Source organism: Neofelis nebulosa, chromosome 1 (assembly GCF_028018385.1).
Source record: "Neofelis nebulosa isolate mNeoNeb1 chromosome 1, mNeoNeb1.pri, whole genome shotgun sequence".
Classification (NCBI taxonomy): Eukaryota; Metazoa; Chordata; class Mammalia; order Carnivora; family Felidae; genus Neofelis; species Neofelis nebulosa.
In genome coordinates this window covers 41,587,677-42,164,392 of record NC_080782.1, presented here as the reverse complement: position 1 = coordinate 42,164,392, position 576,716 = coordinate 41,587,677, and the positions used below count along the sequence as shown (strand labels likewise).

General features: G+C 43.3%; 7 protein-coding genes and 4 long non-coding RNA genes across 26 annotated transcripts; 5 read left to right on the top strand and 6 right to left on the bottom strand.

The window, feature by feature from the left end:
* The first annotated feature begins 52,227 nt into the window (after positions 1-52,227).
* On the top strand, positions 52,228-110,744 carry LOC131506089 (uncharacterized). Its single transcript, XR_009258728.1, has 3 exons — positions 52,228-52,673; positions 95,093-95,215; positions 110,439-110,744. It is a non-coding gene; the product is annotated as an uncharacterized LOC131506089 (long non-coding RNA).
* ADRB2 (adrenoceptor beta 2) lies at positions 80,629-82,697 on the bottom strand. Its single transcript, XM_058719697.1, has one exon. It carries the CDS (start codon positions 82,445-82,447, stop codon positions 81,191-81,193), a length of 1,257 nt encoding a protein of 418 aa, XP_058575680.1. The 5' UTR covers positions 82,448-82,697; the 3' UTR covers positions 80,629-81,190.
* LOC131506094 (uncharacterized) lies at positions 108,663-110,853 on the bottom strand. Its single transcript, XR_009258730.1, has 2 exons — positions 110,743-110,853; positions 108,663-108,899 (listed from the first exon to the last, which is right to left on the bottom strand). It is a non-coding gene; the product is annotated as an uncharacterized LOC131506094 (long non-coding RNA).
* Positions 110,854-148,464: 37,611 nt separating this feature from the next.
* Positions 148,465-204,545, top strand: LOC131506069 (uncharacterized). The gene is made up of 3 exons (XR_009258716.1): positions 148,465-149,315; positions 152,063-152,244; positions 204,361-204,545. It is a non-coding gene; the product is annotated as an uncharacterized LOC131506069 (long non-coding RNA).
* Positions 204,546-218,931: 14,386 nt separating this feature from the next.
* HTR4 (5-hydroxytryptamine receptor 4) lies at positions 218,932-399,599 on the top strand. 5 transcript variants are annotated; one of them, XM_058719602.1, is made up of 8 exons: positions 218,932-219,099; positions 238,416-238,488; positions 315,430-315,555; positions 316,804-317,004; positions 336,647-336,800; positions 337,930-337,971; positions 340,695-341,263; positions 365,714-368,584. In XM_058719602.1, exons 2-8 carry the CDS (start codon positions 238,463-238,465, stop codon positions 365,802-365,804), a joined length of 1,209 nt encoding a protein of 402 aa, XP_058575585.1. In that variant the 5' UTR covers positions 218,932-219,099; positions 238,416-238,462; the 3' UTR covers positions 365,805-368,584. The 5 variants fall into 5 exon arrangements, with proteins under 5 accessions (XP_058575585.1, XP_058575565.1, XP_058575600.1 ...); XM_058719582.1 differs by lacking the exon at positions 218,932-219,099 and adding an exon at positions 219,400-219,467; XM_058719593.1 differs by lacking the exon at positions 218,932-219,099 and adding an exon at positions 219,574-219,703.
* A 2,818-nt stretch (positions 399,600-402,417) lies between these two features.
* FBXO38 (F-box protein 38) lies at positions 402,418-458,480 on the bottom strand. Of its 9 annotated transcripts, XM_058719568.1 has the most exons (23): positions 458,326-458,451; positions 451,430-451,469; positions 449,621-449,811; positions 445,383-445,516; positions 442,409-442,572; positions 442,046-442,211; positions 438,975-439,112; positions 437,644-437,781; positions 434,886-434,979; positions 433,288-433,418; positions 429,534-429,704; positions 427,750-427,892; positions 426,232-426,442; positions 419,104-419,223; positions 417,531-417,710; positions 415,288-416,022; positions 410,150-410,250; positions 409,840-409,942; positions 406,888-407,054; positions 405,363-405,508; positions 404,618-404,721; positions 403,975-404,088; positions 402,418-403,030 (listed from the first exon to the last, which is right to left on the bottom strand). In XM_058719568.1, exons 3-23 carry the CDS (start codon positions 449,746-449,748, stop codon positions 402,852-402,854), a joined length of 3,567 nt encoding a protein of 1,188 aa, XP_058575551.1. In that variant the 5' UTR covers positions 449,749-449,811; positions 451,430-451,469; positions 458,326-458,451; the 3' UTR covers positions 402,418-402,851. The 9 variants fall into 9 exon arrangements, with proteins under 9 accessions (XP_058575551.1, XP_058575550.1, XP_058575552.1 ...); XM_058719567.1 differs by lacking the exon at positions 451,430-451,469 and having other exon boundaries at positions 458,326-458,480; XM_058719569.1 differs by lacking the exons at positions 451,430-451,469; positions 458,326-458,451 and adding an exon at positions 454,062-454,211.
* On the top strand, positions 424,465-427,006 carry LOC131506062 (uncharacterized). Its single transcript, XR_009258711.1, has 3 exons — positions 424,465-424,644; positions 425,260-425,565; positions 426,015-427,006. It is a non-coding gene; the product is annotated as an uncharacterized LOC131506062 (long non-coding RNA).
* Positions 458,481-458,796: 316 nt separating the features above from the next.
* LOC131506024 (sperm-associated acrosin inhibitor-like) lies at positions 458,797-576,359 on the top strand. 4 transcript variants are annotated; one of them, XM_058719641.1, is made up of 7 exons: positions 458,800-459,240; positions 497,425-497,551; positions 559,725-559,796; positions 572,458-572,534; positions 573,682-573,719; positions 575,009-575,124; positions 576,015-576,359. In XM_058719641.1, exons 4-7 carry the CDS (start codon positions 572,468-572,470, stop codon positions 576,058-576,060), a joined length of 267 nt encoding a protein of 88 aa, XP_058575624.1. In that variant the 5' UTR covers positions 458,800-459,240; positions 497,425-497,551; positions 559,725-559,796; positions 572,458-572,467; the 3' UTR covers positions 576,061-576,359. The 4 variants fall into 4 exon arrangements, with proteins under 4 accessions (XP_058575614.1, XP_058575624.1, XP_058575635.1 ...); XM_058719631.1 differs by lacking the exon at positions 559,725-559,796 and having other exon boundaries at positions 458,797-459,240; XM_058719652.1 differs by lacking the exon at positions 497,425-497,551.
* LOC131506032 (ovomucoid-like) lies at positions 477,253-486,594 on the bottom strand. The gene is made up of 4 exons (XM_058719677.1): positions 486,456-486,594; positions 485,280-485,305; positions 483,181-483,311; positions 477,253-477,480 (listed from the first exon to the last, which is right to left on the bottom strand). Exons 1-4 carry the CDS (start codon positions 486,499-486,501, stop codon positions 477,405-477,407), a joined length of 279 nt encoding a protein of 92 aa, XP_058575660.1. The 5' UTR covers positions 486,502-486,594; the 3' UTR covers positions 477,253-477,404.
* Positions 502,033-506,474, bottom strand: LOC131506038 (serine protease inhibitor Kazal-type 9-like). The gene is made up of 4 exons (XM_058719686.1): positions 506,338-506,474; positions 505,572-505,600; positions 503,450-503,577; positions 502,033-502,202 (listed from the first exon to the last, which is right to left on the bottom strand). Exons 1-4 carry the CDS (start codon positions 506,390-506,392, stop codon positions 502,157-502,159), a joined length of 258 nt encoding a protein of 85 aa, XP_058575669.1. The 5' UTR covers positions 506,393-506,474; the 3' UTR covers positions 502,033-502,156.
* SPINK7 (serine peptidase inhibitor Kazal type 7) lies at positions 517,369-521,335 on the bottom strand. The gene is made up of 4 exons (XM_058719690.1): positions 521,156-521,335; positions 519,849-519,874; positions 519,005-519,129; positions 517,369-517,648 (listed from the first exon to the last, which is right to left on the bottom strand). The coding sequence occupies exons 1-4, from the start codon at positions 521,214-521,216 to the stop codon at positions 517,603-517,605; spliced, it is 258 nt and encodes an 85-aa protein (XP_058575673.1). The 5' UTR covers positions 521,217-521,335; the 3' UTR covers positions 517,369-517,602.
* Positions 576,360-576,716: the final 357 nt, after the last annotated feature.

Sequence of the window (576,716 nt, the reverse complement as noted above, 5' to 3'; positions counted from 1 at the left end):
TTCCTACCCTCTTGGACCTGTGGTTTCCCCTTGCCTGTGAAATGGGTATATTCCGGATCCCCAAAACATCCCTTTCACGTCTTGGGCAGGAATCAGTTCCCCCCTACCCCAACTACAGCATGTGGGGAAGATGGCTCCTTCCAGGAGGGATCTGGAAAATGGACCCAGATCTAGAGACAGATCTGGGAGCTGTCGATGGGTGCCACCTATGCAATGCTGTCAAGGGAGCAGACTCTCATTTTTGGCCATATTTTCCACGTTTTCCCATATTTCCCATATTGGAGATATGGGAAATACTGGAATTTATTCCAATATATGGAAGTTATTTCAAAATATGGGAAATATTTCCAATACGTTCCACATATTTTCCAAGTTTCCTTGCTCAGTTTAATTCAAATAACCAATCACACTATGCCTGCTTCTATGTGACAGGCCCTGGGCTGGGTCCTACAAAGGACACCAAAGCGGGTAAGCTGTGGCCGTGGAGGGTCCGACAAGGCCCACAGGACGGGGATACATCTGCAGGAGTCAGGCTCTTTAGCTTGGTGGTGAAAGACTCAGTGAGCCTCCTCATTTCCGAAACCTGTCAGAGGAAAGGGGGTCACAGGTCACTTTTGGGTCCCCCTGAGGACCAACCAGGGCCCAGGATGGAAATCACCGGAAGACATATTTTGTCTCATTAAAAGGAACAGAGCTTCCTACTATCTTAGGGTGTCCAGCAATAGAAAAGGCTGTCTGGTAAGCAGAGCAGCCTTCTCTGGGAATGCGTGGGCAAGGCTGGGTATACACCCACCAGAGGGTTGTACCGGGAATGCCTGCTTTGGGTGGGGGTATGATGAGATGACCTCTAGGAGTCATGGTGCCGTGTTCAAATCCCAGCTCCGCTACTTACTATCACTGTTGTCCTGGTCAAGCCACTTCATCTCCGTAATAGATTAATATCTTAATATCTGTAAAACAAGCTATTAAGCACATCTAGCTCACCGGGAGGAATGTTGTAAGACGAACTAGACAAGGACCCGCAAAGAACTTAGAACAACGCCTGGTAAGCTGTTTTAAATAAATGGCAATGGTAAATCATCATTAAATAGCTGTTTTGTGCACGATCCTTCATTTGCTTTTTAATTGGTTTTGTCAACTTATCAACGAACTTATCATTTAAAATTATTAATAGTTTTATTAATGGATTAATTTTAAAACTAACTTTCTGCACTGTTTAGAAACCAGAATAATATTGGCATTGAAAGTGTTCTAGAATTTCCAAACCTCACCCCTCTTTTTGCTGCTAAGGACACTGAACCTCAGAGAAGTGAAACGACTTGCTCATCTGGTGGCAGAACCAGGAAGAGTGCAGGCGTCTTTGCTTTTGTCTGATGTCCTTTCATCCATAGTGATTTCCCTAATGAGGATTAATTAAAGGTTACTGTATTTTTCTGGCCGGTTGCTTTTAAAAAATAACAAATCACAAGCATGTAATTAAATAAATGAATACTGAAACCCTTTCAATGAAATTTGTAGTCTAAATCATTGCAAACAGGAAAATGGGATTTACCCACGACTTCCTATCTCTATGTTTCAGGGGACTTCAGACCCTGCCTTCCAAGGGTCCAGCAGCCCTGCCCCTCTCCCCCCACCCAGCCCTGCAGACCTCTTGAGGGGCAAGAGTTGGCCCAAGATAACCTCACACGAGTGCCTCTTCACACTCCTTCTTCTTGGAATCCCAGTTCCAGGGCCGGTGCTGTCCGCTTGTGTGGTTTAAGGCATTTACAAACGTGCTGTGAAACTTCGTTTGATGTGCGTAAAATTTATTTTTGCTTCAGCTACACGTCACACTCTTGTATGCCTGTTGGGGAGAACTCTGAGCTAAGTGGACACCACGATATCCTGCAGAGTCGGGTCAACTGGTTGCAGAGAGGTTTGGCGGGATGTCAAGGCATTCCAAGAAAGACTTTTCTGGAAGAGATGGCAACTTGGTTTTGAGAGTTTATAAGAAAGCTTGATCAGGGCAGAGCCAAGGTCAAGTCAACCTTCAGCTCAGAACTGAGGGGCACAGAGTGAACAATGCAGTCCGATTGGCCCATGCAGATACCTTGTTAAATATTAGACCTGTTCATACGTGTTGCCCATATTACTGATTTCAAGTGTGCTGCCCCAAACTCCAAAATTTGAAAGTGTAGCGTGAACGAAAATGTCTGAAGGCCATTGTCCTAACCATGACATAGAAAAAGTATTTTCTGGTGACATAATTTTGTGCAATACTGGGTTGAACAGAGTTTAACCTAATTCCTCGCTGCAGGATTTCTCAGTGACTTTAATGTACCAACGTCTATGATGGTTCCCCCAGAGCAGGTTTAGATAAATGCAGCACCTATCCCTCTTTCCCGGTCACACAAAGCCATGTTTTCTTTCCAAGAACATGTAGGGACTAGTATCCTGAGAAAACACTTTAGCAGGTACTGTGCCAGAGGATTTCATCTTCTTTCTTTTTGTCTAAGTGAAAAGGCTATTATACCAAGAGTTCATCCAAAGATTGACCCTTCACAGTCACTGATACACAGCTCAGCCGCTCACCTGGACACCTAACTCTACTCAAGAGGCTGAACACATCTGAGAAGGTTCAAAGGGCAGGAGGTGGACCCCCTTCTTGATGCAAAATGGATCTCATATACTCTATATTTAGGGTTAGAGCATCTTTTGGGGACTTGGCCTCCTTAGCCAGAAACTCTTATAATTCCCTTTCGCTTACAAGGCAGTTTCCAAAATGTAGCCGCCAGGCGGTGCCTGCAGAGATCATACCGTGTATTGGGACTGATTTCTCTCCGTCCAGCTGCACACTGTGGAAAGCCTTCATGTTTTGGCCTGACCTCTACAGGCCGGAGTTAAGGCTTGGGCCAGCATGTCGATAGCCTGAGCAAGTTAATATCTTGAAATAGCTAGTTTTTTGGACTCATTTTTTCTCATCAGTAGAATGAGAGGGAAAGTTAGGTTCAACAAACACTCACAAACATTCACTGAAAGGACCCTGAGTAAGACGTCATGCTTCGGCAATGCAACAGTGGATAAAATAGGGGTTTTTGATAGATTCATGACCGTAAATTAGAGCACGGCATGCTATCTGTGAAAAGGGCTACAGAGACAGGGAGGAGGAAGTCATGAATTCTTTCTGGAGGATCTTTAGGATTCCTTCCAGCTCTGGTATTTTTAGACGCTGTGCCTTTAGGGTCTGGTCTTCTTGGTGCAGTTGGCCTTCTGAGTCTCAAGAGAGCAGAGAAGGTCCAGTGTTGCCGCCATTGGGTCTAGATGACTGTCAGCTGATCTCCTCTTGACTAAACTTCATCTGGCCCAGCCCAGCAGGGTTATCCTGCCCAGGTCCCCCAAGTAGGGGTGGGTGTTCCTCCTGAACACAAGTCTTGGGCCAGAGTGGGGTAGGAACTGTGTGACTGTCATTCCCTCTCCTGAGCCAGCCTCCAAAGGGTGAGAGGACGCGGCTGGGTCCCTGTGTGGAACCTTCATGCTCCTCGTGCTTCTCAGTGGTCTACAGGGAATAAGCAAGGCTTCACCCAACATCCTAAACCCTCCCGTTTGGCTGCAGGTTCACGTCCTGCTTCATCACCTCCCTCTCTTCATGCTCTGAGATTTAAAGACTCACCTTCTTCTCTGTTCTCATTTCTCCCTTCCTTCTCTTTTTTCTCATTCTACTCTCTTTCCACATTCCACATACCACTGGCTGAGGATGACTCAACAATAATGAAATCACCAAGGGGCGCCTGGGTGGCTCAGTCGGTTGAGCATTTGACTTCGGCTCAAGTCAGGATCTCACGGTTCGTGGGTTTGGGTCGCGTGTCAAGTTCTGTGCTGAAAGCTCGGAGCCTAGAGCCTGCTTCGGATTCTGTGTCTCCCTCTCTCTCTGCCCTTTCTGCCCTCATGCTCTGTTTATCTCTCTCTCTCTCTCTCTCTCTCAAAAATGATTAAACATTAAAAAATTTAAAAAAAATAATGAAATCATCAATACTAATGAATTGCTGGTTATAGTCTCAGACAGGAAAATTAAGACACCTGGTCCAATAAACCCAGGCTGACCCAGGGTGTGAGGAAAGACTTTGGTTCTGCAAACCTTCCAGGCATTACTAGTATACTCTAGAGAACCATGGCCCTTCTCCCTCCCTTAACAACAACAACAAAAAATTCCTATTCCACCAGGGACAAAATACCCGGAAGCAGCATTGTTAGTAGCTGTGGCCACTGGCCACCCACCCTCTGCCCTTCCTCACCTTCACATCCCCAGGGACACTATCGAAAACAAAGACTTGTGACTGGAGAGAGCCCAGGGTGGGTTGGCACAGGGAAGCCTGGAAACCTGGGGGGCAGGGTTTAGGAATGGGGGAGGGGCCTGGCTCTGCCAGCCAGAAGGCCTTAGCTGGGGTATTGAGGAGGAACCCCTCCCATCTCTTCTGGGTGCGGTCAGAAATCAGGTCCCTAATCTCCTGCCCCCAACCTGAGCTCACCACTGCCCCACTCTACCTCTCCTAATCAGGAAGCCTCCTCTTGCCCACCTCACTGATAGTTTGAGGGCACCCACCATTTTCTCAGAACTGTTAGGATTGCCAACCACCGTCTCCTTCTCCTCCTCCTTCCCTCCCTCTTCCTCTCCCCCCTTCCTTCCTTCCTTCCTTCCTCCCTCCCTTCCTTCCTTCCTTCCTTCCTTCCTTCCTCCCTCCCTTTCCCTGCCCCCTCCCCCTTTCTTCCTTCTTTCCTTCCTTCCTTCCTTCCTCCCTTCCTCCCTCCCTTTCGCTGCCCCCTTCCCCTTCCTTCCTTCCTTCCTTCCTTCCTTCCTTCCTTCCCTCCCTCCCTCTTCCCTAAATATATCCCCTTAACCAGATTGACCCTATTTTTCTCTTGTGCCTTCCTGGACCTTCCTTCAGGGCTTCGGAAGCACCCCTAATTTCTTCTCTCCTCTGGCTCCTTGTTCCATGTAAGTACATACAGATAACAAGACACTAAAAAATATCCAGTGTTTCATTATAGGGCTGTATCATAATTTATTTAGCCAATCTTCCTTTGATGGATTCTGAGATTCTTTCTATTTGTGTACGTGTGTATTTGTATATTCATTCATACATGCGTTCATTTTTTTTTTTTACAAACAATGCTGTGATGAATTCCCTTTACACACATTTCTGCATACTTTTGCTCAGAGTACTGAACACTGCCAATCACTTTCTTTTTTTATCCTTCTTGTATATCCAGCTGCTGTCTCAGTTCTCTTCTGTAAACCCCTCTTTTTTTCTGAGTACACAATGCTTGTTCACCCCTTCTTGCTTCTGTCCCAAGTCTCTCCTCCAGAAATGACCATTTTCTATTTTTTTTTTACATTTATTTATTCTTGACAGACAGAAGGAGAGACAGAGCACAAGTGGGGGAGGGGCAGAGAAAGAATGAGGCACGGAATCTGAAACAGGCTCCAGGCTCTGAGCTGTCAGCACAGAGCCCAATGCGGGGCTTGAACCCACAAACCTTGAGATCATGACCTGAGCCGAAGTCAGATGCCTAACCGACTGAGCCACCCAGGCGCCCCCTAAAATGCCCACTTTCTACTCAGTCTTCTTGCCCAAGTCTTGTGTAGAACCATCTCTGATTCCCCAGACCAGTTTTCCCTAATGGCTTCCTTTTATGTAGCACTTACTATGTGTGAGGCCATGTGCAAGAGCAGGCATTATTTCATTCCATCCTGAAACGGTAGTGTGGGGCTGCGACTATATTGCTGTCAATATTTAAAAGTGATAAAAACTGGGGGCACCTGGGGGGTGGGGCTCAGTCGTTTGAGCCCCTGACTTTTGATTTCCGCTCAGGCCATGATCTCGCAGTTCGTGGGATGGAGCCCCACGTCGGGTTCTGCACTGACAGAGCAGAGCCTGCTTGGGATTCTCTCTCCCTCTCTCTCTGCCCCTCCCACACTCATGCACGTGCTCTCTCTCTCAAAATAAATAAATGAAACTTTAAAAAAAGGTGATAAAAGCTGAAGCTCGGAAAGCTGAACTTGTCCGGGTCACCCACCTTGTAAATAGGGGAGGCGGGATTCAGTCTCTCCTACCCCATAATCCACGAATTCACATAACCACCATGGGCCACCGTCCCTTCGACTCGGGTACTCGTGGGACCCTGCAAATGCGCTTCCTTAGGCGCCTCTCATATTGAGTCCAGGTAGTGCAGGAATGAATCTGTTCCCTTCACTAGGCTGGGAGCTCCCCGAGGGCGGACACTGTGTCCCTTCTTTCTGCATCATCCATATTGAATACAGAAGCTGCCGCGTGATACGGGTTTGAATGAATGAACGAAACCGTGTCTGCTGAATGAGGAATCCCAGCGCTCCCGGCACCGGGTCAAGACCCAGATGTCGACGCTTACTAACGTGCGCTCAGCTTGAAGTGTATTTTCTGCTAATTCGCGACAATAAAATACCCTCCACCTAGGGCCCTCATTAACTAAATTACAAGAAGCTCTTTGGATTGGCAGGCAGTAGAACACAATGGTATAGAAAAGAGCCTCAGCAAGAAGACGTGCTGATCCCAGCTCTGCCATTTATTAGGCAAGTTTCCCGATTCCCATAATCCTCAGTGACCCAACTAAGAAAATGGATAGTTGCTATGGAGAGGGTGATGGTGAGGATTGGACGAAAATGTTGATGTGAAGTACTAAGCACAGTACCTGGCCTCCAGAAGGCGCGTGGTACCTGTTAGTTGCACTATCAGCCCTTCTCAGTCTTTGCTCCAAAGCTCTCCCCAGGACCATTTCTTTACTTTCAGTTTCTACAACAAAAATCCATTCCCTTTCTTATCCTTACTTGCGAAACAAACGTGCAGTGAGTGCCTTTTGTCTGCTTTTCGCTGCTGAGAACATTGCTTGATTCCCTAGAAAACACACCTCGCTTTTCCTTTTGAAACTTCAAGGATTGGTTTTCGAACAGTTCTCATGAACGTCTGAAGGTGTGGGACCTCGATGCATATAGTTTCAAGTTTGATTCACAAAAAGCTTTCCTATGTCTGCAGCTCCCGAAGTTGATTTTAGGAACCGGCACTTATTTTGTGATTCTGTGCGTGGTTCCTACTCACGTCCCAGTACTAATTTTTTAGGGAGTTGTTGTTTTGTTTGTGCTTACCCGGGTCTTCCCAAAGGTTATATATGGAAGGGAACCGAAGCCAAAACGAAAAAGGCCTCCAACCCCGAACGCAAACCCCATCAAAAATGAGTGACTCAGCACAAGTCCAAGTGTAAGACGTAATCTACGGATGGATTGTTCAATTCCAGACGTACATGTTTTCATGCCTACCGTGTTCATAACATCACCTCACAAGGAGGAAGTTCCTTGGTAATGCCACTCGGCTCCAAAACTTAGGGCTGTCTCTCCTGGCGACTAACTTACACGTCTCCTATTGCAAACTAAGGTGTCCCTTCTCCAGGTGACATGTCTGTTGAGGAAATCCAGCTTGAGGGATGTGGGCAGACAGGAAGGGGGAAAGGCTCACTTCTCGGCTTGGGGAGTGTCTGGAGTAGGCGTGGCTCTGCATTATGCAAGCCCCTGCGTGCAGCGTGAGGCTGCCTGTGCTCTCAGGTGACAGGCCTCATGGGCTGTCTGCTGGGTGCTCCTAGCAGCTGGCTCTTCTGGGTGCTTCTGCTGCTCCCTGCTGCCCAGGAGCTCCGGCTTCTCTGTCGAATGCTCTGGTATCTGAACTACTCAGGCCACCATTCAAAATCAAAGGAGATCTTGGACAAATGGCCAAAACTCTCACCTTGAGTCCACAGTGCGACTTTGGACAAGCCCCTGCTCTCCCTGGGTCTCAGTTCCCCCAGCTGAGAGGTAAGGAGTTTCACCAGAGTGTTTCTGAGCTGCGCCCCCTTCCCATATCCTGGGGTTCCAAGATCCTTTCCCCAGCCAGGCCACTGACCTAGTTGCGAAGGACGATGAGAAGAGAGCCGTTGTTTGGAATTCATGGGTGGAGTGGGTGGGGCACCTCCTAACAAGCTTGCCTGGGGATTGGGGCTGCCTGTTCCTCCAGACCTGCCGAAGGCTGAGCAAGGCCAGCTTCTTCATTGGCATCACTGAAGAGTCATTTGGAATGTACTTATCAGAGAGCATCGGGCTCATGAACCTGACACTTCACCATCTGAATGCCGGAAAAGATAAAAATTGTTCCAGACGTGGAGCCCAGATGACGCACTGATCAAATCAGGATCTCAACTCTGTTTCTCTTAGGAGCAGTCTGAGGGAACCCCGTCCTCCGCTATTTCAAAGGACTTCTTTTTTTTTTTTAATTTTTTTAATGTTTATTTATTTCTGAGAGAGAGCGACAGAGCATGAGCAGGGAGGGGCAGAGAGAGAGAGAGGGAGGCCCAGAATCTGAAGCAGGCTCCAGGCTCCTAGCTGTCAGCACAGAGCTTGACGCGGGGCTCGAACCCGTGAACTACGAGATCGTGACCTGAGCCAAAGTCAGACGCCCAACCGACTAAGCCACCCAGGCGCCTCCAAAGGACTTCTTAATACAGTTTTCCCCCTGGGTGATTTTGTCCTCAAGAGGAACTGTGGGAGGACCCGTGGGGATTTAGAAAGCTTAGTGCTGAGCTAATTCTGTGCCCTAATGATTTTGAAACTCTGTGCGATTAGGCAGGCGGTGGCACGGAGGCTGGGGCTGCCTGTCAGGAGACTTGGGTTCTGGTCCTGACTGCACATTCTTGGGCAAGCTGCTTCACCTCCCTGGGCCTCAGTGTCCTCTAAAGCAGCATCTCTCTGTGGCTTCTTTAGCCCTGGCACACCACGACTCTTCACGCTCCAAAACAGTAACGTCCCATCTTGGGTGTAGGATGCAGCCAGATCTACCCAATTATGTTGAATAGTCCGGTTCTTCCCTTGCGTGGAGACGTAGCTCTGGGGGTTGTGTTTCCTTCCCAAGCTTCTCCCTCGGGAAGGCCTTTGGGATGGGTCTGAGAGAGCAGGTGAGTGGAGCGGATGTTTGAGGCTCGGAAGGGCCTTCGAGGACAATCACCCAGCTATTTCAAGAGTGCCTCTTGCCCCAATTGTCTGGTGCCAGGTGCTTGGCATGTTTGGACGGCGAAGGGTCCTGGCTTCCGAGGACCACAAAAGCGAAGGGTCCTGGCTTCCGAGGTGGCCAGGTCTTCCTGTATATCGCCACCTGGCCAACCCTTTCAGTTCTTTATTCAGCAAAGAGTTATCAAGCGCCTATTCGGTGCCAGGAACTGCACTAAGCTATTTTGCATACGTGATGTCATGTAGTCCCCCCGGGCCCTACGAAGCAGGTAATGACTTTATCCACGCTTCACAGATGAGAACACGGAAACTCAGAGAGGTGATGTGTGGACCTCTTGGATGGGAGGTGATGACTTATCCAAGGTCGCACAGCTAGCACCTCCGGGTCCGGTGGCGAATCCAGAGCTGTGGCTCTCAGTCTCTCCCCTCTGCCTTTTCCCAAACCTTATTCTATTTAATCCTCATTGAAATCCTCATTTGCTTTATTGCAAAGCTTCCACCTCAGTGCTTTAGAAAAGCCTGGGCGTTTGCCAGCCCACATCATGGATTAACACGCCTATCCACTTCTGAAGGAGGACGGAGCGGACAGACCTTGGACCGGGTAGTGGGAAAAGCTCCGAAGTACGTTCAGCTCCCGGAACTCAGCTGCTAGACCTGCCTGGCCCTCGCCAGGCACAGGATCTGAGGCATTTGCACACTCTGAACTTTTCCGACCCTGCTTTCCTCACAAAGGTATTGTAAGAATCAACGGAGAGCATGGCTCCGAAGGGACTTGATGATTAGAAAGTGATGAAAGCCGACTCAGTATTACTAGGATAAAAACGTCTCTCTTTTTGCCACTGGATGAACTGGATGGTAATTCGCACGCTGCCTTCGAGAATCTTAAAGAACCCCCCTGAACGGCTGGAGCCCTGGGGTCCCGTGACGAGGGAGTGTGAGGCGGGCGTGGTTTCTGAACACCAGGCACTCCTGCCTGACTCACTCAGAAATGCCACATTCCGGGATGTGCGGCACGGCCACGGGTGCCGCTGTGACATGCGGCCGGCCCACCGAGGCTGGAATGGGACATTCCTGAACAGATTCAGGCATGAGAAGAGAGAAGAAAAAAACACGACATTTGTAAACAGACAGCCTGGGGCTTACGAGAGGCAGGAGAAGACGTTGTTCGTTTTCTGTACGCTTGTCCGCCCATCTCTGGATCTTATCGTCCTTCGGGAAGCACGCGCTGTCACACGCCTGCAGACAGCCCCACCCCAGGGCCTCGCACCCTGGGACCACGGGTTCCAGGAGGGTTGGGTGGGGGGATCACCGCCTTAACCGCTGAGGAATGAAAGATGGAAACCGAAGATGTCATCTGCAGGTGGATGGACCTCTCACCACTTGTCACTGTTTCTCCGCTGTGCATTTATTCTCTCTCCCCTGGCTCATTTGGGCCGGGGGTGGGGGGGCACAGGAAGATCTTATTTCTTTTGAGACTTGGTGTGCCTAAGCTTAAGGCCCAAGGGGGAGAGGGGAAGCAGGCCCCCCCTACTCCAGGCTGGAGACCAGAGCATTTCTTAGACACGGTCCAGAGGCTGCCAGGGGACAAGCTGAAAGGACTCCCGAGGCACCGCCTGCCTCCCACAAGGCAGAAGGGACAGCGGTGCAAGGGGGTGGGGCTCTCTCGGCATCTCCCCACTTTGCCTCCTATCCTGTCGTGGACAGGGGAGTGTCGGGGAATATGGACAACCCTCCCATCTAACAATTAGCGGTTCATCAACTGTTGGAAAATCCCCTGCTTAGGGATTGGACTAAGTAAGTAACTGTAGTCATGGAGGCCAACGTCCAGATGCTGCAAGGGAACGTCATTGAGGGAAAGGCCTGCGGAGATAGCTGGTGACCTGGGCTCCAGTCCCAGCTCCTCCACTGGCTTCTGTGTAAACTCGGCCAAATCATTTGCCCTCTCTATATTTTATGCAAGAGGTCAGGCAAGGATCCCTAAGGTCCCTTCCACCTGGGCTGACCAACCGTCTCAGCGTGCCCACGGCTTTCCTGGTTTTCCTGTGGAATGTTCCGTGTCTAGGAATCCCTGTTTCCAGCTGAAATCTCCCTTTGCTGATGGCTCTTGTTGCTTCCCTCTGGGGTCCCAAGTCCCCTTCCTCTCCGTGCTGTACATACTTCTCTTCGGAAAAATCACTGGGAGAATTCCTTCTGCTAAAAAGGTGTGGTCAGATGTGACACCCCAAACACATAACATCCTCTATGGCCAGGAGCCGGCTCGTCAGAATGGGCTGGACCAGCCTGGGCTGTGCTGATTGACCCTGAAACAGTGGCAAGTGGTGAGAGGTCCATCCACCTGCAGATGACATCTTCGGTTTCCATCTTTCATTCCTCAGCGGTTAAGGCGGTGATCCCCCCCACCCAACCCTCCTGGAACCCGTGGTCCAGGAGGAACACTTTGAAACTGGGCTTCTATCCCCAGGCCTGTGACAATTTCACCTCTTTCTGTAGTCACACTAATGGCTTCAGGACCAATGGATCCGAAGGATCACCCGGCTTCTCTTTTGATTCTTGTTCTCAGACGAGAGGCGGACACTCCTCAGTTCACTGGTCCCATCGACCTCGGTCTAGCGTCTTGAGGTCTTTAAAGGTGCTATTGCTCTGGGCGCTGCGGGTACCCCTCAAAAATAATTTCTACCCCGATGAGCCGCCCGGTGCATGTCGTGTCGACAGAAGCCCCCGAAACATTAGGGACCGAGGAAGGTTCAAGCCTCAGATAATGGTTACTGTGCATGTATCAAAGGACCGAGGAAAGAAAGGTCACGTGCTCCCGTTCACCTCCACACCTGCTGTGTCCGTCTCAATGACATGAGCCCCCTCCCCCCCGCCTGTTCTGGTCCTTCCATTGGTGTATCTTGGGCCCTGTCACCTACATCAGGCACTGTTGGCGACACAGAAGCCGGCAATGACCGCTATGGTGAGGCTGCAGTGTGTGAGGTGACTCGTGTGCTCTAACACATTCAAGGGCCATGGCAGCACAGAGGAGGGTGATTCATTCCGCCCGGGGTGACATCTGGGCTGGGCCTGGAAGGTGAGGAGGAGCTTCAGGTGGAGTATCGGTGGGAGGAAGCAGGCATGCCAGGCTCGGAAAATAGCGCACACGAGGGCGTGAGCTTTCTCCCACCTCTTCTGAGGGTCTCCCGCTGTCATTCACCGTGGGCGGCGCTGTGGGAGGCAGTGGGTCAGGGGTTGCTGGGCCAGAGGCCAAGGTAGGCAGAGTCAGCCGACTGCCAGGCCCAGGGAACCCTGGTGCACAGAGAAGCTTACTTCCTTTTCCCAGAGCAAACGGGGGAGGCTCAGACACGAGATCCCTCCCCTTCCTTCTCGTTTCTCAGGACACCTTCCTCCTTCTGTGCAGGGTTGGAAAAACCCAGCTCTGACCCTGCCTTCATTCCCCCAGGCTCCTCTCCACACCATGACCAACGACTGCGATCCCTCCCTAGCCTTCTGGCCTCCACTCCCACCTTTACCAGTTCCCCACCCACTCACTGCCGCGTTCAAGCCCCAGTCATCGCCCACCTGGTTAGTTGCGACAATCTTCTCACCAGTCCTGTGATTGAGGCTTCCCCGTTCCTCACTATCCCGTGGGTGCTGCCAGATGAAGTTTTCCAAAGCAGTGTTTTGTTGACCTCATGCACCTGTTCTGAAATCTTTGTGAGCACACTTCCTCAGACCTCACGGTCCACTATGTACAAACAAGGCCATGTTCGTATTCATAACCTAATTGTCTTTGGCTCCTGCCTGTCTGCTTACAGGGGACCCCAGTCTCTCCCAAGTGTTATCCCAAGCAGTTCCAAGGCCCCCCAGGGCAGTGCTCTGAGCCTCTAGGCCAGTCTGTGCATGTTTGCTAACAGTTTAAAACGAGGTCAGCACGTGTACTGAGACCCGTTTAGAGACTTTCATAGCAATGCGACATGCCGTGACCTCTAGCGTATGTGATTTTTTAAAAATTTATTTTGTAACACAAGCAAACAGGGAACAGCCATAAAAAGCCCCTGGTTCTTCACCACAGATGATTTGAGAAGCGCTCCCCCAGGGGTGTCTCATATGCAACAAGTCTGGCCCCTGCCTGAATTCCATCATCAGCTCCCGGTTAGCCACTGGCAGTTCTGGACTTGCTTTTTCGAGAAATCCATCCCTGCTGCTTCTCTTCTTGGAGAGCACAGTTATCCAGAACGTTCATGGAAGAAGCAGCTTGCCTCAAAAAAGACTCAAGCGGTTCAGAGTATCTGCCCTTTTAACGTTAAATTTGGGATTCTTATTTCAAATTCTATTTTTGTGGTTTTTTTTTTTTTTTTTGCCTTCTTTCTCCAAGGCATTTTTTTTTTTTTCTGTTTAGCTGGGGAATTAAAAGAGCGACTTTAACATCGACTTTACTGAAACGCAAGTTGCGTACAATAAAGTACGCTTCGTTTCAGTGTACCGTTTGATGAATTTTGACCAACGGATACACTCGTTAGATCACCATCCCAATGAAATGAAAGAGCTGCCTCCTGGCAAGTTTCCTTTGTAGTCGATCCCCAATTTCCACTGCAGTGAGAGGCAAGAGTTGACCTGCTTCCTGTTACTACAGATTGGTTTGGCCTTTTCTAGAATAGCACATACATGGGATCATCCAGAATGTACTCTGACACCTGGCTACTTGCACTCACCATAATGTTTCTGAGATTCATCTATGGCGTTCTATTGTATCTCGCTTCAAGCCTCGTCCTTGCTGAGATGCATTCCATTATATGTGCCACAATTTGTTCATCTGTCCTCCTGTTGATAGATATCTGGGCAGTTTCCAGTTTGGGGCTACTTGAAGGATGTTCTCTGAACATTCATGTACAAGTCTTTGGACAAAGGTTTGCATTTCCCTTCCCAAGCACCTCGTGGTAGGATCGCTGGATCATATATAGAGAAGATTGCGTTTAACCTGACGAGAAACCAACATTATCCACGGCCATGTCTCTTTTGATGGGAATCACATGATTTCTCATTGGACCCCTCTTCCCGGCTGCTCTGGGGGATCAGTAGTGCCCTGCTTCATGGACTCGCCGAGTCAAATTTCACATGGACTTCTCTTCTCAGGGTCGTTCCAATTTTAGTATATGTGTCTCAGTGTCATGACAAAAACATTGCTGGGATCTGCTCTGAGTTCTGATGTGAGTAACCTGGGATAGAAAAACATTTAGAAGTCCTGAAGTTTGTGAAAGATTTGCTATGAAAAATATATGGGTGTGTAGGAGCTATGTGTACGTAGAATCAATGTGCATGTATGTGTAGGGTTTTAGGCTATCTTTATAACACACATTTTCATTCGCTTGCATTCTGACAACTTGTAGTAAATGTTACATTTGCTTATCCATTGCTACAGCTTGTAGTAAATGGCTGAATTAGCATCTGGCTTGAGCAATGTATAGCAAAGACCCGCAAGAGCAGTGGCTTAAACAAGAGAGAAGTCTGCTTCTCTGTCATGTAAAACACTCCATGGGACAGTCTGTGGCTTGTATGGAACCTCCATAGTCATCAGGGAGGCAGGCTTCTTTCAGTTTTCTTATCACCATCCCTGGGGGGGGTCCCCTGTCCTCAAGATCAAGGATGGAAATCTTGTCATCTTATCCACAATCCAGACAGCAGGGGAAGTGTGGGGTGGGGAAAGGGAGGAAGGACACACTCCCTCCCTTAAGGACACATTCCAGAGCTTGATGTTGCTATATGTTTGCTTATATCCCATTGGCCTGAATTTAGTCACATGGCCAAACCTAGCAACAAGGAATCCTGGGAAATGTAGTCACAGTGCTGCCTGAAATTGGATGGCTGTATGATGAAAGAAGAACAGAATAGTGGGTCTTGGGGGCATGAAGAAACTTCTGCCATATTAGCTACTACTGAAATATTATTAATAGTTATTCCCAAACGATTGTAATTTTTTACACCCTACAGCATTTTGTGGGTAATAAAAGTGAGCTTGCCAGCCAGAGTGTACCATAGCTGGGAACGATGTCTTAGATGTGTGCAAGAAGGTGGGGTGAAGACTAGTCTCAGTTTTTTGCCCTGATATTCAAGTGGCCAACTGTGTACGTTTCCAAACTTTTCACCGTCCGTTTCCATACTTGAGAGCTCTGTTTGGCCAAGGAGGAGGAGGGTCATCAACAAATATTAACTTTCTCCCCTCCCTGTAATCTTTCACATTTCCTTCTTCACTTAGAACCTTCTCTGGGTTCCTCCAATACCCTGGGTTCCCTCTCCACCTCCAGGTTCCTGCTACTTTGTCCCTCTGGGACGTGATTTCCCCAGACAGCTTTGCACCCAGGCCTCTCCTTTCTGTCATTCAGATCTCCTTTCTCATATCAAATGCTGAGAAAGGCCGTCTCCAGTCAAGTTCTCTAATACTGCCTCTTCTCCACCCCATCACATCACTCTGCTTTATTTTCCTTATAGCATTTTCTTCACTATCTGAAAGCACCTCACTCCCTTACTTACTTATGCTGCTTCTGTGCCTTCCCCAGTGGAATGCTCCAGAAAGAGCCAAGGGTGTGCCAGCTTGCTCACTGCTGCCTCCCTAGCTCTGTGAATCATGCAAGGGGCTTGATGTAGCCGAGTTTAAATTAACAAGTGCCCAAATACCCTTTTCTCCCTCCTCCCTACTCTTGCTCTAGAGCCCAGCCCACACCCGCAGTGTGCCCCTGAAGTATGTTTTGATCCATTTCCCCGAATCACATCATGTCTAGATTCTTGTCATCTTTCAAGTTGAAACTTAAATGTCACGGCTTTGGAACAGCCAACAGTGCTGATTCCAACTCAAGCAGGTGTCCCCATCCATTATTTTTTCAGGAGAACCCTGTTCATTTCCTTCAGGGAGCTCCTCACAGCTTACGATTCTGGGTTTACTTACTTGGGTACTTATGTTGTGTCCCTCCTTACCGGCAGCTAAGCTCTGGAAGTCGACGTTTATGTCTGGCTTGCACATACATCCCTAGGGACAGCATGGTGTCTGATACATACTAGGTGCTCCCGACACTTGCTGATTAACCAACAAATGCCCACCATGTTCTATCTGTACCACTCATCTGGAGAATAACGATCCTCTCCCATTATGTTCAGTTGTTCATTAAATCTTGTGGAATTCTCTATCTGGGAAAGGCTTATACCGCTATTTTGTGAGCTGCCTGAAAATAGGAACTGGTCCCCCACTCCCCCCAATTTACACCTTTTCTCCCCAGCAGACTGGGTTCCTTTAGATCAGTTTTTCTGACTTTATATGCTGGGAATGTTAGTACACGTTACAAGAAAGCCGGATTCTGGGCCCGAGTTTGGTTAGGACTAGGTTAAACTTAAATATATATGTTTTAATTGCAGAACTTTACAAGGATTTTACCATGCTGCTGCATACTCTAAATCGCCAACAGGAAAGATAAAATAGTCAGCACTGTCCAAACTTGCTTGGACATTGAACCCTCCATATGCTCATTATTCAGAGACTTATTTTAGGCACCCGGATGTTCCACGGTACACCCTCTCTTGCCTTCTAGTGTTTCCCTTTTCTCTTTTCTCCTTCCCTACATTTTTTTTTCCAATCAGCCTCCTTTCTTGTTAAATCTCCCCTATAAGTGGCCTTGATACTGAGCCCTCATTTGTGGGGTAGAGAACACAGATGTGGTCACTGAGTCTCACAAGAGCCCGCATGCTTCTCTCTGCGTCTTGTTTTCCACTCCCAGGACTTAAAAAATTGAGTGATAAGCCAAGGTGTTCCTGGTAAGTGTCCGGGGGACTTCTCTGGATCTCAGACCACCTGTGGGGTCCATCTCTGGTTTGGAAGGTAGAGCTGGCGATCGGTCGGGGGCCTTGAGCAAGGCGTGAACCTGTCCTCTGCCCTCGGGGTAGAGCATCGGGGGCTCGGACAGCTCTGAGAGGCTTCTTAGGCACCGACCTCATGACATTTTAATAAAATTAAGAATCCGACCTGCCTACTGAGATGCGAGTATCTGGTCGGACTGGGAAGAACCAGTTGATTCCTGGCTTACTCTCTGCGGGAAGTATGGACTCCCTTGCATCAGCAGGATACACGACATGGTAATGACGACAGCACCACCAAACCACAAAACACACACGTAAAAAGTATCCACACCTAGCAGGGGAAGCCTCACATAACTTTGTGAAGATTTATTCTGCAGGCTGCGCTCCAGAGGAGCAGGGCCCAGAAGAACTCAGAGACACATTGGACAGAAGACAAAGCTGAGGTCAAGCTGCAGAGGTGCCTGCCCAAGGCCATATGCCCGAGGCTGTGATGAGGCCGGGATCAGCCTCTGAAACGTAGACCGGTGCCCTCTGAACTTCTCCAATCTGCCCCCATGAGGCATACTGCACCCCAGTCCGCTGCACGTATTAAGTGCAAACGGATGTTCTACAAGCTTGGGAGCGACTGTTTTATAAGAGGCATAAATTAAATGGTTTATTCTATGTACCCCTTTATTGATCCCACAGGGATCAATTTGGATCCCTATTTGGAGGCTATTTGATCCACTATTTGGAGGCTCAGCTCCAATAGCCATGAGAAAACACAGTAAATGACCGTGTGCAAGGGGAAGGTGGAAGCATTCACACCACCACGTTCCTCTGGGCTTTGTTTGGAAGGTAGTCAGGGGCCATCTTCAAAGTTGAAATAGAATCTGAGAATATTAGAGCCAGAGGGCACTTGAGCAACACCCTTATTACATAGGTGAAGAAACTGAGGCCCAGAAAGGGCCAGGTCTACCCTCGGGGTCGCATTCTAGCTTAGTTATGAGCATAGGCGGGTGTATACCTTGGCTTCAGGTCTCCCAGAGGGACGCAGTTCCACCTGCCACAGCTCACAACCTTTTGGCAGTTCCGGGCCTGCAGACACGCAGCTTATTCTAGACTTGTTTCGGCCACTACAGGACCGAACGTAGAAGAAATGGGGCCCCAGGGGGTGGGAAAAGCTGTGTGTGCAGTCAGTGGCTGTGCACTGGAGACATCAGGCCTCGCCTTAGAAAGGACAGGCTCCATAGGCCCAGAGCACCGAAGTCTTACTCATCTGGGACTTGGCCTCAAGCAGCTATCCCCGGGCCTCACCCCAAGCCTCCTCCCCCACGGGCCCCCTGCTGCTGAAGAGTGCAGTTTGTATTTTCTCAGAATGTTCCTGCGGGTTCCAGCAAGCGTCACCGCTGGCTGCAGACAGCAGACTCACCGCGAGAGAGCTCGGTCTGCCCGTGCGGCCAACACAGCCCACGGTACCGGCTCCGAGTCTCGCTCGTCCTTGCTGCCAGGGGCCTAGCTAATGCTAGTGCTCCCTGGCGTGAGTGCAGACGGGCCGAAGCTGGCAGGGGCATTTGGGAGCTGGTCCAGGGCTCTCTCTTGACAGACAGAGAAACTGGCCCGAGAAAGGGGGGTGACTTACTTGCCACCAGTCCTCCCAGAGTTAGTGAGCTGCCACGGTGGCACTCCTTGCTTCCATCTTCTTCCCTTAAACGTGCTCTTTCCTGGTGCTCTGCACTCCCTCAGTGGTCCAAGTCCAAAGTCTTGGAGCCGTCATGGAGTCCTCTGTCCCATCTTCCCCTGTATCTGCTCCAGAAGCGAATCCTTCCGAATTACCTCCTGAACGCCCCTAGTATTCCCGAGTTCATGCTGCAGTTACCACTGGCCTGGGTTTGGGCTTTGGTTTTCCAAGTCTCCCTACTTCTTCTGTGCTTGTTCTGCTGTTTGTAGCCCCTTCTCTTCACGGCAGGCAACGCGCGGTCAGGCCAGGTCACTATTCCCACCGGCTTAAAATCCTTTCGTGGCTTTCCACTCAGCTTATATACAAATACAATACAATACAATACAATGCAATACAATACAATGCAATACAATAGAATGCAATACAATGCAATACAATACAATATATACAAATACAATACAATATATACAAATACAATACAATATATACAAATACAATACAATACAATACAATACAATACAATACAATACAATACAAATACAGCTTAAATACAAACTCCTTCGCACGGTGTAGCAAGCCCCACGTATTCTGGCCCCCGCCAGCCGTCCTGATTTCAGCTTGTGGCCCTCTCTGCCAGCCCTCGCGGCTCCCCACTGAGGACCAATGTCGCTCCTCACACAGAAAGAGTTCCTTCTCACCTTAGGGCTCTGGCACTTGGCTCCTTCTGCCGACAATGCCTCTTTCCTTTTCACGCGACCGGCCACTTCTTGCGCATCAGGCCTCAGCCTGAAGGTCACCTCTCCAGAGAGACCTTTCCTGATCGTCTAAAGGAGCCACCCAGCCACTCATGATCTACCACAGTATTCTGATTCTCTGTATATCACATCACTCCCTGGCATGTCATTCATTCACTCATCGACTCACTCATTCATTCACTCATTCTCTCATTCGTTTGCTTCGGGCCAGGATCCCCTGACTAGAACGTAGACACGAACGAGAGCAGGAACTTGTCTGTCTTGTTTATTTCTGTACGTGTAGTGCCAAAAAGGGTAGGTGCCACATAGTAGGGTTTCGATAGATGTTTGTAAAGAATTGGGTATTTCTAAAAATGCTCTAGGAGATGGGACCGAAAATCCCACGTGGCAATAAGTCAGATAACAAGCCACTTCCTTTTTCAGACCTTTGTTTTCCTACTTCTTATTTTTTACATTTTTTTTTTTTTGGTGCAAAAAGGTGATTTTATTTTTTTAGTTAATTCTTTTTCACAATTCCAAAATTCTTTATTTCCAGAGCTTTCCTGCACATACTATCTCTTTTAATTCTTTTTAAAAATCAAAATATGTTAACTTATTTTTCAGAAATAGAATTTAGTGACTCATCACTTACATATAACACCCTGTGCTCATCCCAACAAAAGTCCTCCTTAACTCCCCTTGCCCCTTTAGCCCTTCCCCAACCCAACACCCCTCCAGCAGGCCTCAGTTTGCTCTCTGCATTTAGGAGTCTCTTATGGTTTGTCTCTCTATTTTTTATTATTTTTGCTTCCCTTCTCTTATATCCATTTGTTTCGTACCTTAAATTACACATAAGAGTGAAATCTTATGATATTTGTCTTTTTCTGACTGACTTATTTCGCTGAGCATCGTACACTCTGGTTCCATCCATGTTGTTGCAAATGACAAGGCTTCGTTCTTTTTCACTGCCGAGTAATAGTCCATTGAATGTATATATCACATCTTTTTTATCCATTCGTCAGTCGATGGACATTTGGGCTCTTTCCATCCTTTGGTTATTGCTGATGGTGCTGCTCTAAACATTGGGGTGCATGTGCCCCTTTGCTTTTTGTTTTTTTAAATGTTTTTATTTATTTTTGAGACAGAGAGAATGAGACAGGGAGGGGCAGAGAGAGAGGGACACACAGAATCCGAAGTAGGCTCCAGGCTCTGAGCTGTCAGCACAGAGCCTGATATGGGGCTCGAACTCACAAACCACGAGATGGTGACCTGAGCCGGAGTTGGACGCTCAACTGACTGAGCCACCCAGGGGCTCCTGCATGTGCCCCTTTGAATCAGCATTTTTGTGTCCTTTGGATAAATACCTAGAAGCGCCATTACTGGGTCATAGGGTGGTTCTATTTTTAATTTTTTTTTTTTTGAGGCACCTCCATACTGTTTTCCAGAGTGGCTGCATCCGTTTGCATTCCCACCAGCAGGGCAAGAGGGTCCCCCTTGCTCTGCATCCTCCCCAATATCTGTTGTTGCCTGAGTTGTTCATTTTAGCCATTCCGACAGCTGTGAGGTGGTATCTCATAGTTGTTTTCCTACTTTTAAAAATGAGAGTTGCTTGCAACATTAGCCACTCTTGTGTCCTCTATCACGATAGGTTGCTTTGCCCTGTTTCTGAAATTCCTATAAATGAAAAACAAACATTCGATCCCTTTTCACACCTAGCCTTTCGACTCCATGTTATTTCCGTGTGGTTCATATATATTGTTACATGTAGCAACAGTGTATCTGTTTCCTTGTGTTACTGTTGAAATATGTCAAAATATGTGTATCTATTCTTTAAAAAATTGAGGGGTGACCTTAATGATAGACCAGTGGTTTACAAACTCTGTTCCACAGAAGCGCCCCTCCCTCCCCGTGGGTGGCGTAGGGGGAGAGGTCAAGAGAGTAGGGCTTCTGGACCCCCTCCTTTGCCAGCCCGCCTCCAACCAGTTTCTGGTTCTGTCTACCTTATAGACTGCCATTGAGATATCTAGGTACCGGGTTGGATTGCATTTGGAAAAAAAAAAAAAAAAAAAAAAGATGTTTCTGCAGTATAAAAAATATTTTTGAACCGTTTTTGATGTCAGATATGGGATTTTGAGCTCTGCTCCCTTCAATGTATATGATTTAGGGCAAGTGAGTTAATCACCTCGTGCCTCTATTTCCTCAAATGCGTAAATGTGGCAGCAGTAATAACACCAGTAGACTATCTGAGCTGATTCATGTAAAACACTTCTTACGGTGCCTGACATGCAGCCAAGCTTCCCCCCGTGCTGGCTGCTGTCACTGTGATCATTTCCTTTGTCATCGTCATCATCAACTTCACTGTTTTTTCCGAGGGCTCTTTCTACTCTGAGGTTGTATGTTCATTCCAGGCTTTGTTGCTTGATGGGAGAAAGAATGCTTCTTAATTCTATTTCTAACCCAGTGGGGGCTTCAGGCCCGCCTGCCAGAAATAAGCCAACCCGAGGCTGAGTGCCTGGGAAAGCACCCCCACCCCCGCCCCCCACTGGCCATTGTCCCCTGGGCCAAACCACATTCTGAGAATATTCTGAGAATATTCTGAGAATATTCTGTCTCAGCTAAGTTCCTCAAGTACATTGTGAACCTGATACGCTTAAGGCATCTGAGTCATGTTCCGAACTCAGTGGAGTCCCCTATAGACGCCAGCGGGCAGACATCAACCTTGACTTTCCTTCTTAATTCAGTCATCGAGTGACCTTGGCCAAGTCATTGTTTCATTATCACAGGGAATCTGGGTTTACAGCCCTCCTCTCTCCCTGCTCATGGGACTGGTGGGGCGGGGGGGGGGGGGGGACGGTGGAGGTGGTGTCATAGGCCAACAGGCAGTTGGGGATGGGACACCTGGCAAACTGTGTAAGACACAGATGTTAGGTGGGAAGGCGAGCCTCGTATGGTGTTAACCCTGAGACAGTGGGATCCCCGGGGCGTCTCAAGGCCTGAAGCAAGGCCAGCAAGACAGGGTAAGTGACGCTCCAGGACCTGTGCCCGGGGCTGCTGTCAGACCCTCGTGCTTGTCTTGCTACTTCCCTGGGAAATCCATCACCTCCCTGGCTTTCTCTCAGGGGCCGGCTTTGAGTAAACGATTCAGTGAGGTCACGCCATCAGAAGGCAAGGCATGCTGGTTTGCTCTGCTTTTCATTGGAGACTCACTTTAAACACTGATGTACTCACTGCTGATGACTTCAGGCATCTTGCCATGAAGCGGGGGTGGGGGGGGGGATAGCGGTCGTGAAGAATGAAGCTGTTTATAAGAGCAGCTTCCCGTTGGTACGAGGAGGCATACAACGTCCTCTAGAGGGGCAGGATCCCACACGCATCACACTTTGTTTGCGTCTGGCCAGGAGGGCCTGTACGGGGTTTGGAGCAGACGTTACAACAACGGATCGCTCATCTCTAAGTAGAGGCCACACGGTTGCACAGCCCTAATACGTGCTCAAGTCTGTGCGTGAACCCGTAACTACCCTTCAACTCTGCCCTCTTGGCTCAAGGAGCCCCTCACAGGCTGGGACGGAATCTTGGCTCTGCAGCTTGTAGCTCTGGAGTCTGGGGTGAGTGTTTTCACCTTAGTTTCTCGTTTGCACATCAGGAACAGTAGTGCCTGCCTCCGCCAGTTGTACTCCTACTAAGCGAGATAATGCGTGCGTGTGTTGAACACAGCACCTGGCCCAGACCAAGCGCTCGCTACGTGGCCACCGCTGCAATCGCTGCCATCCTAGGAATTGGGAAACCGAAGTCGGGAAAGCGGGGAGATGGGACTCGAACTCTGGCATGTAACCCAGTCGCGTATTTCTCACCATAGCGTAAAATACGTGACCAGCAGCTTGGCGGGCAGATTCCGTCGCCTTGCTTGCTTGAAAGCTGGAACACGGAGCCCACGTTCCCTAACACAGAGTCCCTAAACTTTTTTGATCATGTGCTCTGTCTGCAGAATAATGGCAAGTCCTTCTCCATAATGAAGTGCATTTCCTTATTTGTAAATTGCATACATGCACCAATACACTATCAAGTACATTATAAAACATATAAAAGTTTGAAAAAGCTAAAATAAAAGCAAATGTCAAGAGAGGCTCTCCTATTTCCTTCCTTTTTTTGGTGACCTCGGTGCTTTGCTCTTGGTGGCACTGGGGGCGGAAGAGAGGCTATTCTGGGGGTGCCCGGGTGGCTCAGTCAGTTAAGCGTCTGACTCTTTAATTTCGGCTCAGGTCATGACCTCACGGTTTGTGAGATGGAGCCCCACGTCAGGCTCTGTGCTGGCAGTGAGGAACCTGCTTGGGATTCTCTCTCTCCCTCTCTGCCCCTCCCCTGCTCATCCTCTCTCTCACAAAGCAAATAAATAAGCATTAGAAAAGAGAGAGGCTGTTCTGTCAGGCCCCCTGCTGCAAGGATCAAATGAAACAACATCCTTCATAAAGCAGTCATAGGATTTTAGTTACGTTTGTGATTGTCGTTGGTGAACTCATGAATGTGCACAAGTGATAATAACGATAAGAAAGTCTCCTGAGGGTTATAGTTTAATGGTAACAATAGAGCTACACTTTGTTTTTTGGCTTTTTTTTAACGTTTATTTATTTTTGAGACAGAGAGAGACAGAGCATGAACGGGGGAGGGTCAGAGAGAAGGAGACACAGAATCGGAAACAGGCTCCAGGCTCCGAGCCGTCAGCACAGAGCCCGACGCGGGGCTCGAACTCACGGACCGCGAGATCGTGACCCAAGCTGAAGTTGGCTGTTCAACCGACTGAACCACCCAGGCGCCCCTGGAGCTACCCTTTGAAGGGTTCAGTCATCAAAACCGTACTGAGAACCTACCACGCACCAAATGCTATTATAAGAATTGGGGATGAAGGTGAATAAGACACAGTCCCCACCACCCAGCCCCCTGGCATCTGGACTTTGACTAGGGAAGACACGCACGGGGAACAAACCCAGTACCATACGATAGATGCCGTGAAAGAAAGTATAAAATCAAGACAAGGAGGAGCGGGGGCTCTCAGGAAACTCCCCGGAAGAAGTGATGCCTGAATATGGTCTGAAAGGACAGATGAGTGTGGAACAGATGGACGAAGGATGGCTGTTTGGGCTAAAGACGCAGAGGTGTGAAATCACCTCCACAGCGAGCACTGATGCACCGTCTGGGATGGTTAATGTGGCTGATGCGACTGGCCGGGGAAGGCGGCAAGGAGGCCAGAGATGATTCTGGACGGGAGGTCAAGCGCCGAGGCACAGGTCTTGTGTCCCTGGATGAAGTTTGGACTGCGACCCAAGACCAGGGGAGTGCAGTTACATTTGCAAGCTAGAAGGACCCTCCTGACTGCACTTTTGCACCGAGAGTTGTGAGCATGAAGCTGGGAGGCTGGAGACGCCCAGTCTCCGGGAGGCAGAACGGAGCCTGAGCTGAGTATGGAAAGGATGGTGAGGCTGAAGACGCAGTTGGAAATTAGGAGTCCAGTCTTGACATCCACAGGGCTCCCTCGGCTCCTTCAGTTTCTAACTCCTATAGGAGAGGGCACGGTCCCTGTGGCCAGGGCTGTGTGATCCTCCAGGATTCCTTCTAGGATCGGAGATACGTCTTTCGAGAATCGTTTCAGCGAACTTAGGAGAGTCTTGCTGGGCAAAAGCCTAAGGCATTGGCGTCTTCAGTCCTGGAACTTGGACGCTTTCTCCTCGAGTCTCACCGCCTCTCACAAATAAGGAGCTTCCCTTAATCTCTGGTACCTGGACTCCTCACACCTGCCCTTTTATTTTTTGAACTTTGAATTAGAGCACACTCAAAGACTGTCACCGCTGGTTCTGCCCCGCACCGTGTTGACTCTTTGTTCACATGCGAGATGGCAGCAGTCGTTCCAGCTCTGTACAGCGGTCAGGTCCAAGTTCCAAAGTAAAGACAGACACTTCCTCTCCACAGTCAAACAAACAAAAAGCCCCCAGACTGAGTCTTGCTGGCTCTGATGGCCTGTTCAGGTCACATGCTGGTCCTGGAACCACTCACACAGGAGACAAGCTTACGCCTGGGTGATATGTCCAACCTGCGGGAAGAGGTGGAGTGGGTCAGCTGTGTCTGAGTCAAATGGACAAAGAGTGGGGGCAGGTTGATTCTTCGGAAGGAAACGGGGGTAAGCTTACCTGGATGGTGAAAAGGTGCCAGAAAACAAATCTGGCCATTGTCTGCGACACCTGTTGCCCCAAGTCAAAGGCTGGACACGTTGGAATTATCCCTGAGTTTTTGTTGCCCCTCACCCTCTTCCTCCATCATTTGTGACAGCCCATCAGTTTCACACCCTGAAGAGCTTCCTAACCTATTCAAGTGAGCATTAATTCCAGCCCAAGTGAGCCCAAGTGAGCATTAACTCATCCCAAGTGAGAATTAACTCATCCTTCCAGCCCAAGTGAGCATTAACTCATCTTTCAACTCCTGAAATATTTCCTTACGCCTTCTGCCTTTTCTCTAAACTCTAAAAATAACAGCAATAATAACTAACACTTGTTGAGGACTTACTGAATACCCAGCACTGGCAAAGCACTGTGTTTTCACTCTCTCATTCAGTTCTCAGAACTCTGTGAAGTAAATAACTGTGATCGTCCCCATTTCTTAATACTCCAAACTCTTCTCTGCCTTCCCATTTCCCTACACTCCTGGTATCTATTATGATGTAATAAGCTACTCCTCAACAGAATGCTCTTGAAAACAATACAGCCATTTGTTTACATTAAGAGTCTACGGGGGCACCTCTGGGCACCTGGCTGGCTCAGTCGGTTAAGCATCCGACTCAGGTCATGATCTCCTGGTCTGGGGAGTTGGAGCCCCGTGTCAGGCTCTGTGCTGACAGCTCAGAACCTGGAGCCTGTTTCGAATTCTGTGTCTCCCTCTCTCTCTGCCCCTCCCCTGCTCACATTCTGTCTCTCTCTCTCTCTCTCTCTCTCTCTCTCTCAAAATAATAAACATTAAAAAAATTAAAAAAAAAAGAAACTATAGGGGCACCTGGGTGGCTCAGTCAGTTAAGCGTCAGACTTTGGCTCAGGTCATGATCTCAGGTTCATGAGCTCGAGCCCTTCATTGGGCTCTGTGCTGACAGCTCAGAGCCTGGAGCCTGCTTCAGATCCTGGGTCTCCCTCTCTCTCTGCCCCTTCCCTACTCATGCTCTCTCTCTCTCAAAAATAAATAAACATTGAAAAGATGGGCAGGGCTCATCGGGGAGGGCTTATCACTGTTCCTTGTAACCTCAGCGACAGTGGCTTGACTAGGGGATGGAGAATCTACTTCCAAGAAGGCTCACTCTTTCAGCTGGCAAGTTTGTGCTGGCTATCGCCTACAAGCTCAGCTGGGACCAAGGGCCATGGACCTCAGTTCCTGTCCGTATGGCCTCTCCATGCGGGCCTCTCCATAGTCTGCTTGGGCTTCCTCACAACGTGGTGGCTGGGTTCTAAAAGTGTCCCCAGAGACAAGAAGTGGAAGGTGGCACTTCTTAAGACCTGACCCCAGGATCTGGCACAGCATCAGAGAGCCCAGATTCAAGGTGAGTGACCTAGAGCTCCCTTCAGTGGGAACAGTATCAAAGAACTCTTCGGTCAAGTTTTAGCAGTGCCGCATCCTAACTATAAAAATCCATAAAGGGAACTAAAGGTCTTTCCATGATTTGGTACTTATTAACCAATCCTTTCTCTCATTTCATGATAATAGCTGTCTGTGTAGAATGGCTTTCTTTCAATTCCTGCAGTGTACTATGTTCTCTCTCTCACTTCAGGGCTATTGCACCTGTTACTGGCACCCGCCCAGAATGCTTTCCCCATATTTACTCGATTTCCTAGTTTCAGAGCTCAGCCTAAAAGACCTCTCCCAGGACTAGCTGAGGTTAAGCTCGTCTGTTTTAAGCTCTCATACAATTCCCGGCTCACAGTAGGTGGCCCAGAAGTATATTGTGAAAAAAAAGAAATGATTGAGTGAATGAGAAAATTCACTACCCCTTCTGTCTGAAACTCCTTTCCCGTCGCCATGTCTTCTCATGATGCACCCCAGCCCCACTCAACGTCTACTTTCTGGGTGGATGGGCTACATATCCTGTAGCATTTCGACTCTTCCTAAAACTCCCTCTTTTCCAGGAAGGTGATAATTTTCCCTAGAATCCACTCAGGATAAGCACTCAGATTTCAGGACTCACTGAACCCATTGCTTGTATGAATGGAAAGTCTTGAGTGCTTGTTTTTATGGAACTTTTGTCTAACGGTCAGAATGTCCCTATCAGTATTGTCACTATGTACTTTGAAGCTCCTGGAAGGCAGGCACGATCTCTCTGACTCATTCTCCTCTATATTCTTAGAAAACAGGAAACAGATGGCCTAAGGACCCGCAGAGGGAAGCTGAATTTTAATAGGCAGAGGGTACAAAATGAGCAAAGATTGAGTGAGCTGGGTGTGCTCTCCGTCATCCGGTGGGGACAATTTGGCTCTCACCAGGCCATGACTTGGGGTCCATTTCTGGTCAGGGAAAGAGACAGATCTTATAATGGAAAACACACTGGACTGCAAGCCAGAGTTCTGGTTTACCACCCCCGGAGCTGTCGCTTAGCCTGTCTGGGAATCATCTCCTTACCCATAAAGCAAGGGCACTTAGACAAGAGGGTGACTAAGGCTGCTCTTGTTACAGTGGTGGTGATTCTGATAGCGGTCCAGTTATCAGACACAAGTCCGGTTTTGCTTCTTTTGATCTCTGTGAACTTGGGTAGATTTCTTCACCTCTTTTTGTCTCACTTTTGTCGTCTATCGTCTGGGGATAATAGTGTTTCCCTTGTAAAGCTGTTTTGAGCATTCAAATGAGACAAACTATTCAAAGTTATGGTTAGCACCTGATTAATTAATTGAACAAATGGTTATTGAGAGCTGTTTCCAGGAGCAGGTGGAGTGGAGTGGTTATAATCTTGACTTTGGAGTCAGATAAGACATGCGTTTAAATACTAGTTTCATCATGTATGAACTAGGTGACCTTGGGCAAATGACATCCTTTCTGAACTTCAGCGTTCTCTAGGATGATGGTAAGAGATGAGAACTTGATCCCTTGCCATGACCGTCATTGCCATGATTCAATAAGATGTAATATATGAAATGTTTACCATGGTGCCCAGTGTAGGATATATGTCCAATGGATGCAAGCCGTTTTTAAAATTATGATGACAAATAATCACTCTTCTTCAGGGAATAACCCACGTATCAGTTTGATTGGTATACAGAGTCACTGTGTAGATGAATGCTGGGAGATGCTTAGGAAGATAGCCTGGGATCATATGCAATGAGTCTTGAATGCCCAGATGAGGATTTTGGATTTTATTCCACTGGCAATGATAAGCCACCGAAGGATTTCAGGTTTTCAAAAAGATAACTCCAACGTAAAATATAGAAGAGATTGAAGAGAAGACACACTGGAAATGAAGAGACACCATTTATTCATTCATTGATTCATTCTGTCAATCATCTGACAATTACAGAGCTCCTACCTGTCAGGCACTAGCTGGTGAGAATGCAGAGAAGGACAGATAGTTAAATAACGCCTCAAGTGCAACCAGGGCTGCAACAGAGAAGCATCTAACTCAGATTTTTTGAGGTAGCCAGAGATTTTTCCAGAAAGAAGTGATATTTCAATGGAGACCTGAAGTGAAAAGGAGAGACGAAGAGCATCGCGGGCAGAAGTATCAAGGGCAAAGGAGGTGCTGGCCAGAGAGAGCAAGGCGAACAGAGAACCTGAGAGATGTTCGGTCTTTACAACAAAAGGCAAGCACAACTGGGGTGATGAGCATAGAGACAGAGAAGGGAGGATGGATGTGGGTATCATCGTGGGGACACAAGCTACAGAATCTGACGACACCTGGACATGTGGGAGACAGACGAGGAGTCAGCGGGGACTAGAATGTGACATCCTTTCCCACATCAGTGAACCCTGACTCCCATTTGTCCTCTGCCTCTCTAGGGTGTCGTTTGGATTTTGCTGTGTCGAGTTTGTTTAGTTGGGAACTACATTCGGTTCCCTTTTTGGTCTTGGGCCAGAGTTGTGCAGAAGAGGAACTTGTACGAGACTTGGAAGGTGGAAGTGAAGCAGTAACCATTGTCACGTTATTAGAGGCGCAGAGGTACCTGGGAAGGCTAAATGCATCCAACTCTTCCTCCTGACAACCAGCGGCTCCCAGGCTCGCCCCCTCATCCTTGGACCCCTGGAGGCCGTACGTCTGAGACGTCATGGCTTCCCACAGACCTCTTGATGCACCACCCCTTTGTGAGCCCCCTTTGGTGGCTGGGTGCCCTTGATGTTCAGATTATCTGTGACTCCATTTTTGATCCGTCAAGTATGCCTCCGAGACTTTTACTTCCCCAGCTTTTCCCATAACTGGGTAAGGTCCAATTCTGATAATAACCCTCTTGTTCCATAATACTGACAACGAATCTACCCCCCAACTGAACCCTGACGGATACAGGCTCATAAAGTCCTAAGTTGGATCTCACTTATTTCTGCCCGATTCTGATGTACTCGGGCAGCCAAGGGTGGACAGATATTGGTGTTTCATCCCTTTCCAAAGAGGCACGGGTCATAATCTCACGTAGTTTAGAACCACCACCACCACCAGCAACAAAAGATATTTGTTTGAGGCTCTGACTTTTCTCCCCTCCCTTAAGTCAGTAGACCAAAAGAGAGGGAATGAGAGGCCAGATACCTAAGCAATAACAGAAGAAAAAGGGAGAGGAGGAAAGATGTTCCAAGAAGGGGGTACAGGCTGTGCAAAGCTCCGGAGGTCACCACTGCTCTTTGTGGACGTTAAACGAGATAGTCAGCACAAAGGCACTCAGTAAACGGTATTAAGGGGTGCAGCTACGAAATCAAATTGGGAGGACCACTGATCAAAAAGACTTTCTGCCTTCTGCTTTTCAGCAGGCCTCTGGGATCTCCAGCTCACTTCTGTGCTCCAGCTATCAGACAACCAGAATTTCAAAGAACATAATTATGTGGTTAGCGCCAGCAGGGCCTAGAGCATTTGGCTCAGAGAAAGCCATTGTCTGCTGCTGAGCCACGAGGAAAAAGGAACTGAGAGTACCTAAAGACCAGTTTGTTCTCCTTTCATGCCAGGACTTTTCTGGAATGAAGGTGTCCTGGCAACCTCAGAATTACTTCACCTTTCCTGTCCTCGACCCTTTCAATTTATTTTTTTTTTTTTCTCCTTTGTCCCCAGGGCAAGTCAGGGAGAAACACAACCGAAGAATCTTGACTCCAGCCCTTACTGGCTGTGCGAACGTGGACAAATGATGTCGTTTCTCTGCATCTCAGTTTCTGCGTCTGCGCAATGGGGATTAGGATTTACTTCCTGAGGTTGTTGTGAGGGCTAAGGAAGCTATCTGTGTCAGGTCTTTAAAACAGTGTGCAGGACACAGAGAGTGATCAGCAAACGTGGGCTGACATTGTCATAAGAAGGATACTTTTTATTATCACTATGGAATCAGAAGGTCAATTGCAGCTTCCTTAGTGTCCAAATCAGATGTTGCGATATGCTCCATGATCTTTATTTCTGGCGTTTTCTTCTTAGGGAAATCGAGTGACTTAGAAGCTCGGTGGTTCCCGACGAGCAGCGGCATCGCTTAGTAATTCTAGCTCTGACACCTGCTACTGCTTTTTAACCCAGTGGGCCTCAGTTTCCTTATCCGCAAAATGGGTCCCATAATAGAATCTGTTTTACAGAATTGTGTGTTTCTTCATTGAAATAGGGATTAAATGACATTCAGTTCATTATTTGTATAACTGGTTCTTTAAAAATCTATATTTTCTATTTGAATATAAGCTGTATTTTTTTTATTTTAATTTAAGCTGTATATATAAAGCTGAAGTAAAGCTGTACGAAGCTGTGTAAAGGGACTACGTCTACGACTGAATCCCCACTATTCTTGTGAAGGTAGCCCCTCAATAAAAAGGCATTGAATAAGTTACTAAATGTGATTTTGTATTTTGATTATTAAAAAATTACCATTATCTTACATTCCCCACGAAATACAGTATTTCTTTATCAATTGTCTTCTATTGGTCGCTAAATGGTCTATTGCATAAATGTCTCAGAGATGGTTTAACTTTTCATTTGTTGCTGGATATTAAGGGTATTTCAATTCTTCATTATCTTAAATAACATTGTGACAGAATTCTGGCGTGTAATGTTAAGTCTGTACCTTAGATTATTTCCTTAAAGTCCTTTTCTAGAAGTGGAATCTTGTTAACATCTTCTATTGAAAATGTTCTAGAACTGTCTACTTTATTTCCCTTCACTGCTTGTAGAACATTCACCCTTATTGTTCTGTGATTTTTTCTTTCTCTCTGATGGCTTTGAGATAAATAACACCCAAGCCCCGAGGCTTAGCCTTACTCACCTCTCCTGCCCTTCATGCTAAGAGTACATGTTCTTGCACCTACACTGGGAGTTACCAACATTTAAACCTCTGTCTTTTTTTCCCACGTTTTATTTATTTATTTTTATCATGACAATTGTACTCTTTAATCCCCATCATCTATTTCCCCCATCCATCACCCCCTTCCCTTTGGTAACCATCAGTTTGTTCTCTGTAGTTAAGAGTCTGTTTCTTGGTGTCCTCCCGTCTCACTCTCTTTTCCCCCTTTGCTCATTTGTTTTGTCTCTTAAATTCCACACATGAGTGAAATCAGATGGTAGTTGTCTTTCTCTGACGGACTCATTTCGCTTAGCATTTTGCTCTCTAGTTCTATCCATGTTGTTGCAAATGGCAAAATTTTATTCTCACCATTTTTTTGTGGCTGAATAATATTCCATGTATATACCACATCTTCTTTATCCATTCATCCATCTATGGACACTTACGTTGCTCCCATTTCTTGGCTATTGTAGATAATGCTTCAATAAACATAGGAGTCCGTGTATCCCTTTGAATTAGTGTTTTGTATGCTTTGGGTAAATACCCAGTTGTGTGATTACTGGATTGTAGGGTAGTTCTATTTTTAATTTGTTTAGAAACTTCCATACTGCTTTCCACAGTGACCGCACCAGTTTGCATTCCCACCATCAGTGCACAAGGGTTCCCTTTTCCCCACATCCTCACCAACACTCGTTTCTTGTGTTTTTGATTTTAGCCATTCTGATGGGTGTGAGGTGATATCTCATTATAGCTTTTATTTGCATTGTCCTGATGTTGAGCATCTTTTCATGTGTCTGTTGGCCATCTGGATGTCTTCTTTGGAGAAATTTCTGTTCATGTCTTCTGCCCATTTTTTAAATTGGACTATTTGCCTTTTGGGTGTTGAGTTATGTAAGTTCTTTATATATTTTGGATACTAGCCCTTTATCAGATATATCATTTGCAAATATTTTCTCCCATTCGGTAAGTTGTCTTTTAGTTCTGTTGATTGTTTCCTTTTCTGTGAAGACGATTTTTTTTTTTTTGATGTAGTCCCAATAGTTTATTTTTGCTTTTGTTTCCTTTGTCTCTGGAGACCTACCTGGAAAAATATCGTTATGATCGACGTCAGAGAAGTTACTGCCTGTGTTCTTTTCAAGGGTTTTTATAGTTTCAGGTCCCACATTTATGTCTTTAATCCATGTGGGGTTTATTTTTGCGTATGATGGAAGAAATTGGTCCAATTTCATTCTTTTGCATATGGCTGTCTTAAGGAAGAAAAAAGATAAAACTCTTTGAAAAAATAACAAAAATGTATTTGTTATATATTGTGTGTCAGTAAGGGATAAAAATAACGAAAAGAAGGGAAGGAGAGAAAGGGGAGAGAGTGAGACAAAGAAGGAAAACTAGAAAGAGAAAGAGAGAAAGAGAAGGGAATGACAAGATGAGAAATGACCAGAAATAACGTTTTAGGAAAAGAAGAATAATTAGAGAACCAGAAAGGAAAAAAAAAAAAAGTCCTGCTGTAGCAAAATACACATCTGGGCTTTGTACATCCCTGTAGTTTACCTTTTGTCTGGCAATTTCTCAGAGATTTGAAGAAGTTATTGTGATTCCGTAAGAGTAGTTTTTATTTTTATTTTGCTTTTCTCCAGGGCAAATTTACCTACTTCTATCTATTGTCTTTCTGGGGACATAGCTTCCATATGTCCATTCCCCTTTGGGGTGCCGGAGTAGTTCAGTCAGCTAAGCATCTGACTTCAGCTCAGGTCATGACTTCATGGTCTGTGAGTTCAAGCCCTGCATGGGGTAGAGCCCACTTTGGACCCTCTGTCTCCCTCTCTCTTTGCCCCTCCCCTGCTCATACTCTCTCTCTCTCTCAAAAAGAAATAAGGGTATTCCCGAGTGTTCCTGGAGTGAGCCAGTGAACAGTTTGCACGACACTGTCACTTCCTGTGTTGGGCACGTGAAACTTGTCTTTAACTCTCTTTAGCTCTCCGCCTGTCTCTTTCTGAAACATTTATAGCAGTGATCCCAAAACGTCTTGGGCTTAGATCTCTTTGTGCTCAAAAAAACTGGTGAGAACTATAGCTAGATTTTGTTTATGAGGATGATATCTCCTGATATTTACCATATGACAAATGAAAACATATTAGTTTTGAAAATCTCGATTCATTAATCATTCAAAAATAAATCCATTACGTGTTAACATAATTAGCATATCTTTTTGGAAGATTTTCCAAACCAAAAAATAATATGGGGGAAAATGGCATTTTTTTTTTCAACGTTTATTTATTTTTGAGACAGAGAGAGACAGAGCATGAGTGGGGGAAGGGCAGAGAGAGAGGGAGACACAGAATCCGAAACAGGCTCCAGGCTCTGATCCATCAGCGCAGAGCCCGACGTGGGGCTCGAACTCACGGACCGCGAGATCGTGACCTGAGCTGAAGTCGGACGCTTAACCGACTGAGCCACCCAGGCGCCCCAATGGCATTGTTTTATACATTTTTTTAACATCTGGCTTTATAGAAGACAACTTGATTCTCATCTGATTCTGCAACGTGTCTTTTGTTGGAGTGTGTAAATAAAGTCCGGCCTCGCTCAGTGGCACAGTTTGGAAAATAGAAGAATATTTTAGTGGTCTTTTCAGATAGTTGTGGATAATCTTTGATATGACACTAAATTTGAAAAGTGGTAGTTTCTAAAAGGTTGCAGTGTAAAATCTGGAGCCATATCAATGAACATTTCATGTTTTATTACATATAATCAATTGGTCTAACTTTTACTTTATTTAAATGGATCTTTCACCCATGCATGGTTTTGTGACTTCACGCATTGGTCACTGGGAAAATGTTAGTTTGCTGAGTTATGCTGATTTTCTTTTTTTTTTTTTTTTTTTAATTTTTTTTTTCAACGTTTTTTATTTATTTTTGGGACAGAGAGAGACAGAGCATGAACGGGGGAGGGGCAGAGAGAGAGGGAGACACAGAATCGGAAACAGGCTCCAGGCTCCGAGCCATCAGCCCAGAGCCTGACGCGGAGCTCGAACTCACAGACCGCGAGATCGTGACCTGGCTGAAGTCGGACGCTTAACCGACTGCACCACCCAGGCGCCCCGAGTTATGCTGATTTTCTAAATGTTGACACATGTCAGTCTACAATACCCAAAATAATCACATTCATTTTAAAAAAATTTTTTTTTTAAGTTTATTTATTTTTGGGAAAGAGAGAGACAGAGCATGAATGGGGGAGGGTCAGAGAGACAAGGAGACACAGAATCTGAAACAGGCTCCAGGCTCCGAGCTGTCAGCACAGAGCCCGACGCGTGGCTCGAACTCACGGACCGCGAGATCATGACCTGAGCCGAAGTCGGCCGCTCAACCGACTGAGCCACCCAGGCGCCCCAATAATCACATTCATTAATATAACCATCTATCTTTAAGTATTGGGAAGCTGGCAAGCTCATGGTAGCAGATAGAAATCTTTCAAAATTCACTTGACACTTGAATTTTATCATTGACAACAAACATTGGTAGTGATTTTCCTTGAAGAAAGGAAAGGAAGCCTCACTTCATTCATTTTTGAGAAAATGTCTGCCATGTGTCCACATCCGAATAACATTAGTTTGTCAGTGAGCCATTCTTTCAAATGAAAATAGTTTTTCATGGCTAAGGCAGCTGACGCCTATTGCAAACCAACAACTACGGGCGTGTGTCTCCTCCGGACAAGTATCACAGTGCGGTGCCTGGCAGGGTCCGGATTTTGTCACGCAGGATACAACCGAGAAGTATACCCAAGGGTCAAGATTTAATAAAATTAACAATTCTCACTGCTTCGTAAAACACAGCGTAAGTGCAAAAGGCTTGCTTGCTTTCTTTCCTTCCGGTAGGTAGTGTATGGTGCTGAAGAACGTAGTGATGAATTGTACGGGTGATCCGGGCTGAGGCAGCAGCAATTTCCCCTGCCATTGTTTTGGTACCATCGGTGTGAATGTCAACACAGTGAGAAAGACCATGTAGTATCTTGAAACCAGTTTGGGCTTTGTGGATCCCTTGAAAGGATTTCAAGGATTTCCAAAGATCTGTGGACCATGGCTTGAGGACTGACTGTTTTCAGGATGACCTACTAGTTTCATTAGATGTGTGGAGTCTGACGCTGGTTCCATCAGTGGTGACTGGGTTGTCAACAACAGGTTGGGGGTTTTCAAGGACGTAACACTAATAGTATTAGGAACTAATGTATCTTAGATGCTGCTTCAGATGCTCTGCCTACGTTATCTCACAGCAGCCCTTGAGTCGTTTCCGTTTTATGTCACTTTTAGATGAGGAAACCGAGGATCAGAGAGGTGAATTAACTTGTTGAAGAGCACACAGCTGGGAAGTAGGAGAGCCACCATGAAACTCTCGTCAGTCTGACTCCAGGGCCCACGCTCTGAACTGCTTTGTTATTGCTGGAGAGGCTGACAGGATGGGCAAAGTGAAGAAACAACACGTCAAGGGGGCAGGAGGTCAGAGTAGTGATTGAGAATCTTGGACCCAAGGGTCTAAGTAGCAATTCAAAGGTTTCCTCCAAATCTCTTTTCCCATCTGAGTCTCACAAAGGCTGGCTGAGTTGGCTGGTGAGGGTTCTTATTTCCATTCTATAGGTAAGGAAGTTGATGTATCTAGCAGAGAAGGAGCCCCAGAGTCATATACTGGGAGAGCTCCACCTTCTCAACCAATGCCAAGGACTCAAGGCCCTTCTTGGCAGCCTTTCCCCTTTGGGGTGTCTGCTGTCACATGCCTTGGAGGGGAACTTGGCAGAACAGGCAGTGTGTTGCTTTTGCTTCGAGAGAGAGAGAGAGAGAGAGAGAGAGAGAGAGAGACGAAGGGCAGGCCCATTAGCCCTGGTGCCATAAGGGAAAGTGATCGACCTCCCGACACTGGTCTGGCCAGTAGTGAGAGTGAGCCCTCCTCACCTTGGGATCTGTAACTGAGACTCATAGGGGTTCCCCATTCTGGGGGGTACAATTTACACGAAGCCAGAAACTATCTGCCAGCCGAAAAGGAGGCATGGAGGGGTGTGGGAGAGCTGAGGCTGGAAAAGTACACTGACGACTTTGAGGCCACTGACAAGGGGGTTTGGAGGAACAGAGGAAAGGGTCCCCAAATGTAGCTCAAATCTCTCTTTCTACCCAAGGAGAAACTGAGTCCCACAGAGAAGAGGGAACTTGCCAGAAGTCACACAGCTGGTAAAAATGCCATTCTGGCCCCCAGACTCCCTGATGCTTAAAGCGCAGCACTCTCAGAAAAGAGAACATGTTCTGACAAATAAAAGCCGGCCTGCCCGGTGTCCCCACTCTGCTGTCTCAGAGCAAACAGAGGCGAAACTGGTAGCCAAGGTTACTTTGTAAGGAGAAGCTCAAGCTCTGGGGACATGCGCTCCTTCCACAAAACCTTTGCCAACAAGGGCTGCGAACTGGGATGGAATTTCTTTGGTTTCTCAGGACATCCCCCCTGGGCTCCTGATCGTGTTCCTTCTGTGTATCACTCTGCATGTTTCAATTCCAAGCGGGCTTTATGTTCAGTTCACTCTGACATTCTTTCCCTTTCAATGAGTTGGTTTTGCCTTTGTTCTTTTGTTTATATTCCCTAGACAATCCACAGTTCCTGAGAGTTAACAGGCCTCCTGGATGCGGAAGAGGGGAAGTTTCAGGACAGTTCCTGAACGTCCAAATCTTCAAAGCCCCATGCAAGGGCAGCAAGCAGCCTCCAGAATCAAGGGGAAGATCCTTCCCGAGTCAGGGTCCGCTCCAGATGGAATGCCTGTTCTCAGCTTGGCATTCTCGTTGGTCTCCCTGCCCCAGGGCAGTGCCCTCCCTGGCCTTCCATGGGAGGCTCCATGTAGAGAAAACTTCCCAGGAATCGGGGGAGGATCACCCGGTCCCCAGCTCCTTTCCTTGTTAGCAGGCTGAATTCAGAATTTTAATTCTTAGTCTGAATTCTGAATTCACAGTCTTAATTCTTCAGGTTTTGTTCACCAGGGCAAAGGGCAGAATTGTAGGGAACCCTCCCCTTCCTCCCCCTGCTCCCCCTGTGCTCTCCCTCCTCCTCCCCCTCCTCTTTCTTCTTTTGTCCACAGATATTTATTGAGAATCCGCTATATTCAAGGCCCTGTTTTTAGAACTGGGGATTCATCAGCGAAAGAAGCAAATTCTCTGAGGGAGCTGGCAATCTGTCGTGATGTCAGGCCACGCGTGGAGCAGAGTGTGGGTGAAGGGCTGTTTACACTGGGTCGTTAGGGATGGGCTTAGTTAGGACTAGGGTCAGGAGGAGAGGCAGGAGGAGGCAGTGTTTGACCTGAAGGTGAGACACCTGAAGGAAGCAAGAGGATGTGCCCCGAAACCATCTGAGGAAGACATCTCTACTTGCCAGAATGGTCACTGCAAAAATGCCCTCCACCCATAGCACAGGACCAGCTTCCTTCTGCTTCCTGGTGATATCCTCCCCCACATTCTTGAAGACGATTCTTAGGTCCCAATTCAACCTTCTTCTCCTTCTCCTCCTCCTCCTTCTTCTTTTTTTAATGTTTATTTATTTTTGAGAGAGACAGAGACAGAATGAGAGTGGGTTAGGGGCAGAGAGAGAGGGAGACACAGAATCTAAAGCAGGCTTCAGGCTCCAGGCCATCAGCACAGAGCCCGACGCGGGGCTCAAACTCACGAGCTGTGAGATCATGACCTGAGCTGAAGTCGGACTCTCGACGGACTGAGCCACCCAGTCTTCTTCTTCTTCTTCTTCTTCTTCTTCTTCTTCTTCTTCTTCTTCTTCAGTGTTTATTTATTTCTTTTGAGAGAAAGAGAGAGAGCACAAATGAGTGAGTGGGGGAGGGGCAGAGAGAGAGGGAGAGAGCGAATCCCAAACAGGGTCCGTGCTGTCAGCGCAGAGTCCGATGAGGGGTTCCATCTCACGAACCATAAGATCGTGACCTAAGACAAAATCAAGACTAGGGTGCTTACCCAAGCAAGCCACCCAGGCACCCCCTCCCCAGTCCAACCTTCTTATCTCAGCAAATCTGGCCGTTATTTCACCCCAGAGTGCCCTTTCATGGTAACCTTCCCTTAACAGCCTTCCCCAAACAGCCATTCTAGAATCTGCGGTTAGCTGACTAATTCTTTGTTTCTTCTTCTGCCGTTCTTGATCCTCACAAGAGTCCAGAGTTTCAGAGCTGGAAGTGCCCTCTGAGCTCGGATGGCCTGACCCCTTCACTTTAGAGATGGGGAAAGTAAGGCCCAGGCATAGAAACGGCCTTGCTAATGGCGGATCACGGGGTTAGTTACAGAAATGGCATAGCGGGGCCTGTGCTCAGATGTCCCACTGATACAGTGCTCTTTCTCCTTCCGCCCCCACCCCATCCCACAGCACATAGCACTGCTGTTCCACAACTATTTTCTATACTCGGAGAATAACAATAATAGCCCATGTTTCTCCAGAACTCGGGTTTCCTCTTGCACTGTTGTTCTGTTCTTCTCTGAGGACATTTTCTGAGAAGGGAAACTCTCTGTAGGTTTCTTCTCTCTCTCTCTCTCTCTTTCTCTTTCTTTTAAACTAAATATTATCTTTTGCTCCATGCCAGCCTCTGTGCTAAAGGCTTTACACCCAGGATTTCATTTAACACTCAACTCTTTTGTGAAGCGTTGTTATAATCATTCTTATTGAAACACTGAAACACTGGGAAGCCCAAATTCAGAGAAATGGAATAACCTGCCCAAGTTCACACAGTCGGAGAATGGATGGTGGAGCTGGAATAAGAACCCAGGCAGGGTGGCTCCAGAGCCTGTACCTTCGTGTGATAGGCTAGTGGGTTCTTCAGGTATAGCCAGGGCAGAGTGCTCCTGTGGGAGCCTCTATGTCTTCGGCCATTTTGGTTACTTTCCTTGTCTCCATTATCATAGCAGGTAGACCAGGCCAGGAGCCTACTCTCCTCCAGCCCTTTTCCTAGAGGCTCCTGACACATAGGTTGGCATGCTTAGCATCTCCTGACCTTGACCCCTTGGCCACAGCTGATGCGGTTCCATAGGTGATGTGATTCAGACCGGTAGCTTGACCCACAGAAGACCAACTATGGGTTGGCAGGTATGGTGTGAACACTCCGACCAATAGTCTGGGGCCCCACTGAACTTGTGGGACCTTGTCTCTTGGAGAGAGCAGTAAGACAGAATGAAGGCACAGAACAGTGCTCCTAATCAGAGGAGGCAGCAACAAATGCCCACTGCTTATGGACACACGAGATAATCCAGTCACTCAGAGTGAAAAACTATCCAAGTGAATACTATTCTGGCCTCCGTGGAGTTTGGCTCTGTGGCTCAGATGGTTTCTTATCTTCTTTACTTTTCTGTGAATTCTTAAAATAAGCCTCTGGTAGATGAATCACATAAGTGGCTCTCTGTCCAAGCTCCCTGGAAGGGGCAAGTAACCCTCCTCAGTCTGGGTCCCTTCTGGAGCTTCTGTCAGCTCAGCTGGCCACCCTCCCAGCTCTCCCACACACCCACATCAGCCAGGACTCCTGTAGTTCTACATTTCCCCAGCCCCTCAGTAGACCTGAGAGCAGTCTCCCCAAGGGAGCCCTAGGAACATTCTGGTCAGATTCCTGAAGCCCACCTCAAATCTGTGAATCAGAACTTCTATGGGTGGTGCCTAGGGAAGGCATGTCCCCAAGCTCTTTGAATGCTTTTATTCCCAAGTGATTTTGCTGGATCCTGAAGTCTGAAAACAGCGGTCATGGAGAACTACTTCTGGGTTTGATGTTCATCTCAGGTTCTACCCAATGTGGTGAGCATACATTCCATGGAGAGTGAACCTATCTTCTGCTGGGGGGAGGCAGAGACGGGGAGCATTGGGTCATAGCAGCCGACACCTGCTCTTATGTCTTAGGAACGGATTACACCTGAGATTGCAAAATACCACCCGTGAGCTGAGTTTGCAGATTGCGAAAGTATTATTTTTTGGTAAGTTTATTTATTTGTTTTGAGGTGGGGGGAGGAGCAGAGAGGGAGGGAGAGAGAGAATCCCAAGCAGGCTCTGCGCTGTCTGTGGGCTTGAACCCACGGACCGCGAGATCATGACCTGAGCCGAAATCAAGACTCAAATGCTTACCCAACTGAGCCACCCAGGGGCCCCAAAGTATTATTTTTTATTTATTTATTAAAAAAAAAATTTTTTTTTTAACGTTTATTTATTTTTGAGACAGAGAGAGACAGAGCATGAACGGGGGAGGGGCAGAGAGAGAGGGAGACACAGAATCGGAAGCAGGTTCCAGGCTCTGAGCCCTCAGCACAGAGCCCGACGTGGGGCTTGAACTCACGGACCGTGAGATCATGACCTGAGCCGAAGTCGGCCGCTTAACCGACTGAGTCACCCAGGCGCCCCCCCCAAAGTATTATTTTTTTAGAGGTTTTGTATGATACGCTAACCTTCATTATCAGAAGATTTCACATACACACAGAATATCACTTCTGGCTTTCCTTGAAAATCTGGAAGGTCTAGGAGCATTGAGCCTGCATTCTGTTTGGCAATGATTGACTATTACTGAAGAGCAGTTGGGGCTTGGGTGCCCTTATGACATCAGGGCCCCCTCTCCAAATTTGAGCCTGTGCCAGTGGTTCCAGAAAACTGGGAATGAACACATTTCTTGGTGGATGTAAAGAATATCCCTTCCTGCTTACCAGGTCAACTTTGTTCTGAAAACAACACAACTCAAGATAGCTCACTTTACTCGTGCCTAATGTGTGCCTCATCCTCAAGGCACTTGAGCTGAGACCCCGGACACGGACTCCAGCATCCCTCCGCTGGGCTGTAACTGGAAGCTAAGAGTACACCATAAAACCAGAGACGGATTTTAGCATCTGATTGGGTGGTGCAACGTCCTCTTCGTACAGATGGAGAGATGGCAGCCCAGAAAGAGGGAGAGCCATTCTGGGGGTTACCCGGGAAGTGGGGCGTGGCCAGGGTGCCAGCCCGTCTTCCTCCAGAGCCTTGTCCAACCCTCCCCATTCTTCACGTAACAGCTGGCACTGTTCCCCCCAGGTTCCCTTAACCTTTGGCTGTACCGATTTTGTCTGGGTGTTTACTGTATTCCAAGCACAGTGCTAACAAAAGTGTTTTACCAGCATTGTCTGATTTCATCGTCATCCCTGTTTGACAAATAAGAAAACTGAGGTTTGCAGTCACTCAGCTCATTAGAGAAGGGACCTGAATCCCGGCCTGGGGGTGCCCAGGCCCTCCGCTCTGGGCGACCTCTTACTGTAAACCGTCAGCCCTTCCGGGAAGACACCATGCCGTTCCCATTTTATAGCTGGTGGGAGCAAGAGCGTGAGTGGCTGGCCCAGGATCATATAGCTGGTGATGGATACAGTGAGGACCGAAAGCTTGGTCTGGCTCCAGTGTTTCTAAACTGCGGGCTCGCTCGCTGTTTTTCCGCCCCTCGTGGAACCCCCTGGAAATCTTCTAAGAGTTCGTTTGCATTGCTTGGTCTGAAATCACCCTACAGAGCCTAGTATCATATGTCAGTTTGGGTGTGTGGAGGGGGCTGGGTGCATTCTGCGGCACACCGGGTGTACCTGCGTGCTTTTGTGATCCCACAACTTTCTGTGCCGAGAGCAGTGAATGGCAGACACAGCCTAGACCCTCGGGTGAAGTGACTCCCACGAATGGGGGATCTGAGTGTGCGGACAAGAAGGGACTTCTCCACTGTGACACAGTGAGAGCTAACTCTCCGAAGCCTACAGCCCGAACTCTCCAGAGCCCAAAGGAGAACGCGGGCCCCAGATTTTTTCCTGCATCACCCTTTTCTCTTCCGGACACCCGATGCTGGTTCCCTCCCATTCCAGTGCAATCGGTAAAATGCTACGAAATGATGCAATGCCCTTCTGTTGTCTTTCCCTCACTGTGTGAAACATGATGACAATGGCCTCGTGTCCTCATATGTGAAAGATCCTCATCACTCGGGATCCTGACGCCCCAGAAAGAGTGGCCTTGGTCAGTGGTTTTGCCATCAAGCTTCAAAGAAGCCTCAGCTTTCTTGTAGCCGCTTCCAAGATTTTGAAAGTAATCACCATCTTTGCCACCCCAAAATAAGGACCCAGCTTGACGAAGGAACATGTTAATCACTCGCGTAAAATATATTTTCTATATTGGGGCTTAGTGCAAGACGTCTTTTAAAGAAAGAATTCCGCTGCTACAAAAGACAGCAAATCTCATTTTGTAGGATGTCATGAGTCACTGAGATACAGGATACATCTGCTCAGAGGTAGAAAGTAATCGTGGATCAAAGTCAAAGATCCCAGCAAAGTGGAGGAAACCAAATCTTCACCGTGGGCGAGCCAAGTACCTGGCCGAAAGGTGATCCCGCCTTCCCAGAATCCACTCCTCAGTCTGCTGGGACAACGGTGGGTCAGCGTTTCCCCTGTCCCTGCTAGGCATGCATCGGCCTGCCTGTTCTCTGCGACAGGGCCCTGGAATGGCCAGCTCTCCCTTGGCAAGAGGGTCTGAGCTTGCTGCTGGCTCTTACTACTCAGCCTGGCCTGGAGGATTCTCTGCGTCTCCACCGTGGGTTCGAGAACCCAGAGTCCTGGCCGCAGAATCTGGCCCTGGATACCCGGAGGCAAGGGTTACCGGGGAGGGGGTGCTGTGAAGTCTTCTGGTCACGCAACCAGAGAGGCCGTTTCCTTCTCTGTGAGCACAAGGGATTAGGAAGGTCCGTTCACCCAGGAACAAATGAGAAAAGCAAACAGATGAAGCAGCTATACACTCAGGCCTGTTCTCCTCTCTCCTCTGTTTCCTCAGAGCGTCCCCAGTACGGGCAGGCAGGCGTGCTTACACACACACACACACACACACACACACACACAGAGGCACGGAATCAGATTCAAACTTAGTTCAGCCGTAGTTCTTAGTAAAGTGGTTTAACTTGTCAGGCCAGATATCCTGCTTGTCTGCCTCTGAGCCAGACTTACCACCTCCCCTGCTTGTCTTTTTCTACCATAGGAAAATAACCATGGGCTTCACAGTGCAGCCAGGCCCGGTCTCCCCGGCAGCTGGCCCAGCCAAGGAGCCCTCTGGGGGCTCATCTCCTCCACACCATCAAGGCCAGATTCCCTACCGTTAGGCACTCAAGATCTCAGAGGTTCTCTGCGCTGAGTCATCCCCTGCAAGCCTGTCTATCCTACATGTGGGAGAGGTGGGTGCCCAATATCTCAGCAAGAGGAAGAGGTACCTCTATCTCCTAAAGAGGCTCCCAGGATCTCTGCATCACGCTGGAAGTCTGTCCTTCATTCCCTTTGCACACCATGGTGGCTTTTGGGCTGCACCTGCCCCACAGACGTGTTTGGTTTCGTCCCTGCCCTGGGGGATGCCACAACATTGTTTCATAAATTTAATTTAAATCCAAAATTTAATTTTTGAATGCCAAATTTCAGCCACTTGTACGTCAGCAGGTATCCACCGTACGGGAAATGTGAGTAACAGACCAGAGCGGGCTTTGCTTTATTCTCCTTTCCAGACCCCCAACCCCTCCTGTTCCTCCCGACTTCTCTGCTCATGCTGCAACCGTGCAGGAACTTCGACCTCATCACCGACTCTCCCCTCCCCCCCAATTGTTTTCCATCAACATCCAACCTGTGCCGAATCCTGTTCATACTTTTCTCCACGTTTCTGGTTTCAGACCTTTGTTTTCTGTCTTCCCCTCAGGTCAAATCTGCCCTTCGAGGCACTGCCATATTAATCTTCTTAAATCATTGGTCAGATCACATCGCCCTCTCCTTATACTGGCCCTCCACTGGCCGGTGGAGGCAGGCTCCCCTTCTTTGGCATGGCCTTTGCGACGCTCTACGATGTTGGGGAAATGTCTCCAAGGCACAGCTTTCTGCAACCCTCTCGACGTTTGCAGCCCTCCAGCCAACCTGAACTATTCCCAATTTTGTCAAATGTTCCCACTGCTTTCTGTGTCTAGATGCCCATCCCTTCTGTTTGGAATGTTCCAATGTGCAGCCTTCCTTGTGAAATTTCACTCCCTCTTTTAAGATCCAGCTCGAAAGCCACCTCTAGAAAGCCTTCCCTGACCAAACTCTTCCCCTCTCAGTTCTTTAGCCACATGCCTCCCCGCTTGACGACTGTTGACGGGACATCTAGTATGCGCCAGGCACTGTGGGTACTCATTCATGCATTCTTCCAACTTTTGGCAAATGCTCCTTGAGTGCTTCCTATATGGCAGGTACTGTCCTGATGCAAAAGATACAACACTCGCTGCCGTGACACGATGTCGGTGCCGCGAAGAAAGGATAAAGCGGCTGAGTCTGGCTCACCGGGCGTGATAAATACACGTGAAGAGTGAACACGGCCCACCAGACATCCAGGGACACATGCTCCAGGGATGTGCAGGCCTAGCTGGACCCGCCCAGGAACGAAAGTTCGGGAACAGCCTCTAGCAATTCCGTGGCTCCTCCTGCATCCTGACTCCTTCTTTGATGTCGATCTTGACGCTGCGGCTGCCAGGCCTTTGTGTTTAGCTCTCTCCCAAGGAAATGCAGCCCAGAGAAGGATCAGCACCCAGGGATGCAGGAGCCCCCCCGGGGGGCTGGATGCTGGAGGCTCTGTCCTGGGGCCAAGGGCACCACTGTCAGGGGAGGCAATGCAGAGCTGGACCACCGGACAGCACGAGGCTGTGCAGCCAGTGAGAACAGGGCCCGCAGGGAAGCATGAGGGCGGACCTTTGCTTCCACAGTGGAGTCTGAAGTCTGCTAGTGGGACTGCCAGCTTTTGTGGAGAGGAGCTCAGGCGTGCTGACCGTGCCGTGGAAATCGCAGGTAAACCGGTTGCCTTCTCTGTGCTCCGCTCTCTCACGTCCTGGCGGTGGGACATCCCCGACCGCTCTCCTCTCCCACACCGGTGCCGATGAAAACCACCAGGGAGCACGTACGAAGGCTCAGTGCGACATGTGCTGTGTGGTTTCTCCTTGAAGGCTCACCCACAGTCCTTATCCTATATCCTTGGTAGGCGAGGACACCCAGGCCTCCAGGGGCTATGAGATTTGCACAAAGGCGCATCACTCACACGGGGGTGTTGGAATTCAAACCCAGCCAGAGGCCAGACTCTGGAGCCCCTGTGTTTAACCACTTCAGAGCATGGCCGGCTCTGCTGTTAAAATTATACCTGACTCCAAGGCCTCCTTCAAACGTCACCTCTACTCTGAGGCTTTCCTCGATTGGGCCGTCCATGTCTGCCTATGGTGCGCCTAGCTGCCCCGAGCAGTAGTTGTCTTTCATTCATTCCACAACCATTGTACGTCCACGACCTCTTCTCTGGGGAAGCCCCGTGTTCAGGTAGGATCAAGGCTAACTATGCCATCAGAGCTGGCGCCTCCCCAATTACGTCTGCTTGAAGCAGCCGCCATCCCTTCCAGGGCCCGAGAAAGTCCCGGGTCTTTTCCCTGGGTGTTACAACCAGAAACCGTCCGAGCCACTTAAGAATTCAGGTCAGACATATGGAAATTCAGCAAGCCGCAAAACAAGCAGGTGGGAAAATAGCAGGGAGTTTCGCCGGGCCAAGCAGCGCCAGAGCGGGGAGCATTCGTAATTCTTGCCCCTCTCCCCGCAACAATCCTGCAGAGCTGAATTTCTGAGTCCGCCCCAGAGAAGGTGATGATCTGTGTAAGCTGTGCTCCCTGGGATTCTGGGGTTGGGGGAGTTTGCCAAGTGTGTATGAAATCGCTTTAAACAAAGACCTTCTTTCCTTGGGGTGCTGTCTTTCCAGTGCCTCTGCGACCCCTCTGCCGGGATGTAGACGGAGCCTGCGACTCAGGCAGGTTCCCAGGCTCAGACAGGTCCCAGAGGAGCCTGTTCCACTCCCACCCCACCAAGTGACCTAAAGGTACTTCTTTAGTCAATCAGGAGACATTTAGAGAGGAGGATGGGAGGAAATTCGCTGAAAGGAATCCCAGGCAGCTATTATTTTTAAGTTTATTTATTTATTTTTGAGACGGGTCGGGGGGCGGGGGGAGTGAGGGAGGGAGGATCAGAGAGAGAGGGAGAGAGAGAATCCCGAGTAGGCTCCATGCTTTTAGTGCAGAGCACGATGTGGGGCTCGAATTCACGAATGGTAAGATCATGACCTGAGCCCAAATCAAGAGTCAGACACTTAACCAGCTGAGCCACCCAGGTGCCCCCAGGCAGCTGTTTAGAAGGTGTAGTCCTTTGGCCCCCATCCCTCCTGAAGAAAGATCTGACAGGCTCTGGAGGCAGTGGTTGTCAGCATTTGTACGGAACAGATGGACCTTTGAGAATCATGGCAAGTTTATGAAATCTCTCCCCACAAAAACCCCGCCTCTCCCACACACAACTTAGTGTCCAATTTTAGGGTATTCGGGGGCTTCCTGAAATCCACCCATGAACCCAAGTTCGATGTCCTTACAGTGTTGTAAGCACACAGGATGATTTTAGGTGGTGTGTGGAGAAAGATCGTTTCAAATTTTAATCCCCGAGTGGTTATTTGAACTTGTACCAAAGTCATCATTAACACGTTAAATCTGTGACCTTGTAAATGTTCTGGGGATGGGGTTAAACTAAAAAAAAAAAAATTATGACTAGAACTGAAGACGATTTTAAAGGAAGTGTTAAGTCAATGAGCAGTGGTTCGGGGCCGGGGTCGGGGGCGGGGGGGTGTCTGAGCTGGAGAAAAGGCTGGAAAGTCCTGAACGCAGGTGGACGTTTTGGATGCACTGCTCTGGTTTGTGGAATCTCCCAACGGATTGATAGTCTCGTGGCGGATGAGGGAACTGAGGCCCAGAAGGTTAGGTGACCTACCTAAGTGCTCCCAGTAGTCGGAAGCACATGGGCAGAAAGTCCCCGGGGCGACAGGCTCCTAGGCCAATGCGTTTTCCATAGACCCATTCATTTTCCTGTTTTCTACCTATGCAGTTACATGCTCAGAGGGCAAAAGGAGGAGTCTACCTGGGTTCATTCTGGGAACAGAGAGAACAAATAGTAACCTCAGATCGCCAGTTGGAGTGCTGTCACTTTCCAAGGGCTTTCACAAGTATTTTCCTTAGATTCTTCCCACTGTTGATACTTACAAATGAAAAAAACATTTCAAGATGCTTGTCATTCCTCCCGCATTGTTCCAGGTTTGACTGTGCAGATTCTCAGGAAATGGTCCGATGTCTTCCCCCAGGGCTTTCTCCTATTTAGCTAGACTCATAAGGGAGAATCAGTTTTGCATGTTCCGAGGCCTCTTTCCATTGGGGTTGACATGGTGCTTGCTGGTCTGGTGGCTGGGTTGAAAACTAATGGTGTCCCATACAAAGAAGTTTCTTTAAATCCTCTGTCCAGGTCAGCCCCCACCAGCTCCTGCCGGGAACATTGTTGTGGCTTCTGAGTGCATCCCGTTAAGTAGGGGAGGGTGGCCAGAAAGAGGATGACAGGACAGGTAGGAGGCTGGAGGTTGAATCAGAGGAGTGGCAGCTGAAGGAACCGGCGTTGGCCGGATAGCAGACAAAAAACTCTAGGTGCCAATCCAAGGTCACCGCCCGCAGGTCTTTAAAGGGTTGTGGTGGGGCGGGGCAGGGCAGGGCAGGCACCGTGCTGTAGGCGGCAGAGTGGGTGGGTGGGCACCTGGGGAAAGGAAGGAAGGACAGGCTCCAGGTGTCACTGTTCTCACGCAGGCATGCAGGCTAGAAGCCTGCATTTTGACATGACATCTGATTTTCAAATGGTGGCCGCGCATTTCAAAACCATCTGAAAACATCGCGTGGCCAAGCAAAACACAGCTATGAGTCAGATCGGATCCATAGACTATGTTGTAACTTCTGCCTCTATAGTCATGAGGATATTTCGGGGTTCCTGGTTGCTGACAAGTCCTAAAGGCCAAGCCTGGGCTCCCCCTTTTTGAAGGTGCCACTGCCTGGGGTGTAGTCCCATGGGCAGTGTTCAGGGGACACATTGGATTGATGACAGACAGCATTTTTACCACTCTTTAGGACAAAGTGATAGCTTTGGAAGAGGTGGAGAACTCCTTCTGGAGGGAAGTGGGGGGGTCAGTCACTGGAGGAGGCGGCATGGTGGCAGGAAATATTGCTATAGAGGCAGGTGAGAGAAGGGATTGGATGCTGTTCTGTGATTTTATGACAGTCACTCCTCCTGACCCTCAGCCCACCCCCGGAGGACTTCCAAGTCCCTACATCCTGTGTCCCTTTCTTGGCTTCCACCAACCCTGAGGAATCCCTCTGCAGAGCCAGCCTGGGTCAAGTTGCCTGCTTCCTGCCACCTTAGGGCTCCCTCTGCTCGTAATGTCTTCCTGCTTTCTCTACCCACCACCCTCTACTCAGCCACCCCCTGGGCCAGTGTCTCCAGAGCCCAGGCCAGGTCGGTTCCCCAGTCACGTGCTACATCAGCACACTCACTACGGTGGCACCGCACATTTCTTTGGGTGATGATCAGATTCTTGTCTCGCTGGTTTAGATTACCCCGATGCTGTCTTTTAATGCTGATATTCGGTGATTTGGGGACAATCAACCAGTGAAGGGCAGAGCCAGGACCATGGTTCTCAACCTCTATTTCTGCCCCAGGCACCCAGGAGATTACAGCACGCACCTGGTATGAACTGGACTCCTGGATTCAGAAACACTCACAAAAAGGTTAAGGGCACATTTTCTCTGCCGCTTGTTAGGTGGGTAACTTGAGACCAGCCGCAGAGAGCCTCAGTTTTCTCATCTGTAACATGGAAACAATCATGCTGTCCCACAGGGTTCTTGCGAATAAGACAAACCTGGGCTGGAAATCGTAGCTCCTTCTCACTTGTGTGTAACCCTTGGAAAGTTACTCAAGTGAGGATAGCTACTTATGGAAGTCTGACATGAGAATATTTTAAAATCTCAGGCCAAAGCCTCCTTCTGCTATGGGTCCCAGCTGGAGTTTTGGATATTTGCTCTCTCCACCAATTAGCAGATCCCCGAATACCGGAGGACTAAGGGAGAAATGAGGATAAATCATGGTTCTCAACTGGGGGGCATTTTTCCTGCGGGGGACATTTTGCAATGTCTGGAAACATTTCTGGTTGTCACAGTGTGGGCAGGAAGGTGCTGCTGGCATCTAGTGGGTAGAGGCCAGAGAGGCTGCTGAATATTATACAATGCACAGGGAAGCCCCCATTGCAAAGAATTATCTGGAACTAAATGTCAACAGTGGACTAAATGGTAACCAAGGAAAACAGACTACAATGAAAGAAAGGAACTTTTTGCGGTTTTATGTATATGTACAATATACATACCTATGCATACATATACACGTATATGTACGCATTTACTGTATGTATATGGGCTGTAAAATGTACTGTTTGTGTATGGGCATATCTTGTCATACGTCTTCAAGTCCATATGCCTATAGCTCCGAGAGCCAGCACAAAGACAAAGCCATGGCACAGAACTCCCAGCCGTGAGCCAAACTGACTCACCCACCGGAGGCTGACTTACCGGAATGAGAAATTAAGCATTTGATCTACGCACAACTTTTTAGGAAAGCAAAGCTTCAGGGAAACTGGAGTGTCCCTGGTGTCCTATAGAGCGTGATCACGAAGCATGCCATACGTTTGTGCCCACATCCTCTTCCTGCCTAAACTTTCCAGGACCCAGTAACTCCTGCCTTTCGGAAACCCTTTAGGAAAGTGAGGGGCTGAGAAGTTGCGGGCAGCCCGGAAGCGGCGAGAGGCAGGCCTTTGTGCTGTGCCACCAGCTGGCCACCTACGCTGCCTCACTTTCCCCTCTTGGGCTTTCGTTCTCTCATTGCAGAAATGGGAGTGTGGATGTGGAAGTGATCCTGTAAGTGTTCTTTCTGTTTGGACAGCACGGACTCTTCGCTAGGAAGGGAAGAGGGGAACTCCCTCGTGGAGGGTCTATTGTCCCCACCTCTGCGCTAGGAAGGACGTAAGAAAACCCGGGAACAGCAGCTTGGGAAGTAGAGAATAAGACAAACCTGGGCTGGAAATCATAGCTCCTTCTCACTTGTATGTAACCCTTGGAAAGTTACTCAGATGAGAATAGCTGCTTATCTCAAAGTCTGACACAAGATTAAGAAGATACTGTTTGAACAGTCTCTGACACAGAGTAAGCACTTAATAAATAGAAGCTGCTATTATTATTATTATTATTATTTTTATTTTTATTATTAGGTATTGGGTGATGGCAGTAGTGTGATTAAGAGATGGTTTTTGTGTGTGTGTGTGTGTGTGTGTGTGTGTGTGTTTTACTGATTTTACAATCTACCAGGAGACCAGAGGAGGGGCATAGAAAATGATTAAGCAGTGAATATCAGCATGGCCACTCACATGTAAGGTGAGGGTTGCATTTAAGAAAGAGAAATTAATTCCAGCTGAAGAGATCACAGAAGGCTTTGTTTGGTTGGAAAAGGCAGGGAGAGGGTTGGGAGCATTCTGGAATATGCTAGAAAATTCCATCACCTAAAACATTGTCCGGATTCTAAATGCCACATCTTCACTTCCCTGGCAACAATGAAATGGGACTAGCAAGTTCTCACTATAGTCTACAAGCTGTCTGTGGAACTGATGGAATCCATGAATACTTTATGATCTGCCTGACCCTTTCAAAAAGAACTGGAAAGAAAGAAAGAAAGAAAGAAAGAAAGAAAGAAAGAAAGAAAGAAAGAAAGAAAGAGAAGGAAGGAAGAAAATCAAGAAAGCAAAGAAGGAAGGAAGGAAGGAAGGAAAGAAGGAAAGAGAAAGAAAGAAAAGAAAGAAAGAAAGAAAGAAAGAAAGAAAGAAAGAAAGAAAGAAAGAAAAAAAGAAAGAGAGAAGGAAAGAAAGACCGAATACATTCCGTGTCCGAGAGAAGTACTTGCTGGCAGGACACAAGCGTACAGATAAAGTGGGGGAGAAAAAAAGAAGGAGAATTCACAGTGCCTCTTCTAACCAGGAATTTAAGGTGAGTGTTTAAAGAGTGAATGTCTTCCCTTTAACCCTTCGGTGGCTCCGAGGCTCAAACGCAAGCTGTGCGGAGCGTCCCCGCCACACCCAGGGCTCTCAGGGAGCAAAGCGATTTCCTTGGATGGGAGGTCAGGGCCATGAAGCCGGCCCTACACAGTGGGACGGAGCCACCAAGTTGCTGTCACAGCCCGGCCTCCTGCCTCTAATGAAGAAACCACAAGCGGGGTGGGGCACAAGGTCCTGGAACTGGGGGGAGCAGACCCGGGCTGCGACCCTAGCTTACCTGTGATGGGACCTCCTACATCACAGCTGGAACAGGATGAAGCAGGAGACCACGGGTAAAGGGACCACCGGAAGACGCCAAGTGCTGCGTACGGAACAAAGGTACTATGACTGTCATTTTCAGAGATGAGGACCTGAGAGGCATCGAGGGGCAGGTCTTGGGCCAGGTCTCGCACAGTAAGTTGGTGGCAGAGCCAGAGAAGGGTTCCATCGCGCCAGGCCTGATGGGCAGGGTGCGGGCAGGCCCGGCCCCCTGAACAGCTGGGTGCTCTGCTCCAGCCGAGGAGCCGAGGAACCCAGAAGCCCGGGCTGGGGCTGGGGCTGGGGCTGGGGCTGGGGCTGATAAACACGCCAGAGGCATATCCGGCACGGTTCTCACTGCAGCGGCTTGCTCCACTGCCCAGGCATGCGGGTTTGTTGTGGGAAGCCCTGGGGAGCCGAGAGGAAGAGCTTGGGAGAACATGTGGGAAATTGAGCCCGCCAAGAGAAATGAAAAACACGTTAGCTGGTGTGAAGGGAAGAGGACGCAGAGACCATCCATAGCTTCAACGTTTCCGTCATCCATGGCAGAAAGGTGAAAGCGAACTTCTGCAAGGCCAGCCTGAGCCTGAGACCCAGGCCGCCTAAGCAAAAGGCCTCTGGATTTTTTTTTTTCCTCTGTCAAAACTTGTGCACAGACAGCGACTGTGATTGCTCTGGGCCAACGTGCAGGATTTCCAGTTTGGCTCCTAGGTAAGTCCCTGGAAACCAACTTGTATGTACTCTGGGGGTGGAAGGCTAGTCTAGTGACAAATTTCCTGACCTTCTGAGTCAAGAGACAGGGACACAGGATGCTTCCATTGCAACTGGCTGTGGCCTGCTGAGCAAAAGAATTGTCCTACTAGAGTCTTCAAATGTCCCAGCAAGCATTTAGATGGGAAGAGTGGAAAGGTCCTTCCTGGGTCTAAAATGCCAGGGGTGCTCAAAATGGAAAACATGACTGTTGCTGAGTCCTAGCTTACGCATTTTACATGCATTATATCCTTTAGCCTTTAAGGTTAGGGACTGTGTTACCATTTCTAGGTTACGTATGAGGAATCTGAGGCCTGGAGAGGTTTGCGACTTATCCAAGAGCACACAGCCAACACTCACAGAGTTGTGACTCAAAGTCCTGTCTGTGGCTCTTTGGGAATCACGGTGACTAGTTGATATTCTTCCCCTGAAGATGATGCTGTCCTAGAACATACCTTCCTTGATTCCGTCGGGAGCCCGCCCCACGTCCTAGCTCTGGATATTTTAGGGGAAAGGTCGCTGGCTTTGGACATGGGACACAACAGATGTGTGCTGGGGCCGGCTCACACCGTCTTAAAAGCGTCGCTTGTGGGCCTCTTTCCCTCAGCTCCGTGTTCAGCGATGCGATGTCGGTAGCTGGAAACGGGGCTCGTTCGTAGTCCCACCGTGGAAACAGGCACACTACAAATCAGGGGCTCCCCCGTCACCAAGAGCCGGCTAACTAGCACACCACTGGATGGTGTCTTGTCCCTATCACCAGCTGAGAGAAGAAGCATTTGGAAAGCTATGTAGACATGTGATGTCACCGCGACACCCAAGTTCACGACAAGTGGACCCGTCTCGCTGAGCTGGGTTAGGCGGGCGGGAGTTGGTGCGTGTCAGAATCACTTGGGGTGCTGCTACTGGAGGATGGGGACCCGGGCTCCTTGGGGCAGGATGGGGTCTGCTGAATGTCACCAAGTTTCCCCGTGCTTGTGGTGCCCACCACAGTCTTGGGAACTGCGGGCCTGAACCCCAAACTGGGAATGGGACTCCCTCCCTGACCTTCTTCCTGGGGGTGATTCACATAAGCATAACAAGCAAAGTCGGATCTTTAAAAGGACCGCGCGATAGAGGCACCGCTCTGAGGCTCTCTCCTGTACAATGTGGATAATTTGATCCTTGCCTGACGGTTACAGAGATGGCGATTCTGTACTCATGATTTTGTAAGCGGGGAGACTGTACAACGTGTGGCATTGTGATGGCAAAAAATAGGCAGATGAGTTCTCCTCTGGCTCGATTTTCCTTGGAGTGCTGGGGAACACCCTCCTTCCCCCTCCTGCTTCCACATCCTATTTTTGAACCTGGCATATTTTGGCCTAGGGATTAAATGACCAATGGGGCCAACAAACCTGTGTGACTGCCCTGCCTCGCCGCTTCCCGGCGCCTCTGCTCCTCGGATCTGCCTCCTCCTAGGGCCGAGCGCTGGCCTCCAGCCTGGGCTGAAGAGACCCCGCAGCCCCCCATGTCCTTGCCCAGCCTCACTTCTCAAAATCTGGCGCTCAGCTTTTTATGGAGTGGCTGCCCCACCTCAGGAGACTCTCTGGCTTTAATCTGTAAAATATTCCTCTCTCCCCTGTGTTGTGGAGCATGGCCAACTTGGCCCCAGGCAGTGACCTTTCCCGATGGGTACAGATGAAGTCCCCAAGCCTATGGGCAGGGGCCAAAGTTCTAGCGCGCACTTGCCATGAACCTGCCAGCTAATTTCTCCTCTCTGGGTCTCCGATTCCTCATTTGGTGCTTCCCAGTGGGGAGCTGTTGGCACTTCACATAGAATTCTTTATTGTCCTGGATGTTATAGGAAGTTTAGTATCCCTGCCCCCCAGCCACTAAATGCCGGTCGTGTCTGCTTTGTCACTGCGACAACTCCAAACACCCTCCTCCACATTTCCAAATGGCCCCCCAGGGCTGGTTCTGCTCTGGGACTGTGTTCTGAAGGGCTTTAGTCTCCCCATCTGGTAAATGGACCAGGGAGGTTCCCCAGAACCAGAGAAGCTTCTTCAGGGGCAGACACGAGAGCCACCTGGGACTGGAAGGACGGTCTCAGTGTGCCTCTCTTCCGCTCCCCGCAAAGTTTCATGTAGACTGATTTAATTGACATCACTTCCACAAAATAGCCTGTTTGGAGAAAAACCCCCGTGGCTAAGAAAAGTGTGAAAACCACTGGACTGGATCAGAGGTTGCTAAACGACAGCCCTCGGGTCCGACGCACTCTGCACACACATGTTTTGTTTGGCATGGGCTTTGAAGATATTTGGCACTAGCGTTAAAAACAAAAATCTGGATTTGAGGCTTCTTGAAAATAAAACAAAACAAAAACCACGAGGAAATGGGAAGATCTGGCAGTGTCGGGCACAGGTCTCTACAAGGCAACAGCAAACTACCGCTGAGTACGGGCTACCCACGGAGTGGGGACTCCTTGCCTGTATGTCTGTTGCTTGTCTGGCTCTGGAGGGATCTGTGGGCAATGCTGGGATTAGACCAGTGGTTCTCAACCCAGAATATCTGGAGGAGCTTTAAAATTCCAGTACTGGGGCCCTAAGCCGTGCTAATCTAATAGCTATCGTTGGGGGTGGGGCTTAGGCATTAGAACTTAATAAAATCTCCACAGGTGGGGCGCCTGGGTGGCTCAGTCAGTTAAGCGTCTGACTTTGGCTCAGGTCATGATCTCAGGTCAGTGAGTTCAAGCTCCAAGGCGGGCTCTGTGTGCTGACAGCTCAGAGCCTGGAGCCTGCTTTGGATTCTGTGTGTCCCTCTCTCTCTCCCCCACCCCCACTCATGCTCTCTCTCTCTCTCTCAAAAATAAATACACATTAAAATTTTTTTAAAAAATCTCCCCAGGTGAGGAGGTGCCTGAGTGGGTCTGTTAAGCGTCCGACTCTGGATTTCAGTTCAGGTCATGATCTCACGGTCCTTGAGATCCATCCCAATTGAGCCCCTCGTTGGGCTCCATGCTGACAGCACAGAACCTACTTGCGATTCTCTCCCCGCGCCCCCCCCCCCCACGGCTCCAAATAAATAAAGAAACATCAAAAAAAATTCTCCCTGGTGATTTCACCATGTAGGCAGTCGTGAGAGCCAGCAGACTCTACAGGATCTTTAGCTTTGAAACGGGTACTGACTACCTATCCCCCTGCCCTGTAGGAGCCCCAGGCTCTTTCCCTTCCCCCGGAAACCCCTGATTTCCCCCGGCACAGCTGCATCAATCCTCTTGCTCGGTGAGTAAGCTCTCACTTGGCAGTGCGTCCGTCTGGCTTCCCAGTGGGCTTAGGGCTCTCTGGTCGGATCCAGTCGATGTCCCGATCTTACCAAGGCCCCCACAGGGTTCAGAGCCCTCTCTTGGGGTCCCAACCTCACCCACAGGGAATCTGCTAGCCTCGTACTCACCAGCTGCTGTCAGCCTCTGCCACAGAAGCAAGTCTGGGCTCCTTCCTAATACTCCATCTGGAGCGACACCTTCCAAGATACTGCTCCCTGGGCGTGATTCGTTTGTGTAAGTCCCCAAAAGCAAACTGGGCACTGTTGACATTTGGGGCCAGATAAGTCTTTATTGTACGGGCTGCTTTGTGTATGGAAGGATGTTGAGCAGCATCCCTGGCCTCCATCCACTAGATGCCAGAAAAACTGCAATCCCTCCACCCCCACCAAAGCCATGACAACTAAGTGCCTCAGGACATTGCCAAACGTCCTTTGGGGTCCCCAGTCACACTGACTGAATAACACTGCTACAAAGTAACTCATGGTCTCACTTTCTCTTAAGCATAGATGATATTTGCTAAGATTGTGATTCTCAGCCACCCTCATACCTGTATGCCCCCCAACCTTGTGTCACCCGGGCCCCCAGTTTCCCTTTACAGTCAATAGGTCTCTCTAATCCTACCCACCTCTAATGTTTGTGACCATACCCGTAATGACACATGCACTCACCCAGCTGCTCAAAAGCCTAAAAGTCTTTTTTCATTCCTCTGATTCTCAGGTTATAGAGCCACATAATCAACAAGTCTTAGAGGCTCTATGTTTAGATGTATCTCAGATCTCTCCACTTCTTACCATTTCCAGGTTACTAATTTTGTCTTTTTTTTTTTTTTTTTGCCTGGACTATTTCAATAGTCACATTTTCTCTTCTGCAATCCATTCTCCTTCCTGGATTCAGAGGAGTCTTTAAGGAATGCAAACCAGAGTATGTCGCATACCTGCTTAAGAGCCTTCAATGGTTTCCCCTGCTTAGAATAAAACCCAAAGTCCTTATGAGGCCCTATGAGGCCAATCTGGTTTCAGCCAACTCCACCAGCCACTCTTCAAACTACTCTTCCCGTATTACCTTCCCACTTGACTGGCTGCCTTTCCACCTCTTGAATACACCCAAAGCTTTCCTGCCTCAGGGCCTTTGCACATGTCATTCCCTCTGCTTCTTTTTTACAAGCTGGTTTCCACCACTGGCTTCTTCTCAAGCTTCAGAGCTCATCTTAAGGGCCAATGTTGCAAAGAGCCACCCTCACCCACCTCCAAGTTATTCAATATCCATTGCACAAAGTGAATGAGTCTATTACATGTTTTATTATCTGTCAAGCAATTATTAGAAACTATAATTACCTTGTCCAGTTTTTAGTTTCCTTGTTATTGTGCATCTTGCCCCACAAGCACATGAGAGGGCACACAATCAATTTCTATTGGAGGGATCAGTAAATGAATATCCGCAAGCTTCAGGTCCCAGACTCCTCAATGTACTCATGCTAGAGCATGGCTGATTCTCCTCCAGCTCTGACATTTTATGATGCCGCAGACTCTGCACCAGTAAAATGTCAACTCACAGTGGGCCACTGGGAATTCTATGAGTCACTCAGGGGAATATTACAGTCTTAGTGCCTCTGTGACCATAATAGGCCATGTTTGGTGGAAGGATACTCATTTCTTAAATGTCAGTGCAAGAAGGGAACTTACAATCAAGGCAGCATCTCTTCATTGGACAAGTAAGGAATCTACCTTTGAACTTCATCATCCGTTCACCAAGTTCACCTGGCACTGAAAGGTACGGAAGACAGGCCCATTCTTGCCAAGGGGGTCGAACCATCTCGTGCCACTGGTAAAAGGACGGCCATTCTTATGGGCCAGGTTTGAGTGGCCTGGTGCTTAGTTGAAAGTGCTGGTCCTTGGGGCGCCTGGGTGGCGCAGTCGGTTAAGCGTCCGACTTCAGCCAGGTCACGATCTCGCGGTCCGTGAGTTCGAGCCCCGCGTCAGGCTCTGGGCTGATGGCTCGGAGCCTGGAGCCTGTTTCCGATTCTGTGTCTCCCTCTCTCTCTGCCCCTCCCCCGTTCATGCTCTGTCTCTCTCTGTCCCAAAAATAAATAAAAAATGTTGAAAAAAAAAAAAAAATTGAAAGTGCTGGTCCTGGCCCATCCTTTCTGCTGGTAGAAGGGAAGAGATTGTGCTTTATTATTTCTGCCGAAAGCCCCGAGGTTGGCAGAGAAGCTGGTCTCTAAGGGTTTGTGATGGTTACTTTCTCACTCCTGATATCAAAGGGGAATTGAGTTATTTAGAAGAGTTTACACTCTCAACTTAAAATAGATACGACTTAGCGCTCCGCTTCCAATGTCCATCAGCAGAGTGGAATGGAAGAACCGCGTGGAAATGAGTTGTCAAAGATTATTGGGAAGAAGAGACAAAAGACGAAAAGGAAAGAAAGAAAGCTCATGGGAACAAAGAAGGAAACGTTGCAGTGCCAGCTGCGATATGGGGCCGACTTGAAAGCCGAAGGCCTAAGGTGGAGGGCTGGAGAAGTGGGTGAGGCTTCTCGGGGGTTGTACGTCACTCTCTGCCAAGCATTTGGCATGCCACGGTGTGCCAACCCTGTCTCCTCTCTGGTCCTCTGTAAACAGAAAGGGTGGAGTAATGGTCTTGGCGTCATTTCCAGAGTCTTCTCTACTTGTCACTTTTTGATCCAAAACCACAGACAGATCCCCAAAGAGAACCGAGAACACGCTCTGACATCCCTTCTGTCATGTGCCAGTTATTCAAAGCCAGCCAGTGCTTTTCGAAGGCTGATGGACCAGAGCGATGGCACGAAGTACCAGGTGGTAAAATGCAGCTACGTCCCTTCACTCAGCTAATGAGCCAGGCATTACGAAGCTCCTGAAGACATCAGAATACACCAGCTTACTCCCCCCACCCCTGCCCAGAGCCCAAAGTCCCAAACACTTTGAATTAAAACCAATAAGAAAAGCTCTTGCATTTGTGTATATGCCTTTTGAAACTGATAAAGTGCTTTCACGGATTTTATTTCACGTAAGTCTCACAACAAACGTGAGAGGTATTATTCTTCTCAAATTACCAAGAAGGAAACTAGAATGTGGAGCCAGTGATTCACCCAAGGTCACCCCGGGGGTGCTGGTCAGCCCCTGTCTGCCCTCTGTTCCTATCTTCATGCTTCCCCTGCTTGCTTCCCATCACGGGAGCCTACGTGCTATAGTTTGGCTAATGGGAGTGTAGGACAGAAGACTGGAGGAGAGGTGGGGAGAAGCTGGCTGTTTGTTCTCTCTCCTCCAGTGGCATCTCCGGCAGTGGCTTCCTCTGCTCTGTGCCTCCAGCGCCTGCCAAGTAATGTCCTGGCTTCTGGGATCTTGTAACCCCACCTTCTTCTATGTCCCTCCAGACTCAGGAGCAGCACCACCTTCCTGCCGTTGCTAATCTCTGGTTCCTTACGTTCCCTGTTGGGCTTTTCAGCTCCTTCTATCACCTGTGCATCCTTGTATTAAATTTCTTCAGTTGCAAGATCCGGAGTGGTTTCTGTTTTTCTAGTTAGATGACGCCTGAATGCCCTAGCTGGGGAATCACTACCATGAGGAGCTATAGGCATGGCTTATAGGTATAAGCTATAAGACGTGTGTGTATGGTCTGTGTGTGTGTGTGCGTGCGTGCATGTGTGTGCACGCGTGGGAAAGTATGTGCATTTCACTATTGAGTGGTGAGCGCCTTTTCATCCGAGAACTCAGCCTACATATCTTTGGATCTCAAGGCCCTAGCACTATGCCTAGCATGCAGCAGGCAGCAGTAAATGTTTGCTGACCCGATCTATTTGTTTGGTAAAACAAACCCAGCCAGAGTGGCTGTTGAGTTTATCACTCTATCTCAAAGTATCTATTAGACCTAAGAAATACAGTCCTTCTAGTCAATGAAATGTACCAGTGAGCCACTCGGCCACACTCCACAAAGCCACACAGGGAAAGGCATCATTCGTGACTTCATGGGATCCTTCTGACGTTGAACGTAGTTATTTTAGATGAGAAATAGTTATTCCTTGAAACCTGGAGAAATGTACAATTTCCCAAAAGAGAAAGTGGGTGAAAACTGGATGAAAGACATGGGGAAACATGGAAAAACACATTCTTTTAAATTACGTCAGTTTCCATGCGGTTATGTAGGCCAAGTTTAGCAATGTAGCTTTGGCCTGGGATTGAGAGATCTGGGTGCTGGTGTCCACTCTGACTTTAACCCACTGTATGGCCTTGGGCAAGTCCTTTCTCTCTGGCCCATGGCTTCCTTGTTGGTAAAATGAGGAGGTACGATGAAATGCTAAAATTTTATGCTAAAATGTCCAAATGCCTGTCAGTGTCTAGAGAATCAAGCCTAATTTTATTATTATATCAATAATAAGAAGATCTCACCTAATCTGACTGCAATTTACCTCCCCAGCCTTAACACACTCCCAGCCCTCTATGCCACCTGCTCAGCCATCGTCTTATAGACCTTGACCTTTATGATGTACTATTTTCTCTATTTGTAAGTATCTTCTCTGCTCCTTACCCCAGTTGGTGGCTCAGCTTAAAATTCCGTCCTTTTTGCTCATTTCCCCCTTCTGTGGGGATATAAGGAATAAGGCGCTTTGTCATGGAGAGGCAGTGTGGGGTGCTGATTAAGAGAGTAGACTGTGGTGCCTGCTGCCAGGGTAAGTGTGGTTCAGCCCAGAGCCTGCAATTTACTAGCAATTGACTAGCGTGACAGAGGGAAAGTTACTTACTGGCTATGTCTCAGTTTCTTCATCTGCAAAATGTTGGTCATTTTCCCGGTTGGACACAGACTAAATTACCTGGCTGGGGAATAACACCAGTATGGGAGCCGTAAACAGAAATGGGCTGAGACAGCACACCAGATATGTGTGTGTGTGTGTGTGTGTGTGTGTGTGTGTGTGTGTGCTTACAAAACAGCAAGAGTCTTTCTTCTGTGGTCTAAGCTTATACATTTTTGGATCTTTAGGCTCTGAAACAGTGATCGACATGGCAGGCATTAGTGAATGTTTGTTGACATTTAATCCTGGCAAGGATGACATTAGGTAATAGCCCCTGTGCCTAGAAGAGTGCATGGCACACGGGGACGGTTGGTGATGCAGCTAGTATGGGCATCAACCATTACTGGTGTTCCGCCTGGCTTGAATTCCCTGTATTACAGCAGGTATCGTTCCACTTTTGTGTGCCCATCCCTTTTATTCAACAGTGAGCTAGTCAAGAATAGAGGAAGGTTATTGATGGAACTATGTTCCCCCAAATTCATATGCTGGAGCTTGAACTCCCACTACTTTGAAGTGTGGCTGTATTTGGAGGTGGGGCTTTTAAGGAAGTGGTTAAATTGAGGCCATTGGGGTGAGCCCTAACCCAATCTGGCTGGGGTCCTTCTGAGAAGAGGAGATTAGGGCACATGGGGAGACAACAGCAGGGTTTGGGTGCACAGAGGAAAGACCCTGTGAAGAGGCAGCAGGAGGGGCGCCTGGGTGGCTCAGTCAGTTGAGCATCTGACTTGGGGCTCAGGTCATGATCTCACAACTCATGGGTTCAAGCCCCGCATCGGGCTCTGTGCTGACAGCTCAGAGCCTGGAGCCTGCTTCAGATTCTGTGTCTCCCTCTCTCTCTGCCCCTCCTCCCTCGCATTCTCTCTCTCTCTCAAAAATAAATAAACATTTTAAAAATAAAGAAATATAAAAAAGGCAGCAGGAGGATGGCTTCAGAGGAAACCAACCTTGCCAGCCTCTTGATCTTGGACTTCTAGCCCTTGCAACTGTGAACAAATGGACATCTGCCATTGAAGGCACTCAGCCTGTGCTAGTCTGTTATGGTAGTCCTTGCAAACTAATATAGAAACTAAGTTTTTATTCATATATTTGACAAATATTTACAGAGCATCTCTGATATGGCAGGCACTAATTTGCTACAGAGTGTGCAAAAAATCAAAGAAGGAGAAAGAGCTTCCGTCTTAGGAAGCTACTAGCCTACGGGGAGAAATGGACATTCACAGACTGCAGGAGGGATGTGGTAAGAGGGAGGAAGGAGAGGTCCGTGCGCTTTGAGGACACACAGTGCCGGATGGGGTGGGGACTGACTAGAAAGGGGTGTTCAGCTGTACGTATTGTCTTGTGCCTGGCGCCACTGAGGTGCTGTGCTCACAGGCAATGCTCTGTAAAGGGGGGAGGGCTTTACTGAAAGCTCCGACCTACATGAAGGGAGGACATTTCTTAGTACTCCAGGAAATAGAGCCCAAGGGCAGACTCTGCTGAGCATTGACGGTTTACAAGGCCCCACAGAGCTAGGGCAGTGGAAAGACCGATGGATGGGAGGGAGGAGGAAGTGGGTTCTCATCTCAGCCCCACCACAAGCTGGTGGTGTGGTGACCTGGTACAACGCCCTTCCTCGTCTGGACCTCTGTTTCCTCATCTTTAAAAAATGACAAGGTTAGAGTAGTTCACTGCTAAGGTCCCTTCCAGTTCTGTAAAATCTTTTCCGAGATCTAGTTCACGAAAGATTCCGTCTGGATCTCGGTTTACTTCTCCTTCACTTGAGGTTGTTAGCGATCTTTACTGTTCTTTTTAGTTCACAGAGATTTTATAAGTCTGTGGGTGTTTGGAAACTCTTGAATCTTCCGTCCCTGAGCATTAATTCATCTCATCAGGCAATTGTCCCTGAGTTAAGAGTAGGCACTAGATGTAATGGGGTCTGGCCTCTGTTTCCCCCATTGACTCCACTCAGTTGTGAACACTTAGACTGGTTTATCTTTCCAACAGGAAGTTATAGAATCACAACCGTGTACTAACCACAAGTCTTGAGCTTAACAGCTAGATTCTTGACTAAGTCAAGGAAACCAAAGGAGGCTACAGAAAACATACAAAAGTAAGGATTGGTCTGTTGAATTTCCTGGAAAGAAAGCAACGTCTTCCACCCAGCTACTCATTGCAAGGAAGATTTACCACAAGCATCTTAAAAGCCAACTTCTATCAGAAGGGTTTAGAGAGACAGTAGATCACTTAGGGGGAAAAAAAAATTGTGAGTGTCCAAGATTAGGGAAATGCTTCAATTAATTTTGATACTTCATGTGTAATTTACGTGTCATTTAAGATAGTATTTTAAAAGATAACTTCATAGCATGTAGAAACACTATACTGATAGGAGAAAAAAAGCAGGATACAAACCATAATTTAACATAATCGTATCTTCTGTTAAATCTATACTGGTTTCTTTACACTATTCTGCATTTTCAAATTTGCTTCAAGATGTACTCATTGGCTTGATGAGTCATTTAGCAAACATTTCTCATGGGTCCACTGCCAGCCACTGTGTTGTAGACACTAGAGATAGAAGTGAGCCCCAGCCCTCTTGCAGTTTCCCCTCTAGTGGGTGGACACAGATGATAAAGAAGAAACATGGATGAATAGGAAAGAGTGCAGACGGTGGTCTGGTGGACCAGCGGGGGATAAGGAGGAGAGTGAGCGGGGCGCTCACATCTGGGAGGACAGCCCTGAGGAGGTGCCCTTACAGTTGAGACCTACTCACACGAAGAAGCCTGAAGATCTGGCAGGAGAGAAGACCCATCAGAGGGAGCCTCAGTTTCCACAACTCCGAAGTGAGGCAGTAGGGCTAGGTCAGTGATTTGTTTTGTTTTGTTTTGTTTTGTTTTTTTAAGTTTATTTATTATCCCGAAGGCGGGAGGCAAACAAGCAGGGGAGGGGGAGAGAGAGAGAGAGGGAGAGAGACAGACAGACAGATCGAATCCCAAGCAGGTTCCATGCTGTCAGTGCAGAGCCCGAGGTGGGGCTCAAACTCATGAACTGCGAGATCATGACCTGAGCCGAAAGCAAGAGGCAGACGCTTAACCCGGGTCAGTGACTTCTAAGAGCACCTCCAGTTCTTAAAAAATAAAAACATTGCTTTTGTGTGCCTGTTTACCTTTTCAAAAAGCATGTAAGCTTCTTAAACATGGGGCCCAAGTCTTAGTCTCCTCTTTTTTTCTTCCCGGGGCACCGCCTTGCACCTCACAGGTCCCAGGGAAGGAGTGTGCTGCAGGCTGGTATATGTTGGGGCGAGTCATTAGATCTCAGGGTGAGCTTCCACTGTGCTTTCTTGTGAGCTCACCTGCCGAGGTCTTTATCCTGGAGGTAACAGGCAGCCACTAAAGGCTTTTCAGCAAAGCTTGACTTCTGTGTTTTGGAAAGTTCTGTGTCTCAAGCAGTAATGAAGGGAAGTCTGGAGGGGACCGAAAGTGGAAGCAGAGAGACAGGGAGACACATTATTTTCCTAGAGAATGTCTCCTGGGCTGTGATATGGGAGAGAGTCCATCGGTGAAACAGGGACTCCTCATCTGCACAAAAACCCCTCCGTGGTGGTGGGGGCAAGCCGTGGGAGGTGAGAAAGTGTGAGACTCCACCTATTTATAACTGGGGGAAATGAGGCACAAAGAGACAAAGTGACTCACGGGCCAAGGATTTCTGCCTTCAGGGCCTCCTCTCAGCTAATGTGAAAACCAGACTCCACTTGGTGTCTCATCCCAGGAGGAGGCGGGACTTTGCGTGTGCCAGAATGGAAGGGAGTGTCGGGTGGGCCGGGTGGGGAAGGGGGAGATGAGTATCCTGGGCAAAAACGGAGACAAATGCTCTGGTACCTTCATTCCGACACTCCCATAATCCAAGAAATGCTAAAATTGGCTGTAGAGCTTGTGTTATGAAACGAGAGCAGATCAAACAAAAGAAATAAGCCAAACTTGAGTCACCCGATGATGATAATCTGGTGGAGGGCACGCAAACCCAAGCGAAAATAGATCAGAGACGCTTTCCCAAGAGACACAGAGCTTGGAGATCCTGGAACCAACCACCTCACGTGAAAGATGGGGAGGCAGAGGTGGGGACGGAAGGGACTGTCACACCCTGGAGACGGAGAATAGGCTCTCCCAGCGGAGTCGGGACCGGGACTCGAACCCAGCTCTCCCCATTCAGAGGTCAGTGCTTGCCTCTCACCTTTACAACTAATTCTACACCTAACCCTTTATTTACCAAACTTACAGACAGGTGCAAGAGCAGGGGGCAACTGAAATGACTTCAAAACACCTGGCATCCACTGCGTGTTGCCATGTACACATGTGTGCTCACGCACATATGGACACATTGCTCCCGTTGGTCAAGATCTTCCTCTCGTTAAGTACCACGGACCATTACTTACATAGCCGCATTCATCACCCTCGGTTCCAAGGCACAGCTCATGGAACCCAAGAAGAAATCGTCGTCCAACTCTTTATTTTATGGATGGGGACCGGAGTCCTGAATGGATGAGGAGGTGGAGACACTTTAACCAAGAACCAGGGCTCCTAGCCCCCAAATGCAGTGCTCTTTCTACTGGCCCGAGACCTGCAGGAAGGAAAACTGAGACTTTTAATACACATGCATTACTTTCCATTCTCAAGCACGAGTTCTCAAAAGGAAGGTGCTAGAGATCTTGACAATTTCCAGCTTATTGCTTTGGCTGGGGCCTGAAATCTTGGCACACGCTTTGTTGAAATTCTACAGAAATCTTTTAACTTCTCTGAGAAGTTATCATGGTGGTAACGATAACAGTCGTCTGCTAAATAAACATCTACGGGTGTCCGCTTTGTAGCAGCACTCTCTTGGGTCTTCTGAATGTACTTTTAAGCTCCTTTAATTTTCATGCTCTTTTTTTTTTTTTCTTTTAGTTTTAGAGAGACAGAGATAGCACGAGTTGGGGTGGGGCAGAGAGAGAGGGTGACACAGAATCCGAAGCAGGCTCCGGGCTCCCGACTGTCAGCACAAGAGCCTGATGCGGGGCTCAAACTCACGGACCACGAGACGATGACCTGAGTTGAAGTCGGACACTTAACCGACTGAGCCACCCAGGCGCCCAATTTTCATGATCTTATGATGCAGGATATCATCATTCTCATGGTGGTTTTTGTTTCGTTTTGTTTTGACACAGGGAAATACAACTTGGAGAGGCCAAGCAATTTTCTCCAGGTCATAGGTCCAGGAGGAGGCGGAGTTGGGATCTGACCCTCTCTTGGCTTCTATTATGCAGAGCACCTCAGGTATGTGGTGACCTGTACCACATTGTGGACACTGCCTGCAGGAGTCTCACAGTCCTGGAGGAGAATGGGGCCACATTTCTGCAGACCACATCCTCTTCGGAGGCGCCAAGCTCAGCTGTGAGCTCTAGTTTACTCGCCAGGTCTATAAGACGCTTCCAGAGGTTCAAGGTGGGGTTCCAAAGAGCCAAGCCCCTAGGTAGCTGGCTAGGCTCTAAAGAGGCCGAGATCATTAATTTGAGAGGACTAATATCCTTGAGAGGTTTGGCCCCGAGATGCGAAGGGAACGCAGTAAGAGTGTATCCAAGAGGGATAGACTCAGACCGCAGAAAAAACATAGAACCTGGGACATAATTTTAAGGTCAGTTTGCTGGTGGGGGCCCCTCTGTGTTCTATGTGAACACGCCTTTCCCAGAAGACCCTGGGGCATTTCCGGCACCAGACAAAAATTTCCTCTAGTGTCCATGATGCCATTTCATTTCTGTTTTAATGTCTCCAGACAGGGAGCTCATTACCTTTCAGACGACTATCGCTGCTAGGACGTTCTAGTCTTTAGACTGGGCCAGGATACGGGGTGCAGCTCGGCCCCTCGGTTTGCAAAGACTAACTCTGCTTCCTCCCTGCTCAGCAACACGCTGCATATTTGAAGAGAACTTTCTTTTTCATGCCAGTGCTCCCCAAAGTGTGCTGGGCAGAGCAGTAAGTTTGCATGATGTTAATAGGTGTCCTCTATAAAATATACATATCAAAACAGACAAATAGCATTTGTGGGCACGATTGGTTAAACCGGGTCAACCAGGTACACTTCCTGAGAGTCTACTCAGGATGTTTACCACACTTCTGCATAGCGCGGACTCCGAAATGGAAACACCGGCCACGCGGCGTTTCCCAAACTTTTGACCTCGAGACCTTTTCCCTCCCAGTGTCCCTTTTGCTATTTTGGAAAAACCGTTTGGAAAACGCTTCCCTACGCAAATCTCCGAGCTGAAAAGTCAGGCTCCTCTGAAGATTCCTTTTGAGACACATTATTGAGATTTGCTCACTATCTTTGTTCTCTAGTGCAAGGCTGTCTGATTACAATACAAGAAGCCCAGTTAAAGTTGAATTTTAGATAAACAATGAGATTTGGAGGGGGGGGATAAGTATGTTTCATGTAATATTGGGGACATGTTTATATGAAAAAAGAATTTGTTGGCTATCTGAAATTAAATTTGACGGAATGTCCTATATTTTTATTTGCTAAATCTGGCAAGCCTAGAGGGGCCCCAGATGTCCCCCTTCCTTTGAAAAGTGTGTCCCTCAGAATGGGGCATAGTATTCCAGAGGTGTACCAAGACAGAGACCATTGATAACCTCAGAAGTCACCATGAACTACACTTTTCCCTGAGATGTTTTTAAAGGGAAGACAGTAATGTTTTTATGGATGGTTAGAAGTCCGTCTGAGATTGACAGCTACCTGATACCTGGTATCTTCCTGAACCTCCTAGCAAAATCCAGAAGCCGATTTCCCATCCCTCACCCTTATTCGTAAGCATATTTAAATTTCTCTGGTGTTAGAGTTAAGGAACTCGATCAGGGGCACCTGGGTGGCTCAATCGGTTAAGCCTCCGACTTCGGCTCAGATCGTGATCTCACGGTTCGTGGGCTTGAGCCCCACGTCCGGTTCTATGCTGATAGCTCAGAGCCTGGAGTCTCCTTCAGATTCTGTGTCTCCCTCTCTCTCTCTGCCCCTACCCCCTCTCCCTTTCTCAAAAATAAATAAACATTAAAAAAATGAACTTGATCCAAAAATCATTTATAAGTCCGTGTTCATTTTCTGTCTCCCCCATTAGACTGTAAGAAATTAGGGGCGCCTGGGTGGCTCAGTCGGTTAAGCATCCGACTTCAGCTCAGGTCACAATCTCGCGGTCCGTGAGTTCAAGCCCTGCGTAGGGCTCTGGGCTGATGGCTCGGAGCCTGGAGCCTGCTTCAGATTCTGTGTCTCCCTCTCTCTCTGCCCCTCCCCCATTCATGCTCTGTCTCTCTCTGTCTCAACAATAAATAAACGTTAAAAAAAAAATTTAGACTGTAAGAAACTAAAGTGCAGGGACCCACCACGTCAGTCTCGGTCATAGCGACATCCCTTGTAGCTAGCATGGGCTCTGGCATTTATAAGTATTCAGACATCTTTTCAAGGAGTGAATGAATGAATGAATGAATGAATCAGTTGCTGTTTGGAGAGCTAAGCAGACCAGCTGACACTCCAAGGGGAAGAGATTGCCCATGGGGGCTTTCCTCGTGGTCGGGATGTGCCCTCCACCTCAGGCTTTCCCAGACCCATTAAACGCTGTTCACCTGTCCCGAAGGCAGTTCTGTTGGAAGATGTGTGTGCAAAACAAGAACATCTAATTGCTGTGACCAAACTAGGACATTTTAGCCAAACACAGGCTGTTTTCACGAAGCTGAAATACTTCCTGGACTCTGCAGTTGTTACCAAGGTGTGGAGCTTGGCCCTTCGAAGCAGGCTGGGCTGTGCCAAATGGGCATGGGATCGGGGCAAATCACACCAGGCCTTCCCACAGAAACATCCCGATCCAAGAGGGACCGGGCAGAGTGAACAAGCACAGCCTCAGCAGGGCCTGAGCTGCTGGGGGCGGGGGCGGGGGCCTGGTGGGGGGGGGGGGCAGGTAAGTGATCCCACAGCTCTCACTTGGGCAAAGTGCATCTGGTGACGGCCACGAGGAAGCCAAAAAGCCTGGAGCTTCTGCTCTAAGCCACGGTTGATAGAGCCAAGCCGAGCGCTGGCCCCTCCCAGCATGAGCTCACCCAAGCTTGGGGCTTGTCAATATCGGAAGCATCCTGGGGACTGTCCCCGGAGCGGACGGTCACTCGTCCACAGCCTGGCACCTGGGGCTTCAGTGCTGGAGAGTGTGGACGTTGAATTTATCTGATACAGTGCCGCAGAAAGCAGAGGAGTACGGGGAAAAGAACCTGAGTCCCAGGGTGGGTAGCTGAGCACAGTAGAACTGGTGTCATTTCCTGACTGTGGGTAGGAAGACCTGAGTTCAAGTCCCAAGCCTGCCTGCTGGTAGCTCCACGCCCTCAGGCAAATCTTTTAACCTCAGTCTTTTTATCTGTGAAATGGGAACAAGCAGGCCGGGGTTTTGGAGTGGTAAGGATTAGGTAAGACGGCGGATAGAAAAGCCCTTTGTGACCTGCCAAATGCTCGATCAATGTGAGGGACTGTTGGGACACGGTGTCCCCTCGAGCACAGATGGTCTGCGGCACTTGATGGATCTGGTACCTGCTTCCAGGACAGCATAAAAGAGCACCCAACTGGGAGAGGAGAAGGGCGTTGCTTCCGCGGCCTGAAGCAAAATAAAAAGAGCTTCAAGTTACATTATATAATTCTTTTTAATTATAGAAGAAAACAGTTCCGAGCACATGCTGGGAAACATAGGATCTCAGTGGGTAGGAGTCTTCACAATGTCCAAAAAATCACTTGGGAACATCTTTATGGCCTTAAGGCGTAAGGCTCTAGGTGAGCCTTTAATTGGGCATGAATGTGCCTATTGATCTCCCTGGAGTCTGTCACTGGCTCTGGTTAAGGACCTTGCAGGCTTTGCAGGAGCAAAACACGTACCAGTGTAAATCCAGTTCATCGGAGGGAAAATAATGCAGAGTGTGGTGGCTGATGAATTACCCCCTACTTCTCCCTCTGTTGTGAGATGCTTCAAGCCACCGGAGGAGAATCTTGTTAATGTGTAAATCTGCGTTTACGTGCGTTTACTGGCCCGGGCAGTGAGGGACATGGTCAGACATCTTGCCTTGAAAGGCTTTCCTGCAGGGCTTTGTCTGTTTCTTCCTCTAGTGTCACATTTAGTGCGGTGGTCACTTAGGAAATGCATATACTTGGAGTCCTACCGCTGTCCCCGCCGGGACCTGCAGACGTCGCATTTCCCATCGTTTACATTCACTTCTTGCTACTGGCGACTCTGTGCAAAGGGCGCTGCGGGCTTGGAGCTGGGCAGAGGCCCTGCTTACAGCTGTGGGAGGACACAAGGCGATCTTTATGCAACCCGACCTGCCCACCCTCCCCTCCTTGCCCAGGCCAAGAATAGTCAATGATCATGTTCTGGAAGAAACCCCACCTTGTCATCGTGTGCTCTGAGCCAAGAGGAGTGGGAACAGAGCAGGAAGGCCAGGAGTGAGGCCAAGTGTAATAGCCCAAAGCTCCAAAGTCGGAGGGTTTGGGGGCATCTGGGTGGCTCAGTCGTTAAGCGTCCAACGTTGGCTCAGGTCGTGATCTCACCATCCATGAGTTCGAGCCCCACATTGGGCTCTGTGCTGACAGCGCAGAGCCTGGAGCCTGCTTCGGATTCTGTGTCTCCCTCTCTCTCTGCCCCTCCCCCACGTGCGCTCTGTCTCTCCCTCAAAAATAAATAAACATTAAAAAATAAATTAATTAAAAAGTCTCTTCACGTGTGGCCCCTGCTGCCTCCTGTGGGCCTGTCCTGCCCCCCGCTTCCTTCTCCCTCTCTGCACACCGACTAAACTGACCTCTGCTCAGTCTTCTTATGCATGAGGTTTTGTCTCATCACAGGACATTTGCACGTGCTTTTCTACCTGAGTGGCATACTCTTCTCTCCTTTCTTTTTCAAGAAATTATCTAGCTAGTCCTCAAGGTTCAGTAGAAACCTCATTTCTGGGGTGCCTGGGTGGTTCAGTCGGTTAAGCATCCGGTTTTTGGTTTCAGCTCAGGTCATGATTTCACAGCTGGTGAGTTTGAGCCTCGACTGGGGCTCCGTGCTGACAGTGCAAGACCTGCTTGGGATTCTCTCTCTCCTCTCTCTCTCCTTCTGCCCCTTCCCCACTCATGTGCTCTGTTTCTCTCTCTCTCTCTCTCTCTCAAAGTAAATGAATAAACTTAAGAAAGAAAAAAAGAAACCTCACTTCATTGGGGGAACCTTTACAGAGCTCTTAGATGCCCTCACAACACCATACACCTCCTCCCTAGCACATACCACAGTTGCAACTTTGTATGCATTTTAAAAAACTTCTCTCTTCCATTACACACAAACTCAGTAAGGGCAAAGATAAACTGTGTTCTTCAACACCTAACAATCCCTGGCCCTTAATAGGAACTCGATACACATGTATGAAATGAAGGGTGTATATACTTACCAAGGAAAAGGGGTCTGCATGTGAACCTGAATCCACTTGGGGAGCAGTGGGACCGTGATTACATGACGTGGCGCCTTTGCTCATTTGGAGCACACAAAAGTGTGCTTAGGCATCGCACGTGTGTATTTCTCTAAGGTTTAGATCTGAGTATGTCTGTGTCCTGTATGTGTGGATGTATTCTCTTTTTTTTAATGTTTTATTTATTTTTGAGACAGAGAAAGACAGAGCATGAACGGGGGAGGGGCAGAGAGAGAAGGAGACACAGAATCTGAAGCAGGCTCCAGGCTCTGAGCTGTCAGCCCAGAGCCCGACGCGGGGCTCGAACTCACGGACCGTGAGGTCATGACCTGAGCCGAAGTCGGACGCTTAACCGACTGAGCCACCCAGGTGCCCCTGTGTGGATGTATTCTTATGGGGGTACACACGAAAGAACCTAGTTGTGGCCACATAGCTATGTGGAAACGAGCGTATATGTATTTGTGTGGATATAGGTATAGGCATCAGGGTTAAAGTCTGTGTGTGTGTGTGTGTGTGTGTGTGTGTGTGTGTTTATTTGGGTGTGCCCATCTGTGGAGGTATATGTGTGAATATGTGTGAATCATACCCTTCTCTGCAGCTGGGTGGGACCCCCATCAGATTTCTAAGTAGGAGGGTTTATGTACATTAGGCAAATTGATTCATATAGACCTTGGTACGATTTGACTTAACCAGGGCATGGTGTCAGGGAGGAAGGAGCACTGGACTGGGAGTCTATCACTGCAGCAAAATTCTTTTTCTTCCTGTGCCACTACCTCCCAGGCTACATGCAGAGGGTTTGGGACTAGGTAACAATGATGCTTTTTGGGGGTATAACTGTGTAGATCCCATGTTGTCACAAGTACATTTTTAATGAAGTGCCTAATTGCTCAAGGCATTTTATTGTCATTCAGGGTACTTCTTTATAATTTGTACATTATTTTCACTTACATTGTTTTATTTGATAACGTTGGAAAATTAAGGTTCCGGTTATTTGATACAATGATTTTTTTTTTTTTTTTGTGAATGTATGCAAGTGTACAGGATCCTTTCTTTCGTATGCCTACATTTTGTGTTCTTCCGTGGGAAGGGCAGGCAAGGGAAGCCATTTCAGCTTTAGGTCCCCAAACTGCCTCACAGCACCTGCACCACGGTCCTCTGGGGGAACTTGTGACAAAATGCAGATTGCCGGCTCCAGACCGCAGTCCCGTGAGATCAGAATCTCAGGGACTATGGTCAGGAATGTGCATTTTCTCAGAAGTTCCCCCAAATCATTTTGGGACCCCACTGCGGTAAAATAAAATTGTGCCTAGGGGCGCCTGGGTGGCGCAGTCGGTTAAGCGTCCGACTTCAGCCAGGTCACGATCTCACGGTCTGTGAGTTCGAGCCCCGCGTCAGGCTCTGGGCTGATGGCTCAGAGCCTGGAGCCTGCTTCCGATTCTGTGTCTCCCTCTCTCTGTCCCTCCCCCGTTCATGCTCTGTCTCTCTCTGTCCCAAAAATAAAATAAAACGTTGAAAAAAAAAATTTAAAAAAAAAAAAAAATTGTGCCTAGAAACTCACACCTCCACTGACACCATTAAGCCTTCCACGATCCTACAGAAAGAGATTTCTGAGGCTGGCCACCTCAGGCCCTTGAGGCTGACCCTCACTTCTGTTAGGTTGAGGGGACCATGTGATCATTTGGAATTATGGAGAAAACACTGGGACCTGGAACAAGAAAGAAGTCTGAAGCTGTGAGCAGAGCAGGCTTATGGCTGGCTGGCAATGCATCTCAGGAGAACTGTGGGTACCTCTCAAACAAAGCAAAACACCAAACAGATTGTCAGGGTTGTCTGCAACGTTTCGGAGCATCTGATGGGACTTTAACAAGACCAACACTAGACAGTAGGACAGAGACAGAATGGGCACAAGGAAGAAAACTCTCCAGACAAAGGCAGCTGTAATTGAAAAGAAAGCAAAAGCTCCCTAGGACTCCAATTTTGCTTTGTCATGAGTATTGCTGTTGTGATTTTAAAAACTGTTTTCTCTTCCTGGAGAAGGGACTCTATTCAGAAACTGCAGCCTTCCCCTCTCAGCCCTGGAAAAGTGATTATAACGCAAGCCAGGAGAGACGGTCCTCTCCCCGCCCCTGTGCTACCTTGTCACCGACCCCACCTCTCGGAGCCTGGGGCTTCTTTGTTCACTAAGGATATTACGGGCTTGCTCAGTGCCCATCCCCCCTGGCTATTCTCCAATGTGAAACCTGGGCAGAGAGGCAGGGAAAGCGCCCCAAATCCAGCTGTCAAGGGCTTCCTGCCATGATGGTCAGGACTGACTCAGTGGCAACTGATGGGCTGGGGCCAAGGGCCCACCTCTGCTTCCTACCTGGGCGGGGGGGGGGGGGGGGGGCGGGTGGGAAGCTCACTCAAACTGCCTGAATACCGGTGCAAGATGTAGTGTGCGGCCCACCCTCAGGGCAATCTGGTTTCCCAGCTGATACTTAGCCACAGCTGACCTTCGATGACACGGGCTTGTCTCCGAGTCACAAGGCTCAGACGTTAATCAGGGCACACGAATAGAATCCCCGCAGAGTGAAACGAAGTGCACCCATGAAAAATTTCTTAGCACCATCATTTCCCCACTTGTCCCTCACGTGACCCCCAAAGGGGGAACGATAGCCTATCCTAGCGGTAAAGCACAGGGGCTCTGGTTCAGAATACGCGTCATTCCAGTGGGTCGGGCAATCTTTGGCAACTGGGGGAACCCTTTCAAGGCTCCGCTTCCTTATTTCTAACATGGGGACAGACATGATGGTCCCCATTTTGTAGGGTCACCGAGAGCCCTACATGAGATCATGTGTGAAAACTGGGGGCGCCTGGGTGGCTCGGTCGGTTAACTCACGGTCAGTGAGTTCGAGCCCTGCGTCAGGCTCTGGGCTGACGGCTCAGAGCCTGGAGCCTGTTTCAGATTCTGTGTCTCCCTCTCTCTCTCTGCCCCTCCCCTGTTCATGCTGTGTCTCTCTCTGTCTCAAAAATAAATAAACGTTAAAAAAAAAATTTTTTTTTTAAAGAAAACTGCCAAGCACGACGCTGAGTTCATAGCAGCACTCAGGAGCTGGGGCCATTGTTATCACCAGAGGTGCTCCAGGAAATAGACAACTGCTGTTACACTTTTCAAATAGTCGGTATCGGCCACTCTATAACTTGAATAGATTTATTTTAACATAAGTCAACTGGTGGGGTCAGAGGCATATAACAATGCAACCAGAACCTTGCCCTAGGAGTTCAGTGGTTAGTACCCTAGGCTCTGAAAGCAGACTAGAGCCCATCTGCAGAAGGCATGCTTTCAAAGAGACAAGTATGGAAATTTTTTTTTTCACCCACTAGCAAGGAAGAGGCGATTCTGTCTGATTTTGAGAATTTATCTCTGTAAACTTATTCATCAAAATGTGATCCCGGGGACACCTGTGTTAGAAACACCTCGGGGGGAAACTTGCTAGAAGGCAGATTCTTCTAGAAGGTCCCAGCTCAGATTTCCGTATCCAGATGCTCTGGGAGTGATGATTCCTTTGTGCCCCTAAAGTTTGAAAACTGTTGGCCACTGTGTGTTGCTAGGCCAATTATGATACCTGGGTCATATTATAAATAGAATATATTCAAGGAGGCATTTGTAAAATTACTCTCGGTGGGTCCAAAGTCGTATTAATAATCGATTTTACTTTTATTTAAAAATATATTTAGGGGTGCCTGGGTGGCTCAGTCGGTTAGGCCTCCGACTTCTGGTTTCGGCCCGGGTCACAATCTCACGGTTTCCTGAGTTTGAGCCCCACATCGGGCTCCAAGCTGACAGTTCGGAGGCTGCTTGGGATTCTCTGTCTCCCTCTCTCTGCCTCTCCCCCACTTGTCCTATCTCTCTCTCAAAATAAATAAATAAACTTAAACAAAATTAAAAATAAATTTATACACATTGTATAGCCATGCTTAGGACAAAGACTGGAAGCGTCCACATCACGTTTAACGATGCCTATCTCTAGGTGGTAATGCTATGTGTGATTTATCTCATTTTGTGCTTTCCTATATTTTTAAAGGTTCTACAAAGAACATTTGTTACCTTTTTAATGAGAAAAAAATGTGCTTTTAAAATAAAAGCCTTGCCACCAGATGGACAGCACTGAACACTTCCTGAAATCTTTCAGAATTCTGGAAAAGGGAAACCCAAGACTCATGGGAACCAAGCTATCCCTCATTCGAGATGACGAAAACAGGCCTAGGGAAGAAAAGCGACCCTGCCCGAGCTTGCCAAGCTGGTTCGTGGCCGGGCCGTGAGGGACTCCAGGTCTCTAGGCTCTTGGACCAGAGGGGCTTTGAAGTGCTCCGTGCTTTCCAGGGACCTGCCTCCCTTCCTTCCCGCCCTGTGAGGGTGACGGAAAAACCACAGGAAGTGCACTGATTCTGAGGGTGGAGAAGTATGTAATTGCCTTTGCAGAGAGGACTTTGCGGCCCTCGTTATTCCCTCTCTGGGAGTTAGTAGGTCATTTGCAAAAGGCATGGGAAGAGCAGCCGATGAAAAGGTCTAATAGTTTGGAAAACTGCTTAACCTTATTTCTCTATTTCTGGATTTCCCCCCATGGCCAAGGACTGTTGAGATACTGATTTCCCCCGGAGGTTTCCTGTTTAGGAATGGAGTGAAACCTCCGAAATCCAGAGGAATTGGGGAGAAGGCCAGCTGGAATTAGGGAACGGTCTGAATACTTTTTAAGAACATTCAGGTCTATTGTTTTCAAGGACACAGAGGCACAGATTTGGAAGGAGCTTCGTCCAGCTCCTGTTCGGCGCAGGAACCCTTTGTGCTTCATCCCACACAGAGCTTTATTCGGGCTTCTCTTGAATGCTCCCAATGACAGGAGGCTCACTATTCAGATAGACAAACTATTTCAAAGTGTTGTGGTTTTTTGTTTTGTTTTGTTGTTTTCATCTGAGCTGGGAATCTACCTTCCTTGAAGCTTCAGTTTGCTTCCTGGTATTCATATAAAATTGATACCCTCCTTTTCCCCAGACGGTCCTTAAATATTCGAAGGCAGTTATCATGCATCAGAAATGTCTTCACAGCATTCTCCTCTGCCAGCTGATCACCCCCAGGATATGCAACCATTATTTACATGACAAATGTCATCAACTCTAATTAGAAATATAAACGACTGTCTCTAATTGGCTTCTAAATTAATGGCTATATAAACTCATACCTGAGCACAGCTGAAAACCACCTGCACGGGTCTCATTATTTTACACAGGTGCAAACCGAGGTCCACTGAGGAAAACTGCCTGACCCAACGTGAGACAGAGAGAATGAGACTGAGAGAGAGAGAGAGAGAGAGAGAGAGAGAGGTGGAGTTGAGACCTGAAACCTAGCTGCACAAATCCCAGCGCAGGGTTCTTTTTGCCTCACCCTGCCTCCTATTATTCATAAGACACCAGTATTTCTCAAGCCCTCGGGAAGTTTGTTCTCTTAGGTATTTCAAAAATGCCTCCTTCATATTATATTTGCACTGTCAGAGAAGGAGGGTAGCACAGGGCTGAAATTAGTGGACGTTATGCTGTCAGTGAAAGGTCTCATTCCAAGTCTCATTCACCTTCCTCGCCCTCTGCTATCAGAAGATCATCTCCCCCCCACCCCCGTCCCCGAGGATGCTAGTTCCCGATGAGCAGCGCCCCTACAGGGGCCCCCCTAGGCCTGCGACACTTTCCACGAGGCCCAGCTGCCCACCGAATTTCGAACTTCCCAACATCGGAACCGGAAATGGATCCGCCAGGGCGCGAGGCAGGCTGTGTTTCTGCTCTACCCTGTGTTCGTTTTAAAGTTGCAGATTGTTTTTTTTTCAGTTTGGCCGGATTCTCCGATGAAAAGACAAAGCAAAGACTCAGAGAAACAAACTAGACACTTGGGTGATTGGCTTCCTGTCTCAGTCCCCAGCAGCCCTGCAGTCACATGCTTCGAAGGGCACATTCCTCCCTGCCCCAGCCCACAGCAAGCTCCCTCTTCTTTCCGAGAGGTATTGCGTTTCTAGTTCTTATACTCACTTGGGCGTGGGTTGTGAGCTGCTCTGTGCCGCTTCCTGGTCTGCATGGGTTTGGACTCCCAGGGACCTGGGTTCCAGTCCTGACCCCGCAGCTGGCCAGTTTGTGCGGCTTTGGGAAGTTACTTAATCTTTTCAAGCCTCAGTTGTCTCATTTAGTAGGAGAGGACAATTATGTTGCCTACATCATGGGACTGTCAGGATGACATAATGCCTGAAAAGGTGTCCAGCACTGTTCGTCTCATTCAAGTAAGACACCGTAAAAGGGATCTGTTTAGTATTATTCATCTTATGCTACAGAAGGTAGAGACTGAAGCCTATACTCTTCTCACGCTGCACACAGTAGGTGCCCCATAAATACCCCCCAACTGATTCTAGCCTGGGCTTCTTTCGGGTCAGAAATATTCTTTTAAAAAAATTTTTTTTCTTTTAGTGTTTATTCTTGAGAGAGAGAGAAAGACAGAGAGTGCAAGCAAGGGGAGGGCAGAGACAGAGGGCGACACAGAATCGGAAGCAGGCTCCAGGCTCCGAGCTGTCGGCTCAGAGCCCGACACGGGGCTCGAACCCACGAGCCGTGAGATCAGGACCTGAGTCGAAGTTGGATGCTCAACCGACTGAGCCACCCAGGCGCCCCTGGCCAGAACTGTTCTGAGCATCATGTAACAACAGTTCCTATGCTTCCAAACTCCCTCTTCCCCAGGCTCCTTTCCCCAATAATGACCTCAGTGGGAAGGCCCACCCTGGCCTGCCACTTTGCACACCTGTCAGCTTGCATCTCAGGATAAGGTTCTCATCTGACAGACTCTGAGAACTTGCTGTCCAGGCAAAGAAAACTTCACGATCATGAATCCAACACAAACCTTATGTAACCAACCTGTCAGCAAGAGGGACAGAGGGGCACTGACAGACGCCTACCTCCCCACCAAAAAAAAAAATAAAAACAAAACAAAAGGAGACGGGAAGCAAGGGATTGAGGCATGCCAAAAATGCTCTTGCTTGTCAAGACCCTTAACACTGATCAAAGCTCTTGGATTTGAAGGATTCCTGAAGGAACGCAGAGATGGCTAAACCCCCTCATACTGGAGTTTTCACGGAAATTGCATTAGATGCTTCTGTAACCCAAAGAATATACATACAACATTTTTTTTTCTTTTTGGTTAACAACGTTTATTGTCCACGGGACTTACAACGATGACAGAAAAGTTTACAACATTTTTTTTTTTCTACCTGAAATCTCTACCTGGAGTGGCTTGAAATTCCCGGTGGCTTAAGGACTCTTGTATCTTCCCCCTAAATGCTGAGGGTGTCCTAGTGGACTCTTGCTGAGGAAAAGAACAATTCTTTCTCTTGTCCCCACCACAGATTATTTGGTCATTGCCTGATTTTTGTGCTAAGGACCTAAAAGCAATAAGAACATCCACCGGAATGAATTGGTTAGGGGACAGCCCCAGGGCAAAGCTTCCACAACAGAGGGTGAACGCAGAAGTCAATGACAATGCGGTGGAGAGAGCACATCAGCTCCCGGAGTAACAGGTGACAGCCAGGCTCCCGGCCATAGCCCCGTCTCTGACATCCTTGGCTTCTTACCTTGGACAGGCCATTCCCCCTCCCAGGTTTTCATCTCTTTGGATGCCAAATGCTTTCTGTGGACTCTTTCAAGTCCAAGATGCTGTGAGGCTACCGGAAGGGTGAAGATATGCTGGAGAAGCTGCCTGCCCCTCTGGGTGTGGGCCCCAGAGCAGGAGGAGAATGTGACAACCGGCATGAAAGCCCTTGGAGAAGCGAAAGTGCTGAAGGGCACACACTCTCCAACTGGCTATGGCACGTTCCAAAACCTTGGGCACCTAACTTTCTCCCGAGAGCTGAGTGTGCACCCGGACACCCAGCACTGAGCTGACAGGAGGCAGAGGAAGCCAATGCTTTTCTGGTTGGGGATCTTGGCTGGGACAGAAGGGAAGACAGAAGTGGAATCAGCTTGGTGAGCGGGTGAAATGGCAACGAACATGGAGGCTGATCCTCCCCAGGCTGGCGTTGCCAGGGAGGACGGTCCTCTCCGTCAAACCTGGGCCAAGCTCTGGCTCAGACACACGGTGCAAAAATAGAAAGGGGGTGGGAGAAGAAATGTGTTTACTTTTGTGATTTTCCCTCATGTGCCTCTCTCTTAAGGGTATTAGAATCTCTCCACGAAAAGGCCGTCTTAGACTCCCCGGCTTCACCTCCATTGATAAACCCGACCAAACAAACAATGCACAAATCCAGCCATTGGCAGGGCAGCTGGAAGGCCAGTTTGGAAGGCAGGGTGGGGTGGAGGGAAGAGCGATGGTCTGAGGTCTGTCACTAACTGGGCGAACCATGGAAAATCCCTCTTGGATGCTTTGCAAAATCAAGCGATTGCATTAGACAGGCTCTAAAAATCTGTTTAGATTTGTGAAGCTTATATCTGCGGATCTCAACCAGGGGTGGTCTCACCCTTCAAGGAGTATTTGGCAGGGTCTGGAGACCTTTTTGGTAGTCACAATTCAGAGGGTGCTCCTGGCATCTACTGGGTAGAGGCCGGGGATGCTGTTGAACGGCTGACGATGCATCGGACAGCCCCCACCACAGAGAACTACCTGGCCCAAAATGTTAATAGTGCTGAGGCTGAGACATCTCGCTTTATACTGAAGTCAGGAGGGTCAAAGAGGGGGACGGGCAGGAAGAGACAGAAGTAACGAAAGAAAAGGGGTTAAAATCCTGTTTCCCGGGTCATGAGGTATTCATCGGTTAAGTGTTTTCCAGTTTTCTCCCTATGACCAATACCCTCTCAGTTTTCTTTGGAATTACAGGGCTGTGTTTGAGTAGCTTTTTCCTAAGAACTCCCTCCTTTATCTTTAAAATGCCAAACCCCGATGCAGTACAAACACCTCCCCTATGAGATGCAGCAAATACATAACATAAGCAGCTACTGGAACTGAAAGGTGGGTGGTGAGGGTGCACGGAGGGACGAAACAGATGTCCGTAACTCAGTTTCTATGAGTCAGTGTTTCTGATGTAACAACACAGAATGATCACCATAGGACCAGCGAGACAAGCTATGCTGTCAGCAGGGAGAACTGCTTTGAGGAGCTGGCACTGGGAGGGCTACAGGTTTGCAGCGGCAGATTCAAAGGCAAAAGAAAGGGTTAAGCAATCAGTGCATGCCATTCTCGAATCATTCCATATTAAGTCCCTGGGCAGTTATTACAAATAGTTACCTGCGGTTTCCAGCGGGGGAGGCGACCACACTCCAGTCAAGGGTTTTTGGAGAAACAGGTGCAATGAAGTCATGGTCAAACAATTTATTTACTGTAAACTTTAGACTTTGCTCAGGAAAACAACTGAAGCCTGCCCCTCCAATCTCTGCCTACGACACCCTGTTTGAGCAAATAAGAGGAGTGGGGAGAGTCCACGTTCACAGCTGAAAGGTCCGAAATACTCAAGATCCTCCAGTGCAAGGGTGCAGGAAGGAAGGACTCCTTCGGATACAAATTACCAGCAGCAATATATATTACTCCTAATACTTGACCAATGAGGTAGATCCACGGAAAAGTCATCAAAACAGAGCAGCCCCAGGTCCTCTGGGACCGAAGCCCTTCAGACACAAACTTAACGCGTTCCATGCAAAAAGGAACTGAACTGGACAAGAAACAATCACTCAAATGTGTTTTCTCTTTGTTACAGCTTAAAAAAATAATAATAATAATAATAATAAAAAAAAGGCAGAAGGCTGTCCTTCCTCCTGCACATCTCTATACAATTTTATTCTAAGTTTATTACACTCAAGTTAAATAGTCTGTTTAGTGTTTGGTTGGGGGGGGGGGGTCATAAAAAGTAGAAAAACCCGCCTTACAACAGTGAGTCGTTTGTGCTACCGTTCTGCCCTTGTGAATCAATGCTATCGTTAGGCACAGTACCTTGACGGTTTGCAAGGTTTTCCGTGCCTGGGGGGTCCTCACACAGCACTTCGCTGTCTTTCTCCTGCCCCAGGGGACCTCCGCTGTGTTCCCCGGTATAGTCTGTTCTGCTGTTACTGTTGTTGGAGTAGCCATTCCCATAGGCCTTCAGAGAAGACCTGCGCAGGCACAGAAGCTCCTGGAAGGCAATCCTGAAGTCTGGGCTCCGGCAATAGATAAGGGGATTGAAAGCAGAGTTGACGTAGCCCACCCAGTTTAGGAGGATGTAAACTTCCTTAGGGATGAGGTTATCCTGGATCACGTGCACTATGTTGACGATGAAGAAGGGTAGCCAGCACAGGGTGAACGTGCCCATGATGATGCCCAAAGTCTTCAAGGCCTTGTGCTCCTTCAAGCAGAACTTGGAGGCCCTGCGATGTCCATGCCCGCTCCGCCCATCCTGCTCCACTTGGCTGAGATTTTGGGCGTGGAAGCGGCCCTCAGATTTGTCAATCTTCTGGAGCTGCCTTTGGGCCACCTGAAAGACCCTGGAGTAGACGAAGACCATGACCACCAGGGGTAGGTAGAAGGACACAATGGAGGAGGCGATGGCATAAGCTTGGTTTGTGAAGAAGTCACAGCAGGTCTCCTTGGCATAGCAGTTGATGGCTTCCTGGTGGGTGGCCCGGTACCAGTGCATCTGGATGGGCAAGAAGGAGGTAAGCCCCGACACGATCCACACCATCAAAATGACCACCCGGGCCTTATTCTTGGTCAGCAGGCTCTGGTACTTGAAGGGCGATGTGATAGCAAAGTAGCGATCCACGGCGATCACGCACAGGGTCTCAATGCTGGCCGTGACACACAGCACGTCAATGGAAGTCCAAAACTCACACCAGAAGTTGCCAAAGGTCCACATTTTCATGAGGATGTGGCTGGCCCCAAAGGGCACCACCGCCAGGCCCATGACCAGGTCAGCACAGGCCAGGGAGGTGATGAAGTAGTTGGTGACCGTCTGCAGACGCTCGAATTTGGCGATGGCCGTGATGACCAGCACGTTTCCAAACACGATGGCCAGGACGATGAGCGACATGACGATGCCCATGCCCACCACCCACGCGTCGTTTCGTTCCTGCGTGCCGTCCTGGTCCGGCGCGTGGCTTCCGTTGGGCGCCAGCAAGAAGACGCTGCGGTTCCCGGGCTGCCCCATGGCGCGCAGGTTGGCAGGTGAGCGCACTGGCTGCCGGCGCACCGGCCGCGCCTCAGCGGGCGGACCTCCGGCGCGGCGCTGCGGGCAGCGAGCGGACGCCGGGAAGCCTCATCCAGGGGCCGTGGGGTGGCTGTGCTGGGGGGCGCGTCCTGCACTCAGCCTGTAGGGTGCTCTGGGCTCCCCGGGCGCGTCAGACCCAGCCTGCGCTCTGGAGAAGCCGCCCCGGATTGCGCGCTGCCCGTTATGTGCACAGGACTTTAGGGGACTGCCCTCGCGGTGACGTGCGGCAACTTTCCGCCAATGGCGGGCGGGCAGCCCCAAAGGGGCGAGGCCCGGTCCCCTTCCCGCCCTCCCCTCCCCTCCCCTCCCCTCGCCCGTCCCCTCCCGGGGCTGGCCCGGGCGGGGCCCAGCTGCTCCCCTGCGGTGGGCGGGCCACCTCTCCCTGCCTGCTCCCTGGCTGCCCCCGGAGGCCTGCAGCAGGGGCTGGCGTGCGCACCATCCGATCCGGGAGCTTGGGGCTCTTTGGGGGCTGCTACCTGTCTGACCCGGGCCCCTGGGCGGCCTCTCCCCAACATTAGGCAACAGAGACGACAGTGCCCACCCCGACACGCACGGACAGGCACACATGCACCCCGACGGACATGCTCAGACTTATACGGAACCACAGCCACTGACACGGAGACACGCCCGTCCAGCGCACCCACAAGCACGCTCGCGCGCGCGCGCGCACACACACAGAAAGCCACAGGCACACAGTCACCCCTGCCCAACAGAGACGGGGCCAAGAAACAAACACAGAAGCGCCCAGAAGCACAAAGGCATAGGGCACACACACACAGAAAGAAGTAAACAACACACAACGCTCACTTGGCGGCAAGCAGAGCGCCACAGACTCGGACGTCCCCATCCAGGTACTCCTGACCCCTCCTTCGTGCACCCACTCCCCGCGACACACACACGCACGCACGCACAGGGCACATTCCCTTTCAAACATTTGGCAGGACCACAGGGGGTGACTTGAACAGCTGCCCGATTTCCTCAGCACACTCACTGTCAAGTACTTTTGGTGCCCTCCTTGGGAATTTGCAGGCATTGGGACATATAATTTCACCCTTTGGGTTTCGTTTGGAGCCGGAGCTGGGGTATGCCCGAGTGCGTTTGCGGCCGGAAGGAGAAGGTCGTGCACTTAAATTTGTAATTCTTGGGATCGTGGCATCACTCCCTCGTTATCTGTGGGGATGGAGAGGAGTTCAACATGGAATAGTTTTCCTTTCAACCTCATCTTCAGCAATTCCATGGCAACTAGAAAAATCCTTTCATCTGCTGGGCAGTTGATCTGTGGGGTTGAGCCATCTGAGATTGCCCACTATCCTGTGGTTTCTGACTTTAAAAGTGACAATTTCATATAGATCCGACTATTCGAATGTGTTAACGTTAAGAAAGTTATGAAACCACAGGAAACAAGATAATTTCTCCTTTAAATAAAAAAAAAGTCAGACTTAAGTCTTCAGACTGGGGTCTTTGTCCATGAAATATTATCCTTTGCATCTGGCATAGGACTTTACTGTTAAAAGGAAATTAATTTTCAGGGTTTGACTTCACATGTATTAGTAGTGTCTTTGAAAGACTGAAAGCATTTCATGCAGTGTAACCAAACATGCTTTGCAGATTACATAATAACATAACAATGGCTAACATTTAGGGAACATTCTGCTATGTGCTTTTCATGCATGATTCCATCTAATCCTTCCCACAGTCCCATGGTGGGGAGAGTACTATTTTTAGCTTAATTCACAAATGGGGCCCAAAGAAGCAAATAGCTTGCCCAGGAGCACAGGGCCCTGCGATGCCAGAGGCAGGAGGTGAATCGAGGTCTTGACTCTATAGCTCATCTTTTAATCCTTCCAATGCACTGTGGCCTCACAAGCAGAGACGCATGGAGGCTAGGCAAGAGGGACTCTAGCCAGAATTGGAATAGGCAGGTTCCAGATCCCCTGCTATAGCGCGTTCTAGCTCACTTTCCTTAGGCATGTCAAAAAGATGGACCCTAACTTCTTCCATCCCTAAGTGGGAAATAAAGTCACTTTCATTGGGCCGAGTGTGAACTGAGTATATAATAATAAATGTGAAAGGGCTTGTGCACCTGTATATGCCACACAAATAGGGGTTATAAATGAAATGTGCATAAATCACTTAGTAGTTTGGAATATGTTATTCGTGTCCTCTAATAGAACCATCAAATACTTTAGGACAAATGTAACGTGGGTGTTGACTGTAGAAGTAAAAACGCAGAAACAAAATGCAACCTGCATGCCCCCTTTAACTTCCTTTACTAGCCAGAAATTGTTTTTGCGAGACCGATGCCTTAAAAAGCAAATATTTCCCATGAAAGGCACAAATATTAATTAAAGATCTATTACGTTCCCATAGTGTCCAAAATATACCCACCCCATATTTGTGTTTTCCAAAATTGGCTCTGGTATGATGCATTTTAGGAAGAGGCAGTGTCTGTTATGCAACACAGTTTCTTTAAATATACATCTAGCCCGAATTGTGGAACTAAGCCACTAAACCTCCTTCCTGTTTGTAAAGCTATGGAATAAATAAGCGTATTGTTTAACCTTCCCATAACAACAACAACAACAACAACAACAACAACAACAACCAAAGAACAAAGAAAGCCCTTTCAGGGCAAACACGAATTGATCAAGGAGATATACAAATGAGTCACTTAAAAGTTTAACTTTGAATATTTTGGGAAACCCCTTTTAAAAAGCCCACAAACACTAAATCAAGGAGGCAAGACTGTTCAGGTCAAGGAGGAGCTTCCAGCCTTTACGCATCAGCTTTCCCAAATGGACAGTCTCTCCTTCCCTCCCTCTCTACCCCCATTACTTTCTCCCTCCCTGCCCCTCTCTCTCCCCACCCCCTCTCTTTTCCTCTCTGCTGCCTCATCAAGTCAGTAGAAATTTCAAGATGCTGTCTTCACCCCAAGAGTCTTCTCCTGACCTCCTTTTATTTTTTTTTTCAACGTTTTTTTTTTTTTATTTATTTTTGGGACAGAGAGAGACAGAGCATGAACGGGGGAGGGGCAGAGAGAGAGAGGGAGACACAGAATCGGAAACAGGCTCCAGGCTCCGAGCCATCAGCCCAGAGCCTGATGCGGGGCTCGAACTCACGGACCGCGAGATCGTGACCTGGCTGAAGTCGGACGCTTAACCGACTGCGCCACCCAGGCGCCCCTCCTGACCTCCTTTTAGAATTACAGGTGGAGAGAGAGTTATATTGGGAAAGAGGGGAACAGATCATTTGGTTCATTTCCCCCCACCTCCTCCAGTTTACAAACGAAGAAGGTAAAGTGTAGAAATATGAACTGTCGAGGGGAAGGCCCCAGGGAAGCTACGGCATCCTTACATCTCTTCACTGCCCAATGCTGTCCCTTCATTTGTCAACAGAGGACTTTGATTGGCCCTGCTTGCTGGGCTGCTGAACTTAGACACGTAATGCTTCAGCTGGTCTTGGAAGTTCTTAGTAGACTAAATGCACCTTTATCTGATGGAAGAAAAAAGCAAGCTCTTTCATAGTGATTGATAGTGTCTAATTATATATTTTGTCAATCCCTTAAGACACCGATTTGTCACTTCCTGCTTGCCAAACAGAAAAAAAAAAAAAAAAAGAAAACACCTTTTGTTTTACTGAACAAATATTTGAATAGGAGTAAGGTTTTGTGGTGCCTGAGAAGGTCCTGATACCATTAGCGGGACAGTTGAGGAAAATCTTATCCTGTTCTTGGCTTAGATGAGATTCCTTCCATTGTTATGATCCGCTGAGCAGAGAAACATCTGTAGATTTCTTTTTTTTTTAATTTTTTTTTTTTACATTTATTTATTTTTGAGACAGAGAGAGACAGAGCATGAACGAGGGAGGGGCAGAGAGAGAGGGAGACACAGAATCGGAAGCAGGCTCCAGGCTCCAAGCCATCAGCCCAGAGCCCGACGCGGGGCTTGAACCCACGGACCGCGAGATCGTGACCTGAGCTGAAGTCGGATGCTTAACCGACCGAGCCACCCAGGCGCCCCCCTTTTTTTTTTTTTTTTTTACATTTATTTATTTTTGAGACAGAGAGAGACAGAGCATGAACGGGGGAGGGGCAGAGAGAGAGGGAGACACAGAATCGGAACATCTGTAGATTTCTTTCAAAATAAGGATCTTAAATGTCTGTCTGTAATATTATCTCTGTATAGCATCACTCCATTCCATTTGCATTAAATGAGATTAAAAGCATGTAAAGTATTTAGTGTGCTCCCTTGGAAAAGAGATGACTCCTACCGTTTGCTTATTTTTGAATCAAAATGTACATGTAGAATGCACACTTATTAGATCCTATGTGTGAAAGGACACGTTGAATGTGGATCATGAGTCATTTGTCTTTAATTTGAATTGCTGGGAAAACGAATGAAAGCAGGAACAAAAACTTGGTTCCTTGGAAAGAGAAATGACTCTGAAAATTACCATTGCCACTGAGTTATAGAACTGGGTGGAATGTTCGTGGTTTTTGAATGCAGCGTCCTACAGCCCGGTCAGCTCCTTATACGATGCATCCACCAGAACTCTCAGACGGCTCTCGTGAGGGCAAACTCACCAGATCCTTCTGCCACTGTCTGTTTCGACTGTCCAGATAGAGACCTGAGATCCTGTACAGCTCCTGCCTGTGGATTTTAAGTCTGCCCCCTTGAGGCCACTCAAAACAAGTCTCCTCTCTCTTCCCCAAGACTGTCCTCAAAGCTTTTGGGGGAATCCCTTGGAATTCTGAGCCTTCTCTTCAGCTTAAATATCCCTTGTTCTCTCGGGTCTGGAGTCTCCTTTACCATCATGGCAGATCCCTTCTATTCTTACTTGGGACTGCTGATGTCTAAACTTAACATCAATGCCTGGAATGATCCTGGAACAAGTCCTCAAATAATCAATTTGCAGTCACCTTGGCAACCGCAGAGTAAGCAGAGCAACCAGCAAAGCTTTCAGAACAGCTGATTAGACCAGATGAATTTAATTTCCTGCTATGCTGGCCTTTTATGAGATACATGCTAATAAATTCTCCGCCTCTCGGGGGGACTGAACAAAGGGAGCTGGCTTCAATTAAAGCAGGAGAGACTTCAGTTGGTCCTATGAAGGACTCCTTGGCCTGCAGACCATCGGTCATTCAAAGAAACTAAACTCTAGCAGCTTTTCTCAGTTGGGGCTTTGCAAGAGAATTGAACCCTACAGAAAATTGAGTGACTGTTCTTACCAATTCTCCCAAGAACGGTACATAGCTATTACCCTCCTAGAGATGTAGGGGAGAGGTTCAGTTGCTACATACCATGTAAAGGATGCATCAGGGCATAGGCCTTGATTCTTTTGCTGAACCTGAGTGGCGTTGCATGCAGTCTCCCGCCGATGTGGGAAGGAACATTGTGTGACGACGAACGCTTCTATGTGGTACAAGCAGTTGGGCGCAGAGGAGGGCACACGGATGGGGGACCGGGAGGCCCAGACTCTGGTCCCACAACAGCTATCCTGCTGTAAACAGCCTTAATCAAGTCCCCTGCTTTCTTTGTGCCTCAATATTCATCCATGACATGGGAAGGTGGCCTAGGTGACATCTGAGGCCCTTCTGTTCTAAGCTGAGTAAGCCTGTTGTGGGAAGGAGGCACGCGGAGGGTCATGGAGGAGTCGAGTTCTTGACTCTGAAGCCAGGGAGGAGCTGGCAAGCAAAACCTGTCAATGCCCCCGAAAACGGGGAAGATGGCTCCATCTTCCATCCCGTCAGCCCCATATTTCACCGCTGTGATTCCCGCTATTCCGAGCAGCCGGCGTGCCATGATTTACTCAATACTTTTTTTGACGGTGACTTATTTCTAAAACTCAAACACATTTGTTTTCGAAGAAAATGTTGTATGGCTGCCACTACTGCACATGAAAACCCATGTCATCCGCCACAAATAGAAGGTAACCATGAAAACAAAACAACGGCAATAAATTCTAGCTAGACATTGTCGTCTGCCAAGGTTCTGAGCCCCACGCTTGCTCTCCTCTGATTGAAAAGGAAGATTAGAAAGTGTTGGGGAGATATTGATGGTATTCTAGCACCAGAGGGGACTTCCTCCATCTACTTGAAAAGACGGAAAGAAAATTGAAAAGGGAGCAACTCGTAGGCGGTACTCTGTGTTTAATGTGGTGTTACTGAAGGATTTAAAAGAATTTCGTATTCCACCTCGAGGAATCTCAGCCCCAGGCTGGTGCTCATGAGACCCCTTGATGTGATAGGAAAAGCACGGGTTTGGGAAGAGATGGGATCTGGGGTTCCAATTCCGTCTTTAACCCCCCGAGGGCGTCAGGCAGTGTGCTTAAGCCCTCTGGACCTCAGGCTGGTTCTTTGCAAAATGAGGATCAAATCTCTGGGATGGTTGTGGAGGGAATAGAAAGAATGCATGAAAAACTGGACTTGGAAAGGAAGGGAGAGAACCAAGAGACGTGACACTGGAACAGATCAGCCGTACTCGGACTGGCTGTGGGTTGGGGCGTTGAGCCAAAGGAGTCAGGGCCGTTGCCCATCAGGGACCAGACGAGCAGATCAGTGGCCTGAATGTTGTTCAGACAGGTTGGGGTGATGGGCTCAGATATGGCTATATCGAACTTGGGGTTTCGACTGGACAAGAAAATGGAAGTTAGGATGGCATAGGGATTAGGAGATAAAGAGATCTGGGGGGATGTGTCTGCCAGTGGCTGGAACACTGGAAGTGTTCCCTGCATAGCAGTTCTGGCAGAGGATCCTTTGACGGTTAAATGAAATAATGCATTTAAGGAACTTAGCACAGAGTTTCCAAAAGAAGTGTTTATCATCGTCATCATCATCGCCCTAGATTTTCCAGCACAGCTTTAATTTCAGGACATTTTATTCATTTCCCCAAAGGCGGCCTTTTAAATGAATAAATTGATCCAACAGGGAAACAGAATCTTTCGTATACATCAAGCTACGAATAGTGGTGTAACCTCTGAGATGGATGTTTGGGAAATGTCTTAGGTTGGATTTCTTAGCATCGCTGTGCTGAGGGTTTGTGTGCAGGTGATTGATGGAGGAAGGAAGAGAAACCAGCCACGGAGGGGAGAAGCAAAGTCAGTGTGTGGCTTCAGGCAGTGATCCAGGCCCAGCCTGATGGCCTGATCCTCTGAGGAGCTCTGGAGCGACTCTGGAGCCAACTGCTTGGTTTGAAGCCCTGCTCCCTCTGATTCGTAGCTGTAAGACCCTGGGCAAGTTACTGACTCTCCTTGTGTCTCGATTTCCTCATCGGTAAGTTGGAGTTGTTGACGTTAGGACCTCACCATCTCATGGGGTTGTTAAGAGGAACAAACGAGTTCATATCTGCAAAGTGGTTCGCACTAACCCGGAGCATTTCAAACGCTAAATTAATTACTGATATTAAACACAGGGAAGCCGTGGGAAGTTCTGTTAGCTGTGGCGCTCAGGGAACCTACTGCAGGGAAGAGGTTGTATATGCAGCCCCTTGGACTGAGTTGCTGCTAAGTGCAAACTTCCCGGTGTCTGAGCCTAAGAAAAGGAAATGCACAACGTGTGGTGAGCCCTGCAGGAAAGAAGTAAAATGATTGGGGGGGATCAAACAGTACCTGCAGCAGCAGAGGAGGGCTTGAAGCAGGGCGGAAGGGAGAACAATGGAGAAGATAAAGCTGCATGTGACTGGGGAAGAAGGGGAGAGGAAGAAAATTGCATTCGGTCCGCGCAGGAAAGGAAACAGGGCTGACTTCTCGCCAAAGCAGGGCCTTGGGAAAGATCTCACTGGGTCAAGGACGGGAGGTCCAGATGCCCCAGCTGGGGTAACCACCGTGGGGCAGCGAACATGCCCTGGGCCCAGAGGAAGGAGAGCCCCGTCCTGGCCCTCGCACCTCTGTGTGACTGTCCCTCCCTGGGTCTCAGTCTGGTCCCCAATCTGTCAAGTGAGAAGGCTGAATCAACTGATGGCACCAAAGTCAAGGGGTCGTCAGGGGGTCTGAAAGTCAATAGGCATAGTTCCTGTTAACGATGTGTGTATTAGATGCCAGGAGCTGAGTTTAGCACCTACCACGTATACTCTCTTCTTTTATTCTCGTTTCTGTGCAATGCTACGAGGTAGACACAGTTATGCCCATTTTTCAGATGAGAAAATGGAGGCTCAACATTACAGCCTGGCCCAGGTACCACGGTAGGCGAAAGGAGCAGAGGGGCTACAAATCCAACTCTGTCGGATGAGAAACCTTCCCCTGACCCGCTAACTACAGGACTCAGATGCAGACGTCCGGTCAGCGCAAGGACAGTGTGCTCAGGCTGTGCAGGAGAAGCGCCCTGGCTGTCAGGGTCTTGCAGCTGAGTTTTTACCAGACTGCTGGGCTAAAGAGGCAGCAGTTTCCAATCACTTACGGGAAAAAGGCCAAATGACCAAGATTTGGGGCCAGGCGTCCCGGTCACTCTTTTTAAAAGGAGAGGGAGAACGTCAGAAGCAGGAAATCAGTGGCCACGAGCCTCGGGGTTTTGCCCAGGTCCCTTCCTCCACCCCTAGAGCTGCTGCATCCAACCTCGTTCCCTACTCCCCTCCCCCTGCTCTGGTCCCCACCCCCAACACACACACATTCACACACACACACACACACACACACACACACACATGCACCTGCGTGCACACACACTCACGCTTTGTCAGCTTCTTTCATCAAGACTTGCTGACTATGAGACTGGGTTAGATGCCTTTTCTATATGCTTTTGTGCCACACTATACCCTGGCGCTCAGCCCATATTATTGTCATTCCACATTTTCCTTGTCAGTACTTTTATCCATCTTTGTGTCCCCAACACTCCACCACAGAGACCAGAATACAGAAGGCAGGTATTCACTACACATGCATGTGCACACACACACACACACGCACACACACACATTGACCTAGATATTCTTAAAAGTACGGGGCAAAGGGATATTACAGAATGAACAAATGAACAAAGGTCCTTGCCTTTAAGAAACTCAGAGGCATCTGTCTTTCTCTGTATGACTTATTTCACTTAGCATCACAGTCTCCAGTTCCATCCACGTTGCTACAAAAGGCCGTATGTCATTCTTTCTCATTGCCACGTAGTATTCCATTGTGTATATAAACCACTTACAAACTGAGAATCGACTGAGGGTTGATGGGGGGTGGGAGGGAGGGGAAAGTGGGTGATGGGCATTGAGGAGGGCACCCGTTGGGATGAGCACTGGGTGTTGTATGGAAACCAACTTGACAACAGATTTCATATTAAAAAAGAAAAAGAAAAAAGAAACTCAGAGGCTCGTAAAGGAGGTTGGTACATCAATTCGACTTCCGTGCAGTGGAATAAATCCTGTGACAGAGCTAAAGATGTGGTTTTGTGGGCAAAACACTAATTCAGCCCCCACCTCCCCACGTAAAGACTGAGGAGACGGCCTAGGGAAAAATTCCAAAAAAGCAGCTGTGCCTCAGTTCACAAAGGGTCTTTAGCCAAGAGGCTAATGGGGTTCTTAAAAAGAAAATAAATTAGCAGAGCTGTTTGGAGAGTAATTTGGTAGACTTCATTAGAAAGTAAGCTGCACATATCCTTTTGTCCAGCAATTCCCTCGCTTGAAATTTGTTCCTTAAATGTCAGATGCGTACGTAAGGATACGGCTCCAATTTGTTTGTAATATGGAGTAAAACTAAACTAATTGTTCAGAAAGGGGAAATGGTGGAGTAAACCAGAAGAAACTAATAATCATGATGTGTAATTACTAAAAAGGATGAAGTAGGTCTAAATGTGGGGACTCAGGAAGTTCTCCACGTTTTATCAATAAGGTATAAAAGCAAATTGTGTACCAGATTATACAAAATTATCTCAGGTTTTTTTTTATGTTAAAAACATACGTCTGATAGTTTGGGGCGCCTTAGCTACTCCTCCCAGGTCCTGCTGAAAGCCCTAGGTGGAGCATAGTTAGCAGTTAAACACGGAGCTGCCTCTCAAGGATTTATTGTGATATTGCGAAGATAAGAAGGATAATTATATGACAGGGCGTGTGACAAAGGCTATAAAAGAGGGTTAAAAAGAGATCTGCATTAACAGAAGCCTGGTCTTGTTAGTTATGTGAGGGAAGATGAAGAGAGATCAAAGAGTTTCATTTGGTTGGTGGCCATGAGCTAGCTGGGTGTGGAGGACGGACTTGACTTTGGGAAGAAAGCGAATACCACGGAGAAGAAACCCTGTGACCGGGTGCAGAAGTGGGAAGCTTTAAACTATGCTTGAGCAGCAGCAACTATTCCAGGAGAACTATGCCACCTGGTCCATGGAGAGGGCACCTGGTCCGTGGAGAGGGAAACGGTAAGGTCTGCTTTGTGCTATATATTTTGAAAGCCCTTGAATACTGGGATAAGGATATGAGGCTTCCGGACATCATGGAAGGGGGTGGGACAGGCCACGGAAAGCCACAGTCGGGAAAAAAAGCCCGTAGTGGGATACACGAGGCTATTTCAGAGAGGTGTGCCCAGCAGCCCTGTGCCAAAGGGGTGGATGAGGAAAGAAACCACTGTGACAAAGGAGTAACCTGGTGCTGCCCCCGTGGCTCTTTGCTTGGTACCCGGTCTTTGTTTCCTCATTTGTAAAGCAGATTTTGACCCTTCTCTTCTCTGCCCCAGACTGGCAGTGAATCAAACACACAAATGTGTGTGTGGCTGTGGGCCTTGTTGCTTTCCCATAGGGTTCGTGTTCATTGCTGGGAGAAAATACAGGACAGACCTCAGCAAGTGGAGAGTTCAGGTTGACCGAGGGGGAGGGACACGTGGCAAGCTGCGGGAACATATGGGGTGGTCATCTGGGCCCTGGAGCCTGGAAGGAAGTGAGTGGATCTACATGCAAAATCCAGAAACGACGAGAAAACTTTCATTTACCACACTGGCAAAATGTAATGCTTTCCAAAACCTCAGGGTTGGAACAGGACTCAGGAAGACACTGTTATGACACATTATGCGGTTACACAGGTACTGTCCCAAACACACGGGTCTGTCAGGTATATATAGAAAGGATGTTCACTGAAGTTCTGCATAATTAGAAACCAAAATTTTGTTTAGCGTGACGTGAAAGGGCACAGTAAAAAACCAAAAACTGGAAATAAGGATAAATAAATTAATGTATTGATATGCCTGGATTATTATGCATACGCAGATATCTGGAGCAGCTTTATTCATAATTGCCAAACTTGGAAGCAGCCAAGAGGTCCTACAGGAGGCGAATGGATAAATAACCTGTAGTGCATCCAGACAATGGAATCTTGTTCTGCGCTAAAAAGAAATGAGCTATTAAGCTGTGAAAAGATATGAAAGGAACATAAATGCATGTTACTAAGTGAAAAAAGCCAGTCTGGAAAGGCTACGCGAACTGTGTGACTCCAACTCTATGATATTCAGGAAAAGGCACACTTAACGGGGATGATAAAACGACCAGCGGTTGTCAGAGGTTAGCGGGAAGGGAGGAACGAAGAGGCAAAGCACAGAGGATTTTTAGAGCAGTGAAACTAAAGTGTCAAAATCTTTAGAATGTGCAGCACCATGGGGGAGCCCTAATGTAAACTATGGAATTTGGTCTATCGTGATCTGTCAATGTAGGTCCATCAGCTATAACGAATGTACCTCTCTGGTATGCATCTGTGTGGGGAAGAGGGCGTACCTTCCTCTCAGTTTGCCATGAACCTAAAACTGCTCTTAAAAAATAAAATCCATTTTTTTTTTAAAGTTTATTTTTGAGAGACAGAGAATGAGCAGGGGAGGGGCAGAGACAGAGGGAGACACAGAATCTGAAGCAGGCTCCGGGCTCCCAGCTGTCAGGGCAGAGCCCGACGCGGGGCTTGAGCCCACAAACAATGAGATCATGACCCTGAGCCGAAGTCAGATTCTTAACTGACTGAGACACCCAGGCGCCCCCAGAATCCATTATTAAAGGAAAAAAAAAAAGGTAGCTCTGTGCTAGCTGATATGAAGGAATATCCAGAATATAAAGTAAAAAGGTTCATTGTACAACAATGTTAACCGATCCTCACTTGTAGAAACAAATCATTGTATGTGGTATCTACTTAACACAAATATGTATCAATAAGGAGATGTGTAAATAGATTAAAAATTAGTGTGACAGTACAATGGGTTTTATTCTGCGGTTCAAAAGAACGAGATCCATACGTGTGATTGAAAAGGATCTCTAAGATACTAAACGAAAAGGGTTGAAACAAAATAGTACGTATATCACCTTTTTGTGTACATAACATGTTTCTATTTTCACAAGTATACTTTGGAAAGACACTCAGAAACAGTTAGCAGTGTTTAATGTGGACTAGTGATGCCGAGATGGGGCTGGTGGGAAGGGCAGGACCATAGGCTTTCATTTTCATTTTTTACTCAAATATTCTGTTTGAGTTTTCACTATGAGTACAATTTTTTTTTTTAATTTAAGTTGAATTAGCATACGGTATTATGTTAGTTTCAGGTTTACAATACAGTGGTTCAACAATTCTCTTCATTTCTCAGTGCTTATCAAGGTAGTGTACTCTTTTTAAAAAATTTTTTTCATGTTTATTTAATTTTGAGAGAGAGAGGGAGACACAGAATCCGAAGCAGGCTCCAGGCTCTGAGCTGCCAGCACAGAGCCCGACGCGGGGCTTGAACCCACGCACCGTGAGATCGTGACCCGAGCCACCCAGGCGCCCCAAGGTAAGTGTACTCTTTGCCTATTTCACCCACCCCCCCACCCCACTACAAGTACTATTAAATGTGTAATTTGGTGTTAATAATTTTAAAAAAGTCATGTTCTCAGAGTTCTAGAATATACTGTTCTGGCCACAGAGTCCTTCCTTTTTGACGCCCCTTTCTTGGTGAACAAACTGAGATGCAATTTAACCAAAAGTTAGTGAATTTCATAAGAAGTCCGTGACTCTGGAGACCAGGAGAGGGGACAGGGAGGGGAGCCAAGATGGACAAGTAGAAATTGTTAGAATTTTTAGTAACTTCTTGGGGGGGGGGGCAGCGGAGAGGAAGGATGTGAGAAGAAACCAGGAAATGAAAATAAAGACGCAGAAAAACTTGAACAAATGGGGAAGCTCCATGAGTGTTGTCTGAGCTTACTAAAGCCGTGTCTGGGGCCAGTGGTCTGTTTGGGGCGTACGTGAATGTGGATCTCTCCCTGTTTCTGCTGATGTGGCCCTTTTTGATAGTCCAGTAGATTAGCAAGGCTAGGAATCATTCTGTCTGAGAATTGGGGTGCCCCTCAAGTTTGCCCAGGTCCGTGGAGCTCCCACTCCAGCGGAGGCTCTTCAACCATACACAGCGAGGGCACTGGTGGCGACCTTGGGCCCCACCCAGCTAGAGCTGCCCTGCTCCTAACTGCCTTCTGCCTCCTGCCCCTGCACGAAATTAGGTTTGCACAGATCTTCCATTGCTAAAAAGAGACACACCAATATTCCGACCCTTTCACTGTCTGAATGGGGAGACGGAGATCCACAGTGAAAAATGAAGCTGAGAAAAATCGCGGGGGTGGGAGGAGGCATGGGTCAGAAGCCAGGGGTTCTGACTCCCCATCTCCTTTCAGCTTTTCATTCTTACATTTTAGCTGAAACCGAAAAAGAAGAAGGGAAGAGTTGGAGCAAGCTGAAATTTCAAAGTCTTAACTTGAAAGAGAATGCTCCTGGGGAAAAAAAAATAATCCTAGACTCACCTAAACCAAGAGGGGGAAAAGCCATATCAGGAATTAGAACAGACAAAAGAGGAAAATCGAACCCAAATATTTTCGAGGATAAATTGAATCATAAAATGGAAACAAATAATTGAATGGGAAGGTTTAAAAACAAAAATTAGCTGGTGCAACCAACAAATGTGTTTAATATTTTTAAAAATGTTTTTATTTCTTTTTGAGAGAGAGAGAGAGACAGAGTGCAAGCAGGTGAGGGGCAGAGAGAGAGGGGGACACAGAATCTGAAGCAGGCTCCAGGCTCTGAGCTGTCAGCACAGAGTTCAACACGGGGCTTGACCTCCTGAACCACGATATCAAGACCTGAGCCAAAGCCGGACGCTTAACCAACTGAGCCAACCAGGCACGCCAACGAATGTGTTTTGATTACCTCCTATGGACCAGGCCATTTTTGCATCACTGTTGATTCCTTGATGAACGAGTCCGGCTCCAATTCCTGACCTCAGTGGGTGTGCCTTCTAGCTTACGGTTTGGCAGTTTGCACAGAACAAGAGGAGGGATTCACTTACACAAGCTCTCATTTGACACCCTCTTGTGGCATGCTAATTATTCGCAAAGTGCAGCAAAGCCTGATGTACCCTTTCTGGCATAAAAAAGATGCTGGCCTCCGCCTCTGTAAAGTTCCAAGTCGAGAGTGAAACCTGGAGGTCCAGGGAGGCTGCGGAGGGCAGAGACCTAAGGCATGGCTTACTGGTTACAGTTACAGGAAAGCGGAGAAGACCCAGGTAAATAGAACAGCCAGGGGAGGAAAGCAGAGCATTGCTGAGAGGAAAAGGGAAAGAGGAAGTGAGGGGAGAAGTCAGTTGGTGACCCACCAGCTCAGAGCGTGCAGCCCAGGCCCTCAGAACCCCAGGAATCCTAGAGCCGTCCAGCTCTCTTGCACAGAGTAGGAGCCCCAGGCCCATAGGCGGGAAGGGACTCAGTGTCACACAGCAGGTAGAATGTTCTGGAGTCAGATGGACCTGGGTCTACACGCCACTTTAGCCATTTGCTGGGGGTGGTTTTGGGATACTGGGCAAGCTTTTCTCTTCGCCTGGATCTCATCATCTGTAAAATGCCGACAGTGATTGTAATGACGATGATGGCTTATCTCCACCCCGGCCATTGGTTCCTGCCCTACGTACGTGCCATTGTCCCGGCAACAGGTGGGGTTTACCGTTCACCCTGTTGAATCTGTGACCACTGTGACCAGTGAATACAACAGAAGGGATGCCGTAGCAGTTCCAGAGCGAGTCTTTGTGAGGACTGGTGCATTCTGCCTGTCTCTCCCGAACTGCTTGCTCTGGAGGAAGAACCCCACCAAACACGCTACTCAAAGACCTCCCTGCGGTTGGGCAGCCCAGGCTCGCCAGGAAGTGGAGAAGCCTCAGGAACAGAGATGCCCCCCAGGCTCTTCCAGCCCATCCAGCCCTTCCAGCACAGCCCCAGACTTCAGAGGACCCCGGCCTCCTCGGCCACCATGTGACTGTAGATGCAGAAGAAGCTCCTAGCAAAACCCGCCCAGCTGAGCCCCTCCCACAGTCAAAAGAGCTGATAGCAAAACGATGTTGTTTAAGCCACTACGTTTTGAGGGTGTTTGTTACACAGCAGTGGTAAGGGAACCACGTGCCTTCTGAGGCTGTCAGTGGATTCATTTAGAACAGAGCGGGGGACATATGAAACTGGAACAAACGGTAGGTTTTAATTTATTTTTTTTTAAATTTTATTTTTAACATTTATTTATTTTTGAGACAGAGAGAGACAGAGCATGAACGGGGGAGGGGCAAAGAGAGAGGGAGACACAGAATCGGAAGCAGGCACCAGGCTCTGAGCCATCAGCCCAGAGCCTGACGCGGGGCTCGAACTCACGGACGGCGAGATCGTGACCTGAGCCGAAGTTGGACGCTCAACCAACTGAGCCACCCAGGTGCCCCTAATTTATTTTTTTAAAAATGTTTATTTATTTATTTTGAGAGAGAGAGACAGAGGGAGAGTGGCTGATGGGGGAGAGAGGGACAGAGAGAGAGAGAGAGAGAGAGAGAGCATCCTAAGCAGGCTCCGTACTGTCAGCACAGAGCCCAATGTGGTGCTCAGTCCCATGACCCCGGGATCACAACCTGAGCCAAAATCAAGAGTCGGATGCTCAACTAACTAAGCCACCCAGGGCCTCCGCTGTTTATTTTAATGAAGTGATGCAAACCACAAATTTCCAGCACCTCCATCAGCCCGTCATAGCACCCCTAAGTGATGCGCTGGCAGACCACAGAGAACCAACTGCACTCCCCCTTCGTCGGACAGCCTCTCGGCCTTCGAAGACAGCCCCCCACGCCCCACTCCAGCCACACCAGCCTTCGCAGACCTTCCTGTGAGTCAGGTGTTTTGCACGTGCTGTCCCCGATGCCTAAGCCTTTCCTTCCCCAGTTTACATCATTCGTGTTTCCTCATCCCTCGGCTGAGTCATCATCTCCTCTGGAAGTGTGGGTCCCCACCCTCTGGGACATGCCCTCAGAACGTGGCGCCCTGCTCTTTCCAACACTTATCTCGGTCTTGCACCTTTGCATGTGTTTGTGAGATTATTCAATCACCATCTTTCCCAGAAGACTCCCTCGGGGCAGGGACAACCCCGATTGTATTTGCTTTTGCGCATCACTCTCTCCCCCCAGCCCAGCCCCAGCGGGTACCCTGCCAGCTCAGTGAATATTGGGTTCCAGAAAGCTAGCAAGCCCGCTCCTGGGTCCCTGGTGCCTCTTCTTCCTCACATTAAGCCTCCCCAGCCCCTTTGTGGTGTAGGTTTCAAACTCTGTTCCTCTTCCCTTTCCTCGGCTTCTGGTCCAGGCTGTTCGGCCCACAGGTCCTGCCCTTCTGCTTGCAGGGCTCTGTCCTCAAGCCCTGTCACCGGGGCTTGTTTAGTCTTTCTGCTATTTTGGGAGGCGGCATCTCTAATACTCAGCAGTTCCTCCTCCGTGGTTGTCTGTTTCCAAACAGGGCACTTCCTTCCTCAGACTTGAATAGAGGGTACTCAGGGGTTCCAGGCAACACCGCGACGTTGACACCCCTCTTGGGCGTGCCCCTCCCTGAGTCGATTCTTGCAACACCACACGCCCCCTCCTTGCAGCTGCCCTGTCCACTGCATCAGGTAGGGCACCAGTCAGCCCTCACCTGGAATACTGTCTTTCCACCACGTCTGCCCTCCCGTATACCAGCTGCCTCGGGAATTTTCTGCACTACGAAATCTGCTCCGGTTACTTCTCTGCCTAGATTTTCAGTGGACGCTACCTACCCTCTTTGTCTTCAGCAGAGGTTGCAAATTGGTGGCCACATCGAGCCTAGAGATGTCTTCGGCTTGGCTGAGAGAGTTCAGAAATTAATTAGGCACTCACGTTTAAAGATTTGGGACTTTCATATAAAATACCAGATGCTCAACCTCTCTTAAAAATATCAGTGAGCCATGGGTGTGCGTGGGTGGCTCAGCTGGTGAAGCATCTGACTTCGGCTCAGGTCATGATCTCACAGCTCGTGGGTTCGAGCCCCGCATCACGCTCTGTGCTGACAGCTTGGAGCCTAGAGCCTGCTTCGGATTCTGTGTTTCCCTCTCTCTGCCCCTCCCCTGCTCATGCTCTGCCTCTCTCTGTCTCTTTCAAAAATAAATAAACATTAAAAATATTTTTTAAAAATACCAATGATCCTTGTGTGTTGACGATACTTCAAGAAAAAAAAAAAAGAAGGAAAGTAGGGGCGCCTGGGTGGCTCAGTCGGTTAAGCGTCTGACTTTTGATTTCAGTTCCAGTCATGATCTCACAGTTCGTGGGATTGAGCCCCGTTTCCAGTGGGCTTGATCTCTCTCTCTGTCTCTCTCTCTCTCTGTCCCTCACCCCACTCAAGCACTCTCTCCCTCTCTCTGAAAAACAAAACAAGACCAAAAGATAAACAAAATAAATTATAAATTAAACAAAGAAGTAGGCAGACATAACCTCAACACGCAAAAGTCAATTTTACATTCCAGGTAAGTGGAGGAAAGATAGAATATTGAATAGATGGTGTTGGGATACATAGCTAACATTTTGGGGAGACATTAAATTCCTATATTACATCAGAGGCAAAAAGAAACTCCTGGCAGATCAATATACCAAATACAAAGAATAAACCTGTAACGGTACTAAAGGGGGAAAAAATATCAGGGATTCAACCACACTGGGGACACAGAAGAGTGGTTTGAAGGGAAGCAGCCCCCGGAGCACATCGTCATGAGTTTGCCACAGTCTCTACCTGCCCTGACAACCTCCACCCTCCCCACCAGTGGTCCATGGCTACTCATCATCGCCGTGCAGTGGCTATTCCCAGCGGTTCCACCTGTTATCCTACCTTCCTGGTTTCCCCCGGACCCTTGCATGGCCATCCGTATCTGGCTTAGGAGAATTCTCAATTTCTGAGTCTGTTGAGAGGAAGAAGGGAGGGCTCCTGGGTGGCTCAGTTGGCTGAGCGTCTGACTTCAGCTCAAGTCATGATCTCATGGTTCGTGGGTTCGATCCCCTCACTGGGCTCGCTGCTGTCAGCGAGGAACCCGCTTTGAATCCTCTGTCTCCCCCTCTCTTTGCCCCTCCCCGGATCATGCTCTCTTTCTCTCTCAAATAAAATTAAAAAAAAAAAAGAAATAGTGGGGTGCCTGGGTGACTCAGTCAGTTAAGCGGCCGACTTCGGCTCAGGTCATGATCTCGCGGTTCGTGAGTTCAAGCCCCGCATCGGGCTCTGTGCTGGCAGCTCAGATCCTGGAGCCTGTTTCAGATTCTGTGTCTCCCTCTCTCTCTCTCTGACCCTCCCCCGTTCATGCTCTGTCTCTCTCTGTCTCAAAAATAAATAAATTAAAAAAAAAAGTAGAAAAGGAGGAAAAGAATAAAGAACATTTTCACCAGTCAGGCCCCCATAGTCCAGTAACATATGTGATTCATGGAGACATTTTAATTTTGTGTGGGTGGGAGGAGTAAGATTATAGTTAATTTTTACTTTCCTCTTTGTACCTTCCCAAATTTTCTATATGAAACGTGCTTTCCTTTTCCAAGGCTAGAATGACATAAGGGATGTACCTGCAGATTTTAGCGGTGGCTATAATATCTGGAGTACTTGTCTCTCATTCTATAGTTTCCGGGGATTTTCTCTCCCTCTCTCTCTGCCCCTCCCCCACTCTGTGCTTTCTCTCTCTCTCTCTCTCTCCCGCTCTCTCTCTCTCTCTCTCAAAATAAATAAACTTAAAAAAAATAAACACAAGCCTCTTAAACATATTTAACACATTTTAATAAAGGCGTTTTAAAGTTTAATGCATGTTCATAAAATGACTACATTTGGGCAAATGGCACCAGCTCCAGAAAGTACCGGCACATGTTAGCTCATTTGATCTTTATGATCTTGAGGTGCAGGCCGACTTGCAGGTGAGGAAACTAAGGCTCACAGGAGGCCATTCTTTTCATTATTTTGGCCTTGCTTTAGGTCTCCGGGCTGGCATGTGACTGAGTCAAGACTTGAACCAAATCCCCCTGTGCCATGACTGAACTCTCAACAGGGCCGTGGGAGGCAAAGAGCAGGTCCAGGACAAGAGGACTGGAGACAATACAGCCGGGGTGAATCAGACACCCACGGTAGACCTGGGGCCTGTGTGCACACAAAACGTGCACTCTTCCCACCCTTTGCCTCCTCCCGGCTTGCTCCTCCCTCCCTGCCCCACCCTCTGCATTTCACCTACCTGTTCATTTCACCGAGTGTGAAACAGTCCCCTGAACGTCTAGTTTGGAATCGCCATGTTGAAAGTTTATCTAACAGAGTCACTATATTGGAGAAAGGCAGCCCAGGCTTCCTTCCGCTGCCTGCTCTGGAGCATGTAAACAGTAGCTGGAGAATGGGAAAAAGGAAGTGTCATATTTATTTGATGGCTGAAGCCTGGGATAGGATCCTCTGTGTGATAACACCCTGCAGAAATCCCCAGCGATTCCCTGGCGCTTCTGTCAAATCCTTGCTCATACCTGCGGAGGCCCTTAGAGGCCATCTAGTTCCTTCCCCCTGCCACGGATAGGGAACTGGAAGCTCAGAGGAGGGAAGCTACTTCCCCGAGGAGACAATCAACCTGTGGCAGAGCTGGGATTGGAGACCCATGTGCAGGAATCTTTCCTAACTATGTGATATCCATACACTTTTATATCAGGTTCTTTGCTTGTGCTGGTTATGTGCCTATTGCCTTCCCTGCTGTGTGATGCTGGGGCCGGGAGTCTGCAGACTGCATTGCCTGGAATACCTTGCTGGGTATCTTCACATCTCCCTCTGACAGCAGAAGGCCATCACGGCTCTTCTGCTGCCACTTTCAGCGCACCCTGTATCGTCTGTGAGTGTCCTCAGTACAGAGGTCTGAGCCACAGCCACGTGGTCTCTGTCTATCTGACATCTCAGCGTTGGCCGTGCAGGGCCCATTCCTCCACCTCCTGCTTTCCGGTAACCTTTCCATTTCCCTTCTGTCCCCTCTGTTCTGGGGGTGGTGACTGTTTCCTGCGATTACGCATGCATGGATTTCTCAGCATTTGCTTTTTGTTTTTATATCCATCCAACAAGTGCAATCAATTCCCTGCATTCAACGCCTACTATTTGAAATACCTAGCAAGGCATCTGATCTTCAAACTGAACTCCAACTGATACGTTGCTTAAAAATGTTTGCTTTCTCATTTTTGCAGCTTTCTGTTCTATCCATCCATAGACACATAAAATAGGGAATGCCCAGAATAAGGGAGGAGAGACTAGCTTTCATTAATTCAACAGATATTGACTTTAGATCCATCCTGGTTCTGAGACTCAATATTAAGCAATCCTTGTCTGTGAGGTAGTTGAGGTGTTTTGGGGAGTCGGGTCAGTAAGCAGGCAAGTAAAGTACAAAGTGGAAAGGGTTGTGGACGTGTGACCACGGGGCCACTGGAAGAGCATGAGCAAGGCCCCTAAACTAAATGAGTGGGTTGGAAAAATGTTAGGGAGGGTCTTCTTAAATAAGTAGTATCTAACTTAAACCCGAGGGATATGTAGGACCTTGTCAAACAAACTGGTGGATGTGGAGGTTGCTGGGAGAGATATTATGGACAGGGATGGTAAGAAAACATGTCAGGGCTTGTTCTAGGTTGAGCTGTGTCGCAAATTTATATGTTTAAGTTCTACCTCCCAGTGTCTCAGAATGTGACCTTATGTGGAAATAAGATTATTACAGATACAAATAGTTAAATAAGATGAGGTCAAAGTGGAGTAAGGTGGGCCCCTGCAATATGACTGGTGTCCTTATTAAAAGGGAGAACTTTGGAGACAGACATACACACAGGGAAACGGCCATGTGAGGAGGAAGGCAGAGATTGAGATGATGTGTCTATAAGCCAAGTAATGCCCCAAATTGCCGGCAAACCACCAGAAGCCATAGGAGAGGAACAGATTCTCCCTCACAGCCCCTAGGAGGAACCGACCGTGCAAACACTTTGATCTTGAAATTCTAGCCTCCGGAAGTGGGAGACAGCGAAGTTCTGTTTCTTAAGCCACCCAGTTTGCAGTGCTTTGTTACGGCAACTCTAGCCAACTAATACACGGTCTGATCATGAAGGGTGTTAGAAGGCTTAGTGAGTAATACTGTCCATTCAGTGAGCACTTCCATAACACGATCTGCTTTAGAGGACGTGCTTTATAAGAACTTAAGTGCTGTACGGGAATGAACTCATTTACATTTTCATGACAACGTTAAGAAGAAAGTGATATTATTATTTCATTTTGACAAATAAGGAGAAGGAATACAAAGAATTTTAAGATGACTCGGTCCAGGTTACCCAGCCAATAAGTAATGTGTTGAGGGTGGGCATTGAATCTAGGCTGAGAAGGGGTATCCAGTCAGTATATGATACTACTACCAGATGAGGTGCTCACTTTTTACCTTGGGAACAATGACTGTGGGGAGAATTTTTAAGTTGGGCCTCTGGAAGGATAGTTTACATGAAGTGAAGTTTAGTCTGTCTAGGTATGCAGTTCTATGGATTTTGAACGAACACGTATGGTGGCATAACCACCCCCACTGGCCAGTTTTCAGGAAGAACGGTGACATGATACACTTTCCACCTCACAAATGTCATCCTGGCTACGGGATGGAGAATGAATTGGGAGGCGATGAGAGTGGAGACAGAGACAACAGATGGTCGTGTCCTGGACCCGAGCAATAGTGTTGGATATGGAGAGAATTGAACAGGGGCCAGAGCTATAGAAGAGGTAGAACCCACGGGCTGAAAAACCACTTCTTCTAGAAGCTTTTAACATGCCAGTGTGGGTCAAATACAATCTGAATGACCCCAGGTCACCTGAGATCTTTCAGTAAAGACCTCTTTTCACCTAAACAGCCAACACACCAGCGATGATATTTACTTACCAATTGCTAATGCTTCCTGCAAACTGCTCTGGCCAGGGGCCACCCAGTTAAGTTTAGAACAATTAGTAATTACAATCAAACCTAGGCAAATTATCTGATTTCGAGGCTACTAAATTATTCTAAAATTCCATCATGAAATTGCATTTACGATGGAAGATTTGCTGACAAAAGCAAAGAGAGGCTTAAGCAAAGCTTCTGTATACATCTGATTTAAATCTGAGGCATTTTCAATTGTTATTTCCCAGTGGTGGCCTCTCTTGAGGCATTATTAGCGCCTTTAGCTCCAAGTGACCTGTGTATGCTCGTTTCTTACGCCTTCCTTCTTAAGTTTCCATTCTTTACTCAGAGGCCCCTTTCTCGGGGTGCCTTCCCTGACTACCCCCATATACAACAGCAACGGTTCTACATCTGTCACTCTCAACCTCTTACCCTACTTTTCTTTTCTCTTCTTTTTTCTTTTTTTCCCTTTCCTTTCCTTTCCTCTTTTCTTTTCTTTTCCTTTCCTTTGCTTTCCTTTTTTCTTTTCTTTTCTCTTTTCTTTCCTTTCCTCTCCTCTCCTCTCCTCCCCTCTCCTTTCCTTCCTTTCTTTTCTTTTTTCTTTTCTCTTTTCTTTTCTTCTTTTCTATCTGATAAAGTAGATAGCCTACTTTATCTTCTTTCTTTTACTTTTAATTTCTTTTCTTTTGGGGGCTTATCTTTTTCTGGAAATTTTAACCTGTTTATTTTCTATTCCTCACCCTTACCCCCATCCCTAAAATACAAGCTCCATGAATGCAGGGACATTGTTTATATTGGTTATTGTTACATTCTCAGCGTCAGGAATGGTACCAAGCACATAATGGGCACTTAATAAATATTTGTGGAATGAATGAATAAAGCTATAGCCCATTATGGCAAGACTTCAACACCCATGATCTAGGCTAACCACTTCAATCTGCAGATGAGGAAACTAAGACCTGAGTGGGGGGGTGAAGAAATTCGCTTGAGGTTCCAAGCAGGTTGGAGGCTAGGTGCAGGTGGTGCCCAAATTCCCTGGTTCCAGCCCAGACTGCTTCATGTGGCCACTGATTCATGCAGCCTCTCAAGCTTGTCCAGTCTTAGCACAGCAGAGTGGGTTAAGAACATGGACTTCAGAAAACAATCTGACCTAGGCTTAACTCTATCACTCTTTTCTCCTTTGAGTCTGTTTTATTTACCTGTGAGTCAGGGATAAAAACCTACCTAGTAGATTGCTATAAGATGTACAGGAGATAATTCAGGGGTCTGGAGGTCCCTGGCACAAAATAAATTCTCCATAAGTGCCAGATATGGCTACTCATGTAAGAGAACCACCAGTGGGCCTCGTATCTTTCTGGAGTTGTGGTAGGCTTAAATACTTTCTCATTTAGGGGCGCCTGGGTGGCGCAGTCGGTTAAGCGTCCGACTTCAGCCAGGTCACGATCTCGCGGTCCGTGAGTTCGAGCCCCGCGTCAGGCTCTGGGCTGATGGCTCGGAGCCTGGAGCCTGTTTCCGATTCTGTGTCTCCCTCTCTCTCTGCCCCTCCCCCGTTCATGCTCTGTCTCTCTCTGTCCCAAAAATAAATTAAAAACGTTGAAAAAAAAATTAAAAAAAAAAATACTTTCTCATTTAAATTTAGACTGTAGGTAACAGCAAAGTACTAGGGGATATGTTAATGTTTGATGGGGGGAAAAAAGGGAAAAGAGTTCCCTTGTATGAGAGGGAGACAGCACATGGCAAGAACTAGTCCCCTAACTCACTGAATCCTATTTTCCTCATGTTTAGAGTATAGGGTTGAATTCCATAATCCCGATGATGCTATCTGTCTGATATCCTATGATTCATCCCCTGAAAATAGAAACGGGTTTTCAATGGTTCATGTTTAGTATGAGTGAGAAGTTGAAGGAAAATGACTTGGTGCCTCAACCTCCCTTTTTTTCCCTCTAGCAATGGTGGATCACTTTGAAATTTACTTCTTTATTAATGAATAGGCATTGCGTGTCTCCCCTGTGCCAGGCCCTGTGGTAGAGGCACAGGAGTGGCTTTCTCTTTTGGAATCTGAATGGCTGGGTTTTCCTTCTTTCAGGCACACAAGTGTTCCTCGGCCAAGTGCTGTCTTGAGTACTGTATTAATTTCCTAGGGCTGCCATAAACTGGGTGGCTTAAAATAACAAAAATTCTTTGTCTCACAGATCTGGAGTCTAGAGGTCCAAAATTAAAGTGTCGGCAGGATTAATTCCCTCTGAGGACTCTGAGAGGGAATCTATTCCATGCCCTTCTCCTGGCTCCTGATGGTTTTCTGGCAACATTTGTTCTTCCTTGGCTTGTAGATACTTCACCCTGATCCCTGCTTTCATCTTCCGGTAGCTTTTCTCCTGTGTGTGTGTCTGTTCCTCTGTACAAAGCTCCTCTTATTACAAGGACACAAGTCATATTGGATTAGGGCCTACTCTAATAACCTCACTTTAACCTGATCATTAACAAAGACCCTGTTTCCAAATAGTGTCAAATTCACAAGTATTGGGGGTTAGGATTTTGACTTCTGTGGGTGGACACCATTCAACCCCTAACAATTACCTTTCCCGCCTCAAATAGTAACCTCGAGCCTTCCCTACAGACAGGCCAGAATATGTTCTCTTGGCTCTGACTTCCTTGGAATTAGATTCACGGATCCCAGATACTATGAGCCCATGAACACAGCCCAAGATTCCATTTGTGTTTCTGGCAGTCACCTCCCATCATGGGGTCATGTTAAGCTTGTGGTCAATTAAAATGTCCAGATTTCTTTCATAGTAGTTGACAAACCAGTTCATCACGCATCTTAAACATCTGATTTTGTGAAGCTAAGTACCAAATTTTATACAGAATATTAAATGATCAATCTTTGAATGCTCCAAGTTAGTATTGGGAGAACTTGAGCTATCAACAACTTTAGGTTCATCAACAATTTCTTTAGTTGCCATTTCTTCATGGCCCCAAGACCCGGCTGGAGGGCTCTTCTGTCCAGGTGATTGGTCCCATTAGTCACAGGCCTTTAGGTCCCTGTGAGAGCAATCTGTTCCATCTCTCTCTCTGGAGCTCACCTATAAGGTCTCCTCAGGCACAAACTCTGGAGGTCTCCCTGGAGGGCTGTAGGACTGGGGTGAGGTGAGTGAGGCAATTTCCTCACGCACAAAAATTCATGCAAATCTATCCATGAGGAACAACATATAAAATTTTTAGATAAAGACAGGATCCAACAGGGCCCAGGACTAGGGTGAAGTGAGTGAAGTGAATCATGTAAGTGTAGCATCAGACCCTGTCTTTATTTAGAGCTTGGATATTTTGTTCATTATGGATATTTTGTATTAACTTTCATTTTCAAATATTGCATGAAAATATTATTTATCTTAGTGCCTCCTTAGCATTTGCACTTGAGGTGAATGTCTCACTCAACCCACCCTGGTCCTGGCTTTTGGGCATGGATTCTAGTGGAGTAGAGTGGAGTCTGGGACCAGCCTCCCAACTGGGAGTCAGGGGACCTAACCCCTCACCCGAGCTCTTCTGTTAATTACCTGGGCAGCACTGAGTAAATAAGTTACTTCCCTTTTCTGAACCTCAGTTCTTCCAAATGCAAAATTGTGTGGGTAAACTCCGTGGTTTTAAGGTAAAAACTAATCATAAGGCTCTGTGATGCTAGCCAGAGCTCTGGCTGGAGGTCAGGAGACTTCCTCCTCTGATCCTATCTGTGCTACTCACTGACTGTGTGACCTTGGGCAAGTCCCTGCCCAATTAGACACAGACAGTCCCTACTAGTTAGAGTACAATTGAAATGATCTGCAAGCCTCCTTTGAGCTCTGTTTCCCTGATCCTTTTACCGCTTAAAGGCAAACAAGAACATTCAAATACCATAAACATTACTGGCAGTGAGGCGCCAGTTATAAGCAACCATTTTTAACAAAGGGACCTACTCAAGAGCAAAGTTAGCTACTTGGCAAGATATCAGGAAGTCTTTTCTACAAGGAAAGAGAATCCAATGTCAAACTATTGTTTAATTTTGAAACACCCTCATTAGAAACTTGAGCTTCTGTATTTTGCTGTTGAAGAGAAAATTACGGATCAAGGTACGGATATTTTTCAATGACATGTTGGCATTTAATCCAGTGACGTGCAAAGAGCCCTCACGGGAGCTCCGTGTGAGGGCTGTGTAACCTTGAGAATGGCTTCCAGATGCTCCGGCCTTCTTTCTCACCTGTGATCTGCCCATACGGTTGCTGCAAAAAAACAGGGAAGGTGTGAGTATGTGTGAACGTGAAGTCTAAAATCAAGAGTTCACATAAGTAATAAAATCTCATTCGCAGTTACTGGAAGGCAATTTGAAAATGCATATCAAAGACATTTAAAATGACTCAGTAATTCAACCTCCCGGTATTAGGCCCCGGAAGTAATTAAGAACATGGACAAAGACGTAGTTGCTGTAGATTTATTTCCGCATCTTTAGAGTGAAGACAAAGAAACAAAGCAACCAGCTTAATGGTGCAATCATAGACGATTGGTCGGGTATATTGTAATGTCTCCATATAATGGAATATTATGCAGATGTAAACAATGATTTCACGGAAGCGTATTTGTTGACATGCACAGACACTTAGAACATATCGTTAAATGAAAATTACAAAATAGTATATATGCTACAAGCCCATTTTTGTAAAAATATGCCTGGCTTATCTCTGGGTGGTGGTATAATACGCTTTCTTTCTTTTTCCTTTTCTTTTGCTTACTTGCACTTTCTGTTTTTTCTGCAATGAACATTAGAGGACATAACATTTTAAACGGATATCATAAAAAGAAGTATAGATACATTAAGAAATTGCCTTTTTTGAAAATAGTATTGGTCTCACATTAAAAACAAAAAAACCCCAAATATCACAGGAGGTTATGATATATAGTTTTTAATTTTATTTTTAGGAAATGACACTTAAGGAATCTTGCTCTGGAAGATTATTTTCATTTTGCCTTGATTTTCCTACTCGATAGTCTTTTTCCCAGCCCTCTGCATATCCTCATTCACTGATTCAGTCATTCACTCCTTCATTGATCCTGCCAGCATTTACTGAACACTTACTATATCCCAGACAGTGGGCTAAGTCCTCTAAGTGCTCCAGTACGGACACATAATGGTCGCTTGGCCCCTTGTTCTAGTCCTTCTCAATTTCCCCAGCACAAACTTCAACCATCTTCAGAGCTCCTAGCCTTGGGGTCACCGTTCCACTCCACGCCCATTTTGTCGTTGTTCTTCTGATGCTGCCCGTCCCCTCTCCCCACAAATCCCACTGTGGTCGAGTTCTCCATTTTGTTCTTTCCCCCTCACTTCCACAACCAGAGCTCGGTGCAAACACCAGGCACTTCCTCCTCTGGGTCACCTCACTCCAAGCTTTTCATGATCCCTCTCCGTAACATTTTTGAACATACAAGCCCAATGTGTATACGTATAAATCATATGACATGTGCCACGTTCAATGTATCAAAGATCAGAATAAGAATTTCCTTGTGGGTTTTTGGAGCAATACAAATACAACCAACATCATCATCCATTCTTCCCACCACCAGTGGGTCATCTGGCAAACTCCCTGGAACGCGTGCACGTCTACAGTTCTAAACGGAACGGCAGAAATGACCTTGTCAAGTTATTATTTGTTATAAACTTCATCAAACTCTGCTAAGTTTACATTAGCCTCATATTAACCCCAAATGCCCGATCCCTGGCTTCAAGGTCTGTTACTTATTATACCCCTGTTTTCATCTCCAAATAGGTCTTAGCTGGTTTTAAGCTGAAATCGTTACACGGGGGTTTCCCAGCGTGCGTTTGATGTGAAGGATCCTGCGGTCAAATAAGCTTGGCGAGTGCTGGCAGCTTCAGCCTGGTCTGGGAGAGTCCGGGCGTAAAAGAACACCCTGGAGTTTCTGAGGAGGCCTCCAGGAAAGAGGTCTGGTTACCTTTTCTGGACAGAGTATTTCCCGGGCGGAGTCAACTCTTTCTGGTATAAAGTTTATCCCCACACCTTGAAATAGTGTTAACACGAGGTACTTCCGGAAATGCTAACTCACACAACTTACTGACTTCTGCGTCACCGTCACGTACGTATTTACCACCCCCAAGAACGGCTTCTTCCTTGCTGTAAGCCAAACTGTCTGGTCTACACGGGGATCCATGTTCACTCCTCGCTCCTTAAGAAAATCATCTCAGATGAACCATCATCACAAGCCACAAAACCCCAGTTGTTTTCAAAACCACCTGGTGTCTCAGGGACTGTTCTGTGTCATAATCAGTCACAGAGTGGTCTTTTAAAAGCATAGATCATACATGTGATTCCTTCGCTCAGAACCCTCCAGTGGCTTCCCAAAACATGCGGAAGAAAATGCAGACCCTTCAGAGCTCAAAGATCTGCCCCTTCTGCTTCTTCAACCTAAGCCCCAGCCCCTTCTTATGTCTTCACAGCCCCACTGAACTTTCCTCAAAGATGCCAAGCTCATTCCTGTTTCAGGAACTTTGCACTTGCTCTTCCCTTTACCTGGGATGCTCTTAGCCCCAGACCTCCCATGGCTCCCTCCGTCCCCTCCTCCAAGTCTTCGTCTCCTATTGTCTTCCCAGTGACGTCATCCTGGACCTCTGGACCTCAAGCAACACTTCCTTCACTGGCTACTTTCTGACTCCAGCTCTGCTACTTTTTCTTCGTAGTTTTTTTTTTTTTTTTAACGTTTATTTATTTTTGAGACAGAGAGAGACAGAGCATGAACGGCGGAGGGGCTGAGAGAGAGGGAGACACAGAATCGGAAGCAGGCTCCAGGCTCCAAGCCATCAGCCCAGAGCCCGACGCGGGGCTCGAACTCACGGACCGCGAGATCGTGACCTGAGTCGAAGTCAGACGTTTAACCGACTGAGCCACCCAGGCGCCCCTTTTTCTTCGTAGTTTTACCACTACCTACATTACGCCATATAATCTTGGCTCATATAAGATCCAGGAGGGAAGGGAATTTGACTGCTTTCTCCACCTTTATCCCCGGAGCCTGGAACAATGGCTGGCACATACTAGAAATTCAAGAAATGTTTGTTGAATAAGTGAATAAATAAGCACATTCAGTCAAGGTTCAAATTCTGGTTGTTTGCATGATTTAGTTGAACAACTGGGCCTCTGTGCTGACAGTGTGGAGCTTGCTTGGGATTCTCTCCCTCTCTCCCTCTCTCTCTATCCCTCCTCAGCTCATGTCCACGCTCTTTGTCTCTCTCAAAATAAAATAAACTTAAAGAAAAATAAAATAAATAGGACCGCCTGATTATTTCTGTTACTATGCTCACCCCAATAACCCAACTACTGGATTGTAAATTTGAGAAGAAAGCAATAGTATTTTATTTACTAGTCCGTGGCTCCTAGACATACACCCTGGACTTTAAAACTGAAAGCCCCTGTCGACTGATTCCTTCTAGTTCTGAGTATCACAACTCACCAACTGCTTTGAAATGTATCACATTCCTTGGAGTATTTCCGTTTGAGAGCAATGAAACCCCTAATGTGCTTTTTCAAATTATTTTTCAAGGCAAAATGTGATTCTAAACTTCAAATACTAACTTTGCTCTTTGTAGAGAATGTATACAGTTTCAACTGCTTCTAAATATAGCTGTAGGTACTACTTGTTATTGTTTGTATTGAATTTAGGTCATATCCTGATTCCCAGGCAGTGGGACAAAGGCGCCGGGAATGAGGAAGCCTTGGACGACACATTCACCTGACTTTTAGAAGGATTTACGCTCGCTTTTAGGATTCCGTAGGTCTTGAGTAAGTTTCGAAAAAAATAAAGGGGATGAGAGGCCTTAGTAAATATTGAGTTGACTTCATGGGCGAGCAGCAATGTGCCCGGCTCAAATATTCACGGGCGGTGTGACAGCGGGCAAGTCACTTATCCTTCTGCAAAATGGGTATAATGGTAGTACCTCCTGAATGGAGCTATGATGAGGATCCAGCAGGCAACACATGTGAGATGTGGGCCCCAGGGGTAGACACCATTCTCTCATTTGGTTGTTTTCCTAGCACAAAGTCCATTGCCCAGCACATAATAAGGATGGAGATACGTTAGCTAGTAAAATTCGTAACTCCGATAGCTCCTTTTTCCTGAAGTTTGCAGACTGATTCCTTACCAATCAATCAATGCACATGTTCTGAGGGCCTTTTCTGTACCTGGCGTTCGATTAGGCATTGTAAGGGGCCACGTGGACAGATGAGAGAAGTGTTTGAAATGCTTATCGCTCAGAGAGAAAAGCATAAATGTATAATAATGTGATTTGTAAACCGGGCAGACACTGAGCATTGAAAACTGACTGGAAATGATGAGAGACGTCTGGATAAGTCTTGCCTGAAGGATCAGTGCCACCTGCCATGCAGGAGAAGAAAGGGTTCTTCAAAGATGGAGCACACGGGGTGGGGGGTGGGGGGCAAAGGGGGTAAGATTGGAAAGGGAGCTGTGGGGTAACGGAGGGGGGTGGTTGACAGCATGGAGGGCAGTGAGATGTGCCAGGAGAGGCAAAGGCAGGGGGGGCAGTGTGGGAAGAATCATGGGTCTCGGGGGACTATGGGTGAGTGGCAAGATTCCAGCCTCGGCGGCCTGGGGTGGAGTCTGGGGTGGTGGGGTGGGAGGGTCCAGGAAGAGGAGTAGACATAGGACAGAAGAGAAAGAAGGCGGAGAGGAAGGGCAGCTCGGGGACTGGGCTCCTGGGGAGGGTTGGAAAGGGTGAGGAAATGGAAGATTCGCCTTTAGAAAAAAGGAGATGTGTGCCCAGACATTGGAGGAGGGTTGGGAAAAGACACCACCAATGACTGAATCCCACGTGCCTAAAAGCACATTGAGAGCAGGTATCATGTAATGTGGCCTTGTCAAGCGTCATCTCCTTCAATCCTCACGGTGGTTCTATGAGAGCAGTCCTTTGTGGCTTATATAAAAGGCCAAGTTGCTCGCTCAGGGTCACACGACCCTCAAAAGCAGAGCCTGGATTTAGAACTCAGAGGGTCAGACTCTGGAGCGCACTCCCTAGACCGTATACTGTTTGGGTGTCTGCAGACCGGGCACCCCGATGCAGGAGGGACACTGGGGGCCTCCCCAGTTAGCTCAGGAATAAGTCACAGGCTGAGGGGAAAACTGGGAAGCGGGGTTGGGGAGAAAGGAGAGGGCAGGGTCCTGCAAGGGTGAGTTGCGGATTTAAGGAAAGAAGAAGTCCAGAAAAAGCACTGTGGGAAGATCTGCCGGGGAGAAAAAATGAGAAACAAAAGGCCTGACTCAGAACCTCACGAGTTGCTGTTCACGGGGGCAGAGAAAGTCATTCGAGGTGATCCCTGGAGGCACGCGGTAGGCTTTGTCCTCTCCACCAGGGCGGAATGGTGTTCCGGGGAGGAGTTTTCCAGCTCCCTCCACCAGCCGCATTGCTTCTCTTTCTCAGTAGGTACCTCTGTGCGCGCTGGTCTCTGCTTAGGTGGCCCTGAAGTTGTGGCTGTCTGGGCAAGCCGGACGCTCAGTGGGGTTGAGAGGCCGACCAGAGCCAGGTTCAAGCCCAGCCCCTCCGCTTACTGGCGGTGGAGCCAGGGGCCAAGGACCCTTGTGCCTGTTTCCACAACCACCCAGGCAGCTCCCGCCTCAGAGGAGGGCTGTTGGAATTAGACACCCTCGCTAACGTGGGCGGCTGCACCTTCCCCAACGCATCACAGCCTGAGAAGGGTGAATTACTACACTGAACACAAAAATGAGAAAAAAGAAAAGATCTAAACCACAGCTATTGGTTAGCGTTTTGAAGAAAACCGTGCTCAAAAAAACATATAAACTGTAAAGCTTTAGGCATCATGTAGATATTTCTTACTATTATTACTTACTGAGGGCCACATAATGATTTTACCCTACAAGCATTTCTATCGCACTCCGTGACCTTTTTCAGCTTTCACTGAATGACACTTAGCAGTGTAGGCTAAGTGCTTTTCAACTTACATTATGTCATTTCATCATTTTATATAGATATTTAAAAAATGTTTTAAAAATTTGCATTTTAGTTAATATACTGCGCCATATTGGTTTCAGAAGTAGAATTCAATGACTCATCACTTACGTACATTTCATCTCTATTTTTTTAATATTTTATTTATTTTTGAGAAAGAAGCGGGGGGAGAGGCAGAGAGAGAGAGGGGAACAGAGCATCTGAAGCAGGTTCTATGCTGACAGCAGCGAGCCCCATGTGGCGCTCGAACTCACAAATCGTGAGACCACGGTCAAGACCATGACCTGAACGGAAGTCGGACATTCAACTGACTGAGCCACCCAGGCGCCCCTATATTTCATCTTTAAAGTAAGCCTATCCCGTAGGTGCTTGTGTTACTCCCATATAATGGAGGAGGAAACTGACGTTCATATACAGGATGTGATTTTTCTCAAGGCCACGCTGAATTTCTACCTCCAAACTTGTCTTTTTTTTTTTTTTAATGTGACAAATTCTTTACCAGCCTCCCACAGAACTGTTGTGTTAGTAAAATAACAGAGTTAATTATGCCTTGTGGTCATATGAAAAATGCTGGTTGGGTGTGGGCTTTGGGAAACCAGAGCGGAGGACAGAGGAAATCCAGATGACTTGGCCTTGATCTTGGCTCTGTCCCCTCAGGTAAGTCACCTAGCCTTTCTGACACTCCACTTCCACTTACGTATCATCTCTGACCCTTAGCTTCTGAAAATACAGAATGATCATATTTACTCATGGGGTTGTGATGAGAATTAAAAGGGATCGTACATCTGACCATTGATCGTAGCTTAAAACATGCTGAATTAATTATTAACTACTTCGTCTTTTACTTCATGCAACCCATCACTATGCATTCACAAAATACCTATTTATCTTTAAGGCAAGGAGGACTCCTCTCTTGCCAGCATGTCATAGATTTCATAAAATCCCCTAAAGTCTCAAGCTTAGTCTAGTGGTTAGAGAGCACAGACTGAGTCAGAAAGTCTGTGCCCAAAGTGCGTCACTCTCGAGCTAGCATTTTGCCTTAGTAAGAGTCAGAGCTGGGGAACAAAGACGACCCACCAGGAGTAGGGGCTGGAGATAGGGCTTCTGCTTTACGGAAAGCAGCTCTGCAAAGATTAAGTGGTGTTTCACTGGATGATTTGTTTCAGTTTATCATTGCTTCTCATATGTCCATGGTTCCAACTTCTTTGCTCCTCGAAGAATCCGCTCTTGGAAACATCAACCATACTTGCTCTGTGCCCTTGGCCAGGTGGCCTCCCCTCTCTCACCTCATTCTCATACGTTGAGTGATGGGATTGTGTCTGGTGTCCCTAAGGTTCATTGTACTTTGGCCTTCAGACCCTCTGGGATGGAGGCTGGAGACTCAGGTGTGTTGTTCTTTCTGTGCCAAGGAGAAAGAATGACATGATCATCACACCCATCTTTTCCTGGATCCTGAGACATCATCCTGTAATTTCTGACTGGCTCCCAGAGCAACTCATGCCAGCCAGTTGTTTTCCATCCTGACTACAGTTCAGCAGTTCTCCTGGTGTGAGGTGTTAGTATAGAGAGATTTAACACTTTCAAGGGGGCCAAATATCCCAAGGGCCACTTGCTTCTTCAAGGCCCCAGGTGATAGCTCGGGAGTCAGAGGGATGGCTTTGACTTCAAACAAAACAATTTGTCAGGAATCACTTCCCATTTATGGCTGGTGGCTATGGTTACCAAACAGACATACATGGACATACATGGAATTGTATTTTTCCCTCTCACTCTCTGTCTCTCTCTCATTTTTTTTTTTAATAGCGAGGTGGGGCCATTGTGGGATTAGCTTAGAGGTATGAGTCACTGGGTTTAGGACATGTTTCTATTTGTCTTAGCATTTTATTATTATTATTGAAGTATGTGAGGCCCTGTGGATAATGAGCCCTAGCTCAACCACCTTTCCTCCTCCAGATGGCCTCCACGTTCTCCTACATATCACAAGCATCACGAGGAATGCCTATGTAGCCATTCAGTAATGGAGGGCACACCTGTTGAATTTGGGCCCGGAATTCTGCACACCTCAGCAGTTTGTGGGCCCATAATGGTTGAAAAGATTAGAGAAGTTTCAGAAAGAGGCAGATGGGGAGAGCACTGAGTTGGGAACCAAGAGTTTCAGCTTGATTGCTAAGCATAATATGAATTGGGCCAATAATTTCACCCTTTTCAAAAGTAGGGTGATTGGAAGAGGTGTAGAAAATTTAAGTTCACCTAGTGTTCCAGAACCAGTTAACCTTTAGTAGCTGTCTGATGTGGTACACTGAGAATTACGGGGCATGGTTGGGGCCCAAGGGAGGAGACCCTCTGGGAAAGGGACAGTACTGGGGCTCTGTGTGCAGAGTATTGGGCTTGATGAGCAACGTCTACCATGGGTGCTTGGGGCAAGAGCGTCAGGGGAGTAGAGTGTCTGCCATTAAAGCACTGGAAGATCTCTAAAGTCTCATCTAGCTCCAAACATCTCATAGTTAGGAATGAAAGAAAATAAACTTGCCCCAGATCTGTCACCACTCCAGAAAAAAGTGTGTTCCGAATACTTTCTACTACAAACCACAAAAAACACCTCCCATCCCCCGTCTCCCTCGTCCCCAGCCCCTTCCAGATCTTGGCTCACGTTTGGGGCACGCATTTAAAAGGGGTAAGAAATATTGCCAGTCATAAAGTTGAGGCAGATTTTTGAGAAGCTTAAATGATGTTTGGGCACACGCAGAGGGAGGCAGCTTGACGGATAAAAGATGTAGGAGCCTTTAATAAACACAAGCTCCAATAAGCCAAACAGAATTTTTGGGCTGCTAAAAAGCTGAGCTAATCTCCAGCTAAATTAATAGAAGTATGATGATGGTAGAATTTCCCCCATCCCCTGGCCTAGCAAGTCCACATTTGGACAATGATACTCAGGTCTGAGCATCACACCTTCAGGATGGTGGGATGTCTAGAAGCCCTTGTGATGACACACAGCTGGAAGACTGGGGAGAAGAGGAGACTTGGGGAGCCACAGGTGACATTAGTTTCCCTCTGGGTACCTCTCATCTCTGCTGTCACTGCTCGGATCCATTTTCTCCTTCTAGATGGGATTCCTCCAAAATAACGTAGGTTCGGTTCCTAGGAAAACAGATTCTACAATGAAGATTTCCTTGGAAGGCTGTTGGGAGCACCAGCTGTGGAGGAGTAAAGGAAGTAGGACAAGATGGGGGAGAAGCTAGGCTGCAGTGCTCTTGGAACAAAGGCCTTAGCCCACCCCACAGGGGGTCCTGGAGCGGGACAGTGCTTCCAGGTTGTCCTGGATTGAGCACAGGAGCCTGGTCTTTATACCTCTGTATTAGCCAGTCTGGATGTGGATGGCTGCACCCAGGGTGTGCCTAAGCATGGGCATGGCAGCTCCCTCTGCCCGGGGGAAAGACTCAATTGTGAGCCTTCAACGAGCAAGCCTCATGGCATTTGGGGGAGCACCTGTCGATGTATCGGTCGTGAACCTCGTGGCACATCTGGCGGTTCATCACAGCATCCACTGCAACAAGGCCCAAGACATGGCCACCGATGGCTCCCAATTTATATTGTTGTAGCCCTAGGACTTCAGGAAAAAAAAAAAAAAAGATTCTCAATTCTGGCGTTAGTTTTCAAAAGTTGTGGAGAAGCACTCTGCGTAGATTGGGTTGGATCACCCACTCTGGCCAGAAGTTAAGAACTGATCTTGAATCTTGTTGACCACTGTGGCAAGGTGGATGGAGCTGGTAAGCAGAAAAAAGGATGAAAACGCTGCTATGAAGGATAGCCACCAACTTTTGTCTCCCCACCTGTCCTGGGAACGAGTTTGCTCATTGGTTCTGTGTAGCATCAGAGGGCTGAAAGAGTGAGTTCAGCTCCGTGGAATGTTGGTTCTTTTTTGGTAAGTAAAAATGCTTTCTGTGGGGAAGAAGCTTCCATAACTGGAAGCATTATAGCAAAGGCCACAATGTCTCTGTCTTTCCAGTACTCTGTAAAGAGGTTTCCTGTATTTGGACTGCGTCAGAATCAAATAAAGAGCTTTGAAACTATCCTGATTGCTGGGCTCTGTCTTTAGAAATTCTGATTCAGTACGTCTGGGGAGCAGGGTTGACCCCAGGACTCTGTATGTTATTAAACCTTCCCATTTGATTCCCATATGTTGCCAAGTGTGGGAACCCCAGCATATGAAGCAGACAGCGCTCTGGGTAATTGCGTGTTTGGAGCACCAGAAGGAAGTGTGGGGAAGAGACAAAGGAATCGTGTCGGCTTGTCACCCTATCGCCCCTTTCGCCCACAGGTACTCTATGAGCCATCTCTGCAGAACTTGACTGAAAATCCACTAGAGTAGAGGTGCCTGGCTGGCTCAGTGGGTAGAGCATGTGACTCTTAATTTCAAGGTCGTGAGTTCAATCCCCACATTAGATGTGGCGCCTCCTTAAAAAAATTTCCGTTAAATACATCAAAATCTACTATACTAGATTTCTAGACTACCTTCCAGCTATAAAAACTCACTGACTCTGTGGACATTCCAGGTGAAATAAAACAATAAACGTGTTCATTATTCTTAGCTGTGCCAGACATCTGCTGGCATTGCCGAACCGAGACTTCCTTGGTGACGTTTATTAAACCTGTCTCTTACGTATAAACGTGCCCTCGGGCTTGGGTAATTGTGGGCCCAGGAGCAGAGAAAGAGAGTTTCCTTTGGAGTTTCTGTAGTTCCGATTCAGCAGAAAGACAACCTGGGAGTGACCAAAGATAGTTGTTCTTAAAAAAAAAAAAAAAAAAAAAAAAAAAAAAAAAAAGTGCCTGCTTACATAACACTATGAAGAAATCAAAGAGAGAGTCTTTTTGTAGCTCTTAACCTTTGTCTATGATTTCTTCCTGTCATTATCAATGTGCAAACGGAGATTTTATTCACCTTTAAGTTCTTGGGTCTTTGCATTCTACTGTTTTATTTTTTCCTCTTTGCATTACGTTATCGGCGCGTCTTTATGGCCTTTGCAGCTCCCTCTTTGATGGCTGCATGGCACGCCAGGGCTTTCATGCGTCTTCACGCCCCTTATCTTACTCTAATTTGGGGCATTTGGGTGGTTTTCATTTTGTCATCACACTGGCGTGTATCGTCTGCTACCTGTCCTCACCTGTAACTGCCTCACCTCCAGAATCTCCAGCTCCTAAGTTCTTCTCCCTGACTATGAACTTCTCTCTCCCTTCCTCCAAACCCTTCACCTGTGACTCAACACCCTGCCAGCCTGGCTCAACCATCCCCTGCCTTTTCCGCTGCCTGGAGAGCAACCGGTCACTATTCCTACGTACGGTGTTCAGCTATAGCATACAAGCCATGTCTGTTATCATGGTAATGATCATGATGGTGATCACAGTTATCAAATTCAGGGTCAGTGTCTTATTCATCTTGACCCAACCCACTACCCAAGAGCGTCTGACTCGCGGAATCATTCCAAAGTTACTTGCTCCATGAGTGGGATAATTTCAATATTCATTATTTTTTATTAAATGTTCTTTTGCATGTTAAATAACAATCCCTTTTCCATTTTTAACGTATAAAAAAACCACACCGAGTTCCTGAAGGACAGAAAACATATCTGATTTTTCCTCTTATTTCTAATATCTGCCTGATTTCTGTTAAAGGTTGATAGAGAACTTTATTACAAAAGTCTTTCTGACGGGTTTTGCTTTTGTTTACGATTTGCTAGTTTAAAAAAAAATCCAGTTTTTTAAGGGTAATAAGCTGTATTTAATCAGAGGGAAAAATTCTCTTACCCTATGGAGGAATTTCATTTGCTTAGGTTCAGTTTTGAATAATCTCATGATAAAATAAATTTAAAAAATTTTTATTTTAGACACAGAGAGTGCGTGAGAGGGAGACAGGGAGAGAAACTCAAGCAGTTTCCACCCTCAGCGAGGACCCCAATATGGGGCTCGATCCAGGACCCTGGGATCGTGACCTCAGCTGAAATCAAGAGTCAGACGCTTACATTGATTGAGCCACCCAGGAGCCCCTAAAATGAATTTTTATACTTTTCTTCTAAATTAAAAACATAGAGTATTTGTGGTGAAAATTTGAAAAAATATAATTTTCATTATCTTTTTGTGGTAATAATAACAGTTGTTGAATTTTTCTATTTTTCTCCTTGGGCCATTAGTCAGTTTACATCTTTCTGTTGCCTTTTGGGTCCATTTTGGTCATCTCTAATTTTGTAAAGGATTATCCATATCAGCAAAAATTCAAGTATATTAGCATGCCACTGTGAATAAGAAGGAGGAGGAAGAAGAGGAGGAGGGGGGGAAGAAGGTGATGGAGAAAGAGGGGGAGGGGAAGAGAGAAGAAGAAGGAGAAGGAAAACTTCTAAAGGCACTTTTTCCAAAGTAATAATACATGCATATAGTTAAAAAAATTCAAGCTGTAGTTTATAATGAATAATAGCCATCTTCTGCCCCACTGGTTCCTATGAAGGTTCATTCCTGAGCCACCCACTTTCAACTCTTCTAGCTGTATCTTCCATTATCTATTTCAACAGTTCTGAATAACCCGCTTATGCTGCCATTCGTTTTTTAGTAGCTGTGTTTTGGCTCTGCCCTGTTCCCATTCTTAGAAATCCCGGGGCCTGGCTCCTGAGTCGGGGATCGTAGGCTCTCCCTCCTTCCAAGATTCTGTTGGAGTCGCAAGTTGGAGACTGTCTTCTCTTCTCTTTTTGCCATTGTTGACGTACGACTTCAAAAACAATATCTTTCACTGTCTATTTAATGGGCTTCCGAAGGGAATGGAGATCAATCATATTCACAACCTGCTGCGCTGAACTGGTAGTCTCTAATAGCTTGTTTTAAAAATTCAATTAATTAATAAGTTATTTCATTGTGATAGATAAACTATTCTTGGGGCTCAAAATTCAAAAGTTATAAGAGGTTGCAGAGAGAAAACTCTTTTTACCGTGGCCCCTGGCCAATAAGTTCTCTGCAACCAACGTCAACAGTATCTTCTAGAGATGTATTACGCATGTATGTGCAGATACATCCACACGTTATCTTTGCTCCCATACACAGAGCTCTGCAGACTGCTTTCCTTCCCCCCTCACCTAACAAATGTATCTTGGAAAACATTCTTTGCCTTGATATAAAGAGATTTTCATTTTTTAGCAGTGGCATAGTATATTTATTTAAACAGTTCCCCGTTAAGATTCACCCATATATTTTCTAATATTTTGTCATTATTGTCAGTGTTACAGTAACTAACCTTGTTCTTTGTCATTTTGCATGTCTGTTAATTGAGTTATACGATAAATTCCAAGAAGTGCAATTGCTGAATCAAAGAGAACCTGCTGGTTCTCTATCTATTTCATTAGATACCAGCAAATTGACTTCCAAAAAAGTTGTCCAATTTACATCGTTCATTTTGGCAAAGTTTTAAACTATTGCTTTCATTACAAATGATGTGGGTCATCTTTTCATATAGTTAAGAGCCAATTGAATTTTCTTTTCTGTGAACATTTCACCTACCTTTGCCCACTTTTCTATTGGGTGGTGGTCTCATTTTATCATTTTTCAGAGATGATATGTTAAAGGAAGCAGCATGTCGTCAGTCATATAAGCTGCATTTTTCCCAATGTGTCATTTGTCTTTTAATTTTTCTCATAGTTTATTTTTCTGTATAGGTATTTTTTAAATTTTTATATAGTCTAATTGATTTTAAAAAATCAATCCAGGGGCGCCTGGGTGGCGCAGTTGGTTAAGCGTCCGACTTCAGCCAGGTCACGATCTCGCGGTCCGTGAGTTCGAGCCCCGCGTCGGGCTCTGGGCTGATGGCTCGGAGCCTGGAGCCTGTTTCCGATTCTGTGTCTCCCTCTCTCTCTGCCCCTCCCCTGTTCATGCTCTGTCTCTCTCTGTCCCAAAAATAAATTTTAAAAGTTGAAAAAAAAAATTTAAAGAATAAAAAAATAAAAAATCAATCCACAGTGGATTATTCCCAGACCTAAAAACCCAATAGAATTTGCCTTGCTGGGTTTTGGACTTGCTTGGGTCCAGAGACCCCTTGATTCCTCCCCACTTCTCTCTATGGGGATGGGAATGGGTGTTCTGTGCCTGTCCCTGCATTTTAGAAGTAATAACTTGTTTCCTAGTTTCACAGGGCCATAGAGGAAGAGGAATTTTGCTGCAGGATGGATGAAACCCAGAGTGTCACTCATACTTGATTTAAATGATGAACCTTGGGACTTTTTGAGGTGGCAATATGTACCTGAGATTTGACTTTGGAGTTGACGCTGGAATGAACTAAGACTCTAGAAGATGTTGGGGTGAGTGGATGTCCTTTGTGCATGAACTGGATATGAATTTTAAGAGGCTAAAAGGTAGACTGCAGTGGGTTGGAAGATGTCCTCCCTGAATTCATGTCCACCTGGAACCTCAAAATAGAACCTTATTTGGAATAAAGGTCTTTTCAGACGTAATCAAGTTGAGAATCAAGATGAGAGTATATTGGATTTAGGAAGCCTAAAACTCAATGAGAGTTTCCTTAGAAGAGACAGAAAAGGACATACAGAGACACAGAGAAGATAGTGACATGAATATGGAGGGAGAGCTTGGAGCGATGAATCCACAAGTTAAAAAACACCAAAGATTTCTGGCAATCACCAGAAGCCAGCCGAGAGGCATGGGACAGTTTCTGCCCTTAGACCCCCAAAGAAACCAATCCTGCCGACATCTTGACTTTGGACTTCTAGCCTCCTGAACCGTGAGGGAGTTAATTTCTGTTCCTTGAAGCCACCCAACTGGTGGTAATTTGTTATGGCAGTCCAAGAAAACTAATAAATTTACTAACCTGGGATACAGAAAGCGGTAGAGAGCTGGCGGTGTAGATGGGAATAGTAAGAGGATGGCTGAAGTCATGGACATGTATGGGATTGCCATTCGAGAAATATTTACCCTCTAAACATTTGAACTCCTCTTCAGTGCATATCTTATAAATACGGGGATGAATCAGCTATGGGTCCTACACTATGCCCACAATCTAGGATGCCTAGTTTGAGCAGGCGAAGAAGTGAGATGGTGAGCCCTAGGAAATACCATGTGTAGGGAATCCTGAGGAAGACCTGAAAAAAGGAAGCAGAGGACTGGTTGGGGATCCAGGGGAAAGACTATGAAAGGGCATGACCACTGAGGCCAAGAGGAGAAAATCCGCAGAGGAGGGGGATGGTCAGTGGTGGAAACTGCAGAAGGGAGCAAAAGTTCAAGACTGACATTTACGCTGGGGGGCCTCGGGGTTAGACAATGAAGTCATAGTTGACGTGTAGCAACGGCCAGAGCACGGCAGGTCAGGGTTCATGTATTAAGGTGCCATTTCTCAGAACCTCAGAACTAATGCCTTCTTCACAGCTTACTGCCTCTTATTCATTCAAAAAACATGAACCAGTACAAAGCCGGCTGCAGGGGTACAATGAGGGATGACAGGGCACAGTCCCTGTGCTCTTGGATCTTAGGGTGCATTCAAAGAAACAAATATTAACCAGCAAAACCTGGAAAGTATTCTTTCACTTCACCTGCCATATGTGTGATGAAGGAAGGTGCACTGGAGACCTCTGAAGGGCCAATCCACCCTAGTGTTCTGGGGGACCTAGTGTTCTGGGGGAGCAGCTGAGCATAAAAGCATGTGGCATAGCTTACGTTTCATATGCCTCAGTCAATACTAAAGGAAGTCTAGCATCTTTTACTTAAAAATTTTTTTAACGTGTATTTATTTTTGAGAGAGACAGAGCGTGATCGGGGGGAGACAGAGGGAGACACAGAATCCGAAATGAGTTCCAGGTTCTGAGCTGTCAGCACAGAGCCAACATGGGGCTCGAACTCACAAACCGCGAGATCATGACCTGAGCCGAAGTCAGACGCTGAACCGAAAGAGCCACCCAGGTGCCCCTGGCATCTTTTACTTTAAAGCTGAGGAAATTGAGGCTCAGAAAAGTTCACTGACCTGTAGTGTGCCGTTAGAAAGGCCAGGATCACAATCTAAACCCGCATCCTAGTCTGTGCTCTTTTCTAAACTGTGCTAACCCCCATTATACCCACATGTATCTCTATATCTATATGTATACATGCATGAGGTATGACTTAAATTATTAAAAAGTACTTTTCCTGGACTATGGGTCCATTTAAATTGGGGATGGCACCCATACTTGAAGAACCCATTTATATCATTCCAGCCCTTTACCTGTATTGCCATAGGCCACCCGAATTCTTTTTAGGAAAGAGGTGAGTTGTACATCATAAATACAGAGTAGTTACCTCATCTACGGCCTGGGGCGTCTCAGTTCTGGAATCCGTCAGGAAATACTTCACGGATGCTGCCACCTTGATGGGCGATATCTGCATCACAGGGCCTGAGAGGATTTTCGTGGTGAGAAAGTTATGTTTCCTTGGAGGGCCCTCTCCCCTGGGGTCTCTCACGGCTCAGTTGCCAGGACATCAGTTACGACCCTCTCCGAGAGCCACCCAGTCTCCTTCAGGCCTAGTAAGGGGCCCAATAAGTCTTAGCGGAGCCCAAGGCCTCTCCTCTGCGTCGGGGCCGCTCAGGAAATCCATGTTTATGTGCCGAAGCCCTGCCCTCTCTTGACTGTAACGCTCTCCTGGAAACTGTGTGGAAAAGCAGATCGCCGAACAGCGGCCTGAATTTTCCCAGTAACTATGGCAGGTTCTCAATTGGTAACCAAGGACTACACGAAACACCACCGTTCAAGGCCAGGACCCTCGGTAGGTCTGAAAGCAAAAGGCACAGCCGCCGGCTCTCATGAAACCTTTGAGGCCAGTGCCTCGCGCTTACTCCCCAAACCAGACAAACAGGCACAAGTATATTCGCGCCCATTGTTTATTGCAAGAGGCGGCATATGCTATAAATAACACACGCAGGACCCGAAACCTAACTGGGACGTCAGGCTGACAGTCGGTGGCTGAGAATTTGCTTCCTGCAGAAGCGGGGCGGGGGGGGGGGGGGGGTAGGGGGTGGGTGGGGGGGGTGGGGGGGGTGGGGAGCGAAATGAGTTGTGAGGCCCTGGGCACTGGGTGAGAATCTTGGCTGCATCACTTCTGGCCAGTTCACCTGGGCGGTTGTATAATCTCTTCTGCAGGCTTGTTCGCTTCCACTGTAAAATGGGAATGATATCTACACAAAGATATTTTGAGGATTACCAAAAAGAAGAGTATAAAACACGTAGCACAGGGCCTCAGTACCGGAGACGCTCAGGAAGCATTCATTTGCCTCTCTCTGCCTTTTTCCTTAACGTCTCAAAAAGAGAAATGCTGGAAGACGGTTGGAAGAATTCAGATCTCTGAAGAAAACGGCTTGGGTAATTTTGAATATTCCCTTGGAATAATATTTTTTTTAATATTAAGCCAGCTGTTCGTATTTCATGTGACTCCTAAGAGTTCCTAGAGATTTTATAGCCCGGAGTTAAACAATATATACTCTGATAAGAAAACGTTGATTTGCAAAAATACCATCTTACTGAGAGGGGAAGAAAAATATTTCTTGAATGTGGGCTTTACTATAAAGAGGCAAGCCAGGAGAATCGCAGCTTAAATTATATATCGACCGTGGATTAAGAAGGATGATAAAGGGGCACCTGGGTGGCTCAGTCAGCTGAGCATCCGACTTTGACTCAGGTTGTGATCTCTCGGTTTGTGAGTTCGAGCCCCGCGTCGGGCTCTGTGCCGACAGCTCGGAGCCTGGAGCTGCTTCAGACTCTGTGTCTCCCTCTCTCTCTGCCCCTCCCACACTCGTTCTCTCTCTCTCTCTCTCTCTCTCTCTCTCTCTCTCTCTCTCTCCCTCTCAAGAATAAACAAGCATAGGGGCGCCTGGGTGGCTCAGTCGATTAAGCGGCCGACTTCGGCTCAGGTCACGATCTCGCGGTCCGTGAGTTCGAGCCCCGCGTCGGGCTCTGTGCTGACAGCTCAGAGCCTGGAGCCTGTTTCAGATTCTGTGTCTCCCTCTCTCTGACCCTCCCCTGTTCATGCTCTATCTCTCCCTGTCTCGAAAATAAATAAAAATGTTAAAAAAAAAAAAAATTAAAAAAAAAAAAAAAAGAATAAACAAGCATAAAAAACTACAAAAAAAAAAAAGAAGAATGAGGATATGAAATAAGGGCCACTCCCGCCAGACCAGGGAGGTGGTAGGTCCAAACCTGGGGTGGAAATGGGGGCCACGTGGGAACCTCCCAAAAGGCTTGAGAGATGGCCCGGAGCAGGGATAGATACCAGCAAGTGGTATGGGAAGAGTGTAAGCTTTGCATTTGGCCGGGCACATGATACTTCTGCCCACTTGTTAGGAGAGCAGTGGAAAAGCAATGCTGGGGTGGGGCGGGGGGGGGGGGGGGGAGGTACCTGGATGGGTGGGGGTAAGAGTGGGGAAGCCCTAGTCACCTTGGCCTGGGGAGATTTCTTGCATAAGACCTCAGTTGAAAAGAGAAAGGGAGAAGGATCCTGCTCCTTGTAAGGATAACAAACAAAAACTAAAACCACTGAGCGAGAGGAATTTCCAGTCCCTTCCTCACTCCAGATCAGTTTGACATTCAGCGTATTCCAGTGGAGTCTTGAGATCCATGGTGAACCAGAGCGCAGGGGATCTCCCGCCCTGAGGGCAAAGTCTCAGGAAACAGGCAGCTCCGTTGCCTCTCCCCATGGAGGAGGAGACCTAGCAGGGCCTTAGCAAGTTGGCCATCCTCTCGCAACCCCGCTTCTTGGGTTCCAGGGTCATGGGCACCCACACACGGAAGACAGCTCTTCTCCCGCAGTGAAGCCTCAGGTAACCACGGCCTTACAGGAATGATTCCTGACCAGATCCTATGCCTGTGACTTGGGGGAGGGAGCCCTTGCCTTGACGTTTCCCATTCCTTTAAACATCATCATGAAAATCTGTATTTCCTAGGCCACAGGGGGTAAAAATAGGGTCATTCAAATAACCGCAAAAACAGTTTGTCTTTGGTGCTGCCCCTCCGCCCTCTCTCTGGAAGCACCAGTTCCCTCTATGCATGTCAGATCTGTCGGAAGTCCTCAGGAGATGTCTCCCGTGTAATTCAAAGACTGGCTGTCCAGGTGCTATGTGCTCTGCCTTTTTTTTTTTTTTTTTTTTTTTTTTTTTTAATTTTTTTTTCAACGTTTTTTATTTATTTTTGGGACAGAGAGAGACAGAGCATGAACGGGGAAGGGGCAGAGAGAGAGGGAGACACAGAATCGGAAACAGGCTCCAGGCTCCGAGCCGTCAACCCAGAGCCTGACGCGGGGCTCGAACTCACGGACCGCGAGATCGTGACCTGGTTGAAGTCGGACGCTTAACCGACTGCGCCACCCAGGCGCCCCTGCCTTTTTTTTTTTTAATTGGGCTCGTATCTGGTTGCTTCTATCCCTGCTGGAGGCAGATATGCTATGAAGAATGCTGAGTGGGGGGCGTGGAGGGGGAGAGAATCTGCATATCAGATGAGGGGTCCCGCTTATGTGCAAGTCCAGAACTTGGCACCTGGCTTCAGGTTGCCTGGAATTAAATCTTAGCTTTACTACTTGGTGGTTATTCAACCTTGCAGATCTCAGTTTCCAGAGAAAAAAACAATGATACCTGCTTCAATGGCACCTGTTTAAATGAGATGATCCGTATAAAGAATTGAGTACTTTTCCTTGATTAAATGTCAATTCTTTCTCCTTATTACCTCTATTACTCTTAATCGTTCTCTCCATCCTTTTCTGGTCCACTTCTCTGGAGACTTTAGTGCCCAGCAGACCCGCCCCCCCGTTTCCTCCCGTGGAATACTGAAGAAAACTCAGTGTAGGCCCAAGGGAGGTTGCTGCATAGACCTGATTAAATTCCAATCATTAAGAATATGAGCCACTTGTTGCGGGGCCCCTGGGCAGCTCAGTCAGGTAAGTGACCAACTTTGGCTCAGGTCATGATCTTGCAGTTTGTGAGTTTGGGCCCCGAGTGGTGCTCTCTGTTGTCAGCACAAAGCCTGCTTCAGATCCTTGGTCTCCCTCTCCCTCTTCACCTCCCCCGCTTGCTTTCTCTCTCAAAACAAAACAAAACAAAACAAAACAAAACAAAAAATAAAAAACAAAACTTAAAAAAAGAGAATTTGAGCCACCTGTTGGGATGAGCACTGGGTGTTACATGTAAGTGATGAACACTACATTGTACATTAACTAACTTGAATTTAAATAAATTAAAAAAAAAACAAGGTAAAAAAATAAAAACAAACAACAACAAAAAAAGAACTTGAACCCAGTGGGGTGCCTGGCTGTCTCAGTTGGTAGTGTGTGTGACTCTTGATCTCAGGGTTGTGAGTTCGAGCCCCACGTTGGGTTTATCTACTTAGAAATAAAATATTTAAAAAAAAAAAAAAAAGAATTTGAGCCTAGTATTTAAGAATACATTTTATTACATTTATTACATAAATTAGCCTATTTGTTTTTATTATCATACAAATGATACATGCATGTGATATAATATTTAGGCAATATCAAGACATTTCCAGTGAAAAATGTTACCTTCCTCTCTCCCTAGATCCTTAGCCTCACCGCTTTCAGGCAACTGCCTTCAGCAATTTCTCGAACGTTCTCTCAGAAACTTTTTGTGCATATACACTAATATACATATGTAACTGGACCAGGTCTGAGCTTGCTGCATAATTTTGCTGGAATAAGTAAATGAAATCTGTCATGTTTGAGGGATGGCCTTCCTTCAGGTGGTGCAAGACCCTGAGGAACTTAAATGGTATGGAAAGTAGGAAAGGCTGGGTCCTGACTGTGGCACAGTTCCCACCAGCGTTACTCCTATGGCTGCTGTTCCATGCGGCTGGCCGTCACTGGTCCTCCCAGTGAGCTCAGATGCGGCCTTCATACCCGTTCTCTGCACTGAGCCCAGGCTCAGCTACATGGACCCTCTCAGTTTCTCTCAAGAACACATGACTTAGATTCCACATTCCACAGACATTTAGCTATCAGTACTCTAGAAAGTTCTCCGTAAAAATCCTGAAACACCACAATACTACTTTTTTTCTTGAAATATTTATTTATTTTTGAGAGACAGAGAGACAGAGCACTAGTGGGGGAGGAGCAGAGAGAGAGAGGGAGACACAGAATCGGAAGCAGGCTCCAGGCTCCAAGCTGTCAGCACAGAGCCCCAACGCGGGGCTCGAACCCACAAACTGTGAGATCATGACCTGAGCTGAAGTCGGCCGCTTAACTGGCTGAACCACCCAGGCGCCCCACAATACTTCTTAACCTCAGAGAAGCTTCTTCTCAGTCAGACCCATCTTCTCCTGAACACAAAGCCTGAGTTTCCATCCCTTCTGGAAACACCCAGGAGAATTCCCTAAATGCCTAGGAAGGGCTGGCTGAGGCTTGTCATCCCCTCATCCAGCATGATTTGATTTTGGCCATAAAACCAAGAACTACTGACAAGCTTCTAGAGAAAGAGTGCCCTGAGATCCTAGCTGTGAGAAGCTCGATGTGCTAGGAGCAAAGAATACAAACACAAACAGACCCAGTCCTGGCCTTTAAGTCGTTTGTCATGTAGAGTAGAAGAAAGACAATTGAAGATTTAAACCGTGTGCTAAGCATTAGCATGAAAGAGGCACACAGATGCCATGAAACACGGTGGAGAAGCTCTAGATCGGATTCCGGGGGAGTCCTGGAAGGCTTCCTGGGAGAAGTGATACATAGATGCAAAAATTTTTAAACGTCATTTAAAAAATAAGGCAGTTTGCATAGAGTGAAATGTTCAGACGCCAAAGTTAGACAAACTTGGGCTGGAATTCTGGCTCTACCATTTGTCGGTTTTAGGACACTGGGCCGGTGACAACACACATCCTTTTAAAATTTAGTTTCTTTCACCGTCTATAAAATGGTGATGGAAACAGCACCTACTGTTTTTCTGTCTCTCAGAGTATTACTGTGAGAAGTAAATACTATGAAATACATGCCGTTCTTAGCTTAGGGTCTGGAACACATTTGCTCTTCAATCAATAATTGTCGTGACTTTTATTGTTATTATCGTGCCACACACCAGTGCATGGATAGAATCAGATTTTCCAAACATGTGATTCTCCTTGTATTTTCATAAATATTACAGAAAGCCTTTATCCCTTCATCAGAAAAGTTTTGCGAGGGACATCACAGATGTGATGGGTATATCAGTTGGGTATATGAAGTTGGGTATCACAGTTGGGTATATGAAGAATCTACGAGAAGGTGCCAGAGAGGAGGCTGTATGGGACCTTGGGTGAATGCCAGTCAATCAGGGTTTTTATCTGGAAACCTCCCTGGAATTTGGAACTAAAGCTGGAAGCCAAGGTGGGAATGGGGGGAGGGCGGGGGACTGCTGTGTGCCTTTAGCATCCCTGCCCACGTCCAGTCCCCTCCCATCTGGAGGGCATGGCAACATCGACAATAAGGCAAGGGCTCCCCCTCCTTTGGACTATCTTCTCCATCTCCAGAAAAACACAAACAAAATGGAAGGAAGGAAAAGACACAATGGGCAAAATGTTAGGAAACACCTTCCCTTCAGAGTTCCTGGACTATAGTTAATAATACTGGGCTACATACTTGAAACTTGCTAAGAGAGTAAATTTTATAATTCTTACTACACGAAACAAAGTTCCTTAACTATGGTGATAGATGTTAACTAGACTTAGTGTGGTAATCATATCACAATATATACAAATATCGAATCCTCATGTTGTACACCTAAAACTAATTTATAGGTCAGATACCTCAATGAGAATAAGGATTCTGGCAGTGAGCAAGCTTTTCTGTTTTGGGGTATAATTTCATGGGCATTTAAAATATCATAGGATCACAGGAGGAAAGCTTCCTGGAGGTCCGATAAGACCAGTCCATCTACCCATTTGATAGATGAGGAAACTGAGACTGAGACGAGGCCACAGAGGAAGTGAAAGGAATCAAAGATGATGAGAACTGGAATTAATTATCTGAGAAGTTGCTAGAGAGGAAAGGCAAGAGGTTGATTGAGGACCAGTGGGGGGCAACATCAAAAAACAGATTTTACTCAGTAGAAGAAGGCTATTAACCTTCAAAGCTGCTCAGAGATAAAAGGGGGTACCTTGGAAGGTTGGGCCACCATCTGATGGGGGTGTTTCAAGATCTGAAGGTTGGAACCGGTTAAGAGAGGAGAGCAATGCTGGACCTTATGATCCTCTGAGAACACTTCTAATTTTGAGCCTCCAACATGCTCCAAAGCAGCCAGTCAAACACGGTTGGGATGCTTATCACTCGGCCATTAAGTAATTCACATTTCAGTAAATTCAGTACATTGCAGATGATTTCAGTAAATTACAGATAATCTTGCTTGTATTTGTGGCTCGCCCATGTTTTAGAGGTGGGAAGATGGTAAAGAGGGGTATTTGGAGTCAATCACCATTGCCACTTACTGCCTGTATGCTTTTAGAAAAAATCACTGCTAAAGTCTGTGTCCTCATCTGGAAAACAAGCGGTGGTGTTGACTGAATAAGATAATGTCTGTGAAAGTGCTTTGCTAAATTGTTGATATGATTAATAATATTTAGAGATGGAAAATAACAGTGAAATAGAGGACCCTGAAGATAAGTCTTCTGTGTACTGAAACTATTTTTAAAGCTAATGATTTCCCTTCACAGCTAATTCAGAGCGTAACTAGAGCCTCAAATGATTCATGTTTTTTTATGTGTGTGCAAACCAGAGTTAATCCCCGTGTTTTCCATGTGAGGAGTTTTCTCTAGCTGGGAGGGATCTAGGCACATAGGTCACCTTGCAAGAGAGGGATTCTCGTCATAAGCCAAGGATGGCCAAGGTTTGTTGTGGCAGAAACTCCTTTAAAGTCTTTCTAGTTAGGCTGGAATTGAGATGGTTTAATCCAACGTTATTAGCTATGCAACCTTGGTTAAGTTATTTCAACCCTTTCAAAGGAGGTACCTTGGGGTGCCTGGGTGGCTCAGGTGGTTAAGCATCCGCCTTTGACCCAGGGCATGATCTTGTGGTTTGTGAGTTCGAGCCCCATGTCGGGCTGTGTGCTGAAAGCGTGGAGCCTGGAACCTGCTTGGAGTTCTGTGCCTTTCTCTCTCTCTGCCCCTCCCCCACTCATGCTCTTTCTCTCTCTCTCTCCCTCTCTCTCTCAAAAATGGATAAACATTTTTAAAAAACTAGGTACCCTCATCTCTAAAACAGAAGGGTATAAGAATAGTACGTAGAACATAGTAAAGGTTTAGTAACCATAAGTGGCTATTATTAATAATACTGATGTTGTTTATTTTATTATTAAAAGTTGGTGCCCAGAAGGAAGATAGGACCTTGTCCAGGACCACACAGTGAGGGGTTTACTCTGAATGGAACCCAGGCATTTTTCTTTGCAGGTTAGTTCCCTTTTCATTACAGCCCCCTTACTTTCCAGCTGAACACAGCAATCCGTGTTCACCGAGTCAGCTTATAGAGGCTGCAAGCTACCGATCAAATTCTGCACCCCCGATCCAACTTCTACTAGCTTCCACTTGTACGTCTACAATCCCAAGTCCTACCCAAACTTGCCAGCTCATCTTACGTCCTGCCACTTCCAAGAAACCTTCCCGTTTGTTGCTCAGAGAAATATTGGCAACCTCCTACTTAGAAACAGTGATCCTAAAACAAGTACAAGGTCTTTTGCAAGACATGTCACTTCCCCTCTCTGGACTTTTATTTCTCCATTTGTAAAATGAGAAGCATGTGAAAGAGTCAATAAACAATTGATTGCAGCCTGGGGGCTGGGTAATCACTAAATGACAGAACAAAAGATGACTTCTATCAGCTCCCTGCCTCCAAATATTTCATAAATGACTGTAAGAGACAGGAGAGAAACAGAGAGTCAAAAGTGAAGTTATATGGACTGTTATAACAGTGTCTGCTTCCCAAGTAGGAGATTTTTAATCGGGATTTAAATAAATAGGTGGAAAAACTGATTATACCAAGTCCGTGGGGAGTTAGCCAAAGTGGTGTTTGATTTAGGTCTCCTTAACAGAAAGGGAAGGAGGGAAGAAAAGAAGTGCATACAGAGGCTCAGAAGTATCAAGGAATAGAATCACATGGTTAATGATGGCAAAATATTCTGTGCGCTTGAGAAAATTTGGGGAGAGTGTTGAGGGCAGAGGAGGAAGTGTAGGCAGCTGAAATGGGTCTCCGTCTCCCTCATTAGACTGTTGGCTGTGGAAGGACAAAGACCTCAGTCATCATATCCTATCTTTTTTTTCAAACAAATAGGAGATACGTAAAAATATTTCCCGAAAAAAACAAAAGGAAAGATTCCTATGTCATGAGAATCATATGCCGTGCTATGGGCTTCGGACTTTCTCTTGTACCAGATAAGGGCCCTGAAAAGTCGTTCAACAGAAATAACATAATTACATTAGGTCTCTGGACTAGACGGCCGTGCAAGCAGGACAGAGACAAGCACGAAAAGAGGGAGACTGGAGACGGGGGTATCTGTTAGGAGGCTATTTCACAGTAGATGGATGTTGAGAGGAAACCTTAAGGGAAGAATTGCTGGGAATTGGGAACTAGTTGATTGTCGGGACTGAAAGGCAGGAAGCATCAGGAATTATTGCAATTTCCCTCTTTGGAAGTTGGTGAATGAATTCTGTTTGGCCAGTTGGGTGAAAGGTACCAGTGGATCATCTAGGAGAATGTGGCCCCAGGGGCAGCCAATACTGAAGCCCATTCCGGGTCCCTCTCCGACCCGTTCTGCCCAATGCCAACCTTGCCCTGCCATCTTTCTAGTAAATGCTCCTCGTGTCTTGCCTGCATCGCTGGGGCAGTCTCTAGCTTTTCCATCCACACCCACTCCTTTCTCCTTGCGGTGGCCACATGTCCTCTTTTGAGACAAAAGGATCCTCAGGTTGTCTCCTCCTTAAAGCACTTCAACAGCTTCTCAGTACAATGTATCATTTACATGTCCTAGCTAGAAACAAACAAAATCAGCAACATACAAAGAAGCAGGAAAACTGTGACTCTAATTTGAGAATAAAAGGCAATCACGGGAGGCCAACTGTGGAGAGGACCCAAATGTGAGTGTTAGCGGACAAAGACTGTAAAGCAGCTATTAATACCGTGCTCAGGGATGGAAAGTAAAATACTTGTTATAATAAATAAACAAATAAGGAATCTGGAAAAAGAAAAAAAAACCCTAAAAAACTAGAAATTCTAGAGCAGGAAAAGTAGAATATCTGAAATAAAAAATTTACTGCACTGACTTAACAGTGAGGGGAGGTGTCAGTGAAATTGAAGATAGAGCAATAGAAAAAAATCCAATCTGGAGAAAAGAGGAAAAGGCTAAAAATAATTCAATGTAAACTTTGTGACTTGTAGGACCATATAAAGAGAGAAAATTATAATTGGAATCCCAGAAAGAAAAGTTGGAGAGAATAGAACAGAAAGAGAAAAAAATCTTTGAAGAAATAAATTTGGATTCAAGAAGAACAGGAATGCCCAGTAGACGAGATACACACAAAACCATTTCTAGGTCCATTGTAGTCAAACTGCTGGAAACCAAAGATAAAATCTGGAAATCCGCCTGAGAAAAATGGCACATTCCGTAAGGGAACAACACTGCAAATCATCTCTGACTTCGCATTAGTAAGGATGGATTCCAGAAGAGTAGTGCTCTATCTTGAAAGTGCTACAAATGAGACAAAGAGACGGACAGACAGATGGACAGAGACAGAGAGGAGAGAGATAGGGAAACAAACTAAACTTGCCAAGCTGGACTTCTACATCAGTGAAACATCCTTCAAGAATTAAGGTGAAGTGAAGATATTTTCAGACAAAAGAAAACTAGGGAATTCATCACCTGTGGACCTACACTCTGTGGAAAGCTGAAGAAGTTCTCCAGGCTGAAGGAAAATGGCCCCAGAGAGATGTGGCTCTTCAGGAAGAAATGAAGAAGGCCAGAAGTGAGAAGCATTCAGGTAAATATTTTTAAAATTATTTTTCTTCTCATTTTCCTTAAAATCCATATGGTTACTTAAAGCAAATATTGTAACTTTGAACTGTGGGGTTTATACCCCTTATATACATGAGAATAATGACAATTACACTATAAAGGACCAGTGTGTATGGGGGGGTGGGGGGGAGTAAATGGATCTATATGGTTTCAGGATTCTTTCATTTAATACAAAGGGCTCCATATTAACTCTAAGGGGGTTGAAATGTTAAAATGAATGTCATAATCCCCTAGAGCTGCCACTTTAATAATAATAATAATAATAATAATTAAAGCAAAGAGATATAGCCTAAAAACCATCAGATAAATTAAAGTAGAATTCTAAACAAATATTAAATTCTCCCTAAGAAAAGCAGGAAAGGAAAAACAGGAGAACAAAGACTACACGGAACAAACGGAAAATAAATGGTAAAGCAACAAGCCTAAACCTCCATCAGCATGTAGGTTCCGTAAAGGCAGAGACCGTAGGGGTTTTTGTTCCGGGCCTGGGTTTACTGCAGGGATAGGTGGCTGAGTGAGGGATGCCTGCTGTCTGCCCAACGGCCTCTCAGGTCCCAGGGTCTCCTTGATGACTTCCTGTCATAAATACGACTGACTGTATTTTACCCTCGCTGATACTCTACTTACCGGAAAGTTTTCATCGTTTTGGGTTTGTCTTTTTTTTTTTTTCCTTTCTCGTAACTCCTTGATATGGGTTGGAAGGACACGAGCTAAAAGTTAAACTGGATAACTCTTTATGTTGAAATTGTACAAATCCACTTGTGGAGAAAGGAGAGTCCATTTCTCTGCGTGGAAACGTGGCTGTGTGCAGAGCGTGGCCCGAGGAGGCCCCCACGATTCGCTGGGATCCTCTGACTTCTTGCCGTGAGACACGGCTATCCAGAAACTGATAACAGACACTTCCACTATGTGATCAATTTTGAATTTGAGGGGATTCCAAATGCAGAGAAACTAGAAAGGTTCCGACCACGTTCAAAGGTTTCAGGTCCTGAGAATGAGAGGCAGAGGCAGGGGACGCTTTGAGGACCAAAGTATTACACATTTTTCTGAAATGATATTTAAGTATTAAAACTCAGAGACCGTTTCCGGTACCCCCAAAGCCCTCTTCTTTGGAAAGAGTTTCCACTGAGGATACTATTGTCCCCACCCAAAGTGGAAGGTGCTCTAACTGACTAAAACATTTAGCAACTGTTTACTGAATATTGACTGTGACCCCTCCGGATTTGTATTTTTTTTTTCTCTCAGTTGAAAAAAGGATGCCTGATTAAGGAACCCACTTTAATAGGAGCCAGATAGAGTAGAAAGAGGAACAGATTGGGAGATAAATAACATCATTATTTATATGATGTCTGCTTTCTCAAAAGGATTTTGGAGTTCGGTAGGAGGTCTACAGAAATCAGAAAACATTACTTCAACTCCCACCGCCTCATGCCAGCAGGAGACTCTGAAACCAACCACATGGCTTCCCTGAGCCTCAGTTTCCTCATCCGTAAAATGGGGAAGTAGCATCGCCTTTTCTACAGACCTAGGATGAAGGAAGAAGGTAGATATGAAACAGCAAAGTGCTTGGGGAGCCTGGGTGTCTCAGTCGGTTAGGCGACTGACTTTAGCTCGGGTCATGATCTCGCGGTTTGTGAGTTCGAGTCCTGCGTCAGGCTCTGTGCTGACCGCTCAGAGCCTGGAGCCTGCTTCAGATTCTGTGTCTCCTTCTCTCTCTCTGCCCCTCCCCTGCTAGCACTCTGTCTCTCTCTCAAAAATAAATAAGCATTAAAAAATTTTTTTAAAAAGAAACAGCAAAGTGCTCAATAAGTAGAGAATGATTAGAAACAAGAAGCAAAAGGTAAACAAAAGAATGTATCTTAAATTTGTCTGTCCTTTTACTTTCATGGGGCTTGAAGCAATACTTATTAACTTTAGTGTTCCACTTTGACGTCTTTCACAATGCTTTTATTAATAATAGTTGCACGTTAAATAGCAAACCAGTCAGTAATATGCCCAAATATATAAGAGAGTAAATAGACAATATGGATGGCACTTAAAATCAGTGGAAAAAAGAAGGATTATTCAGTCACAGTTTGGGAAGACATCAAATCCAATTCTCTTCTTATTCACATAAATACCATGAGGATAAAACATTTAAATGTAAAATTGAAGTATAAAAATACTAAAAGAAAAGATGGCTATATATTTGAAAACTTTTGTTGGGAGTGAGGAAATTCTTTCAAAGCAAGGCACAAAACTTAGCAACGATAAAAATAATGATAAATGTACCCATATAAAAATTTAAAACTGCTATGGGGAAAAATAAATTGGCCCTACATAAGAAAGAAAAGAAGCTCCTTTTCCTCCAATATTAGAGAGTTACAACAAATGTGGGAGAAAAAGAATAAAATTGGATAAACGATATAAACAGACAATTCACAGAAAATAAATCAAATGGCTTCTATGTTTATTAATATGTTCAATCTCATTTGTAATTAAAGAAATGTAAGTGAAAACATTGAAATGTCCTTTTTCCACCCCTAAGATTGGCAGATACTGAAAAGAATGGCAATGTAACATAGCCAAGGGTATGTTCGTATGCTGTAAGGTGAGAGTCCCGCTTGGTACAACTTCTTTGAACAGCAGTTTGGCAAAATCTGCCCAGACTTCTAAATGGACAGCATCTTTTTGTACAACAAAGATATTTGTACATGACCGTTTATTATAATACCTCTTTTGGTAGTAGCAAGAAGTTGAAAAAAAAAACCACCTTAGTTCTCCATTAGCAAAGAAGTACTAAAAAAAGTATGGAACATCTGTCCAGTGGAAAAGCATGAAGCCATACAGGAAGAATGAAGCAGAGATTTATTGTTGCTCTGAGACATGTTGCTAAATGGCCAGAGCAAAATCCCAAATAGCATGTATGGTATGTGCTCCTTTGGAAAGAAAGAAAGAAAGAAAGAAAGAAAGAAAGAAAGAAAGAAAGAAAGAAAGAAAGAAAGAAAGAAAGAAAGAAAGAAAGAGAGAGGAAGAAAGAAAGAAAGAAAGAAAGAAAGAAAGAAAGAAAGAAAGAAAGGAAGGAAGAAAATACATTGGCATGTTTATTTTAGTATTCTCAAAAGAATTAAAAGATAACTGCTTGGCAGATGTTTTTCAATGGATGCATTGGATTAATGGATTCATTCACTTGCTCTGATCCATAACATAACAGGATCTGGTTACCTATAAGGAAGCCATAGTTTTCAAGGTTTGAGCCTCCCCTTGGAGTCCCTCCTCACCTGTTTCTAACATGCTCAGAAGAAAACATTCATGCACACACACACACACACACACACACACACACACGTGTTTCTCTTTAAGTAAAACCACTAGGGAAAATATCTTAGTGAACTACTTCAAATAACAAATAACAATCCATGTAAACTTCTAGCAGTCAAGACTTTTCAAGTTATGAGTGACACAAGTGAAGAGTTAAACTATTTTATAGAGTAAAGGACACTTATTAGGTCTTTCTTCAAGCACACCCATACTGAGGGTCTCAGATGATGTCATCAAGACAGGGCTTTTCTCCTCTCTGTCAACACTCTAGGTTTTCGTGTGGTGATTTCATCTTTTCCAAATGTAGTGGCCATCTTTCATCTGTGAAGCAATAAAGCAGTAAACACATTCAGGTTCACATTTTTTTCTGCTCCTTGAACCTAGAGGGCAAAGTAAACTTTCACCTGTTCCAAAGCAGAAAATCCCAGGGGAGGCCTTGGTTTGGCCCAGCTAAGGTTACATGCACTCCTGTGAAACTGTCACCGTGGTCAACCGATAGGATACTACGTGCGTCAGGGCCTGGCTGACCCATTGTGCTGATGCTGAAGGAAGTACAAGGTCTACTGGGACTAGTGGGCCCACCAGAATCACATCATTCAAATCTAGTCTTACAATGTTTCCATTCAAAGTGGACCCATTGCACATTTTTCAGCGCTGCCGATCAGGGTACGGCCCACTCCTTATAGATACAACATGACAAATCTGACTCACAGTTCTTTCATATTTGGAAGCTCCCCCCCCCCAAAAAAAAGAAACAGAAATCACTATGTGTTGGTGGACAAAGACAAGACATTACCTTTCCTTTCTCTCTTAACAGCTTTTTCCTTATACAAGCTAAAAATCAAAAACAGTGGAGCTTTGATTCAACCCAAGCAAGTAGGTAGGGTCTTCAACGGAGGTGCCTATTTGGCAATGAGGTCATTAGGAGAGGGATCATAGCTGGCAGGCTTTCTGTTATGTACTCAGCACCTAGTACACAGACTGGAATACAGCAGTTTCTCAGTAAATATTTGTGAGGCAGGGATGGAAGAAGGAAGGGAAGGAAGGAAGGAAGGAAGGAAGGAAGGAAGGAAGGAAGGAAGGAAGGAAGGAATAGAGGAAGGGAGTTGATTAGTAACACACCGGGTTAGATCCTTAAGGTACCAGATGTAAGTATGCCCAAGGAAGAGCTTTTGACTCCAAGATGAACGTTTTGGAGATTCATGGAAAGTCTTATTAAGTGACAAAAATGCAAAGAATAAAACCATTTATCTTAGTAGAGATTAATAAGAGTTAAGACCCAAGAAGAATGAAAAGTGCACCTTATGTATTTATCTTACCAAGCATTTGGTTTCTTAAGGCAATTTATTTCATTCTTAGTGGTTATGATATTTTAGCAAATACACATATGCACCTGCTCTGTAAAACACGTTATTCTCAGTCTTGGTTACCTGCTCCTTCAAGAACTCTCTTCGCCTGGACATTAAAGCCCAAAGGCAAGGCAGCCCTGCTTACCTTACTCATTGCTAAAGTACCCAAGAGGGAATTCTGAGACTTTTGAGGGCAGAGTTTGAGGATGAAATAACAGATAACATTAGCAGACAGCATACAATTTGAAGGCTACTGAGAATTTGACTTGTCTTGTCTTCCATGAGCCTCAGGTTTCTCCTCACAGATTTTCTATTTGCATTGTTGCAAAACTTCTGTTCCATGAAGTTCTGTGATGTCATTTGGCTCTCACTTGATGTGAACACATCACTTAGTTATTAAGACAGCCTGTATCTTTGTTTTTCACTTGCCGTCATAGCTAAGTGGTATTACTTGGGGTCAGTCTGCTTATGAACAGAACGGATACAGACCCAGAAATTTCCTCAGGTCATTATGCTGGTGACCCAAGTATTAAAAATGTTCGCGTGATCATAAAACTAAAATGAAAAAGTATAACATCATCATAGGATGCCCAAGATTTGTGGATCCCTGAGACTCTACTGAGAAACACTAGCTCTGTAGAAAGGTTTACTGTGCCTACAGTCTCTTTCTAAGTGAGCTGCTTTTTCTAAGCCTCTGCCACGTAAGTGGTCATGTCCTGTGCCTTATCACCCATCGGCCTTTCCCCATCCCCACCCTTTGGCCACTGTGGGGTGGGTCAGGAAGGAAGGGTGCACTTGAGCCAAGGGTATGCAATCCACTGGCTGGTCAGTAGCCAGAAATTTTTAGACCACATAAAGAGGAGTTGGCTACATTTCCTCTCTCACTTCTGTCCCTGAAACATGGAGACAAGTTGCCAGTTAACAACACGCGCAGAAAGGCAGAAAGGTGATGCTGAACGGGGGCTAGGGCACCTCTGTGGGCCGCAAGCCAAGTGACATTATGGGAAAGTGGATACCATAAGCATTTTGAATTTGAATTTCAGTTGTGTGTATCAATCAATCCCAGCACAAGTTAGGTTAAGCAAAACAAAAAAAAGGAATAAGGAGGAGGAGAAGGAGGAGGAGGAGGAGGAGGAGAAGGAAAGAAAATGTAATTGCTTCAAGATTTGAAAGCCAATCATTTCACCCAGACTGAGTTTCTCTTTCTGGTGGTTCTCATCTGATGGTAAGAAGCAAAGTAGGGGCGCCTGGGTGGCTCAGTCGGTCAAGCAACTGACTCTTGATTGTGGCTCAGATCACGATCTCACGGTCATGAGATCGAGCCCCAAGTCAGGCTCCATGCTGGGTGTGCAGCCTGCTTAAGATTCTCTCTCTCTCTCTCTCTCTCTCTCTCTCTCTCTCTCTCTGTCTCTCTCTCTCTTCTTCTGCCCTTCCCCTACTTGATGCTTATGCGTGCTCTCTCTCTCTCTCTCTCAAAAAACAAAGGGGGAGGTAGACACATCTCTCCACCAACCAAAAGAAGCTTTCTCACATCTCATTAACCTTAACCAAGTATAGGCCTGTCCCTGAAGTAATTTGCGGGACCTGAAGAGTCTAGTGTCCTGATTCACATTTCCCGTCCCGAGAGTGACAAACGGCGCTGTCAGATCCTGCCAAAGCACACGGACCGAGAACGGGGGAGGGTGCTCCCCGGAGGAGAATTAGGAGAAGGGTAAAGGGACGTTTGGCAGCAACATTGCTTTGCTGCTACATTACAGCTTCTTTGTAAGATGCTTATAATAATCCTGCTCGGCCCACCACTCAAGGGTGCTGTGAAAATAGAAATGAAGCAGTGGGTGTAAACGTTTCTAAACTACGAAATTCACACAGCATGCAGTGTATTGTTGAAAGGAGTTGGTACCTTCCCTTGGCAAGTACACAAGCCTAATGGAGCTGAATGAGCAGGGTCCACCCTTCCGACTGCAGCTTCAAGGTTCCTGGGGTCACTTCCCCTCGCAGGATTCAAGGGTATTCCCCTTATTTTATTTTGGGCAGCACACATAGTTCACAAAATGCAAACATTTCTATTTTAATGACGGTTGCTGCTAGAGCTCTGTGGAGTCGTTAACTTTAATTAGGAAGCCTTTTTCACTTCACAGCTTCGAAGGCACGTACAACTTGCCATTTTCCTGGGAACTGGGAAATAAGAGAGGGTCGTAGCTCAAAAGGGAGGGGCCCTCTGAGGCAGCAGCCCCCCTCTGCATGCTAAAGGCTGCCCTGACTTTGAAATGCATGTGATTCAAACAACCGAAGAACACTGCATTCTTTGTACGCCTACTTTGGGACAGCGCACAGTGTGAAACAAGAGTTGTCGGGGGTAGATCGGTGTTTGGATAAGCGGGCCTCAGGAGGGATGATCGGTGGCGAGAGGGGAGCCCAGAGATATCTCTCATGTGGCAACAAAAATAGTGAAACAACAGGGACTACTTGCTGGGTTTCTTTGATGTGAAAACTGAGCCCAGAGATGCCTGAAAGAAGCTGAAAGTTTAAGCATAGATGGAAAGATTCTGATGGAGCTTTGAGTATAAGTTGGAAACATGTGGGTGAACTTCCTGGATTTATAGCACTGTGTTGAATACAAATCCCATCCTCAATCCTAGGCGTATTCAATATACGCTTTGGGCCATGTTTTCTTTTTACTCTGTGTCAATAAAAGGGCTATGGAACTTGTTATTAGATAGCATTTAGAGAAAGATGGCTGGGAAATACAGTAATTCCTGTAAAATCTGCAGGCCAGTCTAGCACAGAGAGCCTTTGTGTGAATAACAAAATGGCGCCCCCTCCAAGTAGACCAAGAGCAAGAAGGTGCTTTCTAGGGCTCGTGGGTGGCTCAGTTGGTTAAGCACCTGACTCTTGATTTCGGCTCGCGTCATGATCTCACAGTTTGTGAGTTTAAGTCCCGCATCGGGGTCTGCACGGACAGTGCAGAGCCTGCTCGGGATTCTCTCTCTTTCTCTTTCTGCCCCTCCTGCGGTCTCTCTCTCTCTCTCAAAGCAAGTAAATAAACTTAAAAAAAAACCAAGAAGGTTCTTTTTATGGTCTAATTCAGTGCTTTACTGAGGTCCATCAATGGCCTTGGCACAACCTGTTGGCTGGGGTCCCCTGGTACAGACACAGACTATATATTCCCAGTACATTCTAGTCTGCCTTAACGCTGGGTGGCAACCCGACAGCCTACAAATCCTAGGTTGTCTGAATTGAGGGGAATAAGGACAAAAGAATCATATTCGTTGTTTTAGTCAGCATTTTGGGGTCACCTCCTTTGAGCAGAGATTCCTTTTTTGTTTTTAGGGGTTTTTTTTAATGTTCACTTAATTTTGAGAGAGAGAGAGAGAGTGAGTGGAGGAGGCCAGAGAGCGAGGGAGACACAGAATCCGAAGCAGGCTCCAGGCTCTGAGCTGTCGGCACAGAGCCCGACACGGGGCTTGAACTCGTGAGATCGTGCCCTGAGCCAAAGTCAGAGGCTCAAACGACTGAGCCACCCAGGCGCCCCTGAGCAGAGATTCTTAAAGAAGGGCCTTAATGAGGATTTACTGAAGAGACATTTTAAAATTTGAGTGCATAATTCACAACCCAGGCAGTTCCTATTTAGGATGTCTGCGGTCGGGGCTAGTCACGTGCGTCGTGAACATGCTCCCTGGGGTATTCTGATGCTCGGTCCTGACTTTATTAACCACTTCACTGACCTGCCTGTTGGGCTCCCTGGACACCTCTCTCTCCCTTTCTCGTTGACGTTAGTGGGCTCCTTGAAATGTGGCCAGAAATAGCTTTGTGCAAAACCTCTACTCCCCACTTAGGGCTTTGCTACTCGGTTGTTTCTTCCTCCTCTGAATTCTTCCAGCACTTTGTCTTGCTCACGCAACACTTATCACCATGTTCTGTATCAGAGTTATTTATGAACACGTCTTATCTCCCAACACACAAGCCCCAAAAAGGCTGAGACTCTGAGACACCCAGAGGTCACTCTCTGGAGCCCTCGGATTGCATCCCATCTGTAGATCTGTTTTACTTGGCCCTCAGAGTATTTAAAACTTTTTTGATTTCCTTGGCAGCTTTTAAAATTCAAGAGGTATTCCTCCCACCCCGCACTGTCCCCCTAAATAGAATGACCACTGTGCAGTGATTTTTTTTTTTTTTTGGTTGAAACATCTGAAGTCCTGTCAACACGGGCCGCACATTCCTGCATTGCCACTGTTGACTACAGCTGATAGCAGTTTCTGTTTGGGAATGCAGACTGTGTTCTCCAGTTCACCACAGTCCCCACCATGCCCGACTGGCCTCCGCTGGGCTGCTTCTCTCTTTAACATGTCTCTCCTGGCACCTGTTAGCACTTGAATGGGTAACCCCGTTAAGCACCTTCAATTTCTACTCCGCACATGCCTTTTTATAGGTGCTTCCTAAACATTTGTCAAATGGCAAAAACGAAAAGCCAAAACTGTGCCAGGAGATGGGTACTTACGTAGGCTTCTTCCTCTAAGCTGCCAGATATGAGTTCATAAGGCAAACAAAAAAGAGTCTATTAGACTTTGTATTGCGGTTTTCCCTAGTCAAGAATTATGAGCTAGTTCTTCATTTTCAGGAGCTTTATCCAAATCTCTTTATTTGTCAGCTGCCAAGTAGCTAAGCCATCCTCCCCAAGCTGGAGGAAATGCCACTAACCATGGGGATTTCAGCGAGCGGGCCGTCCTTACCCAGTCTGTCTCCGAGTTTTGGTGTGGTAACCTGCTCTTCAGCAGGGCTTTCAAAGTTGGCTTCATGTAACTCTCCACTGGAAAGCCCCTTGGGGGGAGAAGTTCTTGTCCGGGAATATCCCTTTTTATGGCTGCCAGGGTCATTATCACATTTTTGTAGGGGATATAAATGGAATAGTGCTTTTAGCACTGATTTCTGAAATGCAATCTCAACTCCGCAGTTTCCTAATTCAATCCTCTCAGTGTCCTCTGTCCCCACATCCTGAAGTACAGGATGTGAACTGCTTGAGAACATTTTCGGAGGTTATGTAAGACATTTGAAAATTTTATTGGTTTTGTATTTATTTTTCTGGTTACCTGCTCTTCATGGCAAAGGATCTCATTTTTTTTTCCTATATTTAGTAAGAGCCATCGTATTGTTTTCCTTAAGGATAGTGAAGGTAAAAAATTAAGTTTATTGAAAGAAAAATGAGGAAAGAATAGTTCTGACAGAATGAGGCTGTGGAAGAAATGGTGAGGTTGCTATGGGTAGGACACTTGTTTGGGAAAGATTGAGTTTTCGGATAAAGGCTGAGGTCTTCTGCAAACTAGATGCTGCCCTTCTCTTTGGTCTCAGCTCCCACCATTTTCTTTCTTTCTTTTTTTTTTTTAAGTTTATTTATTTATTTTGAGGGAGAGAGAGAAAGAGAGAGAGAGAGAGAGTGTGTGTGTGCTGGGGAGGGGCAGAGAACGAGGGAGAGAATCCCAAGCAGGCTTTCTGCTGTCAGCGTAGAGCTCGACTCAGGGCTCAGTCTCACCAACCGTGAGATCATGATCTCAACCAAGATCTTGATCTGAGCCGAGATCAAGAGTTGGACGCTTAACTGACTGAGCCACCCAAGGGCCCCCGCCCCCGCCACCGTTTTCCTTCCTCCTTTCCCAATGTACATCCTAACACAACAGCAACTTTCTATTGGTTCTTAAATATACCTGGAGGTTTCCCTACCTGTCACAAATAATTTCACAGGACTGAGTCTTCTTCCTGGAGAGCATTTCATTGCTCTCTCTGCTGGAAGGACCCCCTGGCCCCTACTCCTCACACTGTATCCACAGTGACCAGCAGAGTGATGGGCAGTCTGTAGATATGTGATGAATGAGTGAATACTCTTCCTGCCTTGGTACCTTGGTGAATTCCTTCTCATCCTTCAAAGTCCATCCAACCCATGAGCTATGCCTCTAAGGACTTACTGTACCACCCCTCAACTAAGACAGGGTTGTTGTTTGCACCTCTGGGTCCACAAAACATCATCCACACACCAACATTCTAGTATCCGATACATTGTATTGTAACTGGGGTAAAGGTGTGTTGATCCCCAAAGAGCATGAGCTTCTTAGATACTCAACTTCCCCCGCCACCACCATCTAGCGTTCTTCCTCTGTTTCCTTTTTAAATTTTTTAAAGTTTTTATTTATTTATTTTGAGAGAGCGTGAGCAGGGGAGGAGCAGAGAGAGACGGAGAGAGAGAGACTCCCAAGCAGGCTCCGCACCGTCAGTGCAGAGCCCGATGTGAGGTTTGAACTCGTGACCCTGAGTCGAAATCGAGAGTCGGATGCTTAACCGACTGAGCCACCCAGGTGTCCCTCCCCCTCTAACCATGATGCTACTCACACCCAGGGACACCGTCTCCTTCTAATGACATTATTTGTCCAGAGCTGACTGGAGTGGGGAGTCAGGAGGGATAGCAAAGACAATGAGAAAAATGTTTTTGCTATTTGTGGAATGTTCAAGCTAAGTATGCATGGCTTGTAGACGTGCCCATAAACTATCTTAATAAAAGATGTTATTTCTCCAGAGAACTGTTTGATTTTAAGGTAAATCCTCCCACTTAAAAATCTCCAAAACGATGCTTCCATTTGCAGGAAAAAAGGAGGAGAAGAACTTCGCCATCTGGTGGCAGAAATCTTGAACTGCAGACCTATTTATTATTCGTTTATTCTTTCTACCGCTCAGCAGCCAGTTACTGACCACCCTACATGCCAACAGTTGACCCGGACAAGTCTCTGTCGTCATTTCTCCCTTCACGTATTGATCATTTTCTATGGGTGAATCACATTGTTTGGAGCTTTGGTGTCAACAGTTTTAGGCAAACAGATCCACAGGGAGGCCAGGTTTCTTGGGACCAAGGTCAAACACCGGCATCTCTGGGCCTCATACAAGTTGCTTTTCCTGCCTGATCAGTAGCGATTTGAGTGCGATCGCTTTTCGGATGTGTCCAGACTTTCGGTGGATTTTGATTCTCTGCTTTTATTCGCAAGGAAGGACGTCTCCAAATCTCTCCAATACTTCCAATGTGGTCCTTCTTTTCAGCAGAAGCATTTGTGGCTGCACGGTCATCAAGGGAGATAATACACTGCTTGACCACCCCTAGACTAAGGGTCATTTATTTCATCGGGTTTCTAGCCTTCAGAAAATCCCTTTGCTTAAATCCCCTCCCCACTTGGTTATTTCCCCTTCCCTCCTTGCATGGGGAAAGAGAAGGTTCTTACAAAGACATTGACTAGTTCTCCCTCCTATTTACTGAACAGATACTTAACGGACCCTTCCTAAGTGCTATGACCGCTGCTGCCCACAGGACATACACAGAGGATGCCACACGCATGCCCCTGACAGAGTTGGCAGTGTGGCCATTATCAAAGGTTGGTGATGTTGTAGAAGCATGTAGAAGGAGCGCTGGGTCCACTGTGGAGTCGCGTGTGCCCTGGAAAAAGAAACATTGAAGCATAAGCCTCAGGATAAACCGGAGTTAGCCAAGGAGGGAGAAATCTGCACAAATGCAATTCAAGAAAATTGTTGCAGGTGGAGAGAAAAATTCAGTAGGGCCCGTGGGCTTTTGGAGAAGCACCCAGACTTCACTCTGCAGGTGATAGGGAGCAAGGACAGCTTATGAGCAGGGGGGGCGTATGTATGTTCCTATCTACGTGTTTGGAGTATCCCACCAAGAGACCCATGTTAAGAGATCTGGCTGAGAGCTAAGGCTGCTGGCTCCTCTGGACCTGTCCTAGTTCAGTTTTCTAGGGAACAATTTTGCAGGGCAGCAGTCCAGGAGAGGCCTCGCTGGCATCCCGAAGGCACAGCGCTGACGACGGTGGTCCCACCCCTCTCGCTGTTCTTGTTTTGCCCTTTAAATTCTTGTTGTTCTGTCTTGGCTTTCCCAGGAGTGTTCGCTGTTTTCTGTGTAGTTCCCTCCATGCTTTCCGTGTAATCCAGGCATCTGCCTGGAGCTGCTGTGGCTTTGCGGTTGCTTGGAGAGCCACGGCAACGGGGTCATGAACTCCCCACCCACCCCGGGGAGTCCTTGTATCAAAAAGTTAGCTCCACGCCTAGTTGGAAATAGTCGATACAAAGCAAAAAGTCAACAAACGTTTCCCTGGAGTCTTGGCACCGGAAGATCTTTCTCTTTTTCCTTTTGCTCAATTCCCAGCTGCTTTGCAGCCTGAACTTCTGCCTACCCATCTACAACGCCCCGTGGCAGCTCCCATCTGGGCTACAGCAGTGCCTGTCGAGGCAGGGTGTGATCCAAGCCCCTACGCCTTCCAGAAGCCCTTCCCCTCTCTGACGGCAGGCCGGTGTCCTCCCGAAGCGGACCGGTTCGGGTGACCGACACACCTAGATTCTGGTTTGAGCTGTTATAGTTGCTAGCTGTGCAGTCTCCAGAAACTTCTCCCACCCCCTTGGACCCGGGTTTCCTTTTCTGTGAAGTGGGACTGGGAATCTCTGTTCTGCCTACCTTCTAGGGTTATTTTGAAGAGGAGAAAAAGACGCTACACATTCATTGCATCATTTACGAAACGGATATTGATCACTCAGCCGTGTGCCAGCCGCTGGAGATGAAAGGCCGTCGTTCAACTGTAACGTGTTATACAAATACGACGCTCTCCTCCGATGCGGAAAATTCACAACCCGCTGGGTCAGACTGGGTGTGTTTGCTCTGCTTCCCTCACCTGTCTTCTCTCCCGGTAAGAGTGACTGCTAGCTACCTGAGTTCTGCCCGCCCACAAACATTCAGGGCAAAGCTAGGTCTAGTAAGAGAACTTCATAAATGGAAAACATCAGCTGGCATTAGAAAGATCTATGGTGACGAAGCCTCTGTGTGTTTGGAAGCCTCACTAATCTTGCACCAGAAGGCCGTCCGTGAGGGGATGGTCAGTGACATTTTTCCTATTTGCTGCAGCATTGACAAGCAGGGCCCCAGACCGAGGACAAAGAGGAGGTAGGCCTGCATTCTGGTAGAGAGATTTCAACAGCTCTTCTCCCACAAATCACCAGGGTCTCCCCAAAGCCAAACCTGGCCCTGCCATCATGGGCTTCTCAGGTCCTCCTCCCTCCTGTCCGATCTCCAAGATCAGCAGACTCAGAATGGGGGGGGGGGGGAGGGGGAGGGGGAGGAGTCATGGGGTCATCCTCGTGGGGAGTGAGGTGCTCATGGGCAGACCTGTGAGAGTTAGGCTCCCAGTGAGAAATGGATGGGACCCTCACCTGAGAATAATCTAGGGAAGGTTTGTTTACAGAGGAACCGCAAAGGATCACGTGGTCGCTCAGGGGTAGTAGCCTTGCCGCAGTTACCCCCTTCTAGGCCCACAGAGATGAGTGGAGGGAGCTGAAACCAGAAGCCGGAAAGGGAAGAGCCATCTTCAGACCAATTAGAAATTGCCGTCAGTGGGTTGGGCAAGAGGCAGGGGGTGGGGCGAGGGCACGGCAGGGGGGCGTTTGCAATACAGAAGTGGCGGGAGAGTCGGAGAGAAAGATGAAACTATGAGAGCTATGTAAAGGCCAACCTCAAGGGGCACCTGGGTGGCTCGGTGGGTTAAGCTGGGTTAAGCGTCCGACTTCGGCTCAGGTCATGATCTCATGGTCCGTGAGTTCGAGCCCCACGTCGGGCTCTGTGCTGACCGCTCAGAGCCTGGAGCCTGTTTCAGATTCTGTGCCTCCCTCTCTCTGCCCCTCCCATACTCATGCTCTGTCTCTGTCTCGAAAATAAATAAAGGCCAAGAGGTTTGCAAATCACGAGGTTTGCAAAATGGAACAGACTCTGAAGGCAGAGGGGGCAGAGGGAGAGGAAGGAAGGGCAACTTCTAGGTTTCAGGTTTCAGGCTTGAGCAACTGGGGTGTGGTGCCATTAATGTCGGAAACACAGGAGTGGGTTGGAAACACAGGAGTGGGGAGGGAGGGAGGGGGGGAGTGGGGAGGGATGGCTGTTGGATCCAACCAAGTTGAGAGGCCTCTGGTATTCAATTGAATATGGCATCTGGGGCTCAGCAGTTAGAAATCAGTTCTCTCCCTCCCCAGCACCTCTTCCCAGGGGACAGTGACAGCACCCTGACTTCTATTGCACCCTGACTTCTATTGTGGGTGCACCTGTTTTCTATCATGAAATCCTAATGTTTTCGGTGGGATTGAGCCTTCTCCCAGCTTCCCAGATAGGTTTATACTGGCCGAATCCAGTTGGTACATGCCATATCTCTGGCCACAGTGATGGATGTGATAACTCTAGTTAGAAATACAGAGTTATAGGGGCACCTGCATGGCTCAGTCGGTTGAGTGTCCGACTTCAGCTCAGGACCTCATGGTTTGTGAGTCTGAACCCTCATTGGGCTCACTATTGTTAGCACAGAGCCCACTTCAGATCCTCTGCTCCCCTCTCTCTCTGCTCCTCCCCTGCTCACGCTCTCTCAAAAATAAATAAAACATAAAAAAAAGAAATACAGGGTTATAGCGTATGCAAACGTATAATTACATATATTAAAGGTTGTTGTGTAACACGTACACAATACTATGATATCTGATGCTTACTGGGTGAAGCCGCAAGTCCCTGGCACTTTGAGGTATTCCCTTTGCCACCACCCTGGAATTATGACCACTCCTGGAAAAGATGCCATCGTGCTGGCCCATGCTAATTACCGTCCACAAAATAGCCATTTCGCAGTAGAGGGAACTGGGGTCCAGAGAGGTGAAGTGTAGGAGTTAGGATTATTGTTCTTGCAAGTGACCAAAACTTCAGTTTAAACCGTTTTAAATAAACAAAAAGAATTAATTGACTCAGATCTGGGGGTGGCTTTTGGCTTCAGGTACAGTTTGATCCAGAGGCTCAGAAAATGTTATTGAAACACAGTGTCTCTACTTTGCTATTTGTTCTGCTTTTCCTCATATGTTTGTTGATTTCAACCTCAGACTGGCCTGGTTTCATGTCAGGGAGATGGCTGCCACAACTCTAAGCCTCACATGCTTATGTCTTCAAATCTAGTGAACAGATAATGAACAATTTCTCCCCCAGAAGCCCTATTACAGGCCTGAAGCCTTCCTGTTGGCTCTAACTGCTCCTGTTCTTGGCCCTGAGCCATCACTGTGGCCAGAGATATGGGATGTACCAATTGGATTAGGCCAGTACAGACATACTCCTGGAGCTGGGAGAAGGGTCAATCCCACTGAAATATTAGGATTTCATAATAGAAAAGAGGTGCATCCACAATAGAAAATCAAGGTGCTGTCACCTGAGAAGAGATGCTGGGGAGGGGAAAAACTGATAACCACAGGAAGAAGGCACCTGTTTGAGGTCACCCAGCTTTTAGGATCAAAGCTAGATCTCAGGTGTTAACCCCACCTTGCTTTCTTCCAAACCTTATTGTCAGTTGAGTACTTTGCTTCCATCGATGTTCCCAGAGACTTAAGGGGATCAGAGGCCAGCAAGGGGTTGGTCAGAAAAACAGTGGCGATTAAAACATTAGAATGGGTGATGGGCATTGAGGAGGACACGTGTTGGGATGAGTACTGGGTGTTGTATGTAAGCGATGAATCACGGGAATCTACCCCTGAAACCAAGAGCACACTATATACACTGTATTTTTAGCTACCTTGGCAGTAAAGCATATTAAAAAAAAAAAATAAAATAAAATAAAATAAAATAAATAAAATAAAATAAAACAGAGAGGTCACAAGTCCTCCATGATCTTCTTCTGACAGAGCATCACAAATTGGCCAACGTTGGACAACAGAGTAACAGGAGCAAAGCATCACTCCAGGTGGGCAGGCAGGAAACAGCTGGCTGGGAAAGGCGCCCATGACCCATTGCCCCAGTCCACCCTTGGCCTGGGAGAAGTCAGACCGGAAGTGGCCAGGGAACTTGCAAGACCTGCAAAGAGCCGGTAAGGACCAGCCCCTTGGTTTCTAAAATTGGCCCCAGTTTATTATTCACTGCTAAGTTATTCCATGCAACTCTGTCGCTCTTTTCTCTCTCCCTTCTCCGTCACACAAAGTTTTGCTGGTTGGGGTATTTTTAGCTCAGTATGGGCCTTTGGGGATCATCAAAATCCAACCCACTTGTTTTGCAGAAGAAAGAAATGAGCCCAATTGGAAATGAGTTATTAAGGCTACACGTTTCTTATTGGACCTGATCCCTGACCTGGGTCTCCAGGCTTCTAGCCGGGGGATCCCACTGTACCAGGTGGTCTCCATCCTTCCCTTCCTGGTCCTGGCAAGGTGCCTGACTGTGCTCTGCCTTATTAAAGAGTCACATGTGCACCCAAGACTGATGGGAACAGGTAGCTTTTACTTTAGAACATTTGCAGGCCAGTCTTTGAGAACTCAAGAACAGTCCCCCTAGAAAGGTGGTTTTGTGTTATATAGGTTTTCAGTCTGACCCGTAAAACCCACTGGACATTAGGAGCGTGAAATGATTAATTCCTGTGTCTACTTTTGAGGGGTGGACACTGAACTTCACCTTGGCACTTTTTTACAGGAAGGCTTTAGAGACCTCTACCGGATGCTTGTTTGCTTGCAGTCAGCCTGGGGCCCCCTCAATGTCTTTGCTCTTGAATGACAGTTCACCAGGAGCTCACATTCACAGGACCCCGTGCGTACTTTAATGCTCTGCTGTGGCCAGCTTGAAGTTCTTCATAATTTTATCTTTTTCTTACATTTATCTGTTTATTATTCAAGAGAAGGTGGAGAGAGAGAGACACGGGCAGAGAGAGAGAGGGAGAATCTCAAGCAGGCTCCATGCTGTCAGTGCAGAACCCAACTCAGGGTTCAAACTCACAAACTGCAAGATGATGACCTGAGCCAAAATCAAGAGTCAGATGCCTAACTGACCGAGACATCCAAGTGCCCCAATCATTTATCTTCAAACTTTTGTAGGTAAAGCCAACTAGACAAGGCACATACATGTGAGCAGGGAGATACATGTAACTCGGATGTCCGCTGCTGTTCCTTTTGGCCTCATTTACGTGAAGCATTAACGATGCCCCCTGAGGACAGCACTCAGCTGCACCCATGACAAATGGAAGTTAGGTGAGACTCGAAATGAGTACAAGGCAAGTGTGTGACCTCAACCCCCGAGAAGCTGTGCCCGTGTTCCAATCAGAACTCGCTTTGAATACACAAAGGGGACAATCACATTCTTGACCAAGGATCCCCGGCATATTCTTTCTTAGTCATATTGCTTCTGTGTAATAGCCAACACTTCGGCTGAAAATTGTGACACAGAAGCAAAGGGAAAGGTGAGGCAGCCCACAATTCCTTTCCTTGCAGCCCTTCCTCACCTGTCACTAAGGCGAAGGTAGAGCGTTGCCAGAATGGGCACATATCAACATGTGAAATAAAAACAGCTGCGCTAGTTTTTTGCAGCATTTTCGCTGCTCTGGTAAGAAGGAAATACATGTCCCTGTGTGAGCTACAGGATACAAATCAAGTCATTTCAGTGATTCTTCATCGAGTCACATGCTCTCACGTTTGCCCTTTAGAGCAACATTGCACAATATAAAGACAATGGGAAAATTCATGCTAATATTACATTAAAATTTTTCTGAGATCGACATCAAAGAGCAGCTGTAAAACATCATGACAAGAAGAGAGGAAGGCCGTGGAAGAAAGAGAAAGCTTTATATTGTAGTGTCTTTACTGGCACTGTTTTCATCTCTTTGGACGGGGGCCCCACATTTTCATTTGGCCTGGGGCCCACAATTTGTGAAGTCGTCCCTGCCTTTCTGACCTCAGAATTCAGCTTCTTAAATTCTGTTGCTTCAGCTACATAGCTTGAACACACTTGCCGTCTTGATCTCTCATTAGTGCCTAACCATTTTTCTTCCGCATATTAAGCTGTTGTTTGCATTTACTACTTTCTAAAACTTTTTTTAACGTTTATTCATTTTTGAGAGACAGAGGGAGACAGAGAGTAAGCAGAGGAGGGACAGAGAGAGACAGACAGACACAGAATCCGAAGCAGGCTCCAGGCTCCGAGCTGTCAGCACAGAGCCCGACGTGGGGCTCGAACCCACAAACCATGAGATCATGACCTGAGCCGAAGTCGGACGCTTAACCGACTGAGCCACCCAGGCGTCCCTCATTTACTGCTTTCTAACTCATAAAGAGCTGTATTCGTTTTCTAAGGCTTTCATAACAAAACACCACAGGCTGGGTGGATAGAACAGCAGAAATGTATTTTCTCCCAGTTTTGGAGGCTGGAAGACAAAGATGGAGGGGTTGGCCGTTTGGGTTTCTTCTGAGGCCTCTCTCCTTGGCTTGTGAATGGTCACCTTTTGCAAGATGACCTTACGCAGTCTTTCCTGTGTGAGCGCACTCCTGGTGCCGCCGTGTGTCCAAAGTTCCCCTTCGTATAAGGACACTAGTCAGATTGGATCAGATCCCATCCCAATGGCCTCATTTTACTTAATCATTTATGTGATTCAACAGAAGGATGTGGGGGGACACAGTTCAGCGCATCCTTTTTCGTTTTCTAATAAATAACCTCAAGGGAGCAGTCAGTACACATATTTTGCCAATCCGTTCATTCATTCATTTGACAAATACTTACTGGGTAGTCTCTCGCCAAGCACTGGCTGGCTGACTGCCAGACGTGTGACCTTCAAGAAGACAGGGAGGTACATACCTACTCTTGTGGCAATTGCGGAGGGAATAAAGAAATTCTCAGTCAATAGGTTCAGTCTTCTCAGCGAAGCTGGGTTGGAGATGGAATATTTTTAAAGTAATTTTTCAGTGTAATCAATGAGGTTTTGGAATGGTGGGGGTTCGGAGCCCACGGGCAACAAAGAATTCCTAAAGACATGTTTGGTGCAAAAAGGTGATTTTATTAAAGCTCGGGGACAGAACCCGTGGGCAGAAAGAGCTGCCCTGGGGTTGTGAGGAGTGACTGGTTATTTACTAAGGAGTTGGGGGGGTGGGGCGGGGGTAAAGGCAAACTGGAGGCCTCCAGGAGGACTTTGATGTGCTAAAAAGAATGCCTAAGATAACTGAGGCCTCGCTGTTGTCAAGCTAAGGTTGTTTTTCCTCTAGTAAGGCATTAGCATTAGGACAGTAGGGGATTCCTGCAGAAATGTTCTACTCTGTATTTGCCACAAGCACTTGTCAATGGGCTGCAGGTTATAAGGAAATTTAATTTTACCTGCCATTTCCTTCTTGGCCTTTGTTCCATATCACTATGGAGGGGAAGGTGATGTTGGGGCTCCAGGAAACTGTAGGTTTCTGGAGATTAGGCTATTGATAGGATTGCCTTTTTCTTGTAATTTACTAAGATATTTGTAAACCGATGGAGACTCGTGTCCTGCAGGACTGTGATCTCTCTCAGTGAACCATTTGTTTTCTTCCCTTTCCTTTGTTCTTGGGCAGCCAGGAGTGCCTGAGGAATACCACATGTATCCCACCTGGGGGTGGGGGTGGGGGTGCTAGCTTGTACTTTGCCCTCAGCCTGCCTTATGGTCCCTCATCATAATTATTCATTTTACTGTTTTTTTTTAAACATTATACATGCTCATTACAGAACAATAAGGAACTACACAAACATAAAAAAGCAAAAACTTACTCCAGATCTTACCACTCAGAAGTAACAAGTATTAACATTCAACGAGCATTATTTTAGACATGGGCATGTATATGCATAAATAGGTTAGATGAAAAATGTCCTCAATAAAGATCCCATTACAGTTAAAAAATTTTATTAAAGCAATTTAAAAAGCATACTCATTTTTTAATCCACATATAACATCTTAGAGATAACATACATATTTATATAATTTAAATATGTGGATATTGTCTCAGTGTTATGTGACAGGCCAACAACTATTTTCTGTGAAGGGTCAGATAGTAAACACTTTAGCACTTACGAGCCCAGAGATCTTGGTCCCAACTATTACACTTTAGCATTGCAGCAAAAAAGCAGCCAGAGATGATAGGTAAATGAACGGAGTGTGGCTATGTTCCAATAAATCTTTATTTATAAAAGCTGGGCTGGAGTTGGTCTGAGATTGTATTTTGCTAATGCCCCACTACAAAAAAATAAGAGAATTACTATACTGATTCTTCCTTCTATACCTCACTTCTCCAGATTTTCCTTATTTTATTTTTACTTTGTTAGGGCTTATGGTAGCATATATCCTTTTATTCTGCCTTCATTCCCACATATGATTAGCCATAGCTGTGAAATTATATAAACCTGGTGTGTATTAGCCTAGTCAGTTTGGGATGTTGTAACAAAAATATCTTAAACTGGGTGGCTTATAAACAACAAATATTTATTTCTCACAGTTCTGGAGGCTGGGAAGTCCAAGATCATAGCTTTGGAAAATTTGGTGGCTAGTGAGAACCCACTACTTAGACAACGATCTTTTTCATATGTCCTCACATGGCAGAAGGGGCCTCTTATAGGGGACTCATCACCTCCCAAAGGCCCCACCTGCTTATACCATCACATTGGGATTTAGGATTTTAACACATGGAATTTGGGAGAGGACACAAACATTCAGATCGTAGCAGTATTTCATACTAGTTCTTTTTTTTTCGTAGTTTTTTCATTCATGAGATCTTTATATTATTCACCTCACTTTCAACTGGGATTATCTGTCAAATGGTTTAGTTTGTTTTTTTGTTTTAAAATGAGTTCATGAGAGGCACCCGGGTGGCTCAGTTAAATGTTGGGCTCTAGATTTGGGCTCAGGTCATGATCTCATGGTTTGTGAGTTTGAGACCCGCATCGGGCTCCTCACTGGCGGTGTGGAGCCTGCTTGGGATTCGTTCTCTCCCTCTCTCTCTGCCCCTCCTCAGCTCTCTCTCTCTCTCTCTCTAAGGAAGTAAATTTTAAAAAACCTTTAAAATGAGTTCGTGAATATTATATATCCTGAACTCTTCATGGCAGAAAATATTCATCTTCTATTTCCATACTGGATAACACCTGACTTGGAATAATATTCTTGAGTCACACTGTTTCTCTTCTAAGTTTGTGGTCATTGCTCCATGGTCTCTGGACATTGGAATTGCCATGGAGAAGCCTTGAACCCACCTGACTTCTTCTCATGTGGCTGACTTGCTTTTGTCTCCTTGAATGTCTGGAGGATTGTTTTCGTTATCCTTAGCATTTAATAGTTTAACCAAGAAATACCTCAATTTCGATCATTCTGTATCACTTTGTTTTGGTCTAAGGTAGGTGTGCCCTTTTTATCTGTGAATACAGTTCTTACTTCCAGGAAATTCTTCCTGGCTTGTATCTTTAAATTCTTTTTTGTTTTTCTTGATATTCTAAGGATACCAATTGTCCCCAAGTTGGACAATTTTTCTTTCTCTGTATCTTTTGTCTTCACTTTAATTCCGCCGCCTTTTCACCCTGCACTTTCTACCATGACCCCGGCCATCCCTCCAGGCCATTTTCAACCCCATTTTTCTCTCCTTCACCACTGATAATTCATCAGATCTGTGACAATGTGGCTTCCTTGCTCAGTTATTTTCCTTAGCTCTGCAATCTCTTCTTTCCACTTAGTCAATTGTTTTATCATGTTTCCTTAAGGGCTTGTTTTATTGAATTCATATTTGTAATGAATTCTTCTCCATAATGAACCATTCAAAGGAAATCAGCATCTCTCCTTCAGGTTTTATTTTCCTCCTGAAGAGTGTTTTGTTTGTTTGTTTTGTCTGTTTCTTGCCTGATACATGGCTCGCTCTTGTTGGAGGAGATCTGCGTAATTTCTGTACTAATGCCTCTCTTTTGGCTCACCTGTAATGAGGAACAGCTTGTTGATAGCTCCTCTGAAATGGTGCCATGAATTCTCCTCCGCCCTTCCCACTTCACCTGGGACTGTTTTGTCTTCCCTCCAGCCTGAGAGCTGAGTGCAGCTTTCTATTCATTTTTCAAACATAGAATATTATTCTGAGTTCCCAGTATTTTGGTGACTAACTCTGCTTTGGGGAGATGCCGGTGGCTTTGTGAGCTAGCTATCCTCACTCACAGTGGAATCTCTTTCTTTTCATGGCTGCCAAACCTAAAAGATTATGGTTCAGGTAGTATCTCTTTCCTCTCTGGATACTACTGCTGAATTATTTAAAAAAATTTTTTTGGATGTTGTTTATTTTTGAAAGAGACAGTGTGAGCAGGGGAGGGGCAGAGAGAGAGAGGGAGACACAGAATCCGAAGCAGGCTCCAGGCTCTGAGCTTCAACACAGAGCCCGACACGGGGCTCGAACTCACAGACCGCGAGATCATGACCTGAGCCAAAGTCGCACGCAAACACACTGAGCCACCCAGGCGCCCCTGCTGAATTATTTTTTAAAAATTACTATTTCATCAAATGTGGGAAGAAGCCTCTGTGGCCTTGTTTTCACTCCTCTTTCTTTATGTGGAACTCAGGTGTTAAAGAGTCAGGTACCTTTTTGGAAGGACTGAGTTATGAAAAGAGACCAGAGGAATGTTAAAGTCCCTTTTAATGCGACGTTCTATGCCACGGCTAATATGACAGCAGCGGTGACCCAACCATGGAAAACTATCACCAAGTTCAAAACCAATTTAATAATAAGAGACATTGCAATTTTCTGACCGCTAGAGGGCAGGCCTGGCCACACCTTGAGGAAGATCCATCCTCCAGTGTAGTTGTGTCAAAGGAGTTACACCGGAGTTCATTGAAACTGTTGCAAAGAGTGTGAAAAGGAAAAATTGGGACGCGCACGGAGCTTGCGTTACCTGGCAGGCAGGACCTGCTCATTTGTAAGGTGGAATCCATGGTTCTTTCTCCTGCCGTCCGTATCCACCCTAGTCATGAGCTCACTTCTGTCAGAACCCCCAGTCGTCTATGTTTGCGAATGATTAAACCACAGCCCGATGTTCAGTTGACTGTGCGGTCTTCCAGTTAGCGTACAGAAAGGTGAAATGGCTTGTCCAGAGCGACGGCCACCTGGCTTCTAAACGGTGAAGACCTGGCGTGGGGGCCCTGGCCTCCAGGCCTCCAGGCCTCCTGGGCCTCCTGCAGGCCTCTCCCACAGGGCAAGCACTTGCTGCTGCTACTTTGTTTTCAGCACCCCGACCACGGGTGAACCAAGACCAGAAGGTAATCGAGCACAGTCCTCCTCGGCACTAGCGATTGGTAGCTCTGTGGCATTCTGAATCATTTGGGACTGAGTCTTCTGTGGCCCAGGGACAAGTCTCTCTACAACAAAAAGGATAGACACCTGCCTTCACTGACAGCAGTGTTCCATTTGTTTCTTCGAACGAGTCTTGCTGCTGAGGGTACCGTCTGCCGGCCTGAACTTCCAGCCTGTTGCTCACCGACTTCCTCCTTACGTCGTTCGCGGTAAGTCACCGGAGAATTCGAGCCCTGTTGTTCCTCCTTGAGCTGTGCCCTTGGCCTCAGCACTTTGATGAAGCGTGTTAATCCTACATGCGAGACCTGCTCGTTGTACTCAGGGAAGCCCTGTCCGTGAAATAATCCAAACCCTGTCAAAGGCTTCAGATTGGGATATAAAGTGCTCTGTCAGTAACGCAACCTGGGAGCATCTTTCAAAGGACTGCGTCCTCACAGAGACATTTGATTTTAGTTTTCGTGTAAGTTTCATTTAGACTATCCCAGCTAATCACCATTCTTCCCTGGGGAATAGGTTGGCTTGAATATCGCTGTTGGGATGCCACAGACCAGATCCCCACCGACAGGCAGGGGGCAGGCCTCATGGTTCCTTCAGCAGGAGTTGTAAACATGGGTGGTAGCCAGTGTGGTTCAGTCCACTGTGGACTGAAGTATTCAGCGCCCTCCACACATCCCTTATGACTAGAAAAACACACGTGGAGAATTATGCTTTTTACCACTGGAGTTGCCTGGTTTAGATCTCGGCATGGCGGGAGGGGTGCATTCTCATTGTGATACAACCTGGTGGAGAAATGAATCGAGCCTTGGATTAGGGAAAGAGGTAGCTCTGTTTCCTCCTTTCTCTGGGGCTGAAGGGGGTAAGAGCTTGGACTCCAGGTGTACAGAGAAAAATTGAACAAGGCTCTCTCGGGGGGCTGAGCCAGCCCTTGAACTATAGCGTGTAGGAGGGAAGGGAAAACAATCCTACATCTACGGATCCTAGGAATCGTGCTATCCGATATCTAGTTTAAAATGTTCTTTCTTCCCTTGCATCACTTTCAAGATTTCAGTAGTGTTTTATCAGACATCAGAGCTGGCATGCCCTGGACTACAGAGAATCAAGACAGGACCTGTGTCCTCTTGGCATGGGCTACCCTGAGACATGGGCCACATCCCTGGGGTTGTTTCTTCTGAGAAACTCGCATAGGGAGAGCTTGCAAAACAGTTGTGTGATGGCGAGAGGTGACCAGCAGAGGACCCAAGCAGTGGCCCAGAGTGAGAGCTAGTAAATGAGGACCAAGGTAGATTTGTTACAATGCAGAAATATTCCCTGAAGATACCCAGGAGTGATAAGGTGGAGGAGTCTCCCAATAAAAGATACTTTATAATACATAAGTAAAATATAGTATAGGAGCTCAGGCAAAATTAGTTGGATATTAAGCGGAAGGGGCTCCCTTGAACACTAAAGAACCTTGAGAAATTAAAGGTCTGTATTGTTCGCTTCCTTCTGTTTGGTTGCCCATGGTTTTACATCTCCTAAAATAAACTCAACTGAAGAAGGTTGAGATCACCTTTGTTAAGACGTTCAAAGAGGCGCCCCTGGGTGGCTCAGTGGGTTAAGTGTCTGACTCTTGATTTTGGCTCAGGTCATGATCTCGCAGTTGTGGGACTGAGCCTCCCATCTGGCTCTGTGCTGGCAGCGTGGAGCCTGCTTGGGATTCTCTCTCTCTCACTCTCTCTCTCTGCCCTTCCTCTGCTCATGCTCTCTTGTGCGCGCGCTCTCTCTCTCTCTCAAAATAAATAAGTAAACTTAAAGAAAAAGATGCTCAAAGAAGAAAACGTATTTTATGTGATGATCAATTTCTGGTTAGAGCGTACTTGCAGGAAAAACAGAGGGGAGTTCGGTGCTAAGTGAACGTGCAGTTTAGTCCTAGAGGGAAATGCAAAATGTTAACATCGTGAAAAACGGTATCATTAAAACTAGAAGCGTATTTACAGGGAGTGGAACCATGTAAGTAGGAAAGAAGCAGCCTATTTGGTTTATGGCTTCTAAAAGGTGATGGGAAAATCTTGTCTTAAATAGCTGTACACTTAGTGTTACAAACACAGCGTTAGAGATCTAGGGAATAAAATACAAACTTCCATGTGGATGTGGCTGGGTGTAACAACGTGTTTTTTGTTTGTTTTGTTCTGTTTTTGTTTTTTATGTAACAGCATAAAAACACCCCAAAGAAGGAAGATGGGAAAGATTGCTGAATAAATAAATGCTGTTGTTGGGAATAATTGGAGAACCATTTGGGGAAAAAATTTACCTTAGAATCATATCTCATACCATGATACACTGCAAAATTACTTTAAAATCACCCAGGATCTATTTCTCCCTCCTGCGATAACCAATTTTAACTTTGTTTTAGGGAATAACCTCTCCTCTTGTATGTGTGCGGTGGCGGGGGGGGGCGGGGGAAGGACTATAAATCAAGGTTCTTTGCCCTTTTCTGGTCAAGGGGTAGCAGTCACCTGAGTCAGGACAATTGGAGTCTATCTAAAGGGACCATGAATGGAGGAACAGGGAAAAGGTATCTTCATGGGACACCTACTCTGTGCCAGGCACAGACCCCTGCCCTCGTGGAGCTTACATTCGGGTCGGTGAGGAAGGAGTGAAGAGAAAGATAGTGAATGCTTCTTTGTTTTGCTGCTCTGGTCCTTTTATGTGTGACAAGTGGTTTCTCCTACTAAGATCCCCGGAGCTGCCTGCCTATTCCCTCTCCAAGCCAAGCTCATCAGGTTTCACTTTTATTCTATAAACTCTTTTTGATCTTCCTAACACATTCCCTCTGGGCTTAGATTATTCCTAATCTAATTTAGTATGCAGAAATGCATTTCTGCATACTAAATCCCATATGGTTTAAAGAAATGATTCTTAAGCCTCAGGGGCAGAAGAATCACGTAGAGGGTGGTTAAAGCACCTCTAAAGAGCAGTTTTGATTAATAAGGTCTGTTCTGGGTATCGCAAACAATCAAATAAATGAAACAGGTACTCTGGCGCAGGGGATTCTGAAACCACTCTTTAAGAACCACCATATTTAAGGGGCGCCTGGGTGGCTCAGTCAGTTAAGCGCCAGACTTCGGCTCGGGTCATGATCTCACCGTTTGTGGGTTCGAGCCCCACGTCAGGCTCTGTGCTGACAGCTCAGAGCCTGGAGCCTGCTTCGGATTCTGTGTCTCCCTCTCTCTCTCTGCCCCTCCCCTGCTTGTGCTCTATCTCTCTCTCTCAAAAAATAAACGTTAAAAAAAATTAAAAAAAAAAGAACCGTCATATTTAAGAGTCAACTAATATTTTCAAACGTAGGAAGACAAGTGGAAAATAAGAAATTTATGAGTTCCGTAGGGAGGTGGCAACTTTCTATGGCTTTGAAGTAAAAGAAGCAAATGCAGAGGAAAAAATAGAATCATGTACATAAACATCGAGATATCTGTAAATTAAAAATCTAAAGGATATGAGGCAAGATAGAAAATGTTTCTATCAAATGTGACAGACAATAGTCTAATAGGCATAACAATCTATGATAAGCTTTCAAATTTAACACGACTGGATAAAAGGGATATTTTTACATGAAGGAGAACGCGAATAGTCAAGAAATACATAAGAGAGTGTTGTCTTCTAAAATAAGCAAGAAAATGAAAACTAAAGCAACATGAAGGTGTCGTCTTATGTCTGCTAAACTAACGGCAGTGGAAGATTCAAAGACTTGCCAATGGTGCCCCGGTGAGAGGAGGCGCCGTTGTAACTCTCATGCCCTGCTGAGGAAACTTCTGAAAAGCTATACTCCCCCCAAATAACCAAGGTGGTCTTCTCTATTCTTGAGGCCTATGACATCTAGAACACAAGATTTCTACATCAAGAATTTTTTAGTATTCGGGAATAAGTCGTAGCTCATCCCCAACTCCAGGAAGCCCCTTTAGTCCCTCAGACCTATGGCCTGTTGTGTTTAGACATAAGGGCCCAAGGTCCATCCCTTCCCTATGCTAAGGCTGTGAGATGGAGCAAACGACGATAACAACAACAACAACAACAACAACAACAACAACAAGACATGCTTTTAAATATTGTATGGGATACAATTGTATTAAAAACTTCTTGTTTGTCTGAAGTCCAAACTTAACTGGGAATCTTGCATTTTATCTGACAACCTTACCCTAAGCACAGATACCCCAATCTTTCCCTCTTGGGAGCTTACAAAAGGACACTCATTGAATGGTCCATGACAATATCCAGCTCCAGGGATTAGGGGTACCTTTGATCCTTGATCTCTTAGAACTATAGGACAAAGATGCAACCCTTTTTTTAAACCTTTAAATCTGCTAACTCAACCAGACACTTTGAATTCAGAATCTGGAGTCTCTTTCAGCCCAGTCTCTTGGCCCTCAACCCTCAGGCTGCGTCCTTTAGACAACAAACCCTAGAAGTAGGTGGGTTCTTGACTCACCAGCCAAAAATCAGCTCAAAAATCAACTTCTCTAAGCTTTGGTTTCCTTGTGTGTGGGTAACCCTACCACCCCTGGGGGGGAAAGAAGAGTATATTTTGTCTTTTTTTTTTTTTTTGTCTGTGAAGACTATAAAGCCAGGCACATACAGGGATACACCAAAGCCGTTACCTATAAGGGGCGAGGTGGGAATGAGGTCAACAGGGCCCATTTTGTATTATTTTATTCAAGAACCATGGGAGCGAATTACATATGCAAATAACAGTCCTTGCACTTCCGTTGTAAGGATGAGATCATGCAGGTGCAGCACCTGGCGTACTCAGGGGGACTTACAAAATGGTGCTGGTTTATTTCCACTACGGTAGCCCCCGCCCCCTTTTTTTGAAAGCTTTTAGGGGCGCCTGGGTGGCGCAGTCGGTTGAGCGTCCGACTTCAGCCAGGTCACGATCTCGCGGTCCGTGAGTTCGAGCCCCGCGTCGGGCTCTGGGCTGATGGCTCGGAGCCTGGAGCCTGTTTCCGATTCTGTGTCTCCCTCTCTCTCTGCCCCTCCCCCGTTCATGCTGTCTCTCTCTGTCCCAAAAATAAAAATAAAAAAATATTGAAAAAAAAAAAAAAAGCTTTTATTTGTTTGTTTGTTTGTTTGTTTGTTTTGAGAGGGAGAGAAAGACACAGTCTGAGTGGAGGAAAGGCAGAGAAAGGGAGAGAGAGAGAATTTCAAGCAGGCTCAACACTGTCGGCGCAGAACTCGATGCTGGGCTCGAACCGACGAACCATGAGAACGTGACCCGAACCAAAGAGTCTGACGCTTAGTGGACTGAGCCATCTGGGCGCCCCTCCGACTGCAGCATCTTGAACCTTTTGAAGGGGACCTGTCCTTGTCTAGCACCTGATGTCCTGTACACTAAGACAAAGCAAAAGTCATCAGCTGTATTCTCAGGGAGCTGTTCTAATACTTCCCCACCTTGAAGCCTATGGTGACGCTTGCTTCCCTGCCTTCTGCATTCTTTCCTTCCTGCTTCCCTCCAGCCACATCCAATTTTGTGTCCTCAGAAGTGGACGGCAGGCCAATTTTGGGCTTCATGATTTCATTTTGGCTCACTACTGCCCACTCCATTTTCCTTCCCCTCATTAAATGCTACCTCTTCTAGTGCAGTGGACCGGTAACTCACTATGTCTTAGATCAAGCAACTCTAAGAATAGTGGGTGTCAAGAAATGTGCTAAGGAAAGGAGTTGGCTCTGAGTGGATTTGCCCATGTGGGAAAGCAGTGAGGTGAGGAGATTTAGGAGACATCTGGTTAATGCCAGTAATTTAGAGATTCATGTGCCATGACTGGCTTCCAGAAACCTCCTGGGCTGACTTCATCGAGTTTCTGGGAATATCTCTCTGGTTCAGGATTGATTTGTGATGAGATTCACTTTCCAGCAATGAAGAGAGAGAAGAAAGGAAGAACGATAGAAAAACTTGTCTTCCAGATTCATGAGAGATGGCTAAGAAAGGAAAGAGATGACCAGAGCCAAGGACCGAGGGGCTCTAGGGCAGTAGGTGAGGAAACCGCCTCACCTCAGCATTCAAGATGGGGACGCCATCTTCGCGGGCCTTCACTGTGCCCTTGCTATTTGCCTACTGGGTGGCCAAAGACGAGGCCTTTCTGGACTTGTGAAATGAAGACCCCAGAAGGTCCTGCATGTTCACGGCCTGCTGTCCACTTCTGAGGAACCAGCTCCTTCCCTGGCCTAGGATACTCCTCCTTGTTGACCATTTTTGCCTTACGCTTCTTGTCTTCCTTGTCCCAGTTCAAATTGTGTATGGTATTCTCAACTATGACGTTCTGTTACCCCTCACTGATCTCCAGTAGTGTATTAAATTTTCAAAACTAAGTCTCTGTGTTGTAGAACAGTAGCATTTGTCAAAGATATACCCGGAATGGCCTTGGGTCAGCGCTTCCTTTGAAGCTTAACGATCTAGAGGTACCTGGAGACATAGATTTACTTTTTTATTCACTCTATCTTTTTCTTAAAAACATTTTGATAAGTTTGTGCTAGCACCTCGCACAATCTTAGAGCTTCTCTCTGCCATATTTTTAAACTTTTCTTGAAAAAAAAAGAGTGCAGGTTGAATCACTGTGTTGTACAGCTGACACCAATACAACATTGTATGCCAACCATACTCCATTTTTTAAAAAAGAAATTGTATAAATAAGCTTCTGAGCCTTTTGAAAATAATGTTCAAGGACATATACTTCAATAAATGTATTAACTTTACCCTTGGTCCGTGTATGAATGTGTTTTTGGATCACTCAAGACTGTCACTGTTGGGTATGGAAATACCGATTAAAATTAAAACCAGGTTATTCAGACTGGAGCTATTTATTAATGTCTACTTAGGACTACGTTTGAAAATTATTAGCATAAAAAAGGATAAAGGGTGTTGTGCAATTCCATGAGAGATTCAGACGAATGTTGCTCGCGTCTGCTCTCCGCGAGGGGAGGGGAGAGGCTAGGAATAAGACAAGTTACACTAATTTGTGCAATTTGCATTACTTGCTATTGGAAGATAACTTTTCAACAGGCCATGGAGGTACAGAAATAAACAAAATAAAGTCTTCCTAGAGTTTACATTCTTGCTTAACACGGTCTTCCTTTATAGAATTCTAGAACGGAGGAATCTGGGGGAAGAGAATCAGTGGTTGAGAAGATTTGGACACAGGGCAGAGAAGGGTGAGTGTGAATCAAGGCACAGTGATGTAGATAATGCAAGAGGTGTCCGAAAGGGTGGCTGTACCAAAGGAGGTTTATCCTCTGTAGGTGGCAGTATGGTCAGACTACAGAGGAGGCACACTCCTGATTTTCCTTTCTATAGTGCTAAATCAAATATTTTAAGTAAGTTGCTGAGCATAGGCTCATAAGTTTTAAGAAACCTACTCATAAGTTTTAAGAAACTAAAGCTTAACATTTTGGGAAACACTGGCCAAAACATCGGATTGCACTAGGAATTTGAGAGGTAGAGAAGGAAGCAGAAGTATTAATAAAGAGAAAGAAGCCAGTTGGCCATCTTCCATTCAATGGGATTAACTCACCCTGGGTTGAAATGACCTCGACAAACACAATGGCTTTGATTAAACTGCCCCCTGAAACTGGCGGTATAGAGTACAATTTTTACCTATCCCTGTTGGATGGAAATTCTAACAGGAAAAGTAACATGCCATTGACATGGGGCATTGCTTCTTGATGAAAGAAAAAAAATCAAACAGGAGGTAGCTGGGTCAGTATAGGATTAAATGAGAGGAAGCTGGTATTTTTAAGCACCAAGCTGGAACATTTGGACGAATTGTCTTCCCTCTGGGTAAAATTCTGCCTCACTCTCTGCTGAGGGGGGTTAAAATTACAACCCTTTCCAATGGGCAGTACTAGAGACACGCTGACCATCCTTAATCACAGTCTCTGATTTTTCTAGACCTTTTCTTGAATTATCATGGAACTACCTATCATAGGTTATGTTCCTTGAGTTATATTTTAGTCTCCTCCATCATGTGTGAGAGAGAGACACCTAGTCTAATCAGCAATACGTTCTTAGAGCTTATTCTGCAGATGGTAATCTCATCTGTTTCCATTGGCTTCTCTTTAGTTTTGGAAGGCAATTCATTAAAAAAGAAAATTTCATTGTTTATCGTCTCAGTATAACAGTCATACACATTTGATGTAGAAAATTTAAATGAAAACATAAACAAAGAAAAGAACAAATCTTCTATAGTTCCGATAATATAAAAAACAAATTTCATGCATCGTTTGATAATTCACGTTTGTTACAAAAAATCTCTGTGTGGTTCAATATTCAGACATGAGATTCTTTAATAGCTACATAGTATTTTATTGACTGCATATTCCGTGGTTTACATAATATATCCCATATGTTGGATAATGAGATTCAATATTTAGGATTCTTAGTTTAAGAATTTTGCTGCATTGAACATCCTGTAGTTTACTTTTATTTATTTATTTTTTAACTTTTGCCCTCAACTGTGGTTATTTCCATGAGACAAGTTCCTACATGTGGAATTGTTGGATCAATCTATGTGCACATTGTAAAACTTGATACTGTCACACTGATCTTGTAGAAGGTTGTACACTGTATTTTCTGAGCTGCAGTGTTTGAGGATGCCTGTTTTCCTAGATGAAGTGTGTCTTCTGGACTTTGTCTTCAAATTCTAGTGTGGTTTTGTTTTTTTTTTTCAAATTTGGAAACTATGAATTATAGATGGTGACTGTCTGGGAAGTATTATGAATTCCTGATATGATTCCAGCTCATATTAATTGAGTTTGTTAGTCAAATGAATGAGTTAAGTAAGGACAGTGATTTTAGAGACAGTAGTATGAAACTCAAAGTTTTTAGTACAATGGAAAGGATTAAATATCAGTTTAGGTGAAATGGCTTTTTATTCTAGCTTTATGATCCTAAACGGGTATAATCGTGGCAAGCTTCAACTTTTTCACCTGTAAAATGAGGATGTCCTACTTATTTGTAGGTGAAGTAGACCATATGGTCTAAACGTGAGTGATCCCATTACCACTTTGAGGAGTAAGCTTTGACCCATATAAACCCCCCAATATAATCTTATCTCCCTTTCCTGGTAATTGGTTGAGAGAAAACAACCTAGCTTAAGACAATCAGCACATAGCATTTGTAGTAGATTGTATCATTTTCAAAATATGTCAAGCATATCACATCTGGATGTTCTCATGGAAGGACTTTATTTCTTACTCTACTGATAACAGTCTGAGGCAATGACTTGCTTTGTCCCCTAAAATGGGGGTTGAAGTTATATGTTCCATTTCCAAGGGGAAGGTTGAAGAGCTAGCACATGGGTCTGCTGTCAACATTTCCCCCCTGCCACAAGATTGATATGCCCTAGAAATTGACTGTTCCTTCAGTCTTAGTCCTCCAACAAAGAGGGTATGGATGAAGTCTCAGCTGATCCACAGCTACCAACAGGAAATTTAACGACAAATAAGCCTTTTTTTTTTTTTTCTTGGTAAGCCACTGAGGTCTTGGAGTCATTTGTTACCACAGCACAGCTTATCTTAGGCTGACTCATACACCATTTCTCGGGCCAGATTGAACATTTTTAAAGAGCGAGTACCTAACCTAATTTTATCTGTTAGGGATGATTCTCAAGGCATTTGTTTGACATCAGGGAGAAGAGGCACTCTCTGTCTTCGGAGGCTGTGATATATAGAGGTGTCACAAGGAAATGCTGTAGCATTTTGTTACTATGATAGAAATCAGTCCGAGGAAAGAGCAAACGAATGAGAATAACACCAAAAGAACTGCGTAGAAATGGAGCCAGAACCCTAATCTTAAATCAACGTCTGAAGTTGACATTCCTTTGAACTCTTCAGTTAAATAAAGCAGAAATAATAAACTCCCTCTACAGTTTAAGCTACACTGAGTTGAATTTTCTTTTATTTGCAGCCAAAACATTGTGGTTGGTTTAGATGTCTCACACAGCGTGATTAAGCAGTACATGGTGTGGGAAGCATGGCAACAGGACGATACCATGAAATGGTAATTTTTGGCAGGTGTTTGTGCTGAGGGTGGTTGAAAGAGGTGAGGTAAAACTCAGAATTCTAGAAGATAAGGGATCCTGAGAGTAGGGTTCAGTATGGTTATTCTTCTGTAAGGCTGAAGTTAGAAACTGGGTGGGGCATAGGGTGAAGAAGAGATCTCTTCATGAATGAATGAAGAAGGTCTTCTTCATGAATGAAGAAGGTCTTCTTCATGAATGAAGAAGGTCTCTTCATGGTTTCACACAGACTGATTCTGGAACTTCTTAACTCTGTGCTCTCCTTGTTCTTGTGGTCCTAGTATTGGTTCTCATCATTCTAGCTGACCCTACGGAACTTCAAACACTTCCTGCTTGGCTAGATGTCCACTTCCAGCCCGCCCTGTTCTGTCACAGTTCATACTTTTAGCAGAGAGGCCTTTTCCCAGCTTCATCACTTGACTGGTAGGGGGCTTAATTAATTAACATTTGTAACATGTTTCCAGCTCTTTAGTGGATTAGGGATAATTAGGAAAGCAGAGCCAAGAGCTTTTTATTATCTTCCTCTCTGCTGGTCTCTTTTCCTGCTTCTTCTGGAGAAAGTGGCATTGATGTTGACTTGAATGAACTTGAACTTGTTATACTGTCTCGTTTCATTTTTCATGAAGTAGATTCAGACGTCTCCCTGGTCCCCCATGGCAAACACTTTCCAAGGACCAGTCATTTCTCCTATAGACTAGGCAAATTCAATGCTGATAAATAATGTAAGCTTATAATCGCTATAAAGGGCAAAGTGTTTGAAAGCCACAGGTGAAAACTGCTGAATTCTTGCATCCTTCCTCTTACAAGAAATCCCCCTCCTAGCCAACTTGGATATCACAGTTATCCCATGGCCTCCACCCTATAATTGCCTCCCCACGGATAATGCCCTGAAAACTATGGAATTTAAATGTTATGTTCTCTCCCTTTTTTTCTTCACATCTTGATCAAAATTTTTCCTTTGCTTTCCTTACTTTACAACACATAAGATGAATCAGTCAGGAACTGCATTTGGAGCTAATAACAGAAACTTGAATTAACGTGGCTTAACAGCATGAAAATTTATTTTGCTCTCTCACTTAGGCAGTCTGGAGGGTGACTTTCTATAGTTGTTATGGTGGTTCTGTGATATAAACTGTTCAAGCCTTCTTTTATCTTTGTGTTCTGTCATCATTAACATGTGATTTCCATCTTCAAGGGGCAGCATGGCCACCGCCAGCTCCAGGCATCAAAGCTATATTCTAGGCAGGAAGAAGGAGAAAGGGGAACAAAGCAAAAAGGCCTCCTAACTAGCACCCCTCCTGAAAGCCTTATCTAGAACTTACCTCACCATCCCCACCTTAGGGTGAGGCTGGCAAAAAGTAGTTTTGCTTCAGGGCACAGTGACGCCCCCAACAAGGTCAGGTTTCTATTATGAAGGAAGAAGTGATAATGGGTAAGAAGTAGACCATTATCAGCTTCTATCACAGGGTGAGTTAATCCCATTGAATGGAAGATGGCCAACTGGCTTCTTTCTCTTTATTAATACTCCTATTTCCTTCTCTACCTCTCAAATTCCTAGCAATTCCAGGAGAAAACAATGTGTCTTAAATGATAATCCTTAATTCAATAATAATTACTAACGTGTGTATAGTATCCTAGGTTATCAAAACTAAATCCTCCAGTGGTCATGGCCTGTTGGGGTCTTGGGTAACTTTAGAGAGCAGAGACCATTTTATTTGAAAGAATATTAGGAAATCTTTATTTGACACATGATACCCAATGATGACCCATCTAAAGTAGATGCAGAGGGAGAAACCCTCTCAAAGATTTTAATAAGTTGAAACATTATATTAATTTCCCTAGACGCCTTCCAGCAGATTCACCTGCAGTTACTCAGAAGCAAAAGGGACAGAATATGAGGTTCTGGTGCTTTCTGTGTAGGAGCCCCGCCCAATCTCGTCCAGTTCAATTTATGTTCCCTCAATAAGTTCAGCAGTGTGTCTTAAGGTGAATTGCTTAATGTGTTAGGTACCAGTCAGAATGCACACCAACAGGACAGCATAGGGAAGAGATGGGTAGGAAAAGACTGGACAATTTTCTTAGTTCAGTGTAAAGAAAATGCCCGGCAGACAACAGGTTAGCAGGTGTTCAATCAGTGTTAGCTCCCCGTTACCGTTGTGGTTCTGGGGAAAGAAAGTTTAGAAACTGCCAGGGAGATGACCTCACAGAGTCATTTCTTCTCAACTCATTCCCGCGCCGTCATCCCGAAACAATGAGAGAAACCAAGGCAAAAGTGTGGAGATCTTTTCAACATCAAGGATTAAAAAACATTGATTTTGCCCTCTTCTGGAAACCAACCATTCAGTATTTGTAGGTTAGACCTTATCTAGAAGCTATTGCTGTCAGCAAAGTGCGGCTTCCTTCTCTCCCAGCTCCCACTTTCTGTCTGCCCTGCCTTTCAGAGAGCAGGAAGAAGAACTAATACACCCTTTGATTCACTTCTGGTGTCTACTAACTGGATTGAAGTTCAAGAATATGGAGATGTCATTTTTCCGATGAGGTCTCTTGGTCCTTGTTTTCTGCTAATGCTGTCTTAGAGTGGCCACCGATGCAAAGTTTAGAAGCAGTGTCATTGGGGAGAGCATATGGAACTTAAATCTCATTTCTCCCCTGGGACAGACATATCTATTAATTAAAGGCAGATTCTAAAGATCGCGTTCCTGTGCGCACTGTCACATTGGAAAAGAACTGAAAAATCCGCTGAACGTATTTCAGCTTCACGTCAATCATTCTGTATTTGGGTCAAAGTAGTAAGCCACCTTTGATATGCCACATTTAATATAGGTGATGAATACTCTCCTTAAGATCCTTTAGTGCACTGCCAAACTCTTTGGAGAAGTTCTGAGCTCCCTAGTGTAGCCTCTAAGACCTTTTGTGATCTGGTCTCTGGCGATTTACATTTTCAGACTCACATTTTACGACCTTCTAACATATATCCTATAATCTAGCCATATCGAGTAAATAATAATAAAAGCTCACTTTTGGGGACCAGAGTCTGTACTAAACACTTAACCCAAACCCCATTTGGCTTCAAGTAGGGATTCCTGGAAACGGAATTGCTGGCTAAATTAAGATCCGTGGGGGCACGTTCTTTTCAAATTTCCTGAGATCACTGTGTGCCTTGAATCACAGTGCCTACCGATTTCCCTCAGTTCAGTTTCTGGTTGATCTTCCTGGGGGGACTTTCCCCATACGGCCTCTTTGTCCTCTGAGCTGCACCCGTGTCTGGGAGGCCTCGGGGAGCTGCTGTGCCTTGCATTTCAGCATGCAGAACGACAACACTTTTCCTTTGTGACCCCTGGGAGGTCCAGCCCGATCCACCTGCCTGATCTCGGTAACAGCTGTTACGGGACAACACTACTGGCCAGAATGCAAAATCAATGGCGAAAAGGAAATCAACAGTAGAGTCAACCACACACCTTGATGGATACCTTTTAGGCAGCTTGCTCTTGATTCCTCATTGGCAGAGAACAGATACGTGCGTGTACAGAGTTTACTGTAGAGATTCGTCGCATGCGATGTGCTGTAGTGGTTTCTATGCATCTGCAGTATATTGGAATAAAAACATCTCAAAGCTAACTTTATGACAAAGCGGCGTCCTTAAGTAGGGTAGAGCTGTACCTTAATGGCCTCATTAAGCTCTCAGAAAAAATCCTGTGATTTAAATAAATTAAATCCAATGCTGTTATTAGAGGTGGAAACTGAGGCTAAGGATAGCTTACGTGGTTGGTTTGTAGTTGTCAGGACAACTCAACCGCTCTACCCTGGGAGCAAACTAACAGCTCTCAGCTTGAAATCAGGCACAAACTTTTGGAGGGGAGAAGAGGGCACAGTAGACTTTCTTATTCTCATTTTAAGGCATTTGAATTCACTACGGGTTAACTTCTTACACACATCCTCCCCCCACATTAGAAATCTGGATTTCTGCTGGAAAATTAGAAGGTGTAGGAACACCAGGTCCTGCCTGGCGCCAACCACTGGAGCTGTAGAGGGGCGGTGACATCTCCCTTCTTTTTGTTACTTACCTGTCCTATCAGATTCACTCAACCAATATGATCCACTTCCTCTCCTGCCTCTCTATCACTCCCTCTACCCAACATTTTCCACCCCTGCTAACACTGAGCCTGTCTCCACAAGCACTCCGGGCACACCCCTCTCTTAATTCTTACCGTCTTCTGTACTTGTCCTTTCCATGTGTTGTTCACAGAAGGCCACTGAGAACTGGGGGAAAGTCTTTCTCCTTAAATCTCAAGGTCCAACTTGCTCTTGGTCATAAGGAGTTTGAATAAGTGGATGGATGGATGGATGGATGCCTTGCTGACTTCAACTCAGGAGGAAACCACTTTCTACTCCCCTTTCAAGAACAGAGCAAGTGAATATTAAAAGCCATCTGTAGTGACCAGCCCTTGGCTTTTGACTGGAGCATAGCCTGGGCTTGAACTGTTTTATTCGTCTGCTTGGCAATTGCTTCTAAGCCAAAAATATCCAGGAGAAAACAATGAAATGTTTTTCTCTTCCCAAAGGAGCCCAGAGCAGTTAATAATATTCAACCACAAAAAAAAGCTGAATGGTCATTTAGGTTTTTTTTAATTTTTTTTTAACTTTTATTTATTTTTGAGAGAGAGAGACACAGAGCATGAGCAGGGGAGGGGCAGAGAGAGAAGGAGACAGAATCTGAAGCAGGCTCCAGGCTTTGAGCTGTCAGTGCAGAGCCCAAAGTGGGGCTCAAACTCACAGACGGCGAGATCATGACCTCAGTTGAAGTCGGACCCTTAATCGACTGAGCCACCCAGGTGCCCTGAATTCTTTTTAAGAATTGAAAAGAAAGGGGTGTCTGGGTGACTCAGTCAGTTGAGCATCCGACTCCAGCTCAGGTCATGATCTCACTGTTCAAAAGTTCGAGCCCGGCATCGGGCTCTGTGCTGACAGCTCAGAGCCTGGAGCCTGCTTGGGATTCTGTGTCTCCCTCTCTCTCTTCCCACCCCCCCCCCCCACTCGTTCTCTCTCTCTCTCTCCCTCTCAAAAATAAATAAACATAAAATTTTTTTTAAAAAAACAGAAGAGGGGCGCCTGGGTAGCTCAGTCGGTTAAGCGTCCAACTTCAGCTCAGGTCACGATCTCGCGGTCCGTGAGTTCGAGCCCCGCGTCAGGCTCTGGGCTGATGGCTCAGAGCCTGGAACCTGCTTCTGATTCTGTGTCTCCCTCTCTCTCTGCCCCTCCCCCGTTCATGCTCTGTCTCTCTCTGTCTCAAAAATAAATAAACGTTAAAAAAAAAAAAGAAGAATTAAAAAGAGCAAGTCTCTAAGACATTAGTCATTAACTATAGTTGAATGCTGAATTTAGCATTGAACTAGTATTGAACAAAATTCTAGTCCACTTAAGAAAAACATTTATTAAACAAGATGTTATACTGGCCAACAAGTTTTTTGCTTTTTTTTAAATGCCTCTTTATCTGATCACTTTACTGAAATATTTTACTCGACTTTTGTTTTAAGTAGGCATTCTGCCATCTGCAAATGACGATATTTTACATAGGCTTTCCCAGCAGCTAGCTTTCCTTTCCTCCTTTGTAGCTTATTGCAATTGAATAATCTCTCAACCCATCACTGATGATGAAGTTACATGCCAACCTTGCTCCGGTCTTTTGTAAACAAATTATTAGAGTAATACATTCACATGCTTAAACTAACCTAGTGGAAGGCTCAGAAGAAAAAATTATCCCTTTTCCCTCTTCTCACTTTCTTTCCCTAACTGCAATCATTTCAAACCATTCTAAGCTATTTCCTACTTTAATCAACTTAGTATTCCCAAATGCTGTGTTTTTACTGCTTTTCTTTCTGTTTTAATGTTAGGTATTATGTACTTGACTCCTTGTGATAGAAGGTGATGATTCAACTCTCTTCTACCGGCCCTGTTTCTGCTTTGTTCCCCTCATCCTCTCCATTTGCACAGCGTATACCACTGTTTTAAAAACACAACACATGTCCAGTCTTCATTGCTGTTGCATGCAATAACCCCCGAAAGTCCCCTGGTCTCTACTCTTGCCTCCCTGCATTCCAGTCTCAGTAGAACAACCAAAGGGCTCCTTGTGATGTGCAAGGAAGATCTCGTCACTTCTCTGCTCCCTACCTTGCTAATGGTTCCTCATTTAAAAAAATTTTTTTAACGTTGATTCATTTTTTGAGAAACAGAGCATGAGCAGGGGAGAGGCAGAGAGAGAGGGAGTCACAGAATCCAAAGCAGGCTCCAAGCTGTCAGCACAGAGCCCTACGAACTATGAGAGCATGAACTGAGCTGAAGTCAGACGCTTAACCCAGACACCCCTCAATTAATTAATTAATTAATTAATTAATTTATTTATTTATGTTTATTTATTTTTGAGAAGGAGAGAGAGACAGAGGGTGAGCAGGGGAGTGGCAGAGAGAGAGGGAGTCACAGAATCCCAAGCAGGCTTAACCCAGACACCCTTCAAATTCTTTGTTTCTTTCTTTCTTAGTGTTTATTTATTTTTGAGAAGGAGAGAGAGAGACAGAGAGTGAGCAGGGGAGGGGCAGAAAGAGAGGGAGACACAGAATCTGAATCAGGCTCCAGGTTCTGAGCCGTCAGCACGGAGCCTGATGCGGGGCTCGAACTCACGAACCGCGAGATCATGACCTGAGCTGAAGTTGAACGCTTAGCGAATTGAGCCACCCAGGCACCTCATTGGTTCCTCATTTTAAAGTAAGAGCCCAGGTCTTTACAATGCCCTTCCAAGCCTTGCATGATCTGGCTTTCATCGCCTTCTGCTCTGGTCTCAAACCACTCTACTCTTTGTCTGCATCTTTCCAGCCAAGTTGGTCTTCTTGCTGTTTGTCAGGCACCTTAACTAGACTCTTACCCAGCGGCCTCTCCGTGGACTGTTGCATCAGAATGCAACACGCTCTTAAATACTTGTGTGGCCAACACACTCACCTTCTCCTCAACCTGCCCCTCCTGCCCCTCCTCAGCAGGTCCCTCATTCTGTTAAACCTTTTAGTTATTCGAGAGCACATATCCCCTTCTAACATCCTGAATGTACTTCCTGACTGTGCCTTAGTTTGTTGTCTGTACCCCGACTCCTGCTGGAGGATGAGCTCCATGAAAGCAAGGATCTTTGTCTTGTTTGCTAACATATGGCACACACCAAAAAGAATGTGTAGCATCTAGTGGCTGCTCCAAAAACTGGACAAGTCAGTGAATCAATTTGGTGACTTCATGTGACGCACTGCACAGGGTTGCGACGCAGGCTGTAGTGTCGTGGTCAGTCCACCCCTTCTCCTGTGCAGTGTCCTATTCCTACCAGAGTTTATCACGGTCCTTTTCTTCTCTTATGCCATTTGCCATGCGTATATCCTTCTTTCCAAATGTCCCATAGCACCAGGGTTTCGTTTTTAAGGAGAATGACTGTTGTTTCTCTAATAAGTTTATTCTTGGTTTTTAGTAAAAGCTTTTTTTTCCCCCCTTATGTTAAAAGCACTCATATTATTTTTTTCCACAGCGTTATTGACATATGATTCACGGATTACATCATTCACCCCTTTATTTTTTTTTTATTTTTATTTTTTAACGTTTATTTATTTTTGAGAGAGACAGAGAGAGACAGAGCATGAATGGGGGAAGGTCAGAGAGAGAGAGGGAGACACAGAATCTGAAACAGGCTCCAGGCTCTGAGTGGTCAGCACAGAGCCCGACGCGGGGCTCGAACTCATGGACCGTGAGATCATGACCTGAGCCGAAGTCGGCCGCTTAACCGACTGAGCCACCCAGGTGCCCCTCATTCACCCCTTTAAAGTGCACAAGTTGATGGCGTTATGCTCAAAATTCTCATGTCGGAGATACTCAGGGATAAAGCCCTCGGAGAGGTTATTAGGTTAAAATGAGGCCACAGGGGTGGGGTCCTCATCCCAGAGGGCTGCCACGCTTGTGCAAAGGGAAAGAGAAACCAGAGATGCGCAGAGATGATCAAACGAAGACAAAGCAGCAAGGGGGTGGCCGTCTGCAAGCCAAGGGGAGAGGCTTCAGAGGAACCGAACCCTGCCAGCACCCTGTTGTGGACTCCCAGCCTCCAGACCGTCAGGTAATAGATTTCTGTTGTTGAAGTTTCCCAGTCTGTGGTGTTTTGTTATGGCTGCCCCAGCAAATTAATACAGATGGTTTTTAATATATTCACACATATGTGCAGCCATCATCACGGCTAATTTTAGAACAATGTCATCACCTCAAAAAGACACTCCATACCCTTTGGCTATCATCATCTCCTGTACTCCCCATGCACCCCAGCCGTGGGCAACCATTAAGCTACTTTCTGTCTCTATACATGTGCCTATTCGGGAAATTTCATATAAAAATATCCTATCGTATGTCGTCTTTTGTGATTGACTGGCTCGGCATGTTTTCAAGGTTCACCCATGTTGTAACATGTACCAGTATTCCATGCTTTTTTTTTTTTTTAATTTTTTTTAACGTTTTTATTTATTTTTGAGACACGGAGAGACAGAGCATGAACAGGGGAGGGTCAGAGAGAGGGAGACACAGAATCTGAAACAGGCTCCAGGCTCTGAGCTGTCAGCACAGAGCCCGACGCGGGGCTCGAACTCATGGACCGTGAGATCATGACCTGAGCCGAAGTCGGCCACTTAACCGACTGAGCCACCCAGGTGCCCCTATTCCATGCTTTTTTAATAGCCTGATAATATTCTTTGTATGGCTATACTGCATTTTGTTTATCTGTTTACCAGTTGGTGGACATCTGGGTTGCTTCCACTTTTTGGTGTCCACCGTTTGGCTATTATGAATAATGATGCTATCCATTTTATATACAAGCTTTTGTATGCACATGTGTTTTCATTCTCCTGGGATCGAGGAGTAGAATGGCTGGTAAGATAACTCACAAGGTAACTCACAAGGTTACTCTAAGATTGATTGAGAAACTGCCCGACTGCTTCTCAACATGGCTGCACCATTTCACATTCCCACCAGAACGTAAGGGTTCCGATTTCAGCACATCCTCACCAATACTTGTTGTTCTCTGACTTTTTGGTTGTGGACATTTTAGGAGGGTGAAGTAAAATCTCATTGTGGTTTTGATTTGCATTTCGCTGCTCACTCATGCCCTCAAGTGTCTTTTCATGTGCTTATTGGCCACCTGGATATCCTCCATAGGGAAATGTCTGCTCAAGTGTCTTGCCCATTTTTAAATTGGATTATTTCTTGGGGCACCTGGGTGGCTCAGTCGGTTAAGCATCCGACTTCGGCTCAGGTCATGATCTCGCGTCCGTGAGTTCGAGCCCCACTCTGTGCTGACAGCTCAGAGGCTGGAGCCTGTTTCAGATTCTGTGTCTCCCTCTCTCTCTACCCCTCCCCTGTTCATGCTGTCTCTCTCTGTCTCAAAAATAAATAAACGTTTAAAAAAAATTGGGTTATTTCTCTTATTATTATTGAGTGAGAAGATTTCTTTATTTATTATAGGTACAAGTTCCCAATCAAATACATGATTTGCAATATTTTCTCCCATTCTTTGGGCTGTCTTCACTTTCTTGATAGTGTCCTTTGCAGCACAAAAGTTTTTAATCTTGATGAAGTCCAATTTACCTATTTTTTCTTTTGTGGCTCGTGATTCTGGTGTCGTATTTAACAGTCTATTTCTGGGGCACCTGGATGGCTCACTCGGTTGAGAGTCTGACTTTGGCTCAGGTCATGATCTCACAGTTTGTGAGCTCGAGCCCTGCGTCAGGCTCTGTACTTACAGCTCGGAGCCTGGAGCCTGCTTCGGCTTCTGTGTCCCCCTCTCTCTCTGCCCCTAACCCACTCGCATTTCTGTCTCTGTCACTCTCAAAAATAAATAAACATTAAAAAAAAAGTCTATTTCTTTTTTTTTTAATTTTTTTTTTTCAACGTTTTTTATTTATTTTTGGGACAGAGAGAGACAGAGCATGAACGGGGGAGGGGCAGAGAGAGAGGGAGACACAGAATCGGAAACAGGCTCCAGGCTCCGAGCCATCAGCCCAGAGCCTGACGCGGGGCTCGAACTCACGGACCGCGAGATCGTGACCTGGCTGAAGTCGGACGCTTAACCGACTGCGCCACCCAGGCGCCCCAAAAAAAGTCTATTTCTAAATGTAAAGCTTTACTTCTTTGTTTTCTTCTAAGAGTTTGATAGTTTTAGCTCTTAGATTTAGTCCTTGTATCCATTTTGAGTTAAATTTTGTGTGTGGTGTGAGGTAAGGGTCCAACTTCATTCTTTTGCATGAGGCTATTCAGTTGTCCCAGCACCATTTTAAAAAAAAAGTGTCGAATCACTGTGCTCTACACCTGAAAGTAATATAATGTTGTGTATCAACTACACTCAAAGAAAAGCAAACAAAAACAAAAACAAACAAATACACAAAAGGCTATGCTTTCCTGCAGTGAATGCTCCTGGCAACCTTGTCCAACATCAGTTGACCACAGACACGTGTTTTATTTCTAGCTTTCAATTTTATTCTATGGATCTATATGTCTATCCTTATGTCAGTACTATACTGTCTTGATTATCATTGCTTTGTAATAAGTTTTAAAATCAGGAAGTGTGAGTCCTCTTACTTTGTTCTTTTTCAATATGATTATGAATATTCTGGGTTCACTGCAACTCCATATAAATTTTATGATCAGTTTGCAAATTTCCACAAAGAAGGCAGGTGGGATTCTGACTGGGATTGTGTTGTACTTATAGATAAACTAAGGAGCATTGCCATTTTAAAATATTAAATCTTCTGGTAACAAACATGAGATGCTTGCCATTCATTTAAAACTTCTAAAATTTCTTTCAATATTGTTTTAGAGTTTTCAGTTATAAGTGTTCATGTCTTTTATTCAACTTATTCCTAAATATTTTATTTTTTGATGCTATTCTAACTGAAATTTTTTTCCTAATTTTATTTGTGGGTTGATCATTGCAAATGTACAGAAATACCATTGACTCCGCTCATTTTTCTTCATTCTTTTTTCTCTCTTCTTTGGATTATATAACCTCTATAGGTCTCTCTTCAATCTACTGCTAAACTTCTGTAGTGAATTTTTCATTTCCATTGTTGTATTTTCAATCCCCGAAATTCCATTTGGTTCTTTTTTTTTTTTTTTTAAAGGTTTTTTTGTTTTGTTTTGTTTTGTTTTAATGTTTATCTTTGAGCTGTCAACACAGAGCCCAACTTGGGGTTCGAACTCACAGACTGTGAGATCATGGCCTGAGCTGAAGTCGGACGCTTAACCGACTGAGCCACCCAGGCACCTCTCCATTTGGTTCTTTTTTAAAATCATTACTATCTCCTCACTAATATTCTCTAGTTGATGCAACATTCACATCATGCCTTCCTTTACTTCTTTGACCATGATTTCCTTTAGTTCTTTGAACATATTTGTCAAGGCCACTTTGAAGCCTTAGTCTGTCACATCTGACATTTGGTTGCTCTTACAGTTTATTTTGCCTGCTTTCCCCCCAGTATATGTGTCATATTTTCCTCTTTCTGTTCATGTCTTTGCAATTCTTTTGGAAATGGGGTATTTTAGATAATATATTGTAACAACTCAGTACTGCCCGCCCTGCTTGTTGTTTTTCATTGCTACTTGCTTAGCGGCAGGCTGGACTATTTTAGTGAAGTCTGTTTCCCTCCCATGTACTGTTAAGTCTCTAATGTTGTTCTTTAGGGGGTGTAGCCTTGTGTATGCCTGTAGGCATCTTGGGCTGATAGAGATTTTAGCCTGGTTCCCCTTCATTCTCTTTTTCCCTGTCCACACCCAATGGTTAAACTCCATTAACCTGCAAGCTGATTACTCTATTGTCTTCAAAAACACCCTGGAGAGAAAACTGCACCATAAACTAAACCATCCAATTCAGGCTCCTTTGAAGGGACAGCTCCTGAGATCAGTGTCTGAGATTTGTTCTGACCCCAAATGTCCCCTTCCAGTTGTGCCTTTCCCTGGGTCTCCTGGACCAACTAGCCAGCTTAGAATTTAGCCTACAAATCCGGTAAATCTACTAATCTTGTCCCAGTTGCCTTTAGTCAGAACCTCCACTGTTCTTGAGTATCTTTGGGTTTGAACTTTTCAGTCTATTCCAAGGGAAGTCAGTTCCTTTGGGAAAAGATCTATCTACTTTATGGCCTGATTCTTGCCCTCCAAGCAAAATCTCTGAGAGGGCTGTGGAGCTGAAGGTGGGACTCTTAAACCATTTATCTCTGAGTAACATTCTCACTTCCGGAGCCGAGCTCTAGGTGGTAGCGGCCTCCATTTTCTTAACTTGCCTTTCCGGCATGGAGCCCTCACCTTATGAGGCAGGGCGAGGACTAATGGAGCTGCAGTATTCTCAGGGGCTACACACGCAAGGTGGAGTCTTTATCCCACCAGTGAAGTCTGGGAGGAGGAAAGGGGCCCTCACTTCTCACAGGAACTTGCTGGGAATTTAGCCTCACCAACAGGTAGAGAGAGGCAGTATGGAAGTTGCGGGCATCCTGCTCCTCCAGGGGAGATAGCCCCAACTGGTCTCTGAGGGAGAGGGAGCGCTATGTTTCTGTCTACACCGGTCTCACTGACTTGGGATGGAGGGGAAAGGAGTAGGCATAAGTTGAAACACCACAGACTTGTTATTACTACCAAACTTTGGTAGATATTCTTTTGTACATGGTTTTTTCATTTGCTGTGTTTCCTTGGGACTATCTCCAGATATTTTAAGTGGTTGTTTTTGTTTTTGTACATAACTCACCAGTTTCACTGGGGAGCAGGTCTGTGGAGCTCCTCGTGTTGTCATGTTGCCCTAGACTGTTCTAAAACCTTCGAAAAATCAAGAATGGGGCTTAGACTCTGGCAAACAGGTTATTGCTTCTCTTGATGTGACTTTGTTGTGAAGAAGTTTTTAAAATAAAAATATTAAGTAGAATATATTTTCCTTTTGTTGTAGTCTAGTATGGCTGTGTTCTGCTCGTGTCTTCTAGCATGTAATAACTCATCACTTTATTCAATTTGCTTACTTTTTTTTATTAAAAAAATTTTTGTCTATAAAAGGCAAGCTGACCCTTAGGATGTGTGTGTGTGTGTGTGTGTGTGTGTATGTCTTAATGACAATTAGGATTAAAAACACTTTCTTTTTATTGTAATTTAGGTACTTTGCTATTATTTTCTTTTTTGGAGAATGAGCTGTGCTGTCAGCATAGAGCCTGATGTGGGGCTGGAACTCACAAACTGCAAGACCATGACCTGAGCCGAAGTCAAATGCTTAACCCACTGAGCCACCCAAGGGCCCCTGAAAGTTTGGAGAAGTTTTGATCTAAACAAGTATATTTAGTTATGTGTGTGGTATGTGAACAATTTTTCAATATATTTAGATACTGGATATTCAAATTTATTCTTCCTTATGGTGACTATTTTGATGGTTTACATTTTTAGGATGAAAACATGGAAAAGTATAAATAGTATAGGCCTTGCAGATCTGCATTTGCATTCCAGCTGCATCTCTGAGTAGCCGGGTGACCTTGGACATATAGCTTCATCTCCCTAAGCTTCAGTTTTGCCTGTAAAAGGAGGATAAATATTTACCTCATGGGGTTATTATCATACCTACAGAAGTAGGAAATGAGTGTAAAACACTCAGTACTGTAACAGGTTACACAGTCAACACCCAGTGAGTGATATTTCCTTTCTTTTTGAGAAAGCAGTTTTTTTTCTCTACACAGAATTTAAAATAATTAGTATTTAACCATGCAAAGGGTTTACTGATACATTTTTTTCCTACGTGCTCTATTGCCTGCTTCATTTCTACATTTTTATCAGTTTTGCAACTAAATTTGCTGTTTATTAGACATTTCAACAAATAATCTTTGGTTATATGAGTCATTTCTTTTTGCTTTCTTTACTATTTCACTAATTTATTGTTTATTTTATCACATGTGCAGTTTCCTATTCTCTTGTAGTTCTTTGTTAAATAAATTTCTTTGCCTTATAGAATGAGGTGAGAACTTTGTGAATTGTCTTTTGGTTTTTTGAAATGAAGTCAAATAAAGCTATGAACTTTCCTCTAAACACTGTTTTGACCACTTCCCATATACTTCAATTCATAATTATTATTCTCTTTATATTCTGCTACTGGATTCTGAGCACATGATTAGAACCAGACTTCCAGGGACTGGCTAGAAGCAGGGAGACTAGTTAAACACAGCATCACAACCACGAACAGAAAGGCGACCATCTAGACTGAGAATACTAACTGAGCATCAAAATTTAGGGTCTAAAAATTAAAATCAACCAATACCAGGTGAAGGCCTGTTTTGTGCTGAGCACTGTTCTCCTCATAGCATTTTTGCATATGAATCTCCTTAATTTCCCACAAGAGTGTTGTGACAATAATCTCATTTCCTCGCTTCTGCAATTGAAGATATTGAAAGACTCAAATGACTTACCCAAAGGCAAAGAGCAAATACAACCCATTTTTCTGAAATCCTGCTTGAGTATTCTCTCCAAGGCTATATCATGTTACCTCTTTACAAATCTCTTGTAAGCTTAGTTAGGAGCCAAGGCTTATTCTCATGGATGCCAATGGTGAGTGCTTCATAATCTTTCAATTAACTTTGTGGGGACAGGAATGGTTTGTACTTACTTTGCAATGTTACTCAAGATCAGTAGCTGTAAGAGAAGAGGTGGGTATCAGTGGGAACATTGTCAAATTTATGAGAAGGCTTACATGTGGATGAACTTGCTGATCTATTTCACAAGACTCTATAAGACTAAGTGAGGTAAGAACAAGGTGTAGAATATGCATGGTGGTCGTGCTTAATTGAACAGCTACTATGTGCCAACCACTGTGTAATAAGAAAAATATATGCATTATTTTAATTAGTCCTTATCACAGTCATCATGTGGGTATTATTGTTTTCATTCTCCCTTATTCATAGATTGGAATATTGCCACTCCAGAATGTTAAGTAATTCACCCCAAGTTGTGGAACCCATCAATTAAATGCAGGTTATCTGGAGAAATAAGATAGTGCGTGGTAGGAAAATCAGACTATCTTGGGAGGTAGTGAGACTCCCCTCCATGGGTCAGGTGATGCAAGGGGATCGAAATTTGGTCGGAGAGTTTAACTCAATGGATTTTAATTTTTTCCCAGTAACATTTCAAAGACTTTTTTTTTAAATTTTTTTTCAACGTTTTTTATTTTTATTTTTGGGACAGAGAGAGACAGAGCATGAACGGGGGAGGGGCAGAGAGAGAGGGAGACACAGAATCGGAAACAGGCTCCAGACTCCGAGCCATCAGCCCAGAGCCTGACGCGGGGCTCGAACTCACGGACTGGACCGCGAGATCATGACCTGGCTGAAGTCGGACGCTTAACCAACTGCGCCACCCAGGCGCCCCTCAAAGACTTTTAAAAATCAAATACCGTAAATATTAATTTTAGTTTTGCCAGGAAGAGAAAAATAGCAGTTCTCAGGCTTTTGAATGTGTGGTTCACATTCAGCCACAGAAATTTAGAGCTTCCCTCAGGTATGAAGCGATTCAAAAAGATCTTGACAAGTCAGCAATAGTTGCAATGCACGTACTAAACCCATGCACTGGCGTCTCAGAGATTCTGTAGACACATTAATATTTGCATACGGCATAACCTCATCTCCCATCAGTGTTGTGGAACCCCTTGAGGAGAGCACTTCATTGCTTTCTCCAGCTTCTTTTATACACACACAGCCACAGGCCAGTAAACATGCATCCTTTCTCTGATGCCAACTGACTATCAAGCTGTACCAATTATTCCATACAAGTTCTACCGACTCTATACTCTTTTGGTAAACCACTCAACTCAGTGTTCTACCTGACAAATTTTCGTAACAGTGGGAACCAAGAGTTAAAACAAAATTAAATGTATACATTGACCAACTGTGGGGGCACACCGGTGATGAGTCCATAGTGCAGCTATTTTCTGATGAACGCTCTAGAAACTTTTGTATTCTGGCCACTAATCCTGCCTGAGGCACAAGATGCTGACTGAATTAAGAAGCCTTTTATCCTTACTGTCATGAACTAGACTTTGTCAATGAATCTTGAACATGTCTTAATTCAGAGAGAAGATCTACCCCCTATGCTTTTAATGAAGTTTTAAAATTTAATTCCAATATAGTTAACATATAGGCTTATATTAGTTTCAGGTGTACAATATAGTGATTTAACAATTCTATGCTTTACTCGGTGCTCATCGTGATAAGTATACTCTTAATCTCCATTACCTATCTCACCCATCCCCCCACCCATCATCCCTCTGGTAACCTGTTCCCTATAGTTAAGAGCCCATTTGTTGGGCCCTCTTTTCTTTTTTCGCTCTTTTCATTTATTTTATTTCTTAAAATGTTTCTTAATTTCACACACGAGTGAAGTTATATGGTATTGGTCTTTCCCTGCTTGATTTATTTTGTTTAGCATTATACTCTTTGGCTTCATCCAAGTTGTTGTAAATGGCAAGATTTCATTCATCTTTTCACGGCTGAGTGGTACAACAGTGCATGAGTGTTCCTTTTCTCTCCATCCTCATCAGCACTTAATTATTATTAAGTGTTGTTTCTTGTGTTTTTTTTTTTATGTTAGCCATTCTGACAGGTGTGAGGTGATATCTCAATATTTTGATTTGCATTTCCCTGATGATGAATGTTGAGCATCTTTTCATGTGTCTGTTGGCCAACTGAATGGAGATGGGAAATGTTGGAGAAATGTCTGTTCATGTACTTTGCCCATTTTTAGTTGGATTATTTGGGTTACTTGTTTTTTGTGTGTTGAGTTACATAAGTTCTGTATTTTGGATACTAGCTTTTTATCAGATGTGTCATTTGCGAATATTTTCTCTCATTCAGTAGGTGGTCTTTTATTTTTTTTTAACATTTATTTATTTTTGAGAGAGAGATAGGAAGTGCAAGTGGGGGAGGGGCAGAGAGAGAGCAGGCTCCAGGCTCTGATCTGTCAGCCAGAGCCTGACTGGGGCTTGAACTTATGAACTATGAGATTATGACCTGGGCTGAAGTCAGATGCTCAACCCACTAAGACACCCAGGTGCCCCAGTAGGTTGTTTTTTTGTTTGTTTGTTTGTTTTATTGATTGTTTGCTGTGGAGAAACTTTTCCTTTTGATGTTGTCCCAACAGTTTATTTTTGCTTTTATATCTCTTGCTTCAAGAGGCATATCTAGAAAAATGTTGCTATGGCTGATCAGAGAAGTTACTGTCTATGTTCTTTCCTAAAATTTTTAGCTTCGGTTCTCACAGTTAGGTCCTTAATCCATTTGGAATTTATTTTGTATTGTATAAGACAGTGGTCCAGTTTCATTCTTTTGCATGGTGCTGTCCAGTTTTCCCAACACCATTTGTTGAAGAAACTGTCTTTTCAATTGAATATTCTTGCCACCTTTGTCAAAGATTAACTGACCCTATTGCATTCTGGGCTGGAATAACCCATATCTGAGGTTTTCAGACTTCACAAGAAAGTCTGGCTATGACTTAGTGGCCACTGTTGCCCAAGATGAACAAACTCCATGAGCCCTGTTTCCAAACCTCATCCCCTTCTGTTAACTTATTGCTATGCAATCTGGACAGGTCATTAAACTTTTGTGAGCCTTGATTTCTTTCCTTGTAAAATGGTGATATTAATAATATCTTCTCTGTAAGATTGTGCTATGGAGGTAAAATGAAATGAAGACTATGATAGATCTTTATAAACCGTAAAGTGCCTTGAAGAAAAAAAAAAATTATTATTTTTAAAGTGATGTTCTGGCAGAGCCTGGTCCGTAGGCCGAAAACAGGCTGAGTCAGAAGCAGGTTTGTAGGGGAGCGGGAAGCCTGCTGGGGCATTGCTAAGGAAACCGAGCGGGAAATGTACGTCACTGGGCCCCATCCTTATCTGCCCACTGCAGAGTATCAATCAAGAGCACAAACAGTGCAAGGGACCAATCATGGATAATTTGGGAAAAACACATCAGATTCCATTTTAGGAGGGAAAGAAAGTGGGAGCAGTCTCCAAAGAAAGAAAATACTTCTCTTGGTTACAAAGAGGAAAGCACTTCCTGAACATTTCGAATTGACATGTGTAATGCCATCTGGAAGGCAGAGGGAGAAAGCTGGCTCTTAGGTTTCCTTTCAGAAGGGGAAGCCTTTGTCCCTGGCATCATTTGGATATTTGTAAGGAGATGAAGTTTAGTAGCATAAGCCCTGGGAGTCCCTCTGGGCTCAGCTGACGAGTTAAATTGTCAGTTTCTCTGTTGAGTAAAACAAGTTTGGATACAAATGAATCTTGTGACCCTGGGAACTAAAACTGTGGAAAGTTCCCTGTGTGTCCCTTTAGGTCAGCGACATCTCTCACATAATCTCCCTCTTTGCCTTTAAGACTTTTCGTACTATAGTTTTGATTTTCATGGTGGATTATTTTTCTTGCTCCCTTTATACCTGCAATGGGGATTATCTAGTAGATGTTTCAAAGTCGACGTTCCTTTTCCTGGATCTGCCTAGCCCACTTCCTTCTACTAGGACTTCCTGGTTCAGGCCTTCATCGTGTCTTGACTGGACCTTGGGTTTGGGCATCACGTCTAGCTTCTCATGACTTTAATACCTCTTCCTGAAGCTGCTAAAGCCACCTTCCCAAGGGGCAGGCCAACGTGTGCCATTGCCACTTGAAAGGTTTGGTTGGCTCCGCGTTACCTGAAGAAGTGCACCCTCTCCTCCATGACATTTGTGTGTCCTTTTGAAGACAATACCGGGGATCGTATCACCAAACAAGCCACTGTAACGTCAAGTGGGGTTTAATGCAGTTTGTTCGTGAGCTGACCTCTTCACACCATCAAGATTCTTCCACGGACAAGAATCGCGGTAGGAAATGCAGAGAAGACTGGCTGTGTAATCAAAATTATTTTTACTATAGAGTTTTCTGAGAATTCCATTGGTTGGTCATTAGTAGCGATTTAGTTTCCTGAACTGTGTTCAGCCTGTTTAACTGGGACTCTCAGAGATGTCATGCTAAGAGAGGGAGGTGTTAGGTAAACAGACTAGGAAGTCTTTTGCATTACAGGTTTGTAAGCATGAGAGTCGGACCCTGGGAATCACCCTTCCTGAGAATAAGTAGATGAGGTTGGTTAAAGAAAGCCACTTATGGACAGTTTTTTACACCAGGTAACACTCCGAACTATGTATGTTTTGTTCAGTAGCCTGCATATTCTTGTATTAATCACTGTCTGCTACTTATGGCTTCCAAAAATATTTAGAAGACCAAATATCAGGCTTGTTTAGAAGTAGAAATTTTTCCTAGGGTCCCTGTGTCTCACTGCTCTTCTGTTTAGGGAACAGATTAGAACTCAGACTGGAGGGTCTTCTGGGTGATAGATAGTTCACATAGCGACACGTGGAGAAGAGACGGGGACCACAATATCCGAGCAGTTAAGATTAGTTCAAAGCAGACGTAAGATATGCGCATATACGCTGAAATTATTCAGACAGAAACATGAAATGATGAACAGTGGTTACTTCCGCAGCCGGGTGGGACAGTGTTATTTTGTAGTTTACATCTTCCACATATGAAATTTGTTTAACCAGTAGCATGTACTATTTCTGTTAAATAGTAATTAGACATATTTATATGTATTGCCATGGAAAGGATCCATAATACATTTTTAAAAAATTTTTTCATGTTTATTTGTTTTTGAGAGAGAAAGAGACAGAGTATGAGCTGGGGAGGGGAAGAGAGAGAGAAGGAGACACAGAATCTGAAGCAGGCTCCGGGCTCTGAGCTGTCAGCACAGAGCCCGACACAGGGCTTGAACCCATGAACCGTGAGATCATGACCTGAGCAGAAGTCGGATGCTTAAACTATGAGCCACCCAGGAGCCTCCAAAATACACTGTTAGTTGAAAAAAAAAGCAAGTGGTAAATGTTGTGTATTCCATAATTTCATTCTTGTAAGCCATCACTGGAGTCTAGATGTATATAATATTATATAGAATATATATTACATACTATTATATATATAGTATATATATTTATATTATTATATATACACTATTATATATGTATATGTATATGTATATGTATATGTATATGTATATGTATATACACACACATATCTATATGTATACACACACACACACAACATATAGATGACAAGAAATGCCAATTTTTTCTCTTTTGATCAAAGGAAATTTGATTCATCTTAACAGGAAGACAGGAAATTCAATCCCCATGATTTTGCGGGAGTTTTCCTCCCTTTCTAGAGTCACATACAAATCTTCTGGTCCCAGTGCCCCATGGTAGCCACTCATGCCTATTTTATCCACATTTGCATGGATCCTTGATATGGGCAGTTCAGTGCCTTACATGCTAAGCTTGGAGCAGAATCTTTGCTGAGACCAGACTTACCCTCTGAACATTCCTTCTGTGGTCCTAGTCCCTCGGTGGAGATGAGTCTGGGAATCAGGGCCAAAGTACCTACTGTATGGAACCCAAAGACCTTGTCCTCTTCCCTGTCTTGAGGACTGTCCTTCTTCTAGTACCCCACCCTCCCAACCCCCCAGTACAAATCACTCCAGAAGTTCCAGGCCCAGGAACAGATATCTTATTTTCAGGTATCTTTTTTTGGCTCTAAGTCAAAGAGTCACAAAAGAGCCTGAAATTTTTGGAGTTCTTGCTCTTGGAGTTCTGTGTATATACTTGTGTGTGAGGGTTTGTGCATGTGCATTTGTGTTAATGCACGTGCATTTGCACACATGCATATATTCATGGGGAGTTATGGAAGGTAAGAGTGTGAACAGAACACTATGTAACGTCTTGATAAATCATTTTGCCACACTCGTGTTACAGATAGGAAGCAGACTCAGAGCAACTCGCACAAGGTTAAGCACTTTTAAGTGGCAGGGCTGGTTTTGAATTCTGATTCCTCTAGCCCCCAAATTCATTCTAATCTCCTCAGACTTGACCCCAGTTAGATTTCATAGTAAATAGAAGGACTGGACATTTCTGCCAAACTTTCCCAGATACTCACTTTGGAAACTTCTAAGGAAAATGCCAAACTGCCCGATTTTTTTTTCTTCCTTTTCAGACTGCATTGGAAGGTCCTAAGAAGATAGTAATATAAAGACCATGAGGTGGCCAGGATTAGTAGCTTGAAGAGAGTTTAAGAAAGTCTAGGCTGTGGTTTTGATTTGTTTCCTTCTAAGAAGCACTGTGTTAGGCTTTTTGGTTTTAAACAACAGAAACCCATTCTGCCTAATATATGCCAATGAGGAATTTATTGGGAGGATCTGGAGTCAGTCACAGATTCCAAGGGAAGTGGACATACCAGACCTTAGAAAGAGCAGGTCTGGGCTCTGAGGAGAAAGGTCTGGAGCCCAGTCTTTTTGTGGGGTTTACTATGCTTCTGTTCCTGAATTCCATGCTTGGAACTTTCCTAGAGGATCTCATTGCCCTGATACGGGTCATGGAGCCACACCTAAGTGCTGAAAGGTTAAGGGCCCTTGACTGGCAGCCCCATGGAGAGGAGGCAAAGTGGGAGTGGGGGTAGCCTTCTTTGCCCAGTGTCACCCAGTAAATCTGGGCGGAGCGGGGATCACAACCCGGGCCTTCCAGCTCCAAACTGGGCGGCCTCTCCTTTGGTATGATTACCATGCTTTCCATTCTCCATTCCAAGCGAGTTCAAATTAGAAGCTACGTTACATAGTTTACTGGCGGTATTTTTAGGTGCTATGCACTTTTTAAAGGGTTTTTAAAAAACAACCATATCCAAACAGTCAAGAAGAAAACTTACAAACATCGTGGGAAGTGATTAGCATTCCGCAACCGAGATCAGACATCCTGCAAAACCGTGTTGTGTGTGTGGCTGATCTGCTTCCCGATTAAGAAGTGAATGAAACCTGGAGGCCTTTCCTCCCTGGTTCCCAAACTTGGCTTCACATCAGAGTCCACTGTGGATTCTGATCAGTGCTGGCTTTGGAGTGTTTGACCTGGGCTGGATCCCAGCTTTGCCTCCGCCCCGTTGTGTGACTACGTGAAGGTCACTCGAGCTCTCCAAGTCGCCAGTTTCTTCATCTGCAAAATGGTGACAAAATTTTACCCTGGACTTCATGAAGCTGCTGGGGGAATAAGACAGAATCTTTTGCGGGCAGTGTGTCGATCACCGTGGCTTGGCACCTGGTAAGTGCTCAGAAATACTCCTGGCACAGTCCCCTGGATTCTCCTTCCTTTAGTGTGGCTCTTTAGGCTTTCCATCCACGGCTTGCACGTACACTCCCCCTCAGCCGTCAGCAGCTCAGCGAGATCTGCTACAAAGGTCAGAATCCCCTGAGACCGCAAAGTAGGCTCTTTCGCGAAAGCCAAATTTCAGGAGTAAATTGGAATTGATCTCCTCTTGGAAATGAAAAGTATTTGATCCAGAAGGCTCACTATCATATTTAAATCCAACAGTGTTTAAAAGAGCAGCAGAAAAGGCTGGCAAAAGCAGAGCAAATTGCTCTCCCCTTTGAAGGCCGTCACTCCCTTTGAGTGGGAAACCATCGGTCACTAGGGATCCCGCTACTTTCTTGTTCCTCTTCGTAAATGAAGAGGCTGCAAAGCCAGGGGTCAAGAAAGAACCAGAGCAGAAAGATGGTTCGTTTTCACCTTCCTCCTACCTGTTCGCTAAGAGCCTCCCCCTGGTGCTGTCCGTGCCAGAAGGATGGACAGGCACATGGTGGGCAAGAAAGATACCCACGGAACAATTCACAGCCAGCCCTCGGGGAAACCTGACAGTTGATGTCAAACTTCTTGCAATCCCGGGAAGGATCTGTTCCTAAGAAAACAGGTTCTGATGAGTAAGCGAGCAAGGTTCTGACTGAATGCGCGTGCAGACTGAATAGTGGGTGAATCACACCTGGGGTTTGTGAGAAAGGTGACACTCTGTGAGCAGGTGCTCGTTTTGTCCAAGTTGTCCTGCGGCGAGGTAAAACATGTACCGTTTATTTCTATTCATCTCCTGTCGCTACCAACAGTGATCTTGGTTTACCGGTATTCTACCCCCCTCCCGCCTTAAATCAACTGCCACTTTGAGGAGAAGGAAGGTAAAATCCCAAATTCTGTTCAGTGCCTGAGAGGGCGTTGGAAACACATACTGGTTTTGGAGACGTATGCATATTGGAAACATACACATAGTGGAAACACATACTGTGTGTCGGTGGGCTCTGTGAAAGAGTTGAACTTGGGGGTTGAGGTCCTGGCAACAGAACTGGTAGGACAAGCCTTAAGTAAGGTCTGTAAAGAGTCCCACGTCATCCTAGGTGGTTAGGTTCTACATCAAAGGGAAACCGATTGCCGCTAGATATTCTGCGAGGTTAAAAAGGAAGGCAATTGACAAGAATGGATTTGAGGAAACCAGGATTTTTAGTCTCTTGTTCCGGTTCCCTATCACTGTAGAGTCTGATGCCTCGATGCCTGACAAATTAGTGGTATAAACACCTCCCGCCATTTTATTATGCTTACGGACTCTGGGGGTCAGGGAGTCGGGGGGGGGCTTGCTCCTGCGTCACAGTGTCTGGGACTTCGGGTGGGGATACAAAAGCTTGAAGGGACTGGTAGCTGTGGCTGGAATCATGTCAAGGCTGGCTCCTGCCTCCGTCTGGAGGGTAACACTAGCCAGTGACTGGGGTCACTGTGGGGCTGTTCGCAGGAACATCTCACCTAGCTTTTCCATGCAGGCTCCCTGCTTCCTCACAGCGTGACGACTGGCTTCCAAGAGGACCAGGCAGAAGACGCGACCCTTTTGAGGACCTAGCAAGTCACGCGGGGTCATATCCTCAGAAGGCCTGGCTGGCCTGCCGCCAGCTTCTCTCTGACCTCGTCTCCTACACTCTGACCTCTGCTTTTTGAGCCCCAGGCACACCAGTCTCCTTTCTGTTCTCCACCACCTGGAACTCCTTCTCGCTTGGGAGCTTTCAAACATGCTTCTGCCTGGAATATTCTTCCCTTCCTCGTATGGTTCCTCCCAAAGGGAGGAGCGGGAGCAGGATTATTTTCTGTTTTAAACTTCTTGGCCCTGTTTCTGCAAGCTGTCGGATGTGCACGGAGCAAAAGGCAGCCAAGCATGTATGTTGTGCCTTGTTCACACCCTCTGCCTGGGAGTCACTGACCCTGACAGTGGGGGTACCGGGAATGTTAACATTCCAAGTAATGGAACTTCCTTTATACCCTAAGTATGAGAGTCACGGGCCCTGGCAGCCTTAGTGTCACCAGACGCTGGCCGTCTGCTTCTGACGTGACAGGTGACAAGGCTCAAGGGCAGTTCTTCTTTTCAGATAGGCCACTGCCACAGCCACTCCAATCCCCCCACCCCTGCAGGTGACTGCCTCCTCATAGTAGGGACAGAGTGGTTTATTATAAGGAAGTGAAGTTATCTCTGAGGGACACCCAGGGCCAGAGAGCAGGCCAATTGAAGGGACTTTTCCTGGAACTAATATGAGTCTACTATTTTAAACATATAAATCCTTCCCTCAAGTGGCAACCTCAATATTGACAATTACGTCTTCTCAAAAAAACAAAACAAAACAAAACAAACACTTTCTTATAATCCAGGGATTGGTGAACATCTTTTGCAAAGGTTGAGATAACTAATATTCAGGTTTTGCCAGTCCTACGGTCTTTCGTTGCAATGAATGACTCAAACCTGCATCAACAAATGGGTGCGGCCATGTTCCCATGAAACTATTTATGGACACTGAAATTTACATTTGGTACAATTTTCATACGTCACAAACTACCTTTCTTCTTTTGATTTCTTTTAGCCTTTGAAAACTAAAAAACCAGTCTTATCCCATAAACTGTACAAAAGTAAGCATCAGGGCCAGATTGGTCCCCTGGCCCTACAATTTAACCCATGAATCTGGAATCTCAGTTCCCTGTAATTTACAGTTTGATCATCAGGTCAAGTAATTTTCCAGGGACAAACACTGGTCTGATAGCAGTGCTTATCCAGTATCTATACCTGTGCTGCACTCCTCTCTGCTTTGGTAACTCTTACCCCTTCTTCAAATCTCAACTAGCTACTTCTATTTTTAATTTTTTGAGGACACTCCAGGTTGTTTTCCATGATGTCTATGCCAAATTATAATCCCACCAACATGTGGAAGGGTTCCCTTTTCTCTGCGTCCTCTCCAACACTTGTTTTTTGTTTTTGTTTTTTTTTTCAATGTATGAAATGTATTGTCAGATTGGTTTCCATACAACACCCAGTGTCCATCCCAAATCCAACACTTGTTTCTTGTGTTGATTTTAGCCATTCTGACAGGTGGGGGGTGATATCTCATTGTGGTTTTGATTTGCATCTCCCTGACTGAGCATATCTACATGTGTCTGCTGGCCATTCGTATGTCTTTTTGGGGGAATTGTCTATTCATTTCCTCTGCCCATTTTTAAATCAGGTTGTTTGTTTTCTTGCCATTGAGTTGTTGGATTCCCCTATCCACTTCGGCTATCAACTCGTGTTCAGATTTATAGTTTGCAATTACTTTCTCCCATCTAGAAGTTGACATTTCACTTGGCTAGTGGTTTCCTTTTCTTTGTGGAAGCTTTTTAGTTTGATGTAGTCCCATGTGTTTATTTTTGCCTGTGTTTTCAGAGTCATAGCCAAGAAAAAACAAAAACAAAAACCGAAAAAAAAAACATTGCCCGGAACAAGACCAGAAATGTTTTCTTCTAGGAGTTTTATGGTTTCAGGTCTTGCATTTAAGACTTTAATCCATTTTGAGTTGATTTTTGTGTTTTGTGAGTGTATAAGATAAGGGTCCAACTTCTTTCTTTCGTATGTGGCTATGTTTTAACCATAAAAAAAAAAAAAAGGAAATCTTGCCATTTGTAACAACATGGATGGAGCTGGAGAATATTATGCTAAGCAAAATAAGCCAGACACAGAAAGCCAAATGCTGTATAATTTCATTTACATGTGGAATCTAGAATAATCAAACTCCTAGAAGCAGGGGATAGAATGGTGGTAGCTCAGGGATGGTGTAAGGGGGAGAAATGCAGAGGCGATAGTTAGAGGGTACAAAGTTTTATTTATGCAAGATAAACAAGTTTTAGAGATCTACTATGCGACATCGTGCCTACAGCTAACAATGTAGTGTACTATATATTTAAAATTTGCTAAGAGCACAGATACTATGTCAAGTGCTGTTACACACACACACACACACACACACACACACACTATAATAACAATAATAATAATAAAGAGAGCAGGAGGAAACTTTGGGAGGTGATGGACATGTCTATTATCTAAATGGTGGTGATTGTCTCACAGATACAGGTTTATCACCAAATTCGTCGAGTTATACATATTAAATACACATAGCTTTTTACATGTCAATCATACCTCAATACAGTGGTTTCCAAAAAACTCAGTTTGAATTTCAGTCATTACAAAAGCCCTTTAAGAACCTTAATTGGAATTAAAGGACGCTTTCTCGTAAGTTCCTGTGTTTCTTGGCACTTATAACTTGTGTTTATGTCTTTCTTTGTATGATCATGTAATTACCATCCACCTCTCTTATAAGACTGTAAACATCAAGAAATCAGCAACCAAATCTGTGTCATTATCCATTGTATCCTAAGCTCTAGCAAAGTGCCTGACACCTAGCAGGGACTCCGTAAATATTTGATGAAGAAATGAAATCTAGTTTCCTTTTGTCTATTTCTGCTCCTGCTCTGAAGCAAAGCAGAGCCCCTTAAAAAAATGGCACTTAAAGCAATCAGCTTAACTGTGGAGTCTATAGGATAACTTCTTGCTTGGGTTTTCAAGTGGAGGCAGCTAGGGGCGCCTGGGTGGCTTGGTTGGTTAAGTGTCTGACTCTTGGCTTCAGATCAGGTCATGATCTCACGGTTTATGAGTTCGAGCCCCGTGTCAGGCTCCCCGTTGGTGTGCAGAGCCTGCTTGGGATTCTGTCTCCTTCCCTCTCTGTGCTTCTCCCACTTGTGCTGTCTCTTTCAAAATAAAGAAATAAACTTAAAAAATGGAGGCAGCTAAATCTGAACTCAAAACTCAAATGTGGAGAAGAGTTGCAACAGACCATTCCATTCCTTCCATGTTCTGAAAGCTTCACCTTTAGAAATCCAACTTTTCTTGCTCAGAGTTCCCTATTCCGTGTGACTTACTGCAATTGTAGTTATGCATTTATTTGGGTAATCATTTGATTACTGTCTGTCTTCAATCATGGAGGCACTATGTACACTCTGTCTAAAAATTGTCAAAATAAGGAGACTTTTAAGACAAACACAGAACTAGGAAATTGCATTAGATAAGACAAATGAGCTGGAAAATGAGTCCACTAGGCACATTTATCTGGAGCATAGTTTTGGGCCAGCATTATTTTTCAGATCTTAATTTTGCCTCGTTCTTGCACTGTCAGATTAATGCAATGGTATCTGATGCTCTGACAGGGATTTAGGATACGTTTAACATATTGTTTAAGGGTAATGCTAGAGCAAGGCTGAGAATTTATCATTCGTTCAACAAATACTTATTGAGAAACGCAAGATCAGAAAAACACGGTCCTGGCCTTAAAGAAGCACAGTGCGGAAGATGCATGCCAACTTCCCTTGCCCATTCCTACCGCATCCTTGGTTTGCTCTTGCTTCTGCAAATTGGCATTCAGTTTAGGTCAACTCTGGATTAATCCAAGGTGCCCGTGACCAACAAGGAAGTTTGCGCTGGTTTCTGGCCTTTCTTTGTGCCTGAGAGGTTAGCGTGAGTGGGGGGGATGTCAGGGTCTGCGATTCCCCACAGCCTGAGGCTCCCCTCTCTCTGTCCCTGTGTGGAATGAGATCTGACTATAGCTCCACGGAGGAACCCCCTGCCAGCGAGGGAAGGAAATCTGAAGGGCACCTGACGGCAGGTCAGAAACCTTGGTTTCATCTTGGCTCAGTCGCAAACTCACCAACACGGCCTTAGGCAAATTACTTTTCTCCCTCTGTACCTTCATTTCCTATAAGGAAAAGAAAATGAAAAATTGGGTAAGGATGTTTAAGGTCTTTTTCAGGCTTGAGTTCTCACTTTCTACCCATCAGTGTATGTCTGTAGTGGAGAAACCACAACAAACACTAAGATCTGTGGTTTTTGGTTTAATAACCAGCTGGTTTTGTTAAACTTAAATTTTTCATATTTAAAAAACAAAACAAAACAAAAAACCCAACTTCAACCCCTGTATCAGTTGCCTGGCTGAAAACAGATGAAGATTACCAGGCTCTAAGGTGTGAAATCTTTCAGCAAGGGGAAGGCTTCCCCTCGGTTTTGAGATGCTTTTTTGGGGGACTCCTTTTGGATGAGACCCAATCTGACAACAGGCGGAGGGAAAGGGCTTTGATAGCTCAGAATAGTTAACATTTATGGCGCATCTGTTAGATGGCAGGCAATGTCCTAATTGCTTTGCACGTGTTACCCCATTTAATCCTCTCTGCAACAGGATGTCATTCAAACAAAAAAATTAAAAGAGTTCTCTTCCAAAAGGCCAGCAAGGAGCAGGATGCTTAGCATCAGGATGAAAGTGTTAAGGGAGCAATTAAGAATGCATTTTTATGAGCGCGTAGCTCTGCAGTGAAATGCTGGTGTTTATGTCATTCACCAAAGACTTTCTAAGCAGCCTTCCTGGTCCCTAGGAAAGCCACTAACTATTATTCCCTGCCTGTCACTGCAGCCTGAATCCCATGGTTGATTACAAAAGATAATGGAGAGGAAGGAGGTGGGCCTGTAAAAGAGAGAAAGGCCTGAACAGGTAGGTAGAAAGGGATTTGTGTGTGGTCTAGATTTATTAGCCCAGGGGATGGTGCGTATAGTTGTAAGACGGTGAGCGGCTTGGAAGGGTGAGTTCAGGAAAATTAATGGAAGGATTTTATTCCGTGATGAAGACACTGTTTTTGTTTGCAAGGGACTCAGGAGCCAGATTATGAGTGGTTGGAAGTGCCAACTGGAAGCCAATGCAGGAAGTGCCAGAGACAACAAAGCGGTTTGAGGTAGGACTCACCGGGAGGGAGAAGGAGGTCGCTTCAGGGTGAGGAAGGGAGCAGGCGGGGGAGGGAGACAGGGACACAGAGGGAGCATCCACACTCCCTTTAGCTGTTCTACTCTGGGCTTTCACCGTTTCCTCAAGATCAATGTTTCTCATCTCAAAAACAAACAAACAAACAAACAAACAAACAAACAAAGTTCATTCCCATTTTATTAACACTGACTTTGTCCTAGAATAAAATGGACCTGAGCTGTTTTAATTCTACCGTAGAATCAAAATAGCTTCCCTCCAGTTTTTTCCACCCCGTTGAAAAGCAGAACCCAATTGGGGGCACCTGGGTGGCTCCGTGGGTTAAGCATCTGACTTTGGCTCCAGTCATGATCTCGAGGTCTGTGAGCTCGAGCCCTGCGTTGGGCTCTGTGCTGACAGCTCGGAGCCTGGAGTCTGCTTTGGATTCTGTGTCTCCCTCTCTCTCTGTCCCTCCCCCCCTCCCCCACTCCTGCTCTTGCTCTCTTTCTCTCTCTAAAAAATAAATAAACATTAAAAAAAAAAAAAAAAAGCAGGGGCGCCTGCATGGCTGAGTCGTTTGAGCGTCTGACTTCAGCTCAGGTCATGATCTCATAGTCCGTGAGTTCGAGCCCCACATCGGGCTCTGTGCTGACAGCTCAGAGCCTGGAGCCTGCTTCAGATTCTGTCTCCCCCTCTCTGCCCATTTTCTGCTCATGCTCTGTCTCTCTCTGTCTCTCAAAAATGAATAAGCATTAAAAAAAATTTTTTTTAATTAAAAGAAAAGCAGAACCCAGTTGTTCACAGGTGCCTAGCCTTGATTCTTTCCCTGACTTCCCACAAAACAAAATGTATTGAGTCCTTACCATGTGTAGACTTTGTTCCATACTGTGGTGAATCTCATGGGAGCTCCATGCCGTTCTAGCATAAGGGGGTCAGATAATGAACAAAATAAAAAATGAAATGACACAACATGATAGAAGGTGGAAAGTGCCAAGAGATGCAATAAGGCAGGAAGGGTAATAAGGGAAGCTGCAGGTGGCAGGGGGCATGCAATTTTAAAGAATATGGTCATGGCGGGCTTTGTTGAGACAGTTGAGCAAAGAGAAGAAAAGCTGAGAGGGTGAACTGTGAGGACGTCTGAACATCCTGGGGGAAATCATTTCAGGCAGAAGAGCCGAATGCATGGCTTGTATTTTCAAGGAACAGCAAAGAGGTCAGCGTGGACGAGCAGGACATGAGAACAGAGCTGTGGGGGAAGGGGCAGATTCCGCAAGAGCTTTGCTGACACTCCGAGGGATAAGAAGAGCCATCAAAGGGTTTTGAGCAGAGAAAGGACACAAGAAGTCCTGAAGTGCCTACTTGCAAGATATTCGTCAAGGGGATCCAACTTCTTCCTGTCTCACTTCCATCATCCTTGTCTAAAACACCACCGGGGCGCCTGGGTGGCTCAGTCGGTTAAGTGTCCAGCTCTTGGTTTCGGCTCAGGTCACGACCTCATGGTTCGTGGGTTCGAGCCCCGCATCCGGCTCCTTACTGTCAGTGCAGGGCCTGTAGGATTCTCTCTGGCCCTCCCCCGCTTGTACTGCCTCTCAAAATAAATAAATAAACATTAAAAAAAAATTAAAACACCAGCATTTCTTGAGAACTTCTGGCAACCCTCAGACCTGGCTTCCACAGTTTTGTACTTACCCTCTCAAAACTGTTCTAAAGGCAGCAACCACCATGATCAATAAAACGTATCACCAACACGCCCTTGCTTAGGCTTTGATGACTTCTCGTTGCGCTTTGAGCAAAACCTAAATTCCTCTCAACCTGTCCAACTCTGCTATAGCCACACAAGCCTTCTCTCCGTCCCTCAAACCCCCAACTCTCTCTGCCTCAGGCTCTTTGCACCTGCTCATCCCAACTGTCCCTCCATTACTCTCTATCGGAGTACCTTGTTTGTTCCTGAAGGTCACCTGCACAGTTGGTGAGGCTGTATTTATTCGTTTGCTTACTTTTTAAGTCATCTGTTTCTTCTGCTAGACTGTGGACTCTGTGAGGGAAGGACTCCTCTGCGTCTCTCAGTCATGGTCGTCTGGCATGTTGCTGTTGGCACTCAGTGAGAAATGACTGAGTGGATAAAAGGAAGGGAGAGGGCCATAGACACATCCAGACTGTGGAATGACACGTATTCATTTCTTAGTCAGTCCGGGCTGCTGTGACAGAATACTATAGACTAGTATTCTTCAACAGCAACCATTGGTTTCTCACGATTCTGGAGGCTGGGGCATCCAAGGTCAAGGTGCTGGCAGATCTCGTATCTGGTGAGCGTCTTCTTCCTAGGTTTCAGACTACCATCGTCTCATTGATCCTCATGCTGCTGAAAGAGAAATCATCTTTCTCGTGTCTTCTTATAAGGCCTCAAGTCCCCTTCATAACAGCTTCACCCTCACGACCTAACTATCTCCCCAAAGGCCCCATTTCCCGATACCATCACATCGGGGGTTAGGATTTCCACATGTGCATGTTAGGGGGCCATGAACATTCAGTCCGTAATGATATACACATGAATTGTACTATTAGGACAGAGGAAGTAAGCTTTGTGAGCAACAAAAGAGCCATCGTTTTATAAACTGTGCTAAACATTCTCCTAAAGGAAAGAAAGGGCAGCAGGTATAATGTGAATACTTGAAGAAGTGACATCCTTTTACTTTGTCAAATGATATTTTTAGTGTATTCATTTCTCCTCTAATTGCTGCTGCATTTATTTCAGTTTCCATGGGAACCTAGAGAGGGACTTCCCTATTTTCCCCTCCTCTTTGGGCTTCAGCAAAGAAAAATGGACCAGGAGGGAGTTTTCAAGAGCTGCTCCAAAATTCCTGGTTCATCAGGTGGCTGAGGGTGACACACCCTTGTTGGAACTTGCTCAGGACCAGAGGCTGTGCCAGGCAGTGAGGGAAAGGAGGAGAACGAGATCTAGTGCTTACCAGGGAGAAGAAGGGCCGCTAAATGAATCCTTTCAATACGGCGTGGTGAGTGATGTGATACTTTTGTGCAAGGGGTTTTGTATTTAAAGAGAGAGGTCAAGGAAGCTTTCGGAGAGACAATGCCTAAATTGTGTTCGAAAATTGTCCTGGAGTTAGCCCAACAAAGGATGAGAGGAAAGAGTGGGAGGAAATCTCTCATCAATGGCCAATTATTTTCCTGGTTCAATTCGAAAGCATGAAGAATGGTTGGAATGCACGAGGAAAAGATGAGAAAGACATTAAAACCTCAGAAAAGTAAAAACGACAGTCTTCCCATCACTGATGTCCATGTACAAAGGATGGGCGTGGGTCTAGGCAAAGAAAATTCTGAGCTACCTAAGAAAGGGAAATTCCTAAACGTTTGTGGTCTTGGGTTTTCCCAGGTGAAAGGGGTCAACTTGCCACCGTTGGGATATATTCAATCGTCTCGTATGAGACACTACCTTAGAGTATGCATGGCATCAGAGCAGGTGTATCAATCTGAAAAGGCGTAAGCCTGACCACGTGATGGTTAGATTGTAACCAATGGGAGTGCTGAGAATGTCTCTGCCCACCTGGTTGGTCTAGGAATGGTGTTTCATCAAAACAGGACCAGCCATCTACAACCATCTAAAAATAAACCAAATCCTTTGTAGATGTGTCTCAACAACATGAACGAGAAACGTAATCCCTAGGGACCTTCCAATTCCCTCTTCTCTTGCTTTCTCCCTGCCACTTCTCAAACTGCAGGTGCCCCCCGCCCCGACCTCTCTCTGCCTAAATCTTTGTGTGCTTTTTGTTACCCTCACCCAAGTCATTTCCTCTTGATCCTGCACCCTGTGATCCCGAGAGTGATAACGCTGATCTCTCTTCCAGGGAGAGGACCCTCAAAAGCTCGAAATTTTCATTTTGTCACACGCTCATTAATAGGATCTGCAAAAATTCAATTCTACTGTAGACGCAGAATCCTAAAATGTGTGAAGGAAAGCGGGGATCTTAGTACAATGCTCTTACTTTACAGATGAGAATTCTGAGGTTCATAGAGTGGAGGCTGGAGAAGCTCTCAGGGCCGGAAACCCTGAGACAGTTGAGGCCACGCGTTCATATTTTAATAGCTAAACTCCCTTGAATGAGGCTCAAAACTTACATTCCTTCCACTAAATTCCCGTCCCCAGAAGATTCTATTGTGGCTCGGTGGGATCACAGTGCTACCTTAAAGATTCTCCTCATGAAGCCAGAATACGGTTTTTCTCATTTCTATTTTTATGTTTGAATATGGTAACAACATTTCAAAAAAATTGCCTTCCTTGATGGCATTTTTATTAATTTTTCCCCCAGCTACCCAGAATAATTAAATGCATAACATAAAGCAAGACGTATAGAATCACCCAAATGCTTATTCTTGGTTATGATCCGCCAAATTAAAAACGTGCCTTGAGCAAAGTAAAATCTGCCGGGCGAGAGTTTAGAACAAACAACAATAATAACGAGACCCTGGCAGTGAGGCTAGAGGCTTGAGTGTCCCTCCTCACTCAAGCCGGCAACACTCCTGTGAGTGAGGTACCTCGACGTTTTCATTTTACAGGGGAGTGAAGATTTGGAGAGGTTCGGTTCCAGGTCAGATGGTAGAAACAGCATCGAAGCCCAGGTCCGGGATAATTCAGGTCTGAGCTCTTCATCTTGCCATTTGACTCATCAAAAGACTAAATACATCGATTCAAAGGTGGAACCATTTTACATCCTCATTCTCGCTATCTAGACGTCACGGATGGATGCCACGAGAAGAGGCAGCTTGCCACTGCAGAGCAGCCCTGCAGAGGATTTAATTTCAGTGGACTCCTTCCTATGGGCTGTGAGAAAGCTCATTCGACGGGCTGGCTGGGATAGATCAACCGAAGCATCACAGGGGACAGTTCCGATACTTTAGCAATTCCTGCCCTGCAATTCTTTTAGCAATTCCTGCCCTGCAATTCTAGCTGCCGTCATAGAGTGCAAGTGGGGGAGGGGCAGAGAGAGAGGGAGACACAAAATCCAAAGCAGGTTCCAGGCTCTGAGCTGTCATCACAGACCTTGACGCGGGGCTTGAACCCAGGAACCGTGAGATCAGGACCTGAGCCGAAGTTGGATGCTTAACCGACTGAACCACCCAAGCACCCTTCTTTTTGGATTCTTGGGTCAATAGCTAAGTCAGTCTTTCCTTATCAGGTCTCATGGCCCCTCTGGTCAAACACGGACAAGTAGACAGACAGACAGACAGACACACACACACACACACACACACACCATGATCTTCCTCTTTTGCTTCACAATTCATTGTCAGTGGCTCTCTGGTTCAAGTACTAACATAAAACTATGTTTACATACATTTAATGATTATTACCATTTTGCTTGTTCATTAACTTTTAATTATTGTTATGATAAATAATAACAATAACCATTAAGTCACCAGGCTTTAGTCAGAATCCTAAGCATTGCGTAATTTCTCTTGCTCTCTCATAAGCCCATGGGAAAATCCATGTAATCATAGCAATCATTCATTTAAGGGAATGTATTTTCCTACAATTCCTTTGTGGATATACTGGCTTAAGCCAGCAGATGGTCCCCTAGGAAAAACTGCAGGCTTGGTGGTGGCCATCCATGCTCATGGTATTAATGATGCCAATAGGTCTTTCATTTCCATTTTTAGCCCAGTTTCTCACCCAAGGTCTCAATGCTTAACTTTTAAGTGCTTTGGAGACATTACTTTTTCGATGGCCTTCAGTCAAAGCAAATGAAGTTTAAAACTAAACTCATTGTTATTCTAGGACTTTGCTCCACATGGCTACACTGGTCAACATGTGTCAACATGGTCAACACTGGCTCAACATGGCGGTCAACAGCTACACTGAGTACACGAAATGCAGCCAGTTTGAATTGACATATACTGTAAGTATAACACTTCAACTTCGAAGAGTGAGTACAAGAGGGAAAAATAGCTCATTAATGATTTTTATATTGATTCCGTGCTAGAGTGATAATATGTTGTATGCAATAATTAAATAAAACATATGATTAAAATGGATTTCACCTGTTTTTAATTTTTAAGATGTGGCTCTTAGAAAATTGAACATTACGTATGTGACTTGGCTATTTCTATTGGACGGTTCTGTGCTGAAAGATCAAACCTGGGAGAGACTGTGTAATTTTCTTCCTTCTTTAATGAGCGAAGAGTGAGGATAATAGCTCATTATGGAGTGAGTTTTGCATACCTAATAACGGGGCCTGGCACCTACATGTGTTATCTCATCCAGTCTTTACTGCAATCCTACGCATTAGGTAAAATGGGTTATGCCCATTTTTGAGATGAAGCCTGTGCAGAGAAAATAGCTTGTCCAGGGTCATATAGCTTGTGATTTAGATGCTCTGCATTGCTTTAATTCCTGTGAATGCTAAAATACACAAGTACTTCCCAAGATATAGACGCCACATATATATCTCCATGGCTGTCTCTCACTCAATGGTAGTACGATGGTAGCCATTGTACTTCTCCTCAACTATCTTTGCCTCCAATTTCTGATCTCATTTTCTCTTTGAAAAGAACATATACCTGATTTAAGAGAAAAAGTCATTCCCCTGGAGCAGGGACCTCTACAAGTACTTACTACACAATCTATTTCCTCAACTAAGTAAGGCAAAGGGGAGCGGCAAAACGGGAAGCTCTGTGATGGAAGGTGACTTTCCATTGTGCTTAAAGCTGCATCGTGTCATGGCAACACACATATGCACACGTACGCTCACACACTGCACGTCCTTCTTTCCAGAATCTGTGGATATGTTCTTTTATCCAATAGGTCATTCACAAATATCTTCTCCCATTTTGTAGGTTGCCATTGAATTTTGTTGGTTGCTTCCTTCACTGCGCAGCTTTTCATTTTGATGAAGTTCCAATAGTTTATTTTTGCTTTTGTTTCCCTTGCCTCAGGAGACTTATCTAAAAAGAAGTTGCTGGGGCGCCTGGATGGCGCAGTCGGTTAAGCATCCGACTTCAGCCAGGTCACGATCTCGCGGTCCGTGAGTTCGAGCCCCGCGTCAGGCTCTGGGCTGATGGCTCGGAGCCTGGAGCCTGTTTACGATTCTGTGTCTCCCTCTCTCTCTGCCCCTCCCCCGTTCATGCTCTGTCTCTCTCTGTCCCAAAAATAAATAAAAAACGTTGAAAAAAAATTAAAAAAAAAAATAAATAAAATTTAAAAAAATAAAAATAAAAATAAAACGAAGTTGCTATGGCCAATGTCAAAGAAGTTATTACCTGTGTTCTCTTCTAGGGCTTTACGGTTTCACGTCTCACATCTAGGTCTTTAATCCATTTCGAATTTATCTTTGTGTATGGTGTAAGAAAGGGGTCCACTTTGATTCTTCTGCATGTAGCTGTCCAGTTTTCCCAATACCATTTGTTGAAGAGACTGTCTTTTTCCCATTGGATATTTTTTTCTTGCTTTGTCGGAGATTAGTTGACCATATAATTCTGGGTTTATTTCTGGATTTTCTATTCTGTAACATTGATCTATGTGTTTATTTTCGTGCCTGTACCATACTGTTTTGATTGCTACAACTTTGTAATATACCTTGAAGTCCAGAATTGTGATGCCTTCATCTTAACTTTCCTTTTTCAAGATTGCTTTGGCTATTTGGGGTCTTTTGTGGTTCCAGACAAATTTTAAGACTGCTTGGGAATCTGTTGGTTTTCACAGTGTAGTGGCATCTTAGACTTGGTCCCCAAGTTAGTATAAAGGTGAAAATAACCTAACGGCCAACACTGCAGTGTCAATAAATTTCCTTATAAAGGACAACATTGGAAAGCAGACTGTCATCTCAGAACAAACCCAACTCAGCTGATTTCTTTTCTAGCTTAGAATGGATTATTGCTTCTTTAGTTGAATGTCAGATGGTGTTGCTTGTTTGTATTTAGACAGCATGTTATATGAAAAGTGCATCACTTTAGACACTAGAATCACATGTAGCACAGTGAGATGTTCATTTCAGGAATGGTACATGAAAACTGAGAGCAAATGAGGGCAATGAAATTCACTGTTATCATCTCATGCTAACTCTAGGACATACAGTCATTTTATGGAATGGAGGACAGAAGCGTTTTTATGTATTTATTGGACCCACGAATGAGGGTCCTCAAGGAGGAGATTTTTGGTATAGCAGGGTGTGACGTATCTTTACCTTTGGGGCACTGGAAGAATTCATGAGTTCATTCACTATTCTTAGAATGTTCTACGTGCCCGATGCTGTCCCAGGTACTGAGGAGTCAGAGATGAATGAAGAGCCCATCCTACTCTAACCTGCTCAGAAATTTAAAAGGGTTTACTCATTTTTTTTTTTTAATGCCCAGGAGCATTATGGGTATGGTCCCTAGCTTGTCAGATGAGTAGCTTAAGTTTTCTCATATTGTCATTGTTATCCTTTCCATTATCATTAGAAAAAGGAGGAGGCAGAGGCTAGGAGGTGGAGGAATGTTAGCACCTGACGGGTCCCAGGGCAAAGCAAAGGGCAGTGTGGCAGAGTGGCAAGCTGTGTGAGCTTTGGAGAAGGTGTGGCACAGATATTGTGAGGACCCGAGCGAAAGCGGCTTGGAGACCCTGCAAACTGCAGCTCTCTGCCTTGTCAAGCGTTTCTGTTTTAAACTACGTGGAACAAATGCCGACAGGAGAACCAATCTCTCAATGAACTAGTGTCACTCTTCTATGGGAATCCTGCTCTTTTCGTAATTGTACTGTGTAACTTTCCAAAAGCTTGAGGACATTGATCTTGTCCAATTATCCCGTTTTTTAGGCCGTAGAATGAAGCTTAGAGAAGGGCCATCGAATTTCCAGGTTATTCGCGAAATCAGTGTTTCCCTTAAAAAAAAAAATCATTTGCTTCGTTTTTCCCGGAAGATCATAAGTTTGCTTTGTTTTAGAAAGCTAATTGACTCACTTCAAAGGGGCCCCTTTGACTTTGTGCTCTTAATCTAGAGTTTATGATATTTCCCGGTGCCAAATGAGAGACTATCTACATCAACTTTGTACCCTTCTTCTGTTTCCTCTCCTCCAGGTACTTTATGACCCAGGCTGCCTTTTGGATCAGAAAGATACTGGAAGCTATAAAACACACAAAGCCAGGCTTTGTTACCACCTGCGTGTTCAGAAGGACACTCGCCCTGAGCGGGTGCGCATCACGTGCTCCTCTAGTCTCTGACTCTACTACCCCAGTCCGTCTCTGGGTAGAGGATGGAGGAAGGCAGAGTCAAACCTGCCTGCCTGGGGGGACCTGCCCCTCCGTGGAGGCGAGTTACGGTGTCCCTGCGGGCACATATATTTAGAGTGTGCTCTCTGCTTCAGCAAGTTTGTCCCAGGCCACATCTGTTGCTCTAAGCCCTGAGAGTGCAGCCCTCAGCACGACTGTGAGGACAGCTCAGTTTGCCTCTGGAGCCAGGCTGCCCCATTCATTTCCCATGGCTCCGAGCCCACTTGTGGTCACGTCCCTTGCTCTCGTCTCCCTCAACACGGCAGATGCCAGCTGGTGTTCCCAAAGAGCTATGGTATCAGTGTCCAGCACTCTTTTCAATTAAAAAATATCTTTAAAACATTTGAAAGGAAGTACGTTGCTTTTTTCTGACTAGCAAGGAACACATACCGCGTATAGAAAATTGGACAGATACTGAGGGGTATAAATCAAAAAAGCAAGCAAGAACTACGATTCTGCTACTCAGAAAAGACCACTGTTATTTTGGGAAATTCTTCATAGATTTTTCATCCTGTACCACGGGGGTTCCTACAATTGGAAAGCTATTAAACGTGCTGCTAGGCATTCCAGGTTTTTGTTGTTGTTGTCACTGTTGTTGTTTGTGTTATTGTTGCTGTTTAGAGACAGAGAGAGAGCTCCAGAGCTCCTGAGTGAGCAGGAAGAAGGGCAGAGGGAAGGAGAGAGAGATAACCCAAACAGGCTCATGCTCAGTGCAGAGCCCATGGCCGGGCTCGATCTCGTGACCCTGGGATCACGACCTGAGCCAAAATCGAGAGTCGGATCCTCAACAGACTGAGCCACCCAGGCACCCCATTTTTTCTCTTAACAATATTTTGTGAATATTTTCTCATATCATTAATAGTCTATGAGACCATGTTTGGATATGTGTGTGTGTGTGTGTGTGTGTGTGTGTGTGTGTATACACATATACACAATGCTTTCTAGTGATTTCTTCCATAATTTAAAATTTCTCTTAGAGACAGAACCATCGGGATTCTTGTATAACATCAATCCTCTATAGTTTGATGTTTTACTCCTTATTCTGGGCTTCTCCGTGCATAATCGCATCGTCTTCATGAGGCACTTTTTACATCAAAGTTTTAAAAAATGAAAGAATGAAGTGCTTACAGGAAACGTGATAGTCACCCATCTATCTTTTCACCACCCAAGAACCGGTTGTCTCCAGAGAAGAGAATTTTTTGTTAACGTTCCTCTTTCAGGACTGTTTAATTTTGCACATCGCAGCAAAACCAGCTGTATTGGTTAGGGATCGGTTTACTAAATATAATGGAAAAGACAAATTAATGGTAGCTCACACACTTTTATCACTTATTTTCTCAGGTACGAGAAGCCTAAGGATACACAGTCAATCTTTGCTATGTGAGCTCCACGTTCATTAGGGACTCAGGCTTTGCTAGATTTCTCCTTCCTCTTGGCTTCTATTTTCAAGGTTTCAAAACGCCTGCTGCTGCAGCCCCTCTGACCACACAGCATGAAGGAGTCAGAGCAAAAGAAATGGGTCATGCCCTAGGCATGTCAAGAAACTTGAAGGAGTTTTCCTGAAAGCTCCTTATAGCACATCTGTTTAAATTTCATTGGCCAGAGCTCTATGTGCTGGGAGGCTGGAATGTAGTTATTTATTTGGAATCGGTGCACCACTGAATAAAATTAGGGTTTTACTATTCATAGAAGTAGATGAATTGGGCAGGCGAACAAAATATATATTGCTTTACATAACTAAATAGCTCAAGGGTTATCTATGGCTTCAGGTACAGTTTGATCCAGCTGGACTTTCGTCCTATTTCTCAGAGATTCTCGCTCATCCTTCTCATGCGCTGTTTTGCCACCAGACTGGGTCTTCCTGTGATGGCAGAGATGGCTGTAGTATTTCATGCTAGTGTATCCTTATATCTCACTGCCCGGAGAGGGAAAGAGATGTACTTTCTGAGACCTGACACAGGAGAGCAAAAATACTTTCTTCCAAACTCCTAGCAAAGTCTCTCTGTGTACCCTTGGCCCAGATTGGACCACCTGCTCATGCTTGGATCAATCATTATGAAAACAACACTTAAATCATCATGACATTATAAATATTGTCCCGGAAGGTCCGAATGATATTCGTGGTTACACTTCCTTTCCAGGTGGTCAAGGAAACAAGTCTGTGTCACTCAAGTTCAAATCTTTCTGTGTTGAAACACCATCAAACACCGTTACCATTTCTGTAAGTTTACTCAGATCTTACTTGACCTAATTTAGCTCTTTGTCTTTCTTCGTGTACAGAGGTTTCTCCCGCGGTCAGCCAAGCCAAGTTAGACCAAGTCCTCCCAAGGTCAACCGTCCTATGTCCAAGCGGTAGGTCTGGAGCTCGGAAAAGAATTCTGGGCTGATGTGCAAAACTCGGGACTTGTCAGCTTACAAATGATAATTAAAGCAAGTATTGTGGATGAAACAGTCTGGGGGCCCGTAGAAAGTGAAAGAAGAGGAAGGGCTTTGACATTTAAGTGTTAGCCAGAGAAGGAGCTGGCAAAAGAGACTGAACTTTCAAAGCTCGGCATCAGGGAATCAGCGAGTTGGGAGAGTAGCAGAGGTGATGTTGAACCTCGCACCTGGGACAGGGGTTCTTGCTTCAGCATTCTTGGCGGTTGGCCCCCAGCCTGTGCCTTGGTACCTCCAGTGCTAGACGGCTCCGAATGTTGAGACAGTCTTACGCCATGCTGAATTGTTTCTCTCTAATATCCTGGCCCCTGTTCTGCTTTCTCATGCATCAGAAATCTGGCCTGTTTTATTGTTTTCCTCTGCATGGTAGCCCTTGAAATAGCCTGAGATAGTGAAGTGCCCAATACATGTAATGTCATCAACCATGAATGCTGTTTAGACATTATCGTTGTTATCGTTATGATTTTTATTTCATGGTTGCTCACAGCAAAGCCTTTAAAGTCAGATAGCCCGAGTTCTAATCTCGGCTCTGGCCCTTTTTTTAAAAAATTTTTTTTTGGGGCGCCTGGGTGGCGCAGTCGGTTGAGCGTCCGACTTCAGCCAGGTCACGATCTCGCGGTCCGTGAGTTCGAGCCCCGCGTCGGGCTCTGGGCTGATGGCTCGGAGCCTGGAGCCTGTTTCCGATTCTGTGTCTCCCTCTCTCTCTGCCCCTCCCCCGTTCATGCTCTGTCTCTCTTTGTCCCAAAAATAAATAAAAAAACGTTGGAAAAAAAAAATTAAAAAAAAATTTTTTTTTTTTAACGTTTATTTATTTTTGAGACAGAGAGAGATAGAGCATGAACGGGGGAGCGTCAGAGAGAGAGGGAGCCACAGAATCTGAAACAGGCTCCAGGCTCTGAGCTGTCCGCACAGAGCCCGACGCGGGGCTCGAACCCACGGACCGTGAGATCGTGACCTGAGCTGAAGTCGGACGCTTAGCCGACTGAGCCACCCAGGCGCCCCAACTCTGGCCCTTTTTTAGCCATGTCATGTCATATCAGTACTAAGTTCCTGAACCTTTGTCAGCCCAGTGACTAGCAAATAGTATGCCCTCAATAAATATTTGTTATGTAATAGTAAAACTGTGACAACAATAACAAAAGCCATGAGCTCCATTTGCCGTGTATGCTTGCTTTATGAACTTTTGCGATATATTGGAATAATCTCTGTCTAGCCCTATCTCCTCTAGTTGGCTCTGAACGCTTTAAAAAAGGGATCTATCTTCTTATTTTTCATATCCCCCATGGTGGAGCACAGGGCCTGCCACAAAGAAAACTGGTAAAGCACTGGTGGGACAGATATTTGCCAACCCCTTGGCTACCCAGATGGCCTTCTCTAAAGGTGAAATGATGGTGCAAATCGTCCGCTAATCATCCTAGTGTAAGTGCCTCTTATTATCTGCGGGAGCCTCCTAGGGGATACACACATGCAACCCCCAACCCAAACAGGGCAGCCAAACTTAGCGTGTCCCTGACTGCTCTGATCATCTGCATTGCCCATGATGCTGCTTGGTGATGGGTCCTTGCTGCCACTAACCCTCATGAAACCACTAGAGCCTGTGCTGGGGGTGGGGCTCTGAATGACCTGCCTCTCCGGGTACAAGGACATGGCCTCCTCCCTGGGTCTGAGCCCAGCTTTCTTCGTTGGGTGCTGAACACAGAGCCTCGACTTATGCTCAGCCTCTCCCGAATCCTTTCTGAATTTCTGCTAGTTTCTGCTTTTGACTCCTTTTGTCTACAGCTCAAACCAGTCCCAGGAATCTGGTGGGGTGAGAGGCCATTCCAAATCTGCCCATTTTTCTTCTTGCTGCAAGCTTCTGCCCTCTTTAGAGCTTCATCTTCTTATAGTTACCGGACAGAAGGTTCCAGGTTTATGCATGGGACAAACCGGTATAGGGTGGGGGAGGATGGGCATTGGGGAGGAGGAAGAGACTTGTCCAAGTTAGTCAAAACTAGTAAAACATGTCCCATTAAATAGAATATTTAAAACCTACCCCTCCCCCCAAAACCTTTGCCTATGTGAAAACTTAGTTTTGCCATATCCTGAATATGGTGGTGGTCGTATAATTCTATACCATTGCCCAAACATACAGAACTCCACACCAAAAAAACCCCAAAAAACAAACAAACAAAAAACACCCCAGCAAATCTTACTACATATACATTCCAAAATAAATTGTAAAATTTCAACCGTGCCAGAGTTTTGCCTGGCAGGTCACGTTCGTGATATCTGTCTCATTGATTTGGCTCTTCTTGGAAGGCTGTACTTTCTAGTTTTGCCTTCCCGATAGACTATTCATTTACTTGATTCTTATTGATAATGAGACATGAATTAGTTAATGGCTTTTTCAAATGTAAACAGGTTAACCCCAACAATATCAGGAAGACTAGAGGACAAAGAACAGCTAAACACAAAAAAGGGCCACAGCCTCTTATCAGGACGCGATAACTCTGCTTGGGTCACCCCTTATCACCCTCTATTCTCTGCTGCTCCAGGCAGTTGGCTTTTCAGTGTTCAAACAGCTGGTTCATAAAGACTTTGCCACATAGCAAGTTATTAAGTACACCGTATCTTGAATTTACGTGGTCTCATATTCTCTTGCCTAATCCTGTTAATTCCCTTTAGAAAAGAGTGACTTCCGGGCACCTCCTTCCCAGTCAGAGGCAGCCTGACGCTTTTCTCCTCCTTCTGTGACTCCCCATCCAGCTTTTGGCTGCAGACATATGATGTCACTGCATCTGAACCACCTGTTCTGATCCAGGATGCCTCCTGCACCCGGGTTTGTTTCTCCCGAAGCCACATCCTCCCCATAGAAGTGAGCGGTCATCCTTTCACCCTCCAGGATGTGGGTTCCTTTGGCCCCCAAGGGCCCTTCGTTCCTAGGCAACTCCCACCCCTTGGAAAGCACGGGAGCTCTGAACGCAAATCCAGCTGCCGGGTTCACAGTTCCATTCTTTCATCTCTTACGGAGCGAGGGTCCACTCTAAGCCAGGTTCTTTCTGAAGTGTGGAGTCTCTTGTCTCTAGCAGATAATGCTTTACTGGGGAGGCAGAAAGTAAGTAGGTAAAAAAAAAAAATAGCATCAATGCATCAGTTACAGAGGGAGATAGGGCTGTAAGTGACATAAACAGGGCTAAGACAGAAAATGGTGGGAATGGGGATAAGTGGTCAAAAGGAAACCACTCTGTAAGAGAGATACTTAGGCTGAACCAGAGGAGAAGCATTTCAGCTCTATGAAACAGTAAGCACGAGTCCTGGGCCAGAAGGAGCTGTGTGTGATGGGAATTCTGAAGCCCAGCGTGATGAGAGCACATCAGGAAAGGAGGGTGCAGTGAGCTGGGGCTGCGGAGTTCAGGAAAGGGGAGTCTGAGCTACTAGACGGCTGGTCAGGTCTAGGACTGGGGAGTGGGAGATGACCATGCCCTCCAGGGCGTGGTCCAAAATAAGAAGAAACATGGCCTCACTGGGAGACTTGACCCTTAACAAACAACAAATTGCAGAAGTTTCTGTGTTGGCAACTTCATTTGGAGGAGGTTTTGTTAGAAGTTGCTTCCCAACACAGAGTGGTTGTCTATAAGGTAAACTGAGGACTCCACGTGCCCGTGGATGCCACAGTGTCTTGTTCTAGGGTCTAATTTATTCCGCGGAGTTTGTGAAAATGAAGCCAGCCACCCTGGCTTCGTTATAGGAAAGGTATTCACAGTTTGGTTTCCGTTCCTTTGCAGCTGTGTTGAAACCCTTTGTTCAACTGTTTAAATTTTTAGCAGCAATTAAGTGGATGGAAGGTATGCCGGCTTCAAGTTTGCGAGAGCAAGGGAAGCACTGATTTATTTCAGCAATTTGGGTTTGGAATTTCATTTCCATCTTCTCTGAACAAAGGAGATTTCTCTGTCTTTTCCCTCTCTGTCTCTGTCTCTCTCTCTGTCACACACACAGCTTCATTCTGTGTAGAAGACACTCAAGGTAAAACAGACCTGAAACAAGCTTTGGGACTTTTAAGAGAACCCCCAGAGTGTGGTGCTGATAAGGTATTCGTTCCATGGCAGGCTGTTTTGTGGTAAGTACGTAATAGAACATTTGTACCAGACAAGCAAAGTGTGGACAACCAGAAGAGAAAAATAGTACATATTTGTTTCTGTGCACTAGAAGAAATTAACAAAAGAAAAACATAACATGTTTCAAGTTCATAAATATAATAATGGAATCAAAGACTTCTTCATCTCCTCTGAGTTGCGTTTTTTGGTTGTGGCCTGGCAGCTCCTCCCAGCTATTCACACGGGAGGGTTCCTGGCAGAGGAGTCGGGCCTGGAAGCTGGAACTGCCCGACGTCTGGCACATTACAGGGGCTTGTGGCGGCCATTTATTATTTTCATGCCACCGGTCTCCACTTTACCTTCCTAATGGCACCCCAAATTTAATGGGGAAATAAAATCTCTCCCATCGCATGCAGTCTTGGTCCAGGGACCCAGTGCTCTCCCTCTTTTTAATGTCTGATTCAGAATACGTGAATGAGGTCACGCAAAGTTAGGCTTGGCCAGTCTGGTGTATGTTCCAGTGACTCTGAACTTGGGTGAGTGGCCCAAGGATGAAGAACTGACGGAGGCCATTCATTGTGTCAGGAGGAATGGTGCCCGATCCCGACGGAGTTTCTCAGTGAACCAGATGCTTTATTTTCTGCTGTGTGGTCTTCTGGAGCTCTCTGGGTAACTGCTTCTCCAAGCCTGTCTCCTAGCATTGCAGAGATTCTGTGAGTCTTTGAATAGTAGTCTAATAATTTCCCTTTTGCTTAAGTTAGTGAGAGTCTTTTTCTGTTGATTGCTACCGAAGGCAATTGAGATGGTACAATAAATGTTTCTAGAATGAATGAATGAATGGAATGAAGACAGGCCCAGATTACATTTCAAGTCTTTTGTGACTTTTCTTTTGTTGTAATCAGAGAATTGAGTCTCATCTCTGGATAGGTTTTCTTGGAACTTGGAAAAATACTGAAGTTTTATGTAACTTTCTTTTTGGAGGTAAAGCTAGTGTTAAAAATAATTGAGGCTAGGGGCACCTGGGTGGCTCATGTCATGATCTCATGGGTCATGAGTTCAAGCCCCACGTCAGGCTCTGTGCTGACAGCCCAGAGCCTGGAGCCTGCTTTGGATTCTGTGTCTGCCTCTCTCTCTGCCCCACCCCCCTCACACTCTGTCTCTCTCTGTCTTTCTCTCTCAAAAATAAATAAACATTAAAAAAAATTAAAAATAAATAATTGAGCCTAACTTTTAAATATATGCTTACGTTATGGTAGTTAGAAAATACAGATAAGCATAATGTAGAATATAAAAATGTTTGTAAAAATCTTTCTGTATAATAAATATCAATTGACAAAATCATGTTTCATACTTGGATGGTATCTCATGGTAGAGATAATACATTTAGCTAATCCCCTATTGCTAGACATTTGGGCTATTTTCAATTTTTTTACTCTTCTGAAAGATCTTGCAGTGAACATCCTCTTAGGTAAATCTCTGTGTACAGAGGCTTATTACCCTTAGGACACATTTTAGGAAGCAGAATTGTTGTGCCAAAGACTTTAAGGACACCCAGGTGGCTCAGTCAGTTAAGGATTCAACCCTTGATCTTGGCTCAGGTCATGATCTTGTGGTTCATGAGTTCGAGCCTTGCATCGGGCTATGCACTGTCCGTGAGGAGCCTCCTGGGATTCTCTCCCTCTCTCTGTCCCTCTCCTGCTCGTGCGTGCTCTCTCACTCTCTCTCAGAATAAATACATAAACTTTAAAAAATTAAAAAAAAAAAGAGTTCCTGGGTTTATAATGATTTTACCTGAAATAGTAGCCCTCTTTAAATGGAGCCGATAAAAAAAAAAAAAAAAAAAAAAAGAGTAGCCCTTTTATTATGAGAACTTCTTCAGCAAGAGCAAAAACAAAACAGAAACAAGTAAACATAAAACGAAGGAAAAAAAAGTCTATGTTACAGGCTATGCATCAATGCACCATATTTAAGACTGCTAACAGGTGTTTCTATCGATCACCCCAACTAAGTAGAGAATAGCCCTGTCCGCTCAACATAACCAGACACTGCACTTGCTTTCTTTATCCATTCATTCAGAAGCAGTTATTGAGTCCCTGCTGTGTGCCTGGCATGGGGCTAGGGGCTAGGACAAAGAAAGGGAGGTAGGACCTGGTTGCCACACTGGAGGCACACACCGCCCAAGGTGCCGTGGAGACCCACAGAAAACTTGCAAACAGCACAGTGTGGTGGTAACTGCTACAGCCGAAAGATGAAAACGGTTTGCACAGTGCTGAACAGACAGCCAGGAGCAGTTTTGACCTGCGTGCTTGCAGTCCTCTCCTCCGCGTGTTCCCGTCTCTCTCATCATGAAGCACCACATGAGGTGGGATACTCCTGGTAAAAGACGAAGTTCTGGAGAACCCAAGAAGGGAGAGATCAGGAACAGCGCCACGGAACCCACGCGCCCTGAAAAGTGTTAGGGCTGGCAGTGTCGGGAGGAGGACGCTCCAGAGAGCACGTCGTGAGCACCAGTACTGATGAGAGAAGAAAAGAAGGTGTGTGGGGAACAGACCCCTTGGCGTACAGGGTTTTGGGTGGACAAGGTGGCCGAAAGGAGGATTGCTGTTAATAACAAGACAAGGCACTGGCGCCTACCTTCATAAATAAAAGAGATGCACTGTAATTCGTTAGCCATTGCTAATGCAACAGACAACTCAGTGGCTGAAAACAACAGGAATTTATTATCATTGTACAGCTCTCTAGCTCTGAAGTCTGACACGAATCTCGTTGCGCTAAAATCAAGGTGGCTGCAGGACTGCCTTCCTTTCTGGACACTTAAAGGGGATGAATCTGTTTCCTTGCCTTTCCCAGCATCTAGAGGCCATCCGCATTCCTGGTCTTGGGATGATGCTTCCTTCTACCTTCAAGGCCGGTAAGGGCTGGGCAAGTCCTTCTCACACCGCATCACTGGGACGTGTGCCTCTCTTGTGCTTCTCGCTTCTACTTTTTATGGACACTTTTAACAGCCCCCCTGGGGGCGCCTGGGTGGCTCAGTTGGTTGAGCGTCCGACTTCAGCTCAGGTCACGATCTCGCGGTCCATGAGTTCAAGCCCCGTGTCGGGCTCTGGGCTGATGGCTCAGAGCCTGGAGCCTGCTTCCGATTCTGTGTCTCCCTCTCTCTCTGCCCCTTCTCTGTTCATGCTCTGTCTCTCTCTGTCTCAAAAATAAATAAACGTTTAAAAAAAAAAAAAGGGCCCACCTGTACAGTCAGGGATAAACTCCCATCTCAAGGCCTTTACCTTAACCATAACTGCAAAGTCCCTTCTGCTATATGGGGTAAATATGACCTGTCCTGGGGATTAGGACGTGGTTATCTTTGGGATAACCTGTCTTTGGGATATCTGTCTTCCATGGGCATTAGGTTTTAGTGCTGGAGAGTGACATCGTTGGGACCTGCCTGAAGAAGGAGGGTGGGCTGGAGGGCAGAGACCAGGCAGAAGACCCCTTTCATGATTCCAGAAAAAAAACATGGCTCAGTCCAGTGGGAACAGGCAGGAAAGGACAGATGTCTGTGGCAGAGTGGGGACAGACTCTGGGAACTGGCAAGTGGTTGAGTGGAGAGTGGGGAGAAGGGGAACAAAGGTAGAGGTGTCCGAGGTGACTCAGGCTCTGTGCTCTCATGAGTATCAGGATCATGGTGTCATTTATCAAGAGTATTTGGTTTAGGGAAGTGGCATAGTGATACATTGAAGCTTGGATCTTATTATCATTAGACAAATAACTTACAGCTTTGCCACTTTCCAATTGTGACATAAGATGAATTAGGATTCAAGACATATACACGCGAGGGAGAGAAGGAATGGGTGGGAAGGGCTGAGAGCAAGAGGTGTGGAGACAGAGACAGGGCACAAAGAGGATAAAGAAGAGATGTACAGACTGAGATGGAAAAAGGGAGAAGGAAGAGAGAGAAAGTATTTGAGTTAAGATGGGCAAGAGATTCGGACCATGAGGAAGCCAGACAGGGCCTGGAAGAGAAGGGAGAAATGAGAGGAGTAACCACAGAGAGACAGGCCGAGAAAGCTCAGAGTTTCTGGCATGAATGGGTTGGTTAATTTAAATTTCCAGTTCACTTGGGTTGGGCTCACCATTGTAAGGTAGTAATTTTTAAGAGCATCTTGGAAGATTTATTTGCTGGAGGAGGTTAATTACTGTCACAGCTTCTCTGGTCGGGCTGCAGCCACAGTGGTCCTTCTGTGGGTGAATTACGCCCCCCGGGGACGTCCCCTCACCTGTCTCGCCAAAGGCAGACCCTCTTTTCGCCTTCTCGTCATGACTTGTTTAACTCTTGGATTGTTTTGTCCCTGGGATCTGAGGCCTTTGTCAGATAAGCTGAAGAAGAACGTTTTGCCTTCCATCCCGGTTCCTCACAGATCATGACAACAGCCAAGGTGCACTCAGACAGGAACTTTGGTAAGTCTCAACCCAGCTCGTGAATTTCTGGCGCCCATTTTACAGATGGGAGCACAGAGGTTTGGCCCCTGTCTGATCACGTGCTCGAGGTCACCAGTGGACGGAGCTAGAACAGGCTACCTCCAGCTCAGGGAAGCGAAGAGCCAAAGGGCCGACTGACAAACATTGGCAGGATGCCTTACGAAGATTTCAGGCCACCGAAACGCTGCCTCCGGAAAACTTGGGAGCCCTCTGTCTCAGGGACGAGGGAGCTCGCTCCGAGCCCTGCTCCCAAACTAACCGTGCCCCGGGCAGAGTCAGAGGCATGAGAAGGAAGTAAGCTCTACGGGGGCAGTATTTCCTCCGGCACGGGGCACCACCAGCGCCTTCAGTGGTTGTAGTTATCATCTTCCCAGCGGAGAAACGGGCGCTCAGAGAGGTTAACCAACTTGCCCAAGGTCACGCAGGAGCCGGCGCGGCCCGGGGCAGCGCTCCTGCGGGGGAGGCCCCTGCAGCCGGCACGGAGGGGCGGGGTCCCGGCGGCCGCCCCGGCGCCCACTCCCCCGTGCGCCCCGCCGCAGTCGCCGTCGCCGCGCCGGGGGTGGGGAGGAGGGGCGGGGGCGCCACCGCCGCGGCGGGGGGCGTGGAGCCCGCGCGGTGCGGCCCCGCCGGCCCGGGAGGAGGACGATGCGCGGCGCGCCCAGGTGAGCCGGGTCGGGGTCCCCGCCGCCGCAGCCCCGCGCCCGCGCCCGCGCCGCGAGCCCGCCCGCCGGCCTCCCTGCGCGGGGGCTGGAGCCGGCACCCGAGGGGGCGGCGGGGAGGGCTCAGGAAGCGGCTAGGAGCGCGGCGGCGGCGGCGGCGGCGGCAGAAGCTCGGCTCCGCGGCTGGGGGTGGCCGCTCCGCCGCGCCGGGCGCCTGGCTGCCTCGCCTAGGGCGGCGGGTAGGTGGGGCGGGCGCGCGGGGCCGGGACCCCGGGGGGGGGGGCCCCCGGGGTGCGGGTGGGGGCCCGGCGGGGGAGGGGGACCTCCGGAGAGCGCGCCCGGCCGCAGGGGGGTGGGCTGCGTGGCGGCCGGGGGGGGGGGGGGTGCGTGCGGGTGGTGGCCGGTGGTGCAGGACGCGTCTCCGGCGTGGGACCGCCGTGGGGTCGGGGCTGGTGCCCTGCGCGTGTGTGCGTAAGTACTTGTGAAACTGCTTGTTTGCCCACTGACTGTCTAGGTGTGAGTGTGCGTATGTGTATGAGAGAGAGAGAGAGAGAAAGAGAGAGAGAGAGAGAGGTAGCACGGGCAGCGCATCCATAACCATAACGTGTGTGTAACTGGATACATGTGTGTGGACTGTCAGGATGGTCCTGGATGTGTGACCCAGAGACTGTGACTCCCTCTCACTGTGTGTGTGTGTTTGTGTGTGTGTGTGTGTGTGTGTGTGTGTGTGTGTCTGTACGCGACAAGGCACGCATGTTCTTGTGTCCACCTGGCTGTGTGTGTAAGTGACCGGGAGTGTGTGGGCACGCTGTGCTGCACGAAGCTTCCACGGCCCTGCCCGTACCAGCTTCCTGCAGTTGCCTTTCACAGAATCCCGATACCACTTGAAGGCGCGTTTCCCCTCAGCGCCCTAGCCGGCGTGGGGCTCTGGGCTGTGGGCTGCCTTTGGACGAAGTGGCTCTTGATACGGAGAGGCGGTGGCCAGCAGAGGCGGACAGGTCGTGGCCACCAGCTCGTCTTCCTCGAGGGCGAGCTTAAGAGAAAAGGTTGGCTGGATTTTCCATTTGGTCCACTAAAAGGAACATGTTTTGTAGGTGGGTTTTGGGTGGGAGGACCCTGGGACAAAGCTTGCCCTTCTTGCCTAGACATTGCTGGGATGTGTCCCTGGGTTTTACCTCTGTGGGCGACCCTGGGGGGTGGTGTGCCCTCAGGTGTTTGCCTGGTCCCCTGGGGGGACCTTCAGCATCTGTGGCCAGGGAGAATCCGCTTTGTGCTGCTGGTGAGCACAGGTGGTGAAGGAAAAGGACACTGTGATGGATGCAGTGCCCTAGAAAGAAGGAAGAAGTCGGGACAGGGGACGTGTGGCTTGCAGTTCTGGGGAGCAGCTTTTCACCCAGGAAATGAGGAGGTGGAGAAAATCGGTACAAAGTAAAGAGAGTTTTCAGCATTTTGAGCCATTTTTAAAAATTCCTATCACTCTTGTGTTGGCCTCACTGCCCGCCCCCAGGGGAAATATCCGTGGTATGATCATACTGCAGAGTTGAGCAGACCCCCATTTAAGCTCCAGGAGAGCTGGCGGGACCTTGGGGGAGTGCTCACTTCAGCCCATGGTGAGCAGACAGTAGTCTTGGTTCCTCTGAGTTATCTGGATTTTATTCCTGAAGCCGGTCCTACTAGGGGGCCGCACTGGCCTCACAACCAACAAGTGGAATGTATTTCCTTCCACTCCACTTCTCCTGGACCTCCCTGGCACTGTTCTTCCCCTCAGATCCTTCCCCGAGTTCACAGATGATATCCAGCAGAAGCGACCTGCTCCCCACCTCCAGAGCCACCTTCCCCATCTGTTATGGAACCAGCACCACCCTCCAGGTGACGGTGGCTGGGAACGGAAGTCCTCTCTTTAGTCCTCCTCTTCGTCAACTTGATCCATGGGCAGGTCTTACCTGCTTTCCCTCAGTCCTTCTTGAATTTAATTTTGTTTGTTTTTCATTCCCACTGCTGCCGCTTTGTCAGGTGAACCCCGCATTCCGGGATTTCCAGAGGTAGGGACAGAGGAGGACTGCGATGGCAGAAAAGACGCAAAGCAAGTGCACAGAGGAGACCCTTGACGTTATCACTGTCTGACTAATGGGTGAAATAAGTTCTTTGGAAGGGTCTGGACCTTCTGAGGGGTGGAGCGTTCCGTGACCTAGATCGGGTCTCTTGGCCTTTCTAAATTTCAGTTTCTTCATCTGTGAAGTGTGATAGAAGAATTCAGCTGGGGTCTCGTTGCTAGATCGTTTCTAAGGTTTCTTCCAGCTTTGTAAATCTCTGATTGTCACTGGTGTTCTTTCAGTGAGAAATATTACCCCTAATGACTTCTGGTTGCCTTCCAATACCTATCCGTCTTCTTAAAAAGTTCTGTGTGTCTTTAGGGAAAGGAGCCAAGCAAAGGGGAAAGGCGTGGAAACAGACTCTTGACTTAAATTTGTGGTTTCGGGTCAACAGCCCACATCAAGCCTTTGGCCTGAAGGAGTCCTAGAGGTCACCTATTCTCACCACCCATCAAGTGCCAGAATCTTCCATGCCATTGCCTTTTTGAAAATTGAAAAAGTGTGTCAAGTCTTATTAAGATAACTTCACACAACATTCTAATTCAGGGTTTCTCAGATCTGTGTACTATTGACATCTTGGGCTAGACAATTTTTTTGTTGTTGTGATGGACTGTCCTATGCGTCCTTGGATGGTTAGCAGCATCTCTGATGCCCATTAAGTGCCAGTAGCAATCGCCAATTGTGAGGACCAAAATGTCTCCTTGGGGAACCAGATCCTTTCCCACCCACCCCCCTTGCTGAGAACCACTGTTGTAATTCAAACACAAGTCTTGTCGCCTTGCGCGGAAATACCTTCTGTATTTTAACGAGTAGTTGAACTTCTGTATTTTAATGAGTAGTGGAACTTCTGCGTTGCTAGCTGCTTTTTCCACACCGTTCCAACTTAACCACCCTCACACATTTACCTTTATCCCTCGTGGTTTCCCACTGCCTTGTTGCTATGCCTGGAGATGCTCAAGATGTTGCTGAAGGCTGAGAAGCATTTTGGAGACATTATCATAATAATCCTAATAGCTCACATTAATCCAGCCCTTGTTTGGTGCTAAGCATAGTTCTAAATGCTTTACAAGGATGATCTCATTAATCTTCATTAAGAATCCCATGAGAGAGAGACTTTTATTCCCTCCCCTTGTAGAGATGAGGTGACTCAAAATTAGAGAGGTAGGATAACAGACTCAAGAGTTCTCTGAGCTGTGAGCAGTGGCGCTGGGTCTGACTCCAGAGTCCCTTCTGAGCCCCCAAGCTAAACTCTTCCATGAATGGGATCTTGATGTTACAGGGTGGAAATGATCTTAAACAACTTCTAGTTCAGTTATGGAACCAAGTTTGCTCCTAAGAAGGCTAGGAACTGACAGGTTGGCGACTGTGTTCCATTGAAATAATGTGGTTTCTCCTTTTTGTTTTTTGTTTTTTTTTTTGGTCTTCTCCTCCCTCTTTGTTATTTAGGTTATTCGGAAATAGCTCCAAGGTGTATGCAGAAGGAGAAGGGTGGTGGCAGGGTTGGGTATGTTGCAGGAGGGGGTTCGGGGAAAGGAAGGATGGAGAAAAGGAACACACGCTGGATGCCATTGTGCATTTCTTTTTCCATTAAGTCCTCACCGTCATGGAAACTTTAGATATCTCTATTCATCAAAATTGAAGTTGCCCGATCTGTATCAACCCCCTCCTTCTGTGTTGTTAGCCCACTCGTTCATTCTTTCATTCCGCATGCTGTTTTGGTGCTACTGAGGGAGTACAAGGTGGTACACATTTGGACAGAAGGACATCGAGTGCAGTGTAAATGGCCGTCACATAGGCTCGTTCATAGAGTGAGCACCACTAGCTCACCCATTACTATTAAGCTTGACAATCCAAGGCCAGCCTTGAGAAGGCTGCCCGCTTCCCCTAAGACCCCATATCAACAAATCCACGGGTTTGGTAGCTGCCTTGGTTTGGCAAGCTTCACAGTTTGGTTAAGACAGTGGCTCTCCAACCTTGGCGAGCACCAAGATCATCCATAGGACATGTTGAAACACAGATGGCTGGTCCCTGTCTCCAGAGTATCTGATTCAGTGCTTCCGGGTTGGGGTCTGAGAATCTGTGGTTCTGACTACATTCCCAGGTGATGCTGATGCCAACGGTCCAGGAACCACAGTCTGAGGATCACATGATTAAGACCAATGTAACTAAATAAAGCTTACAACCCACCCACCTGAAATTTTTTAATAAAAAATACTATTCGGGGGGCGCCTGGGTGGCTCCGTTGGTTAAGCATCTGCCTCTTGATTTCAGCTCAGGTCATGATCTCACAGTCTGTGGGATCCAGCCCCATGTCCGGCTCTGCTCTGAGAGTGCTTGGGATTCTCTCTCCTTCTCTCTCTCTGCCCTGCTTTCTCTCAAAATAAATAAACAAGCATTTGAAAAATATATTATTATTTTTTTTTTAATTTTTTTTAACGTTTATTTATTTTTGAGACAGAGAGAGACAGAGCATGAACAGGGGAGGGGCAGAGAGAGAGGGAGACACAGAATCTGAAACAGGCTCCAGGCTCTGAGCTGTCAGCACAGAGCCCGACGCGGGGCTCGAACTCACAGAGTGTGAGATCATGACCTGAGCCGAAGTTGGCCACTTAACCGACTGAGCCACCCAGGCGCCCCGAAAAATATATTATTTTTAAGGTAGCTAAGCATTTGATTTTATGAGAACCATGGGATAGAACAAAAAATTGAAAGAATAGTCACTGCTAAGGACTAGTTGACGTCTCCCTTGAAGCCTCAAAGCTTTGCCTCTCCTTTTGAATTTCAGAAAAGCCTTTGCTTTTTCTTAGCTATGGTACTTCTGGGTTAGATTAATTCTGATCTTAGATCTTTTCATGCTCCCTACCTCCTCGCACACCCCCACAGCTACTTTGGTCGGAATGATACGATCCCTCATTGCTCACAGGATAATCCAAATGAAAAGTCCTTCAATATCTTATCTGCTGCCAGATACATTCTGACTCGTCCCTCTGAGATTGAGGAAGGTTTGTTACCTGTCCATCCAGCTTTTGTTTCCTGCAAAGTTGCTTTGCATTGATTTCTCCATTCACATCGACCTTAGTGCAACAAGGAAACCCAGTGAAACTCCAGTGGGAGCATTTATATATAACCGATTAAATTTTTAAAATCTTAATCAGAAGAAGTTTCTTTTCAAACCAGATTCCGAGCTCCATCAACCCTTTCCTTCTTCTTGGCTCACCTTCTGCCTCTTTTTGCACAACCACACATCCTCCCCCTAAACAAGGTCACTCCAAGGTGACTCTAAGTACTTGCTGAGGAAGGTCTAGCAGTTCTGAAACTCAGAAACTCAGGATTTAAATAAGGTTTACTGAATATTTAGCAGGTGCTGTGGAATTGTACACAGCTGGGCTTCTTTGATTTTTATATCAAAACCCTGAGAGAAAACGTATTTCTCTTATTTACAGATCAAGAAACCAAGGCCTGGAAACTTGAAGAAAACTCTTGCATTAGTTAGGGTAATGGTATTAGTAAGTATATATACATATATATGTGTATATATATATGCACACATACGTATATATATATTTATATATATACACATACATATATTTGTTTATACATAATAAAAGTCAATATTGGCTTGCTGAAGCAAAAATAGGAAATTAGTGGAAGGATAATGAGGCTTTCTCATGTATTCAAGGAACTAGACCCGAGGAAGGATGAGAATCAAGACATCAGCGGAGAACTCAGCTCCAGGAGTTCACGGTCTTGTCTTCATTGCTCTGCCATTAATCTGACACATTCCCACCAAAAGTGTGTCTCTTGCTTCCGATTCTCAACAGGGCGAATCCGATTGGCCCAGCCATTCAGGGCCACAAGGTCACAGCCAAAGCCTAGTTGCCATGGGGCTCACTTCTGTAGTGGCAGAGATAGTCCCAGTACACGTGGTCTGGTGGACACTTGAATGAAGGTCTCCCGTTTGAAATAACTAGTGTGGCAGAGACAAGATTCGATCGCAGGTTTGACTTCATATCCGGTGCTTTCCTCCTACCAGAGGGATGTCTGATAGAGAAACACGTTGATTTAGCAGGTGACACAGATGACCTGCTTTTATTTTCAAGGTCCCCCTATACTAGGCTTTCTCTGCATGGGGTCCTGCTGCTTCCATTTGTGCATACCTTTTGGTTTCTGATGTGTCTGTGGCTGCATCTTGGCTCCTCTCTGTCCATCTGGTTTCTATGCCGCGTGGCCTGGCTTCTCCTTCTGCTCATGGGTGTCGTGGCTCCCGCTCACCTAGCACACATTCTGACTCACAGATTGTCAAAGTCGAGGGGATCCATCACCGTGCCTTCTCTTCTATCCATACAGTAAACAACCTCGGTAATACATGCCAAGCCCTGATTATGAACATTGCTGAAAGTGCTATATCTCATCCACCTCTTGTAGCAAACTCATTGTTGCCTTTTTTTTTTTTTTTTAAACTTCCCAACACTTTTTTGTAAAACAGGAAGTTAAGAGGAAAGTTCAAAGAATTGTCCGGTGAACACATACGCTCACCACACAGGTTCTACAGTCAACATTAACTTGCTTTGTCATATTTCTGTCTGTCCACCTTTCTACCCACTCATCAGTCCATTATTTGGGTGATGGCAAAGTAAGTGTCTGTTTCTTCTTCTCATTTGTATCATTGGGAAACTGAGAACAAAACAGTTGACATGACTTGCCCAGAGTCACCACCTCCTGCAGAAGGATGCAGCTGGGATCTAGCGCTGGCAGTCTGCCTCCCAAAACGTTCTCGAACACCAAACAGCATTATGTCTCCTGGGAGGGGAGAGGGAAAGACTCAACGGTCAGTTAGTGGCAGGGCGGTGGCCAGCACCCAGGTCGCTGGTGCTCAGGCTCTTGAAGTTTCCATTGCATCGACTCACGATAGTCTACGTTGTGAGTAGAGGTAGTGATTTCCTTGCTGCACAAAGATCTGCCGCGTTGGTACTTTGCAAACTAACCCAGATCTCTGGAAAATCTGATCTTTGACACAGATGATCGTACAAAACGAGTACACTCTTTCTTCCTTCTCCAAAATTGAAAATAATTTATGGCAATGACAGGCTGGGGAATTACCACGTTAGATAACTTTTTAACACTGTTCAGAGGACTTTCACATATGTCATCTTACTTGAATTTTACGAGGAGTAGCAGATCTGCAAGACGGGTGGGCTGGATAACTTAACCACACTGAACAGCTGGAGACCTGGGGCTCATAGAAGCAAAATGAGGAACTCAGAGTCACATGGCGCTAAGAACAAAGTTAGGCCTTGGTGAAAGCACTTCGCCTCTTTCTGGTGCCAGCAGACACCGTGTGGGCTTTAAGGAGCTACATAAATATCTAGTTAATAAAATGAGACTCGAAAAGTTGAGATGCAGTGGGGGGAGGCTACTGAGATCTTTTGTGGGATAGCTTAGTGACTTAAGATCTGTGTTGTGAAGCCACTGCCTTGTGTGGCCTTGGACAGTGTCTCCTTTCTATGCCTCAGTTTCTTCATCTGTGAAATGGGTATAATTGCAGTACTCCTTCAGGGTGCGGTGTGAAGCTGCAGTGAGGGAACGCACGTGGAGGGATTGGTGGTGAGAATGTGTTCAAGAAATCTCAGTCACAGAAACCTGCCACTGCTCCTCTCCTGCATGCTCAGCAGGATTCTTCTGAGTTAAGTGGCCCCCTCCAAAATCTGTGGATCCAGATCGGTCTCTTTCCTAAGGGGTTTGTTTAGGAACTATTGGTGGGAGAGTATACTCAGAGGCTTTTTGGGGAGGTGACTTCTGATTAGTCCCGTAGAGATAAGGATTCTGCTCGACAGTTTCCATCCAAGCTGTAAATAGCCCATGTCCTTTGAGATTGCACTAGGATGCTTAATTGGATATGATAATCAGCACATGATATCTGAAGTGGAGAGTTCTGTGTAAACTGTTTTCTAGCCCAGGAGGTTCAGAAGGCATAGAAGAGAGTGAGGACAGAAGAAATAAACAGGCTGGCGGAGACTTTTCTCTTGGCATGCATGGCAAATACTATAATCCAGGTCTCTCTGCCAAGGAGGCATTTACATAGATGGGAAAAGCTATTAAAGAGGATTTCAGAGGGACGGACTCACCTGGGTGGATTGCGCTCCATCCTTGCAGTGTTTCCCAAAGCGCTCTCCATGAGCCGTCCGCACCAGAAAGGCCGGGACACTTGTTCAAATGCAGGTTCCCGGACCTACTGATTCAGAGATGCTTTGAATGAGGCACTCAGATCCGCAGTTGTGCAAGTGATTTTTAGGGAGTCTAATGTTAGAGAGCCACTGTGGTCCGCAGCATTAATCCTGCAAAGTTCAAAACAAGAATTTTGAAGACTTTCTTTAGGTGGAATACAGACTTTAGCTTGATGTCCTCCCAAATCCAAGCCTCTGAGATGAGCGGGAACAAGACGCTCCGGGCATTCTGAGACTCAGCTCTCAGGGGCCTGTCCCGCAGAGAAGACGAGTGATGTGTGTAACTACACCCCCAAGTGGGGCAGATCAGTCCCCAGATGCGTAGCTGCCTTCATGGAGAAGCAGAGTGGGAAACATCCAGCCTCCAAGGACCCCAGCCAGAGGCCACCCTGTCACAATAGCCGGCTCAAATTACGTTGGGAACTCACTGGCCATTCGCATTATTAGTGTTCATGTTCATTTATTTTTTGTGAGGTTCGTATTATGCTTCTCCCTGTTATACAGATGGGGCCACTGAGGCTAAGAAAAGTAAGCGATTTGTCCAAGGGCATACCTGGTAATCAGTGCAACCACGACAGAGCCCAAGGCCATGCTTTGAATTGGGCCGGCAAACTATCTGACTGGCTGTCTGTTTTTGTATGGCCTGTGAGCTGAAAATGATTTTTACTTTTTAAAAAAAAATATTTATTTATTTTGGGGGAGAGCGCAAGCAGGGGAGGGGCAGACAGAGGGGGACAGAAGATCTGAAGAGGGCTCTGCGCTGACAGGCTGACAGCAGTGAGCCTGATGTGGGACTTGAACTCACAAACCGCGAGACCATGACCTGAGCCAAAGTCGGACACTCAACCAACTGAGCCACCCAGGCACCCCTGTTTTTGCATTTTTAGAATTGCTGGAAAAAAAAAATCAAAAGAAGAAGACTATTTTGTGACAAGTGAAAATTACGTGAAATTCAAATTCGGTGTCCATAAATCCCTTTTATTGGAAAACAGCCATGCTCAGTCATTTACGTATTGTCTCTGGCAGTTTTCCTGCTACAGGGGCAGAGTTGAGTAGTTGCGATAATGACCTTGTGCTCCATAGAGCCTAAAATATTTACCAAACGGCCCTCAAAACAGTGCCAATCTCTGCCTCACATCACTATGCCGGTGTCTCCCAAACTGCAGTCGTTTGAGTACTACCTTTGTGGTTCTTGCCACCTTCTCATGCCATCTGGCACATTATCTGCAGAGCCCTTTTCTTTAGATCAATTAGTTTTCCTTAAATAAGTTTATTTTACAAAGAAACAAAAATGTAAGTGGAAGCGTGCCAACTGCAAGAAATAGAAGGTAACTGTAAAAGCCAATACCGCGCACACAAAACAGTGTATCAGATTTCAGCTGCACAGTTGGAGCAGATACTGACACCGGTCCTGTCAGTTTCCTGCGGACCCTGTCACCCTTTCTGTATCCAACCTCCTGACTTCCAGTGGTGAACCTGCCTCATTTTTGCAAGGGCTGCCCTCAGTCTGCTGTAATCCACTGTGTTTATAAGCACGGTGGGCTGGAGGTGCCTGGGAAACCGTGTCCCCCTGTGGACAGCCCCTAACCAATAAATGATGGTCGTGAGAGTATTAATACCCCAGTGCCCTCCCCACTTGTCCCAGAGAATTCTGAGGCATATTTGCACCGTTTCCCAGAGCTTCCACGTGAGATGACGCTTCTGTGGCGTAATAACATATTCCGCATCGGCTGCCTTTCACCTCCATTCCTGTATCATTATCCGCCAAGGGTGTCTCTGCACCTGCCAGATGAACAGGGCACATTTATTTAACCCTCACCTTCAGACCTGCTTCTTGGAGGACCTCAGGAAGATAATCGTGTTTCTAGCCAAAGATTGTGAGCTTGAGACCTGTTCTTTTTTCATTATAAAAAGGAGATTTCCAAATGTCAGGAAGGTTTCAGAGATTAACACTTGAGTTCTCTTCTTCAATGTAAATCACAGCGATGAAAATAGAAAAGGAAAGGAGGACACGTTTTTAACCATAGGATCCAACAGCATTTAATGCTGTGTCCACCTGCTGCCTAGGACCACGAGCTTTCTCCAGTGACATGGGAACCACACTCAGGGAATTGATGTTTGACCTTAAAGAGAGGCCCCCAGGCCAGCAGCATCAGCAGTACTTGAGATCTTGTTAGAAATGCAGATTTGCCACCCTGAACCTACTGAATCGGGAACGTGGAGGTGGGGCCCAGCCGTTGTGTTTTAACAAGACTGCAGGTGATTCTTATACTTGCTTAAACTTGAGAACCGCTGCTCTAGCTGCTCTATGGTAAACAGCCTCTTAGGTAGTTCTGCTCTCATTGCATTCCGGGATTTCATCAGAACTCAGAATCGTCTACGACTTGCTTCCTCCCCTCAACCTTGACTGATGGCTTGTCGGCTTCTGTTCGAGCCTCCCACTGAGGGGGACCTTGTCACTTGCCCAGACACACAGGTCAGTAACTGGACAGCTCTGATGTCGGATGATGTACCTCAGAGTGAGTGTCAGACTCCTCCTGAGACTCCCATCTCTCGTTTGGAGACCCAAAGACAAGACTACTTCCTTTTCTAATTATCAAGTGGAACTTCCCTATCGTGTTAGGCCGTTCCTTTGACAAACACTGATCACGAACGGTGTCTCTTTTCTCATAGAATCTGTGGCCAAATTAGGAGTGAGACATTAATCAAGTGATCAGAAACATGTATTATAGGATATTATTAATATTATTATATTATATGTTAATATATATGATTATAATTATTTATATATTTATATAATATAATGTATTGTTAATATAATATAATATAATATAATATAATATAATATAAGTATAATATACAAATGGCTCCTGAATCTTCTTCCTCTTTCTTCGTGAAATATCCAGATCCATGTTTCATTGGGCCTAGTTTCTTGCAAAGTCCCTCTCCTTGTCACATTCTTTGTGGGGGTGGTGGGAGGGAAATGTTTGCCTTTAAAAATATCTGATTTCTTGGGGCGCCTGGGTGGCGCAGTCGGTTAAGCGTCAGACTTCAGCCAGGTCACGATCTCGTGGTCCATGAGTTCGAGCCCCGCGTCAGGCTCTGGGCTGATGGCTCGGAGCCTGGAGCCTGTTTCCGATTCTGTGTCTCCCTCTCTCTCTGCCCCTCCCCCGTTCATGCTCTGTCTCTCTCTGTCCCAAAAATAAATAAAAAACGTTGAAAAAAAAAAATTAAAAAAAAAAATATCTGATTTCTAGAAACGCTCTAGATGTACTCTGTTCCCGTGCTACATGAAGTGGAAGTGCATGGAAGTTTACTTTTCCTATAATCTATTTTTTCCCAACAGGTAGATTAGATATGCCTCCTCACTAGTCTTTCATTGGTTAAAGGCTGTTTTCAATATCAGTTTTCTGACAAAAGGTCTGGAATTCCCAGCTGAGAAAAGTGTATTTATCCAGAAGGAATATTTTCTCAGTTATTTTGAGAAAAGTGAAAAGCCATTTTGCATCCTAATTGTACGTATCTGCACTGTGGTCCCTTAAGCATAATTGAATTGGCATCTGTATGGTTTTCAGTTAAGGAAATGAAACAGCTGGAGGCTTTTTATTTAGGTCTAAATCTTTCCAGGTGACTCAGTACAAATGGCATTTTGACTGCCATCCCTGGAAAGACACTTGCGAATGTAGTCCCGACTCCTGGAACACAGGTGCTCTCTCTCTCTCTCTCTCTCTCTCTCTTTCTCTCTCTCTCTCCCTCTCTTAAGGGCTTACACATCACCATTTAGATGTCTAGATAACAAATCATACGAATTTTTTCAGCACTAATTTACAAAGAGAAGTTCTTTTGAAGAGTATATGTGTGAACTGACATAACATAAATTCCCGAAACGGCGTTCTACAAGTTTCTAGTATTTTCCAAAACAAAGTCCCTGTAAATAGCTGAGAACTTTCTTCTTCCATGTCGTGAGAACTTGCACACTTGCGGTTTTTCAGATGAGCCAAGAATTTTGTTCACAGTCACGGTTACGAGGGCATCATGATCACCAAGGATGCAGAAGCCTGGGGGAAAGCTTGTGTGTCTGATCCTGGTAACACTGTGTTTTGGTACAAATGGCCGCTGGTAGGTTAGGGCATGAAGCGATGAGACCAACGGGAGTTAGTTTGACAACTAACTCATATCAGATATCTGGGCTTATTTGATTACACTTTGCACTGCTCTCTTTTTGTCCCACCTGGTCAGAGGTGTCCACGATCGTATTTGAGACCACATATGGGAATTGAAGAAGCATCCTTTTTTTAAAAATTTTTTTCATTTTTGTTTTATTTTAGGAGAGTGAGAGAGAGCACGAGCAGGGGAAGGGCAGAGAAAGGGAAAGAGAGAATCCTAAGCAGGCTCATCAGTGCAGAGGCCGATGGGGGGCTGGATCCCACAAACCATGAGACCATGACCTGAGCTGAAACCAAGAGTCGGACACTTAACCGACATTGAGCCACCCAGGCGCCCAGGAGGAAGCATCCTTTTTTAAAATTGGGAAATGGTTCCAGACACTTGGTCTTTCTTCTGGGGATATGAGAGGCAGAACTAATACGGACGTTGCCACAATCCTACCGCTTTATTGGAAGAAACCCTATCGGTCACCAAAATTATAGTTCTCGTTTAGACCTCCTTACACGGTTACCCAGATGCCGCCTGAATGCCTCCCATGACAGGCGACTCACCTCATCAAAATTTCCTTTCGCTTCTGAGAAGCTCTGCTTACTCGAAATCTCCCCCTTTGCTCACACTGCCCAGTACCCGCTGACCCGGTCCCTTCTACACCTGGGGGAATTGAGACCCAGCTTGGTAAGCAGACTCGCTCATGGATAAGAGCAGTGAGTTAGCAGCATGGTTGGGCTGAGAACCCATGCCCAGTGACTCCCGGTCTGGTGCTTGCTGCTCCCATTATGTGAAGCTCCTGCCCTCAATTTGGCTACGAAGATAAATAATGTTTTACTTATTTCTGACACTTGTCCAAAATAAAGGCATTGGAATATGCCCTTTGGTGTAGAAGTCTAACCCGTGTGAGCATACTCTCTGAAGAAACGTGGTCAATCTATGCACAGTTATGCATGAATATCCGCCCATGCAATCAAACCCAGAGATTTAAAAAAAAAAAACAAACAAAAAAAAAACCCAACACCCAAAGTGTAGCAAAGCCAAGCTGAGGTTCTGACAGAGCTCCAGGTTGGCAGACGTTGGCACTGTGCCAGACCGCATGGCTCGTTCACTCCATGGGCAGGGACTATTTCCAGGTGAGCCCTTCTCATAATAGGGATGCAACGACACACCTTCTGTTAACCATTAACGACTGTTCCACAGCGATCTTTCAGGATATCCTGAGTAAAGGAACAAGGGTAAAGATGGGGTGTACTTACCTTTTGGGTTTGTCCTTTACTTACTTACAATTTGTAAGCTGGAAAACCAAGGGTTGGAATGAGCATTGGGTGGCATAAGTAAGATGACCTCTTTCTCCTCCTTTTTTTTTTTTTAAGTTTATTTATTTATTTTGAAAGAGACAGAGACAGTGTGAGTGGGGGAAGGGCAGAGAGAGAGGGAGAAAGAGAATCCTAAGCGGGCTCTGTGCTGCCAGCGCAGAGCCCGGCCCGGGGCTCAAACCCACGAAACCGTGAGATCATGACCAGAGCCGAAACCGAGAGGCAGGCGCTTAACCGACTGAGCCACCCAGGCGCCCCTTCCTCCTTTTTTCAAGGAAGGATCCAGTCTCAATGTACCCAACAAGGAAGAGAATCTCCAGAGAATCCGACGGAGTTGTATGCTGCTGTAGTTTGACTTTTGTGACAGATAAAGTGTTTAGAATCATTCTGGTTACTTGAGCTTGTCCTACCTAGCTCTGAGAGAATACTGAGATCTTCACTTGGACTTCACCTAGTAGAAGGTTCTGTTTGACTCTCTTCTCCACCCCTTTCCTGAGGCTCACCATGCTCTGTATCTGGTTACAACAATGTACGACTGTTTCTCTGAAGGAGACCAATATGGGGGGTATCACCCCTTGTCCCTCAGATAACGGTGCAGCATGACTGTCATTAAAACGCACACACGCATATGTGGCCTAATTGAATTTCAAATCGGCAGGACTTTTAGAAGTGACATAATTATACACAGGCATAGGAGATGCTCTCAGTTGATTGTGTCTTTAATTGGCTAGGTAGTGTTTTGGGAAGGAGCCAGAAGTGTGAGTATGTAAGATAAAAACATCGTTTTTATGTTCTTTGCACATCCCTCTTACTCTACGTGATCTTCCAGAAAAGAAGTGTCCCTGTAATCACGGTTCTGATTAGTTAGCCCTGATGAGCATGGTAGAAAATAGTGGACTGTGATGGATTAATCAAATCAGGATAGATACGAATCACCAATTTATCTTTTGTTACTGTTCGTTACTCTCTGACAAAATGCAGGCTGTCTCATCTCACTGGCTTGTTAAATGGCAATCATTTTCAATTTGCTCATTGGGTTTCCGATGAGGAAGAGGTAACAATGTACATTGCTATGAATATCTAAGGTTTTCCCTGTGTTGTAATATTTTCAAATGCAGTTTCAATCAGATGAACTTCAGCCAGCCTTTAACTGGTTTTCTTACTGCCAGTTTTTCTTCCTTCTAATCTGTATACAAATACAATGTTGATTTTTTTGGTGTATTACTCAGGATTCTTTTGGTAACAAAGAATGGCTGGAACCCGACTCAAACTGGCTTAAGAGGGAAAAAAAGGAATTTGTTGGCTCGTATAATTGGGAAGTTCACGTGCAAAACCGTCTTAAGACACCGCCGGGTGGTAAGCCTCAAGTTCACTCTGCTTTCCCTGGGGTTAGCTTCATGCTCAGACAAGCTCTCTCCACGAAGTAGCAATGATGCCACCAGTAGCTTCCAACTGAAAGTCTTAATGGTCTGGCAACACTAGGGAAAAGAGAGACTCTTCCTAGAGAGAATTGTGGCCAGGGAGTGAGCTGTTTGGGTTGGCCAGTGCTGCTCTTGTGCTCATCACTGGAGCTTGGGACCAAGGCAGGGGAAACGGGGTTCCAGAAAGGAAATTCAGAGCACTGTTTGCAGAGAAAGAGGGATTCCTTCTCTTCCAGTGGAAGGAAGTGTGATCTGATGACAAGAACTGCACAAAACAAAGCTTGGGTTTTGGAAGCCACACGCCTGGGTTCTGTTCCCAGCGCCGGCTCTGTGGCTTTGGCAAGTGCGTTAACCTCTCGGGCCCACCGTCTCTTCCTGTAACAGGAGGGACAAGAGGTTGGAAGAAGAGGAAAGTGACGGTGGTTGGCACTTGTGAGCGCATAGTAAAAGGTGACTAAACAAGACGAGGTGGTTTTTTCCCTACTTTTAAAAATGACCATAGTGTACCCTGGGGTGGTCCAGAGACTACCTCCCAGTTGGAAAGCCATAAACTCTTAAACCTCAGTTTCTTCATGTGCGAAACTCACTACTTACTTGACTCAACAGGTATCTACGAAGACGATATAATATGCCGGGTAATTTTCTAGGCACTGAGGATGTAACAGTGATCAGATGTAACTCTGTCCTCCCGACACTATTCTAGTGAGGACGACCGATTACTAATGAAGAAACAACGGAGTATATATGATGTCAGTGCTAATGAGAAAAAAAAGAGTCGATAAAGAAAATAGAAGCCTTTCGAAAATGAGGTTGAAGTTTTACTCGGGCGATCAGGGAAGACTTCTATGGGGAAGTGACAGTTGAATAGCGGAGAGAAAGCAACAAGTGAAAAGGCCCTCGGGTGAAAACCTGCTTTTATGGCCAAGGAAAGTAGCAAACCAGTGAGCTCAAGGGCACTGCAGGGGTGGGGCATGGCTGAAGTTGAGTTTGGTGAGGAGCTGGGTGGGGCCAGGTAATGTAGGATCTAGTTGGTCTGGAGTTTGCATTTTATTCCAAATGACACTAGGAGACACAGTCGAGTTTTATTCGGGGAAGACATGATCCGCCTTACATGTTCACAATACCAGTCTGGGGGGCGCCTGGCTGGCTCAGTCAGTTCAGCGTTCGATGCTTGGTTCTGGCTCAGGTCATGATCTCACAGGTTTGTGAGTTCAAGCCCCGTGTTGGGCTCCATGCTGACCTCCAGGAGCCTGCCCCTCCCCCACCCCCACTGTCTGACTCGCTCTGAAGAGAAATAAACAAATGTAAAACAAAACAAAATAAGGTAAACTAAAGTAGCGTTCTGGCTGCTGTGGGGACGAGAGATGAGAGGGCAGCAAGCAGCAGCACAGTTGTGGGGCGATGGCGGTATCAGAAGAAAAGATACGGTGGCGTGGACCAGGGTCCGGGTTCTGGAGGGAATGAGAAGAAGTTGGAACGAGGGGTCAGTTAGGAAATAGGATGAACTTGCTGACAGTTTGGTTGCAGGGTGTGAGAACAAGAGTCACTTGTTCTGAGTCACTGGGTAAATGTGGGGCCATTGGTCGAAATGGGAAACACTAGGGGAAGATGAGGTTTTTGTGTTGGGAGTGGGAACTGTAGAGTTAAGCTTGAAATGCTTTTTATTTTATTTAAAAACATTTCTAAAGTAGTCTCTACACCCGACACAGGGCTCAAACTTACAGCCCCAAGATCAGGAGTCACACGCTCCACCAACTGAGCCAGCCAGGCATCCCTGAAATGCTTTTTATTGTAAGCCACGGGAAGGGATGTGATCACCTCAAGAAAGATTTTAGGTAGAGGAGGGAGGAGGATAGAGCCCTGTCACTGCAATAGTTAAGGCTTTGTACTCAAATATTTCCAATACAAGATTATTCCAGATTCTGGAGCACCTGGGGCTCAGTCGGTTTTGCCTCTGGCTCTTGGTTTTGACTCAGGTCATGATCTCACCATACATAAGTTCGAGCCCCGAATCGAGCTCCCCATTGGCCATGCAGAGCCTGCTTGGGATTCTCTCTTTCTACCTCTGTCTGCCCCTCTCCTGCTCTCTGTCTCTCTTCCTCTCTCTCTTTCAAAATAAATAAATAAAACTTGGGAAAAAAAAAAAAAAAGATTATTCCAGATTCAAAATGTAAAAGAGATCGGAGTGGCCAGAGCTACTTAGCTTTAGGTCAGAGTAGGGGGTTCAGAGTCTTGGAGGCTGAGTCCTCCCTACACCTGGCCCAGACCAGGAAATGCCCACGGGAGTCCCCGCTAATCTTAGCGGCATTGAAGAACAAACACTGAAAAACCCAGAGAAATCTACATCCGTTCCAGCTCTGGAGGTCTGCCGTTCTCTTCCTGGTGGCCAGGCAAACGTATTTGGTCCACCCTGACCAAAGCATCCAAGGGCCCAGGCTGAGTTTCGTGGTTCTGTTGTGCAGATAAGTAGATTTATAGTTTCTTCTTGATAAGATTCGATTAGAAAACTAGCAGATGGAATTAGAGAATGTCAGAGCTGGAAGTGAACCCGGAGATCATCTCCTCCAATCCGTCTGTTTACTGAGAAGTAGATGGTGAACCTTAAAAGGAAAAAAAGAGACCAGCTTAGGGTCACCCCCAAAGAAGCGGATCAGGCTCTGCCCCTACATTCTCTGATTCGCCGTGGTGTGGATCAAATGTGATACAAACATAGGAATTTTTCTGAAAAAGGAAACTACAGTCAGTGAAGAGGGCCAGCTTGATGGATCAGTGAGGACCTGCCCAGTGAAGTGTACACGGTCTGAGAGCGCACGCCAGAGGAACTTTGGGTAGTTTGGAAGTTAACTGCCTTTCAAGTCGGAGTTCTTAGCCTGGGGTTCATCAGTGTCCTTCAAGGAATCATGGGCCCCTCCGGAAATGTGTATGTATGGGCATGACCATCGAGTTTCTTCAGGGCAGACAGCTCTCAAGAGATTTTTTTATTTTCTTTTTTTTTTTTTTTTTTTGTAAATTTTTTTTTCAACGTTTTTTATTTATTTTTGGGACAGAGAGAGACAGAGCATGAACGGGGGAGGGGCAGAGAGAGAGGGAGACACAGAATCGGAAACAGGCTCCAGGCTCCGAGCCATCAGCCCAGAGCCCGACGCGGGGCTCGAACTCACGGACCGCGAGATCGTGACCTGGCTGAAGTCGGACGCTCAACCGACTGCGCCACCCAGGCGCCCCTGAGATTTTTTTATTTTCAAACGGATATATGATTGCCTACCCTCAAAAAAGAGTTAAAAAAAGAAAAAAAAAAAAAACCCTGAAAATCCTCATAGGAAACGTGATGGCCGACCATTTTAGGGAATACACCATTTTAATCATAACAGTGTAGCAACTTGTTTTCTCATTAGCTAATGTCCTAGTGCAGACCACATAAATAAGCTGGGTTTCCAGGAAGAACAGAAAGTACGCTGATTAGCATGGAGTAAAAAGAAGTACCTATGTGTTTTAATGTCCAGATTAGTAAAATGGTAAAGCCACTTTGCAGTACTCAGCTGTGTCATACTCTAGTACGTCAATAGCTCTTTGCTGTAGTATGGTTGACTAAATACTTTCTGATACTCTGCAAAACAAAAGTCGTGATAAATAGGAAGCCATGATTATCTGGCAATTTCTTCCCCTCAGCATAGACTTCTATTTTCTCACATTAACTCATTGTCTAACTGTTTTTTTCTTTTTAATTTCCACATTATAGGACCTTGTGGGCACTGCAGTCCGACTCACCCATGCGTGTTTCCTGTAATGGACGAACTTGATGCGAATGTGAGGTATGTTGTATTTCTGTGTGGACTGTAATTATGCCGCCGTAAATTATGGCCGTTTGAACTACGAGGCCTCTGAAAAATCTGTTGTAGTAGAGTTACCCATCCAGCAGATGTGGCTTTTCTTTTTTTTTCTTTTTTTTAATTTTTTTTCGTTTTTTAACGTTTATTTATTTTTGAGACAGAGAGAGAGCATGAACGGGGGGAGGGTCGGAGAGAGAGGGAGACACAGAATCAGAAGCAGGCTCCAGGCTGTGAGCCATCAGCACAGAGCCTGATGCGGGGCTTGAACTCACGAACCGCGAGATCATGACCTGAGCCGAAGTCGGACGCTTAACCGACTGAGCCACCCAGGTGCCCCCAGATGTGGCTTTTCTTCAGTGTTTCATGTGTAATCACGAATGTGGTGCTGTTTGATGATTTGTGGGTTCTTTCCTCCTTTCTGCCTAAACGATAAATATAATATGGCTGTAAATATTTCTAGGTGCTTATGCTAAAAGTCTGCATTATGAGAGATGGTGCGACATGAAAATAGATATTCATCTCTATAATAGGAAGAATGGAGATGTATTTAAGTAGGGTAAAAATAGCTTAAGAATGTCTCTCTGTACATCTACACTGTAGATATGCATTCAAATAGCTTTTTCATAACAGGTTCTAGTCTGCCCGCTTCTTTTTTTTCCAGCCAGGTCATTAGATCACGTGACGTGACGACTGCATGGTATAGCTACATAAAGCTAAACGGTTTTATTTTGTTTTCCTGTCATTTCCTGCAACTCTTGGAGATCAGATAATAGGATGGCTCCTAAGGAAGATTTTCTCTAAAGGTTTGCTGGCATTTTATTTGGCACAATCAAATAGTGTGGAAGAAAATTGTATTCAGTAAGGCTTAAATGTTACGAATTGGCATTCGGGGCTGAGCTTTAGCCGTACGTATCAATCACTGGAAGACATTCTAAAAAAACATACGTTCCTGGTGCACTCATGAGGGCCGTGCTTCTTTCACTCGAGACCTATAGGAAAGCTTGTTTCAGGTGTAGATGAGAGGCACTGTGCTTCTGTGTTTGATATAGTAGAATGCCACGATAAAAGGGAGCTGTCAAATGTCTTGACAGGAACTCTGGTGACTCAAGCTGCAGAGATGTTACTATCACCCCAAACCCGGGGATTCCTTAAGGGTAGAATGTGTCTCATGCGTCGTTCCTGGCACATGGTGGATATTGAATAAAGACTCGCTGATCACCCAGCCATTGGTGGTCGACTGCATATATTTCAAATAGGGTTGTGTTCTAGTTTACCTAGATAGGCACAAAGGCTCTGTATATTTAGCAGTAAAACATTTTACACTTGCAGTGGAAGCTCCCTGGACTGGGTTCCTTACCCAACACACTGACTCGGGGCCGAGTCTTAGAACTTTCACCCAGAATTTTAAGCTGGTGCCTTGTGTTGCATTGCCCTCCAAAAGTCTGTGACATTGTTTGTACAGACAAAGCAGAGCGGAATCTGGAGACTCTCAATTTTAGTGTTGTTAATTTTTGCTAAAAGCCCAAAGGGAGCAAGCAGTATCAACGATCGTAAGTTATGACATTGTTTTAACTTTCTTTTTTTTTTTTTTTTTTTTTTTTTTGGTGTGTTTTTTTAAATTTTTTTTATTTTTTTTATTTTTTTTATTTTTTTTGTTTTAACTTTCAGACACTGTCTCAAACTGCCTCCTTTGGTAAAAGGAGCTTCTTTTTGGATAGTTCAGACTTTATGATCCCTAACATTTCCAGTGTTTCAACATTTATTTATAGCAGCGTTGGATTCCAGCAGCGGGTTATAGTTCAATTAAATGAACACTAGCCATTCTCCCGGGTGCTGTGGGACAATCCTGGAGGATACAAGATGATATCACTCCCCAGAATCGTATCTCTGGACCATCCTCTCTGTCACATTTCTAACCTGATCCCATCGACATATGCGCATCCTCACTCACGCCTACTCTCCACCCACACAGTTAGTAACATACAAATGCACAGACTTTCCACCCATACCCTCCTCAGTCCAGCCTCTGGATGTTCATAATAAAGGACGTATTTTAGGCTCACATTTATCAAATTGTGATGCATGTGTCACCAGTAATGCATAATGATTTTAGGTGGTACATGAATATCTTTTTTTAAGTAAATTTTTATTTCAAGGTAACCTTCTTACCATGTGAGTAATACTATTTTGGCACTTACAGTGGTGAAATATAGTTTCCTTTTAAACTACATTCATTTAAAATCTAAAAGTAAGTTTGTTTAAGGAAAAATATTGTGTAATTTAAAAATATTCATTAATAAAAGATGGTGAAAAAAATTATAAGGGTAACATGCAAATGACTAGGGTCTGGAAACCAATGTTCTAGGCATAATTGGGTAGAGTAAATTTTATTATTTTAAGAGCAGAAACCAAAAATTATCACTATTATGATGATGATGATGATGATGATGATGATGATTTTGGTGAGGAAATATCTTCAGTTTGTGAAGTGCCCACATAAAATGAGAGCCAAAGAGCCCAGGATCCTGGTACGGGAGAGGAATTTTTCTGCTTGCTCTGAAGACAGGAGAATAGGTGAAAAAGGAAGTAAAAGTTTCGACAAGAGAAAAGATTCAGAGAAGAGAGGACTTTGGGGCACTGCTTAGAGAAGCGTGAACCAGCCAATGGCATGGTGGCTGTGAGGGACTTTGAGGGAAGTTAGGTTGCGAATCTTTATTTGTTTGTTTGTTTGAAGTGCGTACGTATGGTGTGTGTGCTGCCCTCTCCCAGGCTCCGGTTCTTTAGGAAAATTTTCTGGCTTGGCTAGGAGCTGAGAGTTGAATGTTTACCATACATGCACTGTGAACTTCATGTGTAACATCCCATTTAATTTTTAGGCAGCCCTGTGAGGCGCATGTCATTGTCATCCCCATTGTGCAGTGCATGGTAACTAAGGAACAAAGTGGTACCTGCTCAAGGTCACGTAATCACACTGCCTCGACTAGACCACAGATACGTTCCGTGAATGCGTATGTGTGTATTAGTGAGAGGGCTGACATTCCTGTCTGGGAAAGTGTGTTTGGAAGGGAGAATGCGTGTATGAGAATGAACACTCAAAAGGCATAGGATGGAGAAGAATAGACATGGCAGGAGAATCATGGCAGGAAATCAGAGTGAAAATCTTAAAGTTCTACGGGCTGTAGAATTAAGAGATTCTGGCCAATTTTTCCCAGGTATCAAGGGACAGAGGGGTCCTAGTTGATATCTAGGTTTAAATAAAATGTCTAACACTTAAGTATTTTCTCTGGCCATACTGGCCACTTTATTTTTGCTGGGTCTCCTTTAATTGGGTTTGCTAATTAAGCTTGATCCATGCCATTGGATACCTATGAGTGTTCTTGGCTACAAGCATTGGAAACTAACTTGCTAATGGGTTCAAAGGTAATTTTGGGGAAGCCACAACGTATGTACAGGGTCAAATAATTAAGATGAGAATGCTGTGGGACACCAGGCTTGCAAATAAACAAGAACTTTGGGAGTTCTCATAGAGCTAGGAAGAATTGGTCAGGACATCACTGCATCATGGATAATGTCCAACCATTGCCTTTTTCCGTATGCTACTTGAGAGGCAGAGCCCTGGGAGGTGGCAGCTGATTGGCTGAGCTAAGTCATGTGATCGCATGCTGTCCAGCTTTTTTTTTTTTTTTTGTCCAGCTTTTATAAGAGGAAGCAGGTACCACTCAGGGAGATGACATAAAATGGAGGAAAGTTAAGCTCTCCAAAGAAGTTGGTGATTGTTAGGAAGAGGAGATGGAGGCCGTATAGCCAAAATATGACCAACTTCTAATACTATTTGTTTTGTAGCAGTTGTATATTTCTGTGATATTTAAATAATATTGCTCCGTGTGTAAATACAAGCAAGTGAGGGTTTCTTCATTTGTTTTATGTACATTGATTAAACATCTAAACCATGTGCCAGGAAGAGTTAACATAAGTACCTATTCTTTTTAAATATATTTTTGTTTAAAGAGAGAGAGAAAGCACATGAGCAGGGAGAGGGGTAGAGGGAGAGAGAGGGAGAGAGAGAGAGAGAATCCCAAGCGGGCTCCATTCTCAGTGCAGAGCTTGATGCAGGGCTCAATCCCACGAGCCTGGGATCATGACCTGAGCCAAAATCAAGAGTCAGATGCTCAGCTGACTGAACCACCCAGACACCCCAGTACATGCCTGTTCTTAAGAATCTCCTGGTCTAGGGGCGCCTGGGTGGCGCAGTCGGTTAAGCGTCCGACTTCAGCCAGGTCACGATCTCGCGGTCCGTGAGTTCGAGCCCCGCGTCAGGCTCTGGGCTGATGGCTCGGAGCCTGGAGCCTGTTTCTGATTCTGTGTCTCCCTCTCTCTCTGCCCCTCCCCCGTTCATGCTCTGTCTCTCTCTGTCCCAAAAATAAATAAAAAATGTTGAAAAAAAAAAAAAAAGAATCTCCTGGTCTAACTAGAAGACAATTGCATAAATATAATTTAGTACAGCAACAAAAGAACCCTATCAGTGAGATATACAATGAGCTATATTCTCTGTGGACTATAAGGTAGGACTGAAAAAAGAAACACTAGGTCTGATTTTAGAAATATAAGAAACAGAGCTCCTGGGTGGCTCAGGTGGTTGAGTGACTTCAGGTCAGGTCATGATCTCAAGGTTGGTGGGTTCGAGTCCCGCGTTGGGCTCTGTGCTGACAGCTCAGAGCCTAGATCCTGCTTTGGATTGTGTGTCTCCCTCTCTCTCTGCCCCTCCCCTGCTTGCTCTCTGTCTCTCGCTCTCTCTCTCCCTCTTAAAAATAAATAAACATTGAAAAAATTAAAAAAAAGAAATACGAGAAACATTCTCAGTATTTTTTCTTAAGCATTGTCCATTGCAGAGAGCAGTCGATGTAGGATAGATAGACTCATGATGAAAAGCCGGATAGAGAGGCACGTGCCTGACAGTCCTCTCCTTTGGTAAATAACATCTCACAAATTTAGCGGTCTGCAGGCAGCTCTTTCCAAACAATCTGACACTCACCCGATGTTGTGTCATGGTCTGTTTGCTTCTTGTTGGGGCCCTGGAGGAAGCAGCTTGCATTGTTTTTGAAGGGATGAAGAAAAGAGAATGGAAACAATGGCTTTGGTGATTTTGCGATCAATAGTTATTGTAGAACATCACCGGCCTGTGCTTGGGCAGTGAGCCTGGTGGGGTTTTACCCCAGTGCTATCTCTAAGCTCATGACACTACTTAGTGATACCCCGAATCACTTACTGACTTGATTGACTTCAGAGTTAGCCCATGCTATTTGCTTTAACTACCAGATTGTTCCCGAAAAATGGTAGCATTTCTCTCCTTCTGCTAGAGCTTCTAGGAAACTCAGAGTCAAGTTTATAATTACCACTAGCAAGAACAGAAGCTCTCCAGGCACTCACTATGGCTCTGACATGCCGTTATTTTATTTTTCCAACTCTTTTTGTCACTTCCTCTTGTTTCCTTCACTTCCTTAACAATATTTTATATGTTTATTTTTGTTAGCCACTTTAGGGAAGGAAGGAAAGAAGAAGAAAGGGAGAAAGGAACCCAAAAAGAAACCAGTTTTCCGGGCGGGAGAGAGAACCCTTCTTTCCTCTGCCCTCGGTACGGCTTGACGCCTGATGTTGGAGAGCCACTAAACATTTTTGAACAGAAGATCAAAATTTCAGGCTTGTGTATAAAACACAGAAAGTCTGAATAAATACAAAAAGCTGAATATTTTAAAATATAAACTACATAGTCCTGATGTAAATGCCGTCACCTGCTGTACGTATGTGACAGAATTAATTAAAAATCATAGCAAAGGTGAGTAGCTGGCTTTGGATTAATAAATTCATGGCTAAGTTGCAACTCATTACTTCAAATGAGGAAATTCAATTAACTGGAAATCAATGTGACTACAAGAATTCGTTGAGATGATCTGAATTTAGCAAAGAGAAAGAGCAACTTTTAAAATAAAGGAGTTGATTTTGGGTTTGATTATTAATACTGGTGAGGATACATATGATTCACTGAAGTCTGAGGGTGACGTGAGAATCTCTGATGCCAAACGTTCTAACGCCTTGAAATACCACATAGCCTTTGAAATCCATGTATACAAGTCGTCTGCCCTAAAGACTTATCAATAGGTAATTGACTTGGAACCAGAGTTAACTCCTGTTTGTAACTTGGCAGTTGGAGCTGTGAATATGGGAAGCTTTAAGGCAGTGAAATGTTTTGCAGGAAATCTCTCTCCAGGCTTTGAAATTGTGACACGCATTAGCATATAAGGAGAAAGTGAGTGGGTACCATTTAAAAGGGGTTATTTTTATGTTGCTTTAGAAATGGAAATGGGAATAATACTCAACTTTATTGCTTGACTGATAAAATGGTGATAATTCCGTTGGCCTTTTGATTAGATGAGGAGCACAGCAAATATTAACGGGTACTCACCCTGTGGTGAAACTCCCTGTGCCTCATGAGGTCACGGAGGACATCAAGCTGGAGCCCGGGAGAAGGATGGAGGGAGGACGGCATATTTACATTTCGGAAGCACTGGTCTCTTGCAGGGTATGAGTCTGCTGATGTGGAGCCAAGCTAACTTGCTTGTCACACTATACAGCTTCCAAAGTACAGGCGCTGCAAGGACTTCAGCAAGATGCCAGCCCCCAGGATGCCAGAGTATGGTGTTTGGGGAAGCAGAATGATGTAGGTTCAAGTCTTGGCTTCCCCAGTTACTAGCCGTATGACCTTGAACTAATTATGTAATCTTTCTGAGCCTTTCACTTGGGTAGCTGAGAATGGAGTGTTTGTGAGGATCAGAAGCAGAGTAGGTGAGGTTCTTAACATAGTATCTCACTCATGGTTCACGTGGATCAATCGGTACATGTCGTCTTTAGTCACCACAGTAACCTTGAGCTGTAGGCTTGTATTATCCCCGGGACTGCTAATCAATTGCCACACTACGTAAGTTTCTCGATGGCTTAAATTCAGTCTCCATTTAATTGGTCGACCATGAGATTTTTTGATTATCTGTCCCTGATTGGGCCCATTCCGTGGCGAGGAAACTGAGGCTTCCAAAGGTGATAGAAGACCGTCAGTCTTGAGGCTCAGTCAGTGGCCTCATTGGGATGAGGCTGCTGCTCTTCTGCACTCTGTCCAGCACTGTTTTCGCTTTACTCTGAAGCTTCCACAAACTTAGGCACATTCCTGTTTGGGAATTGAAGTATCTAGGGCTCGGTCTCCTTGTGTTTTTTTGACCCCTCGTTTTTGCATGCTATTCCGTATAGTCAGTTGTCCTTTATATGCAACTAACCCTTTGGTTGGTGATCTCTATGTAGAGGAAAACACCTCTGACTTGTTGCTTTCTGCTTCTGTATCTGTCTGTGTCCAGTCCAGAAAATGGTGACTGTTTTATCTATTTCAAGCAATGGGAGGTTTGATACAGGTAATTGGTCACAAAGCTCCCTGGAAGGGCGGGAAGCAGGGTATGTTCACCAGAGGTCAGGTGAGCCCTGCTTCTGCCGCGGATCTTCTGGAAGCTGGCTGTACTATTGCATTTGTTGCTTAAGGAACCATTTGCTACTGTTCTTACTGCTGAAGGCCCCTGTAGATTCTGGGCAAAAAAAAAAAAATGGTTCTTTTTCCCTTTTGCAATCCACTTTCCCGTTCTGAGCCTCCCATTTAGAGAACATCACCAGAAGCTAGGGGCAAAGGAAGTACGGAACACATAGTTTTCGGGCTTCTCCCCTCTGGTTGAGATGAGTGCCTAAAAGTGGCCAATACAGCTTTTTCCCTATCACCGTGGTTTCCTCTGGGACTTAGAGCTCTGGAGCCTAATGCATTGGGCTCCATATCCTATGAGCTCATGACGTAAACATCTGAAGTTCAGTGCTTCTGAGTCTCCATCTGCTAGACTGCAGGGAGCTGTCTTTTGCCCAGTTCACGTTGCCCAAGTGTTTTGGGTCTTTGGTAACTGCTGAAAGTGAGTGCTCATAGGTGTCCCTGAAGTTCTGTTTCCCCAGCGAGCTGAGCAGCCTCCAGTGATAACGTTCCACTGAGGCGCTACTCTGAATAATATCCTGCTGAATGACTAGCCCCTGGGACTCAAAGGTTGCACCTTGACTCTGGTTAAACAGAGGCCTTTCGATACGGAAAATCAACATGATTACACATGTAAAGTGAGAAGAATATGTATTCTGTGTCTTACTTGATCAAAGTGGGTCCCGTGTGAGAATTGCTGGAGACAGGAGCGTGTCAGAAATTGGCAATACGGCATTTCCGTTTCTCAAGACTCATCTTCCAGGGGCACCCAGAAGGGTTGGGCCCTGATGAATGTCACTATCAACTGTATCCACATTCTCAGAATGCCACGCACACACACTCTTTCTGAGTTCCTTGCCCCGGTCAACCCTGGCGTATCTGGTTCGTTCTCTTATGACATCTTGTCATCCCTCACCACAGCTTGGTTCTTTCGGAGTCCTCCCAAACATCCCCAATCTTAATTTAAATCTCAAATTTCACAAAGATTTTTCTAGATAGTTTCTTTGAACCTGTGTAAATCTGTGGGTGCAAATAACGAGGCAGGGATTGAGGTGTTGCTAATTTTACAAAACATTTTACAAGATCTATTTGATTCTCAGTTCCAGTCCAGCCAGAATTTCCTCAGTGCTTAATAGGATTAGAGCATGGTCTGCAGTGAAGGGTCGCCTGGATTCAGTCTTTGTAAGGGGGAATCTCTTTGTCCCTCTTTATAAGAATTAGCTGTTATGAGACTCAAGAAGCATATGACCAACACTGAGAATTATTTGCAATTCCTTCCAAGCTCCTTTCCATTATCTGCATCTTTGCCTAGGGCTTGTGGCTCTAGAAGTCTCACAAAGCCCAGCACACAAAGGAAATACAAAGGGTTTCAGAGAGGTTAAGTGATTTTTCTTAAGCCCACACAGCTAACAAGTGTGTTAACCTGAGACTAAAACCCAAGTCACGGCTTTTTTTTCAACTTGTTGTCTAACTGTCCAAGGACAGCAAACTTTTTTCTCAAGGGTATGTAATTTAGATGAAAATGTTACTTAATTAAACGTGTCTAAATCTGAAAAATGGGTTTAGACAATACTGGGAAAACATTAAATTAGTTATTTGCTCCTTGATCATTTGACAAGAGTGGTTCAGATGCTTATACATGACCTATGTGATCTCATTTAATCCCGACAACTCTATGGGTTCCTTTGTGTTATGAGCTAAATGTTTGTGTGCCCGGGGAAATTCATCTGATGAAGTCCTAACCCCCGATGTGATGGTGTTACGAGGTGGGGCCTTTGGGAAGTAATTAGGTCATGAGGGTGGAGACCTTGTGAAGGAGATTAGTGGCCTTATCAAAGAGTCCCCAGAGAGCTCTCCACTCTCCACCATGTGAGGAAACAGTGAGAAAATGGCCAGCTGCACGGCACAAGTGGGTTCTCCCCACACACCCCAACTGCTGGTGCCTTGATCTTGAACTTCTCAACCTCCAGAATTGTGAGATATCCATGGTTGTTGTTCAATCCATCCAGTCTGTGGTGACTCATTATAGCAGCCCAAACTAAGACACTTACCAAAAGGGTCCCTGTTATTACATATGAGGTCAGTGAGGCAGAGACAGATTGTTGTTTTGTCCAAAGTCACATTTCCAGTAAGAGGTAAAGACTGCATTTTCACTCAGATTTGTTTGATGTCAGAGTCTATCACTGGATCTTGTTTGCTTGTGCAAGGATTTCTGTGTCATGGAGGGTCTGTCGTTGGACATTTTCAGACTTGGGTTCTCAAACCGAAGACCAGGCAGACATATTTGTTTGGCTTATCCAGGTTTTTAAAAGTTGACTTGCATGCCTTTCGAGAGTCTGGGCACTACTCCCCCATATACTAGAGTGACAGATACCGATTGTCTGAAAAGAGGCCATTTTGAACTGTTACATTGCCTTCTGTAGCCAGAGTCCAGTTGGTCAGGGAGTTTGATCTGCCTGCTGGGACCGTGAAGATTGTTTATTTTGTCATTTTAATTTTGAAAACAGTGGTAAGACTATCTTCAATTTTAGAGACGTATTATGACATTTAGTACCTGCTATTTTCTCCCTGGGAATTTGTTTTATTACCATTTAGCAAATAGGTTTGTGTTGAATTTAAGATCTTTTTTCAATTAAGGAATTGGAACAGGTTTCTAAATAAATACCTGTTACATGATTAACATTTTATCAGTCAGGTAATGATGTTCAGGCAACGTTCTTATTTGCATTTCTAAAGAACTGTAAGAATAATCTTTTTTCCCCCTTCTCCTCTGCCCACTCACTTGCTCCTCAACTTATAATGGCTTTATTAATTTCAATGCTTGCAAAGGGTTTTATACAAAGTACTCATCTTTGAATGTTCAATACTATCATGCCCTTATGCATATCAGATATAGACACATATTTATAATAAGGTCTCACTGCCAACACTCTGGCTGACATTTTTAGCCTCACCTTATCTCAAAGGTCACCATTGTTCATTATTTATAATTATTGCAATCTAAACCTTCAACAGTTGAATTCCAGAGAGACCGTATATGTAGATATATAAAACCAGAAAGTCATTTTTTTAATGCGTAAAAGAGGAGAACTGCGCAGCATTTGAAAAGTAGTTGGTAATAGGAAATGAGAAAAGTTAGGTATGGAAGGTCCAGGAATGTGATCAGTCTGCACAGAAGAAGGGAGGCAGGTCTTTTGGGTGGATGCCTCTGGCTGAGTGCAGCCTGAGTTACAGTGGGTGTCAGGAGTGGGGGCTCAGGGTCTCAGTTATTTATTTTGAGAGAGCGAGAGTAAGAGAGAGATGGGTGGAGAGAGAGGGAGACAGAGAATCCCAAGCAGGCTCCACGCCATCAGCACAGAGACCAATGTAGGGCTCGAACTCACAAACTGTAAGATCATGATCTGAGCCGACATCAAGAGTCAGACGATTAACCAGCTGAGCCACCCAGAAGCCCCTCAGTTAGGAGACTCTTAACACTTGTCCAGGGGATGGGGCAGAAGGGCCAGAACTAAGATTGAGAGAGCAGGGGGTAGAGGAAAGGGATACAGATTCTAGAGGAAGTTAGTAAGTAGACTTCCTGGTAGGAAGTGACCAATCACATGTGAAAGAAGAAGAGGACATTTTGAAGTTGACCATGAAGAAGGAGTAGGGTTGCATGGAAACAGGCTGGTTTGGAGCTGGTTGAGGTGTAGAAAACTGTGAGACATTCTTGTGTGGACTATCCAATAGAAATTTGGTTAAATTTGTGTGGAGCCCAGTGGGCAAAGGTTTTGGGAAAGATTCCGATCCAAATTTCTGTGTGATGAATAGAACAGAACAGAAGTTGACCCCCCACCCCAAGGCTCTAATGATCTAGACAAAGGAAAGATGAATGTATCTCTCCAGATAGTACTATCAATGAGACTGCCTGTATATGAAGCTTCCTCCTTCTTGAGACTTCAGCGCTCATCTCATTCTTTTAGCTCGCAAGGATTAAGGAAGTTTTGGCACAATTAGCGTGAAAGTCAGAAACTACGCCCCTTCTGATCTCCTACACTCAGAAAGCTTATGGGAGCAAGCCACCTGTCGTGTCTCTCTCGGTAACGTGGAAGTACTGAAGTGTACTTTGATTTCTAGTCAGTGCAGTTGTGAGAGTTGAGCTCAGTCTTTTTCGTAGTAAACAAATTCTTTGTGACTCATGAGGGTTATGCTGTAAGGAGTGCACAAGTATTTGGAAAATAGTGCATTGAATTAGTGTGGATTTTAGATTAAGTTTTGCTATTGAAAGCTTTCAATTAATTCGATACTTTAGCAGAGGATAAGATCGGATCCTCTCCCTAGAAAGGGATAGTTTGATGGTTTGTCCGGGGGTTGAACTGAATTTGATCGCGGCACTGCTGATGAAATTTTGAAAAGCGAATTGAGGCACCCCCAGGGGATCCTGAGAATCAGGAAGGTTGTCTGTTCACTTCAAACACGTCATTTTTTTTATGGTTGTTTTATTGATGGGCTAGCATCTCCCAGTTTGACACCCCTGGTTGTCAGGGAGAAGGGCTGGGCAGCCGGTCTCTCTGTTGAGACAATTTATAGCCCTCTCAGATCACTTCTCTGGGCAATCAGCCTGAGGTCAGGGTTGTGACTTCCCATACTAGCGAAAGAGGAATTGGCTTTCTCGTAATCCAGGAAGCACGTTTGTGGGAACCAAATCAGCAGAGAGAAAGGTCCCATCCACTTCAGGAAAAAAAAAAATTCGCTTTTAATAACCTCACTTTACTTTTTTGCAGGAAGACCAATGCTGCTAATTAAGCGCAGAGAATTTGAAAGGTATTTAAAATATCTCATCTAGTCAAAAGAAAAAGCCTAAGCAGTTAGTCATATTTAAAAAAAATCTGTAATTCATATTTGATTAATTGTGACATGCTTCTATCCAATTAATGTTGAACTGCTGAGGTTTTACTCTGTGGGGGGAAAAAAATAACTAGTAACCTTTTTACACTAGCTTAATTTTAGCACTGCTTTATTTAGAATTATGTAACCTTGACTTTGCAACCCTCTCCTACCCTTCCTGTCATTGCTGTCATGAGACTTCACCATCTCTTTTTTGAGTGATTGGCACCATCGCCAAACTCCCTCTCGACTGGGAGTGTCCCGCCTCCAGTTCATTTCGTTGCCACATGACTGGCCATCTTTCTAAAGCTTAAGCTTGACCTTGCCCATCCCCTGTCTTTCCTCAACTCCCTACTCACGCTTTAAATCCGAACTCAATTATCTCCTGCAGACCCCCAAGCCTTCCCTGTGTCCCTTCTACCCTCCCGGGGCTGTGTGTACGAACTGCTGTCATCAACTGTTTGTAATTGTCAGAGCTGTTTGTAATTGGTAACTGTTTGTTTTATGTGCCTACCTTCTCTGCTGGACACCGTGTGCCCATTATCTAGCACACTGGCATATCACAGCGTGGAAGGAATGTAACTAAAATTGAGGAAGTTTCGACTGTAACTGTATAGGCAAGATCTCATTATCACTGCAGGCCTGTCTCTACATTAACAGCCACCACCTCTATCCCCTGCCTCCCTCCCTCCCTCCCTCACACACACTGAATTTCACTTGTAATTATGGATTCTGAGGCTATGGGATTTGAGAGGAGATGGGAGGTTGGAAGGAACACTGGTTCCCTATTTGAGGTTGAAAAGGCCTCGCCTTTCCCTAGGAAAGCTATTGCCGATCTCATGGCACGGGAGCTTTAGGGACGGGGTGGATGCTCCCTTTACTTTATGTTCTGTACTGGGATGTACCTCTTGGCAACCACCCCCACCACCATTCCTGCTATTTCTAGCTAACAGGCATTGAGCGGTAGTGCAGGTGCCGAGCTAGACCCTTTTGTAAGTACTTTCTCATTCTCTCTCTCTCTATTCTATGCAGAAGTTGCTCTTATCAGCATTTTATATGGAGTAACATTGAGACATAGGAAGATCAGTCAAACTCGCCCAAGTTCACATAGCTAATACATGGGGGAGCCAAGGGTCCAAACCTAGGACGTCTGCCTCCTGAGCTCCGGCCCCTGACTGCTGTTCGGCAGCCGCCTCTGCACCACTAGACTGCTGTGGTATATTACAGACAGACACTGGTATATTACACCCGGCCCTGAGACCACGGTCACTTATCTGCCCTGTCTACTACTATGCCAGCTATTATTATTAGTTCTAGTATTTCACAACTATGAGTTCCTAATACTTTCTTCACTTATTCCAAATACCATGCTAAGGGCTTTGAAGACAGTGCGTTGTGTCACAGCAATACAGAGAGCCTACTCTGAGAAAGAGAGCCTGTGTCATCCCAGAGAGAGGGTCCCGTGTGCTCTGTGATCAGGGCTTCTCACAGGAGATTAGGTCCCTTTGGGTAGACTTTCTCTTTTTCTTGACAGTCTCATTCTCCAGGAATTCTCCCTCTTCTCTGAGCAGAAACCCGTTAGCTCCGTTACCTCTGTCCTCTTTTTCCATCCTCAGAGATGACCGAGATCAGCTGGGGATCTCGAATGCTAGCACAGGAATGTCCTTAAGAGGCCAGAAGAAAGTTGAAGGCGCTCTCACGTATCAAAGTTCCCACCGTGGTGTCCTAGAAAGTAGCCCCCAGCTTCTGCTTGAAAATTCCAGTCTTCTTTTTAAGTATGTCCAGGTAACTGGTTAAATTCAACCCAGATTATTAGGTATTCGGTGAAGAAGCACAACCACAGTGAGACTGTGTCACATTAGGCAAGAGCTTAATAGTTAGGTCTGGCAAAAGGTTTTCCTTTATGGACTGTTAAGTTCTCCTTCTTCCCCTTTAGTCTTTCTCTCAGTTTCTGTGCCGTTGTTCAACACCCTAGTTTTTCTTTTGTCCACTTGCTGTCCCCATCTCATCCCATGGAGCGAGCATTGTCTGCACCTGCTGCTGACTCCATGCTGGGCTCTCCTTCAGATGGCTCCAAATGGCCAGTTCTCTCCTACCTGACCCAAAGTCACTGGGCAACAAGGAGTTCACTTCCCTCTCGATCCCTAGATGTTTCCCACACAGATAGCTCTGGTTTAAGAATGACCTATGCCTTTTTTGCTCTGTCACATTTTCCTATTCCCCTCTACCTTTTCCTCTCTTCCTTCTCCTCCTCTTCCTCCTCCTTCTCCTCCTCCTCCTTCCCCTCCTCCTCCTCCTCCTCCTCCTCCTCCTCCTCCTCCTCCCCTCCTCCACTGTGTTACTGGCAGGTGTCATCTTGCATTCCAGTGGCTCCGCTGCTCATCGTTCTCTTTCTCTCTTGCCTTTCCACTCGCCCAGCACTTCTATCATTCACCGCCCATGTTTTTCTCCCTCTTCTTTTTCTTCCACATCTTTATCTTTCCTAAGCTAACCCCTCACTTGGTTTATCAGAAAACATTTTTTTCCTTTTGTTTTAAAAATGGAGTTTTAGGAGTATATACTTGTGAATCAACAAGTGTTTACCAACTATTGACCATATGTGTGGCTGTTCGTAGTTAAGAAGGTGTATGAGATAACAGTTCTGTCTGGTGATAAGACTTCGTATTAATAATTTATTTACACAATATTTCTGCGTTTACAACGTGTTTTCACTTGCATTGTTATCTAATTCTCATGGCATCCAGCAAATCAGGGCAAGTTTTATTAACCCAGTGTATGAAATAAAGGAAATGAAACTTTGTGAGGTTATGAAAAGGATTCTTTTGTGCTTAAGGTCACATTACTGGTATATGACAGAGCCCAGATTAGAATCCAGAGGTTTTGATTCCTAGTGCAATTTTTTCCCACAATGCATGTGGCAGTAAGTGAACACAGGAGTAACCTAAGTACATCAGCATGATAACAGTGATATCATAAGATGCTAAAATCTAAGTAAAGAGGCATGGTGGTTTTATGGTGTTTGGCCTTGGCTGGGATATTTGGAAAGGTTAACTGAAGTTTGGTGAGAAATGTCTGAAGACAAATTTATCTGTTAGGATAAGATTGGCTTTGGGGAAACATAACAGGTGCACGATGGAAAGATTAGTCCATAAGGTGGTGTTATAACAAAGAGCTGGCATCAGGGAAATCCTGCAAATGGTAATATTTAGACCACAGCCCTGGGGAATCTGGAAGTTGCACATTTCAAACTGTATAGATTACTGTGCTTAATGAAGTTTCTCAAAATATACTAGGGAATCATCTACAGTCCCTGAAGTAGCAGGAATGGTCAGGTAGACCTCTGATCCCAGAGTAACTGAGGCTTGGGGCAGTCATTACAAGAGATAGTCAGAAACATAGGGATGCATTTGGGTACCAGTCAAAGCTGGAATGCAAATTGGCAGCTGGGTCTCAGGGTCTATACAGAAGCCAGGAGTTTGGAGCTGGGACAGAATCCAAATGAACAGGAAGAATGACTTGATGTTGAATATTGTCACTAGCTCAGCATGAAATAGGAAAGTGACCTTTGAGTTCTCTTGATTCTGGGGGGACCAGATCTCCGAGGTGAGATAATTATCATTATCCGGTAATGATAGCATGCCTTACGGACTATTTGTTGAAAAGGACAAAATAAAAGGAAAATTCAGAACGTGCTTACATCAGCAGGGGAGACTTCATGAGAAGCTGACCTTCGAAGTACAGGGAAAACATAGATTATCCATGTAGTGGGTTAAATATTTGAAGAGTGATGTTAGGATTCTTCCAGTTTGGGGAAAATTCAAAGTAGTTTAACCAACAGTGAGAATTTGTTGGCTCACCAAACTGAAAGGTCCTGCTCTGTCAGAGTGCAACTTGCCGGACCAGCACCTCAAACCGTATTCTTGGAATTGGTCTCTTTACTCTGTCGTCCTCTTCAGTGGGGCCCTACCATGTAGCAGTGCCATGAAGGTCCAGACTTTCATCCTGTCATCTTCAAATGCAGGTAGAACAAAGGTCATCCAGCCCACGAGTGCCAACAAATTCCAAGAATTAAAGACCATTGGACCAGTTTGCATCCGCATGACGATCTCCGAATCATTGTGGTTTGTGTTACGTTTCTATTGGAACTTCCGGGGGAAGTAAAAATGGTAATTGGCAGGCCTAGATTATGTGCCGTGCCTGGAGATGAGACGGGGAAGAACAGGCTCAACGCCATCCAAACCGCATGGACTCTAGCGTAGGGATGAGATGGCTCCCGCAAAGAAAAATGGAGCTCTTTTACCAAATAAAAGGTAAATGATAGCCTAAAAGTGCAGATGTCCAATAAAGGGGCCAAAATTCTTGCATACAGGAGACTGTCCTCAAAGTCAGAGTTCTTCGAAGTTCAGCTGTGACGGAACCCCTTTGTTCGCTTAAATAAGATCTGAATTGCATCCTTCTATAACATTATTGTATCGTCATGGACAGATCGGAGTTTGGACCAGGAGTTTGATATAATTAGCAGGTGCTGAGAATAGGGGTGCCAGGTAGCAGGTTCCAGCGGAACTGACAATGCTGGAAGGATCTAGTTAGTGGCTCCCAAGGTTTGGAGGGAGCACAAGTCCAGAGAATCAATTGTGCTAATTGGTAGAGCACGCTAGAAGTTTTCAACCCAAGACAAAAACTTGGGTTTTACTCTCTGTTATGTCTGAGCAGCCCTGGAACTCTTGATTACAGGCAGAGGTCCAGAAGCACCTCTCAGTGAACTGGTTTCTTGCTAGGAAATGGGAGACCTGAAATTCCAACACTCTTTTGAATTTCAAAGAACCTCTTCTTATTAACAGGCACTAATGAAGTTCCCTAGTTCAAACAGATGATTAAGGTTGACAGCAGAAAGGTGAATCTCACTGTTACTAATGATTCAGCAAATATTCCTTCCCTATTTATGGATATTATCCTGACCCCGACAAATATGGTTGCGGACGTATATGGTAGGTGGGTATACATGTGGAGAGGCGGTGGTGACTGTTCTTCTAAGTAAGTGTATATTCCCCAAGTGGGTGTGAATTGTGGGGATACAGCAGCTGTTGAGTCTCAACATGGCTTTCTTTCACTTAGTCTGAAACTAGACTCTGCTTGCAATGGGAAGGACAGCGAGGGCTGAGTCAGATCTTCACAGACCTGGTGTCACAGAAGCCTGGAGAGACAGGAAGGGACTTTACACAATAGCTCTGTCCAGTAGAAATATAATGCTAACCACAAATGTGAGCCACATACGTGATTTTAAATTTACTAGTAACTAGGCTAAAAATAACTAAAAAGAGACGAGTGAAATCAACCGTAACAGTGTATTTTATTTTATCCAACAATCCAAAATATTATTTCTGCGTACCATCAATATAAAATTATTAACTATATGGTTTATATTTTTTTGTACTTAGTCTTCAAACCCTGGTTTGTATATTTTCCACATACAACATGTCTGAATTTGGGCCAGCTACATTTCAATTTTTTTTTTAATGTTTATTTATTTCCGAAAGGGAGAGAGACAGAGCGTGAGTGGAGGAGGGGCAGAGCGAGAGAGAGACAGACAGAGACAGAGACAGAGTGAGTGGGGGAGAGGCAGAGAGAGAGAGAGAGACAGAATCTGAGAATCTGAAGCGGGCTCCAGGCTCCGAGCTGTCAGCACAGAGCCCGACGCGGGGCTCAAACTCACAAACGGCGAGATCATGACCTGAGCCGAAGTCAGATGCTCAACCGACTGAGCCACCTAGGAGGGCCAGCTACATTTCAGATGGTCAATAACGACATACATCTAGTGGCTGCTATACTGGGCGGTGAAGTTCTAGAACACATGTTCCAAGGTCAGCAAATGATTCGAATGAGCCACCACTCCCCACTCGTACCCTCCCCATCCCCCCAACTGCAAACATCACTCCTCTATCAGTCTGTTTTCCCACATGGTGGTTCACCATCCTTTTTAACGGTTTTTGAAGCCTCCCTAAAGCTGAAACATTTTTATCCTTTTTAATATTATCAACTGCCTCATTCCTGAATAAACAGGCTACATTCTCCAAGCTCCTTCCCTGGACCTGATACGTCTCATGCTTTTCTGTTTTCTTTTTTGACTCTGTCAAGTTACAGCTCATTTCCTGCTTTGGCCTTTTTTTTTGCTCTTCCTCCTAGAGCCTCTGGGATCTTGGCCGGACGAGGAAACTACACAACGTGTGGGGACTCCCCCCTCTCTGCAGATTTTCTGCCGTATTTCTGATCTTGCACTGGGTTCATGGCCAGGCTGTGTGGGCTCCTGCTGGCTTCATTAGTGCTTTCCTTGGGCTTCACTGCAGGTCCCTATTGATAGTCCCACACGGTCTGTACATAAAATTTGGTCTCCTGCAAGAATCTGAACAAAAACAATTTTGTTTTGAATCGAGGTCAGTGCCTTAGATTTCTGTTCCATTAATAACTTAAATGTTTAGTTTTCAAAAAGAATTTGCTTTCTTGGTCAGAAGAAGCATTTTTAGCCTCCTTGGTGAAATATCCTTATTTTCTTTGAGCTGGCAGTGTTTGTAAGTGCATTCATTTGGCAGGCATCGTTAATTGTGGTTTATTAGAACCTAACGGATTGTTGGGACACCTGGATGGTTCAGTCGGTTGGTTACACGTCCAACTTTCAGCTCAGGTCATGATCTCATGGTTCATGAGTTTGAGCCCCGCATCGGGCTCTATGCTGACAGCTCAGAGCCTAGAGCCTACTTCTGATTCTGTGTATCCCTCTCTCTCTCTGCCACTCTCCCACTTATGCTCTGTCTCTCTCTCTCTCCCCCCTCTCAAAAATAAATAAACATTAAAAAAAAAAAGAGCCTAGTAGATTGTTAAAGCTGGAAGGGACCTTAAAGATGTTCTGGTCTAATCTTAGTGTTTGACAGGTCAGGATAATGACTCCCAGTGGTCCCAAGGCCACCAACTATGAGGCATAGGCAAAGCTAGACTGAGTTTCCGGGTTTCCTAAATCTAAGGTGATAACTTTATCCCTGTGGCTTCATTTTCCCTCCCTCCTTCTTTCTCTTCTCTTTCTCCCTTCCTCCCTCCCTCCTTTCCTCCCTTCCTTCCTTCCTTCCTTTTCCTTTTCCTTTCAATTCCTACTAAGGAAGCTGGCTTAACTGCATTTAAGGATAATCTTCACAGGGTATTTTCCAGGTACACCCTACTAACTCAACCAAATCTGAAAGCAGTTGGAATCACTCGCATGCATTACAATATTCAGTGTGCTTTTGTGGTCGCCAAAGCCTGGTAATAGTTGACTGGTAATCTCTATTAAATTGACAGTAGCCTTTAACCTTGAACTTCCGATATTTATATCCATTTCTCGAATGAGGACTTTAAAGGTTAAACAAATTGGTGGATGATATGCAGGAGGCTGGATAGGCTGAGCAATCCGTTAGCGGGCTGGACCTGGCCAGGTCCCACAGGGAAGAGAATATGAACAACGTAAAGGCGTGTGCAGGGTTGCAAGATTTAGAGAGAGACCCAAAGAGTCTGTAGCTCGTTGTAGACATGCCCCCAACAAGAGCTGCGGTCTTCAGTGTAGGAACCCAGCCAACCTACGGCTCAGCAAGGCAGGAGATGGAGAAATTCTCTGACCTCGCTCTTCTGCCAACGCCTCCCGTTGACTGAACCCAACCAGAAGCCAGAGGAAAAGACCCGATTGATAACGGTGCCTACACAGAGCCCGGGTGGAGAAGGTTGGCATCTGGCTGTGAGAGAGCAAATGGAGCACACAGGCAGATGGTCGTGAATGGTTCTTGTTTCCGACCGCCCGGTATCTATTTTTCCTTTCCTTGGTAACAGCATTCTGGTTTTGCTTTAGGAAACGGCCCCTCTTTGACTCTTGCGTCTTGGATAGGGGTGAACTGTGTCCCCCAGGCTCCAGAGCGGGCTAGCTCCGTTCGGAGTGCCGGGCTCCACTCAGCGTGCCTGACCCCCAGCCACAAGAGTTTGGTTCAGGTGGGTGCGGTCAGTGGCTCTCGGGATACAATCAGAGGACTGCTCTTTCCCCTGGAGTCCCTGAGAACACAGAGGCTTAGAGATGCTGACAGCCATCTGTTCACCTTTAGGGGAACTACGGAGGGAAGAAGCCATTACAAAAGGAGGAAATTGCTAGGAGGTGGAGGCAGTGAGACCAAGTCCAATTGACCTTCTTTGAGTCCCTGGATCCCACTATACATTCAGCTGTACTGGAACTTTCAGCCAGGCAGCGATACATTCGCTTTTGCCTCAATCATTTTGAGTTGGGGTTTCTGACACTTAAAACCAAAATTAACCCCATCACTGCAAGTGGCCAGATAAGAGACTTGCAGTAGGGTAATACCAGTGGAAATGGAAAGAAAATAGGGGTGTTAAGACTGGAGAATTAATAAAGCCCTGGTGAGGTCAGGGAATAAGTGGGAAGAAGCAATAAGATTAGTAAAGTCATCTGGTAATTTGTCACTTATCCTGTAAATTATTCCAAGTTTCGTGGAAACGTTTAAATATGGTACAGTCGAGAAGTCATTAAAAATTATGTTGGCTGTTGTTGAATTCATAATTCAGCTTGTGATTTTATGTATACAGGTAATACAGTTCTGTCACAAAGAAAAAAAAACCTGTGTATGCACAGAAAATCACCTCGAACGCGGTGCACCAAGATTCTTACGTTGCCCGTCTCTCGTGAGCAGGGTAACGGATGTTAATGTTCGTTTGTGTGTCTGCATTGTTCTGCTTTTTTTTTGTTAATGATCCTGCATTGCTTTGTAATAAGAACAAAATGGAATAGACTTAATTATAGTCAAGAATTATATTTTTCACTGCAACTGAAGAGGGTCAATGCTGATTGTAGGGGATGGGAGTTGCTGACTAGGAGACAGAAAATACCCTTGTAATTAATCAGCTAGTTGAGCTGAACTGGAGGAGGAGGGGGAGAAAACATGCCCAGATCAGGCTGGAGCCTGGTTGGAAATAGCCCAAGCTACAGGCCATGCAGCCCTGAACTGGGAAAATACAGACGGAAGCCATTTTTACCCACTTTTCCCTCTTGAGCTGATGATCATGATATCGTATGGTGTCAGTTTTCCACTGAGGAGAATTTTAAACACATCTTGGACCAGACCAGACCACAAAGATTTACCATGCGTGTGCCTTTTCCCTACTCGGGCAAATCCAGGAGCAGGTGTGTCCAAAAGTACTAACCTCTAGAGTTATCAAGACAGTTCACTGACTGGCTCCTCTGACTTCCTTTCTTGCAAATGCTCAGAATTCATTCATTGAGCTCAGACGTGGTCCTTGTTGCCTAGCAACGTTAGTAGAATTGGTATGTGTGCCTCTTAATCACTGCAAAGTCTTGTCCTTTATTTATATCAGAAAATGGGAAGGAGTGAAGGAGAAAAGGACTGTGGAAAATGAGGTGAAAAGGAAAATATGCCCAGGGTGTATCTTCTAACTGGAAATGAAATCATAGCATCTGAGTCATCCAGGCAGGGGGATGTTTGGCAAAAATAATTTTGGGGTCCACCCGAGGAATTGCCTGGCAGATTAAAGCCCTGAATCAGCATTTTACCTGAGCAGTCTGCACAAAAGGAGGTCCCAGGAACTTAATGGTTCAGGATCTTTCCGTCTACAAGGCCATGAAGAAAGCCCCCATTTGCTCTTTCTCTTGGATAGTTGTGAGAAACAACGTTTCGTTGGAAGGACAATATCATATTAGGGTTGTTCTGAAACTCCTCTAGTTTCCCTTATAATCCTCCTGGAATTTAGAAAATTGGTATTTTTAGGTTTTATGACTTCGGGGATAGCGTATTCCATTAATTTACTTTTCCTGGAGTCAAATCTTATTCAACTGTTTCGACGCCAGTACCTAGGGTATACTTTCATGTGGGTGAAACATCACCCTCAAAAATTCCTTACACTGTATACCTAAAGTACAATGTCTAAAAGTGGGGACTAATACTGCTGTCTCGATAAATCCACAGAACCATTTTTCTAATGTCAGAACAGATCATTTTTCTTCTCTTAAGAACTGAATGACGTAGTTGGCTTATATTTTGGGGAAGCTTGTTGCTTGAAAATTCAAAAATGGTTATCTTTGAGCACCCGAATTACAAGCGGAGTGGCAAGGTTTGTTCCCAGTGAGGGACCGTGGGAGCGGAGTTGACTGAAGGAATAGCAGATTACCAGCTCCTTCCTCATTCTTCCTTGGGGGCAGGCGGTCATTCGGGGGAGCAGTGAGCAGAATTGCCTGAAATATTCAATTGGTCCCTCTCTCTCTCTCAGAGTAGGTGAAGTGAGCGTACAGTGAAACTCCATTATAAGTGGTGCTTTTTTTGTTGTCGTTTAACGTCCAGTGTCTTACCGCTATTTGGGCAACAGAGGATCTCTACTTCTGTTATCCGAGAGACCACTAAATAAAGATGCAAGCCTATTTCCTGTCTTCAGCGCAGGACCAAGGTACTGCAAACTTGAAAGGGATCCTGAGTGATATGAACAAGTCCCCTACCCGATGTAAGAATCCTTCTGTTTGAACATCCGTAATAGAATATATCATCTTGATTAGCCAGCCACCTGGGAATTGATGGTTGACTATCAGGCAAGCTCAAGAACCAATAAAATATTAAGTCTGCTGCTTCTACCTCCTTGATCCCCCTGAAATCCTTTTATACCTTTCCGCCAGTGTCTCAGTTCAGAACATGATCATCTCTCACCTGGGTGATTCCAACAGCCTTCTTATTGGTCCCACTGAGGGACAGAAGGAGACATCCTCCTCTCCTGCCCCTCCCCCCCCCCTCAGGCCACTCTGCACACAACATCTGGAGTGACATTTCTTAAAATGTGAATCTTGGTATGTGCCACTTCCCTCCTTAAAAGCCTTCAGCGGTTTCCCATCATTCTCAGATTAAAACCCAAACTTCGTAGCATGGCTGGTAAGGATTTCTGCGATTGGCCCCTGGTCTGTCTCTAACACATCACAGCACTCTCCACTCTGCGGCCCCCTCTGCAGTCCTGGTGCAGTCCTTCTGTCTTTCTGTTCTATATTGCAGTCCCTACTGCTGAGAGCAGTCTTCATTTCTTCACCTGGCTGGTTGTGTCACAACCTCCGGGTCTCTGCTTAGATGTCTCTTTCTCCAGGAAGCTTTGGATTAGATATCTCTTTCTCCACCGAAGCCCGGATTAGATGCCCCTCTGAGGTGTCCCCATAATATTTCATTATAGCATTTATGATATTATATGCTTGCCTGCTTTTGTTGCTTTTTCCACAAGCCCTTAAGATAGATCAAGGCAGACACTGTCTTGTTTAACTCAATTTTTAGCACAGCGTATGCTCAATAAATATTCGTTGAATGAGTGCCAAAGTAAGCTGGGTTTATACTTTGGCCCTTAGTTGCCTCTTGGGAAGAGAGCTCGTCATCCAAGGGTGCCTGGGTAGTTCAGTTGGTTAAGCATCTGACTCTTGATTTCGGCTCAGGTCATGATCTCATGGTTCATGAGATGGAGTTCCGCACCGGGCTCCATGCTGATGGTGTGGAGCCTGCTTGGGATTCTCTCTCTCTCTCTCTCTCTCTCTCTCTCTCCCTCCTTCTCTCTCTGCCCCTCCCCTGCTCCCACGTGCTCTCTCTTTCAAAAATAAACATTTTTTAAAAAGTATTTTTTTTTTTAAGAAGAGAGTTCTTCATATAAGACTATAGAGACTATATATTTGGATGGACTGCAGATCTTGGGGGATGGTCCAGACTATATAACTTCAGCTGCAGTTAGACAGTCCAGAGTACTGGTCTAGGATTCTGGACCATTTCTGATCTTAGCTGTCACCCTCCAGTATTCTTACTGGAATCCACAAGGGATCACAGACTTCACAGGATAAGATTTTGCCAAGTTAACTTCAAAAGTCTAAATAAATGATTTCCATGGTGTCTTCATTTCTGTATTAACTGACCTAAAAACTCTAGTCATTGAGTAAAGTGTGGGGCTTAATCCATGAGACTTAAATTATGTCTTAGAGTCTAATTTCAAACCCAGTAGGAAAGAGAGAAAGGAGAATCTTTTCCTGGTACCTCCTACACAGGTATCCTTGCTATGATTGGACCACCTTGGATGCATCAGTTACTGTGGCCAGAGAAATTTGGTTCTCTGACTGGCCAGACCTGTTTCACATATTTCATCACTGGAAGCAGAGACCCAGGAGAACACATGGGAGGGCGTCCGGCCATATTAGATAGCCTGGGTCCACTTGACCCTGATACCCAGCTGAACCAACACACTTTACTGTAGCTATGTGAGAAATCTGAGTGAGTTTCTATATTTTCTGAGCTATAAAATGGAATGGGTATAGTGACACTTTATTTTACGTAATGGATTATAGTTTATATCATCTCATCATTTCCCTCCATCATCTCATACACTACTCTAGGTAACCAGCCATCTTCCCTGCTATGTTCCTACCCAGCTGGCCCGGGGAAGTGGTGGAAGATATGTTAGTTTTGGAACAGCTGTGCCTGTGATAGCACAGTTTTGTTTTTTTTTACAATAGTTGCAGCTATATGAGTGATGAAGCATTATGTATTTGCAACTTTCTATATTGTGTAAGTGGCATTATCATCTTGTTAAGATGTCAGCTTTGGTAAAGGTGTTTTTGGAACCCTTTCAAATGAAAATTGTATTATAAAGTCAAGTAAAACATCAGGAGAACTAAGCACAATGACTTACATAAGAGAAGACAAATTAGAGGAAGAGCCTGATGAGGGAAGCAAATGTGGTTAATTAATTCTTTTTAAGGAAAGTTTTTATTGAAGTGTAAAATACACTGAGAGAAATGTGCCCAGGTAAGAATATACCTTGATAAATTTCCCCAAACTGAGAAGACTTATGTAACCAATACCCAGATCAAGGAATAAAACGTTGCTAATGCCCAGATTACCTAGTCACTGCACCTCTCTAGCAAAGGGAACCATGATTCGAACACCTGACATCGTAGATTAGTTTAGAATTTCATATAATGGGAAATTTTGATATTCTTTTCTAAAGAAGTGTTTGCTTGAGTCTTTTGCCCATTTTGCTGTTTAATTGACTGCCTTTTCCTTAGTGATTATTAGGGTCTCTTCCTACATTCTGGATTGAAGTCCTTTTTCCAATATATTATCATAAATATCTTTTGCCACTGTCTCAAAGGGACTTTTGATGAATAGAAGCTCTTCAAAATGTAAAATATAACCCAGTTGACCAGTGGCTTCTTTTGTGGTTAGTACTTTTTCTTTATATCTTATTTAAGAAACTTTGGTTACTTCAAGGTCAAAAAGATACACTCCTAAGTTTTCTCCTGGAAACTTTATTACTTTATAGTTCATACTTAGATTTATAATCCTTTCAGAGTTGATCTTTTATATGGTATGTGGTAAAGGTTAGGATGATTTTTTTTTTCAATATACATATCTAATTGACCCAACACCATTCACTGAAAAAGCCACTTTTTCCCATTGTATTCAGTCTCCTAAATCAGTGATGATCATGTGAGGGTCTGTTTCTGGATCCTAGTGTGTTCCTTTAGTTTGTTAGTCTACTCTTATGCTAACACCACAGTATCTTAATTTGTTTTCATATTATTTTGTATTTTCTATGGGTACAACCAGGTTTCTTTGCAATTTATGGGAGTTTCATTTCTTTCATTCTAATCTTTGTATTTTATTTTCTTGCCTTATTATCCTGGCCAGTACCTCCAGTGCCCTGTTGAATAGAAGTCGTGAAAGTGGACATCCTTGCCTTCTTCTTGGTCATACAGAAAAACCTTTCACTCTTTTTCTATTAAGCATGATAAGGGTGTGCAATATCTTTATAAGAAGTAAGAAGGTTCCCCTGTCTCCTTGGTTTGCTAAAAGTTTTTAGTTTTTAATCCTGAATGGGTGTCAGATTTTTTAAAAGCTTCTTTTTTTTTTTTTTGAGAATAATATGAGTATTCTTCTTTATATGTGGAGAATTACATGGCTTGACGTTTCAGTGTTAAACCAACCATACATTACTAGAACAATAGATATGTGGAGCATACATATTTATGTAGAACAATATGTAGAACAATGTGTAACTCTCATTTGTTATGTCAGATACTGTGGCATTCCATTTGTTAGTATTTTGTTGTGGATTTTCAAATCTATATTTATGAGATAAATTGGTCTATCATTATCCTTCTCGTAATGCATTTCTGATTTTGGTACCAAGGGAATTCTGGCTTTTGTTCTCTAAAAGGCTTTGTGTAAGATTGGTGTTATTCATTTCGTGAATGTTTAGAAGAATTCACCAGTGAAGTTATCTGGCCGGGCCTGGAGATTCTATGGAAAGGTTTTTGGTTATAGATTAAATTTTCTTTAATAGACATGGACTATTTAGATTTTTAAAATTTCTTATTGAGCTGATTTGGTAAATGATGATTTTCTAGGAATTTGCCTATTTCATCTAAATTTAAAATGTATTAACATTAAGTTATTCATACTATCCTTTTATTATCTGTGTAGTGTTTATAGAATCTCTGCTATGTTCCTTCGTTATTCCTGATGCTAGTAACTTGAGCCTTATCTCTCTCTAAAAAAAAAATTAAAAAAAAAATTTTTAACATGTATTCATTTTTTTTAAAATTTTTTTTAAACGTTTATTTATTTTTGAGACAGAGAGAGACAGAGCATGAACGGGGGAGGATCAGAGCGAGGGAGACACAGAATCTGAAACAGGCTCCAGGCTCTGAGCTGTCGGCCCAGAGCCCGACGTGGGGCTCGAACTCACGGACCGCGAGATCATGACCTGAGCCGAAGTCGTACGCTTAACCGACTGAGCCACCCAGGCGCCCCAACATATATTCATTTTTTGAGAGAGAGAGACAGAGCGTGAGCTGGAGAGGCAGAGGGAGAGGGAGACACAGAATCCGAAGCAGGCTCCAGGCTCCAGGCTCTGAGCTGTTGGCACAGAGCCCGACATGGGGCTTGAACTCACAAACCGTGAGATCATGACCTGAGCCAAAGTCAGCTGCTTAACTGACTGAGCCACCCAGGCGCCCCTCTCTAAAAAATTTTTTTAATAACAATTTGGGCAGGGTCAATTTTATTAGTCTTTTCAAAGAAGGGGTTTTGGTTTGTTAATTTTCTGTACTGTTTGCCTTATAATATAATTAATCTGCTTTTGCCTCTCCTATTTTCTTCATTCTTTCTTTGGGATTAACTCATTCTTTTTTTCCTAACTTCTTAGCTGGATTTTTAGACAACTTAAGAAGCTTTTATTTTTTATTATGTTATCAACACATTTTATATAATGTATGCATTTTAAAAGGTTATGAATTCCTCTTTAAACACTGTCTTGTTTGCATCTCCCATGTATTAATACTTTGTATTTTAATTATTATTCGATTCAAAATACTTTCAATTCCCATGTTAATTCCTTCTGTGACCCGTAGTTTATTTAGAGGTCTATGGCTTAATTTCTAAATATTTAAACATTTCCTAGTTATTTTATTACTGATTTCTAGCTCAATTCCACATGGTAAGTGAATTGCTATGAATGATTTCATTTTTAAAAAATTTTCTTGAGATATACTTTTGGCCAGCATATGGTCAAGTTTGGTGAATTTCCATGTGTACTTGGGGGAAAAAATATTCCACGATTGTTGGGTACAGTGTTCCGTGTATCAGTTAGGCCAGATCTGTTAATCCAGATTCTCTATCCTTACTGATTTTTGTGTCTGGTTTTTCTCTCACTTCCTGAGAATGTGTATTAATGTCTTACACTCTGATTGTGTGTGCCTTTTAGTGTTGTCCATTTTTTCTTTATGTGTTTTGAAGATATGTTATTAAATATGTAAAACTTTGTAATGAATATATCTTCCTGATGAATTGACACTTTTTCCATTTCGAAATATTCCTTTTTTACTGCTGACACACTAGTTCTTGTCTTAAGTTTATCTGGTTAGATATTATAATAATGACAGCAGTTTTCTCCGAGTTAACATTTGTGTTATATATACATACATTCATATTTTACTTGTGTCCTTATATTTAAACTATCTTTATACAAGGTAAGCGACTTATATTTTTTTTATCCAATCTGACATTTTTTCCCCTTTTTAGTGGTGTATTTAAACTGCATCCCGATATATTTAGGTTTATGTCTGATATCTATTAACTTTTATTTTCCAGTTGACCACTTATTTTATGATTACTTTTTGTGCTTTCTTGCCTTACTTTGGATTAATTTATTTTCTATTATTCCATTTTCTCCTTAAGTAGCTTGTTAGATGTGTATTCTTTTAGTGGTTGCCTTAGAGATTAAAATATGCATCCATATGTTATTAGAGTTTAATATGAATTTGTACTTTTACCAATTCTCAGAAAACCTGAAGCCCTTAAACGCTGTCTGTATTTATCTCCTTTTGTTTTATGTTTGGCTTTTTAACCCTACATAGCACTTCAACACCACAAGACATTATACACTGTTTGTACAGTAAAACATAATTAGCTTTACTTATAGATTCGCCCTTCCCATTTTTCCTCCTGCCTTTCTGCATCGCCATGTTTTGGTCTGGGCTCATTTTCCTTCACAAAGAAAACTCTCCTTACATCACCTTTAGTGCAGGTCTGATGATAAATTCTCTGGTGTTTCTCTGGAAGTGTTTTATGTTTCTTTCACGTTTGAAGGATATTTTTACTGGATATGAAATTTCTAGGTTGACAGTTTTGCTTTCTCTGAGCAGTGCAAAAATATAATTTCATTTTCTTTTGACTCCACATGTACCATTGGGAAGTCAGGTAGAAGTCTTCTTGGGCCTGTGAAGAAAAGTGTCTGTTTTCTCTTCTGGCTGCTTTAAAATTTTTCTATTTGTGTTTAAGTTTTAAGTGGCTTGGATTCATTATTTTGTACCTAGGTGTGTGTTTACTTTGTATTTATCTTGGTTGGAGTCATTGTATTTCTTGAATCTGGGGTTTGATCTATTTTAGCAGTTTTAGAAATTTCTTTATTTCCTTACTTATTTTTTAATGTTTATTAATTTTTTTATAGAGATAGACCCAGAGTGTGAACAGGGGAGGGGCAGAAAGAGAAGGAAACACAGTCTCCGAAGCAGGCTGCAGGCTCTGAGCTGTCAGCACAGAGCCCAACGCAAGGCTTGAACTCATGAACTGTGAGATCATGACCTGAGCTGAAGTCGGACACTTAACTGACTGAGCCATCCAGGCACCTCTAGAAATTTCTTTAAATACCACCTTGCGTCTTTCTTTTCTTCACCTTTCTCAGATATCGATTGTATTTATGTTAGACCTTTTCAGTGTGTCCTATCTATCTACAATGCGAATTTTTTGCGTGTTCCATTCTGGCTTTGTCTCTATGATTGAGTCGCTATGTGTTCCTTCTTCCTATCTCCCTGTTTAATGCTCTTTCGTCCATATTCCATCTGTATTAAACCCACCTATTAAATTGTTAATTTCAAAAATGTTATCTTAATGTTCTAAAATTTTCCTTTTTGTTCTTATTTTAAAGTTTTCTTGTGAAATTCTATCCATCTTGTCACCTATTTTTTTAACATATTAATTATAGTCTTTAAAAAAATTTTTTTAAACGTTTATTATTAAGAGACAGAGAGAGACAGAGCATGAGCAGGGGAGGGGCAGAGAGAGGAGGAGACACAGAATCCGAAGCAGGCTCCAGGCTCTGAGCTGTCAGCACAGAGTCCGACATGGGGCTCGAACTCACAGACCACGAGATCATGACCTGAGCTGAAGTCAGACGCTTAACCGACTGAGCCACCCAGGCGCCCCGGTTATAGTCATTTTAAAGTCTGTGTCGTATAATAACTGCAGTGCCTGGGTCACCCACTAGTGATCCATTCTGTATCCAACACGAATTTTGTTACCAGGAGGAAGACTGTTAGACAGGAAATCCCAAAGAAGTTTACCACGCTCCCCAAGAGTAGATTTATTTTAAGTAGAAGATGATGCCATCAGATTTAACCAACGTTTCTGTAGTACCAATGTTCCAAGGCACTTTTTTAAATGCTAAACTGCATAGCTTGATGGTAAGATACCAAACATTAACCTTCACTGATTTCACTTATTTTGATCTCAACTCCTGGCCTTCTGTGCATTACCTTCCTGTCCCATTTCTGTACCCCGCCCCCTTCCACTCCACCCCAACCTCGCTTTCTTTCATTTTCTCCTCATGCCGACCGACTGGGTCCCACCTACACTTGTCTCGGTCTTACTGCTTCCCCTTAATGTTAGACTCTTCCCTCCAAGTTTGCTGCACTTGGCCTGATGGATACTCTCATATCAATCTTCCTCTGCCTCCAGTGACATTTATTAGAGAGCTCTGCGTGCCTGGGTGAGAGGTGGACTTTGAATAGCACACGATGAAAGCCAGTCCAGGGTTGACATTGGGGAGTGACTGGATTAGAGGTGTGCCTCAGGAAGATGAGTCAGCATTACTTATTAATGAGTTCGTGGTAATTACACTATTTTGATAAGGAAAGAAAGAAAGAAAGAAAAGATTTCCTGGGGCATATTCTGAGACTAGGAGGCTGTTGTCATCACATCCTAAGGCTTTTCACACACTTGCCACTTAAAATGGGTGTCGGATAGCTACAATCCATACATGGCATTGTTAGACTGCTGATTAACATTGGCTTCATTACTGTGTCCTCAGTTGCTGCTCCGGGCTGTAACAGAAGCACAGATACGGTATGTTGCGATGGATTTGCAGCCACCGACTTTGATCGGAAGTCTGTGGGTTGCTCATTGGTGTCTGAGGCGACCGATCTCCTGTGCTATATTTTTAACTAACTTGGAGAGATGAAAACATGATGTTGCAATGACTATTAGTCATGGCAGTAAATAAGTTTGTCACCATTCTGACTCCTCATGCAGCCCACAGTTTTATGGAGTTTCAGCCTTATAAATAGGTTGCATCATGTTTAGAATTCGTGTCATTTAAATCGGAAAATATTTTAAAACAGTTTCGGAGGATGCTGGCGAGGGTGGAGGGGGTCATGGAAAATCTAGAAATTCTCTCTCGCATTTCACGTAAAGGCGCACGAAAAGACAAGTTGAATTATTCATTACATTCAGAGTTAACAATAATTGCTTTCGGCAAGGTGATCCGTATCGAACGGCCAGTGTGTCACTCTTGTCAGGCCAATAATTAACATAATGATATCATTACAGATTAAAGCAACAAAAATACAGGTATCCCCTTGCTTTCTGAAAGTCGGTGTTAGGCCACTTGACTTTTACAAAAGACCTACGTTAGTTTTCGCTCACCAAAAGTAATCCGAAGAGGATTGGGGCTTTTATGAAAATAAAGGCAAAAGGCAAAAATTAGTGTTCGGCATTGGTTTTGCAGCAAGTCCTAGAGAGGCACGCAGAGAGCAGCGAGGGTGACGGTGGCCGGCTCCTTCCCTGGGAACTACACCCAGCATCTCCGCAGCAAAGCCGCGAGAGCTTTGGGCTGTGTCTGTGAGCTTCTGTGCTAACCTACCCTGTGCCTCCGTTAGCAGGAGGTGTCCTCAGGTTGCTAAGGACACAGCCTAAGAAAGGTTATTTGGAGGATCTGGAAATGCCCCCCAATTTTTCCATATAAGTTAACGGTAATTGCTTTTTGGCTTTATACCATTTGAGCTTATGAAAGATTTCGTAGGAACACTCTACTTTTGGATACTGGGGGAAACCTGTATATGAAGACTTCCACTGACACAAGTACTTTGAGCACCTTCTCTGTGTTGGGCTATTTTTTTTTTTTTTTTTTTTTTTTGCTGCTTGTGGGTAGGATATATTCTGTATCCTGGGGGCTGTTATTCAGGTTTGCATTGGTAAAGTGTTTGGAAGAGAGGGATGTGATGATGCAGATGTCATAGGCAATCTATTTTCTGGCTTTGGGAGGCAGCGGAGGATCTGGTTTTGGAGGACAGTACAAGTGATATTGGCTTTGACACCTACCCCGGAGTCCAGAGTGTGGGCTGTGACATCTGTGCCCAGTGGTGGCAGTGGTGATGGAATTTTCTCTGGAGCAGTCCCATAATGTTTGAGTGTTTTTCTGGTTGGGTTGACTCCAACCCTGACTCTCTGATCTTTCTAGAAATTCTAGAACTTCCTAATGTCCTTTAATAAATGTCTTCTCTGCCTAAATGAGCTACCGAGGATTCTTGCTATTTGCAATGAGAAATACCGAGTAATACACTCCGTATGATCCCATTGGTTTAAAGAAATTGTTTGTGTAGAAAAAAGTAACATTGGTTATTTCTGTTGAGTGGGATTTCTGCAGATTTCAGTCTTTTATGTTTGCTTTCCTTTAGTTTTGTGATTGTCCACAATAAGCAACTATTTCTTATGTCAAAGCTTCTGGGGAACATTCATGGGGAAACCTGTTACCTTATAGTATTAGTCTGTTTGTGGAACATGAGACATGAGAAATTCTATTGGCTTTCTGAGATTGGGTTGAAGGTTTTATAAAAATAAGGTCGATAGCCATAGCACTTCATGGAGACTTAGGAGATCAGGGTCCATGCCAGCTTTGGCTCCAGATGCTTGTGTGACCTTGACGACATCATTGCCTTTTTGGGCCTCCATTCTTTCATTTGCACAGTGACTAGGTTGGGATAGATCACTGATGTTTAAACTTGGCTCTGTGTAGCCATTATGTTTCTGGTGAAGGAGAGAAGGATTATATGCACCTGGGCTGCACGGTCCTACTTCTTAAAATAAACCAAAGGAGAGTCACATGTGTCTGTCTTGCATATTGGATTTCAGAGTATTCTTTGAAAAAGTTTCCTGACTAGTAACAAATTTGAGAATCTGTGGAGCTAAATTATGTTTAAGAGCCCTTTCAGCTCCAATATTCTATGATTTCATTAGGTTTCCCACTGAATTGCCCCCCCCCCCCCACACACACACCACAGAGTCGCAGAAAACTGGAAAAGACCTTTCTTAAAAATATTTTTATATTTGGGGAGACTGGGTGGCTCAGTTGGTTGAGCGTCCAACTTCAGCTCAGGTCAGGATCTCACAGTCTGTGAGTTTAAGCCCTGCTTCGGGCTCTGTGCTGACAGCTCAGAGCCTGGAGCCTGCTTCAGATTCTGTGTCTCCCTCTCTCTCTGCCCCTCCCCTGTTCATAGTCTGTCTCTCTCTGTCTCAAAAATAAATAAAAACATTAAAAAAATAAATTAAAAAAATTTAAATTTATTCAGAGAGAAGCACATGAGTGGGGGAGAGGGGGACTTTTATTTAAAACAAATAAAATTTTTTTAAATTTTGTTTTAGAGAGAGAAGCATGTGAGTGGGTGAGAGGGGTAGAGGGAGAGAATCTCCAGTAGGCTACGTGACTCAGCATGGAGCCCAACGCAAGGCTTGATCTCACAGCCCTGGGATCATGAACTGAGCCAAAACCAAGAGTCGGATGCTCAACCAACTGAGCCCCCCAAGTGCCCCTGGAAAAGACCTTTTTAACCTAAACCTTTTACTCTTATAATTTCTAATTATATTATCTAAGAACGTAGTTCTCCTTTAAGAGTTCACTTGCCTTAAGACAAGCATTTATCTGTTTAGGATTCTGTTATTCTATTTGTCATTGACAGTATGTTTATAAGACATAAAATATATTATTATCAGGGATACATATTATGTTGTGATTGGAATATAAACAAATGAAAGTAATTCCACTGATACTTAAAAAGTAGAACATCGTTGCTGACTACAACTTAATATGCTTTAACCTCTAAGCATAATGAAGAAAAATAGTTTCATTATCAGGAAAGGTGTAATAACAACTCATGCTGAGAAGTTTGCACCTGGACTTTATGGATCAGCTTATTATTTTTCTAGCATATTCAAAGTATATTATGGGGAATTGAAGTAGGTTGAAAATTTAGTATGACTGAGGCATTGGTCATTTGGGGGCATTGGTAAGAGATAAAGCCTAAAACAAAGATCAGATTATCAGTGGCCTTGGATTTCATCTTATATTTTAGGTTATTTTGAAGGTGGCAGTAAAGTGGCAGTGAAGGTTTTTAAGCAGAAGAGTGGCATGATTAGACTTGGATTTTAGGAAGACAAGACAGGCTGCAGTGAGGATAATGAATTAGAGGAGGTCAAGTCTTAGCACAGAGGGAGTAACTAGGAGGCTTATTTCATGTATGAGATTAAAAAACTAAGTTGGTTTCATTGGAGATGGACAGAAGTAGATGTTTTCCAGAAAAAAGTAGAGATAGAAGCCATAAGATTTATGTATATGGATAAGAGAATAAGAAAATATGAGGCACTGGGGCCCCTGGGTGGTTCAGTCAGTCAAGCGTCTGACTTTGGCTCAGGTCATGATCTCACGGGTTCGTGGGTTCAAGCTCTACGTCAGGTAGGTTCTGTGCTGAGAGCTCAGAGCCTGGAGCCTGCTTCGGATTCTATGTCTCCATCGCTCTCTGCCCCTTCCCCACTCATTCATTTTCTCCCTCTCTCTCTCTGTCTCTCTCTCTCAAATAAATAAACATTAAAAAAAAGAAAATATGAGGCATTAATGATGATGCTGTTGTTAGTGTCTTAGCCAGTTGACTGGAACAAAATCTGAAGGAAAAGTAGATTTGGGAATAAATAATAGAAGTCCTATTTTGTAATGTGGATGTGGGGTTCGAATTTCTTACTATTCTCATGGTCTGGGAACTGGCAAGCCAAGGAAATGTCATAAAATTGAGCCTAGAAGGCCTCCTACCTGAAGAAAATTCAGAATTCCTCTGGAGAGACACATAGTGACTTTAGGAGGTCTAGAATTATCCCAGATAAAGTCTCACCAAAGATGAGCTTACGGTTCAAAACTGCAAAATATATGAGAGAAAAAGTTGCTTTCTTTTCTTAATTTTTTAAAATGTTTGTTTATTTTTTGAGAGAGAGAGACAGTGAGCCAAGGAAGGGAAGAGAGAGAAGGGAGGAGGTGATCCAAAGTGGGTTCTGAACTGACAAGCGGGACTTGAACTCATGAACCATAAGATGGTGACCTGAGCTGAAGTAAGACTCTTAACAGACTGAGCTACCCAGGAGCCCTGAGAAAAAGTTGCTTTCAGTGAGAGTCAGTACACCCCCAAATCAGCAAGATTTTAACTTTGAGAACTTCAGATACCAGACCAGTTAGATAGAAACTACAAAATAATTTTTAAAATCAATAAAGGAATCAAAACTATAAGAAAATTATGAGACACCATGATAAAGAATAAGCCAAAATAGATAACAGGCTTAGCTCAAGAAACAAGAAAAAACTCAAATAAACGATCACACCTCCCACCTGAAGGAACTAGAAAAAGAACAAAGCCCAGAGTTAGTAGAAGGAAGGAAATAATAAAGATCAGAATAAAAATAAATGGAGAATAAATATGTAGAAAAGCTTGATGAAACTAAGAGCTGGTTCCTTGAGAAATAAACAAAATTGATAAACCTTTAACCAGACTCATCAAGAAAAAAGAGAGGACTCAAGTAAAATCAGACATGAAAGAGAAGTTACAGGGGCACCTGGGTGGCTCAGTTGGTTAAGCGGCCGACTTCAGCTCAGGTCATGAGCTCGCGGTCTGTGAGTTCGAGCCCCACGTTGGGCTCTGTGCTGACAGCTCAGAGCCTGGAGCCTGTTTCAGATTCTGTGTCTCCCTCTCTCTGACCCTCCCCCGTTCATGCTCTGTCTCTCTCTGTCTCAAAAATGAATAAATGTTAAAAAAAAATTAAAAAAAAAAAAGAAAAAGAAGTTACAACTGACATCACAGAAACAGAAATAATTATGAAAGACTGTTATGAAAAAATTCAATGCAAACAGATTGGACAACTTCGAAGAAATGAAGAAATTCCTAGAAACATACCATCTTCTAAGACTGAATCAGGAGGAAATGGAAAAAACCTGAACAGATTAATTACCAGTAATGAAATTGAATCAGTGATCAAAAAAACTCCAAAAAAAAAACAAAAAAACAAAAACCAGAAGTGCAGGGCCAGATGGCTTCACAGGTGAATTCTACCAAAATTTAAAGAAGAGTTAATACCTAGAATCCAAAAACCATTTCAAAAAATGGAAGATGAAGGAATGCTTCCAAATTTATTCTGTGATGTCAGCATTACTCTGACACCAAAACGAGACAAACACACTACAAAAAACAGACCAATATCCCTGATGAACATAGATGCAAAAATCCTCAACAAAATACTAGCCAACTGAATTCAACAATACATTAAAAGGATCACTCACCACAGTCAATTGGGATTTATTCCAGGAATGCAGGCATGATTCAGTATCTGGAAATCAATCAATATGATGCACTGCATCAACAAAAGGAAGGATAAAAAATATATAATCACCTCAATAGATGCAGAGAAAGCATTTGACAGAATTGAACCACCATTCATGATAAAAACTCCCAAAGAATGGGTGTAAAAGGAACATACCTCAACATAATAAAGGCCATATATGACAGTCCCACAACTAGAGTCATACTTAATGGCTTTCAGCTTTTCCTCTAAGATCAGAAGCAAGACAAGAATGTGTACTGTCACCACTTGTATTCAACTGTATTCCTGGAAGTCTTAGCTACAACAGTCAGACAAATAAAATAAAATAAAATAAAATAAAATAAAATAAAAAGCATCCATATTGATAAGGAAGAAGTCAAAACATCTCTACTTGCAGATGTTATGATACTTTATATAGAAAATCCTGAAGACTCCACTAAAAAACTATCAGAATAAATGAGTTCAGTGAAGTTACAGACTAATAAATTAATATACAGAAATCTGTTTTCTTTTTACACACTAGTGATGAAATAACAGAAGGAGAAATTAAGAAAATGGTTCCATTTACAATTGCACCAAAAAGACTAAAATATCTAGGAATAAATTTAACCAAGGAGGTAAAAGACCTGTACTCTGAAAACTATAAGACATTGATGAAAGAGATTAAAGACCACAGAAATAAGTGGAAACGCATACCATGATTGTGGATGGGAAGAATTAATATTGTTAACTGTCCATATTATCCAAAGCAATCTTCAGATTCAATGCAATCTCTATCAAAATACAAATAGTATTTTTAATGGAACTAGAACAAATTATCTTAAAATTTGTGTGAAACCACAAAAGACCCCAAATAGCCAAAGCTGTCTTAAGAAAGAACAAAGCTGGAGGTATGACAATCCCAGATTTCAAGATGTACTACAGAGCTATAGCAATTGAAACAGTATGGTATGGGCATGAAAATAGACACATAGATCAATGGAACAACAAAGGAGGAAAATAGACACATAGATCAATGGAACAACAAAGGAGGAAACAATATACAGTAGGAAAAGACAGTCTCCTCAATAAATGGTTTTGGGACAACCGGACAGGTACGTTCAAAAAGAAACTGAACCACTATACACAAAGATAAACTCAGAATGGGTTAATGACCTCAATGTACAACTTGAAATCGTAAAACTCCTAAAAGAAAACATATGCAGCAATCTCTTGGACATTGGCTTTAGCGGTATTTTTCTGGATCTGCCTCTGTAGGCAGGGGAAACAAAAGCAAAAATAAGCAATTGGGACTACATCAGACCAAGAAGCTTTTTCACAGGGAAGGAAACCTCTACAAAATGAAAAGACAATTTACAGAATTGGAAAAGATACTTGCAAAAAATCTAATAAGGGTTAATATCCAAAATATATAAAGAATTCAGGCAAATCAACACCCAAAACACAAATAATCCAATTAAAAATGGACAGAGGACTTGGATAGACATTTTTCCCAAAGAAGACATAAGGATAGCAAACAGACATACGAAAAGATATTCGACATCACTAATCATCATGGAAATGCAAATCAAACCCACAGTGAGATATGACCTCATACTAGTCAGAACTAGTGTCAAAAGATAAGAAATAACAGTTATGTTGGTGAGAATGTGGAGAAAGGGGAACCCTTGTGTACTGTTGCTAGGAATGTAAAGTGCTGAAGCCATTATGGAAAACAGTATGGGAAATTAAAAATTAAAATATTATATGATTCAGTAATTCCACTGCTGGGTATTTACCCAAAGAAAATGAAAACACTAACTTGAAAAGATATATGCACTCTTACATTTATTGTAATAAACAAAGTGTTTATAAATAAATAAATGCTATTTACAGTATCCAAGATATGGAAGCCACCTAAGTGTCCATCGATCGATGAATGAATAAAGAAGATGTGATGTATAACCAGAATAGAATATTAGTTGGCCACAAAAAAGAGTGAGATCTTGCCACTTATGACAACGTGGATAAAACTAGAGAGTATTATGCCAAGTGAAATAAGTCAGACAGAGAAAGATGAATACCATGGATTCACTTATTTGTGGAATATAAAAACCAAAACAAATAAACAAACCAATCAGAACTAGACTTCACAAATACACAGAACAAACTGGTGGTTGCCAGAGAGGAGGGGGATAGGGAGATGGGCCAAATAGGGGAAGGGGATTAAGAGGTACAAACTTGCAGTTGTAAAATAAATAAATCCCAGGGATGAAGAGTACAGCATAGAGAATATAGTCAATACTAGCACAATAACTTTGTATAGTAACAGATGGTAGCTACACTTACCATGGTGGGCATTTCATAATTGTTAAATCATTATGTTATATGTCTGAAACTAATATAATATGGTATGTCAACTATACTTAAATTTAAAAAATATATCAAGTTCATTTCCAAAGTAGTTGTAGCAATTTACATTTGCACTAGGATTACTATTTTTAAAAGGAATAAATACACATTTTAAAGTTTTTACTTAAATTCCGGTTAGTTAGCATACAGTGTGATATTAATTCCAGGTGTACGTATCGTGATCCAACACTTTCCTACATCACCCAGGGCTCATCACATCAAGTGCACTTTTTAAGTGCCATCACTTGTTTAACTCATCCCCCCCCCCCCACCCATCGCCCCTCTGGTAACCGTCAGTGTGTTCTCTATAGTTAAGACTCTGTTTCTTGGTTTGCCTCTCTCTCTCTGTGTTTTTTTCCCCTTTGCTCATTTGTTTTGTTTCTTAAATTCCACATATGAGTGAAATCAGATAGTACTTGTCTTTCTCTGACTGACTTTTTTTGCTTAGCATAATATTCTCTAGTTCCATTCATGCCGTTGCAAATGGCAACATTCCATTCTTTTTTATGGCTGAGTAGTATTCCGTTGTGTGTATATGTGTGCGTGTGTGTGTGTGTGTGTGTGTGTGTGTGCGTGTGCATGTATGTGTGTGTGAACACACCACATCTTCTGAATGCATTCATTAGTCGATGAACCCTCGGGCTGTTCCATATTTTGGCTGTTGTGGATAACGCTGATGTAAATGTCAGGGTGCATGTATCCCTTTGAGTTAGTATTTTTTATTCTTTGGGTAAATACCTGGTAGTGCAATTGCTGAATCGTAGAGTATTTTTATTTTTAGTTTTCTGAGAAACCTCCATACTGTTTTCAGAGTGGCTGCACCAGTTTATATTCCCATCAACAGTGCAAGAAGGTTCTCCTTTCTCCACATCCTTGCCAACATCTGTTGTTTCTTGTGTTGTTGACTTCAGCCATTTTGACAGGTGTGGGGTGACAACTCATTGTAGTTTTGGTTTGCATTTCGCTGGTGAGTGATGTTGAACGTCTTTTCATGTGTCTGTTAGCCATCTATTATGTCTTCTTTGGAAAAATTCTATCCATGTCTTCTGCCCATTTATAATAGGATTATTCATTTTGGGTGTGTTGAGTTTTAAAATTCTTTATATATTCTTGATACTAACCCTTTATCAGATATGTCATGCGCAAATATTTTCCCCCATTCTGTAGGTTGCCTTTTAGTGTTCTTGATTTTTTCCTTTGCTGTGCAAGCCAAAATAACAAATAGAACTTTTAAAAAGACAAATACAGGGGCGCCTGGGTGGCTCAGTCGGTTAAGCGTCCGACTTCAGCTCAGGTCATGATCTCGCGGTCCGTGAGTTCGAGCCCCGCGTCGGGCTCTGTGCTGACAGCTCAGAGCCTGGAGCCTGTTTCAGATTCTGTGTGTCCCTCTCTCTCTGACCCTCCCCCGTTCATGCTCTGTCTCTCTCTGTCTCAAAAATAAATAAACGTTAAAAAGACAAATACAGTAATTCAAATGAAAAATCCTCAAGGGAAGATTAAATGTGAGATAAATCGTAGCTGCAGAGAGGTTAATAAACTGAAAGACAAGTGAAGAAATTAGCACAGTTGTAGCACAACTGTAGAGAATATCTGAAAAATTAAAAAGCATGGAGGACAGAAGGAACAATCGATGTACTTTTAGAATGAGACACAAAAGCAAATAGGCTGAATGAAGGTAAGGCAATATTCAAAGAAATTATAGCTGAATTTTTTTTTGACGAAGGAGGGATGAATATTAATGTACAGCAATCATAATGAGTCCTGAGTAGAAAAAAAATAAAAGTAAATCTACTTATGAACACATGTCAGTGAGGTTGCACAATATCAAAGACATACAGAAGAGTGAAAGTTACCAGAAGGAAGAATAAGTATATGCAGAGTAGTAGCAGCATTCCAGCAACAATAGAGGCCAGAAGACACAGGGCTGTTATCTTCAAAGATCTGAGAGAAAATAAAGAATAATTTGGGCATCTATATCCAGTTAAAAATATCCCAGTATCAATTTTGAAAGAAACACATTTCCAAACAACACTGAGAGCTATTATAAATAGCAGACCCTTACTTAAGTATTAAGGGTAGAATTTAGGAAGAAGGAAATTGAACCACAAAGTAGAAATACAATACAAAAAAACGATATTAAGCAAATCATTTGATGAACGTGTGGATAATGCTAACCAAATGTTTGTTCTGTTGTTCTATAAAAATAAAATAAAAATAATACTAAGGATTTGGGATATAAAAACAAGGTAGATCTAAAGTCCTGAGAAATGGCATTTTAGATCAGAAGGGTATTACAAGGACCTAGTATGCTATTAGAATGGCAAAAACATATTTAATGAAACACAAAAATTGTAAGTCAACAATAAAAGATTATGTTTGACTACGTAACAATTAAAACATCTATATGGCAAATATACCAAAAACAAAATGAAAAAAAAAAAACCCAAGTCAAACAAGAGAAGTTATTTGTAAACCATATAGCCAACCAAGTATTAGTATTCAGAATATAAGTAGAGTCCCTACAAGACAATGAGATAAAACAAACTAAGCAGAAAATGATAAGACAATTCTTCAAAGAAAACTGAATGACCAACGAATAAACCGAAAGCTACATGATCTCGCGAGAAAGCAGGGAAATGCTATCACACAGTGAGATACCATCGGATACCCATAGTATCATCAAAAATTAATGAATAAACGACACCAAGTGTTGGAAGAGTGTAGAGAAACAGGAACTCTCGTTTATGGGAAGATTAAATGGTATAATTAGTTTGAAGAGGCGTTTAGCAAAATTTGCTTCCATGTGTTTGGTACAACTCTGGTGTAACTATATTGGAAAGCGGCAGAATGAAGGAGCACACACCCAATAGCCTAGCAATTCCCTTTCTAGATTTCTGTCCTAGAGAAAATTGGGAGCTTGAGCACAAGGAAGTTTATGGCAGCTTGCTTATGATAGCAAAACAGTGGAAACCAATTCTCGCTCCTTCATAGGAGAATGGGTAAGTTGTGGCTTATTCATGTTGGAGTACCAATTAAGGTGAAGGAACTCAGTCTGTATGATACTACAGATAAATCCCCAAAGCATGACACTGAATGAAAGGAGATATAATCGACATGATACCATTACACATATAAACATAACAAATAAATAAAATGCACAAAAATGTAAAAAATAGTATATTTTGTTTTTTGTCTAAACACGTATATAATAAAAGGACTAACACATATGTGCGAATGGTGTATACAAATTTTGGGTACAGGTAACTTCTGGGGAGGGAGGGTAAGGAAATGAAGGCTTGAGCTCTACCCGGTTTTTCCCCATCATCAAAGTTCAACATTGTCCTTGAGCTTAACCTTCAGGCAACTTTGCTAGAATCCTGCCCTCACACTTGCTCCTGGACCCGAGCGCTCCCACCACCACCCCCCCTCCGCCCCCCGCCCCCCGCCCCGCATCAACATTGTTTAGTCCTGGACCTCTGGTCATTCCATCCTTGTTTGCTCAAGTCAGTGTATTATTTTCTCTACTTTTTAGAATGTTGGAAATGTTTCATAATTAGAAATTGTTTTTTTATTTTATTTTATTTTATTTTATTTTATTTTATTTTATTTTATTTTATTTTATTTTATTTTATTTTATTTTATTTTAGAAGAGCTTAATCACCAATGCCGGGTGGTGCAGTGTTTACATCAGACAGATGCTGAGGAAGGTGTGTTGGTCTTACAATCCCAGAGCTGGTTGGTGGCAGTAGAAAAGCCAGCTCCAAGTCTTAAGCGTTTGGATTTTTTATTTTCTTCCACCTGATCACACTGCTTCCCTTATGTGGTTAAAATTATTCCACAGGTCCTTAAATCTAGTGAGAAAGGTAGCAGAGAGAGGCCGATAGTGAAGGGAGCCATGTAGGCAAATGCAGGGCAGTTATCCCCATGCAGATGTGCGCGTGGTCAGCAGAGGAAGTGTAGGGGTGAGGCGCTGCTTTCCAAGCACAGCTTTGATGTCCGCTGAGAGATATTGAGGCCGAATTACTAACTGTCCCTCCTTGATAGGACTTTCCCTGGAGCCTAGGTGGGAGGCTGTGCAAGAAAAGAGATGATTCTGCAGCCCGAGTTTCCCTCTGTTCCAGACTGTCTTGTTTCTTTAAAGGCTTCGCTAAAGGAACATCATTCTCTCCCACAGTTTGGATCCCCGCATAACCTGCTGGGGAAGAGTAAACAGTAATTAGTTATATAAAGTGACAGAAAAGATACAGATACAAATTAGTGAAGGAAGATGAAGGCACAAATGTATCATTATGCAGGAGGAGCAACCATCCCACCTTTCAGAGCTCTGCTGGGAGGAAAAGTCTGGAAAAGGTGGGTTCAGCCCACCCCATCAGAATCTTGATGATGTTCTGCAAACCCACACCCGCCACCCAACTCGCTCCCATCCCCAGTGCCTCAAAGCATCCCTGCCCTGTACCAAGCCCATCTGCTGTGATATAACCAAGTTAGAGCTCCTGTCCCACATCCAACACTGCCTTGCTCCGTGACCTGAAACCAGTCACCTGTCTTTTCTAAACTTCAGTTTCCTCATTCTCAAGGGAAAGAAGTAGCACCAGACCATTTCCAGCTTTCTTCTACCTCTGCTATCTTACACAACTATAAATGCCTTTAAGAAGATCTTGCTCTCCATGCCACAAAATCAACTTTGGGTTATTCGCTCACGGTCAAGTATAATCTACTGCTGACAGCTGGGGAAATTACACTTTAGCCATAATGCAAAGATGGCAAACTCCGATGTTTCCAGGGATCAGGGAGGTAGCATAAATTTCTGAAGCAGGCAGGTGTGACATAATAGAGAACAGTGTGGGTGTCGGGGAGCTGGAGAGTGTCTGCTTACCCAAAGGCATTCACGTGCAAATGTTTCATAAACACGGTGCTGAACAAACAAAAAGTTTTCTGGGGCTGGATTTGGGCCAGGAGTCACTAGTGTGGAGCCCCTGAAAAAAGAGAGGGAAAATTAGTGGCGGAATTTCAGGCATCAGTCCCAGGAGGTTTAAGAGGTTTGGGGCAGCAGGGAGTGAAGAGGTGAGAGAGGGAAGGGCATACTACAGTCAGTGATCATTTGCTACCTCATCCTGCATTCATCTGACTTTCTAGACAGGTGGCCTCGGATAGATTTTGCCTCCAACTTCACCCCCTGTACGTTGACTGAATCCAGTCAATTTGGATCTTGAAGTCCTGACCTCACTTTCCTCCCGTTTCACAAGAAGGGAGTAGAGCACCTTTGTTCCAAAAATCTCATCTGCATTTTATATTCTATGAAGCTAAATAGTAAATGGCTTCAGGATTCATGCTTTCATTCTATTCAACATAAAGGTCCAAGCATAGCTCACAGATGAAGATTGCCTAGAGACCTCCAATTCTGGAGTTTAATGCATTATTTAATGTTTGGCAAATATTTATTGGGTGCTGGTTCTGGTTCCAGACACCGTTCTGGCCTCTGGAATGCAGCAGAGAGCAAAGCAGACAAGATCTCTACTTTTACCCAGACCAAGCATGTGAGAAGAAAAAAAAAAGTAAGATCATTTCAAAATGGCAGCTTAAGAGCAGTATCTTTAAGGGATGGTCAAAAAAGTGGCATTCACATTGAGACCTAAAGAAGGAAAGAATGCCACCCCAATAAAACTAGGGAGAAAGAGCAACCAGACAGAGGGGCCGGCTAGTGTGAAAGTCCTAAAACAGGAAACAGTTTGACAAGCTTGAGGAATTACAATCAAGACCACAGTTAATGGAACATAGAATGAGAGGGAGTGTAGGCATCGAAGGCAACACAGGGATCAGATTCTGTTTTCCGTCATCGTGGTAGGCAGCAAGCCATGCCTTGTGATGATGTATAAAAGTTTAACTCTGGGAGGATCTGGATATAGACAAAAGATCAACGCAAGTTTAACTCTGGGAGGATCTGGATATAGACAAGAGATGAATGCAAGTTTAACTCTGGGAGGATCTGGATATAGACAAGAGAGCAATGCAAGTTTAACTCTGGGAGGATCTGGATATAGACAAAAGATCAACGCAGTAGGAGTCAGCAGACTTGAGTTCTTCTCTGACATCTGCCAGTAACTGCTGTGCAATTAGGTCAGTCGGCCAGTCGGTTCGCCTCTCTGTGCTCCAGTTTTGTCCTCTGCAAAATGACATGGTCATAGCAGATACACTTGGGAAGGAATACCCTCACTGGAATATAAGCACTATGAGAATGGGCATCTCTTTCACTGACATATCTACAGTGACTAGGACTGTAGTTTGACATTCAATAAATATCTGCTGCATAAACGAGCCATTTTTCTGGCTTTAAGACTCTATGGTTTTGAGGCAATCTTTGATGAAAATTGATTGGTCTTGTTTTTATAATTGTACCTTCCACAGCAATCTAAGATATAAAGTTGTGAGTATAATGCATGTTATTGGCTGACCGATTCGATTGGCTCTGCATATACCTTCTGGCTGTACATTGGATAATAATAAAATAATTTCAGAATAGATTCCTGGATTTAACCAGGCTTCCATATACTGAAGGCTTGCAATGTGCCTGGTACCATTATAAGCATGTTATATGCATTATTTTATTTAATCTTAAAATAATCCTGGGAGTTGGGAAGATTGGCATAGAAGGTCAGTAATATCAGGGATCTATGTTCCTTCCAGCTTTCCATTTGTTGTCCTTTATGTCTGGCTGTTATTGCTGCAGACATCATATTCAAGTTCAAGGGCAAGAAAGGAGAAGGGATGAAGCCAATAATGCCCATCGTTTTGTTCAGGAAAGCAAAAACCTTCCTCAGCCCCCTGGCTGACTTCTCTGCTTGTTGGTCAAAATTGTATCTTGATGGGGTGCCTGGGTGGCTCGGTCGGTTGAGCGTCCGACTTCGGCTCAGGTCATGATCTCGTGGTTCGTGAGTTTGAGCCCCACGTTGGGCTCTGTGCTGACAGCTCAGAGCCTGGAACCTGCTTTGGATTCTGTGTCTCCCCTCTCTCTCTGCCCCTCCTCTGCTCACACTCTGTCTCTCTCAATAATAAATGTTAAAAATTTTTTTTAAAAAAATTGTATCTTGTCACCCCTAGCAACAGTTGGAAAAGGCAGCAGCCTCATGGAGCAGGGCAGATTGGTACCCCGAAAAAACTGAGGTTCTGCCCACCCAGGAAGGAGAGGTTGACAATAGGGAAGGTGGCTGTCAACGTCTACAGTCTCTGTGTAGAGCAGCCTGGCCATCAAATTAAGACAGGGAATCTTTGCTTGCTTGCTAGTAATTTTAAGCTCTGATGAGTTATTTTCACTTTGTAATTATTTATTTGGGTTTTTATATAGATGCGCGCGTGCGCGCGCGCACACACACCCACACACACACACACACACACACAATGAAGAACCTAATCAACAAGCAATGCTTTGAGGACTATAAACCAAATGCCAGGTGGAGCCATGTTATTGGAAAGCATGTGCCCCATCTAGTCCTGATTCTGCCACCATCTTATGACTTTAAGAAAATCTTTTCCTCAGTTTTTTCATTGGTAAAGTGGAGAATTTGAACCAGATGCAATCTAAAGTCTCTTTGAGCACCATCGTCTGCCGACCTTATTTATGTTGATTATGGATTGACATTTGAAAAGAATGAAGGGTGTTCAATAGGCACAAAATGTTTTATATGCTCTTAGAAGATTTGAGAGAGCTTTCAAATACTACTTGTCCCCACTGAAAGTTGGGTACGGTGCGGTGAAAAGCTTTAAAGTAAATAACAAGTAAAATTAGATAAAGGGCATTGTATAACCAGAAAACAAAGATCAAATACAAATGTGAAAAGGGATGCATTTTACTCGAGGAGCACAAGTTCCACCATCAACCTGGTGTTAAGAGACTGGAAGCTTGTAGATTCTGGTGTGGGCAGTCCAGGACTGGAACTTCAACAACAGCTCTCCCTGGGGTATTAAAAGAGGTAGCCAAAAAAAAAAAAAAATGGCCAAGCATCTTCCCAGGGAACAGTGGCTCCTCAGAAATGCTTTGCAAGGTGCTCAGCATCTCCCTGGTCTTTGCGTGGCGCACGTGAAGAGTGGAGGCGTGGCGGGTGCTATAGTAGGCTTCGGGGTTCTCCTTTCTCTTATAAAAGCGACAGTGGTAGTGCTGTATTCATGAATTTTCAGCCTGTGCCAGATCCTGTGACAGCTGCTTTATAGATATCATCTCTAAGCCTCAGTCTCTTCATCTATAAAATGTGGTAATGGTAGTCTGTGCCTCATTTTTTTCATAGAATGAATAATTGTTGGGGGCCTGATCAACAGCAGTCACCCAGAGAGTTTCTCTACCAGTCTCATTTCAAAAGGGCTCCTCCTAAAATGAAGTAGTGAAAACATGGAGCCTAATCCTCAGGATGGTCAGTGCTTGGAAGCTTTTTATCACTGTTCCTTTGTATCCAACTGATTTTTCTTACCCAGTGAGCACCAGGGTCCCTGATATGCCCGAAGCTCGTGGAGCCAGACTGGGTTGCTGTGAGTGGCAGAATTCTAAGATGCCCTCCGAGATGCCCTGCTCTCTGGAGTACACACTTCTCCTGTGTACTCGATGGAACACTTAATCCAGGTGCTTCTGTGAAGGCTTTTGCAGACATGATTGTGGTCCCCAGTCAGTTGACCTGGAAATAGGGAGATTACCCAGGGAGGCCTGACCCAAACACATGAGCCCTTTAAATCGGGGTCTAGAGGTAAGAGGCAGGCGAGTTGGAGATTTGAAGCGTTAGAAGACTTTTGATGTGAGAGGGAAAATCCCTGCTGGTTTTGAAGACAGGCGTGGCATGGAGTGTGGGCAGTCTCTAGGAGCTGATGGCAGGGAGGAATGGGGGCCTCGTCCTTCTACTGCAGAGATCTGAATTCTGTTAACAAGCACGGGTGCTTGAAGGAGAACCCAGAGCTCCCAAAGAGACAAGCAGTAAGCACTGCTTACATCCTGCTTTCAGCCTGTGAGATCCTCCTGAGCTGAGAACTCAGTCACACCATGCCTAGATTTCTGATCTGCCAGACTGTGGGCTGAGGAATAGGTGTTTTTAGCCATTCAGTATGAAGTGGTTTGTTACTTTGCTTTGGAAAACTGACACGCTTGTCTTGGGGTGCATGAGTAGCCTGTGGCAAAGCTAGGATTTGAACTCCGGCCTGGCTAACTTCAAAGCTTTTGTCCTAGGTCTCCCTTATGCCGGGGAATTATGCAATTTCCAAAGTTTTTATTAGGCAAGAAATAGATACCTTAAATTGCTAAGTGCAAGTATAAAATGCACCCAAATGATGTGGTGAATTAGGAGTAAATGCTCAGAACTATGAGAAAATAAATCACTTGAAATATTCTGTAACATAAAATGTTACTAAAATGAACGTGAGAAAGGAAGGTTGGCCATGCCCATGCCTCTAGGTTTAAAGAAAGAATGGTGACATACAAATACTTAAGTGTATTTCTCTAGTTGCCAAGTTAACTTGGCCTAGAATCTGGACAAATAGAACTTGGTGTGCAGGAACCAGAAGACTGGACATCACCATGGGTTCTACAGCGTTTTTGAAGGGTCATTGACTTCTTCTTCTTTTTTTAATGTTTGTTTATTTCTGAGAGAGACAGACAGAGTGCAAGTGGGGGGAGGGCAGAGAGAGAGAGGGAGACAGAATCTGAAGCAGCTCCAGGCTCTGAGCTGTCAGCACAGAGCCCAACACTGGGCTTAAGCTCATGGACCATGAGATCATGACCTGAGCCAAAGTCAGACGCTTAACCCACTGAGCCACCAGGCACCCCAAAGGGCAAGTGATTTCTAAAGGTTAGCACAATTAGCAGAATTGGGCAAAAGAACAGCATGATTCTTCTATGGAGGGGCCATGAATTGGGCTTGGTGTACAGATGCCTTCATAAAGACCCTTCCTCATAAGGCATAGACTATAGCTATAAATAATAATAACAAAAGGCATAGACTGTAGCTATAAAGAATAATAATTATTATTATTACCAAAGGCTAACTATGTGCCAGAAACCTCTTTAATGGCTTTACAACAATTTCTTTATCAAATAATCCTAAAATGTTGGTCCTTAGGATTATCTCTTTTTCAAAGAGGAGAAACCCAAAACATGGAAAACAGGAATAATTTGCCCGGGGTAAATCGTAAGCATTAACTGGAACTGAGGCATGTCTCAAAAGGCTATTTGCTTAGTTATTATACCTTTCTCCCTGGGGACAAAAATGCTAACTTTCTAGGAAAATCTGTGTTTGTTAATTAGGGAGGTACAGTTATGTGGCCAAGATGGGATGTTATATAAAAGTATACACGTTATCACTTACATGAAAAGTTCAAACTTGTTCAAACTATGCTCTATATGTTGAGTAGAAAAGAAGTCATAACAGTAGATACCTCTGGAGTGTGCTGGGCGTTAGGTGTTGGGTAGTAGTCAAAGTGAGTTTTAGGTTTATTTGAAATGTTTGATTTTTTTTTTTAGAGTACTTACAATGTATTATGAAGTAGGTCAAACCAACAAAATAGCACGTAGTATAATGGAACAAATTTGCATGTACCATCATCCAGCTTAGGAAAAAAGCATGACAAATACAGTTGACTCCTCCAGGTTCACCCCCACAGAAGTAATTGCCTCCCGGATTTAGAGTCTGTTATCCCCATGCATTTCTTTATACTTTTTAGTACATAAACGTGCATTCCCAAGTAATACCAATCATTAATGTGTTAGTAAAACATTAATATGTTTCATGTTTTTAAGTTTACCTAAATTGTATACTTTGTATATTATTTTACAACTTGCTTTTTGAAAACTCAGTGTTATATGTGCACAACGGATCAATAGTGATGTGTTTGGCTTAATTTTTTTCACTCCTGCAGAGTAGGCTACTTTATGACTATAGTTTATTTTTTGATTCTCATGTTGTTGAACACTTAGGTAATTTCCAGTGTTTTGCGATTACAGAATACTATGTTGCCTTGGGTATCTGTACCTATCTAGGTTGCCTTGACGTTCTTTAGGTTCTGTACCTAGGTGTGGTTTTCAGGGCGTAAACACCTTGGCTTTACTAGGTAAGTTCATAAGAAGGCCCGATTGTTCCAGATCTCTGTCAACACATGGTCAGGTCAGATATTAATTAGTGCTAATCCAACTTTGTTAACTGAAGAATGTGTTCATGTTTCACCCATGTGATTAGAAAGAGAAAGAAGGAGGAGGAAAGAGAGAGCCAGAGACAGAGGGAGCGAGAGGGAGGGAGAGAGAAGAAAGAAATTGGACATCAGGTACAGGAGAAAAAAGGAATCCAGTTGCTGAACTAGTGCGTAACTTTGGTGTTTGGATAGGGCCAAAGTGGAGTCACGGGCAGACTGAGTTGAGGTTTAGACCTCTGTGTAATTGACCAAGGGTTACTTACCTTTCCTTTTTTTAAGGGCAGTACTAACCCCAGAACTGGAGGTGGAAAAGAGCCTGCCGTGGCTCCAAATTGGTAAGAAGAGACAAATAGAGGCAGGAAAAGAGAGGAGATGCACCTAGAATCTCTTCTCTTGAGCTACAGTTCCATCAGCCAGTCAGCCATTATATCTACAGATGATTTGGCTCATTTTCTAGGGTGCTTGGTGATTAACTCTCACATGGACAAACTCATTAGTTATCCTATAATGCCTGCTTTCTCTTGGGATGTCGTGATCAGCTCCACTCTGGGGACATTTTAACAGTAGAAACCAGAGACCATTATTTTATCTCACTTGGTGATTTATGAAAAATAAAATGAATTCTGTGGTGGGTGGAAATGTGACTTAATGTAGAATGTCAAAGATAAATAATTTCCGTGAGAACACAAGAAGTTCCATCAATTGCAGGACTCATGGTCTCTCAAGCCCAACATTTCATCGTCAGCTCTAGCAATGGGGAAGCGTTGGTGGGATGCTGAGGTGGTTCCTTCCCCATTATGTCAACTTTGATAGATTAGAAAGTCAGCTTGGGGCACACACCCATTCAGGTACTTTCCTGGGCACCACATATATAGATCTACTTAGATAAGAGTGAGCAAATGAAATTAATCTTTTTGAATCTGTGTTTCCTTATCTGAAAGTATTGATTATAATAATAATAATCCTGATCTCTCTGAATTATGTGGATTAAACAAGAATAGCCAGGGAAGCATTTGCCAACTGAAGGCTGAATTCAGTTGTTGATTTAAAAAAAAAAATTTTTTTTAACATTTATTTCTTTTTGAGAGACAGAGAGGGAAAGAGACAGATCATGAGTGGGGGAGGAGCCAAGAGAGAGATACAGAGAGAGAGAGAGAGAGAGAGGGAGGGAGGGAGACACAGAAACCAAAGCAGGCTCCAGGCTCTGAGCTGTCAGCACAGAGCCCAATGGGACTCAAATTTACAAACAGTGAGATCATGACCTGAGCCGAAGTAGGAGGCTCAACAGGCTGAGCCACCCAGGCGCCCCTCAGATGTTGATTTTTGAAATCTATCGTGAGAGAGAGAGAGAGAGAGTGTGTGTGTGTGTGTGTGTGTGTGTGTGTGTGTGTGTGTGACAGTGTGACAGTGTTTAGTGCATATTTGCCTTTTCTCAGATGTTTTATCTATCACTGATAGATAATCAGTGGTGCTGATCTGATTAGCATCTGGCTGATGCTAATGAGCTTGGGTGAATAGCAAATCATTTTCCCTCCAACCCTTTGCTGTTCTGTCTGTAGTGGAAGAGGGGGCTGCTAGTCAGGTTCTGGTTTTATAAAGAAATATTGGAAGCTCTACATATCTTGCTCCCGGGTTTCTCCCAGAGGAAATCCTTTGCTTTGCTTTCTGTTTGATTGATCTGATCATTGTCTGTCCTCAGGGAGAGAGATAATGCAATTGACTGTGTGTGTGTGTGTGTGTGTGTGTAAGAGAAGCAGTGATGGAACAGTAACAGTCAGCCCATGTTTTGGTCTGTTTTCTTTGAATAAAATTCACCCTGATGCTTGGCCATTTAACTGGTTTGAGAACTAGTTCTTTCTCTCTAAAATCTGGCTGCACTTAGTGAAGGGTTCCACAGCGCCAAGTTCTGTGTATTTCGGCTCAGTAAGGGATCCATGTAGAAACTTAGAATTGTGGCTTTCTCACTGTTCCTCTCGTCTCTTAGATAAAGGAATAGCTTTCGTGGTGTCCTTGACCCATAGCCCTCTAACCTTTTCTATTTTTCTTTCTTTTTTTTAATGAAAAAATAGGAATTTATTGGATGTTCTTACACATAATGCTATGTTAGCGTTTTTTTTTTTTTTTTTCTTACTGATGCACAACGTTAGGTTACATTCAGATGTACAACCCAGCGATTTGACAAGTCTTCTAACCTTTCCTTGTACCCCTCTGGGCTTGGGGAGCTCACTCCATCGTGAGGTCTGCAAGGCAGTTCTGGAGCTTCCGGCAGGAATGAAAAGTACCATTTAAATGACACAGTGTCTCAGCTGGATCCATGAGGAATGCCATTGATTACGGTGCTGCTTGTGGTTTTCGTTGTGCTGCTGTCCTCCTTCTGGGCACATTGTAGGTTTAAGTATCCTACCTACCTTATGGCTGGATGGGGCCATGTGACTAATCCTGGCTAATGAGTTGTTGAGTGGAAGTGACATCAGTCACTTGAAAGGCAGGAGCATTTCATTCCCAGTTTGTGACATACCTGTGCACCCTCCCCCTCCCCAAGTTCTCTTTCCCTTTGGCCTGGCAACTGGCAACATCTAAAATGGTGGTTACTCAAGACTACACTGTATGTTAAATAGCTTGAAAATAAATTGAAAAATAAAAAAGAAACATACTAACTAATCACCATGCTTGGACTATGTCTATCCTGGTTCAAACAAACTACAAATAAAAGAAGAAGATAATGATGATGTGTAGGCGAATCATGAAAATGCAGACACTGATTGGGTATTTAATGATGGAAAAGAATGTTGATTTGGGGGGCTGTGATGAAGGCATTATAATTACATAGGAGAATGATATTAAAGTATCTGAAGATGAAATAAAAGAAATAAATAAGAATAAAACGGTAGCCACTCCATCAGTCTGGGTTCGTGAGTGAACATAATGAGAAGAGCCTCCCTGACTACCCACGATGGATATGCTAAGTGAGTGAGAATAAACCTTTAGTCTCATAAACTACTGAAGACTAGAGGTTGTTTGTTACCAGAGTGTATTCTAGCCCATTCTGACTGACACAATGATGACTGAGAACCCATTCTCAGAAACCTTCTCAATACAGCCTTTCAACTCTACAAGTGGACTGGATTTGTGAAATGAGAAGGAAAGTATTTTGTTATTTTCTTTTTGTTAGAGTTGAATTCTGCTTTCCAATATTTCCCTTCAGTCGACCCAGTCACACTCTTAAGAGCTACATGGAGGTGTTTCAAAGATTGGAGTTAGCTATCCCAGCACCTCTGGGCCCCTTAGCCTGTAGCTTGAAATCTCCATTTCCTCAACTGCTCTCCTTGTGATGCAGGGATTAATTCAGAGGGCTTTTTTTATTCTGGTTAACTCTATCTAGATATTTTTGAGTGTTTGTAGATAATCATTATCCAGGACAATTCTCAGGGTATCCTTAGACTTTTAGAAACTTTAGCATCCATATCTTTCAGATCCCATAAACTGGCTAAGGTGTGCCTCATTAGGGTGCAGGATAGTGGAAAAGGTTTAATTTGGATTAAAGGACTGAATATCCTGAGAGAATCAAAGAATTGCTGGGGTCAGAGTGCTCACGAGATGAGTTTTAAAAATAGGAAATGGTTGAAGGCACCTGAGTGGCTCGGCCAGTTGAGCATCCAACTCTTGATTTTGGTTCAGGTCATGATCCCAGGGTTGTGGGATTGAGCCCTGCATCAGGCTCTGTACTGAGCGGGGAACCTGCTTGGGATTCTCTCTCTCTCTCTCTCTCTCTCTCTCTCTCTCTCTCTCTCTCCCTCCCTCCCTATGCCCCTCTCCTGCTTGCACGTGCTCTAAAATAATAAATAAATAAACAAATAAATAAATAAAAATAAATAAATAAAATTTAAAAAAAGATAGGAAATGGTTGGAAAGTGAGATATTTGAAAGCACAATTGTTGGGGGTGATAGTTATTGGTAATGAAAAGTTCAAGGAGTCAACCTTGGCGTGAATAACTGAGGAAGTAGAGAACACCAGCTCACTGGAGGAGAGCAGGTTTAGGGACCCATAAGGCCCAAAGGAGTTTTCAGAACATTTTTTTGGAGATAAATATTTATTGTCATCTTTATTCCAGATTACCTGTTTTAACTTTTAGTCTATCCTTATAAGTTATACCACTGGTTATTAAATTTTCTTTCACAACTTAGAACATTCCTCATAGGTACGTTGTACATCACGGGTTCTGGAATGAGGGACACCTTAGTTGAAATCCTGGATTTACTGCTTGCTAGTTATGTGACTTTGGGAACGTCAGTTCAAATCTTTGAGCCTCAGTGTTTTCATCTGAAAATTGGATACAGCAGTAGCACCTGTCTCCATAGGCTCGTTGTGACAACAGAAGGAATGAATGCTTCAAAAACAGTATTCTTTCTGGCACGTGGCAGCACTCAGATAATGACAGCTATTTTTTAGCCCATTATTATTATAGCAGAGAGGCCAAGGAGGCCTGACGGATTGGAAAGCTGCCACAGTCAACCCTAAGGGGATACCCTAATTACATTATATTACATTACATTACATTACCTTACGTATTGCAGCCTAGCATTTATTTTCAAGCTAACCACAACATTAATTTTCTTTCTCGGCAGTTTCTAGGGCATAGAAGCATTTCTACTCCATAAATTATTACAAGAAGGAATAACACGCAAACACAGACACACACACACACACACACACACACACACACACACACACCCAGAATTCCACAAACCCGATTTGCAAACCTTGTCAAATTAGATATTCATAAGATAATGAAATACAGCTTTTCATGGAAGATCTGAATTATAGCTGTTAAAATCCTTCTGGGCTGTGAATGAGAAAAGCTTAAAACTAGAGCAGATCTTTCTAGTTCTCTTGATAGAGTAGTAGTATGCTGCCTCTGCCTCTGCTCAGCTATTTCCAACCTTTGACCTTCACTGATCTTTACCTGTGTATGTCCAGGATTGGTAAATCAGGAGCACTTCAGTGCATTCATCTGAGACAAGACAGCTGAAGTTCAAGAAGAGAAAGCAGCCAAGCTCTTGAAAGTTAACTCTACTTTTTTTAGACCACTAATTCGCAATCCTATCAGATCAACCACTACCCTGCCCTTTTTAAATAACCATTTTGTCATACCCTTGACTATGCTGAAATGAAATCCACGACTGTATATAATCTATACACAATTTTGCAAATTAACCACATAATGCTTTAACTGGAATACAGAAGAGCAATAAAACAAAAGTGATTTATGATAAGAGAATATGTATTTCATTATGTAAATGCTCAGGCTCGTTTATAGTAGAAAATATAATCAAGCAGTCAGATACCTGCACTTGTGTGTTAAATCACCAAGACTGTAGCAACTACCAACAGAGCCCAGGACAGGCGTGTTGTGTTGGCCATGAGTGGCATTGCTGTTGGTGACATACAGAGAATACTTGTTCTGAACAAAATGAAAGCATAATCTTCCCTTCATTTAGTGTATATAAATTAACATGCAAGAAAGTATTTGTGTTTATGTGTCAAAGTAGTTAAGTTCTAGATTAGGTGGTCCTAAACAAAATTTTCACTTATACAAATGGCTGGTAGGACATTCTAAAGTCATGGAGAATGGAGAATGATTTCTATTTTATTTTTTTTATTTTTTTTAATGTTTATTTATTTTTGACACAGAGAGAGAGAGAGAGAGAGAGAGAGAGACAGAGCACGAGCGGGGGAGGGGGCAGAGAGAGAGGGAGACACAGAATGCGAAGCAGGCTCCAGGCTCTGAGCTGTCAACCCAGAGCCCGACGCGGGGCTCGAACTCACAGACTGCGAGATCATGACCTGAGCCGAAGTTGGATGCTCAACCAGCTGAGCCACCCAGGCACCCCACAGTGATTTCTTTTTTAATGAGAGATTGTCCCTCATAATGTCACCCATCCCCCGCCTAAAAGCCTTAGTGCTCCTCAAACAAACCACAGTCTCATGCCCCACAAAATCTCTCCCACGGCTTCTCTGGGGTGGTACCTCTTTTACTGAGAACTATGTTCTAGATAAGTTGACTGAAGCGCCTGCAAGGAAAGGCTCTTAAACTCCCACAGCCAAAGGTCATCCTCAAAAACAAACAACAGAGAAACAAACAAGCCCCCTGAACTATAGTTGTCCTTCTACACATCAGACATGTGAAAATTCAACTCCGATCAGGTCACCACCTGTGCCACTGTTCTTAAAACAGTTGTGACCCCCCCCACTGAAGTCATGATGCAGACTTAAATACTTGGCCCAGCCTCCAGCCCCCTCTCAACGTGACCCTTTTGGCCTCATCTACTGGTGCTTCTCTGGGTCCCTGCATTCCAGTCATGTTGGTCTTCCTTCACCTGCTGGAGTCAACCGTGTCACTCTCACTCTTGCACACCCGGCCCAGGGTCCTGACATTCCCTGCCTTGTTTTCAGTCACCTTCCGTTCCTTTTTTAAATCACAGCTCAGTTATCACTCCCTGAGGAAAGCGTCTTCTGATCTCCCACCGGGGTTAACACTGCCGTGTGATAAATATAAATAATGTGTACCTCTTCTTACAGCTTCCACGACAACTGTAATTTTACCTACATGCAGTTACTGAATTCGTGTCGACTCCAGTAGTTTCTGAGCTTCCCTGGGGGAAGGAGCCATGCTTCCTTCCTCTCCCTTCTCAGCGACTGAAATAGGACAGATCCTCAAATATTCTGTTGGGGCGCATACGCAAGTGACTGAGTAGACAGAGGGATGGTTGAATGAACAGGTGAACACACATACGCCTAGAGCTAAGCTGGCATTCCTTGACACTGTTGAGTCAGTGAGTTTATTTGTTTTCTAGTGAGAACGAAGCTCCCACCCAACTGCTGGGAGAAGTTAATGCTCTCATGTATGACCTGCCTGGCAGGAGCAGTGCTTTAACCTTCCAGCGTGAAGCAACAAAGTTGTGAGTTTGTAGGAGTGTAAGAGAAGATCGGGTTCACGGGAGGAGGAGTATCCTTTGTCTTCAGTTGAACCAGTAATACATAAACATGTTATTGTAGTTTAAAATTCCAATAATGCCCCAAGTGGAAAAGTCTCCCGGTACCCTCCCCCTCCCTGCCCAAAGTATTTTTGGTTAACAGTTGGTTGTACACTCTAATGGCCATAATCTCTGAATTTGTATATATGCACACACCTCTCTCCTTCTGTTTTCGTTTTCCTTCAGACTCTTGTGGTGTCATATCATATGTATTGGTCTACGAATTTTCACTTAACCACGCATCTGGTAGATACTATTTTGTTGGTATTTCATTTATGATTTCATTGTTTATATATGAAATGATTTATGAGTGTGTATATATTTTTTATTTTAAAAATAAAATATAACAAATGTAGCAAAAGCTACTGAAAAAAAATAAAAACACCTGTGTGCCTGTGACCCAACTTAAGGTATAAATTACAATCCAAATGTCCTCCTGATAAAATAGGTACCCCTTCCTGCCCCCACCCCACAGTCATTGCCCTGGTTCCTGAGTGTCAACTCAATACATGTCTTTACTTTTCATTACATGTATGTGCATTCCTTCTTATTCTTTTTAACATCTGCATACACTTAAGGGTATCAAGGTGCTGTGATTGAATTAATCATTCCCAGAATGGTGGACATTTATACTGTTTTCACGTGTTCGTTCTTTATTTTAAATTTTTTTTTAAGTTTGTTTTTTTTTACTTATTTTGAGAGAGAGAGCAGGCAGGGGAGACGCAGAGACAGAGAGGAGAGAGAGAATCCCAAGCAGGCTCCACACTGTCAACGCAGAGCCCAATGCAGGGCTCGAACTCTAGAACCATGAGATCGTGACCTGAGCCGAAATCAAAGGTTGGATGCTGAACCACCTGAGCCACCCAGACGCCCTCCAAGTGTTCCTTATTCACACACAGTGCAGCAACTCACGTCTTTTCTACACCTAAGCTAGTGTTCAAGCATTTCCCTAGAATAAATACGTGAGAAATGTGTATTCAGAATTTTCAAAGATTTTGCCAGAGTAGCACCCACAAAGCTTTGCCAGTGTATCTTCCCACAACGAGTCCTGTGAGTGCCCTTTGGACACATCCATAGCAGCTCAAATGATTGAAAACTTAGTGTTTTCCCAATCTGATGGGTGAAAATTATGTCTCGTCATTTTACATGACATTTTCCTAACAACATATATTTGCTGAGTAGAGTTGTCCTCCCTTAACTGGGGGGGGGGGGGGGTGCATTCCAAGACCCCAGATGGATGTCTGAAATCGTGGATAATGGCATACCCTATATAGACTATGTTTTTCCTGTATGTACATACCTATGATAAAGTTTAATTTATACATTAGGTACAGCCAGAAGTTAATAACAATAACTAAAAATAAAATCGAACAATTACAACAATATACTGTAATAAAATGCATGTGAATGTGGCCTTCCTTTCTCAAAATATCCTATTGTACTGCACTCGCTCTCCTTATGACGATGTTGAGATGGTAAAACTCCTACACGATGGGATGAAGTCGGGTAAATGACGTCAGCATTGTGATGCAGCATTAGCTACTATTGTCCTATGACCATGTGTCAGAAAGACGGTCATCTGCTCCTAGACTGCCACTGCCTGCAGGTAGCTATAACCACAGAAAGTGAAGCCGCAGGTAAGAGGGGATGACAGTACCTACTGTGTGCCAAGAAAACAGATAAAATCTCTGCTTTCATGGTGCTTACAATCTCTTGATGAGGAGGCAGTCAACAGACGTCAAAAAAAAAAGGGGGAACATACAATATGTTAGATAAATGCTATGAAGAAAAATAAAGCAGTGGAAGGAATCTGAGAATGCCAGGGTATGTTACGTCAGTTAGGATGGTCAGGAAAGCCCTCTTTGATGAGGCTGCTTTGAGTAGACACCTAATTGAAGGCAAGGAGGAAACCCAGTGGCTATCTGGGGGTGAGCTTCTGGGAAGAAAACACAGCAGGTGCAAAGTTCAGAGTGCACTTGACATATTTAAGAAATAACGAGGGGCGCCTGGGTGGCTCAGTAGGTTAAGCGCCCGATTTCAGCTCAGGTCATGGTCTCACTGTTCATGGGTTTGAGCCCCGCATCGGGCTCTGTGCTGATAGCTCGGAGCCCGGAGCCTGCTTCGGATTCTGTGTCTCCCTCTCTCTCTGCCCCTGCCTGGTTCGCACTCTGTCTCTCAAAAATAAATAAATGTTAATAAAATAAAATACACTTAAAAAAAAAAAGAAATAGCGAGAAGGCTCTTATGAGGAAGTCATGGTAGCGACTTCAGCTGTCTTTCATGGGCTGGGAAGCTATTGACGAATTTTGGACTGGGCAGGGAGCACACACCGTCTGCTTAAGTATCAGAGCTATAGCTCTGGCTTTTGTGTAGAAAATAGGCCATAGCGGCTGGGGAATCAAAGACGAGAGTGTATTGCAAGAGACTATGTTAAAGGTGATGGTGGCTTGGACTGGATATTAGTGGTACCACTGATGAGAAGTGGTCAGATGCGGGAGGAAATTGGACACACGCAAACATCATGGAAGAGGGGACGAAAATTCATAAAAAACATTACAGTTATTCCTTGTTTATGGCAGCCTCAGGTAGATGGGCAAACGCGGAGAACGAATCTCTTCCTTTAAGGAAAGCCGCACAGCTTATAAACAACATTTGCAGTTAATAACTCTTTTTAAATTAAGCACACATTGGTAAGTTTCAGAATTGGCCGGGGAAATAATACTTGTGGAGTCAATTTACTTATCAAGGCAATTTTATGGGCAAAGCTAGGTTACACATTTGGTGTGGAAAACTGAGAAGTCGCAGAAAAGTATAAAGAAGTAATTCAAGTTTTTCTAGAGTGTCATTATCTAGAGATAACTATGTTATATATGTACGTAACTTAAACGTATGGGTTATATATAATACGGTATATATTATTACATGTATAAATATTAGGTACTGTATATGGATCATTTACCTGTACATGTATGTGGCTACATGTGTTTGTATTTCACATCTACTTACCAGGCTTGCATTTGAATGTTACTCCACAGAATTCAGGTATACAAAATGCCACATTTCTTCGAATCTCTCCATTAGTTAACTTTTTTTTTTTTTTGACGTTTATTTATTTTTGAGACAGAGAGAGACAGAGCATGAAGGGGGGAGGGGCAGAGAGAGAGAGGGAGACACAGAATCGGAAGCAGGCTCCAGGCTCCGAGCCATCAGCCCAGAGCCCGACGCGGGGCTCGAACTCACGGATCGCGAGATCGTGACCTGGGCTGAAGTCGGACGCTTAACCGACTGCGCCACCCGGGCGCCCCTACGTTAGTTAACTTTTTAATGAACGCTTCAGGGCGGACCTCAAGGGGAAATTCAATCTCAGACATTTCGTGTACGTCTTCTCTCCGGGCCAAGCTGGGCCTTTCGCATTTCAGTGGGCCTTTCGCATTTCACCACCGCCAGGATAACTGTCTACCTGTACCGGTCCCTGGAAGGCAGAAGGCCTCGTTGCTTCTATGTGAACCTTGACACTGGGGTCTTTGATCCTAGTGGTTTGTCTCTGCGGGTGCTGAGCGGGACTGCTGTGTTCCTTCTTGCTGTTTGGAGTCTGCAAACCTCCCTCTTTCTTAGTTGGCTGTTTCTGCCTTTTGGTCAGGTGATTATGCTCTGGTGCCAGAAGCTTCTGCCTTCAGCCCTGCACCTTGAAAAACCCATAACCAGTGTTGCCAATAAAACAAATTTTCGTTATCTTATTGGGAGAGAGGAGGAACATAATCGCTCGTTCCTACTAGTCTTTTTTTGTGGTTTTAAGAAATCAGTCACCAGTTAATCTCTCAGTAGTTATTTTTCTGGACCCATATGTAAACACATTTTTATAGAAAACTGAACTCGTGCTTTGCTGCTTCATACCTGCTTTTAGCACTGAACAGTGTTTATGAGAGCTTTCCCCTGTCATTAAATATTCTTTTCAAACTCAGATTATCATGGCCATGTAAATACTAAGTAAATAAGAAATTGTTTATGTAACCGATACCTAAATTTAGATGTTTAGGTTGGTTCCAATTTTCCCAATTATAAGCAATATGATCATGAGTCATAATATACCTATGTCTTTAGGAGCAGCTCTAATAATGTATTTTTTTAGGATGAAATTTTAGAAGTGGGATGATTGGAGCATGAATTTTTTGAGGCTCTTTCTGCATTTGTCTATAAGCATAGTCTGGACGTGTATTTATGAACTGTGGGACAGTTCTCAGGCTTGCCAGCTTAGAATGGCAAGCAGTCGTCTTTAAGCGAACTTACGTTATAGGATTCTGTTCTAGGGATGCCTGTTACCATCCAGGTAGAGAATCCGGGTGACCCCCCAGTTTACTCTCCGCCTGCCTTCCCCTTCCCCATCACTCCCCAACCTACTCTTAGGGACTGCCTGACAGGGTGTGTAGGTGTGAGTGGGCGTGCACGTGATGGTGGGCTTGAATGCAGAGTCCTTCTCGCCCGCCAAGATATTAGCTACCCTTGACTCCCCTTACTCTTGTGGTAGCTCGATATGCCCCCAGACTCTTGTATTTGCACACCACCTTCCAAACTCCATCCCTGTTCCTGCGAGCTTTCCGCAGATTTTCTTCCTTCTTTGCCCTATCACATCTGCTTTTCTCCTAGCTGTGTCTGGAAAAATTCCAGTGTATTCTTACTCATTATCACTTTTCTCTGTACTGTATTTTTAGTTGTTATTTCAACAGCCCCCAGCCAAATTACAGCATTTTGTCATAACGATCAGTCATCGACCAGGCCGCGTGTCTGGCTGTGCGGGGTTAGAGGACCCGGATGCGTGTGAATGTCATGTGTGTATATTTGAAATAAACAGAAGAGATAAATAATAATAGCGAGCATTTATTGAGCATGTAGTATATGCCAGGCAATATCCTGAGTGTTTTATATGCATTTCCTTAATTAATCCTCAGGGCAACTCCAGTGCCCAGGAGATGACTAGAAAATACATTTAAAAGCTCTGTCAGGGGCGCCTGGGTGGCTCAGTCGGTTAAGCAGCCGACTTCAGCTCAGGTCACGATCTCGTGGTCCGTGAGTTCAAGCCCCGCATCGGGCTCTGGGCTGACGGCTCAGAGCCTGGAGCCTGCTTCCGATTCTGTGTCTCCCTCTCTCTCTGTCCCTCCCCCACTCATGCGCTGTCTCTCTCTGTCTCAAAAATAAATAAACGTTAAAAAAATTTTTTTAAAAATAAAATAAAAGCTCTGTCAGCCTTCAGAGTATGTGGGAAAGGCTTCTGATATTCTCTGGGGAAACTAACTATTGGTAGTCTGCATATGATGTCAACAATTATATAAGTTGCAACTCAAAGGAATGATTGGTGACCCTAGTACAACTGACTCAGAGAGTGGTTTAGATAAGATTAAGTAGAAATACTGAGTTGAAGAAAGAAAAACAAAACAAAACACACCTCTATGTTGATTGCTAGGGTTTGAACATCTTTCAGGCAAGGGTTAACTTGCACTTTTTTTTTTACTTGTTTAATATATTTATTAATATAGTTTATTGTTATAATTTATTATTATTATAATGTAATACTTTATTGTGCTAGGGGCTACGGATATCAAAATGAATAAGGCAGTATGGTTGAGATGACAATAAATAATTAAAATATAGTGTGACAAAAGCTATGATATGGAAGCATAGGTGCTGTAAAACATACAGGAAGAGGAAGTTCTTGGAGCTTCCCAGAAAATAGGATGTTTAACAGAGTCCCAAAGGACATGAAGGAGCTTGCCAGGTAAAGAGGGGGAGGGAGAGAAAGGGGCTTAACAAGTGTGTCCCACTTCCTTGAGTGGGCATGTGAGCACTTCTCTGTGGTAGAGTTGGTTATGGAACAGTGTCAGAAATCAAGGTGGAGAGCTCAGTAGGGCCCGGGTTAAATCAGGTCACGTTTGGTATTTTACCAACATGGCAATGGAGGAGGACATTACGGTATTTTGGACCGATAAGGGGAGATGAGTTCGTTCCTTCTGGAAAAAAACCAAAGCGAAACATTTTCACTTCAGTGCTGCGAATGGTTGGGAAGAGAAAGAGTCAAGGCAGATGACCAATTAAAAGGTGACTCATTCATTCACTCATTCATTCATCCAATCATTCATTCATTCATTCATTCATTCATCTTTTTGAGTACTTGTATGTGCCAAGGACTGCTTTAGGCACTAGAAACACATCAGTGAACATAACAGACCATGTTCCTGCTTTCAGTGGGTTTACATTCAAGACAGTCTAGTGTGTAGGAGGGCATGCTGGCTAACAGCTATGGAAACCGATCACGCAAGGCAGGGGAATAGAAAGTGAGAGAGAGGTCCTGTGCCAAATTTGGTGGCCTGGAAAGTCATCTCCTCAGAGGTAAATCTGAGTGGAGACTTGAATGAAGAAGTGCGTAGTTTCGATCCGAGAGATCCAGCTGGAGGCAGCACCAAATGAGAGACCCTGAGGGGGGAGCCCCAGTTGGCTCCTTTTGGGAATGACGAGGAAGACGTTACAGCTGGAGCAGCATGGGAAAAGGAGAATGTGGTAAAGGCTGAGATCATAGGACAGCCAAGAGCCAGCTTTGTGGAGCCATTTAGGCCACGGTAAGGGTTCTGGGTGTTAACTGTGAGTGTGATTAGGGAAGTGACACATTCCAACCTAAGCATTTTACAGAGCTCACTCTGTCTACTGGGTGAAGAGTGGGGTGTATTACAGAAAACAACGGAAGCAGGAACACCAGTTGTAGGCCTTTGCCATCATCCAGGTGAGGCATGAGGTGGTTTCAACTAGGCTGGTGATGGTCTAAAGAACGGGAAAGGGTCAGAAGCAGAGGACGTTTTTTTAAGGTAGAGCTACTCGGATTTGTTGATGTATGTGAGACATGAGAAGAAGAGGCTTCCCAAGAATCACTTTAAGATGGTTGGCCCAAGAATGGACAAAGAGGCTGCTTATTGAGATGGGAAGCAGGGTTGAGGTGAGGGAAATGAAGAGTTGAATTTTAGAGGTGTTGAACTGAAGCTGTCTGATAGGCTGATGACCGAAGGCAGAGTAGGCAGTAGGATGTGAACGGCGGTAGTAATCTCTGCAGAGACAACAGAAAGACCCTCATTAGGGTATTGACAGTGGACTAGAGAGGAGTGAAGAGATTTACAAGGTACTCAGAGTAGGTAGAAGCTTAGGGAAAGGAGGAACAATGACCTAAGATGCCGGACTTCTGGTGTGGTCAGGTAGAATGATGCTTTTTCCCACTTAGTGAAAAACTCCAGAGGAATGCAGGACTCCCAGTTAAATAGGTTTCTTTCAGGAGGTTCTTATAGATCTTAAGGACCCCCTGCCCTGTTCTTCTTTAGACCAAACTCATTTCCGGTTCCAGAAGAACAGGGGCCATCTAACTAGGTTCATAAAGGACCAAGATAAATAGTTTTAGCTTTTGCAGCCCATACAGTTTCCATCATTAATTATTCAACTCTGCCTTTGCCGTGGAAAGCAGCCACAGAAGATACAAAAGTGATTGAGTGTGAGCGTGTCCCAGTGAAATTTTACTCACAAATACAGGCAGTGGGCTGGATTTGGCCCTCTGGCCATTGTTTGGTTACCTCTGTAGGAGAACAACCCCAAGCAATTTCTTCTTTCACCTGAGCAGAAAATTTTTACACTGTCAGAGCAGGGGTGAGAAGAGAAATCATAATACTTAGCAATAGCAAGCCTAGACCCTGGCAAAATATGTAGAGCTGAATCCATCAGCAACTGGGCCCAGTGACAGGGGCCAGATGTAGCAGAGGGATAGGGAGCAGGTTGTTATCAGAGTATGGGAAATTCCACTTTTCCTTGGACTCTTATCCTTGGGGTAAATGATTGACTACGGGGAGACGCCTCATGTGGCCCACAGTTTTTCTTTTTTTTCCCCTGGGCTGGATTTCTTAGAAGCACAAGAATAATTTCAAGGCAATGACCAGCCAAATCCTGAAAACATAATACTTGTCTTGTTCCAAAGGAACACAGGTCTGTACCCGGTGAGCATTATGTACCCTAAACAACTGTGGGCAAAGAGGTGTTTGCAAAACAAACCAGAGACCCTACCCTGAATTTGCCTATAGACAAAAAATATGTCATAAAACAATTATCTCTTACACTGTTCGCTCAGTTCTAACTTTGGAAGGTGTAGTCTCGTTGTTGTTTTTTTAAGTTTATTTATTTATTTTGAGAGAGAGGGCATGCACACTTGGAGGAGGAGCAGAGAGAGAGGGAGAGAAAGAATCCCAGGCAGGCTCTGCATTGACAACGCAGAGCCTGACGTGGGACTCGATCTTACGAACCATGAGATCCTGGCCTGAGCTGAAATCAAGAGTTGGATGCTTAACCAACTGAGCCACCCAGCCGCCCCAGAAGAATGGATTTTCTTTTTTTAAATTTTTTTTTTTTTTTAACGTTTTTTTTTATTTTTGAGACAGAGAGAGACAGAGCATGAACGGGGGAGGGGCAGAGAGAGAGGGAGACACAGAACTCGAAGCAGGCTCCAGGCTCTAAGCCGTCAGCCCAGAGCCCGACGCGGGGCTCGAACTCACGGACCGCGAGATCGTGACCTGAGCTGAAGTCGGACGCTTAACCGACTGAGCCAACCAGCCGCCCCAGAAGAATGGATTTTCTTAAAGTGAGACTCGCCCCTACGGAGTAATTTACTGGCATTATCACTTAGCATTTTATTTCCAAAAAGCCCTGGTAGTTAACATACTGTACCGCAGCGAGAATCTTCCCAAATGTAGATCTCACTTTGTCACATGGGTCCTGGCTTGGCTTTGCATTCAGGCTTGGCCTCAGATAACAGTGTCTTCGATCCTGATATCTTTTGAATTCCTTGCAGCTTTGAACTCCCATTATACTCTCTACAGACAGAGCCTCGTTAGGCTTTGAAGTTTTTCTCATGCCCCGTATGTGTAATCTCTGAGGCTCTTGAAAAGCCTGTTAAAAGCTTGCCACTAGAATTCTCCACGAGTTTGTGTTTGAAAAATACCTAACCTTCATCAGCTGTGCATCAAACACCGGCACCACCCTCCCACCCTCAAAAACAACGAGAAACAAGGTTTTTTAGGAATTGCATAGAAGCTCTATTTTGAGTAATTTTCTTCCTGTAAAGATGTTGTGATCCCTACCATTTTCTGTAGCCAGCGTATTTTCACAAAACATATGAAGCTGTCATCATCAGCGTGTTGGATATCAAGTTTGTAGACTACACGTAAAACTTAATCACGTCTTTTTTTTTTTTTTTTTTAAGGAATGTTATTCAATCTCAGCATGTTTGAAATTTAGTGGGGAAAGCACTGGGCTTGGAATCAGAATGTGTAGGTTTAAGTCTCAGGTGCCCCACCTGATAGTTGTAGGAGCTTACGTTTCCCAGATACGCTGAGCACCGGTCCCTTCAGAAAGAAGACATCGTGGGGGCGCCTGGGTGGCGCAGTCGGTTAAGCGTCCGACTTCAGCCAGGTCACGATCTCGCGGTCCGTGAGTTCGAGCCCCACGTCAGGCTCTGGGCTGATGGCTCGGAGCCTGGAGCCTGTTTCCGATTCTGTGTCTCCCTCTCTCTCTGCCCCTCCCCCGGTCATGCTCTGTCTCTCTCTGTCCCAAAAATAAATAAAAAACGTTGAAAAAAAAAATTTAAAAAAAAAAAAAAAAAAAAAAGAAAGAAGACATCGTGATATTAGATTACGTGGTACTTGAGACGATGAAATGAGGCAGCGTGGAAAACCTCCCTGGTGCATTGTTTGCCATATAGTAGGTGCTCGATAAAGCCGCGTCAGAATCTCCCACTTCCAAGTAGGAAGTTCCAAATGTAGGAGCGAAAGAAAGTGATTTGCAATGGAGGGATGAGGGCTGGGGTAGAGGGCATCCTGTCCAATGCTCTGCTTCGGTGGCCTCCAAAGTGTGGTCCCCAGACCGGCAGCATCAGCATCACCTAGGATCTTGTTAGAAATGTACGGAATTAGAAACTATGTGGGTGGATCCGGAAATCCAAGCCAAGCTTTGATATTCCCTGGTGATTTCTGGAGCACCACTGCTCTGATGCTCTTATCATGGAACGGTTTTATATGAATTACCTTATTTAGTTTTTTCTGGAAAAAAAAAAGGTTTTGTAAGGGAAAAATCATACTTAAAAAAAAAAAGCTGACTGGAAGACCTGAAAACTTACCATTAAGAACCCAAAGTCACATAAAACAAATAAGAAATAGTCCCCCAGCGTATTTGAAAATATAGGATTCCAAGTAAGGATAACACCTAGAACATATCTAGAATGTGGAAAGGAACTAAGACCACGTGAATAGAATAGAGACATTCAACAGAAGCTACAGCAAGGGGGTTGGCCATCACTACTCTCAGTCTGCAAAGACTCAAAGTCAGGCAAGAGAGCAGAAAAGAGTATAGTGAAAACAGTGGGGCTTCAGCTCTGATCGTAGGTTGTTGGCATAGGGAAGCAAGAGGTGAACTGCAAAGAAGTGAGGGGCTCTCATGTAATTGGTTTGGGGGTCATATTTGCCTTTCGGTGGTTGGTCTTCAGGTGGAAGCAGGTAGGAGGGAAGAAAGAGAGCCATTGAATAAGTCCCAACCTTTCTGGACTGGTTGCTGCAAATATTGGCAGTAAGAGTTTTCCTGTTACATAGGATCTAGCCATCGTTTGTACATTAGGCCGTCAAGAAACCCAGGACAGGGGCGCCTGGGTGGCGCAGTCGGTTAAGCGTCCGACTTCAGCCAGGTCATGATCTCGCGGTCTGTGAGTTCGAGCCCCGCGTCAGGCTCTGGGCTGATGGCTCGGAGCCTGGAGCCTGTTTCCGATTCTGTGTCTCCCTCTCTCTCTGCCCCTCCCCCGTTCATGCTCTGTCTCTCTCTGTCCCAAAAATAAATAAAAAAAACGTTGGAAAAAAAAAAAAAAAATTTAAAAAAAAAAAAAAGAAACCCAGGACAAAACCGCGCACGTATTTAAAGGAAATGATGTAAGCTTTGACAAGGTTACAGTTACGACGTTTCTGAAGTTATTGGTATAGAGGAAAACAGTTAACATTCCCAGGGACTCTGCTATTTCCATTTTACCTAAAAAGGCGTTTAAACATTAATTTACATGAACTATTATCAGTGCAAATATTATCTGAGCTTAAGTCTCCTGTGTGTACTCCAAGTGCCATGGATTTTGTTCATGGCAACTAATAAAGGTAATGAAGACAGTACACACACAACATAATTAGTTATGAAAATGATGTATACTGTCAAAGGAAAAACTGCAGTGGAGAAAATTAAACAGAGAAGGATGACTTTTTCAAGGCTTTGCTATTGGGGAGAGAAACCAGGATGCAGTCTGAACTCAGTTTCACTGAAGCAGAGAACAGGAGAGGTTTCCAGGAGTAGAGTGGGGGTGGGAATCATACATAGGCCATCTGTGTTTGCTATTTGGCCTTACCCAAAGGAAACAGGGGGGAGTTTTAGAATTTGGAGCAATGTGTCCATTGGAGTTAGGCTCCTACCCTCTCACAGAAACTGGGAGATAGGGACTCTGTCTTCCTTAATGATAACATTTCAAAGGGATGGCTACTAGGTCCGTGAGAAAGACAGTCCTGGCTTGTAAAACTGGAAAGAGGCTTTTGAAGATATTTGTGTCCCAAAAGGCCAGAGACACAATCTACACTTACAAGTTTTCTAAAGTAAATGCTCTAAGATCACACCTGTCAGAACGGCTAGTATCAAAAAGACAAGAAGTCACAAGTGCTGGTGAGCTTGCGGGGGGAAAAAAGGAACCCTTGTGTTGATGGCAGTGGAAATTAGTGCAGCCACTATTCAAAACAGTATGGAGGATCCTCAAAAAATTGCAAATAGAAATGCCGTATGATCCAGTAACTTCACGTCTGGGTATTTATCCGAAGAAAGTGACCACACTAATTCAAAAAGATACATGTACCTCTCTGTTTATTGCAACATTAGTTACAGGAGCCAAGATACAGAAGCACCCCAAGCTCCCCAAGGATACGTGAATGGATTAAAAAAAGATGTGGGATATGTACAATGGAATATTACTCGGCCATAAAAAAGTACAAAACATTGCCATTTGTGACAACATGGATAGACCTACAAGGTGTAATGAAGTACGTCAGACAGAGCAAGACACACACCGTACGATTTCATTTGTATGCGGGATCTAAAGTACCAGACAGAGGAACAAAAAATCGCAAATCAGAAAACAGACTCAGAAGTACAGAGAACAAACTGGTAGTTGCCGGGGTCGGGGGATGGGTGAAATAAGAGAAGAGTATCAAGAGGCACAGACTTCCAGTCATGAAATAAATAAGCCACAGGGATATAAAGTACAGCATAAGGAATATAGTCAATAATACTGTAATAAGTTCGTGTGGTAACAGGTTGAAACTACTCTTATGGTGGTGAGCATTTCGTAATGCATATAAATGTTGAATCACCATGTGCTACCCCTAAAACTAATATAATAGTGTATGTTAACTATATTTTGATTTTAATAACTTTTTAAATGTTTATTTTTAAGAGAGAGAGAGAGAGACAGAGCGAGAGTGGGGGAGGGGCAGAGACAGAGGCACAGAATCTGAAGCAGGCTCCAGGCTCTGAGCTCTCAGCACAGAGCCCGAGACGGGGCTCGAACTCACGAACCACGAGAGCATGACCTGAGCTGAAGTCGGACGCTTAACCGACTGAGCCACCCAGACACCCCTCCATTTATTTATTTATTTATTTGCGTATTTATTTATATGCTTATTTATGTTTATTTATTTCTGAGACAGAGACAGAGCATGAGTGGGGGAGGGGCAGAGAGAGAGGGAGACACAGGATCTGAAGCAGGCTCCAGCTCCAAGCTGTCAGCACAGAGCTCGACGGGCTCGAACTCATGAACTATGAGAGCATGAACAGAGCCGAAGTTGGACGCTTAACCGACTGAGCCACCCAGACACCCCAAGACACCCCTCAATTAAAAAAATAGTAAAGCAAATGCTGAAAGAAAAGGGAAGCCAGAACCTAGAGTTAGGGAGAAGTCTATCTAAAGTTTAGTCAAGCCGAGCAGAAAGGTATTGACCATCGTGGTCAGTACCCAGTCTTTTCTCTTTATTGAGAACACCAGGAACCTTACAGTTAAGGTTATTACAATTCAGAAAAACAATCCAATTTTAGTCAGGGTCTCTCTTTTAAGTCAGAGTACCTTGGCACCCTTTGTGCCGACCTTTGGCAAGAAAATAAATCCTGTCTTCTCTTCTCTCTCACCATCCAGAGGACCGTGCAGCGGTGGACAGGATGGGGGAAGGAAGCCTTGTATCGGGAGTATTTTGAACTTCCGGGGCTCCTGTGTGGATGTGCTATGTGTATTTACATGAAACATGTTCCCCTTGTGACCGGGACTTACAAGGAATGGGACAGTTGGCACATTCTCCAGAGATCATGGATCTGGTGATGGAGCCTTCTTATCAAACAGAGTTTGATTGAAAATTCAATACATAAAAAGAAACAGAAGAACTTCTCGAGTTGCCCTGCCTCCTTGGCTCCCCCCTCATTCCCAGAAGTGGCTCTGTGGTATTGCCGGGAGCTATCGAGGGGACACTTCTTTTTTTCCACTGGATGTTTTCTTCGCTCTTGGCTTCCACAATACCATACTCGCCTGAGGTTCCTCAGAAATCCCTGGGCGTTTTTCTCATTCTCCTCTGCTGGTTCCTTCTTCTCTCCTGCATGACTCAGTAGTGGAGTTCATCAAGCCCCTGGCCCTCTTCTTGGGTGATTTCATCCCTCCCCTGAGATCTAAATCCCACCAAATGCTGAAAATCCCAAGTATATATCTCCTTCTCAGCCATCTCTTCTGAACTCCAGACACACATATCCAATTGCCTCCTCGACACATTCACTTGAACGTCTTAAAAATTTTTTTCTTAAGTCATCTCTATACCTACCGTGGAGCTTGAACTCACAATCCTGAGATCAAGAGTCTCAGGCTCTTCCGAGTGAGCCAACCGCGTGTCCCTTCATTTAAATGTCTTATAGGCATCTCACACAACATGTTTTTCTCATCTCATTAAATTCCTATCTCATTACTGAGATAAGCAATTCAGAAATGTAATTTCCATTTCTTCTTATCCATCCATCGATCTGTTGTTCTTACCTATCCCTTTACTTCCCAAATATACCTTTATTCCACCCACTGCCACCACCTTACTCCAAGCCACTGCCGTCACTGACCTGAGCTTTGCAAGGGCCCCTGACAGGTTCACTGACTTTCTCTCACATTCACATCCGCAGGGCTACTTTTCTGCTTAAATCACGCCACTGCATTCTCATGTATTGTCTAATAGAACATAAGCTTCTCGGCAGTGCATACAAAGCCCAAGGGATCTGGCTTCTGGCTGGTGTTCAGAGCCCCCCCCCCCCAGATTCTTTATTCCTTGCTCATTCCCCTCTGATGGTAAACGCAAAATATCTTTCCTGTCCTGGGACCTTTGCATTTGCTCTCCTGGCTCCTCTAACTCATGGATCCTCTGCACGTATCACAGTTCAGCTGAACATCCCTCCCCATGTTCCCTGATTACCTAGCTTCCCTCTAATCCAGTTGCTCTCCATCCACCATCGTGTCAATGCCCTTGATAGTTTTACTACCCTGAGTGTGATTCATGAACCACCAGCATGAGCATCACCGATGCTCTTCGCGAGCCTAGGAGCTTGTGAGAAATGCAGAGCCCCAGCCCCCACCCCAGCTGAAAAGAATCAGAATTTGCATTTTAACAAGATCCCCAGTAGATGCACATGAACATTTTAAGTTTGAGAGTGTCACTTTGAGGTACTGATCGCCAATTATATTTCTTTAGCTGTGCACTTGCTTGGTTTTTTTCATCAATAGTGTGAACTCTGTGAATGTAGGGTCTCTGTCACTTTCTTTACCGCTGCATCCCCGTGCATAGCACAATGCTTGGCATATGGGTGGCAGTCAATACATATTTGATCAACGAGAGTTTTAATCTAACTTCCTTAACGGATCCATGAAGAAACTGAGGCTCAGAGAAGCTACACAGCTGTTATTAACATGGCCAGTGCAAAAAAAAAAAAAAAAAGAGATAAGTATTCTTGACTCCTAAGAAAGTATAGTGTGTGTGTGTGTGTGTGTGTGTGTGTGTGTGTGCGTGTGTGTGAAACCTTGAAACCAACTGTTCTCGGTGATGTGACAAACAAACCTAAAATTTCCTTAGGCTATTGTCCCTCTGCAGGCTTCTGATACTAATAGCTCACAATGATTACTTATTGATATTTTACTTTATCATTTATCATCCTTTTTCACATACACTGACCTATGTGGAAAATTTGCCCAGAATTACTGACCCAGGTTTTCTTTTATCAAGAGCTGAGAAAATGGTACACAGAGCCAACAAGTGTGTGGTGTTTCTTTATCAATAGATCAAGAGATCACTGAAAGAAGCAAAAGAGAAGAGAAAGCAAAATTTATCACAAGCATAAGTGTCAAAGAACCAATTTAGTGGAGTGGACTGCTCTTTGGCCAGATGAGAAGAGAAGTACCTGGTAGGGATTGACAGGGAGTGGTTGGAGGAAGTCCAAGGTAACCCAGCGATCTAACGCGGATTTTGCTGAGGTGGTTCCTGGTTTGTCTTAATTACCACTGGACTTACATTTAGTTCAGTGGACAGTTCTGCTTAATTGGAAAAGCTCCTTCCATTGTTAAATTGTGCTTGTCATTCAAAGTTGAGTTTAAAGCTTAGTCATTTCTGGCTCCTAATTGGTGTGCCACAAGTGAACCATAACGTTGACTTGGGAATCTCTGACCCTGATACTCCCAATTTGATTTGAAATGTGCATTCTCTGGTGCCAGAGGTATTCACCACATACCCTCAATCTGGTCTTTTCTCCTATAAGAGGAAAGGCAGTATAGAGGAGATGGCTCTAATGACAAGGATGTGGTTGATGGAGAATCCGTGTTCTAAGAATATGTTCAGATCACTGTCCATAGATAAGAGAGTGATCTAAAATCAGCCAGACCAATCTGCCTCCAACGCAGGAGCCCGATTCGGTATCCTCTCTGTGGTCATCCATATAAACTTTATTGCGATAAAGTGTGCATAACCTAAAATTTACCATTAATATATAAAATAACCATTTTAAATGTATAACCCAGTGACAGTAAGTACATTCACGATGGTGCACAACCATCACCACTATCCATTTCTAGAATTTTTTCCTCTTCCTCACAGAAACTCCGTACTTCTCATTCCTTGCTCCTCCGTGTCCCTGGTAACCACTATTGTGTTCTGTCTCTATGAATTTGCCTGTTCTAGGCTCTTCTTATAAGCAGAATCATACAGTATTTGTCTTTCTGTCGGAATTATTTCATATTTCACTAAGTATAATGTTTTCAAGGTTTATGTCCATTGTAGCATGTTTCAGACCTTCATTTCTTTTCATGGCTGATTAGTATTCCGTAGTATGTGTATACCACATTTTGTTCATCCATTTATCTGTTGATGGACACTTGGGTCATTTCTACCTTTTTACTACTGTGAATAATGTTGCTGTAAACATAGGTAGAAAAGTATTTATGTCCCTGCTTTCAATTCTTTGGGGGTATATACCTGGGAGTTGAATTACTGACTCCCCTGGTCATTCTGTGTTTAGCCTTTTGAGAAACTTCTGCGAAAATTTATTTTGGGACACTGCTTTCCACAGTGAAGGCACTGTTTTACAATTCCACCAGGATGCGCAAGGGTTCCGATGTCTCCACGTGGTTATCGACACGTGTTATTTTTCCGTTTTGCTTTATTTTATAATAGCCATCTTAACAGGTGTGCAGTGGTATTTTATTGACATCTAGGTATTCTTAAACATTTCCTGAGCCAAGGAGTTCAAAACAACACCAGGAAGCTGTTGAGGATCATTCTTAGTTGTTAGGAAGTTCTCCTACCCGTTACTAAATGTTACCTTTCTCTTGGCAGTGATTCCCCACCTTGGTTGCACATCTGAATCCCTTGAGAGCTTTTAAAAATTCCAATATTTAGGCCACAAAGCCCAGACCAGTTAAATCAGTGTCTTCGAGATTGGAGTCCATGCATCAATACTTTTTAAAGCTCCTTAGCTGATTTCAGTATGTAACTAAAGTTGAGAACCACTGCTTACAACCCGATCACTGGTCCCCCTTGATTCTACAAGCCTGCAGGGCAGAAAGTATGACAACCCTATCACAGAGCATTCTGTGACAACCCTTATTATATAGCCAGCCCTTCACCCCCTCTGGCAGTCCTGTCCTCCTGTCCCTCCTAGATTTTTTTTTTTTTTTTTTTTTGCCATAGCATGTATTAGAGCCTGACACTTTACATATTTTCTTGTTTAGCTATTCATTGTCTGTTCTCTGTTTGGCTTATCTGCTTCCGCAAGATATACAACAATGCCTAATGCAGAGTAGGTGCTCAGAAAATGCTGTTGAATGAATGAATGCGGGAATCTACTCTCATTTCAGATGGCAGTGCTTCAAGATAGTTAAAAACAGCTTTTGTGTCTTATCTCTGGGTCTTTTCTTCTCTAGGCAAAATCTTCTTTGTACCTTCAATCAGTCTTCAAAGATGTTGAAGCCTAAACCTCACCGTTATGAATGCAGTATGTTTTTTCTTTCACTTAGTTAGCTTAACACAACTGAGCACTTCCTATGTACTACACATACCTGTACGCACATATTCTAGATCAGACGCTGTGCTAGGATCTGGGAGTTGCAGTGAAAAAAGCGGAACAAAGTCATTGTGTTGAGGATGGGCCACAGGAATCAACAACAGAAGTCATTTCGGATTAACAAGTGGTTCACAGAAACTGCAAAATGTTTGTTGGTTGTGGCACATTCAACAGGGCCTCACTTGAATCTGAGATGTGAGTGACAAGAAGAAGCCAGCCCCGAAGAAGTGTTCCAGGAGGAAGGCAGAGAGCAAGGGCAGAGGCTGTGCGGGGAGAACATGTTTCCGAAGGGCTCTCAGTCAGAGCCTCTGAGAAGAACAAGGGGAAATCCCACTCTCACCTCCTTTGTTGGCCACTTTACTTGCCGTAACATGGCCTGAGATCAGATTAGCTTGGGGTAGCCATATTACCCTGTGGAAGTCTTTTTCCTCCTGAATCACATCTCCCCCGTTCAATACTTGTAACCTGTCGATAGTTGGAATTTGGATGTGGAAGGGTGGTTTAGATGAACATAACTTGAATTTCTTTTTATGAACCTTAGCCACGATGACTTCAATCAGTCAACACAAACACTTGTCAGCAGAGTGAAGGAGCTTGCTGGCTCTTCAGCCACTATAATACTGGTTCCTTATTCCAGTTGGCACCTTGTCTTCCATGCCAGGCCTAATGGAAAACAATTTGGGGACGAGGCCAGAGCTAGGATCTGGTGGGTTGTTGCCATCTGGGGCCAACAGCCATCTTGGTTTTCAGTCAGAGTAGCTCAGTCAAGACAGCTGTTTCTTGCTGCTTGGGACCCTGGGTTTCCAGGCTCACAGGACAAGCAGCCTCTCCTAGGCCAGACACTAATATACTTTGACAATTCAGTTCTCCACTCTGGGCCTCAGTTTCTCCGTGTTGAAATGTAGGGTTTGGCACTGAGAGTTTTGAGACCCTTTGAAACGTGATTAAAAGAGAAAATTTTATTACTACTCTATTAAAAGCGGAAACCTTTTTTCTGTAGCTTTTTAATAACCTACGGATGTTATGCTTTTATTGATGAAGACACTTGCTTCCAAGTTAATAAAACAAAATGCCGAGTTTACGATAGGAGGGCAGGGTTCACAGGACCAATTCAGATGCTGGAATTGACAAGAACACAAATGTGAGCTATTCAATCGGGCACCAAAAGAAATGTGATTCAGGGCAGTCGAAAGGAGTCCCTGAGCCTATTGATTGGCTGTTATCTTTCCAGTGGAGGTCACAGAATCTGAGATCAGTTTATTCAGGTCCACTTTTTGCTAGAACAGCCTTCAAGCCATGACCTCTCCCCGCAATAGCCCACTTCTACAGGGCAGCCTCTGCATGGGCAGGGGTGGGGTCCTGGAGACAGGGTGGCCTCGTGTTCATGCAGACCCTGCTTCCACTTACCGTCATTCATTCATCCAACACCAACTTTCCTTCATCCAACAACTGTGAGTGATGCGTTGAGATTGAACTGATCGGTGGATAAAACAGGCAGGCTCTCCGCCTGGTGGAGCTTACCTCCTGGCTGGGGAGGTGTGCACAACAGGAATCAACCAAATAAGGCTTCTGAGCACAGGCTGAGTGAGGTAAGTGCTCTGAAGGAACGTCACAAGCTCTCTGGCAGAGAGTAACTGCGTAATGGCAGGGTAGTTACTTCACCTCTCTGAGCTGCCGCCTCCTCATTATGTAGGAGGTTAAGTAGGATAATATGTAAAGTGACGAGTACAGACATTGGCATATACCAGGTGTATATAGTAAATGTGGATTACGGCTGCTGATGGTGAAGCTACCTTCCTGAAGATAAGTGAGGAAAAAATTAATTTTCTTCCTTGTGTCTCAGAGTTTCCTTCAATTCTGTGTGTGTGTGTGTGTGTGTGTGTGTGTGTGTGTGTGCGTGTGCATGCGTGTGTCTTCCAGTTCCAAGGAGGGTTTTGGGTCGGTGGAGAAGGTCGTGCTGCTCACGTTTCTCTCGGCGGTTATCCTGATGGCCATCCTGGGGAACCTGCTGGTGATGGTGGCTGTGTGCAGGGACAGGCAGCTCAGGTGAGTAGCAGGAGGAAACCGGAGGAGGCTCTCCCTGGAGAGCTGGGGTCTGAACTATGATTCCCATTACAATTCAAATTATGAGAGGGAAATGATATTGGTAAAACAGAGCAGGGAAGAGATCACACGTGATTTCCCCATGATGACATAGCCGGTGTAAGCACTTACGTGGATCTCCGTCCCGTCTTTTTTTCCCGTGTTCAGCTTTGGGAGGGGTTGGGGGGAGGTGTTTGGTAACAGTTGTGATCACTATAAATGTACAATTGTTGAGAGCATATCTAGTCAAACCTCCCCACTGGTTCAGAGAGGGGTGGGTGCTCAGTGACTGATCTGGATTTAGACCTGTATCTTCTGCTCTTTCCACTTCATCAGTCTCAACCCAGCTGCAGTTAAAGTCACCTGAAGACCTTTTGAAAATTGCTAGTGTGTAGCATAAGTATGTCCCATGCAGTGTCTGGAACATACTTATAGTAAATAGTTATTCATTGCTTACCTGAAATTGCCATTTAACTCGGAGGCCTATTTTATAACTCGGAGGTCATATTTTATCTGACAATCCTTGTGGGGGTGGGGGAGGGTTTAACCACCCAAAGTCTCTGAACTAATTGATCTGGGGAGAGACCTGGGCATCAATATTTATAAAAACTCACCCGGTGATTCTGGTGTTGAGCCTGGGTCGAGAGCCACCAGGCCATAAAATGGGATAAAAGATACAATCCTGGCTCACCTACGGCCTTCCTCTCTAAGCAAGGCATGCACTAATCCACTTACAATGCAAAGGAAATGTAAAAGCGCGGTTCTGGCCCATGTCACAAATGTGAGGCACACAGCAGTCAGTCTAAGCGTGGAAAACAGTGGAATTTGACACCATTTGTGAGGAGGGTGCCTTGGGAGGGTTCCCTGAGAATAAACAAACAAGGCCTGAAGGGAAGGGCGGGTGAGGAGAGAGAGAAGCCTGTGTAGAGGCCATGCTTCATGCACCAGGGCTCAAATCAAGCCAGTGTGGCCGCAGGGAAGAAGATGAGAAGGATTTGGGTGCAGGAGGTCAGGGGTGGCTGGACCACACACGCTGCATGACAGAGGGGGGAAGGGAATTTCACAGAATTCATTGCATGTCTCACTTTTCTTTCCTCTGTCTCTCTCCCTTCTTTCTTTGTTTCCCTCTCCTCTTTTTTCTGTCCTGCCCCTTTCTCCCACCTTTTCCTTTGTCTCTCCCCCTGCCTTCTTCCTTGTACATTCTTCTCACAGGAAGATAAAGACCAATTATTTCATCGTATCCCTCGCCTTTGCGGATCTGCTGGTCTCGGTGCTGGTGATGCCCTTTGGTGCCATCGAGCTGGTTCAGGACATCTGGATTTATGGGGAGATGTTTTGCCTGGTCCGGACATCACTAGACGTCCTGCTCACGACGGCGTCGATTTTTCACCTGTGCTGCATTTCTCTGGACAGGTGAGGACAGAGCAGTGTGACAGCAGAGCTCTGTGCTGGGGACAAGGACCTGACTGGCTATGGGGCCACACCTTTCTTCCTTTCCCTAATTCATCAGAAGTGATGAATCTCAGAGAGATAAGTTCTGGGTACTCACTGATTCCCCCACTCTCCAGTCTTTGCAGAGGGCTCCCTTTCAGTCAGGCCCTCCCTAAGGTCCTGCAGACACAGAGGTGGTTAAGGCTTAGAACCGACCTGTAGGAAGTTCACGATCTAGAGAGTGATAAGTATTGGCAATCAGTTTATGGTAGAGCTCTAAATTTATACTGATGGCATGAACAAACTCTGAGGGAGCAGGAAGTAATATGCCTTCCCCAATAGGCAGCTAGGGTGGTTCAGAAGGATAGTTTGATGTTCCGACATGACCTCCTCTCCCAAAATGTGTCCATGTCAGAATTTTATATGCATATTTAGGTATGTGCATGCAACTGTGGAGAATCTTTTCCAGAAAGTTAAAGATGATTTTAAAATCCCCAGTAATGATTCGTTTGGGGGATGCACGGCTAGCATTTAATTCCTTTGCATAATTTTATTCTTTTGTTTCACATTTGACTTCAGGAGGCCTGACGATTTCCATCGTGGCCTTATTTATTTGAGGTGTACGTTAATCAGTGGTATTTGGACTTTTTATTTTCCAATTCCTGCCCATTTGTATTCAGTCATAAAAGCAGAATGCAGTCTAAAGGTCAGACGATTACAGGATCGCAAACCGCCATGACAGTACTCGTATCGTAGGGTTAGTTCCCAAATTCTGATAACACATGCCAGTAATATGTTACCAGAATTCCCATGGGACAAGCCTTTCCTATCTCCGGAGGAGTCCAACAGACCCAGTCATTCTTCCAGTCTAGAGATAGGTCACTGTTTCTTTAACGGGGGAACAGGAAAAGCATTTGACTAAAATTAGAGATTGTGATGTGTCTAAAATATGTCTTTAAACACTCAAATAAGAGTCTGCCCAGAGAATTTCTGACACTGGGGAAGGTCCTGAGGGCCTGAAACCAGCTGCGGGAACAGTGGATTCATCTCCTGTCCCATGGGATGGTGCTTATTGATTGGAATGGCAGGTATAATGGCCTGCTCTATTTAAATTGTGCGAATTCTTTCTCTCTCTTGCTGTACCAGGAACATAGAGTCGAATGTGCTTAAATTAAATGCACGTCTAATGAGACTCTCTCGCTACAGATAGCGACATTGGTAAAACTGAACTGTTGGTTGGCGAGCAGACCCAAAGCACGTCATGGTTTGAAACTTGTGTTCATCTGCTTGTTCGCAGCAGTCCGACTTCAGTACATGAAACACTTTAAGCCAGTCACTATATACTGTATGGAAGTTCACATGAGAAGAAATAAAATATAAGGGGGTAGAAAATACATGGAAGTCTTGAGGGGTAGCCCACATGGGGTCATTGCCAAATTGAGTGCTGAGACTGAAAGTATCATATGGACTTGGAGGGGGCAGAGCTGAGGTGATCGTGGCACCTGGAGGTAACCTTGAGTTTTGGGTAAAAGCAAGGGGAAGAAAATGAGCTGAGTAGGGAGTGTAGATTGGGGGGACATATAGAATCATCTTCCTAGTGTGGAAAATTGACTCGGAGTGGCCCTGAGAAGGGGGCTGAAGGTTCCCTAGGAAGATTTGGCTTCAGAGTTCCAGAAGAACTATCAGGGGCTTTAGAAATCATGGAATTTTCCCCGCGGAGGCGGGCATTCATTGTCTCGAAGCAGTATGGTCTGGTCATGAAGAACCATCTGCTTTAGAACTGAAGAGGGTGGGATTCAAACCCCCGCTCTGCCAGTGTTTAGCTCTGAGGATGGTCTTAAGTTATTAAGCTTTTCTGAGTCTCTGTCTTCTCGTCTCTAAAACTGGGGGCAATAGCACCTGTTCTATAGGATTGCAGTTAGGATTGAGTTAGATAGTCCGGCGGAGGCATTGCGTTGGCCCAGCTTGGCACAGTACACAGTGCTGGTGGATGTTCATTTCAGTTTCCTGCAACTGTCCATGCACCCTCCATGGTAAGATTTTTCTTACCGAACTTGGACCTCATCAGTGAATAGCTGCTCCAGCCGCTGCATCATCCAGAAATCAGGTAGTTACGCTACATGCGGTCTTTCCTTATCCCCTGCATTTAATCAATAAGTCCTACTGATTTTCTTTCCTAAACAGATCCTACTGTTTCTCTCCAATTTTTATCATGCTGGCCCAGACTAATGCCATCTCTTGCATAAGCCGCTTCAGCAGCCTCCTAATTGTTTTCCCCACATCTACTTTATCTTCTTCCAATCTGCTCACGTCTTATAAGATCTCATAGCCAGAGTCATGGTTAAAACCCTTCAATGGCTATGCAGTGCACTGAAGATCGAGACCAGACTCCTGGGCCCGTAAGGTTTTGTGCCATCTGTTTCCTGTCTGTGTCCCCAACCTCCCTTGATGCCCTTCGCCAGCCTTACTCCCTGGGCTGCAAGCTGTCTTTGCCTTCTTTCTCTCTCCGGTGCTCTGGGCCCAGCCCTCCCAGGGCCTTGGCTCCTCCCTCTACCTGGAAACTCCTCTGCCCCCTCCTCTCTTGTGTATCTTTCAGACTTTAGCTCAATCCTTGCCTCCTTCTGGAAGCTCTCCCTGACCCCATCAAACTGATTCTTCTTTGTAAAAGTTAGTGCAGTGGTGATTAAAATCTATCGTGTATTTTTTTTTGCGTTTATACTCTTTTATTAAAGTATAATTAACATGCTGTGTTATATTACTTTCATGTGTACACATAATGCTTCAACAATTCTATGTATTATTTAATGCTCACTATGATAAGTATAGTGACCATCTGTCACCACACGACGTTATTACAATCTTATTGGCTGTATTCCCTATGCTGTACTTTTCATCTCTGTGATTTATTCATTTTGTCGCTGGAAGTTTTTACCTCTTATTCCTCTCTATCTATTTCACCCATTCCCCCCACCTCCCCTCAGGCAACCCCAGTTTGCTCTCTGTATTTAAGAATGGGGGCGTGCCTCTTTTATTTTCCTTTGCTCATTTGTTTCTTATAGAACACATCCGAGTGGAATCATATGTCTCTATCTCCCCTGAGAGGAGAAAGTGCAAAGATATGAGTAAGGAGGGGCGCCTGGGTGGCTAGGTCGGTGAAGCGTCCGTCTTCGGCTCAGGTCACGATCTCATGGCTCATGGGTTTGAGCCCCGCATCAGGCTCTGCACGGGCAGCATGGAGCCTGCTTGGGATTCTCTCTCTCTTTCTCTCTCTCTCTCTCTCTGTCCCTCCCCTGCTCGCACGCTCTCTCTCTCTCTCAAAACATAAACATTTAAAAAAAAAAAGATATGAGTAAGGACAATGTCCTCGCCCTCATGGAACTTACCTTTTAATGGGGAAACTAACAATAACCAATAAGGGCAACCAACCTACTGATGTAGGCACTTGGTAAACGCTGTTCAACAAATGGAGTGTTCAGTGTACCCTGTTTTTGAGGGAATTCTCTCAAAACTTTTTGGCTGCCATTAGTTCCATTTCCTTCTCGGATAGTGGACATCAAAACCTCTGATACCATAAGTAAGATGGAGTCAGATGGTTTCATTTGGCCGGTTTTCCTCAGGGAGCCTGGGAAGGTTGCCAATTGTTTCTAGCATCTCCTGTCCCAAGAATGATATTCTCATTGGGATGGAAGGTTCACCCTGAACATGACAACACTACATCTTAGTCTGGAAGTGTAAGCTTTTATTTATCAGTTAGCTTCTGTTTTTGCTCTGTCCAACCTGACAGTTGGGCTGGGCCAGAGCATAGGGGGAGCTTGTCAGTGGGGTGCGGTGCCCATTGTTCATCATGTGATTCCTGTTAAGATGTTTGTCTTTGTTTCTGGAGCTACCATGACTCTACAGGGATTAGTGATCTCCGGTCATGCTTCCCAGGCAAAAACGCTCACTGTGATTCTTAATTCCTCCCGGATGGCAGACCCTTGGATCAGAGCAAGAAGCAGGACTCCATTAATATTATAAAATGCTTTTTCCCAACTACAGTGCTCCATCCACTGTGCTTCCTGGTGCTTTGAGAATTGAATCCAATTAATGAAAGCTTATTGCCTCATTAGAAGTAATTTCCAAAGCATAATTAAGCTACATGCATCATATAGTATGTATGGGTCATGGGAGACCAGAAAAGTGCATTAAAAGCACTATAGTACAGTTGACTATTTTGAATCAAAGGTTCTGTGGTGAATGAAAACCAACTAAGTATCTGTGATAGAGTACTGAGTTTTAATCTGGCCACTAAAACCCATGAGAAATAGTTATGTGTGTTGCCCTAGAAAGATATCACTGCTGTGTTAATTGGGGGGAAAGCAAGTGTCAGATTTCAATGTTTAGAATAATTCCACTTTTGTAAAATAAATATAGAGATATTTATATTTAGGTATAGGTGAGTGAGTGAGTGAGTGAGTGAGTGAGTGACAGAGAGAGAATATGAATGAAATTGCATCAAACTATTAACAACGGTTATATGGAGGGTAGTTGAAAATGGTCCTGGCTAGACTAGGTGACCAGATAGATCGGGGTTGGGAGCCATCACTTTTACTAACCTCTAAAATATATGTTTGAAACTTGAATCTTCCCTGTGCTAGAAACTGACACTTCTTGAGCGCAGAAGTATCCAGGATGGCCTTTGGCTGAAAGTGCTCCTAGACCAGCACATTCTCCAGTCACTGAAAACATTCTAACTTTAGTGTTAGGAGTTCCCTCTGAGATCTGAGCGAGGCAGAGAGCGCAGAAGTCTTTCTGACCAACGTGTTCTCTCTGCTTTCTCACAAAATGCCCTGGATTCTCCCCCCTTTGGAGCCCTGGCTGTCTCCTGTCAGCAGATCCTTCCTCCCACTCACTCCCATATTTGTCTTCCTTGGTCCCACCACCCTCATTCATGACCTTGTGTCTCATCCATGTCAACAGTCTCTTTTCTAATCATCGCAGTTTCTTTTTAATTTTTAATGTTTATTTTTTGAAAGAGAGAGAGAGAGAGAGAGAGCTAGCAGGTGAGGGGCAGAGAGAGAAGGAGACAAACCCTCTGAAGCAGGCTCCAGACTCTGAACTCTTGTCAGCACAGAGCCCGTCGCAGGGCTTGAATCACGAACCATGAGATGGTGACCTGAGCCGAAGCGTAACGCTTAACTCACTGAGCAACCCAGGCGCCGCCCTCCCCATCACAGTTTTTAATGAGCATGACAATAATACCTGAGCATTGTGAAAAAAAAGTGCCTCCGGCTTATGAGTAGAACATAAAAATGTCTCTCTTCTCCCTCTGCACCTCCACAGCTATATACCCTAGAGGTTACCACTGTACACAGTAGCTGTCTGCAAATTCCAGTCATTTGATATGCAAGAAGCAGACTTCTGTGAATATATTTTTAGTTTGCTCAAATGGCTTTATATTTAAAATAAGCTTTTGAAAAGGGCTTTCCCAGTATCCCAATGAATTGCCTGAATGTAGTGTTTTGACCAACTCACTTCTCAGATGATATGTTAGTAAGATCTTTTTCAGCAACACATGATGGAAAATAAATCGATTGGTTGAATCAGCTGAAAAGTCTGACCTTAGACATGGCCGTCTACAGGGTTTGAACAATGCCATCGAGGCTCACTCTCTCCTTCTGTCTCTGTCTCTCTCTCCTCCTTGACTCTATCTTTTCTTTTTTCTTCTCTTTGTCTTCCATCTCTGTCAGTCTCCCTCTCTGCCTCTGTCCCTCTCTGTATATCTGTCTTTTGTGTCCCTTTGCTGTTTTCTTGTTGGATTGAGTCTCAGGCTGGGCTTAGACCAGTGAGTCTTAAACCATCCTGATTAACTTGTGAATCCACAGGAGGAGAAGCCTAAATGCTCTTTCTCATGGAAGAATTTTGGCTGGCTTTGCTTGAGTCACTCTTTCATTGACCATTCACACATTATGGTGGCTGGGCAGAGGTGAGGCACCATGACAGCTTTACCAAAGGTGTATGGCGTGGGAGAATGGCAGTTCCTTCTGGAAGAAGGATGTTGGGCAGACAAGAATAGCAGACATCAACTTCTTTTAGGCTGCCCAGGGGACCTTCAGATCTCTTTATTGAGCCTCCACAACAAGACAAAGGTTTGCCCTTCCCAACTCTTCTTGTATTAGGCCAAACATCCCTAGATCCTTCCACTGGCTTCATATGCCATACTTTTTAGACTTGTAACCATTCTGATCCCCTTCCCCCAATCCATGCTATACTTTGTCCTGTATTTGGCATCAAATGCAATTCCCCTTGAAATGGTTCACTTCACTGAGGATGCCATTCTCTATGGGATTGCAAGATGTCCTCACTGACATGTTCGACCAAATTGCCTACCCTTTCTCTTGGCAACACAAGAACTTGATGTATATTATCTGCAAAACTCTTCCGACGATTTGTCAGTCACAGATTTTCTTTTAAAACAGGTTTACTTGTTAAACATATGATTCTGACTCAAAGGTTGCATATTTCATCCTGTGCCAGAGATAAGCATGTCTGCATTTCTTAATGATCTCCCTGCGGCACCACTCAGTTTTGTAATGTATACCTAAAAGGTGTCTGTCATTGTGAACTTGTGTCACACAGTTACATCTGTTTTCCCAATGGGATTGAAATGTGTTTCTGAAAGGAAGGCGTACTGTTTCCCTTTCTCACATACGCTTTGAGGCTAAGTTCATACTTTGTACATAATAGTAATACTTGTTGAGTTGAATCTCATGCTACGGGATATGAACTCTTATTTTTATATTCATTTCATTAAATATGCATTGAGTACTTAACTAATTGCCAGGAGCTGAGCAGAGCAGTGGAAGTGCAGAGGTGAACAACCAAAGAAAGCTCTGAATCACAGAGCTTTTAGTCTAGTGGGGAACAGGTAGTAAATAGGTAATTATAATGAAATCGGTGGCCATTGAAGTCAAATAAGGAGAAGTCAAAGAAGCTATTGGAGCATGTGGCCTCCAAAGCAGGGTAAGCTCGGGGAGGAACTAACAGGGAAGCTGGGATCTGTGGATTATGCAAATGTCAGTAGGTAAAGAGGAAGAAGAGGAGGCATCTTCTGGAAGGAAGGTTCCAGAAAATGGCATGTGCAAAGCCCCGAATTTTTTTCAGTGATACCTTATCAACCATAGGCTAAATTCTTCCCTTGTCTTTCAGTGCTTTTCCCAGCGTGTCCTCGGTCTGTTTTTTCTAACTCAGCTCCAACCCATGAGTGATCTGTTATTCATAGCCTGAGTCTGATATGTTTCCTCATAACCCCATGTTCTTCCTTGCTTCGAGTTCCTTTTCTTTTCCCGATGAACACTCACCCTTCAGTATTCTGACAGAATGTGTCACTGTCTCTACCCACTGGCCAGGCTTCATTCCCCATGATTTGTTGTTTCTTCTGAGTGCCCATAGAATGTTAAATATAAGCATAGCAGTGGGGCACCTGGGTGGCTCAGTCAGTTAAGTGTCCAACTTCGGCTCAGGTCACGATCTCGCAGTTTGAGAGTTCGAGCCCCGTGTCGGGCTCTGTGCTGACAGCTCAGAGCCTGGAGCCTGCTTCGGATTCTGTAATTTATAATAATAAATAAAACGTTAAAAAATTAAAAAATGTATAAGCATAGCAGTTTTTAAAATTTTTAATGTTTTTTTTATTTTTTATTTTTAATTTTTGTGAGAGAGAGAGAGAGAAAGCGCACATGCACACACAAGCAGGGGAGGGGCAGAGAGAGAGGGGACACAGAATCTGAAGCAGGCTCCAGGCTCCACGTTGTCAGCACGAAGCCGGACGCAGGGCTTGAACCCACGCACCGTGAGATCGTGACCCAAGCTGAAGTTGGATGCTGAACCGACTGAGCCACCCAGGTGCCCCAGTTATCACTCATCTTAATCATCGGTTTATCTCCTTCTCATCCTGGATGATAAGCTCCTTGAGAGTCAGCCTCAAGGCAAACGAGAGTTCACCTGTCCTCGTGCTCTTCTGATTGGTCCACGGCAGCTGCTCCAGGCACAGTTAGCTGATGCTCCGAGATGTGACTTGTGGTTGCTTGGTCTGACTTTGGTGTTCATTTTTCTACTCTTCTCAAATAGCCAGTATAGCAGGTAGTTAAGAATGACGCCCGGGGTGCTAGACTGCCTGGATTCAATCCCAGCTTGACCGGTTACCAATTGTGTAATCTTGAGAAGTTATTTAAATTTTCTGGGTTTTACCTTCTCAGCTCTAACATTGTGTTAATAGTAACTTCTTTTTGGAGTTCGTGAAGAATATAACTGAGTGCATGCAGGAGAACATAAATCAGTGCATGGTACATAATAAGCATTCAATAAATGTTAGCCACAAGTATTATTCCATTATTGTTCTCCTTTCCAAATGTGAATTTCTACTGGTTGTTGTGGGTGCCTTCCCAGACACCGGTTGCTGTCTTTTTCTTCCTGTTGTACGGCCGAGTGTCCTTCAAGGTTAGACCCTCGGCCTTCCAGCACTAGGGATCTCCTTCTTTCCTTTGGAGAGCTCACCCATCCCATGGCTTCACCTGCACCTCTGTTCTCACCCCTCCTGCAGTCCTGTCCCATCTCTGGGCTCTGGGGTCCTATCTCTACCCACCTGTTCAATATCTCGCCTTAAGCTTCTTTCTGTTTTCTTGAATCCAGTGTGCCCAAAGTGGAAATTTCCGTTATAAACTAATATCCTCTTCTACTTTGTACGTAAAAGGCACATCTATTAGTCATCTTTTAGTCATTTAAATGCAATTCTTTGAGGTCATCTTTTCCTTATCCACCATGACCAGCTGGAAGCCAAATCGTAGATGCATTTTTATAAATATCTCTCAAACCCATCGTCCTCCTCTTCGCTCCTTTTCTCCCATCCCACTTCTTGATTGTTGCAGTAGGTTTTTAGTTTTTATTCCTGTATATTATTTATCAGATACATCTTTAAATTTATATAAATATGTTCACATTTTTTCCACGTGTCCTCAGCTCAGAAAGCTTATAAGGCACTCAAGTTCTCTGTCTTCTTCCTAAAGAGGGTTGCTTTGGTCTCACCCTGACCATTCACCAGCATTACGGACTTTGCCAGATGTGGGTTTAATTCCCAGTTTTACTGTATCCTGGCCGTAGGATATTAGGCAAGTGGATTGAACTCCCTGGGCCTCAGTTTCCTCATATTTAAAACGTGGAGAATGAGAGCTGCCTTGCAGCGTTGCTATAGGAGTGAGATATATTATAGAATACACCTCTTGCTGCATAATGTGCCCTCGGTAAATGGGCAACACGTATAGTGTGAGTAGCAGTAGCTATAGCAGAGACAAGAAACAGACAGTTATAATACGATTGGAGATGTGCTGTGTCACAGACATAAACAAAATACTTGAAGAACCAGGGCAGAGATGCAGAAACAATTCAGATCTCTGACAGAAAGGAGTCTCCCCCCAAACCCTCACCCCCACAGTTTTTTCTTCCTGGAACCCGAAGTTCCCCCTCGGCTCTTGGCGACATTCTCAGCCCCACTTTGTGCTCCTGGCTCCTGATGAATATCCCTGCTGGGGTCGTCTTCCTTGATTCTCAAAGCTACTGGCAGCTTGCCAAACCCCTTGGGAAGCAGAAGCGGAGCGCTTTAGCTTTCTCTTGAAGCCGCTGCTGTTTCTACACCGCTTCAAAGGCGAACCAGAGCAACTGAAGTGTAACAAAACCAGTTACCATGAGGAGAAAGATAAATCTCTCCATCCAGAGCTCTGCCACAAAATGTGGCTAGATCCCCTACTGGAGGGAGGACTACTCTCCAGCCAGGGAACTGCCACGGTCACACTAGACTGTATATTACCTGTTTATTTCAGTTGTGGTTATCTGTTGCCATATAACATCTACCCCAAAACTTAATGGCTGAAAAAACAATGTACTATTCCCAGACTTCACAATTCTGCGCATCAGGAATCTGGGCTTGGCTAAAGTCACTTGATGGTGTTTAGCTGGAGACTGGACAAGCCTGAAGGGTCCAAGACAATTTATCATACACATTGATGGCACTTTGGTGGCGTCATCTGGAAAGCTGGGCTCCGCTGGGCCCCTGTCCCTGTCCATGTGGTCCCAGCTCTCTATATGTGATCTCATGTTCATACATGTTCGATTTCTTACATGACAGATCATGGCCTTGAGAAACCAAGAGCCCTCTTAAAAATGAGTCTCAAGACCGGCATACAACACTTCTAATGTATTCTCGGTCAGGGCAGTCACAAGGCAGTCACAAGGGAAGGAGCAGACTCCCCACCTCTGGATGGGAAGCATGTCAAAGAATTTGTGGCCATCTTTAATCCAACACAAGTACAACCTCTTACAAAAGCTGAGATGTAATTAATCCCCCTTTACACATAAGAAACAGAGACCCAAAGATATCACGTGATTTGTTAAATGTTGGAAAGAATATCCATGAAAGGATTGACGCTGGAACTGATTGTCTTGCTAAAGACAAAACGCCCCTTGTAACTAATAAATTTATTGATTCTGCAGAGCTCTTTATCCCCCTAGTCCTAAGTCCTGAAGACCACTGGCTTGTGCTTTATAAATTCGGAGTTGGGGGTGGGGGGTGAGGGGACTGTGATGAAAGGTTTGTTTTCCTGATTCCATTTCAATATTTGGGTCTTACCAGCCAGATGCGACTTCATGTGTTCTCTCCTGTGGTTGACATTTCTTTCTTTAGTTAATCTTGACTAGAGATCTGGTCTCGTGGACCATCTAGGATGTCACTTTCAATTATTTCAAGTAGGAAACCAGGGCCTGGATTAAGTCCATAAGAAGATACTACACAAGATCTACTTCATTGCTTGCAACCAATAGGGTCTCACTGCTTCCGTTCACCTTTAGGGACCAACTCATTCACCACGTCATTACTAGGAGAGATGTTGAACCAGGTGACCTCCATTTTATTTGTTAAATAATTTAGAGCCCCTGGTTCCAGAATGTATTTGAATCTATTTGAATTCATATGTATAATATAGATATATATTCCCTTTGATCTTGTACTTATATGTAAGAAAAGATAGTAACTATTATTTATGAAGCATTATGTACCCAAAACTTCCTGTATTGAACACTATCTCATCATTTCTCACCGTGAGTCAGTGAGGTGGCCATAATGATACCCACACTGCAGATGAGTAAACTGGATCCTGGAGAAGTCACATAACTAATCCTGAGACCACAGAGCTAATAACTGGTTAAGGCAGGAAGACGAGATGCTCAGATAAAGACATAAAGTTGACTGCTAACATCTCCTCTAAGTCTGAGAATCTAAGATTCCACGTTATTCTCCGTGCTCCTCTGCCTTCCCTGTGGTGGGATGGCAGGAAGTGAGGAGGAAGAATTTTCCTTAATTGTAGGACGGGTGGGGTAGAGATTAGCATGGAGCTTAAAATACATGACTGACTTCTAAGAGTTGTCAAAGTAAATTGTGTCCCCAGAGACATTTAAAAGCAATTTAATCACACTTTTCCACATGGCTGCATTTGGGGAAGCTGGTGGCTGGTCTACCAAAGGGGATTTTAATGGAGTTTTACGAACAGTAGTTTGAAATGTTTTGCGTAGACATTTCTTTGCAAATACCCATGCCACGTGTTAGTTAATCCTGGCCACCTGGAACCTCACTTGTCACCTGAACATTCATTTAACCACTTTGTATAAGTTTTTTAGTGAAAGAAGAACGGGCCTTGTCCAGTGGAAGTCTAGGGAACAGACCTTGCAGATAAATCCGTTCCTGAGATGAGACCAAACCGCATTCCCTCATGAACCCTGTTCACCTGGCAGGGGAACCAACGATCCTTTTTCTTGAATTTGTTGTAATTCAGCTTCTTTAGTAGGGCATGCAGCAGCGTTGATTGCAGTGGACATTTTCCAGTTCAAAGAACTTTTGGACGTTTTCCAGTTCAAAAAACTTTTGCTAGACTCATCCTAGCATAGCATTCAAAAAGGTTCTCAGGAGTTCCCAAACCACCAGCATCATTTATCAGTTATTATGTTATCAGTTATCAGTTATTGCCAACCAGTAACAATAACAGAAACGTGAATTCTTGGACGCCATAACCAGATCTTCCAGGAACCTGTATTTCAGCAACCCCTCCAGGTGACTCCCTTGTATGCTACAGTTTGAGAACCACTGCCCCTGAGCTGGCCTTTTGAGACAGATTTTGTTCTATTTTCTTACAAATACTCTATGTCCCAGTTAACTTGTACTCTCTTTATGTTTGTATGCCTATGTGGATGCATGGATACAGGTTTGTGGATTTATTTTATATAGATAATCTCTGTCTCCTGGCCTTTGTCCATACTATTTATAGTACATGGATTGCACTTTCTTCTCCACCATCCTTAAAAGACACTTGCTGGAGAAAACCTTCCCATCCCTCTACTAAATATGACCTTTACACCCCCAAAACTTGGTCCCACAATGTAAAGTAGAATTTATTTTATTATTGATTCAACCTATTCTGTGAGCATCCACTCTGTCTAGCATTGTACGAGACCTTAGGGATACAGTGGTAAAAAGGGAAACATCGCTAGATCTTACAAATCAGGTAAGGTAGACTTTTCTCATCCCCTGTCCTAGATTGTAGCTCTTTGAGGGGGCACACGTGTCCTATACTGCTGGGAGTCCCCCAGGCTGTATTAAGTTATGGTGAGCAGGGTGGAAGGCAATGTAATTGTCTTTTCTGGTCCATATAGAATGCACTGGAGTATTGTGCTCTCTTTGTGACATCCATAGTTAAGACGTAATGGCACACTATGGCATATACAGAGGACATGAAGCCCTGGCTGTTGGTGTATATCACCTCCTCTAAACCAGGGTTTCTCAACTCCACCACTACGGATGTTGTAGTTAGATGATTCTTTATTGGGGAGTGGGGGGGTTGTCTTGTCCATTTTAAGACATTTAGCATCTCTGACCTCTACCCACTGAATGCCCAAAGCATGACCATTCCCAGTTGTGACAACAGATGTCTCCAGCCATTGCCAAATATCCCTTGGTGAGTGAGATCAACCTGGGTTGAATACAACTGGGAATATTTTTCCTGCACAAAGTAGGATTTCAGAAGAAGGGGAAAGCTCTTTTCAGTTGTCTGTAGGACCGTGATGCAGAGAATGAATTAGAGATAGAAATTTTTAACTGATCGAGAGGGTAAAACTGGAAGTTACAGGGAATCAATTTTGGAATAAACTTCCCTAACTTTAGAGAAGCCTGAAGTTTAGAGAGTAGTTCAGTGGTTTTTGGTGAATTCCCAGTCCCTGGTGCATTCAGGATGGCCTGGATACACTTCACTTTTTAGAGAGGATTTAGGGATTTCAAGATTCTGCAAGTTGTGAGATCCAGTGTTTTGACTGTTTCCAAAGTGGCTTTTAAAGAATTAGAATAATTCCTTGGGGGCTTAGGGAAGGTGGCAGAGTGAAGTGATAGTGGTGAAGTTGACATCCTGTCCCTTGAATCAAATGGCCTGAGCTAGATCCCAGCTCAGCTCTTACCTTGAACAAATCCTGACACTTCTGTGCGTTTGTGTCCTCGTCTATGAAATGGGTGCCTTTATAGTTCCTGTCCCATGAATAGTTGTGGGGACTAAATGAGATAATACTGGTAGAGCCCTTGGTAAGTAGATGAATAGAACCTACTAACTCAACTGGTGCACTTTGATCTCCAAAGAACTTGCAAATTTAGCTACTTCTGCCTGGTGGTATTTATATGTGTGTTTTGGGGGCAGTTCACAATAGGATACATATTTTTGTGATTTTGCAGGAGTAGTATAATCCAAATATAGGAATTAAACAGTAACCATGACAGGTGACAATCAACTTATCAGATTCCTGTCTAGTCCCTGATCTGTAGACAGAGGTTAGAATTTTTAAGGAAGCTCCATTAGTCAAATAACACTCAAACTCAGTTTTTTAAAGCTTATTTATTGATTTTGAGAGAGAGAGAACAGCAGGGGAGAGGCAGAGAAAGAAAAAGAGAGAGAGAGAGAGAGAGAATCCCAGGCAAGCTCTGTGCAGTGCAGAGTCCGACTTGGGGCTTGAACCTGCGAACTGTGAGATCGTGACCTGAGCCGAAATCAAGACTCAGACGCTAAACTGACTGAGCCACCCAGGCACCCCCAAACTCAATTTTTATTTTAATCATTTTATTCAGGGATGTTTGTTTTCACCTACCTAATTTAGACTCTTGAATGCAGACTTTGAAAGGATTTTTTATTTTTCTTGATTCGTTGCTAGAAAGCAAAGATTAGAAAGTTATTGGGAAAGATAGAAGGATATGTGGTGGCTTATTCAGGGAAGCTGCCTCAACAGGGCCAAAGCTTTGGTAAGAATCTTGAACCCATCAGTCAAGTGGGTGCTGTCATCTGAGCTCCAAATACAAATCTCATGTTTTTTACACCACATGCTACTTGAAAAATCAAAGTATGTCTATGGTAAGGTAGCATCAGGCTAAAAATGATGTAGAGGGAAAGATTCAAGTCAAACACATACCTAAGACACAATGTTCTTATTCATCCTGATCTATCACTTGCAACTCGGCCAGTGCAATCTAAGTAAAATTAAAATTTTTTTTCCTTTTACTCATCACTGATTTTTAAAGTAGGAGATAAAGGATTTTTTCTCAGGCTTACCCAACCACCCCACATCGTGCAAGAGTCAATTTCTACAACAGTCTGTGCGTCTTTCACATAGATGTATCCCACCTGAGCCCCTATGGAATGAGCTGTCCAAGCAACTTTCTTTCAGGAATTCACTGGCCAGGGCACTGACTATCTAGATCAAATGTGTAAAAGATTGGTAAAATGTGCACGACATTCACAGTATCCCTCTTGAAGTTGAACCTCAAAAGGAAATCGGTCACCACTATTGACTCCTCTGTGGCAGGAGCTTCTAGTAACCTGGGGTAATGCGAATTAAAGTGAGGACATTGGGCAGCAGACCATGGACATGGACACCGGACAGCAGACCATTTCATTTTTTAAAAATTAAATCTAATCAGGGCATAAGCATGGCTCAGTTGGTTAAGTATCCAGCTCTCGACTTCGGCTCAGGTCATGATCTCGTGGTTCATGAGTTCGAGCCCCACATCAGGTGCTGCACTAACATCGGGGAACCTGCTTGTGATTTTCTGTCTCCTCTCCCTCTGCCCCCCCCCACCCGTACTCCGCCCCCCCCAAGATAAACTTAAAAAAATAAAATTAAATCTAACTATTTTTAGTGAAGTATAATTGACATACAATATTATATAGCTTTCAGATGTACAACATAGTGATATGACACTTACATAGATTATGAAATGATCACCAAAGTAAGCCTAGTTACCACTGGTCACCATATATGGTTATTACAATACTACTGACCATATTCCCTCAGCTGTACTTAACATCACCATGACTTATTTATTTTATAATTGGAAGTTGGTACCCCTTAATCTTCTGTACCTATTTTTCCCATCCTCCCACCCACATCAAACATGAGGAGATCTTCTTATGCACAGGATATTCATCATACCATGGGAATCAGACAATCATCTTGGCCAAGCAAGACTTAGAAAGAGAGACTTCCACAAAAGTGTTCTGAGCACCAATATAACTATATATTATGAAGTCCTCTTCTGTAAATTCTACTGTCTTCCCCACATGACCCTCTGAATATCTGTGTCCACATATGGAAGCTTAAAGACTCTTCTCAGGTGAGATATCCTGCTTCCTCAAACTTACCTTTTGGCCCACAGGGTATTTAATTTTGGCTTGTCTTTTTGAATTTTGGGATTTCTGTGACACTGGAGATCCAACCGAAATTCGTGAAATGTTGCCTTTATTCAACATCTATTCCAAACCTCAAGAATCATAAATTATACAGCAAAGATAGGGCAATATCTGTTCTACACTTAGCCCTCGATTGCCTTCTTTGATATGGTAGATGAAGGGATGTTATAACTTTGAGCTATGATATGGAAGTGTATTGAATGAAACAAGACATTCTTGCTTAAAGTGTCTGTGGAGGACATGTCTAACATTTGAAACCATTTTTACTGATGCAGGAAACTTTGGTGGCAAGAGACTAACTTTAGCCAACTTTATTAGTTTGTTAGAGCTGTCATAACAAGTACCATAAACTGGGTTCTTGGAACAAGAAATGTATTGTCTCATGGTTCTAGAGGCTAGAAGTCTGAAACCAAGATGTCAACAGGGCCACGCTACCTCTGAAACCTAGAGGGGAAGGATTTTTCCTTGGCCCTCCTTAGCTTCAGACCATTCCAATCTGCTGTCTCTGAGCATATCTGAATCTGTGTCCAAATTTCCCTTTTTATAAGGACATTAGCCATATTGGATCAGGGCCCACACTAATGGCCTCATTTTAATCTTATGACCTCTGTGAAGATTCGATTTCCAAATAAGGTCCTATTCTAAGGTACTGAGGGTTAGGACTTCAACATACTTGTTTAGGAAAGGAAGAGGGGACAAACTCAATCCCTAACACTAGCTTAAGCAAAAGAAAAAAAAAGGGAGTTTATTGGAAAGATACTCAGTAGCTTATATAATCGAAGGAGTTGCTAAAGAAAGAGGACCTGAAAGGCAAGATCATGGCTGCCCAACAATCCAAGGAGTAAGAGTTACTCCTAGCCCCACCAGGAGGCTGCTGTAGTATAGAGAGACCTTCGCTGACTTCCCCATCTCTGCATTACTCCACGTGGCATTCAGAGTCCCAGGAAAAAGTCTGACTGGGTCACGCCCTGGCTAGAAAAGTCGGGAGCACCATCATTTGCTCTCCCAACAACATGAAAGTGACAGAGAAGAGGTAATTCCCAATGGCTTTGGGATGTTATTATCAAAAGAAAGGAGGAAGGATGCTAAATGGATAAAACCAAATGTCTAATCTAGACCTCCAGTGCATGAGGAAAGGAGCAGAATTTGTAAAAAAAAAAAAAAAAAAAAAAAAAAAAAAAAAGTAGGGGCGCCTGGGTGGCTCAGTCAGTTAAGCATCTGACTCTTGATCTCAGTTCAGGTCATGATCTCACAGTTTGTGAGTTTGAGCCCCACGTCAGGCTCCCTGCTGACGGTGCAGAACCTGCTTGGGATTCTCTCTTTCTCCCTCTCTCTCTCTCTGCCCCTCCTCCGTTCATGCTCTCTTTCTCTCTCTCTCTCAAAATAAATAAATACATCTTAAAAGTGTTTTAAAAAATATTTTCATATACCCCAAATTCATGATTAATTCTATGTTAATAATAAATCTGTATGATTGTTAATACCGCCATTCAGAAAAACCTGTCATTCTGATAACGATTGGCCTTTCTCATAAGTCAAGATCATGGGGGAATTCTAACCAATCATGATTCTTTCCACTGCTGAGCTATCTTTAGCCAGATTTTGTCACCGTGTCAGTTTTATAGATAGAGAAAATGAGTTCCCGAGTTCCCTTTCTCCCATTCTTTGGTCTGTCGTTTCTTGCACTCTGGTGCAGGTCAGGACACCCACTGTGTTACTGGCCACAGGAAGCTTGCTGGCACAGTGTGGTCAGCTGCTCCCTGACGCCTTGGAGGGAAAGGTGTAATTCTGCCCTCTCAGTTCCTGAGGCCCCCATGTCTCATGTTCCAACACAGGACAAGCTTTCCTTCTTATGCCACCCTCTTTCCCAACTCGTCCTACCACCACCTCTTCAAAGAATATAGCCATTGTTACGTTAGTTAGGCTTTGAATTAAGAAAAGAAAAGAAGAGGTGGGAAAAATTAAAGCAAATTGCATAAAATGAGGGGTATAAGGGGGTGTCTCATCGTTAAATGGTATCAAACCTTAAAGAACAGGCTTTCTGTTTGCACTTATTCTGTGACTCTTCCAAAGACAAATAGCCGATAGACCTACTGGGGTATTGTGCCTCTTGTCAAATTCCCACAGTTGCCGGGGCGCCTGGGTGGCGCAGTCGGTTAAGCGTCCGACTTCAGCCAGGTCACGATCTCGCGGTCCGTGAGTTCGAGCCCCGCGTCAGGCTCTGGGCTGATGGCTCGGAGCCTGGAGCCTGTTTCCGATTCTGTGTCTCCCTCTCTCTCTGCCCCTCCCCCGTTCATGCTCTGTCTCTCTCTGTCCCAAAAATAAATAAAAAACGTTGAAAAAAAAATTATAAAAAAAAAAAATTCCCACAGTTGCCTGGGTGTGGAAGTGGTGATTTCGAAGACTAGAATAGCATGCAAGAAGCAGTCTGGGAGTTAGAGCCCAGATCAGAGTAGAGTAGGTTGCATCTCTGTCTGGAGGAAAGAAGGAGGCTGGTACATTGGCAGAATATGGACTCAAAAAGCCATGAGCAGTGAGTTCCATGAGGAAGAGCAGACCCTGCTAAATAGGGGCGATGTGGTGTCCACCAGTAGGTAGGAGATGATGGAGTAGGGAAAATTTGAACTTTTACCTTCTGGGCATCAGAGAAACACTTAAATGGGCTGGTCCAGAGGTAATGCACGTCAGTTCTGTTTCCAACTCCCTGACCAGACCAATCACTTGGCCTCAGCCAACCACAAGGAAGCCAGGAAGCTCATGTGCCCAGAAGGGCTGGACGTTTTTAGCAAACAGCAGTTATGACTTCCATTTGTCATATGGAAGGAGGCAAACTCCCTCGTCAACAGACTGTGATGCAGGAGATGCTTGGAATTTGCATTAAATGGGCCTCCTCAGGTGAGTCTGATGTAGGGGAGGAGTGGAATCTCTGGAACACTGACTTAGAATTTCACTGCAAGATAGCCAGGCAATTCAGAGTATGGGGACAAATCTGAGATACAGTTCTTAGAGCTCAGATGTAGGGCCAAGCCTGGGAGACGTCACCTTGTTATCGAAGACACTACAGTTGCCTTGGGCACTACAGTCCAGAGGGCTGGACAGAATCTTCTGAAATGCCCAGGCACGAAGGTAAGTTTCGGAAGCACGCCTGAGACAGAGCAGACCGTCAGGTGAGGGAGTGTCAGGCTTTTCATATACGGGGAGAGGAAGAGGGATGTGGGGCCAACTCCAGACAGTGACTCTCAGATGTGATCTGAAGTTTATATTTTTGTTAGCAGAAACTCATGGGGCGATACCACATTTCATTGTGTAATTGCCTTTTTCGTTCCTCTGTTCTTTTCTCATTGCATCTTCCCTTTCTCTACTACCCACTTCCTCTTTTTTTTTTTTTTTTTTAATTTTTTTTTTCAACGTTTTTTATTTATTTTTGGGACAGAGAGAGACAGAGCATGAACGGGGGAGGGGCAGAGAGAGAGGGAGACACAGAAGCGGAAACAGGCTCCAGGCTCCGAGCCATCAGCCCAGAGCCCGACGCGGGGCTCGAACTCACGGACCGCGAGATCGTGACCTGGCTGAAGTCGGACGCTTAACCGACTGCGCCACCCAGGCGCCCCCCCACTTCCTCTTTTTTTCCCATTATTTTCTCTTTTCTTTCTTCTTTTATGCTCTACTTGCCCCTCTAATTTCCCACTTTCCCGATGTTTCGTCTTCTTATCCCCCTTCTCCTCTCTGCTCCTTCTCTCCTCTTCTTTCTCTTCAATTATTCTTCCCTCCTTTTCCCTCTCGTTCTTCCTTTCCCATGGCACCCACACCTTCTATTCTCTCTCCAGGTATTATGCCATCTGCTGCCAGCCTCTGGTCTATAGGAACAAGATGACCCCTCTGCGCATCGCGTTAATGCTGGGAGGCTGCTGGGTCATCCCCACGTTTATCTCTTTTCTCCCTATAATGCAAGGCTGGAATAATATTGGCATAATTGATCTGGTGAGTACCTATGCAGAGAGTGCCTGCTGTTTTACTCTCTGATTTACTTTATTTGCCTGAGATTCTAAATAAATAAACAATATCAGGTTGGGTGGATATTCTAAGAAAGATTCTTTTTTTTATATACGTACATGTTTATTGATTTGGGGGAAGGAGAGAGAGGGAGAGCACACGCACGCACGCATGCATTGGGGAGGGGCAGAGAGAGAGAGAATCTCAAGCAGGCTCTGCACTGTCCGCATAGAACCTGATGCCAGGCTCAGTCACACAAATCATGAGATCGTGACCTGAGCCGAAACCAAGAGTCGGGCGCTCAACCGACTGAGCCACCCAGGCACCCCAGAAAGATTCTGATCGTGATCTAAGTGACAACAACAAAAAAAGGCAAGCTAACATTTTCGAATAATTGTTGGATGCCAGAAAATATGCTCAGACTTTAACATAGAATCCTAACGACATCCTTCCGTCATCTCATCCAGATGAGAAATACCAGGCTCAAAAAGGTAAAGTAACATGCCTGGTCAGATAGCACGACGGGTCCTCAAAGCTTGGTGTTCAGACCAGAGAGCCTGAGACATGTGATGTGCCCCAAGAGGCCTTTGTCCCATTTCATGGCTGCCAGTGACCAGCAGAAAACATGTCATGTGGGCAGAGGCTTCCAGAGAATGAAGAGAAGCCTGGGTCAGGAGTCGAGAGAACTGGACCCTGATTCCAGCTCTGTCCCTGACCTTGAAGGACTGCAGTGAGAAGGTGCATTGATCTTCAGTGGGGGAGTGTCTCCCAGAGAGTAGGAGAGCAGAGTGTGGCACACGAGCCAGGCATTTACCAGCCCTTGTCCGGATGATCTTCCAGAGATTTCCAGCTCTGACCCAGTATGCTCCTAGTGCCAAACTCGCAACGAGGATCAAAAGTTATGGCGCGTGTTCACTAGCAGCGATATATGTTCCCTAAGGAAGTTGTCAGGCAGTCACTCTAACCTTCGGTCCAGGACCGTGTTGAGGTAGGAAGCGGACTGGAGAGGAAAGATCGAGAGCAAGCTCCAGCCCCACAAGACCAGTTAGAGTTGAAGCTGCTTGTTCTTCTCTCCACCACGTCCCTAGCCCCTAATCTTGCCTTGTTCTTTGTCCAGGAAAGGATATCCAAGCCAAGGCTGGGCCAGGATTTGCATGTGGTATGTCAGAACAAGAGTTCCTTGGGCTTCCGAAAGAAATGCTGGGGACAAAGGAGTGGAGAAGTAAAAGGGGATTCATACAAGGGAGACTGTATGGATATTTTCTTGAATCCTATCCTTCTTCTCTCAAACTTTCAGCCTTGCCAATCTCAAGGGAAATGAAATTCAAGTTTCCAACAACCAGTAGACTAGTAACAACGGCCAACAAATGTTGAACGCTTACTGTTTGCCGAGCCCCGTGTTCACTTAATCGTTATTACTGTGAACCTCTCACCAGCCTCACGACAGTGCTATTAAGTCGATCTTATCATTGTCCTCAGGAAACTGAGCATCAGAGAGGTGCAGTTATTAGCTAACGTCAGATTGGCAGGGAGTAGTGGTGACTCTAGCTAAGTTCAAGCTTCCTGCACTCCAGAGTCCGTGCTCTTGATCTCTGTGCTAAACTTCCTCCCTAATGGAGAAGACCTTTGGAAGCATAAACTTCTGTGAATCAGAACTTTTAAAAGAGGGTGCCGCACTCTTACCTTCGGATATAGAATTTCTAAGGGAAAGAATCTAGAGAACCGCTGTTCATTTCAAGAGTGAGAGGGGGGCATCCCCCATTTACCTCCCGCAGCTGGGGAATGGGGGCACCTGCTTGCTATGAACATGCCTCGTATTCGCTCCATGGTGCCGTGACTGCATTTCATATCTTTCCACTCATCTACACATTGAATTGGCCTAGGGAGACGCTAACACAACCCGCATGTTCATAGTACAGGTACAGTTGATTCTCATCATTCACAGTAATTAGGTTCTATAAAGTTGCCACAAATACTAAATTAGCAAATACTGAATATCTTTGCCCCTAGGAGGAATACAGAGTTAGGTTCCTGCAAGTTCTGGTCTGAATATTTTCATCAACCAATCAATACATAGTATATGCTGCCTGTAAGAGAGGCCCATGAAATGTAAGGTGACAGTAAGGTTGATATAAAATAATGGAAAACTATAATATGCAAATACTAATAAAAAGAAAGGTGGTGTAGCTGTGATGAAATAAAACTAAGGCACGTCATCTTACCTGAGATAAAGAGATTTCGTTATAAGAAAAATGTCAATTCAATAGGGAGTTCTACTATAACCTTAGAATATACCATGAGACAAGACACTAAATGTGCACAGATAAAATTGCATATGTGTGTATCATATATAATTGTTATCCATACGTTTGTTCGTGTGTATATTCACACTGTATACAGGCTGACCTCAGGCAGGAAGTGTCATTGGATTATACAGCTCTTTTCAGCCAAGGGCTATTCCTAGACAAGGCTGAGAACTCAGAGCTGTCAGCAGACAGAGTTTATAGTAGGGAGAAAAGCCTTTCAACCTTTTAAAGAGATCCAGTCTGTCATTGTATCTAATACAAGTGAAGTTTATTCCAGGAATGTAACACAATCGCTGTAATTCACCATATTAATACAAGAGAGAAGGAAAGCCCACGTGATCATCTCTTTATTGCCAGAAATTCATTGACAAAATTCAGTATCTGTTCAGGATTTAAAAAAATTGTCATCAAACTGAAAATAGAAGCGAGCATCCATAAAAAACTTCTAGCAAGTATCATACTTAATGGTAAAAAATTGAAACTCCCTTCCTAAAACTGGGAGTGTAAAATGGCATCCACTATTACCTAATTCTATTGAAAATTACGCTGGAGGTCTTATCAAGGTCAATAATGCAAGAAAAGTGGTGTTAAGATTGGAAAGGAAGAAATGAAATTTTTATTATTTGCAGGTCACATGGGTACTTATGGAGAAAATCCCTAAGAATCTAGAAATGAAATATTGATAACGAATTTAACAAAGTTGCCAGATACAGAGCCATACAAAAAAAGTCTTCACTGAATTCTACATACTAGCAACAAACAATTAAGATTAAGGACTTTAACGTGGTACCATTTGCAATAGAGTAACAGTCAGATACTTAGGAATAAATCTGACAAAAGACATGCAAGACATTTACACACAAAAACATTGTAAAATATTACTGAAATAAATTTCAAAAGACGTAAGTAATGGAAAGACTTACCATGTTTGTGAATTGGAAAGCGGACCATGGGAAAGAAGTCCATTTCCCTCAGTCATTCTACTCTGACACCAGTCAAAATCCTCAAAGATTTGTATGGAGATTGATAAGCTAATTCTAAATTTTATATGGGAAATGCCGAGATGTAAGGACAGCCCTGAGGAAGATGAGCCTGAGTTCAAAGCCCTTTTCTACCAGATATATTGTGTGCAGGCAGAAGAGGAAGGGAGAGGCTAACTCTGCTATCGGCTGGGTAAAGGGAATGAAGGATGATTTTGTCTCTGTCTTATTTCTGCTCTTTCCTGGAGCCTTCAGCCCCTGGTGCTCAGACAATGCCTCTGCGCCCCGGGATGCAATCATGTTTCTCTTCTATCATTGTGATTCTAGGTGCTATAGGCTAATAAGAAGAAGAGAATTTTGCTGATAAACCTTCTCTTTTTCCCTCCTCCTTTTCCTCTTGTATTTTCCTCTTCCTTCTCTGCCCTTCTCTGTTCCCCTCCTTTTCTCTCTCCCTTCCAATTCCTCGTTTTCTCTTCTTTTCCATCTTTTTTTTCTTTTCTTACATTTTTCCTCTTTCCCCTCCTGCTTCTTTCTCTTCACCTTTTCCTTCCCTTTTCTCCCTTCTTCCCTCATTATTCTCTCTCTCCAACTCTCAGATAGAAAAAAGGAAGTTCAACCAGAACTCTAACTCTACGTATTGTATCTTCATGGTCAACAAGCCCTATGCCATCACCTGCTCTGTGGTGGCCTTCTACATCCCATTTGTCCTCATGGTGCTGGCCTATTATCGCATCTATGTCACAGCGAAGGAACATGCCCACCAGATCCAGATGTTACAACGGGCAGGGGCCCCCTCAGAGGGCAGGCCCCAGCCGGCCGACCAGCACAGCACTCATCGCATGAGGACAGAGACCAAAGCCGCCAAGACCCTGTGCATCATCATGGGTTGTTTCTGCCTCTGCTGGGCTCCATTCTTTGTCACCAATATTGTGGATCCATTCATAGACTACACTGTTCCCGGGCAGGTGTGGACCGCTTTCCTCTGGCTCGGCTACATCAATTCTGGGTTGAACCCCTTTCTCTACGCCTTCTTGAATAAGTCTTTTAGACGTGCCTTCCTCATCATCCTCTGCTGTGATGATGAGCGCTACCGAAGACCCTCCATTCTGGGCCAGGCTGTGCCCTGTTCAACCACAACCATTAATGGATCCACACATGTGCTAAGGTGAGTGTCAGGGGCTCGATAGATTTTGTCGGCTTGCGTGACTCGGAAGGGCTACCTCTCCAGTTTTTTGTTTCCAGAAGGATTCTTCTTAAAAACCTGGGCAATGTTTATAAGGATTAAAGAAAATTCTACCATCTGGTCATGAAGTAGAACAGTGGGTAAGGACTTAGGCTCTGGGAGAGACTGGCCTGTATTCAGATTCACTCTCCACAGTTCTCTGACCTTGGGCAAGTCATTTAAACGTTGTGAAATTTTGTTTCATTTAAAAAAAAAAATGAGATCATATTCACAATATCTACATCACGGGGTTTTTATGAAGATCAAATTAGCTGATGTGTGTGGATCACATAGTATAGAGCCTGATACCTAGTGAGCAGTTAGTAAATATTATCTACTGTTATTTATTAGATAGTGTTTTACAGCCATGGTTAGCAGCATGGGATTTAAAGTAAAATAGACTTTATTTTGACTCAATGCCACTACTAATCATTTGTATAATCTCCCTTGGTTTTATTTTACTCCACTATAAAAACATAGTAATAATCATAATATCCACTTCATAGGGCCATTGTGACAATTAGAAATAATGTATTCATACGGGGACTGACACGTAGTAAGCACTCATGATATTACTAACAACATTATTAATGTCAGTAGGAGCAGTAGTAGTAACATATTGCTTGATAGCCTAAGATGGCCACTAAATAACGTGATAAACAAAATAAATAGAAGGATAAATATGCAACAGTAACACCATGTGATAACTGATGTAATGGAGGTGGAGATAATCTAGAAGGGGGATTTGAGGAGGAAAGAAGCTGATTTGGCTTAAGAAAATCAGGAAAAGCTTCAGAGGACAGCATTTTTTAAGAATTGGAGACTTGGGGGAGAAATCAAGGAAGTCATTCTAGCAGATAGAACAGCATGAGGAAGGAAATGGCACGTGAAAGAGCATGGGAAGGTCAAGTGGTTTACCCAAGGTCGCGTAGGTTGATGGAGATGGGGGTCACTGTGGAGTTGAATGTTCAGTGACTAGTCATGATGCTTCTAAACCCTGAAAATTTTCTGGCTCCCCCGGGCTAGAGTTTTTCTCAGCCATGAAAAACCATATGTAAAAGTACATTCATCCTATGGCAAAGACGAATGAATTGTCAACGGCATTCGCTTTCCTTTGCCCCAAGATGCATAGGAATTTCTAAAAAAGCAGCTCCTTCTTTGACACAAGCATTTAATTTTTTTCTGATGACAGTATTCAGCTGTCCTGGCAACCAAAAACTGAGGAACTTTCATTTGCATGTGTAAGAAAAGAAGAAAGCAAAATAGGGATTGCAAGTGAAATATAAGCACTTTGCCTCCGAGACTGCTCAGAAGCCTGAATTCAATTTCCTGCTACGAGTGTGGTCTGACTTGTAGTGAAAGCCTAGCATGGTGATGCCAGCTGCTCCAAGAGCCCCAAAGGCTGTGCCTGTAGGCTCACCTTCTTCCCTGATTATTATGCCTTGAGCGAGTGTCATGGGAAGAATCCAACCATGTAGTAAAGTGTGCGTACAGGAACTTCTGTGGGGGGCGCCTAAAAGCTATTTAAGTCAGCAGCTGCCTCAGTACAGGCACCCAACGACTTACACTTGTATGTTCTAGCAGTTGGATTTGTGTCAGTTGTTTATGACTGGGGGGGGGGGGGTGGCTTTTCCAGGACAGCCCAAGAAACCCACCTGACTGATAACGGTGTTTCGTCCCTGCCGCATTTGGAAACCTGCCGTGTGGTTGTAAAACAGAGATGACAGTTTAGAGGTGGCTGGTGGATGTGCTCTCCATACTTTATTTTTTGTGATTTCTTAGTGAGGTAATGAAAACTGCAGGAAACTGGTCTGAGATACTCCTCTGTGGGGGTGAGGAATCTTCTAAGAGCGGGGAAGCCTATTCAGAGACGACTGTTGGAACCCACTGCTCCCCAGCTTGCTTTGAGCCCCCAGCTTGCTAAGGACAAGAATACTGCCTGTTTTGTTCACTGGTCTGTACCAAATACCCAATATGCTGCCCGACATACACTAGGAACTTAAACTCTTGATGAATAAATTCATACATCGTGCAGTGAGTTCTCTAGATCAATTGTATCAATACGCCTTAGGAAAAAGTTATGTTTTTCTTAAAAATCCTATAAGCAGGACACCAACAAATTCCGATGGACTCGAGAAGTATAAAACCTAAATAATCAAAAGTACAATCGGCTTTTGTCCTGGTTTTATCCTTCACCTCAAAGACAATTGAAACTAATCAGTGATTTTTTAAATGCATTTACAAACCTGCATAAAACATACAAATTCATAGATTCCTCTCCCTTTATTTTATTTTATTTTATTTTATCTTACTTTACTTTTTTATTTTATTCTTTTTCATCATGATAAGTGCACTCCCTAATCTCCATCCCCTATCCACATCCCCACCCGCCACCCTCTCCTCTGGTAACCATCAGCTTGTTCTCCATAGTTAACAGTCCGTTTCTTGGTTTGTCTCTCTCTTTGTTTTTCCCTTTGCTCATTTGCCCTGTTTCTTAAAGTCCACATATAAGGGAGATCTTAGGGTATTTGTCTTTCTCTGACTGATTTCGCTTAGCATTGTACTCTCTAGTTCCAGCCGTGTCATTGCAAATGGCAAGATTTCATTCTTTTTTATGGCTGAATAATATTCCAGTATACATACCATTTCTTCTTTATCCATTCATCTATTGATGGATACTTGGACTGCTTCCATAGTTTGACTATTGTAAATAATGTTTCAGTAAATGTAAGGGTGCGTGGATCCCTTTGAATTAGTGTTTTTGTATTTTGGGGGTAAATACCCCGTAGTGCAATTACTGGATCATCGGGTAGGGGGAGTTCTGTTTTTAATTTTTTGAGCAACCTCCATACTATTTTCCAAAGTGGCCGCACCAGTTTGCATTCCCACCAACAGTGCACACAAGGGTTCCTTTTTCTTCACATCCTCACCAACACTTGCTGTCTCTTGTGGTTTTTTTGTTTGTTTTTTTTTATTTTAGCCATTCTGACAGGTGTGATAGCTCATTGTAGTTTTGATTTGCATTTCCCTGATTGTAAGTGATGATGAACATCGTTTCATGTGTCTGTTGGTCATCTGAATGTCTTCTTTGGAGAGATGTCTGTTCGTGTCTTCTGCCAATTTTTAAATGGATCGTTTGTCTTTTGGGTGTTGCGTTGTATCAGTGCTTTATGGATTTTGTATACTCACCCTTTATTGGATATGTCAGTTGCCAATATCTTCTCCCATTCAGTAGGTTGCCTTTTAGGTTTTTTGGTGGTTTCTTTCACTGGGCAGTAACTTTTTATTTTGATTTAGTCCCAATAGTGTATTTTTGCTTTTATTTCCCTTGCCTCAGGAGACATATCTGGAAAAATGTTGCTATGGCCAGTGTCAGAGAAATTTACTGCCTGTGCTCTCTTCAAGGACTTTTATGGTTTCAGGTGTCACGTTTAGGTCTTTACTCCATTTTGGGTTTATCTTCAACAAAGGAGGAATGAATATACAGTGGGGAAAAGACCGTCTCTTCAACAAATGCCGTCGGGAAAATTGAACAGCCACATGCAAAAGTATGAAACTGTACCACTTTCTTATCACTTTTATTTTACATAAATGGGGTCATTTTATATGTACTTTTTTGCACCTTGCTTTCTATCCCTTAAGAATGTATTTTAGAGATCCTTGCATCTCAGAACACTTAGATCTAAATCATTCTTTTTAACTGTTCCGTAGGCTTCTGTACTAAAAATACACACTAAAATTGACTTATTTCCCATTATTGGATATGTAGGTGTTTCCATTCTTTTGCTGTATCTAACTGTACTGTTTTTAATGCCCTTGAACACATTTCTTTGTGCATATGTATTCCTTTTAGATAGCTACCCAAAATAAAATTGCTCTATTGATGTATATGTGCATTACAAATGTTAGGTTTACTTTAAGGTTGACCTTCTAGAATGCCGTAGAGATTTGTAGTCTCATCAGCAGCGTCTGAGAGTAGCCTCTACTCCTTCCCTTCACCAACACTGTACATTACTCATCTTTTACTATTTTGCTGATTACAGAAATGTTCTTTCACTGAATTTGCATTTTCCAGGTGGTTTGATAGGTTGAACCTCTTCTAAGTTAATTGCTGACTAATTTCAAAGTTGTTGACAAATATTTATCCTTATGTGAACTGCATTTTCACGTACATCGTGCTTTGTGTGACAACTTTGTTGTATTTTTCTTATGAATTTCTGAACGTTCTTTATTACCATCTAAATGTTAATCCTTGTTACATAGTTTGCAAACACTTTCCCTTCTCTTCCGCTTGCTTTTGAACTTTGGTTGACTTTTGTCATATAAAAGTTCCAAAGTTCAAAAGCGCTATTTATTTGGCCTCTTGCAGTTAACCTGTCTTCCTTCTTGAAATATTTTTGACATTAATTTTCCCGGACAGTATACTTCCCTGCTTTGCCTCCTGACTCACCAGCAACTCTTTCTTAGTATCTTTTATAGGTTCTTCCTTCTCTATCTGGCCTCTAAATGTTAGAGTTCTTCAGGGCTCGGTTCTTCACTGTCTTCTCAAATGACATTCTCGCTTTAAATGTGATTTGACCATCCATAGCTTTAAATACCATCTTTGTGCCATTAATCTCTTTTTAATTAGTAGCTCTAGATCAGAGCTGTCCTCTGAGCTCCAGACCACAAAATCCAATTTACTTCCTTGACAGCCTCACATAGGTACCTCTCAGGAATCTCACATTTAATGTCCCTTAAACAGAACTCTCCTATATACCTGTCCACCTGCCCACCCCAGACTTCCTGAGTCTCCTCTGTCTCCAAAAGTACAGCTGTCATCTACCATGTTACTAAATCTGGACACTTTCTGTGGCCCTCAAGGAGAACTAACATATAAGCGACAGATGGGAAGCTTTAAGAAAGAAAAACCCATCAGCTGATATTGAAATATGGAGTTCGATCTAAAATAAATGCAAAATTGGGGCGCCTGGGTGGCTCAGTCGGTTGAGCGTCCGACTTCGGCTCAGGTCGTGATCTCGCGGTCCGTGAGTTCGAGCCCCGCGTTGGTCTCTGTGCTGACAGCTCGGAGCCTGGAGCCTGTTTCAGATTCTGTGTCTCCCTCTCTCATGGTCATGAGTTCAAGCCCTGCATCAGGCTCTGTGTTGACAGCTCAGAGCCTGGAGCCTGCTTTAGATTCTGTGTCTTCCTCTCTCTCTGACCCTCCCCCCGTTCATGCTGTGTCTCTCTCTGTCTCAAAAATAAATAAATCTTAAAATTTTTTTTTAAATAAATGCAAAATCTAATCATAGTGACAACATGTAAATCACAGAAATGTAGATGATGCCTGAACCTCCTGCTGCATGTTTAAAATTTGGAATTTCAGGGGTGCCTGGCTGGCTCAGTCCAAAGAGCACATGACTCTTGATCTTAGGGTCATTGAGTTTCGAGTCCCATGTTGAGTAGGAGATTAGTTAAAAATAAAATAAAATAAAAATTGGAATTCAATAAGTGCAACTTCATTTCCTCATGCAAAGCATCCATTGACAAATTCATGTCATTCTGTGTTATTAGTAACGATTATGATGCCAAGCATAACTCAAAAAAAAATGTTCCAGTTACTGAATTTAAGAACTTTGAATGCATTACTGCATTTAATTTTTTTACAACAACTGAGTAGGCTGCTATGGTAATTATCGTGATTTTAACAATGAGAAAATCCAGGGTTTAAAGAGAGTATCTAACTGGCCCAAGATCACACAAAGTCTTCATGATTGTCTTCAGGTTAATGAAATATTAAAACACTCAAAATTGAAAATCATCTTGCCTTTCCTGAGAATCTATAAGGTATAGAGGAGTTAGTCTGCGACCTAAGAATCACACTGAGGAGAGCCAGGTCATGACAACACTCTGAAACTGTGGGGCCTTTTTCTCTTAAAGTCTTTTTGAGAAAATGGAATTCTGCTTTTCCAGGCTGAATTAAAAACAGGCCAGTCTGCCTCACTGGTTTGGAATAGTAGGTCTAGCCACGTAGTCCTTTGACTTGCATTACATTTTGTTATTGAACAAACACATGGGCAACCAAAGAAATAAAATAAGCTTTTGCAAGACAGTCTTAGAGGACTTTGCCCACTCAAATTGAATGAAATAATGTACCATGTAGCAGAGATGTCTGCCGTTGTGTTTGGTGTTCTGTGAGATAAGCATCTTCTTTGGAATATCCAGCTCATGATCAAAATAGAAGTGAAAATGCCATTGATTGGCTCCTGAAGTAGTTTGTCTAGACATGTAGGTTACATAGCCTTTTAAAAATAGTTTCCAAACATGAATTATTGTCATATATATGTTTCTTGGGGCAGTTTTAACTTGTATGCCCACATATATTAGAAAGAGGCATAGGGGCACCTGGGTGGCTCAGTCCGTTAAACATTTGACTCTTGATTTCAGCTCAGGTCATGATCTCACAGTTCATGGGATCAAGCCCCGTGTTGGGCTCTGCACTGACAGTGTGGAGCCTGCCTGGGATTCTCTATCTCCCTCTCTCTTCCCCTTCCCCCCGCCTCTCAAATAAATAAATAAACATTAAAAAAAAAAAAAAGGAGGAGGAGGAGGCATAATGCCAGTGTATGGGCAATGGATTCTAAGAGGTTCATCATTTGTATGAACTGATTCTTAGTGGATTTGGGGCCAGCTTCTCTCTCCTTGTCACTTCTTTAACTTGGCTCTATAGTTGTTCTCCCCATCCACCAGTCTGCCTTAGTCTTATACAAGAGTTACTTTGCCCACTCTACGAAACTCCCATCAGACATAATGGCAGAGAAGGAAGAAATCACCCAGTGAGAAGACATTGACTCCATTCCTACTCAAGTCAGGGACAAGACAGGTTGCCTCATCACCTGTGCTGTTCAACATTGCATACAAAATCCAAATGACAGAAAGGAGAAATAAGAAGTATAAAACTTAGGAAAAAGAGCAAAGCTGTGACTATTTATAAACAATATGGTTATTTAGCGGGAAAATCCCACAGTAAACTGAAAATGAAGACATGTCACAAGGATGTCCAGATACTTTATAACTAACTCAACATTCAGCGATTCCTACATACTAGAAATCACCGGTTAGAATGTGGATCAGGAAAAATACCACCATCCACAGGAGCAGTCACTAAAGTTACTTTAAAAAAAAGTGCAAAATAAAAATGTAAGATCTTTATCGAAGGGAATTTAAATACTTTCCTAAAGGAGAAGTCAAAGATACTGTGAAGGGTTCACTGCGGAGAGCAGAAGAAAAAAAAAAATCCAGATTTTTCTTTTGAAACTACAGGAAACTCGTCAGAAGCCTAGGTTTGCAGACTCTGAAAGGTGATTTATTAGGTTCTGAGTAGGTTATTAGGTTTGATTCACTGTAACTGTGCACGGGGCATCGACTTGCCATGCACTGTGTAGGGGGGTGGTAGAGAAAGAAAAATGAGACTTGGTATCTCACAGAGCTCACAGCCTCACTGAAGAAAGAGACACACGAGCAAATAATCACAGCACAGTGGACATCACTGGGATCGTGCGCAAGGTTTACTGGGAGCTGGAGGGATTGCTACCTAACCAACAGTTTCCTCGTCGTCACTGATGAGGGTCCCCCGATCTCTGCTTGAATTCCTGCAGTGGGAGGATTGCTACTTGATGGGCCTGCTCAATGGTTAGGCAGCTCTAGAATCTAAAAGGTCTCCTTCCATTGAGTTGAAATCTTCATCCCTGTGACATCTACCTGCGGGCCCTAGTTCCGCCGTGAGCAAGAGAAAACAAGGCTACATCGTTTTGCTGAAATGACTCCTCCTGTATGCTTTGCATTAGAATCCCCTGGAAATGGAGTCAAAACACACATTCCTGGGCCCCATTCACTGAATTGGGGCACGTTAGGGAAAATGACATTTTTGCCAAGGTGATTCTTACCTGTGTTAAACTTTGAGAACCACAGTCTCTGATCCTCATGGATTGGAATGGCCCAGTGTATGCTGACTTTGGTTGTGCTTCAGGGTTATGACACATACCATATAATTCTTCGGTCCTTTCAGAGTCATAGTTTCATGTGATGTTAACTAGTGAAATTCCTTTTGAAGTGGCTTCAGCTCAGCCATTTTCAAGCCAAGTGACTCTGGCCACTTGGGAGGCAAAGTGTGATCCTATAGATTGTGACCACGTACCGGGACAGGAGATGGGAACCAGCCCTACTGATGTGATTTGGAGTTCATTGGGGGTTTGATTCTGGAGTTCTCTTTCCATTGGATGAATGTCAAGGATCTTGCCAGTGCTGTTCACTGCTGCCTGAGGAGTCTCCTCTCTGAGGAGAGCCTAGTAAAGGGCCTGGCACGTTGTGAGGCTTGACAAGGGGTAAGGGAATGTTTCTGTCCCTTTCCACAGGCTCGCTTCTCTTCTGTTTGACTGTCTTTATGGAGAGCAGCCCTCGATGGTCCAAGGCAGAGTAAGGATTTGTGGCATTGAGTGTAACCTTAGAACAGAAATTTTTCTCTACATGAAATCCACTGAGGATTCCATTGTTGGCTTCTTGGGTAGATAATCCCTGGCCTGCCTGTGTGAAAATCAAACGAGGTAATGGAGGTGAAATTGCTTTGCTAACTGCAAAGCTCTGTCCTCAGGGGGAGAGATAATGATGTGATGAGAACAGACTATTTATAAGTTAGGTAAATAGCTAAGACTGCATGCTTAGCAATGCAGAGACGGCATGCAGAATTTAGCTTTGGGGATGGATTTCTCTGCTCCCAGGCCAGGCTGAGATGACTCCCTGGTTCTCCAGGTTCAGACCTCGCCCAAAGCTGGGACACTCACCTGGCTCCTCAGAAGGCTGAGAATTTCGGCCAGCACTTCCCAGAGAACTTCTTGTTTGCCTGACTTGGCTCTTGGCTGCTGTCCTCCATTACCCACCGTCAATCTGCCTGATAAACAGGGGTTTTTTGTTGACTTGGGGAATCTCTAGGGCTGTGTTGTCCTATAGGGTAACCATTGACATTCCAAACACTCAGTAGCCGTATGTTATAAATAGAATACTTTCATTATTGTAGAAAGTTCTACTGGAGAAAACAGCTCTAGAGCTCTGTGAGCCTTCTGTCTGGAATAAGGCAGCATATGCTTTCCTTCGGACTTAACGAAGTGTTATCAACCAAAGCTCAATAATAAATAAGGCAATTCTGACGGACGCGCCATATAAGTCTTTGACATTTCCACGCACAATATATTCAGGTTTAAATAGGGAATCAATAGGGGAGGAAAATATGAAGATAGAGAGAAAAAGAAAGTGAGAAAGAGGCAAAGAAAACTAAAAACCAGTAGGAGAAAAGCATTTTTTTCCGGGCTATTACTTTTTGTTGTTTCCTTGATAAATAACAATGGTCAGAAGTTATCCTTGTATTTAGTTGCTGTTTAATTATCTACTACCTGTGCCCCCAGCCAGACTGTCAGTACATAAGGGCAGGTAACATGTCTATTTTATTTCCGAAAGTTCCCCGAGGGTATAGCCCTTTGCTCAGTTAATACCCTTATTGGTTGAATGGATGGACGCTCTTATCAAATCCCGCTAACCACCTGGAATAGGTATACTCACATAAGTTTTCACCACTTAAAAAAAAATATTTATGAATCCCACAACCGGAGTCCTTGTTTTTTTTTTCACTGTGCTGCTGCTTCCCAACTTTCAATCTCAACACACCAGAATTCCCCTTTTAAACAGAGGTTTTCACACCGCGGTCTAGATTACCCATGGATGAGCCAATAATTTAGGTGTGCTCTTACTTTGGATCCCGAGAGGTTTCGGCTAATGTTGGAAAGCTGTTTGACATTTAACAGCCATTTTGTGGCCTTTACCTTGAACTCCGGAGGTTACAATTGGATTCAACAGTTAGCTCATTGTTTTGAGCCAGTGCAGACTGAATCCGGGTGAATGGAAGATGGTTTGAGGATGACCTTGCCTCATATCCTGCAGCTCCACCAGGGCTAGCTGCATAATTTGCAGGGTCCCTTGGTCAAAGGCAGATAAGGCTTCCACTGAAAGTATTAATATGTAAAGCCTTTTTTTTTTTTTTTAATCTGCAGTTTCTCTCTTAACTCGTCATGGCATATTTTCTTTGCTATTTACCTGTCCTCTAGTAGGAAAATAAAATTTAATTTTAAATTGTTAGCAAAGATTTACCATTTATAGTACCCAAAGCCAGTTTTAAACGCAAACATGAGAGCATTTCACTTGTATGGAACCACCAAAATGACACGAACCATGCAAATCGTATTTGACAATTCAAGGGTGCTTACGGACTTTGTTTTTACCAGCCAGTGCACAAAACTCATGCAAGTGTTTGTACCTCACCTCTTGAGAGTACATACACTCATTCCGCTAACATGCTACCTTCAGCTAACTGACGAGTAAAGAAGGACTAAAAGGGAAAAGAGCCGTGGTTGGCCATATCTCATCCTTTCTTTCTCTGTTGATATTTTCAGCAGAAGTGGTTGGCAAATACAAGATGATAGAGGGTTTTTTGGTGGTTCCCCCTCCTTCTTCGAGCAGCACTGCCTTCCTCCTGCATTTGCCAAGTTCTGGTCAGATGGAAACCGTGACCTTCAGGGCTGTCTGTGTTCCCAGTTAGTCAGTCGTACACGTGTTGATATGAAGCATGAGCGAAGGATTCTAGTGGACCTGTGATCTGTGGGAATTCAGTAAGACTCCCTGGTAAACATATTGTAGAAGTTGCTGACCAAGAGACGATGGAAAACAGGAAAAACACTTTCTATACATGATGTGTTCACCTTGTATTTGCTCTGAGGCATACTTTAGGCATGGCGAGTCTACCAGAATCCTGTGCTCATGGGGTATCATTAACGTTTTGAGGCAGCAGGGAACTATGGCGGACACACACATGCACCTATAGCCTGTGCTCGCCAGTGCCCCAGATATCACTGGTGCATGTTCCGTTGTCCCTCCGACTTCGTAGGTTCAAAGATAAACTTACTAAGAATTTCAATATGGCAGCAAACAGAGCATTAAACCAAGACCTGGGTTTCTGTCTGGCTGCACTGCTCACACAGCCAGGAAGCTGGCCTGTCCCTCGTCCTTCCCAATCACAACCTAAAGCAACCTCTCAGGAAACATTGCTCTTGTTGAGAGAACACCAGGAAAACAGAATAACAACATCAGAAGAGCTCCCCTTAACCTGAAGTTTAGTAATCAAGTGGCTTAAGCTGCCCTCCAGGATGCCCTCTTTCGGGCCGAAGTGCTGAGGCCTAAGCATTATTCCCTCCACGGAGACATTTTTCAAGGAAAAGTTCCCACCTCTGACTTACAGGGAGGTGAACTTGAGTTATGAAACCAAAAGCATAATGGCTGTCGTGCGGGGGGGTTGGCACACCTGGGTTTTAGTCCTGAGACTTGTCATTTACTATTGATACAAATATTAACATGTGACCAGACATTTCTGGGTCTCTGTTCCTTCATCTGTAAAATGGGAATACTATGAGAACCCATCTCTTAGGGCTTTTGTTAAGGTTAAATACGAGACTGTATGTGCAGAGCTGAGCCCAGCTCCTCTTACACAGAAAGTGCTCAATAAACGGAAGCTGGTGTAACTGCTGTTATTATAATTGTATATATAACATCATTCATATCTTGGTTAAACAAACTTCTCCAGTTATTTTTTCAGCTTCCTGATAAGCATTTCGTAAGAAATGAGTCAATAGAAATCTCTGTGCTCTCTAAACACTGCTCCCACGCAAGGAATGCCGCCCTCCCTCGACTGGAAGAAAAACCAGGGATGAATTAAATTAAATTAATCACACTGTTTATAAATAATTGTTTAAGCAACAGGAGACAAGACTTGTTTCCTGGGTACATTATGCCTCGTGCTGAACAGTCGGGACTGTTATTTTGAATATGCCTTCTGGCTTTTAAATTACCTGTCGGCATTTCTCTGACCCAATCTAAAACGTGCTAACCATGCCGAACAAGCTGCGTACGTTGTCTGTGCCTTTGGTGTTCCTCTTTTGCTCTGCAGGTGCTGGACTTGGTGCTACGGTGTTGAGGTTCCGTGTACCAGCCCTCTGAGACTGGCGCCCACAATAAAGAGGGGTCAGGCATGCCACTCTGCAGGGCAGACTTCAAAACCACACCCAGCTCCAGAGACGCCCAGAGTGGTCCGGGGTCACGAATGGAGGCAGGATGGTGTGGGGTTCCGACCCTTGACCCTGGATCACACTAGAGCTGCTTGAGAGCTGTTAGTACCTGAGCCTGGGCTCCACTGGTAGAGATTCTATATAAAGGGTCCGGTTGGGGACCAGAAATGCTTCTGTTTTAGGAGGTCAGGAGTACTGCAGTATTGAGATCCCTTGGTTCGGTGGCCAGAGCAGGGAGCCTGTGTCGATCACCAAGGAGTCATTGTTTCTTTCAGCACCAATAGAACAGGGAAGTGCCTTCAAGTTTAGGCCTCGTTCCACGTCTTAAATACTGAGCTAGTGCGGGCATAACCCATTAGTTCTCAAATGGGGACAATTTTGTAACCCAGGGGACATGTGGCGATGTCTGAAAGCATGTTTGGTGCTCCTGACTGGCAGGGGCTACTGACATCAGTGGATTTCAGCCAGAGATGCTGCCGAAGCTTCCAACTATGCATAGGGCAGCCCCCGACCCCATTGCAACAAAGAATTGTCTGGCCCAAATTGCAACATAGTGCTGAGGTTGAGAAACCCTGCTTGAAACGGATTCTCTGGGCTTGGCAACATAGACTCTCCTTACCACTGACAGGCGACAGCAAGAGGGGTCTTTTACCAGCGCCAGGGGACAATGTATGCTTTTACCTGCCCACTGCAGTGCCCTGCACCACGCGACTCCTCTTTGTTTTTCGTTTTTGTTTTGTTTTGTTTCTTTATTTTGAGAGAGACCGAGAGAGTGCAAGCGGGGGAGGGGCAAAGAGAGAGAGGGAACCAGAGAATCCCCAGCAAGCTCCGTGCTGTCAGTGCACAGAGCCCGATGTGGGGCTGGAACTCATGAAACCGTGAGACCATGACCTGAGCCAAAATCAACAGTCGGACGCTTAACCGAACTGAGCCGCCCAGACACCCCGCCACGTGGCTTCTCTTAACTCACATCCATTCCCAAGATGAGACAAGTTGAAAAAAACCCAAAACCCTGTAGAACACGATAACTGGTGTCAGTTCTGCGAAGCAGGGCCCGGAATTTCTGTGGTTACGGTGCCGGCAGTAACCTTGCTGAAAAGCCCTTTCCACCAGGCAGGCTCTGTGAGCTTGTTCTCTTACAGCATGTACTTGGCAGGGACACAGCCCTCCCGATTTAGTCGGAGCAGCTGTTCAGGAAGGAATTGCCTCCAGAACACTCTAAGAGACCCACCAGAAACCCATACTCCTTGGAAACGTGTGTTCGGTCCACGGTGTCAGGATGCAGGTCCCTGGCCCATAGAGGCGGTAAAGTTCCATCTTACACTGAGTGTCGACAGACTGGAGTGTGTCCAGAAAAGGGTAAACACCATGATTTCCCTTGAAGAATTCAGGACCTAGGAGCAACAATGTCAGGCACAGGGGAGGCTGAGCTTAGAGCTTAAAGGAAATCACGGTCATCAGCATTTTTTTTTTATTTATTTATCTGAGGACCGTTACACGAAAAGGGGATCTGGCTTGTTCTTCAAGGTTGCAGGGAGAGAAGTAGGGACAAAAGACTGAAGTTTTACGAGTACGTATTTCAGCACAACATGGCATGGACTGCCTTTCTAGGGAGTTCCAAATAAGGGGATTAAAGTAGACAAGAAGTAGAATAAAACAGGAGAAATTGGGACAACCACCAGTCACTTAGAAGTGGTGATCAAGGGGTGCCTGGGTGGCTCAGCCAGCTGAGCGCCCAACTCTTGATTTTGGCTGAGGTCATGATCGCATGGTTCATGACATTGAGCCCCACATTGGGCTCTGCACACTGACCACATGGAGCCTGCTTGCGATTCTCTCTCTCTCTGCCCCTTCTTGGCTTCTTGGCTTGCTCTCTCTCTCTCTCTCTCTCTCTCTCTCTCCCTAAATAAATAAATAAATAAACATTTAAAAAAAAGAAGTGGTGGTCAACATTGGTCACTGGAAGCGTTGACTTGAATGAGCATGGCGGAGAAAGGGGTGGGAGGTCGAAGGAAACGCCCTCAGATCCCTCCTTTGTGGTTGTGTGAGTTACAGAACCGCAAGAAATCCTCCCACAGCGCAGCTACACTCAAGAGGGAGCAAGACCTACCTCAGTCATTTTATTTCATTTGGTTGGAGCTGGAGACTTTCTGGAAAGATGGCCAGTGGGAAGAAATGTGCCAGAGGTAGTAGTGTTAATGCCAAGGGCCATTCTGTTTTGGTTTAGGATTCTTCCGGCAGCCTGTGGACGGGAGGAAGTTTAGACGTATCTAAGGAAGAAATTTATCCCCAGGCTGTATAGATGCTCCGTGCTACATAGCTGATTCAATGCCTGTGATTCCGTGTGAGGGAAATATTGTCCCATCCACCCATCACGATAAATTTCTATCACTTGAGCCCTTAATATGAACATAGTTACTATTTAAATATGTTTAGGGAGAAGGAGCCCTAGGCTGAGATTAGAGAAACATCCCCCTCAATCTGGTATTCATGTTCTTCATTTCTCGTATGTCAGGGCCAGGACTTCAGGCTCTGGAAATAGCAAGGCAATATCCCAACCTGGGAGGAGCTAGAGTACTGTAGAGCAGTTTAATATCATGACCAAATGCATAGGACTTGGTATTTGACAGACCTCAGTTTGACCTCAGGTCCTGCCACCTTGAAGCTATGTGACCCTGGGCAAGTTACTGGCCCTTTCTGTGCCTCAACTTCTTCCTGTTCTAAATGGCCCTTGCTCATAAAAGTGTTGTGAGGCTTGTGTGAGATACTGTGCATATGGATCCTGGAACACAGCAGCTATTGATAAACTGAGTTCTCATTGTCAGCATTAGCATCTTTCGAGGCGAAAAGTCAGAGACGCAGGTTAGCAGAACGAGCCTCCTGTCACGCGAACGCTGGTTCGTTGTCAGAACAGGTGGTGGAGGGAAGCACTTGGGTGCCAAAGTCACCATAATAGCCTCCTGACAAGGGGCAGGATGGTTCCTGAGCAGCAGGCTCAGAAGTACTTCACCTTCAAGTATATGGGAGCCGCGGCGAACGGAGGCATGCAGCAGGTTCTAGCTGCCGTTCTTCTAGAAGCACTGTGACGTCGTCTCCAACCCCTGCGCGAGGAGACCCAGTGAATAGCTTCTGGTTATAGAAACAAACAACTGTGTGTGTGCTCTGGGTTAGATTCAAGCCAAGAGCCAAGAACCTCCTTTTCAGAAAATGATCTCTGAACGTCTCGTCTTGTTTCCATGCCTATGTTAGGTTATTTTTAACAAGATTCTTAGAAACACTTCACAGTTAGAATTGTTCTTGGAGAGCCTTTTATTCTCTAAGAAACGAGCGAATCTGTGTTTTGATCAACATGACAAACAAATATATTTGGAGCCTGCTCCTCTTCCTTTTATTCTTTTCAGACTTTTGCTTCCTTCGCTGGCTGGTAGAATGTAATTTGTTCCTGTGTTTGTGAATTGGCCTTGCCTGCTTTACGTTTCTGCCTCTGGAGAAAGGAGTGTGTGTGTGTGTGTGTGTGTCCATGTGTATACACATACATCCTGGGCACACACACCTATACATATGTGATTGTCACATATAATAATATATGTCATATATTGTCGTAATATAATATATTGTCACATATAATAGTCAGTTGCGTGAGGAATAATTTGGTTTCCTAGTCTGGACGTTCCCCCTCGCGTTTCTCCTCCTCCTCCTCCTTCTCTATCATCGTCATCGTAAGATCTACCATTTACTGAGCACTGGTTTGTATGCGAGGCATCTATGCGGAGTGTATCACATGCACCATCTTACTGAATCTTTAATATACTCTATGGAGCAGGTATTATTATTTCCATTTCACTGATGAGGAAACTGAGACTCAGATTAATTTGGCCAGCGTCTTACAGCTGGTGAGGGTTAGGACCAGGATTCTCACGCATGTTCATCTGATTTCGAAGCCCTTGCTGGAAACCACCAAACTGTGCTCCTTACTAGTGAACGGAAAACCCTTGAAAGAATATAGAATTTTTGGTTCTTGGACGTCAGAAGGGCTTGAGAAGTGATCTGACCAAATATTCCAGCTAATGCTGTGGTCTCTTCTGTAGCTTATCTGATAAGTGGTTTTCAATCGCCCCCCTCATGAGAGGCAGTTCATTATTATTCAAAGCAAGGCATTTTATTGTTGGAACAGCCCTAGTGGTTGCAGATTTGGGTCAAATTTTACTTCTCTATATCATAGCGTCATCAAAGCTTCGAGTTTTATAGCTGGAAGTGATAACAGAGCTCGAGCAGTCCAGTAGTTTTTAAACACGTTTTTGCAGATGTGGAAATCTTTTGTTCAAATGGAATCTTCCTTGGACGTGTGAGCAATAAAGTATAACTGCTTTGATCACAACAGATGCTTATATGGGGATGTGTGTGCACAGAGCCGTGACCATCGACCCCATCCCTCCAGTGTCTCCTGTGGCCACTCCATGGGGTTGTTAGTCTTGTTAAGAGATGCCTGAAATAGACTAGCGAACCCAATATTTTACAGAGAAGAAAATGAGGCTCCAAGATGTAAGATGTTTAAGACGATTCTGCTGTATGAGCAGAACAAAGATCTGAATCCAGGTCTCAGAACTCTGAGTGCTTCTCCCTGATTCATTCATCTCTTGCCTTTTTATTACATGCCTAATGTGGGTCAGGCACTGTTTCAGGCAGTAGGGACACAGCAGATTTCTAGATAGGCAGGATCCCTGCCATGAAGGAACTCACAATTGAGATTTTATCATCCCATTTCTTTTTGATGGTTTGAGCCCTTGGAAGCAGACACACACACACACACACACACACACACACACACACATAATCAAGCCATCCTGGGCAACTTTCTCTGCATTCAGTCCAGTTTGCCCATGGCTTGCCAAAAGAATGGACTCTAGAACTGAACTCAAGGCTATTCACGTATTTGGTGATTTGAGGGTGACCTTTTCTTGACAGTATTGCAAATTCTAATTTATTTTTTCTGCCTCTGATTTTCTTTGGGGACAATGTGTAGAATATAACCAGAGAGAGACAACCTATTTCATATGTAGCATTCAAGAGGATGGAAAGGCCATTCAGACCTGTGGGATTTGAAACTGTAAATGCCAGCTGGATTGAGTTCTAATAGAACAACCTTGAGCAACATAGTGGGACTTGTAGTGGACAGATAGTGAAGGGCATAGAAAGCCCTCCTGGCCTCACCCAACCTGGTTGTCCAGCTCATTTCCCTCAACTCTTCCCCAGCCTAACTCCCTGCGTAATAAGCGTGCAAGATCGATCAGTTTTCTGCAGATAGTGAGTTCTCCCACCTCTGGATTATTTCTGCTGCCTTGAATGCTCTCTCTCTCCCTCTCTCTCGCTTTCCTGCCTGGGACAAGCCTACTCATTCTTCAAGGCAGCCTTCCAACACGAGCTCTCTAAACTTTCCTGGTCCCCACCCCCTCAATCTCTCAGCAATAACTAATCACTTCCCCCTCTGGGCTCTCTTACCACCTGCTTCTCCTCTTGAAGCTTAGTTCACCCCGAGGGATCGGAAGTACTCTTATGCCCCTGACACATTCTCTACTCACCTGGGCAGCCTCCCAAGAGCAGGCCATTTTCTTACCCGCAGGGGCTAGGACCCGAGGGTGCCTGTTGACGGAACGTGCACGTTCAAGGTGCATGCTGGTGCAGTGAGACGCCAGTTAGATCGCCCGGTTCCGATCCTGGCTCCACCTGGTGACAGATGTTTGACTTGGAACAAGTTACTCGGCCTCATTCCAGTCAACCAGAACCTGCAAATAGTAGCACCTGTGTCAGGAGATTGCTGTGAAAGTTATGTAAGGTAACCCATGATGTGTTTAGCACAGTAAATGGCACATAATAAATAAATTTTGGCTGTTTTTCTTGTGGGTCCGCACTTTTAAAGCATTTTCTCCTAGATATTTTCAGGTTCAGCCACATTGAAACAGTTCAGCAGAAAAAAGCTGTCAGTCTGATCCCCCAAAGACTCAACGTTCCGATCCTTTTGTTGGTCATTTAGGAACTGTGGTAGGCAAGGAGGGGGGAAAAAGGTCTCACCAGGAGAATGGTTTGACCTCAGTCATCTGCGCATATGAGAGGTAGGGCGAGAGGTGCCTCAGGATTGGAACAAGCCGTGCCCACTGATTGACCTTGCACTTCGGCATACTGAAACACAGACACATCTGAGGCCAGGGGTGGGGTTAAAAAGCTCTGGGAATACATTGTGTCCAGAGGCAAAAGTTAGTTAGGCATTTGAAACTGTGCAAACTCAGCTATTTGGGTCTTTTCGACAAGTAGCAGAAAATAGCAGGAGTGCTGGCCTGTGGTTTTAGAGCCATCACCCTGCAGACACATCACTTTATGTCCTTGCCAAGACTCTGTGTTCACTGCAAGTCAGTTTTCCCATCTGTCTGATAAGAACTTTCGTCCCTTGCCTGCTACTTTCACAACTTCTACTGTATCAGCATTCTACCCATGCTACTATTTATTTACTATTTACCTTTAAATACATTTTTTTTTAAATGCGTACTTATTTATTTTGAGAGAGAGAGAGAAAGAGAGTGTGATCAGAGAAGGGGCAGAGAGAATCCCAAGCAGGCTCCGCACTGTCAGCACAGAGCCCTACGTGGGGCTCAATCTCACGAACCGTGAAATCGTGACCAGAGCCAAAATCAAGAGTCAGATGCTTAACCAACTGAACCACTACCTTTAAATACATTTTTATTTTATTTTTTTTTAATTTATTTTTGGGACAGAGAGAGGGGCAGAGAGAGAGGGAGACACAGAATCGGAAACAGGCTCCAGGCTCCGAGCCATCAGCCCGGAGCCCGACGCGGGGCTCGAACTCACGGACCGCGAGATCGTGACCTGGCTGAATTCGGACGCTTAACCGACTGCGCCACCCAGGCGCCCCTAAATACATTTTTAATCTGAATAAATGTATTTGTAAAGGAAGCTATCATGACCTCGAATGCAAAACCGTATAGAGAAGATTGTTTTAAATATAGTGCAATGAAAACAAAACCAGTTATTATTTGTATAAATTATGACCACTAAAATTTGACTTGATCCCATTGCTTGCCAAAGACTGTGAGCCTAAGGCCTGCTCTCCATGTGTTAGGTATTATAAACTTGTTAAAGCCAGAGGGGGCACCAACTGAGTCTTTTCCTTTAAAATAGGCAGAATGATCTCCCCCCCCCCAACTCTCAAAAATAAAAATAAATAAATATAAAAAATATGTATTTAAAGGGGGTGCCTGGGTGGCTGAGTTGGTTAACTGTCCAACTCTTACTTTCAGCTCAGGTCATGTTCTTACGGTTCGGGGGTTCGAGCCCCGCATCTGGCTGGACACTGTCAGTGCAGAGCCTGCTTGGGATTCTCTCTCTCTTCCTCTCCCTCTGCCCCTCCCCCACTTGTGCATTCAAGCATGTGTGTGTTCTCCCTCTCTCAAAAATAAAAGAAATAAATACTAAAAATATATGTTTTAAAAATAAATAAAAATAAGCAGAATTAAGTTAAAGAGATATCAGACACTCTTACTATGATTCAGATTATTTAATTCTGTGCCCACTGTTTGACACATTCCCCTGTGGATCACACCCCATGTTTGGAAAATACTGGCTCTTCCATAGTCAAGATTCTATTGTGGTTGATAATGAATCTAAAGACAAATGAAGAAATTGACCTAAGGCATTGCCTTTTGAGCGATCGAACTTACTGATAACATAGTGCAAGCCTGTGTGTTCGCTGTTTATAGACAATTCAATTAGTTTCAATAAGCTAATTGTACCCAAGGATTTTGTTTTTCCATCACATAAAGAACACATTCCAAACTTCGCTCTTTGCATATTTTTTTTAAGTTTATTTATTTCGATAGAGAGTTGGGAAGGAGCAGAGAGAGAGAGAGAGAGAGAGAGAGAGAGAGAATCCCAAGCAGGCTCCACCCTGCCAGCTCAGAGCCCAACTCAGGGCTGGAACTCATACACCATGAAATCATGACCTGAGCTAAAATCAAGAGTCAGATGCTTAACCGACTGAGCCATCCAGGTGCCCCTCCTTTGCGTTTTTAACTTCTCATTTTTGTGATTCATTGCCAAGTCTTATTTCATCATCAGTGTCATAAAAAGCCAGAAGTGCCCCCTGATCCACTTGGCTAAAATGCACTGCTGTGTGCATTTCAGTGCTTCCATTCCGATCTCTTGTGGACCACCACTGAATGCCTCATGTTGTAGCTCTGACCCTTCCCACTCACCTGTACTTTCCCTTTGAAGCCTCCTAAGTGTCTGGCCCAAAGCACGGCCTCAGGTGTGAGTACAATACTGGATATCCACCTGCTCATAGAATCTTCTACTCCTATGTGCATAGGAATTAGCTGAGAGCATTTTTTTTTAGAAATGAAGATGCTTGCTCTCCCCACCCAACCCCTGACCTCTCACCCTTGCTGACAGAGGTCAGGAGTGGATCCTGGGACTCTGTATTTATTGTAGGTTCCCAAGATAATTCTGATACACATAACCTCTGGACACCACCTTGCGAAAGATGACTTCGCCAGTCTCCTTCTTCTGGAACACAAGTAATTGTAGGTCTGTTTCCTCAACTGTTCGCGTTCAACTTCGCCACAAAACTCTTCCCTGCACACAAATGACTTCCACATTCCCCGGTGGACAGGGTTCCTAGTTTGGGAGGCAGAATGCTCGATTTGTAGTCCTGGATCCCCCTCTCCCATCCATCAGCCCATGCCCCTACATTGACCTTCTTCCTCTTCTCACATTGAAATGATAACCCCATACCCTCCTATCTTATGGATTTGTGTAAACGATTAAGTATGGAAAAAGATACGAAAATGCTTTGTACATCGTAGGCGATTTTACTAAAACCACCAAAACAAGAAATGGCACTTGAGGAACTCGTGTGTTAAAATGTCGGAGGTTCTTTCTTAATGAGGTTTTCCATCAGGGATTTTGAGCGGCTCTGCCAATGTTTTGCCTAAGCATATGTTTGAGGAGAGACAGTTGTGGTCTCGCTGCATTCTAAGTTGTGGCATTTCGGCTGTCCTAGCCCATCCTCCCCAGATACATTTAACAGCTTTGCAGGGTGATTTCACAGATTCGGAAATTAAGGTCTTTCAGCTTCTTTAATACAAACCAAAAATTAGCCTCCCCGTGTTTCCAGCGAAACCTCTTCCCTCCATACGGAATATAAAGTGTCAGATACTAACAATAGGATATTAAAAGCCAAATTCAAGCAATTAGCCACAGCTTTGGAGAGCAGTCCCACACGCAGCTGGTGCCCAATCAGAAGGTCTGGATCTGTCACCCACCATCTCTGCCTCTCATAGAATCAGAATGTCAGAGCCACAGAGGATCTTCTAGATAATCCTCCTCCTCATTTAGCGAATGGGGAAAGTGAGGCACACGAAAGGGAGTAAGTCATGAGAGGAGGCACGTGCGGATGAGCGGTAAAAAGGCGTTAGTTCCCAGGTCCCTGCCTTCTGGCTTCCATTCACCTTGCAATACTCTGTGCATTCATGTAGCCTGAAGAGGAATGCAGACATCCAACAGTGGTTCCATGGTCATCTCGATCTTTATTTCTGACGCTCTGGAAGGATTGTATGAGAGAGCCAGTGTAACCTTGAGAAACGCTTCTCGGAGAACCTCCTCCATTCTCCCTGACTACTCTGGAGCCTTCCGCATACCCGACTCCATAGCTCTTGTTAGCCCGTATCTTCTGCACGTTGTCCGTCCTCTGTCCTCGTTCTGTGCTGTCTCCTCACCCAGCTCCTCTCTTTGACCAAGCCCTCCTGACTTTTCTCCTGCCTTTTGCAGGACTTTTTTCCTTTTCAGCTTTGTATCCCCAGTTCCCCATCACGGAATGTACATGTGCCACTTGGCAAAGATTCTCTTTTAAGGGGCAGGAGGGGTCTCCAGGAACGAGTCCTGGGTTAACATCCCAGTCGCACTGTGTTTCAATAAAAGGAGGAGTCACATCACCCTGCAGGCTTCCCACAGGTGGAATAGATACAATACAAACCCCTGCACATGCTCCTTTTACCTTGGAATCTGTCACAGTGGGACAAGGAAACGCTAGGGCAGCAGCACGTGAACACTGGACTTAGCTATGACAGTTCTCGAGACAACGAGTAACAATATATCAGGACAATTAAGAGCACAGACTTTGGTATCAAAAATGGCCTAAATGTAAGGTCTGATCCTACCATTTATTAACTGAGTAAATTTGGGGAAATTATTTAAACTCTGTGAAACTCGGTTTCCTCGTGTGTTAAATGGGCACAAAATACACAGATTAATACACATATAACACGCTTAGCCTAATGCCTGGCTTGGTTTTATTGTTGCTGATGGTGGAAATAAAAAGTGTGATAAAAAAGGAAATGTGGCTAGTGGGAAATGAGAAACCCTTCCTTCTTTCCTTCTTCCTTCCTTCCTTCCTTCCTTCCTTCCTTCCTTCCTTTCTTCCTTCTTTCTTCCCTTGTCTCCTTCCTTCCTTCCTTCCTTCCTTGTCTCCTTCCTTCCTTCCTTTGTCCTTCCTTCCTTCCTATTCGTTTTTTTTTCTTTTAATAGATATGTTTAGTGATCAAGACATAAAAATGGAGGGAGGTATATGAAGACTTGAGGTTGCATCTTGAGTTATCTAGAGAGCTTTTACTTGAAAATAGCATAGAAGAAGGAATATATAGCCAAGGCTGAATCAAAGCTATGTTCAGAGCAAGTAGCAAATCCAGAAATAGTTAGATCTCAATATTTAGGGAAGAAATCTTGCATATTCTATTGAAATAAGAATAGTCTTCCATCCGGAAAGATGAGAATATTACAGGGAGAAGGTTGCTGTCCAGGATTCATGAAAAATATTTAACTGTCTCTGAGCCAAGATGTATTCTATCTCAGGGGATTAAAGGAGCTAGTTGATAAGATCTCTGACTGGTGCTCTTTTGAGGGCGGGGGAAATGAGGGCAACCTGGAGGGAGACTAGTAAATATTGCCCCAGTTCTTAAAAAAGACTAAAGCTAGACTCCAGAAACGGTAGACTCATAGCTTGAAATAGACCTTACCAAAATGCTAAGACAGCTATTACACAAATGATTTGTGAGCAAGAGTCAGCGTTGTTTCATTAAAAAAACAATTCATGCCAACTAATTTCATTATGAGGACAGATTTACCGCGGGGCAGATTCATTTCTGCAAAGCTCTGGATAAAGCCTTCCATGGGTGGGTTTATTCTCAGGCCCACTGAGTGTGAGCTGTTCCCGGGGAAGGCAGTCTGTGCCCGAAACAAGTCTGTTTCAGCCCTGCCCTAACCAACAGGGTCGTTTTGTTTTCGTTTTTGATCCTCCCTGAAGACCAAAGAGCTAGAAGGCAGAATGACACTAAACTGAAAGGTCTAGGTAGCAATAAATTATCTGATCTTCCGTGTGCTTGTGAAATCCTTAAAGTCTAGTTGGAACAGGTGCTAAATGATCGCATCTTGAATGTTGCGATTGTTATGATTTAGAATGACCTCAATTGACTAAAATGATACCAAACCTGTAAAATGAAATTTATCTGAGACTAATGTAATGGCCTGTATTTTGGCATAAATAGAATAAAATAATAAATAAATAAATAAACACTCTGCACCCATTTAATAAAGAACCACAGGAATTGACAGCTCTTTGTGTCAAAAAGATACAAATTGTTAACAAGCTCCCTGTAAGCCTAGAGCAAGTTGCCATTGTTAGTGTTGACTACATTCATACAGAAGTAAACTGATGATGAAAAGTGCATGATATATACAAGTCAGGCTCCCTGTGTAGATTTGTGCTGGTTCTGGGTACCGTATGTCAAGAGAGATCATCATGATAGGGATTGTTTTCAGAGAACGGTGATCATTATGAGCAATAATCTGGAAACCATAATATATAATGAACTATTAAAGAAAATGGGAATGTGTAGCCTGGAGAAGAGAAAATTTGGAGGATATAATTAGTAGAGGGAAGAATTTTGAGTGGGCCCCAGAGGGCACAGCAGTTCCACTGGGTGGAAATTGTACGAAGGCAGATTTTGGCTGAACGTTAATAAGTTCTTTGTAAAAACTAAAGTTGTTCAAAAATAATAATGGCCTGGCCGGTCAGTGAGATTCCCGAGTAGGGGGTAAATGACTTGTGTGGCACAAGGGGCACTCCTGCAGAGATCATCGGGGATGTCCGTTCCAACTCTGAGGTGCTATGATCTCCCCTCTCCAGGGATGCGGTGGAGTGTGGTGGCCAATGGGAGAGTCACTGTCACCCTCCAGCAGCTTCTTCCTTGGTGGCTGCTCAGCCCAGTGACACTTAGGCCCCGGGGCAGTGACTCAGAAGACAGCCATCCCTCGGAGAAAGGGCAGATTCTAAACTGCTGCTTGTGTGGGACTGCACCTGCCATTCTCTCCACCGTGTCTTACGCCAGGCAGCCCACGGCCACCAGGGATTTCCTCTGGGGCTTCAGCAGGTGGCGCTGGAGGGAGTCAGGGGACAGGACAACCTCCTTGTTGCCTGGGGTTTCTCCTCCAGAGATCCCCTGTGAAGGGATTTTTTTTTTTCATTCCCCAGCACTCCCTCCTCCTGGCGTCTCGCCCGTGCCTCACACTCTCTGTTGTCCCCAGTATGTCCCCTTACTGTTCCTGGTTTGTCTCTTGTCTCTCTCATGTTCCAAACACGATCGCTCGCTGTGTCCTATCTCAGTCATAGATGTCTCCAAATAAGCCTTCTTTGCTGTGTCTGCTCACAGACGTTGTCAGAACACATCCTCCCCACGCCTATCTTGGTCAGAGCCATGTTGCAAAAGCACGCGTTACTTGCTTGTTCACATCTGTTACGGCCATGTTCAAAGTGCTTGCTGTCTCTTCCCCGTCCTGTGCTGTGCCAGATACCAATACACTTTCCTTCCGGTGTCTGGGTCCAAGCGTGCATCCTCCTGGCCAGCCCCCATGTCAGCTGCAGACTTCCCCTCCCTCTTCCTTAAGTCCGGTGTCCATTTATGTACCGTGGAAGAGACGGGAGCAGAGGGATCTCGGAGGAGAACGGTCTCTGTGGCACCCTTGCAGCTTGGCCGAAGACGGCTTCCTCCCATGCCGTGGCCTCGGGCCCTGCAGCTCTGAGATGCTTGCTTCCCTCTTGGACTAGAACCGGGCATCTTCTTCTAAAGAGCCTTGTGTAGGGCCACCAACATCGCAGTGTGTATTAAAGACTTTGGAATCTTTCCCATAGACCTGTGGCGAAGCCCACGGTAGCAGCTCAAAAGCCTTGAATCTGGCCTTGTTGCTCCCAGAGAAGACTGTTGGCAGCTTGCACTGCACAAGAGTGACACTCACTGCAGCTCCCCAAGTGCAGGAGGGCAGGACTGAGCAGTGCTGGGGTGGGAAAACAGTGCTTGACTTGGAACCGGGGACCCCAGTTCCAGCCCTGGCTCTGCTCCTAACACGCTGTGAGATCTTGACCCCCGCCCTTCCATTCCCAGGCCTCACTTTCTACGTCCGTGAACTGAAGTTTGAACTCGGGGATCGCCAAGATCCCTCTCCATTTCTAGGACCACAGGATGCTGCTACAGCCGTCAGCTACCTCGAAAAGCCATGGCTTGCCTGCCTTTTGACTCTGTTTCAAAGGAGCTACCCTCTTCATCGGGGCCTTCTAGACCCATGGTCTTGCCAACTTTGCCCTTCAGATTAACCTGGATGTCTTTTCTTCAGAGCTGAGTCCTTGGCTCTTGCCAACTGCCCCAGAGGAAGGGTCCCAGGGCAATAAACCCAACTGTGTCACATGAGCCGTGTGAGGTTTTAACATTGATCTTGACTGTGATTTGATAGCACCCCAGGACTTTATCCTACACGTTGATCCTGATGCTTAAGACGTGTCAGTTATCATTTCCATTGATGTTGACTTTAGTTCTGGAATTGAACCAGACAAGAAAGAGCCTGGAATAAGGAAGACAAAGAGACTGGAATAAGGAATAATGAAGAGAGTAAGGAAGAGAAGATTGCCCCCAAACCACCCAGATGCCAAAAAAAAAATATTTCTCTGTCCGGTGAAGTCTTATATCAGGGAGAAAGTCTTGCCTTAGGGAAAGGGAAAACACATCTAAAGAGCAGTGTCCTTTAGATAGAATTCCTGAATGCTGTTGAGAAATATCGCACCAATGCTGAAATGTTCCGTCTGTAGACCAGAACTCCCGCTGATCAGTGGAGATCAGATTGAACTGGAGATCTCATCCCATCCAGTAGGAAGACAGTTTATGTAAAGTCATGACTGGCACCTTGACTCTGGCCGGACCAACCCCCTTTCCTTTTGTAAGTCCCTGTTCTCTGCTGACTACATTCAGGACTTGGGGGGCAACCACCCTCTTGAGGATGCTGGTTTCTTACAATACAAAGGAGGGAGCAGCAAGGTTCTGAGTCCCAAGGTCCCGAAGCCACGATGATATAGCCAAAGTCTCTGCTCTGACTGCTGTGCGTGCTGCCCGTCGCCTCTGTGAGCACGGATGTGTGGATGGGTGTAGCCTAGAAGCGCCATGGGCACTGAATCATTGCTGACTCGCCTCAACCTCGCTGGCCTCTGAAAGAAACTCTCTCGCCTGCTTCGCAGCGTTGTTGTGGAGATAAGTAAGATCGTTTTTGTGGAAACATTTCATACGTCATCAAATGCCATTTTGTATGTTCATGATTCCTTTGGATTACTTTGGATGCTCCTGGGCTCTCAAGGACTAAGAATTTCTTCATCAAAATGTGAACCAATCTAGAGAAGGAGCTTCCCATGGTGAAACACAATACCGAGGGGACACCTTTCGGGGGTTCTTCCTTCCGCGTCTATCCCTCCTCCTTTGGTTACCGCACACACCCACACTGCAACTGTGTACATTACAAGCACTTCTCATTTGAAGGAGTATTGTTGTTCTCGAAGTGGAGGAGTCAGTGGAGAGGGATGGTGACCACAGACTAATTGTGGTAAAAATGAGCTTCACTTTCATGGAACCTCAAAGTCACATGAAGTTAAATTCAAATGACTTTTTGCCTTGAAAGCATTCATTTGGAGAAAAAAACGACCTGGGTCATCGAAATTATCCCCATCCTGTAAATGCTATTTATACACACACACACACACACACACACACACACACACACATATATATATATATATATATATATATATATATATATATATAAAAATTCTGTGAAAATAAAAACCTCAAACATGGACTGATTATGAATGAGCAGCTGAAAAGACTGTTATATAAAGTATATACTGAGCTACTGAACCAGATAACTGAGATTTTATTTCTAATCTGATAGTCTATGTAAATTATTGTGAATTATGGTTTAATGCTATTTAGTAACCACCTAAATTTTGTTTACATTTTGAAGAAAGAATTACAAGTGGGGCCACTCTTATAGTTTATAATGCACTGAGTGGTCTGTGTAATCAACATGTAACGTATATGTGGGCCTGTTATATAGAACATGGAACTTAATTTTATAATTTCAAAGGATTATAAATTTTAATGATGGTTGTATCTTTGGTTTTATGAAATTATTAGTTATACCTATGATTTATTTGAACAAAAGCTTTGAAGGTACTGGGCTCTCTCTAATCTGTTTCTATGGAAAGCATCATCGACTTTATGAGGATCTACTCTTTGATGCTGTTCCCAGGAATGCATTCTTGGAAAAACAGGAACCTACATAGACTTGTTTTTGTAATAGATAAATTCTATTTATTAATAAATATTGATAAATTACACATATGTTTATACTTATGCATTCTGTACATGTCTAGATAAATTATACATTGAGGGAAATCTTAAGTCTCAAAACTAATAACTGAATTTTGAATCTATAATAAAATGCCAAAGTCAATCCCATGACTCACTTCTGTGGAGCTTCTCTGTCACTTTGGTAGCCCAGCCCGTCTCTTAGAAGCTTTGGGTGTTTGAAGCTGGAGAATTTTCCATCTCTAATATCGGGTTCTCTAAAGGTAAAACCAGGAGCCCAGGACCCTTAGATAATGTGCTTCTACCTTACTGCACCTTTGTCAAGGCCTCATGCACTAGGACAGATTCCTCTGACATGGTCATCCCAAGAGCAGACCATCAGGAAAAATCCAACCCAGCCACCCTCTGGGCATACGCTATAGAAGCCATTGAAGGCAGCGTGACACCTGTATATCCAGAGGTCGTGGATTGAAGTTATTAAGCATGTGCTTCCTTACTGAAACCGTCCTTGAGGTCACAAATCATCCAAGAGTCTGGAGTCTAGCTCCCTTTCCCTGGAGCCACTAGGATGTCAGGCCTAGAGCAGGTGCCTATGAAATCCGGGCTCAATCTCTTCTGAGTATGGGCAATGGAAAGACTGCCATAAGCATTCAGGGGCAGGGTACTCATCTCAACTCTTCTGTTTAATCCTTGGGGCCTCCATCATCTTACATACAAAATGCAGAGGGTGGACGAGAATTAGGGTTTCAAATCAGAATCCTTTTGTCATACACAAGTTTACTGGGAACCCCACTGCACATAGGTCAAAGTAGAATGGGGAACATAGTAGGTAGATTTCAATCCCTCATCTCTACCCATTAATATTGTAACATAATCATTATTATAGAATGATTATAATATACAGTATTATATCTATTCTATAATAGAATGATATCCCTGGCAGGAGCCTTCTTTGCAGCCTAAAACCCTAAGCAGCTGGGTCAGGCTTTTTGTTCTAAAATCCGTGATGATACTTGATTTCCCCCCAGCCTAAGTTTTTGTAAAGCATTCGTAAGACTCCCGTGAACTATTTCTCCAGACAATTTTCCTCGGAATCACACCTGTCCACCTACTTTCAAAACCTCTTTTGCCATACAGGAAATGCCCCATTTCCTGAAATTTGTATCCTAAAAGGAAAATCTGAGACCCCACCCCCTGTGAAGCATCCCCTGTGTCCAGGCAAAGAACGAGACCTCAGAACCCCGACTGACTTAGCCTTGGATGACTGTCTCCTTCCTTGCTTTCCTTCCAAATTTTCTTTCTTCGCTTTGGAGCCAGCCATTCTCTGGCCCTACACAAGGAGGAGGAACTGACATGGATTTAGTACTTACTGTATTTTATCTGCCAACTACGCTACACTCTTTAGAGAAACAGAAATTTCTCAAAAACCTACTATGTCCCAGGGGTCTGTTGCCAGATGCCTATTAATAAATAATACTGACAATGTCTGCTTTTTTGTCGAAAGCCAGAAAATAAACAAGGAGACACATGTGGGTGCATTAGACAAGTTTAGATACTCACCAGTGCTATAAAGAACATAAAAAATCGAGATGGGGCAGGGGTGGGTATGTTATCTGGAGTAGTCCAGGAAAGCTTCAAGGAGGTCAGCCCTGTGACCTGGGACAAGAATGCCAAAAAGGCGTCTGTCATGTGTTGATTTGGGGGAATATCATGTCAGCCAAAGGGAAATGCAATACAAAGACTGAGACAGAAGGGAGCTTAGCATGTGCGGCTGGTGCGTAGTGAACGTGGGGAACGTGGCAGAAGATGGGGTAAGAGAAGTCAGTAAAAGCTGATAGCAATTCAGTAGTGTTAGATACCATTCATCAGCTACTTACTCTGTACTGGCTCGGTGGGAAGCATTTTATATTAAACCCTGAAGGGTGGGGCGCCTGGGTGGCTCAGTTGGCTGGGCGACCAACTTCGGCTCAGGTCATGATCTCACGGTCCTTGAGTTCAAGCCCCATGTCGGGTTCTGTGCTGACAGCTCAGAGCCTGGAGCCTGCTTCGGATTCTGTGTCTCCCCCTCTCTCTGCCCCTCCCCTGCTCATGCTCTCTGTCTCTCAATAATAAATAAATGTTAAAAAAGAAAAAATTTAAACCCTGAAAGGTAAGTATCATTTTCCCATCCCACATGAGCTGACAAATTAACCAGAAAATTTCCCAAAGGACGCAGAGATTGCCTGGAGCCAGAAATGGGTCCCAACCCCTGCCAAGGCTAGCCTTTCTCCCCCAAGTCACTTGTTGAGGGAGCCTGACCCCCCTGAGGCCTTTTCTCTTTAGCAGCAAGAACCGTTCTTGAAATAGATGAATCTTCCTCTTGTACATCTTTCCCCTTTTGCCTCCCTTCTTTCTCCATGGAGTGTAGGCTGTCCAAACAAATAAAGATGCATTTATACAGTGGTTCTTCAGTGATTTTAAGTAAACTAATTCCAAATACCATCTAATTAGAAGTAAAGTCCATTCTTGGCCAGCCAGAAAGTGGTTTCCTATGAAAACTATTCATTGTATCAGAAATAAGAGGAAATTCGATCTGGTTATATAATCAGATTTTTTTTTCTCATACATTTCCTTCTCTCCATCCTTCCTGACATCGTCCTACACCCTCCTTCTACAACTGATGTTATCTTCATCTGGACCGGGGCGTTTGGCTCTGAAACACAACCGGGAGCATGTTCTTTCCCTGATCAGATCCCCTCAAGGATTCTCCATCGCCTACCAAATTCTGGGCTCTGCATAGTTTTTCCAAACCTACTGTTCAGTTTTACCTCCAGTTATTCCTCTGTATTCCTACAAAGCAAACAGTATGTTCTGCGTTCCCCTTACTTTTTTTTTGTTTGAGAGAGAGAGAGCATGAGCAGTGGAGAGGGGCAGAGAGAGAGAGAGAGAGAGAGAGAGAGGGAGAGAGGGAGAGAATCCCAAGCAGGCTCCACACTGAGCGCAGAGCCCAGCACAGGGCTCGATCCCCCAACCTTGGGATCATGACCTGAGCCACAATCAGGAGTTGGACATTCAACCGACTGAGCCACCCAGGTGCCCCTCCCTTTACTCTTGCTTTGCATTTCACCATCAGGCTGTTGGTCCCGATGTTCTTCAGTCCATTGGGCATCCCCTCCCAACCTCCCTTACGTGGTACTTCTCAGATAACACCTTCTACCTGAAATCTTTCCCAGCCTCTAGAACAGCATGAGGTTTTTGACCTGTTCCAACCCCAGAGCATTTTATTTGTTCGTCTGTGTTTTTCCTGTGGGGTTCATTAATTATATACATTCCAAGCTTCCCTACCAGATTCCTGAGCTCCCTTAAGACAGCGGCCAATTCTTACCGATCGTGTTTTGTTTTTCCTCGCACCCAACACAGGTTTTTATGCGCTGGAGCTGTCCAATCAATTCATTGAATTTACTCATTTGGAAGAATTTGGAGCTTTTCATTGTTTGCAGCATCGGCAGTGCCGTCCAAATCCCTCTGCTGCTCTACTATTTAATGCTCCACCCGCTGCAAAAGCTGCAGCCTCCTGATAAGAGGAAAATTTTTCTGTGACAGTTTTGAGCAAAATCAAGATGTTTGGCGTATTTCTTGCAAGTAGCAAAAGGATTAGAGTTTTATTTTATTTTATTATTTTTTTTTTAATTTTTTTTTCCAACGATTTTTTTTTTATTTATTTTTGGGACAGAGAGAGACAGAGCATGAACGGGGGAGGGGCAGAGAGAGAGGGAGACACAGAATCGGAAACAGGCTCCAGGCTCCAGGCTCCGAGCCATCAGCCCAGAGCCCGACGCGGGGCTCAAACTCACGGACCGCGAGATCGTGACCTGGCTGAAGTCGGACGCTTAACCGACTGCGCCACCCAGGCGCCCCAAGGATTAGAGTTTTAAAATACCATTATTTCCCTGATGTATGGCAAGGTTTTTGTTTTTTTTTTTTTTGGTTCAGGTCTGTCTATTGAAAAAGAAATTAAGCTTAAAGCTTTGTCTTTGTGGAATGTGTGGGGAATCAGACTGAAGTTGCTTGAATTATTTGACATACCAGAGAACCCTGGGCACCACCGTTTCACCATTTACTGAGACAGCCCAGAGGACAGAGTGCATGATGGGTGGACCAGACCTTGGATGTGGAATGGGCACGGGGAGATTGCTCAGGCTAAGGCGTGATACAGCATGCTCAAGAGATGTCAGAAAATGGGGCCTGTTGTCTCCACTTTGTCACTAACTGGCTGTATGGCTCTGCACACGTCCCTGCCCCTTTCTGGCTTAAGTTTTGCCATCTATAAATTGAGAAGCGTTGGCTTTGTCCACTAGATGGACATGGGTTTACATTCAGTCTCTCTACCAGTTGCCAACTGTGTGGGACTTTGGCCAAGTTCCTGCCTCTCTGAGCCTCCGTTGCTTCCTCTCACGGGGATAATGATGATGCATCGCCCAGAGTGTTGCTGCGAGCTCGTAAATAGTGAAGCATGGTCACTGGCTTATAGGAAGCGCTCCCTGAGGTGTAGCTGTTACTGTTATTACTCTGGATTCCATGGAATTTGAAAGTCCGAAACCACATGGAGAGTCCTATGGAAAAGGTGTTGAGAAACCGGGCGTGGGGTAGTGGGGAGTGTGGCAGGAGGTGGTTGTGTCTCTTTCGGTCGTCTAATCTGGAAAGGGGCGGGCAGGTTGTGGCCACCGTGCAGGAGAAGATGTGGATGGTGTGGGGAATTGGTTGCAGGGACAGAGAAGATGTAACATGATGAGCAGAGACAGGAAGTGGAGTTGTCTTTCGGTTGTCTTACCACAGAATACCTAAGTGTCTCTAGCTTACCCAGTTCAGGAGTTTCCTAAGCAATAGTCACACTTTACCTGCCAAGAGGGTAAGGGGACTCGACTTTGTTGAGCACCTGGCATATGGAAGTATTTCCTTGTCCCTTTGCATATCTTATTTAACCTTCCAAAAGAGTATTGACTGGTGCACCTGGGTGGCTCCGTCGGTCAAGCGTCCGACTCTTGATTTCACTCAGGTCATGATCTCACAGTCTGTGGGGTCGAGCGTCGCGTTCACAGTGCGGAACCTGTCTGGGATTCTGTCTCTCCCTCTCTCCTGCCTCTCCCTGCCCCTCAAAACAAAAAGAAAAAAGAGAAAGTATGGACTGAATACCGGATTGAATCTTGACGTCCCAACTTGCCAGCTTGTTTGGGCAAGCTAATTAACTTCTCTGAGTTTCAGCCTCATGAGTAAAATAGAGGTGTTAATGTTACCTAACTTATGAGGTTGTGTAATTTAAATCAGACTGTGTATATGGTAGCAATTAAAACGGCACCAAGCAGATAGCTGGCAGTTTTTATTAATACTTTCATGGTTATTTTATATGATAATCCCCATTTTATGGATAAGTAAAATGAGGCTTAAAGACACTAAGTTCTGGAACCAAGGTCGGACAAGAAATAATGAGCAGAGCCAGGATACAAACCCAGATTTGCCTATCTTGAGAATCATTACTCTGTTTTCCTGCCTGTGTAGAAGGAAAGGGACAGAAGCAAGGCCATCAGATTTAAAGAGATACTCCCTCTGAAATTAGAAAATATTTTGTAACGTGTGTGGGTAACCTGTAGCCTGGATGGATGGTTGTTTAAATTGGTCTGGAGCCTTGGATGAAAGGTCAGACATTATTGTGTTTTTTAAAAAAACTTGGTTGAGACCAGATAATTTCATTTCAATTGAGTCTTTCTCAGTATTCAATGACATTAGGGGGTTATGTCATTTCATTCCAGCCTTGGTCCCCTGAATTAGCATGATAATCTTTAGGATATGGTCTTCTTGTCAACAGGGTCCAGCTGGGGGCCCGTATGCCATTGCTTAATGATGAAATTCTCGGCCAGAACACAGACCATCCCCCTCTTCACCCCACGTTCTTCCTCCAAAGCCTATAGCAATATCTCTTTATCATCCTCAGGAACTTGCCACGGACGAGACTGTGAATCATCCATTACCAAGGCTTTTGTGAAAGGGAAGTTGAGCCACAGGGCTTTATCATTTCAAGTGAAAATCCCTGGCTGGTTGAGCCAAGACACCATTTCTGGTGGGACCTCTTTTCCCAGCCAGCCAGTGAGTGGGCAGTTGGTCCAGGGGATATGAGTCAATGGAAGGAACCAGGAAAGGGGAATCTTATCAGGGTCAACCTCATTACTGCATCTCCTCTCCTCAACACAGAGCCTTCCGGAAACATTGAGCTTATAAAAGTAAAAGGCCAAAGTCATTCCAGAATTCTGTCTCATCTAATAGTAGCTTTCTCAGTGGAGAGCAGTCTCTATTTATTTTCTAATTTCCTGGCATTTATTTGCTATTCAAACCTTCCTATTGCTGCTGATGGTTTCACTTGCGGTCGCCTGTGCGATGGAACAAAAACATGGATTCTGATTTCACCTGGAATTCTGCCACCAGCTGAGTGACTTCTGGCAAGCCACTTACCCCTCTGAACCTCAAGTTTCTCATGAAACAAGTGTCCCAGCCTATTTGACAGATGCCACATATTTTTCATTCACTTGACAAAAGGTTTTCGTGCTTCTAGAGGGGAGAGAAATAAATCAATTTTGTTCATTGGCCTTTGATGGCTTCCATGTTACTCGGTGGGAAAAGGTAATGGTCCCCAAAACTATAAAGCCAGGGAAAAAGTGTTAAGTCCAGTGAGCTTAATGAAGAAACTGTACGCTAAAATGTATAGGACGGGGCAACAAATGCTAAGTATCATCATCATTATTATTAATTATTATCTTAATTATTATCTAGTCTTTTCTCTTTAGTGTTGCTGCCACTTCTCAGAGCTCACTCCCCATTATCTCGTACTAGGTAACTATACTATATTCTGATTCTTTTCCCTTTGCATCTGTCTAGGTCAATGTAGTTTTTAAATAACACATATATACACGATAACTAACAAACATAAAACAATAAAGCAACATCCTCCCCAATTTTCCATCTGCTGAAAATGTGCCCTATTCAGCAACATTTCTGAAAAACTCAAAGTGGTTCACAGTTGCTCACCAATATGTCATCTGTGCCCACAACACGGTGCCCACCTTGGGCAGAACGAGTACAAGTGGGCCAAGGCCCACGGCCTTCTCCGACAGTCAGGCCCAGATGTGGCTGTTCACTGCTCTGCTGCAACCCACTGTGCTTTTCTCCCACCACTTATCAGTCAAAGCCAAGGCCTAGTTCATGGGGAAGCCTTGTCTGTGAAGCCTAAGGGGGTTAGGCTGGTCTTGGTCCACAGTACCTAATTCCCTGGGGCTACAACCACAGTCTCCCAGGAAGGATGCTGTCAGTCCCACAAACAAAACAGCCATCTCGGTGTAAAACCACCACCAGCAATAATCTTTAGGATTATTGTATTCGTATAATACAATTTGTACAATTATTGTATTTGTAAACAATACAAAGCGTTCTGCTAGGCGCTACTAATGGGGGAAAAAGCCTCAGGGCTTGTCATGGCAGTCTCTGTGGGCCCCACTGTGGGGCTGAATAGAAAATGGAAGAGACTCTTGTCCTACTGGGCCTGCTCTATCCTGCTGGCTTTCCTGAGTGCTGGTCACTGCAGCCATCCTGGACTGGTGATTAATCTTCTGGATGGATGTGCAGACCCAGACACCAGTGCCAGTGGGGAACTGGTGAGTTGCTTAGGGTAGGACCCTAAGTGGGTATCTTGAGAACTTAATGAAGCATCATACTGACAAGGGACTCTGGAAAACCTACTACTGATCACTATATACCACGACGCTTCATCTTTCCCTTTCCCTCGTCACGTGTAAGCCACACTGCAAAAATTTATGGTAGTTCTAACATTGAAGGCATAATAAAACTCTTTGAGAGCCAAGTAAAATCTATGGCCTTTCCCCTAAAAATCTGGACTTATGCACAGATTTTTAGATACGTTCCCAAGAAACTCATTTATTCTCTGAGGGAGAAACCCAAGGTTAAAACGAAGATCCCTGTTTAGTGGGAGGTTATATTGGTGGATACGATGATATTGATGAAGTCACAGTTTTTTCCCCTGTCCTGCCTCCAGTCAGTGAGGTATTTATTTCACATACAACCTCTAGTGCCATTGCTGTCTATACAGCAATTTGTTGTAAACATCGTATTTCTTCTTGTAACATCTTTCTTTCCCCCAAATAGTTCTGTGGCAACTATCTCATAAATTGTTACAGATTCCCCAAGAGCTAGATAAAGGAATATGTCACTGCCTTCACTTACAGACTCCAGTGCAAGGTCTGGAAGAGTCTGAGAAAATGGCTGAGATCTTGGTGAGTCGCTGAATCCAGTTGGAAATCAGAATGATTTCACTCAGTGGCAATTTGTATGTCAGGCACTGTACTAGGCTCTGGGTCTGCTATATCTCTGACTGCTGGCATGTCCCCAAATCTGTTCCAAGAGGGAAAAAAAGCCTGTTCTCTTTTTTTAAAAATATTTTTTAATATTTTTTTGGTTTATTTATTTTTGAGAGATAGAGACAGCACGTGAGTAGGGGAGGGGCAGAGAGAGAGAGAGAGAGAGAGAGAGAGAGAGAATCCAAAGCAGGCTCCAGGCTCTGAGCTGTCAGCACAGAGCCTAATGCGGGGTTCAAACTCACGAACCACAAGATCATGACCTGAGCCAAAGTCGGGACATGTGACTGACTGAGCCACCCAGGCACCCCCAAAAGCCTGTTCTGTTTGGAAATTGGGATAAGTGCAGCATCCCTAACTCAGTGATAGTACCTTACATTTTAATAGCACACATGAAAGCTGTTGGCAGTTTCTGGGGGCAGACAAACTAGATTAGCTTCCTAACTTCAGTAACTTAAAGACGTGAGCTTTAGTTTTTGCACTTGTAAAAGTAAAATTATTTCTAAAGCAAGGGTCAGCAAAGAGTACCGTGGGCCAAATCCAGCCATCGGCTTATTTCTGCACGACGCTTGAGCTAAGAATGGGGTTTACATTTGCAAAGGGGTTGATTTGCAAAAATCAACAACAAAAAACTAAGTAGACAGGAAAAAAAAAAAAGGAAAAAGAAAAGAAGAGGGATAAGCAACAGAGGCTGTTTGAGGAGGATGTGACGTCCCTGCCCAAGGAAGTCAGCCCTGTAATACTAAAATGACCTAAAATACTTACATCTAGCCCTGCATAGAAAACGTTGACGACTCCTGTTCTAGAATAAGGATGCCTGTGTTTGATTCCTTGTGGCCTCTTACTGGAGCATGATCTTGAGCAAATTAGTCAGCTTCTGTCTCTAGTTTTCCTCACGTCAGGAAAGGATAATAGTACTTACTGCACACGAGGCAAGGGTTACACGTGTTAATACGAATACTAAGCTGAGACTGGAGGCTGGTCCATGATAAACACTTCAGAAATGTTAGCCATTGCTATTGAAATCATTACTGTCATCACCAACTCTCCAAGAGATGTTTGCAGGTACTAAATGAGACAGCGTCTATTAGAGACCTGGCACGGTGCCCTTCTCACAGTAGACCCTCGATAAATGTCGGCTCACCTCGTTACTACCATCACCTTCACCGTTAGAATTTTCAAAGCTCTCTTACATACATCATCTTACCAGAAGCTCCCAACAACCCAGTGGTTGGTGTTACGATCCCCCTCTAACAAATGAGACTGAAGCTCAGAGAAGCAAAAGGATGGACACTGAGCCGGGAGGAGGCAGAATAAGGATCAGGTACATTTTTGCATCCTGGACCGGCCCTTCCTCTTTCCACGCCACATTCATTCCCCCTTAAAACATCTGACGGTCTGTTGTTTGTTGATTTTCTCCAAATGATATACTTTGAATCCTGGGAGCCTGACAAGACAGGCAAACAGGACTGTGTTCTTCCCTGGCGGGACTCTGCAGACAGGAAGCTGGGATAATTGGATTCCAGCCATTTGATCTTAGGACTGCGTATGTAACCAGCCAACTGCCGATGACCAAACCTAATGGAAAAAGCCCTGACCAAACGAACACACCCTCCCCCCACCCCCCGCCCCGCAGGACCTCATTGTTGGTGCTGCAGAGAGTGAAATTCAGCAGCAGCAGCCAACACCCTCCTAACGGTTCCATCCAGGACAGAGATGGCTTCAGAATGTGCCAGACTTCAGTCTGCCGCGAGGGACCAGCGGTAATACCCTGCCGTGAGGAAGTGTGAGATGAGCCAGGACATTTTTGACAACAGAGCTGGTGCGGTCAGATTGGAGCCGTATTTTATTTAGTTTTGGCCAGAGGCCAAAGCGCATTTGAACAAAGTGCACACTCAAAGCGGGGTTTAAAAGCAGGTTGTGAGGCTCATAGCGGTACAGCGTTAGAGTGAGTTCGTAACTATAAAAATAGGTAACATTTCAAAGTTCGTTCATGAGAAGAGTCTCTGTCATTTCCGACCAACTTTAGCTGTAAATCAGCCATGGCTCAGATTCTCTTTAAGGCAGTAGATTCAAATAGACTCTTGTTGGACAGCGTGTAGAGTTGTGCTTCCTGATACTGTCTCTGCAAGAGTCATGAAAATGACTTTTTAAAAAAAATTTTTTTAGTGACTATTTATTTTTGAGACAGAGAGAGACAGAGCATGAGCGGGGAAGGGGCAGAGAGAGAGTGAGGGGACGCAGAATCCCAAGCAGGCTCCAGGCTCCGAGCTGTCAGCACAGAGCCAGATGCGGGCTGTGAACTCACGAACCGTGAGATCATGACCTGAGCCGAAGTCGGACGCTTAACCGACTGAGCCATCCAGGCGCCCCCATGAAAGTGACTCTTAAGAAGCTTCAGCATTGCCCCTGATACATAGGGCAGAGTAACTGGAAGTGCGTTTTGTAGAGACGGAGTTGCCACACCAGCGAAAGCTAACGATCTGCCTCTGATTGTGGCAGTCAGCCTTGCTTTAGAAAGAGCTGGGTGACTTCCTCTGCACCTGTTGTCCAGGAGACCTAGAACTGTCCATCTGAGGACGAGGACAACATGACCTCCCTGCCCGGGGAAGTCAGCCCTGGGGGTCGCTATGTTGAGCCAGATGCAGTCTTCCCTTATGAGTCTATGGCAATGATTTTAAGGTATTAACTCAATATTTGTGGAGAAGAGCCTTTTAAGTAACAGAGTTCCTCTAAGGGTAACAGGAGTGGAGCTAATCAGAAAAGGCCAGGGTTCTTAGAACGTCACAGCAGGTTGTGGGAGCTATCCAGGTGTTGTAAAGCACCCTGAGTCATTATTCCAGGATCCCAGCTCCCTGGCGAGCCTCTTTACTCTGCCTGCCACCAAGCCTTGTCTTCTTGGCTTTGAGTGTCCTAACACCTACTGCCAGGCAGCTGGCTAACCACCAACCAATCCCTACCCCGTCACATCACCATCCAAATAGCAGCTCACATTGTGTTCCTTCCTGGGTCTGTCCCAGGCTGCCAGGCTAATGCCCTGTCTGGACCCAACATGCTTGGACTTAAGAAAGGTAAGACTGACCAATTAGCATAGTCTAGTGTGATCATCTAAAGTCTCCCACCCTGGGGGCACCTGGGTGACTCAGTCGGTTAAGCATCCGACTTCCGCTCAGGTCATGATCTCACGGTTCGTGAGCCCCGCGTCGGGCTCTGTGCTGCCAGCTCAGAGCCCAGAGCCTCTTCAGATTCTGTGTCTTTCTCTCTCTCTGCCCCTCCCCTGTTCACACTCTGCCTCTCTCTGTCTCTCAAAAATAAATAAAAATATTTTTTAAAAAAAATTAAAAAAAATAATAAAGTCTCCCACCCTGTCTGGGCAGAGGAAGGGGGTGTGTGACTTCTTCTTCCTTCACATCTTCACACAACCTCGTGGGTCTGGGGTGAATAAAAAATAAAACGATGGATGTCAAAGGGCTTTGTAAGACCATGGTCTGCAATACAAATGTAAGGAACAATCTCTGTACATAAAAACACGGATTCAAGTGGACGTGGTTTTATGTGATCCCTCCATCTAGTGAAAATGGCAAACAGCAAGAGGTCACAGGAAGACCGTACTGTTAATTCGGCAAGGTTGACGTGGACAGGGGCAGTCGAGAAGGTCTTCAAAAAACAAATTCCAAAATTTCTGAAAATCTAAATTTTTATCTCACATTGAAAGTGCTTGTAAGAATTCTATTCTATTCTGAGGTTTTTCACAAGGAAAGGTTTTGGTTTGGGGTTTGGGGTTTGGTTTTTTTTGGTTGGTTTGTTTGTTTGTGTTTGGCCAGAATTGGCTCAATATGTTCAGATACGTCTATAAACTTACCTACACGTTGCACTCTCGAAAGTTCACTCACTGGACTCATTAAGGGTTATATCCAAGAAAAGCAATGTTGTCACTTGCACTTAAAAAAAGGAAAAGTTATGAATAAATGTGTAAGAGTAGTTAAAATTTAATTATTGAGGATATATAGATGTATATATACACAATATATGTACACACACACCTCAAATATTAGTTATTTGCAATAGTTTACGGTTCTCTTGTCCTTTTGTGTAATCCCAGCCCTACACCAATATTTGGAAGCACAGCATTGTGGCTGGAAGACCCAGAGTGAAGGAGGAGTGTCAACTCTTGCTTAAAATGCACCATGGCTTCCAGTGTGTGAGCCGCTGGGTTCTGATGGTCTGATTTCTGGGAAGGCACGTGTGGCCAACAGCTACCCAGACACCTAAGTCTTCAGCTGATTGTTGATGGCCCAATGAACGTTTCTGAGTTTCTTCAATTTTCATGGCAGCATCTGCCTTATTGACATTGAAGAATTTCACAGAATATTCCATATATTCCGCCGGTAAACGTTTAGGGAGCTTTGTCAGTGCAGGATACCAAGGCGCGTGATTGCACTAACGAAGGGCTAGAGAGAACCAGTTGAAGGAAGAAAAAGTTGGGGGTCCGAGTTACCATTTAATCACGTCATTCGCTTAAAGTTTGCCTCGAGTAGCGCCGGCTAATGTTTAAGGCGCGCCATGCCGGGCGCAAGGAGCGCCCAAGGGGCATGCGCCCCTTCAGTTACCACTCATCGTAATTTGCTCAGCGAGGTGCTTTGCTTATTTCTATGTTACAGATGAGGGAATTGAGGCCTAGGGAGGTCTAAGGTTGAGATGCCACTAATTAGTGGAACTGAAATTAGAATTCTGGACGTTTGCCTCTCAACCAGCAGTGCCTGGTTAATAATGGTCAGTAAAATGCTGGACGGTGCTAGAGAAATGAGGTGTGGTTTCTCTCCCCAAAAGGCTTGCAATTTATCTAGAAACATTCCACTTACATGCACGTACAAGTTGCACTTAATAATAAGCTACATCAAGGGCTGTCAGAGGGCAGATTATATTGTCAAATAAATTACAGAAGCAGGAAGTGCGATGTTTTTTCACAAGAAGGAAAGGGATTACCGTATTGAGATGGTCAGAGACACCTGTATGGAGGCAGTGGCCATATATATGCAACCATATTGTCAAAGATTCTTCATCATAGACAATCACAGGAGACGAGCTAAAGAAGAGACAAGAGAGCCCAAGAGGGTATGTTCTGTGCTTTTTTTAAACTTATGGTGAATTATTTTAATCAGATTGCCCTTAAAAGTCCTAATCGCAGGACCCTGGTTTCTGCTTGGCCTCCTGTCTCATTAGAAGTGGAATGTGATGTTTGCTAAGGGAAGATGTGGATAGAGTCGAGAGAGCCTCTTAGAGCCTAGAGCCCTGACGGGGATTAGATATTTGCATGGGGTTTCCCAGTACCCGGCTTTGGGATGTCTCTGGGAACCAGGAGGGAGCCATGGATGGCTCTTCCTTCTTGGAATGGGACCCAGAGTTCAATTGCAAAAAGAACCTCATTGCTTCCCTGGCCCAGAATCTGACTGAGGGGTGGGGACCCAGGCAACCCAGGATTTTGGAAGCATGTGCTAATGAGTCAGGGGGCCTTGGGGTCAGTCACGTTTGCCACCCTACGAGCCAGATTGTCTTGGTCACAGTGCATCTAAGTGTCAGGCTCCTCGTCAGAAAATAGGGGTTGTACTGTCTGCCTCCCAAGGTTGTGGGGAATATCACACGGGGTCATTCACGTAAAGGGTGCAGGATGAGACCCGGCCCACGTAGGTACTCAATAAATGGCAGCCAATGAGGAGGAGGAGGAAGGCGAGGAGGAGCATTTCTGCACATCCCTTAGCCACGGCACCATGAAAGGTAACTCAGAACACTTGGCTTTCAGTCTGTCTTAGCTGTTAACTAGTTGGGTACCTTACCTGGGTAACTTACCTCTCTGTGCCCGTGTCCTTGCTTTGGTAAACTGAGGAACTAACTTGCATAGTGACCCTCCCAGGCTGTCGTGAGACCCACATGAGGTGCCAGCTGTAAAAGTGCCTTTTAGACAAACAGTGGGACATAACCAGCTTGTGCAATAATTATGCTCCCCTCTTTATCCTCCCCTAAGGGCACTTCGAGGCTACTAGAATTCTCCTTGAGGCTAAGATCACCAACCAGTCCACTAACTTCTGTGTTTTCTTTTCTTCCTCTGCGACTTCTGCTTGGCTCTCCCTCATCTGTGGCCGTTTTCTGTTTCCACTAAAAGTGGCTGTTGCTCTGTCTCCAGCTTCCTCCTGCTCTCCTGCCATAGACCAGTTCCTGTCTAACGTGCTCTGTAAGTCTGTCACTGTGTGTGTTGTGAGTCCGTCTCTGTGTCTCTCTGTTCACTTCCTCCTCCAAGATGGCCTTGGTCTCTGCTTATTTCTTCTGTCCTCCACTGAGCCCGGAGTTCCTCCTGGACCTTGATTGCTATGGATCTGAAGACCAAAGATAATATATGGTTTGGGAGTTTTATTTCATTTTATATCCTTTAATTTTTTAATTTTGGTTGGAGCTTCTTCCCCGTTCTGGGAGCACAGCCTTCCCAAGGCCGGCGGGAGAGGAACACCCGACAGAGCTGGGTTCAGCCCGTGAAATCACGGTCCTGGGACGTTCTGTCATCCCAGGTCCACATTCATCCTGCATCCCCGTGGCTGCAAGTGGTGAACTCCTTCATCTTTCCTAAACAAATGATTGTCACTAAATCAGGATGAGAGGGTTTTTTGGTGGTACTTTATTATAACATTTTATTTGGAAACACATTTATATCCATAGAATAGTCCAGAGCACCCCCATATACCTCTCACGCAGCTTCCCCTAAGGCTAGCGTTTTATATAACCATAGAGCGTTCATCAGAGCCGGGAAATTAGCATCTTCCCAATACTCTCAACTGAACCACAGACTTTATTTGGATTCCCCCAGTATCAATTTTGAGCCACTTTATTCAAAGTTGTGATTTTGACTTTCCTTTATTACATTAGCCTACTACACTAATGGCCTAGAGAGACGATTGAAACGTTTTCCTCTGCACTAAATGGCCCCTGTGGGTTGTGCTGTGTTGACGTCTGTCGACTTTCTTGTGTTTCTTTTTTCGTTGCACACATCCACTGTTGTTTTGTCATGCAATCGGTCTGCCGCCGCTAACATAGCGAATCCCACCCCAGTCCCCCAAGCTCTGCTCTGCCCTGTATGGAAGAAGCTTTCTAGAGTTACATACACACTAAGTTGAAATATTCTCTGCGTGAAAAACCAAGGAAGACTAAGAAAAGTCCACACATTTGTGATAACTATGCTGAGGATTCAGAAGCCCTTAAGAAGAACAAACAAATAAAAGCTGCTCAGTCAGGTCTCTGGACAGTTAAGGTCCCCGGAGGCCAGGGATAAATGAAGCGTTGTTAGTAAAAGATTCACAGAATCACATGGTAGTTCGCGCCCCTCTGGTAGTTCATTTTCTCCTGAGGCCTCAGGTTTTTCTGAATTAATGACTTAAAGGCAAAAGGTCATATCTCTTCAACGGGTCCTGTTTCTTTGTCCCTCTATGCGCATTCTTTCCTTCGCTCCGTGAGATCTCCTGCACTAGTCTGCTCAGGCTGCTGTAACAAAATACCACAGATTGGGTGGCTTACACAACACTCTTTCCTCATGGTTTTGGGGGGTGGAAAGTTCTAGATCAAGGTGCCAGCAATTTCATTTCCCAGCGAGAATCCTCTTCCTGTCTTGCAGGCAGCTATTTTCTTACCCATGGCAGAGAGAGGGTCGGGGGAGGGAGAGAGAGGGAGAGAGGGAAGGAGAGGAAGTGCTCTGGTCCCTGTCCCCCTCTTATGAGGGCACTAACCCCATCATGGTGGCCCCACTCTTGCGACCTCATCTAAACCTAATTATCTCCACCTCCAAATACTATCATGTTGGGGTTGGGACACATTTAGTCCATCACACCTTCTGTCCTCCGCCAGCTGGAAAATACCCGTTTTCGTCTTCAGATTCCCAGCTCCTCTGCCCGGGGTGTTTCCATGGGAACGACCCCAGCCCATGTGGTGATTTTCATGCCAAGGGGCTTTCTCAGTGTCCTTCCCATAGACTGAGAACCAGAACTACCCACAGCAGGTCTGTGTCCAAATGGGGAGGGGATTCCCCCCTCTCCCAGAAGCTATGGCACTGAACATTAAAAAAAAAAAAATGGAGGGGCGCCTGGGTGGCTCAGTCGGTTGGGCGTCCGACTTCGGCTCAGGTCATGATCTCGCGGTCTGTGAGTTCAAGCCCCGCATCGGGCTCTGGGCTGACAGCTCAGAGCCTGGAGCCTGTTTCAGATTCTGTGTCTCCCTCTCTCTCTGACCCTCCCCTGCTCATGCTGTGTCTCTCTCTGTCTCAAAAATAAATAAATGTTAAAAAAAAAAAAAAAAAAAAAGGAAAGCAGCATCACAAATGTGGTGCATCACACGGGGCCACCGTGAGGATCAGGGACAGAATAGTTGCCAGCATGCTTTGTAATCAATACAAATGCCAGGCAACATTGGGGAGGACGGTCTCCTTTATAGCCCATTCATTCCATCCCATTTCTATAGATTTCATGATGTTCTGCCCGCTCTGTGAGGTGTTGTGAGGTATATAGCAAATATTAAAAAGGGCTCAGGATTCTAACACGTGTGGATTTGAATCCTGGCTTTGTGCATTGTTGGCTGAGTGACCTGTGGCCAATCTTAAGCTCCCTGAGTTTCAGTTTCCTCATCCGTGGAGTGGAGATATATAAAATAATAGCGCTGACATCGTAGTCATTGTAAGCATTAAATACAACAATATTTTAAACGCGCTTAGTGCAGGGTCTGGTACAGAGGGCTGAAAGACTGTTGCTTCTTATAATAAGATATAGACCCTCCCTTTCACGAGTGTCAGGAGGCCAGACATATGTCCAATCAGACACCATCAGATAATTTGTATTCCTACAGACAATAAATGCTGATGGATGGTGTAGAAAGCTTCCGGAAGGAAGGTTTTGGTTATTGAACTGGGTCTTTAAGGGTGGGTAGGATTTGAATGTGGCAGAATATGGGAAGTGACTATAGACATGGAAGACAGGCAGCGTGGACATTACATCATTTAGAACACTTTGGCCTGCAAGGACATTCTAGAATGCCTGACTAAAATCAACCTGAGCGAGGAGGTCGTTTATCCTTTACAAGCTAGAAAGTCCAGAGTTGGGTAGTTTCGGGGTTGGTTAATCCGTTGATTCGACAACAGCATACAGGACCCAGATGCTTTTTATCTTTCTACTCTTCCATTCTCAACCCGATAGCTTTCATTTTAGGATGATTTCCTCACGGTCACAAAATAGCTACAACAGCTCCAAACATTGCATCCTCCTCCCCAAACCATGACCATAACCAAATGCTAGAAGATAAGGCAGACTCTCCTTGTACTTGTCTTTCATTCAGGAGAGCAACATTTTTCAGGAGACTCCCCTAACAGACCATCAGGTCCTATCAACCAGGAGAAGATCACAGGCCACGCCTTTCCTTGCAATGCATCTAGCGTTTTTGCCTCTACTAACAGATGTGCTCTGTCAGAAAGAAAGCAGCATGTGCTTTAAAATATGGGATTCTGAGGGTCTACCACAGGCTGTAAATCCACTCACGCCTCCTGAAGACAAATGAAGAGAGATCTATCGGAAAGATACAGGGACACGTCACAGGTCTCCAGAGCAGGAAGTTGACCAGCCTTCGCTGGGGCTCAAACAAGGAATGGGATGCTTGCAGGGATTAGCACTCCTCTTTCCGTCTCTCCAAGGCCATCGTCTCCGGCCTGCCTGCCGTGCACATCGACTTCATTCTTTTCGCTTCGCGGACCACCTTCCTCTGCTTCTGTGGGCCACACCTGCCTCCCCCAGGCAGTACCCGTTGTCAGCTCAGGCAGTAAGAGCCTGACAGCGTCTTGCCGTCCCCAGTCACATCTTCCCTGGAGATGGGAGGGGAGCGCTCTAGCGTTGGCCTCCACTCCGACCAGGGAGAGCCCGCTGCAGGGATGGGGATCATCCCCCGGATTGTGGGAGACAGGGGCTGCTGCCACAGCTGGTCCTAGGGTGAGGAAGTGCATTTAGGAGGTTGTGAGCCCCTGACGGTATGGGGTGGGGGGCCACGAGGGGGACACAAAGGAAACACTCCCTGTTTGGGAACAGTTATAAATGCCGGTATAAACATGGACACCTGGGCCATAAATGTGGATTTTGATCCTGACTCCACTGATAACCAAGGGGAGGGAGGGCCTGAGGCCAAGGTCCCTTAGTCCCCCCTGATATCTGTTTTCAAGTGACAAAGATAAGCTAGTCCAGAGTGGGGCAACCAAAGAGCCGGAGAGAGTAGAAACCCTGATCCGTGAGGAGTGTTGAGGAACCGGAGGGGTCTCTACCGGAGAAGAGAAGGCTCGGGGTGGTTGGGGTGTCCTCATTAGCGGCATCGGCGCCTGCTTCGTTGCCCAGTCTAAACTCAGGCTCGCTAGGGACTCTTCTCAGTGGGTCCTCACGTGCAATCCATGCTGACGTCCTTCCCATCGCTCTCTGCAAGATCCTCTCTCTCCTTTCACTGCTACTGTCCTTGCCCATGACCTCGTCTTTCCCAGAGGAAAGGGCGTCCACACTGGTCTCCGTGGCTGATCATCTGTCACATTTCCCGCGGTGAAGCCCGTGTTCATTTCAGTCTGCGTCACCTAAGGATTCAGCCCAACCTCCTCAGCCCAGCTTTTAAGACCCCCAATAATGCTACCTCAACTTCCTCTTAAGCCTCGTTTCCCAGCACCTCCACCTCACCCCGTGGGATATATTCTTAGAACATCCGCCATTCCTCAGACAAAGCATACCACTCTGTCCTGCCTCCACACCTTTTGCCTCACCCGTGCTGTGCCTCGAATGTCCCTGTCGCCCCCACGTCCCGTGCATCAGCGGATCCTGTCAGTTCTGCCTTCAAGATATATACCGAATCTGACTTCTCAACACCCCCGCTGGCCCCATCCTGCAGCTCTGAGCCACCAACACCCCTGGACACCTTGAAAATCATCTGTGGCATATAAAATAATGGCTGTCCAAGGAGGACTACCTCTTCACCCCCAAATCCTGGGAATATATTACCTTGCGTGGCAGAAGGCACTCTGTAGACGTGATTGAGTTCTGCATCTTGAGATGGGGAGATTATCCTGGATTGTCTGGTGGGCCCACTGCTCCCATAGGCAGCCTTCACGAAGGCCAGGGATGGGATCCTCCTCTAGAGCCTCTAGAAAGAACGCAGCTCACCCCATACTTTGATGTTAGCCCAGCGAGACCCATTTCGGGCTTCTGACCGCCGGAACCGTAAGATAATTAATTTGTGTTCTTTTAAGTCAATGAGTTTGTGGCGATTTGTACAAAAGCACTAGGAAGCTAACATACCTCCTAATTTACCTCTGGGTTCCCACTCCAAACTCATTCCAGTCCATTCTATACACCACAGCTAGACTGTTCTTGCAAACATCAAGTCCTCCTGCACCTGCTCTGCTTACAGCCGCGGCCAGCTTCCCGCTGCTGTGGGCTGAGCACAGACGTCCACGGGCTGCGGAGCCTCCCCGAGTCTTCGTGCTCGTCTTGGACTGACGCTCAGCCTGTTCTTTTTTTTTTTTTTTTTTTTAATTTATTTTTGGGACAGAGAGAGACAGAGCATGAACGGGGGAGGGGCAGAGAGAGAGGGAGACACAGAATCGGAAACAGGCTCCAGGCTCCGAGCCATCAGCCCAGAGCCTGACGCGGGGCTCGAACTCACGGACCGCGAGACCGTGACCTGGCTGAAGTCGGACGCTTAACCGACTGCGCCACCCAGGCGCCCCATGCTCAGCCTGTTCTACTCTTGTGACGCCCACCTGCTCCCCTGGCAGTGGGCCTCCCCGCTCCCCTGCCGGCCTCCCCCTCCCCTTGCCCGCTTAACCCCTACCCACCCTTCAGTCCTCGTCTCCACTGTTTCCTGGGCCACACTACCCTGACGTACAACCTCGCCTGTCACCCCGTGACATGCTCTCATAGCAAGCCCCAATACCTCCCACTGCAACACCTCCTTGTGGCTGTGACTTTGCAGCCACCTGTGGGGCTCCTGCACCTCACTGTGAGCTCCAGGAGGACAGGGACTGTGCAGATGTCCTCACCGCCCTCGTGTCTCCAGGGCATGGTGCAGTTTCTGGGCTGTGGTGGACGTTCAGCGTATGTCCTTAAAATCAGTAAGTGGCGGGGGTGCCTGGGCGGCTCAGTCGATTGAGCATCTGACTTCGGCTCAGGTCACGAAATCACGGTTCATGAGTTCGAGTTCCGCTTCAGGTGAGCTCAAGCCCTGCTTCGGGTGAGTCCTGCTTCTGTCTCTCTCTCTCTCAAAATAAATAAAAAAAACAAATAAGTAGATGAATGAATAAATGCCTACGATTTGAAGGTCTCATTGCTCCCAACATTAAGAAAACACCAAATATGAGGTCTTTGTTCCCAGGTGATGGGGCTCCAGCCTTTGGGAAATTGTGCTTTAAAGTTGAATATCTTGAAACCCATGTACCTTATATTTTAATAATTAAAACATCTTGCAGGCACCCCATCTGAGCACTGCCTTGTGGGGGAGGGCTGGGGTAATGTGTAATAAAGCCTAATCATTTCCTTATACTGCCAGGCTGGGCGGGCAGAGGGGGCTATTATTATGCGGCTAATTATTGCATCCAGGCTGCTCTAAGTGCGAGGCTAATTGCTCAGTGAATGAATTGTAGACTCAGGTAATTACCAAACCTAATGTGGCTCCCATCATGTTTGAGTAAATTAATGCTAAGGGGGGAAGCAACCCAGCTTGAAGGGAGCTGCCTCCTGCCTTGCTGTTGCTTGGGAAACGGCAGCGAGTTTTTTCATCTGGACTTGAAACTGCCCAGGTACACCCACACCTCTGGGGTTTGCTTTCCATCAGCACAGCTGCAAAAATGGCGAGTAAGATCTTACAGCAAACAGAACTGACAGACATTTGCCACTCTGACAGATGCGTGGTAATGGTTGGTGGTAATTTGTACAAAAGCACTAGGAAGCTGATATAAAGTCTTCATGAAGGTTTCTTTCAGCCCCGTGATCAGTTGCGAAGTGAACAAATGTCTGATCAATTACTAAAGGATGGATTTCTGCACCGAATTGGCAATCCAGTACTGGGTTCAAGTTCTACGTCCAACATCAAGTAGCACCAGTACTAATAGACATTTATAAAGTGCTTATTACTTGACTGTCACCGTTCTAATAAGCATTTTGTGTGCGTTATCTCATCTCACGCAACAACCCAGAACATTTGCAGTAATTCACAGAGTTAGTGAGTGTCAGAGGCAGGATTTAGCCAGGCATTAAGAGTCTGCATTCTTAACCGTTCCGTATGTAACTACTTCTCTGACCCTGGGAAAGTCACACTTTCTGAGCCTCGGTCTCCTTAACAGTGGATCTTCTGTGGGTAGAGCCCTTTGCTAAGCCCATTATAGATGTTGATGTTATTAGCACAAAGAAGCTGTGCAGTAGATGGAATTGATCTAAGTGACCGGGTCACAGAGCCAGTAGATGGCAGAGTCAGGGTCTGAAGGCTGTTCTGTTTGTCTGCAGTATCGTGTGTTTCCTTTTCCCTGGTATTCCTCAAGTCAAGGATGCGTCGATCCCCCTGAAGGTGCTTATAGACTGCTGGGAGCTCATGCATCCTCCTCAGAAACACTGTATAAAGTTGGCCCCTGTCACCGTGACATCTGGGTGGACCTGATGTAAATGACCTGAATTCGCAAAGCGGTGTGAGTTTATAAGGTGGCCATTCAGGTGAACCCAGATCTGCTTAAATACCTGCTCTTTACTAGGAAAGTGAAAAACACCGAGGTGAAGATCCATACCTAAGCCCAGGAATGCACACCCAACCTCTGCAGGCCAGACTCCATGGGAGACCCAGTGCCTCTCCTAGAGTCCTGCCACCGAGATCTCAGACCAGTTCCTCCATCCTGTGTGTACCAGCCACCATAGCATGGTAAACGATACCCCCCACCGTGTGTTGTAACTGGAGAGCGTGCCCTTCTGCCTCCTCCCATGTCCGATACAAGCTGCTGGCTTCCAGCTATGCTCCGGATAAAGGGAATCTCCGCTCAGAGTATCCACTCCAGTTCCACACCTCTTTTCTGGTCATTCCTGAACGACTTGCTCATTAGCACGCGAGACACAGACACTGAGGAGAGGTGTGTGAAAGGCTGCCGCAGACGTGCGCCTGTGTTCCCTGAAAGCACGTTTGCCAACACGGTCAGATGTATCAGTTTGGCTTTTCAACCAGGACACTTTCTTCATGTGAACTTGGTGTAGGAGGAGGTGCCATGGATCGCCTGTGAAAGCGACCCATTGGCCGCAAATAGGGCAGGGGTTCAGGAGTGTGTTTTGAGGTGAAGAGTGTGGGCCTCGCGGACCCTGGGGGACTCGTATCAATTGCTTACCTTCTCTGAGTCTCAGTTGTCTCATCCATAAAATAGGCTTGAGGACAGCGGGTACCGCTTGGGGCTGTGAAGAGCGAAGGATACAAATGGGACAATGCGTGTGATTATAGAAAATGGTGCTTGGTGCACATCTTCCTCACTGATGTGAGCTCTGTCCGAAGCAACTTCTAGGGCTGAGAGAACAAGGCAACCAACCAACAAACACACAAAACATAGGAACGCAGAGGAGGGACCTCACAGAACGGAGATGTAGACCGACCTCCAAAGGAGGAGACCCCGGCCAGCTGGGGCTCATGTCTCCGTGGGCGCTGCTGCAAAGCCGCAGAGTTGGAAACACTGAGAACGGGGATGGAGGCCACAGGAGGGGCGGGGGGCCTTTTCCTTGTTTCCAGCCCCCATCCTCCTGCAGCGCCCCCTGCTGGAGAAGCCTGATTGGAGCCAGCGTAGGAAACTGATTCTCGGTTTGCAGCATTCTTCCGAAGCCAAGCATAGAGGAGTGGTTTCTAGGCTGAGCATTAATGACTCAGTAGCCGGAACACTAACTTCCCTGAAGTCTCTAGTCACATACCTCTCTCCGGGACCTTCCCTGCTCACCCTCATTAAGACTGCACGATCTTCCTTTCTGTAGTCTTTTCCACTTTGTTCTTCTCCACACTCCTCTAGCAGGTGCTTGTGGTTTTCAAGCCGCATCCCCTCCACTCGCTTTCAAGACCAGCAGCAGCCACAGTGGACAATTCTGTGAGATCTCGGACTCATGCTTTCACCTGGTCTGTGTACCTCTGCTAACATGTGCTTTTTAGCCAGCCAAGAGGACTTTTTCTTCTAGATCAGGGTTTCTCAGTCTTGGCACTGTTGACGTTTGGGGCCAGGTAACGGCTGCGGGACACTGTGCTATGGGTTGCACAATGTGTAGCAGCACCTCGGTCTCTACCTACTAGGTGCCCCAGCCATGACAACGAAAAATGGCTCCAAATTGTCCCGGTGGGGACCCACTATTCTAAATTCATACCTGGTCCACGGGCTGTGTGAGAACGTGGGGGTTGGCATCAGACAGACAGAAATTTGATTGACTTTCTCTTCACATGTTACCTTTATTCTCTTGGGCAAGTCACTGGATCTCTGTGTCATTTGCTCAACCGAAAAACGAGTGCAATACTATCTTCTGTTGCAAAGATTGAAAAAGGTAATGCACGGAGAGGGTTTAGTACGGTACCAGTCCATCCGTGCAGGTCAGCCACAATTTATTACGATTCAAAGCAAACTCAGAATTAATGCAATTCATCAGAAGCCACCACCACGTTGATCATCAGCGTATGCCAAATGACAGACCGGTGTGTTTATTTGTCCCGCTGAATAGGCTTAACGTTGGCCTTAGGGAAGCAAGTGGTGGTAGTGCTCCGAAACTCTCCGGAAATTTCATAAGAATAACTGCCAGAGGCTGGGATCTGGGTTACTGATGATATGACCCACTTGCAATTGAGATTGATTTAAAGGCAATTAACAGATGCGTGCAGTTGTGTGATACGGCAGTGTAAATTTCGCCGTGATGCTTACAGTCAACCTGCTGTTTGATTCATCCAGCTGATTGACTCTTCCAAAGGTCACCAAAAGGAATCAAAGAAACAAATAACGGGTATAGTGTCTTTCAGACTGAGTGGTTTACAAATCTCAGCGCTTTGAACCCTCCCTGGTGGAGGAAACTTGGCGTATTCACACAGAGTCCATTTTGATGAGTAACAAGAGACTTAGGCTTTGTTGGGAGGAAAGAAAACTGGGTTCCAGTCCAAGACCTGCCACTCACTCTTTGGGTAATCCTGGGCCTGTCATTTCCTCCAGGCCTCCAGTTCCTCACTTTTGGATGAAGTTCTTTGGACTTCCCGCCTACTGAAGTACCCCCATGCCCAGCCCTACCTCACCATGCTCTCAGAACCGTGCAGTAGAAAGGGAGTCACAGTGGCGAGAGTACTCTCTTTGGTGCCTTTGAAGGATGCCTGTTGAATTCTCATGCTTTCCTTCCTTCCTCCCTAGGTACACAGTTCTGCACAGTGGACACCACCAGGAACTTGAGAAATTGCCCATACACAATGACCCAGAATCCTTGGAATCATGCTTCTGATTGAGAACGTGGCTCATGACTAAGCCATTCATTCCCATTCGTGTCTGCATGAACAGGACACCCTGGCATCTCTCCTGACCCTCATCACCACCAGTGAGGCACGAAGCAGTAGGGCTGAGGGCCCAGGGAAGGTACATGGAGCACAGTGTTGGACAGGCCCCAAAGCCAGAGTATGGAGAATCTCAGAGCTGAGAAGGGACTTCAGGCATCCTCAGATCCAGCCTCCAGTCCAACACAAGAGTAGCCTCTTCCAGCAGGCATCATCAGATCTGGCCTCCAATCCAACACAGGAGTAGCATCTTCCATAGTATCCCTGGACGTTGGTCAGAACTCTGCTTGCACACCTTCAGGGATGGGAGCTCACTACCTCCTAATGCCGTTCCTTCTATTACAGGGAAGTTTTAATTATAAGGAAGTTTTCCCCTTTGTTGGAACGCAATCTTGTCTCTGCTCTATCTTCCATCTGGGCCCATGCGGCTTAGCTCCCTGTTCCCCTCGAGAGCCCTTGGATATTGGAAAATACTGATCTGCCATCCACCCACCCTTTCAAGTCTTCTCTCTAAGCTAAGCAGCTCCCAATTTCTTCTCCACTGTGACCATCTTCTGGACATGCTTTGGTGGGTGAATTAATCAAGGCTTTTGTAATGAAGCCAAGTTGGTATCAAGGCCAAGATGCCTGTCTGGAAGCACTGTTTCAAGTGCTGACAATTGAAACATCAGTGTTTTCTGGTTGGGAGACATGCACATTTCTCTTTACTTTTTTCTTGGGGAGAGATTTGGAAACTGCTCAGGTGTTGATTTTGGATCCATTACCCAAAGGCATCTTTACAGCTGGTCTAATTTATATGTGTGCTTCAAGATGACATTTTCTCATTGGCATACTGGCTTTGAGGTCATGTGGAATGAATCTTGATTCACTTTCCTTCCATGACAATGGGGAAAAGCACTGCACCTTTACCAAGAATGCCGATTGAGGATGGTCTTACAACTCAGATTTTGCAAGGAAACCAAGTTGCTCCAATAAGACACCTGTTAGGGGCGTTCAAGACCCTGTGCTGAGGCAGTGCTTGGTCTCTGGCTGGGCACTTTGGGCCAAGACATAATCACAGACCAGCTTACTTTCTTGGGAAAACTCACTGACCCCCCTGCCTGGGAGGCTGCTGGGACTACATTTTTCTACATCTTTTTCAGTGTCTCACTTCCTCCAAGCTCCTAAAGAGATGATGACCCTGATGTCAAAGCTACCAGCAAATCATTTTATCTTGGGGTGAATTATCCCCCCAGATTGAGACTCTGGAGGGCAATTTTTTTCCAGTTGCCTTTCTTTTGACTGCTGATAACAATTCTATTGAAAGGATCCCCTGCCGGTCCTTAGGGACCCAACCCAGGAAGAGGCAATGTGGGTGGGGGTGGCAGCTGTGGGGGTGGGGGTGGCAGGAGGGAGTTTACAAGATAAAGATGTGCCCGAAGTTCCTAGCCTCACCAGTTCTTCTTGCCCTTGTGCTTGGTCTGTTGACCCTACTTTCCTTCCTAAGTGATCCCACAATTGCCTCCTTATCACCTATTTTATCCACGAAAGCAGAACATACCTGATATTCCTCTTTTCTTTGGGCCCAGATATGGTGGGAAGGATGGCTTTTGCGCTACAAGTCCCATATCCCAGGAGATCCCTCAGTTCCAGGTAAAGTAGGCTGGCTGGTCACCCCACTTACGGGACCCTCCCAGACAGGACTAACAGACCTCCTTGCAGTCGCATATTCTTTCTGTACTTTTTCAATGAAAAGGCAGAGCTGAGTGAACTCGGGGGTCCAGAGGGCTTCAGATGCTCTCTGAATGAGGTCTCTGATCTCAAAGCACAAAGAACTTCTTAGGGAAAGACTAAGAGATCATCATGAGGAGGGGTAGGCTTAGTGCTTTGAGGCAGCTGGTAAGCTTTGTTTAATGCCCCCGAAGTTGATAGTATCTACTATTTAATACATATATGCATACGCACATGCATAAATACGGTAGGATTTCTTCCCTATGAAATGCTTCTTTTCCCAGGAGCTTCACAAGCTTGTCTGCTTGTGTAAAATATTATTTCTTGCCGTTAGGTCTACCATATTAAATGGTCTCGACAGGGATTCGACAGAGATCTTCAGATTATATCATATGCGGGAAAATGAAAACTTATATCATCAGGCCATTATCTTTTGGACCTTCTGGATACGCTTCTGTGGGTCAGCCCATGACAGGTGTCTCAGTCTGTAGAGGTCATTAGCACCCCAGACCAGTTAAAAAAAAAAAAGACAGTGGTTGAGGAAATAGAAGCCCTTGCCATTGTCAAAAAGATAATGTCCTTTGCAGAGGAGGCCTCATAAGCCAACTTTGCTATGTCTTTGGACCAAGGCTGGGATGATGTGGGCAATGCACCCAACAGCCACATTGGAGGTTTACAGGACAGGGACAGATGAGCTCTGTCTGGACAGCCGCTAGCCTGGCGTTATTTAAATGTCTGGCTTCTGGGAATCCAGGTAATAAAGCATGTTTATGGAAGACTGAGAAGGAGACGTAGAGCCTGTCCAAGGCAGGAGGAGACGTACCCTGCTGTCTTCTCTGAGAAGACCACCTTCTTCCAGGAAACTTGAAGTGTCAAGAGATGCTTCTGGGGAGAAGGGCATACACCCATGGCCACATCTGCCAGTTTGGTCTGGACAGTTACGGTGGGGACGGCCATTGTAACCAGACTACCCCGTGCCTGAGATAAAGGGGCTTTACCTGCGCTTCTTCTCAACTTGACTCTCCAGCTCACAGGACTGTCCAGGTAGAAGCCCCGGGGCTCCCCTTCCAGCTCATGGTCAGCAGCTGGAAAGGAAAAGAGATCAAAACCAACTTCTTCAACTGGCCCCCAAGTAGTATTTGTAGAAAAACCCATTCTTTCTGAGATCTCCCCTTCCCATCTTACCAACATTTCCACTGGCTGCTCATTTGCTGTGTCCAGGAGCCAGTTGCTGTCGGCCTGGGAAATGAGGGGTGGGCATAGGGTGGGTGAGGGAGGGCCTCCGGGAGGGGCTATAACTAAATTGCCTTTCATGTCGTCTTGGAGTAAGAACAAAAGTAACGTCTTCTTGGTGCTGTGTTGCTGTGCCTCTCTCTGGGGAGAGATCAGTGCTGATTTTCTGTTTATTACTCTACTTTGGTCAATGTCCTTCCTGTAACAGCTAGGTTTGGGGGGAAAGGACTCATGAATGCATTTACCTTTTCTACCCACACTCTGCAATCTCTTTTCCATTCAGTCTAGAAAACTGAGGCCGAGTATCTGGCTTAAATTTAAACAAATCAGGGATGGATTTCAAGGCCTGGGTTTGGGACAGCGTGCTGCTTTGGGCTTTAACCAGCTCTTGCCTCACTGGTCTCATCCACAAAATGGCGAAACTCTCAGAGCCGCTAGGATTGTTGGGAGCGTTCCAACACGGGTCATCCAAGGGCCACTGTTAGGATTCTCCCCAAATATGTGTCCCGCCTGTACTGCGATTTGCTTAATATTTTCCTTTAAGTCAATTCAAGTGTTCACTTAGATAAACTCATTTCAGAAGAAACGTATCAGTCCCAGACTAGAAAACCAGTATGACTTGCCATAAATAGAAAGCAGGCATAGAGATAGAGAAATGAAAACAAAGCAAAGTCTTAAGTTCTAACTTAAGCCAAGTGCTTTCCTTGTTTGAAAGGACCTGACTGAGCACTGGAGGGTGGGTGGGCCCACCCCACCAGGGACTCTTGCAGCTGGGAAGGACTGTGAGAGAAGTCCCCAGAGGGCAACTTCCAAACTTTACGAGTGGATGTCGCTAATCACGAGTGGCATTCGATACCTTTTGGAACCATAGAGAGAAGTGAAACTGATGATATTAAAAAAAAATTTTTTATTAAGTTTATGTATTTTGAGAGAGAGAGAGAGAGAGAGAGAGAGAGTGGGTGAGGGGCAGAGAGAGAGAGGGAGAGAGAGAATCTCAAGCAGGCTCCATGCTGCCAATGCGGAGCCCAACACGGGGCTTGAACTCACGAAACCATGAGACCATGACCTGAGCCGAAACCAAGAATGGGACACTTAACCGACGGAGCCACCCAGGCGCCCCATGAAACTGACGATACTTTTAATGGCTATTATATGTGATTCGGTTTCTCCTTTCCCTTCCCCTCTTTTTTTAGCTCACCCCAGAAAATAATAATAATAATGTAGCAATAAGAGAAGCTAACATTTACTGAGCTCCTTTCTGCTAGGCTCTGTGTTAAGTGCTTTATGGGGATTATCTCAATCCTCATAAAATCCTTTCAAGAAGTACCCAAAATTCTCCAGCTTTGCAGCAGAGCGACCTCAGCCGAGGTCTGGTGAATAGCCCGGGCCGAAAGTGTGCGTCTGGGGAGCGCCCCCCGGGCTGCGTGATGGTCAGCCCACAGTCCCAACCACAGGCCCCTCGTCCCTTACCGGGGTGAACTCACTCCACTGTCCCCTGCCGGCCGGATGCTGGAAGAGGAGTGAGCAAGCAAGGGTGGCCCCTGCCTTCCTGTTGATGGGAAGTTCCTTTGAGCCTCAGCCTGGGGCCCGGAGAGGCATCGGGACTTACTGTTCCTGTGTGCCGCCCTGCCTGGCACTCGCTCTGGTGTCTTCTTTGGTTCCCTTTCACTCTCTGAGCCTCCATTTCTGTCTTTAAACCTGGGAGGGATCTGGCAGACCGCTGGTCGGGGAGGAAAGGCCCTCCTGCGCTGATCTCTCCCCCTCTTTGCGGTAACTCCCCTGCCGCCCGGGCTACAGAAAAGCCAGCAGCGGGCCCTGAGAACGAGGTAAGTGAGCCAAAGAGAGCATTTGGCTTTTGTATCTCAGACCCTCCAGGCGTGGCTCCGGCGGAAGGCAGCTTGACGTTGCCAAATCTGTAGTTGGAGCCTGGAACGCTATCTGGACAGGCTCCTCTGTCCCCGGAGCTCACCACTGCAGGCACTTTACAAGTTTCTCGGCATTTTCCCAGCGAGGTCCCTGGGCCTCTCACAGCAACCAGCGGGGAGGGATTACTGACAGCATTTTATAGAAAAGGAAACCGTCTGTCAGGGAAGGTGATTTGCCCAAGGACACAGGAGTCGGGGCTGAAACACTTTGGACCACTCCATTCTAAAAGAGTGCTTTCTTCCTCCCCTTCTTCACGTGTGTTTCTAAATATACAAATTATATATTTTTAGACAACATAAATGATGGGTTACACACATAATGTATTTATGCAGTCCATTCCCATTATAAGGAGTTCTAACTACAGATACAGCAAAATGCCCCTGGACTCCAGCTCAATCCCCCTCCCCTCCCAAGAAGTAACCGCTCTTCTATCTGGCTTATGTAACTCACGGACGTGTCCTGTGTATCCACATATGTATAAATGTACAGATAAAAATCTATGGTCTTGTTTTGTTGTTATACATAAATAATGCTTGTGTATCATGATCTGCAACTCGGCTTTTCTTTCGGGACACCGGAAGCGTTTCACATCAACACATGTGATTCTTGGTTCATTTTAGTTGCTGTGTGCGTGCCATACGGATGCCACACGGCCTGCGGTGTTGATTCCGTCACCGTCTGGCCGCATCCCGTGTCTGAGTGGGGCATCTGAGGCCCGCATCAAAATCAGCAGTCTCTGTTTTCCTGGGACTGTGCTAACCATATGAAGGTCAGCCGGAATGGGTTCAAGTTTAAGGGGCAGCTTGCCTGCGGGAGGAAGCCAGCCCCTGCCTGGGCTTTAGCCAAGCCTCCCTTCGAAGGGACTGAGACACTCTGCCCAAGTTGCACAGACTTTGGAGGCAGACTGACAGCATCCTGCTTTCACCACTTCCTAGGCGCATGCCTTTGAGCAAGATATTTAACCCGCTAAACCCTAATTTCCCCAACAGTAAAGCAGGGGACATAATGATCAGCCACACTGAAAGTCAGAATGAGGATGCACGGAAAGCCTTTGGTAAATGCTCTTAAAAATGCTTTCATAGGACCAGTAGTATTGCCTTAATGGCCTCACCAGTTCTGTTTCCTATCACCCTGGAATATGGTCGAAGGAACAGAAGGTTAAGATCACTAAAAAAACCCCTTTCATAATAAAGGGAATTACAGTGGAAGCGATACTATGTCCACTTGCCTCACACTTTGCGGTTTCTGGAGGCTCTCGCTGCACCTTCACAGGTGCCCTGGGGGTGGGCGCGTTTATCTGAGGCTCCAGGGTAGAGGCTGTGACCATCTCCAGGTCACTTGGCGGTCATTTGAGGGGGTTAGAATTTGCATCCACATCCTTGGATCCCCCGGTGAAGTCCCCGTAAGAGCTGTGTGCCAGCTGTGATTTACAGAGACCGTTAGGGCCTGCATCCGGCCGCACTGGAGGAGAGACACGATGGTCTCCGACACCGACATTAATGCAGTCATCCGTCCAAGAAACGTTTCTTAAAGCCTTTTAAAGCTGTGCCAAGACACTGCACCACAAGCTGGTGACAAGCAACTGAATGGATGGCGGGGCAGCTCAGTTGTCTATGGCAGGTATGTGGCCTGGGGGCCAGATGCTCCGGTCTGTAAACTAAGAATGGCTTTTACTCTGTAAAGTGGTCGGCAGACAGAAGGTATCTTGTGACACGTGAAAATTGTGGGATATTCAAATCCGTGTCCGCAAATAAAGTTTCACTGTAGCACAGCCATGCCCACTGGTTGACACAGGCTCTGTGGCTGCTTTCGTGCTCCAACACCAGGGTAACTGCCGTGTGGGGCCTCAGGTAATTACTATCTGGCCCTGTGCGAAAAGTGCGCCGACCCCTGCTCTAGGGCAATCGCTACCCAGCCATTCATTCCATAGACACTGACCAAATGTCACTATCGTCGTCTTCTCCCAAGACTGCTGCTTTTTTTATTTGTTCCAATCTGGGTATCTTGAGAAGGATTTTAGCGCTTCCCGCTGCACTTGCTCTAACAGCGGGCGAGGAGAGGAGCCGGTAAGAAACCACTAAGTTAGAAAGCAGCGGCCTCTAGCGGCTCATCGAAGCATTGTTTCCGTGATTTGGTGATTATGGTTACACCTGAAAAAACAGGGTAGCTGGGAGTCTAAGTGTTGGGGGTTTTGTAGTAGTTTGAAATATCTAGATTGTTTTGTAATTTGTTTCCTGCTTTTTGCTGGTCACACCTCTAACCTGCAGAGTACAACACTCTCTTTTAGTTAAAAGGGAGATTAGTGGAGTTAAATACAAGGTCATAAAAGGCTGACTCAGTGGCGTACTGGACATTCTTCCCAGCGTTAACAGAATTCTGTCTTCAAAAAAGAACTCTGGCGAAAGACACTGATTACCATTCCCACTATTTTAGTGTGTGAATTTCTGGCGTCCCTACATATTTCTATGGACATTAACGATAGATAGGGAGGCAGCCCAATGGGAATGACCCTTGAAGTGCCTTAACCGGTTGTCGACCATTAAGTGAGAAAATTTCCCTCTCCGCGCTTCAGTTAATCTCCTGTAAGTGAAAAGGTTGGCCTCGGCAGTCTCTAAGAGCCCTCACACCTCATACACACCCCAAGCACGTATGGCCACTCGGAGAGGGTGGGCAACACTTTTCCACAGAATTTCGGTTTAAACGTTTTGTTGAGGTCACTCAGCTAGCCAGTGGCAACACTGTCCCTCGAACGTAGGTATGGCTTTAAAGCTTTTCGTGCTCCTGACCCCTGGCCCTACACATAATATTGCATGTATCACCACCAAATTAGGGTAATTTCTCCCCCGTGCGAAAGGAGAAAGGCCATCTCACGGTGACCAGGTATTTGGGGGAAATTCTGCTCTTCTCACTGTTCCATCACGTAAGAGTTCGAGTTGGACATCTTGCAGCCACTGAATTTTAGAAAAAAAGAGATGAGAAACTGGATTATGCTGAAATCTTAGACACAAATCTACACGTTCCTTTTCTGTACAGTAGTTGCTACTCTTCTTTGAAAAGAGGGATTCAGATCCAAGGCCAGAAAAAAGTTTTTAATAAACTTTTATTTTTATATTCAAGATAAAGCATATACACAATTGAATATGGAAATAAATAACTAGAAATGCTTTGGAAACTTCCACTTCCCCCCTCAAACTCATTTTTTTTTTTTTTTAAACTCATGAATCTTTTTATTTCATTTTAAGAAATACGGCAACTATAATACTAAGGGGGAAAAAAAAACACCATTTTGTACACAAACATAAAGTTGCCTCTGACTATTGGGTTTAGTTGGTTTTAATCATAACACAAAAAAAGCACACAAGACACAAAAAGACTCTTCAACAGATTTACTCAAACAGCTTTGCTCGAGAAGAAAAAGGCACAGATTTAAGGGGATGACAATGATTATCAAGAATATAGTAAATTGGGGGCTCAGCCAAAAAGTGACACTTCATGAACTAAGTCAGGAAAAATGAACGAAAATGAACGAAATGAACTCTTTCCAATTATCTGCCTTCATTAAAATGAATTCTTAAATTAAATTGTATAAACATATGATATAAAGTTGGTACTCAGGAACTGTCTTTGTATGTTTTCTTTATGTACAAATCTTTGTATACAACTTCAGTGTTCCTTGTACATTTCCTATATACCAAAATGTGCCAGGGCTTCCAAACTGCATGCCCTGAATCCCTGTGGCACTCGCTGGCAGCTGAGCGACCCCAGCGGCTTTCCGCCAGAATACCTGGAGAGTAGGAGGGACCAGTCAAATGTAGTCATCTTCAACCGGCTCCCCATTGACATCACAATAGTGGATAAAAATTGCCACTACTCGCTGAAACACACCCTTCTTCATTTGACGCATCTCCGAAATTTCCTCTCCTATTGTTTCCATACAGATGTCTGCAGACAGCTGCCCTTTCCTTCGAGGAGCATAGATGGTGCCTTAGAAATTAGAAAGTAAAGGGGAAACACGTATGATTACCAGAATCATTTGGAAAGGCCCTGACTAAGCCGGTCCATGAGATATGCCTATATCCCGTAATGCGATGGGACGGAAATACGTTCAGCTCTTGAAAGGGGTCCCCTTATTACAGACATGCCATGTCTGGTGCCCAAGACAGCATGCATGATTAAAGGCCCAAGCTGACAACGCACCAGACAGGTAAGTCATGTATACATGTACGTGTAGTTTTTCAAATCTATTTCTTCATCATATATATATCTTCTCCAATGTTTATTTGAAACACATTGAAGATGTGAGAGAGAGACACAGAGGGCGAGCAGGGGAGGGGCAGAGAGAGAGGGAGACACAGAATTCAAAGTAGGCTCCAGGCTCTGAGCTGTCAGCACAGAGCCCGATGCAGGGCTCAAACCCACAAGCCATGGGTTCATGACCTGAGCCGAAGTCGGACGCTTAACCGACTGAGCCACCCAGGCGCCCCTCCTCCTAAAATGGTTTTTAAAAACTTCCTACAAATGGGTACTCAAGAGTGCTAACACTCAGAGAAGAACTATACTCAAAAGATCTTTTCATATAATTAGCATAAATGAAACAACTTCAAAATAATATAGTTGTCAAACTCTTAATAAAGAGCAAGAAAATTATAAACATTTTGGTAATAAAAATATCTAGCTAGAAAAATCTGTCTCAAGGAGTCCTGCCTGCCAATCTTCATATATCCCTAGTAAATCAACTGATTACTGTACAAATCTAGAGCTGCTGTTTGCGGGGGGGAGAAGCGAATGCTAACAAAAAGCAAATAAAAACAATTATACAGGAAGCAGTTACAGGCTACACTGCTTTTAACTCAAACAAAGTATGAAGCACCTAACACAGCAGGATATACTCAAACTGGAGAATACAAATCAAGTCAGGTCATAATTACTTTCTTCATCGTCTTCAAAGTCATATCTGGCGAAGCTGTTGGGTTCTGCTGCCCGCAATGATCTCAACCAAGGGAAGTCAGAGATCATGGAATACGGAGCTCCATCCACAACCCCTGAAAGAAGACGACACGTTAACAGCGCTGCGGCCAGGGCAGTAAGGACGGGGCCAAACACGGTAGTGTCCTGTAAGCACAATGTAAAGTGTGCTTTCATTCACGATGGGCAAAAAAGGGCTGGACCAGGAAGGGTCCATTCTAATTCTAGCTCTGCTGCTATTCGGTCATGTGACCTTTGGTCACCCTCTGGTTCCAGGAAACGCCTCTGTTTTTCCCTCTCTTTATATAAAATGAAGAAGTTGAGATAGGTGCCCTAAAGTCACTTCCAACTCTCAGACTATACAGCAAGTTTAATTTTCTTCTACCTTTTGTGTTTCCACACTGCTTCTGATTAGGTGGGGGATGGCAAAGACTCACACAGGGAGAGCAGGATTTATCTGGCCCCTGCTACCTGCAGACAGTCAAAACACCCATCACCTTGACAAACTGTAAGGCTCCCACTCCTTGCTTCCTTAATACCTGTCTCTCCATCTAGTTAGTTAACCAGCTAGTTAATTTAGCTTCCCAGCCATCTGTAAATGCTCACCTTCTAAAGTATAGATTTCTCTCCCCCACGGGTACTTGGGGTATTTCTTTAAATCATCCTCACTTCGCGTAGCTTCAGGGAAGAATTCGTACTTAATGAGCTCTCTGGAGGCAACAACAACAAAAAAATTAAAAATTACAAAACCGGAAATAATGTTGGGGTGTGGGGTAGAAAGGACTGTCAAAATTGTATCAGGCCTAGATTCTAGGGAGCATCTCAAACGAAGTATTAAATAGCTAACAGAAGCAGAAGACTAGAAGAGGATAACATATCTAGTCAGTTCAAAGTTACTTTCTTCACTACCTTCAAAATCCTATCGGGGAAAGAGAGAAAGCCACTCTCTAATCAAATGTCGTTTGTGTAAGGTGCTTAATAAAACATTTATATAACAAAGGCATAAAAAGTCTAATTTTCTGATGATACAAAATGTCACAGTTTTAAGATCTTTAATTTTATCTCTTTTCCATGCCCTAAGGCTAAAGGAATGAAGTCAAATGTGTACGTACAGTCTGTTCCTGCAATTTTTCTCTAAGTTCAGAAATAAAGTTACAAATAACGCATGCATGCTTTTCACTTTAAGTCCCCATTTCCCTCAGGTTTTTTTACACGTTATATTTCATATGTTTCGGTGCCTGAAAAGCCCAGACAAGTATCATTTACAATAAAGAACAACTAGGTTGTGTTTCTGGGAACCCCTCCCATAGGCAATGACTGAAAAGGCCTCCAGGGACCACAGATTACTTACTGATTGATGTTTGCTATGGTATCCATCCAGCTGCGGATACGCACTTTGTTCCGGACATTGGGAGGGTTACTGAACTCGTGGATAATACAGATGTGATAGGGGTAGGGACCACTAAAGAGCTTCTGTTCCAATGTTAGTGTGTCCACCTGGGGAAGACATCACAGAGAGGGCTTTGGACAAAGGAAGTGAATGCCTTAGAAATCTAGCTCCTTAGAGCATGAACAATCTTTCTTCGGGACCTCAGTTTTAAAATCTTGGGCAGATCTGAAAGTCAAATAGTCACATTCAGTCCTGAGCACAGCTGGCCATGTGGGGAGTGGGGCTCAGCAAAATTTTTCTACCTGGCAATCGCCCTGATTTCCATCTCATGGTCATATTAATATAAATGCCCACTAAAGCAAGGAATCCAGATGCAGGTAAGTGACCCCAGGAATCCACTTCGGAGTATGTCCTTCCCAGGTGTAGGTACTGGCTGTGTCAGAGCTGCGAATGTGTAGTGTTCTATACTCTATCCAAACTGGCCCACTGCCAATCCTAATGGCAGAACACATTTCCTTGCCCCCCTTGTGGCCTTTACTCACTTGCTTTCTTCTCATGGAGTGCCCTCTTCCCCATCTCTCTTCTGCAATCCCATCTTACCATCTTAGTGGCATACGTGTCTACCTCCTACCAGAAAGGCAAACTTCTCGAGAGAAGGATGATGCCTTCTCTGTGGATTTTTCAGCCCCCAAAAATTATAAACAAAGGATGTGTTTGTTGAAATGAGTCTTTTGGGGCCAGGCTCAAACAGTGACTACAACAATTATATACTATTTCCTTTAAACTTTATTTTGGCATCACACCAAGCAGAGTCTTACGTATGTTTGCACTTTTTATCTCCCTCAGTGTTACTGAGAAGTAATTGACACACATCACTGTATAATGTAAGACATACAGCAGGACAGTCTGATTTACCTGTACTGTGAAATGTTAACATAATAGGTTCAACTAACATCCATCTTCTCATAGAGATACAATAAAAAGAAAAAATAAGGAGGATAGGAGCTATCAAAGGATTGCTTACTATATGCAACTGTTCTAACACTACGTATATTAATTTAACTATCACAGTAAGTGTAGGTTTTTAGTCTAATTGTATAGCTGAAAAAACTAAGGCAAAGCAGCTAAGTAATCCGCTCCCTGTCAGTGAATGAGACTGTGAATCAGGCGGTCTGAAACCAGAGTCTGTGTTCTAAACGGGCAACTTTTAATAAGTATAAAAACTTCAATGACTGCCCTCATCCTGTCATTTGGTAAGAACCCACAAAAATCTAACAGAGAAACGTTAATGAGGAAGACTGGCAAGGTGGTCTAGTATGGCTAAAAGAACTGTGTAGAATCTAAAGAATCATGACCACGGGTTGAGCCAATGACTAAATCCCAAGTCCAAAAAGGTGGGAGACTTAAAAAAAAAAAAAAAAAAAAAAAAAAAAAAAAAAAAAAAAAAACACTGCAACATCCCTCAGAAAAGAGCAGAGCTCGTTACCTGCTGCATCGGGCGGAGGTATATGATGCGGTTTCTCTCAGGAGGCATCCGTAGGATCTGGTCTAGTACTTGATCCATATTCAGTTTCTTGCACTGTGCGTAGTCAAATCGATTTACGATTGGTGCATTTTCTACTTTTAAATGTTTCAGTACCCTGCACCTGGTAGCTACAAAATGGAAACGATAAGCTCCATGAATAGGTCGTACAAAGTAATATAGCAGTCAGTGTACCGCCCACTTGAGAATGATCTTTGGGGGACCGGGCCGACTTATATTAGCAAAAGATGCCGCAGACATGAACATCTTTAACACAGGTCAAGTACTGTCATAAAGTACAACTAACAGTTATCAAAGTGATTTGAAAACGTGATTCTGCCCTGTTCAAAAGAAGGTGGTCACTCCCTCCCACTGAAGGAACTTTTTCCTAAGATTTTACTTTGAGGAGTCCACATTCCAGAGAATGACTTTGCTTAACCATACAAATTGTTTAGAAAAGATTTACTGAAAAGAATGAATGATGGTAACGGTTAAATTTTATGGGTAATGTTCAAATAAACCTAGAATAATTTGCATATATTATTTTACACCCACAGGAAATGAGCCGAGTCGATTTCAATTCCTATCATAAGTATAAACAGAAAACCTTAAAAGACCCAAAACTATTTGGATACTTTGGTCTGAAGCTGTATAGTTCGATGTGGTAGCCACTAGCCACCTGTAGCTTTTTAAATTTCTATTAACTAAAATGCAGTAAGATTAACAATTTAGTTCATCAGGCATTAGCCACAGTTTGAATGTTCAATAGTCACATGTGGCCAGTGGTTACCATATCAAACAGTACAGACACAGAACATTTCCATCACTGCAGAGAGTTCTATTAAAAATGCTGGCCTGAGGGATGTCTGGGTGGCTCAGTCGGTTCAACGTCCGACTTTGGCTCAGGTCACGATCTCACAGTCTGTGAGTTCAAGCCCCACACCAGGCTCTGTGCTGACAGCTGAGAGCCTGGAGCCTGCTTAGGATTCTGTGTCTCCCTCTCTCTGTTCCTCCCCCACTCATGCTGTCTCTCTCCTCTCTCTCAAAAATAAACATTAAAAAAATATATTTAAAAAAATGCTGGCCTGAAAACACGATTAAATATTCTCCCTGTTTAACATATAAAGTGTAGGATTAAAAGAAAAATAACTTATATAATAAATGCATTTAACTCAACAGTATGCTCAACTTCAGAAAAATATCCCTTTCCTCTATTTTTAACCTTAAAGTTCATTCTAATCCAATTTTTACTATGGATTTCAACTTAGTCCAATTCAAGAGACAATCAGATGCAAGAGATAAAACCATAATCAAACTGATACGCTTGATTTCTTTAATAAGACACCTCATGATGTCCTTGACCCAAATGTCCCCACCTCCCTGTAACCAGCTTGAGGTCAGAGGGCTGAGCCAAGTCTCTGCCTTTCTGGCTTATTTTCTCCTTCTGTGACCTGGCAGGAAGAAGGGCAAGCAGGGCTGGGGACAGGAAAGGAAGAAAAGAGAGCGGACGAGATGGGATACAGGTTTCAATGTGCACCTTTAGAGAAGATATGGGGTGAATGAACCATCAGAGTCAGGCGCCAGCCAGATTCTCCAAGAGCTGAACAGAGAAATGAATGAGAGGTCAAAAAGCAGCAGAGTCCAAAGGCTGAGAGGAAGATTCTCAGACCTCAGAGCGGGGAGCACTGCCGGGGCTGCCCTGCTGTTATGACCCCTGAGCTTTTGATGTGCCCCTACTGTGTTTTACAAGGAAAGTCCAAGAGGAGATGGTCATTCAGTAGACAGTCTAAAACTTCATCGGCTGGAATGGAGTAAAGTACCACTCTTGAGGGTGAACATAGGATCTAGAGTTTTCTAGAATCCAGGAGAGAGGTAGTGTTTATTTCTTAGTTTTATCTCTTCTTTCTGGGATTCTCCTCGTTTATGACAAACTGGTAAGGATTACCTAGCTTTGTTTACCAAAGTTTTGTTTGTTACTACCAGTAACATAAAAATGCAAAAAAAAAAAAAAAAAAAAAAAAAAAAAAAGGAAGCCCGTAATACTGCAATACTAATAGAATACAAATTAACATCTGGTAAGCTTTTAGAGGTCAGACCCTCCACTATGTGTACGTGTACATATACACACAGACACACACATGTGCACACACATCATTGCACTTAATCCTCACAAATATGTGTTTACAGGGTAAGTGTAATTATGCACACTTTACAGACTGAAAAAGATGAACACAGAGAATATAGAACTTGTCCAAGGCAACAAACATGTCATAGCTTCATAATTCTACACGGATAGATATCAAAACTATAATTTTGAGTGAAAATGGAAAAATGGACATACTATATATCTGAAATTATAAAAGCTCACACAAGTTAACACCCTGTTATTCGTTCAGAGGTGAATATGTACATAAGTAAAGATGGACTGGAAACACGCAGACTGAGAAGAAAAGTGGGGCCTGGACTAAAGATATTATGCCAGAAACTGGAGGTGATGATCAACCACGTCGATCAAATCTAGAGGCCGTTAAGCACCTCAGGCCCAGTCACCAGTGCCCACAGAACATGAACACAAAAGCTGTCCAACGTCCTACAGCTTGGCAAATGGTAGGGACAGGACTCAAGCTGAGATCTACCGGACTCCGAAGCCCATACATGTTGTTAATCTACTCTGTTAGATCAAGTAACAATTACCATTTGGAGGAAAGCAGAGGAGAGGCTATTTTATAAGAAGCCTCTGCACACGGTCCCTCACACATACTATGGAGTAACTGAGAATGACAACAAGGACAGAATGAGAACCCGATGTAATGATTCCTTGGAAAAAATAAAGAAATGTTCTTGTAGTATTTACGAGTCCTTAATTCTTTAAACTCATTCTTGACGCTCTCGTATGACCCAGGCCTTAAGACATACCGTGGATGAACATCATCTTGGGACAGTCTTTTAGCACTAGATCTGTGATTCCACAGTTGGTCATGGTGACTCCAACAAGATTTTTGGATTTTAATACGAGGACCTACAAAGAGAGAAACTTTAAATGATGTATCTTTCTGCAGATGTTTTTTTAAAGCTTAAATGTTTTCACTGGCACAAGCTACGAAGCAGCTGTTACCAATTTCTTCTCTTTTAGGGCAAAAAAAATTATATGTATAAAGACGGAATCTGGAGTCATTATTCAGGACCTTGGCTAGACTGAAAGTTAAGCGAGGGTTTTTTTCTTCACCTGCACATGGTCATCCTCAATCACAGGGTCGCTGGTACTGGTGGACTTATCTGCTGTCCGTTTCCGCTTCATGGCATGCCGTGGCTTTGTTTTGGCAACCTCTAGAAAAGGCAAGAGGAAAATCCAAACTTTAGCTTTTAGCTTTCTTTCCTCCAAGAGAATGCGCTCAACTGCATATGTATGAACTCTGTCAACGTGACTCTCAAATCTAGGACTTGGTTCCCAATAGAATATAATCGGATTATATCCCAATAGAACATAACTGCTATTTCCAACTAACTATTCCAAAACAACATCACCCTCCAGGATCTCAGACTTCCTGACATCAAATAGGATATCCCTTTTCATGCCTCGGCAATCTAGTTAACATTCCCATCTTTAGTCACTCACCTCATCCTAAAATACTGTTGGTGAATTAAACTCCCCACTTTCCTGCTAAACACTTTAAATTACTAATTTAGTAAATTACTAACAGTAAATATGTTTCACGGGCTGACACCTGTTCTTAATTTTATCCCACTCCATGTCCTGGTCATCTGCCATTGCCAATGCATCTGAGGCCAAAAGTCATTCTAGCTCCTTCTGCCCAGAACACCTTTTCCTGACCTCACTTTCTGAAATTCGATCCATTCCTGAAAGGTCTAGCTTAAATACCACCTGCTCTAACAAATCACCTGGGTCCCCAAACCTTATAAATGGTTCTGTAATTCCCTGTAAACTTATTTCTCAACTTAAACCAAAAGCTCCTTGAAGGCAACAAGACCGCTTTACTTCACCTTTGAGTCAATGTCAGCCACTAGCAGTGATCTAAAATGAACATTTACTGAACGAATTGAACTCAACGTTCACCGAAATGCATGACGGATACGTAAATGGAATAACAATAATGGCAAATATTTACTGAGCACTTACTGTGTGTCAGGCATTTTTCTAAGCGTTTTACTTGTATTAACTAATTTAATCCTTAAAACAGCCCTCTGAGAGAGATTATTCTCCCTGTTTTACACACGAGGAAATAGAGACATGGGACACCAGAAGAGCCTGCCACCGTGGAAGGGTGGAAGCAGGAGGCAATGCCAGGCCATCTAGTGCTCATCACTAGGCTACAAAACTTGTGGTCTCATTTATCTGCCAGATCCTTCTTAGTAAGGCCCTGACTCATTTACTAGTGTTGTTGTAACACATGATAGTTTAATTACGAAAGCAAGTGTTATCCTGATTTTATCTTGATTTTATCTAAATGCAAGGTCTAAATTCATCTCTAAAACTTTAACAAGCACATATACATTCTAAGACAAGACACTAAAAAAAAAAATCACCGTCCTCATTTTTGATAAGCATTCTGTAGCAGAGCATTTACTGCACGCAATTAGGTTGATCTTCATGAATTATATCTCACCACACTGCTTTCATCCTACTTGGTACTTCTGTAACCTTAAACGTCAACGGTTAGCAAGAAAGACAGGGAAACAACGTGCAAATACTGCAAATTCCCAGAGGCTTGGGTTAGAGACGACTCTAGAGATCTAATCTAAGTGCTTTTCTTTTTACACACCAGAACCTTCTCCACCATCTGAAATCTTTGGGAAATCTTACTATGCAAACGCACTGGAAGCAGCTGCTCTTGGTGAAACCTAAAAGGGAGCCTCAGAGTTCTACCCATCAATCTTCCGCTAAAGACCCTGAACCCAAACAAAACCCTGGGGTTTCAGAAAAAAGATGAGGACTGCTGATCTAGCTAACCCACCAAAGGCCTTCTTCCACAGTATTCCTGAAGGAACGTCACGTAAAATCTCATCATCTTTATTGACAAGATTTTGTCTGCTATGTGACGTGTCACGCAGCACATGTCACATAGCAGGCAAAATTCATAACCAATAATAGGAACTGGTTTGTCTCCCAGTACCCCAAAAATGAAAACAAAAAACAAAAAAAAGTCTGTTTCCATTCCTTCAGGACAATTTTGAAAGTAGAATCTTCTTAGCATTCTCTTTTCATGATCTGATTTTCAAACTTTTCACCTTCCTGGATTGCTCTCTTTCCTCTCCCCTTTAATTGATCAGAACATGGGGTTCAAGGTTAAATTTCCTGCTCTCCAGAGTGCCCAAATTGGCAGTTCATATTTTCTAAGAAAAGTTATAAAACTGAGTCACACTTTATATGTAGATAAGCATCAAAAACAAAGGCTTCCTTCCAATGGTAAAAGAAAAAAAGAATTTGTCATTTTTTTTTTTTTTCTTCTCATGCTTCCCTCTTTGTTTAGGAACGATTCATAGTGATTTCACACATCCACCAGCATCAACATACCTCATATGTTGGTTCCTACCACTTATTAAGTTGACAATTATTCACTGAGCCCCAAACCATGTAACACACAATGCTAGAAATTGGGAATAAAATTGCAAAACAAGAAGACACTCTCCCTGCCCTCATGGAGCTCAGTCTATTGGAAAGACAGACAGTAAAACACAGAATTATGACACAGTATAGTTAACATTGGCATAGAAGATGCTACGGAAATACAGAAAACAAACCAATTCAGTCTTGGGATGTCAGGAAAAGAGGTTAGTATTTATGAGAACCATACCATATTAACCTTAAATGCTATTCTTTGACAATCCAATTAGTTATTTTTGTGATATTTATTTTATAAAGTATACAGTGAGGATACAAAGAGCAACTTACAGTCATTTATTCCAAAAATAAGAATTCACGACATAACTACGTTAGCTTCTAACAGAGTTTTAACACTACATAAGAAAACCAAAGTAAAAGCTCAAACATTTTCTTTGATAAAGTGATATTAAAAAATCCATAACACTCGATCAAGTTTGTTCTTTTATTAGTCTGTATTTTTCTCCTTAAAACTCTGAAGAGCAGAATGGCCAACAGATATCAAAAACATGCTGGATCAAAAATAGCAAGTTGAAAGCCACTCAAATAACTTGTTCTTTCCAAATGAGATCCAGATAATACTAAAATTAGCACTTTGACATTTCTCCAGAAAAGCTGTTACTGAACGTAAATGGACATTTGTACTGTTTAAAAAATATGAGGAAATCATATATCTACTGTACGATCAGCTACACACACATTAGAAGCTTTCTCAAATTGAAAAAAAATCACACAAGAAAACAGATGTAATTTACCTAAAAAAGTAAAAATGAGATTTTTTTTTTTTTTTATTTCTAGAGAATTATTTCAGCTAAGACAAGTTCTAGTCCTGAAACAAGTCCGAAGGAAATGGTAAAGAGGGTAACAGAACATATATGATTTACATTAAAAATAAAAACAAAACAAACCCCCCCAAAACAGCAGCAACTGAAAAGTTTACTCAGGGACAAAAGACAAAATGGGAGACAGAACAGTCCCTAAGTGGGAAGACTCCATGCTGTAAAAATGACAATTATCTTTTCAGTAGATCGATGTAATGGAATTCTAAACAAAAACCAAGATTTGCTTGTGGAGCCTGACAAAATCATTATAAAATACAACCATAAAAATGAATGAGACATGCATGACTAGCCAAGGAAATTTTGAAGAAGAAGAATGAAAGAGGACAGAACACGGGAACAGAACAGAATGGCCAGAGATAAACCTAAGTATATGTAAAGTACATGATAAAAAAGCATCTCAAAAGAATGAGAATGGAGGTCAATGAATAGTACTGAAATAACTTAGTGACAATTTGGAATAAAAAAATAAAGCTCACCACCTGCAGGTTAAAATAAAGAGCTAAAATAAACAAATGAAAAACAAATCAGATGTAAACAATGACTGGAGGCATATTCAAGGAAGGTCTTCCACAGCAGAAAAATAAAGAAATCAGAAAGGGGAAACTTGTAGATGTGACTTTACAACCATGAAAAACCATGCAACAAAAGGCATCGTCATGGGGAGTTTCCGTTTAATGGGCACACAGTTTCCACTTGGGAGGATGAAAATGTTCAGATACATGGTGGTGATGGTTGCAAAACAATGTGAATGTATTTAATGCCAAAGAAATGTATACTTCAGAATGGTTAAAATGGTGAATTTTACGTTATGCATTAAAAAAAAAAAACAAAAAAACCCCGATATAATAAAACACTTAAAATTCCAGCTTGGGGAAGTATTTTCGTCGTACGCCAGGACTAGTGTCTGTAAACCGTAGTGAAATATTGAAGTAGAACTTATATTTAATTATGAGTTTATGCTACTATGATGATTAGCACATAGTGAAGGAAGATCTCATATTTATCTTATGAAAGCTCTTTTTTTTTTTTTTTTTTTTTTTAGTTTAGCTCCACATGATTTGATAAGCTCAGTTCTATTTGGTAAACAAAAACACCCTAACTACATTCTGGAGCGGATTTTAAGATTTTAAAAGTGAGGGAGACCTGGAAAAAATTAAAATATATTATTATTCATTGATAGCTATTCATGACTTAATAAAAGCAGGAGAGATTACTTAAAAATAAGGTCAGAAATAAAAACTATGGTTGAGAAATGTGCTTACCCCACCCAACCCAATGCCTTGACATATACATCATAAATATTAATGAAATTACACACATACATACATATATATATGTTTTCAGTGTATTTTCACCAAAAAGAATTCTCAGCTACATTACCCACTTACCTGCTCATCTCTCGGCAAACCTACCTGGAAGCAAAACTAGATTTCAGGAAAAACTTACTAAGTACTGCAAAGGCAGACAGAGGGGCAAACCCCTATGTTACGTTCCCCAGCCTCGGCAACTTGAGGTCCTCACCCTTTGGCTAAGGTTTAAAGCTTCACTGAGGGTTACGACTCCCCTCAGTGTGGGATGGGAGCAGAGTTACACGGGACTTAGACATCAGCATCAGTACTGTATTTAGGGTCAATATACACACAATTATATCTCTCTTAGCGGCTTGACTATTTGAGTTTTCCTGGGGTGGATGTTTTACAAGCTCTTTTACACACCTCCCTCCGCCCCCGCCCCCACCCCCCACCACTGAAAATTAGTTCAAACTCTGCATGATTGATCACAGATCCCCCAACACACAATTCAATCCGCCAAAGTGGCTTTAGGCAAGAAAACGTATAGAATGAGCTCATGCCCTTGTCAAGGCCTAACCTGCAGTCGCTAATCCTGGCAGCATTGTCATACCTGACTCAGATACCAGCGGTACATGGGAGAGTCTGCTCCTCGCCCTTGTTAGGGGCCTCCGAGGGTAGTCTTCATTAGACTGCACGTCACAGCTCTCAGGCTGGGAGCTCCCCCTCCTGTCCTCACCTGTAGCCCCAGAGCCACTCCCATTAGTCCTCTCATCATGTGCTGGGCCTGAAGACCCCCCTTGTGGCAGAGTCCTAAAGGAAAAGGCGGATCTCGTACCATCCGGGCCATTCACAACACAGGCTCGGCTGGTTGAAGGACGTTCCTCATCAGAACACCTGCTAGTTCTCCTTTGGGGTTCCTGGGGCCTGTGACAGCAGCATCTGGGGCAGACAGAACTCTCTGCATCTCCCTCCTCCATGGCCTCAGAGTCCTCTGACCCACCGGGGGAGCAGACACACTGCCTGGACACATCCACTTCGGAAGGGCTAGGCTCGGAAGAGCCGCCGCTGTTCACCGTCCTTACAAAGTCGGGGCTTTGAGAAGCAGTGCTGTGTGAGCTGGAGGCTCCCGCTGTGCTGGCGGTGGCGCTGCTGCAGCTGGGATACACATCCTTGTTTTTTTTCTTTTCAGGAATATCCCTAGCTGCTTTCATATCGGCTTTGATCTGCTCACTGGTGACCTGACAGCCTTTCTCACAGCTGCTTTCCTCGAGGGGACACTGCTTCGACTGGCCCATCTGATGGGAGCTGTACCTCTTTCGAAGTGGAGTCTTGCCTTTTCCACTTACTGCTTACAGAAAAAGAAGAACGGCCCGAGGAAAAGAAAAGATTTCAGTACAAATTCTGGACAAAAGGCAAGAGTAAATCTGGAACAGGAAACAACGTACACTAGTTTTCCTAGAGCATAATGGTGACATCACTCAGCTGCTCAAAAAACTCCCTGTGGTCTCTACTGCCTACCTGGTTTATTCTCCTCAGTTCAGCCTCCAAGGCCCATCATGATCTAATGCCAAACTACCCTTCTGGTTTCGTCCCCCCTGTATACACTCTACACGCTATAGCCCAAACCTGTCTCTCAACCTACCCTGCCTTGCTACCTCAGGGCCTTTGTTCTCACCAATTCTTCAGCCTTCACCTCTGTCCAATCTCTTCTGCACCCCCACCCAAAGCCCCTGTAGTATATGCCCTGTGATATTACTGTTTAGATTTCTGACCCAACTCTTCGACCAGACTAGAGGTTCCCTAGAGAGAGAGGGGTCATGACGTCTTCATCTCTGCATCCCTCACTGCACTTAACATAGTACCTGGGGCACAGTAAGGCTCAAGGAGTACATAAAAGAATACTTCAATAAGATTTTGTCTGGCTGACAGAAGATCTAGTTCCTAAATTCAGAAACTGAACTTTCTAGGAAACATTAGTCAGCTGGTCACATTCCTTTTCCTAAATTTGAGTTTCTGTAAAAGCCCCTTTCAACCACAGTGTGAAGATACCCGAATTTCTGTAAAGGAACAAAATGAGAATAGAGTAATCAGTCATTGGTTAGTAAACGATTCCAAGTCTAAAGAACTGAGCTTTCCACACAGAAGTGTGTATATATTCCCAGTTCCGTGTTAAATGTATACTGAGCACTCAAACACATTAAGGTGTAGGGTACCCAAGGGAAATTAGTGGACAATTTGTAAAAACCTCATCCTTTCTCATGGTGGTAAGCATGTGGTTCTGAGAAACAGAAGGGAAGGAGAGACAAGGAAGAAGAGTGAACTGAAGGTTAAGACAATTATAGTTTCTTGGTGAGGAAAAAGGGTAGAAGGCTGTTGACTAAGATACAAAGGGAGGCAGGGATTGTAAGAACACACTTCAGGACTCCCTCAAGCACCAAGCTAGCCACCAACATTCACTAAGCACACCTGGACAGACTGTCAACTGGGAAGTGGTTGTCTCCTCACTGCTCTGGATGCCTCAGGGGTCATCCCCCATGTGAGGCCCAGGTCTCTCACTAATCCCTGGTACCCTGATGCCAACAAAGCCTCTACTGTGGAAGTAATCCTCACGTCTTTTCTTCCCTGAGCTTTGATTCCAGAATATTTTTGTTGTGCTACACCTGCCCTTGAGAGCACCACCCAGATTCCCCTCCCCCTTGGGCTACTGCCCTTCTCGCCTCCTGTCACATTCCATAAGGATACGTTAACTGCGCCACAAGTTGTGGTAAGGACACATTATACAAAGGTCAAGTGTGTCTGTCAATTCTCATGATGACTCCCACTAACAGGTCCCGGCAAGACAACATCTCTCACCTGACAATTCCCTGGACTGCACGGACTCTCCAGATTTTTCTTCACGCTCAGAGTAACGCCGAGCACCATTCTTAGGAATCCAGACTTCCTGAAGTTCTAGACTGTCTTCCTCATCATCACTCTCTGAATCATGAACAGTAATTGGGGTTGGTTTTACGACACGCTGAAGACCACTGGGTCCTAAAACAAAAAAGCACAGGCCGAACAGTTACTTTTTGCCAAGAAGAAAGGCTGTCACTTTAAGTACTGTTTCCAGGGATCTGGACTCACGGAGATGCTATGGCTCTAAGTAGCCTCTCTTACCACTCACATTAACGGAATATACGCTTGGATAAGACACTGGGAAGCACTTTAAAATTTAAAGCATTATGAAAACCTTGAGTATAATTAATACGCCAACCAACAGTATGCAATTCTAAAGGCAGATCAAGACAGAAGATCGTACAGCAGCCCCCTTCAGGACCTTCACTATTTGAAAAAGTCACATAAGTCATCCTAAAAATAATCCTACTGAAAAAATAGGCTATTCTCCCAATTTTGCACATGTATGAATGAAGACAAAGGAAATGAGGCCGAACCTCAGACACCTACAGGACTGGTGAGAAGTCTCTGCCTTCTTTAACTGAGCATCACACTATCTCACTGGAGATATCAGGTATGTTCTTGAAAGGCTCGATGCATGTTACGGTTCGGTTATTTGAGTATCTGCATTTATGTAAAAAATGTTTTCTCTGTTTGGTAGTATACCTTAAAAACGTTTAGTTCTTATGACCCAATTCTCTCTGAAAAATGACTTAAGTTCACTCCACCGATAAAATGTAAGCTCCAAGGAACCTGGCCTGTCTTGTTCCTGTCACACTGTACAATGCCTGGCCCAGAGTAATACTCAGTTAATATTTGTTGAATAAGTGACTGCATCTGTAAGACACTTAAAACAAGGACAGTTAAAATATTTTCAATTCAAAGACAAGGTGGCATTCCAACAGACCAGGAGTGCGAAAATTTGAGCTGTAATTTCAGTTCTGTCCCCTGATGACCGGGGGAGTGGTCTTAAATTATGCAAATTCATTCTGAAACACTATTGGTTTCTCCACCTGTAAAATGCAGGGTTGTATAAGGTCATCTTCCGGGGCCTTATGACTTATGCCATAAGTCACCCAACGGCAAATGGAGACCAGATCTTGCTCTGTTAACTAAACTGGGTCAACCCCTCCACTCCTGCTCCTCCCCACCAAAAGGAAGGGAGAGAGAGGACAAGCAAAATACTTCATCAGGTCATTTATTTTCTCCATCACAATTTGAGGGCTGTCTTTCTACGTAAACACGCATGTGTGAACACCAACATAGAAAGAGGAGTTGTTACCACAGTTACACAAAATAACTAACCAGACCTTAGTAAGACACATAAATGTGCAGCAAGACCACCACTCTAACACAGGCAGGCCTCGAGAATAAATAGCATACAACACCTCGCTAGCTACAATATTGAAAAACAAATCACGCTGAGTGCTTTACTTTCATTAGAGTCAGGCCTGCGTTTTCGTAACCATGAATGTGGGAGTCACAGGATTACCTGCTTGCTCCTCGTCAACATCCACGGGGATGACCGCCTGACTGCGAGCTGCCGTCTCCCGTCTGCTCGCAGCCACCACCTCTCCGTCTTCTGGCACCATGTCTTCCATCTCATTCAATGCTTTAACGAAAATAAACACAAAGTGAAACGGGAGAGGTCTACAAAAACCACCACAGCAGGCAAGTCTGGGGCACCCCAGAGAAACGAACGGCGCTGTGATTATTAGGCCCACTCGGGAAGGACAGCCTGTAACTGGGCTTCATGAGACCGACGTGAACAAGGAGCACTCAGTTATTCCAAGGGACAGGAAATCACGATGGGGAAGGAGCACGTGGGGGAGCAAGTCCATCACTGGAGGACGAGAGCAGGGAGAACGGCACACAGCCGGCAGAAGAAAAGCACCACGTTCATTCCTGAAGAGGTTGACAGGAATGGCTCTATGAGGCAGCTGTGTGCCAGCTACCGGAAGCCTTATGATCACTTTACAAGCGCTGACAGTACCTGCCAGCTGAAACCACGACGTACTGGGCAAGCACGCTCAAACTGTACGTGTCCTCTCCTACTCTCTGAAGGCTGCGGTATCATTTTTGGCTAACACGTGACAAGGATTACCAACAAATAAACTAAGTGCACGTTGCAATTTTAGTACCACTCAGGTGTTTGGCATCAAAGAATTCGTGGCAGTTACTAATGCCTATCAGTGAATGAGAACGTGTGATTTTATTTACATTTTCCCCTAAGACGAGCGCAGTTTCAGACCGATAACCTCAATCAGTTTATCCTCTTAAGATAAAACGGTCACTTTTCCAAGAGGACCCTAAATAAAAGAATTCCTGGCTTTGCCAGCTTTTTACAAGGTTAAATTCAAATCCCCCAAGTCGGTATTCAAGGCCGTCCATCTAGTGCCCTCTTACAGCCTAAGCCTGTATGCCTGATCTCAGACTGAGTCAGGATAACAGCAGTACCATCCTTCACATTACAGCTCGGCCACGACACAGAGGGCAGCAGAGACTGTGTCCACCCTGTTCGTCACTGTATCCTCAGTACCTAGGGGTGCTCAATGACTATGGCTGGCAAGTCAATCAACCAGCCAACCATCTGGGTGAAATGAACAAACCAACAAAGAGAAAACAAGATCCTGTTCCTGAAAGAACTAAACAATCTACTCAGGTAGACAAGACAAACTCATACAGTTAACAAACAAGGCAAAATAGGATTATGACAGAAGACACCATTCAGCTAGGTGTCTCTGGAATATACAACAGTGAAATCTGAGATTTTATGGGGACAGTGGGATTTGCTTTGGTCTCTAATATACACTAAAACACATTCCCCCCCCCTACGTTCGGTCCCCCATCTCCAATTCCTGCCCAGCTCTAGCCCTCAATATTCTACATTTCATTTAGTGCCCAAAGGTGGGCTGACCTTGCATACAAACCTGTCATGATAAAAGACCAATCAATTTTCTTCATTTAATTCTTATGAGCAATTATGAACAGCAGTTGGTAATCAACGTGTCCATACTCTAACCTTACTTATTTCTTAAAGGAATCTTGTAAGGGCACTATTATTAGTCTCCTGTATGCAGTTAAGGAAAAGGTTAGTAATCTGCTAGGATTTGAACTGAGGTGTTTCCTGAACCTGCAATATACGGACAGTGAGTAAATGGAGAATTTATAGTCCCTGCTCTCAAAGAGAATGCACACATTCTAACAGAGATGTCAGAAATGCAGAATAAGGTCAGAAGAGACTTACTAAGTGCTAAAAAAGTCCAACTGCAAGGGGAATAATGACAAGAAAAGGAACAACTGCTTTTCCTGGTGGGCAGGGAAGTTTTCACCGATATGAAGTGATACTTCCTATACACCAGGAGGCAGGTTACATTTTCCTGGAGAGTAAGTATCCCAGTGATAAAAAAGAAAAAGTGTTTGTGTTGAGATAAGGGTGTAAGAGCAAACAAGGCTAAACAGGTAGCCTGGACCCCAAATTGTGAAAAGCTTAGAAAGCCTCGCTGAAAAGCTTACAATTATGTCTCCCAGACAGAGGTGAAGCATCAGAGCAGAAGTACCTTCCTATGTCCATGTGATAAGGTTTTCCAAAGCTGCTGAGCAACAGCTTTTTAGGTGTTTAATATCATATCCAAAAGTTACTTTATACTTAATTTCTTTCATGACCTTCATTCATTCGAGTATTTATTAAGCACCTACCACAACATGCTACTGTTCCCAGGTGCGAAGAAACAGTGATTATATTCAAGATCTCTATTCTCATGGAGGTTACTCCAATTGGGGAAAGGAAGAACTATTAATAAACAATAATAAAGAGATCTGATAGTAATATTTAATGTAACAAAAGAGAATAAATTGGTGGCTACTTAAGGTGGAAAGTTGGTCAGTAGGTACAAACTCCTGACGGCAAGTCATGAGGATGTGACCGACGTACAGCATGGTGGCTACAGCTAATACTGTACTGCATATGTCAAAGTCACTGACAGAGTAGATCCTAGCATTTCTCGTCACAAGAAAAAAGGCTGTAACGATGTATGGTGGCAGATGTCTACTAGACTTATTGTGGTGATCATTTCACAATATTATTTGTAAGTATCATCATGTGGTACACCTGAAGCTAGCATGCCAAGTATAACTTAATTAATAAAAAGGTGGTAGGGAAAGATATCTCTGAGATTAACATTTAAACTAAGACCTAATACCAAGAAGGAACCAGCCATGCAAAGATGGAGGGAGGGCCATCCTGAGAGGCAGCAGTCAGTGTAACAGGAGGTGTGAGCCTGGCTCACAGCAAGTGTGGTGGGTGAGGTGGGGACACGAGCACGAGGTGAGGACAGACCAGATCACGTAGGGTTTTATGGCCCAAATCAAGAAACTGGATTTTTTTCCTAAGGCAATAGGAAGCTACTAGAAAGTCTGAAGAAAGGGAGCCATGTCGCCTGGTATATGGTTTTTTTTTTTTTACATTTATTTATTTTTGATAGAGAGAGACAGAGCACAAGTGGGGGAGGGGCAGAGAGAGAAGGACACAGAATCCAAAGCAGGCTCTGGGCTCCGAGCTGTCGGCACAGAGCCTGACGCGGGACTCAACTCACAAACGGTGAGATCATGACCTGAGCCCAAGTCAAAGTCGTACGCTTAATCGAATGAGCCACCGAGGCGCCCTGTCTGGTGTATGTTCTAACAAGACTGCCCTTGCTGCTCCAAGACTTAATTTTAGCTGATCAAGAGAGAAAGCAGGGAGACCAGTCTGAGAGGTATTAAAGCCTGATGTGGCACAGTGGTGGTACAATGGGCAAGGAGAATGGAGAACAAATGGGGAGATTTTTAGAAGACAGTAACAAGTCCTTGTCATAGAGAGCAAGGAGGTGGTGATAAAGAGAGGACATGATTCCTGGTTTAGATGCTTTTGTGTCATGATATTTTATCATCAGGGCAGTACATTTTTTTCAGAATGATTTTAACTTACAGAAATTATGTAAGCAATCTTTTAATCAAATATCAATGTTTACCAAACGTTTTGTTCAGCTGAAATGTTATTTCGGTTGTAAAAAATCCCGTTACAAAACATAGTCATAAACCTTAATGGATCTGAGCTGTTTTTACAGATATATAACTGGTCTCTTTTATATAAAACCTGATTAGAAATTTAAAACCTTTATTAAATGTTGTAAAAATAAAGGAGAACTCACTGCCTTTTAACAAAATGATTTTATATGTAATCATTTCTAGTATTAGAAATATTATTTAGTGGTTAACAGTTATCTGCCCAAAATATAAAATAAAATGCATTTACTGTGATTTTTTTTTTTTTTTTTTTAACATTGTAGCTCATTCTCGGGCTTCAAATGTAAGGATTTTCCGAAAATTAATGGTTCTCAACCGGCGGCTCCAGACCAGCAGCATTAGCATCACTCGGGAACTTGTTAAAAATGAAAGTTATCTGGCCCCACCCAGCCCTACTAGCTTGGACCCTCTGAAGGCTAAGCCCAGCAACCTGTGTTCTGACAAGTCTTCCAGGTAATCCTGATGCACTAAGGTTTGAGAACCACTGCCAAAAACAAAGGCTGCAGAACAGTTTCACTTAGATTAATTTAGGTTAATGGAGGGCAGAGGGCAGTGGTGAAGGAAGGGAGCAGGGTACACAATTTTTAAAAGTAGGTAAGTACCTGGGATTTATGTGTTAAATCAAGACAGAAATTTGGTAAAATGATATATAGGCAAAACTATGCTTTGTGGTTATAATTACTTCAAAGGTAATTATATTAAAGCAATTTGGCAACATGTGTTAGCAATTACAGAAGCATGATTTTGACACATGGTAATTTTATGTTAGGCAAATTACTAAAATATGGACACCTACTCCTGTTTTAGAGTGTTGTAAAATGCAGGTAATGAACTTACATTTTCAATTAACATAACTAGCCCATAATAAAGCACTCTAAATCTTAAGAATTTTGGAAGCGCAAATATAAGAATAATATTCTTATTATATTATAATGTTCTGATAAATCAATACAGTACTCTACAAGCAATAAAATCATTTTCTGAAGCCCTACATCACCTTAATGATAACGTTCACTGAAAAACAGGATTATAGGAGTTTATAAACAAAGACACTTAACTTATGCAAATTAAATGGCTTTTCAAATTCTACAATGCCCTTCTTTTAAACTCTGCTACTCCATGCAAGCTGATGAAGTTTAAATACCACAAGACAATAAAGAGTGGGGGCCTCTGCTTCATTCTGGGGTTGTTCCAAAAACCAAGTAGTGGCCCATGCATGAAGACTTTTCAAATTGTAAATTGAGTTAAATCAACATGTCAATACCACTTTCAAAACTCAAGTAATTTTTAAGCTACTGTTAAGTTCGCATGTAGAGTAGAAGCATCGATGTCAGTCATTTCAACAAATGCTAAGTCCCACTCCCTGAACTGCTATTTAAATTATTTCTTTCTTCACTTTTTATTTGGAATCTTTCCACTTCTGGTTTTGATCAAAAGTCACATCCCAGCTCCTTATTTCTCACTTAAAAGAATCAAAGTGGTAAATAATATAGTAACAAATACAAATAAATATTTTGCCAACTCAGAGAGATGTGTGGAACCCATGTATATGACCATCGGCATTTCTCCACAAGTGCCGCCATCATCTTTGGTGTTCCTGGCCTTCTTCTGGTTGAAACTGATTCTTCAATCTCGGCATTTCTGTATTCATTCCTTTTGCTTCTTAGCCTTTCATGGCATTTGAAGATAGAGTACCTGACAACACTATACCTCAAAATGCGGTCTGTATGCAAGTGTCTCATCTCCTGAAATCTTAGCTTCAGATGTTAGTAAAGTTCCACTGCTCTCTCATGAACCAAATACAGTGTTCTTGCACACGTTCTGATCTCTGCTGCACCAATATGTGATTTCATAATGGAAGGCATTCTCCATTCTGTACTGAGAAGCCTATGGCCATGTAACTTCCTGGAGACTATCATCTGTCCAGTGCATCCACTCCAACCACAATGGGGTCCCTAGGATTTGGGTAGGTCTGCACTGTGGCTGCTGTAACAGTTTCTCATGGATGGTCTGTGTCCTCTGAAGTCCAGGTCCTCATGGTGCTATGTGATGGTACTTAGGGGCAAAAAGGCAAAGAGACAATACCTGACCTCACTCTCCCTCCTTCAGTCCTAGCACCTGCGGACTCTGCGCTTAATGATAAGTTTTTGTATTTTGGGGGGAGGATGTCAGGGGAGAGATTTAGCCCTAAGTTTAAAATTCCTAAAAGTACGCATGTAGAGATAAAAAGGATAAAGTTGTACATAACTGTAAATTACCGCAAGAAGTAAGAAGATTGAAGCTAGAAATAAAGGTTAGGAATTCGTTAGCATATAGTTGGTACCGAAGCTGGGGGTGAGTGAGCTCATCTAGAGAAAATGTGTAGAGACAGACAGACGAAGAGTCAAAGTAGAATAGAGAAGGTGCTGCAGGCAAAGGAAACTGAGCAGACACGTCCAGTGAGAAACTAGGAAAACCAGGAAGATGGTTTCAGAGACGCCAAGAGTTATCTCAGGAAGGTAGCAGTGGACAAGAATGACAAATGCTGCTGAGATGTTAAATAAGATGCAAGTGGAGAAATGACCATCATCTTTCTTAACAGAGCCACTGGTGACTTTACCGAGAGCCAAAATGGAGAGTTCTGCAGAAAACATGCGCGGTGAGAAAGTGAAGACAATGCCTACAGATGACTCTTCAGTCGGGACCTATATTCTTGGAGCAATCCAAAACGGAAGCGTGCTCAACACAGTGTGCTTTCATAATGAAAGCACTTACAGAACCTCAGGGCACCCTATTTCTCATTAATTACTGTGTCCAAGAAAATGAGCAAAAGGACAACGCTAACAAGATGGCGTGGAGAGATTCTTTTTCCAGTTCTTGAGGGTCAACCGGGAAACTGGAAAACATGGTAAGAACACAACTTCCCTCCATCCTCACTCACCAACAGAGGGGCAGATGCAGCCTAAGAACACAGGGGCTGGATACAGCAGGTGTTTAGTCAACACTGAAGAGCTGCATGGAGAATTATGTAAGTGAATCCAACAGGTCTTTATTAGCTCAGGTACCTAATTTGTTGGGTGGCTGCTGAGACTTGATGAAAGGCAAGTGAGAGGTGCCCAACACAATTATCTATCTAGCACATGACTGGTATTCATTTTTGTCAGATCTAGGAACATCCAAAAATAGTCTCCACAATGAAATTCAATTTACCTATTTATCGGTCAGGGAGATAGAATGGGATGCTCTTTTGCCCAAATCCTGAAAGTTAAATTTCAGTTAAGCCAGGCCTCTAAGGCTCACTGTACCCAAATTCCACAGCATTGATGCGTCCTTCCCATTCTGTATGCACCCTTACAGATTTTACGGACGAGAGGCATCATGGCTTTAAAACGAATAAGCAGACAGGCACATTTCATCCACCACCCACCCCATCTGCCTCGTCAACCAGGTCCCCACAATGTGTAAAGTGACAAACTGAAACGGGGGAGGAAGGGAACAGAACAGGGTCAGTCAGAGAAATGTAATCCAAAGTAAAAATCATTTCTGTTTGGAGCTCACAAAAGATCTGGGTTACCGTCGGCTGCAAACTGCTGCTCTCCTGGCTGCAGGTCTGGCCGGAAGTCGTTCTCCTCATCAGAGTCATCTGGATGATGGTGGTTGTTATCGTGGATGTTGGCATTATTCTGGGCATTATTGTCATTGTCATTGTTGGAGTTCTGGTTGCTAACAAGGGCCGAGGAAACCCCGATTCCTGTGCCTGCACTTAGACCAACTCGAGCACAGCCCTAAGGCAAGACGAAACCACAATGCGTGTTCATTGTAGTACAGAACACTTCATTTTTAACATTCCTTCATCTTTATGTAAGAATATCTACATAGCACGACTTTCACATATGCATAAAGGACCTTATTAAAGGCAAGCAAGACAAAGTGTTATCAGTCTGGATTTATAGGTGATGAAATGCACAGTGGAAAGAGGTCTGTGCTATAGCTGCGACCTGAAACCCCACATTCTAACCTCAAATCCTGAGCCTCCACCCACTATATTGTACTGCTTCCAACAGTGGGAATGTGACCATTAAGAACTGAGGAGAGGGGCTCCTGGGTGGCTCAGTTGGTTAAGCGTCAGACTTCAGCTTAGGTCATGATCTCACGGTTTGTGGGTTCGAGCCCCGTGTCGGGCTCTGTGCTGACAGCTCAGAGCCTGGAGCCTGCTTCGGATTCTGGGTCTCCCTCTCTCTCTGCTCCTCCCCAGTTTGCACTCTGTCTCTCTCAAATAAATAAACATTAAAAAAAAAAATTAAGAACTGAGAAGAGGAAAAAAAAACTGAGGAGAGAGAAGATAATTAGTTGAAACATCAAGTTTTTATTACAGGGTGAATGAAAAGTGTTATTTGTGAAGTAGTTTAAAAATAACATTCTGAACAATTAGACAATCTCAGATTTTTCAGGATATGCACAGGAAAGAGAACAGCAAAGTAAAACATTTCCAAAATAAATCCCTAATCCTTATTTATATCTGAGGTTCCTTTTTTTTTTTTTTTTTTTAATGTTTATTTATTTTGAGAGAGAGCATGAGTACAAGCAGGGGAAAGGCAAAGAGAGAAAAAGAGAGAGAATCTCAAGGAGGTTCCACACTATCAGCACAGAGCCTGACACAATTGGGGGTCAGGGGGAGGCTCGATCTCACAAACCACGAGATCTTGACCTGGGGCCAAAATCAAGAGTCAGGCACCTAACCTACTTGAGCCACCCAGGCACCCCATATATTTGAGGTTCCTAAGCAGAGATTTATTCTCCCAACTAACTGAGTAGTAAATTTGGCTTGGCTCAAATTTCCACCATTGCTTTTACCTTACCTTGTTTGTAGAACTGACGGAGACAGCTTTCCACTTACATTTTCCTTCCCCTTCTCTGGAGACCCCTTACCAGAACAAGGGACCATGTAACATTATAACCTTTATGCCTTCACTGAAGCTAGCAGTAAAAAGTCTAATTATAATGTAAAGGCATATTAGAAAGGAAATCACTTAGGTTTTGTGTTTTTCCTTGAGTATTAAAACAAATAAAAAATCCCACAAATGTGACTTACTTTGGGTGGCTCACGAAACATCTGGTCTAGCGAAATAAACTCCAGGCTGGGCAACAATTCAATAAACTGGCCAAAGGAGTCCAGCTTCAAAGCATGGCACCGCACTAAGTTGATATCAACCAATCGAGTCCATCTTGAGTGGTCTGTTGGAGAAATGGCATGGCCAGAGAATTTAACATTTTCGCCATTTTCTCCACTACAGATGAATTTTGCTATAGGTCACAAATACTTTCCAATCCTTTTTCTTTAAAGAACTTTGCTCTTCTCTCATGATCTCAAAAACTTGTTGACTAACCTATGATGTTTCCTTACCTAATTTCACTGTGAGAACTACATGGCTTGGGAACCATTAACTGGAAACCAAGTCAGCCTTGATTTAAAATGTGATCCATTCAACAACCTACAGGCCTCTTCAACAATAGGACACTAGTTAAAGAGATGTTGGTGCATTCATTTAATACAACATTATGCAGCTCTTTTAAAAGAATGAAGGAGAACTGAGTATTGCTATGGAAAGCTCTCCCAGATATTCCGAGTGTGAAAAACAAGCTACAGGACAGGATACACATAGTAAGGTCCTTTTGTATATATAAATCATTTTGAAATGCAATACATGTATAGGCTGCAATATGCACAAAATAATCTGTCCAGAAGAATATATAAGAAACCGTTGATGGTGGTTACCTTTGAGAAGAGGAGACTTTTCATTTTGTACCTTTCTGTACTGTTTGGTATTGTTTATCAAGTGCATGTATTACTTTTAGTTTTTAAGTGTTAACAGGAGTTCTGAGTGATGGGATTATAGGCCATTTTTTGTTTTCTTCTTTATACTCTTCTGTATTTAAGAAAACAAACAAACCAAAAATCCAATAAATGTTATTTTTTAAAAGTGATCTATGCTTGCTACAACCTAGTTTGTATTTCCCAATAACTTTTTGGTGCAGCTGGGCCAGGGACAGGATTTCACTTCCAGCAGGGGAGACATGGCCATTCTAATGAGTCATCTCAGCAGATGCCCCAGAGCCCGAAGAAGATAGGCTGGAGACGGCCCTGCAAGGGGCCGCAGTACCCCTGTGAGGCAGCGCAGACAGTAGAGGAGCTGTTCTGCGGGTGGCAGTGAGGGGGCCTGGTTTGGTGAAAGATGATGTCACAACGAAAGTTCTCTAGCTCTGAATTCACTTAAAGGTTTGTGAATTTAGGTATTCAAGAAGGGCCTTAAAGAAACTCAGGGAGGAAAATGAACCCCCCCAAATAAGGAAACATATCAATCACAAAAGTCACACTTGTACACATAAGGGATCAGGTGGGGAGAGGAAAGCTGAAATAGCCAAGGATTTTAAGGCAACTGAACAGTTCAATACAAGTTAATGTTAAACATGTCACCTAATTAAAGTTTTGTTTTGTTTTTTTTTTTAAATACATACCCACTTTGTCCTTTCAGATGATGTGCCATTTGAAGGTAATTCAGAGAAAACAAATATCCCAGGCAAAACTGCTAACATTAATTTTATGTCCCTGACTGAATGAAATATATATAAAATTCAGGGAAGTTGAATCCATAACCTAGACAGTGCCAATTTCTAGGCAGAGAATTTCAGAGTTCGAAGAAGCACGGACAGAATTCCAAGTTCATTATCAAAGGTTCCCAGAACTTGTACGAACGATCCATACAAAATATCTACATTTTTACAATAGGAATGCAATTCGTAACCACACAGAGAAAAAAAGAAAAACATATTACTTTCGATACCAGTCAGACATAGCCTTAGTTAAGCCTACAGTACCTGAGATCCAATTGTATGGGTTATGTAGATGGGGGCAATTATAAATTGCCAGGTATTTGATACAGGAAAAAACTTCATTGACTGCCTTCATCCCTATATCGGTGATGATACCAGGATTTTCTACCACATCGGCCAAACCATACTTTACCAGATCTGCATTTGCCATTCTACCTAGAAAGAGAAATTAAAAAAAAAAAAAAAAAAAAAAGGAGAGAGACAGAGAGAGAAATTCTTAAATGTCATGGAACGTTGCCAATTCTTTATTTTAACATCTAGTATATCACTCTCCATGACCATTCTGGGTCATCTATCCACCATGTGTTCAGGTTTGAGTACAATTTTAGGTTAGGTAGTCTGTGCAAATACCATTTATATTGCAAAATAAAAATTTATATTAAAAGCCAAGGGATAGCTAGTAGAAACATATTATTTTCAATTGTTCAGGAAAGGAAAAAAAGCAAAAATTCTTAAAAGTAAAACAACATATTGTATTAGTTCACACTTACAGGGAAGTTTTAGTTTTACCTTTTGAAAAGAAAAATAAGATCTTTAATACGTAATTCTCTTTCACAGTAACAGGATCGTGTTTTTGGAGTCAGGTATGGCCACATAGAAAAAAGTAAACTGGGAAATCAGACTCATTCTTAGCCCCTGTGGTATTGCTTAGTAAAGAGGTGCCCATCCCCAGAAAGTGGACTTCTAACTCAAATACACCCACTCCCTCTCCCACTGGGCTTTAGTGCCTCCTGTCATAGGCACAGACTGAGGGCCGGGGAGGTAGGGATTAGTAAAAGACGATCCTCCTACTAGACTAGACGGCACTGGAAAGCCTACCTCATTATTCGCCTTTTGTCCTCATTTCCCCTAGCTGCCTGCCCCTACTCTCTAAGACGGTCCACTTGACTATAAGCAATTTGAAGGAAAAAGGGAGTGTGACTAGTTCACAGCTATAATTTCTGTGTCCAGCGTAGTGCTGGGATGCAGGCACTCTCATCAATGTCTCTCACAGTCCTTACTGCCATCTGACACAAAACACAAACAAAACTGTTGCTCTGATGAAGCTGCCCCGCATATGGCAGGGACTGACACCTTTAGCCCAGAACACATTTACAACTATTTACTCCAAGCTCTACCAATTTTACTCTCCACACAGGTCACGGCCGCTCTCCTATAGTCCCTGTTTTTGGTATTTTCTGGCATTTCTTGCAGAGTTTACCTTAAGCCATCCTTTACAGTTTGAGTGAGCAATTTTCTTCAGCCTGCTTATAAAAACAGCAGGCTGTTTTCTTGTCCTTTGGATTTGAAACTTGTCTTCTCTCTAATGACTGGGTAAATCTTGAACTGGCTCTGTTCCCTGTCTGCATAAATGCTGCAAGCTAACATGATAAACCCACCTGATGTTCACTCCTTGGAGGCCACCTCCTTCTTCTGGCACTTAGGGTCTCCGGATTATCATACTCCCTCAAACACCCTGATGATATCACCTAGAACTCATTTTTGTTTCCTTTTTCTTTAGCCCACAGGTCAGCTAAAAGTAAAAGCTACCATTCACTAAATGCTTTCTAAATGTCAGAGACTGTAACGATAAAACTGGTTTTATTACTGACTCCTCCAAACCACCTGAGGGAAAAGTGGGAAGTGGTCTTACCTCCACTGTAACAAATGGGAAAACATGAACTTAAGAAGTAACCTGCCCAAGGGTCCCATCAGTTATGAGGCAGGTCTCTCCCCCGCTCTCCAAAGCCCCAGCACCAAAGACTACTCTATACTGCTCTGGTTTTTAAAGAGTTTTAGGTGATTTTTCTTATATTCTTAACACATAGCATCTGCTTTTCAGCATATCCATATCCCCAACCTGGCACTGTCATTTCTGCCATACATGTATGGGGCACAAAGGTGCTGTTTCCATTTAAGTTTTGCCAAGTCTTTGCAACAAAACAATGATACACGTTTTACTAGAGGTGATGCCACCTCCACCTTCTGGAAAGATGCTTCAAAATCTAAATCACTGGAAGAGTGAGTTTAAGGGATGAAGTATACATTCCTTCCTAGACAGTCTGTTAGAGGCACCTGTCATCACCGTGAGACAGAGAATCCTAGGCTGTCTCTGGAGGAACGGAGGCAAGTATGTATATGGAGAAATGGGTGAACTGCAGCAAATATGAAGACAAGAATTGCTTATGAAAGGTCAAGACGAGACTTCTATCAAAGAGACTATGAAACAAGTTATACTGCAAAGCACAGTAGTAGTCAAAAGGTAAAGTGTTTTTCTACTGAAGGTGCATTAAGGGGAAAGAGATACCTACAGGGAAACAGCTGGTTATAAAGACAATTCTTGGGGGCACCTGGGTGGCTCAGTTGGTTAAACTCTCACAGTTTGTGAGTTCGAGCCCTGCATCAGGCTCTGCGCTGACAGCGCAGAGTCGGCTTGGGATTCTCTCTCCCTTTCCCTCTGCCCCTCCCCTGCTTGCTCTCTTTCCCTCAAAATAAATAAAAATAAACTTAAAAAAAAATAATAAAGACAGCTCTTCAAGACTATCTTTCAGTGGACCTAAATTTGGCCATCTTGAAGATAGAAAATTTGTCAAGTTTTGAGCTTTGGAAAAGAGGAATAAATACAATTATAGAAAGAACACCAATTACCAAGTTAAAAATTGTGTTGGGTCACACATAAGATATTGTAGAAACAACACACAGAATGGAACCAACCTCAATCAAAACTAGAAAAGTCTGAGATCAAATACATTCACTTTATATGAATTTAGCATTTTAAAGCTGTGTTGGTGAAAAGCCAATCTTTTTCAAAGTTATACACATTAAAAAGGATTCCCACGTTAAATTGGCAAGAAGATAAGGATTTGCTTTCTCAATCCTTCATATGTAATAATGAGCACCGCCACAAGGAAAAAGTGAACAAAACATTACTGTGACATCTGTTTGACCTAGATTGTCCTGACTAGAGGAACTGAGCCTTCTTATGTTCTTCTACAACGCAAATTAGAGCCTGAGGAAAAAAATGCCATCTAGTATGATAGTGAGTAAAAAGACTTGTTATAAATTACATGGGGAAGAAACTAATTCTTGCAAAAATCAAAACATGCTGGTGGTAGAAATGATCTTGCATGTCTGATTAATGTCATGGGGAGAAAAGCTTGAATAATGAATTGACATGCATTCAAACCCAACTGAATGAGTTCCCAGTTGTAAATACATTCCAGAAAATGCTGTGAACAAGCCTTCCAACAGCGAGCATCATCAAATGAATACTGACCATTACGTGCTCACACTATCTGGGAAATCCAGAACCCCCAGCGGGCTTATTATGGAAATGAAGAGCATGGACAGGGAATGGAACCTCATCTGAGAGGACCATCAAAAGCTTCAAGAAGTGTGGCAGATCAAATTCAACAAATGGAACCAAGGATGATGTTCTGTGAAAAAAATGAAGCAGAATGGGAAAGAAACTTGGGCAGTAAAATGGAGACAATATCAAATGTAGGTAAGGACTTTTTTTTTTTTTTTGTATACTGTTAATCATATATTTTCCATAATATGCTAAATCAGAAGCAATATGGGAAAAAAAATCACTGACACTTCAAGTTGAAATTACAAGTTTCTTTTTCAAGAAGAGAGAGCACCTAAGATTTTAAGCTAATATTCAAGAAAATATGGCATATCTCAATTCAGGTTTCAGTTTGTCAAGTAAGTTCTCTACAGCAATTCCAGAGAATAAAAACAGTTGATTAAGTCTTACTCTGCAGCAAAAACTCATCTACATATCCCAGATGAAGTGTTTCAAACTGGGGGAACTCCAACTCTGCCATCTTTAGGGCAGAAAAGACGCCATCTTTGGTTAGGGAAGGCTGGATCCGAACTTCATGTAACCTATGAACAAAGAGATAAATATCAGAGTAAAACAAAAACCATCAGAATCAAAGGGTCTTCCTAACATAAGCCTCTGAAAGAAGTTCATCTTATTGGAGTGCCAAAGGCAAACAACTTCCTCCTCCTCTACTAAAAAACATTAGGGATGTTTTGTTTTTTAAGTTTTTAAAATTTATTTTGAGAGAGAGAAAGAGAGAGAGAGAGAGAGAGAGAGAGAGAGAGAGAGAGAGAGAGAGAATCCCAAGAAGGCTCCACACTGTTAGTGGGGCTTGATGTCATGAACCACGAGATCGTGACCTGAGCCGAAATCAAAAGTGAGACGCAAAACCGACTAAGCCACCCAGGCACGCTGAGATGTTTCCTTCAAAGGAGCATTTTGCAAAGTGTGGGCACATCTTAGGCAGTACACTGAAGTTACATTAATTAACAATGAATTATACAGTAAGAATCTTATATCCTTTCAAGGTGCTTTCTTTTTCTTTTAAAAAAAAAATTCTCTTTAATGTTTATTTTTCAGACAGAGCACCAGTGGGGGAGGGGCAGAGAGAGCGGGAGACACAGAATCCGAAGCAGGCTCCAGGCTCTGAGCTGTCAGCACAGAGCTCGACATGGGGCTCAAACCCATGAATAATAAATCAGACACTTAACAATAAGTCAGACACTTAACTGACTGAGCCACCCAGATGCCCCTCAAGGTGCTTTCTTAACCCTGGTTAAGTTAAAAGTCAGAATCTGCATCTGGTGTTATTTCTTTCACATCTTTTTTATGCTAGCTGTTAAAGTACCATTTTAACAAAGATTATAGTTCTATATTGGGTAACAAAACCTACTTACTTAAAGTTAGAAACCATTTTTATTTATATTCTTAATATACTATTGATAGAGAGCAAGAGTTTTGTTTTTGAATAAATTTAAAAAGTGGTTACCTCAATTTAAATAAAACAAAAGTAGAGGTAGACTTTTGATCTGTAGGAAACAGTTAAATGTGGCATAAACCGATACAAAGAAAGATATGTTAAAAATATAAAAGTGTTACAAGTTCGGGACTCTTAAAAAGCTGATTTAAAATACTGATTTCTAAATAGCAAATACTGTCACCAACTAACTGAAATCATTCCAAAATCATATACGTTGAAATACATGGTTCCCAAGAGAGCTGCAGAAACCAGTGCATCAATGCTGACTTCTGTTGGACTCTCAGGCACTTCCAGAATGTTGACTGCTCTTCTGAGGTGAGACCACACCCTTTCAGAGTTAGCTGGATCTGGAGTGCAGCTCGACTGGTCAGCAGTTATATATAACACAAGATTACCAATAAGTGACACCCTGATGCTAACGTAAACAACTCCTTTGTATTTTAAATCAGGACAAGGCATGATCAAACTTCATACACACACTCCCCCAATTTTTGGAAAACCGGAAAAAACGTAATTCTAAGACAAAAGGCAATGTGAAGAGGAAACATACCTACGAGCAGCAGTGATGATGAGGTAACCAAGATCTACTTCAAGAGCGTTTTTGCAAGCTCCCAAAACAATAGTGTGCAAATTTCTAAAACCACCTAGTTAAGGGAGAAAATGAACAAAAACAGTATTTTGTTTGACCACAGCACTTTTAGTAAAGTATTTATACACACTTTTTTACACACTTCAGATGATAACTCTTTGGTTAAAAGTAAATCTAAGCTTGTCTTTCCATTCATATTAATATCTCAATATGAATTATGGCTACTAGTCATTTCCCAGAAAGAGATGAAAATGGATAGATACTGTCCTTCTGAAAAGACACTCTGACAGCATCAAAAAATTACTCCAAATTACTGAGGCGTTTGAGAAAGGATTTTCAGAAAACCAGAAGTTCATAAGGAAACCATTAAAAAAGGGATCCTGACATTTTCTAGCCAAGGTTTGAACCTCCAATAGAACATACAGAACAAGACCAGCAAGCACTTCCTTAATGTCAACTGGGGTTTTTTTTTCCATGTTTTTGAAACTTGCAAATATAGAGCAAAAAAAGCACACAAATTATTAATGTATACAGCTCAATGAATTTTCTCAAGATTGACTTTCAACTTTTATGAATTAAAGCCATACAGTATGTACTTCTGTATTTGGTTTTTTACTAAACATTTTGCTTATGAGATTCATCCAGATTGTTGCATATAGCGGTAGTTTATTCATTCACATTGCTGTGTAATATTCTTTTGCACGAAGATGTCACATTTTAATCATCCATGCTGTTGCTGATAGGCATCTGGGTGGTTCTCATTTGGAGGCTATTATGAACAGTGTTACTGTGAACAATTTTGGGTATGTCTCCTGAAAATCGTATGTATGCACTTCTGTTGTATTTGACACCAGGAATGCAACTGTTGATATGCATATAATCAACTTTAGTAGATATTATCAAACAGTATTTCCAGTGATTATATCAGTTTATACTCACCAGCAGTGTATGGAACACTATTGTCTTTTTCATGTCAGTCATGCTTAGGCATAGTCATTTTAGTGTTTGTGTATCACACTGTAATTTTATTTTTTGCATTTCCCTAATAGATTAATGACGTTTATTATTTTTTCATGTTTATTGCCCATTTGGTTATCCCCTTTTGTGAAGTTTTTTCTATTCAAGTTGTATCCCCATTTTCTGCCTTTTTCTCATTCATCTTAAGAGTACTTCATATATTCTAGATACAAGTCCTCTATCTGGTATCTGTATCGCCAATAGATTCTCCCACTTGGTAGCCTGGCTTTTCACTCTCTTAATCGTGCCTTTGATGAATGGAAAAAATCTTAATTTTAATATAGTACAGTTTATCAATTTTTTCTTCATGGTTAAGTGCTTTTTGGTATCCTGTTTAATAATAAATCTTTGTCTACCTAAGGTCAAAAAGATATTCTCCTACGTTTTCTTTTACAAACTTTTTGTTTTTCACATTTGGATCTAGGAGTCATCTGGAATTAACTTTTGCGTGAGGTATGCTGACTCCTTAAGTAAAATATAAGGTAGAATCATTCTTAAACCCCCATTAGCAGAGAAAAGTCTGTTTCTCTCTCAGGATGTGGATACAAACTCTTAACTTTTGGCATCTCCCTCTAGGTCTTCTGATAAATGGTTTCACTGTGGTCTCCTTACCCCTGACTTTTTCCTGCTAGCTACAGGCATGCAGTAAAAATAATGCTGTTAATCTCGAGGGGGCCTGCTCCATCCCCTTTACACAATGTAATGAAGTCTACTTACGTCAGACTAGACTGACAAAATGCCTAAAAATGTAGTGCTTACTCATATTTTAACAGTATTAAGAATGTCAATTGTTACCAATGGTACTTAATAATTTTCCACTTGTATTTCGAATATACAAAGTTAGATTTTTAGTTCTCAACTATTAATTACCTAACTAGCTGAATTTCTTACTATTTTTAGTGCAGTGAGATGTTTAACGTGGAGCACATTCCGTCACGTATCATTATTTCAAAAACCATGAAAGGACCTAGAGAGTAAAATATATTTTTCTTTTCGAAGCCATCATCTGATGAACAGATCCAATATCCAAGTGATACACATGAAACCCTTTTATTTTTTTTAAAGTTTATTTATTTATTTTGAGACAGAGAGGGAGGGAGGGACAGAGAGAGGGAGAATGAGAATCCCAAGCAGGCTCTCTGCACTGCCAGCACAGAGCCCAACATGGGGCTCAATCCCACAAACCATGAGATCATGACCTGAGCTGAAATCAAGAGTCGGACGCCCAACTGACTGAACCACCCAAAAGCCCCAACATGAATGAAAGCATTTTATATACCATCAAGTAATAGACAAATGTCAGACACTATCATTACTAATGACTGAGTCCTTTTGTAGACCCAAGGTATACAAGTCAAAAATCGTCTCTTATCACCAATGGACACTTGAAATCCCTGTAAGTATCTCTCAGAAAAATTCCAAATACAATAGATGTATGATTAACTAGTAAGTATTAACAAGCCAGAAAACATGCCTTACCACTGTACTATTTATCCTGAGATGGTTGAACACAGCATAAAAAAAAAAAAAAAAAAAAGACTGCTATCCCATGCTCATGGTTATTCTCCATTACACACCAGACAGAAAGGGCAATTACTAACAAGCATTTTCTTTCAAAATGACTCACAAGTGAAGCTATAAAAGCATAATAATTTTTTAAATGGATTTAAAAAGTATTCAGTAACTAAAGTAAAATGAGTACCTGATCTCCAACTGTCTTCAACTACGTGTTGGATAAGACCTCCAAGGAAAGGAACTCGAACCATTTCCAAATGTTCCAAGTTTCGGGCAGAGGCTAAGCCTGTTACTAAGGGGACATACTTCAAGGAGTTTGTGGGTCCTGGTGGGGGGAAAAAAACTTCAGTGGAATGATGTAAATTGCCTTAAAAATAAATTTTCAAACCAGCAGCTGAAATGAATTAACTTATGAATTCTATGTGTGAAACTGACAGCCAAGTAGTTGACCCTCTGTAACTTATACTTATTAAAAATGAAAGTACGTATTAGCCTGTTAACCATATATTTATTCAGCATAAGGATTTCTCAGTAACACTGGAGAGACACTTAGTATTTTTTGTAAATCCCCTGAAGTCTCAATAGTTTTGAACTCAAAATAACTAAGGAGAGAAAGCCAAGTTGAAAATTTGATCCTTCACTCAAGTAAATAGCTGATCATAAATACCTCTCTAGGTGACCAGTATTGTATTAGATGTTATGGAAGATCACAAGATACAGTCCAATCTATCAAAGAGCTTGTAAATGACATGGAGATGAAACCAACATGACTAATTATAAGGATAAAAAGGTGTAACATATCAACTACAAAAACAGGATCTGTTATACTATATGAAAAAGAAAAAATAAGAAGAAAATGCAGGTGTATGAGAAAAGGCAGAACTCGAAGGACGTACGCAGGTGGAAGGAAGTGTCTCCCTCAGGACAAGGAAACATAACACAGTGTAAAGGAAGACACTGAGGTGAAGGCTGGTATGGTTGCATAGGGGACAGGGAACAGGCAGGTCTGAAAATAAAAGAAGGTACATCTTGGAAAAGAGTCAAAAATAAAGATAACAAGAGAGGCCCTGGTTAGCACTTTAAAGCAAATACTTCCCACTTGATAATGTAGGGCAACAGAGTCACTGAAGGTTTCTGAACAGAAAAGCAGTGCTTTTTGCTTTACAGGAGATTAAGTCACAGTACTATTTACAAGCAGGATAGTTAGGAGACAAGAAACAAAGAAATCAGACGGAGATCTATTAAACAATCCTACCGAAAGTAAAAAGAGCCTATAAAAATATGTAGAGACCCTGTGCTGCCTTTTTTTTTTTTTTTTTTTGCTAAGGTAAAACACAAATCACGTCTACGGACTTTAAAACAAAAAGTACATTTATTTTCACGAGGTAAGTAAATTATAAAACATAAACAGTAATAGCATAGTATAATTCCATTTACAAATGTGGCTATGGGTTTCCTTTAGGGTATTTCCGGAATAGCATATGCACAATTAATTCCACCACAACCATGTACCATTACCTGCACAGTTCCTCATGACGAAAGTTCGTAAACTGATGCAAAGAAAGTCTTTGAACGGCTGTGGTTTGGTGAGTCTTACCCATTTCATATAAAGGTGCCTTAGCATCGGGATACAAGGAATTTCAGGAACATTCACCCCTAAAAACATATACCAAAAAAAAAAAAAAAAAATCACTAAAAAACTGTATTCTGTTTGTATTCTGCCTGTGTAAAAGTGTAAGGTTCTGCTTTTCAAGTTGACAATTTATCCTTCATGGATATTTTTAACAAAACAAACTACCTAATTAAATTCTATCAAGTTTGGCTTATTTAAAACAGGCTCGTAAAGAACAATTTAAGCAAACCGTAAGTGTACTACTTTGTTCTACTTTGTTATTTCTTTAGAAAAGGCAAATGGGAAGATGAGATTTTAAAAGTATTTCCACATTTTATACACATGAATCTTTCTCATAAGTCTATAACTCTTCTGGGACTCACATACCCAAGAAAAGTAAAATGCAAATAAGTTACTGAAAACAAAATTGTGTGGAAGGAATACACAACAGTATTCTTTGATGTCAACGCCCACCATCCCGCCAGTGAGAAAACTAAATGTCTCAGGACACAGGCAGGCTAGCTGGCTTCAAATATTGTGGTTTCTGGATGATATCCAGAGACAGACATTAAAGTTGTTTCTACCAATGAATGAACCTTAAGGACTTGGAACTGTGTGGCAGGAGCCAGTCAGTATGACTCTGGGAAAGTGAGAAACCCATCAGTCATTTACTTTACTATTTCAAACTGATAAAGGTACTTTATCCTTCTGATCTGTAAGTGGCTTAATACTAGGAATCATACCTGCAAAGGACCCTGGCTGAAAGAAAGGGAGGTAAAGGGGCAGGAAAAGCCAAGACACATGAAAGAAGAAAGACAGGTAACTTGTAAGTTCTAAATGGAAGGAAGTGGATCAAGGAAACTGCCCAACAACTAAACCCTGCAGGCTCGTGAAAAGCTAAGGAAGTGACACAAGTCTTTGAGAGAAATCCGAGGACACGGTGAGAGACCATTTAACAAGCAGTAGCTGGCAAAACTAGTTTAATACGACTTTGCACTCAAGTTGCTAGAAGCCCTGCTAGAGAAGGCAGAATCAAGAGTACGTGAACGGTAGTTTCTGCGAAGGCTAAATTCCACAGGATGCTCCAGTATCAGGATTAGTCCTGCCATCCGGCCCTCCCCAAAAGGCAGTTACCTTTAGCCTGGAACTACGCATATACACTGTATGGCAGCAGACAGGAAGTAAAATAGGGGATGAGACCAAAGGAAGAAAGGCAGAGGAAACGAAGTACAGACCGAGACTCAAGATGCAGAATTTACAAAGGTATGTTTAGCACCTACCAAGATGGTGGCATTTCTAATTAGGAATCTCAAAGTAGCAAGGGTGAGACAGATCTAGGCAACACTGCGATATCCTGTGCCCAATCCACGTTTTGCCCCAGATCCATTCTATAAACAAAGGACAGTTACGGGTCCTCCCCTGAATGTGCATTAATTTACTGTACACATTTGTATCACCATCACTGCTGAATTAATCAAACTGCTGAATTAATCAAATGAATTAATGCATTTCAACAAAATTTACCAACCACTTATATCTGCAATGAACAATGACAGGAATTATGGAAAATATAAAGATATAAAAACAGTTTCTGACTTTACAGAGCCTATGTTATAAACTGCAGATATCACAGAATCTTTGTATCTAAAAATCCAATCCCGAACTAGATATCCAAGTGCCTAATCAGAAGCACTCCTTGATCTTGTAAATAAAAGGCTGCTAGAGAGCTTTCTTCTTATGCCATAATTGTGCACCTAAGTCCTATTTAAGACCTACTTCTGTTAAAAAAAATAATAATCATAGTAATTTTTTAAAAAACGGGGGAGGGGTGTGGGGATGCCTGGGTTGCTCAGTTGGTTAAGCCTCTGACTTTGGGTCAGGTCATGATCACACAGTTCATGAGTTCGAGCCCCCACACTGGGCTCCGGGCTGACAGCTCAGAGCCTGGAGCCTGCTTCAGGTTCTGTGTCTCCCTCTCTCTGCCTCTCCCCTGCTTGCGCGCGCGCACACACACACTCTCTCTCTAAAATAAGTAAACGTTAAAAAAAAAAAAGACCTACTTCTTACCATCCCTGCTGCACTCCCTGCACCACCTCACCCAGTTTCAGAAATTTCTAGTTCTTAAACCATGACCAATACTCAGAATAATGCTTAGAGCAGAACAGATACTCAATAGGTGTATTTTTAAAAAAATTATTTAATAATAAACATTAAAAGTCTAAGGTAACAGGAGTCCTCCCAAAATCCTTTCCATAATGTAAGCCAAAGGTAACAAATTTGGGGAAACATTTGCCCTTATTATTGCGTTGAAATTATTGTGATATAATTTCATCAACTATGTGGATGGAGGATGCACACTATAATCACTGTAAATAAGGTGCCTTTGGAAAAAAAGCACCCTATTTCCCATTTCTCAGGGAAAAAGAGAAGTGGCAGAATTTTCCATTGGCTCTGGGTTGAACATAGGAGAATTTGTTCTAGAGCTGAGGTGTATAAAAAAGGAGCCTGTAGCTGCATGTAGCTATTTGACAAATGAACGTAAGATAAAAATTCAATTTTTCTGTTTCACTAGCCATAGGGGGCACATGGGATAGTACAAACATAAGACATTTCCATCATCACAGGAAACTGTATTGGAGAAATCTCTGAAGGGTTGAGCTAGGACCGAAAGGGCAGGGAACAAGGGCAGGATTCTGGCTCATTGAATAAAACAAGACAAAAAACAAAACCTACCAACTTTCAAAACTTCAAAACCATCTTCAAAAAGGGAATAGACTGGTTGTGAGGCAGTATTTCTCTCACTCCCCAGACCCACCTAGGGCTCTTTAATGGGAAATATAAATTTGTGTACAAGCATTTCTCTGGCCATCATCGATCAACAGAGCCATTTCTACAATTCTCATTAGTCCCTTTCAGTGACTATTCAATTATAGGACATTTCAAGGAGTCACAGGTGACCCAAGAGACATGTACTCACCAACTAAATGTAAAGTTTGAATTTTGGCTCCTATAGGAATTTTCAGTTTATTTTCAGGAGGAATTGGAAACGCTCCATTACGATTACGAAACTTCCCCAAAATATGAACATGCGGCATATATGTCCATATAGATTCTACCAACTCCAAATGAGAAGTTTCCACACCCTAGAAAATAATGCCAAGCAAGCATAAGAAAGGCTATTAATTTAGCATCAAAAGCGTCTATTTCTGTATCATAATATACTAAGTATGCAATGGGACTTGAATTTTGTTATGGATGAAATCTGGATGTGAGGGAACATGTTCTTTCATTCTCTGATAGATTATTTCATCAATCAGTTGATGTCACCAGGTACACTCACCACTAAGTTTGGGCATGCCTGCAAAGCTTCCAGAACTCCTGGAATGCTAAAAGCCTCATGCCCCCGTACCCTTCGCCTCTCAAGGTATCTAGGGTGAAGGCCATATAGCTGTTCGACGTCTGGCATCTTCTTCAATAGTGTGAGAAAACTGGAATCTGTAAAGCCTGAGAAATTCAGAAGTATTTAGAGGCAAGTTCACCTTTCTGTTCATGAACATTTACTAGTCACTTCTAATTTTTATCAAAAGTTAACAAAAGGTGTCATTTTAAAAATTTTGTAAGACTGACACTACAGCTGAACAAATGGTTAAACAGAAAACATATTCCTTAAGCAACAGAAGACATGTGTCAGAAACCCCACTTATCCTGAGTTAATATCTTACAGAGCTAAGGCTTTTTATCACTGCCTTGATGGTGTTTAAGGCACAGAAATCTTCGACTAGGAACAACACACTTTTAACCCGGATAACTTGCACCTATTACTGGACTGGTGGCTGAGGAAGGACCACCTACCTGATCAGCACCGCCCCCCCCCCCCCCAACCCAAAGGTACTCTCTGGTCCAGAGAACCTCTAAGGCTCTGCAGACCACACAACTAAAAAATGAGTAAGATGTGAGGAAGCTCCCAGTTCTAACCTAAATCCCAACAAACCAGGTTCTCTTGGTCTATCCATTTCCTAATAATTACTCTATCCTGTGTTTATCACTCCCTGGACATTTTGGAAAAATGACATTCTGAAAACTGAAAATGAATTGAAATTGAAATGACATTCTGAAAAATGGAAATTTCGTTTCTGAAAAAGACAAATGCAAGACAAATGCAAGTTAGCTAAGAGTATCTAAGTGAACCAAACTGAAAGGATGCTGAGCTCACAGAAAGCTATTCATCTGGGAGGCTGTGTTCCATCCACCAGACGGGAACAGTAAGGCAGATTACTTCCACCACTGCAGGGGATTTGGTATGGTAAGTAGGGAGACAGTTGATACTTCATTATCTGGGATGTTTTGTCTATAATGGAGGTTGTCAGAGAGTCACTTGTCTGCTCACTAATGACAGCTAAAATTATTAATTCTCAAGAACATAAATGAAGCCCCAAATCACTAAGTCTTACATGAGTTGTTCTATTTGCACAGGGCTGGTGCAGATGATTGTGTTAACTTTAGAATCACAAAACTGAAGAGTTAAGAAGAGACCTCAAGGATCACTTGGTCTGATTACAATAACAGCTCTTGCAAAGCAACCTTCACTAACTGAACCAATCAATGTGCTAACCATTCTATATTCTCTCATCTACTCTCACAACCCCCCAAAAAGGTAAATGCCCCACTTATGAATGTAAAAAATGAACTTGAAAGAATTGAAAAGCTACCATGTGGGAGAGCCAGAATTCAAAACCAGGTGTGACCACTGCCAATGCCCATCCTCTTTTGTCACATACTTACTACACATTGTCTCTCGTTAAAACATCGGTAACGTTCTACCTTTACAGAGATCATGTGACAATCCAAAGAACTCGCATATGTAAACCATAAAAACCATGGTTATCGTTACTACATAGAAAATTGGGGCTTAAATTCTAGGTTTAAACTAATGCCAGGGTGGCATTAGTAAGCAAAGTTAAAGAGATCTTATTCTAGGCTACAGACTGTCTGCTTCAATCGTCTTTTACAGTCACTGCAGGAATGGGAAGCTTTGGGCTCACAGTTATTTATCACAGTCTGAAAGAAATCAGCAAAGATTCTCTTCTAATTTGATAAGGGACAGAGATGTTAATGCGAAGACTGCATCACATGGGACTCTGCTATCTCGCCTGATACAGTACATTAATCCCATCGCCAGAATTCCTGCTGACCTAACCTCTGTTAAAGCAAATCTAACATAAGGAATGACAGTCATTTTCACACTGCCCTCATTTTTTGTCTTTCCTGCTATAACTGATCACTCTTTGGAAAACAATGAGCTCTTTTCCCTCAGAATGGTTTCTTTGAAGTATTTGAGGACAACTGTGGTTTGCCTCCCACTGAGCTAAGTTCTAGCCTTGGGTCTTTGCAAGGTTCTTCACAAAAAGGTATATGCTGATAACTAGCTCTGGCCAAAGGATAAGAGCTACCAGTTGACTGATGATCTTTTTGAAAGGATACAGCCCCCCAAAGTGTATAATATTCCCGTATTGCAGAGACGGTCTGCCCTATTCTACTTCACTTCTGTCAAGGCTCCCCCACCCCACCCTCATCACATCTTCAAAAATATCAGAATTGGGATAATGCTAATAAAATGTGGTTCAACAAGACATTTAAAATTGCTACATGGCAGTAACTAAAAGGCACTAATAAATAGATTGGTGTTAACTGAAAAGAAGCTTTGACTGGCCCTTAATTTTAATTCTTCCCTTTCAGATGTGCTCTACTTAACTAAAGTCATCAACTTTCTTATCTGGTCTATACCTGAGGTCTGTTTTGTGGTCAGGCCACTAACTCTGAAATCTTCACCTGTAAGGCAAATTATGCCTTGAGAATCTCTAAGACCTAGCATAGTCTCAAGGGCTAAAGAAATGAAAGCTCCAGAAGTGCAAATTTCTGTGGCCTGCTGGAGCAGCTTTACAAAAACTGATTAATATTTGTTTTACCAGAGGATGCCATTAAGGGGTATAGAAAAACTATGAAAACCTGCATCGTAGAACAACAGACATTTTGTCTAATATAATAGACATGTATTGAATTAACAGCTAAATAAGTATTCTCCAATCATATACTTGTGGAACAGGTTGATATAGCTCCCTAAGGAACTAAAACTGTAAAGCCTCAAGCAAAACACATTTTATCAACCCAAACCAACCTCAGTAATTTAGATAAGATTCTGCCTCCCTACCTACGAGGTGATTTAGATTACCTATCTTAAGACAAGTAATGTTTGATGGGAATATTATTAGTTTCTAGTAGGACTCCAAGGTACCTTACAGGCTAAATCCACTTACCACTTGGCATGTATTCCCACCACCGCCCTGCACAGAGATCCACAACCCTCACCACTCTCAGATATAGGGTCACTGCTTCTTTTAGCTTCCTGGAAAGACATTCCATACACATGATATCCTGCAGAGGGAGGTACCTTTGTGAGAGAAAGAAACTCATATTTATCAAGTGGATAAGTACTTCCTCTCACCAACAGGTTACTTTTTTTCCTTCTCCAACCCCTCAAATAAGACTTTAGGAATATTTACAGGGTTTTAAGATTAACATGCACTTAAAGCTTTTCACTAAAAACAGAGGAGTCCGCAAATACTCAAGCATCCAAATAAAGTACAGAGATCCCTCCAAAGGGTGTTTGCTAAAACTTGCCTTTCTCCTTTTAAGTCTTCACAAACCAAGAAAATCTCAAGGAAAAAAAAAAAAGAAGAAGAAGAAAAAAGATTTCAGTGCATCTCCAGGCCTCACGATAAGGGAACATGAACAAGATCAGAGAGAACTAATCAATATGAACATGGCCAATGTAAGTTTATAGCTTTTACAGAATCCATTTCCTGTAGTGGCTAAAAAAATTCCTCTATGCTCCCTCAACACCACCCAGAAACTCTACGATTTTCTCCATCAACGATATGTATACTAAGTTTACAGTATACCATTTTTTTCCTATATCTTTTTACCTTTTAGATCACACTCTGATAAAAGTATTGCATAAGCATTAAATGAGAACACCTCATCTCAACTACAATTTCCTCTTTTCCAACTTCCCCTGCTATCTCTTCCTTCCTGAAACTTTTCAACTAACCTCTACTTTTGTTGTTTTCAGTAATAGCAATATGCATTTTGAAAGATCAAAAAATTTCATCTTTCTCTCTTCCTAAACACCTCTCCATGCACACCTAGATGATGTTTTTTTTTTTTTTTTTTTTTTTTTTTTAAGTAAAGTGGCGCCTGGGTGGCTCAGCTTGTTAAGTGTGCGATTCTTGATTTTAGTGCAGGTCATGATCTCATGGTTCGTGGGTTTGAGCCCCATATCGGGCTCCATGCTGGCTGTGGGGAACCTGCTTAGAATTCTCTCTCTCTCTCTCTCTCTCTGCCCCTACCCTGCTTGCTCTCTCTCTAAATTAATTAATTAATAAAAAAAAAAAAAAGGTAGAAACAGAGGCTCAGTCAGTTTAGCTTCTCTTGGTTTCGGCTCAGGTCATGTAATGGGTTCATGTAATGGAGCCCCAAGCAGGTTCTGCTTGGGATTCTCTCTCTGCCCCTTCCCCCCTTCTCTCTCAAAATCAATAAGTAAAAATTATTGAAAATTTTTAAAAAGGTAAAAACTACCCTTTATTGAGCTCACATTATGTCACAGACACTGTACCGTAGTCACTGTTTCACGACTTTACAAAGTAGCTTGTTCTTCATTTGCCCTCCCCCAACCTTTTTCTTTCTTTCTCTGCTAGGCTGGGTTCCCTATCACTCTGGCTAGTAGTTGATTTTGGCCAAAGTACATGATAGGCAAAGGCTTTCTGCTATCGCTAGTCGCCTAGTTGAACTCTTCACTCCTTATGAACCTCTCTCAATCGTCCCTTCATTAAATGAGCTTCAAATTCTGAGGCTGAGTATATGTACCGTTTCCTGCTAGAACTCCCACTGGTACAGGAGGTGCTATTTTACAAGTGGGAAAACAAACTCACAAAAGTTAACCTAAAGTCAACAGCTAGGAAAGAGGAAGGAAGAGCAGGGATGTCAACACAGTTGGGTTTGGCTCTAATTCCTAAATATTAAGCTAATTCTAAAAAAAAAAAAAGTCTAAGTGTGTCTGCTGAGTATTTCTCTGCTCCATTTTTTTTTCCACCTCTGGACTCTCCTGCTTCCATTTTCAACTCTTTAAAGAGAATAAAATCAAACCTTATTTTATACACTTACACACACACGCGCGCGCGCACACACACACACGCATTACAGCTAACTTACAGCCTCCAAAACTCAGATATAAGTAGGATAATTTTCAGAAACAATAGGACTCCACGTTTTATAAACAATGAAAAATACTCAATTTGTTTTCTGAATCAAGTTACACACTAAAGAATTTTTGCCTCAAATCACTGATTGTTATCCAAAGTATATGCCTAGGTAAATATTACAATCCCTTTAAATACAAATAGATCAGTGATCACATGAAGATTACATCATATTTGCCCTCAGGAAAAGAAATGTATTAGAAGAGATGTGACACTTGATTCCATTTCTTCCATTTGAATAGTCTTTTCCAACTGCGAAATGTTATCTGATTCATTCTCAACTTAAAATATGGTCCAATTCTTTTATATGCCCTGCCATTATTCAACAAATATCTAACACATATTCCTAGAAACAATCTTACCTATGCTTTCTTCCAGGATTTTAACAATGTTATTATTTAACTCACTGATGCCTTTAGAATTTGTTGTCAGATAAGGGAGAGAAGAACATACTTTCATTACTTTCTCCAATTGTTTTTGGGTTATGACATCATCACTGAAGAATCGACTCAGCTCTTCCTCACTGATATGAATACCAAGTTTATCATAAACTAGATCTGAATATATATTTGAATCCATATATATACCAATATATATACTGTATATACATATATATATCACCCAACTATCTGTGATTTATTTCTCTAGTACCAAATCTTCAATTATTGTATATTTTAGATTATATATGTACATATGGCAGGGTTAGGCTCTTTTTCTGAAAAAACTTCAGACATCTTTCTGCCAAATGAACTTTAGCATCCTTTTGTTACATTATAAAAATTCTGTTATTCTGGGTTACCTATTCCCAGACAGAAGTGAACTGACAAAACTACAGTGTCACACAACAACAATCTGTGGAAGATAAAGAATAATACAAATTCATGTCAGAAAAGAAAAATAAGGTACCTGTGGTTCCCTACAGTAGTTCTGCTATCATTATTTTAAAACTTCTCGGGGTGCCTGGGTGGCTCAGTCGGTTGAGCAGCCGACTTCAGCTCAAGTCATGATCTCAGTTCGTGGGTTTGAGCCCTGCGTCGGGCTCTGTGCTGACAGCTCAGAGCCTGGAGCCTGCTTCCATTCTGTGTCTCCCTCTCTCTCTGCTCCTCCCCTCCCCTGCTTCCACTCTGTCTCTCTCAAAAATAAATAAACATTAAAAAATTAAAAAAAAAACAAAACAAAACTTCTTAATTGGCAAATATTCAGTAATTTTTAAAAATTCAAAACATTTCTAAGAATTCCATGTATGGAAACTTCCTGAAGGTAAATAAAACAATGGAAAAGCCAAATGCTTGGAAAACTCCATTGCAATTTTTAAGGTAAAAAACTGGAAGCAATCCAGATGTCAGACCACAAGGGAGAAGTTAATTATCATGTCATAGTCAATGACTAAGATGCTAATTAGGAAGACCCCGTCGCAATATGAAAAAAGGCAGAACACAACATAATCGCTAATGCTCACTAAGCGCTTATGCTATGCAGTGTGCTGAGTGCTTTAAAAGCATCAGCTCACTGAATGCTTACAGCAACATCTTTATTGATTGCTGGTCCGAGGCAAGTAAATCAAAGACTCATGATTCACACTCAGGTCTCCAACTCCAGAGACAAGGTGTCTTAGGGTTGTTTATCTGAATGAACAGTGACTGACAGAAGCAAGCAGGGGAAACTGGAATGACAGGTTTTTGTTTTCACTTCTTTGTTGTTAAAATGCAGTCTGGAAAATAACATACTCAAAAAATCTGTTTTTGAAAAAAACTTTACCACAAAACAACTTTAATGTGTGCACTGCATATAGTAACGATGGGTATTATTTCATGAAACTTTTATTTCAATCACTTACATATATGTGCATAATGAAGAAAATGTTTCTCACTGTGGTTTGTAGTCAAAAAAGTCAGAAACACTGCCTTATGTTGTACACACATGGTACTGTAATAACAAAAGTCAACAAATCAGTCAATAAGAATTCCAAGAAGTCTGGAATGTTAACACAGTCTAGAGAATGGATGTCCAACAGAACTTATCACAACAAAAGTTATCTCTATCGTTAATGTCTACGCTGTCCTACACAGTAGCTACGAGACACATAGGGCCAATGTAACTGAGGAATTGGAGTTTTAACTTGATTTCATTTAAATTTAAATGCCATATGTAGCTAGTGACTACATAGAGTGCAGCTCCAGAATTTGCTCCTACTTATACATTCTAGGTGGGTAAAAATCAACCAAACAAAATCTTACCTAAAAATATGACAAAGCACTTCATGTGAAAGTTGATTCATATAATCCTTTGTTTCATCGGATATGGTTTCCTCAGGGATTTCATTATTCATGAGACATGTTTTAACACTTTTCTTTCGTGGACCCATTGCTATGTTACCTCCAGTATCAAAGAGCAAATCTTCCCTCTTGGTTACTTGACTGCAAAGCACCTGAAAGCAAGCAGAGAATAGAGTAGACTAAAGCACACCAAACCCAAACTCAGAAATTATCCCTATAAAACAGACTTTTGTAAAACCATGCTTACTTGAAAAGAGAAAGAAGGGTACCCACAGACCACATTCAAATTAATAAAAACATTACACAAAACCCACAGAACATCTTTTTCTGAAGAGCAGCAGAGAATATAAAAATGCATTATTTAGAACAAGCAAAAATAATTCAAGGAATCAGGATTCTACATTCTATTCTGTACTGTTCCTTCCTAGCTAATTCACTCAGTCTCCCCAAGCATCAATTTCTTCCACTTTAAGCTAAGATCATTAAACTAGGTTAACAAAACTCCTTCCAATTACAGAGCTCCCAACCCTGGGACCATCCCTCACACAGAAGGTACAAGAGGACTGTTGGGCTCTAGTACTGGATCTGCCAAACTACTTCTATGAACTTGAGTCACCTTTTAAATTCTTCATTTTCCCCCCTATAAAGTCAGGGGATTAGACTCCGCAAGTAGGTCCCAGAACCCTTCATAAATCTGATAAAAATTACAGACCTTCTGCTCAAAATCTAAACACTGTTTATGTGCAATTTCAGAGAGAGAACAAAACCACCCTTTTCCTCTCTTGTAAACATTAAGGAGCAAAGGTTAATTCACTTTTGTGTCAAATGTATGTTTCACTTGTTTTTAAAATAAGCTTTGGGGTGTGCCTGGGTGGATCAGTCGGTTAAGCGTCAGACTTCGGCTCAGGTCATGATCTCAGTTCGTGGGTTCAAGCCCCACGTTGGGCTCTGCACTGATGGTGTGGAGCCTGCTTTCGATCTTCTGTCTTCCTCTCTCTCTCTGCCCCTGCCCCACTTGAGCTCACACACGTGCTCTCTCTCCCTCTCTTCCAAAATAAATAAAAATTTATAAAACAAAAATAAAATAAACTTTAGTAAAGGAAGAGAGGGGAGGAGGGAGGAAAAGGAGAGGATGGGGTGGGGGGCGGGAGGACAAATTAAAGTCAGATGAGCAAGCACCCAGAGGTTTGTTTTATTTTGCTGACCAGGATAAGAGGGAACCATGTGAAAATAGTGTCCTTTAAATAGCATTATCAATTATCATTGGTAAAATTCTCAAAAATGTCCTGGACTCGAACTCAGAGAACTCTAGATCACAGCCTAACCTTCGTCATGCCACAGTGATGCACAGAAGTGCAGTTCCAAATCAGTGGATCTCTAGTAACTGCTCCATTTTGTGCACCACCTTCTCCTTTTCCCTAATTGTAATCCTTTACTACTAAAACTTGCTAAAGTGGACTGCATGCTTCTATTTTCCTACAAAGTAGACTCATTAAAAGCTTAACCTTTTCCTGATGACCTGAGCTTATCAACAGGATTCCGTGATGCCTCTCCTCAGGGACTATGCAAGTCTGTGGGTTTCTTGGGGACCCTTTGCTCTACCAGTAAATGGGAGCAAACTACAAGGCTAAGCGAATCCTCAAGATTTCTTGTGCCTGTGTGTGTTCTGGTCTCTTCCCTCACAGAAAGGTCACCTGGAATTTCTGGCAGTTAGCAGCGTGCTTGCTCCCCTTGCATTACACACACACACACACACACACACACCCCTACCTCTAATCCCTCTCTAATTTGTTGCCTCTTCAGCCATGGCCTAGGAAACCAGAACAACATGTCTTTAAATTGTGTGGATGAGTATCAACAGGCAACTGGCAGTACAGACCTAAGGGATTCCGCAAAGAGTAGGAGCATGAGCTACCGTGCTCTCAATTCATGACATCTCCTTTGCTTTCTCAAAAGCTTATTTGTATGTTGACCGTCCCATTTTGGCTAACAGACCTCTGGAGACAGAAAAGTTTGTACTGAGAACTGCCCACAAAAAAAAAGTTATAAATACACTCGTCTGTTTCTATCACTGCCCAACTTTTCCTATTCACTGCCCCCTCTCCGGCAAAATGAACCTTTCCATCTCACGACAGTGCTGAAACTGCTATAAGGTTATTTTGATCTCCTCGTCATGAAATCCCACAGGCTCTCTTCCGTGCTCCCCTCACCTGACCCATCTGTAGTATGGGCCAGTGCTGACCACTGTGTCTACGAAAACTTCTCATCATGTGACTACTTCTCCCCAAAGTAATACTCTCTTGATCATCTTTATTCCTGCATGACCACTCCTCAGTCTCCTTTGCCAATTCACCCTAGAATCCTCTTCTCCCAGGGGCAACTGTATCCATTCTTGGGGCTTCCTCTACTACAAATACACTTAAAACAAACAAACAAAAGTATTCTAGTTGCTATCCCTCCTGAGCTCTAACCTTTACTTCCTCTGCTTATGAGAAACCTTCATGTCAGGATCTTGAACATCCTTCAAAAATATTATGCCCAACCTGAACTCTCTCCACAACTACAACCACCCCCCAACCCAAAACATGTTCAGTCACTCTCTCTCACACACACACACACACACACACCTGCTTTCCCTACTCTAGTTTACCAGATGCTCAAATGAGAAACCTTGAAATCAGTCTCAAATACTGCTCTTGCAACCACGCCTGCGGGCCTTCAGGGCTCTATCAATCCTCACCTGGCCGACTGCAATGGCTTCCTCAATGATCTCCTTGGAGCCTGGAGCAAAGCCTACCACACAGCACGCCCACAGTAAGTAATTTGCTGAATAAATGCTTAACATATCATATTCCACGTTGAAAGCAGAATGAGCTTTTTAAAACATTCTTCTGATTGCATATTAAGTGGAAAAAGCAAGATGTAGGTTATGCAGAAAGTATGACCTTATTTGCATAAGAGAAAAAGGACAAATATGCTTGTGTTTGCATGGGACATTTCTGGAAGGTCCCACAACAAAATAATAACAGTGGTTACCCTTGGGGAAAACAGAGGGTTAGGAAAGGAGGAAGAGATTTTTCCTTTCCATATTCTTCTCCATTATTTGAAAATTTAATTTGTTTTGTATATTATACCTCTTAAACAACAAAAACAAAAACCCCCAAATCAGCCTGCAAGGAATTCTAGTTTGCATAGGATAAAATATTTCCCATCTAGTCTCACAGCACCTTCCCAGTCTTATCTTTCAATCCTTAGCCCTTGTTCCTCAGGACACTCACTCCAGCCACACCAATGTCCTCAGGGCCCCCAAACATTCATCTTTCATTCCCAATTAGCTATTGACTCTGACTAGCGGTACTTCCCTCCCCATTTTTTGCCTAAAACACCACTAACCTGCTTTCAAAATCTAGCTTAAAGGTTAAGTCCTTTGTGAAAACTTCTACTCACCTCCTCTTTTGAGCTCCCTGTGACACTCAGCATATGCTTCTCCTATAAAAACTTGTGTGGTATTTTCTTGGCCACAGTTCTGCCAGGAAAAGAATCTCAAATCTCCTACTTCTAGGTGAAGACAAGTCTTTGCTCATAATAAATCCTCAAATATCTGATGTATGAACATCCATCATTCTTTCCATTATTCCAGAGGCATCCAGTAGCTTCAAGGCTGCTAAGAACCATTTCATGGTCCTATGAGCACTCTGTTTGCTATGGCAGCACTCAATGATCTTAGCAACGGGCTTCTAACCCTGACAAAAATGCAGTCCAATTTTAATCCATAGGATTAAACACAAAAGAAACAGCTATCTGCACCTACAAATGCCTCAAGGAGACTATTAACCAGTTTCAACCAACCCAACCATGGATGAATTTCCCAGCTATTACACTTTAGCACATGCTTCACTTTTAAGGATCTGGACAACTCTAACCTTTCATGAATACCTGTTCTTGATTTTCATCCTTTAAGTACAAATCTTTCCTCCCCCTTCTTTTTTTCTCTACCAAATCCACACCACTAACAATTTATACCCTCTTCTTATGATTCCACCTTTTGCTGTTCCCTATTATTTTGCAAGCTGTGATTTTGTGGCAATCAGGTTTAGTAGCCTCAGTGCACAACCTGCACTTGAAGTTTTAAACGAAACAGACTGCACCTTAACTTTGAGTTTATAGAAGTTCACTTGTTTAGAACTCAGAAAAAAATACTTACTCACAGGTATGATTTCATACATTATGCAGAGATCAGGTGCCCAGCAAGTCCACAAAAACCTATTTAACTTACAGTATGCGTTAACACTAGCTACTGAAGGGCCTAAATTAGCAGCACTAACAACATTTTAGGTGAAATTATGTACATCATTTTCCATATCGTGCCTAGAGTTGAAGACTTAGTCATGCAGCTACCTACTTGACAGCAGGTGGAGTAGTGACTCCCCTGCCTTAAGCCTCTGGTGGGGGACCCGTGAAGATGAACACTAGGGTAAAAGATAAGATCTCCATCCTACATCCAGGGGCTTAACAGTCAGGACCCACAGCCAGAGGAAAGCTATCAGTCCTCTCCTCCTCCAAGTAGGTGCCCCTAGAAATATCCAGGAGATAAAAAGATTCCTCATTAAAGGACTCATTTATTTTGAGTACTATCACCACTCCAACTCTACAAAGGACAACAAAATTATTTAAACGAAGGTTGGCTTCATCTTCCATTTCAGTGAAATCCCTAGCCAGGCTATGCTGAGAGAAACAGAGGCCTGGTATCCCTGTATGAGAAGAAAACACCATGCAAGACCAGCAAAATCCAAGTGATGATGCTGTCTCTCTTGTAGGTGCACTCTCTCTTCTTAATTGCTTTTCTTTTAGTGGGATGAGGGATAAAAGCAAGTGAGAATAGAAAACTAGACTTCCACGTCTTGGGTTTCCTCCTACCCTATATCCAACATATCGTCATTTGCCATTTGAGAAACTCAACGAGGTAGGAAAGGTGCAAAGCAGAAGCAGGTTAAACGGAAAAGAGGAAAGGAGGGAAAATCCTATTATCAACAGTAGGTAAAGATGAAGCAATGATGCGGGCCTAGTAGAAGAGTCACAGAGGGTAAGGGAGAGGGAAGTATAAGTAACAGGTGAGTAACCATATGTGAAGAATATATTTTGCAGCACCAGGTGTTATTTCTAGGGTTAGCAAGTTCTGGAGGCTCAGACTTTAAAATGTCATTCTGACAGAAGTACAAAATCCCAGAATGTCAAAGCTGAAGGGGCCCTCAGAGACCACCTGGTCATGCAGCTCTTAACTTTTTGTGGGTCACAAACCCTTCTGGGACTATGGTGAAAGCTGCACATCTTCTCCCCAAGAGGAAAATAAAACATACCCAGACTGGTGCATGATGAATTTCATATGCAATCTCGGGGACTTCACAGACACATCAAAGCTCACCCAGAGGTCCCTACCTAAGACCAGCTCCCTCAATTTTCAGATGGACAAACAGAACCAGGCAAGAGAAGTCAGTGGCCCCAGAATATGTATGAAGTGTCAGGATTCAGGCTGGGATTCGGACTTCCCAGCCGACACTACACCTACATCAAGTCAGGCTCCGTACCTCGGCTGTTTCTCCGCACTCCAGAGCCTGGCCACTGCTCTGAGATGGGCTTCTGGACGCGCTGACAGAAATGCTGCTGACCGAACCCTCCTCCACAAATCAGGGTTTGTGGTCCTTCTAACGTAGGACCTCAACAGCCCTCTCAGCAGTCCTGGGGATGCTATATTCTGTGGCTGGCTGTTCAGCAGACCTTAGCTACCAGAAGCATCTTTTTCATCCTGGCGGTGCAAGTACATTCCAAGTAGTAAACCCGAGTTGTCTGTGTGTATTCTTTAAGCCAGGGGTCTTGCTGTAATACAATTTCTCTTAGGTCTGCTCTTCTTCCAGCCTGTAGGTTCAAAACTCCTTTCTTCCCAAACAGAACTACACTACCCTCTACTAACTCAGTTCATTCTCTTTGCTCCCAAATTTACCCCTCTCTTTTAATCCTTGACCCTCAAGGCTATCTCCACCTCTTACGGGGAAGCACCAACATTTGCTTGCTTGCAAAATCAAGTTCTTTTCCTTTTAATCCTCTCTTAAGGATTAGAACCTCTGGAGAGATTTTAACACTATTCACAATTCTGACAGTTGCTGGTATCTATAAAAGTCCTGTATCAATCCACTCCTTCACTCCCTAAATGTCACAACTAAAAATCTTCCTATACCTGTACCATCTCGCCAACATCCTCCTCCATCCCTGACTTTACTAATTACTCCTTTCCTCAGATCACACGAGGCCCTCCCGGGTATGTGTTTTATCTCTTATTAACACACTGGACAGGGCAAAGATAAACCAACTTGCCTTACAACTAAACAGAAAACTTAAGAGATCTCTTCTTCTATAAAATTTTCCTAATACTGAACCAATTCTTCATTCTGTATCTAAATAAGAATTCTATGGAGAAACTCCTTTTTTTAAAAAAAAGTTTTTTTAATTAATTGATTTACTTTGAGAGACAGAGAGAGCGCAAGCAGGGGAGGGGCAGAGAGAGAGAGAGAGGGAGAATCCCAAGCAGGCGCTGCACTGTTAGTGCAGAGCCAGATGCAGAGCTCGAACTCAAAAAACTCTGAGATCATGACTTGAGCTGAAACCAAGAATCAGACGCTTAACCAACCGAGCCACCCAGGCGCCCTGAAACTCCTTCTATTCTTGATTGCTGCTATCCATTCATCAGTCTATCGCCTCATTCACTTACTACCTACTAAGTGCTAGATGGTGACAGAGTCGTTCTTCCCGTGAAACGTAGCCTTAGAATGCAGTCTTAGTCTTCATTGCCCTCACTAAAAATACCTTTCTCCCATTTAAAACTTCCCAATGTCCTCAACCATCCCATCTGGTCAGGGGCTTTCCTGCCCTTCAGGTTCTAATGCCTTTCTTTATTGGCTTCAGCTTGCTCGTATCAAAACAATCTTGCGCATCACTTAATAGGACCCCATTCCTAACATCATAAACATTCTGTGTCTACTACCTAGGATAGTCTCTCTTGCCTAAAGAAATGCCACACCACACCCACCAAGCTGGTCCGAAAACAAACACAAATGGAATTATAGTGTCAAAGGCTCTAGGAATCATCCAGTCCAACCCTTCATCTTCCAGGTAAAGAAAAGTGAGGCCCAGAGATGTAAGCTGGCTTGTCCAAAGACACAAAGTCAGAAAGTACCAGTGCTTAAGCAAGGATACAGGTCTTGAACTCCAGCGCAAGACCAATTTTATTTTTACTATGTCACTTCACCTTACTGAAACCGAGTTTTTTTTTTCTTTTTTTCCTATGCTATGGGTTAGTATCTTTTCCACTAAAGTGTGTACCTCCAGGCACACATTCATTGAAACAAACACACACGAAAAAGTTATTCTTTGCCCTAAGAGAACATAAGAATCACAGCACTACAAATTTTAAAAGCAGGGAAGGAGCCTTAGGGATCACCTAAACCAGAAATTGTCAGAAGTTAAAGTTAAAAATTAGAAGCGCAGACGTTTCAATCTATAGGACTACACAATGTGTAGCTTTCCATACCCCATTTCTTTCCTCTCCCAGAAAGTCATGGCCTTACAAGAGCCATTATTTTACTCTTCAGTTATGCTCAGAGTATGGGAAAGAGGATTACAAACCAGTAACCTAATCCTACGCTCTCATTTGCCAGATGAGATCTCTCAAGTCAAGAGAGTCAGAAGGAATTTGTCCAAAGTGCCAGCAAGTTAACAGCAGCTTTAAGAGAAAAAACGAGGTCTCCCGTTTTTCGCACAGGGGTGTTTTCACACTGCGGGTATAGATGCATAGACCCAAGCCATCAGGACAGAGCTTCCCACTGCACAAGAGCCTTCCTAAGCGCCCAGGTGCCCTCGGCCAGTCTGGTGTCTGGAAAGAAACACGGTAGACGTCTCTTATCAGTCAACTCCAGGCTATACAGGAGACAGGGAAGACAAGCTTTTCAGGTCTGTCTCTAAGGAAAGACTCCTTTAAAGGGAGTTGAGAATCTGATTTTCAGAGCTAAGAGAAGCATCAGAGGCAACCAACACCTTCACTTGACAGATAAGCAAACGGTGCTACGGAGAGAGTAATGGGCCTGGGCAAGGTCACACAGTTGAGTCGGTGGACGGGGTAAGACCAGAATTTGAGGCTCCTGATCCTAGGGCTGGCTGCCTCTCAAAGACGTATTCACTGCGTCTTGCTCAGGGACACCCCCTCAGTACGCTGACTACAGGGCTTCCTTAATTTACCGGTTGAAACACTGACAACGTAAAAATCGTAGAATTCGTGACACCCGGGGTGGGATGGGGGTCCCATAAGTTGTCCAGGCCAACCCCCCAGTCCGCCCCTATCCTGAGGAAATCGAGACCCAGAGAGAATTTTGTAGGCTAGAATCTTGGGCCAGGTGTGGACAAGGTAAGCAAGCCCCGCAAACAGGGCCTACAAGGCCAAGCACCACAAATCCAATCCCTGCTCTCCGGGACGCTCTAGGCCTGAAAGGGGCCCGAGACCGAGAGACCGGGCGATCGGGAGCCCGGGAGCCCCTATCCGGCCGCCTCCGTCCCGCCGCCCACACCCCCGGCTCTGCGGCCCGCCGCCGGTCCCCGGGCCCTCTCGACAGCCGCCTCACCTACGCCGGCCCTCCGTCTGTTATTGTGGTTGAGAGGGAGGGAGAAACGCTACAGACACTTCCCGCGGCCCCCACCTCCGCGGCGCTTCCGCTTCCGCCGCCGCTCAGGCATTTCCGGGGGGTTGCCTTCCGGGGCTGGGCCCGCTCCCCTTGTCCATGTTAGGTGTGGGACGCAGGCGTCTAGTCTCGGCAGCCATGTTACGCGTGGCCGTTTGTGAGGGCGCTGGCGTCAGTCCATCTTTACCGGGACGGCGTCGCCGCGCCGGAAGCGCCTAGAGTCTGACGCTGGGGGGCGGGGGGGAGGCCGTCAGGACCCTGTGGTTTGCACGTCGCTCTGCCCGTGCCTGGCGGTCTCTGATAAGCTTTTGGACCTCGTGTTGCCATTTGTAAAACGAGTGCATTCCAATAGAGAATTTTCCAGAATTCGTCTAGCAAAAAAAATTTTTTTTTTTTTTTTTTTTTTTTTTGCCGGCGGGGGAGGGTGGGAGGAGTTGTGGGGGAAAGTTAACGATGTTACTTTTAAATTAGCTTTTCTCTACCTTGGGGACATTGTTTATGCACATAATGAACAGTATTTTACAGTTTCTGAAAGGGTCGCGTATGAGTGTCTCATTAAGAACTGCCTAGCGCTCTCACATACGGGCAGGAATCAGTGTCTTTGTTTAATGGCTGAAAATTACCCTCAGAGAGGTTAATATCACACAAGTGGACTGAAACCCAACTTTTTACCTTCCGGATCCCACGTTCTTGCCTCTGCATGCATGTGACTAAAATGAACTAAAATACCTACATTACAATAGATACAAATAACCTTTCAGGAAAGCTAGTGTGCGTTGAAACCGTAGGAGATGCAGTTTGACCAGACACGGGGCAGACTAGACGATTCTGCTGCAGAAAGCACTGAAGATGGACAAGGTAAACAAACTTGGGATGGGTGGGGGTGGGGGGGCTTCCTGCTCCTTGCTAGTCTTTTCTTAACACCAAACCTGGTGTCTTCTCTTTCCCTACTACGTTTTGGCATCACAGGTTTCAGCTTGTCTTGGCAGACACAGTTCTTGCTGGGTGCCATTCCATGTGTTAAAACCGTGTGTCCTGATTTAGGGCTCTGGGAAGAAAAAAACAAAACCTCGTTCTATTTGTACACTGTTCATCTTAATCCCGGCTTTCGTATTGCATTCTTCCTGTAAGTGAAAGTAGTTGCTTCCGTCAGTTTCTTTCGTATTTGAACTGAAACACTAACACAAACCGTGGCCTTTTCGGTGTTCTGGATTGTCTAGAAAAACATAGGAATCCTATATGGAAGTGCCTAGCACTGAGCCCGGCATAGATACAAGGGATCCAATAAGGTTTACTTCAGTGCAAATGGGATGACTATTTGAATATATTCCTTCGTTTGGTTAGCATTCTTCCTGTGGCAAAAAGTACCATGGTGGGACTAGAAATACAAATAAGATTATGTTTCCTACTTCAAATTTAGAAAGGAGACAAAAGCATAACTACATAAATGCTGAATAGAGATGTTTTCTGAGTGCTATGAGTGCCTGCTGTGTATAATTAGACATCAAAACTAGTTTAGTGGGGCGCCTGGGTGGCTCAGTCGGTTGAGTGACCGACTTCCGCTCAGGTCATGATCTCGCAGTTCGTGAGTTCCAGCCGCGCGTCAGGCTGTGTGCTGACCGCTCAGAGCCCGGAGCCTGTTTCTGATTCTGTGTCTCCCTCTCCCACTCATGCTCTGTCTCTCTCTGTCTTCCAAAAATGAATAAACATTAAAAAAAAAAAATTTTTAAACTAGTTTAAGTTTTAACATGTGAAGGTAGAACATATGCATCCCTTCAGCTCCAAGATTTTTCTGTTCCTTAGTGATACGGGTGTTTATTAGAGTCCTGAGCTAGTGTGCCCTGCTCTCCTACAGTGGCATTTTCAGAGGTGCTCTGACCTCTACAGGGAAATCTGCCCTACACTCAATGGCCCTAAACCACTGAAAGGTTTTTCTTTTTTAATTAAATTTCCAAATGCCTCTACTTCTCATAGTCTCCGTAGGTTCTAGCACCAACCTCTCTTCTCCCTTGAAACTCCTTAGGCCCTTAGACAAGGGCCTAGCATTTGTTAGAAGGTTTAACACTTAAGAGGACAAGCCCTGGTTGGGGAGAGGGAACAGGGTTTGTTCAGGGCCACTTCTTATGGCTATGGAGCCTGTGTAACACAACAGCAGGAGGGTACCGTGCACATCGGAGTCATCCACATTACCCTTGGAGTTGAGTAATGTGGTAGAGCTCAGCTACGAATTTAAACAGGATTTTTTGAGAAGCATATCATTTTTTACAACTGTTTCAACTGAGAAGCTGTGTATTCAGTGCTGGTCAGAATGCAGGCTTTACAATTTTAGAAGTTCAGAAAGATCTCGTTCAAGTGTGAGTTCCTCTGCTTACTGGCACAGAGACTCTGAGCCAGTGTTTCAGCTCTCAGCTTCAGGTTTCTCCAGTAGAAATGGACATCGTTATAGTACCTACATAACAAACCACTGCAGAATTGAGTGGTTTAACACAACTTGTTATGATCTGTCATGATTCTGTGGATTGACTGGGCTTGGTTGGACAGTTCTAGCTTGGGGCGTCTTACACTCTTGCAGTCAGACATTAACTGAAATTGCAGTTAGCTTCAGGCTCAAATGAATGTCACGTTATTGGCAATTCAGGCCAGAAGCCATGTAGGGACTTGCCTAGAGCTCTGCATCAGAGGGCCTGCACATGGTCTCTTTTTCTAGTTTGGGTTTCTCACAACAAAGCCATTGAGCCCTGATAGGGAGCTCTCAGAGACAGAAAATGCAGAGAGTGAGCTGTTCTAAGCAGCTAGATCCCAGATCTAGCCTTGGATCCCAGACTTCTGTCACAGTCTATTGGTCAAGAAGACACTAAGCCAGCCTAAATTCAAGGGAAGAAAAATAAGACTCTACCTCTTCTTTTTTTTTTATTTTTATTTTTTTAACGTTTATTTATTTTTGAGACAGAGAGAGACAGAGCATGAACGGGGGAGGCACAGAGAGAGAGGGAGACACAGAATCGGAAGCAGGCTCCAGGCTCTGAGCCATCAGCCTAGAGCCCGACGCGGGGCTCGAACTCGGGGACCGCAAGATCGTGACCTAAGCTGAAGTCGGACGCTTAACCGACAGCCACCCAGGCGCCCCGAGACTCTACCTCTTAATTGAAGGAGTGGAAAAGAATTTGTGGCCATCTTTAATTTACCACACCACCTCATTTGTTTATTTTTAATTTGGGGAGGGGAACATATGTAGATTTTATTAGCACAAGTATCAGAAAGGAAGGCTGGTAGACCCAGCAGTACAGGTTTTTGAGTCTACACATGAATGATTCTTTACATGTTTTTTTTAATGTTTATTTATTTAGTTTGAGAGAAAGAGAGAGAGAATGCACACATGCTTGAGCAGGGGAGGGGCAGAGAGAGAGGAAGAGAGAGAGAATCCCAAGCAGGCTCCACACTGAGCATGGAACTGACGTGGGGCTTGATCTCACGACCACAAGATCAAGACCTGAGCTGATATCAAGAGTCAGATGCTTAACTGACTGGGCCACCCAGCTGCCCCTACATGTTTTTGTTTTTTTAATTGTGTAAAAATACATGCAACATAAAATTTACCATTTTAACCACTTTTAAGTGTAGAGTCCAGTGGCATTAAGAATATTTACGTTTTTGGAGTGCCTGTTGGCTCAGTTGGTTAAGTGTCCGACTTTTGGCTTCGGCTCAGGTCATGATCTCACAGTTTCATGAGTTCAAGCCCTACCTTGGGCTCTGCACTGATGGTGCAGAGCCTGCTTGGGATTCTCTCCCCTCTCTCTCTACCCCTACCCCTACCCCAATTGCTCCCTCACTCTCAAAAATAAATAAACTTAAGAAAAAAAGAATATATTCACATTTTTGTGCAACTCTTACTATCATCCACCTCCAGAACTTTTCTCATCTTCCCAAATTGAAGCTCTATACCCACTAAACAACTTCCTGCGCCCCCCCCCCCCCGACCAGCCCACCATTCCACTTCTTGTCTCTAGATACCTAATATAAGTGGAATCATGTAATATTTGTCCTTTTGTGTCTGGTTACTTTCACTTAGCGTAATGTCTTCAAGGTTCATCTATGATGTGGTATGTATCAGAATTTCTTTTTTAAGGTTGAATAACATTCCATAGTATGTATATACCGCATTTTGTTTGTCCATTCATCCATTGATGGGCATTTGGGTTGTTTCTCCCTCCCGGCTATTGTGAATAATGCTTCAGTAAACGTAAGTAAGCAAGTATCTCTTCTAGATCATATGGCAGTTTTATTTTTAGTTTTTCCAGAGTGGCCGCACCATTTTACATTCTCACCAACAGTGCACGAAGGTTCCGTTTCTCCGTATCTTTGCCCTCGTTTGTGTTTTTGTGAGGTAACATTTGTAATCCACTTAGAACAGTACCTGGCATGCAGCAAAAACTCCACAAAACTTACCTGGTATTATTTGATTGTCCAGAGGCCTCTTTTCCTTCTCAGGTATAGTTGAAGTTGCAAGTGCTGAACCTTAGCATGTAATATTTCTGAAGTTCACTTTCAAAGCATTCTACGCTTTCCCAAGTTAATAAGGAAAGCCTATGAAAGGATGTTTCACATAGGTATGTGCATAGAGAATTGCAATTTCAAAACCAAACACAAGGTGGTAGATTAGGCAAAACCAAACCAAATCAGAACAAAACAAAACAAACCACGAAAGAAAGAATGAGAAGGAAGGAAGGAAGGAAAAGAGGGAGAAGGAAAAACCTGCATGGGAAGCTTTTGTAAGCATGAGCTCTGAGTTAAGCATTAAGCAATAAAGCCTTTGCTTTTTATTTTTAATTTGGGCCAAACTGCACCAGATCAGAGTTATGTCACAGGAAAGTGTAAAGATTAAGGTCAAAACTTGGGAAACTCAACAAGCCTTCTTCTTACAATGACTCGTATTGTGTTTTCCCTGTCACTACATCTAGTGCAGATCTTTTAGCCTGATCTCTAGATATGAGAGTAAAGAAATTCCTCTTCAGAAAAGTGAAACGTCAAAAACTATTTACGATCAGCCAACATTTACTAAAGACTGCATGGGACCTGGGAATAAGACATCAGGGCTGCAGAGAGGACCAGGAAACAGTCTCTGCTCCTAAGCAGGCTGGGAGACATCATGTACAAAGAACAGTTCAGGAGAATGCCACGATGCCCAGCAGCACAGCAGGCACTGAGTGAGTCTAAGCATTTTGCAGCTACACTGGAAACACCTCATTTGCACCCCGTGTGGGCTTCTGTGTCACTACTTCTTAATTGTGTCTCTGATCATCCTGGCTCTAGCCTCTCCCCTGCGAAGTCTTACTTTTATTGTGTTTGTTTTGGTTTAGGTTTTGGATTCTTTTAATCATAATGTCACTCTACCAATCATTTAAGTACCTCATCACATTTAATCCAATGAACTCTGGGGCCTACGTATCACTTACTCCATTTTATAAGTAACACAACTCCGGTTCAGAGAAGTTAAGTATTTTGCTAAAGGTCACACAGCTAGTAAATTGCAAAGAATCATTGTGAAATTTGAGCTGACTTCAAAACCCATATCCCTAATTACTAAATTGTACAGTCATAATTTTTTCTCCAAGTGGCAATCTGATTGATCTTCCTAAAGTATCCTGTGGATTATGTCAATGGCTTCTTTGTGATTGAATTTGAGTATGCATATGTAACTTGTTAATCAGACATCCAAGGCCCAGTACACGTTGGTTGTAGTCTACCATTTCATTCTCGTTTCCCTTCACAGATAGTATGTCCCAGCTGCACACAGGACTCACTGTTTCCCCTTGCCTGTCCTGTGATTCTCCCCCTCATCTTAGCTGAATGAACAAGTTACCTCCCTATAGGCAGCAGGTGAATGTCATTCAGGATTACAAGGAAAGAAATGGAAAATGCCAGCGAGCTGGGCCCATCTAGGTGAACCCAATACTGGGACAGAAGTCAATGGTCCTTTGATTCAAAAGGTAACAGGGAGAGAACAGTTGTAGTTTTGAAAAGCTGATTGCATTTTGGTCCTGACATAGTTCATTCATTCATTCCATATGTATTTCCTGAGTGCTTGCTCTGGGGCCAGGCATTGGACGAGGAGCAAGGAAACAATTGTGATGACAAGTGGGTGTGTTTCACCCTTCCATATGGTAAGGGAAGACAGACAAATAAGCATAGAGGTGAATCAGTTTCTCAAAAATAAACACATCAGGGGGTGCCTGGGTGGCTCAGTCGGTTAAGCAGCTGGCTCTTGATTTCAGCTCAACTGACCGCATGGAGCCTGCTTAGGATTCTCTCTTTCCCTTCCTTTCTCTTTCTCTTTTTTCCTCTCTCTCTCAAAAATAAATCAATAAACTTAAAAAATAAAAAATAAACACATGGAGGGTGGGCACACAGTAAGTTTTGTTGAATGAAGGAATTCATGAATGCATGGATAAATCTAATATACTCAATTCTTCCTTTTAAGTGCTTCAATTGCTTGGCAAACAAAACCTTTCCAAATAAATAAATGTTATAATTCTATCCAATTAAACATATAAATATGGCAAATAACTTACATAAACATAAATATATATAGTTATATATTTATATATAGTATATGTTAATATATAAATTACTAAACATAAATTTATATAAACATCATAAATATGACAAATGACAACTCAGAATGCTAATAATATTTACAGTCTTAATAAATTCTTATTCTTTCAACTTAAAATTCTAAGTTCAAATCAATACTCATTTAAAAACTTCAAATTGGAATAAGGTTCGTCCATCACATTTTTTAATATGCTAGATTTTCTTAAAATATGACAAATAGTTTAAATGCCAATTATTTATAGACTGTCTTTTAACACAAAATAGTAATATAGATATAATTTTATCTTCATTTTTATGTTCACATTTCATCTTTTGGGGATTATCAGACACTTAATCATGTAAAAAAAACTGATTTCTCATATCTGGGGATTGTAACTGCATATTGATAGGACTGAGTCCCAGCATTCCTTGCTTCCCACCCCCAACCCTTTTCCTTTTGACTGTAAGGACACATGACAGGGGAGGTAGCAGCCACTATCTCCTCACGTAGATAGAGTCTGTGGGAGATGATGAAACCAGCGTGTAATTAAAGGCTAGCAGAGGGCATGGATGGATTCTTGGTATTGTTTAAGTCTGTGGCTATGCATGAATTAAGACTACCCTGGGGAGGGGTGGGGGCGCCTGGGTGGCTCAGTCATTTAAGCATCAGATCTTGATTTTAGTTCAGGTCATGACCTCATAGTTTGTGGGATTGAGCCCCATGTTGGGCTCTGCACTGGGCATGGAGCTTGCTTAAGATTCTCTCTCTCTCTCTCTCTCTCTCTGTCTGTCTGTCTGTCTCGGGGCTCCTGGGTGTCTCAGTCTGTTAAGTGACTGACTTCAGCTCAGGTCATGATCTCATGGTTCATGGGTTCAAGCCCCGTGTCGGGCTCTGTAATGAGAGCTTAGAGCCTGGAGCCTGCTTTAGATTCTGTGTCTCCCTCTCTCTGCTTCTCTCTCTCAAAAATAAAAAATAAAATAAAAAAAAATAATAAAAAAGATTCTTTCCCTCTCTCCCTTTGCCTCTACCCTGCTCACTCTGTCTCTCAAAATAAAGAAAATATTTTTACAAAGACCCACCCTGAATCCTCCTAATTGTATGAGCCCACACATTTCTTATTTAGCCTAAGCTAAGTTGCAGCTGGAGTTTTATCACTCTTAACCAAAAGAATCCTGATGATAAATTTTCTGATTGCTAGCCATTGTCCTCCTTTACTATCTTAAACCTTCACAAAACATTTGTTACCCCAAATCGCCTTGAAAGTGCTTGTGGAATGAAGGAAGGTGGGGAGGGTCTAACTTGCACCAAAGTGGTAGGGGGTGAGACGTCAGTATCAGAAGGCAAAATGAGGGACTGATGGAGAACTCTGCAAAATTAGGGATACAGAGCAAGTAGGAAGAACATAAAGGTCCTAGGGTCCTCTTACCAGACCTCCCATGGTTTGTGGAATGGGAAGTCAAATCATTTTGTATGAGTATGAAAGCATGTTTTCCAGAAGGCTTAGATCTCTAGGTGACATTTCCTTGCTTTCTACCATGATGGTAAAGTGTTACTGTGATACAAAAATGCTAAATAGTTAATTGTAGTAAAGGCGAAAAAAAAAAAAGTGCACTGAGTTTTGGACAGGACTGAGGACCTCAGACTCAGGAGAGAAAGATGGCATCCAGAAAGGATAGTGTCAACGGATCTGTTGTTTTTGCTTGAGTCTCATTCATTTATCCTGGCGATAGTACCTCAATATTCCCAACTTTGGGGCACAATTCTTTATCATCTTCTCGTCCATATAGTGGGGCTGCGTCACCCCTGGCTCCTGCCATGCCTTATAATTCGGTCCATTCCGATAAGAATTAAGCTTGCTTGTAGCCACAGCTTGTAGACTGAGTCACGAATCTTATTTCAACGAGTCAAACGAGACTTAAGTCTTTTATTAGAAGTTTTAGGGAAGGGAAACTCTGCTACTGAAACTGTAACTCTAGAACTGCCTTGAGTTGAGGTTGGGGTGGTGGTCAGTGTTTATCTGAGAATGAAGACAACATCAAGGAAAGCACAGATGGGTCAAAAAAAAATGGAGAGAAAAATTTCTGGCAACTTTTTCTGAGACTCTGATCTAGCAATGCCTGATTCAGAGATTCCTCTGGACTTTTCAGGTGCAGGAGCCATAGAAATTCCCCTCAACACACACCTGTTTTTTTTCTTTTTCTTTTTCTTTTTTTTTTTTTTTTTTTACATCAGTCACTTTGAGTTGGATTTTCTTTTGGGTGTTATTCTTCCAAAGGTGGATATATTACATGTGGTTTCCCCACTAGAGGGTGTAGCTCACTCACTGCACTAGGAGCAAGCCTTTTTTTTTTTTTTTTTTTTTTTTTTTTTTTTTTTTTTTTAAGAGAGGTAATGCTAGCAGGCTGGCCATCTAGTCAGAGGGACGTGGGATGGCACAAGGTCCCAACCACAGAGAGTGGTGTGGAGAGAGGCAAGGCTGGATATGATGCCTTCCATCTATGGGTGAGATGTTTCTCAATAGGACCACTAGTGGCATTTCGGATGGGTCAGTTCTTCAACATGCGGGACTCTCTAGTGCATTACAAAGTCTTAGCCCACTAAATGCTAGTAGTCCCACTCCAGTCTTTGTGACAAACAAAAGTTGCCCACACATATATTTTAAATGCCTGTTTTGAGAATAGTACTGTTCTACTTAAAAATCATTAGGTTTGACCAAGAGAGACTTGACTTGGATTTACCTGACAAATGAACTAGAGTTTCTTAAACTCCTTAAGACCAAGGGGGGGGAGGGGGGGAATGAGGTGTTTTGTTTTGTTTTGTTTTTAGATCCTGAGATCAGACTGAGCTTGCCATCAGTAAGGGATAGTGATTGACAATGGGGATGGAAATGAAGAGTCTCCAGAAAAGGGAAGAAGATGCTTATGGTGGTAGGGAGTCAAGTAGAACCTGGCAGCTGGTGATTCACATGTCATTCTGGGTTGAGGACAAGGTAGGGAGAGCCTGAGCTGTGGGGTCAGGAGTATTCTGTTAAACAGCAGTGTCATTTGGGGTACCGTCATCTCACCTTAGAGTACTCCATTGTGTTTTGGTGTCTCTTTGGTCAGTGTTGTCTTTATATGACTATTCTCAGAAAGATGTCTTCCACTCTCTACCTCTGAATCCACTGAACAATTATCAGCCACCTTAAATTATTTTTGGAACAAGGTATCATATGAGTCAAGGAGTGAACAAAAATAAATGAATAAAATATTCCCTATCCTTAAGAGTTCAAATATCACCTATTTTCATATTCTTCATGCTCCTCCCCATGCCTTGAAGGAGAAGTGAGAAGAGAATGTTTTGAGCAATAAGGAGTAATATTTTGCTACTTTCAAGTTTTGCATTTATCAATGCCCTCAGGACAAAGACCACCAGGAACACTTGAGTTGAACAAGTTGGGTTTAAGATTTGTTGCCCACATGAAAAGATGCTCAACGTCACTCCTCATCAGGGAAATACAAATCAAAACCACACTGAGATATCACCTCGTGCCAGTCAGAGTGGCTAAAATGAACAAGTCAGGAGACTATAGATGCTGGCGAGGATGTGGAGAAACAGGAACCCTCTTGCACTGTTGGTGGGAATGCAAACTGGTGCAGCTGCTCTGGAAAACAGTGTGGAGGTTCCTCAGAAAATTAAAAATAGATCTACCCTATGACCCAGCAATAGCACTGCTGGGAATTTACCCAAGGGATACAGGAGTGCTGATGCATAGGGGCACTTGTACCCCAATGTTTATAGCAGCACTTTCGACAATAGCCAAATTATGGAAAGAGCCTAAATGTCCATCAACTAATAAATGGATAAAGAAGTTGTGGTTTATATATACAATGGGATACTACTTGGCAATGAGAAAGAATGAAATATGGCCTTTTGTAGCAATGTGGATGGAACTGGAGAATGTTATGCTAAGTGAAATAAGTCCTACAGAGAAAGACAGATACTGTATGTTTTCACTCTTATGTGGATCCTAAGAAACTTAACAGAAGACCATGGGGGAGGGGAAGGGGAAAAAAAAAAAGTTACAGAGAGGGAAGGAGGCCAACCATAAGAGACTCTTAAAAACTGAGAACAAACTGAGGGTTGATGGGGGATAGGAGGGAGGGGAAAGTGGGTGATGGGCATTGAGGAGGGCACCTGTTGGGATGAGCACTGGGTGTTGTATGGAAACCAATTTTCCAATAAATTTCATATTAAAAAAATTCTCAATAAAAAAAATAAGATTTGTTTTCAAGAATGAGAATGCACATGGGAAGCCACAGAGAAGCTCGATAAAAGGATATTAGAAAGGATTTATTATAGGATTTAGGATTTTAAATTAATTTGGGGAAATTTTAAGGAAAACTGGTTTTACTCTAAATTGGATGCCCTCAGGAGTGGAGTCATTCTGCACTTTGGTGTCTTTCAAAGTCTTATTTTGAAAGAGGGAAGAATAGACAAAGGCTAAAGTTGTACTTGGTAGACAGGCAGCAGTCACTTATACTAGTCCAGGTAGAGGACGTCTGGTATTCTGTAGTTGGCATAATGTTCACGTTTTGCCTGTGTTCAGATGTGATCATGGAGTGGTACTGCCTTTGTCTTGATTCATCATGGTTACAGAGTGGCTGTGCCAGGTGTTAACATTCTGTGAAATTGTTGATGTTAAATAACATCGAGGCCCAGTGGTGAGTAGGAGTCTAAATAACCTGCAGGAATGCCCAGGTTGGCTCCTAGAAGTCACGGGCTTGTACTTTTCCTCACATTGTCATATTTTTTTTTTCTTTTTTTAATTTTCTTTTTTATTTTTTATTTTTCAAAATTTACATCCAAATTAGTTAGCATATAGTGCAACAATAATTTCAGGAGTAGATTCCTTAGTACCCCTTATTCATTTAGCCCATCCCCCCCTCCCACACCCCTCTAGTAATGCTGTTTGTTCTCCATATTTATGAGTCTCTTATGTTTTATCCCCCTCCCTGTTTTTATATTATTTTTGTTTCCCTTCCCTTTATGTTCATCTGTTTTGTCTCTTAAAGTCCTCATATGAGTGAAGTCATATGATTTTGGTCTTTCTCTGACTAATTTCACTTAGCATCATACCCTCCAGTTCCATCCACATAGTTGCAAATGGCAAGATTTCATTCTTTTTGATTGCCAAGTAATACTCCATTGTATACATATACCACATCTTCTTTATCCATTCATCCATCGATGGACATTTGGGCTCTTTCTATACTTTGGTTATTGTGGATAGTGCTGCTATAAACATGGGGGTGCATGTGTCCCTTCAAAAGAGCACACCTGTATCCCATGGATAGATGCCTAGTAGTGCAATTGCTGGGTCGTAGGGTAGTTCTATTTTTAGTTTTTTGAGAAACCTCCATACTGTTTTCCAGAGTGGCTGCACCAGCTTGCATTGGCACCAACAATGCAAAAGAGATCCTTTTTCTCTGCATCCTCGCCGACATCTGTTGTTGCCTGAGTTGTTAATGTTAGCCATTCTGACAGGTGTAAGGTGGTATCTCATTGTGGTTATGATTTGTATTTCCCTGATGATGAGTGAAGTTGAGCATTTTTTCATGTGTCAGTTGGCCATCTGGATGTCTTCTTCAGGGAAGTGTCTATTCATGTCTTTTGCCCATTTCTTCACTGGATTGTTTGTTTTTTGGGTGTTGAGTTTGATAAGTTCTTCATAGATTTTTGGATACTAACCCTTTATCTGATATGTCATTTGCAAATATCTTCTCCCATTCTGTCGGTTGCCTTTTAGTTTTGCTGATTGTTTCCTTCGCTGTGCAGAAGCTTTTTATTTTGATGAGGTCCCAGTAGTTCATTTTTGCTGTTGTTTCCCTTGCTTCCAGAGACGTGTTGAGTAAGAAGTTGCTGCAGCCAAGATCAAAGAGGTTTTTGCCTGCTTTCTCCTCGAGGATTTTGATGGCTTCCTGTCTTACATTGAGGTCTTCCATCCATTTTGAGTTTATCTTTGTGTATCATATAAGAAAGTGGTCCAGGTTCATTCTTCTGCATGTCACTGTCCAGTTTTCCCAGCACCACTTGCTGAAGAGACTGTCTTTATTCCTTTGGATGTTCTTTCCTGCTTTGTCAAAGATTAGTTGGCCATACATTTGTGGGTCCATTTCTGGGTTCTCTATTGTGTTCCATTGATCTGAGTGTCTGTTCTTGTGCCAGCCCATACTGTCTTGATGATTACAGCTTTGTAGTATAGCTTGAAGTCCAGGATCGTGATGCCTCCAGCTTTGGTTTTCTTTTTCAAGATCACTTTGGCTACTCAGGGTCTTTTCTGGTTCCATACAAATTTTAGGATTATTTGTTCTAGCTCTGTGAAGAATGCTGGTGTTATTTTCATAGGGGTTGCATTGAATATGTAGATTGCTTTGGGTATTGTCGACATTTTAACAATATTTGTTCTTCCTATCCAGGAGCATGGAATCTTTTTCCATCTTTTTGTGTCTTCTTCAATTTCTTTCATAAGCTTTCTATAGTTTTCAGTGTATAGATTTTTCACCTCTTTGGTTAGATTTATTCCTAGGTATTTTATGGGTTTTGGTGCAACTGTAAATGGGATTGATTCCATGATTTCTCTTTCTGTCGCTTCATTGTTGGTGTATAGGAATGCAACTGATTTCTGTGTGTTGATTTTATATCCTGCAACTTTGCTGAATTCATGAATCAATTCTAGCAGTTTTTTGTGGAATCTTCTGGGTTTTCCATATAGAGTATTATGTCATCTGCGAAGAGTGAAAGTTTCACCTCCGATTTGGATGGCCGATTTGGATGCATTTTATTTTTTGTGTTGTCTGATGGCTGAGGCTAAGGCTTCCAATACTATGTTGAATAACAGTGGTGAGAGTGGACATCCTGTGTTGTTCCTGACCTTAGGGGGAAAGCTCTCAGTTTTTCCCCGTTGAGGATGATATTAGCGTTGGGTGATTCATATATGGCTTTTATGATCTCAAGATATGCTCCTTCTATCCCTACTTTCTTGAGGGTTTTTATCAAGAAAGGATGCTGTATTTTGTCAAATGCTTTCTCTGCACCTATTGAGAGGATCTTATGGTTCTTGTCCTTTCTTTTATTGATGTGATAAATCACGTTAATTGTTTTGTGGATAATGAACCAGCCCTGCATCCCAGGTATAAATCCCACTTGGTCGTGGTGAATAATTTTTTTAATGTATTGTTGGAGCTGGTTGGCTAATATCTTGTTGAGGATTTTTGCATCCATGTTTATCAGGGAAATTGGTCTGGAGTTCTCCTTTTTAGTGGGGTTTCTGTCTGGTTTTGGAATCAAGGTAATGCTGGCTTCATAGAAAGAGTCTGGAAGTTTTCCTTTCATTTCTATTTTTTGGAACAGCTTCAAGAGAATAGGTGTTAACTCTTCCTTAAATGTTTGGTAGAATTCTCCTGGAAAGCCATCTGGCTTTGGACTCTTGTTTTTTGGCAGATTTTTGATTACCTATTCAATTTCCTTACTGGTTATGGGTCGGTTCAAATTTTCTATTTCTTCCTGTTTCAGTTTTGGTAGTGTATATGTTTCTAGGAATTTGTCCATTTCTTCCAGATTGCCCATTTTATTGGCATATAATTGCTCATAATATTCTCTTATTATTGTTTTTATTTCTGCTGTGTTGGTTGTGATCTCTCCTCTTTCATTCTTGATTTTATTTATTTGGGTTGTTTCCTTTTTCTTTTTGATCCAACTGACTAGTGGTTTATCAATTTTGTTAATTCTTTCAAAGAACCAGCTTCTGGTTTCATTGATCTGTTCTGTTTTGGGTTTTGTTTTGTTTTGTTTTTTTGTTTTTGGTTTTGATAGCATTAATTTATGCTCTAATCTTTATTAGTTTCTGTCTTTTCTGCTGGTTTTGGGTTTTATTTGCTGTTTTTTTTTCCAGCTCCATAAGGCGTAAGGTTAGGTTGTGTATCTGAGTCCTTTCTTTCTTCTTTAGGAAGGCCTGGATTGCTATATACTTTCCTCTTATGACTGCCTTGCTGCGTCCCAGAGGTTTTGGGTTGTGGTGTTATCATTTTCATTGGCTTCCATATACTTTTTAATTTGCTCTTTAACTTCTTGGTTAGCCCATTCGTTCTTTAGTAGGATGTTCTTCAGTCTCCAAGTATTTGTTACCTTTCCAAATTTTTTCTTGTGGTTGATTTTGAGTTTCATAGCGTTGTGGTCTGAAAATATGCACAGTATGATCTCGATTTTTTTGTACTTACTTAGGGCTGATTTGTGTCCCAGTATATGGTCTATTCTGGAGAATGTTCCATGTGCACTGGAGAAGAATGTATATTCTGCTGCTTTAGGATGAAATTTTCTGAATATATCTGTTAAGTCCATCTGGTTCAGTGTGTCATTCAAAGCCATTGTTTCCTTGTTGATTTTTTGATTAGATGATCTGTCCATTGCTGTGAGTGGGGTGTTGAAGTCTCCTACTATTATGGTATTACTATCAATGAGTTTCTTTATGTTTGTGATTAATTGATATATATATTTGGGTGCTTTCACATTTGGCGCATAAATGTTTACAATGTTAGATCTTCTTGTGGATAGATCCCTTGATTATGATATAATGCCCTCTGCATCTCTTGATACAGTCTTTATTTTAAAGTCTAGATTGTCTGATATAAGTATGGCTACTCCGGCTTTCTTTTGTTGACCATTAACATGATAGATGGTTCTCCATCCCCTTATTTTCAATCTGAAAGTGTCATTAGGTCTAAAGTGGGTCTCTTGTAAACAGCATATAGATGGATCTTGTTTCTTATCCATTCTGTTACCCTCTGTCTCTTGATTGGAGCACTGAGTCCATTGACATTTAGAGTGAGAACTAAAAGGTATGAATTTATTGCCATTATCATGCTTGTAGAGTTGGAGTTTCTGGTGGTGTTCTCTGGTCCTTTCTAATGTTTGTTGGTTTTGGTATTTATTTATTTGCATACATATATATGTATATAAATGAATATAAATTTTTTTTCATCTTTTCTCCCCTCAGAGAGTCCCCCTTAAAATTTCTTGCAGGGCTGGTTTTAGTGGTCACAAACTCCTTTAATTTTTTTTTGTCTGGGAAACTTTTTCTCTCTCCTTCTATTTTGAATGACAGCCTTGGGGGATAAAGAATTCTTGGCTGCATATTTTTCTGATTCAACACATTGAATATATCCTGCCACTCCTTTCTGGCCTGCCAAGTTTCTGGGGATAGGTCTGCTGCAAACCTGATCTGTCTTCCCTTATAGGTTAGGGACTTTTCTTCCCTTGCTGCTTTCATGATTCTCTCCTTGCCTGAGTATTTTGTGAATTTGACTATGATATGCCTTGTTGATGATTGGTTTTTGTTGAATCTAATGGGGGTCCTTTGTGCTTCCTGGATTTTTTTTTTTTTCAACGTTTTTTATTTTTATTTTTGGGACAGAGAGAGACAGAGCATGAACGGGGGAGGGGCAGAGAGAGAGGGAGACACAGAATCGGAAACAGGCTCCAGGCTCCGAGCCATCAGCCCAGAGCCTGACGCGGGGCTCGAACTCACGGACTGCGAGATCGTGACCTGGCTGAAGTCGGCCGCTTAACCGACTGCGCCACCCAGGCGCCCCGAGTGCTTCCTGGATTTTGATGTCTGTGTCTTTCCTCATGTTAGGAAAGTTTTCTGCTATGATTTGCTCACATAACCCTTCTATCCCTATTTGTCTCTCTTCCTCTTCTGGGACCTCTATGATTCTGATGTTGTTCCTTTTTAACAAGTCACTGATTTCTCTAATTCTTAAATCGTGCTGTTTTACCTTGATTTCCCTCTTTTTTTCTGCTTCATTATTCTTCATAAGTTTGTCCTCTATATCACTGATTCTCTGTTCTGCCTCATCCGTCCTTGCTGCTGTGGCATCCATCCATGATTGCAACTCAGTTATAGCATTTTTTATTTCATCCTGACTAGTTTTTACTTCTTTTATCTCCACAGAAAGGGATTCTAATCTATTATTGACACCAGCTAGTATTATTATTATTGTGATTCTAAATTCTGGTTCAGACATCTTGCTTGTATCTGTGTTGGTTAAATCCCTGGCTGTCGTTTTTTTCGTGCTCTTTCTTTTGGGGTGAATTCCTTTGTTTCGTCATTTTGATGGGATAAAAGGAATTAACGAGGTAGAAAAATTAAAATTAAAAAACTATTAAAATTAAAAAATTAAACACACACACACAAATCGAATAAATGATACTAGATCCTAGATGTGTTTTGGTCTGGGTGTTGAAAGTGGTTTGATAGATTAGAGAAAAAAGTTGGGGGGGGGGGGGGAAGGAAATCATTTGAGAATTTGAAAAAATGAATACACTGAAGTAAACTAAAATGAAATGATGGGAGTAAAATAGAATTTGAAAAAAATTACACAAAAATAAAGAGTATAGTGGAAAAAATTTTAAGAAAAATATTTTTAATAAAAATTAAAAATAAAAATGAATATTGTCTCTTTCTGTATTCAAGAAAAAGAAATGAAACAAAAAACAAATCATTTGAAAATTTGGAAAAGTGAATACACTGAAGTAGACTACAAATGATGGAAGTAAAATAGAATTTGAAAAAATTTACATAAAAGTAAAAAATATAGCAAAACAATTAAAAATATTTTTAATAAAAATTGAAAAAAAATGAATTTTTTCTCTTTCTGTATTCAGGGAAAAGAAGTGAAAAAAGAAAGAAAGAAAGAAAATTGAATAGATGGACCTGCTAACAGATTGAAATAGGACTGAAATTACTTCGTTTTCCCCTAGATGTCAGACTATGAAGCACTTTATAGTCCATAAACTAAGCAGACAGTGATATTTGTTCTTGAAGGGCAAGGTTGGCCCAGTTCGGCAGGGCTTAGTGTAATGGCTCCTTTCACCACTAGATGGCGCTGCTAGCCTACTGGGGTGGAACGTTGTGATGCTCCTAGGTGTGCATGCGCGTGCGCAGGAGCAGTGAAAATGGCCTGCCTCTACTATTGGAACTCTGTTCTTCCCATCAGCAATCACGCACCCATCCTCTGTCTTCAGCTTTCATCCACTCCCCGCTTTTTCACTGTCCATGACCAAGCCCCAGGCAGTACCTCTCTCCTGAGTTTTGTCTCAGATGCGGGTGTTTTCCCTGGCCCCTTACTTCCGAAGGACTGCGGCTTTGACCCCTTCCGCCCCTCTGCGAGCGGGTCTCACCGAGCGATGGCCGAATGAGCAATGGCTGAATGTCGGCTGCACCCAGGAACGCTTGCTGAACCCTGCTGCTGCCGGTGCCCCGAGACTGCAGCCAGGTGCCTGCCTGGCCCAGAAAAAGTTCACGAGATAGTGTAGCAGCAGCATTTCAGGGATTATGGAAAAATCACAATACACATCTGGCACCAGGCTTCACCCTTAACGACCCTGTACCAGCACCAGCGAATGTGGCCCTTCTCTGGGGTCTGCTGGGACCAGGTGGCTTCAACAGTCTCTACCAAATGTCCTTCCAGCAGTGGAACCGCTTTTTCCCGTGTGGTCCAAGAACCTCCTGGACCCCACTCTGTTCACCTTTCCCACCAGAGCACCGCCAGGTATGTAGCTGCAGAGTTGCAGCCTTTGCGCTCCCCTTGTTTACAGTCTCAATGGAGTTTAACCCTCTCCTTTCTCCTTTCTCCCTTTTTAGTTTAGTCCCTGGGGCTGTTTCCAATTTTCCACTTTCTCTCCAGCTTCTTTTGGGGAGGGGTGCTTTTCTCATATTCTCCCCCCCACCCCCCGTCTCTGTCCTCTCTCCGCCCGCAAAAGCGGCTCCCTTCCCGCAGCTTCTCGCTCCCCAAGTTCACCTCTCTGTGCCACGTACCTGCTGAATTCTGTGGTTTAGAGTGTGCAGATTGTTGTGTTAATCCTCCAATCAGTTTTCTAGGTGTGCAGGATGATTTAGTGTTGCTCTGGCTGTATTTCGTGGGCGCGAGACACACAAAAAACTTTTCATGCTGTTCCCCCATGTTGGCTCCACCCCCACATTGTCATATTTTTAAATAATCATTCATTTTCTTGCTCCCTTGCTGGACTGTAAACTGCACGAAGACATGGACCTGTTTTAATTACCACTGAGGTCCCAGAATTTAACCAAATCTCTCACTTTCATAAGTACTTAAAGAATATTTATTGAATAAATGAATGAATTGTCCAATTAGCATAACAGACTGTGAGTGGCTCAAAGTCAGGGGTCACTTTCAACTCAGCTCTGTATTTCTAGAAACAAGCACAATTCTGGCACATCTCATTAAATATATCTTGAGTTAAAGAGGGGCTTTCCATAGCATAAGATTTATTGATTTTTTAAAAAATAAAGTGATGTAATGAATTCCACTTTTTGAAAGAAAGACGACGTTTAATTCAAATGGGTTCAGTCCTGACGAATGAAGGAAAATCAGGTCTTATTCTGAGATTTTTTAGTCGTTCTGCATTTTCCACTGTATTGAATTTTCAAAGTGTGTTTCAAAGCTCTAAGAGAGATTGATATAAACATTTAGAGACTATTTGTATTCAATATAACCTTCTCTTCTAATCTAGCTGTGTTTTAGTAAGGATTTTAAGGGAAGGGAGGCCTTGATTTGTAAACCCCTGATTTAAACAGCACATAGCTATAAAGGTATGCTCTACCCTCACTCTTCCTTCACCCTGGTGACTCCTCTACTTTGAAATCATGGGGAAAAATTATTAGAGCTTTTAGCAAATGAGTGAACCTGTATATTAAGAAGTATAGGGAGGGACAAAAATGATTCCCTGAGGTACGCTGAGGAACTTTTTTCACTTTTCTGAACCAGAATTACCATAATCTGCCATGATTATGGGTACCTACTGAGAAAACTCTTTGAGGCTCACTGTGAACGTTCTCTATGAACTGCAAGCAGAAAGGATTTTTATTGTTGGGGGCAAAGGACATAGTGGTCAAGAGCAAGATTAATACAGCAATGTGGAAAACAGAAGATATTTGTCGTCTTCAGCAGAAATAGAGTAAGAAACGACAGCAAGCCAATGACGACATTTTGTGCTAAATTATAGTCAGTAGGCTTTTGCTATTGTATTTTTCATGAAAAAGCGGACCATTTTTTTAAAAAAATTAATAGCCACAGAGGAGCTACTGGGAAATAATAAAAACATTAATCTTTTGCAAATACTTACTAATTCACATTAGGCAACAATTAACTTTGGAGTCTTTTCTTTTTATATGCCAAAAAAGGGAATAATCAATCGCATCCCTTCCTACCACACAGTTTTGGTGTGGGTCTCATAGGTGCCCTGTTTGGGAAAGTACTTTCTAAGCTGTGGCAGGCTTTATATTCTATTTCTGCACCTAGCACAGTATCTTGAACTTACTAGATGCCTATTAAATATTCATGAGACAAATGGATAAATATGAGAAATTGTTCTGAAAAATCCTAAAACTCTACCCAAATAGAGATTCTAATCATAAGATAAGATAATGCGAAGTTTAGGGGCACCTGGGTGGCTCAGTCGGTTAAGCATCCGACTTCGGCTCAGGTCATGATCTTGCAGGAGTCTGAGCCCTGCATCAGGCTCTGTGCTGACAGCCTGGAGCCTGCTCCTGATTCTGTGTCTCCCTATCTCTCTGCTCCTCCCCTGTTCATGTTTCTCTCTCTCTCTCTCTCCCTCTCTCTCTCTCTGTCTCTCTCTGTCTCTCAAAAATAAATAAACATTAAAAAAAAATTTTTTAAAGATAATGCGAAGTTTAGCTTGAAGGCTCTGGATGTAGATTGGTATACTTGTCTCTTGGTTTCTCCCCTAGTGAGCTATGACTTCTTGATGCATCCCTAAATTACCCTCAACCTCAGTTTTATCATCTACAAAATGGTAGTTAGCACCAATACCTCCTTCATAGGATCGTTTTGAATATTGAATGAGATAATTACTATGTAGTAGCATGCACAGTGCCTGGCATATAATAGGCACAAAAGTTACGTTAGGTTTATTTATAAGTATTCAAAAGATCCCCATCATGTATTCTTTCATATATTTTATATTTTCCTGTATACGTAATAAATATATTTTTCAAAAGTCTGATCATACAGTACGTATCATTTCATATCCTTATATTTTCCTTTTTTTAGCTCAACGTTATGTCATACTTATTTTTAGAAAACCAAATACGTAATATCTAGTAAACTTTCTTTTTATCATACATGGCTTAAAAAGGATGAGCCTTTAAACAAAATGTTGAGCCAAAAGTCTTCAGTGTGCTTAAGCAGATCAACCTTCTGACTTCCCCAGGATGCAGAAACAACGTACTGGCAGAACCTGAACTAGAACCCGAAGGAGAGAGGGAGGCACACATGCAGATAACATAAAGTTGTGCTTGGTGCCCTCAGCTTATCATGAATGTGTCCTGGCCCCACATTTGGAATGAAAATCTGAGAAGTAAGAAATTTCAGGCTAAAGGAGATAAATGTGACAGCTGGGGACTCAGATAATTCTTACATGTGAACTCTCTGAAATGACCAGGGAGGGCAAGCTGAGTGGATTTCCCACTGGCCTGAGACAAAAAGAAGATTAGCAGTAGGACATAGGCGTACCAAACACCAGGAAGATGAATATGGACAAGGGTATTTAAGTGGTGGTACCACAATAGGAAAAGGAGCAGATTTTATCTGAGAAAAATATATTTCCTTCCAGGGCTACTAATGTCTTTGTACTTGTCTAAGAACTACTTAGAAAATGAAACCTTAGAAAATACTAAATTTCTTTCCAGCAAAGTCAAAGGGCATTGGAGCATTGATATTTGTAGAACTCCTATAAACAATGACACAACTGCTTCCCTGACTTGTTTCCTGAGAAATATTGACTACAGATGTACTACAGATTATTGAAGCCAATCATCAATTATTAGAATATCTAATTTTTCCCTAGCATGTTACTCTTCTTTTTTTTTTAATTTTTTTTTAACGTTTATTTGTTTTTGAGACAGAGAGACACAGAGCATGAACAGGGGAGGGTCAGAGAGAGGGAGACACAGAATCTGAAACAGGCTCCAGGCTCTGAGCTGTCAGCACAGAGCCCGACGCGGGGCTCGAACTCACGGACCGCGAGATCATGACCTGAGCCGAAGTCAGCCGCCCAACCAATTGAGCCACCCAGGCGCCCCTCATGTTACTCTTAAAACTATTACGCTAAACTGATCCGTACATTATTCTTTGAGAACACCTTTATAACTTTCTAAGTATAGGGCCCAGAATAGCCAAGACGATTAGTAATAGAACAAAGTTGAAGAATATATCCTTCCTAGTTTCAAAGCTGATGGCAAACTTCAGTAGTCAAGACAGTGTCGTATCAATATATGGATAGGTATACAAACCTGGAATAGAATTTAGAGTCCAGAAATAAACCCTTATATTTGTGATCAATTGATTTCAACAAGGGTGCTAAGACAATTCAGTGGGGAAAGAACAGTCTTCAACAAATAGTGCTGGGACAATTGGATATCTACGTATGAAACAATGAAGTTAGATATCCTACCTCATACCATGTACAAAAATTAACTCAAAATGGGTCAAAGACATAAGTATATAAAAAATAAGTATAAGCCTCTTACAAGAAAACAGAGGAGTAAATCTCTGGGACCTTGGGTTAAAGCACTGGTTTCTTAGATATGACAATGAAAGCATAGCAACAATAAATTAAACATCATCAAATGAAAATATTTTGTGCTTCAGAGGACATCATTAATAAAGTGAAAAGACAACCCACAGAATGGGAGAAAATACTGCAAATAAATATCTGATAAGGAACGTGTATCCAGAATATATGAAGAACTCTTACAACTCAACCATAAAAAGGTGAATAATATTATTGAGAGGTGAGGAAAGGATTTGAATAGGCATTGAACAAATGGTTAATTAGTCCATGAGATGATATTAAACATCATTTGTCACTAGAGAAATGCAAATCACAGCCACAAGACACCACTTCACACCCATTAGGATGGTTATCATAAAAAAGATGAAGAATAACAAGGGTTGGTGAGAATGTGGAGAAATTGAGGCCTCATGCATGGCTTGTGGGATTGTAAACTGTTGCAGCTGCTTTGAAAAACAGGCAGTCCATCAAACTGTTAAACATAGAGTTAGTATATGACCCAGAAATTCTGCTCCTAGATATACGTCTAAGAGAAATGAAAACATATGTCCACACAAAACCCTGTACATGAATGTTCAGAGCAACATTATTCACAATAGCCCAAAATGTAAACAACCCAATGCCCATTAATGGACAAATAAAAGCGGTGTGGTATAGCCATACAATAGACTATTACTTCACCATAAAAAGACATGAAGAAGTGGTATATTCTACAACATGGATGCACTTTGATAACCTTATGCTGAATGACAGAAGCCAGAAACAAAAAGCCACGTATTGTATGATCGCATTCATACTAATTGTTCAGAATAAGCAAACCCATCAAGACGAAAGTAGACCAGTGATTGCCAGGTACTGGCAGGATGGTGGAAGGGAGACAGACTTTCGATGAAATTTATTCTGAAATTAGATAGTGGTGCAAATATGCTAACGACCACTGGATTGTACACTTTAAAACAGTGCATTTATGAATTTATGATTCACTCTGTTTTTAAATTAAAATCCTAAAAATAAATTCTTAGCAATAAAGAAGTTATTTTTCACTTCCCCGAAACCTTGGGATCCTAGGGAAGAGGGTAAACAGTAAGTTTGAAGGAAGGATGGAAGTAGAGAGCTACTAATAAATTTGGGAGAAGGGGTAGTCTGTACAATTTCTTTTTCTTCTAAGGGATCTCAGCATGTGCCATGAGCTTATCGCGACCACTACATAGGAAGTCTATTTGATGCGGTTTTGAGGTTGTCTGGAAGGTACTGTTGCACTAGTTGAGGATGACGATCGTACAGGTTATATTTCTGAGGGAAAGAAAAAGTTGGTAAATATGGATGGAGAACTAAGGGGCTAGATAGGAAAGCCTGCTGATGGTGAGGTGACTGGTTATTTTGATTTGTCTGAGACCGTTCTCTTTTGGCACCCAAAGTCTCACCCCACAGGAAAACCCTCAGTCTCAGGCAAACCAGGTTGGTAAGTCATCTAGTTGGAAGCAACACAACAAGGACACTGGTGATATATGACAAGCATTATGCTAAGCTCCTTTTAGGCCTTAGCTTTTTCAGTTCTCACGGTCAACTTCTCGGGTAATTGCTTAGGTTAAGTTACCTGTCCTAGGTCATATTGCCCTCTGACTTCATGGAGCTTATGTTTGTTGATAGGCCAAAACCAAAGGAACAGAAACATAAAAATAAAATATCTGGTAAGAATTATGAAGGTAACAGAAGCATAGTAACATGAAAAATACCAGAAGTAAATCTACTTTAGACAGGATGGCCAGGGGAGGCATCTGTAATGGAGAAATATTTAGACTGAAGCCGAAACAATGAGACACAACCAGTCCTGTGAAAAGCATGCACTCTTCTTGCAGGAGAGGATGGTTTTTGCCCAAAGGTCCTGAAGCAGCAGAGAGCTTCGTATGTTTGAAAGTATCAGGAAAGAAGCGTCAGTGTTGTCACAGCGTATTTAGCAATTAAAGCAGGAAATATTATCTCAGATTTGTAGCTGAGAACTTGAGTTATGGAGGGGTTACAAGACTTCCCAGGATCACTTAGCCCTGCAGGGGCAGGACTCAACCCAAGGTCTTCTGACTGAGTACTGAGACATTGCCATAGTCTTATCTTGAAAAGGGTGATTTTTCTCACAGCTTTGATTTTCAAACATTTTAGGAACAGAAACTTTTTTCACATATAATCTCACTCTGAAACCTAATGTTCAGAACAGGGAGAGGGGGACTTCTCTGCTGGAGTTGGAGGTAGGACTCAGAATCTCAGTTGCTCAGTACCTGTTACCCCCATCCCCCTGAGGTTCAGCCAGCTGGAGTGAAACTCCAAGGACACTTTTAGTTTCCAGAATCACATCTTGAGGGTTCCGCACACACATTCCAAAATGTGTAGAAGCGTTGTTTTTTCTTTTTCTTTTAATTTTAATTCCAGTGTAGTTAACATACAGAGTTAGTTTCAGGTGTAAAGTATAGTGATTCAAAACTTCCATATATTACCGGTCAGCTACATGTTAAGTTCTCAAAACAGGTTTCTGTTTTGGGTTTGGTGTTTTCACTTACATGTTAGCGAAGCAGTACACGCAGGAATTAGAATACGTAACATTATTAGAAGCGCATAGTGGGCTGACTCTTATGGAGCATATAGATTTTTGTTGTATGGTCTTCTTTTGATAGTAACCGCATGGAATGTCCTAAAACAAAACTACACAGGTCAAACTCTATCCTGTAATGATCTCTTAATGGCTTCTAATATAAGTGCTTGGGAGTTTTATTTTGTGCAGACAGGAGATAATAATAAAATATGTCTTCTTTCACACTTTAAACATCAGAACTTCCTTATTTTAAATTCAGCAGCTGGAGCCTTTGGGGTTTCCACTTAAAAGGCAGCTGAGGCCATATAACCCTGACCTCTGGCTGTGTAATATGTATCTGGTAGAAGGGAGAGAGAACATTCTGGGAAATGACAAAAAATGACTACAACCACTGTTGAAGCGCTTCTGGAATCATGTTAGTTCATCAAAACCCCCTTTAACTGTGGTTCTTAGATTGGAATACCCTGCATGGTCCTACTCTGGTATTCACTATAGACCAGTCCTCTGGGGATTAGAAGTCTGGAATAGTGAGACAAGATTTCTTCAATATCTCCCCATTTTATTTTTCTACCTTCATAGTCCCAGAGTTGGAATAAGCTAGATCCAGAGGAAGTTGAGTGACAGAGTAAATTGTCTACAGGGGGGCCTGGAAAGTTCATAAGCACCATGTAATGAGCAGATAAAGGAATGGGCTGCCACAATTTCCTACTCCATTGACTCAGATCACATAATATTTAGATATCCGTAGATCAAGGTGCTACCATATTTACAAAACTTCAGTGGCTCTCATTGCCTACAGCAGTGTTTGCCAACTTCAGTCCCTTGGGTCATGATTCCTTCCAAATTCCTGTGCCATTTTTTCTTTAAAAGTATTTTTTTACTGAATGGGTTTCCTTTTTAAACTTGACTACTCACCCTAGAAATGTCCTAAACATTAATATCCAGGATATCTTGGATTTGAAGTTGTAATTAAATTTTTTTCTAACACACATCAAAGAACAGTTATAATGATTACAACCAAAATATTCACTGTTAAATTAGCTAAAATGATCACTAATATTATTAGAGGGTACTCAAGTCACTTTTTGAGAAATACTGTTTATGTCTGTCATCTCCTTTTTTAATGAGTAAGGCTACATGATTTGTTTGGGGAGGCTTTACCAAAAAAAGTTTTTCTTTGGTGTACTCTTAAGAGATGAAAATGATTTCTAAAATTGAATATGAGTATGAAAAGAAGGATAATTTAATTAGAGAGAATTATATACACAAAGACAAAATTGGAATAGCTTGGAGCCCAAAATAATTTAAGTCACCTAGAACCTAAGGTGAGAAAAGGGAATTCTCCTTTCAGGGAGAAATGCTGCATTAAAGAAGGTATTCTAAGTCATGCAAAAAGGTTTATCTCCCATCAGTACTAGAAGTCACCGTTCTAAGGAGAGAGATGTCTCAATCAGGTTTGTATTTTAGAAGGCCCATATTTAACAGTGTGGGAAAGATTAGTATAGGGATTGACAAACTTTTCCTATGAAGAGCTAGGTAGCAAGTATTTTATAATTTTTAAGCCATATGGTCTCTGTTGCAACTACTCAACTCACGTAGCCTAAAAGCAGCCAGAGCCAATGCATAAACTAATGAGCATGGCTGCATTCCAGTAAAACTCTTTTTCTAAAAATAAAGTGGCCATCTTTTGCCAACTCCTGGATCAGACTCAGTACAGAAAGACAATTAGGTGGCCACTGTAATAATATAGGCAAGAAGTGAGGAGAACTTAAATGCAAGCAACAGCAATGAATTTAGAAGGAGGGAAAAACCCCAGAAATTAGGAGCTTTAATTGCTGGTGTTATATAAGGAAATAGAGGTGCAGTAAAGACAGGGATGAGTCCTGATTTACCCTAGGATCTCTTTTGACAGAGTTGGGTAGATTGAACTATATGCATTGCCATCACATATATCAGAAATGATCAAATATTAGCAATTTCATGTGGTTTAATATGGTTCAACCTAATAGAAATACTAGAAGCCTAAGACTGTAAAAATCATTCTCACGTAGGAAGTAGAAAACTTACCTTGTGTGGCCCGTTACCAAAAATATCTGAAACAAAAATGTTTAGGAAAAAGGATCAAGTAAAAAATATAGTATTTAGATGTGAACAGTTAATTAACCCGTTAAGGAATCCCATCTAAATTAATAACCATGAAAGTCATAGAAAAATATGTGGCTCCTTCAAGTAAGATTTGCCTAGCCGTGCCTGGTTCCCAAAGCACTCCGCAAGCACACTTACTGTCCCACCTGAGAATTCAACCATAACCCATTCCTAGGTTTAATGTTGGCTTTAGTCAGGAGAGATTCATCCTCTGGGACTCAGTATATCATCCACAGTTGGGCTGCTCAGACATTGTGTAGACACATTTTAGAGAAAGTCTAGTTCTTGATAAGACTGGCTACCTGCTGACAGTAATCTTAGATACCTGCATTCTTTTTTGACTATTGCCTGTCTTAAATATCTTCTTTTTAAACTCAATGTGCTTATAAGGAAGGCTCTTGCTCTGTTTGGGATCTCTGTGTCAACAACTGCTTACCCAAATGGTTCCTATAACCTTCATACTTTATATTCTATTTAACAGCCTTGACTTCTTTCAGCTGAGTGTCCTCCTTGCCTACCCTTCTACTTCACCAGATCAAATCTCCGCTGGCAGATTTAATTTCGCCTCATGGGTTTCCTTTCCAATTTTGCTGGAGTTAATTTGAAGAGCTAAGCCCTCTCTTGAGATTTGATAACATCAGGCTGTGCTCTAATAGTAAGCCATGTTAGAAACTGATACTGCTTTGTGTAGAAGGTATTCGAATATGCACACGCACGCACACACACGCACGCACACACACACAGACACACTCAATGCCAGTGTGTGGGAGTATAGTGGGAAAGCATTACGAAGAGAAGAGAAATGAAATTGACTATCAACTCAACAGACCAAATTATTTGTCCAATAGTGATTACACCTCTCATAAATCATTCTTTAAGCTGTCTCAAGTCTGAGCCTGTCTATGGCAGAGTTTTTGGAATATTGAAAAATGGATTCACCACTGATACTCATTCTAGCTGAGGTAATAAATTCATCTCTGAGAGAAATTTCAAGTTTCAAAAATCCATACATCTAGAAAACAGTTATTATTGGCTTGTTACTTTCCTTGGAAGATCAGATGTTTACTCCCTCCCCAAAGTTCTTTGACAAATCCTTACATGAGAAATAACTGGTAGCCAAAATAGCCACAAAGAAAGTTTTCATCTTCTCCCAAAAGGAACAACGTGATTCATCTAGTGGCGTTCCCTCTGTCAAGAACTTCCTAGCAAATCCTCAAAGGCTCAATTCTCTTTTTGAACTGAGAGTTCTACCCCCTTCTGAGAACCTGAGAGCCCATTATGAAGTCACTTTGCAAATGATCTATTTACATGTGACACCAAGGGCAAAGTCACCAGGTCACCAAAGACCAAGAACACTTTGCAGGCCAAAATATTTCATTTCTAAGAGGCTGTACAGCTATGGCATGACAGCATGATTTACCACTGATTTGTTTGATTGATAAATTATTATTCAGTTCCATAGAAGTGTGTTATACTTATTAACTAGCAAGAAGAAACAAATGTGAAAAAGATGAACTTAGAGTGAGTAATTCTGGGAAAAATTTTTTTTGAAATGTATGTCTGTCTCCCCTTCCTCCCAAAAATTCTGATTCAGTGGATCCAGAGTGTGACTCAGACGTATCTCACACACACACACACACACACACACACACACACACACACACACTTAAATTGCATGACAGAGTCTGATTCACCTCTTCAGTTGAGAACTGATGGATTAGAATAGAACAATAATGGCAATTTTTCTGTCTTAGTAGAACAATCTCTTTATCCTTTTTTGAAAATTTATTTATTTAAATTCAAGTTAGTTAACATACTGTGTAGTATTGGTTTCGGGAGTAGAACCCAGTGATTCATTACTTACAGATAACACCCAGTGCTCCTCCTAATAAGTGTCCTTCATCCCATCACCCATTTAGCCAATCCCCCCCCACCTCCCCTTTAGCAACCCTCAATTTGTTCTCTGTATTTAAGAGTCTCTTATGGTTTGCCTCCCTCTGTTTTTATTTTTCCTTCCCTTTCCCTGTGTTCATCTGTTGTGGTTATCCTTTTTTATTGCCATATCCATTCCTACATCCCTGGTCATGGCACCTACTATCATATTTAACACAAAGCATGTTAAAGAAATAATCAGGATTATACATGGAGACTCAAGTCTATCATGTGATTTCAATTATAATACTTGGATTGCATAACAAGGTAGGGACCCAGAGATCATGAAAAATCAAGAATTCCATATTGAACATTGTGTTATGACCAGGTGAAATGGGGCTTAGTTCATACTGTTACTAAAATAAAGACATGAGGCTTACCTCTTAAGGAAGGATGTGTTATTCTAAAAGTATGATAAGTTCTCTGATTTCCCAGGAACACCCAAGTTCTCTTAAGCACTTGTGCTTTGAATAATAAAGATGGACTATTTTAGAACAGATAATTCTTTCTACATTGTGACAAAGATTCTTTGCTTGACTAAACTTTATTAAGACTCCTTAACTTTCTCCCAAGGCCATGTGTGCAGTTCCTTGTCAAACTTAGTTTTTGCAAGAATCCTGCTCAGTTTAACCACAATTGTATTATACAAATACAATTATTTATAAACTAATTAACTAGAAAACAAAATTGTAAAATATTTGCCAGGACTTTTAAAAAAGATTTTATTTTAAAATTGTAAGATATTGAGGGACACCTGGGTGATTCAGTCAGTTGAGCATTCAACTCTTGATTTTGGCTCAGGTCATGAACCCAGGGTCTTGGGATCAAGCCCCATGTCAGGCTCCTCATGGAGCATGGAGCCTGCTTGGGATTCTGTCTCTTCCTCTACCTCTCTCCCCCACTTGCTCTCTCTGTCTCTCTCTCCAGAATAAAAAAAAATAATAATAATAAACAAAATAAAATTGTAAGATATTTAAAGTGTACATTGTGATGATTTGATGTACCTGTACATTGTGAAAGAATTTTCCCCATCTAGTTAATTAACACATCCATCATATATTTATCTTTGGTGTGTGTGTGTGAGAGAGAGAACATTTAAGTTCTACTCTCTTAGCAAATTTCAATTATACAATACACTGTTTTCAACTATAGTCATCATGTTTTACATTAGAACCTCAGAACTTACCTTAGAGTCTCAACATCTTTTAGCTGAAATTTTGTTAGTATTATCGGCGGAATTTAAATCTGGGAAAACTGACTTCAGAGCTCACCAACCTAACCACTGTATTATTTAGCATTTTGGCTCACATAAAGGGTTCATTGAGGACAAGAATGATCTTACTTATCATTGCATCCTGGGCCCCTAACCCAGTGCCCAGCACCTGATGCCTCAACAAGTGCTGGCTGAGAGATTGTGAGCAAACAATTTTCTGAACATTCAAGGTGTCAGTGGGGAAGGCTGCCTTTTAATGGTCTGACTTTCTCATCTTCAGGGCCATCCAGTCGAAAGCAAGAGTTGAATGACAATCTCTCAGGGATATGGAATAACATTCCTCTCTGAACAGAAAGTTGAACGATAAGACTTGTCTTTTTCAGGAGCGGAGATTCTGTGACTCTGTGATTTCCCAATAGTCCTAAAAATGTGTTGTCCCAATGTCTTTCAGGAGAAAAATATATCCACCCATCTGTTAGGTGACCATCTCAGAATCCTCTGGGCAGAAGATAGTCATGGGACTGCGGTTGCCTGGGGCAAGGGAGAGAACGTGGGAGAAAGGGATATCCGGTGTAAAGGCAAGGACAAAGGAAGAGAAGAGGCAAGTGCTGTGCTCGTGGGGCTGAAGTGACCAAGGACAGTGGGATGGAAGGAAGACAGATGGTCTAGTAGGGCTAGCCAGGCCTCCTATACTTGCATTGTATTCAATCAAGAGAATTCATCTTGATTACTAAATTGTCTCAGCGATGCGAGATGGTAAAAGCATGCTAGAAATATTTGCTGAGCTGTGAGAAGGCTTCATTTAGGAAAAGAAAGTTTAGGCTGCTAGTATGGATTTTAAAATATTTAAGCCCAGAAGAGCTTATTTAAACTCACGGCGTGACAAATGTTATGTTCTTGATATAATGATTGATGACAAGGACTTTCAGTGTTTTATAGGGGCAAAAGGAGTCAGGATTACCGAAATACTGCCCGTGTTCCTATAGCTCCCGGTGGTTTTCCAAGCATATTCTAATAATAAAGATGATGATGTTGATGATGGTAACAATAATAATAATAACAGCAGCCACAATAACATATAATTTAACATTGTTGACATCGTTACATGTTCTGGGTACTTCCCTTCCCTTCCATGTGCTCTCTGTTAATCCTTAAAGTTTTTATTTAAATTCCAGTTAGCTAACATATAGCGTAGTATTAGTTGCAATATAGCATAGTATCAGGTGTGCAATATAGTTATTCAACCCACTTCCATACAACACCCTGTGCTCATCACAAGTGCCCTCTTTAATCCCCGTCGCCTATTTAACCCACCCCCCACCTACCTTCCCTCTGGCTACCATAAATTTGTTCTCTACAGTTAACAGTCTGTTTCTTGGTTTGCCTCTCTCTCTTCTTCTTCCCTTTACTTGTTTGTTTTGTTTCTTAAATTCCACATATGAGTGAAATCATATGGTATTTGTCTTTCTCTGGCTTATTTCACTTAGCATAATACTCTCTAGCTCCAGCTATGTCATTGCAAATGGCATATTTCATTCTTTTTAATGGACAAATTATATATATATATATATATATATATATATATATATATATACATATATATATATAGTGAGATATATATAGTGAGATATATATATATATATAGTGAGATATATATATAGTGAGATATATATATATATATATATATATATATATATATAGTGATATATATACACACCCACATCTTTTTTATCCACTCATCAGTCAATGGACACTTGGGCTGTTTCCATAATTTAGCTATTATAGATAATGCTTCTATAAACATCAGGGCATATGTATCTCTTTGAATTAGTATTTTTGTAATCTTTGGGCTACACCTAAGAGTGTAATTGCTGGATCGTAGGTTAGTTCACTCCTACCAACAGTGCAAGAGGTTTCCCCTTTCTCCACATCCTCGCCAGTATCTGCTGTTTCTTGTGTTGTTGATTTTAGCCATTCTGATAGGTATGAGGATATAGCTGATTGTAATCACTTTGAGAAGTAAGTATTACTGGTTCCATCTTTCAATATATGCAAGAAGGGCTCCTTTGCCCTGGGCCTCCAAGTTTTAGGGGGCTTCCCTCTGGATCTTCTCCAGCCATGCCTCTCCTCACAAGGCTAAGAGCTTGTAGGTCAAAGACATCTGCCCTGCAAACGCTTGTAATCCCCTTCTAGACTATACCTTGGATCCCTGAACTCCTAAACTTTCTTTACAAACAGACTTGATCCTGCTTATAGGGCCCATGTAAATTTCTTCTTTAGGTCCATCCTCCCTAGTATGCACAGCCTTCACCCCAAGATGTGACCTAGGGGTAACTGCCAGAGTTCAGGTAAAGATTGAACATGCAGGCTTTGGTGTGCAGGGCCATGTGCAGAAGCCTCTTCAAAACTGAGGTGGGAGAAGAGGAGACCTATTATAGGCCAAGAGAGGGACCAATGCCCTTCTCTCATGCCGCTACATTCCAGCTAGGAGCTGAGAATTTTAAATTTCAGCCTAGACTTTCACATTGCAGTGAAATTATATTTGCCAAGGTAGGAGGATAGAATTTTATTTAAATGCATGTTAGCTGTAAATTTTAAATATCTGAGCTAAGTAAATTGTAGACATATAGTACATGGACTTCCATCTTAATTCTTGCCCTGAGCCCCCAAGTATTATACCTGGGCCTGGCTATTACTACCATTTAAAAAATATGGTAGTCATTCTGAGACAACAAGTGGCTGGTTTATGATCAGAAGCTGAAGTGGATTTGAGGCCAGCACTCTTTGACGTGAGTGCCTGTGCCCATCTCACCACACTGCGTTTCCTATCACATATGTCCTAACAGGACCCTCCCTTCAACTCAGTGAAGTGTGGTTACTTCTATTCCCATTTGTGCAAGCTGGTGAGGACTTCTGACTCATAAAGCTGAAGTGAGTGGCCCAAAGTTCATAGTACAGTCAGTCCTTAATCTGTCTTTTGGCTCTCAGTCCAAGGGTAATATATTTTGATGCCTATGTCATGTACTCCACTGTCTCTCACTATTTGCTCAGAAAATCCTATTTGTTTCACAAGACAGGTTCACCTATTCCTCTCACACTCTTCTGTCATCCCTTTTGTGTCATGTCAGCCTACATACATCCTAGGAAGGCAAAATAGCCACAGTTGAGATTTTTGGAACTCCTGACTAATTGCCAGAAATCCTCTGAGATCCCTTAATGTGGTTTACCTTTTAACTCTTGCAATCTTTTCAGGAACATGCTATTAACATTTCCTTTAAAAAAAGGAAACCCAAACAGAGAAACGTTAAGTACGTTTTCCAAACTCATAGCTAGTAATTGATGAGCGTATTACTAGAACCCTAGTCTGTGACTTCAAAGTACGCATTCTTCACTTCTATGCTAATTTATTCTTCTCTTTTTCTTACAAGGCACATCCTCAAAGAGAATTTAGAGTGTCATTTGCATTGCCTGCCCATTAGCTGAAAGTTTTTATTACCATGTATGAGAATTCTCTAAAGACTATTAATAATTTTCACACTGAATCAAAATGAAAAGGTTAGATCATATTCTTCATTCCCTGATGAATAAGTGAAGACATATGACATTTTATAATACTACTAGCTAAATGCCCTGGAATTCTTACTATGCATAAAGGCCTGTGTGTAGCCCTTTGCAAAAACTATGGCCCTTAAGAACATAGTCATTCAATGAGGTAGGTATAATAATTGTCCTCATCGTATAAATGAGTAAACAGGTCCAAAAAATTGAAGTGATATGTCTTAGTCACATAGCAACAAAGGTGGGAACTAACAGAATTCTCTCCGACTCTGAAGCCAGTGCACTTGGACGTGATGCTCCATTTACTCCATTTAATACTGGTTTGAATCTAAAATTCTTTAAATCTTAGACACTTAATTGGGTAAATACTCAGGTACATAAAAAAAAAAAACGGTGTGGCATATCAGATTTATGCCTGGTGATTCTAGATAGGTGATTCTAAATCATATCTTTAACACATTAAAAGATGTATAGTAGAGCTTTTAATTTTGTCATAAAAATTCATCCCAATTTTGAAATTACATAAAAGTAGTAATTCTACATCCCATGTTGTGAAATGACCATTTTCTTTGATCAAAACCGGTTTTGGTGAGGGAGAAATCTGATTTTTGCTTTGGTTCTTCATCTGTGCCAGCTGACATGGGGTTCCCATCAGTGCTTTGAATTGAACTAATGATCAGTTTAGACTCACTCAACAAGAAAGGTGATGCTCTACCTGCTCTTCTGGAGTAAGAATAGAGTACAATAAAAAGGACCTGAGACTAGGAAGGGGATCATAATAATGAGAATTTATTTATTAAATGACGCCAGGCCATATTCAGCACTCCATATATATGGAATGGGCAAATAAATGATATATTTTTACATTCTTTAAATCTTATGTCAGTCGTAAATGACAAGCTGAGTCAGTGCTGATTTCTACCCAGCAAAGTAAGAATATTCCATTAACTCAAATAGGTCGAGAATTGACTCTTTTTTGACAAGAGTGGTTTTGCATCAAAGCAGAAGGTACATGGTGATCACTTGTCAGAGATCTCACAGGAAGCTTTCTTATAGTTGTGTTAGGTGAGCTTTATGGCCACTCCAATTCTGAGATTATGTGAATCAATGATTTCTCGATGAAGAGTAAAAAATGCATTAAAACAAAAACAGACTTGTTTATCTTTAAGATGAAAAATTCTCAGAATTTCCTGGGGCACAGTTTCCAGGTTCATAAAGGGCTATTGTTCTCATGCTGCTGAAAGCAGTAAGGTGGGAGTCGAGAAGTGACCTGCTATTACCAGCTTAGCCCATTTGAGACTTGCATCATATCGTTAGATGTGTCATCTCTGTTAAATGTTACTTCCCAGAACAGTGCCCTAGAACAGGCTTAAAACATTCAATGAATCATGCGAAAAGTTTCCTTGTGAAAGGATTACTAATAAAACCTAAGTTAATGCTAATTTACATTTGGGTGGTTCATCAACACTTCCTAGTGCTTTCACATGTATTGTTTGATTCACATATATGTCTGAGATGGATATTTCCATCTTCTTTATTTCATAGAGGAGGATAGTAGGTCTTAGCAAAGGTAGTAACTTGTCCAAGATCTCAGAACTAGTAAATGTTTAAAATAAGTCTTAAAGAAAGGTTCCTGGGATCAGGACTCATTTTTGCAAAAAATGCATTTTCATGTGAGTCTGATGCAGTGATCAGTATGGCTATCAGCACCAACTGTCTTAGCCCTTTACCCCGGGTTCTCATCAACTGAAAGCTTGCCAGATCTGGTTCCAGACTGAGCAGAAGAATCCATTCACTGATCTTGGATGGCAAGGCTTATGCAAAAACCCGCACTCTGCAGTGATGCATGGCTTTCTTGGGAGCCCCAAATTTTATGGTACAAGGAGAGCTAATGGGAGAGTTAGCTGAATGTCTGTTGGGAATATACCTGTTCTCTGTTGGAAGCTTCTTATTCAAGTTTCCTAAGGAGAAGATCCCCAGCATCCTCACACTGAAAATGAGGATCCATGAGGATATCTTAAGAATCCATTTGTGCAGAAGCTGGGCTGTCTCTGATGCTTTAGCCACAATTGCTTTGTCTCCAAACATAGTTTAGAGGCCAAGTAGAGCTATCTGGATCAAGAACTAGAGACCTCCATTGCAGTCAGTATCAGGGGCCTACTTAGCTAGTGATGCCATCAACTTCACACCATTGTCCAAGGGAAGGGCAGCATTTGCACTTCTTATTATGCCAAATATTAGGAAGTAAACTACGAGTTTTCAACCAACCATTCTTTATTTATGCTGTTTGCTAACTGCTTCAAGGACTCTCGACTATGCGAAATGACAACTTCAAAGAACCATTCTATGGTAACAAGATCACTGGCAGCTCCTCTTGCCTTTGGAGTTCATGAGCTAGCAGGCATTCTCTACAACACCAATGGACATAGTACCCTTGGCCCGGAAAGAGGTGCAGCAGAGAACTGACATTTATCTTCCGGTAAATGAATAAAAACAGCCAGAATCTATTCCAGATGGACTGGTCTGGGGACAGGGATTATGATATTGCCCAGGGATTTGAACTCTAGGGTCAAACAGAGCTCTTGTCAATCATAACTCTGCCATTTCCTACTAGTGTTGGACCACATATCTGTCTTCGTTAAACTTTATTTTTCTTAAGTGGGAAAAAAGCGGATTCATTCATTAACTTATTACTTTTTTTTCCCTGTAATACTCTAGAAATAAATTAGGTGCTAGATTTACCATGGTAAATACTATAAACACCTCATTTATATTCACATAAATTTATTACTAGGGTTGTTTTGTGAATAAAACCGGATCATGATGTAAAACAGTTAGTACAGGGCATGGTCCAAGGTTTTTTTCAACTAATATTAGTAAACTCAGAAGGTATAAAGAACTATCTTAAAAATACTGAAAGGGTTCTTAATTACACTTTTTCTCTGTGGCTCCTAGGGATATATTTAGGACAAATGAGGGGGTAAATAGGATGGGAGTAAATCTGAGCTTGATAAAAATAAGAGGTTTTAATAAAGTTCCGCATTAGTGATGGCCTTCTCACTCAATAGGTCCAAGAAGCATGAATACCCATTAGGTATCCTGCAGAGGCAATTCCTCTATTGAGCGTAAGGATTATAGCCATAACTGTCTTATATTTTTTAACTATAATAATAATTCTTACTGAGTTCATTATGTGTTATGATTATGTACCATACCGTGAACATTGAAAGCATATATTATCCATGAATTCATTGAATCCCTACAAAAATTTGAAGTGGGTAAGCAGAATCCTAATGTAACTAATGAGAAAGGGAAGATAAGCCAGAGAAATTCAAAACTTGCCCAAGTTCAAACAGATATCTGGTGAAGGAGCCAGAAAATCTTGCTGTAGCCCCAAATAAGAAATAAAAGAGAAATGTCTCTGAATTGAAGAGGGAGTAGAGGGTTCTCACTTGTTGTGCCTGCTTTCGTGCTGTTCAGGCAACCCGGAGAACTTCCCAGAGTTCCTTAGAATAACATTTAAAGACCATTTAAATGCTACTACCTACTTCAGATGAGACTTTTAAGAAAAAATAAGAATTATTTAGTAATAAAAACCGTACATGGTTACAACAACAGCTTCGTGTTCTGAAGTAATTATGAAAGTAGATTATGATTTTTTTTTTTTCAACGTTTTTTTTTTTTTTTTTTTTTTTTTTTATTTTTGGGACAGAGAGAGAGACAGAGCATGAACGGGGGAGGGGCAGAGAGAGAGGGAGACACAGAATCGGAAACAGGCTCCAGGCTCCGAGCCATCAGCCCAGAGCCTGACGCGGGGCTCGAACTCACGGACCGCGAGATCGTGACCTGGCTGAAGTCGGACGCTTAACCGACTGCGCCACCCAGGCGCCCCAGATTATGATTTTTATTAAAGTTTTTATATAACAAAATTGGCAATGCTGTTAGTCTTCCAACAGTGACTTTCTGTTTAAAGGTTGCTGTGTAGGGGCACCTGGGTGGCTCAGTCAGTTGAGCATCCGACTTCGGCTCAGGTCATGATCTTGCGGTCTGTGGGTTCGAGCCCCACATTGGGCTCTGTGCTGACAGCTCAGAGCCTGGAGCCTGCTTCGGATTCTGTGTCTCCCTCTCTCTCTGCCCCTCTCCCACTCATGCTCTGTCTCTGTCTCTGTCTCTCTCTCTCTCTCTGTGTCAAAAATAAATAAACATTAAAAAAAATTTTTTTAAAAAAGGTTGCTGTGTATGCTGGTTACTTCAAGAGATTACGGAGGAAAGAAAAAAAGAAAAAAATACATATTCTTATGGCATAATGGAGCAAAATGGAACACAAGATTATATTTATGACATTACTGCCAACATGTGAAACTGCATCAATGTGTATGGGTAATGGATAAACTAACGAGAAGTTTCCTGAAAATTGTGGGTGACAGTTTTTGTTTTGGATTTCTATGGTGATTCTTATTTTATTTTGCAATAAATAATTATTAAAAAGCAATGTAATTGGCCTGTGATGTCCAGAAATCTCTGAATCACTCATTCAATATGTGACACTTTTAACCAATGGTTTCTGTCACAAGATGCCCTTGATTCTGTGCTTTGTTCTTCATGGGAACTTTCAATGACAAAGTGGAAATGCTCAGGACAATTGAGTAAATGCCCTCCAGCCTGCATCCCTTTCTCTATGATTTGGGCCTGTATATGGGCTAGTTTCCTGGTCAGTTTAGGACTATTTTAGGAGAAGAGTAAGTCTCCATCCTTGAGGAAAATGTGTCAAAGTGACCTATAGATATTGGAGAAGGAAGAGAATGCCCTAGAGGCAAACTTATTGCATTAATGCTTTTCACTTAGCAAATCTCAAATTCATGGCCAGTTTATACCTGAGAACAACTACTACTTCTCTCCTTATCCACCTTCTTATTTTTTCTCTATTTTGTATATCATACATACAAAAGAGTATATATAATACACATGTACAAGTTAAATAATAATAGCAACACAAATGCTCATATGTCTATCAGATAGTTTAAGAAATAGCACAAACTCTGTCTTTGAAACCTTTTATGTGCCTCTTCCCTAACTCCCATTTTTTTTTGCTGCAGCTTAGGCTGCCTGGTCCCACCTACTGCACCCCCTTTTTCCTCTCCTCCTGCAAAGACCCTCATGCAACCACAGACTAGGCACATTTCTTCAGCCGTGGAGGAATTACATTTGTTCTTCCATTCTCTGCCCTTTGCTAAATAACACTGTTTTCTTTTGTTATTTTCAGGCAATCCAGAATTTAGTGTGGGACTCTTAGTGCCATTAGGATGTTGAATACATGGTCTTGAATATATTCAACCTGTTTGTTTTTATTTTTTTCTCTCACAGTTTAAAAGTTACATATACATATCAGGCCGCCCACTATATGTCAAGCAATGGAGAAACAAAGAAACAGATATCAATATTGTTCTTTTGAAAGAATGGAATCTTGCCATTTGCAACGACATGGATGGAGGTAAGGAGTATAATGCTAGGTGAAATGAGTCAGTGAGAGAAAGACAAATACCGTGTGATTTCGCTCATATGTGGAATTTAAGAAACAAAACAAACAAGCAAAGGTAAAGAGAGAGAGAAAGGGAGAGAAACCAAGAACCAGACTCTTAACAATAGAGAACAAACTGGCGGTTGCCAGAAGGGAGGTGGGTGGGGTTTTGGGTGAAATAGGTGAAAGGGATTAAAAGGGCCCTTATCACGATGACCACGGAATGATGTGTAGTATTGTTGAATCACTATATTGTACACCTGAAACTAATATAACACTGTATGCTAACTCTACTGGAATTAAAAAAAAAAAAAAAATTGAAAAAACCCAGATATCCATTTTAGACACAAGGATCACCAGGACCCAATTCTTTGCTCTCAGGGGGCTCCAAACCAGAAGACATATATTTTTTTCTTTTTTTCCCTCCTTTCTTTTCTTTTCTTCTTTCTTTCTTTTTTTTTAATCCTAAAATGAGCATACCTTCAAAAAACTCTTTCCAAGGTCCCTGATGGGAATATATTTTCGTTGCATTGTGATCAAGCCACTCTGCTGCCTTCTATGGCTGTAAAAGTGATGGTTTGCTCTAACAGGAGATTTATAACGCTGTCTCAGGACCGGGTCAGACAGGGGTCAGGCAGGGGTGGGCTAGTGCTAGGGTGGAATTGGGGAGAAGACAATGAGAAGCTAGAACCTAAAATAGAACTACCCATTGTGCTTAGGGAACAAAGTTAGAATGACCACAGACTTTTGTTGTTATTGTTTTTCCAATCATTCATTTACTGTTTGCTAATTATGTGCCAGGCACAGCGTTGTGTACCTGATGTATACGTAGACTCAGGCCATTCCATTAGGAACTGTTGCTGCCCCCATTTTGAAACGTTAGAACCAAAACTCGGGCTCAACCCGTAACTCAAGTTTACTCAGAAGCTGCAAAACTAGGTTTAATCCCAGGACTCTCTATCCCCAAAGCCCCACATCGCTCTCATTTTAAAATTTCTTTAGGGATTTTTGCCTTCAGTTTTTGGAATTTAAAGAATTTGAGATATAATTGACATATGACATTAATTTCAGATATACAACATAAAGATTTGATAATATACATATTGCCAAATGATCGCTATCTTAGCCATTATATTACGAAGGCTGCACAAACAATTTCAGCTGACACGAGGACATGTTCATGTCTCAAGAGCGTGGCAGCAAACAGATGGTGGTTCAGGCAATCCATGGACCTCATAGATAAACATGGAAGAACTGAAGCCCAGACAGCCCAAACCGAGGGCAACCAGCGATATGACCGACACAACAGACGTCCACCAATATTGTTGGGTGTCTGCCACTGGGCTCCATTTCTGGAACAGGTAGGGTTGAGAGGAGGAGAGCAGCAAAGAGCATACCCCACTAGGGCAAGGCCAGAGGGTTGGGCTACTGGGCAGGTGACAGGGCGGGGGCCTCAGGCTGGAGAAGCTGCCTTGGTCAGAACAGGGATCTTGGGCTTGTGGAACGAGATTCAGGAACAATGAGGTACAAGAAGAATGAAACCCAGAAGCCAGTCTTATTCTTTGATGAGTCAGTCACCCAGGGCTGGGCTGGGCCACAGAGCCTATTTTTAAGCATTAAATGGCTCACATCCCAGGAAATCAGCGCCTGGGAGTCTGGCAACTGGAAGGATCGGATAGTTTCCTGAGCTCTCTAGAGGCATCTTTCACAACTTCGGTAGTTCTCTTCCAGTGTTGAAACAGGTATTCACAAAAAGCTTAACTTTATATTGACTCAGAGTTCCTTTTCTTAAGAAATTCTGAAAAGTTTTCAGCATGTGTCCATGTGGATGTGTTTTGTTAAAGGAACGTTTTTATTGGTCTGGCTTCCACTTCCTTGATCTGTACTATTATTATTAATTAAAATTGCAAAGTCAATGCCTCAGCTTACCTTTGTTCTCTCAGAGAGACAGGAGTGACCTGCCCCAGAAGGACTGGGTATATTGGCTATAGTAATGCCTACATTGCTGAAGTATGGAGAAGAATTTAAAATGAAACAGGGTGAGATTTCTTAGAATGTGAGTAGGCCTCAGTTCTAGAACAGGTTTTGGCCACATATTTGTTTTTATTTTATTTTATTTTATTTTATTTTTATTTTTTATTTTATTTTATTCTATTTCTTATTTTATTTTATTTTATTTTATTTGTGCATCTTTAAAATTTTACAGCAATTTTCTTTTCATGCTACAAACGACAAGCACTTACAATAGTGTTGCAGGAGATGACTGTAGAGGAAAGGAAAGTGGTGGGGAGTTTCCAGCTGTAGGTAAGCAAGGTATCTGCTGTGTAAGTCACTCCCCCACAACCTCTGAAAAAGCAATCATTGCTCTCTATTATTTGTGTGTCTGGATCCTTTTCATGGGAACTTGGAAAAGCATTCAGAGTTTGGGTTAGTGAAGAATGCAAACAGTTGCCATACACATTCTAGTGCCAGAGTTAGATCAGGGAGTGACACCCGACTTCAGGCTTATCTGGGGTAAGACACCATGGTTTCCTTGCTTACTTGTTGATAGAAGTCAAATTCAATTCATTTTCATTTAATTCAGCTTGTTTATTAAGCATTAACCGAACACCCGCAGCATGTCAGCTATGAGCTCACAATGTAGCAAAAGAGATGCTTGCAAATTAATGAGAATCCAATATGATGTATGATAATCTGGGAGGATTACATGAATGAATGAATACATAGGAGAAGCTTTTTAGAGAATACGTAGTGATGTGGTTTGAAGTGTTGGAGTTTGGAGTAAACAGCCAAGAAAGAATTCTTGAAGACATCGTCAGTGCAAAAAGGTAGTTTTATTAAAGGACCCATGGGCAGAAAGAGCTACACTGGGGTTGTGAAGAGTGACTGATTATATACCTTCAGGTTAGAGGAAGTTAGGGATAGTGTGAGTCTCTAAGGAATTTTGGAAACAAAGGTTCTAGGACCTTGAGGGACTAGCTGCAGTTAGGAAAAGGTCATTTGTTACTGTTAGTAAAAACTCAGTCATGAGACCTTTAATATGTATATCAGGTGGCCATAAGCTTGGAGTATGATTGCCAACATATATCTTGGGGGGTAAAGATAAAGGAAGTTTCCAGGGGCGCCTGGGTGGCGCAGTCGGTTAAGCGTCTGACTTCAGCCAGGTCACGATCTCGCGGTCCGTGAGTTCGAGCCCCGCGTCAGGCTCTGGGCTGATGGCTCGGAGCCTGGAGCCTGTTTCCGATTCTGTGTCTCCCTCTCTCTCTGCCCCTCCCCCGTTCATGCTCTGTCTCTCTCTGTCCCAAAAATAAATAAAAAACGTTGAAAAAAAATTTAAAAAAAAAAAAAAAAAAAAAAAGGAAGTTTCCAAAGGAATTTTTCAATGTTAAAGTAGGATCCTGGGGGGTCAGGATAATGTTAAGCTCAGATTCCCTTTTGCCCTTAGCAAAGTGTCATCATTGAGGCAGTTGAGCTCCTAGAGGAATGTCACTTTGCCTGTTACAAGGACTTGTCAATGGACATAGGCAGTAAGGAAATTTAATTTTTTTTCTTTTGCCTTTGGTTCCCATATAATTCATAGAAATTGTCACAAAGTAGGCATTAACAGATATGTGTTAATTGCATAGGTGCACAAATGGATTACAAGATGTGCACAGGCATATTCTCTGTTCTTTGGAACTGATAGTATGATCTTTGGAACATATAATAATATTTTTGGAACTTAGAATGTAATAGTGGGGTAAGGTAAGCTTGGGGTCCTAGACCTGAGATCACACTTTAGCGGGGAGAAAACCCATGGAAGACATCAACTAATTCATGGGAATTTGCAAAACTTTACCGGCCATGTTTGACCAGCCACATTTTACAGACATGTCTTCTGGTAGGAAATAGTTACACAGCAGTCTCAATCCAGGGCAGCTTTCAATGTCTTAAACAAGAAATATCTAGCAAAACAGTGTTTCCTGATTCTTGTGCTTGAAGGCTCCCCCTCTTTTTCTGTTCATGTTTTAGGAATACACAAGAACTAAGTTATCCACCGGGTGTTTTTCTAGCTTGGGCAAGAAGAAGCATCTGCTTCAGTTTCTTTGCTTTTCTGATTCCCACTACTGTTCTTTTTTTTTTTTTTTTTTTTAATATTTATTTATTTTTGAGAGAGAGAGCATGAGAGGGGGAGGGTTGGATGTAAGGGTACAGAGGATCCAAAGCAGGCTCTGTGCAGTCAGCAGAGACTGCCCTTATGTAGGGCTCGAACTCACAAACCATGAGATCATGACCCGAGCAGAAGTCGAAATTGGACACTTAATCGACTGAGCCACCCAGAAGCCCCACTACTGTTCTTAATTAACCCTTTTCTCCCAAGATGTGGCCCTAAGATGGTCTATGAGACATCATCAAAAGTAAAACAAATCTGGAAGATTCAACTCCTGAACAAAAAATGTCAGACCTACATTTATTTCCCATATGTCTACTTTATTCCGCAAAGAAATCAAGACACACTGGTGACAAGATTAGGCAGTATGGCATAGATTATATGGGAGAAGAAATATGTTTCATGTGCCTTGGAATCAGAAGATAGATTCAACACTTTCCAAAATGTACAAATTTCAGTTTGTTGTTAGTTTTCCTGTGGAGAGAAAATAGCAACAGATGAAAATTGCTGAGGCTGTAGACGTTTTATTAGCATCCAAACTTCGCTAATGAACCCCCCAGTAATGTACCCAAGTCTCTCCACTTATTGGTGTTCTTTAAAGGGGGTGGGTGACTGCAATTTACAAATACTTGAGCAACTGGTGCTGGCTATGTGAGGATGATGCTCAAAATATGTCACAATCAGTTTATATCCCTGAAAACATATTTAATGAATTTCTAGTAAAAGGAGACTCGCTTAGAAACCTTTTTTCCATAAATGATTTTGTCTTAAAGTCACATTTTGCACTTTCCATCAAATGTAACTTTTCATAAAACTATTTTTTCTGATAAGAAAAAAACCAGGACAGTATGCCACATATATTAGGTGTTTGTTTTCACTCATGTATGTTTTGAAAATACTTAAAAGGATCTATATGTTTCTATACATTCTAGTATATCATACACCATCTTATATTAAAATTTTTTTTAAATGTTTATTTTATTTTTGAGAGACAGAGACAGAGCGTGAGTGGGGTAAGGGGCAGAAAGTGGACACATAGGATCGAAAGCAGGCTCCAGGCTCTGAGCTGTCGGCGCTTAACTGACTGAGCCACCCAGGCACCCCTTATATTTTTTGATCTGACACTAACACATCTTTCAGATGATTACTTTGTTACCTTTAAGCTAATTTTGGCTACTTGATTTTCAAATTCAATTTTTATTATAGCTCCAAAATATATTTTGTTGAGAAGTCACCCTCTGAAACAGAACAATTTCTTCAGGATTTTTAGTTATTGTCGCCTTTTGTGCCAATAATTAGGGGGCTCTAACATATCTAAACTTAATGGTTAAAGCTGAACAAGTAAATCTAGTTCATTCTAACATATGACTGGACTGGCATGCCTAACAGGAGGGATGTTCCTTGTCCCTGGAAATAATCAAGCATAGACTCTGAGATGACATGAATTATTTGCAGAGGGAGTTCAAGCAATAGATTAGTAGGTGGAAGTTGAATGAGGCGCCCCTCCAATTTCCTTCCAACTCAAAGATTCTCGGATTCTTTGCTTTACTCTTACTGCCAGAATATGTAGAGATCCAGTGACACTAGCGACCCCAAATTTTACATATTCATCATATTCACATATTCATTATTCCCCAAACCACTTTCTCTAGTGGACATATATTTGTCGTAACACACAATTACACCTTAAATACAGAAAAGAAAAACATTTCAGTACTTACCGAACTTCAGAACAAAAGAAGCAATCATTGGCATAAGTTTTGCCGTCAGATCCACAAATTGGTGCATATATTTCATAACAAAATCCCTCTTCTCTCCGTGGGAACTTCTCATATTTACTGCAATCAACCTGGAAATACATATTAAAAGCCTTCAAGCGAATCCTTATTCCCAAGATTTAGGATTTCCCAAGCAAGCTTAGAGGGCTCGCCAATCATTTGTTTCCTAGTCTAATGGTCATTTGTTTCCTATTCCTCATCAAACGCCTTTGAGATATATCAAGTGTGAAGATTTCTTACATCAGATATAAAATCATGAGTGATAAACTTCTTTATGGCAGCTTGTAACCAAATCACTATTTATTTAAAAATTAAAAATTAAAAATTAAAAACATCCACGGCCAATTCACAGATGTAACCATTCCCATGGGGTTAGTGTCCTACACATCCTGCTATTCCTCTCTTTCACTTAAAAAATTCTATCTGAATGCAACAGTGAGATGTATTATAGGGATACCTACTATAGTTTTAAGAACTAGCACATCATTAGCGACTTTTACCATTAATTATTGGTAACAAATGACTTCTTATACACTTAATCAGCACACAGACAGTCACATGTATTTTACTCTTGTAGTTGAGAACCACTGTTCTATATGCAGGAGCAAAGCCAGCGTATAAAGCTCTCTGCAGGAGCAAGGATGCAATCACCAAGAAAGAATTTTCTGGGTTTTTCATCTATGAGCAAGCTGAAGAATGTGAACAGTAAAAGTCAAACACATCAGGATTCAAATCCTGATGTGCTCTGGGATATGACCCTGGGACAATCATTTTACTTCTTTAAGCTTTGATTTCTTTACCTGCAAAGTGAGGACAATAATAACTACAGTGTAAGGTTAAAGCAAAAAATATATATATAAGCAAGAAGATACATGTAAAATGCTTAGCACTTTGTGACATGGAAAATGCTGAGTAAATAATAGCTATTATCTTTATCCCTTGGCCTACACAAACTCCAGCTCTATTCAGAAGACTCTACATTTCCAGTTTTTCTGACTCTGAATTCCACATGTAAGATTTTACGATTTGATTGTCTCCACTTGCATAGCATGAAATATGGTCAAACTTCAAGTTAAATTCATCTTCCCCTTCAGCTATGTTCTGTTAATTAATCATTTCATTCCTTTGGTTGCTTTACACCACACACCTTCTAAGTTTTAGGGCTGAGCTGAGAGCTGGCAATACAGAGATTAGTATGCGTGACAAAATGGCAGAAGGACCGCAGGGCCTAGTGGAGTATGGTGGAGAATGAGAATTACAGGGCCCCCTGGTGAGTATATTTCAGCATGACTTCACTTCTTGCCTGCTCAAACCCCAGTACCAGGACTCAATGTGATATGTACAAGGAGACTCCCAAGGCTTCCTCTTCATGAATCTTTTTCATTCTCAAGCAACCAGTAAATCATGAGAATAGAATAGAGAATCCTATTATTCTCTTTAATAGGTAAAACAAAAGATTCAAAGAGATGAAAGGAGCTGCCTGGGCCCCAGAATCACACAGCTGAAAAGTCGTGGAGCTTGGTCTAGAACCCAAAATGCTTGACTCCTGGTTTAAAGTTTTTACCACCACAGCTAGAATTTCTCAACAATAGTTATTACTTAATATGAGTCATAAAGGGAAGGTTCAATTAAAATCTTCATTCTGTAAGATAAAGAACAAAGATGTGTCTGACCCATTTAACAATTACAACAATCATGACTTGTCCTTATTGAGCTTTACTACGTGCCAGGTGCTTACGCTCACCTCTCTTCAAGCGTTGTGGCTTTAAGTCTCACAATAAGCTTATGAGCCCAGTATTATTGCCCATGGCCACACAATCAGGGAGCTAGAATACAAACTCAGGACTTTATAACTCGAATGCTAGGTATCTAACCACTTTGTTCTATTATGTCCCATTCAGAAAGGTCTCTTAATAGTTTCTTAAATAAAACCAGTTTTGATACTGAAAAACTTCTTCAAACATGTAGCAATTTAATTAATGTATAGTAGCAAATGTTTCCTTATTGATACTGGCTTTAAAATTACAAAGAAGTAGGACCTTTATATCAAGATGGATGTACTGACCTGTTGAGGGCGTGTGGCACATTCTACATCTGTAAGAAAAACAAAGACAAGAGAAACTAAATTAAACTTTGGAAGAACCTCATCTTAGTAGAAAAATGATCTTTTATTTATGTTTCAGCTCTCAGACTGTCAAAAATATGACTCTCTTCAGAGCTGTGTATCAATATAATATCAAAGGTTGAAGCTTAGCACATATTTTTTTTTCTTTTTTTTGGAGTAGGATTAGAGCAGAGCCAACTACTATAACAATGAAGAGAAACTACTATAATACTGAGAAGTTCTTTCCTACCTCATAATCAGAGTTTAGGAAATATTGGGGGAAAAAAACCACCAGAGAAGTGGTTTTATATTTAGGGAATGTCTGCTGTTATGTAGCAGGAATACATGGCAGTTGAAAATTCTAGGGAGGCAAAGTTCAACTCAATGAAAAATAATAATAGTTCATGTTGCCAAACAATGGATGAGACTGTTTTATGAAGAAATGGCATCCCCATAAATGGTGATATCAAGTCAAAGCAAAGTCTGGATGTACACTTACCAAAGAAGTTATACAAAATATTTATAGGGATGAGACTTTGGCCTTAGCTAACCATTTAGCCCCAGAGATAGTATCATTTAGTGATTTATTGGTAGAGACAAAATAATGCATTTCAAAAAACCTGCCTTACTATCTATGTATCTGTGTTTATCCCAGAATTCTGTGAGCAGAAGACAACGTGAGCTATTAGTATCGGGGAAGGGTGGGTATGATAAGGGAGATACTCACTGAAGATGGATGTCAAAGCCAAAGCCAAGAGCAGGGCAAAGGCTGTTGCTTTCATGCTGCTGAAGTGGCCAAGGGCAGTCAGAGGGAGGCAAAACAAGTAACTTTCTGCCGTCTGCTCTGCCCACTTGGGTTCTACCTTATATATTGACAAGAGTTCCTGCCTCAATTGTGAAGTAACTATTTCCAGAAACAGAATCCTGGGAGGAGGTCAGAGACATATGCTAGTATGGGAATTCTTTTATTGTGAAATCAGATGGTTGCTCATGTTTGCTCATTTTAATAGACCATAGAACCCAATAAAACTGCTATTTCTTTGTTTCTTTACATACTTGAAAGATGGAGTGCTTTCACAGCTGTTATATGATTGGATCTTCATAACAAATCTGTCAGTTACTACAATTTTCTTTGTTTTACAGATGAGAAAGTGAAGTCAGAAAGAAGTTAAGTCATTTCACCCAGTTTACTACATATTCTTGGTTGCACTACTTTTCCAGGAACACTCACCAGCATGGCAGCTTTCTGTGTTTCCCCTCTTTTGACACTTTCCCAGTTTCCCCTCTTTCCTCCTATCTTCTCCAGCATCAAATGGGAAATATTGCCAGTTGAGACTCTAGACTGGGCACAGAGAAAAGGTATCAACACCCAAGTCTTTATTCAGCAGTAACAAGCAATGATTTATGCTCTTAGCAGGGGGATCATTTCTCCAAGATTCTAAATTTGAGGAGATGGTAAAATGGGTGGACTTGTTGAATAGTCACTCCTCATTTAATGCCAGATCTCTGGTGGAATTTCCTTATCAAGAAACCTTGGAAGAAGGGATTCCTCAAAGGCAATAATAAAGAGCTATGTGACCATCTTAACCAATAATGGATTTATTGGCTGCAGTGGCTCGACTGTACCTGAAGCACAGGCTCAAGGTTGAAGAATGAGATGTTGGGGTGCCCGGATGGCTCAGTCAGTTAAATGTCAGACTCTTGATTTCAGTTCAGGTCATGATTTCATGGTCATGAGATTGAGCCCCATGTTGGGCTCTGCACTGGATATGCACCTGCTTAAGATTCTCTTTCCCTCTCCCATCTCCTGCTCATGAGTGAGTACCCTCTCTCTTTCTCTCTCGAAAAAAAAGAATGAGATGTTGACTTTTCCATGGGCTGTAGGTACATACAAGTCCAGTGACATCTTACACTAATACAATAATTTTTAATAGACAAGCCACCAATCATTTGGTCGTGGTTTAAATACATTTAATTGTGCTTTATCAAACTATTTTTCATTTGAAATCTTTGATAAAGGCTACAAGGACACTTATTTTGAAATGTGCCAATTTTCAAATAGAGCAACTCTATGAGAAGACCTTGCAAGCAGCTCTTGCAGTTTTGGTAGACAGTTGTAAGACACTGTTTATACCACCAATGGAAGTGGTGTCAAAGACTGAGAGACTGAAATTCACAGTTGCTTCCCTTCAAAAGGATGAAGACAGCTGGAACCTATGCTGGTCTGGGGGGTCAGACATCTTAATACTACTGAGAGTTGAAACTCTAAGAGTCTTGCAGAGCTAAATTCATTGTCAGCTTCACCATTCCCTGCATGACCTTGGGCAAGTTCTTTATCTCCTAATAACTTTAGTTTCTTAATGTTCATTTAATCATTCAGTAAACATTAATGAGCATTTACTCTTAGAAACTATATTACAAATTAAAGAGCCCAAATGTCCATCAACTGACAAATGTATAAAGATGTGGTATACACACACACACACACACACACACACACACACACACACACACAGTGGAATATAACTTGGTATTCAAAAAGAATGAAATCTTGCCATTTGCAACAGAATGGATAGAACTAGAATGTAGTATGCTAAGTGAAATAAGTCAGTTAGAGAAAGATAAATACCATATGATTTCACTCACATGTGGAATTTAAGAAACAAAACAGATGAACATAGGGGAAGGAAAGGAAAAATAAGATAAAAATAGAGAAGGAGGCAAACCATAAGAGACGCTTATATACAGAGAATAGAGGGTTGTGAGAGGGGTGTTGGGTGGGGGGATGGGCTAAAAGGGTGATGGGCGTTAAGAAGGGCACATGTTGAAATGAGCACTGGGTGTTATATGTAAGTGATGAATCACTAAATTCTACTCCTAAAACCATTATTACAGTGTATGTTAACTAACTTGGATTTAAATAAAAATAAAAACAAAACAACAAAAAAAGAAATGGGTGTATTTCAACTTGGGTATAGCATGAATAATGAGAAACTTTCCCACTGTTTTCATTATAGCTTAACAAGGACTCTCTTCTTGACTAAACTTTAGTTAGGCTCCTCTGAGTCCTTTTCTTGACTAGGCCTTAACCTTGCTCCCCACCTCACCTCCATCTCATGCCTTTTGCCTTCCCCTTTCTGTATTAGCAGAGAATCCTGCTTAGTCATTGCTCTACCCTTGATATCTGATCAAGTTATTTTCCCCACTTTTAATATATAAATTCTTGGCCAACCTTTAGCAAGAATCCTCCCTGTCCTTGATAACTAATGTTAGTAATTTTCCATCTACTGACTCCCTCAACTTGCTCCTTGGCTATAAATCCCCACTTATTATATTCGGAGTTGAGCACTCTCTCTTTCTTATTGCAATAGGAGCATTCAAGACTATACCTTGAATGGCACCTTCCCTACCATTTTAATAAGTGCCAAATAATTTTTCTTTAACAAGCTTACAAAATAAAGTTAATGACACCATTATCATAAGCTTGTTGTAAGTTTCAAATGAGATGTATATGTAAGTACTTATCCAGGGTCTGGCACAAAGTAAGCTCTTAAAAAATTTTGGTATTTGATGATGATGATCAAGATAGCGAAGACAATAACAGTGACAGTGGTCTGAAGAAAAGATCAGGAAGCACTTAGGAACTGTTTTAAAATATGCAGATGATGTATCTTTGTGGCCTACTGGAAATAATAGATTGGCACTGATAGCAAAAGAAACTTTGTGATGATCAGCAATGTTTGATAATGACTGCAGGTAATGAGGATCTTATCATTTTAATCGTCTCATTGGAAGTCAAGTGAATACTTGTCAGGGACCCTGTAGAGGTAATTCCTTTATTGAATGTGAGAATGATCTCTATCCACATTTTTGAACTTGTCTTTTTTAATGGCAAAATACTTTGTTTAATGGCAATAGCAATGACAGTAATAATATTTACTGAGCACTAAGTATGTGTCAGGTAGTTTTTGGAATTGTTGTATGAATATTAACCTATTTAAATTTTAAAACTATATGAGATAAACACTACTACTATTAAGACTTTACAAATAAAAGAAGTGAAGCTCAGAGAACATAAATAACTTGCCCAAGGTCACAAGAGTGCATAGTGGAACTGGAAAATATTATATGGAAGAATAATACACTAAACAGATCACAGAGGCTCTCTGTTACTTAAAGAAGGAATGTGGCAGCTTGGTTTCCTAATCCCCATCTTCCTATAGTGGCCCTTGAGTCACTCTCGTGGAGACCCTAGGGCTCCACAGGATAATTTAAAGATCACTGGTCTAGGTGAGAAGTTCCCAAATTCCACCCTCAGGCTCCAGAAGGTGGGATAGGGGTTTAGTGAGGCAAGTACTATTTGAGGGAGAGTTTGTCTAGATCAGAGCCTGATACTTGGCTTTGGTTATAAGAGTGTGAATGCAGAAGGGAGAAGAGAAGGGAAAGAGGATGATCTAGAAGGAACAAGTTCACATACAGTTACAGGGCCATAAAGAGAGAATCTCTAGGGAATAAGGCAGTCATCTAAATTGAAACCCAAGAAGAGACTTGAATCTCAAGATTTTAGACACAAAATTAGAGGAGAACTAATATAGAGGTGACTCTGTGGAGGGTGTTGGAAGGCTGGGCTGGGTGGGATTATAATTGCTTAAACCTCTTCTGCTTCTGGGGAAGACTGGCCAGAGTTTAGGACCCGTTGATGTGCACACATGCACGGGTTAAGGGGTCACCTCTGGAGGAGAAATGTTGCAGGATCTGGGAATCAGGAAAGCTTTGACACTAAGTCAGCTGAGCTTTTCAGAAATGTCTTTCAACACAATGGTAGTACTTTCCTCCTAATAAGCAAGACTGTTTAGGCAGCACTGAGTTATAGTGGAATAGAAAAAAAAAAAAAAAAAGACTAAAATGTCACTATGAAGTTGAGTCCCCCCCCCCTTCCAAGGAATTCTGAACTATTTTCAGTATGTATTGGGGGTGGGAGAGGCGGGGGGAGGCTTACGGTTTATTTGAGAATTTACTTAAGAATTCAGCCCAGTGTAGCATATCCTTCCCATATTCTCTTGCTATTTCACATTAGGAAGTCACTTCTCTGCCTGAACTTTGCATTCTCAGAGGAACAGGTTTATCAGGTTACTGGTATCTGCTTTGCATAACAATTAGGAAGAACACATTTTTAAATTTTAACTCTTTGTTTTGAAATAATTGTTGCAAAACTAAAACAAGGAACTTCTCGAGTACTCTTTACCTCAAGACTCCATTCCAATTTTGCCATTTGTGTCCACAATGCCTTTATAACAGAACGATCCAACCCAACCTGATTTAATATTGTTATGATGGCAGTAGTCTCTACCAAAGTCTTAGCTGCCCTTTTTGGAAAAATGAATAAGTCCATCCTAAAATTCGTATGGAAGTACAAGTTACCTAGTATAGCCAAAACAATCTTAAAAATGAAGAAGGCTGGAGGACGCACACTTCTCAATTTTGAAATTTACTACAAAGTTATAGTAGTCAAGACAGTGTATAACAATTGAAGATCCAAAAATAAACTTTTTTTATTTATGGTCGGTTGATTTTTGACAAAGGCAAATTGCCAAGACAACTTACTGGAGAAAGAATAGTCTTCAAAAATTCATGCTGGGACACTAAGGTTGGACACTTACTTCATCTTGTATAAAAAAGTATAACAGAAATTAACACAAAATGGATCAAAGACTAAATGTAAGAATTATAACTTTTGAAGTCTTAGAAGAAAACATAGGCATGAATCTTTGTGACCTTTTAATGGGCAATGGCTTCTTAGATATGCTACTAAAAACAATAAACAAAAGGGAAAATAAATAAGTTGATTTTATCAAAATTAAAAACTTTTGTTCTTCATTAGACAGCCCAAAGAATGAGAGAAAATATTTGCAAATCATAGTTCTCATAAAGGACTAGTATTCAGAATATATAAACAGAATATATACAGCTCAACAATACCAGACAAATAATCCAGTTAAAAAATGAGCAAAGGATTTTGAATAAACATTTTTCCAAAGAAGATATACAAATGGCCAATAAAGGCAGGGAAATGCAAATCAAAGCCAAAATGAGTACAATTTCACATCCATTAGAATGTCTAAAAAAAAAAAAAAAAAGACAAGGTGTTTAAGATGTAAAGAAATTGGAACCCTCATACATTGCTGGTGGGAATGGCAAATGTCATAACAGCTGCTTTGGAAAAGAGTTTGTTAGGTCCTCAAAAAGTTAAATGTAGAGTTACCCTATGGCCTAGAAATTCTACTTCTAGGTATTTACCCAAGAGAATTGACAACAAAACAAAACAAAATCTTGGATGTGAATGTTCATGGCAGCTTTATTCATAATGGCTCAAAACTGGAAACAATCCAAGTATCCATTGATTGATAAATGTTGAATGTAGTCTAGCCATAGAATGGAATATTATTCCGCTACAAAAAGGAATAAAGTACTGACACCTGTTACCACATGAATTAATTGTGAAAATCTTATGCTAAGTGAAGGAAGTTAGACACTATATAATATGACTCTGTTTATGTATGATGTCCAGAGTGGTAAATTCATAGACAAGAATTAGATTCATGGTTGCCAGGGGCTGGAAAGATGGGGGAATGAGAGTGGCTGCCAGTGGGCTTGGAGTTTCTTTCTGGAGTGATGGAAGGTATTGCAATCGGATGGTGGTGATGGTTGCACAATTTTGTGAGTAGACTAGAAACCACTGAATTATACACTTGAAAAATGAGGGCGTTTATAACTAATAGAATGCTGCATGTTAATTATACTTAAATTTTAAAAATTAAAAAAAGTAAAAACATGAATTTTTTTATGTGGACTCTCAACAACAATAATAAAAGATGCATTCAGGATCATGAATTGTCATGTTCTTTAGTCTCTTTCAATGAAGAATATTTAAAAGTCCTGTTCTTGGTTTTTGAAAGTTGTAGATGAGTTATTTTACAGCAGGTTTCTGAATTTGAGTTTGTCTGACATTTCCTAGGGGCTATGTTCAAGCTGTGCATTTTTGGCAGGGAAATACGGAAGTTACTCTATATTATTTGCACTGTATACTTTGAGATAGTTTACGTGATGTTGCCCCATCACTAACAATGCTAAGTTCAATCACTTGTGCAGGTTAGTGTCTGCCAGGTTTCTCCACTCTATGGTTACTCTTTTTCCTTTCAAAATTAGTAAATATTTTGTGATGAGATCCTTGAGATTACTCGAATATCTCATTTTTCATCACAGTCTTACACTATTAAGTGAGGCCATATTCAATGGAGCAAACTATATACATAAATTCATGTACTCTTATATGTTCACATTGTACATTTGCCTTTTCACTTTCTAGTATCAATTTCTACGGAACTGAAATGTTCCCATTTATCTCAAACCAAGAAAAAAAACAACCCAGAACGTTTGCTGATCATGGGCCTTTACTTCCAGCATGCCAGACACATTTCCAAGAATGTGGTCTATGTTTTGGGCCTGGGTAAATGTTGGAGAAGGAAGGCATACAGGTCGTAATCAACCCTTTCATTTCTGTAGGACTTTTCAGTTTACAAAGCGTGTTTGCATGCATATGTCACCTGACTGTCACAATATACAGGTTAAATTAGGGATTATTATTCTCTTGATTTTGTCAGTAAGGAAAGTGCCATCACACACATGAATGACCAACCCACGGCCACACACACCAGTGAAAGTTCAGGTTCGCATAAACACATAAGTCTCCTGTCCCAAGTTTTGTTGTGTTCTCCTGAGCTGTTTGGTGAAGTTGTATAATGAAGACAGAGAGGACGAGGACGCCAAAGACCTCAGTGATGCAAATGCCGATGAGTACACAGAGAAGCAAGTAAAACTGAATAAAATCATTTTCTCTTCCAGGTCTAAACTTGGAGAGGTAAAAATTTAAAAATAAACCTCCTTTACATTTGCATTTATGGTTATCAGCTTCCCTGTGGCAAAGATTTACTTTCCCTGGCAGGGAAAAAGGGAAAGAAAGGAAATTAATTACATATGTGATAGTAAGATATATATATATATATATATATATATATATATATATATATAGTCCATTGACGTTAACTAGCTTACGATGAAAACCAAAGTCTTCATTGCCAATATCACACTTCAGTGGGAGATAATTTTAACCATTTCTATTCTAAGGTTGCTACCATAATAATTCTCAATAGTATACTTGTAACCTTGTTTCTTGATTTCTTAACTAAAAAGAGTTACTTATTGACCCCCATCTATGAAGGAAAAATTGTTAATTTACATTACCTTCCCATCTTTAGTTCTTCCCAATTTTTGATGACTATATCATGACTTTTAGCTCTTCCCAATTTTTGATGAGTATATCGCGACTTTTCAGTCTTCATATTACCTTTATAACTTTAAATAATATATTTTAGTCACGTTCTATTATTCTCATCCTTAGATAGCATCTCGTAATTCTGCAAGAAAATTACTTGCCTCCACACACTTAGCCAGCCAACTTTTTTCTCTAAAGATTTGTCACCTCTATGTTAATTTTTACATTTCGTACATTAAAAATATACACATTCCATTCTGTATACTGTAATTCATTCTACTACTGGTTAACCATAGATTGATTCTAAAATTTAAAGAGCAATAACTGTTTTTAAACATCATTTATAAATATTAAAAGGATTTTACGGATGTATCAATTGTAGGCCAAATCTAGACTTCAAATTAAGAAAGATCAGAAACCTCCTTTTAGGTGGTAAGTTCTGGTGAATGTTGGCAGAAAAGGGGGCAGTGTCATCAACGGTTAGCATCTGCTTTGGATGCAGTATAGACTGAAGAACTAATGCCGCTCAGGTCTGCAATAAAGCGAGATGTTTCCTAACTTTCTTTATGCAGTGTGGTGTGTAGAACAGACGCTAGATAGATCCTGAGCAGGCAGAACCATCCGCCATTCCCGGTTTTGCAATTCTGCCCATCATTTTACTTTGGGAGCTTCTTTTATATCACCTGAAAAGTTTGGCTGATAACGTTTACCTTATGATGTTATGTGGGGATTAAACGAGACAGAAAATATGAAAGTATTTTGTGAACTCTAAGTGCTTTATAGATGTTATTATACACTGGGTCATTTCATGGTAGAAGGAATTTGATTCTCAAGAGTATTGAGGTATAATGGATGGAATCCTGGAAACACTGTTTGGGCCCTGGATTGGGAGTAGCAAATCTTGGTTCTTGTCCTCGTCTTCCATGTGAACAATGAGACATTTCCAATTCTGGGAATTCAGAGTTTCCATCCATAAAATGAGGCGGTTGACTGGCTCTCTTTCATCCTTGACGATCAGGAATTCTAGTGTAGGTGTGTATTTGGCCATGTTTTGTATCATGGTTTTTTGATATGTTTCCCTGACCTTCACGCACAGTTGGCAGGGATTGTCATAGGTTTTTCTATCTGTACCATACACCAGGGTGAAGACGAGCTCACGGGGTAGGGGTATGCCCATGCCTTGGTCTTTATCACAATCCAACTTCAAGGAGAAGGGAGCTTTTGTGTACTCAGAAATGAGCTTCTGAGGATTCAGGTCAGCCGAGAAGTTGTGAGTGAGATCAGAGGAAGAATGGGAAGGACTGAGGTAGCCACAAACTTGATAGCAGCAGAGGAGAAAGGGGTGAGGCAAATGGAGAAATACAGAAATCAAGCCTCCTAAGAAGGTAGAAGCAACTGAAGATACGTAAGAAAGATTGGTGAGGAACACCAGGAAAATGCAGGTGTTTGTTTAAGACAGAGCAAACAGTGTTAGATGCAGGGATAAATCAAAACTGGGAGAAGGAAAAACAAGAGAAGCTGAGGATATGAGAAGGTGGGAGGAACTGGCATGATGAGAAGAGCAGCACAGACTGGGAGACTGAGGGGGTGTGTGCCACTCAGGTGAGGGGATGCTCTACACACACCAGCAGGTGTGAGCAATTCAGGAGAGGATCACACCGGTGTGGGAGGGAGCTCAGAACCGGGAGGTGAGAGCTGCTGAAGGTGGCAAGCAACTCAAGAGAGCTAAGCCAGCAAACCCATCTGACCACCTGTTCTAGGCCCTTCACTGTCCAGATCACAACTTCTCCCTATCTGCTACTTTTACTTCAGCAGCTCTGTTTTTTTCTGAGATACTTCCCTATCCTTGCTCTTCTTCACAGTCTCACAGTTGACTTGACCATGATCTGGCTTGGCTTTAACTTTGAACTTGACGTTGAACTTGACTCTGGTTCAGACCCATATTTTATCCCAATCATCTCGACCATGTTACGTGTGTCATGATCATGGGGACAGAGTCTGTACTTAATGTGATTATATAGCAATTTAGAGGTAGGATATAAAGGCGGGAGTCAACTGCTTATACGCCTTTTTTATACCACTTTTATGGAGTCACCATAACTATGAATTCCCTCTCTACTTGAGTTTGTAAGGAGATAAGGTTTCCAAAGGCCTCCTTTTATCTTTAAGGCAGCCTATAGGTGGTGGGCAGGACTATCCTCTTTCAATCTCTGGGCCAAGAGTAGTTCTGGAGCAAGTGAGGGAAGAAGTGAACATGGGGAGGAGAAAATGACCCATGAAAGTACACCAAGGTAGGGGCGCCTGGGTGGCGCAGTCGGTTAAGCGTCCGACTTCAGCCAGGTCACGATCTCGCGGTCCGTGAGTTCGAGCCCCGCGTCAGGCTCTGGGCTGATGGCTCGGAGCCTGGAGCCTGTTTCCGATTCTGTGTCTCCCTCTCTCTCTGCCCCTCCCCCGTTCATGCTCTGTCTCTCTCTGTCCCAAAAATAAATAAAAAACGTTGAAAAAAAAATTTAAAAAAAAAAAAGAAAGTACACCAAGGCCCAAACTAGGTCACTAATGTTTTGTGAGCTACACGTAGCACTGAGACCTCCTCAAAGCGTAGTGGTCACATAAACAGCCTCTATGGAAAGAACTCCAGCTTCACCACTTGGAGGGAATTATATATCTCTGTATTTAAAGGAAAAATGCACAACTTGCCAATACTGTCAATGTTGTCTTGGTACACAGTGGTATCTACATATTACAGGTATGGAAGACAGGTGTTAGAGAGGAGCTCAAGCCATGTTGTAGTCAGTGCCAGGGATGTTCTGTTGAGGCGACAGTAGGAGGTTAGCAAGGTGAGAGACAGGAAAAGAGAAATTATTCAATGCTCATGGAAAGAAATGGGCAGGAAAGTCTTCCCTCCGGGGATGACATTTTTTTTTTTTAATGTTTCTTTATTTATTTTGAGAGAGAGAGTGAGGAGAGGCAGAGAAAGAGGGTAAGAGAGAATCCCAAGCAGGCTCTGCGCTGACAGCATGGGGCTCCATCTCATGAACCGGGAGATCATGACCTGAACTGAAATCAAGAGTCAGACACTTAACAGACTGAGCCACCCAGGCACCCCATCAGGGATGACTTGTTACAACGAAGGAGTCTCCCTTCTGAGGCACTTTGGAAAAGAGACTAATATAAAGGACCAGTATGGTCCACAGACTAGTTCCCAGTGACAGGTACTGATTAAGGAAAGTAAAGACTCCAGGAGAGGGTAAGATGTTCACTGGTCTGTGTGTGTGGGTGGGTGTGCATGCGTGTGCGTGTGTCTTCTTGAAGTCACTTGGAATTCTTCATACAGGATTTTCTCCTAAAGGAGATTTATGTGTCCTTCAGTTTTATTTTTAAACTGATACGCGACATCCCAATCTAAGAAACAAATACAAGCAGAAGTAGAGGTACACTATGTAAGGAGATTCTTTTACTGAGGTACAAAAGGAGGCCCGGAAATCAGTGAGGCATGCGGAGGACCGCAACAGTTTTCTCTGCCCAACAAAGATGCGTCGCATTCCGTCTCTGCCCTTACCCAGAGCCCCGGCTGAGATGAGGGAGAGGGCAGTCAGAGCCCAGGGAAGACGAAGGTGATGGTGAAGATGTCATCGCTCTGTATCCATGTCTGTGGGGAAGTTAGCATGCTCCTTCATGAAGAAACTGAACTTTTCCGTTACTTTTCCTATGAGAAAACACACAAGATTCATTAAGCAAGAGGCCATGTTATATCCTGTTAGAGCCAAAAGGAACTATAGAAATTAGGAGGCAGAACTTAATGTTACAGATGAGGAAACTGAATCCCTGAAAAGGAATGTCCCTGCCACAGGCAGTTTCTGACAGAAGCCAAGTTTCCCTAGTCCAGTGATACACCCAGCCTGCCCACGGCCCCCACTGACCCCAGAGCCTGGGGTTACCCTGCATCTTACAAAGAAGGAGGGCTTCTGACAAGGGGAGTTGAGGTGGCCTGCCCCTCAGCTTTTCTTGCTCAGCAAAGCCTGTGATGAAGCTGGATCCTGCAGTGGTAAGAACTGCCACCACATGTCCCCTTCAGTGTCCTTGAACACAAGCTAGTTGCTAGGCCAAAGGCCCAGTATGTGTGCATCTTCTCTTTTCTGAAGATTCCCTCTTCCTGAGTAGAAATAAAGATGCAGACATATCTTTGTGGGCTAGAGGCCTCACCTGCTATTCCAACTTGTGAGATAATCACGGAGATGAAAAATATTAAGATTGAAGATGGATGGCCAAAATCCGGTGGTGTAAAAAGACTTAACAATGAGCAGAGCGGACTTTGTGTAAGGGAATAAATGCTTAGGTGCCTGTTTTGCATTAAAGAAGTGGCAACGACCTAGTTATATTGCCTTCAAAAATACCATGCAGGCTAAACGAAATACCTAAACAAAACATGCCCGTGGGACCCAGGTGGAAGCACCGAGAGCTGCTTTCCCCTCTTTTAGATAAAAGAAAAAAAAATTGCCATAGCCTTATTCCCCTTTTCCCCCTTAAGGCTACCGATAGAGCTGCTAGGAATTTGAGGAGCGGAAAGGCTTTCCAGCCAGTTTGTCTAAGAATCAAGCAGTATGGCCATAAGTCTCTTAGAAGTCATGTGGGATAGTGGGTTTCAATGATTTCTTAGTGTGGGGTTTAAGATCCTTCTCTCTAACAAAATACTGTGTGGAACCCCATTACCGAAAACAGCCAAAAGCTGAACTTGGGGTTGGAGATCACCCCCAAATGATCCCCTTAGCTCCTCTGGTGTCTCTGGTGCCTCTGTAGAACCTCTAGACTCCTGGTCTTATTGGACTCCCTCAACTGAGACAGGAATTGGCAGTTGGGGGATGGATGGAACGAGTTCAAGCTGGCAGAGCAGGGGGCCAAGCCTAGCCTGACCACAAGACAGTCAGTCTTCTCTCTCTCCCAGATGCTTCTGGGTGGGAATAAGCACAGCTTATGGAGAGTGAAACAGGCTCATAGAAAGAGGAGAAGTTTGCTGTGGAGGACACTGGCCACAACTTCTTTTTTCTTCCCATGAGGTACTCACAAATTCTCAATGCATAGGTGGCATTCATTCCCATAGGTGATGTAATCAGAACCACAGACAGGCAGGTACATGATGGGGCAGGGGATGGCCACCACTGGGTACTTCTTGTAAATGCTGCAGTCCCCCTGTGTTGGACACAAGAGAATGTCCTGCTGTTTTCAGGCCCCCAAGCTAGGCTACGCTGGCCTCTGTTGGGCAGGAGGCAGAATACCATCCTGGGAATCCCAGATCAGATATTCTGATGCTCCTATGGCTACTTCTATTAGTAATAATATTACCACCATGACAAATACTCGTACTGCTATCACCACTTCTATGACTGCTAGGATAGTCTGCTATTATTAATGCCTGAGAATTTCCATGCTAGGCATTAACCTTGAATTGTACATGAGTTTTTTTTTTTTTTTTGTTTACTGAATAAGGTAGGCTCGACTATGATGCCTGTTTATAGATGGGGGGAAATTATGGCTTCAAAACAAAGAACTTGTATAACATAAACGCAGTTAATAATGGGTTTGGGATTTGAATCTAGAGCCCACCCAATGAACCAAGGTAACTGCCCTGCCTCTCACATGTTGCCCTTTCCATGAAGACTTTACCAGTCTCTCAGCTGGAAGTCATCTCTCTCTCCCTTAACTTGGGATTTTTTTTTTTTAGGCTACAGTTATTTATATGTATATCCCATTGCTTCAACTGCCTTCTGGAGAGCAGAGTTTTTAATCTGTGTCTGCCGCCCCCTTCTGCCCCCCAAACACGCTTAATTAATTCTACATGTATATTGCAAAAATGTTTGTTGACTAATTGTCAATGGAAATTGAAATTAAACGTAATTCAATATACTCACTGTTGTTAAAGATAGGCTAGCAGCTTCTGAAAGAGAGTTAGAGATGGAAACGTTAAAAATAAAGCAAAGTCTTGAAGTCTCATTGATTAATGTAAAATCGGGCCTATAGATTAAGACTCTGTATTTGCTATGGCAAGAAATCTCAGCGCACGCTTTGTTCTTATATAAAACTCCAGCTGTTTGCTGAAGAAGCCAAATGGCCAATAAGGTAAGCCCTGTATTCAGTCAAGAGAATTAGCCAGTTTCTTCCCTTTATTGACCACGAGATATTTTCTGGAGCTCATGATGATGGTTCAAAGTCAGATAGCAATAGAAGGTATTGCAGTCACCCCTCCTAAGAGCATGAAGTGCTGCCATCATTGATATTCTCTCCTCCAAAATGACATAAAAAAATGTAACAGAGGGGCGCCTGGGGGGTTGAGTCGGTTAAGCATCCAACTCTTGATTTCGGCTCAAGTCATGATCTCGTGGTTCATGAGATCGAGCCCCGCGTTGAGCTCTGCCCTGACAGTGCAAATTAGGATTCTCTCTCTCCCTCTCTTTCTGCCCCCCCCCATAAATAAATAAACATTAAAAAAGAAATGGAATGGAATATTGTTAAGGTGTTAGAATCTTAATTTATTTAAATAATTTTCACCATATAAAAGTCTTATTGTCGACTCCTGGGCTTTGGAGAATTGGGTTTTATTTTGATCCTCCTGGACTGATTTGGAGAGATATCCAAGTTTTTCTGTGTTGCTACACTGAGGAATTGTATCTAATAACACCAACCACTTCCAGTGTTCTTATGAAATTAGGTAGACTTATGAAGAAATTAGTTCTTTTTTTTTTTTTTTTTTATGATTCCATGGGTGAAAATAAAAAATCCTTAAAAGCAAAGACCCTGGAGCCAAATCCCCCAATACCAGCTAGTACACAAGATCCACCCTTCCCAGGCCAGGGCTGTTTGTGTTAAAAACCAGTACACTTTATCTTTTTTAATATTTACTGATTGATTTTGAGAGAGAGGGAGAAAGAGCACAGGCGGGGAAGGGACGGTGAGAGGGGGGTAGAGAGAGAGAGAATCCCAAGCAGGCTCCGTGCTGCCAGCTCAGAGCCCAACGCGGGGCTCAAACTCACAAACCGTGAGATTGTGACCTGAACCCAAATCAAGAACCAGCTGCTTAACCAACTGAGCCACCCAGGTGCTCCACAAACCAATACGCTCTAAAACCACATGACCAGACATTTCTCTCAAATGCTGAGAAGGGGTTATTTGAGAAGACACGCTTAATGACTCTACAGGGTACTCTCTACCCTTAACTCACCTGAGCTGCTGAAGAAATGGGTCACTGTGCAGAACAGGAGCAAACCCCCAATGATCTTCATGGTGGAGAGGGCTGTGATGCGGACGCTCTCTAGGCTGTCACACCCGCTACATCAGCCATACCCCAGGGAAGGGGTCATGTTTATATGCCAATGCTTGGTTTTTCCACCTTTCCTGTGAGGTCACCCAGAGTCAGTGCTGGCTCCGAGAGGCTCTCAAAGTACAATGTCACACCCTGGGTGGTTGCGGTTCTTGTTACTTAATTGCTACTTAATACCTGACCGACAAATTGATTGTTTGAGGTGAGAAGAATTTTCCTGTCTGCACCAGAGGTGGGGACTGTTATTTAGAATTCTAAACTTCACATAGTAGAAGAAATTAAGTATAGGCTGCTTGGCCTGGTTATGAAATAAGTTAACACATCAAACTTTTTTCCACCAAATGAAGAATATTAGACTCAGATTAAACCGATCACACTTAGTTTTATATTTTGCGTCCTCAGAAAATACTGATTATTTTTGAAGAAATGAACATCATAATTAGAGTTTCATACATGGTAGTTAGACCATGGAATGTGAGCTTCAGGACAACTCATTGAGGAAGGAATTCTTATTACCCTAATTTTACCAGTGAGTAAGCTGAGACTCAGAGTATTTAAGTAATCCTCACGAGATCATGAAACTAATTGATGGGGGAGCCTGTGATGAGTTCAGTGACGGAAAAGGGGAGAAGCGAATGCCCGAATAAAGAGGGTTCCTTATGAGTTTTATTGGTTGCTATGAACATCTGAAGAGAATGAATACTGAGAAAAAGCCATTATGTTGCAAGAATGGGTGTCTTTGTTGAGGTTTGGAGATGCATTTAGCAAAGGAAATGAGAACGGGTTCACAGGGAGATGAGGATGAAGTAGAGAATAGCATTATAATGTTTTTTGGACATTTGATAATCAAAGAGAGGAGGGGAGTGGAAGAAGCCAAAGCTTCAGTGAAGTCTAGGGAACACTGAACATGCCTCATAGCCAAAGGGAAGAAGAAGGAATTTAAGATAGATGGTGGAGGGTGGCTAATTGGAGCAGGATAGAGAAGTAGTAAATAAGGTTAAGAACACAAGGTGAAACACCATTCCCTCCGTCATAGGAGACAGAGAAGAGCAGGTAAATGTAGAGACATATTTCAAAGGGAGAGGAAGAAAGATGAAAGGGTACCCATTGTAAGGTTGGCTCAGACTGTTAAATTCTGGGGTTACCGTTTGCAGAAAAAAACTGTATTGGTCTGGAAGCTGGAGAAGGATGGAGAGGCTTGGTACAGACGTCAATGGGAGAATGTCAGACAGTCAACAATGGATATAAAAATTAATGGCCACGGGGGCACCTGGGTGGTCCAGTCGGTTAAGCGTCCGACTTCGGCTCAAGTCATGATCTCACAGTCTGTGAGTTTGAGCCCCACGTCAGGCTCTGTGCTGACAGCTCAGAGCCTGGAGCTTGCTTCGGATTCTGTGTCTCCCTCCCTCTCCGCGCCTCCCCTGCTCATGCTCTGTCTCTCTCTGTCTCAAAAATAAAAACATTACAAAAAAAATTAATGGCCAGTGAACAACACTAGCACTAGATTTTTGCAGCACTAGATTTTGTCTCCCAAAATATGTTACAACACTGAGTGAGAAATGAAAAAAAAAATGACTTTCTGGATAGGAAGTGTGTATGTCAGAGACTGGAGGGGAACCATAAAGAGGGACATAGGCCCGGAAGAAAGTCAAGTGTTCAAGAAGGTTCTGATAGACTATGCAAGATGTGAGCAGTTATGAATTTAGAGGTCACAGTTCAGAATACGTGTGAACTTAGTAGTAGCAGTAGGTGTAGGAAATATGAACAATTGTTTACGGAGGCTATGGTTAGTAGGCAAAATGTCAAATTAATTTCTCAGGGGTGGGGCTGTCATAATAATCCTCAAGGGTGTATCCAGATGTAAAGCAGATAAAAGATTGGTGAAAAAAAGAGTTCTTTGGATTTAAAAAGGTCAGGAAAAGTGAGATAAAATGATCAGACATGGGTTGCTTTGGTTTGGACAGCTGCTTACAGGAAGAAGAAAATTTTAAGTTGTACAATGAGCCATGAATTATAGAGGGAGGATCCTTTGAAGGTGAAAGATGAAGGCCAAGAAGACAAAAAGCAGTCCCTTTAGGCTCAGGGAGGTTTCTTTATTCCTCCTGACTTTCCTGTAAGGGGAGGGGAAACTTGAGGCCTTGTCAGACTATGACCATGGCTCCATTTTAGGGAAGGCAAGGTAGGACTAATGCAGAAAAACATAAAAATAAAACGAGAGAAAAATTTGAGAATATTAGGGCTCTTTCCCCAGTGGATGTAAGGAATCACAGGGAAGAGAAAGGTGACCCGTTAGAAGGTTAGTGAACAGTGGTAGAATTCATTTGGATCAGGACCTGAATAAAGAGTTTCTGGGTCAGTTAGCTGGAGGGAACTAAGCAAGCCAGCACCATGGCTGGGCAGGAATCCAGGTATAGAATAATGGCTGTAGGAAGGGAAAGGTACAATAAGAAAATCAACCACACGTTGTGTACTTGCTGTGTGCTAGAACTGTTGTTACACCTGGTATACGCACTCTCTAACTCAAAATAATCTTATGATCTGTGTGGTTATTTGTCCTGGTATTTAGCTGAGGCAACGGGGACTTTGAGAAATACCTAGTTTCAGGTTAAAGGCCAATGCTTTTTTTTAATCACTCTGGTGTATGGCCTTTAAATGTACATCCAAGACAAATCAAAGACGAGTTGGAAATTGGAATCATAGGAGTGAAGCTGATAAAATCAGAGCAGTTAGGAACACCAGCTAATGTTTAAATGGGCAGGCAGAAGGAGCTGAGTGCTGGGTCAGAGTACATGGCCTTTTCATGTGTGAGGATCAGATGGAAAGAAGGAGGCTTCCAGGGGGGACCGGGAACCTCTAGAGCCAAGGGGCAAGGGTTCCTTCTCTGTCCCCTCATCCTCACCTAGCCAAGGTGCAATGCTGTGACAGTCCGTTTTCTACTTTATGCTTTCTGCTTCTCTCACATCTAGTGACGTTAACCTAGTTGGGGTTTCAGGTTTTCAAGTAAAACCCTTCCTTGAAACACTAATATGTACAACCGATAAATAGAGCTGAGGATTGGAGGTAGGTGAGAGGCACTTGGGACTCTACTGTTTAATTCTGTATTTTCCTCCTAATTGCTGCATCAGCCCATTTCTAATCCCCAGACTCCCATCCTTCTTGGCATCCATCACAGGCTCCACCCAATACCCTTAAGGCCTTCTTGGGATAGTTTTAAAATCGATGGCCTAGATTTGGGAGGACCAGTTCTTGCCTCTTGTCTGCCCTCCTCTCCCTTCCCTGTGTGGCTCCTTCACATCCTAGCTCTTGTTCTCCATCTCCCTCTCCTCCCTCTCCTCCTCCTCCTCCTTTGTCCCCCTCTCTCCCTCCTCCTTTCCCCTCCTTCTCCTCCTTCTCCTGCTTCTGCTTCTCCTCCTCCTCCTTTCTCCTCCTCCTCCTTCTTTTTCTGTTTTTTTCTCCTTCTTCTCTTTCTTCTTCCCTTCTACTCTTCCTCCCTCCTCCTCCTCCTCCTCCTTCTCCTTCCCCTCCTCCTCCTCCTCCTCCTTCTATGTAGCCCTCACTGTGTTCATGCCCTTTTGTGCACTGGGGCACAGTGACATAGAGATCTGGCTGTTTGCATTTTGATCTTGTGTTTGGCAGGACCTTGTTCCTTCCTTCTCATGGGAACAGGGAGTCATCACATCCAAGGATCCTGTGCTTTGGTTCTCTTTAATTTCCTTTGAATTGATGAGGTCAGATAGTTTTGATTATGGGACAAGATGGTGTGAATGAAAAGTAACAACTCTTTTTCCTGTTGGTTCATGTTGCTCCTAGGTTATCTCATGCTATCTGGATTTAGATTTTACACACACATGGAGTTTCCAGCTCCTATTGACAAAATCGTGTCTACTGTGCTCAGTGCCAAAGGGAACACTATTTCTTTTGGAAAGATACACAATGAACTTTATTTTACTAAAGCCTCTATTAAAATTTCTGCATTACTCTAACTCAATTTTCTTCAAACTTAATTCTCCATAGTTATTATTTTACAAACATTAGATAACATCTAACGAGATGTTAGAGTTTTCTTCAACACTGAGAACTAAGAATTTACTCCCAATTTCGTATAAAGTCATGATGTCCAATATAAAGATTTGTTACCAAAGAAGATCACTGAATTTTTGTTCTGTTTGGACTGCTCAGGAGTTCTTTGTCATATTGAATAGAACTCCACTTCTATATGACTTTCTAGTTCTTTATAGTGGAGTCTAATAGAACGAATCTGCTTTCTCTTTCCAAGTGTATCCCTCCAGATTTGCAAAGGCAGCTTTGGAGGAACTACTCAAAGTCTTTTCTCCCCAAATGATACAGATCAACTTCTTTAATGGTTCCTTTACAGTATATAATCCCTTCAGTCCTCCATACCCCGACATATTAATGTTGCATTACTTAATAACAGTGAAACACGAGTCATAATCAAACTCACCTTTTCTGCTTGCTATTCCAGTCACTGTTATCCTCACTGGAGATACAGAGATAAACAAGGCAGACAAAGACACTACTTCTTAGAACTTATTTTCTTATATAGTAAAATATGGAAAGTAATAAATAATATAGAAAGATGATTTCATATTTTGACAAGTATTTCCAAGAAACTGTATCATGGTATTGGAATAGTGAGTAGTATGGAAATAGGGAACAAATTGCATTGAGTGATTAGAGAAGGCTTCTGAGGATCTGAATGCTGAGGGCAGACACCTGAATGATGACAAGGACCCATTCTGGGAAAGCCAGGGAAACAATGGCTGCAGAGAGAAGAGCTAGAGATGGCCACAGGCAACATCAAGCCTATTGAAGGATTCCATTTTCTCCAATTCCAGGATTACGTTAAATGGCTGCTTTTTTCTTGAAGCATTCAACATGTAAATCATTCAGGCTCTAGCCCATGTCTTCTGCGATTAGACTACACGACTTGATTTGCGCTGAATTCTGTGTAAGCTAGAATTACAAAACTCTTGAATCTGTTTTTTTTTCTTCTTTAGCTGGTCTTTTCTCCACGAATCCTTCTTCTTATTAGTTCCTATTATAAACTTTCCTTCTCGTGACTTCACTTAGAGTCTGCGTCTAGGGGTTTATGGTCTCAAACATTCATTTAGTGTCTACCTGTTGAAATCCTATGCCTCTCTTGTTATTATATGACCTTGTTTTGTTCATTTTCATCACAGAATTCATTGTTACCTGATATTTCCTGTTCCTTAATTTGTATATTACTCATCTCTCATCACTGGGATGTGGGTTCCACAAGAACAGGATCTTGCCTACCTTGTTTGTTTGCCTCTACTGGCCTCAAGTTCGGTACCTTGCAGAGTAAGAACTACTCCACAAGTAATTACTAAATTAATGGTTTTAAGATTCCACATCATTAGTCACAGGTAGAGTAACCACAGAATTCATCCAGCATTGGGGAGAAATCATCTGGTTTACATCAGTGAGTTTAGAAAGAAATAAAGCATACCTCATTGGAACTTAGATGCAATTCATCATTTTATTTTTATTTATTTATTTATTTATTTATTTATTTATTTATTTATTTTTAAATGTTTATTTATTTCTGAGACAGGGAGAGACAGAGCATGAGTGGGGGAGGGGCAGAGAGAGAAGGAGACACAGAATCGGAAGCAGGCTCCAGGCTCTGAGCCATCAGCACAGAGCCCGCGCGGGGCTCGAACCCACAGACCACGACATCATGACCTGAGCCAAAGTCGGACGCTCAACCGACTGAGCCACCCAGTCGCCCCCAATTCATCATTTTAGATTGAATTTAACTTCAATAAGAAGAGGAAACTGTGAAATGTTTAACACAGTGTCTGTCCTCCACCTTGTTTCCTCTATGACTCAGGATCTTCCTTTCAGTTGAAATCACAGTTGTCTGATGGAACAAGAGCCCCTCTGCAGAGCTCCCTTGGGTGGAAAAGGCCAGAGGATAAAGGTACCCATTAGAGCTGAAAGAGAGCCTCTGCCTGATTCTTAGCTGCTACCTTGTAGTGCCCATAAATCTAGAAAAAGATTGATCAGCTAAGCAAAAGTCTCTATGACTTAAGGTTATACCTACATTCTTTAAGATGGTTACTACCTAAATGTAGCATGTCAGGATCAGATGGCCAGGCTAGCAGGAAATAACTATGTCCACATCTTGTTTCTCTTACCAAACTTGTCTCACTCTGGCTCTTCTGCCTAGAGGGTAATTAATTTCCATTTCTCAATTTTTATTTATTAAATAAATACATGTATTGTTCTCCTGTTCCATTTCTTTGGTTTGCTTTTTATTATTTTTGAAAGCAGAGATGGAAAGGTGAAATAACAAAATGATGTTAAATTACACAATATGTTCAAAATTAACAAGAGATCTGTATCTTAGGAGATTCTTTACTTTGAGTAAACAGAAAGACCAGAAACTATTTCCACAGCTCCAAAGAGAGTCACTCTAATGGGCCCTCCTGACCAGGGGTCCCTGGGAAGGGAGGAAGGATGATGTAAGATGCCAAAGGCCCTGTTGCCCGCAGAACTGAGATGTGTAAGGTGGAAAGATTCTGGAAAGGTGATGGAGAAAGGTGATGGAGAAAGCGGAGCGTGCGGACCCTTCCGGTTGAGGAACAACTGGTAGGTTTAAGGTAGAAGAGTGAGGCTGACATCTAGTGGCAGCAATAGGTAATGGCACAGAGCGCACAGAAGCCGAAGGCTGATCACTGTTCTTTTTCATTACCTCAGCCTCAAATACAGTAAGGGCTTCATCTCCCTGTGTTAGTCAAGAGCTTTCAGCTATAAGTGACAGCCTGTAAGACGGATTAAACAAAAAAGAAAAAAGAATTTATTGACTGATGTAATAGGGACGACAGAATGGAGTAAGGATTAAAATTGCTACAACTCAGGGGTCGTATGGTATCCACTCTTCCTCTCAAAAACATACTTAACCCCCCCCAGAAGTTCTTGGTGCTCCTTCTCCCTCCTTCTCTTAGCACACGAGCATTTTTTTTCCTCTAATTAAAGTGAACTTCATTCATGAATATGAAGTAGAAAGGCTCAAACAGCTATTTGTGTGTGTGTGTGTGTGTGTGTGTGTGTGTGTGTGTGTGATGTGTATTCGCTCATTGTTCAGGTGAGATTAATGGGGCACAGTAAGATCTTGCAGGTGAACCTGAAATTTGGGGCGAGTTAATTCAGGAGTGCGTTAGGAATACCATTTGATGATGGACCTTAGACCCAAGCAAAATGAAAGCTCATTTTATTTATTTTTATTTATTTTTTTTTGAAAGCTCATTTTAAACAATCAGTACACAGAGATAAATGTCTACCACCTCTTTCATTATTATGCTTAATTGTAATAAATGTGACACTTGGTTCTCCATTAGTTTGATTCCTTTGTTTTCAGTTTTGTTCCAAATTTGGCTGTAGTATAGACGTGTTGTTTATTACATGCCCTCACATTCCGAAAGAAATAATTTTCAGAATTAAGTAGTGAAAAGAATAAGGAAGTGTAGGACTCCATTACTTATTAGTCACATTTTCCATATTTATCAAAGTTAATATGAGGACCAAATTCCCTAAAGAGAAGAGATTTAAAAAAAAGGAGGTTAGTATCATAAGGAAACTGGGTATTGCTTCACATTCGCTCATCTTCCCAATGTACCCCTGAGAAAGGGAGCCGCTTTGCGATTCCCTCTATACCCATCTCTTTTCCTGCCCGTCACCCCCCTTTCCTCTGTATCTTAATTATTCAAAGAGATGTTCCGTGAAGTTTTTCAACAAAGAATCTTTCATCCCTTAACTTATTCCCATTTTGATACCTTTCCATTCAACATAGCAATGCTAGATTTTCTTTTTTACCAAGAAGTAAAAGATAATCATAGGAAGAGTGTGATGCATGGTCATTCATATAATTCGCCCTGTTCAAATTTTCACTAGGTTTACACTGCTCACAGAATACAGTCTACTCTCCTTACTTGGGCCTATATTTTCCCCCAGAAAGCTAGCCTCTGCCTAACCTTCCACCCTTATGTATTATTGTTTCCTAAATACATAATGGGCATTTCAACATAATTTTTCTCCTTATTATTTCCCTAAAGACACGGCACATTTTCTCAATTTCAAATGTTTTCTCAGGCAGAGAGCCTTGGATAAGTTGCCCATTGTATTTACTGTTGAATTTTTTCAAAGAACGCTGTACCCTTCGCTTCTTTCAAGAGACTCCTCACATTGACCCCTATCTCGGGTTTACCTTTGATGTATATCTGATCTACTCGCCTGGTTTAGGGACTGCAGACATGTTAACTTGTAAGAGGCAAGCTGGTAATGGAGTGGGCCACTTTCATCATAACGGAGAGGTGGGGCTGTCTGAAATGTCTGAACTCCATTTGGACGGGCAGCTACCACTCCGCAGTTGTTGCTTATATTTTTCATGTGAAATCCTAGCTTACTATTAGCATAATCTTGACGTTTCAAAATACGTTGGAAATGTATATTTTTAGGTAAAATAAGATTTTTGAAATGCTGTTGACCACTTCAAGACTTACTAAAATACTGTTTTGATTAAACAAAATCAATGCTGTTTTCTGTTATCATGAATTTTCCTAGGCATATATTCATTTTGCCAAATGAGATTACAAACTTCCGAAGAGTCCGGGATCTATTTCCTACAACTCTCTCTTTTCTTGGTAGTTATTATATGGGTCCTGCACTGCCTTGAGGGATCCTTCTAAGGATAGTGACTATAATTCTGTATCAATTCTAGCCAAAACTTGCACTCCTCTCTTTCTTTCCTTCCTTCCTTCCTTCCTTCCTTCCTTCCTTCCTTCCTTCCTTCCTTCCTTCCTTCCTTCCCTCCTTTCTTTCTTTCTTTCTTTCTTTCTCTTTTTCTTCTTTCTTCTTTCTTTCTTTTTGCTTCAAGTTTTTACTTAAGCTCCAGTTAGTTAACATATAGTGTAATATTATATTCAGGATTTTAATTTAGTTAATCATCACTTTCATGTAACACCCAGTGCTCATTACAAGTGCCCTCCTTAGTACCCGTCACCCATTTAGCCCATCCTTTACCCACCTCCTTCTCACAATCCTCAGTTTTTCTCTACAGGTAAGAAAGAGTCTCTTATGGTTTGCCTCTCCACCCGCCCGCCCCCCCCCCCCCACTGCATATTCATCTGTTTCATTTCTTAAATTCCACATGAGTGAAATCATATGGTACTTGTCTTTCTCTGACTGAATTATTTCGCTTAACATACCACACTCTAGCTCCCTCCACGTTGTTGCAAATGGCAAGATTTCATTCTTTTTTTAATGTCTGAGTAATATTCCATTGTATATATACACCATATTTTCTTTTTTAAAAATTTATTTGTTGAGAGAGGGACAGAGAGAGAGAGAGAGAGAGAGAGAGAGAGAGAGAGAGAGAGAACGAGCAGAGAAGGGGCAGAGAGAGAGGGAGAGAGTGAGAATCCCAAGCAGGCTCCACGCTGTCAGCGCAGAGACCAATGCAGGCACGATCCCACAAACCATGAGATCATGACCCGAGCTGAAATCAAGAGTCAGACATTTAACTGACTGAGCTACTCAGGCGCCCTTCTTTAGCCATTCATCATCAGTCGATGGGCAGTGTGCTGTTGCCCTAATTTGGCTATTGTTGATAATGCTGCTATAAACGTTGGAGCGCATGTACCCCTTTGAATTGGTATTTTTGTGATCTTTGGGCAAATACCTAGTAGTACAATGCTGGATTATAGGGTGATTCTATTTTTAACTTTTTGAGAAAATTCCATGCAATTTTTTCAGAGTGACTGCACCGGTTTTCTTTCCCACCAACAGTGTGAGAGGGTTCCCCTTCCTCTGCATCTTCGCTAACATCTGTTGTTCCCCGTGTGGTTCATTGGAGTCATTCTGACAAGTGTGAGCTGAGGGGATATCTCATTGTAGTTTTGATTTGTGCTTTCCTGGTGATAAGTGATGTTGAGCATCTTTTCATGTGTCTGTTGGCCATCTGGACGTCTTCTTTGGAAAAATGTCTATTCATGTCTTCTGCCCACTTCTTAACTGGGTTATTTGTTTTTTGGGTGTTCAGTCTGATGAGGTGTTTTTTGTTTTGTTTTGTTTTTAGAGATTTTGGATCCTAACCTTTTATCAGCTATGCCACTTGCAAATATCTTCTCCCATTCCAAAGGTTGCTTTATAGTTTGGTTGGTTGTTTCCTTCACTGTGCAGAAGATTTTTATCTTGATATAAGTACCGATAGTTCATTTTTGCTTTTGTTTCCCTTAACTCTGGAGATGTATCTACTAAGAAGTTGCTACAGCTGATGCCAAAGAGGCTGCCGCCTGGGTTCTCCTCTAGGATTTTGATGGTTTTCCGTCTCATATTTGGGTCTTCTTCCATTTTGAATTTATTTTTGTGTATGGTGTAAGAAAGTGGTCCAGTTTGATTCTTTTACATGTTGCTGTCCAGTTTTCTCAACATCATTTGTTGAAGAGACCGTCTTTTTCCAATGGATATTCTCTCCTGCTTTGTTGAAGATTAGTTGACCATATAGCTGTGAGTCCATTTCTGGGTCTTCTATTCTGTTCCATTGATCTATGTGTCTGTTTTTGTTCCAGTATCATGCTGTTTTTATCACTACAGCTTTATAATATAACCTGAAGCTCAGAATTGTGATGCCTCCAGATTTGCTTTTCTTTTTTAACTTTTTTTTTTTTTTTTTTTTTTTACTATTCAGGGTCTTTTGTGGTTTCATACAAATTTTAGTATTGTTTTTTCTACTTCTTTGAAAAATGCTGGTGTTATTTTGACAGGGATTGCATTAAATGTGTAGATTGCTTTGGGTAATATAAACATTTTAATAATATCTGTTCTCCCAGTCCATGAACATGGAATATTTTTCCATTTCTTTGTATCGTCTTCAATTTCTTTCAGAAGTATTCTATAGTTTTCAGCTTACAGATCTTTTACCTCTTTGGTTAGGTTTATTCCCAGGTATCTTATGGGTTTTGGTGCCATTATGGATGGAATCAATTCCTCGATTTCTCTTTCTGCTGCTTCATTATTGGTGTATAGAAATGCAACAGAGGGGCGCCTGGGTGGCGCAGTCGGTTAAGCGTCCAACTTCAGCCAGGTCACGATCTCGCGGTCCGTGAGTTCGAGCCCCACGTCAGGCTCTGGGCTGATGGCTCGGAGCCTGGAGCCTGTTTCCGATTCTGTGTCTCCCTCTCTCTCTGCCCCTCCCCCGTTCATGCTCTGTCTCTCTCTGTCCCAAAAATAAATTAAAAAACGTTGAAAAAAAAAAATTAAAAAAAAAAATAAAAAAAAGAAATGCAACAGATTTCTGCATTTTGATTTTGTACCCTGTAACTTTGCTGAATTCATGTATTAGTTCTAGCAACTTTTAGGTGGAGTCTTTAAGGTTTCCTACATGGAGTCTCATGTCATCTGCAAATAGTGAAAGTTTAACTTCTTTTGGGCTGATTTGGAGGACTTTTATTTCTTTGCATTATCTGATTACTGAGGCTAGGGCTTCCAGTACAATGTTAAATAATAATGGTGAGAGTGGACATCCTTGTCTCGTTCCTGACAGTAGGGAAAAGTCTCTCAATTTTTCCCCATTAAGGACAATATTAGCTGTGGATCTTTCGTATTTGGGCTTTATGATGTGAGGTAAGTTCCTTCTAGCCTTGCTTTCTTGAGGGTTTTTATAAAAAATGGATGCTGTATTTTGTCAAATGGTTTTTTTCTGCATCTATTGAGAGAATCATATAGTTCTTATCTTTTCTTTTATTAATGTGGTGCATCACATTGATTGATTTGTGGATATTGAACCAGCCCTGCAGCCCAGGAACAAATCCCACTTGATCATGGTGAATGACTCTTTTACTATACTGTTGGATTTTATTTGCTGGTATTTGGTTGAGAATTTTTGCATCCATGTTCATCAGGAATGTTGGTCTGTAACTCTCTCTCTCTCTCTTTTTTTTTAGTGGGGTCTTTATCTGGTTTTGGAATCAAGGTAATGCTAGGCTCATAGAATGAGTTTGGAAGTTTTCCTTCCATTTATATTTTTTGGAACAGTTTCAGAAAAATAGGTATTAATGTTCTTTTTAAAAATTTTTTTTAATGTTTATTATTTTTGACAGAGAGAGAGAGAGAGAGACAGTGCATGAGCGGGGGAAGGGCAGAGAGAGAAGGAGACACAGAATCCGAAGCAGGCTCCAGGCTCTGAGCTGTCAGCACAGAGCCGGGTGCAGGGCTCGAACTCACGACTGTGAGATCATGACCTGAGCTGAAAGTCAGACGCTCAACCGACTGAGCCACCCAGACACCCCTTAACTTTTCTTTAAATATCGGGTAGTGGGGTGCCTGAGTAGCTCAGTCGGTTAAGTGTCCAACTTTGGCTCAGGTCATGATCTCATGGTCTGTGAGTTTGAGCCCTGCATCGGTCTCTGTGCTGACAGGTTGGAGCCTGGAGCCTGCTTTGGATTCTGTGTCTCCCTCAATCTCTGCCCCTTCCCTGCTCATACTCTCTCTCTCAATCTCTCTCTCTCTCTTTCTCTCTCAAAAATAAATTTAAAAACCTTAAAAAGTAAATAAAAATAAATGTCTGGTAGAATTCCCCTGTGAAGCCATCTGACCCTGAACTTTTGTTTCTTGGGAAATTTTTCATTACAGATTCAATTTCTGTGCTGATAATCAGTATGTTCAAGTTTTCTATTTCTTCTTTTTTCAGTTTTGGTGATTTTATATGTTTCTAGGAAATTATCTATTTCTTCTAGGTGGCCTGATTTATTGGCCTATAATTTTTCATCATATTCTCTTATAGTTGTTTTTATTTCTGTGGTGTTGGTTGTGATCTCTTCTCTCTCATTTGTGTTTTATTTATTTGGGTATTTTCTCTTTTATTTTTGATAAATCTGGCTAGGATTTATCAATTTTATTAATTCTTTCAAAGAGTCAGCTCCTGGTTTCATTAATCTGTTTGACTGGTTTTTTGTTTGTTTTTGTTTTTTGTTTGTTTGTTTGTTTTTTGTTTGTTTGCTTCTATATCATTTATTTCTGTTCTAATCTTTATTATTTCTCTTCTTCTGTTGACTTTAGGCTTCATTTGTTGTCCTTTTTCTAGCTCCTTTAGGTGTAAGATTAGGTTACGGATTTGAGGTTTTCCTTGCTTTTTGAGGTAGGCCTATATTGTCATATACTTCTTTCTTATGACCACTTTTGCTGAATCCCAAAGGTTTTGGACCATTGTGTTTTCATTATCATTTGTTTCCAGTTTGTTTGTCTTTTTAATTTCTTCTTCAATTTCCTGGTTGACCTATTCATTCCTTAGTAGGATGTTATTTAACATCCATGTATTTGTGGTCTTTCCAATTTTTCTTTTGTGGTTGACTTCAAGTTTTATAACGTTGTGATCAAAAAATAGGCATGGTATGATCTCAGTCTTTTTGTGCTGGTTGAAGCCTGATTTGTGACTTAGTGTATGATCTATTCTGGAGAATTTTCCATGTGCACTTGAAAAAAAAATGTGTACTCTGCTGCTTTAGGATGAAATGTTGTGAATATATGTTAAGTCCATCTGTACAGTGTGTCATTCAAAGCCATTGTTTCCTTGTTGATTTTCTGCTTACATGACCTGTCCATTGATGTAAGTGGGGTGTTAAAATCCCCTATTATTGTTGTATTATTATCAATGAATACCTTTACATTTGTTATTCATTGTTTTATATATTTTCGTCTCTCACGTTGGGGGCATAAATATTTACAATTGTTAGATTTTGTTGGATAGACTGCTTTATTATGATATAGTACCCTTCTTCATCTCTTATTACAGCCTTTGGTTTAAAATCTAGTTTGTCTATATTCCATGACAAATATATGACTTCACTCATATGAAGACTTCAAGATACAAAACAGATGAACATAAGGGAATGAAAACAAAAATAATATAAAAACAGGGAGGGGGACAAAACATAAGAGGCTTTTAATATGGAGAACAAACAGAGGGTTACTGGAGGGGTTATGGGAGGGGGGATGGGCTAAATGGGTAAGGGGCATTAAGAAATCTACTCCTGAAATCATTGTTGCACTGTATGCTAACTTGGATGTAAATTTAAAAAAAAATTAAAATGATAAAAAAAATAAAAAAATAAATTATGTAAAATCTAGTTTGTCTGATATAAGTATTGCTGCTCTGGCTTTCTTTTGGTGTCCATTAGCATGATTTTCCATCCCCTCCCTTTTAATCTGACAGTGTCTTTAGGTCTAAAATGAATCTCATGTAGATAGCATATAGATGGGTTTTGGAGTTTTTTTAATCCATTCTGACACCCTATGTCTTTTGATTGGAGCATTTAGTCCATTTACATTTGGAGTAATTATTGATGGATATGAATTTTGTGCCCTTTTATTACTTGTTTTTTCATTGTTTCTGGAGATTTTCTCTGTTCCTTTCTAATCTTTGTCACTTTTGGTCTTTCTTTCCTCAAAGATTCCCCTTTAATATTTCTTGCATGGCTGGTTTAGTGGTCACAAACTCCTTTAGTTTTTGTTTGTCTGGGAAACTCTATCTCTCCTGTGCTGGATGATAGCCTTGCTGGATAGAATATTCTTGGCTGCATACTTTTCCCATTCAGCACATTAAATGGATCAGGCCATCCCTTGTAAGTTAGGGATTTCTTTTGTCTTTCTGCTCTTAGGAGTTTTTCATCTCTATATTTTGCAAATTTAACTACAATATGTCTTGGTGTTGACCTGCTTTTGTTGATTTTGATGAGAGTTCTCTGTAACTCCTGGATTTGCATGTCTGTTTCCTTCCCCAGATTAGGGAAGTTTTTAGCTATATTTCTTCAAATAAACCTTCTGCCCTCTTTTCCCTCTCTTCTCAGACTTCTATGATATGAATGTTATTATGCTTTATGGAGTCACTGAGTTTCCATAGTCTATATCCATGACCTAACATTTTTCTTTCTCTCTTCTTTTCAGCTTCATTATTTCCATAATTTTATCTTTTATATCACTTATGCATTCCTCTGCATCTTCCATTCTTGTGGTCATTATGTCTGATTAGTTTTGAATCTCGGTTATTGCATTTTTCATTTTGGTCTGACTAGTTTTTAGGTATTTTATATCTGTGGTAAGGGACTCCCTGGTGTCTTATACGCTTTTTTCAAGCTCAGCTAGTATCCTTATGATTGCTGCTTTAAATTCTGGATGAGGTATATTACTTATATCTGTTTCAATTAGATCCCTGGCCATGACCTTTTCTTGTTCTTTCTTTTGGTATGAATTCCTCTGTCTTGGCACTTTGTCTAGGTGTCTGTCTCCTTTTCTGTGTCAGGAAAGTGTGTTATGTTTCCTGATCCTGCAAGTAATGGCTTTATAAAGAAGAAGTCATATACTTACAGAGCTTGGTGCTTCAAGAAGTGTCTCTTCTGTAAGCTGTGTTCACTCAGCTGCTGTGTTTTGGCTGCTCTTTCTCTCAGGTTATTCCTATGCAGAGCTTCTCCTTGCTTTCCATGATGTGGCCTTTTCTCTCCCTCTAGTCGTATAGTTTGTTCTGTCAGTCTTCAGATCAATTTCTTGGGTATTTAGAATAATTTGATATTTGTCTAGTTGTGTTTGTGCAACGAGGTGGGTCCTCTTACTTCTCCATCATCTTAGCTCAGCCTCCTAAAACACTTTTGTTTTCTTTTTTTTCAAGGGATTTACATCATTCACAAATGGTGAGTACCTCTCAAGATTGTGAGTCCCAGTTTTTCAGGATTTTTCTTCACAATGCCACTAAAAGCAGAGATGGAGGGATTATTCTCCTTCTTCCATCACTCAAAAGAATATCAAGATGGTCCTTTTTGCCCCAAGAAATAGAAACAGCATGAAGACCAAGCTTATACATGCAAGTTGCATTGAGAATTGAAGCAAATACACAGGCCACTGCACCACACCTGCCATTGGCATCAATGTGTTTCAGAAGTAGATGTGTTTGGTAAGATCTGGTCTCATACTGGCTCTGACGTTACTGAACCATTTTTTGCTTTTTCAATCAACAAGGGCTTGTTATTTATTCTTAGGTTAAGAAATAACAGCTATGGTGTTTGCAGTAAATTTAGGAGAATCACATGATGGAAGGGAGGAAGGAAGGAAGGAAGGAAGGAAGGAAGGAAGGAAGGAAGGAAGATAGTTTCTTCAGTCTTTTCCCATTTCTGTCAGAACAGGTCTGAGGCATGATTTTAGTGGTGCTGAGACTTTCTCAAGTCTTCTAGATGAGGCTGAAAGAAATCTCAGGACCAACTTTGAGAAGTCATTGGGTTGCCACCTGTGCAAGAGAGAGACCTGCACTATGCTAGTTTTAGGAAGCCCAGGCCACGGTGATTCAGTTCCTCCTACACTGCTCTTTTTAGTGGTATGTGTCCAAATACCACAGGTGTGGAAAAAGGATTATGTGGAAGAGCTAAGAAGACACTTCTGAGTGTCTTGCCTAATTAGCCCCTGCCTGAGAAAGTGACAGCAGCTATTAGGAAGGAATGTTAATGTGATTTAATTATTCTACATAGTCTGGTGACATTCATGAATTCTCATTAATCTTGCTTTGAAACTGATGGTAGATACTTGGTTAATTCCCATTTTTTCAGTTCCCATTCTTTTCCTTTAAACGACATTGTAATCATCCTCTGAGTCTAGAACTTTCTCTGAAGATGAGAAAATATTTCCTTTATTCAATAATTTCTACAGCCATTTCCTTCAGTGCTCAGCAATAACATCCTCATGGGATCAAAACATGACACTGGAAGCCCATGAGATTGCTTTAAAAGGAAGATATGCATTAAAGAATTAGCTCAACAGACTTGGGATGTTCAAATTAGCTTCTAGGAAGTAGCCATAAGCCTTTAGAATATCCCTCCTGATAAGAGTGACTTTATAACCTGGGGTCATAGGCCACGCCACATAGTTTATACTTAAGTGAATGTCTGTTGTTGTTCACTGTGGTCCTGAGCCACCCCGTATCAATTTGACCTCTGGGAATGTGGGGTGGCTGGAGACTAAGTAATTGTTAGCTGTGCAGGTGCTATCTGCCTAGGTGACTGGCTTCTAACAAAAGGCCTGGGAACCAAGGCTTTGGTGAGCTTCCCAGGTTGACAGTACTTCATATGTGTTGTCATACATCATAGCTAGGAGAGTTAAACACTGCCTGCGTGAGTCCACTGGGAAAGATCATCTGGAAGCTTGTGATTTCTTTCTCTTGGACTCCACCCTAGGAGCTTTCTGCCTTTGCTGATTTTACTCATATCCTCTCATTGTAATAAACTGCTACCATGTGTGTAATAGCTTTTTGAGGTCTGTGAGTCCTGCTAGCAAATCATCAAACATGAGGATAGTTTTGGGGATTTCCAACAGAGAAGATCTGATAGGTCATGGAAAAGTTACTAATAGTTACTAAAAGTTACTAATACTAGATGCAAATCTGTTTGTAAAAACAATTTCAAATGGAGTTTAAAATATATCACAAGGAATATTATTAATTTTAAAATCTAAATTTACTATTGAACTTACTTGAAAGGCAAAGAAATATATAAATCACTGTCAATTTTTATTGATGTAAGAGCACATAAGCATTTTTTTATGTGCTATAGACCTATAGACCTATATAGACCTATATAGACCTATAGACCTATAGACCTATATCTATGTCTGTGCCTATGTCTGTATTGATATCTATATCTATTTATGTCTACCATGAAAATTTATGAGTGCTAGTCATCGGCATGTCAATGTGACTTGTTAAACATTTCTGAGTGATTTGAAAAAATGGATTTCTATTCATTATTTGAATATAATCTATAGATATCTATTAGTATGATTGTTGTACAATTTTGCCAAAGCATCACAAAAGCTTTTCTTTCTTTTTTAATGAGTAAACTTTGAATGTTAACTGAAGTTTTTCAGAAAGACTGTTCTCTTTATACATAGTCTGTCCCCAGTCTTTTATCAACAATAGAGGTTATTTTCAAAAGTCTCATCCATCAGTAAATCCAGCTCCTGGGCTAAGATTATTTGATATTTCTGTGAATAAGTATAGAGGAAAAAATAATGCTATTTTATTTTCAACTTACCACTGATCGACACAAAAGAAACACTCATTCTGGTAAGTGTGGCCGTTTGTAGCACAGACGTATGACGTTATATTCGGACATTTTGAATCATACAAAGGACCCTGTGGGTAGTACATTTTACATGGGGGCTGCAAATATCACAAAATATCATATGAATAACAATTGGTAGATTCTCCCTCATCTATTCCTTGCCTATCACTTCTGCCCCTAACAGAAATAATATCAAATATTACTAGTGAATTGATTCTTTTTCAAGAATTACAAAGACAGGGCTTTGGTCAGGCAGGTTTTTGGTGGACTGCCATGTCAGGAAATGCAGTGACCCATCCATCATCTCTTAAAGTCATAAACATTATCACATACCCACTTAAATCCTAAATACAAACTTTTTATTTAAACTTAGAGTCCCAATGCCAGTAACTCATTCTAAGAAGTTAGTGAATAGAGGGGCGCCTGGGTGGCGCAGTCGGTTAAGCGTCCGACTTCAGCCAGGTCACGATCTCGCGGTCCGCGAGTTCGAGCCCCGCGTCAGGCTCTGGGCTGATGGCTCGGAGCCTGGAGCCTGTTTCCGATTCTGTGTCTCCCTCTCTCTCTGCCCCTCCCCCGTTCATGCTCTGTCTCTCTCTGTCCCAAAAATAAATAAAAAATGTTGAAAAAAAAAAAAATTTTAAAAGAAGTTTGTGAATAGAGATATTTATGTGTTTGTGAAATCCTAGGGGAAGGGCTCAAATGAAATTGATAAGAGTGAGGATTCTGTATTGAGGCTAAGAATAAATTCTGTATTTACCACTGTTTAATTTTATGACCTTGAGCAAGTGACAGGTGTTATTTCATTTAATGCTCAGAAATGTATTTTACTGTTATAATGTTTGTGCTGCATGGGATTAAATCTAAGTCTGGGAAGGGTAAGATGCATGTCCAAGGTCACATAGAAAACTTTTGTTCTATTTACCCCCATGAAGTTTTCGGTCTCTCAGGTCAAGAGAGTGATCAGATTAGCATCAGAATTGAGAACAAGAAATTTAAATTTACCTTAGGCCATTTATCTGTATTTTTTGTCTTGAAGATTTCTGCAGATAAAGTACATACACAATAGGTTAAAAAAAATAGTTCTTCATGGAATATGATTTCACCCACTGAAGTTACTAACTGAATGAAGAAATGTAATCTAATTACTCCTTTGCACAAAAGTATACAAAAGAACTTGTAGCGATGGAATTTGTGGGTGGCATTCTTTTTGTTAACTAACTACTTTATCCATTTATTCATTCTTCCATTCATTTTCACAGTCCTTTATTTATAAGTTTTCTATGTCACTGAGAAAAGAGTAAAAACCACTTGGGGTTGTATGCATAACTTGCAAACTATGTTATTTTCATTAAGTTACTTGAATTTTGTTGGCTTTAGTTTCCTTTTCACTACAATTGGGATGAATACGTGTACTTTAAAGTTATTTAAAAATATTTTTTAATATTCATTTATTTTTGAGAGAGAGAGAGAGAGACAGACAGAGCGAGAGCAGAGGAGGGGCAGAGAGAGAGGGAGACACAGAATCGGAAGCAGGCTCCAGGTTCTGAGCTGTCAACACAGAGCCTGACGTGGGCTTGAACTCACGAACTGTGAGATCATGAGCTGAGCCAAAGTCAGACACTTAACCAACTGAGCCACCCAGGCAACCCTAAAGTTATTTTTTAAATTAAATATGATAAAGTAAATAAAACATTAGGCTAGTTTTGCCCAAGATGCTGAGCTAAAGAGGATACTATGGGTGATGGTCAGAAACTTTAGCGATTCCTTGGCTCTGGAGAGACTGACTGGCTCTGGGAAACCAGTGTGTGTGAAGATGTTAGTGTCGCCAGGGGATGCAGGGTGGCCAGCTGGCTGTTGGAGAGGGAAATAAGAAAAGACATCATAGTTCTGCTCTTCCTTATCTCTCATTGTGAAATGGTCTTTTAAATATTCTAGAAAATTCTAGCTTTCCAAAAGCTGGAATTTCTAAAGTTTGAAGAGAAAACTTGAATTGTGTTTTACAAATTTTCCCAAAGGAAACACGAAGCCTACCAACCTTCCCAGGAATAGACTATGCCAGTTGCATATACAATCTTTTAAAGAATAAAAAAGATGGAATGCTTCTCTATAATTCTAAAAAAAACCAGAATCTTTTAATGACAAAAGTGACTGGATATAGTGAAGAGAAAAGAAACATAAAAACTTTCATCTAGTAGAAATAAAATAAAGTGAAAATACATACTGCATATCACATATGAAAATAAACTTCAAATGCATCTGAACATAAGAAACAAAACCTTGCCAGGATCAACTGGATTTCTCTTTAATCTTGATGTAGGAAAGGCTTTCTAATAAGTGAGAAATGGTGTTTTAAGATAGTTTTGGTTAGCATTTTTTTTTCATAGTGAAGTTGAATATCTTTTACAGATTTAAGATCCATTTCTGTATTTTTGGGGTATGTGTATGTGTGTGTGTGAATTGCATATGCAAGCAAATTACTCATTTGACAATTGGGTTTTTATTTGTTCCCTCAGTTTTAAGTATTCTTATATATTAGGTATATTAGTCCTTTATCTGTGATATGTGTTGCAGGTATTTTCTTCCAGTTTATCAGATACCTTTTAGTTTAAAGAATTTACCCTGAAGCTGTACCTCCAACAATACAAAAACACATATGCATAAGATTATTGCAGCATTGTTTGTGATTGAAAAATATTGGAAACAAACTAAACGCCCATACATGGAAGACTGGTTGAGTAAACTTTGATACACCCACCCAATGAAGTTCTATGCAATTGTATAAAAGAATGAGGGAGATCCCTGTGAGTTGATATGTATTAATATTCAAGATATTTGTAAATTGAGAAAAGCAAGTTGCAAACAGGTATTTGTAGTGTGCTGTCTACTATTCAAGAAAGTAGGAGGAATGACACAATGTTCACACATATGTTTATCTAAGCAAAAAGTAACACAGGAAAGATGGAGACCAATGAGGCTGGTTCCATAAAGATGACTATGGGATGGAATCAAAAGAAAAGGGATATGAAGGTAATGGCACTCCTTTGAAGCAAACCTTTCACTCATTTTGTTTTATTTTTCTTGTGTTTAAAAAAATTTTTGAATTGCCTTTTGGATTTTTCTTGACCCGTGCATTGTGTAGAAGCATGTTGTTTCATTTTCAAATTTTGGAAGGTTTTCCAAATAACTCCCTTTTCTAACAGTGATACCCAATTCATACCTACTTTGCATTGTCAAGTCTAATATTCCCCACCCAGTCACACATGACTATTTTTCTTTTCTACAGCTAAGAAGCTGTCAGATATCTCTCTCCCAAGACTTGTAAGTTTGCTTACCTGAAAAAACAGTATGTGCCAAAGTGGAGGATACCAGGAAAAATATGGTCAGGTTGGAAAAGGCAGCCATTTAATCTCGTCCAATGTCCTGCTCTGGTGAAGCCTGGGAAAAAAAGGCTTGAGACAGCTTATTCCTAATATCTTGCACAGCTAGATTTCCAAACATGAGAGAACCTATTACCCTGAGGTGCTGCCATTCCTATAAACTTGACATGGTGGTCTCAATATTGGCCTGATCCCCCGGGATTCAGACCTGAGAAGGCCCTTCTGCTCCAACTAGAGAACGTAAACCATTAAAATAACTTTTTTCCCCCTTCCAATAGCCAATGTGTAATCCTAGTCCTGGTTAGAAGGGAAACTGGGCTCAGGGCTCTCATCAGGGCTGTCCCCAGACCTGTTAATTTACATAAGTTCACCCTATAATAGATCATCTATACCAGAACATACATGTCAGTGAATATGGACATTCTAAGAATTTATTAAAAATTCTGATAAAAAAGATGCGGACTGACTGCTGTCCTGCATTATCAGAGACATGTCACCTTATAATGTGAGTCGTTTGATTTCCTGGGATAGACCAGCTTCTGAAGTCCTTCATTTACTAGCTAAGTGTCTTCTTTCAGTCCACTTAGATGTGTTCAAATACAAAGAATGACTTGAAAATGGAATTGTTGGTCTTGGGTCATAAAAATTATGTCTACCTTCCCTGATGCAAGAATAAGGATATATATTCCGATCTAGAAATAATTTTTGTGATTTTTTTGATTCTTAGATAGGTACACACAATTTTTATGTATATGTACATATAATTTTTATATATATGCACCAGAGAGATCTGAGTTCAAATTCTCGCTTCAACATCTAAAAGTTTGAGCCTCAGAAAAAATATGAACTTCAAAGCATATTGAGATGGTCAACACATAGTAAAGAGTTTAACTATATTAAATTTCCAGTTTCTTTAGCCAAACTCTTCTTTTGTACGAATGGGGATATTTAGGCCCAGAGAGAAGACACTTTCCAAATCATTTGCTCAACTTCCTCCTGTCCTACTCTGTCTCTTCTGTCTCGTCTCCAAATTGCAGCTGGTGGGCATGAAAAGAAAAGAAGGAGAACCCTGTTAGTGGTGAAATTTTCCCTACTTTCACGTGCAGAGGAAATAAAGAGGATACTGGAGGCCAACAAACATATGGGAAAACCTACGGACAGAGAAGAAAGCCAGAGATCCTATCACTGATTTGAACTAAGGATAGAGGAGGTGAAGAAATATTACCTGAATGAGGTTGCTGCAGAATGTGAGCCTGCTCTAGTCACTCTGAGGTCACAGCTAGGTTTGAGTAAAGTTGCTATCCCATGAATCTGTGGACAGGGACATGCTGAGCGCAGGGAGAAGCTGCCTTGCTCAGTTGAGTGACCACTTATTTGGCATGAAATTGCTGTCATGGCTGTTACCTGCTTTGATCGCTCTCCTAAACCACCTCCTCTGGTATTTCATGTTCCAGCAGGCAAGGACAGATCTGGAGGTTCTGTACTTGTGGTTTCTGGTTGCAGATCATGAGAACAAGAAAGACGGGCATCGTGAATATTTGATGACCTTTACAAAGGTCAATTGCCTACCACATTCCCGATGATTTGGTAGGCTTTCTTGCTAACTCAAGGCAGACTCGTGTTCCTGGTCTCTTCTGCCCCCTGAGGTCACTTAGTCCATTCTGCTTCTCAAAAGGTTTATCTGTTTTGTCTTTCTAGGACGTGATTTCTGACATCCACCTGGGAAACTCGAGCACTGCAGCCAGTAATCTTCGCAGCGCTCAAGCCTCCCCGTTTCTCCATTTGTTCCCCTCCACTTCAACTTAGAAGAGCCTGAAAATTTGCCATTAACTGGAAAATATCTATCACATAGACCTTAAACTCTCCTCGAGTAGTTAGCAATCCTTTTGCTGCTTTGTCTTTTCTTCTCAGCCTGAGTTTCATAGTCTGCCATTTATATTTAGCCTCTTGACATGATGATGACATTTACCCTTTATTCTCTTCTTCCCTCTTCTAAGCCAGGTTAAACCCAGCTTCCTATTTTTCTACTCCAGACCTCGGTTAATATTGGCGGGTTACCTAAGCCTGCTAGACTCCTAAGAAAACCTCTTATGTCATGTTGCTAACTATGCCACCCATATCCATGTCATTTCTTTTTTTTAATCCATTTTTTTTCAACTGTTTGACCACACCTCCCCTATATTACTTTAAGCAGGAGAGTTCACTTCTTCTTTATTAAGTAGGGAAGCTCCAGGATGAACCAATTCCACTTTTTTTCCTCTTTGCCTTGTAATTCTGGAAATTTTATCATCTATCTTTCTAGTTTTATGCTTCTCTCCATATCCACTTACCTAGGGATCCACACATTCATGCATCCCTTTCTTTCTGCTAGTATCTGGTTATGTGGTCTACACTCCTCATCACATTTATTCCTTACAATAACCCCATGAGGTTTCTATCATTGTAAGGCTTGTATAAGAGGAAAAAAAAAAAACCCCTGAAGGTTAGGAGACTAAATTCATTTGCTGAAACTAACTAGCTACTAATGAGTAGAAATGAAATACCTAGCTACTAATGGTCAGAGATGGGGTTCAAAACACAGGTATATTTAACTACAATGCCCATGTTCACGTATTTTTTCCACATTTTCTTTCATCTTAGAGAATGAATCTGCCCTTTAACTTATCCATCAATCTTCTTAGGCCAACACCATGAGTGTCTTGTGTGATAGCTTATGCTTTCTGGGCAGCATCTTTGATTTTCCCCCTTTTTGTCCCTCCTTCCAAAGCCAGGACTCTTAATCTTTATCTAATACCACTTCCTAGGTAATTAGATTGTATACCCCACAGAGGAAAAGATCTTATCTGTACCTAATATCAACCTTGTAGTTGCAGTGCATTGCAAAGGTTATTTTTTAGCCACTTAATAGGTATTCAGTAATATGTGCACAAAGAAAAAAGGAAGGAATCCATTCATTATATTTGTTTGTTTTACTTTGTTCTTGGATATTCTTGAGAATGTTTTACCAGATGTATTTTGGAAATGTTGTGTCTAATCCACTAAAATATAATCCGACTGGAATTTCGATTGTAGCCACCTAAATTTGATGAAAGTAACATGTTTCAAATGTAGTCTTTTCGGGGCATCTGGCGGGCTCAGTCTGATAAGTACCCAACTTTGGCTCCGATCATGATCTCGCAGTTCACGAGTTCGAGCTCTGCAACGGGGTCTGTGCTGACAGCCCGGAGACCGGAGCCTGCTTCGGATTCTGTGTCTCCCTCTCTCTCTGCCCCTCCTCCATTCTCTCTCTCTTTCTGTCTCTTTCTCTCTCTCTCTCTCAAAAATAAACATTAAAACAAAAAAATTAAAATAAAATAAAATGTAGACTTTTCACGCATGAATATCATATGCCTTATTTTCAACTTGGCGGGTAATTTATCTACTTTCTCAATATCTAGGAATTCCAAGAATGCTATTTTTAAAACACAATCTGATCTTGTTGCCCAATTCAAATCTTCCATTGACTCTTCCTTGGTTATGTTATGGGGTTATTATTTACGGTAAAACTTGAATGTGAAGAAATTTAACATCTTATTTTGTATAACCGAAACCAACTTGCTCATGAATATGCAAATTCTACTGACAACAGGCAACAAGTATCTTGGGGATCTGTGATTCTGGGGACAAGAGATGGAGACTGAATGAAGAGCGAAGATAAGGGAAGGAGATCATTAGAAGGTTTTTGGATAGACTCAGCACTGGTGTCCTCCTTTCCAGTGTCTGTACAAGTACTTACTTTAGAAATTAAATTCAAGCGAGAAAAGAAAACTGCATGCACCTTCTAACTAAAGACAGTTATTTTTTTAATTTTTTTTTAACGTTTATTTATTTTTGAGACAGAGAGAGACACAGCATGAACGGCGGAGGGGCTGAGACAGAGGGAGACACAGAATCGGAAGCAGGCTCCAGGCTCTGAGCCATCAGCCCAGAGCCCGACGCGGGGCTCGAACTCACGGACCGCGAAATCGTGACCTGAGCTGAAGTGGGACGCTTAACCCACTGAGCCACCCAGGCGCCCCAAGACAGTTTTAATTGTTGAAGATTCAGAGGTTTTTGGCCGTTAAGTACCTGTTGCTTCCATGGAACTCCATTCCCCATGTTTTCAGAAATGTAAGAGATCCCTTGTGTACTAGCATAATTTTAGTTTTTCCAGATAGAAAAGGCACCAACATTAAGAAGAAGACCTCCTGGGGTGACTGGGTGGCTCAGTTGGTTGAGCATCTGACTCCTGATTTAGGCTCAGGTCATGATCCCAGGGCCATGGGATCGAGTCCTGAGTTGGACTCTGTGCTGAGCATGGAGCCTGGTTAAGATTCCCTCTCCCTCTCTCTCGCACACACGCGGTCTCTCTCTCTCCCTCTGCCCCTCTCCCCCGCTTGCATGCTCTCTGTCTCTCTTTCACGTTAAAAAGAAGAAGAAGAAGAAGAAGAAGAAGAAGAAGAAGAAGAAGAAGAAGAACATCTGATCTTTATAGGAAAATGGTGGCTGGCAAAATCAGATATCTTCACACATCTTCCCCCCAAAAAGAAAATAGAGCTTAATCTGGAGGGTACATAAAATTGCCCAATGCTCGTGTCAGCAGTATAACTGGAAAACGGACAATATTATCCACTTTGCAATTCCATGTGATTGGGGAAGTACACTTCCAATACCAGCAGCATTAGCACAAAGAAAGAAAGTTAGAAAGGTTACAGATGACCCAAATAGCACTATTTACCAACTTGACATGACTGAAAATGATAAAACACTACAGACGCTTCTGGATATACGTGGTAGGTATACTTTCCCTATTTTCACCACTAAATTCAAATGAAATACATATAAAACAAACATAAGACTGTAAGGAGTAGAGAAATCAGATTGGCTTAGGGACCTGGGAACTTGAAGAATAGCATGGTACCGAGTTTCCTGTGGGTTTGTTTTTGTTTTTGATTTTGTTTTTGGCCTTATGTATCCTAGATTTTGAGGTGAGGAAGATAACAACTTGGAAATACCAGGAGGCACAGGCAAAAAAAAAAAAAATCCCTGACAAAAGGCTGCTCTCTGTAGCCAAAGGACCAAGAAAGAAACACAAATGACTTTTCGCTTCGAAACATTATATCCGAGAAGCTATCGTTCTCACCAGCCTGGGGTTGCAGCTGGGTTTCTTATAGGATCTGTTTCATAAATGGTAAAAAAAAAAAAATGTAGCTGGACCCTCCATGAGGCACTAATGCCTTGTCAGCATATTTATCCTTTTTTTGTTTAACTTATAAGGTCTTTTTCCTGATGGAACTAAGTAATGCATTCGTTATTACTATTTCTATATAATACTGTCCTGTAGGTCGGGTCTTGTCATTGACATTAACCAGGCACTAACAGATAGAATAAAGGAGGGCCAGAATTTGATTTGACTCTACCAATTTGAATCTTATTGATTCCCTATTAAGTGTCAGGCTTTATGCTAGGTCATAATGATGGCATGACATCCATTAAATTACTGCTCTCATAAATCTTAGAGTTTTATTAAAAGCAGGTGACAAGCAGAAATCCAAACAAGTAGAAAGTCAGTCAGCTAGGAGATGTGGCAGTTGGTGAGGAAAACCTGAGTCATGTGTGGAACTAATATCAGAAGAGAGAGAATCCGCCCAACCCGAGATAATTAGAAGAATAGAACACTTTCTTCTCTTGGCCTGAATAAAAACTGGGGACATCAAAGGCTTATGTCTAATAACATAATTGAGTCCTTACCAAAATGGTCTTTTTATTAAAATATATTTGATTCTTTTTTATTTCTGGCAGGATTGAAATAGTACGCATGTTTTTGAAGCCTGAAATAAAATAAACAATACTCTGCTTAATAATGTGGTATCTCTTAGGAAAAGATGAGAATTTTGCAGTTAGAAGTTTTTAAAACTTCCTTATACATTTATATGTTTCTTCACATTATTTTTAATGCAGCCCATAGTACAAAATAAATTTCATATTATAACCAAAACACAAATACACATTCACAAAATTATAGTTATACTGTGTGCAGTGGACTATGGTATTTTCTATCATATTGTTTTCTTCGAGTTTATTCCATTAAGATGCAAGTTGTAACCCACTTTGATTTCACAATATATTTATGAATCAGATCCTTTAGTGTGAAGGATATTGGTTTAAACTGTGAGAATTAATAGAAGAATTGATACTTGATCTTGGTAGGTGTGTGTGTGTGTGTGTGTGTGTGTGTGTATGTGTATGCGCGCACACATGTACACATGTGCTCATTCCTGGTAAATAGGCAACTCACATTGACTAGAATGTTGAAAGGATAAATTTCCCAGGAAGACCACATCAGCTCTGGACTTCCTCTAGTCTGTGGGATATTAATGGTGGGTGGAAATTCCGAGGGAAGAAAAAATAAACCAGAGGGAGGAAGAGCCAGGTTAAAAACAGTGGGCATAAATCTACCCTGGTGTATGTAGGATCTTCTGATTTTCTCTCAGAGGAAACTCATGTATATGCTATAGTTTTAACTTTAGCCTTCTATGCTATATTTTCTTTTGAACAGTAAATCACCTTTTTGTAAAGAAAGGCATTTATCCATGTGCCTCCAAGTGTGATGGGTAGTATGGGGCTTAAAGAGACCATGCAATGAAGTCAAAGGATGGCCTCATCTGAATCAACTTGAATGGATAGTGGGGCAGCAGGGAAGTTGGAAAGGCATGCTCTGTGCTGGGTTTCTGGGCAGAGAGGATTGGTGAAGTGGGTGGGTATGGCAGCATAGGGATGGAAATGATAGGAAAGGACACACAATAATTTAAGAAAGCATTGAGGCAAAAATACAGACGTTTTCCTTCTCATTTTATGCTAGAGAAAAAATGACCTTTGAAAGTTAAAGGAACTGGGTTCCACAGTTTCATGGAAAAGGGGTTCCTGGTAATGTCAGCAAAGCATGGATTCTATCCCGAGGAAACATAGTAAGAAGGCAGCTATTAAATTGTATGTAATTTGGACCCTAAAGCAAATCAGAAACATGGCTATCAAAATCAGGACCCATAACCAGAGCGGAAGAATCTGCAAATCTAATTTGGAATCATCTAAACTGCACCTAGCAGTTTTTCAAAATCCATAACTAGGATCAGTCTAAGCCTCTTTATCTTGAGTGGAACTAAACTAAATTAAGGAGGTTTAACATCTTAGCTAAGGGAAGGGAGCAGTTATTTGGATGAGCAGTCAGGATTGTGATGGTCAATTGAATAGGTTCAGACCTTGAAAATTCCAGACATTAAGCCAGAGTCAAGAGAGCCATAGGCCGATCTTATGATTTAGAAGTTACCAGCAACCCTGATGATAGATGGTGAGGAATGCTTTGGAGAACAGGATGAGTTTTATTTTGAAGATATTGTTTGAAATAACATGGGAACATCCAAGTGGATGGAGCTAATAACTCTAATGACTAGAGAGGGTTCTGGGGTGCTGAGAATGTTTGATGACTTGCTCAGGGTGATTTTTAAATGGGTATGTTGATACTGTGAAATTCCTCAACCTATTAACTTCTGATCTGTGCAATTTGCTATATGTGTGTGAAACATCAATGCTATTTGACATTAAAAATCTTAGAAATACATTGAGATAATAAAGATTAGTCCAAAAAAACCTTAACAGTATGCCAAAGAATAGTTTACAGTGAGGTAAGTACAATTTATTCCAAGAATGAATGCATAAAACCCATAAAAAGGGTATTACTATAATTTATTATATCAGTAGGTGAAAAGAGACTAATAAATAATTGATAAATGTTGAAAGTGAATTGAATACAATCTCCATCCATATTTGAATACTCTTTGTAATAGGAAAATTGTGAAAGATTAAAAAAAAAAAAAACTGTGAAAGATACCGTAAACGTTTGAAGTTGGTAAAACGGCCGGCGAGTGCATAAATCTGTAGAACTTACGAACTCTCCCAAATGAGAATTCATCATAAAGTTGTTTCCATAAATATTCATAACAGGACTTTTTGTGATACTGAAAAATGGAAATCAACTTACAGGGGGTTGTTCATATTTTGGTTTATCTATGAGTGAAAAAACAAGTAACTATTACAAATAACATTGTTATGTATGTATTAAAAACAATATTACGTATATCTAACAGTTAAAGGTGACTTTGACGAGAGGGGGTCTCAGATTTGGTGGTAGCAATGGGAGTGGATAACAGAGGTTTTGTCTAGGCCTCTCTGCCTTTAGATTTATCTCCTCCTCTTTTATAGTCACCAGGAAGAACTCACATGAGGGCCTGACTTCAACTCCTCCTTTGTAGACATTATCACATAGAATTCATGGAAACCCGGGTTCCCACACCAAATCACTTAAACTCCTAAGAAGCATAATCGCTGTAAAAAAAAAAAAAAAAAAGACAAAAACCAGAATACAATAAACCAATAAAAAACATTTATTCCAAAAACCAAACACAGCTAAGAACAATTTAAATGAATATAGTTAGCTTTGATTTTTAATTTTATAATAAATTTTATTATATAAAATTTTAGATAATAAAACTTTAGATAAGAATGGACTCTCTTTTTATTTTTTATTTTTTTAGTTTTTTAGGTTTCTTTCTTTCTTTTTTTTAATATGAAATTTATTGTCAAATTGGTTTCCATACAACACCCAGTGCTCATCCCAACAGGTGCCCTCCTCAATGCCCATCACCCACCCTTCCCTCCGTCCCATTCCCCATCAACCCTCAGTTTATTCTCAGTTTTTAAGATAGACTCTCTTTTTAAGCGCACAGGGAACACTCATAAAACTAGACTATCTTTTAGGTCATAAAGGAAGCCTCAATAAATTCCAAGGCATCACAGACCATGTATTCTGAAATACATATGGTAATATGAGTTATCCATATGCTTGCAAATTAACTAATTATATCCTCTGCGTTAAAAAGAGAATCTTGATGGGAATTGCACAATATTTAACACTTAAGACAATGAAAATATTCATATTAGTGTAAGCAAATCGTTGTAAAAAATAATTCTAAAATATGCAATGACTCAACATACACAGTAGACATAGGTTCTCGTTCATATAATCAAAAGTGTTTCCAGAAGTAGTGTTCTCTTCCATACAATTATTCAGAGAGATAAAGTGGAGTCTCTTCAATCTTCAACAGGTGGCATCTACAGTAATCATGAGAAACACACATGATTAATTATCAGAGACACAAAATTTAAACCATGATGATGTATCACTAAGCCTCACTAGAGTGGCTAAAATCCAAGACTGATAAAACCAAAGCTCGGTGAGGATATGTGCAAACTGGAAAACTGTACATTACTCTTAATTAGTGCAAAGGGACTCAATTCAGTTGGAAAGATGTGTTAGCTACTCAGGCTGAAAAATACATCAGGGTGATGCAATCCCACAGCAAACCTGAGGCATATGTGCAGTAAAATACATGGATAGCAATGCTAGTCACAAGTTTATTCACAGTGGCCAAAAACTGCAAACAATCTAAATGTTCTTCACCGTAAAACAGATAGATACATCCGGTATACTCAGTTAGTAAATACAAAATAGCAGTAAAAGATGAGCCATCGATACATACAACAGCGTGACGAATCTTACAAATGCAATGATGAGTAAGTGAAACCAGAAATAGGCGAGGACATGGTGTATAATTCCTTTTATAGAAAGTACAAAACAGGTGGAGCCAATCTGTGATATTTGCTGCCAGGATAGTTGTTGCCTGGGGAGTTAGTGACCAGGAGGGGATAAGAGCAGGGAAGGCTTTAGGGATTATGGTAATGTTTTGGTTGTTGAATAGGTTTTTGATCACAAGAATATTGTAGAGGACACTGGCATACTTCACCCAGATTCCTTTTACCAATTAAATCTTTACTCCTCTCCCAGATCTTGTATACTTTGCTCATTATGACTTGGACGTACAACTTTCTTGACAGTACTACCCTTACTGGCTACTAGTTCTATTTTTTTCTAGATGTTTCCCAAACTGAAAGTGCTAAGAGTTTACATTACCTTTCAGCAACCTCTATCTACTGAATGAGTGGTGCAGGAGTAGAGCAGCACAGATTCCTTGCTTTGCAGCAGAACAAACTGTGGCGTAACTTACACTCCCCATGGAACGAGGCTGTATCTGGAAATTCACATAAAATTGCACCTTTGCTCGACTTGTTTCTCCTCCTAATTCAACTCCTCCACTCCTTAACTAATCTCTTCCAGGAACATGTCCTCAATAAACCTTAGTACGTAAATCAACATATCAAGATCTTACCAGATAAGCCAGCCTAAGATAGGTGACATCCTTAATCATAGGGAGTAGATTATAAGGATGTGATTCTGGAGTTGGACATCTAGCCACCAAATTGCAATGACTACCTCATGACCTGGTAGTAAGTAGTGTTGATGTCCCATAGCATGCTGTCACAACGCATTTTTTAAAAAAGTGTTTGTTTATTTATTTTGAGAGAGAGAGAGAGAGAGAGAGAGTGGGAGTGAGGGGAGGGGGAGAGAGAGAGAGAATCCCAAGCAGGCTCCCTGTTGTCAGTGTGGAGCCCGATGCAGGGCTCAATGCCATGAACCGTCATATCATGACCTGAGCCAAAATCAAGAGTCAGATGCCCAACTGACTGAGCCACCCAGGCCCCCCAACAGGGCAATTTTTAAGTTTCCTCTGAGCTGAGTGTGACCAGATATACATGGAAGGGGTCCTCTGGCTTATGCAATATCTCTGATATTTGGGATATGTAGGAAAATGGAAATTATAATGACTCTGAAATTGGGTGGTGGTTGTTAAGACTCATTGAATACTTGAAGGGAGAAAATGTTAGGTTTAGGTTGATCAGTGACCAACTTGATGCAAATAGGGTCAGATGGCATCCACTGCCTCTTTAAAGAAAACTTCATCTCCTGCAACTGGAAGAAAGATGAAGATAATAACCAGGCATACAGCTTAATTGTAACAGAGAAGGCAATGTGGCATGGTAGGGCCACAAGCACTTACTCATGGAATTTACTTGTGCTTTCAGGACCTGCTCAAATCTGATCTTGTATATACAGTCTCCATGTTTTAATGATGGGGAGTCCTCCACTCCATGTTGAAGGCATTAATATTACTTCATGGGATGTTAATTTGAAAAAAATATATGTTTTTAATTTCTGTTTTGTTTCTGCCCCACCCTCTCTCCTCCACTCACGGTTAGCCTAATGTCTCCCTATATATACAACTAGATGAAGAGCTTCATTGCTCAGAATGAAGTCCTCATGTCAGTGATAAAGCACACAGAGATGAATTTTTGGTTTCATAAAATCACTTCCCAAGGATTGTTTCTAAGGAACAAAAATTTAAGATTATATTTGTTAAAGCCACTACTTTATGGATTTAGCGGAGAGAAGTTTCAGGGAAGAATGATCGACTTCATGCTGGTGATAGTTCAGAAGAGTGACTATGGCTCTTCTCCATCCCATCAACCATGAGGAGGGGTTAATATCAAGAGGAAATTTGCAGGGTGCCTGGGTGGCTCAGTTGGTTAAGTGGCCGACTTTGGCTCAGGTCATGATCTCACAGTACATGAGTTCAAGTCCTGCATTGGGCCCTGTGCTGACAGCTCAGAGCCTGGAGCCTGCCTTGGATTCTGTGTCTCCCTCTCTCTTTGCCCCTTCCCTGCTTGCACTCTGTCTTTCTCTCTCAAAAATAAATAAATAAACATTAAAAAGATTTTTAAATTTTTTTTTAACATTTATCCATTTTTGAGAGACAGAGAGAGACAGAGCATGAGTGGGGGAGGGGCAGAGAGAGAGAGGGGGAGACAGAATCCGAAGCATGGTTCCAGGCTCTGACTGTTAGCACAGAGCCCGACGCAGGCTCGAACTCATGAACTGCGAGATCATGACCTGAACTGAAGTTGGATGGTTAACCAACTGAGCCACCCAGGTGCCCCTAAAAAGATTTTTTTTTTTAAAAACAGGAAATTTGCTGAATTCAGACATGTTTGGGTATTGAAGAGTATTGAAAATCTGTGTCTCAATTTTTGTTCAGGGTGCTGGAAACCAGCAAGTCCTCACAAAATTCCTGAGCCCAATATGACACAGAAGTGATGGGTAGACCTTCATGCATGGAATGTCTAGATTGATGAACCTGAGAATGGCCTTAATGTCTACATAAGACATCTGGATATCAGAAGCAGTCAAACGTAGTCTCCATTTGGTAAAGAGTGGTGAGGATTAGAACATGAGAGCCAGTGGATATGGTCTCAGACCAGGATGAAGGTATAACCCCCATTTACATAATATAATCTTTTAGAATACTTTTAGGCTCACAACAAAATTCAGCAGAAGGTAGAAAGATTTCCCATATACTCCCTGCCTCCACACATGCCAAGCCTCTCTCATTCTCAACATCCTCCACCAGAGCAGTATGTTTGTCAGGAACCTACACTGACACATCATTATCACATAAAGAGTACAGTTTACTTAATGGGTTCACTCTTGGTGTTGTGCATTCTATGGGTTTGGACATCCGAGTGGTATCTCGCTGTGATTTTAGTTTGTATTTTCCTGGTTTTTGCTAATGATGTTGAGTATTTTTCATGTGCTTATTGGCCATTTGCAGATCTTATTGAAGAAATGTCTGTTCAGGTCATTTACCCATTTTTAAAATAGGTTTCTTTGTCTTTTTTTTTTTTTTTTAATGAGACTTTATTTTCCAGAGCAGTTTTAGGTTCATAGCAGATTTGAGAGGAAGGTGCAAAGATTTCCTATATATCTTCTGCCCCTACAACATGCATAGCCTCTTTCATTATCAATGTCCCTCACCAGAGTTGTGCATTTGTTATAGTTGATAAAACTACACTGACATGTCATAATCACCCAAAGTCCATAGTTTACATCACATTTATTCTTAGTGTTTTATATTCTATGGATTTGGACAAATGTATAATGACATGTATCCATCATTATGATACACCGAATATTTTCACTATCCTAAAAATCCTCTGTGTACCACTTATTCATCCCTTCCTTCTCCAACTCCTGGCTACCACTAATCTTTTCACTGTCTACACCCGGAATGTCATAGAGTTGGAATCATATAGTATATAGCCTTTTCAGATTGGCTTATTTTATTTAGTAATATACATTGAAATTTCCTCCATGTTTTTTCATGGCTTAATAGCTCATTTATTTCTAGATCTGAATAATATTCTATTGTCTGGATGTACCAATTTATCCATTCATCCACTGATAGGCATTTTGTTTGCTTCCAAGTTTTGGCAGTTGTGAATAAGGATGCTGTAACCATTGGTGTGCAGGTTTTTGTGTGGACATAAGTTGTCAACTGCTTTGGGTAAATCCCAAGAAGCATGGTGCCTGTATCATATGAATGACAGTTCTTTATTAGATGTGTCTTTTGGAAATATTTTCTCCCAGTCTGAGTCCTGTCTTCTCATTCTCTGGATATTGTCATTTGCAGAACAGCAGTTTTTAATTATCATGAAGTTCAAACTTATCAATTATTGCTTTCAAAAATCAAGCCTTGTGTTGTGTCAGATTTTTATCTCAATCATGACCAATCTACTAATAAGCTCACCACATTTATTCAACATGGAATGGGAGTCCTCGCCAGAACAATTAGGCAAGAAAAAGAAATTAAAAAGTATCCAAATTGGAAAGGAAGAAGAAAACTGCCACTATTTTCAGATGAGATGATATTGTATTTAGAGAACCCTAAAAATCCATAAAAAACTATTAGAGCTAATAACAAATTTAGTAAATTCATGGGATACAAAATCAATACACAAAAACTTTTGTGTTCTTATACACTAATAACAAAGTATCAGAAAAAGAAAATAAGAAAACAATCCTATTTACAATTGAATCAAAAAGAATAAAATACCTAGGATTAAATTTAAGGAGATGAAAGATGTGTATATTGAAAACTAGAAGACATGAAGAAAAGAAATTAAAGAACACACATGTAAATGAAAGTATATTCCATGCTCACGGACTGGAAGATTACTGTTGTTAAAATGTCCATACTAGTCAAAGCAATACATAGACTCAGTGCAATCCCTATCAAAATTCCAATGGCATTTTTTTCACAAAAGCAGAACAAACAATCCTAACATTTGTGTAGAGCCATAAATGACCCCAAATAGCCAAAGCAATCTTGTAAAAAGAAGAACAAAGCTGGAGGCATCATGCTTCCTGATTTCACGTTTTATTACAAAGTTATAGTAATTAAAACAGTATGGTATTCTCTTGTCATTTCAAGATTTTTTCCTTGTCTTTGACTTTCAGCATTTTTACAATGATGTGTATATTTGTGGTCTCTTTGTAGTTTAACCTACTTGCTATTTGTTGAGCTTCCTAGATGTTTAGTTTTTTTTTTTTTTAAACAAACTTGGGTAGTGTTCAGATACTGCTTCTTCAAACAGTTTTTGTCTCCCCGCTCTCTCCTCCTCTATGGTACTGCTATCACACAACTGTCGAATGTGCTACATGGCATCCCACGTTTCTCTGAGGTTGTGTTCATTTTTCTGTATTTCTACTTTTGTTCTTTGGCTTGCATAAAGTCAATTGATATATCTTAAAATTCACTAATCATTTATTCTGCCAGTTCAAATCCACTGTGCACTTCTAGTGAACTTTTTATTTCAGGAATTATACTGTTTAATTTCTAGAATTTCCATTTGCTTCTCGTTACTGATATCCTTTATTCAAGGTGGCATTGTTATCATACTTTCCATTACTCCTTTCGAGCTTTCCTTTAGTTCTGAAATGTTAATAATGAGTACTTTAAGATGTTTTCTGGTTAAATCCAACATCTGGTGTCTCTCACAGGCAGTTCTGTTGCCTGTTTTTTTCATTGTGATGGGTCATGCTTTCCTGTTTATTTGCATGCCTTCTAATTTTTTGTTAGAAACTAAACATTTTAGATAACCTATTGTAATGACTTGTAGCATTCCTGGTTACTGCTCCCCCCCATGAAGTTTGTCTTTCTTATTTGCCTATTTATTTGTTTAGTGATAGGCTGGATAGTGGTAGTGCCATTTATTCCCCCATCTCCTGCTAAATATTAAGGTTTTGATGCTGCTTTTTAAGGAGACACAACTTTGTGTATGCCTACAGTTGCCTTGAATGACAATGGCACAGACTGGGCCTCTGCTACTCTTTCTCTGAATTGTAAGCTCCACTGATTTCCAGCAGATTACTCTATTGTTTAGAACGATGTCTTGGGACATAAATACAAACTAAACAAAATATTTCCTTGGGTGGAATAGTCTCTGAGATCAGTGTTTTATGTTTGTTCTTATAATAGGAAGGCTCCTTCCAGCTGTCTTATTCCTGATTTAGCTCCTGCAAACTAGCTAACCTATGGTCTATGCTGAATCTTCATTAGGTCCATAAATCTTCTCCTAATTCCCTTTACAATAACCCCCATGGTTTTTGAACGAGCTCTGAGGTTTACACTTCTTCACACTCTGTTGTAAATGAAATCAGTTCTTTTGGGAAGACATCTGGAGCTATGTTTTATGGCCTGTTTCTCCTCCAAGGCAAAACCTCTGAACCAAGGTTCTGGAGCTGGGTGTGAGGACAATGACAAGCTTTTATCTGAGTGACACCCATTCTGTAAGGCTTGAGCACTCAGTGGAGGTATAGCAGTAGCCTCAGGTTCACTTAGCTTGCCTCTCTGGCATAGGACCATTTCCTCATGAGCTGGGAGAAGGACATAATATTCACTGTATGCCACACCAAAGGCAGAACCTCCATTCTACAATGGAATGGAAGAGTTGGGTAGAAGAAGGAAACCCTCAATCCTAGAATGTACTCACTCAAGAATTAGCCTTAGAAACAGGACAATAGAGGTGAGAAGAGAAATGCTGAAGTCCCTCTCTTCCTTGGAGAAAACCCTCCATCTTGGACCTGGGTAAAGAGATATTCCTGTGTTATCAGATAAAGCAGTCTGGAGTGGAGTCTCCACCTTATTGACTGGGCAAAGGGAAGGGGAGAAGCACTTTGGTTCAAATACTGTAGACACTTGTCTTTCTTATGAATTTTTATAGTAGAATTGTTTTGAGTAGATATTTCTTTATTTACTGTTTTCCCTTAAGACCAGTTCCAGAGACTTGACTTAAAAAAAGTTATACCAGTTTCACTGAAGAATGGGTCAACAGAATTCCTCATGCTATCATTCCAGAAGTTGACTGCACTTTTTTTTTAATGTGGATACAAATTACTGTCAGATATTACTTGCTTTAATCCAAAAAGATTTCCATTAATGCTTCTTATAAGTCAAGACCACAGTCTTATAGCAACAAATTATCTTAGTATTTTTCTCTCTAAAAATGTCTTTATTTTGCCTTCATTTTGGTAAGATCATTATTCTGGGTATAAGGTTTTTGGTTGAAGGTTTTTTTTTTTTCTTTTAGTACTTGGGATACGTTAAGCCACCACCTTTGGCGTCAGTGTTTTCTGATGGGGAATTAGCTGTTAATTGTATTTTTGTTCTTTTGTATGTGATGGGTCATTTTTTTCTCTTGCTGCTTTCAGTATGCTCTCTTTATATATATATATATATATATATATATATATATATATATATATATATATATATATTTTTTTTTTTTTTTTTTTTTTTTTTTTTTGCCAGGTGTGGAACCTAGGGAGGTAGTCCTAGTGTATACTATTGCTATGAGTCTTGCTCCAGATTGATCCTCCCAGGAATAACTACTTCTATTTTTCTGAAGAAAATACTGAGATTTAACTGTGCATGTTTGCTTAAAATGTGGCCAGGTTCCTTGTGTGTTGATGTAAAGATTTGGGAAAGTAATCAGCTTCTCCTCTTATGTTCACAAGTACCTTCCATGGGATTTTCTCTCACATCTCTAGGACAGCCTCCTGTTGACATATTTCATGTTGAACTATAGGGTTGGAAGAAGAGCAGAGCTAACAGTCCACCTTAACGAGGAATCTGGGGAGTTGGAGTAATTCCTTTACAAGTAAGACATTTCTAAAACATACCGTAAATTCTGTTTGCCTATCCATAGGAGATGGGCAATGTGTCCCTGTGCCATTGTTGCAAACATCCTGAAGGTTTTCTTTCATAGACTCAATCAAATGACTTTGTTCTCATTATGGATCAAAGCTATTTTCATTTCATCTTGGCCTTTACTCTTTTATTCTGGTGCATAAATTTTCTATTCCTGGGTAAAACACTTTGCATATCCTAGAAAAGCAGGAAGCTTTCTGCTGTAACTTAAGAATGGAGTGGTTGTTTTATTGGCCTTTTAGTTCTTACTTGGTAAAATGACACAGGGCATATACATTTCTTTCAAATATCTCTTCATTGAGCTACTCTTTCTCATTTCCCACATTACAGAAGTTGAAACTGAGTGATGGATTAGAATGGGCAGTAGACCTTAGCTCTTTGTTCATCTGTAACTCAAGAACTTTAACCAAATTCTTTTCCCATTTGGGGCCCAGACTCCACTGCAGTTCAGTGAAAAATATAGAGGAGGGATCTCTTCTAGGTTTGATATTCCTTGAAAATCTGATTTTTTTTTTTTTTTTTTTTTTTTTTTTTTTTTTTTTTTTACTTATCAGCTCTGAGTCCCTGAAATCAAGACCTTGTATAGGGAAAGAACTCATGCATACCTCAGTTGACCAGTTGCCTTCCTTAAAGTTCAAGGTGGCCCCATAACGTTTGGAAAAAAGTAGCTGTTAGGTATTAAATAGAACCCTGATATTAGAGCAGAATTGATTCATATTTACGTGGCTTCACACAGGCTTTGTCTTATGTCACAGTGAAATGTCCCTTTTATAAAGCTTTTCAAAATCAGTATTTTCAGACCCTTAACTCTAGAGAACAATCTGATATTTACCAGAGGGAGGTGGGTGAGGGGATGGGTGAAATAGGTGACGGGGATTAAAGAGGGCACTTTGTGATGAGCACAGGGAGTTGTATGGAAGTGTTGAATCACTACCTTGTACACCTGAAACTAACATTACACTGTATGTTAACTAACTGGAATTTAGATACAAACTTTTAAAAATGGTATCTTCAAGTATAGGAGTTATAAAAACTAATATGTAGCACTATTTTTCATAGATCTAGATTAGTTTGGGGGTTAATTTTTTCTAAGTTTTGGATACATTTGAGAATTTGTATTTTTGTTACTGCCACAAAATTCTGACCTCACTAGGTGCAGTTCTCCTACTGATATATGTGTGGCCTTTTTATCTTTTTAAACTGTTCTTTGGTTGCAGAAACTATTTTTTTAAATCATCACGTATCAGACATTTGGTAAGTTATTATTGGTTCCTTTGGATGTTGAAGCATGTAAATGTTTAGCCATTTTCCATTTTTAAAATCACAGCAAAACTGACCAAGCAAAATGTACAAAAAAAACCCCACAATTCTTCAAAATGTAAAATTATATATGTATTATTATTACACCAACGTTAAGAAATAGAATCTAACAGGGCACCTGGGTGGCTCAGTCAGCTGAGCATCTGACTCCTGATTTTGGCTCAGGTCATGATCTCATGATTCATGAGACTGAGCCCCATGTCAGGCTCTGCACTGACAGTGCAGAATCTGCTTGGGATTTTCTCTTTCCCTCTCTCTCTGCCTATCCTCTGCTCTCTCTCTCTCAAAATAAATAAATAAATAAACCTTAAAAAAAAAAAAAGAAGCAGAATCTAACAAGCAGTACAAAAGCATTTAGTGTTATCTATACAAGGTGATAGTATATTTATCCTATTACGCCCAAATTCCAAATTGTTCCATAGGTAGTTATTTGTTGTACACAAAACTGAGAGAAAGTGTATTGAGGGTAGACTTATTCATCCAACAACACAATAGGAAAAAGTACCACCCCAAGTATCAGTGTGTAGAAGGATAAATACCAATGATTTCTATGTATCAACATGGTGGAATATTAGATAGGGTGAAAATAAATGAACTACATCTCTAAACATCAGTATATATTAAGGTCACGGAGAATGTAAAAGGAAAAGCGTGTAGATACACATAATGTATTTTACTATGAACATACACGTTGATTCTAGAGGAAGATAGGGCCAATAAATAGAAAATTTGGTTAGGTTACTTCTTCTGGTGTCTGTAGGGGGAAGGAGTGAGAAAGATATGATCTGGAAGGGCTGGAGGTAGGGAGTTGGTTACACGATAAAAATACACTCAGCCGGTTTCATGGCCTTTCTCAGATTTTATAACAATATTGATAATGTTTTATTATTTACTGGGATATGACTACATAGGTGTTTGCCTTTACACCTAAATATAGATTATATTTATCCTTTTATGGATGTATGGCATTTCATAGTAAGATTTAAGATCATATTCAAATATTCGTTGTCTAATAAATGCGTATTGTCTGTCTGTTTTACACCCAGAATGTGGTCCACTCAGTCATCCAAAAAAATTGCACAAGGGGCACCTGGGTGGCTCAGTTGGTTGAGTGAATGACTTCAGCTCAGGTCATGAGCTTGCAGTTCATGATTTCAAGCCCCGCATCAGGCTCTCTGCTGATGGCTGAGAGCCTAGAGCCTGCTTCAGATTTTATGTCTCCCTCTCTCTCTCCCCTTCCCTGCTTGCGCCCTCTCTCTCTCTCTCAAAGAATAAATAAACATTTTTAAAAAATTGCACAAAAGGGGCACCTGAGTGACTCAGTCAGTTAAGCATCAGACTTCGGCTCAGGTCATGATCTCATGGTTTGTGGGTTCGAACCTCGCATGGGGCTCTCTGCTGACAGCAAAGAGCCTGGAATGTGCTTCGGATTCTGTGTCTCCCTCTCTCTCTCTGCCTCTCTCTCAAAAATGAATAAATACTTTTTAAAAATTGCACAAAAGAACATTTTCCAATCTGCAACCAATGGCCACACTTACTGCAGTAAATGTGATTTTTGCCTTGTATTCAAGTACAAGGCAAAATACCTTGAATTTGAATACCTTGTATTCAAATACAATACTTGTATTCAAGTAAGAACACAATAGTAAATATTTATTCTTTCAAAGTAATGAAAAAAATCACAAAATAATTAAGATAATCCATTTGCTGATGATCTAGGCACAGCATATACAGAAAATAACTGTAAAATTTCTGTAAAAGCCAAAGAAACATACTTCCACCACTCCAATGATTTTTTTTTAATTTTCTTTATCATGTTTCTGTGTAATGCTTTGTATAATAATGCTAGGCCACAAAGAGCTTTCCTGTGTTCTCTTCTAAAAGTTTTATAGTTTTTCTTTTTACATTTAAATATATGCTTCATTTTATGTTAATCTTTTAATAAGCTATACATTTGCTAGTTGACTCTTCATATTTGTTTCAGCACCCTTTACTGAAAATACTATCCTTCCTGCATTGAATTATTTTGTACCAGTTTTTTTGTACCTGTACCACTGATCTACACATCCAGCTCTTTTTTAGTATTTTTAATTTTATTTAAAGAATTTTTTTAAACATTTACTTATTTTTGAGAGACAGAAACAGAGCACAAGCCGGGGAGGGTCAGAGAGAGAGGGAGACACAGAATCCAAAGCAGGTTCCAGGCTCTGAGCTGTCAGTACAGAGCCTGACGCAGGGCTCGAACTCACTGACAGTGAGATCATGACCTGAGCTGAAGTCGGACACTTAACCGACTGAGCCACCCAGGTGCCCCTCCAACTCTTTTTTAATATCAAACTGTCTTGATTATCGTAACTGTAGAGTAAGACTTAAAACTGGATTTTGTGGTCCAATTTTACCCTTTTGTATGTATGCAGAGATATCCAGCTTTCTCTGCAGCATTTGTTGAAGAGATTGTCCTTCATCCACTGTGTATTTTTGCCACCCTTGTCATATTTTCCACAGAAAATGTGTGGATCTATTTCTAGGTTCTCTATTCTGTTCCACTGATCTATTTATCTGTCTTTATGCCAGTACCATACCATTTTAACTATTGTAGTTTTGTATTATATCTTGAAATCATGAAGTGTGATGCCTCTGGCCTTGTTTTTCTTTCTCAAGATCACTTTGGCTATTCTGAGTCTTTTGTAGTTCTGTATAAATTTTAGGACTGCTTTTTCTGTGTATGTAAAAAATTCTACTGGGATTTGAATAGGGATTGTCTTGTACCTGTAGATCACTTTGAGTTTTACAGATATTTCAACAATATTAATTCTTTCAATCCATGAACATGGAATGTCTTTCTATCTAATTGTCTTTTTTAGCTTCTTTTATCTATGCACTGTAGTTTTCAGTGTATAAGTCTTTTACCTCCTCAGTTAACTTTTCCCCCAAGTATTATGTTTTTATGCTATCTTACACCATTCACAAAATAATCAACTCAAAATGGATTAAAAAACTTAAAATATAAGACTTGAAACTGTATAATTCCTAGAGAAAAACATAAGGGAAAAAAGCTTCATGACATTGGTCTTGGTAATGATTTCATGGATATGATACGAAAGGTACAGACAATTAAAGCAAAAGTAGATGAGTTAGACTACCTCAACTAGAAAGCTTCTGTACAACAAAGGAGACTATGAGTAGAGTGAAAATACAACCTATAGATGGGAGAAAATATTTGCCAACCATATATCTGGTAAGGTGTTAGTTTTCAAAACAGAAAAGGAACTCCTTCAACTCAATAGCAAAAAGCAAATAACAAGATTTAGAATGAACAAAGCACTTGAGATAACAGGTGTTGGCAAAGATGTGGAGACATTGGAACCCTTGTATACTGTTAGTGCTATGTTTGGAATGTGTTCTCCCCAAATTCTCCCCAAATTGAACTCCTTCAACTCAATAGCAAAAAGCAAATAACAAGATTTAGAAATGAACAAAGCACTTGAGATAACAGGTGTTGGCAAAGATGTGGAGACATTGGAACCCTTGTATACTGTTAGTGCTATGTTTGGAATGTGTTCTCCCCAAATTCACACATTAAAATCCTAACTTCCGGGGCACCTGGGTGGCTCAGTCAGTTGGGTGTCCGACTTCAGCTCAGGTCATGATCTCACAGCTTGTGAGTTTGAGTCCCGCGTCGGGCTCTGTGCTGACAGCTCAGAGCCTGGAGTCTGCTTCAGATTCTGTGTCTCCCTCTCTCTCTGTCCCTAACCCACTCACATCCTGTCTCTGTCTCTCTCAAAAAGATAAATAAACATTAAAAAAAAAATTTAAATCCTAACTCCCAAAGGTGATGATATCCAGAGATGAGACCTTTGGGATGTTCTTAAGTAATGCAGGTGGAACCCTCATGAATGGAATTAATACCGTAAAAGGAAGGCTCCAGAGAGAACCCTAGCCCCCTGCCCCAGGTGAGGGCAGAGTGAGAAGGTGCCAGCTATGAAACAGGAAGAGAACATTCACCATAATGCAACCACACTGGCGCTTTGACATCAGACTTCGCAGCCTCCAGAACTGTTAATCTTTTGTTGTTATAAGCTACCCAGTTTGTGATATTTTGTTATAGCAACATGAATGGACTAAGATGGTTGATGAGAATGTAAAATGGTGCAGCTATGGAAAACAGAATGAAGATTCCTCAAAAAATTGAAGATAAATGTACCATATGATCTAGCAATTCTACTCCAAAGTAAATATCCCAAAGATTGAAAAAACGGATCTTAAAGAGATACCTGCACTCTGGTGTTCACTGCAGCATTATTCACAATAATCAAAATATAGAAACAAGCCAAATGTCCACCAACAGACAAAAGGATGAAGAAAACGTGATATGCACGTACAATGGAATTGTATTCAACCTTAAATTGAAAGGAAATGCTTCCATTTGCTATAACGTGAATGGACCTGGCAGATAATAAGGACACTTATTATGCTAAGTGAAATAAGTCAGTCACAGAAGAACAAAATACTGGCATGATTTCTCCTGTATGAGTTATCTAAAGTAGTCAAACTTGTAGTAGCAGGGAAGAAAATGGTGGTTTCCAGGCGACTGAGGGAGGGAGAAAAGGGAAACTGTTGCTCAGGGTGTATAAAGTGATAGTTAGACAAGATGAAAAAGTTCTAGATGCCTACTGTGAAACTTAATGGCTAAGGTAACAATATGGTGCTGTGCACTCAATGTATTCAGGTTATATACCCAGAAATGGGATTGCCCAATTGTATGGTAATTCTATTTTTAATTTTTTGAGGAACCCCCCCATACTACTTTCCATAATGGCTGTACTAATTTGCATACCCACCAACTTTGCCCAAGAGTTGCATTTTACTCCACAACGTTGCCAACACTTACTATCTCTTGTGTTTTTGACGATAGCCATTCTAACAGGTATGATACAATACTTCACTGTGGTTTTGATTTGCATTACCCTGTTGATTTGTGATGTGGAGCACCTTTTTATGTATCTGTTGGCCATTTCTATGTTTTCTTTGGAACAATGTCTATTCGGTGCCTTTGCCCATTTTTAAATCAGATGCTTGCGGGATTTTATTTTTGTTTCAGTTTGTTGTTATTGAGTTTTATGAGTTCTTTATATATTTTAGAAATTAACATCTTGTCAGCTATATGATTTTTAAATATTTTTTCCCATTCCATAGAATTATTCATGATAGCCAAGATATGAAACAACTTAAGTGTCAATGGATGAATAGATTAAAGAAAATAGATAAAGATGTGGGGTGTATATATGCAGTGTAACATAATTCAGCCATGGGAAAGGAAGGAATTCTGTTTTCTATGAGAATGTAGATGAAAATACCGTATATCACTTATATGTGGAATCTAAAACAAACAAACAAACAAACCCATACTCAAAGAAATAGAGAGTAGAATGGTAGTTACCAGGAGCTGAGGAGTGGGGAAAATGGAGAGATGTTAGTCAAAGGGCACAAACCTTCAGTTATAAGATGAGTAAGTTCCAGAGATCTAATGTACAGCATGGTGATACAGTAATGATACTTATTATACACTTGAAAGTTGTTAAGAGTATAGATCTTAAATATTCCCATCCAAAAAAAAAGAAAAAGTAATTATGTGATGTGATGAAGGTGTTAGCTAATGCTATAGTGGTAATCATTCTGCAATATAAAAGTGTATCAAATCAAAAACTGCACAACTTAAAGTTAATGATATATATCAATTATATCTCAATAAAGCTGGAATACACACACACACACACACACATTGAGCACCTTGTGCCAGTGTAAAATGAATTATATGATCTTGTCCTCAAGGATCATCCAGTCTGAGGAACTTGTCAGCGATGTCAAGGAGACTCTGCTGGCACCCTGAATTCCTTAATGCATTGTCCTTCCCTCCCCCCCCCCCCCCGCCCGCCCACCAAATGCTGACACTGAATTGGCTACAACACGTGCATTGCAGGATGTTGTGGGGTCCCTCTCCTGTGGTCCTATTGCTTTGCAAGGCTATTCTAATATAGTAGGACACTAAGTAGGAGTTTCTTGTTGATAACCAAGGCGAAACTGATGTCAAAAAGTCACAAGTACCACATATTCTAAAGAAAGACGGCAGTCAGACTTCCCTGCCCTATGGGCTTACTAAGAAATAACCAAATGGACCCTGCCACCAGCAACCACTGCCCTAACCTGCAGACTAATTCCCAGAGTGGAGGAAGATTCTTGAATATCACTGGCTTTGTAAGGAGCACTGTGTCTATGTGGGAATCCCTCCAACTCTGCTGTAGAGGCAAGAGTTCCAAGAGAAGGGGAGAACTGCGGGAAGGGGAGACTGCTTTCTCTGCCCCCTGCTGTGCATTGGTTGGGTCGGTGGGTACAGTTTCACAAGCGAATGAGATGGTTCCCTATATATGTCACTGCAATTTGTATTTCTAGGAATGCAGGGAAAGAAATGTGATTTAACATATGGGCCCTTTGAGGTCAAATCTAACTTATTTCCTATACAGTTCTAGATGTCAGGGTTTTGTTTTGTTTTTTTTTAAGTGACACCATGAGAAAGCTATTTGAAATTAGATGGTCTCTATTAAATAGCTACAAATTTTTGAATGTTGTTTTCAGGTAAGATCAAATAGTTGGTTCCAACAAATGCATCACCTTGGTTTCTTTTTTAAATGGAAATCTCTAATTTAGTTTTTAAATTAAATTATTTATGGTAAAATTCATTGTTATACTACCTGTTATTTGACAAGGCAATTTGCTTGGAAGACAAATTCAGACTTAGGCACAGTTGGAAAGTGAGGCAATATATCCCACAGACAGCATCAGTGAATCTGATTTTTCAGAAGAAAGTATATTTTCAACTTTGTTAATTTGGATAATGACATATGCCTTCCCATAAGAGATACTCTAAGCATGTTTACCTCTGAATTCCTCAAGGATAAAGTTCACTGACTGACCATAGTTTTTCAATTGTACCCAGCTACAAGATGTGATTACCAAACCTGCCTCTGATTGTAAGGTTTATAGTTTCTTTTGCTTCCTAGATATTGGAAATTGCCTGCTTCTACAGAATCCCATGGTCAATTCTGCCTATATTGGTGTCTATATATTGGATATTTTGCCTCCAGTATCTAACAGGATCTCCTAATCACCATAAATATTGGAGAGGAGACATAAATAAACATGTAGTCAATATTTTCCAGCTAGACTTAATATTCAGAGTATCTAAATGGATACAACAGGCAGCATGTCCAAAGTGCACACATGACGACTTCAAACAACTTGTTCACTGGTACATCCCATGTATGACAAGAGGTTCCAGAAAAGAGTTTCAAAAATTTCTCATTCTGCGGAGGAGAAAATCACAATGAATTATATTAATTAGCAAAGAATAATTTCTTCACATTTCAGAACTCTCATAACAAGATAAACCATGTTGGCAGACAAAAATGCTTAAAAGTAAAAAAAAATAGAAATTGTGGCCTCATTAACTTGTAATTTTAATTTGATTCCCAAATGACGAAATTCTGCAACTGAACAAAATCATCCAAATATATATATTTTGTGTGTGTGTGTGTATTTAAATGTGTATGTGGAAACATGAATATTTCAGAAGACATTCATTTGATGAGGTGTGGAGAAACAGTCATGTTTGTAATTTATATTTTCCATAGTAAAAGACTACAAGTGTGTTGGACAGCAATTTTCTCTTTTCTTTTTTTTTATTTTTTTTATTTTTTTTATTTTATTTATTTATTTATTTATTTTATTTATTTTTGGGACAGAGAGAGACAGAGCATGAACGGGGGAGGGGCAGAGAGAGAGGGAGACACAGAATCGGAAACAGGCTCCAGGCTCCGAGCCATCAGCCCAGAGCCTGACGCGGGGCTCGAACTCACGGACCGCGAGATCATGACCTGGCTGAAGTCGGACGCTTAACCGACTGCGCCACCCAGGAGCCCCGCAATTTTCTCTTTTCTATAAATTTTAAGCTGCATATGTTATTGGACTCAAAATGCGACTTTTAAAAGTCTAGAACGAATTGAATGAGCATATAATGACCTGTATGATCATGTTCATTACAACATTGTTAGCAAAAGTATTTAACAAGAATATCTTAAAAGGAATTGTGTACATCTGTGTACATTTTTATGAAGATATACCTTGAACTGCTAAGTGAAGAAAGTTAGTTACAGAGAAATATCTTTATTTACTCTTCTATTTTTGTTTTTATCTATCCTTCTATCATCTATCTGTATCTATCTATTATCTATTCTTTTTATTTTATTTTATTTTTTAACGTTTATTTATTTTTGAGACAGAGAGAGACAGAGCATGAACGGGGGAAGGGCAGAGAGAGAGGGAGACACATAATCGGTAGCAGGCTCCAGGCTCTGAGCCATCAGCCCAGAGCCCGACGCGGGGCTCGAACTCACGGACTGCGAGATCGTGACCTGAGCTGAAGTCGGACGCTTAACCGACTGAGCCGCCCAGGCGCCCCTATCTATTATCTATTCTTTAAGACCAATATCTTCAACTCTCTCTCAGCTCTATCTGCATAAGGTCTTCTTCTTTGGTGGGTCTGCATCCAACCTTCTTCTGTCTTGTGAGGTGTCCTCTCTCCCAAAGAAATATTTAAAACAAACTTTAATTGTGTCTGAATTCTTTGGATGATGTCTTTATTCAAATCTGGTGGGTTTGGGGGCACCTGGGTGGCTCAGTCAGTTAAGCTTCTGACTTTGGCTCAGGTCATGATCTTGCAGTCTGTGAGTTCAAACCCAACATCAGGCTGCGTGCTGACAGCTCAGAGCCTGGAGCCGGCTTTGAATTCTGTGTCTCCCTCTCTCTCTCTCTCTGCCTTCCCCAGCTTGTGCTCTGTCTCTCTCTCAAAAATAAACATTTAAAAAAATCCTTCTTCTGTCTTTCTTTTGTAAAGATACTTGTGATAACATTAGAGCTCACTTAGACAATTTATGTAGACATACGTGTATATCTGTGTGTATATATTTATATAGTGTGTATATGTAGTGTGTATCATCTATATGTATGTATAGTACATGGTATATGCGCATATACTATTTTTATATGTATGTGTATATGTATATAAGTATATATACATCTATATGGTATGTATATAACACCAATGCATATTATTGCATATATGTGTGTTATTATATATGTGTTCTTACATATATTATATGTAGATATAGATACATGCATGAACACATAAATATACATACACATGCATTAGCTATATATACCTATATATATATATATATATATATATTTGTGTGATTTTAGTGTAGTTGTATATAAAATATTTGTACATTATGCATATGTTCAAATATTTATGCATATTAAACATTTTGAAGAAAGACAGATCTACATTAAATAATCCATACTTTTAGCATTCTCTTTCACGGTTAATTTAAAAAAACGTGTGGCCTATTGTGCATCATAGGCAGTGTCTCTGGCTCTTAATCTCTGCTGATCAATACTTGTAAGAGAAAAAGTCCAGTGGGTGAGACATAGGCTTCACGATAACTCAACTTCAGTTTAGTTTCTCCACAAATGTGTCAAAAGGATTTGCCTGCCCAAATATCTCTGATGGTGTCTATGTAAATATTTCCAAGAACTAATGTAAATAGTCACTTTATTATAATAGGGGAAAAGTTCTTGCACTTAGCAGATTTGGTACCCTCCCACTAAGTTGGCATGGAACAGTGGTAGACTCCAAGATTCTTTTCTAAATCCTGGCTTTCTTCACTGATAAAAAAAAAAGGCAGGTTAGATTAGGGTGACAAATGTTAAGTCTGACGCACAACCAGTGTGCAGACTGTTTTAATACTTTATCCTCAATATTTATGACAAATCTATGAGACAGAAATGATGATCACATTTAAAGTTAGGAAGTTTTGGACTAGAAGGTCTGAATATTTTGTCAAGGTTACCCAGTGGTAAATGGGATTTGATCTCAAGACTTTCATCTGCCAAAACTCTTGCCACTGAGCCAGACTGCAAAGAAGATTCATTAAATATCTCTGATTCAGTTTTGTCCTACTTCAAACCCTACAGGGTCTTTCGCTTCACTCTGAGGTAAAGGTCAAATTATTCATCATATAATTCAGGGCACACGCTGTCCTCTAGCCCAGGTCCCTAAGGCAGGCTGTTCTGATGCTCACGTAGGAGCTTCTTGAACATTCTGGGTTGTGAATTTGTACTTTAGTTGTACAAGATGTTCCCATTAGGGGAAATCGGTTAAAAGGAACATGAGAACGTGAGAACTCCTAAGGCTTTAGGAAAGAATCTCCCTTGATCTCAAAATAAAAAGGTTACTGCAAATCAAATATCCAATTAAGTCCAATGTGCTTCCCGGTATTGCAAAATACTAAGAGGCTAGGTTATGTGTCCAATTGTAGCTCCCCAAACGCTTTCTCCTCTTCTTGCTTTGATTCTCCTTTTCTCCCCAACTCAATAGCGTAGAAAGCTTTCACATCTCTTCTCTATCGTGGGTTTTCAAAGCACTATTACTCTCTCCTCCCCATATTTGGGGATACCTCTGCTCAAATTGTCCCAAACCTCCTGTTTAGAGAAGATCTATTGAGAGTTCACGTGTGAGGCATCTTTCACAGCTATTTTATTTACAGCCTCTAGGCAGAACACAGAGTACCTCAGCATCTTACCTGCCGTGAGCCAACTCATCCTCATTAAGGTCCTTACCATCAGATTAATAAAGAAGATTCCTCAGCTGGGTGGAGCTAGTTGAGAAGGAAGATGAACCAAATAGGCACAGTCGCTATTTGACCGTGCAGACCCCACTTGCCACTGTCTTCTCTGTGTCGGGTGGGTCAGGTGGGGACTCTGTGAAGAGAGTTGTGGTATGTTGCATGGATGGGAGGACTGCTCTAGGGTCAGTCCTTCCCGAAATAATGGTTTCTATTTTCTAGTGAAAAACTAAGATTCCAAAGTGCATATTTCCTTAAGTGCAGCACGGCTCCTTGTGGGCTGAGCCAAGGGTTGGGAGAGTAAACAGCTCCTACTTAAATATGCACAGAGGACTTTCCTGGTGTTCCTCTCAAGCCCCTACAAGGTCTTCTGTTACTATGTATGTCTTGTTGATACTGTGGGCTGTGGGAAGGAAAAAGGGAAAAGTCCACTCTAAGTAGGAATTGAGGAACGTGGAAAAGCCCCTTCAGCTATAAGAAAGCTTCATTTGGAAATGGGCAGTTTGTCCCTGTGCCGTGTGTTATAAACGTCTCTATGGGTTTCTTCCACAGACTTGGTAAAATGTCTTTCTTCTCGACATGGATCAAAGCTATTTTTATCACTGCCCTGGCATTTCCTCATTATTCTGGTGAGTACATTTTTTAGTACTGGATGAAGCATTTCACATTATCTTAGAAATGCAGCAAACAACTGCTATTATCTAGAAATGGAGGAGGTTGATTTATAGGGTTTATAAATCTTTAAATTTTTTTAAATGTTTACTTATTTATTTAGAGGGACAGAGAATCCTAGGCAGGCTCCAAACTGTCAGCACAGAGCCCAACTCAGGGCTTGATCTCACGAATGATGAGATCGTTACCTGAGCGGATATCAGGACTGAGCCACTCAGGTGCCCCTAGGGTGTACAAATCTTAAATTGACAAAATGAAACAGAGTATGTTAGAAATATCTTATAAAATTGCATCAGCGGTTTGCTTTGTCTCATTTCCCACCTTAGAGAGGTGGAGACGAAGAGGTGGGTTACAATGAGTGGTAGAACTTAGATTTTGTTCATCTACAAATAAAGATATTTACCTTTTTTTTTTTTTTTTTTTCCTTTTTGGAGGTCAGGTTCCATGGTTGCTAAAAGCAGAGTGTGAAAAGTAATGATGTCTCCTAGGTCTGACATTCCTTGAAAATCTAATTTGTTGTTTTCCAGCTCTAAATCAAGGCCTTGTGTAAGGAGAGAACTCATTGATTCCTCTGCTGACAACTTATGTTCCTTAAAGCCCAAGGTGGCCCATAAATCTCAGAATAAAGTAGCTTTGAGGTATTGGGTAGATCCCTGATATTATACCTGAGTACTAATTAATTAAATAATAATTAATTTTCATATTAAGTGACTTTTTGCAAAGCATATAAATGGCACCAAGCAAGCCATTGTCTTCTCCAACTAGGATGTCTCATCTATAAAAATGGGGGGGGCAGGGAATGGAAACAAACCACAACTATAGTATCTTCACAGGAGGGTTTGGTGATTATTAAATAATACATAAGGCTGTTTTCACAGAATGAGATTAATTTGGGATTATGTTTCTATATTTGAATTTATTTTGTGAATTTACTGTTTTCATACTGCTGTAAAAGGTTCATCTCATTATTTGCAGGGTCCTTATTAGGCAATTTGCATAATACTTTGCTACTAAAATATATGGGTACTTCTCACCAAAGACTCTAATGGTTTTCTCCTCTTCCTCTTCTTATTTTTAATTTGTGTGTTTGTGGGTTGGTTGCAGAAACTGGTTTTGAACCTTCACCAGAAATTCGTAGACTCGTAAGTTAATACTCATTACTTTGGGAATTGAAAAGGTAAACCTTTAAGTTTTATACTGTAAGTTTTAGCAGCAAGTTATGCTATGTACAACAGGATGATTTTTCAAAAGTAACAAACAAACTGTGTTATTTATTACGCTGAGTTCAAGAAACAGAATCGTGCCAGCCATATAAAATCATTTGACATTAAAGACAAGGTAAAAATATCCCATTCCTTAAAAATTCCATTACTGGCCATAAGCCTTGTTATAGACAAGTGGCTGCTATGGATTAAGGGCTGCTTAAAGTAGAATTGTTTATCCTAGCAAAACAGGAAGATTAAAAAACCAACAACCCAATTTTTCACGTAACAGTGGGTAAAATAATAATTATCATACATTCACAGAGTGGATTCTTACATAGAAATGAGGAAAATGAGCTGCAGTTCCAAATATGTGAACAGATAAAAGTTACAAAGACATTTAAAAAGCAGGTTGTGTAAGAATACACATATTATTGTTTATTTATGTAAATAGCCAGTATTGCCATCATTATGCACATTATATGCATATCTATACAGTTACATACACATCTGCAAATATGCAAACACTCATATGTATGAATTCATACAAGTGTGGTGATAATCTGAAACTACCAGATTATCTAATAGTGAAACTATTGAGAAAGATTTCTTGCAGTGTGAAATATGGTTGACTTTTAAACAGCCTAAGTTTAAACTGCATGGGCCCACTTATACACACATTTTTTTACAAGACAGTGCAATCTTATGATTTTCTTAAATTTTCTTTACTCTAGCTTAGTTTATTGTAAGAATATCATATATAGTATATATAACATACAAAATATGTGTTAGCTGGCTGTTTATATTATCCTAAGGCTTCTGGTCAACAGTAGGGTATTGGTATCTAAGTTTTGGGGGAGTCAAAAGTTATATGTGGATTTTCAACTGTGTGGGAGGGGAGGGTCTATACATCTAAGACCCTCATTGATCAAGGTTCAACTGGGGAAAATCTGATCCAAGTATGAGAAGAAGTGGAGGCAGAGTGGCTGAATTCTAAAAACATATTCAGCCATTTGTATGTTTTTTATAAAAATAATGTTGGGTTCGTAGAAATATACTAATAATATTTTGTATGTAAGTGGACCGTGGGTACCTTGATGTTTATTTTTAAACCTCAATATAGAATATATTTATTCCATTTTGGTGTATGGTGTTTTGTATTAAGAATAAAGAACATTCGATTTAGAAAGTTCCTGATGCATTGTATGTTGTCTCTTTGTGTTTAACAGCCAAACTGTGATGTGTATGTACATCAGTTACATTTTTGCACAAGAGAAATGGATCCAGTCTGTGCAACCAATGGCCAAACTTATTCCAATATATGCATTTTCTGCAGTGAACTATTGTAAGAACACAAGACTAAATATGGCTCTTCCGAAATAATAACGAAACCATCCTAAAATTATAAGAAAACCCATGTTTTTGATAGCCTCGCCACAGAAAATAACTACTATCTCTGTAAAAGCCTCAGAAACACACTTGTGCCTTTTCCTGAAATTCTCATTTCTAAAAGTAGTTTTGTATCAGACCTCTGAAATATAACTCTGCTGGTATTCTGTAAATGTAGAAATCAATATATTGAACTTAATTTAATTATTATTATTTACTAATGGCAGTCTAATGACTGATATAATTCCAAAGTCCAGATGATAAATGGTAGTCTCCATGATGTGGCTGCAAGCTAACTTGAGCATAATTGAGCAAGAAATCCTATTATGTCCTATGGTGACAGAACTCTGAAATCCATCACAGTGGATTAGCCCACTCATGCTAAGAAGGACTCCTCTGAGGCTCTCCTCTGTCTCTGGACCTCCATGACTTACTCCAAACCCTTCTTAGAAGCAGGGCATTCTGGAACCTTCCATCTAAACCCCCTTCGTGTATCCGTCATTCAAAAGGAGTGAAGTTTTGTCAAGCTTTCTGCCTTGCCAAAATGGCAAATATCACAGATATTTCCTCTCATTTAATCTGAAAATCTCTAATCCTCTCCTCTCTTGGCTCTTTGCGGGTTCCAAGACCGAGTCAGGACTGAGTGTGTAGGAAGAGCTAAGCAGCCTCAGGTGGAGGGAACATGGGCAGGGTTGCAGGGCAGAAGCCCATCTGCTTGTGGCGCAGCCTCTCCACACTGTCCCATTTTCAAATGCTCCTCATTGAGAAGCACTTAGTGAAATACTTGGGTAATTTTAAATGTTCTTTTAATGATTTCTTTTTCTTTCTATTTTTCTTTCTTTGCAGCGAAAGTGGTGGAGCGTTTGATTTTAGTCATTATGGTAGATGCTGATTCTGCCTGTGCTACACATTCCAATACCTTTTATTGCGATCCAATTTTGTGGTAGATTCTACAACCAATTAGAACGGCCTCAGTCAGAGTTTTAAATTCCTAGAAAATCATACAAAGACTTCTATGGCATACAAGATGGAATATAGGATGTTGAAGAATTTTTCCATGAGCCTATGATTGAAAGGTTTTCCTTCTCTATGTTCAATTATTCAATGACAATTGAAAAACTATCTTAATTTTGTATTTCTTAACATAAAACCTAATACAACTTAAAATAATAAATATTTCAATCAATCCAATGTTCAATGATATTATCCTTATTAAAATACCTTTTTCTTCTTTGGTTACTGGGTGAAAAGACATGAATGCTTCTAGTAACTATAATTAAAGAAATCTTTTCAAAAATGAATAAATAATACATTATTTGTGCATTTATTAAAAACACAGACACTTGGGCTCCTCTATATCCTAAATAATCAAAACCTCCAGGAGAGGGATCTGAGAACTTGAATTCTAATATGTACTCCCGGTTAATCTTATGATTACAAATGTTAGGCAATAAGGACTTAAATTCTAAAACATAGGTCTGTCTATCATTGCATGACTTGGAGATCCTATTCAAAGATATCATAAACTTTCTGAGGTGTGGGAGAAAA

Bases quoted from the DNA above. Each gene is read 5' to 3' on its own strand.
- ADRB2 (XM_058719697.1), bottom strand. From the start codon at position 82,447: ATGGGGCAGCCCGGGAACCGCAGCGTCTTCTTGCTGGCGCCCAACGGA.
- HTR4 (XM_058719602.1), top strand. From the start codon at position 238,463: ATGGACGAACTTGATGCGAATGTGAG. The intron at 315,556-316,803 runs GTGAGTAGCAGG...TTCTTCTCACAG, and splicing joins TGCAGGGACAGGCAGCTCAG to GAAGATAAAGACCAATTATT. The intron at 341,264-365,713 runs GTGAGTGTCAGG...TCCCCTCTCCAG, and splicing joins GGATCCACACATGTGCTAAG to GGATGCGGTGGAGTGTGGTG.
- FBXO38 (XM_058719566.1), bottom strand. From the start codon at position 453,139: ATGCTGAGTGTCACAGGGAGCTCAAAAGAGGAG. The intron at 426,443-427,749 runs GTAAGTCACATT...GTCTTGCCTTAG, and splicing joins TGTTTCGTGAGCCACCCAAA to GGCTGTGCTCGAGTTGGTCT. The intron at 405,509-406,887 runs GTAACGAGCTCT...TGTCTTCCCCAG, and splicing joins ACCTCCGCCCGATGCAGCAG to GTGGACACACTAACATTGGA.
- LOC131506032 (XM_058719677.1), bottom strand. From the start codon at position 486,501: ATGAAAACTTTCTTTGTGGCTATTTTGGCTACCAGTTATTTCTCAT. The intron at 485,306-486,455 runs GTAAGGATTTGT...TTTTTGTTTCAG, and splicing joins GGCTACCAGTTATTTCTCAT to ATATTTTTGGTAACGGGCCA. The intron at 483,312-485,279 runs GTAAGTTTTCTA...GTTTTGTTTTAG, and splicing joins TTGGTAACGGGCCACACAAG to GACATTCCATGCGGTTACTA.
- LOC131506024 (XM_058719631.1), top strand. From the start codon at position 497,472: ATGGAGAAACAAAGAAACAGATATCAATATTGTTCTTTTGAAAGAATG. The intron at 572,535-573,681 runs GTGAGTACATTT...GGTTGGTTGCAG, and splicing joins GGCATTTCCTCATTATTCTG to AAACTGGTTTTGAACCTTCA. The intron at 575,125-576,014 runs GTAAGAACACAA...CTTTCTTTGCAG, and splicing joins ATTTTCTGCAGTGAACTATT to CGAAAGTGGTGGAGCGTTTG.
- LOC131506038 (XM_058719686.1), bottom strand. From the start codon at position 506,392: ATGAAAGCAACAGCCTTTGCCCTGCTCTTGGCTTTGGCTTTGACATCC. The intron at 505,601-506,337 runs GTGAGTATCTCC...TTTTTCTTACAG, and splicing joins GGCTTTGACATCCATCTTCA to ATGTAGAATGTGCCACACGC. The intron at 503,578-505,571 runs GTCAGTACATCC...ATGTATTTCCAG, and splicing joins GTGCCACACGCCCTCAACAG to GTTGATTGCAGTAAATATGA.
- SPINK7 (XM_058719690.1), bottom strand. From the start codon at position 521,216: ATGAAGATCATTGGGGGTTTGCTCCTGTTCTGCACAGTGACCCATTTC. The intron at 519,875-521,155 runs GTGAGTTAAGGG...ACTCTCTTTCAG, and splicing joins CCATTTCTTCAGCAGCTCAG to AAGCTGCTAGCCTATCTTTA. The intron at 517,649-519,004 runs GTGAGTACCTCA...GTTTTCTCATAG, and splicing joins CACCTATGCATTGAGAATTT to GAAAAGTAACGGAAAAGTTC.